The 562,623-nt window shown below is 48.9% G+C and overlaps 3 protein-coding genes and 1 long non-coding RNA gene across 11 annotated transcripts; 1 reads left to right on the forward strand and 3 right to left on the reverse strand.

Annotated features, from left to right (window-relative positions):
- Positions 1-77,992: 77,992 nt before the first annotated feature.
- Positions 77,993-174,834, reverse strand: BTBD9 (BTB domain containing 9). Of its 2 annotated transcripts, XM_072139749.1 has the most exons (11): positions 174,717-174,834; positions 168,801-169,005; positions 168,230-168,593; positions 162,554-162,818; positions 162,182-162,401; positions 146,556-146,675; positions 89,976-90,085; positions 89,514-89,703; positions 84,543-84,650; positions 79,033-79,111; positions 77,993-78,906 (listed from the first exon to the last, which is right to left on the reverse strand). In XM_072139749.1, the coding sequence occupies exons 2-11, from the start codon at positions 168,983-168,985 to the stop codon at positions 78,763-78,765; spliced, it is 1,785 nt and encodes a 594-aa protein (XP_071995850.1). In that variant the 5' UTR covers positions 168,986-169,005; positions 174,717-174,834; the 3' UTR covers positions 77,993-78,762. The 2 variants fall into 2 exon arrangements, with proteins under 2 accessions (XP_071995850.1, XP_071995851.1); XM_072139750.1 differs by lacking the exon at positions 168,801-169,005 and having other exon boundaries at positions 174,717-174,773.
- Positions 174,835-177,744: 2,910 nt separating this feature from the next.
- Positions 177,745-188,002, reverse strand: GLO1 (glyoxalase I). Its single transcript, XM_072139751.1, has 6 exons — positions 187,845-188,002; positions 181,944-182,026; positions 181,400-181,540; positions 180,113-180,177; positions 179,879-179,968; positions 177,745-177,987 (listed from the first exon to the last, which is right to left on the reverse strand). Exons 1-6 carry the CDS (start codon positions 187,923-187,925, stop codon positions 177,899-177,901), a joined length of 549 nt encoding a protein of 182 aa, XP_071995852.1. The 5' UTR covers positions 187,926-188,002; the 3' UTR covers positions 177,745-177,898.
- Positions 188,003-196,109: 8,107 nt separating this feature from the next.
- On the reverse strand, positions 196,110-222,996 carry LOC140120810 (uncharacterized). 3 transcript variants are annotated; one of them, XR_011853985.1, is made up of 6 exons: positions 222,857-222,996; positions 211,420-211,459; positions 210,835-210,990; positions 209,627-209,709; positions 196,767-196,856; positions 196,110-196,521 (listed from the first exon to the last, which is right to left on the reverse strand). It is a non-coding gene; the product is annotated as an uncharacterized lncRNA (long non-coding RNA). The 3 variants fall into 3 exon arrangements; XR_011853984.1 differs by lacking the exon at positions 222,857-222,996 and adding an exon at positions 213,322-213,600; XR_011853983.1 differs by lacking the exon at positions 222,857-222,996 and adding an exon at positions 211,557-211,828 and having other exon boundaries at positions 196,111-196,521.
- DNAH8 (dynein axonemal heavy chain 8) lies at positions 213,476-429,932 on the forward strand. 5 transcript variants are annotated; one of them, XM_072139752.1, is made up of 93 exons: positions 213,476-213,640; positions 221,456-221,859; positions 223,528-223,662; positions 223,734-223,818; positions 224,092-224,240; positions 225,417-225,606; positions 226,830-226,993; positions 227,642-227,818; positions 230,708-230,821; positions 231,334-231,441; positions 231,734-231,835; positions 233,059-233,187; positions 233,704-233,901; positions 238,213-238,289; positions 239,843-239,942; positions 240,427-240,546; positions 242,461-242,599; positions 242,683-242,870; positions 248,334-248,414; positions 248,847-248,963; positions 250,777-250,896; positions 251,805-251,946; positions 252,497-252,579; positions 253,378-253,484; positions 253,767-253,863; positions 275,960-276,137; positions 277,409-277,593; positions 278,228-278,354; positions 279,260-279,495; positions 279,567-279,671; positions 285,230-285,343; positions 286,450-286,512; positions 286,596-286,696; positions 288,077-288,214; positions 288,300-288,540; positions 289,022-289,221; positions 294,993-295,146; positions 295,233-295,396; positions 296,421-296,523; positions 297,057-297,161; positions 297,428-297,589; positions 297,751-297,975; positions 304,792-304,964; positions 305,864-306,042; positions 306,296-306,483; positions 306,571-306,657; positions 308,076-308,183; positions 310,321-310,455; positions 313,926-314,087; positions 314,283-314,529; positions 319,548-319,789; positions 320,614-320,754; positions 322,550-322,781; positions 323,195-323,337; positions 325,454-325,588; positions 326,438-326,560; positions 326,738-326,948; positions 327,505-327,614; positions 328,372-328,535; positions 328,869-329,055; positions 329,132-329,254; positions 329,380-329,510; positions 330,545-330,698; positions 330,935-331,099; positions 332,642-332,868; positions 333,802-333,920; positions 334,323-334,426; positions 335,927-336,103; positions 338,367-338,534; positions 339,160-339,375; positions 340,184-340,321; positions 345,378-345,505; positions 357,218-357,389; positions 373,566-373,721; positions 378,586-378,741; positions 382,878-383,060; positions 383,147-383,258; positions 387,572-387,824; positions 387,891-388,081; positions 396,710-396,831; positions 401,774-401,892; positions 402,248-402,450; positions 402,683-402,756; positions 409,970-410,122; positions 412,803-412,958; positions 415,229-415,345; positions 416,093-416,194; positions 421,208-421,368; positions 421,448-421,604; positions 423,171-423,323; positions 425,481-425,670; positions 427,810-427,931; positions 429,539-429,932. In XM_072139752.1, the coding sequence occupies exons 2-93, from the start codon at positions 221,467-221,469 to the stop codon at positions 429,824-429,826; spliced, it is 14,073 nt and encodes a 4,690-aa protein (XP_071995853.1). In that variant the 5' UTR covers positions 213,476-213,640; positions 221,456-221,466; the 3' UTR covers positions 429,827-429,932. The 5 variants fall into 5 exon arrangements, with proteins under 5 accessions (XP_071995853.1, XP_071995857.1, XP_071995858.1 ...); XM_072139756.1 differs by having other exon boundaries at positions 275,960-276,125; XM_072139754.1 differs by having other exon boundaries at positions 213,477-213,640; positions 383,147-383,252.
- The last annotated feature ends 132,691 nt before the right edge of the window (positions 429,933-562,623 follow it).

Genomic DNA, 562,623 nt, shown 5'->3' on the forward strand with positions numbered 1-562,623 from the left:
GGTCTTACACATGAGTCCCTAGAGCATTGTTCTTTTCCTGGGGGATTACTACAGGACAGCTGAGGGCAGGAAGGCTCCTCTAGTGCTGCCGTCCCTCCGCATTGAGTCTCTTCATCGCTACCTCCACATACTCTCCCTTGTGTGCACGGTTCTGCCTCTGGTGTCCTTAGGGTTAGGGTCCATTTAATATATTAATGTAAACTGTGTTGCTCTTTTATCCCGGACCCCCACGTGTCTGGGATATATATGCTACATGGGTTGACTTCTGGCCCAATACCATCCTGTTTCGGTGTTATCTCCTGGATAGCTGGAGGTAGAGGTTCTGGGCTGGACTGGGCTCTGTATCACTGGGGCGAGTGGAAGCCGTCAGTCATTCAGGACAAGGCAATGGGACTGCTAGCGCCCCCTGCAGCCTGTGCGGGCACTGACATGTAAGGGGTCCCGACACCCCCCCCCCCCCATGATGTCCCCAAGTGTATGTATACTCATTTACTATACAGTGTCAGCAGTAGTAGTCCCGGAGCACATCTCCATGAAATCTCAGGAGCAGAGAAGGACGCGGCGTCCCAGAGACCAGGAGCCCGGACGCCATTAATCCCCGAATATTCAATAGTAATAAATTCATTCCATAAAAATCACAGCCATAAAGAAGCTTCTGCCTCACACAGCGCACCGCTAATTACTAGCAATTATATCATCAAGGACAAGGGGGGTGTCAGTGATAGAGAGTAGAAGGTATCCCTGAGGGTCCGAAATATGCTATACCCCAGAGCTGCACTCACTATTCTGCTGCTGGTGCAGTCACTGTGTACATACATGACATTACTTATCCTGTACTGATCCTGAGTTACATCCTGTATTATACCCCAGAGCTGCACTCACTATTCTGCTGCTGGTGCAGTCACTGTGTACATACATGACATTACTTATCCTGTACTGATCCTGAGTTACATCCTGTATTATACCCCAGAGCTGCACTCACTATTCTGCTGCTGGTGCAGTCACTGTGTACATACATGACATTACTTATCCTGTACTGATCCTGAGTTACATCCTGTATTATTCCCCAGAGCTGCACTCACTATTCTGCTGCTGGTGCAGTCACTGTGTACATACATGACATTACTTATCCTGTACTGATCCTGAGTTACATCCTGTATTATACTCCAGAGCTGCACTCACTATTCTGCTGCTGGTGCAGTCACTGTGTACATACATGACATTACTTATCCTGTACTGATCCTGAGTTACATCCTGTATTATACTCCAGAGCTGCACTCACTATTCTGCTGCTGGTGCAGTCACTGTGTACATACATGACATTACTTATCCTGTACTGATCCTGAGTTACATCCTGTATTATACCCCAGAGCTGCACTCACTATTCTGCTGCTGGTGCAGTCACTGGGTACATACATGACATTACTTATCCTGTACTGATCCTGAGTTACATCCTGTATTATACCCCAGAGCTGCACTCACTATTCTGCTGCTGGTGCAGTCACTGTACATACATGACATTACTTATCCTGTACTGATCCTGAGTTACATCCTGTATTATACCCCAGAGCTGCACTCACTATTCTGCTGCTGGGGCAGTCACTGTGTACATACATGACATTACTTATCCTGTACTGATCCTGAGTAACATACTGTATTATACCCCAGAGCTGCACTCACTATTCTGCTGCTGGTGCAGTCACTGTGTACATACCTGACATTACTTATCCTGTACTGATCCTGAGTTACATCCTGTATTATACCCCAGAGCTGCACTCACTATTCTGCTGCTGGTGCAGTCACTGTGTACATACCTGACATTACTTATCCTGTACTGATCCAGAGTTACATCCTGTATTATACCCCAGAGCTGCACTCACTATTCTGCTGCTGGTGCAGTCACTGTGTACATACATGACATTACTTATCCTGTACTGATCCTGAGTAACATACTGTATTATACCCCAGAGCTGCACTCACTATTCTGCTGCTGGTGCAGTCACTGTGTACATACATGACATTACTTATCCTGTACTGATCCTGAGTTACATCCTGTATTATACCCCAGAGCTGCACTCACTATTCTGCTGCTGGTGCAGTCACTGTGTACATACATGACATTACTTATCCTGTACTGATCCTGAGTTACATCCTGTATTATACCCCAGAGCTGCACTCACTATCCTGCTGCTGGTGCAGTCACTGTGTACATACATGACATTACTTATCCTGTACTGACCCTGAGTTACATCCTGTATTATACCCCAGAGCTGCACTCACTATTCTGCTGCTGGTGCAGTCACTGTGTACATACATGACATTACTTATCCTGTACTGACCCTGAGTTACATCCTGTATTATACCCCAGAGCTGCACTCACTATTCTGCTGCTGGTGCAGTCACTGTGTACATACATGACATTACTTATCCTGTACTGATCCTGAGTTACATCCTGTATTATACCCCAGAGCTGCACTCACTATTCTGCTGCTGGTGCAGTCACTGTGTACATACATGACATTACTTATCCTGTACTGACCCTGAGTTACATCCTGTATTATACCCCAGAGCTGCACTCACTATTCTGCTGCTGGTGCAGTCACTGTGTACATACATGACATTACTTATCCTGTATTGATCCTGAGTTACATCCTGTATTATACCCCAGAGCTGCACTCACTATTCTGCTGTTGGTGCAGTCACTGTGTACATACATGACATTACTTATCCTGTACTGATCCTGAGTTACATCCTGTATTATACCCCAGAGCTGCACTCACTATTCTGCTGCTGGTGCAGTCACTGTGTACATACATGACATTACTTATCCTGTACTGATCCTGAGTTACATCCTGTAGATCTTTTATTTTATATAAAAGTAAGAAACATAACAATACAAACCAAACATAATATACAATATATACAATCTTACCTGCTGGTCCAGCCACATTCACTCCTAGCAAAACAATAACTTACAATACACCGAAATGAATAACACCAAATACTACAACCCCCACCCAACTGATTATCACAACCTAAACCAAACCAAACAACAAGACAAGCCACACCCACAAATAAACATAAATGACTATAAATATACATAAACCCACCCCACACCCTCTAATAACAAACCACCCCACACAGATCACATCCCACACCCGTTTTTTTTAAATAAATAATACAGAATACACACATCACTACACTAAACTAGATCCCTCGCCCGCACCCTCCCCTTCCCCCCAGACACTGGTCTAACGTCCAAAGTTTGCGTTAAGTAGTCCAGACCAGTGCCCAGGGTCGTTCATAAGTCCCACCACCATCACCCCCCTCCCAACCTAACACTATGTCCCAAACCCCACTATATACAATATATACAATATATACAGTATTTACAACACAACATAAAGAAAACAGAATACAAATAAAATCTCAACAACTTCAATCAAAATCACATAAAGCCCAGGTGCCTGCAGCCCCTACATCACTACATGCTCAGATACAAAACAAAAATCTACAGTGCAGCATCAGCCCAACACCAGGAGAGGAGATGACAGACTAAGGGACACTAAAGGAGAACCCCCTCCAAAGGAGAGAGGCCCTCCCCGTGCCCAGCCTCTCATACTCCAGAGAGCGCACCTTCACCAGGTCACCCAGAATGTTCCTAACCACCTCATCCACCGGGAGGATTTTACGCTGCGTCGATACTAAACACCGTGCGTTCCACGTGTGGTACCTGACCACTAGACTAACTAGGAATAACGTGCAGCGGTCCCGGCCACCCAGGCCTCTGAATGCTCCATAGGCCCACTCCGCATAGGAGAGACCGGCCAACCCGGGCCAATGGATGGAAGCGCCCACCCGGTTGTACACCTCTGTGTTAAAGGGACAATGAAGCAGGAAGTGGTCCATACTCTCCAGCAGGCCACCGCACTCCTCCCGGGGACAACCCCTTTCCTCAGAGCTCCTACACTTCAGATTGTCCCTCACACACAGCTTTCCATGGAAGCAGCGCCAAGTCACGTCCCAAAACTTCAAGGGGATCCTGATGGAATTCAATAAACTCAAACCCACCCCCAGATCCCGACTTGGGCAATCCCTGAGGGCCAGAGGCTTCTGGAAATGGGTCAACAGAACCCTCTTGTCAAGGACTTTCCTCGACATGGTCCTGATCTCCCACATTCCCAGACCCCACCGGCGAATCACCTTCAGAACCGGGGTAGCGTAAGCCGGAAGATGCCCATGCGGTGTGCGGAGATCCTTCACTCGCCCTCCTGTCTCCCATTCCTGGAAGAAAGGCCGAAACCATCCCCTGCAGGAGTATATCCACGGAGGAGCCCTCTCTTTCCAGAGGTTTGCTACATTGATCTTAAGAAAGGTATTCACTAGGAACACCACAGGGTTGACCATACACAACCCTCCTTGTCTCCTCGTGCGGTAAGTAACCTCCCTCTTGATTAGGTTCAGCCTATTCCCCCATAACAGCTGGAAGAACAGACTGTAGACCCGAGTCCAGAGGGGTTCTGGCAACATGCACACACTGCCCAGATATATCAGCAATGGGAGCAGGTAAGTTTTGATCAGATTAACCCTTTCTCTGAGGGTCAAAGACCAACCCTTCCACTGGTCCACCTTCTGAGCGGCGATCTTAAGCCTGCCGTCCCAGTTTTGCATGGGGTAATCCCCCTGGCCGAATTCGATGCCGAGAACTTTGGCGGAGTCCTGGGGCCCTGGAAGAGTGTCCGGGAGATCAAAGCCTGGATCCCCCTCTCCCAGCCAGAGACTCTCACACTTATCCCGGTTGATCTTGGACCCAGAAACCTCTGAGTAGCGGTCAACCTCTGACATCACCCATTGCGCCTCCCCTCCCGAGGACACGAAAACAGTGACATCATCAGCATACGCTACCACCCTTAGAGTGGCTTCCGGTGCTGCCCGATCCATCCCGACTCCCACCAACGGCCCACGATCAACCCTCCTAAGGAATGGGTCAATCGCGAACACGTATAAAAGTGGGCTCAGAGGACAACCCTGGCGAACACCAGACCCGACCTCAAAAGAGCGGCCAATCCAACCGTTCACAAGCGGGAAACTCTCTGCCCCTGCGTACAAAACTTTCAGCCAATTGACAAACTCCCCCGGCAGGCCATACCTCAGAAGGACAGACCAGAGGTACTCGTGGTTAACCCGATCAAACGCTTTTGCCTGATCCAAGGACAGCAAGTACCCCTTCCAGTTACCAGCCCTGCCCTGCTCCACTGCCTCCCGAACACAAAGCACAGCACTAAATGTACTGCGGCCTGGAACAGAGCAGTGCTGGGTCCCCGAAAGGAGCCGGGGCGCAAACTGCACCAGCCGATTAAACAGCACCTTTGCCAAAACCTTTCTGTCCGTATTGAGAAGCGCTATGGGACGCCAGTTCTCAATACGAGATCGGTCCTTACCCTTTGACAGGATGATCAGGGCAGACCTCCTCATTGACTTCGGCAGAGCGCCCGAGGAAAGACACTCATTATATACCTCAGTCAAGATGGGAACCAAGGCGTCCTTAAAGGTCTTATAAAACTCAGATGTTAAGCCATCCGGACCTGGCGATTTCTTGAGGGCGAGCCCTTCAATCGCCCGGCTGACTTCCTCTTCCCTGATCATCTCTGTCAAAACATCAAGAGAGGGGTCTACTCCTGGCTCAGGGACAGTTTCAGCCAGGAAAGCCGACATCACATCCCGATCTAGATCCTTCCTGCCCAAGAGGTGCGAGTAGAAGGATCTGACGACCTCCAGAATCCCTGATCTGGACCTTTTCAGGGATCCCGTACTGTCAACCAGTCCCATGACAACTTTACCATTCACTGACATCTTGCAGTTTCTGTAAGGGTCGGGCAAGCGGTATTTCCCATAATCCCTCTCAAAAACCAAAGATGCGTGTCTATCATACTGACACCTCTTCAGCAAGGATTTCACTCTGGAGATGTCCTCACGACTACCCCCAGTCGAGACGAGATGCTGGAGTTTCCTCCTCAGGCCCTGATACAGGCGGTACCTGTCCAGGCTCCTGAGGCTCGAGAGCTGGCGGAAGAATCTCGCCACCCTTTTCTTGAGCATCTCCCACCACTCTGACTTACTGCTACAAAGGCCCAGCAATGGTACCTGGCTCTGAAGAAAGTCCTCAAAGGATTGTCTGATCCCCGCTTCTTCCAGGAGAGACGAATTGAGCTTCCAGTAGCCTCTTCCCATCCGTGGGGTCTCTGTAACATTCAGAGAAAACAAAATTAGACAGTGGTCGGAGAACTCCACCTCAACAACGGACACTGCTGAAGAAATGGCTTCCTCCTTTAAATAAAACCTGTCTATTCTAGACCTGCAGCTACCCCTATAATAGGTGAACCCCGTGTGACCTGGGGTGTGCCGGATGTGGACATCCACCAGGCGAGCCTCACTGGCTATGCTATTAAGAGCGACGCTATCATAAGTCAGCTTGTCTCTGGAACCTCCCCTATCCTGGGACCTCGTGACAGCATTGAAGTCCCCTCCAAAGACCACCTGCCGACTTGTAAAAAGGTAGGGCTTGATCCTCATAAAGAGACACTTCCTGTCCCACTTGGACTGGGGACCATAGATGTTAATAAGACGAAGTTCTTGTCCCTTCATGAGGACATCCAGGATCAGGCACCTCCCCATTTCTAACTCAATAACTCGTCGGCATTCTACCGGTGCGGTAAAAAGGACCGCCACTCCGCTATACGGCTCGGCCGCAAGAGACCAATAGGAAGGCCCGTGTCTCCATTCCCTCTTAGCTTTAAACACGGCCGCCAAATCTGGCAGCCTGGTCTCCTGCAAAAATAAAATGTCGGCTTCAACGCGGCCGAGAAAATCAAAGGCCGCAAATCTAGCCGCATCAGACTTAATGCTGGCGACATTAATGGACGCCAGCGTCAACGGAGTGGGTGCCGCCATCATGAGTGATTGAGTTAGACGGCTTTCTTTTTACCCATCTTACCACCACCCTCGGGAAATGAACACCCCCTTTTTAGACATATTGTGGTGTCCATCTCCCGCACCTCTGTTGCTTCAGGGGCAGATCCAGGACCTGCCCCCTCATCCTCGTCTCCAGACTCTGGGCCAGTCTCCCCTTCTGAGGACCCTGACTCCCCAGGGAGAGACTCGGCACCCCCTGCAGGCCCCTCCGCCACCTCTGGCCCTTCACCCTCAGCCCCTCCATCGGCAGGAGAGGCTCCATCCAGGGCCAGGAATCGATTTGAAAGTTCGACCAGCGGGGGGTTGGTTGCACCTTCCTTGGGTACCTTAGTCAGGGTGGGAGCAGATCTTACACCTCCTTTCTTTTTACCCTTTTTCTTCTTTTTGGCGCCACGCTTACGCTTTTCCTCTAGCCACGCCCTATTATCCTCGTCCATACTCTCATAATGGGAGGAGTCTGAGGACGTGGCACCTTCCTCTCTCTCGATCCTCCTGACCTCCTCATCCAGTACATCATCCCCTGGGGCCTCAGCGACAGGTGTGGTCTCCAGGATAGCGCCAGAGGTTGTCCCAGCGGCCCGAGACTCCCCCCGCTCTCTCTCCTGTTGGCGCTTTTCTAGACGCCTTAGCTGGGCAGGCGTCTTTTTCCTGTCTTTCTTCCCTGGCCCCTCCATTCTTCCGCCTCTGCTAGTCCCCTCCCCAGCAGATTCAGCCGCATGGCTTTCATCCGCTGAGGCTGAGCCCGCATTAGCGACGGAAAGAGGACAACGACTGTACGGGTGACCGAGATCACCACACAGGTTACACCTAATCTACCCTGTACAGGATGCAGCGAGATGGCCGACACCCCCACACAACGCACACTTCTGCACGGTGCAGTTTGCGCTGAAATGTGTGGGGTCACCGCACCTGTGACACAGCTTAGGCTGCCCCCGGTAGAAGATCAGGATCCGATCCCTCCCCAGGAAGGCTGATGAAGGGATGTGGGCGACTGAGTTACCTGAACGCCTCAACTTCACCATGAAGGTCCAGGCCCCTGACCAGATACCATACTCGTCTCGATTTTTCTCAGGTACTCCCAGTACCTCTCCATAACGATTCATCCAGGTCATGATGTCAAAGCAAGATAGTGATTCGTTACGGGTAAGAACGGTCACTTTCTTGACCTCGCTCTGGCGGGACACTGCTTGCACAGCAAAGTCCCGCCACTCGGGCTCGTTGTATCTCAGCTCATAGTTGGACCAGAAGAGCTCAAGCCCCTCCGGCCGAACAAAGCTGATATCAAACTCAGATGTACCATAGGGATGGATCAAGGCAAAGATGTCAGCCGCCTTGAAGTCCATCTTCAGCAGCAGCTCAACTACCCGTGCCCGAGGGGGACACACATCACTGCCACGCCACCGAAGACGGACCACATTCCTACGGTTAGCACCCGGCCCGGTTGTCGGGAGCGACCATGGTGTCTCCCTGCCTCTTTGCTCTCGGAAGGCAGACAGGCCGTGCCTCTCTATCCAAAACGACAAATCAACCTCCTGCCCCGCTACATTGATCGTCCCTTCTCCCTTCTGTAAGGCCTGCAGGAGGCGCCGTTGCAAAAAGCCGTCCCCAGAGCCCAGAGACGAGGATGATGGAACCCCACTTCCCCCAGCAGCGACACTGGCATAGCTCTTAATAGGGGCCGCCACTGGGGGAGCAACCGGACCAACCCCTGCACCCACCACATTAACACTACCCACCTGCATGTTACACTCAGCCACGCCACTCACACCACCAGTCCCTCCATCACCCACCCCCAAAGCTGGAAAAGATTCTCCACCACTCACACCATTCACATTATCCACCACAACTTTACTGACTCCACTCACACTGGCTGGACCAGCAGCAATATTAGCAGACATGACCACCTCCGCATCTTCAGGCACAAGGGACGGGGGTCCCCCCACAGCGCATCGCCCAGAGGGGACCCCAACTTGTGTCACACTTGTGCCCTCCACATCATCGGTAGCAGATGTTATTTTACTTTTCTTAGAGGAAGGTAGGAGTCGCCGCTGTTCTTTGGCTGGTATGTGGCACCGCTGATCTCCACCTTCCTCAGCACTCGTCTGCAGACTATCTCCAACACCAACACAAAATAGGACTTTAGGCTTGGGAGGTCCGGAGCCCTCAGCCTCAGCGACCCCTCCACACTGCCGCCGCTCCATGACCGAGTGATTAGCGGCAACAGCATGAAGAGGCGCCGAGGCACCGGAAGCTGCCACCAGTGCCGGGCTGTCCCCCCCTCCCAGCGGGGGACGCACCACAGCACTGGATTTCGATGGTATCGCCACTGCCGAGCCGCCCTTACTGTCTGGCCTCGCGGCCGATGCCTCCCCTGCTCCCCCACTGTTACCACAAACAGAGACGGAGCCCATCGCCACATCAGATGTCACACCTGTAATCTCCCCGCTCCCTGGCACTGAGTCCACTGCAGGACCCGTGCTGGGCTGGGTAACGGGGCTCGCACAGTGAGCTGACCCTGCGGCCGACTCGGGTTTTACGGGGAGGGGGCTGTAGACTAGACTCACCACTTCCACGGATTTGGTCTTCTTCTTTCGTGGTTTGCTGCCCCCCGGTGCATCCTCCGGCAGATCGTCTCCAAAAGTAAAGTCCTGGAGGTGCACAGGGGACTCGAGCCGTCGGATCTCCTCCATCAGCGCCCCTCCCTGGTGGCTGTCACTATCCTCACCCGGGCCGGCAGAACCGCAGCCAGATGACATAGCCGCTTGTCCTGCAGGGGGCCCACTGTACGGCACCGGACTTTCCTCCTCCGTCTGACTCTCTGGCTGAAGCCCCATCAGCCGCCTCTGCTTCTCCTCCTCCATCTCCCGGAACCGCTCATCATTAAGGATCTTTTCTTTAAATGGTCCACTCCTCTCCAGCAGGTAAGCCTTCCTCTCCTCCAAGGCCTGGATGTCAGTCTGGAGCCTGGAAATCTCTGCCATAATCTGCTCCTTCTTCCTCTTCTGGGCAGAGCTTGCCCTGGCATGGGCGCACCTGAGCTCCTCCCGCAGTCTCCTCACCGTCTTGCTGGCTTCTTCGTACTCAGAGAGGTGGCCCAGAGCCCGGGAGGCATAGGTGGAAATAGACTCCCGGGTCCTCAGCATTCCCCAGCCCTCTTCACTGAGGTCAGCCTCACCTCTCTGAGCACTCAGCTTTCCTGCGGTATCCATCTTTCCCGAGGTACCCAGCTTTCCCGAGGTATCCATCTTTTCTGAGATCTTGCTGCTTTTTGAAGCCTTAGCTGGCCTGGGGGTACTTGGAGCAGCATTGCTGCTGTTCCTTGCAGATCTTCTTACCCCCAAGGCTTCCGCAGCGCTGGCCGGTTCCTGGCTACCCCTGCCTCCCGCCGGCCTAGACCGGGAAGCAGGAGCCTGGGACTTGCTGCCCTGGCTCATGCCTGAAAACCCACTCCCTCCCTGGGAGAGGAGAGAGCAGGCCCCAGGTGGAGGTGGTTTTCCCTGGAGCTCAGGAGCAGCAGCAGCACACAGCCTCTCACAGCAACAGACAGCTAACGAGGTAACGAGGCACACCAGAGATGCACTCACTATTCTGCTGCTGGTGCAGTCACTGTGTACATACATGACATTACTTATCCTGTACTGATCCTGAGTTACATCCTGTATTATACCCCAGAGCTGCACTCACTATTCTGCTGCTGGTGCAGTCACTGTGTACATACATGACATTACTTATCCTGTACTGATCCTGAGTTACATCCTGTATTATACCCCAGAGCTGCACTCACTATTCTGCTGCTGGTGCAGTCACTGTGTACATACATGACATTACTTATCCTGTACTGATCCTGAGTTACATCCTGTATTATACCCCAGAGCTGCACTCACTATTCTGCTGCTGGTGCAGTCACTGTGTACATACATGACATTACTTATCCTGTACTGATCCTGAGTTACATCCTGTATTATACTCCAGAGCTGCACTCACTATTCTGCTGCTGGTGCAGTCACTGTGTACATACATGACATTACTTATCCTGTACTGATCCTGAGTTACATCCTGTATTATACTCCAGAGCTGCAATCACTATTCTGCTGCTGGTGCAGTCACTGTGTACATACATGACATTACTTATCCTGTACTGATCCTGAGTTACATCCTGTATTATACTCCAGAGCTGCACTCACTATTCTGCTGCTGGTGCAGTCACTGTGTACATACATGACATTACTGATCCTGTACTGATCCTGAGTTACATCCTGTATTATACCCCAGAGCTGCACTCACTATTCTGCTGCTGGCACAGTCACTGTGTACATACATGACATTACTTATCCTGTACTGATCCTGAGTTACATCCTGTATTATACCCCAGAGCTGCACTCACTATTCTGCTGCTGGTGCAGTCACTGTACATACATGACATTACTTATCCTGTACTGATCCTGAGTTACATCCTGTATTATACTCCAGAGCTGCACTTACTATTCTGCTGCTGGTGCAGTCACTGTGTACATACATGACATTACTTATCCTGTACTGATCCTGAGTTACATCCTGTATTATACCCCAGAGCTGCACTCACTATTCTGCTGCTGGTGCAGTCACTGTGTACATACATGACATTACTTATCCTGTACTGATCCTGAGTTACATCCTGTATTATACCCCAGAGCTGCACTCACTATTCTGCTGCTGGTGCAGTCACTGTGTACATACATGACATTACTTATCCTGTACTGATCCTGAGTTACATCCTGTATTATACTCCAGAGCTGCACTCACTATTCTGCTGCTGGTGCAGTCACTGTACATACATGACATTACTTATCCTGTACTGATCCTGAGTTACATCCTGTATTATACCCCAGAGCTGCACTCACTATTCTGCTGCTGGTGCAGTCACTGTGTACATACATGACATTACTTATCCTGTACTGATCCTGAGTTACATCCTGTAGATCTTTTATTTTATATAAAAATAAAAAACATAACACAAACCAAACATAAAATATAATATACAATATATACAAAATATATACAATATCTTACCTGCTGGTCCAGCCCCATTCATACCTAGCAAAAACAATGATTTAAAATACACCAAAATGAATAAACACCAAATATCACAACCTCCACCCAACCGATTATTACATCCTAAACCAAACCAATAACACACACAAGCCACACCCACAAATAAACATAAATGACCATAAAAATACATAAACCCACCCCACACCCTCTAATAACAAACCACCCCACACAGATCACATCCCACTACCATTTTTTTTTTTTTTATAAATATATAATAACAAACACATAATACATAATACATACAACAGTACACTACACTAAATTAGATCCCTCGCCCGCACCCTCCCCTTCCCCCAGACACTGGTCTAACGTCCAAAGTTTGCGCTAAGTAGTCCAGACCAGTGCCCAGGGTCATAGAGTCCAAGGTCAGTTCATAAATCCCAAAATCCCACCACCATCACCCCCCTCCCAACCTAACACTATGTCCCAAACCCCACTATATACAATATATACAATATATACACTGATTACAACATAACATAAAGAAAACAGAATACAAATAAAACCTGAACAACATAAATACAAACCACATAAAGCCCAGGTTCGGCCCCTGCAAGCCCAACATCACTACATGCCCAGATACAAAACAAAAATCTACAGTGCAGCATCAGCCCAACACCAGGAGAGGAGATGACAGACTAAGGGACACTATAGGAGAACCCCCTCCAAAGGAGAGAGGTCCTCCCCGTGCCCAGCCTCTCATACTCCAGAGAGCGCACCTTCACCAGGAGGGAGAGGACAGACTAAGGGACACTAAGGAGAGATGTCCTCCCCGTGCCCAGCCTCTCATACTCCAGAGAGCGCACCTTCACCAGGAGGGAGAGGACAGACTAAGAGACACTAAGGAGAGAGGTCCTCCCCGTGCCCAGCCTCTCATACTCCAGAGAGCGCACCTTCACCAGGGGGGAGAGGACAGACTAAGGGACACTAAGGAGAGAGATCCTCCCCGTGCCCAGCCTCTCATACTCCAGAGAGCGCACCTTCAACAGGGGGGAGAGGACAGACTAAGGGACACTAAGGAGAGAGGCCCTCCCTGTGCCCAGCCTCTCATACTCCAGAGAGCGCACCTTCACCAGGAGGGAGAGGACAGACTAAGGGACACTAAGGAGAGAGGCCCTCCCCGTGCCCAGCCTCTCATACTCCAGAGAGCGCACCTTCACCAGGGGGGAGAGGACAGAATAAGGGACACTAAGGAGAGAGGCCTTCCCAGTGCCCAGCCTCTCATACTCCAGAGAGCGCACCTTCACCAGGGGGGAGAGGACAAACTAAGGGACACTAAGGAGAGAGGCCCTCCCCGTGCCCAGCCCCTCATACTCCAGAGACCGCACCTTCACCAGGAGGGAGATGACATACTAAGGGACACTAAGGAGAGAGGCCCTCCCCGTGCCCCGCCTCTCATACTCCAGAGACCGCACCTTCACCAGGAGGGGAGAGGACAGACTAAGGGACACTAAGGAGAGAGGCCCTCCCCGTGCCCAGCCTCTCATACTCCAGAGAGCGCACCTTCACCAGGAGGGAGAGGACAGACTAAGGGACACTAAGGAGAGTGGCCCTCCCCGTGCCCAGCCTCTCATACTCCAGAGAGCGCACCTTCACCAGGAGGGGAGAGGACAGACTAAGGGACACTAAGGAGAGAGGCCCTCCCCGTGCCCAGCCTCTCATACTCCAGAGAGCGCACCTTCACCAGGAGGGGAGAGGACAGACTAAGGGACACTAAGGAGAGAGGCCCTCCCCGTGCCCAGCCTCTCATACTCCAGAGAGTGCACCTTCACCAGGAGGGAGAGAGGACAGACTAAGGGACACTAAGGAGAGAGGCCCTCCCCGTGCCCAGCCTCTCATACTCCAGAGAGCGCACCATCACCAGGAGGGGAGAGGACAGACTAAGGGACACTAAGGAGAGAGGTCCTCCCCTCGCCCAGCCTCTCATACTCCAGAGACCGCACCTTCACCAGGAGGGGAGAGGACAGACTAAGGGACACTAAGGAGAGAGGCCCTCCCCGTGCCCCGCCTCTCATACTCCAGAGAGCGCACCTTCACCAGGAGGGGAGAGGACAGACTAAGGGACACTAAGGAGAGAGGCCCTCCCCATGCCCAGCCTCTCATACTCCAGAAAGCGCACCTTCACCAGGGGGGAGAGGACAGACTAAGGGACACTAAGGAGAGAGGCCCTCCCCGTGCCCAGCCTCTCATACTCCAGAGAGTGCACCTTCACCAGGAGGGGAGAGGACAGACTAAGGGACACTAAGGAGAGAGGCCCTCCCAGTGCCCAGCCTCTCATACTCCAGAGAGCGCACCTTCACCAGGTCACCCAGAATGTTCCTAACCACCTCATCCACCGGGAGGATTTTACGCTGAGTCGACACTAAACACCGTGCGTTCCACGTGTGGTACCTGACCACTAGACTGACTAGGAATAACGTGCAGCGGTCCCGGCCACCCAGGCCTCTGAATGCTCCATAGGCCCACTCCGCATAGGAGAGACCGGCCAACCCGGGCCAATGGATGGAAGCGCCCACCCGGTTGTACACCTCTGTGTTAAAGGGGCACTGAAGCAGGAAGTGGTCCATGCTCTCCAGCAGGCCACCGCACTCCTCCCGGGGACAACCCCTTTCCTCAGAGCTCCTACACTTCAGATTGTCCCTCACACACAGCTTTCCATGGAAGCAGCGTCAAGTCACGTCCCAAAACTTCAAGGGGATCCTGATGGAATTCAATAAACACAAACCCACCCCAAGATCCCGACTTGGGCAATCCCTGAGGGCCAGAGGCTTCTGGAAATGGGTCAACAGAACCCTTTTGTCAAGGATTTTCCTCGACATGGTCCTGATCTCCCACATTCCCAGACCCCACCGGCGAATCACCTTCAGAACCGGGGTAGCGTAAGCCGGAAGATGCCCATGTGGTGTACGAAGATCCTTCACTTGCCCTCCTGTCTCCCATTCCTGGAAGAAAGGCCGAAACCATCCCCTGCAGGAGTATACCCACGGAGGAGCCCATCCCCTGCAGGAGTATACCCACGGAGGAGCCCATCCCCTACAGGAGTATACCCACGGAGGAGCCCTCTCTTTCCAGAGGTTTGCTACATTGATCTTAAGAAAGGTATTCACTAGGAACACCACAGGGTTGACCATACACAACCCTCCTTGTCTCCTCGTGCGGTAAGTAACCTCCCTCTTGATAAGGTTCAGCCTATTCCCCCATAACAGCTGGAAGAACAGACTGTAGACCCGAGTCCAGAGGGGTTCTGGCAAGAAGCACACACTGCCCAGGTAAATCAGCAATGGGAGCAGGTAAGTTTTCATCAGATTAACCCTTTCTCTGAGGGTCAAAGACCAACCCTTCCACTGGTCCACCCTCTGAGCGGCGATCTTAAGCCTGCCGTCCCAGTTTTGCATGGGGTAATCCCCCTGGCCGAATTCGATGCCGAGAACTTTGGCAGAGTCCTGGGGCCCTGAAAGAGTGTCCGGGAGATCAAAGCCTGGACCTCCCTCTCCCAGCCAGAGACTCTCACACTTATCCCGGTTGATCTTGGACCCAGAAGCCTCTGAGTAGCGGTCAACCTCTGACATCACCCATTGCGCCTCCCCTCCCGAAGACACGAAAAGGGTGACATCATCAGCATACGCTACCACTCTAAGAGTGGCTTCCGGTGCTGCCCGATCCATCCCGACTCCCACCAACGGCCCATGATCAACCCTCCTAAGGAATGGGTCAATCGCGAACACGTATAAAAGTGGGCTCATAGGACAACCCTGGCGAACACCAGACCCGACCTCAAAAGAGCGGCCAATCCAACCGTTCACAAGCGGGAAACTCTCTGCCCCTGCATACAAAACTTTCAGCCAATTGACAAACTCCCCCGGCAGGCCATACCTCAGAAGGACAGACCAGAGGTACTCGTGGTTAACCCGATCAAACGCTTTTGCCTGATCCAAGGACAGCAAGTACCCCTTCCAGTTACCAGCCCTGCCCTGCTCCACTGCCTCCCGAACACAAAGCACAGCACTAAATGTACTGCGGCCTGGAACAGAGCAGTGCTGGGTCCCCGAAAGGAGCCGGGGTGCAAACTGCACCAGCCGATTAAACAGCACCTTTGCCAAAACCTTTCTGTCCGTATTGAGAAGCGCTATGGGACGCCAGTTCTCAATACGAGATCGGTCCTTACCCTTTGACAGGATGATCAGGGCAGACCTCCTCATTGACTTCGGCAGAGCGCCCGAGGAAAGACACTCATTGAATACCTCAGTCAAGAGGGGAACCAAGGCGTCCTTAAAGGTCTTATAGAACTCAGATGTTAAGCCATCCGGACCTGGCGATTTCTTGAGGGCGAGCCCTTCAATCGCCAGGCTGACTTCCTCTTCCCTGATCATCTCTGTCAAAACATCAAGAGAGGGGTCTACTCCTGGCTCAGGGACAGTTTCAGCCAGAAAAGCCGACATCACATCCCGATCTAGATCCTTCCTGCCCAAGAGGTGCGAGTAGAAGGATCTGACGACCTCCAGAATCCCTGATCTGGACCTTTTCAGGGATCCCGTACTGTCAACCAGTCCTGTGACAACTTTACCATTCACTGACATCTTGCAGTTTCTGTAAGGGTCGGGCGAGCGGTATTTCCCGTAATCCCTCTCAAAAACCAAAGATGCGTGTCTATCGTACTGACACCTCTTCAGCAAGGATTTCACTCTGGAGATGTCCTCACGACTACCTCCAGTCGAGACGAGATGCTGGAGTTTCCTCCTCAGGCCCTGATACAGGCGGTACCTGTCCAGGCTCCTGAGGCTCGAGAGCTGGCGGAAGAATCTCGCCACCCTTTTCTGGAGCATCTCCCACCACTCTGACTTACTGCTACAAAGGCCCAGCAATGGTACCTGGCTCTGAAGAAAGTCCTCAAAGGATTGTCTGATCTCCGCTTCCTCCAGGAGAGACGAATTGAGCTTCCAGTAGCCTCTTCCCATCCGGGGGGTCTCTGTAACATTCAGAGAAAACAAAATTAGACAGTGGTCGGAGAACTCCACCTCAACAACGGACACTGCTGAAGAAATGGCATCCTCCTTTAAATAAAACCTGTCTATTCTAGACCTGCAGCTACCCCTATAATAGGTGAACCCCGTGTGACCTGGGGTGTGCCGGATGTGGACATCCACCAGGCGAGCCTCACTAGCTATGCTATTAAGAGCGACGCTATCATAAGTCAGCTTGTCTCTGGAACCTCCCCTATCCTGGGACCTCGTGACAGCATTGAAGTCCCCTCCAAAGACCACCTGCCGACTTGTAAAAAGGTAGGGCTTGATCCTCATAAAGAGACACTTCCTGTCCCACTTGGACTGGGGACCATAGATGTTAATTAGGCGCAGTTCTTGTCCCTTCATGAGGACATCCAGGATCAGGCACCTCCCCATTTCTAACTCAATAACTCGTCGGCATTCTACCGGTGCGGTAAAAAGGACCGCCACTCCGCTATACGGCTCGGCCGCAAGAGACCAATAGGAAGGCCCGTGTCTCCATTCCCTCTTAGCTTTAAACACGGCCGCCAAATCTGGCAGCCTGGTCTCCTGCAAAAATAAAATGTCGGCTTCAACACGGCCGAGAAAATCAAAGGCCGCAAATCTAGCCGCATCAGACTTAATGCTGGCGACATTAATGGACGCCAGTGTCAACGGAGTGGGTGCCGCCATCATGAGTGATTGAGTTAGACGGCTTTTTTCTTACTACCTCCCTTCCCTCTACTGTCCTCTGAGGATGATCCCTTTTCCCTTTTCCCTTCAGAATTGGGGCAACTTCTTTTTAACGAAATCGAGGTGTCCATGTTATTACTGACCCCCAAGGACCCACCCGGACCACCCTCTCCTTCGTCCTTGTCTCCTGACTCTGAGTCAGTCTCCCACTCTGAGGACCCGGCTTCCCCAGAGGATAGAGACTCGGCGCCCCCTGCAGGCTGCTCCGCCGCCACCTCCAGAACCCCACCCTCAGCCTCTCCTTCCGAGGAGGCGATCTCATCGAGGGTGAGGAACTGGTTGGAAAGCTCAACCAGAGGGGAGGAAGTTTTCCCTTCCTTAGGTACCTTAGATACGCCGCGCTTTTTCTTTTTCTGCTTGCGCTTATTTTCTAGCCAAATCCTGTTATCCTCATCCATACTCTCATAATGGGAGGACGTGGAGGACATGGCACCTTTCTCGCGCTCCATCCTCCTGACCTCCTCATCCAACTCATCATCCCTCAGGGCCTCAGTAGCATGACCAGCCTCTGAGGAAGGACCAAGGGTCACCCCAGCAACCTGAGGCTTCCCCAGTTCTCTCCCTTTTTGTCTGGCTTCAAGCCGCCTCAACTGAGAAGGTGACTTATTCTTGCTTTTCTTCACAGGCCCCTCAGCTCCTCCACCTCTGCTGGTACCTTCCCCAGCAGAAGCAACCTCATGGCTCTCCTCCACTGGGGTCACAACCGCATTGGCAAAGGAGCGAGGACAACGGCTGAAAGGGTGACCGAGCTCACCACACAGGTTACACCTAATGTCCTTACAGGATGCAGCGAGATGACCTAGCCCACCACACAAAGCGCACTTCTGCACTTGGCAGCTGGCGCTGAAGTGTGTGGGGTCACCGCACCTGTGACAGACCTTCGGCTGCCCCTGGTAGAAAATCAGGATTCTGTCCCGCCCAAGAAAGGCTGAAGAGGGAATGTGGGCGACTGTGCCGCCTGAACACTTCAACTTCATCATGAAGGTCCAGGCCCCAGACCAAATGCCAAATTCATCGCGGTTTTTCTGAGGTACCTGTACAACCTCACCATAACGACTGAGCCACGTCATGATGTCCATGCAAGAAAGTGACTCGTTACGGGTCAAAACGGTCACCTTCTTGACTGTGTTTTGGCGAGACACTGCTTGCACAGCAAAGTCTCGCCATGCGGGCTCGTTCTTTGCCAGCTCATAATTCGACCAGAAGAGCTCTAAGCCCTCCGGCCGAACAAAGCTGACATCGAACTCCGGAGTACCATAAGGATGTATCAGGGCAAAGATGTCACTAGCCCTGAAGTTCATCTTCAGGAGGAGCTCCACCACCCTTGACCTGGGTGGGCATGCGTCACTGCCCCTCCAGCGAAGACGAACCACATTCCTACGGGCAGCTCCGGGCCCGGTTGTGGGTAAAGACCATACAGTCTCTCCCCCCCTTTTCTCTTGGAAGGCTGCCAGGCCATGCCTGTCTGTCCAGAAGGACAGATCAACCTCTCTCCCCTCTACAGTGATTGACTTTTCCCCTCTCCTGAGAGCCTCCAGAAGACGCCTTTGCAAAACGCTGTTCCCAGAGCCAGGAGACAAGGAGTTAACCCCACTTGCCCCAGCGGTGACACTCGCATAGCTCCTTATAGGAGCGGCCACCACTGGGGGTGCAGAAGGTCCAGCACGCACAACAGGATCACCCCCCTCAGCACCATTCACCACCCCCACATTCACCACACTATGTACATTACTGCCTCGCTTCCTTGCATCACTGCCTCGCTTCCTTGCATCACTCACACCAGCTGGGCCAGGAGGACCTGGGGTTGCCTCGGCGTCACTGGACACTGGGGGTAGAGCCACCTCCATAGCTGATTCAGCCTGAGAAGAGGCAGCTCCAACCCCGATCTTACTTGTGCCCTCTGCCTCATTGGCATTAACCCCTTGTTGTCCCACAGTTTTTCTAAGGTTTGAGCATCGCTGCTCGCTGGATGAAAGAGGCCGCTTGTCCTTATTGACTCCGGACAGTCTCTTATGGTCATCTCCAGGGTCAGATGCACCGATACAAAATAAAACTTTTCCTGCGCCCTTTCCCACAGGCTGCACAGGACGCTTGGGAGGCGCCGCACCACAAGCCCCAGCAGCCCCATCACACTGCCGCTGCCCACCGGAGCTAGATGCAGCCACAGCGCTAGGGGCCACAGGAGCCACCGCCACTGCCCCTGGCACCGGGCCACCCCCCCCTCCCACTGGGGGGCAGCGCACAGTACCAGGACCTGCCGGATCGCCCTCACTGTCCGGCCTTTCGGCCGATGCCTTCCCTGCACCATCCTTGCTACTACAAACAAGGCTGGTGCTCTGCGCCATGATGGAACGTGGCTTTGCACTCTCCCCGCACCCTGGCACCGAGTCCACTGCAGGATTCGTGCTGGGCTGGGTAACGGGGCCTACACGACAGGCTGGCACTGCTGCCCGCCCAGAGGGAACAGGGAGGGGACGAAACACCAGATTCACCTCCTGAGACGCCTTGGTCTTCCTGGCTCTCTTCTTTCTCTTTAGGTCGTCATCTGGCATATCATCGCCGAAGGAGAAGTTCTGGAGGTGAACTGGAGACTCAAGCTGACGGATCTGAGCCATTAGCGCCCCCCCCTGGCCGCTGTCATCACTTTCCTCCTCCAGGTTGGCAGAGCCGCAGCCTGATGGTAATGGCGCTTGCTCCGCAGGCAGCCTGTCGTGCGAGGCCTGCTGGTGTTGGTGCAGGCCACCAGACGGACACGGCAGGTCTTCCTCATCCTCCTCATCATCGCCATCGCCTTCATCCGCCTGGATCTGAAGCCCCTTCAGCTTTCTCAGCTGCTCCTGGCGCATGTCATCAAATCTTGCGTCGTTCTCCAACTTTTCCCTGAACGGACCGCTGTGCTCCCGGATCAACCGTCGTTTTTCCTGCAGAGCGGTGACCTCGGCTTTAAGTCTGTTGATGGTGGTAAGAAGATCAGACTTTTTCTTCTGTGTAGCCACCCCCGCTAGGGCCAAGGTCTCGCGTATCTCCTCCTGGAGCCTATTCATCGCCTTGCCAGCTTCCTCGTACTCACGGAGGTGCTCAGCAATCCGGGAGCCATAGATGGTAGCAGACTCCCGGGCCTTTAGATGTCCCCATGCTTTTTGCACACCTCCGTGAGCACCAAGCTTTCCAGCTGAACCACCCAACTTTCCCGCACAGTCACTCAGCTTTCCAGGAGGAGCACTCAGGCTGATGTTACTTGCCTTGATCTTCTGTGAACCGGAGACCTTGCGGCTTCCCTGGGTCTTGGGGGTGGCAGCCGAGGTCACATCGCTGCGTCCTTGGGTTCGGGCAGATCTTCTCACCCCCTCCATGTTGGCCGGTATCTGGCTTTTCCTGCCCCCCGCCGGCCTAGTCCGAGAGGCAGAAGCCCGGGATTTGCCTGGTTCACTCATCCCAGAAAACCCACTCCCTCCCTGGGGAGGAGAGAGCAGGCCTGGGTGGATTGATCTTCCACCAGGTGGTGCAGGAGCTCAGCAGCACACAACCACACCCTTCAGTAGCACACAGCAGAATGAGAATGCACGCACTATTCTGCTGCTGGTGCAGTCACTGTGTACATACATGACATTACTTATCCTGTACTGATCCTGAGTTACATCCTGTATTATACCCCAGAGCTGCACTCACTATTCTGCTGCTGGTGCAGTCACTGTGTACATACATGACATTACTTATCCTGTACTGATCCTGAGTTACATCGTGTATTATACCCCAGAGCTGCACTCACTATTCTGCTGCTGGTGCAGTCACTGTGTACATACATGACATTACTTATCCTGTACTGATCCTGAGTTACATCCTGTATTATACTCCAGAGCTGCACTCACTATTCTGCTGCTGGTGCAGTCACTGTACATACATGACATTACTTATCCTGTACTGATCCTGAGTTACATCCTGTATTATACTCCAGAGCTGCACTCACTATTCTGCTGCTGGTGCAGTCACTGTACATACATGACATTACTTATCCTGTACTGATCCTGAGTTACATCCTGTATTATACCCCAGAGCTGCACTCACTATTCTGCTGCTGGTGCAGTCACTGTGTACATACATGACATTACTTATCCTGTACTGATCCTGAGTTACATCGTGTATTATACCCCAGAGCTGCACTCACTATTCTGCTGCTGGTGCAGTCACTGTGTACATACATGACATTACTTATCCTGTACTGATCCTGAGTTACATCCTGTATTATACTCCAGAGCTGCACTCACTATTCTGCTGCTGGTGCAGTCACTGTACATACATGACATTACTTATCCTGTACTGATCCTGAGTTACATCCTGTATTATACTCCAGAGCTGCACTCACTATTCTGCTGCTGGTGCAGTCACTGTACATACATGACATTACTTATCCTGTACTGATCCTGAGTTACATCCTGTATTATACCCCAGAGCTGCACTCACTATTCTGCTGCTGGTGCAGTCACTGTGTACATACATGACATTACTTATCCTGTACTGATCCTGAGTTACATCCTGTATTATACCCCAGAGCTGCACTCACTATTCTGCTGCTGGTGCAGTCACTGTGTACATACATGACATTACTTATCCTGTACTGATCCTGAGTTACATCCTGTATTATACTCCAGAGCTGCACTCACTATTCTGCTGCTGGTGCAGTCACTGTGTACATACATGACATTACTTATCCTGTACTGATCCTGAGTTACATCCTGTAAATCTTTTATTTTATATATAAAAATGAAAAACATTACAACAATAAACATAAATCAAGCCATAACTTCTGGCAAAATAAAACAATAATAATAATAGCAAAACAATAATACAAACTAAAAGAGACTTACGAAAATCTCCTGGCCCAGCCACACACACACCACACAATCAGCATTATAAAACCTTCACCCAATCCCACCACCTAATTTTTTTTTTTTTTAATAATTTTTTATATATATATATTTTTTTTTAAATAACTAAAGAATACACAAAAAAAGACATAAACAGGAAATAAAAACATTAAATATAACTAACTAAATCCCACGCCCATCACCCTCCCCCCCCCCCCCCCCAGACACTGGTCTAACGTTCAAAGTTTGCGTTATATAGTCCAGACCAGTGTCCAGGATCGTACAGTCCAAGTCCCGTCCACCCCCCTCCCAACCTAACACCCTAACACCAACACCCCAAAACCAACCAACCTAAAAGAACTATAGCTACATATAACTATATACACACTGTACACAAGATACAAACACATCACTACATGCCCAGATACAAAACAAAAATATACAGTGTCAGCTTCAGCCCAACACCGGGAGAGGAGATGACAGACTAAGGGACACTAAAGGAGAACCCCCTCCAAAGGAGAGAGGTCCTCCCCGTGCCCAGCCTCTCATACTCCAGAGAGCGAACCTTCACCAGGAGGGAGAGGACAGACTAAGGGACACTAAGGAGAGAGGCCCTCCCCGTGCCCAGCCTCTCATACTCCAGAGAGCGCACCTTCACCAGGAGGGAGAGGACAGATTAAGGGACACTAAGGAGAGAGGCCCTCCCCGTGCCCAGCCTCTCATACTCCAGAGAGCGCACCTTCACCAGGAGGAGAGGACAGACTAAGGGACACTAAGGAAAGAGGTCCTCCCCGTGCCCAGCCTCTCATACTCCAGAGAGCGCACCTTCACCAGGAGGGAGAGGACAGACTAAGGGACACTAAGGAGAGAGGTACTCCCCGTGCCCAGCCTCTCATACTCCAGAGAGCGCACCTTCACCAGGAGGGAGAGGACAGACTAAGGGACACTAAGGAGAGAGGTCCACCCCGTGCCCAGCCTCTCATACTCCAGAGAGCGCACCTTCACCAGGAGGGGAGAGGACAGACTAAGGGACACTAAGGAGAGAGGCCCTCCCCGTGCCCAGCCTCTCATACTCCAGAGAGCGCACCTTCACCAGGAGGGAGAGGACAGACTAAGGGGCACTAAGGAGAGAGGCCCTCCCCGTGCCCAGCCTCTCATACTCCAGAGAGCGCACCTTCACCAGGGAGGAGAGGACAGACTAAGGGACACTAAGGAGAGAGGCCCTCCCCGTGCCCAGCCTCTCATACTCCAGAGAGCGCACCTTCACCAGGAGGGAGAGGACAGACTAAGGGAAACTAAGGAGAGAGGCCCTCCCCGTGCCCAGCCTCTCATACTCCAGAGAGCGCACCTTCACCAGGAGGGGAGAGGACAGACTAAGGGACACTAAGGAGAGAGGCCCTCCCCGTGCCCAGCCTCTCATACTCCAGAGAGCGCACCTTCACCAGGAGGGGAGAGGACAGACTAAGGGACACTAAGGAGAGAGGTCCTCCCCGTGCCCAGCCTCTCATACTCCAGAGAGCGCACCTTCACCAGGAGGGAGAGGACAGACTAAGGGGCACTAAGGAGAGAGGTCCTCTCCGTGCCCAGCCTCTCATACTCCAGAGAGCGCACCTTCACCAGGGGGGAGAGGACAGACTAAGGGGTACTAAGGAGAGAGGCCCTCCCCGTGCCCAGCCTCTCATACTCCAGAGAGCGCACCTTCACCAGGAGAGGAGAGGACAGACTAAGGGACACTAAGGAGAGAGGCCCTCCCCGTGCCCAGCCTCTCATACTCCAGAGAGCGCACCTTCACCAGGAGGGGAGAGGACAGACTAAGGGACACTAAGGAGAGAGGCCCTCCCCGTGCCCAGCCTCTCATACTCCAGAGAGCGCACCTTCACCAGGAGGAGAGGACAGACTAAGGGACACTAAGGAGAGAGGCCCTCCCCGTGCCCAGCCTCTCATACTCCAGAGAGCGCACCTTCACCAGGAGGGAGAGGACAGACTAAGGGACACTAAGGAGAGAGGTCCTCCCCGTGCCCAGCCTCTCATACTCCAGAGAGCGCACCTTCACCAGGAGGAGAGGACAGACTAAGGGACACTAAGGAGAGAGGCCCTCCCCGTGCCCAGCCTCTCATACTCCAGAGAGCGCACCTTCACCAGGAGGGGAGAGGACAGACTAAGGGACACTAAGGAGAGAGGCCCTCCCCGTGCCCAGCCTCTCATACTCCAGAGAGCGCACCTTCACCAGGAGGGAGAGGACAGACTAAGGGGCACTAAGGAGAGAGGTCCTCTCCGTGCCCAGCCTCTCATCCTCCAGAGAGCGCACCTTCACCAGGGGGGAGAGGACAGACTAAGGGACACTAAGGAGAGAGGTCCTCCCCGTGCCCAGCCTCTCATACTCCAGAGAGCGCACCTTCACCAGGAACAGAGAGGACAGACTAAGGGACACTAAGGAGAGAGGCCCTCCCCGTGCCCAGCCTCTCATACTCCAGAGAGTGCACCTTCACCAGGGGGAGAGGACAGACTAAGGGACACTAAGGAGAGAGATCCTCCCCGTGCCCAGCCCCTCATACTCCAGAGAGCGCACCTTCACCAGGGGGGAGAGGACAGACTAAGGGGCACTAAGGAGAGAGGTCCTCCTCGTGCCCAGCCTCTCATACACCAGAGAGCGCACCTTCACCAGGAGGGGAGAGGACAGACTAAGGGACACTAAGGAGAGAGGCCCTCCCCGTGCCCAGCCTCTCATACTCCAGAGAGCGCACCTTCACCAGGAGGGGAGAGGACAGACTAAGGGACACTAAGGAGAGAGGCCCTCCCCGTGCCCAGCCTCTCATACTCCAGAGAGCGCACCTTCACCAGGAGGGAGAGGACAGACTAAGGGACACTAAGGAGAGAGGTCCTTACCGTGCCCAGCCTCTCATACTCCAGAGAGCGCACCTTCACCAGGAGGAGAGGACAGACTAAGGGACACTAAGGAGAGAGGCCCTCCCCGTGCCCAGCCTCTCATACTCCAGAGAGCACACCTTCACCAGGAGGAAGAGGACAGACTAAGGGACACTAAGGAGAGAGGCCCTCCCCGTGCCCAGCCTCTCATACTCCAGAGAGTGCACCTTCACCAGGGGGAGAGGACAGACTAAGGGACACTAAGGAGAGAGATCCTCCCCGTGCCCAGCCCCTCATACTCCAGAGAGCGCACCTTCACCAGGGGGGAGAGGACAGACTAAGGGGCACTAAGGAGAGAGGTCCTCCTCGTGCCCAGCCTCTCATACACCAGAGAGCGCACCTTCACCAGGAGGGGAGAGGACAGACTAAGGGACACTAAGGAGAGAGGCCCTCCCCGTGCCCAGCCTCTCATACTCCAGAGAGCGCACCTTCACCAGGAGGGGAGAGGACAGACTAAGGGACACTAAGGAGAGAGGCCCTCCCCGTGCCCAGCCTCTCATACTCCAGAGAGCGCACCTTCACCAGGAGGGAGAGGACAGACTAAGGGACACTAAGGAGAGAGGTCCTCCCCGTGCCCAGCCTCATAATCCAGAGAGCGAACCTTCACCAGGAGGGAGAGGACAGACTAAGGGATACTAAGGAGAGAGGCCCTCCCCGTGCCCAGCCTCTCATACTCCAGAGAGCACACCTTCACCAGGAGGAAGAGGACAGACTAAGGGACACTAAGGAGAGAGGCCCTCCCCGTGCCCAGCCTCTCATACTCCAGAGAGCGCACCTTCACCAGGAGGGGAGAGGACAGACTAAGGGACACTAAGGAGAGAGGCCCTTCCCGTGCCCAGCCTCTCATACTCCAGAGAGCGCACCTTCACCAGGGGAGAGAGGACAGACTAAGGGACACTAAGGAGAGAGGTCCTCCCGTGCCCAGCCTCTCATACTCCAGAGAGCGCACCTTCACCAGGAGGGAGAGGACAGACTAAGGGACACTAAGGAGAGAGGTCCTCCCCGTGCCCAGCCTCTCATACTCCAGAGAGCGCACCTTCACCAGGAGGGAGAGGACAGACTAAGGGACACTAAAGGAGAGAGGCCCTCCCCGTGCCCAGCCTCTCATACTCCAGAGAGCGCACCTTCACCAGGAGGGAGAGGACAGACTAAGGGACACTAAGTAGAGAGGCCCTCCCCGTGCCCAGCCTCTCATACTCCAGAGAGCGCACCTTCACCAGGAGGGAGAGGACAGACTAAGGGACACTAAGGAGAGAGGTCCTCCCCGTGCCCAGCCTCATAATCCAGAGAGCGAACCTTCACCAGGAGGGAGAAGGCAGACTAAGGGACACTAAGGAGAGAGGCCCTCCCCGTGCCCAGCCTCTCATACTCCAGAGAGCACACCTTCACCAGGAGGAAGAGGACAGACTAAGAGACACTAAGGAGAGAGGCCCTCCCCGTGCCCAGCCTCTCATACTCCAGAGAGCGCACCTTCATCAAAAAGGGAGAGGACAGACTAAGGGACACTAAGGATAGAGGTCCTCCCCGTGCCCAGACTCTCATACTCCAGAGAGCGCACATTCACCAGGAGGGAGAGGACAGACTAAGGGACACTAAGGAGAGAGGTCCTCCCCGTGCCCAGCCTCTCATACTCCAGAGAGCGCACCTTCACCAGGAGGGGGGAGAGGACAGACTAAGGGACACTAAGGAGAGAGGCCGTCCCCGTGCCCAGCCTCTCATACTCCAGAGAGCGCACCTTCACCAGGGGGGAGAGGGCAGACTAAGGGACACTAAGGAGAGAGGTCCTCTCCGTGCCTGGCCTCTCATACTCCAGAGAGCGCACCTTCACCAGGAGGGGAGAGGACAGACTAAGGGGCACTAAAGAGAGAGGTCCTCCCCGTGCCAAGGCTCTCATACTCCAGAGAGTGCACCTTCACCAGGAGGGGAGAGGACAGACTAAGGGACACTAAGGAGAGAGGCCCTCCCCGTGCCCAGCCTCTTATACTCCAGAGAGCGCACCTTCACCAGGAGGGGAGAGGACAGACTAAGGGGCACTAAGGAGAGTGGCCCTCCCCGTGCCCAGCCTCTCATACTCCATAGAGCGCACCTTCACCAGGAGGGAGAGGACAGACTAAGGGACACTAAGGAGAGAGGCCCTCCCCGTGCCCAGCTTCTCATTTTCCAGAGAGCGCACCTTCACCAGAGGGGAGAGGACAGACTAAGGGACACTAAGGAGAGAGGCCCTCCCCGTGCCCAGCCTCTCATACTCCAGAGAGCGCACCTTCACCAGGAGAGAGAGGTCAGACTAAGGGACACTAAGGAGAGAGGCCCTCCCCGTGCCCAGCCTCTCATACTCCAGAGAGCGCACCATCACCAGGAAGGAGAGGATAGACTAAGGGACACTAAGGAGAGAGGTCCTCCCCGTGCCCAGTCTCTCATACTCCAGAGAGCGCACCTTCACCAGGAGGGGAGAGGACAGACTAAGGGATACTAAGGAGAGAGGTCCTTCCCATGCCCAGCCTCTCATACTCCAGAGAGCGCACCTTCACCAGGGGGGAGAGGACAGACTAAGGGACACTAAGGAGAGAGGCCCTCCCCGTGCCCAGCCTCTCATATTCCAGAGAGCGCACCTTCACCAGAAGGGGAGAGGACAGACTAAGGGATACTAAGGAGAGAGGCCCTCGATGTGCTCAGCCTCTCATCCTCCAGAGAGCTCACCTTCACCAGGAGGGAGAGGACAGACTAAGGGACACTAAGGAGAGAGGCCGTGCCCAGCCTCTCATACTCCAGAGAGCGCACCTTCACCAGGAGGGGAGAGGACAGACTAAGGGACACTAAGGAGAGAGGTCCTTCCCATGCCCAGCCTCTCATACTCCAGAGAGCGCACCATCACCAGGAGGGAGAGGACAGACTAAGGGACACTAAGGAGAGAGGTCCTCCCCGTGCCCAGTCTCTCATACTCCAGAGAGCGCACCTTCACCAGGAGGGAGAGGACAGACTAAGAGACACTAAGGAGAGAGGCCCTCCCCGTGCCCAGCCTCTCATACTCCAGAGAGCGCACCTTCACCAGGAGGGGAGAGGACAGACTAAGGGACACTAAGGAGAGAGGTCCTCCCCGTGCCCAGCCTCTCATACTCCAGAGAGCGCACCTTCACCAGGAGGGGAGAGGACAGACTAAGGGATACTAAGGAGAGAGGTCCTTCCCATGCCCAGCCTCTCATACTCCAGAGAGCGCACCTTCACCAGGAGGGAGAGGACAGACTAAGGGACACTAAGGAGAGAGGCCGTGCCCAGCCTCTCATACTCCAGAGAGCGCACCTTCACCAGGAGGGGAGAGGACAGACTAAGGGACACTAAGGAGAGAGGTCCTTCCCATGCCCAGCCTCTCATACTCCAGAGAGCGCACCTTCACCAGGGGGGAGAGGACATACTAAGGGACACTAAGGAGAGAGACCCCTCCCGTGCCCAGCCTCTCATACTCCAGAGAGCGCACCTGCACCAGGGGGGAGAGGACAGACTAAGGGACACTAAGGAGAGAGGTCCTTCCCGTGCCCAGCCTCTCATACTCCAGAGAGGGCACCTTCACCAGGAGGGAGAGGACAGACTAAGGAACACTAAGGAGAGAGGCCCTCCCCGTGCCCAGCTTCTCATTTTCCAGAGAGCGCACCTTCACCAGAGGGGAGAGGACAGACTAAGGGACACTAAGGAGAGAGGCCCTCCCCGTGCCCAGCCTCTCATACTCCAGAGAGCGCACCTTCACCAGGAGAGAGAGGTCAGACTAAGGGACACTAAGGAGAGAGGCCCTCCCCGTGCCCAGCCTCTCATACTCCAGAGAGCGCACCATCACCAGGAGGGAGAGGACAGACTAAGGGACACTAAGGAGAGAGGTCCTCCCCGTGCCCAGTCTCTCATACTCCAGAGAGCGCACCTTCACCAGGAGGGAGAGGACAGACTAAGGGACACTAAGGAGAGAGGCCCTCCCCGTGCCCAGCCTCTCATACTCCAGAGAGCGCACCTTCACCAGGAGGAGAGGACAGGCTAAGGCACACTAAGGAGAGAGGTCCTCCCCGTGCCCAGCCTCTCATATTCCAGAGAGCGCACCTTCACTAGGAGGGGAGAGGACAGACTAAGGGATACTAAGGAGAGAGGCCCTCGATGTGCTCAGCCTCTCATCCTCCAGAGAGCGCACCATCACCAGGAGGGAGAGGACAGACTAAGGGACACTAAGGAGAGAGGTCCTCCCCGTGCCCAGCTTCTCATACTCCAGAGAGCGCACCTTCACCAGGAGGGAGAGGACAGACTAAGGGACACTAAGGAGAGAGGCCCTCCCCGTGCCCAGCCTCTCATACTCCAGAGAGCGCACCTTCACCAGGAGGGAGAGGACAGACTAAGGGACACTAAGGAGAGAGGCCGTGCCCAGCCTCTCATACTCCAGAGAGCGCACCTTCACCAGGAGGGGAGAGGACAGACTAAGGGACACTAAGGAGAGAGGTCCTTCCCATGCCCAGCCTCTCATACTCCAGAGAGCGCACCTTCACCAGGGGGGAGAGGACATACTAAGGGACACTAAGGAGAGAGACCCCTCCCGTGCCCAGCCTCTCATACTCCAGAGAGCGCACCTTCACCAGGAGGGAGAGGACAGACTAAGGGATACTAAGAAGAGAGGTCCTCCCCGTGCCCAGCCTCTCATACTCCAGAGAGCGCACCTGCACCAGGGGGGAGAGGACAGACTAAGGGACACTAAGGAGAGAGGTCCTCCCCGTGCCCAGCCTCTCATACTCCAGAGAGCGCACCTTCACCAGGAGGAGAGGACAGACTAAGGGACACTAAGGAGAGAGGTCCTCCACGTGCCCAGCCTCTCATATTCCAGAGAGCGCACCTTCACCAGGAGGGGAGAGGACAGACTAAGAAATACTAAGGAGAGAGGCCCTCCCCGTGCCCAGCCTCTCATACTCCAGAGAGCGCACCTTCACCAGGGGGGAGAGGACAGACTAAGGGACACTAAGGAGAGAAGCCCTCCCCGTGCCCAGCCTCTCATACTCCAGAGAGCGCACCTTCACCAGGAGAGAGAGGTCAGACTAAGGGACACTAAGGAGAGAGGCCCTCCCCGTGCCCAGCCTCTCATACTCCAGAGAGCGCACCATCACCAGGAGGGAGAGGATAGACTAAGGGACACTAAGGAGAGAGGTCCTCCCCGTGCCCAGTCTCTCATACTCCAGAGAGCGCACCTTCACCAGGAGGGGAGAGGACAGACTAAGGGACACTAAGGAGAGAGGTCCTCCCGGTGCCCAGCCTCTCATACTCCAGAGAGCGCACCTTCACCAGGAGGGGAGAGAACAGACAAAGGGACACTAAGGAGAGAGGTCCTCCCCGTGTCCGTGTATAATGCGCTGTGCGGGGAGTCACTAAGATCCTGCACCCGATATCCTGCATGTGTCGCTTCCCCGCTCAGGTCCCTGGAGTTCACCTTCTTCTTCCTGGTGCATGTAAGTGCATTGTCCGTGTATAATGCGCTGTGCGGGGAGTCACTAAGATCCTGCCCCGATATCCTGCATCTGTCGCTTCCCCGCTCAGGTCCCCGGAGTTCACCTTCTTCTTCCTGGTGCATGTAAGTGCATTGTCCGTGTATAATGTGCTGTGCGGGGAGTCACTAAGATCCTGCACCCGATATCCTGCATGTGTCACTTCCCCGCTCAGGTCCCCGGAGTTCACCTTCTTCTTCCTGGTGCATGTAAGTGCATTGTCTGTGTATAATGCGCTGTGCGGGGAGTCACTAAGATCCTGCCCCGATATCCTGCATCTGTCGCTTCCCCGTTTAGGTCCCTGGAGTTCACCTTCTTCTTCCTGGTGCATGTAAGTGTATTGTCCATGTATAATGCGCTGTGCGGGGAGTCACTAAGATCCTGCCCCGATATCCTGCATGTGTCACTTCCCCGCTCAGGTCCCTGGGGTTCACCTTCTTCTTCCTGGTGCATGTAAGTGCATTGTCTGTGTATAATGCGCTGTGCGGGGAGTCACTAAGATCGTGCACCTGATATCCTGCATGTGTCGCTTCCCCGCTCAGGTCCCTGAAGTTCACCTTCTTCTTCCTGGTGCATGTAAGTGCATTGTCCGTGTATAATGCACTGTGCTGGGAGTCACTAAGATCCTGCGTCCGATATCCTGCATGTGTGACTTCCCCGCTCAGGTCCCTGGAGTTCACCTCCTTCTTCCCGGTGCATGTAAGTGCATTGTCCATGTATAATGTGCTGTGCAGGGAGTCACTAAGATCGTGCACCTGATATCCTGCATGTGTCACTTCCCCGCTCAGGTCCCCGGGGTTCACCTCCTTCCCGGTGCATGTAAGTGCATTGCCCGTGTATAATGCGCTGCGCGGGGATTCACTAAGATCGTGCGCTCAATATCCTGCATCTGTCGCTTCCCCGCTCAGGTCCCCGGAGTTCACCTTCTTCCTGGTGCATGTAAGTGCATTGTCCGTGTATAATGTGCTGTGCGGGGAGTCACTAAGATCCTGCGCCCGATATCCTGCATGTGTCACTTCCCCGCTCAGGTCCCTGGAGTTCACCTTCTTCTTCCTGGTGCATGTAAGTGCATTGTCCGTGTATAATGCGCTGTGCGGGGAGTCACTAAGATTCTGCGCCCGATATCCTGCATGTGTCACTTCCCCGCTCAGGTCCCTGGAGTTCATCTTCTTCTTCCTGGTGCATGTAAGTGCATTGTCCGTGTATAATGCGCTGTGCAGGGAGTCACTAAGATCCTGCGCCCGATATCCAGCATGTGTAACTTCCCCGCTCAGGTCCCCGGAGTTCACCTTCTTCCTGGTGCATGTAAGTGCATTGTTCGTGTATAATGCGCTGTGCGGGGAGTCACTAAGATCCTGCGCCAGATATCCTGCATGTGTCTTTTCCCCGCTCAGGTCCCCGGAGTTCACCTTCTTCTTCCTGGTGCATGTAAGTGCATTGTCCGTGTATAATGCGCTGTGCGGGGAGTCACTAAGATCCTGTGCTCGATATTCTGCATGTGTCGCTTCCCCGCTCAGGTCCCCGGAGTTCACCTTCTTCTTCCTGGTGCATGTAAGTGCATTGTCCGTGTATAATGCGCTGTGCGGGGAGTCACTAAGATTCTGCGCCCGATATCCTGCATGTGTCGCTTCCCCGCTCAGGTCCCTGGAGTTCACCGTCTTCTTCCTGGTGCATGTAAGTGCATTGTCCGTGTATAATGCACTGTGCGGGGAGTCACTAAGATCCTGCACCCGATATCCTGCATGTGTCGCTTCCCCGCTCAGGTCCCCGGAGTTCACCTTCTTCTTCCTGGTGCATGTAAGTGCATTGTCCATGTATAATGCATTGTGCGGGAGTCACTAAGACCCTGTGGCCTCCATCCTCCTCATACTGTGACCTCCTGTCCTCCATCATCCTCATACTGTGACCTCCTGTCCTCCATCCTCCTCATACTGTGACCTCCTGTCCTCCATCCTCCTCATACTGTGACCTCCTGTCCTCCATCCTCCTCATACTGTGACCTCCTGTCCTCCATCCTCCTCATACTGTGACCTCCTGTCCTCCATCCTCCTCATACTGTGACCTCCTGTCCTCTATCCTCCTCATACTGTGACCTCCTGTCCTCCATCCTCCTCATACTGTGACCTCCTGTCCTCCATCCTCCTCATACTGTGGCCTCCTGTCCTCCATCCTCCTCATACTGTGGCCTCCTGCCCTACATACTCCTCATACTGTGGCCTTCTGTCCTCCATCATCCTCATACTGTGACCTCCTCTCCTCCATCCTCCTCATACTGTGACCTCCTGTCCTCCATCATCCTCATACTGTGGCCTCCTGTCCTCCATCCTCCTCATACTGTGACCTCCTGTGCTCCATCCTCCTCATACTGTGACCTCCTGTCCTCCATCCTCCTCATACTGTGACCTCCTGTCCTCCATCCTCCTCATACAGTGACCTCCTGTCCTCCATCATCCTCATACTGTGGCCTCCTGTCCTCCATCATCCTCATACTGTGGCCTCCTGTCCTCCATCCTCCTCATACTGTGACCTCCTGTCCTCCATCCTCCTCATATTGTGACCTCCATCCTCCTCATACTGTGGCCTCCTGTCCTCCATCCCCCTCATACTGTTACCTCCTGTCCTCCATCCTCCTCATACTGTGACCTCCTGTCCTCCATCCTCCTCATACTGTGACCTCCTGTCCTCCATCCTCCTCATACTGTGACCTCCTGTCCTCCATCCTCCTCATACTGTGGCCTCCTGTCCTCCATCCTCCTCATACTGTGGCCTCCTGTCCTCCATCCTCCTCATACTGTGACCTCCTGTCCTCCATCCTCCTCATACTGTGGCATCCCGTCCTCCATCCTCCTCATACTGTGGCCTCCTGTCCTCCATCCTCCTCATACTGTGGCCTCCTGTCCTCCATCCTCCTCATACTGTGACCTCCTGTCCTCCATCATCCTCATACTGTGGCCTCCTGTCCTCCATCCTCCTCATACTGTGACCTCCTGTCCTCCATCATCCTCATACTGTGGCCTCCTGTCCTCCATCCTCCTCATACTGTGACCTCCTGTCCTCCATCCTCCTCATACTGTGACCTCCATCCTCCTCATACTGTGACCTCCTGTCCTCCATCATCCTCATACTGTGACCTCCTGTCTTCCATCCTCCTCATACTGTGACCTCCTGTCCTCCATCCTCCTCATACTGTGACCTTCTGTCCTCCATCCTCCTCATACTGTGACCTCCTGTCCTCCATCATCCTCATACTGTGGCCTCCTGTCCTCCATCCTCCTCATACTGTGACCTCCTGTCCTCCGTCCTCCTCATACTGTGACCTCCTGTCCTCCATCCTCCTCATACTGTGACCTCCCGTCCTCCATCCTCCTCATACTGTGGCCTCCTGTCCTCCATCCTCCTCATACTGTGGCCTCCTGTCCTCCATCCTCCTCATACTGTGGCCTCCTGTCCTCCATCCTCCTCATACTGTGGCCTCCTGTCCTCCGTCATCCTCATACTGTGACCTCCTGTCCTCCATCCTCCTCATACTGTGACCTCCTGTCCTCCATCCTCCTCATACTGTGACCTCCTGTCCTCCATCCTCCTCATACTGTGGCCTCCTGTCCTCCATCCTCCTCATACTGTGACCTCCTGTCCTCCATCATCCTCATACTGTGGCCTCCTGTCCTCCATCCTCCTCATACTGTGACCTCCTGTCCTCCATCCTCCTCATACTGTGACCTCCATCCTCCTCATACTGTGGCCTCCTGTCCTCCGTCATCCTCATACTGTGACCTCCTGTCCTCCATCCTCCTCATACTGTGACCTCCTGTCCTCCATCCTCCTCATACTGTGACCTCCTGTCCTCCATCCTCCTCATACTGTGACCTCCGGTCCTCCATCCTCCCCATACTGTGACCTCCTGTCCTCCATCATCCTCATACTGTGGCCTCCTGTCCTCCATCCTCCTCATACTGTGACCTCCGGTCCTCCATCCTCCCCATACTGTGACCTCCTGTCCTCCATCGTCCTCATACTGTGGCCTCCTGTCCTCCATCCTCCTCATACTGTGACCTCCTGTCTTCCATCTTCCTCATACTGTGACCTCCTGTCCTCCATCCTCCTCATACTGTGACCTCCTGTGCTCCATCCTCCTCATACTGTGACCTCCTGTCCTCCATCCTCCTCATACTGTGACCTCCTGTCCTCCATTCTCCTCATTCTGTGACCTCCTGTCCTCCATCATCCTCATACTGTGACCTCCTGTCATCCATCATCCTCATACTGTGACCTCCTGTCCTCCATCCTCCTCATACTGTGACCTCCTGTCCTCCATCCTCCTCATACTGTGGCCTCCATCCTCATACTGTGGCTTCCTGTCCTCCATCCTCCTCATACTGTGACCTCCTGTCCTCCATCCTCCTCATACTGTGACCTCCTGTCCTCCATCCTCCTCATACTGTGACCTCCTGTCCTCCATCCTCCTCATACTGTGACCCCCTGTCCTCCATCCTCCTCACACTGTGACCTCCTGTCCTCCATCCTCCTCATACTGTGACCTCCTGTCCTCCATCCTCCTCATACTGTGACCTCCTGTCCTCCATCCTCCTCATACTGTGACCTCCTGTCCTCCATCCTCCTCATAGTGTGACCTCCTGTCCTCCATCCTCCTCATACTGTGACCTCCTGTCCTCCATCCTCCTCATACTGTGACCTCCTGTCCTCCGTCCTCCTCATACTGTGACCCCCTGTCCTCCGTCCTCCTCATACTGTGACCCCCTGTCCTCCGTCCTCCTCATACTGTGACCTCCTCTCCCCCATCCTCCTCATACTGTGGCCTCCTGTCCTCCATCCTCCTCATACTGTGACCTCCTGTCCTCCATCCTCCTCATACTGTGACCCCCTGTCCTCCGTCCTTCTCAGAATGTGGCCTCCTGTCCTCCATCCTCCTCATACTGTGACCTTCTGTCCTCCATCCTCCTCATACTGTGACCTCCTGTCCTCCATCCTCCTCATACTGTGACCTCCTGTCCTCCATCCTCCTCATACTGTGACCTCCTGTCCTCCATCCTCCTCATACTGTGACCTCCTGTCCTCCATCCTCCTCATACTGTGACCTCCTGTCCTCCGTCCTCCTCATACTGTGACCCCCTGTCCTCCGTCCTCCTCATACTGTGACCCCCTGTCCTCCGTCCTTCTCAGAATGTGGCCTCCTGTCCTCCATCCTCCTCATACTGTGACCTTCTGTCCTCCATCCTCCTCATACTGTGACCTCCTGTCCTCCATCCTCCTCATACTGTGACCTCCTGTCCTCCATCCTCCTCATACTGTGACCTCCTGTCCTCAATCCTCCTCATACTGTGACCTTCTGTCCTCCATCCTCCTCATACTGTGACCTCCTGTCCTCCATCCTCCTCATACTGTGACCTCCTGTCCTCCATCCTCCTAATACTGTGACCTCCTGTCCTCCATCCTCCTCATACTGTGACCTCCTGTCCTCCATCCTTCTCATACTGTGGCCTCCTGTCCTACATACTCCTCATACTGTGACCTCCTGTCCTCCATTCTCCTCATACTGTCACCTCCTGTCCTTCATCCTCCTCAAACTGTGGTCTCCTGTCCTTCGTCCTCCTCATACTGTGACCTCCTGTCCTCCGTCCTCCTCATACTGTGACCTTCTGTCCTCCGTCCTCCTCATACTGTGACCTCCTGTCCTCCAACCTCCTCATACTGTGACCTCCTGTCTTCCATCCTTCTCATACTGTGGCCTCCTGTCCTACATACTCCTCATACTGTGACCTCCTGTCCTACATACTCCTCATACTGTGGCCTCCTGTCCTCCATCCTCCTCACACTGTGACCTCCTGTCCTCCATCCTCCTCATACTGTGACCTCCTGTCCTCCATCCTCCTCATACTGTGGCCTCCTGTCCTGCATCCTCCTCCTACTGTGGCCTCCTATCCTCCATCCCCCTCATACTGTGGCCTCCTATCCTCCATCCTCCTCATACTGTGGCCTCCTGTCCTCCATCCTCCTCATACTGTGACCTCCTGTCCTCCATCCTCCTCATACTGTGACCTCCCGTCCTCCATCCTCCTCATACTGTGACCTCCCGTCCTCCATCCTCCTCATACTGTGGCCTCCCGTCCTCCATCCTCCTCATACTGTGGCCTCCTATCCTCCATCCTCCTCATACTGTGGCCTTCTGTCCTCCATCCTCCTCATACTGTGACCTCCTGTCCTCCATCCTCCTCATACTGTGACCTCCTGTCCTCCATCCTCCTCATACTGTGACCTCCTGTCCTCCATCCTCCTCATACTGTGACCTCCTGTCCTCCATCCTCCTCATACTGTGACCTCCTGTCCTCCATTCTCCTTATACTGTGGTCTCCTGTCCTTCATCCTTCTCATACTGTGGCCTCCTCTCCTCTATCCTCCTCATACTGTGACCTCCTGTCCTCCATTCTCCTTATACTGTGGTCTCCTGCCCTACATACTCCTCATACTGTGGCCTCCTGCCCTACATACTCCTCATACTGTGACCTCCTGTCCTCCATTCTCCTCATACTGTGGCCTCCTGTCCTCCATCCTCCTCATACTGTGACCTCCTGTCCTCCATCCTCCTCATACTGTGACCTCCTGTCCTCCATCCTCCTCATACTGTGACCTCCTGTCCTCCATCCTCCTCATACTGTGGCCTCCTGTCCTCCATCCTCCTCATACTGTGACCTCCTGTCCTCCATCCTCCTCATACTGTGACCTCCTGTCCTCCATCCTCCTCATACTGTGACCTCCTGTCCTCCATCCTCCTCATACTGTGGCCTCCTGTCCTCCATCCTCCTCATACTGTGACCTCCTGTCCTCCATCCTCCTCATACTGTGACCTCCTGTCCTCCATCCTCCTCATACTGTGACCTCCTGTCCTCCATCCTCCTCATACTGTGACCTCCTGTCCTCCATCCTCCTCATACTGTGGCCTTCTGTCCTCCATCCTCCTCATACTGTGACCTCCTGTCCTCCATCCTCCTCATACTGTGACCTCCTGTCCTCCATCCTCCTCATACTGTGACCTCCTGTCCTCCATCCTCCTCATACTGTGGCCTCCTGTCCTCCATCCTCCTCATACTGTGACCTCCTGTCCTCCATCCTCCTCATACTGTGACCTCCTGTCCTCCATCCTCCTCATACTGTGACCTCCTGTCCTCCATCCTCCTCATACTGTGACCTCCTGTCCTCCATCCTCCTCATACTGTGACCTCCTGTCCTCCATCCTCCTCTTTCTGTGGCCTACTGTCCTCCATCCTCCTCTTTCTGTGGCCTCCTGTCCTCCATCCTCCTCTTTCTGTGGCCTCCTGTCCTCCATCCTCCTCATACTGTGACCTCCTGTCCTCCATCCTCCTCATACTGTGGCCTCCTGTCCTCCATCCTCCTCATACTGTGGCCTCCTGTCCTCCATCCTCCTCTTTCTGTGGCCTCTTGTCCTCCATCCTCCTCTTTCTGTGGCCTCCTGTCCTCCATCCTTGTTCTCGCCGGGTTTCCCGAATATTATCGAAGTGTTAGGTTGGGAGGGGGGTGATGGTGGTGGGACTTATGAACTGACCTTGGACACTGGTCTGGACTACTCAACGCAAACTTTGTCCTGCTGAGGTTTCGTTACTGTAGCAGTTTCTCTCCCGTTTGCCTCTCTCTTTGTCCCGCTGAGGTTTCGTTACTTTAGCAGTTTCTCTCCCGTTTGCCTCTCTCTTTGTCCCGCTGAGGTTTCGTTACTTTAGCAGTTTCTCTCCCGTTTGCCTCTCTCTTTGTCCCGCTGAGGTTTCGTTACTGTAGCAGTTTCTCTCTCGTTTGCCTCTCGCTTTGTGCCGCTGAGGTTTTGTTACTGTAGCGTATGCAGAACAAACACTTCCCGACCTGATGAGATGAAATCTCTGATTCATAGTTTTGATCTTCTCCCCCAATCGCTGGGATCCATCACCACCTAGTGGTGAACTCTGCTCACTGCAGGAACAATACAACAAGGAGGAGCTTTGCTGCAATGTATCAGCAGCGACAACATACTGTGCCATCAATAGTCTGAGCCAGGCTGACACATTGTAGCAAACCCAGCTGTGAGCAGAAGCTGAAGGGTCTGTATTCTGTCCTGATATGGATAAAGCAGAATATAAAGATGTATAATTATTATTAATGATTTACTGAGCTTTAACTTCTGACAGCTGAGGTTTCGCTACAATCTAATCCAGTCTACACATGGCTCTGATGCACTCCACTGACAGCAAGCGGAGATGTGTAGAATAAAGAAGCCACAAAACATAGAAAGTCCCAGATCAGAGACAACTGGAAACAGCAGCAATCCTGCAGCGCCCCCTACAGGGGAAGGGAAGCAGCAATCCTGCAGCGCCCCCTACAGGGGAAGGGAAGCAGTAATCCTGCAGCGCAATCCTGCAGCGCCCCCTACAGAGGAAGGGAAGCAGTAATCCTGCAGCGCCCTCTACAGGGGAAGGGAAGCAGCAATCCTGCAGCGCCCCCTACAGGGGAAGGGAAGCAGTAATCCTGCAGCGCCCTCTACAGGGGAAGGGAAGCAGTAATCCTGCAGCGCCCCCTACAGGGGAAGGGAAGCAGCAATCCTGCAGCGCCCCCTACAGGGGAAGGGAAGCAGTAATCCTGCAGCGCCCTCTACAGGGGAAGGGAAGCAGTAATCCTGCAGCGCCCTCTACAGGGGAAGGGAAGCAGCAATCCTGCAGCGCCCTCTACAGGGGAAGGGAAGCAGTAATCCTGCAGCGCCCCCTACAGGGGAAGGGAAGCAGCAATCCTGCAGCGTCCTCTACAGGGGAAGGGAAGCAGTAATCCTGCAGCGCCCTCTACAGGGGAAGGGAAGCAGCAATCCTGCAGCGCCCCCTACAGGGGAAGGGAAGCAGTAATCCTGCAGCGCAATCCTGCAGCGCCCCCTACAGAGGAAGGGAAGCAGTAATCCTGCAGCGCCCTCTACAGGGGAAGGGAAGCAGCAATCCTGCAGCGCCCCCTACAGGGGAAGGGAAGCAGTAATCCTGCAGCGCCCTCTACAGGGGAAGGGAAGCAGTAATCCTGCAGCGCCCCCTACAGGGGAAGGGAAGCAGCAATCCTGCAGCGCCCCCTACAGGGGAAGGGAAGCAGTAATCCTGCAGCGCCCTCTACAGGGGAAGGGAAGCAGTAATCCTGCAGCGCCCTCTACAGGGGAAGGGAAGCAGCAATCCTGCAGCGCCCTCTACAGGGGAAGGGAAGCAGTAATCCTGCAGCGCCCCCTACAGGGGAAGGGAAGCAGCAATCCTGCAGCGTCCTCTACAGGGGAAGGGAAGCAGTAATCCTGCAGCGCCCTCTACAGGGGAAGGGAAGCAGCAATCCTGCAGCGCCCCCTACAGGGGAAGGGAAGCAGTGATCCTGCAGCGCCCTCTACAGGGGAAGGGAAGCAGTAATCCTGCAGCGCCCCCTACAGGGGAAGGGAAGCAGCAATCCTGCAGCGCCCCCTACAGGGGAAGGGAAGCAGTAATCCTGCAGCGCCCTCTACAGGGGAAGGGAAGCAGTAATCCTGCAGCGCCCTCTACAGGGGAAGGGAAGCAGCAATCCTGCAGCGCCCTCTACAGGGGAAGGGAAGCAGTAATCCTGCAGCGCCCTCTACAGGGGAAGGGAAGCAGCAATCCTGCAGCGCCCTCTACAGGGGAAGGGAAGCAGCAGTCCTGCAGCGCCCCCTACAGGGGAAGGGAAGCAGCAGTCCTGCAGCGCCCCCTACAGGGGAAGGGAAGCAGTAATCCTGCAGCGCCCCCTAGAGGGGAAGGGAAGCAGCAATCCTGCAGTGCCCCCTACAGGGGAAGGGAAGCAGTAATCCTGCAGCGCCCTCTACAGGGGAAGGGAAGCAGTAATCCTGCAGCGCCCTCTACAGGGGAAGGGAAGCAGTAATCCTGCAGCGCCCCCTAGAGGGGAAGGGAAGCAGCAATCCTGCAGTGCCCCCTACAGGGGAAGCAGTAATCCTGCAGCGCCCTCTACAGGGGAAGGGAAGCAGCAATCCTGCAGCGCCCCCTACAGAGGAAGGGAAGCAGTAATCCTGCAGCGCCCTCTACAGGGGAAGGGAAGCAGTAATCCTGCAGCGCCCCCTACAGGGGAAGGGAAGCAGTAATCCTGCAGTGCCCCCTACAGGGGAAGGGAAGCAGCAATCCTGCAGCACCACCTACAGGGGAAGGGAAGCAGTAATCCTGCAGCACCCCCTACAGGGGAAGGGAAGCAGTAATCCTGCAGCGCCCCCTACAGGGGAAGGGAAGCAGCAATCCTGCAGCGCCCCCTACAGGGGAAGGGAAGTAGCAATCCTGCAGCGCCCTGTACAGGAGAAGGGAAGCAGTAATCCTGCAGCGCCCCCTACAGGGAAAGGGAAGCAGCAATCCTGCAGCGCCCTCTACAGGGGAAAGGAAGCAGCAATCCTGCAGCGCCCCCTACAGGGGAAGGGAAGCAGCAATCCTGCAGCGCCCTCTACAGGGGAAGGGAAGCAGTAATCCTGCAGCGCCCCCTACAGGGGAAGGGAAGCAGCAATCCTGCAGCGCCTTCTACAGGGGAAGGGAAGCAGTAATCCTGCAGCGCCCCCTACAGGGGAAGGGAAGCAGTAATCCTGCAGCTCCCTCTACAGGGGAAGGGAAGCAGTAATCCTGCAGCGCCCCCTACAGGGGAAGGGAAGCAGTAATCCTGCAGCGCCCTCTACAGGGGAAGGGAAGCAGCAATCCTGCAGCGCCCTCTACAGGGGAAGGGAAGCAGCAATCCTGCAGCACCCCTACAGGGGAAGGGAAGCAGTAATCCTGCAGCGCCCTCTACAGGGGAAGGGAAGCAGTAATCCTGCAGCGCCCCCTACAGGGGAAGGGAAGCAGCAAACCTGCAGCGCCCCCTACAGGGGAAGGGAAGCAGCAATCCTGCAGCGCCCTCTACAGGGGAAGGGAAGCAGCAATCCTGCAGCGCCCCCTACAGGAGAAGGGAAGCAGTAATCCTGCAGCGCCCTCTACAGGGGAAGGGAAGCAGTAATCCTGCAGCGCCCTCTACAGGGGAAGGGAAGCAGCAATCCTGCAGCGCCCCCTACAGGGGAAGGGAAGCAGTAATCCTGCAGGGCCCCCTACAGGGGAAGGGAAGCAGTAATCCTGCAGCGCCCTCTACAGGGGAAGGGAAGCAGCAATCCTGCAGTGCCCCCTACAGGGGAAGGGAAGCAGCAATCCTGCAGCGCCCTCTACACGGGAAGGGAAGCAGTAATCCTGCAGCGCCCTCTACAGGGGAAGGGAAGCAGTAATCCTGCAGCGCCCTCTACAGGGGAAGGGAAGCAGCAATCCTGCAGCACCACCTACAGGGGAAGGGAAGCAGGAATCCAGCAGCGCCCTCTACAGGGGAAGGGAAGCAGCAATCCTGCAGCGCCCCCTACAGGGGAAGGGAAGCAGCAATCCTGCAGCGCCCCCTACAGGGGAAGGGAAGCAGTAATCCTGCAGCGCCACCTACAGGGGAAGGGAAGCAGGAATCCAGCAGCGCCCTCTACAGGGGAAGGGAAGCAGCAATCCTGCAGCGCCCCCTACAGGGGAAGGGAAGCAGTAATCCTGCAGCGCCCCCTACAGGGGAAGGGAAGCAGCAATCCTGCAGCGCCCCCTACAGGGGAAGGGAAGCAGTAATCCTGCAGCGCCCTCTACAGGGGAAGGGAAGCAGCAATCCTGCAGCGCCCTCTACAGGGAAAGGGAAGCAGTAATCCTGCAGCGCCCCTACAGGGGAAGGGAAGCAGCAATCCTGCAGCGCCCCCTACAGGGGAAGGGAAGCAGCAATCCTGCAGCGCCCTCTACAGGGGAAGGGAAGCAGTAATCCTGCAGCGCCCCCTACAGGGGAAGGGAAGCAGCAATCCTGCAGCGCCCTCTACAGGGGAAGGGAAGCAGTAATCCTGCAGCGCCCTCTACAGAGGAAGGGAAGCAGCAATCCTGCAGCGCCCTCTACAGGGGAAGGGAAGCAGCAATCCTGCAGCGCCCTCTACAGGGGAAGGGAAGCAGTAATCCTGCAGCGCCCTCTACAGGGGAAGGGAAGCAGTAATCCTGCAGCGCCCTCTACAGAGGAAGGGAAGCAGCAATCCTGCAGCACCACCTACAGGGGAAGGGAAGCAGTGATCCTGCAGCGCCCTCTACAGGGGAAGGGAAGCAGTAATCCTGCAGCGCCCCCTACAGGGGAAGGGAAGCAGTAATCCTGCAGCGCCCCCTACAGGGGAAGGGAAGCAGTAATCCTGCAGCGCCCTCTACAGGGGAAGGGAAGCAGTAATCCTGCAGCGCCCTCTACAGGGGAAGGGAAGCAGTAATCCTGCAGCGCCCCCTACAGGGGAAGGGAAGCAGCAATCCTGCAGCGCCCCCTACAGGGGAAGGGAAGCAGCAATCCTGCAGCACCACCTACAGGGGAAGGGAAGCAGCAATCCTGCAGCGCCCTCTACAGGGGAAGGGAAGCAGCAATCCTGCAGCGCCCCCTACAGGGGAAGGGAAGCAGTAATCCTGCAGCGCCCTCTACAGGGGAAGGGAAGCAGCAATCCTGCAGCGCCCCCTACAGGGGAAGGGAAGCAGCAATCCTGCAGCACCACCTACAGGGGAAGGGAAGCAGCAGTCCTGCAGCGCCCCCTACAGGGGAAGGGAAGCAGTAATCCTGCAGCGCCCTCTACAGGGGAAGGGAAGCAGCAATCCTGCAGCGCCCTCTAAAGGGAAAGGGAAGCAGCAATCCTGCAGCGCCCCCTACAGGGGAAGGGAAGTAGCAATCCTGCAGCGCCCTCTACAGGGGAAGGGAAGCAGGAATCCAGGGGGACATTAGAAGCAGCAGCATATTATTCCCATCAGTAGCGGTCAGTGCTGCTCTATAATGTCCTGCTGGATGCTTCTGGGGGACACTTGAAGCAGCTGTATATTATTCCCACCAGTAGCGGTCAGTGCTGCTCTATAATGTCCTGCTGGATGCTGCTGGGGGACACTAGAAGCCGCTGTATATTACTCCCATCAGTAGATGTCACTGCTGCTCTATAATGTCCTGCATGACGCTGCTGGGGGACACTAGAAGCCGCTGTATATTATGCATGTGGCAGGAGGTGCAGTATATACTGTATAATGCAGGACGCTGTAGGATTATTATGTGTCTCCCATCTCCGGGATTGTTATTACGCTCCAGGTCCAGTATTACAGAATAATAGCGCGGATTTGTTATTGCGTGTTTGGCTGTTTATATTTTGGGTTATTCTGCTGCATTTCATGGATTCTCAGTTAGAGAAATTCTCTAGAAGAAAATTTTTCTCAGCAGGAGACACGGAGAATGTGGGGAGCGGACAGAACGGCTCAGCGCGCAATTCTTATTGTTTAATAAAGGAGCGAACGCTGGAGAAGCCGCACATTACTGGAAGCTTAAAGGGACGGGCGCCTCATAATCATCACTAGATCAGCCCCACATGAGGCACCAAGCAGGACCTATGAGTTAATCTTGGTTCTGGTATTGTATCTATGTAACAATGATAGTTCTGGTACTGTATCTATGAAGTGATATTGCTTCTGGTAACGTATCTATGTAATATTGATAGTTCTGGTACCGTATCTATTTAGTAATCTTAGTTGTGATGATTTATCTATGCAGGATTCCTGCTTCTGGTACTGTATCTATGTAACAATGATAGTTCTGGTAACGTGTCTATCTAGTAATCTTGCTTCTGGTAACATATCTATGTTGTTATCTTAGTTCTGGTGCCATATCCATTAAAAAATCTTGTTCTTTTCTGAGTCTATGAAGTAACCTTTGTTCTGATGCTGTATCTTTTTTTAGTGATCTTGGTTCTGGTGCTGTTTCCATTAGTAATGTTGGTTTGGGTAAAATATCTGTTTAGTTTTCTTGGTTCCAATGTTGTATCTATTTAGTAATCTTGGATCTTGTGTTGTGTATATATATATACACTCACCGGCCACTTTATTAGGTGCACCTGTCCAACTGCTCGTTAACACTTAATTTCTAATCAGCCAATCACATGGCGGCAGTGCATTTAGGCATGTAGACATGGTCAAGACAATCTCCTGCAGTTCTCCCGAGCATAAATATGGGGAAGAAAGGTGATTTGTGGCCTTTGAACGTGGCATGGTTGTTGGTGCCAGAAGGGCTGGTCTGAGTATTTCAGAAACTGCTGATCTACTGGGATTTTCACGCACAACCATCTCTAGGGTTTACAGAGAATGGTCCGAAAAAGAAAAAACATCCAGTGAGCGGCAGTTCTGTGGGCGGAAATGCCTTGTTGATGCCAGAGGTCAGAGGAGAATGGGCAGACTGGTTCGAGCTGATAGAAAGGCAACAGTGACTCAAATCACCACCCGTTACAACCAAGGTAGGCAGAAGAGCATCTCTGAACGCACAGTACGTCCAACTCTGAGGCAGATGGGCTACAGCAGCAGAAGACCACACCGGGTGCCACTCCTTTCAGCTAAGAACAGGAAACTGAGGCTACAATTTGCACAAGCTCATCGAAATTGGACAGTAAAAGGTTGGGTCTCGATTTCTGCTGCGACATTCGGATGGTAGGGTCAGAATTTGGTACAACAACATGAAAGCATGGATCCATCCTGCCTTGTATCAGCGGGTCAGGCTAGTGGTGCTGGTGTCATGGATCCATCCTGCCTTGTATCAGCGGCTCAGGCTGGTGGTGCTGGTGTCATGGATCCATCCTGCCTTGTATCAGCGGGTCAGGCTGGTGGTGGTGGTGGTGTCATGGATCCATCCTGCCTTGTATCAGCGGGTCAGGCTGGTGGTGCTGGTGTCATGGATCCATCCTGCCTTGTATCAGCGGGTCAGGCTGGTGCTGGTGGTGTCATGGATCCATCCTGCCTTGTATCAGCGGCTCAGGCTGGTGGTGGTGGTGTCATGGATCCATCCTGCCTTGTATCCGCGGCTCAGGCTGGTGGTGCTGGTGTCATGGATCCATCCTGCCTTGTATCAGCGGCTCAGGCTGGTGGTGGTGGTGTCATGGATCCATCCTGCCTTGTATCAGCGGGTCAGGCTGGTGCTGGTGGTGTCATGGATCCATCCTGCCTTGTATCAGCGGCTCAGGCTGGTGGTGGTGGTGTCATGGATCCATCCTGCCTTGTATCAGCGGGTCAGGCTGGTGGTGGTGGTGTCATGGATCCATCCTGCCTTGTATCCGCGGCTCAGGCTGGTGGTGGTGGTGTCATGGATCCATCCTGCCTTGTATCAGCGGCTCAGGCTGGTGGTGGTGGTGTCATGGATCCATCCTGCCTTGTATCAGCGGCTCAGGCTGGTGGTGGTGGTGTCATGGATCCATCCTGCCTTGTATCAGCGGGTCAGGCTGGTGGTGGTGGTGTCATGGATCCATCCTGCCTTGTATCAGCGGGTCAGGCTGGTGCTGGTGGTGTCATGGATCCATCCTGCCTTGTATCAGCGGTCAGGCTGGTGGTGGTGTCATGGATCCATCCTGCCTTGTATCAGCGGGTCAGGCTGGTGGTGGTGGTGTCATGGATCCATCCTGCCTTGTATCAGCGGGTCAGGCTGGTGGTGGTGGTGTCATGGATCCATCCTGCCTTGTATCAGCGGCTCAGGCTGGTGGTGGTGGTGTCATGGATCCATCCTGCCTTGTATCAGCGGCTCAGGCTGGTGGTGCTGGTGTCATGGATCCATCCTGCCTTGTATCAGCGGCTCAGGCTGGTGGTGCTGGTGTCATGGATCCATCCTGCCTTGTATCAGCGGCTCAGGCTGGTGGTGGTGGTGTCATGGATCCATCCTGCCTTGTATCAGCGGGTCAGGCTGGTGGTGCTGGTGTCATGGATCCATCCTGCCTTGTATCAGCTGGTCAGGCTGGTGGTGGTGGGGTCATGGATCCATCCTGCCTTGTATCAGCGGCTCAGGCTGGTGGTGGTGGTGTCATGGATCCATCCTGCCTTGTATCAGCGGGTCAGGCTGGTGGTGGTGGTGTCATGGATCCATCCTGCCTTGTATCAGCGGGTCAGGCTGGTGGTGGTGGTGTCATGGATCCATCCTGCCTTGTATCAGCGGCTCAGGCTGGTGGTGCTGGTGTCATGGATCCATCCTGCCTTGTATCAGCGGCTCAGGCTGGTGGTGGTGGTGCCATGGATCCATCCTGCCTTGTATCAGTGGGTCAGGCTGGTGGTGCTGGTGTCATGGATCCATCCTGCCTTGTATCAGCGGCTCAGGCTGGTGGTGGTGGTGCCATGGATCCATCCTGCCTTGTATCAGCGGGTCAGGCTGGTGGTGGTGGCGTCATGGATCCATCCTGCCTTGTATCAGCGGGTCAGGCTGGTGGTGGTGGTGTCATGGATCCATCCTGCCTTGTATCAGCGGCTCAGGCTGGTGGTGGTGGTGTCATGGATCCATCCTGCCTTGTATCAGCGGCTCAGGCTGGTGGTGGTGGTGTCATGGATCCATCCTGCCTTGTATCAGCGGCTCAGGCTGGTGGTGGTGGTGTCATGGATCCATCCTGCCTTGTATCAGCGGCTCAGGCTGGTGGTGCTGGTGTCATGGATCCATCCTGCCTTGTATCAGCGGCTCAGGCTGGTGGTGGTGGTGTCATGGATCCATCCTGCCTTGTATCAGCGGGTCAGGCTGGTGGTGCTGGTGTCATGGATACATCCTGCCTTGTATCAGCGGCTCAGGCTGGTGCTGGTGGTGTCATGGATCCATCCTGCCTTGTATCAGCGGGTCAGGCTGGTGGTGGTGGTGTCATGGATCCATCCTGCCTTGTATCAGCGGGTCAGGCTGCTGGTGGTGGTGTCATGGATCCATCCTGCCTTGTATCAGCGGGTCAGGCTGGTGGTGGTGGTGTCATGGATCCATCCTGCCTTGTATCAGCGTCTCAGGCTGGTGGTGGTGGTGTCATGGATCCATCCTGCCTTGTATCACCGGGTCAGGCTGGTGGTGGTGGTGTCATGGATCCATCCTGCCTTGTATCAGCGGGTCAGGCTGGTGGTGGTGGTGTCATGGATCCATCCTGCCTTGTATCAGCGGCTCAGGCTGGTGGTGGTGGTGTCATGGATCCATCCTGCCTTGTATCAGTGGTCAGGCTGGTGGTGGTGGTGTCATGGATCCATCCTGCCTTGTATCAGCGGGTCAGGCTGGTGGTGGTGGTGTCATGGATCCATCCTGCCTTGTATCAGCGGCTCAGGCTGGTGGTGGTGGTGTCATGGATCCATCCTGCCTTGTATCAGCGGGTCAGGCTGGTGCTGGTGGTGTCATGGATCCATCCTGCCTTGTATCAGCGGCTCAGGCTGGTGCTGGTGTCATGGATCCATCCTGCCTTGTATCAGCGGGTCAGGCTGGTGGTGGTGGTGTCATGGATCCATCCTGCCTTGTATCAGCGGCTCAGGCTGGTGGTGGTGGTGTCATGGATCCATCCTGCCTTGTATTAGCGGCTCAGGCTGGTGGTGGTGGTGTCATGGATCCATCCTGCCTTGTATCAGCGGCTCAGGCTGGTGGTGCTGGTGTCATGGATCCATCCTGCCTTGTATCAGCGGCTCAGGCTGGTGGTGGTGGTGTCATGGATCCATCCTGCCTTGTATCAGCGGGTCAGGCTGGTGGTGCTGGTGTCATGGATCCATCCTGCCTTGTATCAGCTGGTCAGGCTGGTGGTGGTGGGGTCATGGATCCATCCTGCCTTGTATCAGCGGGTCAGGCTGGTGGTGCTGGTGTCATGGATCCATCCTGCCTTGTATCAGCTGGTCAGGCTGGTGGTGGTGGTGTCATGGATCCATCCTGCCTTGTATCAGCTGGTCAGGCTGGTGGTGCTGGTGTCATGGATCCATCCTGCCTTGTATCAGCGGCTCAGGCTGGTGGTGGGGGTGTCATGGATCCATCCTGCCTTGTATCAGCGGCTCAGGCTGGTGGTGGTGGTGTCATGGATCCATCCTGCCTTGTATCAGCGGGTCAGGCTGGTGCTGGTGGTGTCATGGATCCATCCTGCCTTGTATCAGCGGGTCAGGCTGGTGCTGGTGGTGTCATGGATCCATCCTGCCTTGTATCAGCGGGTCAGGCTGGTGGTGGTGGTGTCATGGATCCATCCTGCCTTGTATCAGCGGCTCAGGCTGGTGGTGGTGGTGTCATGGATCCATCCTGCCTTGTATCAGCGGCTCAGGCTGGTGGTGGTGGTGTCATGGATCCATCCTGCCTTGTATCCGCGGGTCAGGCTGGTGCTGGTGGTGTCATGGATCCATCCGGCCTTGTATCAGCGGCTCAGGCTGGTGGTGGTGGTGTCATGGATCCATCCTGCCTTGTATCAGCGGCTCAGGCTGGTGGTGGTGGTGTCATGGATCCATCCTGCCTTGTATCAGCGGCTCAGGCTGGTGGTGCTGGTGTCATGGATCCATCCTGCCTTGTATCAGCGGGTCAGGCTGGTGGTGGTGGTGGTGTCATGGATCCATCCTGCCTTGTATCAGCGGGTCAGGCTGGTGGTGCTGGTGTCATGGATCCATCCTGCCTTGTATCAGCGGGTCAGGCTGGTGCTGGTGGTGTCATGGATCCATCCTGCCTTGTATCAGCGGCTCAGGCTGGTGGTGGTGGTGTCATGGATCCATCCTGCCTTGTATCCGCGGCTCAGGCTGGTGGTGCTGGTGTCATGGATTCATCCTGCCTTGTATCAGCGGCTCAGGCTGGTGGTGGTGGTGTCATGGATCCATCCTGCCTTGTATCAGCGGGTCAGGCTGGTGGTGGTGGTGTCATGGATCCATCCTGCCTTGTATCAGCGGGTCAGGCTGGTGGTGGTGGTGTCATGGATCCATCCTGCCTTGTATCAGCGGCTCAGGCTGGTGGTGGTGGTGTCATGGATCCATCCTGCCTTGTATCAGCGGCTCAGGCTGGTGGTGCTGGTGTCATGGATCCATCCTGCCTTGTATCAGCGGCTCAGGCTGGTGGTGCTGGTGTCATGGATCCATCCTGCCTTGTATCAGCGGCTCAGGCTGGTGGTGGTGGTGTCATGGATCCATCCTGCCTTGTATCAGCGGCTCAGGCTGGTGGTGCTGGTGTCATGGATCCATCCTGCCTTGTATCAGCGGCTCAGGCTGGTGGTGGTGGTGTCATGGATCCATCCTGCCTTGTATCAGCGGCTCAGGCTGGTGGTGGTGGTGTCATGGATCCATCCTGCCTTGTATCAGCGGCTCAGGCTGGTGGTGCTGGTGTCATGGATCCATCCTGCCTTGTATCAGCGGCTCAGGCTGGTGGTGGTGGTGTCATGGATCCATCCTGCCTTGTATCAGCGGCTCAGGCTGGTGGTGGTGGTGTCATGGATCCATCCTGCCTTGTATCAGCGGCTCAGGCTGGTGCTGGTGGTGTCATGGATCCATCCTGCCTTGTATCAGCGGCTCAGGCTGGTGGTGGTGGTGTCATGGATCCATCCTGCCTTGTATCAGCGGCTCAGGCTGGTGGTGCTGGTGTCATGGATCCATCCTGCCTTGTATCAGCGGCTCAGGCTGGTGGTGGTGGTGTCATGGATCCATCCTGCCTTGTATCACCGGGTCAGGCTGGTGGTGTCATGGATCCATCCTGCCTTGTATCAGCGGGTCAGGCTGGTGGTGGTGGTGTCATGGATCCATCCTGCCTTGTATCAGCGGGTCAGGCTGCTGGTGGTGGTGTCATGGATCCATCCTGCCTTGTATCAGCGGGTCAGGCTGGTGGTGGTGGTGTCATGGATCCATCCTGCCTTGTATCAGCGTCTCAGGCTGGTGGTGGTGGTGTCATGGATCCATCCTGCCTTGTATCACCGGGTCAGGCTGGTGGTGGTGGTGTCATGGATCCATCCTGCCTTGTATCAGCGGGTCAGGCTGGTGGTGGTGGTGTCATGGATCCATCCTGCCTTGTATCAGTGGTCAGGCTGGTGGTGGTGGTGTCATGGATCCATCCTGCCTTGTATCAGCGGGTCAGGCTGGTGGTGGTGGTGTCATGGATCCATCCTGCCTTGTATCAGCGGCTCAGGCTGGTGGTGGTGGTGTCATGGATCCATCCTGCCTTGTATCAGCGGGTCAGGCTGGTGCTGGTGGTGTCATGGATCCATCCTGCCTTGTATCAGCGGCTCAGGCTGGTGCTGGTGGTGTCATGGATCCATCCTGCCTTGTATTAGCGGCTCAGGCTGGTGGTGGTGGTGTCATGGATCCATCCTGCCTTGTATCAGCGGCTCAGGCTGGTGCTGGTGGTGTCATGGATCCATCCTGCCTTGTATCAGCGGGTCAGGCTGGTGGTGGTGGTGTCATGGATCCATCCTGCCTTGTATCCGCGGCTCAGGCTGGTGCTGGTGGTGTCATGGATCCATCCTGCCTTGTATCAGCGGCTCAGGCTGGTGGTGGTGGTGTCATGGATCCATCCTGCCTTGTATCAGCGGCTCAGGCTGGTGGTGGTGGTGTCATGGATCCATCCTGCCTTGTATCAGCGGGTCAGGCTGGTGGTGGTGTCATGGATCCATCCTGCCTTGTATCAGCGGCTCAGGCTGGTGGTGGTGGTGTCATGGATCCATCCTGCCTTGTATCAGCGGCTCAGGCTGGTGGTGGTGGTGTCATGGATCCATCCTGCCTTGTATCAGCGGCTCAGGCTGGTGGTGGTGTCATGGATCCATCCTGCCTTGTATCAGCGGGTCAGGCTGGTGGTGCTGGTGTCATGGATCCATCCTGCCTTGTATCAGCGGGTCAGGCTGGTGGTGGTGGTGTCATGGATCCATCCTGCCTTGTATCAGCGGCTCAGGCTGGTGGTGGTGGTGTCATGGATCCATCCTGCCTTGTATCAGCGGGTCAGGCTGGTGGTGGTGGTGTCATGGATCCATCCTGCCTTGTATCAGCGGCTCAGGCTGGTGGTGGTGGTGTCATGGATCCATCCTGCCTTGTATCAACGGGTCAGGCTGGTGGTGGTGGTGTCATGGATCCATCCTGCCTTGTATCAGCGGCTCAGGCTGGTGCTGGTGGTGTCATGGATCCATCCTGCCTTGTATCAACGGGTCAGGCTGGTGGTGGTGGTGTCATGGATCCATCCTGCCTTGTATCAACGGGTCAGGCTGGTGGTGGTGGTGTCATGGATCCATCCTGCCTTGTATCAGCGGCTCAGGCTGGTGCTGGTGGTGTCATGGATCCATCCTGCCTTGTATCAGCGGCTCAGGCTGGTGCTGGTGGTGTCATGGATCCATCCTGCCTTGTATCAGCGGCTCAGGCTGCTGGTGGTGTCATGGTGTCTTTGGGCCCCTTGGTACAACGCCACAGCCTACCTGAGTATTGTTGCTGCCCATGTCCATCCCTTTATGAGCACAATGTACCCTGTAACATCTGATGGCTACTTTCAGCTGGATAATGCGCCATGTCATAAAGCTGGAATCATCTCAGACTGGTTTCTTGAACATGACAATGAGGTCACTGGACACAATTGGCCTCCACAGTCACCAGATCTCAATCCAATAGAGCATCTTTGGGATGTGGTGGAACGGGAGATTCACATCATGGATGTTGAGCCGACAAATCTGCGGCAACTGTGTGATGCCATCATGTCACTATGGAGCAAAATCTCTGAGGAGCTTCCAGCACCTTGTTGTATCTATGCCACGAAGAATTGAGGCAGTTCTGAAGGCAAAAGGGGGTCCAACCCGTTACTAGCATGGTGTACCTAATAAAGTGGCCGGTGAGTGTATATGTAGTAATCTTAGTCCTGACACCGTATATATGTATATCTATATACCAATACAGGTTCTGGTACCATATCTATGCAGTAGCTTTGTTCCAGTGCTGTATCAATGTAATAAAATTGGATGTTTTTAAGCACAAAACATTAGGTCATCCAAAATTTTAGACAGCAGGTATGGGGTTGTCTCCTGTCTCGTGGGGATCTCGAGTCTCTTGTAGGGGTCTCAAGAGTCTGGTTTATGTGTCTCATGGCTGGTGGGGGTGTTGAGTCTCTTGTAGGGGTCTCAGGAGTCTGGTTTGGGTGTCTCCTGTCTGGTGGGGAGTGTTGAGTCTCTTGTAGGGGTCTCAGGAGTCTGGTTTGGGTGTCTCCTGTCTGGTGAGGAGTGTCGAGTCTCTTGTAGGGGTCTCAGGAATCTGGTTTGGGTGTCTCCTGTCTGGTGGGAGTGTCAAGTCTCTTGTAGGGGTCTCATGAGTCTGGTTTGTGCGTCTCCTGTCTGGTGGGGGTGTCAGGAGTCTGGTTTTGGTGTCAGGAGTCTGGTTTGGGTGTCTCCTGTCTGGAGGGGGTGTCCGGAGTCTGGTTTTGGTGTCTCCTGTCTGGTGGAGGTGTCGAGTCTCTTGTAGGGGTCTCAGGAGTCTGGTTAGTGTGCCTCCTGTCTGGTGGGAGTGTCGAGACTCATTTAGGGGTCTCAGGAGTCTGGTTTGTGTGTCTCCTGTCTGGTGTGATTGTCGAGTCTCTTGTAGTGGTGTCAGGAGTCTGGTTTGTGTGTCTCATGTCTGGTGGGAGTGTCAAGTCTCCTGTCGGGGTCTCCGGGGTCTGGATTGGGTGTCTCCTGTCTGGTGGGGTGTTGATTCTCATGCAGGGGTCTCAGGAGTCTGGTTTGGGTGTCTCCTGTCTGGTGGGGGGTGTTGAGTCTCATGCAGGGGTCTCAGGAGTCTGGTTTGTGTTTCTCCTGTCTGGTGGGAGTGTCGAGACTCATTTAGGGGTCTCAGGAGTCTGGTTTGGGTGTCTCATGTCAGGTGGGGGTGTTGAATCTCTTGTAGTGGTGTCAGGAGTCTGGTTTGTGTGTCTCATGTCTGGTGGGAGTGTCGAGTCTCTTGTCGAGGTCTCAGGAGTCTGGTTTGGGTGTCTCCTGTCTGGTGGGAGTGTCGAGTCTCTTGTCGAGGTCTCAGGAGTCTGGTTTGGGTGTCTCCTGTCTGGTGGGAGTGTCGAGTCTCTTGTCGAGGTCTCAGGAGTCTGGTTTGGGTGTCTCCTGTCTGGTGGGAGTGTCGAGTCTCTTGTCGAGGTCTCAGGAGTCTGGTTTGGATGTCTCCTGTCTGGTGGGGTGTCGATTCTCATGCAGGGGTCTCAGGAGTCTGGTTTGGATGTCTCCTGTCTGGTGGGAGTGTTGAGACTCATTTAGGGGTCTCAGGAGTCTGGTTTGTGTGTCTCCTGTCTGGTGGGAGTGTCGAGTCTCTTGTAGTGGTCTCAGAAGTCTAGTTTTGGTGTCTCCTTCTGGTGGAGGTGTTGAGTCTCTTGTAGGGGTCTCAGGAGTCTGGTTTGGGTGTCTCATGTCTGGTGGGAGTGTCGAGTCTCTTGTCGAGGTCTCAGGAGTCTGGTTTGGGTGTCTCCTGTCTGGTGGGAGTGTCGAGTCTCTTGTCGAGGTCTCAGGAGTCTGGTTTAGGTGTCTCCTGTCTGGTGGGAGTGTCGAGTCTCTTGTCGAGGTCTCAGGAGTCTGGTTTGGATGTCTCCTGTCTGGTGGGGTGTCGATTCTCATGCAGGGGTCTCAGGAGTCTGGTTTGGGTGTCTCCTGTCTGGTGGGATTGTCGAGTCTCTTGTAGTGGTCTCAGGAGTCTGGTTTGGGTGTCTCCTGTCTGGTGAGGAGTGTCGAGTCTCTTGTAGGGGTCTCAGGAGTCTGGTTTGGGTGTCTCCTGTCCGGAGGGAGTGTCTAGTCTCTTGTCGAGGTCTCAGGAGTCTGGTTTGAATGTCTCCTGTCTGGTGGGGGTGTCGATTCTCATGCAGGGGTCTCAGGAGTCTGGTTTGGGTGTCTTCTGTCTGGTGGGGGGCGTTGAGTCTCTTGTAGGGGTCTCCAGAGTCTGGTTTGGTGTCTCATTTCTGGTGGGGAGTGTCAAGTCTCTCGTAGGGGTCTCAGGAGTCTGGTTTCGGTGTCTCCTGTCTGGTGGGGGTGTTGATTCTCATTTAGGGGTCTCAGGAGTCTGGTTTGGGTGTCTCCTGTCTGGTCGGGGGTGTTGAGTCTCACGCAGGGGTTTCAGGAGTCTGGTTTGGGTGTCTCCTGTCTGTGGGAGTGTCGAGGCTCATATAGGGGTCTCAGGAGTCTGGTTTGGGTGTCTCATGTCTGGTGGGGAGTGTCGAGTCTCTTGTCGAGGTCTCAGGAGTCTGGTTTGGATGTCTCCTGTCTGGTGGGGGTGTCGATTCTCATGCAGGGGTCTCAGAAGTCTGGTTTGGGTGTCTCCTGTCTGGTGGGAGTGTCGAGACTCATTTAGGGGTCTCAGGAGTCTGGTCTGTGTGTCTCCTGTCTGGTGGGATTGTCGAGTCTCTTGTAGTGGTGTCAGGAGTCTGGTTTTGGTGTCTCCTGTCTGGTGGAGGTGTCGAGTCTCTTGTCGAGGTCTCAGGAGTCTGGTTTGGATGTCTCCTGTCTGGTGGGGGTGTTGATTCTCTTGTAGGGCTCTCATGAGTCTGGTTTGGGTGTCTCCTGTCTGGTGGGGAGTGTCGAGTCTCTTGTCAGGGTCTCCAGAGTCTGGTTTGTGTGTCTCCTGTCTGGTGGGGAGTGTCGAGATTCATTTAGGGGTCTCAGGAGTCTGGTTTCGGTGTCTCCTGTCTGGTGGGGGTGTTTATTCTCATTTAGGGGTCTCAGGAGTCTGGTTTGGGTGTCTCCTGTCTGGTCGGGGGTGTTGAGTCTCATGCAGGGGTTTCAGGAGTCTGGTTTGGGTGTCTCCTGTCTGGTCGGGGGTGTTGAGTCTCACGCAGGGGTTTCAGGAGTCTGGTTTGGGTGTCTCCTGTCTGTGGGAGTGTCGAGGCTCATATAGGGGTCTCAGGAGTCTGGTTTGGGTGTCTCATGTCTGGTGGGGAGTGTCGAGTCTCTTGTCGAGGTCTCAGGAGTCTGGTTTGGATGTCTCCTGTCTGGTGGGAGTGTCGAGACTCATTTAGGGGTCTCAGGAGTCTGGTTTGGGTGTCTCATGTCTGGTGGGGAGTGTCGAATCTCTTGTCGAGGTCTCAGGAGTCTGGTTTGGATGTCTCCTGTCTGGTGGAGGTGTCGAGTCTCTTGTCGAGGTCTCAGGAGTCTGGTTTGGATGTCTCCTGTCTGGTGGGGGTGTTGATTCTCTTGTAGGGCTCTCATGAGTCTGGTTTGGGTGTCTCCTGTCTGGTGGGGAGTGTCGAGTCTCTTGTCAGGGTCTCCAGAGTCTGGTTTGTGTGTCTCCTGTCTGGTGGGGAGTGTCGAGATTCATTTAGGGGTCTCAGGAGTCTGGTTTCGGTGTCTCCTGTCTGGTGGGGGTGTTTATTCTCATTTAGGGGTCTCAGGAGTCTGGTTTGGGTGTCTCCTGTCTGGTCGGGGGTGTTGAGTCTCATGCAGGGGTTTCAGGAGTCTGGTTTGGGTGTCTCCTGTCTGTGGGAGTGTCGAGACTCATTTAGGGGTCTCAGGAGTCTGGTTTGGGTGTCTCATGTCTGGTGGGGAGTGTCGAATCTCTTGTCGAGGTCTCAGGAGTCTGGTTTGGATGTCTCCTGTCTGGTGGGGGTGTCGATTCTCATGCAGGGGTCTCAGGAGTCTGGTTTGGATGTCTCCTGTCTGGTGGGGGTGTTGATTCTCTTGTAGGGCTTTCATGAGTCTGGTTTGGGTGTCTCCTGTCTGGTGGGGAGTGTCGAGTCTCTTGTCGGGGTCTCCAGAGTCTGGTTTGGGTGTCTCATTTCTGGTGGGCGTGTCGATTCTCATGCAGGGGTCTCAGGAGTCTGGTTTGTGTGTCTCATGTCTGGTGGGGAGTGTCGAGATTCATTTAGGGGTCTCAGGAGCCTGGTTTGGGTGTCTCTTGTCAGGAGGGGAGTGTGGAGTCTCTTGTAGTGATGAAAAGAAAACAAGAAGGAAGTGTGTATAGTGGCCAAAAACTATATACAAACTTTTATTTCATTTCATGATACAGTACCAAACAAAGCATGGTTAAAAACATCTAAAAAAGTACAAAAGTACATACTAGAGAGACCATTGTATCAAACCCTAATAAGTGGATACATAACATTGCCAAAAAAGCAGTCCTCAGTAAATATATATTGCCACAAGCCCCATCTGTAAACAGCAATTGTGCAAAAAAAGTATTTAAGAGAGTAAACCCCTATAATCACATGAAATGAAGTTGTGAAAGAAAATTGGCACAACCTGAAGAGATCCAACACTTCGCTGAAATATAGTTACCACATCAAAAGGAAAGTCCAAGGAGCATAAGGGCTAAATAGGTATAGGGCAATGTGAAGGAATACCCCACGCGTTCCGTCGCAAGCAGCGACTTCCTCAGGGGTCTCTTGTAGTGGTGTCAAGAGTCTGGTTTGTATGTCTCATGTCTGGTGGGAGTGTCGGGTCTCTTGTCGGGGTCTCCGGAGTCTGGATTGGGTGTCTCATGTCAGGTGGGGAGTGTCGAGTCTCTTGTAGTGGTGTCAAGAGTCTGGTTTGTATGTCTCATGTCTGGTGGGAGTGTCGTCTCTTGTAGGGGTCTCTGATTCTGGTTTTGGTGTCTCCTGCCTGGTGGGGGTGTTGAGTCTCTTGTTGGGTTCTCAGGAGTCTGGTTTTGTTGTCTCCTGTCTGGTGGAGTTGTCGAGTCTCTTGTCGAGGTCTCAGGAGTCTGGTTTGGGTGTCTCCTGTCTGGTGGAGGTGTCGAGTCTCTTGTAGGGGTCTCAGGAGTCTGGTTTGGGTGTCTCCTGTCTGGTGGAGGTGTCGAGTCTCTTGTAGGGGTCTCTGATTCTGGTTTTGTTGTCTCCTGTCTGGTGGGGAGTGTCGAGTCTCTTGTCGAGGTCTCAGGAGTCTGGTTTGGGTGTTTCCTGTCTGGTGGGGGTGTCGATTCTCATGCAGGGGTCTCAGGAGTCTGGTTTGGGTGTCTCCTGTCTGGTGGAGGTGTCGAGTCTCTTGTCGGGATTTCAGGAGTCTGGTTTGGGTGTCTCCTGTCTGGTGGGGACATTATATGTCTTGTGTGTGTCACTTGTTGTCCTCTGCAGCTCCCTCCCCCATCCTCAGCACCTCCAGCTTTTCTCATTAGACTCTTTCTGGTTTTTGTTTTGTAAATTGGAAGTAAAATTTCTCTAATTTCTGATGAATTCTATAAACAATCTATTATCAAGTGCAGGAGAAAGAATAATAATTGTCCTATTCCCTGCAGCTGGAGGCTTTTAGGTGACAATCAATTAGAGATCACTCAGGAGATGATTAAGTCTGGCGGGGGGGGGGGGGGTCATTATTGCACCTGCATGAGATTTCTGGGAGATTTGCGCAAAAGAAAGTTGACAGTATCTGCCCACACATTTATCAAGGCTTTAGACTATATTTTGGAAGCTTCGATTCATCAGACAAAAGGGTGTGGTCTTAAGAAATGGGGCATGGTCTAAAGAAAAGAGGGCGTATTCAGCCAGGAAATAAGGAGGGTGGGCGGAGCTTAGAGCAGCTAACGCAGAACCTCGTTGATGATGACTCTAGTGCTGCACTAGACCAGTTCATTTATGAATTCTCCCCATTGTGCCATCATGTATGGGGGTCCCATCGTTGCACCGCTCACATAACAATTGGGGCTTATTTACTAAGGGCCCGTTCACACAGTTTCGTCGGACTTATGCACTTTTTTCGGGGAATACACGGCTGTGACCGGTATTTAACAAGTATCTGCGCTCGGATTGTGTCGCATGTGATCAGATTTTGGTGCAGCTGCGCTTTTATGTGACAGAAATGGCGGGAGGGGGCGGCACTTACATGCGCCAGGAAGAAGGTGAACTCCAGGGACCTGAGCGGGGAAGCGACACATGCAGGATATCGGACGCAGGATCTTAGTGACTCCCCGCACAGCGCATTATACAAGGACAATGCACTTACATGCACCAGGAAGAAGAAGGTGAACTCCGGGGACCTGAGCGGGGAAGCGACACATGCAGGATATCGGACGCAGGATCTTAGTGACTCCCTGCACAGCGCATTATACACAGACAATGCACTTACATGCACCAGGAAGAAGAAGGTGAACTCCGGGGACCTGAGCGGGGAAGCGACACATGCAGGATATATCGGGTGCAGGATCTTAGTGACTCCCCGCACAGCGCATTATACACGGACAATGCACTTACATGCACCAGGAAGAAGAAGGTGAACTCCAGGGACCTGAGCGGGGAAGTGACACATGCAGGATATCAGGGCAGGATCTTAGTGACTCCCTGCACAGCACATTATACACGGACAATGCACTTACATGCACCAGGAAGAAGAAGGTGAACTCCGGGGACCTGAGCGGGGAAGCGACACATGCAGGATATCGGACGCAGGATCTTAGTGACTCCCCGCACAGCGCATTATACACGGACAATGCACTTACATGCACCGGGAAGAAGAAGGTGAACTCCAGGGACCTGAGCGGGGAAGCGACACATGCAGGATATCGGGTGCAGGATCTTAGTGACTCCCCGTACAGCGCATTATACACGGACAATGCACTTACATGCACCAGGAAGAAGAAGGTGAACTCCAGGGACCTGAGCGGGGAAGCGACACATGCAGGATATCGGGTGCAGGATCTTAGTGACTCCCCGCACAGCGCATTATACACGGACAATGCACTTACATGCACCAGGAAGAAGAAGGTGAACTCCGGGGACCTGAGCGGGGAAGCAACACATGCAGGATATCAGGGGCAGGATCTTAGTGACTCCCTGCACAGCACATTATACACGGACAATGCACTTACATGCACCAGGAAGAAGAAGGTGAACTCCGGGGACCTGAGCGGGGAAGTGACACATGCAGGATATCGGGGGCAGGATCTTAGTGACTCCCCGCACAGCGCATTATACACGGACAATGCACTTACATGCACCAGGAAGAAGAAAGTGAACTCCGGGGACCTGAGCGGGGAAGTGACACATGCAGGATATCAGGCGCAGGATCTTAGTGACTCCCCGCACAGCGCATTATACACGGACAATGCACTTACATGCACCAGGAAGCAGAAGGTGAACTCCGGGGACCTGAGCGGGGAAGTCACACATGCAGGATATCGGGCGCAGGATCTTAGTGACTCCCCGCACAGCACATTATACACGGACCATGCACTTACATGCACCAGGAAGAAGAAGGTGAACTCCGGGGACCTGAGCGGGGAAGCAGCACATGCAGGATATCGGGAGCAGGATCTTAGTGACTCCCCGCACAGCACATTATACACAGACAATGCACTTACATGCACCAGGAAGAAGAAGGTGAACTACGGGGACCTGAGCGGGGAAGCGACACATGCAGGATATCGGGCGCAGGATCTTAGTGACTCCCCGCACAGCACATTATACGCGGACAATGCACTTACATGCACCAGGAAGAAGAAGGTGAACTCCAGGGACCTGAGCGGGGAAGTGACACATGCAGGATATCAGGTGCAGGATCTTAGTGACTCCCCGCACAGCGCATTATACACGGACAATGCACTTACATGCACCAGGAAGAGGAAGGGGAACTCCGGGGACCTGAGCGGGGAGTGACACATGCAGGATATCGGGCGCAGGATCTTAGTGACTCCCTGCACAGCGCATTATACACGAACAATGCACTTACATGCACCAGGAAGAAGAAGGTGAACTCCGGGGACCTGAGCAAGGAAGCGACACATGCAGGATATCAGGTGCAGGATCTTAGTGACTCCCCGCACAGCGCATTATACATGGACAATGCACTTACATGCACCAGGAAGAAGAAGGTGAACTCCGGGGACCTGAGCGGGGAAGCGACACATGCAGGATATCGGGCGCAGGATCTTAGTGACTCCCCGCACAGCGCATTATACACGGACAATGCACTTACATGCACCAGGAGGAAGAAGGTGAACTCCTGGGACCTGAGCAGGGAAGCGACACATGCAGGATATTGGGCGCAGGATCTTAGTGACTCCCCGCACAGCACATTATACATGGACAATGCACTTACATGCACCAGGAAGAAGGTGAACTCCAGGGACCTGAGCGGGGAAGCGACACATGCAGGATATTGGGCGCAGGATCTAAGTGACTCCCCGCACAGCACATTATACACGGACAATGCACTTACATGCACCAGGAAGAAGAAGGTGAACTCCAGGGACCTGAGCAGGGAAGTGACACATGCAGGATATCGGGGGCAGGATCTTAGTGACTCCCCGCACAGCGCATTATACACGAACAATGCACTTACATGAACCAGGAAGAAGAAGGTGAACTCCGGGGACCTGAGCAGGGAAGCGACACATGCAGGATATTGGGCGCAGGATCTTAGTAACTCCCCGCACAGCGCATTATACACGGACAATGCACTTACATGCACCAGGAAGAAGAAGGTGAACTCCGGGGACCTGAGCGGGGAAGCGACACATGCAGGATATCGGGCGCAGGATCTTAGTGACTCCCCGCACAGCGCATTATAGACGGACAATGCACTTACATGCACCAGGAAGAAGAAGGTGAACTCCAGGGACCTGAGCAGGGAAGCGACACATGCAGGATATCAGACGCAGGATCTTAGTGACTCCCTGCACAGCGCATTATACACGGACAATGCACTTACATGAACCAGGAAGAAGAAGGTGAACTCCAGGGACCTGAGCGGGGAAGCGACACATGCAGGATATCAGGCGCAGGATCTTAGTGACTCCCTGCACAGCGCATTATACACGGACAATGCACTTACATGCACCGGGAAGAAGAAGGTGAACTCCGGGGACCTGAGCGGGGAAGTGACACATGCAGGATATCGGGCGCAGGATCTTAGTGACTCCCTGCACAGCACATTATACACGGACAATGCACTTACATGCACCAGGAAGAAGAAGGTGAACTCCGGGGACCTGAGCGGGGAAGTGACACATGCAGGATATCGGGCACAGGATCTTAGTGACTCCCCGCACAGTGCATCATACACGGACAATGCACTTACATGCACCAGGAAGAAGAAGGTGAACTCCGGGGACCTGAGCGGGGAAGTGACACATGCAGGATATCGGGCACAGGATCTTAGTGACTCCCCGCACAGTGCATCATACACGGACAATGCACTTACATGCACCAGGAAGAAGAAGGTGAACTCCGGGGACCTGAGCGGGGAAGCGACACATGCAGGATATCGGGTGCAGGATCTTAGTGACTCCCCGCACAGCGCATTATACACGGACAATGCACTTACATGCACCAGGAAGAAGAAGGTGAACTCCGGGGACCTGAGCGGGGAAGCAACACATGCAGGATATCGGGCGCAGGATCTTAGTGACTCCCAGCACAGCACATTATACACGGACAATGCACTTACATGCACCAGGAAGAAGAAGGTGAACTCCGGGGACCTGAGCGGGGAAGCGACACATGCAGGATATCTGTCACAGGATCTTAGTGACTCCCCGCACAGTGCATTATACACGGACAATGCACTTACATGCACCAGGAAGAAGAAGGTGAACTCCAGGGACCTGAGCGGGGAAGTGACACATGCAGGATATCGGGCACAGGATCTTAGTGACTCCCCGCACAGTGCATCATACACGGACAATGCACTTACATGCACCAGGAAGAAGAAGGTGAACTCCGGGGACCTGAGCGGGGAAGTGACACATGCAGGATATCGGACGCAGGATCTTAGTGACTCCCCGCACAGCGCATTATACACGGACAATGCACTTACATGCACCAGGAAGAAGAAGGTGAACTCCAGGGACCTGAGCGGGGAAGCGACACATGCAGGATATCAGGGGCAGGATCTTAGTGACTCCCTGCACAGCACATTATACACGGACAATGCACTTACATGCACCAGGAAGAAGAAGGTGAACTCCAGGGACCTGAGCGGGGAAGCGACACATGCAGGATATCAGGGGCAGGATCTTAGTGACTCCCTGCACAGCACATTATACACGGACAATGCACTTACATGCACCAGGAAGAAGAAGGTGAACTCCAGGGACCTGAGCGGGGAAGCGACACATGCAGGATATCGGGCACAGGATCTTAGTGACTCCCCGCACAGCACATTATACACGGACAATGCACTTACATGCACCAGGAAGAAGAAGGTGAACTCCAGGGACCTGAGCGGGGAAGCGACACATGCAGGATATCGGGTGCAGGATCTTAGTGACTCCCCGCACAGCGCATTATACACGGACAATGCACTTACATGCACCAGGAAGAAGAAGGTGAACTCCAGGGACCTGAGCGGGGAAACGGCACATGCAGGATATCGGGGGCAGGATCTTAGTGACTCCCTGCACAGCACATTATACACGGACATTGCACTTACATGCACCAGGAAGAAGAAGGTGAACTCCAGGGACCTAAGCGGGGAAGCGACACATGCAAAATATCAGACGCAGGATCTTAGTGACTCCCTGCACAGCACATTATACACGGACAATGCACTTACATGCACCAGGAAGAAGAAGGTGAACTCCGGGGACCTGAGCGAGGAAGCGACACATGCAGGATATCGGATGCAGGATCTTAGTGACTCCCTGCACAGCGCATTATACACGGACAATGCACTTACATGCACCAGGAAGAAGAAGGTGAACTCCGGGGACCTGAGCGAGGAAGCGACACATGCAGGATATCGGATGCAGGATCTTAGTGACTCCCTGCACAGCGCATTATACACGGACAATGCACTTACATGCACCAGGAAGAAGAAGGTGAACTCCAGGGACCTGAGCGGGGAAGCGACACATTCAGAATATCGGGTGCAGGATCTTAGTGACTCCACGCACAGCGCATTATACACGGACAATGCACTTACATGCACCAGGAAGAAGAAGGTGAACTCCAGGGACCTGAGCGGGGAAGCGACACATTCAGAATATCGGGTGCAGGATCTTAGTGACTCCACGCACAGCGCATTATACACGCACAATGCACTTACATGCACCGGGAAGAAGAAGGTGAACTCCGGGGACCTGAGCGGGGAAGTGACACATGCAGGATATTGGGTGCAGGAACTTAGTGACTTCCCGCACAGCGCATTATACACGGACAATGCACTTACATGCACCAGGAAGAAGAAGGTGAACTCCAGGGACCTGAGCGGGGAAGTGACACATGCAGGATATCGGGCGGAGGATCTTAGCGACTCCCCACACAGCGCATTATACACGGACAATGCACTTACATGCACCAGGAAGAAGGTGAACTTCGGGGACCTGAGCGGGGAAGCGACACATGCAGGATATCGGGTGCAGGATCTTAGTGACTCCCCGCACAGCGCATTATACACGGACAATGCACTTACATGCACCAGGAAGAAGAAGGTGAACTCCAGGGACCTGAGCGGGGAAGCGACACATGCAGGATATCAGGCGCAGGATCTTAGTGACTGCCGCACAGCACATTATACACGGACAATGCACTTACATGCACCAGGAAGAAGGTGAACTCCTGGGACCTGAACGGGGAAGCGACACATGCAGGATATCGGGGCACGATCTTAGTGACTCCCCGCACAGCGCATTATACACGGACAATGCACTAACATGCACCGGGAAGAAGAAGGTGAACTCCGGGGACCTGAGTGGGGAAGCGACACATGCAGGATATCGGGCGCATGATCTTTGTGACTCCCCGCACAGCGCATTATACACTGACAATGCACTTACATGCACCAGGAAGAAGAAGGTGAACTCCGGGGACCTGAGCGGGGAATCGACACATGCAGGATATCGGGCGCAGGATCTTAGTGACTCCCCGCACAGCGCATTATACACAGACAATGCACTTACATGCACCAGGAAGAAGAAGGTGAACTCCAGGGACCTGAGCGGGGAAGCAACACATGCAGGATATCGGGCGCAGGATCTTAGTGACTCCCCGCACAGCGCATTATACACAGACAATGCACTTACATGCACCAGGAAGAAGAAGGTGAACTCCAGGGACCTGAGTGGGGAAGCGACACATGCAGGATATCGGGCGCAGGATCTTAATGACTGCCGCACAGCACATTATACACGGACAATGCACTTACATGCACCAGGAAGAAGGTGAACTCCTGGGACCTGAACGGGGAAGTGACACATGCAGGATATCGGGGTCAGGATCTTAGTGACTCCCCGCACAGCACATTATACACGGACAATGCACTAACATGCACCAGGAAGAAGAAGGTGAACTCCAGGGACCTGAGCGGGGAAGCGACACATTCAGAATATCGGGTGCAGGATCTTAGTGACTCCACGCACAGCGCATTATACACGGACAATGCACTTACATGCACCAGGAAGAAGAAGGTGAACTCCAGGGACCTGAGCGGGGAAGCGACACATTCAGAATATCGGGTGCAGGATCTTAGTGACTCCACGCACAGCGCATTATACACGCACAATGCACTTACATGCACCGGGAAGAAGAAGGTGAACTCCGGGGACCTGAGCGGGGAAGTGACACATGCAGGATATTGGGTGCAGGAACTTAGTGACTTCCCGCACAGCGCATTATACACGGACAATGCACTTACATGCACCAGGAAGAAGAAGGTGAACTCCAGGGACCTGAGCGGGGAAGTGACACATGCAGGATATCGGGCGGAGGATCTTAGCGACTCCCCACACAGCGCATTATACACGGACAATGCACTTACATGCACCAGGAAGAAGGTGAACTTCGGGGACCTGAGCGGGGAAGCGACACATGCAGGATATCGGGTGCAGGATCTTAGTGACTCCCCGCACAGCGCATTATACACGGACAATGCACTTACATGCACCAGGAAGAAGAAGGTGAACTCCAGGGACCTGAGCGGGGAAGCGACACATGCAGGATATCAGGCGCAGGATCTTAGTGACTGCCGCACAGCACATTATACACGGACAATGCACTTACATGCACCAGGAAGAAGGTGAACTCCTGGGACCTGAACGGGGAAGCGACACATGCAGGATATCGGGGCACGATCTTAGTGACTCCCCGCACAGCGCATTATACACGGACAATGCACTAACATGCACCGGGAAGAAGAAGGTGAACTCCGGGGACCTGAGTGGGGAAGCGACACATGCAGGATATCGGGCGCATGATCTTAGTGACTCCCCGCATAGCGCATTATACACTGACAATGCACTTACATGCACCAGGAAGAAGAAGGTGAACTCCGGGGACCTGAGCGGGGAATCGACACATGCAGGATATCGGGCGCAGGATCTTAGTGACTCCCCGCACAGCGCATTATACACAGACAATGCACTTACATGCACCAGGAAGAAGAAGGTGAACTCCAGGGACCTGAGCGGGGAAGCGACACATGCAGGATATCGGGCGCAGGATCTTAATGACTGCCGCACAGCACATTATACACGGACAATGCACTTACATGCACCAGGAAGAAGGTGAACTCCTGGGACCTGAACGGGGAAGTGACACATGCAGGATATCGGGGTCAGGATCTTAGTGACTCCCCGCACAGCACATTATACACGGACAATGCACTAACATGCACCAGGAAGAAGAAGGTGAACTCCGGGGACCTGAGTGGGGAAGTGACACATGCAGGATATCGGGTGCAGGATCTTAGTGACTCCCCGCACAGCGCATTATACACTGACAATGCACTTACATGCACCAGGAAGAAGAAGGTGAACTCCTGGGACCTGAGTGGGGAAGCGACACATGCAGGATATCGGGTGCAGGATCTTAGTGACTCCCCGCACAGCGCATTATACACGGACAATGCACTTACATGCACCAGGAAGAAGAAGGTGAACCCCAGGGACCTGAGCGGGGAAGTGACACATGCAGGACGCAGGACCTTAGTGACTCCCGCACAGCGCATTATACACAGACAGACACTTTCTGTGCACTCCAGCAGCCGGGTAAGAAAATGAGCACCTATACTCTCAGCAGCTGGGGTGCATAAATGGTACAAATTTGAGTGGATGAGGGGAAGACCCGGAAGAAGATTTGTTCTGATATTAGATAAATGTCTGTCTTCTGGGAGACAAGAACTCTGAGCTTCAATAACTGGCAGGAGATGACTGTGAGAAGGGAGAACTGACAATTGTGAGACGATGACTTGGTGCAGCCAGATTTTTAGCACCCCACCCCCCACCCCTTATGTTGGACCGTTTCTTACATGAGGACTGGTCCCCTCTCTCCTGTTTCCCGATTACCTCAGTTTTTTTAGAAGAGTCTGGAGGTTTCTGGGGTCGTCCCTGTCGGATACGGTGCTTATTCCATTCGCATTGGGGCGGCTGCTGAAGCCGTCAGGTCCGGTTTGCCTGAGGCAGAAGTCATGCGCATTGGGCGTTGGCGATCCGCTCGTCTCTCCACATATACTCGTCCTGAGTTTCTGCAGTTATTTTGTAATAATTCTGTGTCTCTTCTTTAGGGTCGGCCGCTCTGCATGAAATCCTGCCTGGGGCCGTGCACATCCACCTCCTGCTGTAGGCCCGGTGGGGGGAATGACGTTGATGAGATCAGATGCTGAGAGGCTTCCCTCCTTCTTCTCAGAGATAGTCCCGGGGGTGGTGTGGCAGGGTGCCGGTGACTCCAGGGCAGTTGAGCGGGCAGGGTTAATGCCTGGATACGAGGGGGGCAATGCTCGCCTTATGAGGCAGGATGGAGACCACCTTAACGACAGAGGGTTGGACATTCTCTTACCTGTCGAGCAGGTTGTATTCCTGTTGGGTGGAGGTCGGAGTCGGGACAGGACTATCCGGGTGGGAGGCGGCTGGACACTACCGCTCCGGGTGCTGGACTGGCCAGTTGGGAGGCGGCTGGACACTAGCGCTCCGGGTGCTGGACTGGCCACTTGGGAGGCGGCTGGACACTAGCGCTCCGGGTGCTGGACTGGCCAGTTGGGAGGCGGTTGGACACTACCGCTCCGGGTGCTGGACTGGCCAGTTGGGAGGCGGTTGGACACTACCGCTCCGGGTGCTGGACATGCCAGTTGGGAGGCGGCTGGACACTACCGTTCCGGGTGCTGGACTGGCCAGTTGGGAGGCGGCTAGACACTAGCGCTGCGGGTGCTGGACTGGCCAGTTGGGAGGCGGTTGGACACTACCGCTCCAGGTGCTGGACTTGCCAGTTGGGAGGCGGCTGGACACTAGCGCTCCGGGTGTTGGACTGGCCAGTTGGGAGGCGGCTGGACACTAGCGCTCCGGGTGCTGGACTGGCCACTTGGGAGGCGGCTGGACACTACCGCTCCGGGTGCTGGACTGGCCAGTTGGGAGGCAGCTGGACACTAGCGCTCCGGGTGCTGGACTGGCCAGTTGGGAGGCGGCTGGACACTACCGCTCCGGGTGCTGGACTGGCCAGTTGGGAGGCGGCTGGACACTACCGCTCCGTGTGCTGGACTGGCCAGTTGGGAGGCGGCTGGACACTACCGCTCCGGGTGCTGGACTGGCCAGTTGGGAGGCGGCTGGACACTACCGCTCCGGGTGCTGGACTGGCCAGTTGGGAGGCGGCTGGACACTAGCGCTCCGGGTGCTGGACTGGCCAGTTGGGAGGCGGCTGGACACTAAGCTCCGGGTGCTGGACTGGCCACTTGGGAGGCGGCTGGACACTACCGCTCCGGGTGCTGGACTGGCCAGTTGGGAGGCGGCTGGACACTCGCGCTCCGGGTGCTGGACTGGCCAGTTGGGAGGCGGCTGGACACTAGCGCTCCGGGTGCTGGTCTGGCCAGTTGGGAGGCGGCTGGACACTAGCGCTCCGGGTGCTGGACTGGCCACTTGGGAGGCGGCTGGACACTACCGCTCCGGGTGCTGGACTGGCCAGTTGGGAGGCGGCTGGACACTACCGCTCCGGGTGCTGGACTTGCCAGTTGGGAGGCGGCTGGACACTACCGTTCCGGGTGCTGGACTGGCCAGTTGGGAGGCGACTAGACACTAGCGCTGCGGGTGCTGGACTGGCCAGTTGGGGGGCGGCTGGACACTTGCGCTCCGGGTGCTGGACTGGCCAGTTGGGAGGCGGCTGGACACTAGCGCTCCGGGTGCTGGACTGGCCACTTGGGAGGCGGTTGGACACTACCGCTCCAGGTGCTGGACTTGCCAGTTGGGAGGCGGCTGGACACTAGCGCTCCGGGTGCTGGACTGGCCAGTTGGGATGCGGCTGGACACTAGCGCTCCGGGTGCTGGACTGGCCACTTGGGAGGCGGCTGGACACTACCGCTCCGGGTGCTGGACTGGCCAGTTGGGAGGCGGCTGGACACTAGCGCTCCGGGTGCTGGACTGGCCAGTTGGGAGGCGGCTGGACACTACCGCTCCGGGTGCTGGTGTGATAAATTACATGGGTGAATCTTCCCAAATCTTCTGCCACAGGATTAAAAGATCTGCGACCGTCATCCACCCAACACCCAACTCAGAGAGCGATGAAGATCTTATGGGGAATTTACAGCCAATAGTCAGTGCAGGGGGTTAACTACAGGGGTAGCAGCCAAGGAAGCTGCTATGGGGCCCACAGTTTCAAGGTGCACCAGCATCTGGGGAAATAGGTGTAATGTGTATGTACGTATATTGTATAGTATGTGTATATGGTATAGTATGTGTGTATATGGTAGTGTACGTATATGGTATAGTATATTTGTGTGTATATGGTATAGTAAGTGTGTGTATGGTAGTGTGTATATATGTGTGTATATGGTAGTGTGTATATATGTGTGTATATGGTAGTGTGTATATATGTGTGTATGGTATAGTATATGTGTGTGTATATGGTAGTGTGTATATGGTATAGTAAGTGTGTATATGGTAGTGTGTATATATGTGTGTATGGTATAGTATATATGTGTGTATATGGTAGTGTGTATATATGTGTATGGTATAGTAAGTGTGTATATGGTAGTGTGTGTATATATGGGTGCTGGACTGGCCAGTTGGGAGGCGGCTGGACACTACCGCTCCGTGTGCTGGACTGGCCAGTTGGGAGGCGGCTGGACACTACCGCTCCAGGTGCTGGACTGGCCAGTTGGGAGGCGGCTGGACACTACCGCTCCAGGTGCTGGACTGGCCAGTTGGGAGGCGGCTGGACACTACCGCTCCAGGTGCTGGACTGGCCAGTTGGGAGGCGGCTGGACACTAGCGCTCCGGGTGCTGGACTGGCCACTTGGGAGGCGGCTGGACACTAGCGCTCCGGGTGCTGGACTGGCCACTTGGGAGGCGGCTAGACACTACCGCTCCGGGTGCTGGACTGGCCAGTTGGGAGGCGGCTGGACACTAGCGCTCCGGGTGCTGGACTGGCCAGTTGGGAGGCGGCTGGACACTACCGCTCCAGGTGCTGGACTGGCCAGTTGGGAGGCGGCTGGACACTAGCGCTCCGGGTGCTGGACTGGCCAGTTGGGAGGCGGCTGGACACTAGCGCTCCGGGTGCTGGACTGGCCAGTTGGGAGGCGGCTGGACACTACCGCTCCGGGTGCTGGACTGGCCAGTTGGGAGGCGGCTGGACACTACCGCTCCGGGTGCTGGACTGGCCACTTGGGAGGCGGCTGGACACTACCGCTCCGGGTGCTGGACTGGCCACTTGGGAGGCGGCTGGACACTAGCGCTCCGGGTGCTGGACTGGCCACTTGGGAGGCGGCTGGACACTAGCGCTCCGGGTGCTGGACTGGCCAGTTGGGAGGCGGCTGGACACTAGCGCTCCGGGTGCTGGACTGGCCAGTTGGGAGGCGGCTAGACACTACCGCTCCGGGTGCTGGACTGGCCAGTTGGGAGGCGGCTGGACACTAGCGCTCCGGGTGCTGGACTGGCCACTTGGGAGGCGGCTGGACACTACCGCTCCAGGTGCTGGACTGGCCAGTTGGGAGGCGGCTGGACACTACCGCTCCGTGTGCTGGACTGGCCAGTTGGGAGGCGGCTGGACACTACCGCTCCAGGTGCTGGACTGGCCAGTTGGGAGGCGGCTGGACACTACCGCTCCAGGTGCTGGACTGGCCAGTTGGGAGGCGGCTGGACACTAGCGCTCCGGGTGCTGGACTGGCCACTTGGGAGGCGGCTGGACACTAGCGCTCCGGGTGCTGGACTGGCCACTTGGGAGGCGGCTGGACACTACCGCTCCGGGTGCTGGACTGGCCAGTTGGGAGGCGGCTGGACACTACCGCTCCGTGTGCTGGACTGGCCAGTTGGGAGGCGGCTGGACACTACCGCTCCGGGTGCTGGACTGGCCAGTTGGGAGGCGGCTGGACACTAGCGCTCCGGGTGCTGGACTGGCCAGTTGGGAGGCGGCTGGACACTAGCGCTCCGGGTGCTGGACTGGCCAGTTGGGAGGCGGCTGGACACTACCGCTCCGGGTGCTGGACTGGCCAGTTGGGAGGCGGCTGGACACTACCGCTCCGGGTGCTGGACTGGCCACTTGGGAGGCGGCTGGACACTACCGCTCCGGGTGCTGGACTGGCCACTTGGGAGGCGGCTGGACACTACCGCTCCGGGTGCTGGACTGGCCACTTGGGAGGCGGCTGGACACTACCGCTCCGGGTGCTGGACTGGCCACTTGGGAGGCGGCTGGACACTACCGCTCCGGGTGCTGGACTGGCCAGTTGGGAGGCGGCTGGACACTAGCGCTCCGGGTGCTGGACTGGCCAGTTGGGAGGCGGCTGGACACTAGCGCTCCGGGTGTTGGACTGGCCAGTTGGGAGGCGGCTGGACACTAGCGCTCCGGGTGCTGGACTGGCCAGTTGGGAGGCGGCTGGACACTAGCGCTCCGGGTGCTGGACTGGCCAGTTGGGAGGCGGCTGGACACTACCGTTTCGGGTGCTGGACTGGCCAGTTGGGAGGCGGCTGGACACTAGCGCTGCGGGTGCTGGACTGGCCAGTTGGGAGGCGGCTGGACACTAGCGCTCCGGGTGCTGGACTGGCCAGTTGGGAGGCGGCTGGACACTACCGCTCCGGGTGCTGGACTGGCCACTTGGGAGGCAGCTGGACACTAGCGCTCCGGGTGCTGGACTGGCCAGTTGGGAGGCGGCTGGACACTAGCGCTCCGGGTGCTGGACTGGCCAGTTGGGAGGCGGCTGGAAACTAGCGCTCCGGGTGCTGGACTGGCCAGTTGGGAGGCGGTTGGACACTACCGCTCCGGGTGCTGGACTGGCCAGTTGGGAGGCGGTTGGACACTACTGCTCCGGGTGCTGGACTTGCCAGTTGGGAGGCGGCTGGACACTACCGTTCCGGGTGCTGGACTGGCCAGTTGGGAGGCGGCTAGACACTAGCGCTGCGGGTGCTGGACTGGCCAGTTGGGAGGCGGCTAGACACTAGCGCTCCGGGTGCTGGACTGGCCAGTTGGGAGGCGGCTGGACATTACTGCTCCGGGTGCTGGACTGGCCAGTTGGGAGGCGGCTGGACATTACTGCTCCGGGTGCTGGTGTGATAAATTACATGGGTGAATCTTCCCAAATCTTCTGCCACAGGATTAAAAGATCTGTGACCGTCATCCACCCAACACCCAACTCAGAGAGCGATGAAGATCTTATGGGGAATTTACAGCCAATAGTCAGTGCAGGGGGTTAACTACAGGGGTAGCAGCCAAGGAAGCTGCTATGGGGCCCACAGTTTCAAGGTGCACCAGCATCTGGGGAAATAGGTGTAATGTGTATGTACGTATATTGTATAGTATGTGTATATGGTATAGTATGTGTGTATATGGTAGTGTACGTATATGGTATAGTATATTTGTGTGTATATGGTATAGTAAGTGTGTGTATGGTAGTGTGTATATATGTGTGTATATGGTAGTGTGTATATATGTGTGTATGGTATAGTATATGTGTGTGTGTATATGGTAGTGTGTATATGGTATAGTAAGTGTGTATATGGTAGTGTGTATATATGTGTGTATGGTATAGTATATATGTGTGTATATGGTAGTGTGTATATATGTGTATGGTATAGTAAGTGTGTATATGGTAGTGTGTGTATATATGTGTGTATGGTATAGTATATATGTGTGTGTATATGGTAGTGTGTATATGGTATAGTAAGTGTGTATATGGTAGTGTGTATAGTAAGTGTGTATATGGTAGTGTGTATATATGTGTATGGTATAGTAAGTGTGTATATGGTAGTGTGTATATATGTGTATGGTATAGTAAGTGTGTATATGGTAGTGTGTATATATGTGTGTATGGTATAGTAAGTGTGTATGGTAGTGTGTATATATGTGTGTATGGTATAGTAAGTGTGTATATGGTAGTGTGTATGGTATAGTATACATGTGTGTATATGGTAGTGTGTATATATGTGTGTATATGGTATAGTATATATGTGTGTATATGGTAGTGTGTATATATATATATGTGTGTATGGTATAGTATATATGTGTGTGTATATGGTATAGTAAGTGTGTATATGGTAGTGTGTATATATGTGTGTATATGGTATAGTATATATGTGTGTATATGGTAGTGTGTATATATGTGTGTATGGTATAGTATATATGTGTGTGTATATGGTAGTGTGTATATATGTGTGTATATGGTAGTGTGTATATATGTGTGTATGGTATAGTATATGTGTGTGTATATGGTATAGTAAGTGTGTATATGGTAGTGTGTATATATGTGTGTATGGTATAGTATATATGTGTGTATATGGTATAGTAAGTGTGTATATGGTAGTGTGTATATATATATATGTGTGTATGGTATAGTATATATGTGTGTGTATATGGTATAGTAAGTGTGTATATGGTAGTGTGTAAATGTGTGTGTATGGTATAGTATATATGTGTGTATATGGTAGTGTGTATGGTATAGTATATATGTGTGTATATGGTAGTGTGTATGGTATAGTATATATATGGTAGTGTGTATGGTATAGTATATATGTGTGTATATGGTAGTGTATATGGTATAGTATATATGTGTGTGTATATGGTATAGTAAGTGTGTATATGGTAGTGTGTATATATATGTGTGTATGGTATAGTATATATGTGTGTGTGTATATGGTAGTGTGTATATATATGTGTGTATGGTATAGTATATATGTGTGTGTATATGGTATAGTAAGTGTGTATATGGTAGTGTGTATATATGTGTGTATGGTATAGTATATATGTGTGTATGGTATAGTATATATGTGTGTGTATATGGTAGTGTGTATATATGTGTGTATGGTATAGTATATATGTGTGTGTATATGGTAGTGTGTATATATGTGTGTATATGGTAGTGTGTATATATGTGTGTATATGGTAGTGTGTATATATGTGTGTATGGTATAGTATATGTGTGTGTATATGGTAGTGTGTATATGGTATAGTAAGTGTGCATATGGTAGTGTGTATATATGTGTATGGTATAGTAAGTGTGTATATGGTAGTGTGTATATGGTATAGTAAGTGTGTATATGGTAGTGTGTATATATGTGTGTATGGTATAGTATATATGTGTGTGTATATGGTAGTGTGTATATGGTATAGTAAGTGTATATATGGTAGTGTGTATATATGTGTGTATGGTATAGTATATATGTGTGTATATGGTAGTGTGTGTATATATGTGTATGGTATAGTATATATGTGTGTATATGGTAGTGTGTATATGGTATAGTGTGTATATGTGTGTATGGTATAGTATATATGTGTATGGTATAGTATATATGTGGGTGTGTATTTGGTGTTATACATTAGAGAATCCCAGCAGATAAGGGGCACCTGTCAGTCAGGGGCAGAGGGGAGGAGCCAGAAGATCTCTGCACACCTGACTCTTCAGGTCTTCTAAACTGATACACCCTCCGCGCACAGTTTGTTACAGTGTAACAACACAGTAACAGCCCCTCAGCTGTGAGCAGATGGATGTCGGGGTGGGATGTATATATACACGTGTGATCGCAGCGCTACGCTCTACGTTACATTTGCAACATTTGTGCTGCGCTGACATCTGGGAGACGCCGCGTACAAGGAGTCATAGACCCTCCGGTGAGAGTCAGACGCCATGTACAAGGAGTCATAAACCCTCCGGTGAGAGTCAGACGCCGCTTACAAGGAGTCATAGACCCTCCGGTGAGAGTCAGACGCCGCGTACAAGGAGTCATAGACCCTCCGGTGAGAGTCAGACGCCGCGTACAAGGAGTCATAAACCCTCCGGTGAGAGTCAGACGCCGCGTACAAGGAGTCATAGACCCTCCGGTGAGAGTCGGGCGCCGCGTACAAGGAGTCATAAACCCTCCGGTGAGAGTCAGACGCCGCGTACAAGGAGTCATAAACCCTCCGGAGAGAGTCAGACGCCGCATCTGTGCACAGAAATTATCCCAACGCCGCGAAGATATTTGTTTTATTGTTTACCATTAAATTTAAGATCAAACGCCGTAAAGTTTAATGGAGCCGAGCGAGAAAAATCAGAGCAGAATAATCAACGCATCCAGTTATGTGACCGTAACGACAAACCGTATGCAGCACCTTTACTACTACTCACACTCACAGCAACTACTACTCACTCACACACTCACAGCTGCTCCTACACACACACACACTCACTCACAGCTACTACTACTACTCACTCACAGCTGCTCCTACACACACACACAGCTACTACTACTACTCACTCACAGCTACTACTACTACTCACACTCACAGCTGCTACTACTACTCACACTCACAGCTGCTACTACTACTCACACTCACAGCTACTACTACTACTACTCACACTCACAGCTACTACTACTCACTCACAGCTGCTACTACACACACTCATTCACACTCACAGCTGCTCCTACACACACTCACTCACACACACACACAGCTGCTCCTACACACACACACACTCACAGCTGCTCCTGCTCACACTCACAGCTGCTCCTACTCACACTCACAGCTGCTCCTACTCACACTCACAGCTGCTCCTACTCACACTCACAGCTGCTCCTACTCACACTCACTCACAGCTGCTCCTACTCACACTCACTCACAGCTGCTCCTACTCACACTCACTCACAGCTGCTCCTACTCACACTCACTCACAGCTGCTCCTACTCACACTCACTCACAGCTGCTCCTACTCACACTCACTCACAGCTGCTCCTACTCACACTCACTCACAGCTGCTACTACTCACACTCACTCACAGCTGCTCCTACTCACACTCACTCACAGCTGCTCCTACACACACTCACTCACAGCTGCTCCTACTCACAGCTACTCCTACTCACACTCACTCACAGCTGCTACTACTCACAGCTGCTACTACTACTCACACTCACAGCTGCTACTACTCACACTCACAGCTGCTACTACTCACAGCTGCTACTACTACTACTCACAGCTGCTACTACTACTACTCACACCTGCTACTACTACTACTCACACTCACAGCTGCTACTACTCACAGCTGCTACTACTACTCACACTCACAGCTGCTACTACTACTACTCACACTCACAGCTGCTACTACTACTACTACTACTACTACTCACACTCACAGCTGCTACTACTACTACTACTCACACTCACAGCTGCTACTACTACTCACTCACAGCTGCTACTACTACTCACTCACAGCTGCTACTACTACTCACAGCTGCTACTACTACTCACACTCAGAGCTGCTACTACTACTCACTCACAGCTGCTACTACTACTCACACTCACAGCTGCTGCTCCTACTCACAGCTACTACTGCTCCTACTCACGGCTACTACTGCTCCTACTCACGGCTACTACTGCTCCTACTCACGGCTACAGATACTATTCACAGCTACTCCTACTCACACTCACAGCTACTAATGCTCACACTCACAGCTACAGATACTACTCCCAGCAGCTAATAATGCTCCTACTCGGAGCTACTCATACTCACAGCTGCTCACACTCACAGCTAATAATGCTCCTACTCGGAGCTACTCATACTCACAGCTGCTCATACAATGGTGTATGAAGCTCATTATATACTGTATAACACCTGATAGAGGACATGGATGATGTATGGCAGGTGTATGACAGCGTATGAAGCTCATATACTGCCCCCGGTGCTGGTTCGGTGATATCCAGGGCACTGAGGCCTGAGCACAGACGGCGCTGCACCCGCAGTGTATGAAGCTCGTTATATACTGTATAACACCTCGTAGAGGACACGGATGATGTACAGCGGGTGTATGATGGTGTATGATGCACATTACTGCTTATAAGAAGCCCCCGGTGCTGGTGGGGGCTATATCCAGGGCACTGAGGCCCGAGCACAGACGGCGCTGCACCCGCAGTGTATGAAGCTCGTTATATACTGTATAACACCTCGTAGAGGACACGGATGACGTACAGCGGGTGTATGATGGTGTATGATGCACATTACTGCTTATAAGTAGCCCCCGATGCTGGTGGATGGGGTGGGGGGGCGGCTATATCCAGGGCACTGAGGCCCGAGCACAGACGGCGCTGCACCCGCAGTGTATGAAGCTCGTTATATACTGTATAACACCTTGTAGAGGACACGGATGATGTACAGCGGGTGTATGATGGTGTATGATGCACATTACTGCTTATAAGAAGCCCCCGGTGCTGGTGGATGGGGTAGGGGGCGCCTATATCCAGGGCACTGAGGCCCGAGCACAGACGGCGCTGCACCCGCAGTGTATGAAGCTCGTGAAGCTCGTTATATACTGTATAACACCTCGTAGAGGACATGGATGATGTACAGCGGGTGTATGATGCACATTACTGCTTATAAGAAGCCCCCGGTGCTGGTGGGGGCTATATCCAGGGCACTGAGGCCCGAGCACAGACGGCGCTGCACCCACAGCGTATGAAGCTCGTTATATACTGTATAACACCTCGTAGAGGACACGGATGATGTACAGCGGGTGTATGATGGTGTGGGACGCACATTACTGCTTATAAGTAGCCCCGATGCTGGTGGATGGGGTGGGGGGGCGGCTATATCCAGGGCACTGAGGCCCGAGCACAGACGGCGCTGCACCCGCAGTGTATGAAGCTCGCTATATACTGTATAACACCTCGTAGAGGACACGGATGATGTACAGCGGGTGTATGATGGTGTATGATGCACATTACTGCTTATAAGAAGCCCCCGGTGCTGGTGGATGGGGTAGGGGGGCGCCTATATCCAGGGCACTGAGGCCCGAGCACAGACGGCGCTGCACCCGCAGTGTATGAAGATTGTGACCAGGAGACGGAGCGTAGAAAGTTTTCTTTATAATATAAGACAAGGAACACAATATAACTTATAACATGTACAACCCCGATATTACAGAGCAAAACATCTGGTATATACAGTCCGGGGCCCCTGATAGAGACACCGCCTGGGGCCCGCACCGACCTCTGCTCATCCAGAGCAGGCTGGTTCATGATTAGACCACGCCCCTTCCTCTTCCACCACAGCCGCAGGATCATCCAGTCACATCAATGATAGGAGCAGGATTACATCCAGGTCATGTGGGAGGGGCCTTCGCTCAAGGACCGCCCTCTAATGATAAACACGCCCTAAAGGAGCATCGGAAAATCCTGAAATTCCAAGAAATATACATCCAATATGGAAGCCGGCGCTGCCCCGGGGTGCGGCTCCTGCCCTGGAGGGGGCGCTATGGGGTCTTCATCTCTATAATCAGAGGACGGATGGAACTGTTAACTCTTTAACTGATGACCAAGTAGTGGAAATTTGTTGACCTGGGGTCCAGTAGGCGGAGCCTGATGTTGACTCCTCCCCCACGTGCGATTCAGCAGTATAAATTTTAGTGCAAAATCCACCCTAGAGCTTCAAACATGGGCGTCCAAATACGTAACAAAGATGGCGGCAGGTAGCCCCGCCCCCACTATATACATATATCAGTGTTCAGGGTGCGCTGGGTGCTCTGTGCTCCCGTATCACAGTCTGACCACTGAGCGGCCTCCGTAGTCAGGGGGGAGGGAGCACCGCTGGAGCAGGAGAATGAGCAGCGCAGGCCACCGTCAGTGCGTCGTGCTCCTGGGGCTCTGATCTGCCCGCAGGGTGATGGAGACCCCCGCAGAATCACCCCCCGCACCCTCCTCACTGCTCTCCTCCTTGTGGCCGAGGGTCTGCACCGGACACTCAAAGTGGACGCAGTGGAAAACCTGAAGAAGTGGAGAAGAAGGGGTTAAACCTCAGGAAACTGGGAAAGCTGGGTGACAACCACTATGACTGACCAGCAGAGAACTACAACTCCCAGCAGCCCCTGCTCCTCCAAACTGGGGTCTCACCTCATTCGCTGTGTTGTGGGTCCCCACGATCCTAATGAAACACGTCGGCTGCCGATCAAATGTGATTGTCTGCCAGGACCTGGAGGAGGAAGCAAAAGAGGGGGCGGTATTATAGTAGTTATATTCCTGTACATAGGGGGCAGTATTATAGTAGTTATATTCCTGTACATAGGGGGCAGTATTATAGTAGTTATATTCCTGTACATAGGGGGCAGTATTATAGTAGTTATATTGCTGTACATAGGGGGCAGTATTATAGTAGTTATATTCCTGTACATAGGGAGCAGTATTATAGTAGTTATATTCCTGTACATAGGGGGCAGTATTATAGTAGTTATATTCCTGTACATAGGGGGCAGTATTATAGTAGTTATATTCCTGTACATAGGGGGCAGTATTATAGTAGTTATATTCTTGTACATAGGGGGCAGTATTATAGTAGTTATATTCCTGTACATAGGGGGCAGTATTATAGTAGTTATATTCCTGTACATAGGGGGCAGTATTATAGTAGTTATATTCCTGTACATAGGGGGCGGTATTATAGTAGTTATATTCCTGTACATAGGGGCAGTATTATAGTAGTTATATTCCTGTACATAGGGGGCGGTATTATAGTAGTTATATTCCTGTACATAGGAGGCGGTATTATAGTAGTTATATTCCTGTACATAGGGGGCAGTATTATAGTAGTTATATTCCTGTACATAGGGGCAGTATTATAGTAGTTATATTCCTGTACATAGGGGGCGGTATTATAGTAGTTATATTCCTGTACATAGGGGGCAGTATTATAGTAGTTATATTCCTGTACATAGGGGCAGTATTATAGTAGTTATATCCCTGTACATAGGGGGCAGTATTATAGTAGTTATATTCCTGTACATAGGGGGCAGTATTATAGTAGTTATATTCCTGTACATAGGGGGCAGTATTATAGTAGTTATATTCCTGTACATAGGGGGCAGTATTATAGTAGTTATATTGCTGTACATAGGGGGCAGTATTATAGTAGTTATATTCCTGTACATAGGGAGCAGTATTATAGTAGTTATATTCCTGTACATAGGGAGCAGTATTATAGTAGTTATATTCCTGTACATAGGGGGCAGTATTATAGTAGTTATATTCCTGTACATAGGGGTCAGTATTATAGTAGTTATATTCCTGTACATAGGGGGCAGTATTATAGTAGTTATATTCTTGTACATAGGGGGCAGTATTATAGTAGTTATATTCCTGTACATAGGGGGCAGTATTATAGTAGTTATATTCCTGTACATAGGGGGCAGTATTATAGTAGTTATATTCTTGTACATAGGGGGCAGTATTATAGTAGTTATATTCCTGTACATAGGGGGCAGTATTATAGTAGTTATATTCCTGTACATAGGGGGCAGTATTATAGTAGTTATAATTCCTGTACATAGGGGGCGGTATTATAGTAGTTATATTCCTGTACATAGGGGCAGTATTATAGTAGTTATATTCCTGTACATAGGGGGCGGTATTATAGTAGTTATATTCCTGTACATAGGAGGCGGTATTATAGTAGTTATATTCCTGTACATAGGGGGCAGTATTATAGTAGTTATATTCCTGTACATAGGGGCAGTATTATAGTAGTTATATTCCTGTACATAGGGGGCGGTATTATAGTAGTTATATTCCTGTACATAGGGGGCAGTATTATAGTAGTTATATTCCTGTACATAGGGGCAGTATTATAGTAGTTATATTCCTGTACATAGGGGGCGGTATTATAGTAGTTATATTCCTGTACATAGGAGGCGGTATTATAGTAGTTATATTCCTGTACATAGGGGGCAGTATTATAGTAGTTATATTCTTGTACATAGGGGGCAGTATTATAGTAGTTATATTCCTGTACATAGGAGGCAGTATTATAGTAGTTATATCCCTGTACATAGGGGGCAGTATTATAGTAGTTATATCCCTGTACATAGGAGGCAGTATTATAGTAGTTATATCCCTGTACATAGGGGGCAGTATTATAGTAGTTATATCCCTGTACATAGGGGGCAGTATTATAGTAGTTATATCCCTGTACATAGGGGGCAGTATTATAGTAGTTATATCCCTGTACATAGGGAGCAGTATTATAGTAGTTATATCCTTGTACATAGGGGGCAGTATTATAGTAGTTATATCCCTGTACATAGGGGCAGTATTATAGTAGTTATATTCTTGTACATAGGAGGCAGTATTATAGTAGTTATATTCCTGTATATAGGGGCAGTATTATAGCAGTTATATTCCTGTACATAGGGGGCAGTATTATAGTAGTTATATTCCTGTACATAGGGAGCAGTATTATAGTAGTTATATTCCTGTACATAGGGGGCAGTATTATAGTAGTTATATTCCTGTACATAGGGGGCAGTATTATAGTAGTTATATTCTTGTACATAGGGGGCAGTATTATAGTAGTTATATTCCTGTACATAGGGAGCAGTATTATAGTAGTTATATCCCTGTACATAGGGGCAGTATTATAGTAGTTATATTCTTGTACATAGGGGGCAGTATTATAGTAGTTATATTCTTGTACATAGGGGGCAGTATTATAGTAGTTATATTCTTGTACATAGGGGGCAGTATTATAGTAGTTATATTCCTGTACATAGGGGGCAGTATTATAGTAGATATATTCCTGTACATAGGGGGCAGTATTATAGTAGTTATATCCCTGTACATAGGGGGCAGTATTATAGTAGTTATATCCCTGTACATAGGGGCAGTATTATAGTAGTTATATTCCTGTACATAGGGGGCAGCATTATAGTAGTTATATTCCTGTACATAGGGGGCAGCATTATAGTAGTTATATACCTGTACATAGGGGGCAGTATTATAGTAGTTATATTCTTGTACATAGGGGGCAGTATTATAGTAGTTATATTCCTGTACATAGGGGGCAGTATTATAGTAGTTATATTCTTGTACATAGGGGGCAGTATTATAGTAGTTATATTCTTGTACATAGGGGCAGTATTATAGTAGTTATATTCCTGTACATAGGGGGCAGTATTATAGTAGTTATATTCCTGTATATAGGGGGCAGTTATTATAGTAGTTATATTCCTGTACATAGGGGCAGTATTATAGTAGTTATATCCCTGTACATAGGGGGCAGTATTATAGTAGTTATATTCCTGTACATAGGGGGCAGTATTATAGTAGTTATATTCCTGTACATAGGGGCAGTATTATAGTAGTTATATTCCTGTACATAGGGGGCAGTATTATAGTAGTTATTTTCTTGTACCTACATGAAGGTATGGGGGGGGGGTGCACTGTAGGTATGGGGGGGGGTGCACTGTAGGTATGGGGGGGTGCACTGTAGGTATGGGGGGGTGCACTGTAGGTATATGTGGGGGGGGGTGCACTGTAGGTATATGTGGGGGGGGGTGCACTGTAGGTATATGTGGGGGGGGTGCACTGTAGGTATATGTGGGGGGGGTGCACTGTAGGTATATGTAGGGGGGGTGCACTGTAGGTATATGTAGGGGGGGTGCACTGTAGGTATATGTAGGGGGGGTGCACTGTAGGTATATGTGGGGGGGGGGTGCACTGTAGGTATATGTGGGGGGGGGTGCACTGTAGGTATATGTGGGGGGGGTGCACTGTAGGTATGGGGGGGTGCACTGTAGGTATATGCGGGGGGGGGTGCACTGTAGGTATATGTGGGGGGGGGTGCACTGTAGGTATATGTGGGGGGGGGGTGCACTGTAGGTATATGTGGGGGGGGGTGGCACTGTAGGTATGGGGGGGTGCACTGTAGGTATAGGGGGGGTGCACTGTAGGTATATGTGGGGGGGGTGCACTGTAGGTATATGTGGGGGGGTGCACTGTAGGTATATGTGGGGGGGTGCACTGTAGGTATATGTGGGGGGGGGGTGCACTGTAGGTATATGTGGGGGGGGGGTGCACTGTAGGTATGGGGGGGGTGCACTGTAGGTATATGTGGGGGGGGGTGCACTGTAGGTATATGTGGGAGGGGTGCGCACTGTAGGTATATGTGGGGGGGGTGCACTGTAGGTATATGTGGGGGGGGTGCACTGTAGGTATATGTGGGGGGGGGTGCACTGTAGGTATATGTGGGGGGGGTGCACTGTAGGTATATGTGGGGGGGGTGCACTGTAGGTATATGTGGGGGGGTGCACTGTAGGTATATGTGGGGGGGGTGCACTGTAGGTATATGTGGGGGGGGTGCACTGTTGGTATGGGGGGTGCACTGTAGGTATATGTGGGGTGCACTGTAGGTATATGTGGGGGGGGTGCACTGTAGGTATATGTGGGGGGGGTGCACTGTAGGTATAGGGGGGAGGGAGGAGGTACCTCGGGCGCACGTCCAGCAGATATTTATTCCGCCATTTCTCCGGAATGAGGCCGTTATTTGCTACAGTAAAGGTCGTGCGGCGGAGCGTCGGGTGTAAATACCGCCATCTCTCGCCCGGACGTCTCTTATAACAGACATTAGAGCTGCGCAGCGCCGGAGACAAATCATTGTCCGCGCTTTTACCCTTTAAGGAGAAGAAAAGTGAGAGGCGCGTCCGGCATTGTCATCAGACGAGGAGTAAGGGAGGACAGTGACATTGGCGCGGCCGCTAATTGGCTCCTATTACGGAGGCAGCGAGGTCTCGCTAATAACCGGCGTGACGGCTGAGAGGCGCAGGACAGGACGGGGAGACAGGAACAACATCACCACTGTCATGGCGGGAGCAGCCGCAGCCCAGCGCCTCCGGGGTAACCTTCATCAGCGCCGGCACCCACACACGGCGAGCGGGAGCAGCCGCAGCCCAGCGCCTCCGGGGTAACCTTCATCAGCGCCGGCACCCACACACGGCGAGGGGCAGCGCCGGCACCCACACACGGCGAGGGGCAGCGCCGGCACCCACACACGGCGAGGGGCAGCGCCGGCACCCACACACGGCGAGGGGCAGCGCCGGCACCCACACACGGCGAGGGGCAGCGCCGGCACCCACACACGGCGAGGGGCAGCGCCGGCACCCACACACGGCGAGGGGCAGCGCCGGCACCCACACACGGCGAGGGGCAGCGCCGGCACCCACACACGGCGAGGGGCAGCGCCGGCACCCACACACGGCGAGGGGCAGCGCCGGCACCCACACACGGCGAGGGGCAGCGCCGGCACCCACACACGGCGAGGGGCAGCGCCGGCACCCACACACGGCGAGGGGCAGCGCCGGCACCCACACACGGCGAGGGGCAGCGCCGGCACCCACACACGGCGAGGGGCAGCGCCGGCACCGAGTGTGCCGCCTGATAGAGCCTGAGCCCGGGAGGAAGGAAAACGGACAGGTGCAAAATATCAGAATCTCAGCCACCTGGCAGCCATCACTGATTCCTTAGTCATGTATAAAGCTGCTGCAGCACTGCCCCCTGCAGTCAGTACAGATTAGTGCAGTGCAGCTTGCGCTGTGACTGGAGTAGATTGAGCTGTTATCATCCGGCCTGACATTTACCTGCAGGGAACCTTGGTGCGGTCGGCCACCATGATCCACTGCTGCTGATTGGTGGAGACCTCGATGTAGTAGCTGTAGCTGCGGTCATCACAGTCCCACAGCAGTAACCTAGAAGACGACATCACAGTATGTCATATATATTACAGAATGTTATACCCCCGCTCCAGTCATCCCCATTATATCATATCACAGTATATATTTATATTAATCACCCTCATCCACAAAGCCCTGCACACTGCTGCACCTCCCTATCGCTCTTCTCTCATGTCACTCTATCACCCATACTGTGCTCTTGGATCCGTCAGTGATCTTAGATTATTCTCTTCCTTAATTCGAACTTCCCACAAACATCTCCAGGACTTCTCCAGAGCTGCACCAATTCCCTGGAATGTCCTACCCCGGTCTATCAGACCAATACCCAACCTCCAAAGCCTCAAACCTGCTCTTAAATCCCATTTATTTAGGCAGATCTATCACACTTGCTAACTGCATGCAACTTTAACTCTTTATTAACAAATGCTGGGTACTACAGCTTTCGGTTTTTTGGAAAATGCTTCCCCGCAGTCCCATGGACTTTGCACTTTACATATTAGATGAGGCTGATGACTGGTTCAAGAAGCATTTTATTTATTAAATTACTTTTATTCCATTCGCTTATAAAGAACGGCTGGACAAACTCTTATACCTCTCGTGTCACCCCCTCATCCTCATAGACTGTAAGCTCTTGTGTCCCCCCTCATCCTCATAGACTGTAAGCTCTCGTGTCTCCCCTCATCCTCATAGACTGTAAGCTCTTGTGTCACCCCCTCATCCTCATAGACTGTAAGCTCTTGTGTCCCCCCTCATTCTCATAGACTGTAAGCTCTTGTGTCACCCCCTCATCCTCATAGACTGTAAGCTCTTGTGTCCCCCCCTCATCCTCATAGACTGTAAGCTCCTGTGTCACCCCCTCATCCTCATAGACTGTAAGCTCTTGTGTCACCTCCTCATCCTCATAGACTGTAAGCTCTTGTGTCACCCCCTCATCCTCATAGACTGTAAGCTCTTGTGTCCCCCCTCATCCTCATAGACTGTAAGCTCTTGTGTCACCTCCTCCTCCTCATAGACTGTAAGCTCTTGTGTCCTCCCCTCATCCTCATAGACTGTAAGCTCTTGTGTCCCCCTCATCCTCATAGACCGTAAGCTCTTGTGTTACCCCCCTCATCCTCATAGACTGTAAGCTCTTGTGTCCTCCCTTCATCCTCATAGACTGTAAGCTCTTGTGTCCTCCCTCATCCTCATAGACTGTAAGCTCTTGTGTCACCCCCTCATCCTGATAGACTGTAAGCTCTTGTGTCACCTCCTCATCCTCATAGACTGTAAGCTCTTGTGTCACCCCCTCATCCTCATAGACTGTAAGCTCTTGTGTCACCCCCTCATCCTCATAGACTGTAAGCTCTTGTGTCACCCCCTCATCCTCATAGACTGTAAGCTCTTGTGTCACCCCCTCATCCTCATAGACTGTAAGCTCTTGTGTCCCCTCCTCATCCTTATAGACTGTAAGCTCTTGTGTCCCCTCCTCATCCTCATAGACTGTAAGCTCTTGTGTTACCCCCCTCATCCTCATAGACTGTAAGCTCTTGTGTCCCCCCCTCATCCTCATAGACTGTAAGCTCTTGTGTTACCCCCTCATCCTCATAGACTGTAAGCTCTTGTGTCCCCCCCTTATCCTCATAGACTGTAAGCTCTTGTGTTCCCCTCATCCTCATAGACTGTAAGCTCTTGTGTCACCCCTCATCCTCATAGACTGTAAGCTCTTGTGTCACCCCTCATCCTCATAGACTGTAAGCTCTTGTGTCACCCCCTCATCCTCATAGACTGTAAGCTCTTGTGTCACCCCCTCATCCTCATAGACTGTAAGCTCTTGTGTCACCCCCTCACCCTCATAGACTGTAAGCTCTTGTGTCCTCCCCTCATCCTCATAGACTGTAAGCTCTTGTGTCCTCCCCTCATCCTCATAGACTGTAAGCTCTTGTGTCCCCCCTCATCCTCATAGACTGTAAGCTCTTGTGTCACCCCCTCATCCTCATAGACTGTAAGCTCTTGTGTCACCCCCTCATCCTCATAGACTGTAAGCTCTTGTGTCCCCTCCTCATCCTCATAGACTGTAAGCTCTTGTGTCCCCTCCTCATCCTCATAGACTGTAAGCTCTTGTGTCACCCCCTCATCCTCATAGACTGTAAGCTCTTGTGTCCCCCCTCATCCTCATAGACTGTAAGCTCTTGTGTTCCCCCCTCATCCTCATAGACTGTAAGCTCTTGTGTCCCCCTCATCCTCATAGACTGTAAGCTCTTGTGTCACCCCCTCATCCTCATAGACTGTAAGCTCTTGTGTCCCCCCTCATCCTCATAGACTGTAAGCTCTTGTGTCACCCCCTCATCCTCATAGACTGTAAGCTCTTGTGTCCCCCCCTCATCCTCATAGACTGTAAGCTCTTGTGTCACCCCCTCATCTCATAGACTGTAAGCTCTTGTGTCACCCCCTCATCCTCATAGACTGTAAGCTCTTGTGTCACCTCCTCATCTCATAGACTGTAAGCTCTTGTGTCTCCCTCATCCTCATAGACTGTAAGCTCTTGTGTCCCCTCATCCTCATAGACTGTAAGCTCTTGTGTCACCTCCTCATCCTCATAGACTGTAAGCTCTTGTGTCACCCCCTCATCCTCATAGACTGTAAGCTCTTGTGTCCCCCCTCATCCTCATAGACTGTAAGCTCTTGTGTCACCCCCTCAGCCTCATAGACTGTAAGCTCTTGTGTCCCCCCTCATCCTCATAGACTGTAAGCTCTTGTGTCACCCCTCATCCTCATAGACTGTAAGCTCTTGTGTCACCCCTCATCCTCATAGACTGTAAGCTCTTGTATCACCTCCTCATCCTCATAGACTGTAAGCTCTTGTGTCCCCCCCCTCATCCTCATAGACTGTAAGCTCTTGTGTCACCCCCTCATCCTAATAGACTGTAAGCTCTTGTGTCACCTCCTCATCCTCATAGACTGTAAGCTCTTGTGTCACCCCCTCATCCTCATAGACTGTAAGCTCTTGTGTCACCCCTCATCCTCATAGACTGTAAGCTCTTGTGTTCCCCCTCATCCTCATAGACTGTAAGCTCTTGTGTCCTCCCCTCATCCTCATAGACTGTAAGCTCTTGTGTCCCCCTCATCCTCATAGACTGTAAGCTCTTGTGTCTCCCCTCATCCTCATAGACTGTAAGCTCTTGTGTCACCCCCTCATCCTAATAGACTGTAAGCTCTTGTGACACCTCCTCATCCTCATAGACTGTAAGCTCTTGTGTCACCCCTCATCCTCATAGACTGTAAGCTCTTGTGTCCCTCCTCATCCTCATAGACTGTAAGTTCTTGTGTCACCCCTCATCCTCATAGACTGTAAGCTCTTGTGTCCCCCCCTCATCCTCATAGACTGTAAGCTCTTGTGTCCCCCCTCAGCCTCATAGACTGTAAGCTCTTGTGTCACCCCCTCATCCTCATAGACTGTAAGCTCTTGTGTCACCCCCTCATCCTAATAGACTGTAAGCTCTTGTGTCACCTCCTCATCCTCATAGACTGTAAGCTCTTGTGTCACCTCCTCATCCTCATAGACTGTAAGCTCTTGTGTCCCCCCTCATCCTCATAGACTGTAAGCTCTTGTGTCACCTCCTCATCCTCATAGACTGTAAGCTCTTGTGTCGACCCCTCATCCTAATAGACTGTAAGCTCTTGTGTCGACCCCTCATCCTAATAGACTGTAAGCTCTTGTGTCACCCCCTCATCCTCATAGACTGTAAGCTCTTGTGCCCCCTCATCCTCATAGACTGTAAGCTCTTGTGTCACCCCCTCATCCTCATAGACTGTAAGCTCTTGTGTCACCCCCTCATCCTCATAGACTGTAAGCTCTTGTGTCCTCTCCTCATCCTCATATACTGTAAGCTCTTGTGTCCCCCTCATCCTCATATACTGTAAGCTCTTGTGTCACCCCCTCATCCTCATAGACTGTAAGCTCTTGTGTCCTCCCTTCATCCTCATAGACTGTAAGCTCTTGTATCACCTCCTCATCCTCATAGACTGTAAGCTCTTGTGTCACCCCTCATCCTCATAGACTGTAAGCTCTTGTGTCACCCCTCATCCTCATAGACTGTAAGCTCCTGTGTCCCTCCTCATCCTCATAGACTGTAAGCTCTTGTGTATCCCCCTCATCCTCATAGACTGTAAGCTCTTGTGTCCTCCTCATCCTCATAGACTGTAAGCTCTTGTGTCACCCCCTCATCCTCATAGACTGTAAGCTCTTGTGTCCCCCTCATCCTCATAGACTGTAAGCTCTTGTGTCACCCCCTCATCCTCATAGACTGTAAGCTCTTGTGTCCCCCTCATCCTCATAGACTGTAAGCTCTTGTGTCCTCCTCATCCTCATAGACTGTAAGCTCTTGTGTCACCCCCTCATCCTCATAGACTGTAAGCTCTTGTGTCCCCCTCATCCTCATAGACTGTAAGCTCTTGTGTCACCCCTCATCCTCATAGACTGTAAGCTCTTGTGTCCCCCTCATCCTCATAGACTGTAAGCTCTTGTGTCCTCCTCATCCTCATAGACTGTAAGCTCTTGTGTCACCCCCTCATCCTCATAGACTGTAAGCTCTTGTGTCACCCCCTCATCCTCATAGACTGTAAGCTCTTGTGTCACCCCCTCATCCTCATAGACTGTAAGCTCTTTGTGTCCCCCTCATCCTCATAGACTGTAAGCTCTTGTGTCGACCCCTCATCCTAATAGACTGTAAGCTCTTGGGCCCACTAGCTGTAGAGAGATGAGATGTGAGGTCTGATACGTCTGACTACGTTTATGTGGGGGGAGGGGTCATCACTTCCATTCTATGACATTCCATGGAGGCCCCGCCCAGTGACATGTGATTGGTCTGTCACATGGTATTACAGCTGGGGGGCACTTACCTGATAGAGCCGATCATGTGTGGCTGTGCCAGCTGTACCACGATGGCGCCGCTCCCCAGCTGGTGGCAGGTGTACCCCGAGTCCCAGTCATAGTTCTTGGTGTCTCCGTTGAGCAGAGCGTTGCGGCTGCGGCTCACCCCCTCTATGACGCTGGCGCACTCCGCGATGGTGGCCACGTTCTCTGTGGGGACTGGAGCGCAACACGGAGTCACTACAATCCACCAATCACAGGGCTCCATAACAGACCCGCCCACATCACGACACACACGCAGGGGCCCCCCAATACACGACACACACAGGGGCCCCCCCCAACATACGACATACACAGGGACCCTCATACCTGACAAACAGGGAGCCACAGGGGGGACCCACAATACATGAGACATAGGGCTCCTCCCATAGGCTCTGGCTATACTGCGGCCCCCTGTATAGTTATGTCTGGGGTCCCGATCCATTACTTACCCAGCAGCCCTTGCTCCAGGGTGAAGCTCTTGTGGGTGAACATGCACTCAAAGGCCACGAGATGGAAGACTTTGTTGACAGTGTTATGTGTCCCCACAATCCGGACATATCTGCAGGATAGAAGAGCGATGACATCAGAGGAAGAGGGGGAGGAAGACAGAAGAGCGATGACATCAGAGGAAGAGGAGGAGGAAGACAGAAGAGCGATGACATCAGAGGAAGAGGAGGAGGAGGACAGAAGAGCGATGACATCAGAGGAAGAGGAGGAGGAGGACAGAAGAGCGATGACATCAGAGGAAGAGGAGGAGGAGGACAGAAGAGCGATGACATCAGAGGAAGAGGAGGAGGAGGACAGAAGAGCGATGACATCAGAGGAAGAGGAGGAGGAGGACAGAAGAGCGATGACATCAGAGGAAGAGGAGGAGGAGGACAGAAGAGCGATGACATCAGAGGAAGAGGAGGAGGAGGACAGAAGAGCGATGACATCAGAGGAAGAGGAGGAGGAGGACAGAAGAGCGATGACATCAGAGGAAGAGGAGGAGGAGGACAGAAGAGCGATGACATCAGAGGAAGAGGAGGAGGAGGACAGAAGAGCGATGACATCAGAGGAAGAAGAAAGAAGAAGAAAGAGGAGGAGGAAGAAGAAAGAAGAAGAAAGAGGAGGAGGAGGAAGAGGAAGAAGAAAGAGGAGGAGGAGGAAGAGGAAGAAGAAAGAGGAGGAGGAGGAAGAGGAAGAAGAAAGAGGAGGAGGAGGAAGAGGAAGAAGAAAGAGGAGGAGGAGGAAGAGGGAAGAAGAAAGAGGAGGAGGAGGAAGAGGAAGAAGAAAGAGGAGGAGGAGGAAGAGGAAGAAGAAAGAGGAGGAGGAGGAAGAGGAAGAAGAAAGAGGAGGAGGAGGAGGAGGAAGAGGAAGAAGAAAGAGGAGGAGGAGGAGGAGGAAGAGGAAGAAGAAAGAGGAGGAGGAGGAGGAGGAAGAGGAAGAAGAAAGAGGAGGAGGAGGAGGAGGAAGAGGAAGAAGGGAGGAGGAGGAAAAGGAGGAGGAGGAGGAAAAGGAGGAGGAGGAGGAGGAAGAGGAAGAAGAGGAGGAGGAGGAGGAAGAGGAAGAAGAGGAGGAGGAGGAAGAGGAAGAAGAAAGAGGAGGAGGAGGAAGAGGAAGAAGAAAGAGGAGGAGGAAGGAAAGAGGAAGGAAGAGGAAGAGGAGAAGAAAGAGGAGGAGGAGAGGAAGAGAGGAAGAGGAGGAGGAGAGAGAGAAGAAGAAAGAGGAGGAGGAGGAAGAGGAAGAAGGAAAGAGGAGGAGGAGGAAGAGGAAGAAGAAAGAGGAGGAGGAGGAAGAGGAAGAAGAAGAGGAGGAAGGAAGAGGAGGAAGAGGAAGAAGGAAGAAGAGGAGGAGGAGGAGAGGAAGAAGAGGAGGAGGAAGGAGGAAGAGGAAGAAGAGGAGGAGGAGGAGGAAGAAGAGGAGGAGGACAGAGGAGGAGGACAGAGGAGGAGGACAGAAGAGGGGGAGGACAGAGGAGGGGAGGACAGAGGAGGGGGAGGACAGAGGAGGGGGAGGACAGAGGAGGGGGAGGACAGAGGAGGGGGAGGACAGAGGAGGGGGAGGACAGAGGAGGGGGAGGACAGAAGAGGGGGAGGACAGAAGAGGGGAGGACAGAAGAGGGGGAGGACAGAAGAGGGGAGGACAGAAGAGGGGGAGGACAGAAGAGGGGGAGGACAGAAGAGGGGGAGGACAGAAGAGGGGGAGGACAGAAGAGGGGGAGGACAGAAGAGGGGGAGGACAGAAGAGGGGGGAGGACAGAAGAGGGGGAGGACAGAAGAGGGGGAGGACAGAAGAGGGGAGGACAGAAGAGGAGGAGGACGACAGAAGAGGAGGAGGAGGAGGACAGAAGAGGAGGAGGAGGAGGAGGAGGACAGAAGAGAGAGGAGGAGGAGGACAGAAGAGGAGGAGGAGGAGGACAGAAGAGGAGGAGGAGGAGGACAGAAGAGGAGGAGGAGGAGGACAGAAGAGGAGGAGGAGGAGGACAGAAGAGGAGGAGGAGGAGGACAGAAGAGGAGGAGGAGGACAGAAGAGGAGGAGGAGGAGGACAGAAGAGGAGGGGAGGAGGACAGAAGAGGAGGAGGAGGAGGACAGAAGAGGAGGAGGACAGAAGAGGAGGAGGACAGAAGAGGAGGAGGAGGAGGACAGAGGAGGAGGAGGACAGAAGAGGAGGAGGAGGAGGACAGAAGAGGAGGAGGAGGAGGAGGACAGAAGAGGAGGAGGAGGAGGAGGACAGAAGAGGAGGAGGAGGAGGAGGACAGAAGAGGAGGAGGACAGAAGAGGAGGAGGAGGAGGACAGAAGAGGAGGAGGACAGAAGAGGAGGAGGACAGAAGAGGAGGAGGACAGAAGAGGAGGAGGACAGAGGAGGAGGAGGAGGACAGAAGAGGAGGAGGAGGACAGAAGAGGAGGAGGAGGACAGAAGAGGAGGAGGAGGACAGAAGAGGAGGAGGACAGAAGAGGAGGAGGACAGAAGAGGAGGAGGAGGACAGAAGAGGAGGTGGAGGACAGAAGAGGAGGAGGACAGAAGAGGACATCAGTTAATAATAATAATATTTTCTGTGATAATTAGTAATAATCTTACATTATATATTTCTGACTGCTCCGTGGTCTCCCCTGTGGACCCCCTCCCCCCTGGTGTCTGCAGTTTGCTCTGGTGATTTGCATTATGGGAAGTATTTCTGTGCCCCCCCCCCCCCTGCACCGGAGCTCAGAGCGCTAAATGATGTATGTTGTAGAGTAATTGCAGCTCTGGTTGTGTTTGGAGCATTAGCGCAGCAGTCAGTGACCCCCGGGGAGGAGCAGTAAAAGCTTTGGATGTGTCTGAGTTGTGAATGCAGCTCTGGTTGTGATTGGAGCATTAGCGCAGCAGTCAGTGACCCCCGGGGAGGAGCAGTAAAAGCTTTGGATGTGTCTGAGTTGTGAATGCAGCTCTGGTTGTGTTTGGAGCATTAGCGCAGCAGTCAGTGACCCCCGGGGAGGAGCAGTAAAAGCTTTGGATGTCTGAGTTGTGAATGCAGCTCTGGTTGTGACTGGAGGAATGTTCTCTGATTAATAGATATTGTACAGTTCTGATGCCTCAGAGCTGCATTCACAATTCTGCAGCCTCAGAGCTGAACTCTCCAGGTGAGTTGCATTGTGGGAGGCGCTGGGGGTCACCTTGTGCTGCGCTCGTCTCCTCTAATGAGCCCAGGACGAGTCTCTAAATGAATCCGAGACGCAGCAGAGCAATTCTCCGGACCGCGGCGAGATGTGTGACACCGGAGAGGAAGGTGACCCCGGGGAGCGCCATATCAATGAGGGGCAGATGGAAAGTGACACCGCAGGAGATGAGCCCCTCCCCCCCCCCTCCGTGACCTTGTGCCGCAATTTACAGTCTCATCCCGCGCTCCGAGACGCCGGATATCACAGCGCAACACGGAATCATACAACAAGAGAGGACAGCCCCCAGGAAAGCTGGGTGACAGCCACAATGGCTGCAGGATACAGGACAGCGCGTACAGGCAGATCTGCAGGACATGAGGAAAGCTGGGTGACAGCCACAATGGCTGCAGGATGCAGGATAGCACGTACAGGCAGATCTGCAGGACATGAGGAAAGCTGGGTGACAGCCACAATGGCTGCAGGATGCAGGAGAGCGCGTACAGGCAGATCTGCAGGACATGAGGAAAGCTGGGTGACAGCCACAATGGCTGCAGGATGCAGGATAGCACGTACAGGCAGATCTGCAGGACATGAGGAAAGCTGGGTGACAACCACAATGGCTGCAGGATGCAGGACAGCACGTACAGGCAGATCTGCAGGACATGGGGAAAGCTGGGTGACAGCCACAATGGCTGCAGGATGCAGGACAGCACGTACAGGCAGATCTGCAGGGCATGGGGAAAGCTGGGTGACAGCCACAATGGCTGCAGGATAGAGGACAGCACGTACAGGCAGATCTGCAGGGCATGGGGAAAGCTGGGTGACAGCCACAATGGCTGCAGGATACAGGACAGGAGGAAAGCTGGGTGACAGGAGGAGATCGGGTTGCAGTGTGAGTGCTGGTCCGTTCTGTGTCACCTGCCAACCCCCACAGTCACAGGGGATATTTCCGAGCCACGCTTCTGCAGCAGCTCATCACCTGGAGCTCCGGCGCCACCATGTGGCCTCCAGCGGGTACTACAACAGGTGATTTATCTTCAGGAGGCGGCGGCCCCTCCCCACTAACCGGTACCAGGGTGCACGTGCCGGGTGGGCCGGTACCAGGGTCCACGTGCCGGGTGGGCCGGCTGCTATTCTGCCTATAGGCCGCAGCCCCGGGCCGGGGGTGCATGTAGCGGGCCAGTGTCATGTACTGCCTGGTTCAGTCCGGTTGGATGTTGTGGATGTTGCAGATGTAGAGAGAAGGGGGGGGGCGATGTTACCCTGCCCCTCCCCCGTCACATCCATCCGGAGCTCGGATCTCATTATCCGGGACATCCGCCTGCTCCATTACACAGAGGGACCCGCGGCCGGGGTCCACGACCCGGACCCCCGCCCCTCCCCCGCACTATAATGACTGTAATCAGCAGAACGGTGAATAACGTGTGCGACGCCGCGGCCGCTTCATATCGCGCGCCCAGTGTGCGGCCAACACATTACACATCGGAGCGCAGAGACGGCAGAAGCTGCAGGACGCGAGATGAGAGAGCGCTCAGCCACCGGCAACACAGAGGAGTCCAACCCGTAATCACAGCGCAAGCACCGAGCCGGCCAATGGCGGGAGAGCAACACGTAACGCGTCCTTCACCAGCCGAGAGTCACCGCACCCCCAGCCCAGCAGGAGCAAGACTCAAAGACAACCAGGACACTGCTCCACACCCTGCACAGGCTGCAAGACACAACACAGAGGAGTCCAACCCGTAATCACAGCGCAAGCACCGAGCCGGCCAATGGCGGGAGAGACACACGTAACGCGTCCTTCACCAAACACACAACCAGCCGAGAGTCACCGCACCCCCAGCCCAGCAGGAACAAGACTCAAAGACAACCAGGACACTGCTCCACACCCTGCACAGGCTGCAAGACACAACACAGAGGAGTCCAACCCGTAATCACAGCGCAAGCACCGCGCCGGCCAATGGCGAGAGAGCAACACGTAACGCGTCCTTCACCAGCCGAGAGTCACCGCACCCCCAGCCCAGCAGGAGCAAGACTCAAAGACAACCAGGACACTGCTCCACACCCTGCACAAGCTGCAAGACACAACACAGAGGAGTCCAACCCGTAATCACAGCGCAAGCACCGAGCCGGCCAATGGCGGGAGAGACACGTAACGCGTCCTTCACCAAACACCGGACCAGCCGAGAGTCACCGCACCCCCAGCCCAGCAGGAACAAGACTCAAAGACAACCAGGACACTGCTCCACACCCTGCACAGGCTGCAAGACACAACACAGAGGAGTCCAACCCGTAATCACAGCGCAAGCACCGCGCCGGCCAATGGCGAGAGAGCAACACGTAACGCGTCCTTCACCAGCCGAGAGTCACCGCACCCCCAGCCCAGCAGGAGCAAGACTCAAAGACAACCAGGACACTGCTCCACACCCTGCACAGGCTGCAAGACACAACACAGAGGAGTCCAACCCGTAATCACAGCGCAAGCACCGCGCCGGCCAATGGCGGGAGAGACACACGTAACGCGTCCTTCACCAAACACACAACCAGCCGAGAGTCACCGCACCCCCAGCCCAGCAGGAGCAAGACTCAAAGACAACCAGGACACTGCTCCACACCCTGCACAAGCTGCAAGACACATCACACAACACAGAGGAGTCCAACCCGTAATCACAGCGCAAGCACCGAGCCGGCCAATGGCGAGAGAGAGACACGTAACGCGTCCTTCACCAGCCGAGAGTCACCGCACCCCCAGCCCAGCAGGAGCAAGACTCAAAGACAACCAGGACACTGCTCCACACCCTGCACAGGCTGCAAGACACACCACACAACACAGAGGAGTCCAACCCGTAATCACAGCGCAAGCACCGAGCCGGCCAATGGCGGGAGAGACACACGTAACGCGTCCTTCACCAAACACCGGACCAGCCGAGAGTCACCGCACCCCCAGCCCAGCAGGAACAAGACTCAAAGACAACCAGGACACTGCTCCACACCCTGCACAAGCTGCAAGACACACCACACAACACAGAGGAGTCCAACCCGTAATCACAGCGCAAGCACCGAGCCGGCCAATGGCGGGAGAGCAACACGTAACGCGTCCTTCACCAGCCGAGAGTCACCGCACCCCCAGCCCAGCAGGAACAAGACTCAAAGACAACCAGGACACTGCTCCACACCCTGCACAAGCTGCAAGACACATCACACAACACAGAGGAGTCCAACCCGTAATCACAGCGCAAGCACCGAGCCGGCCAATGGCGAGAGAGACACACGTAACGCGTCCTTCACCAAACACGGAACCAGCCGAGAGTCACCGCACCCCCAGCCCAGCAGGAACAAGACTCAAAGACAACCAGGACACTGCTCCACACCCTGCACAAGCTGCAAGACACACCACACAACACAGAGGAGTCCAACCCGTAATCACAGCGCAAGCACCGAGCCGGCCAATGGCGGGAGAGACACACGTAACGCGTCCTTCACCAAACACGGAACCAGCCGAGAGTCACCGCACCCCCAGCCCAGCAGGAACAAGACTCAAAGACAACCAGGACACTGCTCCACACCCTGCACAAGCTGCAAGACACACCACACAACACAGAGGAGTCCAACCCGTAATCACAGCGCAAGCACCGAGCCGGCCAATGGCGGGAGAGACACGTAACGCGTCCTTCACCAAACACACAACCAGCCGAGAGTCACCGCACCCCCAGCCCAGCAGGAACAAGACTCAAAGACAACCAGGACACTGCTCCACACCCTGCACAAGCTGCAAGACACATCACACAACACAGAGGAGTCCAACCCGTAATCACAGCGCAAGCACCGAGCCGGCCAATGGCGGGAGAGACACACGTAACGCGTCCTTCACCAAACACCGGACCAGCCGAGAGTCACCGCACCCCCAGCCCAGCAGGAGCAAGACTCAAAGACAACCAGGACACTGCTCCACACCCTACACAAGCTGCAAGACACACCACACAACACAGAGGAGTCCAACCCGTAATCACAGCGCAAGCACCGAGCCGGCCAATGGCGGGAGAGCAACACGTAACGCGTCCTTCACCAGCCGAGAGTCACCGCACCCCCAGCCCAGCAGGAACAAGACTCAAAGACAACCAGGACACTGCTCCACACCCTGCACAGGCTGCAAGACACATCACTGCATGTTATATGTATTATACTCCACACCCTACACAAGCTGCAAGACACACCACACAACACAGAGGAGTCCAACCCGTAATCACAGCGCAAGCACCGAGCCGGCCAATGGCGGGAGAGCAACACGTAACGCGTCCTTCACCAGCCGAGAGTCACCGCACCCCCAGCCCAGCAGGAGCAAGACTCAAAGACAACCAGGACACTGCTCCACACCCTGCACAAGCTGCAAGACACATCACACAACACAGAGGAGTCCAACCCGTAATCACAGCGCAAGCACCGAGCCGGCCAATGGCGAGAGAGACACACTATTCTGCTGCTGGTGCAGTCACTGTGTACATACATGACATTACTTATTGTGTACTGATCCTGAGTTACATCCTGTATTATACCCCAGAGCTACACTCACTATGTACATACATGACATTACTTATCCTGTACTGATCCTGAGTTACATCCTGTATTATACTCCAGAGCTGCACTCACTATTCTGCTGCTGGTGCAGTCACTGTGTACATACATGACATTACTTATCCTGTACTGATCCTGAGTTACATCCTGTATTATACTCCAGAGCTGCACTCACTATTCTGCTGCTGGTGCAGTCACTGTGTACATACATGACATTACTTATCCTGTACTGATCCTGAGTTACATCCTGTATTATACCCCAGAGCTGCACTCACTATTCTGCTGCTGGTGCAGTCACTGTGTACATACATGACATTACTTATCCTGTACTGATCCTGAGTTACATCCTGTATTATACTCCACAGCTGCACTCACTATTCTGCTGCTGGTGCAGTCACTGTGCACATACATGACATTACTTATCCTGTACTGATCCTGAGTTACATCCTGTATTATACCCCAGAGCTGCACTCACTATTCTGCTGCTGGTGCAGTCACTGTGTACATACATGACATTACTTATCCTGTACTGATCCTGAGTTACATCCTGTATTATACTCCAGAGCTGCACTCACTATTCTGCTGCTGGTGCAGTCACTGTGTACATACATGACATTACTTATCCTGTACTGATCCTGAGTTACATCCTGTATTATACCCCAGAGCTGCACTCACTATTCTGCTGCTGGTGCAGTCACTGTGTACATACATGACATTACTTATCCTGTACTGATCCTGAGTTACATCCTGTATTATGCACCAGAGCTGCACTCACTATTCTGCTGCTGGTGCAGTCACTGTGTACATACATGACATTACTTATCCTGTACTGATCCTGAGTTACATCCTGTATTATACTCCAGAGCTGCACTCACTATTCTGCTGCTGGTGCAGTCACTGTGTACATACATGACATTACTTATCCTGTACTGATCCTGAGTTACATCCTGTATTATACCCCAGAGCTGCACTCACTATTCTGCTGCTGGTGCAGTCACTGTGTACATACATGACATTACTTATCCTGCACTGATCCTGAGTTACATCCTGTATTATACCCCAGAGCTGCACTCACTATTCTGCTGCTGGTGCAGTCACTGTGTACATACATGACATTACTTATCCTGTACTGATCCTGAGTTACATCCTGTATTATATCCCATAGCTGCACTCACTATTCTGCTGCTGGTGCAGTCACTGTGTACATACATGACATTACTTATCCTGTACTGATCCTGAGTTACATCCTGTATTATACCCCAGAGCTGCACTCACTATTCTGCTGCTGGTGCAGTCACTGTGTACATACATGACATTACTTATCCTGTACTGATCCTGAGTTACATCCTGTATTATACCCAGAGCTGCAGTCACTATTCTGCTGCTGGTGCAGTCACTGTGTACATACATGACATTACTTATCCTGTACTGATCCTGAGTTACATCCTGTATTATACCCCAGAGCTGCACTCACTATTCTGCTGCTGGTGCAGTCACTGTGTACATACATGACATTACTTATCCTGTACTGATCCTGAGTTACATTCTGTATTATACTCCAGAGCTGCACTCACTATTCTGCTGCTGGTGCAGTCACTGTGTACATACATGACATTACTTATCCTGTACTGATCCTGAGTTACATCCTGTATTATACCCCAGAGCTGCACTCACTATTCTGCTGCTGGTGCAGTCACTGTGTACATACATGACATTACTTATCCTGTACTGATCCTGAGTTACATCCTGTATTATCCCCCAGAGCTGCACTCACTATTCTGCTGCTGGTGCAGTCACTGTGTACATACATGACATTACTTATCCTGTACTGATCCGGAGTTACATCCTGTATTATACCCCAGAGCTGCAGTCACTATTCTGCTGCTGGTGCAGTCACTGTGTACATACATGACATTACTTATCCTGTATTATACCCCAGAGCTGCACTCACTATTCTGCTGCTGGTGCAGTCACTGTGTACATACATGGCATTACTTCTCCTGTACTGATCCTGAGTTACATCCTGTATTATACCCCAGAGCTGCACTCACTATTCTGCTGCTGGTGCAGTCACTGTGTACATACATGACATTACTTATCCTGTACTGATCCTGAGTTACATCCTGTATTATACCCCAGAGCTGCACTCACTATTCTGCTGCTGGTGCAGTCACTGTGTACATACATGACATTACTTATCCTGTACTGATCCTGAGTTACATCCTGTATTATACTCCAGAGCTGCACTCACTATTCTGCTGCTGGTGCAGTCACTGTGTACATACATGACATTACTGATCCTGTACTGATCCTGAGTTACATCCTGTATTATACCCCAGAGCTGCACTCACTATTCTGCTGCTGGTGCAGTCACTGTGTACATACATGACATTACTTATCCTGTACTGATCCTGAGTTACATCCTGTATTTTACTCCAGAGCTGCACTCACTATTCTGCTGCTGGTGCAGTCACTGTGTACATACATGACATTACTTATCCTGTACTGATCCTGAGTTACATCCTGTATTATACCCCAGAGCTGCACTCACTATTCTGCTGCTGGTGCAGTCACTGTGTACATACATGACATTACTTATCCTGTACTGATCCTGAGTTACATCCTGTATTATACCCCAGAGCTGCACTCACTATTCTGCTGCTGGTGCAATCACTGTGTACATATATGACATTACTTATCCTGTACTGATCCTGAGTTACATCCTGTATTATACTCCAGAGCTGCACTCACTATTCTGCTGCTGGTGCAGTCACTGTGTACATACATGACATTACTTATCCTGTACTGATCCTGAGTTACATCCTGTATTATACACCAGAGCTGCACTCACTATTCTGCTGGTGCAGTCACTGTGTACATACATGACATTACTGATCCTGTACTGATCCTGAGTTACATCCTGTATTATACCCCAGAGCTGCACTCACTATTCTGCTGCCGGTGCAGTCACTGTGTACATACATGACATTACTTATCCTGTACTGATCCTGAGTTACATCCTGTATTTTACTCCAGAGCTGCACTCACTATTCTGCTGCTGGTGCAGTCACTGTGTACATACATGACATTACTTATCCTGTACTGATCCTGAGTTACATCCTGTATTATACCCCAGAGCTGCACTCACTATTCTGCTGCTGGTGCAGTCACTGTGTACATACATGACATTACTTATCCTGTACTGATCCTGAGTTACATCCTGTATTATACCCCAGAGCTGCACTCACTATTCTGCTGCTGGTGCAGTCACTGTGTACATATATGACATTACTTATCCTGTACTGATCCTGAGTTACATCCTGTATTATACTCCAGAGCTGCACTCACTATTCTGCTGCTGGTGCAGTCACTGTGTACATACATGACATTACTTATCCTGTACTGATCCTGAGTTACATCCTGTATTATACCCCAGAGCTGCACTCACTATTCTGCTGCTGGTGCAGTCACTGTGTACATACATGACATTACTTATCCTGTACTGATCCTGAGTTACATCCTGTATTATACTCCAGAGCTGCACTCACTATTCTGCTGCTGGTGCAGTCACTGTGTACATACATGACATTACTTATCCTGTACTGATCCTGAGTTACATCCTGTATTATACCCCAGAGCTGCACTCACTATTCTGCTGCTGGTGCAGTCACTGTGTACATACATGACATTACTTATCCTGTACTGATCCTGAGTTACATCCTGTATTATACCCCAGAGCTGCACTCACTATTCTGCTGCTGGTGCAGTCACTGTGTACATACATGACATTACTTATCCTGTATTGATCCTGAGTTACATCCTGTATTATACTCCAGAGCTGCACTCACTATTCTGCTGCTGGTGCAGTCACTGTGTACATACATGACATTACTTATCCTGTACTGAGCCTGAGTTACATCCTGTATTATACCCCAGAGCTGCACTCACTATTCTGCTGCTGGTGCAGTCACTGTGTACATACATGACATTACTTATCCTGTACTGATCCTGAGTTACATCCTGTATTATACTCCAGAGCTGCACTCACTATTCTGCTGGTGCAGTCACTGTGTACATACATGACATTACTTATCCTGTACTGATCCTGAGTTACATCCTGTATTATACTCCAGAGCTGCACTCACTATTCTGCTGCTGGTGCAGTCACTGTGTACATACATGACATTACTTATCCTGTACTGATCCTGAGTTACATCCTGTATTATACCCCAGAGCTGCAGTCACTATTCTGCTGCTGGTGCAGTCACTGTGTACATACATGACATTACTTATCCTGTACTGATCCTGAGTTACATCCTGTATTATACCCCAGAGCTGCAGTCACTATTCTGCTGCTGGTGCAGTCACTGTGTACATACATGACATTACTTATCCTGTACTGATCCTGAGTTACATCCTGTATTATACTCCAGAGCTGCACTCACTATTCTGCTGCTGGTGCAGTCACTGTGTACATACATGACATTACTTATCCTGTACTGATCCTGAGTTACATCCTGTATTATACTCCAGAGCTGCACTCACTATTCTGCTGCTGGTGCAGTCACTGTGTACAAACATGACATTACTTATCCTGTACTGATCCTGAGTTACATCCTGTATTATACTCCAGAGCTGCACTCACTATTCTGCTGCTGGTGCAGTCACTGTGTACATACATGACATTACTTATCCTGTACTGATCCTGAGTTACATCCTGTATTATACCCCAGAGCTGCAGTCACTATTCTGCTGCTGGTGCAGTCACTGTGTACATACATGACATTACTTATCCTGTACTGATCCTGAGTTACATCCTGTATTATACTCCAGAGCTGCACTCACTATTCTGCTGCTGGTGCAGTCACTGTGTACATACATGACATTACTTATCCTGTACTGATCCTGAGTTACATCCTGTATTATACTCCAGAGCTGCACTCACTATTCTGCTGGTGCAGTCACTGTGTACATACATGACATTACTTATCCTGTACTGATCCTGAGTTACATCCTGTATTATACTCCAGAGCTGCACTCACTATTCTGCTGCTGGTGCAGTCACTGTGTACAAACATGACATTACTTATCCTGTACTGATCCTGAGTTACATCCTGTATTATACTCCAGAGCTGCACTCACTATTCTGCTGCTGGTGCAGTCACTGTGTACATACATGACATTACTTATCCTGTACTGATCCTGAGTTACATCCTGTATTATACCCCAGAGCTGCAGTCACTATTCTGCTGCTGGTGCAGTCACTGTGTACATACATGACATTACTTATCCTGTACTGATCCTGAGTTACATCCTGTATTATACCCCAGAGCTGCACTCACTATTCTGCTGCTGGTGCAGTCACTGTGTACATACATGACATTACTTATCCTGTACTGATCCTGAGTTACATCCTGTATTATACCCCAGAGCTGCACTCACTATTCTGCTGCTGGTGCAGTCACTGTGTACATACATGACATTACTTATCCTGTACTGATCCTGAGTTACATCCTGTATTATACCCCAGAGCTGCACTCACTATTCTGCTGCTGGTGCAGTCACTGTGTACATACATGACATTACTTATCCTGTACTGATCCTGAGTTACATCCTGTATTATACCCCAGAGCTGCACTCACTATTCTGCTGCTGGTGCAGTCACTGTGTACATACATGACATTACTTATCCTGTACTGATCCTGAGTTACATCCTGTAAATCTTTTATTTTATATAAAAATGAAAAACATAACAATCATAAACATAAATCAAGCCATAACTTCTGGCAAAATAAAACAATAATAATAATAACAAAACAATAATACAAACTAAAAGAGTCTTACGGAAATCTCCTGGCCCAGCCACACACACACTCAGCATAAGAACAAACAAAACCATCACCCATTCCCACCACCTAAATTTTTTTTTTTTTTTTTTTTTTTTAAATACACAGCAAAACACACATAAACGAACAAGAAATAAACATAGAAATAATAATGAATATAACTGAAATAACATTAAATAACATTAAATATAGCTAACTAAATCCCACGCCCATCACCCTCCCCCCCAGACACTGGTCTAACGTCCAAAGTTCGCGTTATATAGTCCAGACCAGTGCCCAGGATCATATTGTCCAAATCCCGTCCACCCCCCTCCCAACCTAACACCCTAACACCAACACCCCAAAACCAACCAACCTATAAACACACACAAGAACTATAACTACATATAACTATAAATAAATACACAATGTACACAAGATACAAACACATTAAACAAATCAACATAACAAATCCAAACCACATAAAGCCCAGGTTCGGTGCCTGCAGCCCAACATCACTATAACCTCAGATACAAAACAAAAATCTACAGTGCAGCATCAGCCCAACACCAGGAGCGGAGATGACAGACTAAGGGACACTAAAGGAGAACCCCCTCCAAAGGAGAGAGGCCCTCCCCGTGCCCCGCCTCTCATACTCCAGAGAGCGCACCTTCACCAGGAGGGAGAGGACAGACTAAGGGACACTAAGGAGAGAGGCCCTCCCCGTGCCCAGCCTCTCATACTCCAGAGAGCGCACCTTCACCAGGAGGGAGAGGACAGACTAAGGGACACTAAGGAGAGAGGTCCTCCCCGTGCCCAGCCTCTCATACTCCAGAGAGCGCACCTTCACCAGGAGGGAGAGGACAGACTAAGGGACACTAAGGAGAGAGGTCCTCCCCGTGCCCAGCCTCTCATACTCCAGAGAGCGCACCTTCACCAGGAGGGAGAGGACAGACTAAGGGACACTAAGGAGAGAGGCCCTCCCCGTGCCCAGCCTCTCATACTCCAGAGAGTGCACCTTCACCAGGAGGGAGAGGACAGACTAAGGGGCACTAAGGAGAGAGGTCCTCCCCGTGCCCAGCCTCTCATACTCCAGAGAGCGCACCTTCACCGGGAGAGGACAGACTAAGGGACACTAAGGAGAGAGGTCCTTCCCGTGCCCAGCCTCTCATACTCCAGAGAGCGCACCTTCACTAGGGGGGAGAGGACAGACTAAGGGACACTAAGGAGAGAGGCCCTCCCCGTGCCCAGCCTCTCATACTCCAGAGAGTGCACCTTCACCAGGAGGGAGAGGACAGACTAAGGGACACTAAGGAGAGAGGCCCTCCCTGTGCCCAGCCTCTCATACTCCACAGAGCGCACCTTCACCAGGAGGGAGAGGACAGACTAAGGGACACTAAGGAGAGAGGCCCTCCCTGTGCCCAGCCTCTCATACTCCAGAGAGCGCACCTTCACCAGGAGGGAGAGGACAGACTAAGGGACACTAAGGAGAGAGGTCCTCCCCGTGTCCAGCCTCTCATACTCCAGAGAGCGCACCTTCACCAGGAGGGGAGAGGACAGACTAAGGGACACTAAGGAGAGAGGCCCTCCCTGTGCCCAGCCTCTCATACTCCAGAGAGCGCACCTTCACTAGGGGGGAGAGGACAGACTAAGGGACACTAAGGAGAGAGGTCCTCCCCGTGCCCAGCCTCTCATACTCCAGAGAGCGCACCTTCACCGGGAGAGGACAGACTAAGGGACACTAAGGAGAGAGGTCCTTCCCGTGCCCAGCCTCTCATACTCCAGAGAGCGCACCTTCACTAGGGGGGAGAGGACAGACTAAGGGACACTAAGGAGAGAGGTCCTCCCCGTGCCCAGCCTCTCATACTCCAGAGAGCGCACCTTCACCAGGAGGGGAGAGAACAGACTAAGGGACACTAAGGAGAGAGTCCCTCTCCGTGCCCAGCCCCTCATACTCCAGAGAGCGCACCTTCACCAAGGGGGAGAGGACAGACTAAGGGACACTAAGGAGAGAGGTCCTCCCCGTGCCCAGCCTCTCATACTCCAGAGAGCGCACCTTCACCAGGTCACCCAGAATGTTCCTAACCACCTCATCCACCGGGAGGATTTTACGCTGCGTCGATACTAAACACCGTGCGTTCCACGTGTGGTACCTGACCACTAGGCTAACTAGGAATAACGTGCAGCGGTCCCGGCCACCCAGGCCTCTGAATGCTCCATAGGCCCACTCCGCATAGGAGAGACCGGCCAACCCGGGCCAGTGGATGGAAGCGCCCACCCGGTTGTACACCTCTGTGTTAAAGGGGCACTGAAGCAGGAAGTGGTCCATGCTCTCCAGCAGGCCACCGCACTCCTCCCGGGGACAACCCCTTTCCTCAGAGCTCCTACACTTCAGATTGTCCCTCACACACAGCTTTCCATGGAAGCAGCGCCAAGCCAAGTCCCAAAACTTCAAGGGGATCCTGATGGAATTCAAAAGACCTAAACCCACCCCAAGATCCCGACTTGGGCAATCCCTGAGGGCCAGAGGCTTCTGGAAACGGGCAAACAGAACCCTCCTGTCAAGGAGTTTCCTCGACAAAGTCCTGATCTCCCACATTCCCAGACCCCACCGGCGAATCACCTTCAGAACCGGGGTAGCGTAAGCCGGAAGATGCCCATGCGGTGTACGAAGATCCTTCACTCGCCCTCCTGTCTCCCATTCCTGGAAGAAAGGCCGAAACCATCCCCTGCAGGAGTATACCCACGGAGGAGCCCATCCCCTGCAGGAGTATACCCACGGAGGAGCCCATCCCCTGCAGGAGTATACCCACGGAGGAGCCCTCTCTTTCCAGAGGTTTGCTACATTGATCTTAAGAAAGGTATTCACTAGGAACACCACAGGGTTGACCATACACAACCCTCCTTGTCTCCTCGTGCGGTAAGTAACCTCCCTCTTGATTAGGTTCAGCCTATTCCCCCATAACAGCTGGAAGAACAGACTGTAGACCCGAGTCCAGAGGGGTTCTGGCAACATGCACACACTGCCCAGATATATCAGCAATGGGAGCAGGTAAGTTTTAATCAAGTTCACCCTTTCCCTGAGGGTCAAAGACCAACCCTTCCACTGGTCCACCTTCTGAGCGGCGATCTTAAGCCTGCCGTCCCAGTTTTGCATGGGGTAATCCCCCTGGCCAAATTCGATGCCGAGAACTTTGGCAGAGTCTTGGGGCCCTGGAAGAGTGTCCGGGAGATCAAAGCCTGGATCCCCCTCTCCCAGCCAGAGACTCTCACACTTATCCCGGTTGATCTTGGACCCAGAAGCCTCTGAGTAGCGGTCAACCTCTGACATCACCCATTGCGCCTCCCCTCTCGAGGACACAAAAATGGTGACATCATCAGCGTACGCTACCACCCTTAGAGTGGCTTCCGGTGCCGCCTGGTCCATCCCGACTCCCACCAACGGCCCACGATCAACCCTCCTAAGGAATGGGTCAATCGCGAACACGTATAAAAGTGGGCTCAGAGGACAACCCTGGCGAACACCAGACCCAACCTCAAAAGAGCGGCCAATCCAACCGTTCACAAGCGGGAAACTCTCTGCCCCTGCATACAAAACTTTCAGCCAATTGACAAACTCCCCCGGCAGGCCATACCTCAGAAGGACAGACCAGAGGTACTCGTGGTCAACCCGATCAAACGCTTTTGCCTGATCCAAGGACAGCAAGTACCCCTTCCAGTTACCAGCCCTGCCCTGCTCCACTGCCTCCCGGACACAAAGCACAGCACTAAATGTACTGCGGCCTGGAACAGAGCAGTGCTGGGTCCCCGAAAGGAGCCGGGGCGCAAACTGCACCAACCGATTAAACAGCACCTTTGCCAAAACCTTTCTGTCCGTATTGAGAAGTGCTATGGGACGCCAGTTCTCAATACGAGATCGGTCCTTACCCTTTGACAGGATGATCAGGGCAGACCTCCTCATTGACTTCGGCAGAGCGCCCGAGGAAAGACACTCATTATATACCTCAGTCAAGAGGGGAACCAAGGCGTCCTTAAAGGTCTTATAAAACTGGGATGTTAAGCCATCCGGACCTGGCGATTTCTTGAGCGCGAGCCCTTCAATCGCCCGGCTGACTTCCTCTTCCCTGATCATCTCTGTCAAAACATCAAGAGAGGGGTCTACTCCTGGCTCAGGGACAGTTTCAGCCAGGAAAGCCGACATCACATCCCGATCTAGATCCTTCCTGCCCAAGAGGTGCGAGTAGAAGGATCTGACGACCTCCAGAATCCCTGATCTGGACCTTTTCAGGGATCCCGTACTGTCAACCAGTCCCGTGACAACTTTACCATTCACTGACATCTTGCAGTTTCTGTAAGGGTCGGGCGAGCGGTATTTCCCGTAATCCCTCTCAAAAACCAAAGATGCGTGTCTATCGTACTGACACCTCTTCAGCAAGGATTTCACTCTGGAGATGTCCTCACCACTACCTCCAGTCGAGACGAGATGCTCGAGTTTCCTCCTCAGGCCCTGATACAGGCGGTACCTGTCCAGGCTCCTGAGGCTCGAGAGCTGGCGGAAGAATCTCGCCACCCTTTTCTTGAGCATCTCCCACCACTCTGACTTACTGCTACAAAGGCCCAGCAATGGTACCTGGCTCTGAAGAAAGTCCTCAAAGGATTGTCTGATCTCCGCTTCTTCCAGGAGAGACGAATTGAGCTTCCAGTAGCCTCTTCCCATCCGGGGGGTCTCTGTAACATTCAGAGAAAACAAAATTAGACAGTGGTCGGAGAACTCCACCTCAACAACGGACACTGCTGAAGAAATGGCTTCCTCCTTTACATAAAACCTGTCTATTCTAGACCTGCAGCTACCCCTATAATAGGTGAACCCTGCGTGGCCTGGGGTGTGCCGGATGTGGACATCCACCAGGCGAGCCTCACTGGCTATGCTATTAAGAGCGACGCTATCATAAGTCAGCTTGTCTCTGGAACCTCCCCTATCCTGGGACCTCGTGACAGCATTGAAGTCCCCTCCAAAGACCACCTGCCGACTTGTAAAAAGGTAGGGCTTGATCCTCATAAAGAGACACTTCCTGTCCCACTTGGACTGGGGACCATAGATGTTAATTAGGCGAAGTTCTTGTCCCTTCATGAGGACATCCAGGATCAGGCACCTCCCCATTTCTAACTCAATAACTCGTCGGCATTCTACCGGTGCGGTAAAAAGGACCGCCACTCCGCTATACGGCTCGGCCGCAAGAGACCAATAGGAAGGCCCGTTTCTCCATTCCCTCTTAGCTTTAAACACGGCCGCCAAATCTGGCAGCCTGGTCTCCTGCAAAAATAAAATGTCGGCTTCAACACGGCCGAGAAAATCAAAGGCCGCAAATCTAGCCGCATCAGACTTAATGCTGGCGACATTAATGGACGCCAGCGTCAACGGAGTGGGTGCCGCCATCATGAGTGATTGAGTTAGACGGCTTTTTTCTTACTATTTCCCTTCCCCCGACTCTCCTCTGACGATGATCCCCTTTCTTTTTTCCCATCAGATTTAGGGCAACTTCTTTTTAATGAGATTGTGGTGTCCATGTTATTATTGGACCCCAAGGACCCACCCGGACCACCCTCTCCTTCGTCCTTGTCTCCTGACTCTGAGTCAGTCTCCCACTCTGAGGACCCAACATCCCCAGAGGATAGAGACTCGGCGCCCCCTGCAGGCTGCTCCGCCGCCACCTCCAGAACCCCACCCTCAGCCCCTCCTTCCGAGGAGGCGATCTCATCGAGGGTGAGGAACCGGTTGGAAAGCTCAACCAGAGGGGAGGAAGTTTTCCCTTCCTTAGGTACCTTAGATGCGCCACGCTTTTTCTTTTTCTGCTTGCGCTTATTTTCTAGCCAAATCCTGTTATCCTCATCCATACTCTCATAATGGGAGGACGTGGAGGACATGGCACCTTTCTCGCGCTCCATCCTCCTGACCTCCTCATCCAACTCATCATCCCTCAGGGCCTCAGTAGCAAGACCAGCCTCTGAGGAAGGACCAAGGGTCACCCCAGCAACCTGAGGCTTCCCCAGTTCTCTCCCTTTTTGTCTGGCTTCAAGCCGCCTCAACTGAGAAGGTGACTTATTCTTACTTTTCTTCACAGGCCCCTCAGCTCCTCCACCTCTGCTGGTACCTTCCCCAGCAGAAGCAACCTCATGGCTCTCCTCCACTGGGGTCACAACCGCATTGGCAAAGGAGCGAGGACAACGGCTGAAAGGGTGACCGAGCTCACCACACAGGTTACACCTAATGTCCTTACAGGATGCAGCGAGATGACCTAGCCCACCACACAAAGCGCACTTCTGCACTTGGCAGCTGGCGCTAAAGTGTGTGGGGTCACCGCACCTGTGACAGACCTTCGGCTGCCCCTGGTAGAAAATCAGGATTCTGTCCCGTCCAAGAAAGGCTGAAGAAGGAATGTGGGCGACTGTGCCGCCTGAACACTTCAACTTCATCATGAAGGTCCAGGCCCCAGACCAAATGCCAAATTCATCGCGGTTTTTCTGAGGTACCTGAACTACTTCGCCATAACGACTTAGCCAAGTCATGATGTCCATGCAAGAAAGTGACTCGTTACGGGTCAAAACGGTCACCTTCTTGACTGTGTTTTGGCGAGACACTGCTTGCACAGCAAAGTCTCGCCATGCGGGCTCGTTCTTTGCCAGCTCATAATTCGACCAGAAGAGCTCTAAGCCCTCCGGCCGAACAAAGCTGACATCGAACTCCGGAGTACCATAAGGATGTATCAGGGCAAAGATGTCACTAGCCCTGAAGTTCATCTTCAGGAGGAGCTCCACCACCCTTGACCTGGGTGGGCATGCGTCACTGCCCCTCCAGCGAAGACGAACCACATTCCTACGGGAAGCACCGGGCCCAGTTGTGGGTAAAGACCATACAGTCTCTCCCCCCCTTTTCTCTTGGAAGGCTGCCAGGCCATGTCTGTCTGTCCAGAAGGACAGATCAACCTCTCTCCCCTCTACAGTGATTGACTTTTCCCCTCTCCTGAGAGCCTCCAGAAGACGCCTTTGCAAAACGCTGTTCCCAGAGCCAGGAGACAAGGAGTTAACCCCACTTGCCCCAGCAGTGACACTCGCATAGCTCCTTATGGGAGCGGCCACCACTGGGGGTGCAGAAGGTCCAGCACGCACAACAGGATCACCCCCCTCAGCACCATTCACCACTCCCACATTCACCACACTATGTGCATCACTGCCTCGCTTCCTTGCATCACTCACACCAGCTGGGCCAGGAGGACCTGGGGTTGCCTCGGCGTCACTGGGCACTGGGGGTAGAGCCACCTCCATAGCTGATACAGCCTGAGAAGAGGCAGCTCCAACCCCGATCTTATAGGTGCCCTCTGCCTCATTGGCATTAACCCCTTGTTGTCCAGCAGTTTTTTTAATATTTCTGCTCTGCTGCTCGCTGGATGCAAGAGGCCACTTGCCCTTGCAGACTCCGGACAGTCTTTTTGTGCCCTCTCCAGGGTCTGATGATCCAATGCAAAACAACACTTTTCCTGCGCCTTTCTCTGCAGGCTGCTCGGGATGCTTGGGAGGCGCCGCACCACAAGCCCCAGCAGCCCCATCACACTGCCGCTGCTCACCGGAGCTAGATGCAGCCACAGTGCTAGGGGCCACAGGAGCCACCGCCACTGCCCCTGGCACCGGGCCACCCCCCCCTCCCACTGGGGGGCAGCGCACAGTACCAGGACCTGCTGGATCGCCCTCACTGTCCGGCCTTTCAGCCGATGCCTTCCCTGCACCATCCTTGCTACTGCAAACAAGGCTGGTGCTCTGCGCCATGATGGAACGTGGCTTTGCACTCTCCCCGCACCCTGGCACCGAGTCCACTGCAGGATTCGTGCTGGGCTGGGTAACGGGGCCTACACGACAGGCTGGCACTGCTGCCCGCCCAGAGGGAACAGGGAGGGGACGAAACACCAGATTCACCTCCTGAGACGCCTTGGTCTTCTTGGGTCTCGTCTTCTTCCTCTTTTGGTCGTCATCTGGCATATCATCACCAAAGGAAAAGTTCTGGAGGTGAACTGGAGACTCAAGCTGACGTATCTGAGCCATTAGCGCCCCCCCCTGGCCGCTGTCATCACTTTCCTCCTCCAGGTTGGCAGAGCCGCAGCCTGATGGTAATGGCGCTTGCTCTGCAGGCAGCCTGTCGTGCGAGGCCTGCTGGTGTTGGTGCAGGCCACCAGACGGACACGGCTGGTCTTCCTCATCCTCCTCATCATCGCCATCGCCTTCATCCGCCTGGATCTGAAGCCCCTTCAGCTTTCTCAGCTTCTCCTGGCGCATTTCCTCAAACCGGGCATCGTTTTCCAACTTTTCCCTGAACGGACCGCTGTGCTCACGGATTAGATGTCGCTTCTCCTGCAGAGCGGTGACCTCGGCTTTTAGTCTGTCTATGGTGGTAAGAAAATCAGACTTCTTCTTCTTAGTGGCCACCCCCGCTAGGGCCAAGGTCTCCCTTATCTCCTCCTGGAGCCTCCTCAGCGCTTTTCCAGCTTCCTCGTACTCACGGAGGTGCTCAGCAATCCGGGAGCCATAGATGGTAGCAGACTCCCGGGCCTTAAGATCACCCCATGCTTTTTACACACCTCCGTGAGCACCAAGCTTTTCAGCTGAACCACCCAGCTTTCCCGCACAGTCACTCAGCTTTCCAGGAGGAGCACTCAGGCTGATGTCACTTGCCTTGATCTTCTGTGTTCCGGAGACCTTGCGGCTTCCCTGGGTCTTGGGGGTGGCAGCCGAGGTCACATCGCTGCGTCCTTGGCTCCGGGCAGATCTTCTTACCCCCTCCGCTTTGGCCGGTAACTGGTTTTTCCTGCCTCCCGCCGGCCTGGTCCGGGAGACAGGAGCCTGGGATTTTCCTGCAGGATTCATCCCACAGAACCCACTCCCTCCCTGGGGAGGAGAGAGCAGGCCTGGGTGGATGGAGATTGCTCCAGGTGGTGCAGGAGCTCAGCAGCACACAACCACACCCGTCAGCAGTTCACAGCAGAATGATCCAGCACGAGCTATTCTGCTGCTGGTGCAGTCACTGTGTACATACATGACATTACTTATCCTGTACTGATCCTGAGTTACATCCTGTATTATACTCCAGAGCTGCACTCACTATTCTGCTGCTGGTGCAGTCACTGTGTACATACATGACATTACTTATACTGTACTGATCCTGAGTTACATCCTGTATTATACTCCAGAGCTGCACTCACTATTCTGCTGCTGGTGCAGTCACTGTGTACATACATGACATTACTTATCCTGTACTGATCCTGAGTTACATCCTGTATTATACCCCAGAGCTGCACTCACTATTCTGCTGCTGGTGCAGTCACTGTGTACATACATGACATTACTTATCCTGTACTGATCCTGAGTTACATCCTGTATTATACCCCAGAGCTGCACGCACTATTCTGCTGCTGGTGCAGTCACTGTGTACATACATGACATTACTTATCCTGTACTGATCCTGAGTTACATCCTGTATTATACCCCAGAGCTGCACTCACTATTCTGCTGCTGGTGCAGTCACTGTGTACATACATGACATTACTTATCCTGTACTGATCCTGAGTTACATCCTGTATTATACTCCAGAGCTGCACTCACTATTCTGCTGCTGGTGCAGTCACTGTGTACATACATGACATTACTCATCCTGTACTGATCCTGAGTTACATCCTGTATTATACTCCAGAGCTGCACTCACTATTCTGCTGCTGGTGCAGTCACTGTGTACATACATGACATTACTTATCCTGTACTGATCCTGAGTTACATCCTGTATTATACCCCAGAGCTGCATTCACTATTCTGCTGCTGGTGCAGTCACTGTGTACATACATGACATTACTTCTCCTGCACTGATCCCGAGTTACATCCTGTATTATACCCCAGAGCTGCACTCACTATTCTGCTGCTGGTGCAGTCACTGTGTACATACATGACATTACTTATCCTGTACTGATCCTGAGTTACATCCTGTATTATACCCCAGAGCTGCACTCACTATTCTGCTGCTGGTGCAGTCACTGTGTACATACATGACATTACTTATCCTGTACTGATCCTGAGTTACATCCTGTATTATACCCCAGAGCTGCAGTCACTATTCTGCTGCTGGTGCAGTCACTGTGTACATACATGACATTACTTATCCTGTACTGATCCTGAGTTACATCCTGTATTATACCCCAGAGCTGCAGTCACTATTCTGCTGCTGGTGCAGTCACTGTGTACATACCTGACATTACTTATCCTGTACTGATCCAGAGTTACATCCTGTATTATACCCCAGAGCTGCACTCACTATTCTGCTGCTGGTGCAGTCACTGTGTACATACATGACATTACTTATCCTGTACTGATCCTGAGTAACATACTGTATTATACCCCAGAGCTGCACTCACTATTCTGCTGCTGGTGCAGTCACTGTGTACATACATGACATTACTTATCCTGTACTGATCCTGAGTTACATCCTGTATTATACCCCAGAGCTGCACTCACTATTCTGCTGCTGGTGCAGTCACTGTGTACATACATGACATTACTTATCCTGTACTGATCCTGAGTTACATCCTGTATTATACCCCAGAGCTGCACGCACTATTCTGCTGCTGGTGCAGTCACTGTGTACATACATGACATTACTTATCCTGTACTGATCCTGAGTTACATCCTGTATTATACCCCAGAGCTGCACTCACTATTCTGCTGCTGGTGCAGTCACTGTGTACATACATGACATTACTTATCCTGTACTGATCCTGAGTTACATCCTGTATTATACTCCAGAGCTGCACTCACTATTCTGCTGCTGGTGCAGTCACTGTGTACATACATGACATTACTCATCCTGTACTGATCCTGAGTTACATCCTGTATTATACTCCAGAGCTGCACTCACTATTCTGCTGCTGGTGCAGTCACTGTGTACATACATGACATTACTTATCCTGTACTGATCCTGAGTTACATCCTGTATTATACCCCAGAGCTGCATTCACTATTCTGCTGCTGGTGCAGTCACTGTGTACATACATGACATTACTTCTCCTGCACTGATCCCGAGTTACATCCTGTATTATACCCCAGAGCTGCACTCACTATTCTGCTGCTGGTGCAGTCACTGTGTACATACATGACATTACTTATCCTGTACTGATCCTGAGTTACATCCTGTATTATACCCCAGAGCTGCACTCACTATTCTGCTGCTGGTGCAGTCACTGTGTACATACATGACATTACTTATCCTGTACTGATCCTGAGTTACATCCTGTATTATACCCCAGAGCTGCAGTCACTATTCTGCTGCTGGTGCAGTCACTGTGTACATACATGACATTACTTATCCTGTACTGATCCTGAGTTACATCCTGTATTATACCCCAGAGCTGCACTCACTATTCTGCTGCTGGTGCAGTCACTGTGTACATACATGACATTACTTATCCTGTACTGATCCTGAGTTACATCCTGTATTATACTCCAGAGCTGCACTCACTATTCTGCTGCTGGTGCAGTCACTGTGTACATACATGACATTACTTATCCTGTACTGATCCTGAGTTACATCCTGTATTATACTCCAGAGCTGCACTCACTATTCTACTGCTGGTGCCGTCATGGTGTACATACATGACTGTATCCCTGGTGGTCTAGGGTGGGGTATAAGCTCATGACTGTATCCCTGGTGGTCTAGGGTGGGGTATAAGCTCATGACTGTATCCCTGGTGGTCTAGGGTGCGGTATAAGCCCATGACTGTATCCCTGGTGGTCTAGGGTGGGGTATAAGCCCATGACTGTATCCCTGGCGGTCTAGGGTGGGGTATAAGCTCATGACTGTATCCCTGGTGGTCTAGGGTGGGGTATAAGCTCATGACTGTATCCCTGGTGGTCTAGGGTGCGGTATAAGCTCATGACTGTATCCCTGGTGGTCTAGGGTGGGGTATAAGCCCATGACTGTATCCCTGGTGGTCTAGGGTGGGGTATAAGCTCATGACTGTATCCCTGGCGGTCTAGGGTGGGGTATAAGCTCATGACTTTATCCCTGGTGGTCTAGGGTGGGGTATAAGCTCATGACTGTATCCCTGGTGGTCTAGGGTGGGGTATAAGCCCATGACTATCACTGGTGGTCTAGGGTGGGGTATAAGCTCATGACTATCACTGGTGGTCTAGGGTGGGGTATAAGCTCATGACTGTATCCCTGGCGGTCTAGGGTGGGGTATAAGCCCATGACTGTATCCCTGGCGGTCTAGGGTGGGGTATAAGCTCATGACTGTATCCCTGGTGGTCTAGGGTGGGGTATAAGCTCATGACTGTATCCCTGGTGGTCTAGGGTGGGGTATAAGCCCATGACTATCACTGGTGGTCTAGGGTGGGGTATAAGCTCATGACTATCACTGGTGGTCTAGGGTGGGGTATAAGCTCATGACTGTATCCCTGGTGGTCTAGGGTGGGGTATAAGCCCATGACTATCACTGGTGGTCTAGGGTGGGGTATAAGCTCATGACTGTATCCCTGGTGGTCTAGGGTGGGGTATAAGCCCATGACTGTATCCCTGGTGGTCTAGGGTGGGGTATAAGCTCATGACTGTATCCCTGGTGGTCTAGGGTGGGGTATAAGCCCATGACTGTATCCCTGGTGGTCTAGGGTGGGGTATAAGCCCATGACTGTATCCCTGGTGGTCTAGGGTGGGGTATAAGCCCATGACTGTATCCCTGGTGGTCTAGGGTGCGGTATAAGCCCATGACTGTATCCCTGGTGGTCTAGGGTGGGGTATAAGCTCATGACTGTATCCCTGGTGGTCTAGGGTGCGGTATAAGCCCATGACTGTATCCCTGGTGGTCTAGGGTGCGGTATAAGCTCATGACTGTATCTCTGGTGGTCTAGGGTGGGGTATAAGCCCATGACTGTATCCCTGGTGGTCTAGGGTGGGGTATAAGCCCATGACTGTATCCCTGGCGGTCTAGGGTGGGGTATAAGCCCATGACTGTATCCCTGGTGGTCTAGGGTGGGGTATAAGCTCATGACTGTATCCCTGGTGGTCTAGGGTGGGGTATAAGCTCATGACTGTATCCCTGGTGGTCTAGGGTAATAATTGACACTTTCCGCATGATTGTATGCAGGATACCGGACACCTTTGCTGTCATCCACATTACAGAATCTTTTCCTGGACCCGTCACATTCCCTTTACATATCGCAGCCGTAATAAGCGCCTGGATGTTATCTGTGCGGCTGATCCCGGTTATTTCCTCGCCCGCCCTGCGCCGCGCTGATATGTCCATCACTCACCGCTCCGACTCCCCGATTAATTACTGAAAACATGTTCTGTCACTGACAGAGGCGATAGTCCAGGAGCCGGAGCCAGAGCCGGGTCTAATGGACTCGTCTATCTGACCGCCACAAGACGCATTAATTAGTCTGTAATCAGCGCCGTGTAATAATGGTGCAAAGTCCGGAACGTTCCAGGCTCCGCCGCATCAGGAAAGACTCTGCAAATTACACCCAGAGGATTAGAGGAAAATACATCCAAAAGTACAAAACTGCCTCATCAGCCTGACCGTACAGACAGCAGCCAGTGTTATGTACTGTCCCTGGAGAGATGTGTAATCAGACCTCACACTGCTGTGCTCTGTGGTCTCTGCAGCCAGTGTTATGTATTATCCCTGGAGAGATGTGTAATCAGACCTCACACTGCTGTGCTCTGTGCTCTCTGCAGCCAGTGTTATGTATTGTCCCTGGAGTGAGGTGTAATCAGACCTCACACTGCTGTGCTCTGTGCTCTCTGCAGCCAGTGTTATGTATTGTCCCTGGAGAGATGTGTAATCAGACCTCACACTGCTGTGCTCTGTGCTCTCTGTATCCAGTGTTATGTATTGTCCCTGGAGAGATGTGTAATCATACCTCACACTGCTGTGCTCTGTGCTCTCTGCAGCCAGTGTTATGTATTGTCCCTGGAGTGAGGTGTAATCAGACCTCACACTGCTGTGCTCTGTGCTCTCTGCAGCCAGTGTTATGTATTGTCCCTGGAGAGATGTGTAATCAGACCTCACACTGCTGTGCTCTGTGCTCTCTGTATCCAGTGTTATGTATTGTCCCTGGAGAGATGTGTAATCAGACCTCACACTGCTGTGCTCTGTGCTCTCTGCAGCCAGTGTTATGTATTGTCCCTGGAGAGATGTGTAATCAGACCTCACACTGCTGTGCTCTGTGCTCTCTGCAGCCAGTGTTATGTATTGTCCCTGGAGAGATGTGTAATCAGACCTCACACTGCTGTGCTCTGTGCTCTCTGCAGCCAGTGTTATGTATTGTCCCTGGAGAGATGTGTAATCAGACCTCACACTGCTGTGCTCTGCGCTCTCTGCAGCCAGTGTTATGTATTGTCCCTGGAGAGATGTGTAATCAGACCTCACACTGCTGTGCTCTGTGCTCTCTGCAGCCAGTGTTATGTACTGTCCCTGGAGAGATGTGTAATCAGACCTCACACTGCTGTGCTCTGTGCTCTCTGCAGCCAGTGTTATGTACTGTCCCTGGAGAGATGTGTAATCAGACCTCACACTGCTGTGCTCTGTGCTCTCTGCAGCCAGTGTTATGTATTGTCCCTGGAGAGATGTGTAATCATACCTCACACTGCTGTGCTCTGTGCTCTCTTCTGCCAGTGTTATGTATTGTCCCTGGAGAGATGTGTAATCAGACCTCACACTGCTGTGCTCTCTGCAGCCAGTGTTATGTACTGTCCCTGGAGAGATGTGTAATCAGACCTCACACTGCTGTGCTCTGTGCTCTCTGCAGCCAGTGTTATGTACTGTCCCCGGAGAGATGTGTAATCAGACCTCACACTGCTGTGCTCTGTGCTCTCTGCAGCCACTGTTATGTATTGTCCCTGGAGAGATGTGTAATCAGACCTCACACTGCTGTGCTCTGTGCTCTCTGCAGCCAGTGTTATGTATTGTCCCTGGAGAGATGTGTAATCAGACCTCACACTGCTGTGCTCTGTGCTCTCTGCAGCCAGTGTTATGTATTGTCCCTGGAGAGATGTGTAATCAGACCTCACACTGCTGTGCTCTGTGCTCTCTGCAGCCAGTGTTATGTATTGTCCCTGGGGAGATGTGTAATCAGACCTCACACTGCTGTGCTCTGTGCTCTCTGCAGCCAGTGTTATGTATTGTCCCTGGAGAGATGTGTAATCAGACCTCACACTGCTGTGCTCTGTGCTCTCTGCAGCCAGTGTTATGTATTGTCCCTGGAGAGATGTGTAATCAGACCTCACACTGCTGTGCTCTCTGCTCTCTGCAGCCAGTACTATGTATCGTCCCTGGAGAGATGTGTAATCAGACCTCACACTGCTGTGCTCTGTGCTCTCTGCAGCCAGTGTTATGTATCATCCCTGGAGAGATGTGTAATCAGACCTCACACTGCTGTGCTCTGCGCTCTCTGCAGCCAGTGTTATGTATTGTACCTGGAGAGATGTGTAATCAGACCTCACACTGCTGTGCTCTGTGCTCTCTGCAGCCAGTGTTATGTATTGTCCCTGGAGAGATGTGTAATCAGACCTCACACTGCTGTGCTCTGTGCTCTCTGCAGCCAGTGTTATGTATTGTCCCTGGAGAGATGTGTAATCAGACCTCACACTGCTGTGCTCTGTGCTCTCTGCATGCAGTGTTATGTAATGTCCCTGGAGAGATGTGTAATCAGACCTCACACTGCTGTGCTCTGCGCTCTCTGCAGCCAGTGTTATGTATTGTCCCTGGAGAGATGTGTAATCAGACCTCACACTGCTGTGCTCTGTGCTCTCTGCAGCCAGTGTTATGTACTGTCCCTGGAGAGATGTGTAATCAGACCTCACACTGCTGTGCTCTGTGCTCTCTGCAGCCAGTGTTATGTACTGTCCCTGGAGAGATGTGTAATCAGACCTCACACTGCTGTGCTCTGTGCTCTCTACAGCCAGTGTTATGTAATGTCCCTGGAGAGATGTGTAATCAGACCTCACACTGCTGTGCTCTGTGCTCTCTGCAGCCAGTGTTATGTATTGTCCCTGGAGAGATGTGTAATCATACCTCACACTGCTGTGCTCTGTGCTCTCTTCTGCCAGTGTTATGTATTGTCCCTGGAGAGATGTGTAATCAGACCTCACACTGCTGTGCTCTCTGCAGCCAGTGTTATGTACTGTCCCTGGAGAGATGTGTAATCAGACCTCACACTGCTGTGCTCTGTGCTCTCTGCAGCCAGTGTTATGTACTGTCCCCGGAGAGATGTGTAATCAGACCTCACACTGCTGTGCTCTGTGCTCTCTGCAGCCACTGTTATGTATTGTCCCTGGAGAGATGTGTAATCAGACCTCACACTGCTGTGCTCTATGCTCTCTGCAGCCAGTGTTATGTATTGTCCCTGGAGACATGTGTAATCAGACCTCACACTGCTGTGCTCTGTGCTCTGTGCAGCCAGTGCCATGTATTATCCCTGGAGAGATGTGTAATCAGACCTCACACTGCTGTGCTCTGTGCTCTCTGCAGCCAGTGTTATGTATTGTCCCTGGAGAGATGTGTAATCAGACCTCACACTGCTGTACTCTGTGCTCTCTGCAGCCAGTGTTATGTATTGTCCCTGGAGAGATGTGTAATCAGACCTCACACTGCTGTGCTCTGTGCTCTCTGCAGCCAGTGTTATGTATTGTCCCTGGAGAGATGTGTAATCAGACCTCACACTGCTGTGCTCTGTGCTCTCTGCAGCCAGTGTTATGTATTGTCCCTGGGGAGATGTGTAATCAGACCTCACACTGCTGTGCTCTGTGCTCTCTGCAGCCAGTGTTATGTATTGTCCCTGGAGAGATGTGTAATCAGACCTCACACTGCTGTGCTCTGTGCTCTCTGCAGCCAGTGTTATGTATTGTCCCTGGAGTGAGGTGTAATCAGACCTCACACTGCTGTGCTCTGTGCTCTCTGCAGCCAGTGTTATGTATTGTACCTGGAGAGATGTGTAATCAGACCTCACACTGCTGTGCTCTCTGCTCTCTACAGCCAGTACTATGTATCGTCCCTGGAGAGATGTGTAATCAGACCTCACACTGCTGTGCTCTGTGCTCTCTGCAGCCAGTGTTATGTATCATCCCTGGAGAGATGTGTAATCAGACCTCACACTGCTGTGCTCTGCGCTCTCTGCAGCCAGTGTTATGTATTGTACCTGGAGAGATGTGTAATCAGACCTCACACTGCTGTGCTCTGTGCTCTCTGCAGCCAGTGTTATGTATTGTCCCTGGAGAGATGTGTAATCAGACCTCACACTGCTGTGCTCTGTGCTCTCTGCAGCCAGTGTTATGTATTGTCCCTGGAGAGATGTGTAATCAGACCTCACACTGCTGTGCTCTGTGCTCTCTGCAGCCAGTGTTATGTACTGTCCCTGGAGAGATGTGTAATCAGACCTCACACTGCTGTGCTCTGTGCTCTCTGCAGCCAGTGTTATGTACTGTCCCTGTAGAGATGTGTAATCAGACCTCACACTGCTGTGCTCTGTGCTCTCTGCAGCCAGTGTTATGTATTATTCCTGGAGAGATGTGTAATCAGACCTCACACTGCTGTGCTCTGTGCTCTCTGCAGCCAGTGTTATGTATTGTCCCCGGAGAGATGTGTAATCAGACCTCACACTGCTGTGCTCTGTGCTCTCTGCAGCCAGTGTTATGTACTGTTCCTGGAGAGATGTGTAATCAGACCTCACACTGCTGTGCTCTGTGCTCTCTGCAGCCAGTGTTATGTATTGTCCCTGGAGAGATGTGTAATCAGACCTCACACTGCTGTGCTCTGTGCTCTCTGCAGCCAGTGTTATGTACTGTCCCTGGAGAGATGTGTAATCAGACCTCACACTGCTGTGCTCTGTGCTCTCTGCAGCCAATGTTATGTATCGTCCCTGGAGAGATGTGTAATCAGACCTCACACTGCTGTGCTCTGTGCTCTCTGCAGCCAATGTTATGTATCGTCCCTGGAGAGATGTGTAATCAGACCTCACACTGCTGTGCTCTGTGCTCTCTGCAGTCAGCATTATGTATCGTCCCTGGAGAGATGTGTAATCAGACCTCACACTGCTGTGCTCTGTGCTCTCTGCAGCCAGTGTTATGTATTGTCCCTGGAGAGATGTGTAATCAGACCTCACACTGCTGTGCTCTGTGCTCTCTGCAGCCAATGTTATGTATCGTCCCTGGAGAGATGTGTAATCAGACCTCACACTGCTGTGCTCTGCGCTCTCTGCAGCCAGTGTTATGTATTGTCCCTGGAGAGATGTGTAATCAGACCTCACACTGCTGTGCTCTGTGCTCTCTGCAGCCAGTGTTATGTATGATCCCTGTAGAGATGTGTAATCAGACCTCACACTGCTGTGCTCTGTGCTCTCTGCAGCCAATGTTATGTATCGTCCCTGGAGAGATGTGTAATCAGACCTCACACTGCTGTGCTCTGCGCTCTCTGCAGCCAGTGTTATGTATTGTCCCTGGAGAGATGTGTAATCAGACCTCACACTGCTGTGCTCTGTGCTCTCTGCAGCCAGTGTTATGTATTGTCCCTGGAGAGATGTGTAATCAGACCTCACACTGCTGTGCTCTGTGCTCTCTGCAGCCAGTGTTATGTATGATCCCTGTAGAGATGTGTAATCAGACCTCACACTGCTGTGCTCTGTGCTCTCTGCAGCCAGTGTTATGTACTGTCCCTGGAGAGATGTGTAATCAGACCTCACACTGCTGTGCTCTGCGCTCTCTGCAGCCAGTGTTATGTACTGTCCCTGGAGAGATGTGTAATCAGACCTCACACTGCTGTGCTCTGTGCAGCCAGTGTTATGTAGTGTCCCTGGAGAGATGTGTAATCAGACCTCACACTGCTGTGCTCTGTGCTCCCTGCAGCCAGTGTTATGTACTGTCCCTGGAGAGATGTGTAATCAGACCTCACACTGCTGTGCTCTGTGCTCTCTGCAGCCAGTGTTATGTATTATCCCTGGAGAGATGTGTAATCAGACCTCACACTGCTGTGCTCTGTGCTCTCTGCAGCCAGTGTTATGTATTGTCCCTGGAGAGATGTGTAATCAGACCTCACACTGCTGTGCTCTGTGCTCTCTGCAGCCAGTGTTTTGTATTGTCCTTGGAGAGATGTGTAATCAGACCTCACACTGCTGTGCTCTGTGCTCTCTGCAGCCAGTGTTATGTTATGTCCCTGGAGAGATGTGTAATCAGACCTCACACTGCTGTGCTCTGTGCTCTCTGCAGCCAGTGTTATGTACTGTTCCTGGAGAGATGTGTAATCAGACCTCACACTGCTGTGCTCTGTGCTCTCTGCAGCCAGTGTTATGTATTGTCCCTGGAGAGATGTGTAATCAGACCTCACACTGCTGTGCTCTGTGCTCTCTGCAGCCAGTGTTATGTATTGTCCCTGGAGAGATGTGTAATCAGACCTCACACTGCTGTGCTCTGTGCTCTCTGCATCCAGTGTTATGTACTGTCCCTGGAGAGATGTGTAATCAGACCTCACACTGCTGTGCTCTGTGCTCTCTGCAGCCAGTGTTATGTATTGTCCCGGGAGAGATGTGTAATCAGACCTCACACTGCTGTGCTCTGTGCTCTCTGCAGCCAGTGTTATGTATTGTCCCTGGAGAGATGTGTAATCAGACCTCACACTGCTGTGCTCTGTGCTCTCTGCAGCCAGTGTTATGTATTGTCCCTGGAGAGATGTGTAATCAGACCTCACACTGCTGTGCTCTGTGCTCTCTGCAGCCAGTGTTATGTACTGTCCCTGGAGAGATGTGTAATCAGACCTCACACTGCTGTGCTCTGTGCTCTCTGCAGCCAGTGTTATGTATTGTCCCTGGAGAGATGTGTAATCAGACCTCACACTGCTGTGCTCTGTGCTCTCTGCAGCCAGTGTTATGTATTGTCCCTGGAGAGATGTGTAATCAGACCTCACACTGCTGTGCTCTGTGCTCTCTGCAGCCAGTGTTATGTACTGTCCATGGAGAGATGTGTAATCAGACCTCACACTGCTGTGCTCTGTGCTCTCTGCAGCCAGTGTTATGTATTGTCCCTGGAGAGATGTGTAATCAGACCTCACACTGCTGTGCTCTGTGCTCTCTGCAGCCAGTGTTATGTATTGTCCCTGGAGAGATGTGTAATCAGACCTCACACTGCTGTGCTCTGTGCTCTCTGCAGCCAGTGTTATGTATTGTCCCTGGAGAGATGTGTAATCAGACCTCACACTGCTGTGCTCTGTGCTCTCTGCAGCCAGTGTTATGTACTGTCCCTGGAGAGATGTGTAATCAGACCTCACACTGCTGTGCTCTGTGCTCTCTGCAGCCAGTGTTATGTATTGTCCCTGGAGAGATGTGTAATCAGACCTCACACTGCTGTGCTCTGTGCTCTCTGCAGCCAGTGTTATGTATTGTCCCTGGAGAGATGTGTAATCAGACCTCACACTGCTGTGCTCTGTGCTCTCTGCAGCCAGTGTTATGTACTGTCCATGGAGAGATGTGTAATCAGACCTCACACTGCTGTGCTCTGTGCTCTCTGCAGCCAGTGTTATGTATTGTCCCTGGAGAGATGTGTAATCAGACCTCACACTGCTGTGCTCTGTGCTCTCTGCAGCCAGTGTTATGTATTGTCCCTGGAGAGATGTGTAATCAGACCTCACACTGCTGTGCTCTGTGCTCTCTGCAGCCAGTGTTATGTATCGTTATGATTGCTACACCAAAGGTCCCGCTGCAGAGCCCGCGGCCGTCCCAGTAATATTAACATGACATGATCGAACAGCAGCTGAATGAGGCCGGGGGAGATCAGGGGTTAATATCCGGGCACTCGCGTCCTCCCCCCGCACCAAGATGGCGGCTAATGAGCTCGCTCTGTGGCGGCTGTACTGCTCCCCGCGGGCTCCGGACCGCCGAGCGTTTCGCTAATTAACGAGAAAAATTTGCGAAGACAAGAACCTTTCAAGGTGGCTCCAAATATATGTCCTGGTGGCCGCGTGCGGGGACATTAATAACCCGAGCGCTGCGCCCGGCACCTGACTCAGCACAACGGAGGAAGCTGACACAGCGCATTCCCCGGGACACGGGCAGCATCTCCGGCCAAGGTGACAGCAGGAGCCACGGCCGGACATGTCACCGACACACTGTAACGACACACAGCCGGAGGACACACTGCTGGACATGTCACCGACACATTGTAACGACACAGCCGGAGAGGAGCCAGTGCCGAACATGTCACCGACACACTGTAACGACACAGCCGGAGAGGAGCCAGTGCCGAACATGTCACCGACACACTGTAACGACACAGCCGGAGAGGAGCCAGTGCCGAACATGCCACCGACACACTGTAACGACACAGCCGGAGAGGAGCCAGTGCCGAACATGTCACCGACACACTGTAACGACACAGCCGGAGAGGAGCCAGTGCCGAACATGTCACCGACACACTGTAACGACACAGCCGGAGGAGACACTGCTGGACATGTCACCGACACACTGTAACGACACAGCCGGAGGAGACACTGCTGCACATGTCACCGACACACTGTAACGACACATAGCCAAGGTGACAGCAGGAGAGACTCTGAGCTCATGTCCCGCTGCAGTGATATAGGGATCACCACGTGCAGAGAGACTACAACTCCGCACCTCTGTGCCTCGCTTATCACACCTCTGCTCCTCCGCCCTGCGCCTCGCTTATCACACCTCTGCTCCTCCGCCCTGCGCCTCGCTTATCACACCTCTGCTCCTCCGCCCTGCGCCTCGCTTATCACACCTCTGCTCCTCCGCCCTGCGCCTCGCTTATCACACCTCTGCTCCTCCGCCCTGCGCCTCGCTTATCACACCTCTGCTCCTCCGCCCTGCGCCTCGCTTATCACACCTCTGCTCCTCCGCCCTGCGCCTCGCTGACTCTTCTACTCCTCCGTCCTGCGCCTCGCTGACTCTTCTACTCCTCCGTCCTGCGCCTCGCTGACTCTTCTACTCCTCCGCCCTGCGCCTCGCTGACTCTTCTACTCCTCCGCCCTGCGCCTCGCTGACTCTTCTACTCCTCCGCCCTGCGCCTTGCTGACGCTTCTACTCCTCTGCCCTGCGCCTCGCTCGCGTCTCTCTGCCTCGCCAAGGTCTTGCATTTATTCCTCGTACTCTCCGTGCTCCCCTGGTTTCCAGCTCCGGCGGCGTCTCCATTACCGCATAGATGAGCGGCGCTGCCTCATTGTCACGTCCGGCTCTGCACCCGGGGAAACTAGATAAAGCTACAGACGCACGAGGCCCAGACTATTACAGCTGGATAGGACTGGACACCGCGAGGAGCGATCACCAGGGGGCGCCGCACACATCACAGGGGGAGATCACTACATACACATTATACACCACCACTAGGAGGAGATCACTACATACACATTATACACCACCACTAGGGGGAGATCACTACATACACATTATACACCACCACTAGGAGGAGATCACTACATACACATTATACATCACCACTAGGAGGAGATCACTACATACACATTATACACCACCACTAGGAGGAGATCACTACATACACATTATACACCACCACTAGGGGGAGATCACTACATACAGATTATACACCACCACTAGGGGGAGATCACTACATACACATTATACACCACCACTAGGGGGAGATCACTACATACACATTATACACCACCACTAGGAGGAGATCACTACATACAGATTATACATCACCACTAGGGGGAGATCCCTACATACACATTATACACCACCACTAGGGGGAGATCACTACATACACATTATACACCACCACTAGGGGGAGATCACTACATACACATTATACACCACCACTAGGAGGAGATCACTACATACACATTATACACCACCACTAGGAGGAGATCACTACATACACATTATACACCACTACTAGGGGGAGATCACTACATACACATTATACACCACCACTAGGGGGAGCTCACTACATACACATTATACACCACCACTAGGAGGAGATCACTACATACACATTATACACCACCACTAGGAGGAGATCACTACATACACATTATACACCACCACTAGGGGGAGATCACTACATACACATTATACACCACCACTAGGAGGAGATCACTACATACACATTATACACCACCACTAGGGGGAGATCACTACATACACATTATACACCACCACTAGGGGGAGCTCACTACATACACATTATACACCACCACTAGGAGGAGATCACTACATACACATTATACACCACCACTAGGAGGAGATCACTACATACACATTATACACCACCACTAGGGGGAGATCACTACATACACATTATACACCACCACTAGGCGGAGATCACTACATACACATTATACACCACCACTAGGGGGAGATCACTACATACACATTATACACCACCACTAGGAGGAGATCACTACATACACATTATACACCACCACTAGGGGGAGATCACTACATACACATTATACACCACCACTAGGGGGAGATCACTACATACACATTATACACCACCACTAGGGGGAGATCACTACATACACATTATACACCACCACTAGGGGGAGATCACTACATACATATTATACACCACCACTAGGGGGAGATCACTACATACAGATTATACACCACCACTAGGGGGAGATCACTACATACACATTATACACCACCACTAGGGGGAGATCACTACATACACATTATACACCACCACTAGGAGGAGATCACTACATACAGATTATACACCACCACTAGGAGGAGATCACTACATACAGATTATACACCACCACTAGGGGGAGATCACTACATACAGATTATACACCACCACTAGGGGGAGATCACTACATACAGATTATACACCACCACTAGGAGGAGCTCACTACATACAGATTATACACCACCACTAGGAGGAGATCACTACATACACATTATACATCACCACTAGGGGGAGATCACTACATACACATTATACACCACCACTAGGAGGAGATCACTACATACACATTATACACCACCACTAGGGGGAGATCACTACATACACATTATACACCACCACTAGGAGGAGATCACTACATACACATTATACACCACCACTAGGAGGAGATCACTACATACAGATTATACACCACCACTAGGAGGAGATCACTACATACAGATTATACACCACCACTAGGAGGAGATCACTACATACACATTATACACCACCACTAGGGGGAGATCACTACATACACATTATACACCACCACTAGGAGGAGATCACTACATACACATTATACATCACCACTAGGAGGAGATCACTACATACAGATTATACACCACCACTAGGGGGAGATCACTACATACACATTATACACCACCACTAGGGGGAGATCACTACATACAGATTATACACCACCACTAGGAGGAGATCACTACATACACATTATACACCACCACTAGGGGGAGATCACTACATACACATTATACACCACCACTAGGAGGAGATCACTACATACACATTATACACCACCACTAGGAGGAGATCACTACATACACATTATACACCACCACTAGGGGGAGATCACTACATACACATTATACACCACCACTAGGAGGAGATCACTACATACACATTATACACCACCACTAGGAGGAGATCACTACATACACATTATACACCACCACTAGGAGGAGATCACTACATACACATTATACACCACCACTAGGGGGAGATCACTACATACACATTATACACCACCACTAGGAGGAGATCACTACATACACATTATACACCACCACTAGGAGGAGATCACTACATACACATTATACACCACCACTAGGAGGAGATCACTACATACACATTATACACCACCACTAGGAGGAGATCACTACATACACATTATACACCACCACTAGGGGGAGATCACTACATACACATTATACACCACCACTAGGGGGAGATCACTACATACAGATTATACACCACCACTAGGAGGAGATCACTACATACACATTATACACCACCACTAGGGGGAGATCACTACATACACATTATACACCACCACTAGGGGGAGATCACTACATACACATTATACACCACCACTAGGGGGAGGTCACTACATACACATTATACACCACCACTAGGAGGAGATCACTACATACACATTATACACCACCACTAGGGGGAGCTCACTACATACACATTATACACCACCACTAGGAGGAGATCACTACATACAGATTATACACCACCACTAGGAGGAGATCACTACATACACATTATACACCACCACCACTAGGGGGAGATCACTACATACACATTATACACCACCACTAGGAGGAGCTCACTACATACACATTATACACCACCACCACTAGGAGGAGATCACTACATACACATTATACACCACCACCACTAGGAGGAGATCACTACATACACATTATACACCACCACTAGGGGGAGATCACTACATACACATTATACACCACCACTAGGAGGAGATCACTACATACACATTATACACCACCACTAGGGGGAGATCACTACATACACATTATACACCACCACTAGGGGGAGATCACTACATACACATTATACACCACCACTAGGAGGAGATCACTACATACACATTATACACCACCACTAGGAGGAGATCACTACATACACATTATACACCACCACTAGGGGGAGATCACTACATACACATTATACACCACCACTAGGAGGAGATCACTACATACAGATTATACACCACCACTAGGGGGAGATCACTACATACAGATTATACACCACCACTAGGGGGAGATCACTACATACAGATTATACACCACCACTAGGAGGAGATCACTACATACAGATTATACACCACCACTAGGGGGAGCTCACTACATACACATTATACACCACCACTAGGAGGAGATCACTACATACAGATTATACACCACCACTAGGGGGAGCTCACTACATACACATTATACACCACCACTAGGGGGAGATCACTACATACACATTATACACCACCACTAGGGGGAGCTCACTACATACACATTATACACCACCACTAGGAGAAGATCACTACATATACATTATACACCACCACTAGGGGGAGATCACTACATACACATTATACACCACCACTAGGAGGAGATCACTACATACACATTATACACCACCACTAGGAGGAGATCACTACATACACATTATACACCACCACTAGGAGGAGATCACTACATACAGATTATACACCACCACTAGGGGGAGATCACTACATACACATTATACACCACCACTAGGGGGAGATCACTACATACAGATTATACACCACCACTAGGAGGAGATCACTACATACACATTATACACCACCACTAGGAGGAGATCACTACATACACATTATACACCACCACTAGGAGGAGATCACTACATACACATTATACACCACCACTAGGGGGAGATCACTACATATAGATTATACACCACCACTAGGAGGAGATCACTACATACACATTATACACCACCACTAGGAGGAGATCACTACATACAGATTATACACCACCACTAGGAGGAGATCACTACATACACATTATACACCACCACTAGGAGGAGATCACTACATATAGATTATACACCACCACTAGGAGGAGATCACTACATACACATTATACACCACCACTAGGAGGAGATCACTACATACACATTATACACCACCACTAGGAGGAGCTCACTACATACACATTATACACCACCACTAGGAGGAGATCACTACATACACATTATACACCACCACTAGGAGGAGATCACTACATACAGATTATACACCAACACTAGGGGGAGCTCACTACATACACATTATACACCACCACTAGGAGGAGATCACTGCATACACATTATACACCACCACTAGGAGGAGATCACTACATACACATTATACACCACCACTAGGGGGAGATCACTACATACAGATTATACACCACCACTAGGAGGAGATCACTACATACACATTATACACCACCACTAGGAGGAGATCACTACATACACATTATACACCACCACTAGGAGGAGATCACTACATATAGATTATACACCACCACTAGGAGGAGATCACTACATACACATTATACACCACCACTAGGAGGAGATCACTACATACAGATTATACACCACCACTAGGAGGAGATCACTACATACACATTATACACCACCACTAGGAGGAGCTCACTACATACACATTATACACCACCACTAGGAGGAGATCACTACATACACATTATACACCACCACTAGGAGGAGATCACTACATATAGATTATACACCACCACTAGGAGGAGATCACTACATACACATTATACACCACCACTAGGGGGAGATCACTACATACACATTATACACCACCACTAGGAGGAGATCACTACATACACATTATACATCACCACTAGGAGGAGATCACTACATACACATTATACACCACCACTAGGGGGAGATCACTATATACACATTATACACCACCACTAGGAGGAGATCACTACATACACATTATACACCACCACTAGGAGGAGATCACTACATACACATTATACACCACCACTAGGAGGAGATCACTACATACACATTATACACCACCACTAGGAGGAGATCACTACATACACATTATACACCACCACTAGGAGGAGATCACTACATATAGATTATACACCACCACTAGGGGGAGATCACTACATACACATTATACACCACCACTAGGAGGAGATCACTACATACAGATTATACACCACCACTAGGAGGAGATCACTACATACACATTATACACCACCACTAGGAGGAGATCACTACATACACATTATACACCACCACTAGGAGGAGATCACTACATACACATTATACACCACCACTAGGAGGAGATCCCTACATACAGATTATACACCACCACTAGGAGGAGATCACTACATACACATTATACACCACCACTAGGGGGAGATCACTACATACAGATTATACACCACCACTAGGGGGAGATCACTACATACAGATTATACACCACCACTAGGAGGAGATCACTACATACACATTATACACCATCACTAGGAGGAGATCACTACATACACATTATACACCACCACTAGGGGGAGCTCACTACATACACATTATACACCACCACTAGGAGGAGCTCACTACATACAGATTATACACCACCACTAGGGGGAGATCACTATATACACATTATACATCACCACTAGGGGGAGCTCACTACATACAGATTATACATCACCACTAGGAGGAGATCACTACATACACATTATACACCACCACTAGGGGGAGATCACTACATACACATTATACACCACCACTAGGGGGAGATCACTACATACACATTATACACCACCACTAGGGGGAGATCACTACATACACATTATACACCACCACTAGGAGGAGATCACTACATACAGATTATACATCACCACTAGGAGGAGATCACTACATACACATTATACACCACCACTAGGGGGAGATCACTACATACACATTATACACCACCACTAGGAGGAGATCACTACATACAGATTATACACCACCACTAGGGGGAGATCACTACATACACATTATACACCACCACTAGGGGGAGATCTCTACATACAGATTATACACCACCACTAGGAGGAGATCACTACATACAGATTATACACCACCACTAGGGGGAGATCACTACATACACATTATACACCACCACTAGGGGGAGCTCACTACATACACATTATACACCACCACTAGGAGGAGATCACTACATACAGATTATACACCACCACTAGGGGGAGATCACTACATACACATTATACACCACCACTAGGAGGAGATCACTACATACAGATTATACACCACCACTAGGGGGAGATCACTACATACAGATTATACACCACCACTAGGAGGAGATCACTACATACACATTATACACCATCACTAGGAGGAGATCACTACATACACATTATACACCACCACTAGGGGGAGCTCACTACATACACATTATACACCACCACTAGGAGGAGATCACTACATACACATTATACACCACCACTAGGGGGGAGCTCACTACATACACATTATACATCACCACTAGGGGGAGATCACTACATACACATTATACACCACCACTAGGAGGAGATCACTACATACAGATTATACACCACCACTAGGGGGAGATCACTACATACAGATTATACACCACCACTAGGAGGAGATCACTACATACACATTATACACCACCACTAGGGGGAGCTCACTACATACACATTATAGAGCACATGCAGGTCAGTGTAGCAGGATTATTACGGTGGTTGTCTGTACAGGATAAAGCTGACGCTGTAGATGACAGGAGTTGTGGTTGCGGTTGGTGCTCTGCGTTCTCCGCTTGGCGACGTTTATACCCGCCTGGTGCTCGGGGCCTCAGGTTTTACAACTCGTTTAATGTGACAAAACAAACGACCTGCATTCAGCAGAAAACAAGCAGGAGCAGCGTCTGATGCGCCCGTAATGAGGTCCCCGGGGCGACCGGCGCCAACATCACACACCGGACACAAATAACGGAGAGAAGAAGCCGCCGGCCGCTCATAAATATCTGAACGAGTGCGAACCCCCCCCACCCCCACACACACAGAGGAAATCACTCCATGTCTACAGAACTATACAGAGCCAAGTGCAGGGGGAGTGCAGCTCTGGGGTATAATACAGGATGTAACTCAGGATCAGTACAGGATAAGTAATGACATGTATGTACACAGTGACTGCACCAGCAGCAGAATAGTGAGTGCAGCTCTGGGGTATAATACAGGATGTAACTCAGGATCAGTACAGGATAAGTAATGTCATGTATGTACACAGTGACTGCACCAGCAGCAGAATAGTGAGTGCAGCTCTGGGGTATAATACAGGATGTAACTCAGGATCAGTACAGGATAAGTAATGTCATGTATGTACACAGTGACTGCACCAGCAGCAGAATAGTGAGTGCAGCTCTAGGGTATAATACAGGATGTAACTCAGGATCAGTACAGGATAAGTAATGTCATGTATGTACACAGTGACTGCACCAGCAGCAGAATAGTGAGTGCAGCTCTGGGGTATAATACAGGATGTAACTCAGGATCAGTACAGGATAAGTAATGTCATGTATGTACACAGTGACTGCACCAGCAGCAGAATAGTGAGTGCAGCTCTGGGGTATAATACAGGATGTAACTCAGGATCAGTACAGGATAAGTAATGTCATGTATGTACACAGTGACTGCACCAGCAGCAGAATAGTGAGTGCAGCCCTGGGGTATAATACAGGATGTAACTCAGGATCAGTACAGGATAAGTAATGTCATGTATGTACACAGTGACTGCACCAGCAGCAGAATAGTGAGTGCAGCTCTGGGGTATAATACAGGATGTAACTCAGGATCAGTACAGGATAAGTAATGTCATGTATGTACACAGTGACTGCACCAGCAGCAGAATAGTGAGTGCAGCTCTGGGGTATAATACAGGATGTAACTCAGGATCAGTACAGGATAAGTAATGTCATGTATGTACACAGTGACTGCACCAGCAGCAGAATAGTGAGTGCAGCTCTGGAGTATAATACAGGATATAACTCAGGATCAGTACAGGATAAGTAATGTCATGTATGTACACAGTGACTGCACCAGCAGCAGAATAGTGAGTGCAGCTCTGGGGTATAATACAGGATGTAACTCAGGATCAGTACAGGATAAGTAATGTCATGTATGTACACAGTGACTGCACCAGCAGCAGAATAGTGCATGCAGCTCTGGGGTATAATACAGGATGTAACTCAGGATCAGTACAGGATAAGTAATGTCATGTATGTACACAGTGACTGCACCAGCAGCAGAATAGTGAGTGCAGCTCTGGGGTATAATACAGGATGTAACTCAGGATCAGTACAGGATAAGTAATGTCATGTATGTACACAGTGACTGCACCAGCAGCAGAATAGTGAGTGCAGCTCTGGGGTATAATACAGGATGTAACTCAGGATCAGTACAGGATAAGTAATGTCATGTATGTACACAGTGACTGCACCAGCAGCAGAATAGTGAGTGCAGCTCTGGGGTATAATACAGGATGTAACTCAGGATCAGTACAGGATAAGTAATGTCATGTATGTACACAGTGACTGCACCAGCAGCAGAATAGTGAGTGCAGCTCTGGAGTATAATACAGGATGTAACTCAGGATCAGTACAGGATAAGTAATGTCATGTATGTACACAGTGACTGCACCAGCAGCAGAATAGTGAGTGCAGCTCTGGTGTATAATACAGGATGTAACTCAGGATCAGTACAGGATAAGTAATGTCATGTATGTACCCAGTGACTGCTCCAGCAGCAGAATAGTGAGTGCAGCTCTGGGGTATAATACAGGATGTAACTCAGGATCAGTACAGGATAAGTAATGTCATGTTGGTACACAGTGACTGCTCCAGCAGCAGTATAGTGAGTGCAGCTCTGGGGTATAATACAGGATGTAACTCAGGATCAGTACAGGATAAGTAATGTCATGTATGTACCCAGTGACTGCACCAGCAGCAGAATAGTGAGTGCAGCTCTGGGGTATAATACAGGATGTAACTCAGGATCAGTACAGGATAAGTAATGTCATGTATGTACCCAGTGACTGCACTAGCAGCAGAATAGTGAGTGCAGCTCTGGAGTATAATACAGGATGTAACTCAGGATCAGTACAGGATAAGTAATGTCATGTATGTACACAGTGACTGCACCAGCAGCAGAATAGTGAGTGCAGCTCTGGGGTATAATACAGGATGTAACTCAGGATCAGTACAGGATAAGTAATGTCATGTATGTACACAGTGACTGCACCAGCAGCAGAATAGTGAGTGCAGCTCTGGGGTATAATACAGGATGTAACTCAGGATCAGTACAGGATAAGTAATGTCATGTATGTACCCAGTGACTGCACTAGCAGCAGAATAGTGAGTGCAGCTCTGGAGTATAATACAGGATGTAACTCAGGATCAGTACAGGATAAGTAATGTCATGTATGTACACAGTGACTGCACCAGCAGCAGAATAGTGAGTGCAGCTCTGGGGTATAATACAGGATGTAACTCAGGATCAGTACAGGATAAGTAATGTCATGTATGTACACAGTGACTGCACCAGCAGCAGAATAGCTCGTGCTGGATCATTCTGCTGTGTGCTACTGAAGGGTGTGGTTGTTGCTGCTGAGCTCCTGCACCACCTGGAGGAAGATCAATCCACCCAGGCCTGCTCTCTCCTCCCCAGGGAGGGAGTGGGTTTCTGGGATGAGTGAGCCAGGAAAATCCCAGGCTTCTGCCTCCCGGACCAGGCCGGCGGGGGGCAGGAGAAGCCAGTTACCGGCCAAAGCTGAGGGGGTAAGAAGATCTGCCCGGAGCCAAGGACGCAGCGATGTGACCTCGGCTGCCATCCCCAAGACCCAGGGAAGCCGCAAGGTCTCCGCTTCACAGAAGATCAAGGCAAGTAACATCAGCCTGAGTGCTCCTCCTGGAAAGCTGAGTGACTGTGCGGGAAAGCTGGGTGGTTCAGCTGAAAAGCTGGGTGCTCACGGAGGTGTGCAAAAGGCATGGGGTGATCTGAAGGCCCGGGAGTCTGCTACCATCTATGGCTCCCGGATTGCTGAGCACCTCCGTGAGTACGAGGAAGCTGGAAAAGCGCTGAGGAGGCTCCAGGAGGAGATACGGGAGACCTTGGCCCTAGCGGGGGTGGCTACGCAGAGAAAGAAAAAGTCTGATCTTCTTAACACCATAGACAGACTAAAAGCCGAGGTCACCGCTCTGCAGGAGAAGCGTCATCTTATCCGCGAGCACAGCGGTCCGTTCCGCGAAAAGTTGGAAAACGATGCCCGGTTTGATGACATGCGCCAGGAGCAGTTAAGAAAGCTGAAGGGGCTTCAGGTCCAGGCGGATGATGGCGATGATGAGGAGGATGAGGAAGACCTGCCGTGTCCGTCTGGTGGCCTGCGCCAACACCAGCAGGCCTCGCACGACAGGCTGCCTGCGGAGCAAGCGCCATTACCATCAGGCTGCGGCTCTGCCAACCTGGAGGAGGAAAGTGATGACAGCGGCCAGGGGGGGGCGCTAATGGCTCAGATCCGTCAGCTCGAGTCCCCGGTTCACCTCCAGAACTTTTCGTTCGGTGATGAGATCCCGGATGAGGACCAAAAGAGAAAGAAGAAGAGAGCCAAGAAGATCAAGGCGTCTCAGGAGGTGAATCTGGTGTTTCGTCCCCTCCCTGTTCCCTCCGGGCGGGCAGCAGTGCCAGCCTGTCGTGTAGGCCCCGTTACCCAGCCCAGCACGAATCCTGCAGTGGACTCGGTGCCAGGGTGCGGGGAGATTGCAAAGCCACGTTCCATCATGGCGCAGAGCACCAGCCTTGTTTGTAGTAGCAAGGATGGTGCAGGGAAGGCATCGGCCGAAAGGCCGGACAGTGAGGGCGATCCGGCAGGTCCTGGTACTGTGCGCTGCCCCCTAGTGGGAGGGGGGGGTGGCCCAGTGCCAGGGGCAGTGGCGGTAGCTCCTGTGGCTCCTAGCACTGTGGCTGTTGCTTGCTCCGGTGAGCAGCGGCAGTGTGATGGGGCTGCTGGGGCTTGTAGTGCGGCGCCTCCCAGACATCCCGTGCAGCCTGCAGGGAAAGGTGCAGGAAAAGTATTGTTCTGTATTGGTGCATCAAACTGTGGAGATATGAAAGGGCCAAAGAGACTGTCTGGAGTCTGTAAGGACAAGCGGCCTCTACCATCCATTGAGCAGCGGTGCTCAAACATCATAAAAACTGCGGGACAACAAGGGGTTAATGCCAATGAGGCAGAGGGCACAAGTAAGATCGGGGTTGGAGCTGCCTCTTCTCAGGCTGTATCAGCTATGGAGGTGGCTCTACCCCCAGTGTCCAGTGACGCCGAGGCAACCCCAGGTCTTCCTGGCCCAGCTGGTGTGAGTGATGCAAGGAAGCGAGGCAGTAATGTACATAGTGTGGTGAATGTGGGGGTGGTGAATGGTGATGGGGGGGATCCTGGTATGAGTGCTGGACCATCTGCACCCCCAGTGGTGGCCGCTCCCATAAGGAGCTATGCGAGTGTCACTGCTGGGGCAAGTGGGGTTAACTCCTTGTCTCCTGGCTCTGGGAATAGCGTTTTGCAAAGGCGTCTTCTGGAGGCTCTCAGGAGAGGGGAAAAGTCAATCAATGTAGAGGGGAGAGAGGTTGATCTGTCCTTCTGGACAGACAGGCATGGCCTGGCAGCCTTCCAAGAGAAAAGGGGGGGGGAGACTGTATGGTCTTTACCCACAACCGGGCCCGGAGCTGCCCGTAGGAATGTGGTTCGTCTTCGCTGGAGGGGCAGTGACGCATGCCCACCCAGGTCAAGGGTGGTGGAGCTCCTCCTGAAGATGAACTTCAGGGCTAGTGACATCTTTGCCCTGATACATCCTTATGGTACTCCGGAGTTCGATGTCAGCTTTGTTCGGCCGGAGGGCTTAGAGCTCTTCTGGTCGAATTATGAGCTGGCAAAGAACGAGCCCGCATGGCGAGACTTTGCTGTGCAAGCAGTGTCTCGCCAAAACGCAGTCAAGAAGGTGACCGTTTTGACCCGTAACGAGTCACTTTCTTGCATGGACATCATGACTTGGCTCAGTCGTTATGGTGAGGTTGTACAGGTACCGCAGAAAAACCGCGATGAATTTGGCATTTGGTCTGGGGCCTGGACCTTCATGATGAAGTTGAAGTGTTCAGGCGGCACAGTCGCCCACATTCCCTCTTCAGCCTTTCTTGGGCGAGACAGAATCCTGATTTTCTACCAGGGGCAGCCGAAGGTCTGTCACAGGTGCGGTGACCCCACCCACTTTAGCGCCAGCTGCCAAGTGCAGAAGTGCGCTTTGTGTGGTGGGCTAGGTCATCTCGCTGCATCCTGTAAGGACATTAGGTGTAACCTGTGTGGTGAGCTCGGTCACCCTTTCAGCCGTTGTCCTCGCTCCTTTGCCAATGCGGTTGTGACCCCAGTGGAGGAGAGCCATGAGGTTGCTTCTGCTGGGGAAGGTACCAGCAGAGGTGGAGGAGCTGAGGGGCCTGTGAAGAAAAGTAAGAAGAAGTCGCCTTCTCAGTTGAGGCGGCTTGAAGCCAGACAAAAAGGGAGAGAACTGGGGAAGCCTCAGGTTGCTGGGGTGACCCTTGCTCCTTCCTCAGAGGCTGGTCTTGCTACTGAGGCCCTGAGGGATGATGAGTTGGATGAGGAGGTCAGGAGGATGGAGCGCGAGAAAGGTGCCATGTCCTCCACGTCCTCCCATTATGAGAGTATGGATGAGGATAACAGGATTTGGCTAGAAAATAAGCGCAAGCAGAAAAAGAAAAAACGCGGCGTATCTAAGGTACCTAAGGAAGGGAAAACTTCCTCCCCTCTGGTTGAGCTTTCCAACCAGTTCCTCACCCTCGATGAGATCGCCTCCTCGGAAGGAGAGGCTGAGGGTGGGGTTCTGGAGGTGGCGGCGGAGCAGCCTGCAGGGGGCGCTGAGTCTCTATCCTCTGGGGATGCTGGGTCCTCAGAGTGGGAGACTGACTCAGAGTCAGGAGACAAGGACGAAGGAGAGGGTGGTCCGGGTGGGTCCTTGGGGGTCAGTAATAACATGGACACCTCGATTTCGTTAAAAAGAAGTTGCCCCAATTCTGAAGGGAAAAGGGAAAAGGGATCATCCTCAGAGGACAGTAGAGGGAAGGGAGGTAGTAAGAAAAAAGCCGTCTAACTCAATCACTCATGATGGCGGCACCCACTCCGTTGACGCTGGCGTCCATTAATGTCGCCAGCATTAAGTCTGATGCGGCTAGATTTGCGGCCTTTGATTTTCTCGGCCGCGTTGAAGCCGACATTTTATTTTTGCAGGAGACCAGGCTGCCAGATTTGGCGGCCGTGTTTAAAGCTAAGAGGGAATGGAGACACGGGCCTTCCTATTGGTCTCTTGCGGCCGAGCCGTATAGCGGAGTGGCGGTCCTTTTTACCGCACCGGTAGAATGCCGACGAATTATTGAGTTAGAAATGGGGAGGTGCCTGATCCTGGATGTCCTCATGAAGGGACAAGAACTTCGCCTAATTAACATCTATGGTCCCCAGTCCAAGTGGGACAGAAAGTGTCTCTTTATGAGGATCAAGCCCTACCTTTTTACAAGTCGGCAGGTGGTCTTTGGAGGGGACTTCAATGCTGTCACGAGGTCCCAGGATAGGGGAGGTTCCAGAGACAAGCTGACTTATGATAGCGTCGCTCTTAATAGCATAGCCAGTGAGGCTCGCCTGGTGGATGTCCACATCCGGCACACCCCAGGTCACACGGGGTTCACCTATTATAGGGGTAGCTGCAGGTCTAGAATAGACAGGTTTTATTTAAAGGAGGAAGCCATCTCTTCAGCAGTGTCCGTTGTTGAGGTGGAGTTCTCCGACCACTGTTTAATTTTGTTTTCTCTGAATGTTACAGAGACCCCCCGGATGGGAAGAGGCTACTGGAAGCTCAATTCGTCTCTCCTGGAAGAAGCAGAGATAAGACAATCCTTTGAGGACTTTCTTCAGAGCCAGGTACCATTGCTGGGCCTTTGTAGCAGTAAGTCAGAGTGGTGGGAGATGCTCAAGAAAAGGGTGGCGAGATTCTTCCGCCAGCTCTCGAGCCTCAGGAGCCTGGACAGGTACCGCCTGTATCAGGGCCTGAGGAGGAAACTCCAGCATCTCGTCTCGACTGGGGGTAGTCGTGAGGACATCTCCAGAGTGAAATCCTTGCTGAAGAGGTGTCAGTACGATAGACACGCATCTTTGGTTTTTGAGAGGGATTACGGGAAATACCGCTCGCCCGACCCTTACAGAAACTGCAAGATGTCAGTGAATGGTAAAGTTGTCACGGGACTGGTTGACAGTACGGGATCCCTGAAAAGGTCCAGATCAGGGATTCTGGAGGTCGTCAGATCCTTCTACTCACACCTCTTGGGCAGGAAGGATCTAGATCGGGATGTGATGTCGGCTTTCCTGGCTGAAACTGTCCCTGCGCCAGGAGTAGACCCCTCTCTTGATGTTTTGATAGAGATGATCAGGGAAGAGGAAGTCAGCCGGGCGATTGAAGGGCTCGCCCTCAAGAAATCGCCAGGTCCGGATGGCTTAACATCTGAGTTTTATAAGACCTTTAAGGACGCCTTGGTTCCCCTCTTGACTGAGGTATTCAATGAGTGTCTTTCCTCGGGCGCTCTGCCGAAGTCAATGAGGAGGTCAGCCCTGATCATCCTGTCAAAGGGTAAGGACCGATCTCGTATTGAGAACTGGCGTCCCATAGCGCTTCTCAATACGGACAGAAAGGTTTTGGCAAAGGTGCTGTTTAATCGGCTGGTGCAGTTTGCACCCCGGCTCCTTTCGGGGACCCAGCACTGCTCTGTTCCAGGCCGCAGTACATTTAGTGCTGTGCTTTGTGTCCGGGAGGCAGTGGAGCAGGGCAGGGCTGGTAACTGGAAGGGGTACTTGCTGTCCTTGGATCAGGCAAAAGCGTTTGATCGGGTTAACCACGAGTACCTCTGGTCTGTCCTTCTGAGGTATGGCCTGCCGGGGGAGTTTGTCAATTGGCTAAAGGTTTTGTACGCAGGGGCAGAGAGTTTCCCGCTTGTGAACGGTTGGATTGGCCGCTCTTTTGAGGTTGGGTCTGGTGTTCGCCAGGGTTGTCCTCTGAGCCCACTTCTATACGTGTTTGCGATTGACCCATTCCTTAGGAGGGTTGATCGTGGGCCGTTGGTGGGAGTCGGGATGGACCGGGCGGCACCGGAAGCCACTCTAAGGGTGGTAGCGTATGCTGATGATGTCACCGTTTTTGTGTCCTCGAGAGGGGAGGCGCAATGGGTGATGTCAGAGGTTGACCGCTACTCAGAGGCTTCTGGGTCCAAGATCAACCGGGATAAGTGTGAGAGTCTCTGGCTGGGAGAGGGGGATCCAGGGTTTGATCTCCCGGACACTCTTCCAGGGCCCCAAGACTCTGCCAAAGTTCTCGGCATCGAATTTGGCCAGGGGGATTACCCCATGCAAAACTGGGACGGCAGGCTTAAGATCGCCGCCCAGAAGGTGGACCAGTGGAAGGGTTGGTCTTTGACCCTCAGGGAAAGGGTGAACTTGATTAAAACTTACCTGCTCCCATTGCTGATATATCTGGGCAGTGTGTGCATGTTGCCAGAACCCCTCTGGACTCGGGTCTACAGTCTGTTCTTCCAGCTGTTATGGGGGAATAGGCTGAACCTAATCAAGAGGGAGGTTACTTACCGCACGAGGAGACAAGGAGGGTTGTGTATGGTCAACCCTGTGGTGTTCCTAGTGAATACCTTTCTTAAGATCAATATCGCAAACCTCTGGAAAGAGAGGGCTCCTCCGTGGGTATACTCCTGCAGGGGATGGGCTCCTCCGTGGGTATACTCCTGCAGGGGATGGGCTCCTCCGTGGGTATACTCCTGCAGGGGATGGTTTCGGCCTTTCTTCCAGGAATGGGAGACAGGAGGGCGAGTGAAGGATCTCCGCACACCGCATGGGCATCTTCCGGCTTACGCTACCCCGGTTCTGAAGGTGATTCGCCGGTGGGGTCTGGGAATGTGGGAGATCAGGACCATGTCGAGGAAAGTCCTTGACAAAAGGGTTCTGTTGACCCATTTCCAGAAGCCTCTGGCCCTCAGGGATTGCCCAAGTCGGGATCTTGGGGTGGGTTTAGGTCTTTTGAATTCCATCAGGATCCCCTTGAAGTTTTGGGACTTGACTTGGCGCTGCTTCCATGGAAAGCTGTGTGTGAGGGACAATCTGAAGTGTAGGAGCTCTGAGGAAAGGGGTTGTCCCCGGGAGGAGTGCGGTGGCCTGCTGGAGAGCATGGACCACTTCCTGCTTCAGTGCCCCTTTAACACAGAGGTGTACAACCGGGTGGGCGCTTCCATCCATTGGCCCGGGTTGGCCGGTCTCTCCTATGCGGAGTGGGCCTATGGAGCATTCAGAGGCCTGGGTGGCCGGGACCGCTGCACGTTATTCTTAGTCAGTCTAGTGGTCAGGTACCACACGTGGAACGCACGGTGTTTAGTATCGACGCAGCGTAAAATCCTCCCGGTGGATGAGGTGGTTAGGAACATTCTGGGTGACCTGGTGAAGGTGCGCTCTCTGGAGTATGAGAGGCTGGGCACGGGGAGGGCCTCTCTCCTTTGGAGGGGGTTCTCCTTTAGTGTCCCTTAGTCTGTCATCTCCTCTCCTGGCGTTGGGCTGAAGCTGACACTGTAGATTTTTGTTTTGTATCTGAGGTTATAGTGATGTAGGGGCTTGCAGGCACCGAACCTGGGCTTTATGTGGTTGGTTTGTTATGTTGATATGTTTAATGTGTTTGTATCTTGTGTACATTGTGTATTTATTTATAGTTATATGTAGTTATAGTTCTTGTGTGTGTTTATAGGTGGTTGGTTTTGGGGTGTTGGTGTTAGGGTGTTAGGTTGGGAGGGGGGTGGATGGGATTTGGACAATATGATCCTGGGCACTGGTCTGGACTATATAGCGCGAACTTTGGACGTTAGACCAGTGTCTGGGTGGGAGGGTGATGGGCGTGGGATTTAGTTAGTTATATTTAATGTTTTTATTTCCTGTTTGTCTTTTATTTGCTGCGTATTCTTTAGTTATTTATGGAAAAAAAAAAAAAAAAAAAAAAAAAAAAAAATTATTGTAAAAAATTATATAAAAAAAAAAAAAAAAAAAAAAAAATTTAGGTGGTGGGATTGGGTGAAGGTTTTGTTTTATAATGCTGATTGTGTGGTGTGTGTGTGGCTGGGCCAGGAGATTTTCGTAAGTCTCTTTTAGTTTGTATTATTGTTTTGTTATTATTATTATTGTTTTGTTTTGCCAGAAGTTATGGCTTGATTTATGTTTATTGTTGTAATGTTTTTCATTTTTATATATAAAATAAAAGATTTACAGGATGTACCTCAGGATCAGTACAGGATAAGTAATGTCATGTATGTACACAGTGACTGCACCAGCAGCAGAATAGTGAGTGCAGCTCTGGAGTATAATACAGGATGTAACTCAGGATCAGTACAGGATAAGTAATGTCATGTATGTACACAGTGACTGCACCAGCAGCAGAATAGTGACTGCAGCTCTGGGGTATAATACAGGATGTAACTCAGGATCAGTACAGGATAAGTAATGTCATGTATGTACACAGTGACTGCACCAGCAGCAGAATAGTGACTGCAGCTCTGGGGTATAATACAGGATGTAACTCAGGATCAGTACAGGATAAGTAATGTCATGTATGTACACAGTGACTGCACCAGCAGCAGAATAGTGAGTGCAGCTCTGGGGTATAATACAGGATGTAACTCAGGATCAGTACAGGATAAGTAATGTCATGTATGTACACAGTGACTGCACTAGCAGCAGAATAGTGAGTGCAGCTCTGGAGTATAATACAGGATGTAACTCAGGATCAGTACAGGATAAGTAATGTCATGTATATACACAGTGACTGCACCAGCAGCAGAATAGTGAGTGCAGCTCTGGGGTATAATACAGGATGTAACTCAGGATCAGTACAGGATAAGTAATGTCATGTATGTACACAGTGACTGCACCAGCAGCAGAATAGTGAGTGCAGCTCTGGGGTATAATACAGGATGTAACTCAGGATCAGTACAGGATAAGTAATGTCATGTATGTACACAGTGACTGCACCTGCAGCAGAATAGTGAGTGCAGCCCTGGGGTATAATACAGGATGTAACTCAGGATCAGTACAGGATAAGTAATGTCATGTATGTACACAGTGACTGCACCAGCAGCAGAATAGTGAGTGTAGCTCTGGGTATAATACAGGATGTAACTCAGGATCAGTACAGGATAAGTAATGTCATGTATGTACACAGTGACTGCACCAGCAGCAGATAGTGAGTGCAGCTCTGGGGTATAATACAGGATGTAACTCAGGATCAGTACAGGATAAGTAATGTCATGTACACAGTGACTGCACCAGCAGCAGAATAGTGAGTGCAGCTCTGGAGTATAATACAGGATGTAACTCAGGATCAGTACAGGATAAGTAATGTCATGTATGTACACAGTGACTGCACCTGCAGCAGAATAGTGAGTGCAGCTCTGGGGTATAATACAGGATGTAACTCAGGATCAGTACAGGATAAGTAATGTCATGTTTGTACACAGTGACTGCACCAGCAGCAGAATAGTGAGTGCAGCTCTGGAGTATAATACAGGATGTAACTCAGGATCAGTACAGGATAAGTAATGTCATGTATGTACACAGTGACTGCACCAGCAGCAGAATAGTGAGTGCAGCTCTGGAGTATAATACAGGATGTAACTCAGGATCAGTACAGGATAAGTAATGTCATGTATGTACACAGTGACTGCACCAGCAGCAGAATAGTGAGTGCAGCTCTGGGGTATAATACAGGATGTAACTCAGGATCAGTACAGGATAAGTAATGTCATGTATGTACAGTGACTCCTCCTGTAATACACTACTACTCCCATCCTCCCCTGTGCAGTATGTACTACCCCTGATATAATCCTGTAGTCTCGGGTGTCGCTTTCTGTTCTATTCTCGGCTTTTATCTATCAAACCAGAAATAAGAGAGTGCATATGGCGGCCAGTGACCATCACCGCGGGGCTGATGCTGGGATAATACTGCCCCCTGGTGGCGGCTCCATGGACTGCACCCGTATTATTCGCAGCTTCATCCCAATCAGAGGAAACGATTATACATGAGCGAGGAGAATCACATCCCCTGCCGGGGCCGGAGAGAGAGAGAGATCCTCCCCCCCTGCCGGGGCCGGAGAGAGAGATCCCCCCCTGCCGGGGCCGGAGAGAGAGAGAGAGAGATCCCCCCCCCCTGCCGGGGCCGGAGAGAGAGAGAGAGATCCCCCCCCCCTGCCGGGGCCGGAGAGAGAGAGAGATCCCCCCCCCTGCCGAGGCCGGAGAGAGAGATCCCCCCCTGCCGAGGCCGGAGAGAGAGATCCCCCCCTGCCGAGGCCGGAGAGAGAGATCCCCCCCTGCCGAGGCCGGAGAGAGAGATCCCCCCCTGCCGAGGCCGGAGAGAGAGATCCCCCCCTGCCGGGGCCGGAGAGAGAGATCCCCCCCTGCCGGGGCCGGAGAGAGAGATCCCCCCCTGCCGGGGCCGGAGAGAGAGATCCCCCCTGCCGGGGCCGGAGAGAGAGATCCCCCCTGCCGGGGCCGGAGAGGGGGGCCGGAGAGAGAGATCCCCCCTGCCGGGGCCGGAGAGAGAGATCCCCCCTGCCGGGGCCGGAGAGAGAGATCCCCCCCCTGCCGGGGCCGGAGAGAGAGATCCCCCCCCTGCCGGGGCCGGAGAGAGAGATCCCCCCTGCCGGGGCCGGAGAGAGAGATCCCCCCTGCCGGGGCCGGAGAGAGAGATCCCCCCTGCCGGGGCCGGAGAGGGGGGCCGGAGAGAGATCCCCCCTGCCGGGGCCGGAGAGCGGGGCCGGAGAGAGATACCCCCTGCCGGGGCCGGAGAGGGGGGCCGGAGAGAGATACCCCCTGCCGGGGCCGGAGAGGGGGGCCGGAGAGAGATACCCCCTGCCGGGGCCGGAGAGCGGGGCCGGAGAGAGATACCCCCTGCCGGGGCCGGAGAGGGGGGCCGGAGAGAGATACCCCCTGCCGGGGCCGGAGAGGGGGGCCGGAGAGAGATACCCCCTGCCGGGGCCGGAGAGAGATCCCCCCCCCTGCCGGGGCCGGAGTGGGGGGCCAGAGAGAGATCACATGTACTGATGTCCGGGTCGCCTCCCTCTTACGGCGCTGTACACACCAGGTTCTGCTCATAGATTCTGGATCCCCGATGCACTAAATCTACTCTAATTGACCCTGGGCTGACACCAGGGAGCACCTACCACCAGGGAGCACCTACCACAAGGGAGCACCTACCACCAGGGAGCACCTACCACCAGGGAGCACATACCTGCACACCCGGGCCGGGAAGTAGAGCTTCTGCCAGGAGCGGCAGTAATAGTGAGCGTGGTCAACGACGCGGATCCAGTCCAGCTCATCCATGGAGACCTCGATGTAGTAGGAGTACGACCTGGGGGACACACGAGGACAGATATAGTGACCCCCGGGAGACACCCGTATAGTATAGTGACCCCGGAGACACCCGTATAGTATAGTATAGTATAGTATAGTGACCCCCGGGAGACACCCGTATAGTATAGTGACCCCCGGGAGACACCCGTATAGTATAGTGACCCCCGGGAGACACCCGTATAGTATAGTATAGTGACCCCAGGGCACACCCGTATAGTATAGTATAGTGACCCCGGGAGAGACACCCGTATAGTATAGTATAGTGACCCCCGGGAGACACCAGTATAGTATAGTATAGTGACCCCGGAGACACCAGTATAGTATAGTATAGTGACCCGGGGAGAGACACCCGTATAGTATAGTATAGTGACCCCCGGGAGACACCAGTATAGTATAGTATAGTGACCCCGGGAGAGACACCCGTATAGTATAGTATAGTGACCCCAGGAGACACCCGTATAGTATAGTATAGTGACCCCGGGAGAGACACCAGTATAGTATAGTATAGTGACCCCCGGGAGACACCCGTATAGTATAGTATAGTGACCCCGGGAGAGACACCCGTATAGTATAGTATAGTGACCCCCGGGAGACACCAGTATAGTATAGTATAGTGACCCCGGGAGAGACACCCGTATAGTATAGTATAGTGACGCCGGAGACACCCGTATAGTATAGTATAGTGACCCCGGGAGACACCCGTACAGTATAGTATAGAGACCCCGGGAGACACCCGTATAGTATAGTATAGTATAGTATAGTGACCCCGGGAGAGACCCGTATAGTATAGTGACCCCGGGAGAGACACCAGTATAGTATAGTATAGTGACCCCGGGAGAGACACCAGTATAGTATAGTATAGTGACCCCGGGAGAGACACCAGTATAGTATAGTATAGTATAGTGACCCCGGGAGACACCAGTATAGTATAGTATAGTGACCCCCGGGAGAGACACCCGTATAGTATAGTATAGTGACGCCGGAGACACCCGTATAGTATAGTATAGTGACCCCGGGAGACACCCGTATAGTATAGTATAGTGACCCCGGGAGAGACACCCGTATAGTATAGTATAGTGACCCCGGAGACACCCGTATAGTATAGTATAGTGACCCCGGGAGAGACACCAGTATAGTATAGTATAGTGACCCCGGGAGACACCCGTATAGTATAGTATAGTGACCCCGGGAGACACCCGTATAGTATAGTATAGTGACCCCGGAGACACCAGTATAGTATAGTATAGTGACCCCGGGAGACACCCGTATAGTATAGTATAGTGACCCCGGGAGACACCCGTATAGTATAGTATAGTGACCCCCGGGAGAGACACCCGTATAGTATAGTATAGTGACCCCGGGAGAGACACCCGTATAGTATAGTATAGTGACCCCGGGAGAGACACCCGTATAGTATAGTATAGTGACCCCAGGAGACACCCGTATAGTATAGTATAGTATAGTGACCCCGGGAGAGACACCCGTATAGTATAGTATAGTGACCCCGGGAGAGACACCCGTATAGTATAGTATAGTGACCCCGGGAGAGACACCCGTATAGTATAGTATAGTATAGTATAGTGACCCCGGGAGAGACACCCGTATAGTATAGTATAGTATAGTGACCCGGGAGACACCCGTATAGTATAGTATAGTGACCCCGGGAGACACCCGTATAGTATAGTATAGTGACCCCGGGAGAGACACCCGTATAGTATAGTATAGTGACCCCGGGAGAGACACCTGTATAGTATAGTATAGTGACCCCGGGAGAGACACCCGTATAGTATAGTATAGTGACCCCGGGAGAGACACCCGTATAGTATAGTATAGTGACCCCGGGAGAGACACCCGTATAGTATAGTATAGTATAGTGACCCCGGGAGAGACACCCGTATAGTATAGTATAGTATAGTATAGTATAGTGACCCCGGGAGAGACACCCGTATAGTATAGTATAGTGACCCCCGGGAGAGACACCCGTATAGTATAGTATAGTGACCCCCGGGAGAGACACCCGTATAGTATAGTATAGTGACCCCGGAGACACCCGTATAGTATAGTATAGTGACCCCGGGAGAGACACCAGTATAGTATAGTATAGTGACCCCGGGAGAGACACCCGTATAGTATAGTATAGTGACCCCGGGAGACACCCGTATAGTATAGTATAGTGACCCCGGGAGAGACACCAGTATAGTATAGTATAGTATAGTGACCCCGGGAGAGACACCCGTATAGTATAGTATAGTAACCCCCGGGAGACACCCGTATAGTATAGTATAGTAACCCCCGGGAGACACCAGTATAGTATAGTATAGTGACCCCCGGGAGACACCCGTATAGTATAGTATAGTGACCCCGGGAGAGACACCCGTATAGTATAGTATAGTGACCCCGGGAGAGACACCCGTATAGTATAGTATAGTATAGTGACCCCGGGAGAGACACCCGTATAGTATAGTATAGTGACCCCCGGGAGACACCCGTATAGTATAGTATAGTGACCCCCGGGAGAGACACCCGTATAGTATAGTATAGTGACCCCGGGAGAGACACCAGTATAGTATAGTATAGTGACCCCGGGAGAGACACCCGTATAGTATAGTATAGTGACCCCGGGAGAGACACCCGTATAGTATAGTATAGTATAGTGACCCCGGGAGACACCCGTATAGTATAGTATAGTATAGTGACCCCGGGAGACACCCGTATAGTATAGTATAGTGACCCCGGGAGAGACACCCGTATAGTATAGTATAGTGACCCCGGGAGAGACACCCGTATAGTATAGTATAGTGACCCCCGGGAGACACCCGTATAGTATAGTATAGTGACCCCCGGGAGAGACACCCGTATAGTATAGTATAGTATAGTGACCCCCGGGAGACACCAGTATAGTATAGTATAGTGACCCCCGGGAGACACCAGTATAGTATAGTATAGTGACCCCGGGAGAGACACCAGTATAGTATAGTATAGTGACCCCAGGAGACACCAGTATAGTATAGTATAGTGACCCCGGGAGAGACACCAGTATAGTATAGTATAGTGACCCCGGGAGAGACACCCGTATAGTATAGTATAGTATAGTATAGTGACCCCGGGAGAGACACCAGTATAGTATAGTATAGTGACCCCAGGAGAGACACCCGTATAGTATAGTATAGTATAGTGACCCCAGGAGAGACACCCGTATAGTATAGTATAGTATAGTGACCCCGGGAGAGACACCAGTATAGTATAGTATAGTGACCCCGGGAGAGACACCAGTATAGTATAGTATAGTGACCCCGGGAGAGACACCAGTATAGTATAGTATAGTGACCCCGGGAGAGACACCAGTATAGTATAGTATAGTGACCCCGGAGACACCAGTATAGTATAGTATAGTGACCCGGGGAGAGACACCCGTATAGTATAGTATAGTGACCCCGGGAGAGACACCCGTATAGTATAGTATAGTGACCCCCGGGAGACACCAGTATAGTATAGTATAGTGACCCCCGGGAGAGACACCCGTATAGTATAGTATAGTGACGCCGGAGACACCCGTATAGTATAGTATAGTGACCCCGGGAGACACCCGTATAGTATAGTATAGTGACCCCGGGAGAGACACCCGTATAGTATAGTATAGTGACCCCGGAGACACCCGTATAGTATAGTATAGTGACCCCGGGAGAGACACCAGTATAGTATAGTATAGTGACCCCGGGAGAGACACCCGTATAGTATAGTATAGTGACCCCGGGAGAGACACCCGTATAGTATAGTATAGTGACCCCCGGGAGAGACACCCGTATAGTATAGTATAGTATAGTATAGTGACCCCAGGAGACACCCGTATAGTATAGTATAGTATAGTGACCCCGGGAGACACCCGTATAGTATAGTATAGTGACCCCGGAGACACCAGTATAGTATAGTATAGTGACCCCGGGAGACACCCGTATAGTATAGTATAGTGACCCCGGGAGACACCCGTATAGTATAGTATAGTGACCCCCGGGAGAGACACCCGTATAGTATAGTATAGTGACCCCGGGAGAGACACCCGTATAGTATAGTATAGTGACCCCGGGAGAGACACCCGTATAGTATAGTATAGTGACCCCAGGAGACACCCGTATAGTATAGTATAGTGACCCCGGGAGACACCCGTATAGTATAGTATAGTGACCCCGGGAGAGACACCCGTATAGTATAGTATAGTGACCCCGGGAGAGACACCCGTATAGTATAGTATAGTATAGTGACCCCGGGAGAGACACCCGTATAGTATAGTATAGTGACCCCGGGAGAGACACCCGTATAGTATAGTATAGTGACCCCGGGAGAGACACCCGTATAGTATAGTATAGTGACCCCGGGAGAGACACCAGTATAGTATAGTATAGTATAGTGACCCCGGGAGAGACACCCGTATAGTATAGTATAGTAACCCCCGGGAGACACCCGTATAGTATAGTATAGTAACCCCCGGGAGACACCAGTATAGTATAGTATAGTGACCCCCGGGAGAGACACCAGTATAGTATAGTATAGTGACCCCCGGGAGACACCAGTATAGTATAGTATAGTGACCCCCGGGAGACACCCGTATAGTATAGTATAGTGACCCCGGGAGAGACACCCGTATAGTATAGTATAGTGACCCCGGGAGAGACACCCGTATAGTATAGTATAGTGACCCCCGGGAGACACCCGTATAGTATAGTATAGTGACCCCCGGGAGAGACACCAGTATAGTATAGTATAGTGACCCCGGAGACACCCGTATAGTATAGTATAGTGACCCCGGGAGAGACACCCGTATAGTATAGTATAGTGACCCCGGGAGACACCCGTATAGTATAGTATAGTGACCCCGGGAGACACCCGTATAGTATAGTATAGTGACCCCGGGAGAGACACCCGTATAGTATAGTATAGTGACCCCCGGGAGAGACACCCGTATAGTATAGTATAGTGACCCCGGGAGACACCAGTATAGTATAGTATAGTATAGTGACCCCCGGGAGAGACACCCGTATAGTATAGTATAGTGACCCCCGGGAGAGACACCCGTATAGTATAGTATAGTGACCCCGGGAGAGACACCAGTATAGTATAGTATAGTGACCCCGGGAGAGACACCAGTATAGTATAGTATAGTGACCCCGGGAGAGACACCAGTATAGTATAGTATAGTATAGTGACCCCGGAGACACCAGTATAGTATAGTATAGTGACCCCCGGGAGAGACACCCGTATAGTATAGTATAGTGACCCCGGAGACACCCGTATAGTATAGTATAGTGACCCCGGGAGAGACACCCGTATAGTATAGTATAGTGACCCCGGGAGAGACACCCGTATAGTATAGTATAGTGACCCCCGGGAGACACCCGTATAGTATAGTATAGTGACCCCCGGGAGAGACACCCGTATAGTATAGTATAGTGACCCCAGGAGACACCCGTATAGTATAGTATAGTATAGTGACCCAGGAGACACCCGTATAGTATAGTATAGTGACCCCGGGAGACACCCGTATAGTATAGTATAGTATAGTGACCCAGGAGACACCCGTATAGTATAGTATAGTGACCCCGGAGACACCCGTATAGTATAGTATAGTGACCCCGGGAGAGACACCAGTATAGTATAGTGACCCCGGGAGACACCCGTATAGTATAGTATAGTGACCCCGGAGACACCCGTATAGTATAGTATAGTATAGTGACCCCGGGAGAGACACCCGTATAGTATAGTATAGTGACCCCGGGAGAGACACCCGTATAGTATAGTATAGTATAGTGACCCCGGGAGACACCCGTATAGTATAGTATAGTGACCCCGGGAGACACCCGTATAGTATAGTATAGTGACCCCCGGGAGAGACACCCGTATAGTATAGTATAGTATAGTATAGTATAGTATAGTGACCCCGGGAGAGACACCCGTATAGTATAGTATAGTGACCCCGGGAGAGACACCAGTATAGTATAGTATAGTGACCCCGGGAGACACCCGTATAGTATAGTATAGTATAGTGACCCCGGGAGAGACACCCGTATAGTATAGTATAGTGACCCCGGGAGAGACACCCGTATAGTATAGTATAGTATAGTGACCCCGGGAGAGACACCCGTATAGTATAGTATAGTGACCCCGGGAGAGACACCAGTATAGTATAGTATAGTGACCCCCGGGAGACACCCGTATAGTATAGTATAGTGACCCCGGGAGAGACACCAGTATAGTATAGTATAGTGACCCCGGAGACACCAGTATAGTATAGTATAGTATAGTGACCCCGGGAGACACCCGTATAGTATAGTATAGTATAGTGACCCCAGGAGAGACACCCGTATAGTATAGTATAGTATAGTGACCCCGGGAGAGACACCAGTATAGTATAGTATAGTGACCCCCGGGAGAGACACCCGTATAGTATAGTATAGTATAGTGACCCCGGGAGATACACCCGTATAGTATAGTATAGTGACCCCGGGAGAGACACCCGTATAGTATAGTATAGTATAGTGACCCCGGGAGAGACACCAGTATAGTATAGTATAGTATAGTGACCCCGGGAGAGACACCAGTATAGTATAGTATAGTATAGTGACCCCCGGAGACACCCGTATAGTATAGTATAGTGACCCCGGGAGACACCAGTATAGTATAGTATAGTGACCCCGGGAGAGACACCCGTATAGTATAGTATAGTGACCCCGGGAGAGACACCAGTATAGTATAGTGACCCCGGGAGAGACACCAGTATAGTATAGTATAGTGACCCCGGGAGAGACACCAGTATAGTATAGTATAGTGACCCCCGGGAGACACCAGTATAGTATAGTATAGTATAGTGACCCCGGGAGAGACACCAGTATAGTATAGTATAGTGACCCCGGAGACACCAGTATAGTATAGTATAGTATAGTGACCCCCGGGAGAGACACCAGTATAGTATAGTATAGTGACCCCGGGAGAGACACCCGTATAGTATAGTATAGTGACCCCGGGAGAGACACCCGTATAGTATAGTATAGTGACCCCGGGAGAGACACCCGTATAGTATAGTATAGTATAGTGACCCCGGGAGAGACACCCGTATAGTATAGTATAGTGACCCCAGGAGACACCCGTATAGTATAGTATAGTGACCCCGGGAGAGACACCATTATAGTATAGTGACCCCGGGAGAGACACCCGTATAGTATAGTATAGTGACCCCAGGAGACACCCGTATAGTATAGTATAGTGACCCCGGGAGAGACACCAGTATAGTATAGTATAGTGACCCCGGGAGAGACACCAGTATAGTATAGTATAGTGACCCCGGGAGAGACACCAGTATAGTATAGTATAGTGACCCCGGGAGAGACACCAGTATAGTATAGTATAGTGACCCCGGGAGAGACACCAGTATAGTATAGTATAGTATAGTGACCCCGGAGACACCAGTATAGTATAGTATAGTGACCCCCGGGAGAGACACCCGTATAGTATAGTATAGTGACCCCGGAGACACCCGTATAGTATAGTATAGTGACCCCGGGAGAGACACCCGTATAGTATAGTATAGTGACCCCGGGAGAGACACCCGTATAGTATAGTATAGTGACCCCCGGGAGACACCCGTATAGTATAGTATAGTGACCCCCGGGAGAGACACCCGTATAGTATAGTATAGTGACCCCAGGAGACACCCGTATAGTATAGTATAGTATAGTGACCCAGGAGACACCCGTATAGTATAGTATAGTGACCCCGGGAGACACCCGTATAGTATAGTATAGTATAGTGACCCAGGAGACACCCGTATAGTATAGTATAGTGACCCCGGAGACACCCGTATAGTATAGTATAGTGACCCCGGGAGAGACACCAGTATAGTATAGTGACCCCGGGAGACACCCGTATAGTATAGTATAGTGACCCCGGAGACACCCGTATAGTATAGTATAGTATAGTGACCCCGGGAGAGACACCCGTATAGTATAGTATAGTGACCCCGGGAGAGACACCCGTATAGTATAGTATAGTATAGTGACCCCGGGAGACACCCGTATAGTATAGTATAGTGACCCCGGGAGACACCCGTATAGTATAGTATAGTGACCCCCGGGAGAGACACCCGTATAGTATAGTATAGTATAGTATAGTATAGTATAGTGACCCCGGGAGAGACACCCGTATAGTATAGTATAGTGACCCCGGGAGAGACACCAGTATAGTATAGTATAGTGACCCCGGGAGACACCCGTATAGTATAGTATAGTATAGTGACCCCGGGAGAGACACCCGTATAGTATAGTATAGTGACCCCGGGAGAGACACCCGTATAGTATAGTATAGTATAGTGACCCCGGGAGAGACACCCGTATAGTATAGTATAGTGACCCCGGGAGAGACACCAGTATAGTATAGTATAGTGACCCCCGGGAGACACCCGTATAGTATAGTATAGTGACCCCGGGAGAGACACCAGTATAGTATAGTATAGTGACCCCGGAGACACCAGTATAGTATAGTATAGTATAGTGACCCCGGGAGACACCCGTATAGTATAGTATAGTATAGTGACCCCAGGAGAGACACCCGTATAGTATAGTATAGTATAGTGACCCCGGGAGAGACACCAGTATAGTATAGTATAGTGACCCCCGGGAGAGACACCCGTATAGTATAGTATAGTATAGTGACCCCGGGAGATACACCCGTATAGTATAGTATAGTGACCCCGGGAGAGACACCCGTATAGTATAGTATAGTATAGTGACCCCGGGAGAGACACCAGTATAGTATAGTATAGTATAGTGACCCCGGGAGAGACACCAGTATAGTATAGTATAGTATAGTGACCCCCGGAGACACCCGTATAGTATAGTATAGTGACCCCGGGAGACACCAGTATAGTATAGTATAGTGACCCCGGGAGAGACACCCGTATAGTATAGTATAGTGACCCCGGGAGAGACACCAGTATAGTATAGTGACCCCGGGAGAGACACCAGTATAGTATAGTATAGTGACCCCGGGAGAGACACCAGTATAGTATAGTATAGTGACCCCCGGGAGACACCAGTATAGTATAGTATAGTATAGTGACCCCGGGAGAGACACCAGTATAGTATAGTATAGTGACCCCGGAGACACCAGTATAGTATAGTATAGTATAGTGACCCCCGGGAGAGACACCAGTATAGTATAGTATAGTGACCCCGGGAGAGACACCCGTATAGTATAGTATAGTGACCCCGGGAGAGACACCCGTATAGTATAGTATAGTGACCCCGGGAGAGACACCCGTATAGTATAGTATAGTATAGTGACCCCGGGAGAGACACCCGTATAGTATAGTATAGTGACCCCAGGAGACACCCGTATAGTATAGTATAGTGACCCCGGGAGAGACACCATTATAGTATAGTGACCCCGGGAGAGACACCCGTATAGTATAGTATAGTGACCCCAGGAGACACCCGTATAGTATAGTATAGTGACCCCGGGAGAGACACCAGTATAGTATAGTATAGTGACCCCGGGAGAGACACCCGTATAGTATAGTATAGTGACCCCAGGAGACACCCGTATAGTATAGTATAGTGACCCCGGGAGAGACACCAGTATAGTATAGTATAGTGACCCCCGGGAGACACCAGTATAGTATAGTATAGTGACCCCCGGGAGACACCAGTATAGTATAGTATAGTGACCCCGGGAGAGATACCCGTATAGTATAGTATAGTGACCCCCGGGAGACACCAGTATAGTATAGTATAGTGACCCCGGGAGAGATACCCGTATAGTATAGTATAGTGACCCCGGGAGAGACACCAGTATAGTATAGTATAGTGACCCCCGGGAGACACCAGTATAGTATAGTATAGTGACCCCGGGAGACACCAGTATAGTATAGTATAGTGACCCCGGGAGAGACACCCGTATAGTATAGTATAGTGACCCCCGGGAGACACCCGTATAGTATAGTATAGTGACCCCGGGAGACACCCGTATAGTATAGTGACCCCGGGAGACACCCGTATAGTATAGTATAGTGACCCCGGGAGACACCCGTATAGTATAGTATAGTATAGTGACCCCGGGAGAGACACCAGTATAGTATAGTATAGTGACCCCGGGAGACACCCGTATAGTATAGTATAGTATAGTGACCCCGGGAGAGACACCCGTATAGTATAGTATAGTATAGTGACCCCGGGAGAGACACCAGTATAGTATAGTATAGTGACCCCGGGAGACACCCGTATAGTATAGTATAGTGACCCCGGGAGACACCCGTATAGTATAGTATAGTGACCCCGGGAGAGACACCCGTATAGTATAGTATAGTGACCCCAGGAGACACCCGTATAGTATAGTATAGTGACCCCGGGAGAGACACCAGTATAGTATAGTATAGTGACCCCCGGGAGACACCAGTATAGTATAGTATAGTGACCCCCGGGAGACACCAGTATAGTATAGTATAGTGACCCCGGGAGAGATACCCGTATAGTATAGTATAGTGACCCCCGGGAGACACCAGTATAGTATAGTATAGTGACCCCGGGAGAGATACCCGTATAGTATAGTATAGTGACCCCGGGAGAGACACCAGTATAGTATAGTATAGTGACCCCCGGGAGACACCAGTATAGTATAGTATAGTGACCCCGGGAGACACCAGTATAGTATAGTATAGTGACCCCGGGAGAGACACCCGTATAGTATAGTATAGTGACCCCCGGGAGACACCCGTATAGTATAGTATAGTGACCCCGGGAGACACCCGTATAGTATAGTGACCCCGGGAGACACCCGTATAGTATAGTATAGTGACCCCGGGAGACACCCGTATAGTATAGTATAGTATAGTGACCCCGGGAGAGACACCAGTATAGTATAGTATAGTGACCCCGGGAGACACCCGTATAGTATAGTATAGTATAGTGACCCCGGGAGAGACACCCGTATAGTATAGTATAGTATAGTGACCCCGGGAGAGACACCAGTATAGTATAGTATAGTGACCCCGGGAGACACCCGTATAGTATAGTATAGTGACCCCGGGAGACACCCGTATAGTATAGTATAGTGACCCCGGGAGAGACACCCGTATAGTATAGTATAGTGACCCCGGGAGAGATACCCGTATAGTATAGTATAGTGACCCCGGGAGAGACACCCGTATAGTATAGTATAGTGACCCCGGGAGAGACACCCGTATAGTATAGTATAGTATAGTATAGTGACCCCGGGAGAGACACCAGTATAGTATAGTATAGTGACCCCGGGAGACACCCGTATAGTATAGTATAGTGACCCCGGGAGACACCCGTATAGTATAGTATAGTGACCCCGGGAGAGACACCCGTATAGTATAGTATAGTGACCCCGGGAGAGATACCCGTATAGTATAGTATAGTGACCCCGGGAGAGACACCCGTATAGTATAGTATAGTGACCCCGGGAGACACCAGTATAGTATAGTATAGTATAGTGACCCCGGGAGAGACACCCGTATAGTATAGTATAGTGACCCCGGGAGAGACACCCGTATAGTATAGTATAGTATAGTGACCCCAGGAGACACCCGTATAGTATAGTATAGTGACCCCGGGAGGCACCCGTATAGTATAGTATAGTGACCCCGGGAGAGACACCAGTATAGTATAGTATAGTATAGTGACCCCGGGAGAGACACCCGTATAGTATAGTATAGTGACCCCGGGAGAGACACCCGTATAGTATAGTATAGTATAGTATAGTGACCCCAGGAGACACCCGTATAGTATAGTATAGTGACCCCGGGAGAGACACCAGTATAGTATAGTATAGTGACCCCGGGAGACACCCGTATAGTATAGTATAGTGACCCCGGGAGAGACACCCGTATAGTATAGTATAGTGACCCCGGGAGAGATACCCGTATAGTATAGTATAGTGACCCCGGGAGAGACACCAGTATAGTATAGTATAGTATAGTATAGTATAGTATAGTATAGTATAGTGACCCCAGGAGACACCCGTATAGTATAGTATAGTATAGTATAGTGACCCCGGGAGAGACACCAGTATAGTATAGTATAGTGACCCCGGGAGAGACACCAGTATAGTATAGTATAGTGACCCCGGGAGAGACACCAGTATAGTATAGTATAGTGACCCCGGGAGACACCAGTATAGTATAGTATAGTGACCCCGGGAGACACCCGTATAGTATAGTATAGTGACCCCAGGAGACACCCGTATAGTATAGTATAGTGACCCCGGGAGAGACACCAGTATAGTATAGTATAGTGACCCCGGGAGACACCCGTATAGTATAGTATAGTGACCCCGGGAGAGACACCAGTATAGTATAGTATAGTGACCCCGGGAGAGACACCCGTATAGTATAGTATAGTATAGTGACCCCGGGAGAGACACCCGTATAGTATAGTATAGTGACCCCGGGAGAGACACCAGTATAGTATAGTATAGTGACCCCGGGAGACACCCGTATAGTATAGTATAGTGACCCCGGGAGACACCCGTATAGTATAGTATAGTGACCCCGGGAGAGACACCCGTATAGTATAGTATAGTGACCCCGGGAGACACCCGTATAGTATAGTATAGTGACCCCGGGAGAGACACCAGTATAGTATAGTATAGTGACCCCGGGAGACACCCGTATAGTATAGTATAGTGACCCCGGGAGAGACACCCGTATAGTATAGTATAGTGACCCCGGGAGAGATACCCGTATAGTATAGTATAGTGACCCCGGGAGAGACACCCGTATAGTATAGTATAGTGACCCCGGGAGAGACACCCGTATAGTATAGTATAGTATAGTATAGTGACCCCAGGAGACACCCGTATAGTATAGTATAGTGACCCCGGGAGAGACACCAGTATAGTATAGTATAGTGACCCCGGGAGACACCCGTATAGTATAGTATAGTGACCCCAGGAGACACCCGTATAGTATAGTATAGTGACCCCGGGAGAGACACCCGTATAGTATAGTATAGTATAGTGACCCCGGGAGAGACACCCGTATAGTATAGTATAGTGACCCCGGGAGAGATACCCGTATAGTATAGTATAGTGACCCCCGGGAGAGACACCCGTATAGTATAGTATAGTGACCCCAGGAGACACCCGTATAGTATAGTATAGTGACCCCGGGAGAGACACCCGTATAGTATAGTATAGTATAGTGACCCCGGGAGAGATACCCGTATAGTATAGTATAGTGACCCCCGGGAGAGACACCCGTATAGTATAGTATAGTGACCCCGGGAGAGACACCCGTATAGTATAGTATAGTGACCCCGGGAGAGACACCCGTATAGTATAGTATAGTATAGTATAGTATAGTGACCCCGGGAGAGACACCAGTATAGTATAGTATAGTGACCCCGGGAGAGACACCAGTATAGTATAGTATAGTGACCCCGGGAGAGACACCCGTATAGTATAGTATAGTGACCCCAGGAGACACCCGTATAGTATAGTATAGTGACCCCCGGGAGAGACACCAGTATAGTATAGTATAGTGACCCCGGGAGACACCAGTATAGTATAGTATAGTGACCCCGGGAGAGACACCAGTATAGTATAGTATAGTGACCCCGGGAGACACCAGTATAGTATAGTATAGTGACCCCGGGAGACACCCGTATAGTATAGTATAGTGACCCCGGGAGACACCCGTATAGTATAGTATAGTGACCCCGGGAGACACCCGTATAGTATAGTATAGTGACCCCGGGAGAGACACCCGTATAGTATAGTATAGTGACCCCGGGAGACACCCGTATAGTATAGTATAGTGACCCCGGGAGACACCAGTATAGTATAGTATAGTGACCCCGGGAGACACCCGTATAGTATAGTATAGTGACCCCGGGAGACACCCGTATAGTATAGTATAGTGACCCCGGGAGACACCCGTATAGTATAGTATAGTGACCCCGGGAGACACCCGTATAGTATAGTATAGTGACCCCGGGAGAGACACCCGTATAGTATAGTATAGTGACCCCGGGAGAGACACCCGTATAGTATAGTATAGTGACCCCCGGGAGAGACACCAGTATAGTATAGTATAGTGACCCCGGGAGACACCCGTATAGTATAGTATAGTGACCCCGGGAGAGACACCCGTATAGTATAGTATAGTGACCCCGGGAGAGACACCAGTATAGTATAGTATAGTGACCCCGGGAGAGACACCAGTATAGTATAGTATAGTGACCCCGGGAGAGACACCCGTATAGTATAGTATAGTATAGTGACCCTGGGAGAGACACCCGTATAGTATAGTATAGTGACCCCGGGAGAGACACCCGTATAGTATAGTATAGTGACCCCGGGAGAGACACCAGTATAGTATAGTATAGTGACCCCGGAGACACCCGTATAGTATAGTATAGTATAGTGACCCCAGGAGACACCCGTATAGTATAGTATAGTGACCCCGGGAGAGACACCCGTATAGTATAGTATAGTGACCCCGGGAGAGACACCCGTATAGTATAGTATAGTGACCCCGGGAGAGACACCAGTATAGTATAGTATAGTGACCCCGGAGACACCCGTATAGTATAGTATAGTATAGTGACCCCAGGAGACACCCGTATAGTATAGTATAGTGACCCCGGGAGAGACACCCGTATAGTATAGTATAGTGACCCCGGGAGAGACACCCGTATAGTATAGTATAGTATAGTGACCCCCGGGAGACACCCGTATAGTATAGTATAGTGACCCCGGGAGAGACACCCGTATAGTATAGTATAGTGACCCCGGGAGAGACACCCGTATAGTATAGTATAGTGACCCCGGGAGAGACACCCGTATAGTATAGTATAGTATAGTGACCCCCGGGAGACACCCGTATAGTATAGTATAGTGACCCCGGGAGAGACACCCGTATAGTATAGTATAGTGACCCCCGGGAGACACCCGTATAGTATAGTATAGTATAGTGACCCCGGGAGAGACACCCGTATAGTATAGTATAGTGACCCCGGGAGAGACACCAGTATAGTATAGTATAGTGACCCCCGGGAGACACCAGTATAGTATAGTATAGTGACCCCCGGGAGACACCCGTATAGTATAGTATAGTGACCCCGGGAGAGACACCAGTATAGTATAGTATAGTGACCCCCGGGAGAGATACCCGTATAGTATAGTATAGTGACCCCCGGGAGACACCAGTATAGTATAGTATAGTGACCCCCGGGAGACACCCGTATAGTATAGTATAGTGACCCCGGGAGAGACACCAGTATAGTATAGTATAGTGACCCCGGGAGACAAGGTCCTGTACACCGCCCCTGCATGTGTGTCAGTCACTGTATAGGTGATCATTATGCAGACAATACATCGGGGGGGGGGGGGGGGGTCAGTAGTGAGCGACCTATCCTCCATCATAAACCAAGCCCCCGGTCTTATACTGCGACCATAATGGGAGGGGTCAGGGGTCATGACCTTATGGTGTGGTACCTGCTGTCCCGATCCCAGAGCAGGAGGCGGATGTGGTTGATGATGGACGGCTGCCCCAGCTTCACCTCCAGCCCGGAGCGGCAGTCGTCCTCGATGGGGTGGCGGGAGAAGCCGTGGTCCAGGTCGTAGTTCTGGGTGTCTCCGTCCAGCAGGGCCGACTTCAGCTCCCCCTTCACCACCTGCGCCCCGTGCTTCATGGTGGCGATGTTCTCCTCCGGGACTGAGGGAGAGGGACAAACCAGTTACCATCCAACACCAAGACTCCAGTCACATCCGGAGCTGCAGGGGATGCAGCTTTGAGTGTGACTGGAGTGAGGAGGATAGAGCAGATGTGTGTCTGGAGCACATGCCACGTGCCGTGGCCTCTCTTACTCAGCATGCCGCGGTAGTTCAGGTCCATGTCGCGGCTTTCGGATCGCACTTTGATGGCGTCCAGGATGGAGTCGGGGGTGAGCAGCGCGGAGGGTCGCACCACGTTCAGCAGCTCGGTCAGGCTCATCAGGGGCAGCCGCACGGCGGCCATGATCTCGCTGTGATCCTCCTTGGTGTTGTGTCTGCACCAGCGCATCAGAGCCTGGAAGATGTCCTTCTCCGGAGCCGCAAACGAGTCCCTGCGCACGATGTCCAGGAGCGCGGCCTAGAACAAGGGGTCACAGTCACTACAGGGGGAACAACTGCGAGGTGTCCCGGGAAGCCAGACCCAGGACTAGAACCCTGCACCGTGATGTGCAATAAACAACCCAAGACACAGTCTAGAACCCTGCACCGTGATGTGCAATAAATAACCCAAGACACAGTCTAGAACCCTGCACCGTGATGTGCAATAAATAACCCAAGACCCAGTCTAGAACCCTGCACCGTGATGTGCAATAAATAACCCAAGACCCAGTCTAGAACCCTGCACCGTGATGTGCAATAAATAACCCAAGACCCAGTCTAGAACCCTGCACCGTGATGTGCAATAAATAACCCAAGACCCAGTCTAGAACCCTGCACCGTGATGTGCAATAAATAACCCAAGACACAGTCTAGAACCCTGCACCGTGATGTGCAATAAATAACCCAAGACCCAGTCTAGAACCCTGCACCGTGATGTGCAATAAATAACCCAAGACCCAGTCTAGAACCCTGCACCGTGATGTGCAATAAATAACCCAAGACCCAGTCTAGAACCCTGCACCGTGATGTGCAATAAATAACCCAAGACCCAGTCTAGAACCCTGCACCGTGATGTGCAATAAATAACCCAAGACACAGTCTAGAACCCTGCACCGTGATGTGCAATAAATAACCCAAGACACATAATCTAGAACCCTGCACCGTGATGTGCAATAAATAACCCAATACACAGTCTAGAACCCTGCACCGTGATGTGCAATAAATAACCCAAGACCCAGTCTAGAACCCTGCACCGTGATGTGCAATAAATAACCCAAGACACAGTCTAGAACCCTGCACCGTGATGTGCAATAAATAACCCAAGACACATAATCTAGAACCCTGCACCGTGATGTGCAATAAATAACCCAAGACACATAATCTAGAACCCTGCACCGTGATGTGCAATAAATAACCCAAGACACATAATCTAGAACCCTGCACCGTGATGTGCAATAAATAACCCAAGACACATAATCTAGAACCCTGCACCGTGATGTGCAATAAATAACCCAAGACACATAATCTAGAACCCTGCACCGTGATGTGCAATAAATAACCCAAGACACATAATCTAGAACCCTGCAACGTGATGTGCAATAAATAACCCAAGACACAGTCTAGAACCCTGCACCGTGATGTGCAATAAATAACCCAAGACACAGTCTAGAACCCTGCACCGTGATGTCCAATAAATAACCCAAGACACAGTCTAGAACCCTGCACCGTGATGTGCAATAAATAACCCAAGACACACAATCTAGAACCCTGCAACGTGATGTGCAATAAATAACCCAAGACACATAATCTAGAACCCTCCACCGTGATGTGCAATAAATAACCCAAGACACATAATCTAGAACCCTGCACCGTGATGTGCAATAAATAACCCAAGACACATAATCTAGAACCCTGCACCGTGATGTGCAATAAATAACCCAAGACACATAATCTAGAACCCTGCACCGTGATGTGCAATAAATAACCCAAGACACAGTCTAGAACCCTGCACCGTGATGTGCAATAAATAACCCAAGACACATAATCTAGAACCCTCCACCGTGATGTGCAATAAATAACCCAAGACACATAATCTAGAACCCTGCACCGTGATGTGCAATAAATAACCCAAGACACAGTCTAGAACCCTGCACCGTGATGTGCAATAAATAACCCAAGACACATAATCTAGAACCCTGCAACGTGATGTGCAATAAATAACCCAAGACACAGTCTAGAACCCTGCACCGTGATGTGCAATAAATAACCCAAGACACATAATCTAGAACCCTGCAACGTGATGTGCAATAAATAACCCAAGACATTGGTTATTTATTGCACATCACGGTGCAGGGTTCTAGAGTGTGTCTTGGGTTATTTATTGCACATCACGGTGCAGGGTTCTAGATTATGTGTCTTGGGTTATTTATTGCACATCACGTTGCAGGGTTCTAGATTATGTGTCTTGGGTTATTTATTGCACATCACGTTGCAGGGTTCTAGATTGTGTCTTGGGTTATTTATTGCACATCACGGTGGAGGGTTCTAGATTATGTGTCTTGGGTTATTTATTGCACATCACGGTGCAGGGTTCTAGACTGTGTCTTGGGTTATTTATTGCACATCACGGTGCAGGGTTCTAGATTATGTGTCTTGGGTTATTTATTGCACATCACGGTGCAGGGTTCTAGATTATGTGTCTTGGGTTATTTATTGCACATCACGGTGCAGGGTTCTAGATTATGTGTCTTGGGTTATTTATTGCACATCACGTTGCAGGGTTCTAGATTATGTGTCTTGGGTTATTTATTGCACATCACGGTGCAGGGTTCTAGACTGTGTCTTGGGTTATTTATTGCACATCACGGTGCAGGGTTCTAGATTATGTGTCTTGGGTTATTTATTGCACATCACGTTGCAGGGTTCTAGATTATGTGTCTTGGGTTATTTATTGCACATCACGGTGGAGGGTTCTAGACTGTGTCTTGGGTTATTTATTGCACATCACGTTGCAGGGTTCTAGATTATGTGTCTTGGGTTATTTATTGCACATCACGGTGCAGGGTTCTAGACTGTGTCTTGGGTTATTTATTGCACATCACGTTGCAGGGTTCTAGATTATGTGTCTTGGGTTATTTATTGCACATCACGGTGCAGGGTTCTAGACTGTGTCTTGGGTTATTTATTGCACATCACGTTGCAGGGTTCTAGATTGTGTGTCTTGGGTTATTTATTGCACATCCCGTTGCAGGGTTCTAGATTATGTGTCTTGGGTTATTTATTGCACATCACGGTGCAGGGTTCTAGACTGGGTCTTGGGTTATTTATTGCACATCACGGTGCAGGGTTCTAGACTGTGTCTTGGGTTATTTATTGCACATCACGGTGGAGGGTTCTAGATTATGTGTCTTGGGTTCTAGATTATGTGTCTTGGGTTATTTCTTTTCTAACCAAGACACAGTCTAGAACCCTGCACCGTGATGTGCAATAAATAACCCAAGACACATAATCTAGAACCCTGCAACGTGATGTGCAATAAATAACCCAAGACACAGTCTAGAACCCTGCACCGTGATGTGCAATAAATAACCCAAGACACAGTCTAGAACCCTGCACCGTGATGTGCAATAAAAAACCCAAGACACATAATCTAGAACCCTGCAACGTGATGTGCAATAAATAACCCAAGACAAATAATCTAGAACCCTGCAACGTGATGTGCAATAAATAACCCAAGACACATAATCTAGAACCCTCCACCGTGATGTGCAATAAATAACCCAAGACACATAATCTAGAACCCTGCAACGTGATGTGCAATAAATAACCCAAGACACATAATCTAGAACCCTGCACCGTGATGTGCAATAAATAACCCAAGACACATAATCTAGAACCCTGCACCGTGATGTGCAATAAATAACCCAAGACACATAATCTAGAACCCTGCACAGTGATGTGCAATAAATAACCCAAGACACATAATCTAGAACCCTGCAACGTGATGTGCAATAAATAACCCAAGACACAGTCTAGAACCCTGCAACGTGATGTGCAATAAATAACCCAAGACACATAATCTAGAACCCTGCACCGTGATGTGCAATAAATAACCCAAGACACATAATCTAGAACCCTGCACCGTGATGTGCAATAAATAACCCAAGACAAATAATTTAGAACCCTGCACCGTGATGTGCAATAAATAACCCAAGACACATAATCTAGAACCCTGCAACGTGATGTGCAATAAATAACCCAAGACACAGTCTAGAACCCTGCACCGTGATGTGCAATAAATAACCCAAGACCCAGTCTAGAACCCTGCACCGTGATGTGCAATAAATAACCCAAGACCCAGTCTAGAACCCTGTGATGTGTTCAGAGTAATACGAAACACGGACACAATCTAAAACCAAATACCATGATGGGCACTGAAAAATCTAGAACCGTGTAATAGGACATGAAATGAATAACCATAGACACATTCAAGAACATTGTCATGTGACGCGTAATTAATAATCCAGAACCCTGAAGATGTATAATCTAGAACCATGCACTGTGATGTGTCTAGAATAGTCCAGAATCCTGTACACACATATATATATATATATATATATATATATATATCCTGTAATATGATATTAATGAATAATTAGGAACTTTGGACACACAATGTCATGTAAAGGTTTCTGGTTTTCTCATCACATTTTACTGCACCCATGAATAGATATAGGCAATGACCTAGAAGCCAATGCAGTCATGTGTGATGTACAGCCTAGAACCCTATGCAGTCGTGTGTGATGTATAACCTAGAACCCTATGCAGTCGTGTGTGATGTACAACCTAGAACCCTATGCAGTCGTGTGTGATGTACAACCTAGAACCCTATGCAGTCGTGTGTGATGTATAACCTAGAACCCTATGCAGTCGTGTGTGATGTATAACCTAGAACCCTATGCAGTCATGTGATGTATAACCTAGAACCCTATGCAGTCGTGTGATGTATAACCTAGAACCCTATGCAGTCGTGTGATGTATAACCTAGAACCCTATGCAGTCGTGTGTGATGTATAACTTAGAACCCTATGCAGTCGTGTGTGATGTATAACTTAGAACCCTATGCAGTCATGTGTGATGTATAACCTGGAACCCTATGCAGTCATGTGTGATGTATAACCTAGAACCCTATGCAGTCATGTGTGATGTATAACCTAGAACCCTATGCAGTCATGTGTGATGTATAACCTAGAACCCTATGCAGTCATGTGTGATGTATAACCTAGAACCCTATGCAGTCGTGTGTGATGTATAACCTAGAACCCTATGCAGTCGTGTGATGTATAGCCTGGAACCCTATGCAGTCGTGTGATGTATAACCTAGAACCCTATGCAGTCATGTGATGTATAACCTAGAACCCTATGCAGTCGTGTGTGATGTATAGCCTAGAACCCTATGCAGTCGTGTGTGATGTATAACCTAGAACCCTATGCAGTCATGTGTGATGTATAACCTAGAACCCTATGCAGTCGTGTGATGTATAGCCTAGAACCCTATGCAGTCGTGTGATGTATAGCCTAGAACCCTATGCAGTCGTGTGATGTATAGCCTGGAACCCTATGCAGTCGTGTGTGATGTATAGCCTAGAACCCTATGCAGTCGTGTGTGATGTACAACCTAGAACCCTATGCAGTCATGTGATGTATAACCTAGAACCCTATGCAGTCATGTGATGTATAGCCTAGAACCCTATGCAGTCATGTGATGTATAGCCTAGAACCCTATGCAGTCATGTGTGATGTACAACCTAGAACCCTATGCAGTCATGTGTGATGTACAACCTAGAACCCTATGCAGTCATGTGTGATGACGCATCTAGAACGCTGTACCTTGGAGAGGGTCAGGAAGCCGTCGCTGGAGAGGACGTCCTGGGCGTTTCGGTCCATGAAGGTGCAGCAGGTGGAGCTGAGCTTGGTCAGGGAGTAGAGGCTGGACACGTCGTAGATCATGCACACGTTCTGGATCTTCAGGATGGTGCACAGATACTCGGACGTGGAGTCCTCCAGCTCGGGGAAGCCGTACTTATGGGCCAGGCTGAGGAAGTCGAGCAGCACCTCCTCGCGCTCGTCCCGCAGGCTGGCGCGGCCCGTGTACATGTACTTCATCAGCATGGAGAAGGCCTCGGGGCTGGTGTCCTGCAGGGTGATCTCCGCCTCCGGACGAGACTCCCTCATCCCCCCGTATAGCAGCGCCCTGCGGGAGGGACACACACAAGTCTCTAGGTAAAACATTGATGTATCCACATCTCTGCTGCCTGTCAGTGAATACAGACTTTCTGGCTCTAAAGAAAGTATAAAGATCTGGGATGAGGGTTTGTTACAATGTATCACTGGCAGGTGCACAAGGCTTCCATTGGCTGACAGGAAGCGGAGATCTTACAGTATGTGAGGTAAGTCAGACCTGAAGTACTGGCAGCGGGCGGCGAGGATCACCCTGTGCGCCGGGAACCTCCTCTTGTCCACGATGAAGGTGACGTCGCTGTACTCCTCGCCGTGGATCAGGGCCCCCACGTGCTCCGACAGGATGTGCACATGATCTATCTCTCCGATGGCCGTGTACGGGCGCAGGGGGTGGCTGTTACTCATCCTGACCCACAACCAGGGACCTGGGGAGGAGGAGACGTGAGGGGCGACACTGCACAGGGAGGGGGCATCACCGGGGGTAATATATACAGGAGGGGGAGGAGGGAGGGGGCAGCACCGGGGGAGGGAGGGGGCATGGTTAACATATCACACACAGGGGGGGCAGTATATATATATCACACACAGGGGGGGGGCAGTATATATATCACACACAGGGGGGGGCAGTATATATATCACACACAGGGGGGGGCAGTATATATATCACACACAGGGGGGGGCAGTATATATATCACACACAGGGGGGGCAGTATATATATCACACACAGGGGGGGCAGTATATATATCACACACAGGGGGGGGCAGTATATCTATCACACACAGGGGGGGCAGTATATCTATCACACACAGGGGGGGGCAGTATATCTATCACACACAGGGGGGGGCAGTATATCTATCACACACAGGGGGGGGCAGTATATATATATATATATATATATATATATATATATATATCACACACAGGGGGGGGCAGTATATATATATATATCACACACAGGGGGGGCAGTATATATATCACACACAGGGGGGGGCAGTATATATATCACACACAGGGGGGGCAGTATATATATATCACACACAGGGGGGGGCAGTATATATATATCACACACAGGGGGGGGCAGTATATATATCACACACAGGGGGGCAGTATATATATCACACACAGGGGGGGCAGTATATATATATCACACACAGGGGGGGCAGTATATATATCACACACAGGGGGGGCAGTATATATATCACACACAGGGGGGGCAGTATATATATCACACACAGGGGGGGGGCAGTATATATATCACACACAGGGGGGGGGCAGTATATATATCACACACAGGGGGGGGCAGTATATATATCACACACAGGGGGGGGCAGTATATATATATCACACACAGGGGGGCAGTATATATATATCACACACAGGGGGGGCAGTATATATATATCACACACAGGGGGGGCAGTATATATATATCACACACAGGGGGGGCAGTATATATATATATATCACACACAGGGGGGGCAGTATATATATATCACACACAGGGGGGGCAGTATATATATATCACACACAGGGGGGGGCAGTATATATATCACACACAGGGGGGCAGTATATATCACACACAGGGGGGGCAGTATATATATCACACACAGGGGGCAGTATATATATCACACACAGGGGGGCAGTATATATATATCACACACAGGGGGGGCAGTATATATATCACACACAGGGGGGGCAGTATATATATCACACACAGGGGGGGGCAGTATATATATCACACACAGGGGGGGGCAGTATATATATCACACACAGGGGGGGGGCAGTATATATATCACACACAGGGGGGGGCAGTATATATATATCACACACAGGGGGGGGCAGTATATATATATCACACACAGGGGGGGCAGTATATATATAACACACAGGGGGGGGCAGTATATATATCACACACAGGGGGGGCAGTATATATATCACACACAGGGGGGGCAGTATATATATCACACACAGGGGGGGCAGTATATATATCACACACAGGGGGCAGTATATATATCACACACAGGGGGGGGCAGTATATATATCACACACAGGGGGGGCAGTATATATATATCACACACAGGGGGGGCAGTATATATATCACACACAGGGGGGGCAGTATATATATCACACACAGGGGGGGCAGTATATATATCACACACAGGGGGGGCAGTATATATATCACACACAGGGGGGCAGTATATATATCACACACAGGGGGGGGCAGTATATATATCACACACAGGGGGGCAGTATATATATCACACACAGGGGGGCAGTATATATATCACACACAGGGGGGGGCAGTATATATATCACACACACAGGGGGGGGCAGTATATATATATATATATCACACACAGGGGGGGCAGTATATATATCACACACAGGGGGGGGCAGTATATATATCACACACAGGGGGGGGGCAGTATATATATCACACACAGGGGGGGGCAGTATATATATCACACACAGGGGGGGGCAGTATATATATCACACACAGGGGGGGGCAGTATATATATCACACACAGGGGGGGGCAGTATATATATCACACACAGGGGGGGGCAGTATATATATCACACACAGGGGGGGGCAGTATATATATCACACACAGGGGGGGGGCAGTATATATATCACACACAGGGGGGGGCAGTATATATATCACACACAGGGGGGGGCAGTATATATATCACACACAGGGGGGGGCAGTATATATATCACACACAGGGGGGGGCAGTATATATATCACACACAGGGGGGGCAGTATATATATATCACACACAGGGGGGGCAGTATATATATATCACACACAGGGGGGGCAGTATATATATATATCACACACAGGGGGGGGCAGTATATATATCACACACAGGGGGGGGGCAGTATATATATCACACACAGGGGGGGGCAGTATATATATATCACACACAGGGGGGGGCAGTATATATATCACACACAGGGGGGGCAGTATATATATCACACACAGGGGGGGCAGTATATATATATCACACACAGGGGGGGGCAGTATATATATCACACACAGGGGGGGGCAGTATATATATCACACACAGGGAGTGGGGGCAGTATATATATCACACACAGGGGGGGCAGTATATATATCACACACAGGGGGGGCAGTATATATATCACACACAGGGGGGGCAGTATATATATCACACACAGGGGGGGCAGTATATATATCACACACAGGGGGGGCAGTATATATATCACACACAGGGGGGGCAGTATATATATCACACACAGGGGGGGCAGTATATATATCACACACAGGGGGGGCAGTATATATATCACACACAGGGGGGGCAGTATATATATCACACACAGGGGGGGCAGTATATATATCACACACAGGGGGGGCAGTATATATATCACACGCAGGGGGGGGCAGTATATATATCACACACAGGGGGGGGCAGTATATATATCACACACAGGGGGGGCAGTATATATATCACACACAGGGGGGGCAGTATATATATCACACACAGGGGGGGCAGTATATATATCACACACAGGGGGGCAGTATATATATATCACACACAGGGGGGGGCAGTATATATATATCACACACAGGGGGGGGCAGTATATATATATCACACACAGGGGGGGCAGTATATATATAACACACAGGGGGGGGCAGTATATATATCACACACAGGGGGGGGGCAGTATATATATCACACACAGGGGGGGGCAGTATATATATCACACACAGGGGGGGCAGTATATATATCACACACAGGGGGGGGCAGTATATATATATCACACACAGGGGGGGGGCAGTATATATATATCACACACAGGGGGGGCAGTATATATATCACACACAGGGGGGGCAGTATATATATATCACACACAGGGGGGGCAGTATATATATCACACACAGGGGGGGGCAGTATATATATCACACACAGGGGGGGGCAGTATATATATCACACACAGGGGGGGGCAGTATATATATCACACACAGGGGGGGGCAGTATATATATCACACACAGGGGGGGCAGTATATATATCACACACAGGGGGGGCAGTATATATATCACACACAGGGGGGGCAGTATATATATCACACACAGGGGGGGCAGTATATATATCACACACAGGGGGGGCAGTATATATATCACACACAGGGGGGGCAGTATATATATCACACGCAGGGGGGGGCAGTATATATATCACACGCAGGGGGGGGCAGTATATATATCACACGCAGGGGGGGGGCAGTATATATACCACACGCAGGGGGGGGCAGTATATATATCACACACAGGGGGGGGGCAGTATATATATCACACACAGGGGGGGGCAGTATATATATCACACACAGGGGGGGGCAGTATATATATCACACACAGGGGGGGGCAGTATATATATCACACACAGGGGGGGGCAGTATATATATCACACACAGGGGGGGGCAGTATATATATCACACACAGGGGGGGGCAGTATATATATATCACACACAGGGGGGGGCAGTATATATATATCACACACAGGGGGGGCAGTATATATATCACACACAGGGGGGGCAGTATATATATCACACACAGGGGGGGCAGTATATATATCACACACAGGGGGGGGCAGTATATATATCACACACAGGGGGGGGCAGTATATATATCACACACAGGGGGGGCAGTATATATATCACACACAGGGGGGGCAGTATATATATCACACACAGGGGGGGCAGTATATATATCACACACGGGGGGGGGCAGTATATATATCACACACAGGGGGGGGCAGTATATATATCACACACAGGGGGGGCAGTATATATATCACACACAGGGGGGGGCAGTATATATATCACACACAGGGGGGGCAGTATATATATCACACACAGGGGGGGCAGTATATATATATCACACACAGGGGGGGGCAGTATATATATCACACACAGGGGGGGGCAGTATATATATATCACACACAGGGGGGGCAGTATATATATATCACACACAGGGGGGGCAGTATATATATCAAACACAGGGGGGGGCAGTGTATATATATCACACACAGGGGGGGGCAGTATATATATCACACACAGGGGGGGGCAGTATATATATCACACACAGGGGGGGCAGTATATATATCACACACAGGGGGGGGCAGTATATATATCACACACAGGGGGGGCAGTATATATATCACACACAGGGGGGGGCAGTATATAGATCACACACAGGGGGGGGCAGTGTATATATATCACACACAGGGGGGGGCAGTATATATATATCACACACAGGGGGGGGCAGTATATATATCACACACAGGGGGGGCAGTATATATATCACACACAGGGGGGGGGCAGTATATATATCACACACAGGGGGGGGGCAGTATATATATCACACACAGGGGGGGCAGTATATATATCACACACAGGGGGGGCAGTATACATATATCACACACAGGGGGGGGGCAGTATATATATCACACACAGGGGGGGGCAGTATATATATATCACACACAGGGGGGGCAGTATATATATCACACACAGGGGGGGGCAGTATATATATATCACACACAGGGGGGGGCAGTATATATATCACACACAGGGGGGGCAGTATATATATCACACACAGGGGGGGGGCAGTGTATATATCACACACAGGGGGGGGCAGTATATATATATCACACACAGGGGGGGCAGTATATATATCACACACAGGGGGGGGCAGTATATATATCACACACAGGGGGGGGGCAGTGTATATATCACACACAGGGGGGGGCAGTATATATATCACACACAGGGGGGGGCAGTATATATATCACACACAGGGGGGGGGGCAGTATATATATCACACACAGGGGGGGGGCAGTATATATATCACACACAGGGGGGGTGTATATATATTACACTCCGGGCGGGGGCAGTATATATATCACACACAGGGGGGGGCAGTATATATATCACACACAGGGGGGGCAGTATATATATCACACACAGGGGGGGGCAGTATATATATCACACACAGGGGGGGGCAGTATATATATCACACACAGGGGGGGGGTGTATATATATCACACTCCGGGCGGGGGCGGGGCCGCTATGGAGGACACATGACACATATATAAACATCACATATGTGACTCTCACTCACCGGCCTCCCTGACAGCTTCTCCTCAGCTTCCCCGGGCTCCGCCCACAGCACGTTGCAACAGGACATGACGTCATGACGTTCAAGCGCCTGGCAGCCATATTTACTGCTGGCACGTCCCACCCTCTCATTGGAAGGGGGCGGGGCTTCTAATGTCTGACGTCACCGCTTATGTTTACTGGATTGTCATTCTCATTCCTGAGGCGTCGTGGACGTCATGAAACTGCCCGCCCTAGCCGTCACGTGACACCCGCCGCCCCGTATCACGTGACCTCACAAGCATGTCATGTGACCCGAATCAGAGTCGCACATCCTTCCCCTCTGAGCCGCAGTCCTCACAGGGAGACCCAGCACCCTGCGTGTCACACTCCCTCCTCCAATGTGACAAAGGGGTGTGGTTAGCTATGATCCCCTGTAATATAAGGGGCGCGGGGGTAAAATATCCGGGACACGGGCTCCAGGGAAGATGTATCGCCCCCTCAGTGACACCCAGCGGGCACAGAGACCACTGCCCCGAGTCCTGACCCAAACCCAATACACAACATCCGGAGAACAACCATGAAACCCACAAGAGATCCCAGCAGAGGGGGCTGCAGGTCCTGTGGGCCCGGGGGCTGCAGGTCCTGTGGGCCCGGGGGCTGCAGGTCCTGTGGGCCCGGGGGCTGCAGGTCCTGTGGGCCCGGGGGCTGCAGGTCCTGTGGGCCCGGGGGCTGCAGGTCCTGTGCTCTCCCTAGTGACTGCTGGGACCCGCAGGACATGTCGGTGTGATCTCTCTGGGCTCCAATCATTGCTCTTCTCTCATTATCATCAGGTTTTATGTTGATACTTTCGTGTACACCCCTGTTCTTATCACCTGGAGACCCCGTACATCACATGTTCAGCAATGGAGAGGACACAATGGGGCACATTTACCATGGGTCCGAACCAAATTTTACCTGGGTTTTTGGCGCACCGCCTTGCATGCGACATAATTTGGGGGAGAGGGGTGTCGGACAACCCAATTCAGACAAACCATGGGATTTAATATTTAAATTGTGTCGCAAGATCAGCACTCACATACACCAGGAAGAAGAAGGTGAACTCCGGGGACCTGAGCGGGGAAGTGACACATGCAGGATATCAGGCGCAGGATCTTAGTGACTCCCTGCACAGCGCATTATACACGGACAATGCACTTACATGCACCAGGAAGAAGAAGGTGAACTCCGGGGACCTGAGCTGGGAAGCGACACATGCAGGATATCGGGTGCAGGATTTTAGTGACTCCCCGCACAGCACATTATACACGGACAATGCACTTACATGCACCAGGAAGAAGAAGGTGAACTCCGGGGACCTGAGCGGGGAAGCGACACATGCAGGATATCGGGGGCAGGATCTTAGTGACTCCCCGCACAGCGCATTATACACAGACAATGCACTTACATGCACCAGGAAGAAGAAGGTGAACTCCGGGGACCTGAGCGGGGAAGCGACACATGCAGGATATCGGGGGCAGGATCTTAGTGACTCCTCGCACAGCGCATTATACATGGACAATGCACTTACATGCACCAGGAAGAGAAAGGTGAACTCCAGGGACCTGAGCGGGGAAGCCACACATGCAGGATATCGGGGGCAGGATCTTAGTGACTCCTCGCACAGCGCATTATACACGGACAATGCACTTACATGCACCAAGAAGAAGAAGGTGAACTCCAGGGACCTGAGCGGGGAAGCGACACATGCAGGATATCGGGCGCAGGATCTTAGTGACTCCCCGCACAGCGCATTATACACGGACAATGCACTTACATGCACCAGGAAGAAGAAGGTGAACTCCGGGGACCTGAGCGGGGAAGCGACACATGCAGGATATCGGACACACAATCTTAGTGACTCCCCGCACAGCGCATTATACACGGACAATGCACTTACATGCACCAGGAAGAAGAAGGTGAACTCTGGGGACCTGAGCGGGGAAGTGACACATGCAGGATATCGGGGACAGGATCTTAGTGACTCCCCGCACAGCACATTATACACGGACAATGCACTTACATGCACCAGGAAGAAGAAGGTGAACTCCGGGGACCTGAGCGGGGAAGCGACACATGCAGGATATCGGACGCAGGATCTTAGTGACTCCCCGCACAGCGCATTATACACGGACAATGCACTTACATGCACCAGGAAGAAGAAGGTGAACTCCGGGGACCTGAGGGGGGAAGCGACACATGCAGGATATCGGGCGCAGGATCTTAGTGACTCCCCGCACAGCGCATTATACACGGACAATGCACTTACATGCACCAGGAAGAAGAAGGTGAACTCCAGGGACCTGAGCGGGGAAGCGACACATGCAGGATATCGGGCGCAGGATCTTAGTGACTCCCCGCACAGCACATTATACACGGACAATGCACTTACATGCACCAGGAAGAAGAAGGTGAACTCCAGGGACCTGAGCGGGGAAGCGACACATGCAGGATATCGGGCGCAGGATCTTAGTGACTCCCCGCACAGCGCATTATACACGCACAATGCACTTACATGCACCAGGAAGAAGAAGGTGAACTCCAGGGACCTGAACGGGGAAGCGACACGCTGTAAGTGAATCACAGCAGCTCTGAATCCTCGTCTGACATTCGGGATAGGCAGACGCAACGGGACGGGTAAGTAAATGTGCCCCATTATGTCTGGGAGGATCCAGTGATGGGACCTTGTTCTCTCTGATCTCCGGTGCAGTAATCCTGCAGCAGATGTGATTTTATTGTGTCATACACATAGGATACAAAGCACTTAGGGTGAGATAGAAGCTTCCTATGACATGTTGTTCTCTGTGGTCTCCGGTGCAGTAATCCTGCAGCAGATGTGGTTTATTGTGTCCTCCCTGCCTGCACTTGTGTCATGTATATAGGATATAAAGCACTTGGGGTGAGATAGAAGCCTCCCTCCCAGAACTGGACATACAGGGTTGCAGAGTTCCTAGCTTGCAGTAGCCCTGGAGGGCGATGTAGACGGCGTTCTGTATACATGAAGCAGACGGCTCTGGCTGTTTATCTCCAGTTTATTGGTGGGTGGGAGGGGGCGCTGCTCCTGGTAAGGCACTTATTCTAGGGTAATACTGATGATATACGGGCGGCTCCAGCGCTGCAGTCATTGGATGAGGGGAGGTCACATGACCAGGCGTCAGTGTAATGTCCTCACACCATGGGCACCATGTTATTGGGGCTGAGAATCTCAATCCAGTAACCATCAGGATCCTGAACAAACGCCAAACCTTTCATCTTCCCTGGAAGAGAAAACCACAAGTCAGTTCCTACACCTCCTCCAATCACAGCCAAAGCTGCACCAACACTACTAATCGCTCCCATAGCTGCAAAAATATGATTCTGCTACTTAGCACAGCAAACGGAGAACAGGCATGATAAAACGCAGCTCTGGCTGTGACCGGAGAACAGGCATGATAAAACGCAGCTCTGGCTGTGACCGGAGAACAGGCATGATAAAACGCAGCTCTGGCTGTGACCGGAGAACAGGCATGATAAAACGCAGCTCTGGCTGTGACCGGAGAACAGGCATGATAAAACGCAGCTCTGGCTGTGACCGGAGAACAGGCATGATAAAACGCAGCTCTGGCTGTGACCGGAGAACAGGCATGATAAAACGCAGCTCTGGCTGTGACCGGAGAACAGGCATGATAAAACGCAGCTCTGGCTGTGACCGGAGAACAGGCATGATAAAACGCAGCTCTGGCTGTGACCGGAGAACAGGCATGATAAAACGCAGCTCTGGCTGTGACCGGAGAACAGGCATGATAAAACGCAGCTCTGGCTGTGACCGGAGAACAGGCATGATAAAACGCAGCTCTGGCTGTGACCGGAGAACAGGCATGATAAAACGCAGCTCTGGCTGTGACCGGAGAACAGGCATGATAAAACGCAGCTCTGGCTGTGACCGGAGAACAGGCATGATAAAACGCAGCTCTGGCTGTGACCGGAGAACAGGCATGATAAAACGCAGCTCTGGCTGTGACCGGAGAACAGGCATGATAAAACGCAGCTCTGGCTGTGACCGGAGAACAGGCATGATAAAACGCAGCTCTGGCTGTGACCGGAGAACAGGCATGATAAAACGCAGCTCTGGCTGTGACCGGAGAACAGGCATGATAAAACGCAGCTCTGGCTGTGACCGGAGAACAGGCATGATAAAACGCAGCTCTGGCTGTGACCGGAGAACAGGCATGATAAAACGCAGCTCTGGCTGTGACCGGAGAACAGGCATGATAAAACGCAGCTCTGGCTGTGACCGGAGAACAGGCATGATAAAACGCAGCTCTGGCTGTGACCGGAGAACAGGCATGATAAAACGCAGCTCTGGCTGTGACCGGAGAACAGGCATGATAAAACGCAGCTCTGGCTGTGACCGGAGAACAGGCATGATAAAACGCAGCTCTGGCTGTGACCGGAGAACAGGCATGATAAAACGCAGCTCTGGCTGTGACCGGAGAACAGGCATGATAAAACGCAGCTCTGGCTGTGACCGGAGAACAGGCATGATAAAACGCAGCTCTGGCTGTGACCGGAGAACAGGCATGATAAAACGCAGCTCTGGCTGTGACCGGAGAACAGGCATGATAAAACGCAGCTCTGGCTGTGACCGGAGAACAGGCATGATAAAACGCAGCTCTGGCTGTGACCGGAGAACAGGCATGATAAAACGCAGCTCTGGCTGTGACCGGAGAACAGGCATGATAAAACGCAGCTCTGGCTGTGACCGGAGAACAGGCATGATAAAACGCAGCTCTGGCTGTGACCGGAGAACAGGCATGATAAAACGCAGCTCTGGCTGTGACCGGAGAACAGGCATGATAAAACGCAGCTCTGGCTGTGACCGGAGAACAGGCATTATAAACGCAGCTCTGGCTGTGACCGGAGAACAGGCATGATAAAACGCAGCTCTGGCTGTGACCGGAGAACAGGCATTATAAACGCAGCTCTGGCTGTGACCGGAGAACAGGCATGATAAAACGCAGCTCTGGCTGTGACCGGAGAACAGGCATTATAAACGCAGCTCTGGCTGTGACCGGAGAACAGGCATTATAAACGCAGCTCTGGCTGTGACCGGAGAACAGGCATGATAAAACGCAGGTCTGGCTGTGACGTAAGTTTTTGGTCATTTACCATCGTCTGGTTTCTTCACAAAGGTCACTCCGAGCTCCTCAAACCTTTTACAAGCCGCGTAGACGTCTGGCACCGCAATACCGATGTGACCTGGGGAGACGAGGGGTCAGAGGTCAGTAAGGGGGTTAAAGGGCTGTCAGTTACAGTGCAGATGCTGCCGATAACAGGGGACAGCAGCCTTCACTAGGACACAGGTCTCAGGTCCTTCGTTACAATGTGTCAGTGGGAACTTACCAAATCCTCGAGGATCTGAGTTCCCGTTGTGATAAGGCTTCTCGTCATTCTCCGTCCCCCAGTTACTACAGGAAATAAACACATGGTATCACCCGAGGTCAGAGGTCACCAAGTGTGAAGGGAGGTGGCGCTGCTGATGCCCCCCACTACCGCCATGTGATCAATATAGAAATTACTTCCAGAAAGGGGGGCGGCAGCGTACAACACGGGGGGACGCATGGGCAGAGCGGCAGCGTACAGCGCGGGGGGGACGCACGGGCAGAGCGGCAGCGTACAGCGCGGGGGGGACGCACGGGCAGAGCGGCAGCGTACAGCGCGGGGGGGACGCACGGGCAGAGCGGCAGCGTACAGCGCGGGGGGGACGCACGGGCAGAGCGGCAGCGTACAGCGCGGGGGGGACGCACGGGCAGAGCGGCAGCGTACAGCGCGGGGGGACGCACGAGCAGAGCGGCAGTGTAAAACGCGGGGGGGACGCACGGGCAGAGCGGCAGTGTAAAGCGCGGGGGGACGCACGGGCAGAGCGGCAGTGTAAAGCGCGGGGGGACGCACGGGCAGAGCGGCAGTGTAAAGCGCCGGGGGACGCACGGGCAGAGCGGCAGTGTAAAGCGCGGGGGGACGCACGGGCAGAGCGGCAGTGTAAAGCACAGGGGGGGGACGCACGGGCAGAGCGGCAGTGTAAAGCACAGGGGGGGGGGGACGCACGGGCAGAGCGGCAGTGTAAAGCACAGGGGGGGGGGGGACGCACGGGCAGAGCGGCAGTGTAAAGCGCCGGGGGACGCACGGGCAGAGCGGCAGTGTAAAGCGCGGGGGGACGCACGGGCAGAGCGGCAGTGTAAAGCACAGGGGGGGGACGCACGGGCAGAGCGGCAGTGTAAAGCACAGGGGGGGGGGGACGCACGGGCAGAGCGGCAGTGTAAAGCGCGGGGGGACGCACGGGCAGAGCGGCAGTGTAAAGCGCGGGGGGACGCACGGGCAGAGCGGCAGTGTAAAGCACAGGGGGGGGGACGCACGGGCAGAGCGGCAGTGTAAAGCGCGGGGGGGGGGACGCATGGGCAGAGCGGCAGTGTAAAGCACAGGGGGGGGGGACGCACGGGCAGAGCGGCAGTGTAAAGCGCGGGGGGACGCACGGGCAGAGCGGCAGTGTAAAGCGCGGGGGGACGCACGGGCAGAGCGGCAGTGTAAAGCACAGGAGGGGGGGGGACGCACGGGCAGAGCGGCAGTGTAAAGCGGGGGGGGGGGACGCATGGGCAGAGCGGCAGTGTAAAGCACAGGGGACGCAGCTCTTACTGTGTCAGCTCCAGTGTTGCTTTGCGGGAGAAGGTCCAGGCCGTGCGCTCCTTCCGGTCCTCGGGGATGTCCTTCTTGTCCTCGTAGCCCATAAAGTACAAGGAGAACTTCATGGAGGGGAAGTCCATCTTCTGGAGGAGCCTGAGGAGGAGGAGGAGGTGAGAAGTCTGCGGAATGGCGCCTGCACAGCTGGAGCGGGGATCAGAAAGTATGTGACACCCCCCCCCCCCGTGTACAAGCCCCGCAGCGTCTCACTAGTCACTGATTGCAGGGTTATCCCGGCTTTACTAATAATGTAGGGCTGGGCTGGGGCACTTACCTCCTCCAGCACCGCGCTCCGTCTGATCCGTGCCCCGGGAGCTTCCGTCCGGCGATGTGTCCGGTCACTCCCTGTATATAATCCGGCGCACGGAGTACACAGTATAAATATCCCCCAGCCCGCTCCTAATAATCGCTTTAATAACATAAGATCCGGTCACTGACAGCAGAGATCATGAGGTAGGTATCAGGGCGGGGCCTGTGTCACGGTGGGAGGGGCACTTACGTCATGCCCAGGCATTTGGTGTAGAAGGGCAGAGACTTCTGGGGATCCTTGATCCGGAGCATCGTCTGCTGGAACATGAAATCCTGGAGAGGGGAAAGCACAATGTGACAAAACATCTGCTGTGACACAGCAACACCACGGACCAACACAGGCCGAGAGATGCAAGAAGTAAAAGGGAGGAGGGTCACCGCCGGAGCACAGGGGGAGCACGGGGGCCGCCGCTCTGGAGGTGACTGGAGGAGGAGGAGGAGGAGGAGGAGGAGCCGCTCTGGAGGTGACAGGAGGAGGTGACAGGAGGAGGAGGAGGAGGCGCCGCTCTGGAGGTGACAGGAGGAGGAGGAGGAGGCGCCGCTCTGGAGGTGACTGGAGGAGGAGGAGGAGGCGCCGCTCTGGAGGTGACTGGAGGAGGAGGAGGAGGCGCCGCTCTGGAGGTGACTGGAGGAGGAGGAGGAGGCGCCGCTCTGGAGGTGACTGGAGGAGGAGGAGGAGGCGCCGCTCTGGAGGTGACTGGAGGAGGAGGAGGAGGCGCCGCTCTGGAGGTGACTGGAGGAGGAGGAGGAGGCGCCGCTCTGGAGGTGACTGGAGGAGGAGGAGGAGGCGCCGCTCTGGAGGTGACTGGAGGAGGAGGAGGAGGCGCCGCTCTGGAGGTGACTGGAGGAGGAGGAGGAGGCGCCGCTCTGGAGGTGACTGGAGGAGGAGGAGGAGGCGCCGCTCTGGAGGTGACTGGAGGAGGAGGAGGAGGCGCCGCTCTGGAGGTGACTGGAGGAGGAGGAGGAGGCGCCGCTCTGGAGGTGACTGGAGGAGGAGGCGCCGCTCTGGAGGTGACTGGAGGAGGAGGCGCCGCTCTGGAGGTGACTGGAGGAGGAGGCGCCGCTCTGGAGGTGACTGGAGGAGGAGGAGGAGGCGCCGCTCTGGAGGTGACTGGAGGAGGAGGAGGAGGCGCCGCTCTGGAGGTGACTGGAGGAGGAGGCGCCGCTCTGGAGGTGACTGGAGGAGGAGGCGCCGCTCTGGAGGTGACTGGAGGAGGAGGAGGAGGCGCCGCTCTGGAGGTGACTGGAGGAGGAGGAGGAGGAGCCGCTCTGGAGGTGACTGGAGGAGGAGGAGCCGCTCTGGAGGTGACTGGAGGAGGAGGAGCCGCTCTGGAGGTGACTGGAGGAGGAGGAGCCGCTCTGGAGGTGACTGGAGGAGGAGGAGCCGCTCTGGAGGTGACTGGAGGAGGAGGAGCCGCTCTGGAGGTGACTGGAGGAGGAGGAGCCGCTCTGGAGGTGACAGGAGGAGGAGGAGCCGCTCTGGAGGTGACAGGAGGAGGAGGAGCCGCTCTGGAGGTGACAGGAGGAGGAGGAGCCGCTCTGGAGGTGACAGGAGGAGGAGGAGCCGCTCTGGAGGTGACAGGAGGAGGAGGAGCCGCTCTGGAGGTGACAGGAGGAGGAGGAGCCGCTCTGGAGGTGACAGGAGGAGGAGGAGCCGCTCTGGAGGTGACAGGAGGAGGAGGAGCCGCTCTGGAGGTGACAGGAGGAGGAGCCGCTCTGGAGGTGACAGGAGGAGGAGGAGCCGCTCTGGAGGTGACAGGAGGAGGAGGAGGAGCCGCTCTGGAGGTGACAGGAGGAGGAGGAGCCGCTCTGGAGGTGACAGGAGGAGGAGCCGCTCTGGAGGTGACAGGAGGAGGAGCCGCTCTGGAGGTGACAGGAGGAGGAGCCGCTCTGGAGGTGACAGGAGGAGGAGGAGGAGCCGCTCTGGAGGTGACAGGAGGAGGAGGAGGAGCCGCTCTGGAGGTGACAGGAGGAGGGGGAGGAGGAGCCGCTCTGGAGGTGACTGGAGGAGGGGGAGGAGGAGCCGCTCTGGAGGTGACTGGAGGAGGGGGAGGAGGAGCCGCTCTGGAGGTAACAGGAGGAGGGGGAGCCGCTCTGGAGGTGACTGGAGGAGGGGGAGGAGGGGGGCGCCGGTCTGGAGGTGACAGGAGGAGGTGACAGGAGGAGGAGGAGCCGCTCTGGAGGTGACAGGAGGAGGTGACAGGAGGAGGAGCCGCTCTGGAGGTGACAGGAGGAGGAGGAGGAGGAGGAGGGGGGCGCCGCTCTGGAGGTGACTGGAGGAGGTGACAGGAGGAGGAGGAGCCGCTCTGGAGGTGACTGGAGGAGGAGGAGGAGCCGCTCTGGAGGTGACAGGAGGAGGTGACAGGAGGAGGAGGAGGAGCCGCTCTGGAGGTGACAGGAGGAGGTGACAGGAGGAGGAGGAGGAGCCGCTCTGGAGGTGACAAAAGGAGGAGGAGGGGGGGGGGGTGCCGCTCTGGAGGTGACAGGAGGAGGTGACCGGAGGAGGAGGCGCCGCTCTGGAGGTGACAGGAGGAGGAGGAACCGCTCTGGAGGTGACAGGAGGAGGTGGAGGAGGAGCCGCTCTGGAGGTGACAGGAGGAGGTGACAGGAGGAGGAGGAGCCGCTCTGGAGGTGACAGGAGGAGGAGGAGCCGCTCTGGAGGTGACAGGAGGAGGAGGAGCCGCTCTGGAGGTGACAGGAGGAGGAGGAGCCGCTCTGGAGGTGACAGGAGGAGGAGGAGCCGCTCTGGAGGTGACAGGAGGAGGAGGAGCCGCTCTGGAGGTGACAGGAGGAGGTGACAGGAGGAGGAGGAGCCGCTCTGGAGGTGACAGGAGGAGGTGACAGGAGGAGGAGGAGCCGCTCTGGAGGTGACAGGAGGAGGTGACAGGAGGAGGAGGAGCCGCTCTGGAGGTGACAGGAGGAGCCGCTCTGGAGGTGACAGGAGGAGGTGACAGGAGGAGCCGCTCTGGAGGTGACAGGAGGAGCCGCTCTGGAGGTGACAGGAGGAGCCGCTCTGGAGGTGACAGGAGGAGGTGACAGGAGGAGCCGCTCTGGAGGTGACAGGAGGAGGTGACAGGAGGAGCCGCTCTGGAGGTGACAGGAGGAGGTGACAGGAGGAGCCGCTCTGGAGGTGACAGGAGGAGGTGACAGGAGGAGCCGCTCTGGAGGTGACAGGAGGAGGTGACAGGAGGAGCCGCTCTGGAGGTGACAGGAGGAGGAGACAGGAGGAGCCGCTCTGGAGGTGACAGGAGGAGGAGACAGGAGGAGCCGCTCTGGAGGTGACAGGAGGAGGAGCCGCTCTGGAGGTGACAGGAGGAGGAGGAGGAGCCGCTCTGGAGGTGACAGGAGGAGGTGACAGGAGGAGGAGGAGCCGCTCTGGAGGTGACAGGAGGAGCCGCTCTGGAGGTGACAGGAGGAGGTGACAGGAGGAGCCGCTCTGGAGGTGACAGGAGGAGCCGCTCTGGAGGTGACAGGAGGAGCCGCTCTGGAGGTGACAGGAGGAGCCGCTCTGGAGGTGACAGGAGGAGCCGCTCTGGAGGTGACAGGAGGAGGAGACAGGAGGAGCCGCTCTGGAGGTGACAGGAGGAGGAGGAGGAGCCGCTCTGGAGGTGACAGGAGGAGGAGGAGGAGCCGCTCTGGAGGTGACAGGAGGAGGAGGAGGAGCCGCTCTGGAGGTGACAGGAGGAGGTGACAGGAGGAGGAGGAGCCGCTCTGGAGGTGACAGGAGGAGCCGCTCTGGAGGTGACAGGAGGAGGTGACAGGAGGAGCCGCTCTGGAGGTGACAGGAGGAGCCGCTCTGGAGGTGACAGGAGGAGCCGCTCTGGAGGTGACAGGAGGAGCCGCTCTGGAGGTGACAGGAGGAGCCGCTCTGGAGGTGACAGGAGGAGGTGACAGGAGGAGCCGCTCTGGAGGTGACAGGAGGAGGTGACAGGAGGAGCCGCTCTGGAGGTGACAGGAGGAGGAGGAGCCGCTCTGGAGGTGACAGGAGGAGGTGACAGGAGGAGCCGCTCTGGAGGTGACAGGAGGAGGAGGAGCCGCTCTGGAGGTGACAGGAGGAGGTGACAGGAGGAGCCGCTCTGGAGGTGACAGGAGGAGGAGGAGGAGCCGCTCTGGAGGTGACAGGAGGAGGAGGAGGAGCCGCTCTGGAGGTGACAGGAGGAGGAGGAGAGCCGCTCTGGAGGTGACAGGAGGAGGAGGAGGAGCCGCTCTGGAGGTGACAGGAGGAGGAGGAGGAGCCGCTCTGGAGGTGACAGGAGGAGGAGGAGGAGCCGCTCTGGAGGTGACAGGAGGAGGAGGAGGAGCCGCTCTGGAGGTGACAGGAAGAGGAGGAGGAGCCGCTCTGGAGGTGACAGGAAGAGGAGGAGGAGCCGCTCTGGAGGTGACAGGAGGAGGAGGAGGAGCCGCTCTGGAGGTGACAGGAGGAGGAGGAGGAGGAGCCGCTCTGGAGGTGACAGGAGGAGGAGGAGGAGGAGCCGCTCTGGAGGTGACAGGAGGAGGAGGAGGAGCCGCTCTGGAGGTGACAGGAGGAGGAGGAGGAGCCGCTCTGGAGGTGACAGGAGGAGGAGGAGCCGCTCTGGAGGTGACTGGAGGAGGAGGAGGAGCCGCTCTGGAGGTGACTGGAGGAGGAGCCGCTCTGGAGGTGACTGGAGGAGGAGGAGGAGCCGCTCTGGAGGTGACAGGAGGAGGAGGAGGAGCCGCTCTGGAGGTGACAGGAGGAGGAGGAGGAGCCGCTCTGGAGGTGACAGGAGGAGGAGGAGGAACCGCTCTGGAGGTGACAGGAGGAGGAGGAGGAGCCGCTCTGGAGGTGACAGGAGGAGGAGGAGGAGCCGCTCTGGAGGTGACAGGAGGAGGAGGAGGAGCCGCTCTGGAGGTGACAGGAGGAGGAGGAGGAGCCGCTCTGGAGGTGACAGGAGGAGGAGGAGGAGCCGCTCTGGAGGTGACAGGAGGAGGAGGAGGAGCCGCTCTGGAGGTGACAGGAGGAGGAGGAGCCGCTCTGGAGGTGACAGGAGGAGGAGGAGCCGCTCTGGAGGTGACAGGAGGAGCCGCTCTGGAGGTGACAGGAGGAGGTGACAGGAGGAGCCGCTCTGGAGGTGACAGGAGGAGGTGACAGGAGGAGCCGCTCTGGAGGTGACAGGAGGAGGTGACAGGAGGAGCCGCTCTGGAGGTGACAGGAGGAGGAGGAGGAGCCACTCTGGAGGTGACAGGAGGAGGAGGAGGAGCCGCTCTGGAGGTGACAGGAGGAGGAGGAGGAGCCGCTCTGGAGGTGACAGGAGGAGGAGGAGCCGCTCTGGAGGTGACAGGAGGAGGAGGAGGAGCCGCTCTGGAGGTGACAGGAGGAGGAGGAGCCGCTCTGGAGGTGACAGGAGGAGGAGGAGCCGCTCTGGAGGTGACAGGAGGAGGAGGAGCCGCTCTGGAGGTGACAGGAGGAGGGGGGCGCCGCTCTGGAGGTGACAGGAGGAGGAGGAGGGGGGCGCCGCTCTGGAGGTGACTGGAGGAGGAGGAGCCGCTCTGGAGGTGACTGGAGGAGGAGGAGGAGCCGCTCTGGAGGTGACAGGAGGAGGAGGAGCCGCTCTGGAGGTGACAGGAGGAGGAGGAGGGGGGCGCCGCTCTGGAGGTGACTGGAGGAGGAGGAGCCGCTCTGGAGGTGACTGGAGGAGGAGGAGCCGCTCTGGAGGTGACAGGAGGAGGAGGAGGAGGAGCCGCTCTGGAGGTGACAGGAGGAGGAGGCGCCGCTCTGGAGGTGACTGGAGGAGGAGCCGCTCTGGAGGTGACTGGAGTAGTACGGTCGCCGCTCTGGAGGTGACTGGAGGAGGAGGCGCCGCTCTGGAGGTGACAGGAGGAGGGGGAGGAGGAGCCGCTCTGGAGGTGACTGGAGGAGGAGGCGCCGCTCTGGAGGTGACTGGAGTAGTGCCGCCGCTCTGGAGGTGACTGGAGTAGTACGGCCGCCGCTCTAGAGGTGACTGGAGTAGTACGGCCGCCGCTCTAGAGGTGACTGGAGTAGTACGGCCGCCGCTCTAGAGGTGACTGGAGTAGTACGGCCGCCGGTCTGGAGGTGACTGGAGTAGTACCGCCGCTCTGGGGGCTCCGGTACCTTGGTGTCGGGCTCCGGGTCGCTGCAGGCCGTATAGGCCGCCTCATCGCTGAGCCCGTGCAGCTCCTGCGCCTCCGCCATGACACTCTGTGACAGGAGCACAGCCCGGTGACGTCACTACCCGTGCACCTCCCACCTGCAGCCAATCGGAGAGCGCAAGGGCGGGGCTAGTGTCACCATGCCCGGATCAGAGCCCGCCCCCATCTCACCTGTGGCTGCACAGTCCGGTCATGTGACAGGGCGGGGCCAGAGGTCAGGCGGAGTGTGGCGGGAAGCAGACTGAGGGGCGTGTCCTGCTGGAGGTGTCCCCGCCCCCGGCTCAGCATATACACCTGGATTGTCCTGTATATATCTCCCCCAATATTCTCGGCTCCCGGCTGACCCCCCCACATCCCCCGGGACTCCCGCTCTCTGCCCTCCCTCCCGGGGCCTCCCGCTCTCTGCCCTCCCTCCCGGGGCTCTGCTGTGGTGTCGTCAGGCGGAGGAGATTAGGCCTCGGGGCACAAGGTTGGTTTGGACGCTGGGTCCGGGGCCCTAGTCGTGTGAATAGTCCGGGGCCCATGGGAAAGTTAATCTGCCCCTTATGAAGAGACGTTTGTGCGCGTGCGCTGAGCCGCTCTCCGGCTGCTTACACACCTGTGCACACTAAGGTCTAACATATCCGGTAAAAATCCCATTTCCATCAATGTAACATTCATGTCATGCGTTCCGTTCCGTTCTCCGTACGTTTTTAGGCTTCAGGACTTAAATCCATGGAAACCGGACACCTGCAAACTGCCCGTAACCTTTCACCAAAAATCTACAATGATGACAGTGGGATTTTTAACTGATCTTTACTTATTTTTTATGGTGGTGAGGAACGAGGGAAGGGACAGAGGTGTAAGGGTTGTGTGACAGTAAGGTGTTATGTAGCAGCAGGTAAGTCTCCCCCCCCCCCCCCCCCAGGGAGGATGGACACCTATAGATGACACTGTGCATTCTGCGCAGGCTCCACTAGATGGCAGGAGCGAGCACATGGAGTAGTGTTACTGCAGTGCAGAGGCTCCACTAGATGGCAGGAGCGAGCACATGAAGTAGTGTTACTGCAGTGCGCAGGCTCCACTAGATGGCAGGAGCGAGCACATGGAGTAGTGTTACTGCAGTGCACAGGCTCCACTAGATGGCAGGAGCGAGCACATGGAGCAGTGTTACTGCAGAGGCTCCACTAGATGGCAGGAGCGAGCACATGGAGTAGTGTTGTAGTGCAGAGGCTCCACTAGATGGCAGGAGCGAGCACATGGAGTAGTGTTACTGCAGTGCAGAGGCTCCACTAGATGGCAGGAGCGAGCACATGGAGTAGTGTTACTGCAGTGCAGAGGCTCCACTAGATGGCAGGAGCGAGCACATGGAGTAGTGTTACTGCAGTGCAGAGGCTCCACTAGATGGCAGGAGCGAGCACATGGAGTAGTGTTACTGCAGTGCAGAGGCTCCACTAGATGGCAGGAGCGAGCACATGGAGTAGTGTTACTGCAGTGCAGAGGCTCCACTAGATGGCAGGAGCGAGCACATGGAGTAGTGTTACTGCAGTGCACAGGCTCCACTAGATGGCAGGAGCGAGCGCATGGAGTAGTGTTACTGCAGTGCAGAGGCTCCACTAGATGGCAGGAGCGAGCACATGGAGTAGTGTTACTGCAGTGCACAGGCTCCACTAGATGGCAGGAGCGAGCACATGGAGTAGTGTTACTGCAGTGCAGAGGCTCCACTAGATGGCAGGAGCGAGCACATGGATTAGTGTTACTGCAGTGCAGAGGCTCCACTAGATGGCAGGAGCGAGCACATGGAGCAGTGTTACTGCAGAGGCTCCACTAGATGGCAGGAGCGAGCACATGGAGTAGTGTTACTGCAGTGCAGAGGCTCCACTAGATGGCAGGAGCGAGCACATGGAGTAGTGTTACTGCAGTGCACAGGCTCCACTAGATGGCAGGAGCGAGCACATGGAGTAGTGTTACTGCAGTGCGGAGGCTCCACTAGATGGCAGGAGCGAGCACATGGAGAAGTGTTACTGCAGTGCACAGGCTCCACTAGATGGCAGGAGCGAGCACATGGAGTAGTGTTACTGCAGTGCAGAGGCTCCACTAGATGGCAGGAGCGAGCACATGGAGTAGTGTTACTGCAGTGTGCAGGCTCCACTAGATGGCAGGAGCGAGCACATGTAGTAGTGTTACTGCAGTGCAGAGGCTCCACTAGATGGCAGGAGCGAGCACATGGAGTAGTGTTACTGCAGTGCAGAGGCTCCACTAGATGGCAGGAGCGAGCACATGGAGTAGTGTTACTGCAGTGCACAGGCTCCACTAGATGGCAGGAGCGAGCACATGGAGTAGTGTTACTGCAGTGCAGAGGCTCCACTAGATGGCAGGAGCGAGCACATGGAGTAGTGTTACTGCAGTGCACAGGCTCCACTAGATGGCAGGAGCGAGCACATGGAGTAGTGTTACTGCAGTGCAGAGGCTCCACTAGATGGCAGGAGCGAGCACATGGAGTAGTGTTACTGCAGTGCACAGGCTCCACTAGATGGCAGGAGCGAGCACATGGAGTAGTGTTACTGCAGTGCAGAGGCTCCACTAGATGGCAGGAGCGAGCACATGGAGTAGTGTTACTGCAGTGCAGAGGCTCCACTAGATGGCAGGAGCGAGCACATGGAGTAGTGTTACTGCAGAGGCTCCACTAGATGGCAGGAGCGAGCACATGGAGTAGTGTTACTGCAGTGCACAGGCTCCACTAGATGGCAGGAGCGAGCACATGGAGTAGTGTTACTGCAGTGCACAGGCTCCACTAGATGGCAGGAGCGAGCACATGGAGTAGTGTTACTGCAGTGCAGAGGCTCCACTAGATAGCAGGAGCGAGCACATGGAGTAGTGTTACTGCAGAGGCTCCACTAGATGGCAGGAGCGAGCACATGGAGTAGTGTTACTGCAGAGGCTCCACTAGATGGCAGGAGCGAGCACATGGAGTAGTGTTACTGCAGAGGCTCCACTAGATGGCAGGGACGAGCACATGGAGTAGTGTTACTGCAGAGGCTCCACTAGATGGCAGGAGCGAGCACATGGAGTAGTGTTACTGCAGAGGCTCCACTAGATGGCAGGAGCGAGCACATGGAGCAGTGTTACTGCGCAGGCTCCACTAGATGGCAGGAGCGAGCACATGGAGTAGTGTTACTGCAGTGCACAGGCTCCACTAGATGACAGGAGCGAGCACATGGAGTAGTGTTACTGCAGTGCACAGGCTCCACTAGATGGCAGGAGCGAGCACATGGAGTAGTGTTACTGCAGTGCACAGGCTCCACTAGATGGCAGGAGCGAGCACATGGAGTAGTGTTACTGCAGTGCAGAGGCTCCACTAGATGGCAGGAGCGAGCACATGGAGTAGTGTTACTGCAGTGCACAGGCTCCACTAGATGGCAGGAGCGAGCACATGGAGTAGTGTTACTGCACTGCGCAGGCTCCACTAGATGGCAGGAGCGAGCACATGGAGTAGTGTTACTGCAGAGGCTCCACTAGATGGCAGGAGCGAGCACATGGAGTAGTGTTACTGCAGAGGCTCCACTAGATGGCAGGAGCGAGCACATGGAGTAGTGTTACTGCAGAGGCTCCACTAGATGGCAGGAGCGAGCACATGGAGTAGTGTTACTGCAGAGGCTCCACTAGATGGCAGGAGCGAGCACATGGAGTAGTGTTACTGCAGTGCAGAGGCTCCACTAGATGGCAGGAGCGAGCACATGGAGTAGTGTTACTGCAGTGCGGAGGCTCCACTAGATGGCAGGAGCGAGCACATGGAGTAGTGTTACTGCAGTGCACAGGCTCCACTAGATGGCAGGAGCGAGCACATGTAGTAGTGTTACTGCAGTGCAGAGGCTCCACTAGATGGCAGGAGCGAGCACATGGAGTAGTGTTACTGCAGTGCAGAGGCTCCACTAGATGGCAGGAGCGAGCACATGGAGTAGTGTTACTGCAGTGCACAGGCTCCACTAGATGGCAGGAGCGAGCACATGGAGTAGTGTTACTGCAGTGCACAGGCTCCACTAGATGGCAGGAGCGAGCACATGGAGTAGTGTTACTGCAGTGCACAGGCTCCACTAGATGGCAGGAGCGAGCACATGGAGTAGTGTTACTGCAGTGCACAGGCTCCACTAGATGGCAGGAGCGAGCACATGTAGTAGTGTTACTGCAGTGCAGAGGCTCCACTAGATGGCAGGAGCGAGCACATGGAGTAGTGTTACTGCAGTGCACAGGCTCCACTAGATGGCAGGAGCGAGCACATGGAGTAGTGTTACTGCAGTGCACAGGCTCCACTAGATGGCAGGAGCGAGCACATGGAGTAGTGTTACTGCAGTGCAGAGGCTCCACTAGATGGCAGGAGCGAGCACATGGAGTAGTGTTACTGCAGTGCAGAGGCTCCACTAGATGGCAGGAGCGAGCACATGGAGTAGTGTTACTGCAGTGCACAGGCTCCACTAGATGGCAGGAGCGAGCACATGGAGTAGTGTTACTGCAGTGCACAGGCTCCACTAGATGGCAGGAGCGAGCACATGGAGTAGTGTTACTGCAGTGCACAGGCTCCACTAGATGGCAGGAGCGAGCACATGGAGTAGTGTTACTGCAGTGCCTCCAGCAGGGGGCGCACCGCACACTGAGGTCACTTTCATTTGATGAATAACGTCATTAGTCTCATACACGGGATCTTATTTACCAACTTGTGTGCGTTTCGGCTAAGTGGACCCGGCCTATGGGGTTAATTCTCAGGACTGAAGTTTCTGGGACCATCCTATGTGGATCATAACAGGAGAGGGAATATAACAGACACCTTCCTTTTTCCCAATCCAGTCCTGTGTTTAGTTAAGTATCACAAGTGGCCACTGGGGGCGCTGTCAGCCCCCCTCCCCCCCTCTACAATCCATTAGGGAGTCCTAACATCACAGAGAAATGATGCAAGGACTCCCTGTGGTACTGTAACATCTCCATGACTGATGCTGTACTGGTACTGCAGTTTGCCTGTTAGAGGGAGTCCTTGCATCGTATTTCTGTGGGATTTTAGAACTCCCTTCATATGCCATGTGATATGTCAGTGTGACTGGACCGACATACCAGCCTCTTCCATGATCTGAGGCCGCGGACTGTTCCTGCACCTGGTGTGGAATTGCAGAGGAAGAAGCGGCTCCTGCACATCTCATTGGATTCTCTCAGAGTTGACGTCTAGATGTGATGCAGGGAGTCGGGGTGTCACCTAGGGATCTCCCTGTCAGAAATGATGGTGATATTAGACTACGGATCCTGTGATCACTGAGCTCATGTGCTTTATCTCCCCCTGCTGGCGGGTTGTGCAGGGTCCTCCATAGTCACAGATATCCCATCAGGTTACGGGGGCGGGGATTAGGGATCTGACCCTCAGGGTTCTGTGCATCCTGGAGAAATGGACCGACCCGTCAGGTGCTGCTGCTCCAGGCAGTTTTCTGGATGGCCAGAGCCAGCACCGCTCCCTAGAGATGCATAAAGCACCTACAAGGAAACGTCTGCTCCGTCCACACAGGGCACCCGGTGCAGTGACAGAGCAGGGCACCTACTGTCTGGGGAGTCCCTGTGGTATTGATGGTGTAGGGCTGGTCACCCTCCTGTCAGTACTCCCCAGAGAGCTCGTCATGTCTAGGCCCCTGTCCTGCAGAGTGAGGAGGGCAGCACCGCATACACTCGCCTGTGCACACATTATCATCTGAATATGAAGGTTTGTTATTTAATGTCGGTTGTCAACCGGTACAAAGCAGGCGCTATCACTGGCTGAGATATGAGGACGGGAGTATAAAGCAGGGAGGACGAGTCCAGGAGAGAGGAGGACGGGAGGATAAAGCAGGGAGGACGAGTCCAGGAGAGAGAAGGATGGAAGTATAAAGCAGGGAGGACGAGTCCAGGAGAGAGAAGGACGGGAGTATAAAGCAGGGAGGACGAGTCCAGGAGAGAGGAGGACGGGAGGATAAAGCAGGGAGGACGAGTCCAGGAGAGAGAAGGATGGAAGTATAAAGCAGGGAGGACGAGTCCAGGAGAGAGAAGGACGGGAGTATAAAGCAGGGAGGACGAGTCCAGGAGAGAGAAGGACGGGAGTATAAAGCAGGGAGGACGAGTCCAGGAGAGAGAAGGACGGGAGTATAAAGCAGGGAGGACGAGTCCAGGAGAGAGAAGGACGGGAGTATAAAGCAGGGAGGACGAGTCCAGGAGAGAGAAGGACGGGAGTATAAAGCAGGGAGGACGAGTCCAGGAGAGAGGAGGACGGGAGTATAAAGCAGGGAGGACGAGTCCAGGAGAGAGGAGGACGGGAGTATAAAGCAGGGAGGACGAGTCCAGGAGAGAGGAGGACGGGAGTATAAAGCAGGGAGGACGAGTCCAGGAGAGAGGAGGACGGGAGTATAAAGCAGGGAGGACGAGTCCAGGAGAGAGGAGGACGGGAGTATAAAGCAGGGAGGACGAGTCCAGGAGAGAGGAGGACGGGAGTATAAAGCAGGGAGGACGAGTCCAGGAGAGAGGAGGACGGGAGTATAAAGCAGGGAGGACGAGTCCAGGAGAGAGAACGACGAGAGTATAAAGCAGGGAGGACGAGTCCCGGAGAGAGAAGGACGGGAGTATAAAGCAGGAAGGACGAGTCCAGGAGAGAGAAGGACGGGAGTATAAAGCAGGAAGGACGAGTCCAGGAGAGATGAGGATGGGAGTATAAAGCAGGGAGGACGAGTCCAGTAGAGAGGAGGACGGGAGTATAAAGCAGGGAGGACGAGTCCAGGAGAGAGAAGGACGGGAGTATAAAGCAGGGAGGACGAGTCCAGGAGAGAGAAGGACGGGAGTATAAAGCAGGAAGGACGAGTCCAGGAGAGATGAGGATGGAAGTATAAAGCAGGGAGGACGAGTCCAGGAGAGAGAACGATGAGAGTATAAAGCAGGGAGGACGAGTCCAGGAGAGAGAACGATGAGAGTATAAAGCAGGGAGGACGAGTCCAGGAGAGAGAAGGACGGGAGTATAAAGCAGGGAGGACGAGTCCAGGAGAGAGAAGGACGGGAGTATAAAGCAGGGAGGACGAGTCCAGTAGAGAGAAGGACGGGAGTATAAAGCAGGGAGGACGAGTCCAGGAGAGAGGAGGACGGGAGTATAAAGGAGGGAGGACGAGTCCAGGAGAGAGGAGGATGGAAGTATAAGGCAGGGAGGACGAGTCCAGGAGAGAGGAGGACGGGAGTATAAAGCAGGGAGGACGAGTCCAGGAGAGAGAAGGACGGGAGTATAAAGCAGGGAGGACGAGTCCAGGAGAGAGGAGGACGGGAGTATAAAGCAGGGAGGACGAGTCCAGGAGAGAGAAGGACGGGAGTATAAAGCAGGGAGGATGAGTCCAGGAGAGAGGAGGACGGGAGTATAAAGCAGGGAGGACGAGTCCAGGAGATATGAGGATGGAAGTATAAAGCAGGGAGGACGAGTCCAGGAGAGAGAACGATGAGAGTATAAAGCAGGGAGGACGAGTCCAGGAGAGAGAACGATGAGAGTATAAAGCAGGGAGGACGAGTCCAGGAGAGAGAAGGACGGGAGTATAAAGCAGGGAGGACGAGTCCAGGAGAGATGAGGACGGGAGTATAAAGCAGGGAGGACGAGTCCAGGATTGAGAAGGACGGGAGTATAAAGCAGGGAGGACGAGTCCAGGATTGAGAAGGACGGGAGTATAAAGCAGGGAGGACGAGTCCAGGAGAGAGAAGGACGGGAGTATAAAGCAGGGAGGACGAGTCCAGGAGAGAGAAGGACGGGAGTATAAAGCAGGGAGGACGAGTCCAGGAGACAGAAGGACGGGAGTATAAAGCAGGGAGGACGAGTCCAGGAGACAGAAGGACGGGAGTATAAAGCAGGGAGGACGAGTCCAGGAGAGATGAGGACGGGAGTATAAAGCAGGGAGGACGAGTCCAGGAGAGAGAAGGACGGGAGTATAAAGCAGGGAGGACGAGTCCAGGAGAGAGAAGGACGGGAGTATAAAGCAGGGAGGACGAGTCCAGGAGAGAGAAGGACGGGAGTATAAAGCAGGGAGGATGAGTCCAGGAGAGATGAGGACGGGAGTATAAAGCAGGGAGGATGAGTCCAGGAGAGAGAAGGACGGGAGTATAAAGCAGGGAGGACGAGTCCAGGAGAGAGAAGGACGGGAGTATAAAGCAGGGAGGGTTCAGTCCTGATGAATGGGACAGTCCTCGTCTGGGTGCAGATAATTTATGGGCGCACTAAGCACAGGCCATCACTGTGATCAGTAACACATTGGTCAGTGACATCACTGAGAGCCTGAGTGACATCATCAGTCGGGTTTCCTTCCATCGTTTCTCTATTTATGTACAATGTTATCAATATTTGTCAAATAATCACAAAGAAAATCCTGTAAGAAAATACAAAACAAATGAATAACCATTTCTATAGATGACGGCTCGGGGGGTGATGAGGGGGCCCTCTGCCCTCTGGATCCTCCGGCTTGGGTCCCGATATCCACGATTCACCTGATTGTATGGAATAATCTTGTGATGGGAGTAGAGGTTTGTCCTCTGCTGGGATCACGTCAGGATGGACGCCATAGTGTCCGGAGAGAAGATCTCGATCCAGTAACCATCCGGGTCTTTAATGAACGCCAGCCCCTTTATCTTCCCTGTAATAAGCGAAGGTGACAGTAATGGTGGTGCATGCCCTGTAACCTCTGACCCTGCGCTGACCCCAGAGGGCTCCTGACGTGAGGGTCTCCTCATGGAGGGGGCATTAGGGTAAGGTGTGATTAATGTGCGTAGTACAAGATATCAGCCTCCTGAGACCCTCTAATTCCTGGTCATGATGTACAGATCTTATCTACATACTGTACACAGAGAAGCCGAGCAGGTAAGTCCTAGAAACACTTACCCTCCCCGGGTCTCTTCACAAACCGGACCCCAAGGCGCTCAAACCTGGTGCAGGCAGCGAGGACATCGGGGACAGCGATGCCGATGTGACCTGTAAGAAGAGCACAGGATCGCATGAGAAGAGCCCGGAGCCTCCGGCACATTATACAGAACCAGAACCAGAACCGGGCTCTTCATTTACAGGGGAAAGACATTTACTGATCCAAAACTGCAGGAGAGCAACGGCCGGGCACAAGATCTACTGGAGACCCAAATACCAAACAGGTTCTGCCATCACAGACGGGGGAAGAGACAAAAACAACAGCGGAGGAGGACGGCGCCTCGCGTAATAACGTAGAGACAAGTGTACCGATTGTGGTGAGAAAAATGGTTGCTCACCTGGTAACCACTTGGGTACAAGCGGTGTATAGTATCCAGTGAGGGGGAGGATCCTTGATGGTACGGAGGTTTGAATCTTAGGTTACTGCAGCAACTATTAGGCACTCCGAAAACCGGTAGCCAGAGGTACCGTGAAATGAATAATACAAAATATAAAAATGGGGAGGGCCGGGAGAGTGCGCTAGTAACCGAACAGAAATCTCCAAGTGTAGTGATTAACACAAGTTTTATTGGTAGCAGTGATATCCAATGGTAACGCGTTTCGGGGAGACCCCTTCGTCAGACCAAAACTAGTAAAATAAATACATACATAGAATTGATGAAAATACAGTGAACCGTATGGAATATAAGCACATATAGATCAATTAATACTTAGAATAAATTACAGCTAAAATGTGTACATAAAAAAATGAAAAATGATCGTGTAAAGGATACACGCTAGTACAAAGAGTGTGATACTAGAAGAACAAGGGGAAGGGATTGGGTGTAAAGAACAATAGAAGTACATAAACAGGAGAGGGTAATAATGGCATGATTAGCTAGGTAATTAGAGTATGGATAGAATGATGGGCAGTATATAGGTAGCAATTGAGAATTGAGACATAGATAGATATATTTATTTATAGGGGTGGGAGATGCAGTGGGTCCAGTGGGAGTAAGAGTAGGATTATTGATAGTGTGCTTACATAAGTAAATAGGGTTAAATTAATTAGATTGTATGATAAATACATAAGTAAATGCTTTTATATCAATTAATTACATTGTATAATGAATGGGGTAAATGAACCAAAAATGGAGGAAAGAAGGACGGCTGGAAGGCATAAGAAGCACTATGAATATTACACTAATACTAGCTATAGAAAAGGTAAGAAAAATAAAATGTAACCAAAATAACTTACATGGAAGCGCTGAGTGGGAAAAACAGAAAGCAAAAGATGAGTAAAGATATGGATCATTTACATAATAGCCATAGGTGTAAGTCACAAGGACACTTATAGAGGAGGATACATGAAGCCTATTGTCCTTACAAGGGAGCGCTGAGGGGGAGCTCAGGCGGTCTGCTGCTGGAACAGGCGCGCGGGAAGTCAGTCTATTATAAGAGTGACAACGCCGGCGCATGCGTATAGAGCGGCGGGCAGTGGGAGCCGGCGCATGCGTATAGAGCGGCGGGCAGCGGGAGCCGGCGCATGCGTATAGAGCGGCGGGCAGTGGGAGCCGGTGCATGCGTGTAGAGCGGCGGGCAGTGGGAGCCGGCGCATGCGTGTAGAGCGGCGGGCAGTGGGAGCCGGTGCATGCGTGTAGAGCGGCGGGCAGTGGGAGCCGGTGCATGCGTGTAGAGCGGCGGGCAGTGGGAGCCGGCGCATGCGTATAGAGCGGCGGGCAGTGGGAGCCGGCGCATGCGCGCTGAGAGCGGGACATCGGCGTGTATATAGAAAAGAGGTAGAAGGGTTAGCACTGTGTGTGGGATGTAATGGCAAGTAACTAGTAGTAAATAGCAGATGGGAAAGAGGGAAATAAGGGCCACTACGAGTATTATGGTGATGCTGAAAAGGAAGGAAAATATGGGCAATAATTGATATAAAAAACAAAGGAGAAGCAAAGTAGTTAGTGATAGTAATAAAGACTTTGCATGTCAGTACCTTGTACTAATCCAATAAAATAGGAAATAGTGAAATAAGATGCATATAGATAAGTTATCTACGAGAAAATATTATCCCAAGAGGGCTAAGACTCCGCCCAGAACCAGCCTTTAAAAATGATCCGGACTTTGTAAAAAGCTGGGACTCACTACTCCATGACTGTTCTTTGACACTGATCAAATGATAAGAGATCGGCTCTCACTAATACTGCCACTCTGAATATTGATAACATTTGTTCTAAACTAAAAACCTATGAACAACATCCACTATACCACAAACTCAACAATAGATTGAATCTCGAGATAGAAAAACTGGAAAACTCGAGAGAGACCGCACAGACTATCATTCTAATAACATCAAACTTTGGACAAAACATAGTAAAACTAACTTGTCAAATAACAGACCTACTAACACGTACAACCCCCCCCCCCCCCCCCCTGGCGGCACTCGTCCATACAGACATCAACCTTCTACCAGTATGGCCAAGACTCAAACTACCAAGAAGTGGACCGACACAACACATAATAAAACACATCACAAGAATCCTCCACCTACATCCACCATGCAGGGGCGTACCTTTGTGACCTCGAACAAAACATCCATTGGCCCTGTCCCACCAGTCATGACAAGTCAGTCCACCAGACCTAAGACTTACCCTACCAGACCTAAGACTTACCCTACCAGACCTAAGACTTACCCTACCAGACCTAAGACTTACCCTACCAGACCTAAGACTTACCCTACCAGACCTAAGACTTACCCTACCAGACTCACGTCAACAGCTGAGCCTCATAACCCCACATCCAATTGTCCATTCGACTTCGAATTACCCAAACCCACTTTGCCCTCGGGCAAATTTATAGAACCTAATGCATCCATTCTCACTGTACATGACAGTTGTTTGGGACCCGACAGCCCACAAGATGAGGCTATATTTTTTACCCCACAAGTGACCTCCCGTAATAGAGGACATCCCACCGATCCATCACAGGATCCATCACAGGATCCCCCCCTCCACCAACCTCTTCTTTTTTAGGACTTCCTCAAGAAGTGACAACAAAGACTCCTACGTTTCATTATACACCGAATCTCAAAGAAACGGTACACATGGCAGCTCCTTTAGGTGTGAAAAGAAAAAATCTGGCAAGAGAGGTAGTAGAGGAGGCAAACGGAGATCCTTGCAGTCCATCCTCAGAAGACGAATCACTAATAGAGACACCAAAACTCAAGAGATTGAAGTAACCTCTGATCAGGATACTGCCACTCCACAGACACCTAGTCCCTTGATATCCACCCCCCCAACATCTGATGACACGGGAAAAGACAACTCCGTGAACTTAGTTAAAATCTTCAACCTCTCTAATTATGTCCTGAATGAAATTGAGACCAAAACACTAGAGAAGGGCCTCTCGTTTTGTCCCTCATCAACTTCAGACGATTTTGAATTGTTTGTGGACTTGAACAGATTTATCCGTAAATTAACTCTTAAAAGACACTTTAATATAGTAAATCCCAAACAGGACAATAATGAAGAGTGCACCATCACCACCAAACCATCCTTACTCAACCCCACATCCATTATACATACAGATCTTAAACCGAGGTCCACCTTCTACCCCACACACCATAAAGGCAACCACATAGAAACATTTTACACGTTAGTTTCATCTGACTTTAAGAATCTCAAGTCTAAGACACAGAATCAAAAGAAACAATCTAACAACTAAAGAAAAGAAGGCCCTAAAGCAACTATCCACTAACGATGAGGTCATCATTAAACCCGCCGATAAAGGGGGTGGGATTGTCCTCCTCAACAGATCCGATTACATCAAAGAATCCTTCCGCCTCCTGTCGGATACGGCCTTCTATTCGAAGTTAGATAAGAATCCCACACACCTGTTCAAGTCGCAACTACATACACTTCTGGACGAGGGCTTCAAATCAGGAGTCCTTTCCAAAAAGGAGCTCCAATACCTTCGAATTGAGGAACCAGCAACGGCAACGTTCTACTATCTGCCAAAGGTTCACAAAAATGCCACCAACCCACCCGGACGCCCCATCATTTCCGGGATTAATTCCCTCACGGCCAACCTGTCCCACTATGTTGATTTGTTTTTGCAAAAATACGTCAAGAATTTGGTTTCCTTTACTCTAGACACTTGTGATCTAATTAGACACGTCCTTCCAGTTCCTTGGTTAGATTCCTACCTTTTCCTTACTATGGATATCTCCTCCCTCTACACTGTAATTCCCCACGACCTCGGTGTACATGCCACTTCCCAATGCCTCGCCCGTGACCCCAGCATGTCTATCATTCAGAGTAACTTCATCCTGAGGGCGATTACATTTATTCTCCATCACAATTATTTTTCTTTTTGCGACCAGATTTTTATACAAAAAAGGGGCACAGCGATGGGTAGCAAATCCGCTCCCAGCTACGCGAATTTATATGTAGGTCTCTTCGAAGAACAGAACATCTACACACATTCATCCTATGGCAAATGTGTTGTCTATAAGCGATATATAGATGACATCTTTATAATCTGGAAGGGGAGTGAGAAGGAAGCTCTAGATTTCATTGATGACCTCAATAGCAACCAGTGGGGTTTGCAGTTCACATCCAACATTACACCTAACTTTGCTGAATTCCTTGATAATAAACTTATCTTACCACATCCCTCTGCCTCCTCCCCTTTATCAGTTATCTGTTTATTTACACTTCCCTCATACTACAATATATGGCCCCAATCTACCTACCATCACCACACACTCTAATACCCTTTCCCACTCCATTGGTGCTAAAATTAAATAATATATTATAGAATATTTTACATTATTTCATAATAATTTATGGAGTCTACTTACAATTCACTATTTATTATTCAATTATTATGATTGTGTGTTCTTTGTCCTTCGGTGAAGCTTTTATTATTATTATTATACTATTAATTGGGTCTTCTAGGTATTTCTTATTAATTATAGCCTGTTTCTTAAGTTATCAATTTATCTAAGACCATTACTTTTAATGTCAATACTATTATTTTTAATGTTAAATCTATTATTTTTATCTCACGCTAGTGGACTTACGGTCCATTACTTATTTATCACTTAGTAATCATCATTATGTGTACTTTGCCTTTTTTCATGTACCCTATTTATTACTCATTTATTGAAGTGTCTAGATGTATTTTTTATTATTTTTTATCAATTTACTGTAACTTATCTATATGCATCTTATTTCACTATTTCCTATTTTATTGGATTAGTACAAGGTACTGACATGCAAAGTCTTTATTACTATCACTAACTACTTTGCTTCTCCTTTGTTTTTTATATCAATTATTGCCCATATTTTCCTTCCTTTTTAGCTACACCATAATACTCGTAGTGGCCCTTATTTCCCTCTATCCCATCTGCTATTTACTACTAGTTACTTGCCATTACATCCCACACACAGTGCTAACCCTTCTACCTCTTTTCTATATACACGCCGATGTCCCGCTCTCAGCGCGCATGCGCCGGCTCCCACTGCCCGCCGCTCTATACGCATGCACCGGCTCCCACTGCCCTCCGCTTTACACGCATGCGCCGGCTCCCGCTGCCCGCCGCTCTACACGCATGCACCGGCTCCCACTGCCCGCCGCTCTACACGCAGGTAAAATGCACCTTAATATAGGTTTATGTAGAATGCACTTTAATAATGGTATATGCACTCACTTCTTATGCACTTTAATAATAATATCTTGCACATTTAGTTTGTGGTCAACTGTGGACCATACTCCATGATATATGTATCTTTTCGTTTAATACGCTGTAAGACCCTCATCTAACTCTTCCCTTCTGTTCCTCTTCTATTTCCCTTTTTCTTGGGTCTAAATATATAGGTTTCTCATACACATCTCTCTATAGATAGTGCTCCCATGACAACGGCTTATTGTGCTCACATTACCTGTCAGGTTCCGATCAGCAGCGCACACGCTCTGTAGGGGACACGCCCCCCGATCACCTGATCCATTACCCGCATCACGTGCCCCGGCGTGACGTCACCATCGCGCTGTGGGTCACGTGTTCCGGGTTGGATACGGGTGGGGGAGTGTCGCCCCCGGGACGGCGTGCGCTCAATAACGCTGACCGGAAATTATATCCATCACCTGACAGGTATAGAGGTTTTCCCCTCTACCATTGGCCAATGCTTATTTAAAACCCAGGTGTCCTAGTCACACATTACCCCCAGACGAAGGCTAGCGCCGAAACGCGCGTCGGGGCTTCTGTGTCAGACGGCAGGCGAACTAATTACAATGGGTACGTGCAATATGATTATTAATTACTGCTATCATGATAAATACATTCGTTTACCTTTAGAGTAAGATATAGAATAGAGCTGTCCTATTTGTTTTACGATAAGCTACAATGAAATGTGTGTTCTTAGATTAAGATATGCCCCCCATTTGGATGTACAGGCACTATGCACTTTAAACATTGTATACCGAGTTTAGGATTATTCCTCCTTCTGGATTCATAGCATATCTCCTCAGGCACACCTCCCTTAGGAGGGCAGCACTTATCCCCATGCATCACCCTGCAAGTTTTGTCTGATTTTGTGTAGTGTCTCCGCTTCCTCTTATATGTGACCAGCCTGTTCTTTTTGCTTTTAAATTGTTTGTCATTTGATTTATAATAAAGATGTAATTGTATTTTGCAATTTTTTGGTTGGAATAACTTTTTTTGTAGATAGGTTTCGGATAGGGGCAGTGTATAGTGTAGCCGGGGTCCTGTACCGGATAGGGGCAGTGTATAGTGTATAGTGTAGCCGGGGTCCTGTACCGGATAGGGGCAGTGTATAGTGTAGCCGGGGTCCTGTACCGGATAGGGGCAGTGTATAGTGTAGCCGGGGTCCTGTACCGGATAGGGGCAGTGTATAGTGTATAGTGTAGCCGGGGTCCTGTACCGGATAGGGGCAGTGTATAGTGTATAGTGTAGCCGGGGTCCTGTACCGGATAGGGGCAGTGTATAGTGTATAGTGTAGCCGGGTCCTGTACTGGATAGGGGCAGTGTATAGTGTAGCCGGGGTCCTGTACCGGATAGGGGCAGTGTATAGTGTATAGTGTAGCCGGGGTCCTGTACCGGATAGGGGCAGTGTATAGTGTATAGTGTAGCCGGGGTCCTGTACCGGATAGGGGCAGTGTATAGTGTATAGTGTAGCCGGGGTCCTGTACCGGATAGGGGCAGTGTATAGTGTATAGTGTAGCCGGGGTCCTGTACCGGATAGGGGCGGTGTATAGTGTATAGTGTAGCCGGGGTCCTGTACCGGATAGGGGCAGTGTATAGTGTATAGTGTAGCCGGGGTCCTTTACCGGATAGGGGCAGTGTATAGTGTATAGTGTAGCCGGGTCCTGTACTGGATAGGGGCAGTGTATAGTGTATAGTGTAGCCGGGTCCTGTACTGGATAGGGGCAGTGTATAGTGTATAGTGTAGCCGGGGTCCTGTACTGGATAGGGGCAGTGTATAGTGTATAGTGTAGCCGGGGTCCTGTACTGGATAGGGGCAGTGTATAGTGTATAGTGTAGCCGGGGTCCTGTACTGGATAGGGGCAGTGTATAGTGTATAGTGTAGCCGGGGTAATGTACCGGATAGGGGCAGTGTATAGTGTATAGTGTAGCCGGGGTCCTGTACCGGATAGGGGCAGTGTATAGTGTAGCCGGGGTCCTGTACCGGATAGGGGCAGTGTATAGTGTATAGTGTAGCCGGGTCCTGTACTGGATAGGGGCAGTGTATAGTGTATAGTGTAGCCGGGTCCTGTACTGGATAGGGGCAGTGTATAGTGTAGCCGGGTCCTGTACTGGATAGGGGCAGTGTATAGTGTATAGTGTAGCCGGGTCCTGTACTGGATAGGGGCAGTGTATAGTGTAGCCGGGTCCTGTACTGGATAGGGGCAGTGTATAGTGTAGCCGGGTCCTGTACTGGATAGGGGCAGTGTATAGTGTAGCCGGGTCCTGTACTGGATAGGGGCAGTGTATAGTGTAGCCGGGTCCTGTACTGGATAGGGGCAGTGTATAGTGTAGCCGGGTCCTGTACCGGATAGGGGCAGTGTATAGTGTATAGTGTAGCCGGGGTCCTGTACCGGATAGGGGCAGTGTATAGTGTATAGTGTAGCCGGGGTCCTGTACCGGATAGGGGCAGTGTATAGTGTATAGTGTAGCCGGGGTCCTGTACCGGATAGGGGCAGTGTATAGTGTATAGTGTAGCCGGGGTCCTGTACCGGATAGGGGCAGTGTATAGTGTATAGTGTAGCCGGGGTCCTGTACCGGATAGGGGCAGTGTATAGTGTAGCCGGGTCCTGTTCTGGATAGGGGCAGTGTATAGTGTAGCCGGGTCCTGTACTGGATAGGGGCAGTGTATAGTGTATAGTGTAGCCGGGTCCTGTACTGGATAGGGGCAGTGTATAGTGTAGCCGGGTCCTGTACTGGATAGGGGCAGTGTATAGTGTAGCGGGGTCCTGTACTGGATGGGGGCAGTGTATAGTGTAGCCGGGTCCTGTACTGGATAGGGGCAGTGTATAGTGTATAGTGTAGCCGGGTCCTGTACTGGATAGGGGCAGTGTATAGTGTAGCCGGGTCCTGTACTGGATAGGGGCAGTGTATAGTGTAGCCGGGTCCTGTACTGGATAGGGGCAGTGTATAGTGTAGCCGGGTCCTGTACTGGATAGGGGCAGTGTATAGTGTAGCCGGGTCCTGTACTGGATAGGGGCAGTGTATAGTGTATAGTGTATAGTGTAGCCGGGTCCTGTACTGGATAGGGGCAGTGTATAGTGTAGCCGGGTCCTGTACTGGATAGGGGCAGTGTATAGTGTAGCCGGGTCCTGTACTGGATAGGGGCAGTGTATAGTGTATAGTGTAGCCGGGTCCTGTACTGGATAGGGGCAGTGTATAGTGTAGCGGGGTCCTGTACTGGATAGGGGCAGTGTATAGTGTAGCCGGGTCCTGTACTGGATAGGGGCAGTGTATAGTGTAGCCGGGTCCTGTACTGGATAGGGGCAGTGTATAGTGTAGCGGGGTCCTGTACTGGATAGGGGCAGTGTATAGTGTATAGTGTAGCCGGGTCCTGTACTGGATAGGGGCAGTGTATAGTGTATAGTGTAGTCGGGTCCTGTACTGGATAGGGGCAGTGTATAGTGTATAGTGTAGCCGGGTCCTGTACTGGATAGGGGCAGTGTATAGTGTATAGTGTATAGTGTAGCCGGGTCCTGTACTGGATAGGGGCAGTGTATAGTGTAGCCGGGTCCTGTACTGGATAGGGGCAGTGTATAGTGTATAGTGTAGCCGGGTCCTGTACTGGATAGGGGCAGTGTATAGTGTATAGTGTAGCCGGGTCCTGTACTGGATAGGGGCACTGTATAGTGTATAGTGTAGCCGGGTCCTGTACTGGATAGGGGCAGTGTATAGTGTAGCCGGGTCCTGTACTGGATAGGGGCAGTGTATAGTGTAGCCGGGTCCTGTACTGGATAGGGGCAGTGTATAGTGTAGCCGGGTCCTGTACTGGATAGGGGCAGTGTATAGTGTAGCCGGGTCCTGTACTGGATAGGGGCAGTGTATAGTGTATAGTGTAGCCGGGTCCTGTACTGGATAGGGGCAGTGTATAGTGTAGCCGGGTCCTGTACTGGATAGGGGCAGTGTATAGTGTAGCCGGGTCCTGTACTGGATAGGGGCAGTGTATAGTGTATAGTGTAGCCGGGTCCTGTACTGGATAGGGGCAGTGTATAGTGTAGCCGGGTCCTGTACTGGATAGGGGCAGTGTATAGTGTAGCCGGGTCCTGTACTGGATAGGGGCAGTGTATAGTGTAGCCGGGTCCTGTACTGGATAGGGGCAGTGTATAGTGTAGCCGGGTCCTGTACTGGATAGGGGCAGTGTATAGTGTAGCCGGGTCCTGTACTGGATAGGGGCAGTGTATAGTGTAGCCGGGTCCTGTACTGGATAGGGGCAGTGTATAGTGTAGCCGGGTCCTGTACTGGATAGGGGCAGTGTATAGTGTAGCCGGGTCCTGTTCTGGATAGGGGCAGTGTATAGTGTAGCCGGGTCCTGTACTGGATAGGGGCAGTGTATAGTGTATAGTGTAGCCGGGTCCTGTACCGGATAGGGGCAGTGTATAGTGTATAGTGTAGCCGGGTCCTGTACCGGATAGGGGCAGTGTATAGTGTATAGTGTAGTCGGGTCCTGTACCGGATAGGGGCAGTGTATAGTGTAGCCGGGTCCTGTACCGGATAGGGGCAGTGTATAGTGTAGCCGGGTCCTGTACTGGATAGGGGCAGTGTATAGTGTAGCCGGGTCCTGTTCTGGATAGGGGCAGTGTATAGTGTATAGTGTAGCCGGGTCCTGTACTGGATAGGGGCAGTGTATAGTGTATAGTGTAGCCGGGTCCTGTACTGGATAGGGGCAGTGTATAGTGTAGCCGGGTCCTGTACTGGATAGGGGCAGTGTATAGTGTAGCCGGGTCCTGTACTGGATAGGGGCAGTGTATAGTGTAGCCGGGCCCTGTACTGGATAGGGGCAGTGTATAGTGTAGCCGGGTCCTGTACTGGATAGGGGCAGTGTATAGTGTAGTCGGGTCCTGTACTGGATAGGGGCAGTGTATAGTGTAGCCGGGTCCTGTACTGGATAGGGGCAGTGTATAGTGTAGCCGGGTCCTGTACTGGATAGGGGCAGTGTATAGTGTATAGTGTATAGTGTAGCCGGGTCCTGTACTGGATAGGGGCAGTGTATAGTGTAGCCGGGTCCTGTACTGGATAGGGGCAGTGTATAGTGTAGCCGGGTCCTGTACTGGATAGGGGCAGTGTATAGTGTATAGTGTAGCCGGGTCCTGTACTGGATAGGGGCAGTGTATAGTGTAGCCGGGTCCTGTACTGGATAGGGGCAGTGTATAGTGTAGCCAGGTCCTGTACTGGATAGGGGCAGTGTATAGTGTATAGTGTAGCCGGGTCCTGTACTGGATAGGGGCAGTGTATAGTGTATAGTGTAGCCGGGTCCTGTACTGGATAGGGGCAGTGTATAGTGTAGCCGGGGTCCTGTACTGGATAGGGGCAGTGTATAGTGTAGCCGGGTCCTGTACTGGATAGGGGCAGTGTATAGTGTAGCCGGGTCCTGTACTGGATAGGGGCAGTGTATAGTGTAGCGGGGTCCTGTACTGGATAGGGGCAGTGTATAGTGTAGCCGGGTCCTGTACTGGATAGGGGCAGTGTATAGTGTAGCCGGGTCCTGTACTGGATAGGGGCAGTGTATAGTGTAGCCGGGTCCTGTACTGGATAGGGGCAGTGTATAGTGTAGCCGGGTCCTGTACTGGATAGGGGCAGTGTATAGTGTAGCCGGGTCCTGTACTGGATAGGGGCAGTGTATAGTGTAGCCGGGTCCTGTACTGGATAGGGGCAGTGTATAGTGTATAGTGTAGCCGGGTCCTGTACTGGATAGGGGCAGTGTATAGTGTAGCCGGGTCCTGTACTGGATAGGGGCAGTGTATAGTGTAGCCGGGTCCTGTACTGGATAGGGGCAGTGTATAGTGTATAGTGTAGCCGGGTCCTGTACTGGATAGGAGCAGTGTATAGTGTAGTCGGGTCCTGTACTGGATAGGGGCAGTGTATAGTGTATAGTGTAGCCGGGTCCTGTACTGGATAGGAGCAGTGTATAGTGTAGTCGGGTCCTGTACTGGATAGGGGCAGTGTATAGTGTAGCCGGGTCCTGTACTGGATAGGGGCAGTGTATAGTGTATAGTGTAGCCGGGTCCTGTACTGGATAGGGGCAGTGTATAGTGTAGTCGGGTCCTGTACTGGATAGGGGCAGTGTATAGTGTAGCCGGGTCCTGTACTGGATAGGGGCAGTGTATAGTGTATAGTGTATAGTGTAGCCGGGTCCTGTACTGGATAGGGGCAGTGTATAGTGTAGCCGGGTCCTGTACTGGATAGGGGCAGTGTATAGTGTATAGTGTAGCCGGGTCCTGTACTGGATAGGGGCAGTGTATAGTGTAGCCGGGTCCTGTACTGGATAGGGGCAGTGTATAGTGTAGCCGGGTCCTGTACTGGATAGGAGCAGTGTATAGTGTAGCCGGGTCCTGTACTGGATAGGGGCAGTGTATAGTGTATAGTGTAGCCGGGTCCTGTACTGGATAGGGGCAGTGTATAGTGTATAGTGTAGCCGGGTCCTGTACTGGATAGGGGCAGTGTATAGTGTATAGTGTAGCCGGGTCCTGTACTGGATAGGGGCAGTGTATAGTGTATAGTGTAGCCGGGTCCTGTACTGGATAGGGGCAGTGTATAGTGTATAGTGTAGTCGGGTCCTGTACTGGATAGGGGCAGTGTATAGTGTATAGTGTAGCCGGGTTAGTATAGCCGGGTCCTGTACTGGATAGGGGCAGTGTATAGTGTATAGTGTAGCCGGGTCCTGTACTGGATAGGGGCAGTGTATAGTGTATAGTGTAGCCGGGTCCTGTACTGGATAGGGGCAGTGTATAGTGTAGCCGGGTCCTGTACTGGATAGGGGCAGTGTATAGTGTAGCCGGGTCCTGTACTGGATAGGGGCAGTGTATAGTGTAGCCGGGTCCTGTACTGGATAGGGGCAGTGTATAGTGTAGTCGGGTCCTGTACTGGATAGGGGCAGTGTATAGTGTATAGTGTAGTGTGGTCCTGTACTGGATAGGGGCAGTGTATAGTGTAGCCGGGTCCTGTGTATAGGGTTAGTATAGCCGGGTCCTGTATAGGAGAGGGGCAGTGTATGGGCTACAGACCGGTGGGCTCCTCACGCGCCCGTGTTATATGGCCTGTCGCACACACACAGGGATGACAATCTTTAGACACTTACGTCATTCCAAGACATTTATTGTAGAACTTCAGAGATTTCTGGGGATCCTTAATCCGGAGCATCGTCTGCTGCAACAAGAAGTCCTGAGACACGTAGAGAAGAAATTTATATAACATCTTATATATAACATTATATAGTCTCTCATCAGTCTTGGACGTTGAGAAATAATGATTTTTACTTAAAACACAGAGGAATTTTGTTTGCTTCAGGGTCGGTGACGATGCAGAGCTGTGCTGTCACTGGTAACTGGGGCAGGGGACAGTGTATAATGACTGCAGGGTTGGTGACGATGCAGAGCTGTGCTGTCACTGGGGCAGGGGGCAGTGTATAATGACTGCAAGGTTGGTGACGATGCAGAGCTGTGCTGTCACTGGTAACTGGAGCAGGGTACAGTGTATAATGACTGCAGGGTTGGTGACGATGCAGAGCTGTGCTGTCACTGGTAACTGGAGCAGGGTACAGTGTAAAATGACTGCAGGGTTGGTGACGATGCAGAGCTGTGCTGTCACTGGTAACTGGAGCAGGGGACAGTGTATAATGACTGCAGGGTTGGTGACGATGCAGAGCTGTGCTGTCACTGGGAACTGGAGCAGGGTACAGTGTAAAATGACTGCAGGGTTGGTGACGATGCAGAGCTGTGCTGTCACTGGTAACTGGAGCAGGGGACAGTGTATAATGACTGCAGGGTTGGTGACGATGCAGAGCTGTGCTGTCACTGGGGCAGGGGGCAGTGTATAATGACTGCAAGGTTGGTGACGATGCAGAGCTGTGCTGTCACTGGTAACTGGAGCAGGGTACAGTGTATAATGACTGCAGGGTTGGTGACGATGCAGAGCTGTGCTGTCACTGGTAACTGGAGCAGGGTACAGTGTAAAATGACTGCAGGGTTGGTGACGATGCAGAGCTGTGCTGTCACTGGTAACTGGAGCAGGGGACAGTGTATAATGACTGTATGTATATAGTGATATGCTGCCCATAATATGAATATATATATATATATACACACACACACACACACATATAGTCACATGCTGTGCGTGTGCGTGCGTGCGTGTGTATTATACACACAGGCGCAGCATGTCAATATGTATATACACATATATATATATATATAGTGATATAGTGACATGCTGCGCCTGTGTATATATAGTGATATGCTGCGCCTGTGTATATATAGTGACATGTCGGGCAGTATATAGACTCAGTACCTGGGTTTCTGCCTGGCTGAGCTCCGGTGCTTCCTCCATGTCTCTCGCTGGTTCTGATGACTGATGTAGTGACACCGGTATCGCACGCCCCAGTCACTCCCAGCTGTACTGGTTACACCCGCTCAGCCCCATGAGGCGCCTGTGACACACGAAATGCTGGAGGTGCAAACAACAGATTAACAAGACAGTCTGAATCTACAGAAGAAACAGGCAAATCTTTACAGACACAGGAAAACACAGAACATCGCTAATCGGGCCAGAGGTAATCTGCGGTATATATCAGAACCACCAGGGTAATCTGCAGTGATGTACAGCAGCAGCACAGAGATGCAAAGCTTCATGGGAGATGTCACCTCTGTAGCCGCTTCATATTCCTGAATGTTATGGGATGTATACAGTCACCCCCGGCCCACGAGATATATATATATATATATATATATATATATATATATATATATATATATATATATATATACACACAGTCAGGGCTCCCCCCCGCAGGGTGTATATACACACACACTTCTATCTCCCCCCCCCCAAGATTACCAAAACACAACGTTACACCAATGCCCCCTGTGCACCCACCTGAGGGGGTCTGCAGTCCAAGTCCAGGGCTTCATAAAAACTAAACATACAAGAACACAAGATAAAAAACAGTATAATAAAATGATTGCTAAACCCACATCTACCCCCAAAGTGTGCCAATAAAAAGTACAACTCACCCTGCAAAATACAAGCCCCAAACAATCACTCAAACCCCTTTAATATAAGCCATATGGTGGGGATCAGAGCCCCCTGTGCTCCCACCATGAGACTAGGGGCAGCCCCCAATGTGGGCACCGCCAGGGTAGTTCTGTGGGGATTCTTCTGGGTCGGTATCTGGTGCTAGTTCTGTGGGGATTCTTCCTGGTCGGTATCTGGTGCTAGTTCTGTGGGGATTCCTCTGGGTCGGTATCTGGTGCTAGTTCTGTGGGGATTCTTCCTGGTCGGTATCTGGTGCTAGTTCTGTGGAGATTCTTCCTGGTCGGTATCTGGCGCTAGTTCTGTGGAGATTCTTCCTGGTCGGTATCTGGTGCTAGTTCTGTGGGGATTCCTCTGGGTCGGTATCTGGTGCTAGTTCTGTGGGGATTCTTCCTGGTCGGTATCTGGTGCTAGTTCTGTGGAGATTCTTCCTGGTCGGTATCTGGTGCTAGTTCTGTGGAGATTCTTCCTGGTCGGTATCTGGTGCTAGTTCTGTGGGGATTCCTCTGGGTCGGTATCTGGTGCTAGTTCTGTGGGGATTCTTCCTGGTCGGTATCTGGTGCTAGTTCTGTGGAGATTCTTCCTGGTCGGTATCTGGTGCTAGTTCTGTGGAGATTCTTCCTGGTCGGTATCTGGTGCTAGTTCTGTGGGGATTCCTCTGGGTCGGTATCTGGTGCTAGTTCTGTGGGGATTCTTCCTGGTCGGTATCTGGTGCTAGTTCTGTGGAGATTCTTCCTGGTCGGTATCTGGTGCTAGTTCTGTGGAGATTCTTCCTGGTCGGTATCTGGTGCTAGTTCTGTGGGGATTCCTCTGGGTCGGTATCTGGTGCTAGTTCTGTGGGGATTCTTCCTGGTCGGTATCTGGTGCTAGTTCTGTGGAGATTCTTCCTGGTCGGTATCTGGTGCTAGTTCTGTGGAGATTCTTCCTGGTCGGTATCTGGTGCTAGTTCTGTGGGGATTCCTCTGGGTCGGTATCTGGTGCTAGTTCTGTGGGGATTCTTCCTGGTCGGTATCTGGTGCTAGTTCTGTGGAGATTCTTCCTGGTCGGTATCTGGTGCTAGTTCTGTGGAGATTCTTCCTGGTCGGTATCTGGTGCTAGTTCTGTGGGGATTCTTCCTGGTCGGTATCTGGTGCTAGTTCTGTGGGGATTCTTCCTGGTCGGTATCTGGTGCTAGTTCTGTGGGGATTCTTCCTGGTCGGTATCTGGCGCTAGTTCTGTGGGGATTCTTCCGGGTCGGTATCTGGCGCTAGTTCTGTGGGGATTCTTCCGGGTCGGTATCTGGCGCTAGTTCTGTGGGGATTCTTCCGGGTCGGTATCTGGCGCTAGTTCTGTGGGGATTCTTCCGGGTCGGTATCTGGCGCTAGTTCTGTGGGGATTCTTCTGGGTCGGTATCTGGTGCTAGTTCTGTGGGGATTCTTCTGGGTCGGTATCTGGTGCTAGTTCTGTGGGGATTCTTCTGGGTCGGTATCTGGTGCTAGTTCTGTGGGGATTCTTCTGGGTCGGTATCTGGTGCTAGTTCTGTGGGGATTCTTCTGGGTCGGTATCTGGTGCTAGTTCTGTGGGGATTCTTCTGGGTCGGTATCTGGTGCGGCTGACACAGAAGGTACAGAAATACTAGAAATCTTCTATCCATTATCAAATACACAACATGAAGTAATACATGACAGAATATAATCATATCAGTATGTGCTGGAAGCTAAATATATGACAAACACTATAATACAGTGATATATATGATATACATACAGTAGTGACGTCACGCACCATGTGACCGTTATATTCCCGGCCTCCGCTCTCCTGTCAGTTCCCGCCTTTTCCTCTGGGGCTGCGCGGCGGCTCCGGGCTTCTTCCGCGCAGTGTAGTCCCGGAGGTTTCGGTAGGATTATTACCGTCTATCATCGGTAATGAGGCGGCTGTGGCGGTAATGAGGCGGCTATGAAGTATTTTTAATAAAGATGAGTGTTTCCCGCAGGATGCGTTTCCATTAAGTTTAGCTTTCAGTCAAATCCCTCCGCCAGTGCTGGTGATGCGGTGTTACCTCAGTGCGCGGAGGAGGCGGTGTGAGGTGAGACGCAGGGGTGTGACGGGTATAAGGCACAGGGGTGTGAGGTGAGGTATGGAGGTATAAGGCACAGGGGTGTGAGGTGAGGCCGTTTATAAGGAACAGGGGTGTGAGGTGAGGCGCAGGGGTGTGCCGGGTATAAGGCACAGGGGTGTGAGGTATGGAGGTATAAGGCACAGGGGTGTGAGGTATGGAGGTATAAGGCACAGGGGTGTGAGGTATGGAGGTATAAGGCACAGGGGTGTGAGGTATGGAGGTATAAGGCACAGGGGTGTGAGGTATGGAGGTATAAGGCACAGGGGTGTGAGGTGAGGCCGGGTATAAGGCACAGGGGTGTGAGGTGAGGCCGGGTATAAGGCACAGGGGTGTGAGGTGAGGTATGGAGGTATAAGGCACAGGGGTGTGAGGTGAGGCCGGGTATAAGGCACAGGGGTGTGAGGTGAGGTATGGAGGTATAAGGCACAGGGGTGTGAGGTGAGGCCGTTTATAAGGAACAGGGGTGTGAGGTGAGGCGCAGGGGTGTGCCGGGTATAAGGCACAGGGGTGTGAGGTATGGAGGTATAAGGCACAGGGGTGTGAGGTATGGAGGTATAAGGCACAGGGGTGTGAGGTGAGGTATGGAGGTATAAGGCACAGGGGTGTGAGGTGAGGCCGGGTATAAGGCACAGGGGTGTGAGGTGAGGCCGGGTATAAGGCACAGGGGTGTGAGGTGAGGTATGGAGGTATAAGGCACAGGGGTGTGAGGTGAGGTATGGAGGTATAAGGCACAGGGGTGTGAGGTGAGGCCCCTGGTATAAGGCACAGGGGTGTGAGGTGAGGCCGGGTATAAGGCACAGGGGTGTGAGGTGAGGCCCCTGGTATAAGGCACAGGGGTGTGAGGTGAGGCCGGGTATAAGGCACAGGGGTGTGAAGTGAGGTATGGAGGTATAAGGCACAGGGATGTGAGGTGAGGTATGGAGGTATAAGGCACAGGGATGTGAGGTGAGGTATGGAGGTATAAGGCACAGGGATGTGAGGTGAGGTATGGAGGTATAAGGCACAGGGGTGTGAGGTGAGGTATGGAGGTATAAGGTACAGGGATGTGAGGTGAGGTATGGAGGTATAAGGCACAGGGGTGTGAGGTATGGAGGTATAAGGCACAGGGGTGTGAGGTGAGGTATGGAGGTATAAGGTACAGGGGTGTGAGGTATGGAGGTATAAGGCACAGGGGTGTGAGGTGAGGTATGGAGGTATAAGGCACAGGGATGTGAGGTGAGGTATGGAGGTATAAGGCACAGGGATGTGAGGTGAGGTATGGAGGTATAAGGCACAGGGGTGTGAGGTGAGGTATGGAGGTATAAGGCACAGGGATGTGAGGTGAGGTATGGAGGTATAAGGCACAGGGATGTGAGGTGAGGTATGGAGGTATAAGGCACAGGGGTGTGAGGTGAGGTATGGAGGTATAAGGTACAGGGATGTGAGGTGAGGTATGGAGGTATAAGGCACAGGGATGTGAGGTGAGGTATGGAGGTATAATTCAAACTTCAAAAAGTCGCACGGCCAGCGACCAATAATACCCTTTAGCCACCAAGGTAAATAATAAAACTCAACTTTTATTAGTTATTAAATTAAGACATCATAGAAAACCAAAACTCATTTAAAATTTGCAGGCAGGCAATAGTGGGACAGATCGATAGGATGGAATGCTACTAGGATGCTTCATTGAACTGTGATGTATAAGTACTATTAGGACACTTCCTTAAACTGAGGTACAAAGTATGTCAGTTTCCTAGAGGGAGAGGGATCAGTTCTCACTCAAGGGTATTGTATGTCACTGTTGAGTGTTCATAGAAGCCAACTTTATGATTCCTATATAATCGATTGCCCCATTCAGGGCATTGTAATTCCTCTAGTTAACCCTCACTAGACTATATAACAATAGATTGACCTGTGCCTATATACTGACTGCTGCTGAATTAAAACTTAGACGTGCCGCTCAACCAAGCCCACCCGACATGTTTCGCCGAACTGGCGTCATCAGGGGTTTGGGGCTGACTGCCCTGATGACGCCAGTTCGGCGAAACATGTCGGGTGGGCTTGGTTGAGCGGCACGTCTAAGTTTTAATTCAGCAGCAGTCAGTATATAGGCACAGGTCAATCTATTGTTATATAGTCTAGTGAGGGTTAACTAGAGGAATTACAATGCCCTGAATGGGGCAATCGATTATATAGGAATCATAAAGTTGGCTTCTATGAACACTCAACAGTGACATACAATACCCTTGAGTGAGAACTGATCCCTCTCCCTCTAGGAAACTGACATACTTTGTACCTCAGTTTAAGGAAGTGTCCTAATAGTACTTATACATCACAGTTCAATGAAGCATCCTAGTAGCATTCCATCCTATCGATCTGTCCCACTATTGCCTGCCTGCAAATTTTAAATGAGTTTTGGTTTTCTATGATGTCTTAATTTAATAACTAATAAAAGTTGAGTTTTATTATTTACCTTGGTGGCTAAAGGGTATTATTGGTCGCTGGCCGTGCGACTTTTTGAAGTTTGAATTAAGTAATTTAATTACCCAGCCACCATAGGAATATATACTAACGGGGCCCAAAATACTTTCCCCCTCCCTCCTGGAAGGGGAAATTTTGTTATAATAGTATGGAGGTATAAGGCACAGGGATGTGAGGTGAGGTATGGAGGTATAAGGCACAGGGGTGTGAGGTGAGGTATGGAGGTATAAGGTACAGGGGTGTGAGGTGAGGTATGGAGGTACAGGGGTGTGAGGTGAGGTATGGAGGTATAAGGCACAGGGGTGTGAGGTGAGGTATGGAGGTATAAGGTACAGGGGTGTGAGGTGAGGTATGGAGGTATAAGGTACAGGGGTGTGAGGTGAGGTATGGAGGTACAGGGGTGTGAGGTGAGGTATGGAGGTACAGGGGTGTGAGGTGAGGTATGGAGGTATAAGGCACAGGGGTGTGAGGTGAGGCCCCTGGTATAAGGCACAGGGGTGTGAGGTGAGGCCCCTGGTATAAGGCACAGGGGTGTGAGGTGAGGCGCCAGGTGTAAGGCACAGGGGTGTGAGGTGAGTTGTAGGGGTGTGCCGGGTGCAAGGCACCGGTGTGTGAGGTGAGGTGAGGTATAAGGCACAGAGGTGTGAGGTGAGGCTCCTGGTATAAGGCGCAGGGGTGTGAGGTGAGGCCCCGGGTAAAAGGCACAGGGGTCTGAGTTGAGGCTTGGAGGTGTGAGGTATGGAGGTGTGAGGTGAGGCCCCGGGTATAAGGCACAGGGGTCTGAGGTGAGGCATGGAGGTGTGAGGTGAGGCCCCGGACCTCCCAATGCAGGGCCTGAGAAGACGTCCGCTGACACCTGGAGACCCTAGGACAGTGATGGCGAACCTATGGCACGGGTGCCAGAGGTGGCACTCAGGCCATCAGCCTAGGACAGAGTTCACCAAACAGGACCAAATCCATTAAATCTTCCTGAAGCCCCAGGCAACTCAAGAGATGCTGTGCTCAGCACTATTTCACAGCGACACCTCATTGACTGTTTGGAACTGCTCGAAAAGTGAGAAGGTGTTACAAGAAGTGCATTATCTCTGGAGGTCCTCCTGCTGGACCCACCATTCTTCATAAACAGAGACACTCTGGAGAGAAGCTACAATGATGGTCTGAATTTGCCCACCTTCTTTCAACTGTATTGGTGGCCTCAGGTGGCCGATACAATTAAAGAAGTGGAAGAACAGGTAGCAATAAGTTACTGCTTAAAATGGCACATTGGCACATCAGGGTAAATAAGTGGGTTTTGGTTGTAGTTTGGGCACTTGGTCTCTAAAAGGTTCGCCATCACTGTCCTAGGGAGAAGGGAGATGCGGTTTGTTTCTGCTCCTCTGATCGAGGAGTCTAAAGGGGTCTAACCAGGGTCCACCACTACAAAAACCATCGCCAGAGTCGCCCCGTTTGCCTGAGACACATATATATATATATATATTATATAAAAACAACAAACAAAATAGGGAATTCACTAACAATGTTCATTTTGAGTTAACTTGAACATTTAAAAAAAAAAAAAAAGTACTAGAAGTCCCAAAAAACAACTTTTTCTTAACCACTTTTAATCCGAAATAATTTTTTATTTTTAAAGTAAACTGTTATAACCTTTTTAACTAGCTCTATGTGTCCCGAAAAAAAAACTCTCAAAAAAAAAAATATATATATCAGCCTCAGTTCTCTGTGTAGTAGCTCCCCCCCCCCCCCCCCCCCCCCGGGCACACGGCGGGCGCGTGTCGTCATCTCCCGGGCACACGGCGGGCGCGTGTCGTCATCTCCCGGGCACACGTCATGACATCACAGCTACATGTCACAGAAGACATTTGTGATGACATCACGTGTAGTCGTGGGAGATAATGTCAGCTCATATCCATGCGATGCCATCGCTGCTCACTGACAATGTTATGTAAGAATTAATTTAAAAAAAAATTGATGACTGCGACTTCACTGCATCGTAATGTTAACTAAAAACACGCCCTAATCGCGTGGTGTGAGTGCAGCCATATAATCCCACAAGTTATATGGGAAAGCAACTATAACATCACCAGGACTCGCTATACATCACATGACTACATGGAGGTGACATCACCAGGACAGGCTATACATCACATGACCACATGGAGGTGACATCACCAGGACTCGCTGTACATATCACATGACCACATGGAGGTGACATCACCAGGACTCGCTATACATCACATGACTACATGGAGGTGACATCACCAGGACACGCTGTATATCACATGACCACATGGAGGTGACATCACCAGGACTCGCTATACATCACATGACTACATGGAGGTGACATCACCAGGACACGCTGTATATCACATGACCACATGGAGGTGACATCACCAGGACTCGCTATACATCACATGACTACATGGAGGTGACATCACCAGGACTCGCTATACATCACATGACTACATGGAGGTGACATCACCAGGACTCGCTATACATCACATGACTACATGGAGGTGACATCACCAGGACAGGCTATACATCACATGACTACATGGAGGTGACATCACCAGGACAGGCTATACATCACATGACTACATGGAGGTGACATCACCAGGACACGCTATACATCACATGACCACATGGAGGTGACATCACCAGGACTCGCTATACATCACATGACCACATGGAGGTGACATCACCAGGACTCGCTATACATCACATGACCACATGGAGGTGACATCACCAGGACTCGCTATACATCACATGACTACATGGAGGTGACATCACCAGGACACGCTGTATATCACATGACCACATGGAGGTGACATCACCAGGACTCGCTATACATCACATGACTACATGGAGGTGACATCACCAGGACACGCTGTATATCACATGACCACATGGAGGTGACATCACCAGGACTCGCTATACATCACATGACTACATGGAGGTGACATCACCAGGACTCGCTATACATCACATGACTACATGGAGGTGACATCACCAGGACACGCTGTATATCACATGACTACATGGAGGTGACATCACCACGACTCATGTATGTGTCCAGTGTTCTGTTGTCTTCTATAAGGCCCGGATAGTGACCCTCGATGGGGGAATGGATCTCCAGACTAAGGCTGCGGTCACACGTGGCGTTATGAACCCGTTTTTTGGCCGTTTTTAGTAGTCCGTTAAAAATGCTTGCATTTTTTGAAGACACATCCATTTTTGATCGGTTTTAATTAAGATAATTGGGAAAACCGGTCAAAAACGGATGCATATTTTAACGGACTGTTTAAAAACGGGCCAAAAACGGGTTCAAAACCCCACGTGTGAGCGCAGCCTTACCTGCACAACAGTGCTTCATCCCCTAGCCGTGCATCTACATTGTACTTACACTTGTGCACAATGTCAGCTATTTCATCTTTACGCTTGTTTAAGATCATACTGTTTTTTTACTTTTCTATGAGGAAGTTTGTGTTTGTTATTTTAACTCCTTAATGACGCAGCCATTTTACAGCTTAAAGGGGTTTTCCCATCTGGACATTTACATTTAATTTCATTTATTTGCCATCTGTAAACATTTCTTTAATTGGATGTTATTTTAAAAAAATGTTCCTGTGTGAAGATAATTTCTCATAAATGTCACCATGTTGTTCCTTAGAAACGAGAGCTTCCTTGGATACGACCACCTCACATTTTGGCAGCGGTGGCCAGACATGGTGTATTGAGTCCTGCCTGACCTACAGTAACTCCCGAACATTTCATATACAAAAACCTTTTGTGTCTTTGTGCAATCCCTCCAGCAGAGGTGGTCGTATCCAAGGAATCAGTCTTGTTTCTAAGGGACTATATCACTACATTTATGAGAAATTATCTTCACACAGGTACATTTTTTTTAATAACCTCCAATTGAAGATGTGAATGCCGAGACGAGAGTATACCCCTGGGCTCAGTCCCATTTTTTGGATTCCGACTTGCGTTGCTTTATATGGTTATAACTTTTGAACACTGTTACTTATCAAAGTTATTCTGAGATTGTTTTTTCCCCACATGTTGTACTTTATTTTAGTGGTAAATTTTGGCTGGTGAGATTTGCAATTATTTACAAAAAAAAAAATTTAAAAAAAATTGGCAAATTTTTCAAAAAATTCATCATTCTGGAAATTCAAAATCATTGCGTTTTCAGACAGATTTACCCCCTAAATGAGTTTCCGGATAACATTTCCCATATGTCTACTTTACATTTTCATAATTTTTTAAATGTCTGGATAAATTATTTTGAGGTCACGCGGCTTACAAATCGGTTTTCCGTATTTTCAGAATTGACCATTTTGGGGATAAATACAGTTTTGAATGAAATTTTACATATTTAGCATCACAACCCCTTATATATCAACCCATTTTCAAATCTGCGCCGCTCATGCTATCAGACACAGCTTTTAGGAAGATTGTTAACCCCTTGAGATCTTCATAGTAATTGAATCAAAATGGAGGTGAAATTTAGAAAGGTCAAGTTGTGCCGATTATACGTTCATTTAGCCCTAAAATTTACACATTTCCAAAAAATAAAAAGAGAAAACACATCATACAATTTGTTATACAATTTCTCCTGAGTACAAAGACCCCCCACATGTGGCCGTTACTTGTTTTATGGGCGCACAGCGAGGCGCAGAAGGGAAGGAGGGACCTGCAGCTGCCAGGATTTTAGTTTCCTCATTGGCCCCTTTTGTAGGCTATAAAATATTTCGGTTTTTCGTTATTGGGGGCCATGGGGCATTTTTTTTGCGGGATGACAAGCTTTTTTCAGTGTTACCATTTTGGGGTTGGTTTCTCCCATTGTTGAAAATTTAGGAATATTTTTTCGAGGGCAGGAGTAGAAAAGCATCAATTCTGTACTGGATTTTTAATCATGTTATATTTATTTTGTATTGCAGGGTATTCGCATTGTCAAATTGTGGGGGAAAGACCCCCCAAAGGCATGTTAAATGCAGCGGTTTTGCTGACTACGGCATTTAACGGGTTAAGCGTCCGTGATCGGAGCCCACTCCGGCCGCGGGTGTTACACTGGGGTGTCGGCTATTAGTTATAGCTGGCACCCCGTATGTCCCGATGCCTATTCGGCTCAGATCTTGAGCTGAACCGGTATCAGCGCTACGTCCAATATATCGGTATATTGCCCCAGTCTGGTTACTCCAGACTTACTCATGATCTGACACATTGCTCTGCTTAAACTCTCTGTACACATGTTTTAGTTACTCTGTTTGCGTCATTGCTTCAGGTTTGTTTCGGTTGTTAATGTAACATTTTTCCTTTAAGTTTTATTAACGATGGAGCAGCCAGTTAACCCAGATACCACCAAAGACACAGAACCTGCAGCAGATGTTACTGCTACGCATGGTCCGGACACCAAGCAAGGAGACATTAGTGGACCAGTGATGCCTGGGAGCACCACGCCGGCATCCAGCACTACTCAGCCTCTTCCCAAACACTACTCAGGCAGCAAGTCTCTTAAGACTAGGAGGAGAGTATCTGAGAAAGTACCAGAGTCCTCCAAAACTGCACACATATCCCGGTCAGATGGGAAAAGCAAAGTCACATCACAAAGCAGCGCCAGCCTCGTTTCCATCAGAAGTATGCAGCAGCAGCAGCAGCAACCTTTGAAGCACCGGCGCAGCATGCACACTGTCCAGAGGCTCCATGAGATGTTAAAACAAAATCAGGTGAGTGCATTCTTAAGGAAGCTGGGGATTGTGGGTAATGGCGAACAGCAGCCAGTTACATTGTTTACTATGAAATTACAATTACTGTATTACACAGAAATATAGGAAAATGTCTTCACTCCATATGATCCCACTAATCCTAAGAATGGAAGGGCTACAGCCTTGATTCACTGCTATGGCCCTTTCACTTACATAAGGCCTGAGGTCAGATGGCTGTACAAGGAACTGCAGCAACATCTACAGATGCAAAAAGAAAAGGTGTTGATGGAGCTGCAGCGCTAAACCGGTGCTGCAACATTTTAATTCTTAGTATTAACAGCGTTCCCCTCGGTTGGACACAAAAATCATCAAGAAGATGGCATATGCTAGTGATAAAGATAACTTCACTAGATGGAGATACCTGTTTAAGGAAACTTTCTTAAAATTGCTTCCTCAAATGTTTATAGCTGTGCCCCTTGTGTATATTCCTGGAAAAGGGGGAAAACTGCAGAAACATGAAAAATGTCCTTTATCATAACATATAACTGCTTCACACCTACAACTGAAATTCACAGATTGTAAAGCCAAAAGGCTGTCTAGCCAAACTCTGTTAGGCAAAGCACTGCACGAGGCATGTAGGGAGCGTTTAAAGAGGGCGCAGGATGACAGACAGGACAGTGTGCTCTTTGGTTAACTCTTCCAAATGTTAAATTGACTGTATTCAACATGTATAGGACAACTGTTGTCCCTCCATATATCGTACTAATGATAGCAGAATGTAATGCCATTTAACATGCCTGAAACCCATATAAATCTGAAGAAAGGAAAGGTACAGCTATAAAGAGACACAGGCTTAACTTCCAATCGTAAACCCTACACATACAAAAGGCATCTACTAAGGACTCTGGCAAATGAAAATGTTAATAACACATCATTCGTACTTTATGTTATTGTATTTTTTTGAAAACTCAAAAAACATTTAAAAAAAATAAACTGAGATCCCCAAGCTGTCACCTACCTACTTACTGGCCCCACCCTAAGCAATAGAATACGGTACAATAGAAGGCACAAGCATGATATGGAGCTGAGATATAAAAATATAACCAGCAAGGTCTGATGGAACTGAGCAGGTATACAAGCAGATCCCAGATGCCGCCCCCAGCAGCAGCTGTCCATCAGGCTAGTAACCCTTGCTGGATAGAGCTGAACTGCAAAGAGCAGGGTGTGGCTCAGTAAACCCAAACCACAACGAAGGCTAAGTCACAGTTCACACACTGGAAACACAAACAGGAAATAATGCCACCTAATTTGCCAGCAGTGGATATCGAAACCTTTTGGCATGGGTGTCACACGGTGTCTTTGGATCTTTGGCATCCAAACAGCAAACATGGTGATAGAAACGATCAACGCGTTTCAGAGATTAGCGTCTTAGACGCTAGTAGTCAAAACGCATTTTATGATTTTACAACTTAAATTCCTCCATGTGAGAACCCAGTGGCAGGATTTATGGTTTTATATCAGAATATAACCAATCCTATAATCCTTCAGTGGAGTCTGTCAGTCACTTATCTTCCCACCCTATTTGCTTGAATTTGTGACACAGAGCCTCTGAAGTAAATGTGCACAGAACCATATAGCATACCCATTTTATTAGCCTGTTTTGTAACATCGCTATGCTCTGTCTTCCAGCTGAAACATAAAGAGGAAAGAGAATACCGCAGAGCTAAAATTGATTCCCGCTATGAGTATATATTTGTGATATTAGCGCAAAGACTGGATCTGGAACCCACGGACATTGAAGAGCTTGCATTAGATGCTCCTTCTGTAAGTTTCCACGCAAATATTAGGATTAACATCCGCTATATTATAATTAACTTGTATTTTCTTATCTCAAGTTCCAGGATTTTGATGATTTATTTTCCATCGGAGGACGCAAGTCACTTATCTTTTTCTATCAAGAAGATGAAGTTCCAGGAATTGGTAAAAATATGCATTATGTCACATTTAAAAAGTCTAATTAATCCTCTATGAGCAGAAATGCACTGCACTTGACCACACATGGACCCCAAATGTAGAGATGGTGCATATCACTGGACAAATGCATGCTGCTATATAAAATGCAGTATTATGCTTTTAACATAGTCAAGTATAATTCTTGTCATATTTTTCTCCATATTGTGTGTTGTTGTCCGTGAAAGGAAAAAAAAATGAATTGCTTAGCAAGTTATTAAAATTTGGACATTTTGCTTTCAGAGTGCGGTAGAACTTTTCCAGGAACCGATAAAGGAGGAAAGATGATGAGGCTCCTTATAGGAAATATCGATGAAGAGTTTAAAGGATTGTGTCTGTTTTTTATAAGATGCAATAATAATATAGCAATAACAGAAAAAAACATACATGAGGTAAGGATTTACTTTATATTCTTACACTAGTTTCTGCTCCAGCACCAACATTTCATGGAAACTCTGTACAAATATGAACTCTCATGTGACGCCTGCCTCCACTGTTATAAACAATTAGATACTATCACAGACATGATAAGGGCAGTAACTTATCCCTTGTCCACAGGATAGATTTCAGATTGTAAGGGCTGTGATACTTGAGACATTTTACACAATACATGTTTTTTTTTGCATTTTTGTGACATACAGGACTTCCATTTGACTCTTACTCGTAGTTAGTGTTTTTTTTCAGACATGCCTTTTATTCAATGAATGCTTCAACTTCTTTTCACACGCATAAAACCGTTATCATTCTTTGCTTTTTGCAGGTAAGGCACGTGAGACATTCTATAATGAGGCATTAAAACTCTGACATTCTGACATAAATGCGAGTGCAATGCATTTGTTGTTGATCCCTTGTTGCAGAAAAGTTAGTCCAAAGTCAGCAGTATTTTTCATGTGTGTGAAGGACACAGTAAAAACTGATCATGCGCATGAAAAACTCTTCTTGTTAAATATTTTTATTCTAATTACAAAGTAAAAGGGAATGACATGCAATGTGTATGTTCACATGAAACACGGTAGACTTTGTAGCCAATGTTAAGAGTCTGTGTTAGAGCAGTGGTAAGAACAATACATTATGGGAGTTGGAGAAACAATTAACCTACCCCAAAAAAATGCTTCATTAAAAACCATGATTAAAATAGTGCTGATCTGTATCACCTACCTATAGAATGATGATGTCCTACACAAAGCATATGACCAAGTTCACACTTAGCTGGGTTACATTGGATGTTTATCTGATGTATCAAAAAGTGCATAAATGTATAAAAAATATGGATTCCACCAAATTGCAATTAAATGTAACCTGACAAATTTAGTGTAAGTTGCTGCGTATGGGGTACTATATAAAAGCTTGGGAAATACATTTGGCTAAACCACCATTGTCTAGACTTCTATTTCAAAACGAAGGATGTAAGAACCACATTGCCAGACCCACAACTGTGCAGCTTATCAGCCATGTCAGTTATAGTGAATTGTGTGAAACAATATGTAAGAACTTCTTGAAGTCCGTGACATATAAATAATGTGTTGTATTGATGTACTGCCACATCTTCCTATTGCTTGTACATGTAGGAGCTCCACTTTTCGGTGTTAGAGGCCACACAAGGATTGTTTTCTGGAATTGCTGAGTTATTGTCTAGAGTATTTGTGCCGGCCATTAATGTTACAGACAACTGGGGACTCCTAAACCAGTCCAGACACGGAGAGCGCAAGAAACAGCAATTTAGAGAAGCTATTGATCAGCATCTGTCCTATCTACTCAGTGAGTTTTTTTTATATTATATTAACCATTTTCTGACAAGGCCTTTAAAGGTGTTAGGGTGGCATTAACGCATTCACACGTGGCATTAACGCATGCTTTTTCAAATGCATCAGAACAGCAGAGCGGAGGATATTTTCCTAATTACATTATTGTCAACATTGCTTTTACAAAACACATTTGTTAACACAATGTTTACAATAATATAATTATGCTAATTTCCTCTCTTCAGCTGTTCTGAAGCGCTTCAAAATGCATTCAATGCCACGTGTGACTGCAACCTTACTGACCTGAGAATTCCTAACAAATTTTCATACTTATTGGTTTAAAGGCCATAACTTCTTCTATGTGCAATCCCATAAAAAGAAAACTTTTGCTTTGTTTGTTACATTTAATAAATATTTATTTATTTATATTATGTGTGTTTTAACTTTATATGTCCCCCATGAGGTCATAAAAACCCTGGGGGACAATATTACATTTTTTCTTTTCTTTTTTTTAATATTTTTTTAACTTTTTGTTTACTTCTGGTTTTCTATATCTACAAGAGCCCCAGTTACAGGAAGAAAAAAACCCTGGGGGCAAATGTTGGATCAGAGCTGAACTGATTAAGCAGCTCTGATTAAGCCCTACAGACTTAACCAACGGGTCTGTATTGGCGCCGGCAGTACCGGCCTCTATGGTGCTGTGACTGTGTCCGGCCTCTATGGTGCCATGACCATATCCGGCCTCTATAGAGCTGTGACCATATCCAGCCTCTATGTTGCTCTTACTTCTCCGGTGCTGTGATCAAAATTGCATGAATGTACGCTGCAAACTGGAACTGAACTCAGCATGTCAGTTCAGTCACGGTTTGACGCATTTGCAGCACACATGAGTTCATCGCATCACACTCGCAAGTGTAGAACAGGCCTAAGTCTATGAACTCCCTAATGCAATTTTGAAAATGGAACAAGTGTCTGCTTTCAGAGAATATATGGTTTATGGGGTTTCGTATAATTTTTTATGATTTAATTTGCACAAAATTTCCAATTCTTGGTGCATACATTAAACATATCCACAAGCCTTTATTTGCCCAAGAGGTCATTACACATTTGAAGTTTAAATTGACTGAATTATGTTGAGTTTTGTCATTACATAAAATCACAGGATGACTAATTAACTAACTAATGGTTAAAAAAAGTTTCTAATAAATACTTTCTCAGAGATGCATTTTCTTTTACTAGGAGTAAAAACAACCATGGATGGAGTCATCAGGCTGAAAAACATTGAATTTATCAACTTTTCTACGCTGCAGTCATTGGAAGGTATAAGGGCAGCAGCGTCGGATGAAGTGATGCTTTCTAGATGTGAAGGAGCGCTGATGCAGTGGTGCAGCCAGATTCAGCAGGTACATCTTGTCTTTAGCAGTGTACGCCGCTGCTTTGCAGCCTTCAATGGACGCTTTTTTATATACAGTACATACGTTTAAGCAAGCCACATTCTATAATATATTAGCTGCTTGAAGGCAAAGGAGGACACAGGAAATTCCCTCTGCACAACAATGGAAGTCCTGCTATACATCTGTCAGGTATCAGATGTTCTCACTCCATGAGTTATTGGGGCAGATTTACTTACCCGGTCCATTCACGATCCAGCGGCGCGTTCTCTGCACTGGATTCGGGTCCGGCCGGGATTCATTAAGGTAGTTCCTCCGCCGTCCACCAGGTGGCGCTGCTGCGCTGAAAAGCATCGGAACGCACTGGAGTTCACCGGGCCGGGCTGAGTGAAGGTAAGTGCAAGCTCCGCGTCAGATTTTTTGTTTTAAATGCGGCGTTTTTTTCCGAATCCGCTGGGTTTTCGTTCGGCCACATCTCCTCATTTCCGTCGCGTGCATGCCAGCGCCAATGCGCCACAATCCGATCGTGTGCACCAAAATCCCGGGGCAATTCAGGGGAAATCGGCGCAAATCGGAAATATTCGGGTAACATTGCGGGAAAACGCGAATCGGGCCCTTAGTAAACGACCCCCATTATCTTTCTGCCTCTCGTTACTGCAGGTTCTCATACAAGGTAAACTGCTTAGAAGAGAAGCAGCTGATGCCGCTCCTGTAACGGAGCTGGAGCACTGGATAAGAATGTATGTGAAATTCAGTTCTATCATGGAGCAAATCAAGGGAAAGAACTTTGTAGCCATCATTACTGTGTTGAAAATGGCCAAGTCCAAACTTGTACAGGTAAGATCTATAGTACCAATGTATGGTAAGAATAAAGGGATCAGTCCTGGCTCCATGCTCCTATTAACAATCACATTGTCTCATCTGACTGATTCCAGGCCTTTTAGTCAAAGGAGTATTCTCATTTCAGCAAATTTATGTTATAGTTTCTGGTATGAAAAATTATACATTTTTAAGTCTAGGGGAGTGGGGAAATCTGGACAATACCGATCCGACTTGGTCACTAGTTCTGTTTGTTTTATTGTGTTCTCTGTTTGACTTATTTCACTTCCTCCTAAAGTACAGCAACATAAGAGACAGTCCTAACTATGCAATCTTACTGAGCCCTACTAGATATTAACTGGTTCACGACCGCCCGCTGTGTATTTACGGCGGCTGTCGGGTCTCTCTGCATGGAGAGGGCTCACGGGCTGAGCCCTCTCCATAGTCGGTAAGTCTTTGCTGCATATTGCAACAAAGACTTACCAGTAACACCGGAAAATCCCCATATACAGGCGGTCCGCTACTTAAGAACACTCGACTTACATACGATCCCTAGTTACAAACGGACCTTTTGTGCTTTAGTCTTAGGGTGAAGACACACGTGGCGTTTTTGGGCCGTTTTTGGGCCGTTTTTAGTAGAGCGTTTTTAGATCGGAAAAAAACACATGCGTTTTTGAACAGTTTGAATTAAGATAATTGGTCAAACCTGTCAAAAACACATGCGTTTTTTACGATCTGAAAATGCACTAAAAACGGCCTAAAAACGCCACGTGTGTCTTCACCCTTAGGCTACAATGATCAGCTATAACAGGCCGACCTACAGACCCTATCTTGTACGTAACCCGGGGACTGCTTGTACTGCCAAACTGTAGTATTGGCAGTATATGGTAGGTTAAATTACCCTAGGGCAGTGGTGGCGAACCTATGGCACGGGTGCCAGAGGTGGCACTCAGAGCCCTTTCTGTGGGCACCCAGGCCTTCACCCCAGCACCAGCTACCAGGACCACACAAGAAGGTGTGGATAGAGATGGATTATCGTTGGAGATCCTTCTCTGGGTCCCCTGATTCTTCCTCTTCAGGGGACCCTGGAAGGAAGCTATAATTCTAATTTCTCCATCTTTCTATTGTATTGGTGTCCTTAGGACGTCGATACGATTGAAACTTGTGAAAACAGCTGGGATCAATAGGTTACTACCGAAATTGTCATGTTGGCACTTTGCGACATAAAAGTAGGTTTTGTTTGTAGGTTGGGCACTCTTTCTGTAAAAGGTTCGCCATCACTGCCCTAGGGAGTCTGAAAAATAGTTAAAAAAAAAAAAAAAAAAGTTTAAAAAAAAATTATAATAAAAACCCCTAAAAATTCAAATCACCCCCCTTTCCCTAGAACTCACATAAAACAAAATATAAATAAACCATAAAAATCATAAACACATTAGGTATCGACGCGTCCGGAAATGCCCGATCTATCAAAATATATTAACATTTTTTCAATGTGTTTAACCCTGTAACGGAAAATAGCGCCCAAAGTCGAAAATGGCACTATTTTGCCATTTTGAAAAATATAAAAATCGATCAAAAGGTCAAACAGTCCTAAAAATTATATCATTGAAAATATTATCAAATGACACCACCCACAGCTCCGTACAACAAAGTATAAAAAAGTTATTAGCGAAACATTTGGGTAGATAAGGTTGAGTTTAGAGGGAGTGAAGTACCATCTACGGTGGGTTTTTAGGATGGCCTCTATGTCAGGTAAGTCGTTTGGAGCGCTGCTTCCCATTTTGCCGGTGAAAATTTCATTTGAAGATCTTCTTCCCATTTCAGTTCGTTTTGAGTTTTGGTAAATTCTGTTTTCTTTTCTAGTCTATTGTAGAAAAAAAGAGATTCCTTTTTTCCCCGGTTTTTCTTTGTCTAAATATTCTAATAAGATGGGGTCGATTTTAGGGGTTGTTTGGTTTAATGCGTTATATAAAGTCTTTACCCTTGTGATTTGTTGGCATTCGGTGGATGGGAGGCCTCTAGTGTTCAGTAGGAATCTGGTGTCTATATGACCATATGAGTTGAGAATGTCACTTATTGTACTACATATTCTATCGAATTGCCCCAAAATCCTTCCCCTATGGAAAGCAACAACTACAATCATAAAAGAAATAACAAAAAAGGACTTTGTGCTAAACCCAGAACAAGCCCTCCTACTGATAAATCTAGAAGACATCCCAAAAGAACAGAAGACGGTGATAATACACCTCCTGATGTCCACAAAATTAATAATCACAAGACACTGGAAGAAGACTGAATCTCCCCACATCAACGAGATCATCAGCCAAATGAATACAACTTGCACCTACGAAAGGATCCTGGCGCATCAGACCACAACTTTCAATAATATCTAGCTTTTACACTACCAAGATTGTGATACCTCCTTGTAATGCTATGTATCATTTAATGTACCACCATTATGACTTGCTGTACTTTTTTGTAAAATGTGAAAAATTCAATAAAAACTGTTTAAAAAAAATCTATAATTTTTTTCCAATTCCTCACATTTTTCTAGATCTCTGCTTGCTGTCCGTCTATAGGAAGCTTCTATGTTTACTTCCAGTGGACAGAAATCTGACCATGGTCACACAGGTGCACAGAGAGTAATGAGAGCTGTGGGTTATAACGAGCCGGGCACCCGTGTCACCATGGTCAGATTTCTGTCCACTGGAAGTAAACATAGAAGCTTGCTGTAGACAGACAGCAAGCAGAGATCTAGAAAATCACGAGGATTTGATACAGAAAGTATATTTAAAAATTGTATAAGTTTTCATTATTCAAGCAAGTACATTTAATTGCTGAATTTGGACAACCCCTTTAAATGTTGCTGTAAATTTTGCATTGATTTTTCGGCTTTTGTCTGCACAGATGTGGAAAGAGATGAGCCCCAGGATTGCAGATGCCACTATTGAGGCCAAAGGCAATGTCAAACTTCTGTATGAACTGGAGCAAGCATGTCAACCACTTTATACACTAGACATGGTAAGGGATCCCTCCATTATCTTCTGTCCATAGAAGAGAATTACTTATAGTTATTGCTAGGGAAGGTGAGACACATATTAATACCATCGCCCTGATCTCTGTCCATCCAATTCATCATGTTGTATGGGAAAATAAAAAGCTTTTTTCTGAAACGTAACCTAATAGACCAGTATGATAAGATGCATTAGTCAAGCTCAGCCAAACCCTCAACACTCGGGCAAATGTATTTATAATAAATGGCACAATAGCATTAGAAGTGTGGAGTCTATTCCACATACTTAGGATGTTACTCCTCTAACCAGCACCTATAGTTTGTAGCAGTATATCAGTGATAGCACTGTATAAGTTCCAGGGGTGCCATTCAGAAGTTGTTATTTAATGATATTTGATATCCAGTGCGGTATTTACCTGCAGAAGCACGCAGCACAGGAGGAGCTATAGTACTACATAAGGTCTTTGTGTATCCATAGTGTTGTTTTATATGACACAAGTACTATATTATAACCTCCTAGGCCTCCATGGTTCATGGCATGCAGAAACTGCTAAGTGTGATGCACACAATCTATCGTGTCTCTACATACTACCAGGCACCGGAACATATTACATCTCTTTTCAAGAAGGTACATTTATTTGTGCAGTAAATGTTCAAGGAACTTCTTACTGATCTGTGATAACTGTAGAAAGTGGAAAAGCATACAGTTTCCTAATATACAGTGAGCTTTCCTGCTGCCCATGGACTGAAACTGAGCCTTTATCTGATGTATGTCTGATAATATAATAAGTGGGAAAAGCATGTAAGGAGCGAGCGTACGGTACCGTATAATGAGGGGGGATGGCGTATAAAGAGGGGGATGCCTTATAATGAGGGGGGATACCGTATAAATGATAACAAATACATTGTTCTATTTTTAGGTTACACATCAAATAGTTACTGTTTGTAAGGCATATATAACTGAGAAGGGAAGACTCAGTGTTTGGGATCAGAAGACTAGCACTGCAATGTTAAAAATTCAGGTAATGTAGTGATGTGTTAGTATTACATACAGCTGTACATACAGGAGCTCCTTAGGTAACAGCTGATTATTTTGGACTTACTATTACCCATCAGTCATTGCTGCTGGTGACTTTTTTTTGTCTACATTGGAAATGTAGTTTTAAAAATTTAGAGGAATATCTGTTCTGCACATAACTTTCACTATGCTTTTGGCTATTGCTACACAAATAGTTTGGCCATCACGTGTTTCACTTGACCAGAGATTATCATAATCCTGACAATATCACAACTAAATAGGGGAGTTGGGTTGCATCTGCCAAAACTGCGACTCTAGATCACAAAAATGGGGTTATGCTTCTATGATCTGAGGCTGTGTAGGAGCTGAGGTCGCGGTGGGACACATCCACTCTTTTCTTGCTGTGGTACAGGTGGGCACGGGGGTCTGTGGTCACATAGTGAAACTGAACATGTATCTGCCACGTGATGGGGGAAAGTAAGAAGTGTAAACCCAAAAATGTTCAGGGCCTTTCATTTCTGTAGAGTACAGCTAAGCAATAACTCCATGTCATTCACTGATACCTGGTCACACAATTCCTCTGGTTATTGGGTCATGTGGATTGAAATGTTTTCAGGTAACTTTTTAGATCAATTTTTTAGATGTATTATAGTTCTTCAGGGATATCTGTCTGACATCTTTGTTTTAGTGACATGGAACAGGGAGACTAACAGCCCACACATAGACAATAAGGATGCCGCTCTGTGTCTATAAAATATAAGTAGTGTTCACCTATGTACCACCTATAGCAGTGGTGGCGAACCTATGGCACTGGTGCCAGAGGTGGCACTCAGAGCCCTTTCTGTGGGCACTCAGGCCATCACCCCAGGACCGAGTTCACCAAACAGGACCCAATACATCAAATCTTCCAGCTGTCCCAGGCAACTTGGAGAGAAGCTATAATGAAAGTCTGAATTTGCCCTCCTTCTTTCAACTGTATTGGGGGCCTCGGGCGGCCAATACAATTGAAAGAAGTGGAAGAACAGGTAGCAATAAGTTACTGCTTAAAATGCCACGTTGGCACTTAACGGTAAATAAGTGGATTTTGGTTGTAGTTTGGGCACTCTGTCTCTAAAAGGTTCGCCATCACTGACCTATAGATTCTCCCACGTGTGGAAATCACATTCTTCATACTTATCACCACTTGTTGATTGCTGTAATCCTTTTAATGTTTGTAATTCTCTTTAGGAATGCACAGATCTGATCCAGGAATATCGGGAGTGTTTTCATCTGAAAATCCAGAATGAAAAAGCTTTTGCTGTGTCTGATACTATAATATTTGGAGAGTTAGAAGCTCTCTGTGAGCGGATTGATAAGGTACACAACAAGTCATGTTTTTGTCTATGGATTAGGAGTGATGTAAAGAAGATTCAATTGCAATTGTAAAAGCACAAATGTAACATTTGTAAGTGAGTGTTTGGAAATGGGCTGCAGTTTGCAGCAGGACATTTTTTTTAGAGGGAAGATGTTATTTTAACCAACAGTGACCCATGTCTGTAAATGGACCAGATCCTGGATATCATCTGTGACATTATTGCTCTTTCATCCAGTTATCTGTAGTCTAACTTTGCACCCCCTTATAGTGTGCATAATTTACACAAGAAAAATGTCATAAACTTTGGTTGTATTTTATGCTTCATGGTTTTGCAACTTAAGTCACTTGATAAACTTGACTCACCCGTGTCAATGGGAGATTTTCTGTGAGAGTTTTCCCAGAAAATGCTTTTATATCCGTGCCAAAAAGACTGTGTGAACATACCCTTAGACATGTTGTAGGTTCCCCTCAGGGTTTACTTGATAATGTGGAGTGAAATGGCTTTCTCTTTTCTATAGATTACAATAATATTATCGATGGTGCAGAACTTCTCATCTTTAAGCAAATCTAAAATTGGTGGAATCGATTGCTTTAAGAGAATGTTTGACAACATTTACCAGACCATAGGACGGAAGATGTTTAATGTACTGGACATGAATAAAACTCAACTTGATGCTGATTTTGAAGAATTTATGGGACAGATGATTGATTTAGAGGTAACAAGTCTTATCCATTCAGACCCTACAGCATCCAGAAAACTCCAGAATGTGATATAACATCTCCTCAGCCGCATGTCCGTAGTAGTTTATGCAGAGAGCTAAGAGCATAGCAGTGTGAGGACACATGCAAATGCTTTAGGCTCAGCTATAATCCTAATATATATATTTTTCAAAGGGCCAAAACCTAACACTGTCTGCAGTTGGTATGGTCAGAATACTGAGAACGTAGGGGTATTCCTATATCAGGTAGTTATGACTACAAGCTATGGATGGATCCGTTTGGGGTCCACTGCTCAGCTTGAAACACAAACATTACCAGGAAAAACAGCCACACTCTGCATTTAGCACCAGCACCATAGTATTTGAACGCAACCACTACACTGAGCTGTACCCTCTGTTATTTAGAGGTAAACACAGGAGGTCTCCTTCCCAAGACCTTGTCAAAGATAAACTTCAGTTTGTAAAGGTAGAGCAGCAGCGGATCCTTCCTTGCTTATTGGGGCCCAAACGTTGCTGGTGCTGACACTGATCCTGACTACAGGTACTGGCACTGGTCCTGACTACAGGCACTGGCACTGGTCCTGACTACAGGTACTGGCACTGGTCCTCACACTGGTCTTGACTGCAGGTACTGGAACTGCTCCTGACTACAGGTACTGGCACTGGTCCTGACTACAGGTACTGGCAGTGGTCCTGACTACAGGTACTGGCAGTGGTCCTGACTACAGGTACTGGCAGTGGTCCTGACTACAGGTACTGGCAGTGGTCCTGACTACAGGTACTGGCAGTGGTCCTGACTACAGGTACAGGCACTGGTCCTGACTACAGGTACAGGCACTGGTCCTGACACTGGTCCTGTCTGCAGGTACTGGCACTGGTCCTGACTACAGGTACAGGCACTGGTCCTGACACTGGTCTTGACTGCAGGTACTGGAACTGGTCCTGACTATAGGTACTGGCACTGGTCCTGACTACAGGTACTGGCACTGATCCTGACTACAGGTACAGGCACTGGTCCTGACTACAGGTACAGGCACTGGTCCTGACTGCAGGTACTGGCACTGGTCCTGACTACAAGTACTGGCACTGGTCCTGACTACAGGTCCTGGCACTGGTCATGACTACAGGTCCTGGCACTGGTCCTGACTACAGGCACTGGCACTGATCCTGACTACAGGCACTGGCACTGGTCCTGACTACAGCTACTGGCCCTGGTCCTGACTACAGATACTGGCACTGGTCCTGACTACAGGTACTGGCACTGGTCCTGACTACAGGTACTGGCACTGGTCCTGACTACAGGTACTGGCACTGGTCCTGACTACAGCTATTGGCACTGGTCCTGACTACAGCTACTGGCACTGGTCCTGACTACAGGTGCTGGCACTGGTCCTGACTACAGGTACTGGCACTGATCCTGACTACAGGTCCTGGCACTGGTCCTGACTACAGGTACTGGCACTGGTCCTGACTACAGTTACTGGCACTGGTCCTGACTACAGGTACTGGCACTGGTCCTGACTACAGGTACTGGCACTGGTCCTGACTACAGGTACTGGCACTGGTCCTGACTACAGGTACTGGCACTGGTCCTGACTACAGTTACTGGCACTGGTCCTGACTGCAGGTACTGGCACTGGTCCTGACTACAGGTACTGGCACTGATCCTGACTACAGGTCCTGGCACTGATCCTGACTACAGGTCCTGGCACTGGTCCTGACTGCAGGTCCTGGCACTGGTCCTGACTGCAGGTACTGGCACTGGTCCTGACTACAGGTACTGGCACTGATCCTGACTACAGGCACTGGTCCTGACTACAGGTACTGGCACTGGTCCTGATTACAGGTACTGGCACTGGTCCTGACTACAAGTACTGGCACTGGTTCTGACTACAGGTACTGGCACTGGTCCTGACTATAGGTACTGGCACTGGTCCTGACTACAGGTCCTGGCACTGGTCCTGACTACAGGTCCTGGCACTGGTCCTGACTACAGGTCCTGGCACTGGTCCTGACTACAGGTACTGGCACTGGTCCTGACTACAGGTCCTGGCACTGATCCTGACTACAGGTACTGGCACTGGTCCTGACTACAGGTACTGGCACTGGTCCTGACTACAGGTACTGGCACTGGTCCTGACTACAGGTACTGGCACTGGTCCTGACTACAGGTACTGGCACTGGTCCTGACTACAGGTACTGGCACTGGTCCTGACTACATGTCCTGGCACTGGTCCTGACTACAGGCACTGGCACTGGTCCTGACTACATGTCCTGGCACTGGTCCTGACTACAGGTACTGGCACTGGTCCTGACTACAGGTACTGGCACTGGTCCTGACTACAGGTCCTGGCACTGGTCCGGACTACAGGTACTGGCACTGATCCTGACTACAGGTACTGGCACTGGTCCTGACTACCGGTACTGGCACTGGTCCTGACTACCGGTACTGGCACTGGTCCTGACTACAGGTACTGGCACTGGTCCTGACTACAGGTACTGGCACTGGTCCTGACTACAGGTACTGGCACTGGTCCTGACTACAGCTACTGGCACTGGTCCTGACTACAGCTACTGGCACTGGTCCTGACTACAGGTACTGGCACTGGTCCTGACTACAGGTACTGGCACTAATCCTGACTACAGGTACTGGCACTGGTCCTGACTACAGGCACTGGCACTGATCCTGACTACAGGCACTGGCACTGGTCCTGACTACAGCTACTGGCACTGGTCCTGACTACAGGTACTGGCACTGGTCCTGACTACAGCTACTGGCACTGGTCCTGACTACAGGTACTGGCACTGGTCCTGACTACAGCTACTGGCACTGGTCCTGACTACAGGTACTGGCACTGGTCCTGACTACAGGTACTGGCACTGGTCCTGATTACAGGTACTGGCACTGATCCTGACTACAGGTACTGGCACTGGTCCTGACTACAGGCACTGGCACTGATCCTGACTACAGGCACTGGCACTGGTCCTGACTACAGCTACTGGCACTGATCCTGACTACAGGTACTGGCACTGGTCCTGACTACAGGTACTGGCACTGGTCCTGACTACAGCTACTGGCACTGGTCCTGACTACAGGTACTGGCACTGGTCCTGACTACAAGTACTGGCACTGGTTCTGACTACAGGTACTGGCACTGGTCCTGACTACAGCTACTGGCACTGGTCCTGACTACAGGTACTGGCACTGGTCCTGACTACAAGTACTGGCACTGGTCCTGACTACAGGTACTGGCACTGGTCCTGACTACAGGTCCTGGCACTGGTCCTGATTACAGGTACTGGCACTGATCCTGACTACAGGTACTGGCACTGGTCCTGACTACAGGTACTGGCAATGGTCCTGACTACAGGTCCTCCACTGGTCCTGACTACAGGTCCTGGCACTGGTCCTGACTACAGGTACTGGCACTGATCCTGACTACAGGTCCTGGCACTGGTCCTGACTACAGGTACTGTCACTGGTCCTGACTACAGGTCCTGGCACTGATCCTGACTACAGGTACTGTCACTGGTCCTGACTACAGCTACTGGCACTGGTCCTGACTACAGGTACTGGCACTGGTCCTGACTACAGGTACTGGCACTGATCCTGACTACAGGTACTGGCACTGATCCTGACTACAGGTACTGGCACTGGTCCTGACTACAGGTACTGGCACTGATCCTGACTACAGGTACTGGCACTGGTCCTGACTACAGGTACTGGCACTGGTCCTGACTACAGGTACTGGCACTGATACTGACTACAGGTACTGGCACTGATCCTGACTACAGGTACTGGCACTGATCCTGACTACAGGTACTGGCACTGATCCTGACTACAGGTACTGGCACTGATCCTGACTACAGGTACTGGCACTGGTCCTGACTACAGGTACTGGCACTGGTCCTGACTACAGGTACTGGCACTGATCCTGACTACAGGTACTGGCACTGATCCTGACTACAGGTACTGGCACTGATCCTGACTACAGGTACTGGCACTGGTCCTGACTACAGGTACTGGCACTGATCCTGACTACAGGTACTGGCACTGATCCTGACTACAGGTACTGGCACTGGTCCTGACTACAGGTACTGGCACTGGTCCTGACACTGGCTCTGATTGTGTGATGCTTTTCTCCCATAATACTTGAGTTCTGGAGTAATTCCTTCATCTTGTTACATTGGTATAAACATCTTCGATTGTATGTGGATTTTAATGAAGAATAAAATTTTACCATTTCCTGAAGAAAGCCAAAGAGTTCTCAAATTTTCCCTTATGTGTTATTTTCTATTATTGCCTAGGACCAGATTCAGGATTTTATGAGTGACAGCATTGGAAGTGTCCCCTCTGCAGCAGACGCCTTGCAGCTTCTTCACAGGTAGAGACGCGTGCGCTTGTGTCACACTGTCCACTGTTACTCCGGCATTGTTCCATTATATCAGAGCAGTGAGAGGACAATCAGTGCATAAGAGAAAGCACATACATTATGGTCGTGCAGGACCCATATCACAAAGTTACAAGTCCAGCACCGCTGTACATATATCTCCTCAGAAACGATAAATGTCCTCAGCATATACTGAAGGATGTAGTGACAAAAACATCGACCTAAACTTATAAAGAGGCTTGGTTGTCCTTTATTCGTATAAAGTGTTTAATTTTCACTTCTTACTAGATTCGGGCATTGGCCAAAGGAGGCCTCGTACTAGCAAGTATTCACCCAATGGAACCTCCAAGCACAAACTTGTAGCATTACTATGTCTGTGATTCTGGTTTCATTGAATATTTGTTATTTATTTGTATGCCCATCTGACTGTGTCCAACGGTCTATAAGCCAGTGCCTTATGTAGGATGTGTCCTATGTGTCTTTCTTGATATCTTTATACAGTCAATAAAAAAAAAAAAAGAGTTTAAAAAACAAAACAAAGGCCGTGCTTCCATACAATATAAGGTTACATTCACACGCGGTATACCCACCGTGCGGGCATACCGCCGTGTGCTGGGGAGGAGGAGGAGGTGACCCCTATTCCCTCCATAGAAAACAGCGGCTCACAGACACACACATGGCGAAGGGTAGAGCTTGCTCTATCTTTTTGCGGTGTGCGGCCCGGATCCCGATCCCGCAAATTTGCAGCCACATGTACGGCCCCGCAGACGGCAGTGTGAATAAGCCCTAAAATAGGACACCTGTAAAAGAGGGGGAACCACAAATCCTGAAAAAGAACAGAAGACTCAACTTCAAAAGAGACATGTTGATGTATTTATGTGATTGCATTTACAGTGTGTGATCCCAGATGCTTAAAAAAAAAAGAAACAAAAAAACAGCATTTACCATACGGGAGTAATGATGCTATTTTCAAAAGTTTTTATTAGTGATGAAGTATTTTTTTTTTTCAAATAATTTTTTTTGTTGGTACATGAATGAAAGAATCAGTATTACAAATCAGGTAACAATGTCTGAAGTACAACACTAATAATAATGTTCATACAGGAGACAGTAATTCACCATTAACGAAGAGATCTGCACAAGGGCAAGAGCCTAGAAACCCCCTTCCCATCACATACATAACCGAAACAATCCTGATCAGGTAGAGAAGACATGAAAGAGAAATGAAAGAAAGTATGAAAAAAGATAGATAATATTATTCCTGCACCTGCCCATTTAGAAATCTGTACACTATACACAAAGGCGTACAGATAGCTTAGAGACAGAGTAGTGAATATCCAATTATTACAATCATTGAAACGAGACAAGGTCCGTCCTAAGACGCTGGACTTAGAACAGGGAGCATTAAATATTTTCTTTTGTGTTTGTATTTTTACCCACCAACACCGGCCGCATGTGACTGACGTCAGTGTATGTGCGTTGCTGCGTTTTGCCCTGCTGAAGGACCCTGTACTCTCGCCTCTAAAGGTTTCCTAATTTTCATCCAGGTTTCAGAAGTTGGACATCCAGAGCCTGAATTCTGAAATCCCAAATGCCAAGAACTGTATTCTTCAGTGCTACATGAAGATGCTGCAGTCTACTAAAGAGGTTTGTCAGTTATACTGTGCAAATACTTAGTAGGGGGTCATGTATTATTTTTGTTGCAGGGTCCATTTTTTTGAGTGCACGAATTGTGTGGTTTATTAGACTGGGATTTTAGATTGTATCGCAAGGGGTTAATAAAATGCAGCATGATCAAAATGTGTATGAAATTGTATGAAATTGTTTTATGAGCAAAACCACTCAGGGATTAAACAAGATATGTTTTTGCCTCAATGTAGCTACAGCATTCTCAAGGTATGTTTGGTTCATAATGCATGAAATCAATTGGTAGATTTCCTTTAAAGCATTTGTTTCCTTTCCTGTAAAAAAAATGATGAGCTTCAGGGCTGTATGATAGCAGCCCTTCTATTTTCATAGATGTCACTTGGATTTGGTTTGCATTCATTCAGAGCAGTCGTGTACTGAGCGTAAAAGATCTGACTACACATGAGTCTTAATAGCAGTGAAAATGTGGTGTTACTTTCTGTAGGTCTATGACGCACACAAGGAGGACTCTCTGGTGGTCAGAAGCATGTCTCCTGTAGCCGGCAGGATTGTATGGTCAAGGCAGCTGTTCAGGAAGATAAATTATCACATCACATATCTAAAGGTAGGTTCTTATGTTATAGAACGAATATGTTTATGTCTTAGTTCATTGATAGTTTAACTTTTAGAGACTGAGTGCCCAAACTACAACTAAAACCCACTTAATTATCATAGTTATTTTACCAAAACCACCAGGGATAAACTATCTGTTAGATGGTAGATTCCTTTCTACTAAGATCTGCACTGTATTTCTCAAATCTTTCCCTCCCCCAACTAACAGAATAAAACTTTATCTTTTTTAATATATGTAAATTAACTTCAGAGGCTACTGTGGAGTGGAGTAGCCCGGCCGAGTGCCGGGGGCTGAGGCTACAGGATAAACTCTTACAAGTCATTACACAGATTCTCAAGTTTATATACGATACAATAGTAATTTATTGATCCCCCTGGGGGAGGGGGATTGTTTTGTACATAGTATTCCGACAGTTGTGACAAACAGAGACATGCTGAACGTTACAGTTCCATAGGTACACTACGTGAGGCGCGTTCTTACATGTTGCAAGTTCCTTAGTTGCAAACAAACAGTTACAGGACAGTTGCGCGTTAACAAGACCAAATTATATTACATGAGGTGAAACAATTACAGTACGAAATACACTAGTGACAATAACAAATAGACATGGGAGTACAGACCTGCATACGCTAACGGTTATTGGGGTAAAACAGTGGTCTGCTGCTGCTATTGGCTTGGCAGAACAGACACTACCCATAGCTCCAGGTACCAGCACTTAAGTTGGAGCCTCCGCTGCGGATGATTGGTTGGGCACTGGAAGGGAGGTGACAGGCTCAGTGGGGTGGGGGGAGCTGGGGCTGTTGTACAGGCTAGGACTTCTGGTGCAGGGTTAAGCACACATACCTGAGGATGAGAGAAATGAGTGATGGTGAGATCAGGTGAAAGTGATGGCAGAAGAAGACAATGAAGATGATGATGATGGATTGTAAGGTCATATTCTGTAATGCTATATTCTGGTCTAAGTCTATTATGCATTTATAGATGCACATAAAAGAATGCACCGTCAGAAGGACAGAGAATGTTAGTACATTGCGCTTTCAGGACAAAACTAAAGAAAAAAAAATTATCTACACAAAAACCATGGCAGTAAATATAAAGTACTGGATCTAAGTCTTTATTAATACCACAACGCTACAAAAACACACTACGATAACGATAAAAACACTTAAAAAACGAAGCAAAAAATGATGCAACCAAGAGGAGCAAGGAACAAGTACAAAGCATTGCCCCAACAATAACCTCCCCAGAACTCCTGTATAAGTCAAAGCCTGTATATAGCGACAGAACAGTATTGGTAAACGTCCACCTGTCCTCTGAATAAGTGGAAATACCCACTTACCCCTGAGGAAGTCGCAGTCCGTGACGAAACGCGTGGGGTCCGCCTCCCCCACTCCTGTGCTCCTCCACTTACCGCTCATGTGTCAGCTCCACATCGGTCTGGTATGATACTCATAGGTACATCAGCTATATGTTACTTTGGTATTTTCACTCATTCAGAGGACAGGTGGACGTTTACCGATACTGTCGCTATATACAGGCTTTCACGCTACAGGAGTTCTGGGGAGGTAATTGTTGGGGCATTGCTTTGTACTTGTTACTTGCCCCTCTTTGTTCCATCATTTTTCGCTTCCCCTTTTAAGTCTTTTTATCATTTGGTGTGTTTTTGTAGCATTGTGGTATTAATAAAGACTTAGATCCAGTACTTTATACTTCCTACCTTGGTTTTTGTGTACATCATTTTTTTCTTCCGTTTTGTCCACATATCTGGTTGATGCACAATCTCTAAGTTGTGGCAGTGCCCGTTTTGTGTAATATTTTCATTGCACTTTCATTTCCTTTGTTATAGTTTTATTTTCTTCTTTGATTAAGCAGTTTAGTTAATCTTTAACATGTTCTTTCTCTTAGAACAATTCAGATATATTGTCAAGCCCTGGTGGTGACAGGGCTGTGCAGCTGTATAATAGCATTGCATTAGTATTGGTAGAATTTGAGGCTATACATCACAGAGATTGGTTTCAAGGTATCTCTAAAGAGCTTCTCAATGGTACGTGAGGTTTTAAAGATGCTACTAGGTGTGACTTTCCACACGGCTACCTAATGTACATCTGTATGTGTCTATTTTTTCAGCAATGCAGGCCACTTTGTTGGTTGGTCATCCTGAATCTAAAGAGATGTTTGTTAATTTTGATCCCAAATTTCTTGCTATTCTACAAGAAACAAAATGCATGATGAAAATAGGATTAGATGTTCCCAGAGAAGCTAAAGCACTGCTGAAGACAGAAGCCAAACTTGAGTCAGATCATCTCCAGCTCAAAGTAAATCCATGTTATCTCTAGTTCAGTCCATTGTAGACCTGTAGAAGCTTCTTTTGTGTCATTACAGCTCTAAGCATCTGCAGATGAATTGGAATGGCTGCAAAATTTACCCCAGTGGTACCGCCGTGTGCTGGAGAGGAGGAGGAGGTGACCCCTCCTCCCTCCATAGAGAATAGCGGCGCACGGCCGCACACACGCCGAAAGATAGAGCATGCTCTATCTTTTTGCGTTGTGCGGCCCGGATCGGTGCCACACATGTGTGGCACCGTATCTGCACTGCGCCGCTATTGCCGTCTATGGGGACGTATTGCTCTTGTGTCACCCCTCATCCTCATAGACTGTTAGCTCTTGTGTCACCCCTCATCCTCATATACTGTAAGCTCTTGTGTCCCCCTCATTCTCATAGACGGTAAGCTCTTGTGTCACCCCCTCATCCTCATAGACTGTAAGCTCTTGTGTCACCCCTCATCCTCATAGACTGTAAGCTCTTGTGTCACCCCCTCATCCTCATAGACTGTAAGCTCTTGTGTCCCCCCTCATCCTCATAGACTGTAAGCTCTTGTGTCCTCCCCTCATCCTCATAGACTGTAAGCTCTTGTGTCACCCCTCATCCTCATAGACTGTAAGCTCTTGTGTCACCCCTCATCCTCATATACTGTAAGCTCTTGTGTCCCCCTCATTCTCATAGACTGTAAGCTCTTGTGTCACCCCCTCATCCTCATAGACTGTAAGCTCTTGTGTCCCCCTCATTCTCATAGACTGTAAGCTCTTGTGTCCCCCTCATTCTCATAGACTGTAAGCTCTTGTGTCCCCCTCATCCTCATAGACTGTAAGCTCTTGTGTCCCCCTCATTCTCATAGACTGTAAGCTCTTGTGTCACCCCCTCATCCTCATAGACTGTAAGCTCTTGTGTCCCCTCCTCATCCTCATAGACTGTAAGCTCTTGTGTCACCCCTCATCCTCATAGACTGTAAGCTCTTGTGTTACCCCCCTCATCCTCATAGACTGTAAGCTCTTGTGTCCCCCCTCATCCTCATAGACTGTAAGCTCTTGTGTCACCCCTCATCCTCATAGACTGTAAGCTCTTGTGTCACCCCCTCATCCTCATAGACTGTAAGCTCTTGTGTCCCCCCTCATCCTCATAGACTGTAAGCTCTTGTGTCCTCCCCTCATCCTCATAGACTGTAAGCTCTTGTGTCCCCCTCATTCTCATAGACTGTAAGCTCTTGTGTCCCCCTCATCCTCATAGACTGTAAGCTCTTGTGTCCCCCTCATTCTCATAGACTGTAAGCTCTTGTGTCACCCCCTCATCCTCATAGACTGTAAGCTCTTGTGTCCCCCTCATCCTCATAGACTGTAAGCTCTTGTGTCACCCCTCATCCTCATAGACTGTAAGCTCTTGTGTTACCCCCCTCATCCTCATAGACTGTAAGCTCTTGTGTCCCCCCTCATCCTCATAGACTGTAAGCTCTTGTGTCACCCCCTCATCCTCATAGACTGTAAGCTCTTGTGTCCCCCCTCATTCTCATAGACTGTAAGCTCTTGTGTCACCCCCTCATCCTCATAGACTGTAAGCTCTTGTGTCACCCCCTCATTCTCATAGACTGTAAGCTCTTGTGTCCCCCCTCATCCTCATAGACTGTAAGCTCTTGTGTCACCCCCTCATCCTCATAGACTGTAAGCTCTTGTGTCACCCCCTCATCCTCATAGACTGTAAGCTCTTGTATCCCCCCTCATCCTCATAGACTGTAAGCTCTTGTCCCCCCTCATCCTCATAGACTGTAAACTCTTGTGTCACCCCCTCATCCTCATAGACTGTAAGCTCTTGTGTCCCCCCTCATCCTCATAGACTGTAAGCTCTTGTGTCACCCCCTCATCCTCATAGACTGTGAGCTCTTGTGTCACCCCCTCATCCTCATAGACTGTAAGCTCTTGTGTCACCCCCTCATCCTCATAGACTGTAAGCTCTTGTATCACCCTCCCCTCATCCTCATAGACTGTAAGCTCTTGTGTCACCCCCTCATCCTCATAGACTGTAAGCTCTTGTGTCACCCCCTCATCCTCATAGACTGTAAGCTCTTGTGTCACCCCCTCATCCTCATAGACTGTAAGCTCTTGTGTCCCCCCTCATCCTCATAGACTGTAAGCTCTTGTGTCCCCTCCTCATCCTCATAGACTGTACGCTCTTGTGTCACCCCTCATCCTCATAGACTGTAAGCTCTTGTGTCCCCCCTCATCCTCATAGACTGTAAGCTCTTGTGTCACCCCCTCATCCTCATAGACTGTAAGCTCTTGTGTCTCCCTCATCCTCATAGACTGTAAGCTCTTGTGTCACCCCCTCATCCTCATAGACTGTAAGCTCTTGTGTCACCCCCTCATCCTCATAGACTGTAAGCTCTTGTGTCCCCCCTCATCCTCATAGACTGTAAGTTCTTGTGTCCTCCCTCATCCTCATAGACTGTAAGCTCTTGTGTCTCCCTCATCCTCATAGACTGTAAGCTCTTGTGTCACCCCCTCATCCTCATAGACTGTAAGCTCTTGTGTCACCCCCTCATCCTCATAGACTGTAAGCTCTTGTGTCCCCCCTCATCCTCATAGACTGTAAGTTCTTGTGTCCTCCCTCATCCTCATAGACTGTAAGCTCTTGTGTCACCTCCTCATCCTCATAGAATGTAAGCTCTTGTGTCACCCCCTCATCCTCTTAGACTGTAAGCTCTTGTGTCACTCCTCATCCTCATAGACTGTAAGCTCTTGTGTCACCCCTCATCCTCATAGACTGTAAGCTCTTGTGTCACCCCCTCATCCTCTTAGACTGTAAGTTCTTGTGTCCTCCCTCATCCTCATAGACTGTAAGCTCTTGTGTCCTCCTCATCCTCATAGACTGTAAGCTCTTGTGTCACCCCCTCATCCTCATATACTGTAAGCTCTTGTGTCACTCCTCATCCTCATAGACTGTAAGCTCTTGTGTCACCCCCTCATCCTCATAGACTGTAAGCTCTTGTGTCACCCCCTCATCCTCATAGACTGTACGCTCTTGTGTCCCCTCCTCATCCTCATAGACTGTACGCTCTTGTGTCCCCCCTCATCCTCATAGACTGTAAGCTCTTGTGTCACCCCCTCATCCTCATAGACTGTAAGCTCTTGTGTCTCCCTCATCCTCATAGACTGTAAGCTCTTGTGTCACCCCCTCATCCTCATAGACTGTAAGCTCTTGTGTCATCCCCTCATCCTCATAGACTGTAAGCTCTTGTGTCACCCCCTCATCCTCATAGACTGTAAGCTCTTGTGTCACCCCCTCATCCTCATAGACTGTATGCTCTTGCGTCCCTCCTCATCCTCATAGACTGTAAGCTCTTGTGTCCCTCCTCATCCTCATAGACTGTAAGCTCTTGTGTCATCCCCTCATCCTCATAGACTGTAAGCTCTTGTGTCCTCCCTTCATCCTCATAGACTGTAAACTCTTGTGTTACCTCCTCATCCTCATAGACTGTAAGCTCTTGTATCACCCTCCCCTCATCCTCATAGACTGTAAGCTCTTGTGTCCCCTCCTCATCCTCATAGACTGTACGCTCTTGTGTCACCCCTCATCCTCATAGACTGTAAGCTCTTGTGTCTCCCTCATCCTCATAGACTGTAAGCTCTTGTGTCACCCCCTCATCCTCATAGACTGTAAGCTCTTGTGTCACCCCTCATCCTCATAGACTGTAAGCTCTTGTGTCCCCCCTCATCCTCATAGACTGTAAGCTCTTGTGTCCCCCCTCATCCTCATGGACTGTAAGCTCTTGTGTCCCCTCCTCATCCTCATAGACTGTAAGCTCTTGTGTCACCCCCTCATCATCATAGACTGTAAGCTCTTGTGTCATCCCCTCATCCTCATAGACTGTAAGCTCTTGTGTCTCCCTCATCCTCATAGACTGTAAGCTCTTGTGTCACCCCCTCATCCTCATAGACTGTAAGCTCTTGTGTCCTCCCCTCATCCTCATAGACTGTAAGCTCTTGTGTCTCCCTCATCCTCATAGACTGTAAGCTCTTGTGTCACCCCCTCATCCTCATAGACTGTAAGCTCTTGTGTCACCCCCTCATCCTCATAGACTGTAAGCTCTTGTGTCACCTCCTCATCCTCATAGACTGTAAGCTCTTGTGTCACCTCCTCATCCTCATAGACTGTAAGCTCTTGTGTCACCTCCTCATCCTCATAGACTGTAAGCTCTTGTGTCACCTCCTCATCCTCATAGACTGTAAGCTCTTGTATCACCCTCCCCTCATCCTCATAGACTGTAAGCTCTTGTGTCACCCCCTCATCCTCATAGACTGTAAGCTCTTGTATCACCCTCCCCTCATCCTCATAGACTGTAAGCTCTTGTGTCACCCCTCATCCTCATAGACTGTAAGCTCTTGTGTCACCCCCCTCATCCTCATAGACTGTAAGCTCTTGTGTCACCCCCTCATCCTCATAGACTGTAAGCTCTTGTGTCACCCCCTCATCCTCATAGACTGTAAGCTCTTGTGTCCCCCTCATCCTCATAGACTGTAAGCTCTTGTGTCCCTCCTCACCCTCATAGACTGTAAGCTCTTGTGTCACCCCTCATCCTCATAGACTGTAAGCTCTTGTGTCACCCCTCATCCTCATAGACTGTAAGCTCTTGTGTCACCCCTCATCCTCATAGACTGTAAGCTCTTGTGTCACCCCTTCATCCTCATAGACTGTAAGCTCTTGTGTCCCCCTCATCCTCATAGACTGTAAGTTCTTGTGTCACCCCTCATCCTCATAGACTGTAAGCTCTTGTGTCACCCCTCATCCTCATAGACTGTAAGCTCTTGTGTCACCCCTCATCCTCATAGACTGTAAGCTCTTGTGTCACCCCCTCATTATCATAGACTGTAAGCTCTTGTGTTACCCCCCTCATCCTCATAGACTGTAAGCTCTTGTGTTAACCCCTTCATTATCATAGACTGTAAGCTCTTGTGTTACCCCCCTCATCCTCATAGACTGTAAGCTCTTGTGTCATCCCCTCATCCTCATAGACTGTAAGCTCTTGTGTCCCCCTCATCCTCATAGACTGTAAGCTCTTGTGTCCTCCCCTCATCCTCATAGACTGTAAGCTCTTGTGTCCCCCTCATCCTCATAGACTGTAAGCTCTTGTGATCAGGGCCCTCCCTCCTATTGCTTCATATGACTGTTATTACTCTGTAATGTAGCATTATATCTGTATACATCCCCTATAGTTTGTACAGCTCTACAGAATATGATGGCGCTATATAAATAACGATTACTATGAATGTGCACTAGATGATTGCTGTGTAGGAGCCTATAGGAGACTCCACCATTGTCATAGGTGCCATAGACATTGGCAGAAGCCTCAGCCGCCCCCATACACCAGTGTAGTCACATCTTCAGGGAACAAAGCTTTTATTATCAGTGCTTTATAAGGTATATAATCATCTCTTCTTTATATTATGCAGAAATTAGTCGAGACGTTTGAGACTCTTCGTGGTCACATCCATCCTGTCTTTGCAGACATCTTATCTTGGAACCTAAGAAAGGTGAGAAGGAGGAAATATTCTCCTCATATGATCTTGACATAACAAAAACCTTTCAGCTGCTGTCACCAACCTGACGGGGCAGGGTCACAGCGATGATGTTTTATCTTCTGTCCAATTCTATATAACAGAGAAACATAACTTATCTGCTAGTAAGAGTCACACATAACTGTACACCCTCTATGTATCTGCTAGTAATAGTCACTGGGGTGTAGCGGTGACCCTGATGAGGAGTCCTGGTGGCTGCTCCACCTCCCGGCTTGTCTCATGTGATGTACCAGGTGCAGCTGCATGTAGATTGTAAGGGTGTGCTCAGACATATCAGGGCCATTACAGCTCTGGCTGCTTACGACATGTAAATACTTATTTTAGTGCATAAATGCTGCTGATAGGTTTCCTTTAAGATTTCTGTTGAGAAGGACTATAATTTTTTAGGCGGAGTCCACATTACATAAGGGCCTGACACGGTTCACATGGTCGTCTGTCGGACTTGAAGACTTCTTTGAAGAAATAGAGACCAATCTTCAAGCGGTCAGTCAGCTTATAAATAAGGTAATAATGAATTATATGTGTCCTAAGTGACATCATAATGGCTTCAAGCTTCAAAGGGGCCTAGGTGCCTTGTTACACCTAAATAGCATTCATGGTTATGGGTATAGAATTGTTTCCCCTAAACCTAAGATGGACTTGTGTCTATTTGCAACCATATAAACCAGTGATGGGCAACCTTTTGAGCTTGGTGTGTCAAAATTCGCCAAAAAACCGAGCATAACTCGGGTGGTGTGTCACCTTGACAAAAAAACATAATTTTGTGATATTTATAGTTTAAAAAATAAATATGTATACTATTTAACTTCTAGGGTACTTTAACTGTAGGTTGTCTGATTGATCCTACCATGTACTGCCATTCTACAGTATGGCAGTATATGGGGATTTTCCCGATCATCTACTACTATGTGCAAATCACACATTGTAATAGATCGGTTACAATCAGACAGGTGTGGAAATGCTTAGTAACCTGTGAACTTTCAGTCATGAAAGTTCACAGGCTATAGCGAGGGCGCAGGCGCCGCTGTCTGCATCTCCCTTATGCCCTCTTGGCATGGAGAAGGTGTGAGGAGCAAAATAATCGCAATGTCTGGCGATTTGCAAGGCGTTGCGATTATTTCAGGGCTTGTACGTCACAAAACTGACACACAAGCCCTGATGACTGTCTTCCATCATACAGTGCACTGACCTTACTTACTATATGATGAAAGTGGTTGTCCTCCCTTGCCCCTGCTGTGGAGATGGTCAGTGTAGAGGTGACCGCTGCTGCCTTGTGTCATGTCCCAGCAGCTATGTGACCTCTGACTGTGCTGCCATCCCCCACCACAACTATCAGGGGCTGCAGAGGAGCCTCCTGAGTGTATGGCCGGGTTACCTCTCCTGCTGTGCCCCATGCTGATACCTGTGCTGACTGGAGACACTAGGCACAGCTCACACATGGGGAGAGATCGGTCCGGGGAGGAGGAGGAGTGCTGGAAGCTCAGTGCAATCTCTCAGCCTCCCGGCTACTGCACCTGGTCATGTAGGATGAAACTTAACTCTCAGGCAGCCGCGTGTCAGTGAAAATGGCTATGCGTGTCAGCACTGACACGCGTGTCATAGGTTAGCCATCACTGATATAAACTATGATACTATGATGATGATAGGCGCTCAGTCATACTGAATTCTGCACCTGGATGTTATACTAGGTCATTGCTATGTGTATAGGAGGCAGCTCTGACACCAATGTGTGACAGTGTAACTGATGGAAGGAAATGTCTCTAAAACATGAGATTCTGTAGCCGCACATCGCCCCAATTATTGTATATTTTACCTAATGCGCCTATTTTGCTTCCCATTAAATACTTTTACACTTTTCAAGCCCCATTCAGGGACCTGATTTGGAAGAAGGGGGTTCCCAGAATTAAATATGAGACATTGCAGCCCCCCAAAGATGGAAGGGGTTGGTGGCTCCTTACCCCGTGGCTCTACTTCCTTTCTTCCCAGCTCCAACATTTTGAAAATACATTGGGACCGGTTAATACCCCTCTTATATCCATGGCCTCCTATAAACCCCTCTTTGCCGCTTCAGAGGCCAAATGGCCAACAATTCGTTACCCTGGTGCCCATATCACTAATGGTTAAAGTTTGGGACAAAGCCAAGAATCGTTGAATGCTGCGACTGTTGGCACAATCCACAATTGCTTGAACTGTTTTGTCATTTTTATGGATTTGTTTGTTTTTATTTGGTATGTAGATAATGATTCTGATTAATTGGATAACAATATGAAGGGATGTAACCTACTGGATCTTATTATTGTATCATTTCTATTTACAGGTGAATGGCATCCATAAACGTTGCATAAATGTAGCCCTGAAGGACATAGCAGAGACTTTACTGATATTCCTTCCTGATGACGGTCCAATCACAGTAGATAATCTGCTTGCCAAAAATGAGGTACTGTGCACAGATAAATCTGCAAATACAATTTCCAGGATGGGATTAGGAAAACTTTACCTCTTAGCTACATTGTAAGGCAGTTCCCTTACCATCAAGCATGACTTTCAGGAAGCCCAAGGACATGATGTGAGATTCAAGGGAATTAGTCACCAGATCTCAAAATGTAACATTCTCCTCCTCGTTAGCACATGTGCTTCCCTCACCGCCACACTTATCAATATTCCACCCACATCTACATCCATGTCATAGGGGGTGGGTGGAGTATTAATGAAAGGGAAGGACTTATGATGGTTGTAAAATTTTGAAAAATATATCTATTCCATAAATCTCAGATTCACATCTGTAGACGGAGCTGTACAATGTTATGATGTGTTTGCAGCTCTTCAGCCTAGAGTAGGGAACTCCTTTAGCTGAGTGAGAGGATTTTGACTAAGGTGACGTTAGAGCTGTCCTTACAGAGACTTTGTCAATTAAAGGGGTTGTCCACTTTCAGCAAATAATTGATCTTTATGTAAGGAAAAATTATAATATTTTCCAATCTAATTTCTGTATCAATTCCTCACAGCTTTCAAGATCTTTGCTTGCTGTCTCTATAGAAAGCGTCTTTGTTTACTCCCATACATATGAATCTGTCCATGGTCATGTCATGTGATGTGATGGACAACCCCTTTAAGACTGCCTTGTAGGCATGTGAAGACTCACATTTGGTCTTAAGAGGAGAACTCTTACTTCACCACCCTCTGCAAAGTGATTACTACAGAGGAGGCTCTAACAGTGTTGTACATCACAAATACAGTCATCACAATGATAAGCTTCCTCATAGTGTGTCAGTGATAAGTGTCTTATCTAACACATCCTTATGTTCCACTGTCCTCCCTCTGACAGTTCATGTTCATCATCTTTAGATTTACACAAAAACGGTGACAAAGCACCTGAACCAAAGAAATGAACAGATTCATCAGGCCGTGAAAGAGCTCATCAGCATCATTGGAACTGAATGTGAACCAAAACCTGCCACGACTATTAGTACAAAGAGCAAGATTAGAGGTAATGACCCGGGAAGGACATGGAGATCACTCGTTCATTATTCTTTCTATTCATTTTTTTGGGCTGATACTATGAAATCTGATTGGCTTATATACATCACTTGCTTATGGAGGAGCCTTTAGTGTACATGCACATGAGACAACCTATTGTAAAGTCTTGTTTTTTGATTATACAAGTAGGAAGGGTATTATAGGGGGCAGGGGGGGGGGGAGTTGCTGTAGAGATTTGGGTTTGCTGCACACCATACAGATGTGTTCACCAGCTAAATCAAAACAAATGCTTCTTTATTTTCATAAGTCAAAGTACAAACCCTTTAATTGACCGTGGTTGGTCATTGCTCCTAATAGATTGTAAGTTCTTTCAAACAGGGTCCTCATCCCTATTATTTCATCTCACCGCTTTATTAGTCTCTAATGTCTGAATATATTTTGTGTATATGCACCCCATGATCTGTACTGCGCTGCAGAATATGCTGACACTATAAGTATAAAGACTGTGGTTGTGTTACTAAGAATTCCTGATCCGTCTCCTGTCATTGTGTGTATAACAGACACGCGACGTGTTGCATTCACTGACATGGAGAAACATGAAGAGGTCCTAGAGGAGCCTGCAAAGGAAGAAGACTATGATAAGGTACTTCACCAGCCACTCAGTAGCCTGGTATATACTGGTGCGTTATCATCAGTCATTATACAGCCTCATATATACTGGTGTATTATCATCAGTCATTATACATCCTCATATATACTGGTGTATTATCATCAGTCATTATACATCCTCATATATACTGGTGTATTATCATCAGTCATTATACATCCTCATATATACTGGTGCATTACCATCAGTCATTATACATCCTCATATATACTGGTGTATTATCATCAGTCATTATACATCCTCATATATACTGGTGCATTATCATCAGTCATTATACATCCTCATATATACTGGTGTATTATCATCAGTCATTATACATCCTCATATATACTGGTGTATTATCATCAGTCATTATACATCCTCATATATACTGGTGTATTATCATCAGTCATTATACATCCTCATATATACTGGTGTGTTATCATCAGTCATTATACATCCTCATATATACTGGTGTATTATCATCAGTCATTATACATCCTCATATATACTGGTGTATTATCATCAGTCATTATACATCCTCATATATACTGGTGTGTTATCATCAGTCATTATACATCCTGGTATATACTGGTGTATTATCATCAGTCATTATACAGCCTCGTATATACTTGTGTATTATTATCTGCAGTCCATTATTTTAAGGACTTATATATATTGGTGTATTATAATCAGTCATTATATGGCCTGGTATACACTGGCGTATTATCATCATTATATGACCTGATATATTTATTGGTATATTAACAGACACTTGATATTTTGTCTTTACAGCAATGCCATGAGATGTTCTCTTATTTTAATGGACAGCTTGTGGACAGTCTGCAGAAGTGCACCCGCCTTTCGCTTGATTTTCTTAAAAGAAAACTATTTATTTCCAGGTAGGTTGCAGCATTATGGTTTAGGTGCCACTACCAAACTTATCAGACCCAAGGTTTCATTTAGAGAATGCTTTTCAGGTGTCTAGCACTGCATCTGTTTAAGTTATAAGAAAAGATGCCTTGAACGTTTTTATTTGAAACAAGAGGCATAATTTTTCATGTACTTTGGCAGAATTTCCATGAAATGAAGGAGTGATTTGTTCAGACGGTCATTAATGCTCAGTGACATCAGGCATCAGTCATACAGCCATAGTAACACATTGTTCCTTACATTTATCATAGTGCTTTTGGATGTAGAGATCTGCTCACTTGGTCAGATAGCGGTGGTGACCCTGAACCTCTCGTGACAGTACAGGTTCATCTGGCGATGGATGACATTGTAAGTATCTTATACATGCAGTATTATTATTATTATTTAAAAAAAGGCCCCAGTGGGGGATGTTGCGAGTGCTAGGAGTATACTATACTGTAGCCCTGCTAGGAATATACTACACTGGGGGTATAGTACACTGTAGCGCTGCTAGGAGTATACATTATAATGAAGCACACTACATTATACTGGAGTACACTTTGTACACTGTAGCGGTGCTAGGAGTATACTATAGTGATGCACACTACATTATACTGGAGTACACTTTGTACACTGTAGCGGTGCTAGGTGTATACTATAGTGAAGCACAGTACATTATACTGGAGTACACTTTGTGCACTGTAGCGGTGCTAGGAGTATACTATAGTGATACACACTACATTATACTGGAGTACACTTTGTACACTGTAGCATTGCTAGGAGTATACTATAGTTAAGCACACTACATTATACTGGAGTACACTTTGTACACTGTAGTGGTGCTAGGAGTATACTATAGTGATGCACACTACATTATACTGGAGTACACTTTGTACACTGTAGCGTTGCTAGGAGTATACTATAGTGATGCACACTACATTATACTGGAGTACACTTTGTACACTGTAGTGGTGCTAGGAGTATACTATAGTGATGCACACTACATTATACTGGAGTACACTTTGTACACTGTAGCATTGCTAGGAGTATACTATAGTTAAGCACACTACATTATACTGGATTACACTTTGTACACTGTAGCGGTGCTAGGAGTATACTATAGTGATGCACACTACATTATACTGGAGTACACTTTGTACACTGTAGTGGTGCTAGGAGTATACTATAGTGATGCACACTACATTATACTGGAGTACACTTTGTACACTGTAGCGCTGCTAGGAGTATACTATAGTGATGCACACTACATTATACTGGAGTACACTTTGTACACTGTAGTGTGCTAGGAGTATACTATAGTGATGCACACTACATTATACTGGAGTACACTTTGTACACTAGTGGTGCTAGGAGTATACTATAGTGATGCACACTACATTATACTGGAGTACACTTTGTACACTGTAGCGGTGCTAGGAGTATACTATAGTGATGCACACTACATTATACTGGAGTACACTTTGTACACTGTAGTGTGCTAGGAGTATACTATAGTGATGCACACTACATTATACTGGAGTACACTTTGTACACTGTAGCGGTGCTAGGAGTATACTATAGTGATGCACACTACATTATACTGGAGTACACTTTGTACACTGTAGCGCTGCTAGGAGTATACTATAGTGATGCACACTACATTATACTGGAGTACACTTTGTACACTGTAGTGCTGCTAGGAGTATATTATAGTGATGCACACTACATTATACTGGAGTACACTTTGTACACTGTAGTGGTGCTAGGAGTATACTATAGTGATGCACACTACATTATACTGGAGTACACTTTGTACACTGTAGCGCTGCTAGGAGTATATTATAGTGATGCACACTACATTATACTGGAGTACACTTTGTACACTGTAGTGATGCTAGGAGTATACTATAGTGATGCACACTACATTATACTGGAGTACACTTTGTACACTGTAGCGTTGCTAGGAGTATACTATAGTGATGCACACTACATTATACTGGAGTACACTTTGTACACTGTAGTGGTGCTAGGAGTATACTATAGTGAAGCACACTACATTATACTGGAGTACACTTTGTACACTGTAGTGATGCTAGGAGTATACTATAGTGATGCACACTACATTATACTGAAGTACACTTTGTACACTGTAGCGCTGCTAGGAGTATACTATAGTGATGCACACTACATTATACTGGAGTACACTTTGTACACTGTAGTGGTGCTAGGAGTATACTATAGTGATGCACACTACATTATACTGGAGTACACTTTGTACACTGTAGTGGTGCTAGGAGTATACTATAGTGATGCACACTACATTATACTGAAGTACACTTTGTACACTGTAGTGGTGCTAGGAGTAGACTATAGTGAAGCACACTACATTATACTGGAGTACACTTTGTACACTGTAGCGGTGCTAGGAGTATACTATAGTGATGCACACTACATTATACTGGAGTACACTTTGTACACTGTAGCGCTGCTAGGAGTATACTATAGTGATGCACACTACATTATACTGGAGTACACTTTGTACACTGTAGCGGTGCTAGGAGTATACTATAGTGATGCACACTACATTATACTGGAGTACACTTTGTACACTGTAGCGCTGCTAGGAGTATACTATAGTGATGCACACTACATTATACTGGAGTACACTTTGTACACTGTAGTGTGCTAGGAGTATACTATAGTGAAGCACACTACATTATACTGGAGTACACTTTGTACACTGTAGCGGTGCTAGGAGTATACTATAGTGATGCACACTACATTATACTGGAGTACACTTTGTACACTGTAGCGGTGCTAGGAGTATACTATAGTGATGCACACTACATTATACTGGAGTACACTTTGTACACTGTAGCGCTGCTAGGAGTATACTATAGTGATGCACACTACATTATACTGGAGTACACTTTGTACACTGTAGCGGTGCTAGGAGTATACTATAGTGATGCACACTACATTATACTGGAGTACACTTTGTACACTGTAGTGTGCTAGGAGTATACTATAGTGATGCACACTACATTATACTGGAGTACACTTTGTACACTGTAGCGCTGCTAGGAGTATACTATAGTGATGCACACTACATTATACTGGAGTACACTTTGTGCACTGTAGCGGTGCTAGGAGTATACTATAGTGATGCACACTACATTATACTGGAGTACACTTTGTACACTGTAGTGTGCTAGGAGTATACTATAATGAAGCACACTACATTATACTGGAGTACACTTTGTACACTGTAGCGCTGCTAGGAGTATACTATAGTGATGCACACTACATTATACTGGAGTACACTTTGTGCACTGTAGCGGTGCTAGGAGTATACTATAGTGATGCACACTACATTATACTGGAGTACACTTTGTACACTGTAGTGGTGCTAGGAGTATACTATAGTGATGCACACTACATTATACTGGAGTACACTTTGTGCACTGTAGCGGTGCTAGGAGTATACTATAGTGATGCACACTACATTATACTGGAGTACACTTTGTGCACTGTAGCGGTGCTAGGAGTATACTATAGTGAAGCACACTACATTATACTGGAGTACACTTTGTACACTGTAGCGCTGCTAGGAGTATACTATAGTGATGCACACTACATTATACTGGAGTACACTTTGTGCACTGTAGCGGTGCTAGGAGTATACTATAGTGATGCACACTACATTATACTGGAGTACACTTTGTACACTGTAGTGGTGCTAGGAGTATACTATAGTGATGCACACTACATTATACTGGAGTACACTTTGTACACTGTAGCGGTGCTAGGAGTATACTATAGTGATGCACACTACATTATACTGGAGTACACTTTGTACACTGTAGCGCTGCTAGGAGTATACTATAGTGATGCACACTACATTATACTGGAGTACACTTTTTACACTGTAGAGCTGCTAGGAGCATACTATAGTGATGCACACTACATTATACTGGAGTACACTTTGTACACTGTAGTGTGCTAGGAGTATACTATAGTGATGCACACTACATTATACTGGAGTACACTTTGTACACTGTATTGGTGCTAGGAGTATACTATAGTGATGCACACTACATTATACTGGAGTACACTTTGTGCACTTTAGCGGTGCTAGGAGTATACTATAGTGATGCACACTACATTATACTGGAGTACACTTTGTACACTGTAGCGCTGCTAGGAGTATACTATAGTGATGCACACTACATTATACTGGAGTACACTTTGTACACTGTAGCGCTGCTAGGAGTATACTATAGTGATACACACTACATTATACTGCAGTACACTTTGTACACTGTAGTGTGCTAGGAGTATACTATAGTGATGCACACTACATTATACTGGAGTACACTTTGTACACTGTAGCGGTGCTAGGAGTATACTATAGTGATGCACACTACATTATACTGGAGTACACTTTGTACACTGTAGCGGTGCTAGGAGTATACTATAGTGATGCACACTACATTATACTGGAGTACACTTTGTACACTGTAGCGGTGCTAGGAGTATACTATAGTGATGCACACTACATTATACTGGAGTACACTTTGTACACTGTAGCGGTGCTAGGAGTATACTATAGTGATGCACACTACATTATACTGGAGTACACTTTGTACACTGTAGCGGTGCTAGGAGTATACTATAGTGAAGCACACTACATTATACTGGAGTACACTTTGTACACTGTAGTGGTGCTAGGAGTATACTATAGTGATGCACACTACATTATACTGAAGTACACTTTGTACACTGTAGTGGTGCTAGGAGTAGACTATAGTGAAGCACACTACATTATACTGGAGTACACTTTGTACACTGTAGTGGTGCTAGGAGTAGACTATAGTGATGCACACTACATTATACTGGAGTACACTTTGTACACTGTAGCGGTGCTAGGAGTATACTATAGTGATGCACACTACATTATACTGGAGTACACTTTGTACACTGTAGTGTGCTAGGAGTATACTATAGTGATGCACACTACATTATACTGGAGTACACTTTGTACACTGTAGCGGTGCTAGGAGTATACTATAGTGATGCACACTACATTATACTGGAGTACACTTTGTACACTGTAGCGGTGCTAGGAGTATACTATAGTGATGCACACTACATTATACTGGAGTACACTTTGTACACTGTAGCGGTGCTAGGAGTATACTATAGTGATGCACACTACATTATACTGGAGTACACTTTGTACACTGTAGCGGTGCTAGGAGTATACTATAGTGATGCACACTACATTATACTGGAGTACACTTTGTACACTGTAGCGGTGCTAGGAGTATACTATAGTGATGCACACTACATTATACTGGAGTACACTTTGTACACTGTAGCGGTGCTAGGAGTATACTATAGTGATGCACACTACATTATACTGGAGTACACTTTGTGCACTGTAGTGTGCTAGGAGTATACTATAGTGATGCACACTACATTATACTGGAGTACACTTTGTACACTGTAGCGGTGCTAGGAGTATACTATAGTGATGCACACTACATTATACTGGAGTACACTTTGTACACTGTAGCGGTGCTAGGAGTATACTATAGTGATGCACACTACATTATACTGGAGTACACTTTGTACACTGTAGCGGTGCTAGGAGTATACTATAGTGATGCACACTACATTATACTGGAGTACACTTTGTACACTGTAGCGGTGCTAGGAGTATACTATAGTGAAGCACACTCATTATACTGGAGTACACTTTGTACACTGTAGTGGTGCTAGGAGTATACTATAGTGATGCACACTACATTATACTGGAGTACACTTTGTACACTGTAGCGGTGCTAGGAGTATACTATAGTGATGCACACTACATTATACTGGAGTACACTTTGTACACTGTAGCGGTGCTAGGAGTATACTATAGTGATGCACACTACATTATACTGGAGTACACTTTGTACACTGTAGCGGTGCTAGGAGTATACTATAGTGATGCACACTACATTATACTGGAGTACACTTTGTACACTGTAGCGGTGCTAGGAGTATACTATAGTGATGCACACTACATTATACTGGAGTACACTTTGTACACTGTAGTGTGCTAGGAGTATACTATAGTGATGCACACTACATTATACTGGAGTACACTTTGTACACTGTAGCGGTGCTAGGAGTATACTATAGTGATGCACACTACATTATACTGGAGTACACTTTGTACACTGTAGCGGTGCTAGGAGTATACTATAGTGATGCACACTACATTATACTGGAGTACACTTTGTACACTGTAGTGTGCTAGGAGTATACTATAGTGATGCACACTACATTATACTGGAGTACACTTTGTACACTGTAGCACTGCTAGGAGTATACTATAGTGATGCACACTACATTATACTGGAGTACACTTTGTACACTGTAGCGCTGCTAGGAGTATACTATAGTGATGCACACTACATTATACTGGAGTACACTTTGTGCACTGTAGCGGTGCTAGGAGTATACTATAGTGATGCACACTACATTATACTGGAGTACACTTTGTACACTGTAGCGGTGCTAGGAGTATACTATAGTGATGCACACTACATTATACTGGAGTACACTTTGTACACTGTAGTGTGCTAGGAGTATACTATAGTGATGCACACTACATTATACTGGAGTACACTTTGTACACTGTAGCGCTGCTAGGAGTATACTATAGTGATGCACACTACATTATACTGGAGTACACTTTGTGCACTGTAGCGGTGCTAGGAGTATACTATAGTGAAGCACACTACATTATACTGGAGTACACTTTGTACACTGTAGTGTGCTAGGAGTATACTATAATGAAGCACACTACATTATACTGGAGTACACTTTGTACACTGTAGCGCTGCTAGGAGTATACTATAGTGATGCACACTACATTATACTGGAGTACACTTTGTACACTGTAGCGCTGCTAGGAGTATACTATAGTGATGCACACTACATTATACTGGAGTACACTTTGTGCACTGTAGCGGTGCTAGGAGTATACTATAGTGATGCACACTACATTATACTGGAGTACACTTTGTACACTGTAGTGGTGCTAGGAGTATACTATAGTGATGCACACTACATTATACTGGAGTACACTTTGTGCACTGTAGCGGTGCTAGGAGTATACTATAGTGATGCACACTACATTATACTGGAGTACACTTTGTGCACTGTAGCGGTGCTAGGAGTATACTATAGTGAAGCACACTACATTATACTGGAGTACACTTTGTACACTGTAGCGCTGCTAGGAGTATACTATAGTGATGCACACTACATTATACTGGAGTACACTTTGTGCACTGTAGCGGTGCTAGGAGTATACTATAGTGATGCACACTACATTATACTGGAGTACACTTTGTACACTGTAGCGGTGCTAGGAGTATACTATAGTGATGCACACTACATTATACTGGAGTACACTTTGTACACTGTAGTGGTGCTAGGAGTATACTATAGTGATGCACACTACATTATACTGGAGTACACTTTGTACACTGTAGCGCTGCTAGGAGTATATTATAGTGATGCACACTACATTATACTGGAGTACACTTTGTACACTGTAGCGTTGCTAGGAGTATACTATAGTGATGCACACTACATTATACTGGAGTACACTTTGTACACTGTAGTGGTGCTAGGAGTATACTATAGTGAAGCACACTACATTATACTGGAGTACACTTTGTACACTGTAGTGATGCTAGGAGTATACTATAGTGATGCACACTACATTATACTGAAGTACACTTTGTACACTGTAGCGCTGCTAGGAGTATACTATAGTGATGCACACTACATTATACTGGAGTACACTTTGTACACTGTAGTGGTGCTAGGAGTATACTATAGTGATGCACACTACATTATACTGGAGTACACTTTGTACACTGTAGTGGTGCTAGGAGTATACTATAGTGATGCACACTACATTATACTGAAGTACACTTTGTACACTGTAGTGGTGCTAGGAGTAGACTATAGTGAAGCACACTACATTATACTGGAGTACACTTTGTACACTGTAGCGGTGCTAGGAGTATACTATAGTGATGCACACTACATTATACTGGAGTACACTTTGTACACTGTAGCGCTGCTAGGAGTATACTATAGTGATGCACACTACATTATACTGGAGTACACTTTGTACACTGTAGCGGTGCTAGGAGTATACTATAGTGATGCACACTACATTATACTGGAGTACACTTTGTACACTGTAGCGCTGCTAGGAGTATACTATAGTGATGCACACTACATTATACTGGAGTACACTTTGTACACTGTAGTGTGCTAGGAGTATACTATAGTGAAGCACACTACATTATACTGGAGTACACTTTGTACACTGTAGCGGTGCTAGGAGTATACTATAGTGATGCACACTACATTATACTGGAGTACACTTTGTACACTGTAGCGGTGCTAGGAGTATACTATAGTGATGCACACTACATTATACTGGAGTACACTTTGTACACTGTAGTGTGCTAGGAGTATACTATAGTGATGCACACTACATTATACTGGAGTACACTTTGTACACTGTAGCGGTGCTAGGAGTATACTATAGTGATGCACACTACATTATACTGGAGTACACTTTGTACACTGTAGTGTGCTAGGAGTATACTATAGTGATGCACACTACATTATACTGGAGTACACTTTGTACACTGTAGCGCTGCTAGGAGTATACTATAGTGATGCACACTACATTATACTGGAGTACACTTTGTGCACTGTAGCGGTGCTAGGAGTATACTATAGTGATGCACACTACATTATACTGGAGTACACTTTGTACACTGTAGTGTGCTAGGAGTATACTATAATGAAGCACACTACATTATACTGGAGTACACTTTGTACACTGTAGCGCTGCTAGGAGTATACTATAGTGATGCACACTACATTATACTGGAGTACACTTTGTGCACTGTAGCGGTGCTAGGAGTATACTATAGTGATGCACACTACATTATACTGGAGTACACTTTGTACACTGTAGTGGTGCTAGGAGTATACTATAGTGATGCACACTACATTATACTGGAGTACACTTTGTGCACTGTAGCGGTGCTAGGAGTATACTATAGTGATGCACACTACATTATACTGGAGTACACTTTGTGCACTGTAGCGGTGCTAGGAGTATACTATAGTGAAGCACACTACATTATACTGGAGTACACTTTGTACACTGTAGCGCTGCTAGGAGTATACTATAGTGATGCACACTACATTATACTGGAGTACACTTTGTGCACTGTAGCGGTGCTAGGAGTATACTATAGTGATGCACACTACATTATACTGGAGTACACTTTGTACACTGTAGAGGTGCTAGGAGTATACTATAGTGATGCACACTACATTATACTGGAGTACACTTTGTGCACTGTAGCGGTGCTAGGAGTATACTATAGTGATGCACACTACATTATACTGGAGTACACTTTGTGCACTGTAGCGGTGCTAGGAGTATACTATAGTGAAGCACACTACATTATACTGGAGTACACTTTGTACACTGTAGCGCTGCTAGGAGTATACTATAGTGATGCACACTACATTATACTGGAGTACACTTTGTGCACTGTAGCGGTGCTAGGAGTATACTATAGTGATGCACACTACATTATACTGGAGTACACTTTGTACACTGTAGTGTGCTAGGAGTATACTATAGTGATACACACTACATTATACTGGAGTACACTTTGTACACTGTAGCGGTGCTAGGAGTATACTATAGTGATGCACACTACATTATACTGGAGTACACTTTGTACACTGTAGCGGTGCTAGGAGTATACTATAGTGATGCACACTACATTATACTGGAGTACACTTTGTACACTGTAGCGGTGCTAGGAGTATACTATAGTGATGCACACTACATTATACTGGAGTACACTTTGTACACTGTAGCGCTGCTAGGAGTATACTATAGTGATGCACACTACATTATACTGGAGTACACTTTTTACACTGTAGAGCTGCTAGGAGCATACTATAGTGATGCACACTACATTATACTGGAGTACACTTTGTACACTGTAGTGTGCTAGGAGTATACTATAGTGATGCACACTACATTATACTGGAGTACACTTTGTACACTGTAGTGTGCTAGGAGTATACTATAGTGATGCACACTACATTATACTGGAGTACACTTTGTACACTGTATTGGTGCTAGGAGTATACTATAGTGATGCACACTACATTATACTGGAGTACACTTTGTGCACTTTAGCGGTGCTAGGAGTATACTATAGTGATGCACACTACATTATACTGGAGTACACTTTGTACACTGTAGCGCTGCTAGGAGTATACTATAGTGAAGCACACTACATTATACTGGAGTACACTTTGTACACTAGCGCTGCTAGGAGTATACTATAGTGATGCACACTACATTATACTGGAGTACACTTTGTGCACTGTAGCGGTGCTAGGAGTATACTATAGTGAAGCACACTACATTATACTGGAGTACACTTTGTACACTGTAGCGCTGCTAGGAGTATACTATAGTGATGCACACTACATTATACTGGAGTACACTTTGTACACTGTAGCGGTGCTAGGAGTATACTATAGTGATACACACTACATTATACTGGAGTACACTTTGTACACTGTAGCGCTGCTAGGAGTATACTATAGTGATGCACACTACATTATACTGGAGTACACTTTGTACACTGTAGCGGTGCTAGGAGTATACTATAGTGATGCACACTACATTATACTGGAGTACACTTTGTACACTGTAGCGGTGCTAGGAGTATACTATAGTGATGCACACTACATTATACTGGAGTACACTTTGTACACTGTAGTGTGCTAGGAGTATACTATAGTGATGCACACTACATTATACTGGAGTACACTTTGTACACTGTAGCGCTGCTAGGAGTATACTATAGTGATACACACTACATTATACTGCAGTACACTTTGTACACTGTAGTGTGCTAGGAGTATACTATAGTGATGCACACTACATTATACTGGAGTACACTTTGTACACTGTAGCGGTGCTAGGAGTATACTATAGTGATGCACACTACATTATACTGGAGTACACTTTGTACACTGTAGCGGTGCTAGGAGTATACTATAGTGATGCACACTACATTATACTGGAGTACACTTTGTACACTGTAGCGGTGCTAGGAGTATACTATAGTGATGCACACTACATTATACTGGAGTACACTTTGTACACTGTAGCGGTGCTAGGAGTATACTATAGTGATGCACACTACATTATACTGGAGTACACTTTGTACACTGTAGCGGTGCTAGGAGTATACTATAGTGAAGCACACTACATTATACTGGAGTACACTTTGTACACTGTAGTGGTGCTAGGAGTATACTATAGTGATGCACACTACATTATACTGGAGTACACTTTGTGCACTGTAGCGCTGCTGGGAGTATACTATAGTGAAGCACACTACATTATACTGGAGTACACTTTGTACACTGTAGCGGTGCTAGGAGTATACTATAGTGATGCACACTACATTATACTGGAGTACACTTTGTACACTGTAGCGGTGCTAGGAGTATACTATAGTGAAGCACACTACATTATACTGGAGTACATTTTGTACACTGTAGCGCTGCTAGGAGTATACTATAGTGATGCACACTACATTATACTGGAGTACACTTTGTACACTGTAGCGCTGCTAGGAGTATACTATAGTGATACACACTACATTATACTGCAGTACACTTTGTACACTGTAGTGGTGCTAGGAGTATACTATAGTGATGCACACTACATTATACTGGAGTACACTTTGTACACTGTAGCGGTGCTAGGAGTATACTATAGTGATGCACACTACATTATACTGGAGTACACTTTGTACACTGTAGCGGTGCTAGGAGTATACTATAGTGATGCACACTACATTATACTGGAGTACACTTTGTACACTGTAGCGGTGCTAGGAGTATACTATAGTGATACACACTACATTATACTGCAGTACACTTTGTACACTGTAGTGTGCTAGGAGTATACTATAGTGATACACACTACATTATACTGGAGTACACTTTGTACACTGTAGAGCTGCTAGGAGTATACTATAGTGATGCACACTACATTATACTGGAGTACACTTTGTACACTGTAGTGGTGCTAGGAGTATACTATAGTGATGCACACTACATTATACTGGAGTACACTTTGTACACTGTAGCGGTGCTAGGAGTATACTATAGTGATGCACACTACATTATACTGGAGTACACTTTGTACACTGTAGCGCTGCTAGGAGTATACTATAGTGATACACACTACATTATACTGGAGTACACTTTGTACACTGTAGTGTGCTAGGAGTATACTATAGTGATACACACTACATTATACTGGAGTACACTTTGTACACTGTAGTGGTGCTAGGAGTATACTATAGTGATGCACACTACATTATACTGGAGTACACTTTGTACACTGTAGTGGTGCTAGGAGTATACTATAGTGATACACACTACATTATACTGGAGTACACTTTGTACACTGTAGTGATGCTAGGAGTATACTATAGTGATGCACACTACATTATACTGGAGTACACTTTGTACACTGTAGTGATGCTAGGAGTATACTATAGTGATGCACACTACATTATACTGGAGTACACTTTGTACACTGTAGTGTGCTAGGAGTATACTATAGTGATACACACTACATTATACTGGAGTACACTTTGTACACTGTAGCGCTGCTAGGAGTATACTATAGTGATGCACACTACATTATACTGGAGTACACTTTGTACACTGTAGCGCTGCTAGGAGTATACTATAGTGATGCACACTACATTATACTGGAGTACACTTTGTACACTGTAGCATTGCTAGGAGTATACTATAATGAAGCACACTACATTATACTGGAGTACACTTTGTACACTGTAGAGCTGCTAGGAGTATACTATAGTGATGCACACTACATTATACTGGAGTACACTTTGTACACTGTAGCGGTGCTAGGAGTATACTATAGTGATGCACACTACATTATACTGGAGTACACTTTGTACACTGTAGCGGTGCTAGGAGTATACTATAGTGATGCACACTACATTATACTGGAGTACACTTTGTACACTGTAGTGGTGCTAGGAGTATACTATAATGAAGCACACTACATTATACTGGAGTACACTTTGTACACTGTAGTGGTGCTAGGAGTAGACTATAGTGAAGCACACTACATTATACTGGAGTACACTTTGTACACTGTAGTGGTGCTAGGAGTATACTATAGTGATGCACACTACATTATACTGGAGTACACTTTGTACACTGTAGCGGTGCTAGGAGTATACTATAGTGATGCACACTACATTATACTGGAGTACACTTTGTACACTGTAGCGGTGCTAGGAGTATACTATAGTGATGCACACTACATTATACTGGAGTACACTTTGTACACTGTAGCGCTGCTAGGAGTATACTATAGTGATACACTACATTATACTGGAGTACACTTTGTACACTGTAGCGGTGCTAGGAGTATACTATAGTGATGCACACTACATTATACTGGAGTACACTTTGTACACTGTAGTGATGCTAGGAGTATACTATAGTGATACACACTACATTATACTGGAGTACACTTTGTACACTGTAGCGGTGCTAGGAGTATACTATAATGAAGCACACTACATTATACTGGAGTACACTTTGTACACTGTAGCGGTGCTAGGAGTATACTATAGTGATGCACACTACATTATACTGGAGTACACTTTGTACACTGTAGCGGTGCTAGGAGTATACTATAGTGATACACACTACATTATACTGGAGTACACTTTGTACACTGTAGTGTGCTAGGAGTATACTATAGTGATACACACTACATTATACTGGAGTACACTTTGTACACTGTAGTGTGCTAGGAGTATACTATAGTGATGCACACTACATTATACTGGAGTACACTTTGTACACTGTAGTGTGCTAGGAGTATACTATAGTGATGCACACTACATTATACTGGAGTACACTTTGTACACTGTAGCGCTGCTAGGAGTATACTATAATGAAGCACACTACATTATACTGGAGTACACTTTGTACACTGTAGCGGTGCTAGGAGTATACTATAGTGAAGCACACTACATTATACTGGAGTACACTTTGTACACTGTAGTGTGCTAGGAGTATACTATAGTGAAGCACACTACATTATACTGGAGTACACTTTGTACACTGTAGCGGTGCTAGGAGTATACTATAGTGATGCACACTACATTATACTGGAGTACACTTTGTACACTGTAGCGGTGCTAGGAGTATACTATAGTGATGCACACTACATTATACTGAAGTACACTTTGTGCACTGTAGCGGTGCTAGGAGTATACTATAGTGATACACACTACATTATACTGGAGTACACTTTGTACACTGTAGCGGTGCTAGGAGTATACTATAGTGATACACACTACATTATACTGGAGTACACTTTGTACACTGTAGTTGTGCTAGGAGTATACTATAGTGATGCACACTACATTATACTGGAGTACACTTTGTACACTGTAGCACTGCTAGGAGTATACTATAGTGAGACACACTACATTATACTGGAGTACACTTTGTACACTGTAGCACTGCTAGGAGTATACTATAGTGATGCACACTACATTATACTGGAGTACACTTTGTACACTGTAGTGGTGCTAGGAGTATACTATAGTGATGCACACTACATTATACTGGAGTACACTTTGTACACTGTAGCGGTGCTAGGAGTATATTATAGTGATACACACTACATTATACTGGAGTACACTTTGTACACTGTAGTGATGCTAGGAGTATACTATAGTGATGCACACTACATTATACTGGAGTACACTTTGTACACTGTAGCGCTGCTAGGAGTATACTATAGTGATGCACACTACATTATACTGGAGTACACTTTGTACACTGTAGCATTGCTAGGAGTATACTATAATGAAGCACACTACATTATACTGGAGTACACTTTGTACACTGTAGAGCTGCTAGGAGTATACTATAGTGATGCACACTACATTATACTGGAGTACACTTTGTACACTGTAGCGGTGCTAGGAGTATACTATAGTGATGCACACTACATTATACTGGAGTACACTTTGTACACTGTAGCGGTGCTAGGAGTATACTATAGTGATGCACACTACATTATACTGGAGTACACTTTGTACACTGTAGTGGTGCTAGGAGTATACTATAATGAAGCACACTACATTATACTGGAGTACACTTTGTACACTGTAGCGGTGCTAGGAGTATACTATAGTGATGCACACTACATTATACTGGAGTACACTTTGTACACTGTAGTGGTGCTAGGAGTATACTATAGTGATGCACACTACATTATACTGGAGTACACTTTGTACACTGTAGTGGTGCTAGGAGTATACTATAGTGATGCACACTACATTATACTGGAGTACACTTTGTACACTGTAGTGGTGCTAGGAGTATACTATAATGAAGCACACTACATTATACTGGAGTACACTTTGTACACTGTAGCGCTGCTAGGAGTATACTATAGTGATACACTACATTATACTGGAGTACACTTTGTACACTGTAGCGGTGCTAGGAGTATACTATAGTGATGCACACTACATTATACTGGAGTACACTTTGTACACTGTAGTGATGCTAGGAGTATACTATAGTGATACACACTACATTATACTGCAGTACACTTTGTACACTGTAGCGGTGCTAGGAGTATACTATAATGAAGCACACTACATTATACTGGAGTACACTTTGTACACTGTAGCGGTGCTAGGAGTATACTATAGTGATGCACACTACATTATACTGGAGTACACTTTGTACACTGTAGCGGTGCTAGGAGTATACTATAGTGATACACACTACATTATACTGGAGTACACTTTGTACACTGTAGTGTGCTAGGAGTATACTATAGTGATGCACACTACATTATACTGGAGTACACTTTGTACACTGTAGTGTGCTAGGAGTATACTATAGTGATGCACACTACATTATACTGGAGTAAACTTTGTACACTGTAGCGCTGCTAGGAGTATACTATAATGAAGCACACTACATTATACTGGAGTACACTTTGTACACTGTAGCGGTGCTAGGAGTATACTATAGTGAAGCACACTACATTATACTGGAGTACACTTTGTACACTGTAGTTGTGCTAGGAGTATACTATAGTGATGCACACTACATTATACTGGAGTACACTTTGTACACTGTAGCACTGCTAGGAGTATACTATAGTGATACACACTACATTATACTGGAGTACACTTTGTACACTGTAGTGTGCTAGGAGTATACTATAGTGATACACACTACATTATACTGGAGTACACTTTGTACACTGTAGTGTGCTAGGAGTATACTATAGTGATGCACACTACATTATACTGGAGTACACTTTGTACACTGTAGCGGTGCTAGGAGTATACTATAATGAAGCACACTACATTATACTGGAGTACACTTTGTACACTGTAGCGGTGCTAGGAGTATACTATAGTGATGCACACTACATTATACTGGAGTACACTTTGTACACTGTAGCGGTGCTAGGAGTATACTATAGTGATGCACACTACATTATACTGGAGTACACTTTGTACACTGTAGCGGTGCTAGGAGTATACTATAGTGATGCACACTACATTATACTGGAGTACACTTTGTACACTGTAGCGGTGCTAGGAGTATACTATAGTGATGCACACTACATTATACTGGAGTACACTTTGTACACTGTAGCGCTGCTAGGAGTATACTATAGTGATGCACACTACATTATACTGGAGTACACTTTGTACACTGTAGCGCTGCTAGGAGTATACTATAGTGATGCACACTACATTATACTGGAGTACACTTTGTACACTGTAGTGTGCTAGGAGTATACTATAGTGATGCACACTACATTATACTGGAGTACACTTTGTACACTGTAGTGTGCTAGGAGTATACTATAGTGAAGCACACTACATTATACTGGAGTACACTTTGTACACTGTAGTGTGCTAGGTGTATACTATAGTGATGCACACTACATTATACTGGAGTACACTTTGTACACTGTAGCGGTGCTAGGAGTATACTATAGTGATGCACACTACATTATTCTGGAGTACACTTTGTACACTGTAGCGGTGCTAGGAGTATACTATAGTGATGCACACTACATTATACTGGAGTACACTTTGTACACTGTAGCGGTGCTAGGAGTATACTATAGTGATGCACACTACATTATACTGAAGTACACTTTGTACACTGTAGTGGTGCTAGGAGTATACTATAGTGATACACACTACATTATACTGGAGTACACTTTGTACACTGTAGTGGTGCTAGGAGTATACTATAGTGATACACACTACATTATACTGGAGTACACTTTGTACACTGTAGTGTGCTAGGAGTATACTATAGTGATGCACACTACATTATACTGGAGTACACTTTGTACACTGTAGCAGTGCTAGGAGTATACTATAGTGATGCACACTACATTATACTGGAGTACACTTTGTACACTGTAGTGTGCTAGGAGTATACTATAGTGATGCACACTACATTATACTGGAGTACACTTTGTACACTGTAGCGCTGCTAGGAGTATACTATAGTGATGCACACTACATTATACTGGAGTACACTTTGTACACTGTAGCGGTGCTAGGAGTATACTATAGTGATGCACACTACATTATACTGGAGTACACTTTGTACACTGTAGTGTGCTAGGAGTATACTATAGTGATGCACACTACATTATACTGGAGTACACTTTGTACACTGTAGCGCTGCTAGGAGTATACTATAGTGATGCACACTACATTATACTGGAGTACACTTTGTACACTGTAGCGGTGCTAGGAGTATACTATAGTGATGCACACTACATTATACTGGAGTACACTTTGTACACTGTAGCGCTGCTAGGAGTATACTATAGTGATGCACACTACATTATACTGGAGTACACTTTGTACACTGTAGCGGTGCTAGGAGTATACTATAGTGATGCACACTACATTATACTGGAGTACACTTTGTACACTGTAGTGTGCTAGGAGTATACTATAGTGATACACACTACATTATACTGGAGTACACTTTGTACACTGTAGTGATGCTAGGAGTATACTATAGTGATGCACACTACATTATACTGTAGTACACTTTGTACACTGTAGTGGTGCTAGGAGTATATTATAGTGAAGCACACTACATTATACTGGAGTACACTTTGTACACTGTAGTGGTGCTAGGAGTATACTATAGTGAAGCACACTACATTATACTGGAGTACACTTTGTACACTGTAGCGCTGCTAGGAGTATACTATAGTGATGCACACTACATTATACTGGAGTACACTTTGTACACTGTAGTGGTGCTAGGAGTATACTATAGTGATACACACTACATTATACTGGAGTACACTTTGTGCACTGTAGCGCTGCTAGGAGTATATTATAGTGATGCACACTACATTATACTGGAGTACACTTTGTACACTGTAGTGCTGCTAGGAGTATACTATAGTGATGCACACTACATTATACTGGAGTACACTTTGTACACTGTAGTGGTGCTAGGAGTATACTATAGTGATGCACACTACATTATACTGGAGTACACTTTGTACACTGTAGCGCTGCTAGGAGTATACTATAGTGATACACACTACATTATACTGGAGTACACTTTGTACACTGTAGCGCTGCTAGGAGTATACTATAGTGATGCACACTACATTATACTGGAGTACACTTTGTACACTGTAGTGGTGCTAGGAGTATACTATAGTGATGCACACTACATTATACTGGAGTACACTTTGTACACTGTAGTGTGCTAGGAGTATACTATAGTGATGCACACTACATTATACTGGAGTACACTTTGTACACTGTAGTGGTGCTAGGAGTATACTATAGTGATGCACACTACATTATACTGGAGTACACTTTGTACACTGTAGCGCTGCTAGGAGTATACTATAGTGATACACACTACATTATACTGGAGTACACTTTGTACACTGTAGCGGTGCTAGGAGTATACTATAGTGAAGCACACTACATTATACTGGAGTACACTTTGTACACTGTAGCGCTGCTAGGAGTATACTATAGTGATACACACTACATTATACTGGAGTACACTTTGTACACTGTAGTGTGCTAGGAGTATACTATAGTGATGCACACTACATTATACTGGAGTACACTTTGTACACTGTAGTGGTGCTAGGAGTATACTATAGTGATACACACTGCATTATACTGGAGTACACTTTGTGCACTGTAGCGCTGCTAGGAGTATATTATAGTGATGCACACTACATTATACTGGAGTACACTTTGTACACTGTAGTGCTGCTAGGAGTATACTATAGTGATGCACACTACATTATACTGGAGTACACTTTGTACACTGTAGTGGTGCTAGGAGTATACTATAGTGATGCACACTACATTATACTGGAGTACACTTTGTACACTGTAGCGCTGCTAGGAGTATACTATAGTGATACACACTACATTATACTGGAGTACACTTTGTACACTGTAGTGGTGCTAGGAGTATACTATAGTGATGCACACTACATTATACTGGAGTACACTTTGTACACTGTAGCGCTGCTAGGAGTATACTATAGTGATACACACTACATTATACTGGAGTACACTTTGTACACTGTAGCGGTGCTAGGAGTATACTATAGTGAAGCACACTACATTATACTGGAGTACACTTTGTACACTGTAGCGCTGCTAGGAGTATACTATAGTGATACACACTACATTATACTGGAGTACACTTTGTACACTGTAGTGGTGCTAGGTGTATACTATAGTGAAGCACACTACATTATACTGGAGTACACTTTGTACACTGTAGCACTGCTAGGAGTATACTATAGTGATGCACACTACATTATACTGGAGTACACTTTGTACACTGTAGTGGTGCTAGGAGTATACTATAGTGATACACACTGCATTATACTGGAGTACACTTTGTGCACTGTAGCGCTGCTAGGAGTATATTATAGTGATGCACACTACATTATACTGGAGTACACTTTGTACACTGTAGTGCTGCTAGGAGTATACTATAGTGATGCACACTACATTATACTGGAGTACACTTTGTACACTGTAGTGGTGCTAGGAGTATACTATAGTGATGCACACTACATTATACTGGAGTACACTTTGTACACTGTAGCGCTGCTAGGAGTATACTATAGTGATACACACTACATTATACTGGAGTACACTTTGTACACTGTAGTGTGCTAGGAGTATACTATAGTGATGCACACTACATTATACTGGAGTACACTTTGTACACTGTAGTGTGCTAGGAGTATACTATAGTGATGCACACTACATTATACTGGAGTACACTTTGTACACTGTAGCGGTGCTAGGAGTATACTATAGTGATACACACTACATTATACTGGAGTACACTTTGTACACTGTAGCATTGCTAGGAGTATACTATAGTGATGCACACTACATTATACTGGAGTACACTTTGTACACTGTAGCGCTGCTAGGAGTATACTATAGTGATGCACACTACATTATACTGGAGTACACTTTGTACACTGTAGCGGTGCTAGGAGTATACTATAGTGATGCACACTACATTATACTGGAGTACACTTTGTACACTGTAGCGGTGCTAGGAGTATACTATAGTGAAGCACACTACATTATACTGGAGTACACTTTGTACACTGTAGTGGTGCTAGGAGTATACTATAGTGATGCACACTACATTATACTGGAGTACACTTTGTACACTGTAGCGCTGCTAGGAGTATACTATAGTGATACACACTACATTATACTGGAGTACACTTTGTACACTGTAGCATTGCTAGGAGTATACTATAGTTAAGCACACTACATTATACTGGAGTACACTTTGTACATTGTAGTGGTGCTAGGAGTATACTATAGTGATGCACACTACATTATAGTGGAGTACACTTTGTACACTGTAGCGCTGCTAGGAGTATACTATAGTGATGCACACTACATTATACTGGAGTACACTTTGTACACTGTAGTGGTGCTAGGAGTATACTATAGTGATGCACACTACATTATACTGAAGTACACTTTGTACACTGTAGCGCTGCTAGGAGTATACTATAGTGATGCACACTACATTATACTGGAGTACACTTTGTACACTGTAGTGGTGCTAGGAGTATACTATAGTGATGCACACTACATTATACTGGAGTACACTTTGTACACTGTAGCGGTGCTAGGAGTATACTATAGTGATGCACACTACATTATACTGGAGTACACTTTGTACACTGTAGTGGTGCTAGGAGTATACTATAGTGATGCACACTACATTATACTGGAGTACACTTTGTGCACTGTAGCGGTGCTAGGAGTATACTATAGTGATGCACACTACATTATACTGAAGTACACTTTGTGCACTGTAGCGGTGCTAGGAGTATACTATAGTGATGCACACTACATTATACTGAAGTACACTTTGTACACTGTAGCGGTGCTAGGAGTATACTATAGTGATGCACACTACATTATACTGAAGTACACTTTGTACACTGTAGCGGTGCTAGGAGTATACTATAGTGATGCACACTACATTATACTGGAGTACACTTTGTACACTGTAGTGTGCTAGGAGTATACTATAGTGATGCACACTACATTATACTGGAGTACACTTTGTACACTGTAGTGTGCTAGGAGTATACTATAGTGAAGCACACTACATTATACTGGAGTACACTTTGTACACTGTAGCGCTGCTAGGAGTATACTATAGTGATGCACACTACATTATACTGAAGTACACTTTGTACACTGTAGCGCTGCTAGGAGTATACTATAGTAGTAGTGATGCTAGGAGTATACTATAGTGATGCACACTACATTATACTGGAGTACACTTTGTACACTGTAGCGCTGCTAGGAGTATACTATAGTGATGCACACTACATTATACTGGAGTACACTTTGTACACTGTAGCGCTGCTAGGAGTATACTATAGTGATGCACACTACATTATACTGGAGTACACTTTGTACACTGTAGCGCTGCTAGGAGTATACTATAGTGATGCACACTACATTATACTGGAGGACACTTTGTACACTTTAGTGGTGCTAGGAGTATACTCTACTAGAGCGTTGCTATTAGTAGTGGAGCACACTACATTAGAGTACATTACATTATATTGGAGGACACTTTGCTAGTGTAACAAATCAAACTCAAATCAGTAAATCTATTTTCATTACAGGTAATTCTTCCACCTCTGGAAAACATCCAGCAGGCCATAACTCATGTAGTACAGTCTGCCCTGGATGTAAGCCGTGGCGTGCGTCGGTGGGAACACTGGAAGGCGCCTGACGATGCTTCTGATCAGGAGATCACATTCTTACCAAATGTTTCCGGGAGGCAGAAAAGGCCTCATGAAAGTATGTATGAGCTGCGGTCATTACTCAGATATTTCAAACTCACCTATTAAATATCTATGTGGTATAGATCATTGTAGAAAACATAAGTTTTCTGTCTTCTAAATGTCTCAAAATTGTCACATCTGCTGGACTGCACCAAACTTGTGCTGCAAAAACATTATGGAGAGAGTCACAAAACTGAGATTACCACAATGGGAGGTATTTATCATAAACCCGCTGCTGCTCTAGGGCTGCCGGATACATCAAGAGGCTTCTCCCCGCCTGGTTACTGTGCAGCTTCCATCAGATATATGAACATTTCCCGGCTGCAGGGAGTGAGCAGGAATGTCCTGCACCAGCCCACTCCCCGCCAGTAGTGTCCTCCACCTGGTGTGAAATGTGGCGGATTGCAGAAAATAATCAGAAGTGCCATTATTGGAAGGCTTCTATGCAGAAGCCCTGGTAAATATCCCCCAATGTAGTGATCCTCTAGAAGGAGTTATACTCTGATCTCCATTCATTACTGACGCCACAGATCTACGATTTATGTTGTTTGCCCTATGTTGGAGTCTTAGCTTTTTTTTTTTTTTTTATAGTAATCAAAGCAAAGAAAAGCTTTAACAAATATATCAAATCGATTTATATATAAATACACTGTACAGCAAAAGTTTTAATTATTTCTACTACAACATTTTAAATACCCCGAGTCATCAGAAGTCAATAAAACCTTAAACATTTTCTCACAGTATCTGTACAGTCGTGTTAAAAGGGAAGGGAAAAAAAAACATCTAAACCCATGTCTACAAAAATGACACTGCAATACAAAAATAGCTAAAACAGCTCCAAAGATAAAATAAAAGCCTGAACCTTTCCGTAGAGATGGCCATGTACAAAGCATGTTTTCCATTAACATAACAGATAAAACACACAAAATGTAATGTAACAATCAACAACTTAATCTCGGTAAATACAGTGTAATGGTACATTCACACAGCGGCTATGTGGGCCGCAAACTGCTCTAATGATTTGCCACCAGGCGCGGTGCGGTGAGCACACGGTGTGTCATTGCACCACGATCGAGTCGGGCCGCCGGGCCACTCGTCTGCCTAGGGAGGGAGGAGGGGTAAAGACCCCTCCCACCTCCTCCTCCCTGAATGCAGTCCTTGCAGGCACTTTGCCTTGTGAATGAGCCCTTTAAATAAAACTATGTAATATTTTGGCCATAGCAAACCATTATCAATGAAAATGTAAAATGTTACACTTTAAACTGTTATATTGTTATATTTTTGCAGAAACAAAAGAGAACATTCAACCCAAGAACTTTTATTCATATGTGGTGGAGAGTCTGACCATCTCAGAACTTGTCCGACTTCTTTCCACTTCAGTGACCCCTCTCAGAGACAGAGCTAAGGATGCACTTAGAGGCTTTGAGAAATACAAAACTCTATGGACAGAAAATAAAGAATCTAACGTAAAGGTAAATCTTGACAATTCTCACCTGTTCTGTATGTTGTGCTGTAACACATGTAATGTCTTACCCTGCTGAGTCTGCTAGGGATACAACCACCGCCAGGGACAATGCTGTGAATATATGGTAAGTGGGAAAGACCATGATGAGTGATAGTCCGGCTCTACAATGTGATCTCAGCTAGATCCTACAACAATCTCATCTACATCCATGCTGACATGTCTCTATTAAGATCCCACGTGCAATAACTAATATAAGAAAAATGTATGAATAGAACAGATTTTTTTGTGCCCTGGTCTCGGGTTATACTTATTCAACAGAGACATTTGACAAGTCTTGCATCTGGTGCAATACATCAGAGCTGCATTTACAGCTGTAAACTTGTGGACAGAGGTTCCCATAACATCTAAGGGTGTTAGTTATCATTGGTTTTCCTGGGCTTTTTTTAGGGTGGTACTCTTAATTCTGGCAGTTTTACCAGCCTAAATAAATTTGTGCTGAATGGCATTCAGGGAGCGGAATTGCTAGGAATTGCCTCCACCAAAAGTATTGAAGAATAGATTCAATAGTCAGATCTTCTAGAGGCAGTAGGTGAGGTCTACGCTAAGAATGTAATATGTCTCTCTGTTTCTGCACTCTGCAGGATTATGTGGCTGAAAACCAATCTCTAGATGACATCAAAGAAAGAATTTTATATTATGACACTTTAGAACAGGAGGTCCGTGAGATGAGCCCAGCCTTACGTGTAGGATTCATTGAACTTAACACAGGTAAGATGCCTCAGACATGGAATTGTGAAATACTGCACTTATGGTGGACACTATCATGGTCTATACACATACTACAAAATTGTTCCTGCACTCCCCATTGGCCGTGTGTACTTTCCCGTCTTACACCTTGATCTGAAATGTTTCATGAATTTTTGTTTTCACATTCAGTATAGAACTTATAGAAATACTGCTCAATCCTCATGTCTCTAAATTGTTAAGTATATTTCTCACTGATCAAACACAGAATTTTACACCACACATATAGCAGATGCAAACTTGTAATGAAAAGGTTGTGCTCTGTGAATGAGTCTGGCGAATGTCAGTGTTTTCACCAGCATCTACAGCAGTGATGGCGAACCTTTTAGCGGCCGAGTGCCCAAAAAGTAACCCCAAATCCCCCTTATTTATCGCGAGGTGCCATCCAAAAATTAAAGCAGTAACTTATTGCTCCCTGTTCTTCAGCAATCATATTGGCCTCCTGAGAACAGTAACATAGTATAAATTAGGAAAATTTGCATCATTTTAGCTTCTTTCCAGTGATCCTCTGTACACAGAGAATCGTGGGGCCACAGAAGATCCTCCAAAGATAATTCGGCCCTGTCTATTCAGTATCAAAATATCACTGAAAGCAGCATCTTTTAAGTTGCTTGGAACTGCAGGAAGATTCTTTGAGTCCTGTCTGGTGTGCTGGGGCGATGGCATGGGTGCCCACAGAAAGGGCTCTGAGTGCCACCTTTGGCACCCGTGCCATAGGTTCACCACCACTGATCTACAGGATCTAACAATCAGAAATGAGCTTCACCACTTTCACAGGATAATTTTTTTACTACTACATTTGAAACATTCCTACAAATTCTGGATTGAATTGTTCTCACTTTTTCTCTATTTTGTTATCTCCATTGCAGGTCCCATAAAAAGGTCCATATGTAGCGAAGCCAAAGCCTGGAAACTGCTGCTGTGCAGTTACCTAAATGAAGAATACAGAGTGAAGATGTCAGAGATCTCACAATTCATATGCGATTATTCAAAAATATTATCTCGTCCAATCCTTGATTTAGATGACGTGCAGAGTGTGGTGCAGGCTCTGACTATTATCAGAGACAAGGAAATCTGGATAGACAGAAGCCTGGGACCTATAGAGGTGAGACTGTCCATTATTACACATATGGCTGGGATTCAGAGAAATGTCACTGATGATCCTTTCCTTTGTAGGAAGTGTACGCCATCTTAACTAGATTTCAGGTTCCTATTACACGAGAAGAATCTGAAGTGGCTGATACTTTGAGATATTCTTTTGCAAAACTTATATCCAAAACAGTAAGTATTGTACATGTATCCATACTCCATCCTAATACAATTAAACATGTGGGGACACTATCAAACATTCAGTCCAATGTAACTAAGCATATGGCAATCTGCTATCAAGATGCTAGATATATTGTAGGTTAGGTCTACTCTTGGACTGCCATCAAAATGCTAGATATTGTAATTTACCTCTTCTCTAGGGTTGCCAGCAATATACTAGTTGTACGTTAGGTCTCCTCTAGGGTTGCCAGCAATATACTAGTTGTACATTAGGTCTCCTCTAGGGTTGCCAGCAATATACTAGTTGTACGTTAGGTCTCCTCTAGGGTTGCCAGCAATATACTAGTTGTACATTAGGTCTCCTCTAGGGTTGCCAGCAATATACTAGTTGTACGTTAGGTCTCCACTAGGGTTGCCAGCAATATACTAGTTGTACATTAGGTCTCCTCTAGGGTTGCCAGCAATATACTAGTTGTACGTTAGGTCTCCACTAGGGTTGCCAGCAATATACTAGTTGTACGTTAGGTCTCCACTAGGGTTGCCAGCAATATACTAGTTGTACGTTAGGTCTCCTCTAGGGATGCCAGCAATATACTAGTTGTACGTTAGGTCTCCTCTAGGGTTGCCAGCAATATACTAGTTGTACATTAGGTCTCCTCTAGGGTTGCCAGCAATATACTAGTTGTACGTTAGGTCTCCTCTAGGGTTGCCAGCAATATACTAGTTGTACGTTAGGTCTCCTCTAGGGTTGCCAGCAATATACTAGTTGTACTTTAGGTCTCCTCTAGGGTTGCCAGCAATATACTAGTTGTACATTAGGTCTCCTCTAGGGTTGCCAGCAATATACTAGTTGTACGTTAGGTCTCCTCTAGGGATGCCAGCAATATACTAGTTGTACGTTAGGTCTCCTCTAGGGTTGCCAGCAATATACTAGTTGTACATTAGGTCTCCTCTAGGGTTGCCAGCAATATACTAGTTGTACGTTAGGTCTCCTCTAGGGTTGCCAGCAATATACTAGTTGTACATTAGGTCTCCTCTAGGGTTGCCAGCAATATACTAGTTGTACGTTAGGTCTCCACTAGGGTTGCCAGCAATATACTAGTTGTACGTTAGGTCTCCACTAGGGTTGCCAGCAATATACTAGTTGTACGTTAGGTCTCCTCTAGGGATGCCAGCAATATACTAGTTGTACATTAGGTCTCCACTAGGGTTGCCAGCAATATACTAGTTGTACGTTAGGTCTCCTCTAGGGATGCCAGCAATATACTAGTTGTACATTAGGTCTCCTCTAGGGTTGCCAGCAATATACTAGTTGTACGTTAGGTCTCCTCTAGGGTTGCCAGCAATATACTAGTTGTACGTTAGGTCTCCTCTAGGGTTGCCAGCAATATACTAGTTGTACATTAGGTCTCCTCTAGGGTTGCCAGCAATATACTAGTTGTACGTTAGGTCTCCTCTAGGGTTGCCAGCAATATACTAGTTGTACGTTAGGTCTCCTCTAGGGTTGCCAGCAATATACTAGTTGTACTTTAGGTCTCCTCTAGGGTTGCCAGCAATATACTAGTTGTACATTAGGTCTCCTCTAGGGTTGCCAGCAATATACTAGTTGTAGATTAGGTCTCCTCTAGGGTTGCCAGTAATATACTAGTTGTACATTCGGTCTCCTCTAGGGTTGCCAGCAATATACTAGTTGTACGTTAGGTCTCCTCTAGGGTTGCCAGCAATATACTAGTTGTACGTTAGGTCTCCTCTAGGGTTGCCAGTAATATACTAGTTGTACATTCGGTCTCCTCTAGGGTTGCCAGTAATATACTAGTTGTACATTCGGTCTCCTCTAGGGTTGCCAGCAATATACTAGTTGTACGTTAGGTCTCCTCTAGGGTTGCCAGCAATATACTAGTTGTACGTTAGGTCTCCTCTAGGGTTGCCAGCAATATACTAGTTGTACGTTAGGTCTCCTCTAGGGTTGCCAGCAATATACTAGTTGTACGTTAGGTCTCCTCTAGGGATGCCAGCAATATACTAGTTGTACGTTAGGTCTCCTCTAGGGTTGCCAGCAATATACTAGTTGTAGATTAGGTCTCCTCTAGGGTTGCCAGCAATATACTAGTTGTACGTTAGGTCTCCTCTAGGGTTGCCAGCAATATACTAGTTGTACATTAGGTCTCCTCTAGGGTTGCCAGCAATATACTAGTTGTACGTTAGGTCTCCTCTAGGGTTGCCAGCAATATACTAGTTGTACATTAGGTCTCCTCTAGGGTTGCCAGCAATATACTAGTTGTACGTTAGGTCTCCTCTAGGGTTGCCAGCAATATACTAGTTGTACATTAGGTCTCCTCTAGGGTTGCCAGCAATATACTAGTTGTACGTTAGGTCTCCTCTAGGGTTGCCAGCAATATACTAGTTGTACATTAGGTCTCCTTTAGGGTTGCCAGCAATATACTAGTTGTACATTAGGTCTCCTCTAGGGTTGCCAGCAATATACTAGTTGTACATTAGGTCTCCTGTAGGACTTCCAGCAATATACTACCGTAGTTGTACGTTAGGTCTCCTCTAGGGTTGCCAGCAATATACTAGTTGTACATTAGGTCTCCTCTAGGGTTGCCAGCAATATACTAGTTGTACGTTAGGTCTCCTCTAGGGTTGCCAGCAATATACTAGTTGTACGTTAGGTCTCCACTAGGGATGCCAGCAATATACTCGTTGTTGTAGATTAGGTCTCCTGTAGGACTGCCAGTAATATACTAGTTGTACATTAGGTCTCCTCTAGGGTTGCTAGCAATATACTAGTTGTACATTAGGTCTCCTCTAGGGTTGCTAGCAATATACTAGTTGTACATTCGGTCTCCTCTAGGGTTGCCAGCAATATACTAGTTGTACATTCGGTCTCCTCTAGGGTTGCCAGCAATATACTAGTTGTACGTTAGGTCTCCTCTAGGGTTGCCAGCAATATACTAGTTGTACGTTAGGTCTCCTCTAGGGTTGCCAGCAATATACTAGTTGTACGTTAGGTCTCCTCTAGGGTTGCCAGCAATATACTAGTTGTACGTTAGGTCTCCTCTAGGGTTGCCAGCAATATACTAGTTGTACGTTAGGTCTCCACTAGGGATGCCAGCAATATACTCGTTGTTGTAGATTAGGTCTCCTGTAGGACTGCCAGTAATATACTAGTTGTACATTAGGTCTCCTCTAGGGTTGCCAGCAATATACTAGTTGTACATTCGGTCTCCTCTAGGGTTGCCAGCAATATACTAGTTGTACATTCGGTCTCCTCTAGGGTTGCCAGCAATATACTAGTTGTACGTTAGGTCTCCTCTAGGGTTGCCAGCAATATACTAGTTGTACGTTAGGTCTCCTCTAGGGTTGCCAGCAATATACTAGTTGTACGTTAGGTCTCCTCTAGGGTTGCCAGCAATATACTAGTTGTACATTAGGTCTCCTCTAGGGTTGCCAGCAATATACTAGTTGTACGTTAGGTCTCTTCTAGGGTTGCCAGCAATATACTAGTTGTACGTTAGGTCTCTTCTAGGGTTGCCAGCAATATACTAGTTGTACATTAGGTCTCCTCTAGGGTTGCCAGCAATATACTAGTTGTACGTTAGGTCTCCTCTAGGGTTGCCAGCAATATACTAGTTGTACATTAGGTCTCCTCTAGGGTTGCCAGCAATATACTAGTTGTACGTTAGGTCTCCTCTAGGGTTGCCAGCAATATACTAGTTGTACATTAGGTCTCCTCTAGGGTTGCCAGCAATATACTAGTTGTACATTAGGTCTCCTCTAGGGTTGCCAGCAATATACTAGTTGTACATTAGGTCTCCTCTAGGGTTGCCAGCAATATACTAGTTGTACGTTAGGTCTCCTCTAGGGTTGCCAGCAATATACTAGTTGTACGTTAGGTCTCCTCTAGGGTTGCCAGCAATATACTAGTTGTACGTTAGGTCTCCTCTAGGGTTGCCAGCAATATACTAGTTGTACGTTAGGTCTCCTCTAGGGTTGCCAGCAATATACTAGTTGTACATTAGGTCTCCTCTAGGGTTGCCAGCAATATACTAGTTGTACATTAGGTCTCCTCTAGGGTTGCCAGCAATATACTAGTTGTACATTAGGTCTCCTCTAGGGTTGCCAGCAATATACTAGTTGTACGTTAGGTCTCCTCTAGGGATGCCAGCAATATACTAGTTGTCCGTTAGGTCTCCTCTAGGGTTGCCAGCAATGTACTAGTTGTACGTTAGGTCTCCTCTAGGGTTGCCAGCAATATACTAGTTGTACGTTAGGTCTCCTCTAGGGTTGCCAGCAATATACTAGTTGTACGTTAGGTCTCCTCTAGGGTTGCCAGCAATATACTAGTTGTACGTTAGGTCTCCTCTAGGGTTGCCAGCAATATACTAGTTGTACGTTAGGTCTCCTCTAGGGATGCCAGCAATATACTAGTTGTACGTTAGGTCTCCTCTAGGGTTGCCAGCAATATACTAGTTGTACATTAGGTCTCCTCTAGGGATGCCAGCAATATACTAGTTGTACGTTAGGTCTCCTCTAGGGTTGCCAGCAATATACTAGTTGTACATTAGGTCTCCTCTAGGGTTGCCAGCAATATACTAGTTGTACGTTAGGTCTCCTCTAGGGTTGCCAGCAATATACTAGTTGTACATTCGGTCTCCTCTAGGGTTGCCAGCAATATACTAGTTGTACGTTAGGTCTCCTCTAGGGTTGCCAGCAATATACTAGTTGTACATTCGGTCTCCTCTAGGGTTGCCAGCAATATACTAGTTGTACGTTAGGTCTCCTCTAGGGTTGCCAGCAATATACTAGTTGTACGTTAGGTCTCCTCTAGGGTTGCCAGCAATATACTAGTTGTACGTTAGGTCTCCTCTAGGGTTGCCAGCAATATACTAGTTGTACATTAGGTCTCCTCTAGGGTTGCCAGCAATATACTAGTTGTACGTTAGGTCTCCTCTAGGGTTGCCAGCAATATACTAGTTGTAGTAGATTAGGTCTCCTGTAGGACTGCCAGAAATATACTAGTTGTACGTTAGGTCTCCTCTAGGGTTGCCAGCTATATACTAGTTGTACGTTAGGTCTCCTCTAGGGTTGCCAGCTATATACTAGTTGTACATTAGGTCTCCTCTAGGGTTGCCAGCAATATACTAGTTGTACGTTAGGTCTCCTCTAGGGTTGCCAGCAATATACTAGTTGTACGTTAGGTCTCCTCTAGGGTTGCCAGCAATATACTAGTTGTACGTTAGGTCTCCTCTAGGGTTGCCAGCAATATACTAGTTGTACGTTAGGTCTCCTCTAGGGTTGCCAGCAATATACTAGTTGTACGTTAGGTCTCCTCTAGGGTTGCCAGCAATATACTAGTTGTTGTACAGGGGTCTCCTGTAGGACTGCCAGCAATATACTAGTTGTAGTAGATTAGGTCTCCTGTAGGACTGCCAGCAATATACTAGTTGTGCAGACTAGAGTGCAGAAATAAAAATTTCTGGTAAAACACCATGAAAAAACCTGTTTTAGTCAGTGACAGTCTGTGTTTCTGTTGTTTTAACCAGTAAATATCTCATTCCTTTTGTCAGGTTTTTGTCCAAGATGAACTGAGCCGTTTACTACCAGAACTGAAACGTAACCTCTCTGCATCAGTACAGATACTACAGCGGGACATGGAGGCCTTCGACCATGAATATGAGAAGGTGGGAGACTTAGATTCTGTGTAAATGACTCTTTTTTTTTTAAGGTATCCTAAAATGGGTGATGTAAAGGAACCGTGCAATGTAATTGGTTCAGGTCATTGGGTGTCATTTATCATTGCCTGGTGGAATTTTTTACCCGGTTTCTGCGCCTTTATAATGATGTGTTGGCCTCACAATGTTGTTTTTTACACAGCCTGTTCAGTTTTTGGGTGCAAAATTGTGCTGTTGCTTGTAAATCAAACACTTTTCTGTCGCTTCTATTTTTCCAACCGGTTTTGTGGCACAATTTTTGGCTCTCAAATAAAGCGGCTAAAAGTCTAGGGCCTTCTATTTCGCCTTCATGAGTGTTCTTTTGGTTCATGTGCCAAATCATTAATCCCTTGTGCCACAGACCTAAATCACACTGAAAACGATAGCAGACTTCCAACACCACCCTGTGCCCAAATTAATAAATGCCCCCCCCCTCCCCACAATGGAATTTTAATGTTGGGAGGCCTGATTCTATGGATTCCCCAAAATATAAGAAATAAATAGACAGGGACTCATCCCAGAGAACAGGAAAGGGGTTTTTAAAGTGGACAGATGTTTAGGACACAATGTAGGACAGTATGTATAGTACTACATAGAGCCATTATCTATAGTCACTAGAGAATAACACAACCTCCCAGTACATTGCATGGGATAGTGAGTGCTACCACTGGGAAGTGGGCTTTGTTACAGATATGAAGCTCTCCTATAACAAGGTAAATTGAAAAATAATTAATAAAGTTATAATTTTTAGGGATATAAGTGTTAATTGACACTAATCTTGGTTCAGGTCTCTCCTTAGAGCTCAGAATTGGGGGTGTGATTAGTATATTCTTCCTTAGGACCAGCTCATGGGGTCTGGGGACATGGCAGCAGTGTCAGCCACTATCAGTCCTCAGTGCTGTCTCCACTAACTCTTCACAGTCATAATACGTGTGATGTCTGCCGTGTTCCCTTATAGTGGGCACCTGTTCTACACTGGACCCTGTTACTTCATAGCTGGACGGGTGCTGCCTTCTCTGTTATACTGCAGACTTTTGTCACATTCCTCTGATTGTTACATTGATTATTTGCTGCAGGATGGGCCGATGGTTCCCGGGATAACATATCAAGAAGCATCTCTGAGGTTACAGATATTCCAGGTGCAGTAATGGGATAGTCAAAGGCAAGTGTAACATCTTTGAGTGACTGGTGCAAATTCTGTGCATTTCTGTACTTATTGCAGTACCGTATGGATGACCTTTGGAGAAAGTGTGTGACTTGTTCCTCTGGAGAAGAGCTTCTGGGCGTTCCTGTGTCTGACTATGAGATTCTACATAAGAGGAGGTAATGCATCATCATGGTCACTGAGCATTGGGAGGTGTTATATACGGGGCACAGGCAGCCCCTGCTATGCTTCTAGTGGACAATACCTGTGCTGTACGCAGCCTGATAGCCCATGGCACAGTTTCTCATAGCTCAGGTCATGCACGTACGGTAGTTTTATAAATGAAAATGAACCAGCCATCAGCTGCCATCTAATATGTAAAGTACAAGGTCCATGGGACTGCGGGGAAGATGGAGTACCCTTAATTGGTTAATAAAGAGTTAAAGTTGCCTGCAGTTAGCAAGTGTGATAGATCTGCCTAAATAAATGGGATTTAAGAGCAGGTTTGAGACTTTGGAGGTTGGGTATTGGTCTGATAGACCTGGGTAGGACATTCCAGGGAATTGGTGCAGCTCTGGAGAAGTCCTGGAGATGTTTGTGGGAAGTTCGAATTAAGAAAAATCTAAGATCACTGACGGATCCAAGAGCACAGTATGGGTGATAGAGTGACATGAGAGAAGAGCGATAGGGAGGTGCAGCATTGTGCAGGGCTTTGTGAATGAGGGTGATTAATTTAAACTGTATTGGGAAGGAGATGAATACATATTTATTAAGTCTTGGCGTCACAATATCAGTGCTTTTTTGACATTCACAAATGGTTGTTTTTTTTGGCGCACAATCTGGGCGCCACTTAGGAATCTGACACTTTTCCTGCACATCTAGATTTCTGACACATTTTTCGTGACAATTAGAGCTACAAAAGTCCGGTCTATGGAGCTCTACTTCACCTTCATGAATGTGGAGACAATTCTAACCCCTTTAGGTCCTGAAACACTTCATTAACCCCTTTTCGCCACAATTGAAAATTATAGCATGAATCGTGTGGCAAAAACACGGCCCCTACTTTAAAATTGATAAATGCCCCACAATGTGTTAACCCTTTAAAATAGTCTTCTCTTGAATGAATGTTGGGATATTATACATGGCAGATGATTTATGAAAACAGCCATGATGAATGACTTATTAAAACATTAATAGTCAGAACATGATCTATGTAATAAATTGTACAATTCTCGACCCTTATTGGTCAGTAAAGTCTCCAATCTCTCCTCCCTCCTTCCATCACAATCCACTTTACATTCTGAAATCTGCTAAATTCCTTCTTACTAGTGGGAGGGACAGAAGTTTACTGAGATGATATATTACAAAGAACCTCTATGGAGTAGCAGGGAATTTTACGAATCTTCTGGTGTATGAGACAGACAATGACTGTACGTAAACTTACCTTAGGAAGTTCTGTATGTCTTTGGCAGCTCATCATGTGTGTGCGTTGTGTAATGTTTGTACATTTGTATGTCTTTTAGTAAAGTGTAACATTTGTTGACTGTTTTCTTCCATAGGAAGGAGCTGGGGCTACTACAGACACTCTATGGATTATATGAAGCCGTGATGAACAGCATAAATGAATATTGTGAGACACTTTGGACAGATCTAGATTTCAGAAGGATTGATGCAGACCTGCAGAAGTTCCAGACAAAGTAAACCATCGGAAATGATCAATAGACAAGTAATTTCACCAAATTATAGATAAACCTCTGAATGTTTCTCTCCTTTATGTTTAAGATGCAATCAACTTCCAAAGGTCGTGAAACACTGGCAGCCATTCCTAGATCTTATGAGAAGAATCAGTGACTTCAGGGAATCGTGCACTTTGTTAGAAATGACGACAGATAAAGCTATGAAGAAGAGGCACTGGGACCAGATTATGAACCTTTTAGGATGTAGACTCGATGTTCAGTCTGATTCGTTCTGCCTGAGTAACATTATGGGAGCTGCAATTCTACAGTATAAAGATGAGATTGAAGTAAGGTTTTGCTTAGAACCTGTATATAATGTATGTATATGACTCCTTTTATCAGTATAGTTATAATTTAATGCAGAACTTCACATAATCCAACACATAAACCTTCCTTATGTCAAAATCTAATTCTAATATTTCCTGTGTGGCTCAAATATACTCCCATACATCGATATAACTTGTACAGAACATTGATCTCCGGGGTGAAATTTTTTGTGCTGTTAGGTTTTGTAAATGTGGGGTATTTAAGTTGGTGTCCCCTTCCACACCTCAAAAAATGAGTTAAAACTAAAATGAATGCTAATGTTTAAAGGGTAATAGAATGCATATAAGCTCTGGCTTATACATTCTTCAATCTCTGAAAAAAAAACATAAAATTTTGGTTCATTGTTGAATTTAGTTACAAATAAATATATCATTGTAATTTTGATTCTATGTAATTGTTGGGATGATGTACAAGTGATTCGTGGTCTGTGCCCTACATCAGGAGATTTGTATATCAGCTGTGAAGGAGAAGGACGTGGAAAGTCAACTGGTCCAGGTGATAGAGATGTGGAACAAGCAGTTCCTAAAGTTTTCTTCCTCTAAAGCCAAAGGAAAACTTTTACTAATGGAAGAAGAAACTGCAGAGATCATCATCTCCATGGAAGACAGTCTGATGGTTCTCGAGTCATTGCTGAATAACAGGTAATAAAAAATATATTTTTCCATTACGTCCCCCATGACGGCACCTGGAGGTTGCACCTTGACCTTTGGTAGGGACAGGAAGTTGCGAAAGATATAAGGCCCCTCCTCTGCCGCTGTTCCCCAGTGTATTCCTGTCCCTACCAAGGGTCAGGGTTGCGAGACCTCGTCTCTCCCCTTGGGGGGGGGGGGGGGGGGGATGAAATTAGAAACCCCCCAGGACGGGCCGCGAGCGGGGGCTGTACCTCCCTTCCTGGCCGGGCGTCTTGCAGGACGTGTCCTGGCTCCCCTCCTCCTGCGGCCTGGAGCTGAAGCCGAGGGGAGCATGGGTCTCCGGACCCTGGATGAGGTGCCTCCCGGCTTCCGGGCGCTACCTCCCACAGCTACTGCCTCCTGTGAACGCCGGTGCGTACTGCGCGACGGCCGTGTATCGCCGGCCGATTCGCGCATGCGCAGTACGCCCGACTTCCGGGTTGGGTCACGTGACTCTTAAAGAAGCCATCTGATTGGCTTAGAAGGTGGCGGGAAGTTTAAAAGTGCTTCCTGCTTTGTGTCAGCCTCTATACCACCAACGAGTTCACTACTGAAGCTGTGGAAATATCCTTTACTATGGCGGACGACCTTGGTTCTTCCCCCATTGTCCCGGGTACCGTGAGTACAACCAAAAAACTTTGCTTAAAGGGGATAAAAATTTATTGTGCATTATTGCCTAGATTTTAATATAGTCTGTCTCCTTGTCCTAGGACGACTCTTCTAGACCTAAGGACAAGGAGAAGAAAGATAAAGACCCCAAAAAAGGAAAATGTGTTACTAAATCAAAAAGATGTCTTTCCTGTAATATAAGATTATCAGATTTGTATCCAAAATCACTATGTTCTGAATGCCTAGCCAGGGCCTTACAACAGGAAAAGGAGTCAATGTTAAGTGAGCTTAAAGCGGCCATGCGGGAGGAATTCCAATCCTCTCTTATGATGTTTACCAATTTAAACCGACCGATACCGGGACTTGGTCCTGAGCCAAATCCCGAACCTGAACTTGATCAGGATCCGGATTTATATCAAGAGCCAGCTCCTAAAAAACTTAGATCCCATGATACTGATTCGGACTATGATAAACACTCTGCGGCTCCTACCTATTCTTGGAAGGACTCGCTTGATGATGTCTCCTCGGTGTCCGAGGATAAAGGAACCTCAAAATACCTCTTTTCTAATGAGGAACTGGATAACCTCCTTAAAGCTGTACGCAATACGCTTAACGTGGAAGAGGTGGTAGAGCCAAAATCCATCCAAGACGAACTGTTTGGAGGGTTAAAATCCAAAAGGAAAAGGGTTTTTCCCATAAATCAGACCCTAAAAGATATCGTCCAAGAGGAATGGAAGAATCCTGAGGGGCGGGCAAACATCACTAAAGAGTTCAGGAACAGGTTACTCTTTGACCCCAAAGAGACAGAAACCTGGGACAGCCCCCCCAAGGTAGACATCCAAGTGTCTAAGGTGGTGAAAAAAACGGACCTGCCATTTGAGGACTCTTCCCAATTAAGAGACCCCATGGACAGAAAGGCTGATGCCCTACTCCGTAGAGTCTGGGAATCTTCCATGCTTAGCCTCAAGTCTAACATAGCTGCTACTTCGGTAGCGAGAACTCTGTTCTTTTGGTTAGGAGAATTGGAAGACCACCTAAAAACAGATGCGGACAGGGATCTCCTTCTACAAACGATACCACTGCTGCATTCAGCGACAGGTTTTCTTGCTGATGCTTCAGCAGAAAACATCAGACTGTCAGCAAAAGAAGGGGCTCTATCTAATTCTGTCCGTAGGGCTATTTGGCTTAGACAGTGGGGAGGGGATGTAAAATCCAAGACGAAGCTCTGCAACATCCCATTTACAGGAGACTTCATGTTCGGCGCTGAACTGGATACTCTTCTGGAAAAAGCCTCTGATAAAAAGAAAGGTTTTCCAGAAATTAAGAAACCCCAGAAAAACTATTCCTTTCGGAATTCCAAAGATCCTAAAGACTCCAGAGGCAGAGGAAAACAGGGCCGCTGGTCCTTCAACAAAGGTGGAAGAGGCCGAGGATATCTATTCTCCAACCTTCCACATCAATCAAAAAAACAGTGACTACCAGGTAGGGGGGCGTCTTCTTTTCTTTTTCCACAGATGGGAAACGATCACATCAAACAAGTGGATCCTGAGTATCATCAAGTCAGGTTATCAGATAGAATTCAGCTCCCCTCCACAACAAAAATTTCTTGTCTCCAACCTAACATCTCGGAGAATGACAATACAGCTATGGAAGAATCTTCAAGAATTGTTAACAATGAAGGTAATTGTTACAGTTCCCAAAGAAGAAGAAAAGAAGGGATTCTACTCCCCCTTATTTCTTGTGAAAAAGCCAAATGGGACCCTTCGACTTATTATAAACCTCAGGCGGCTAAACAAGAACATAAAATACAAATATTTCAAGATGGAATCAGTAAGGACAGCTACCCCACTAATTCCTCCAGGCGCACAAATGTGCACCATCGACCTAAAGGACGCCTACTATCATGTCCCCATACACAAGAATCATCAGAAATTCCTAAGATTCGCGGTGGAATCACCTCAAGGGAAGGTCTGCCACTTCCAATTCAGAGCCTTGCCCTTCGGAATTTCATCAGCCCCCAGGACCTTCACAAAGGTCATGGCAGAAGTGACGGCATTCTTGAGGAAAGAAGGAATCTCAATTATTCCATATCTGGACGACCTCCTCATAGTGGCAGACTCGACCCTGACTCTTCTCAATCACAGAGATCGGACAATACGAACCCTGGAAAATCTGGGCTGGATTATAAATTTCCAAAAGTCTCATCTAGACCCCCAGAGGGAGACAAGATTCTTAGGAGTAATGTTAGATTCCAGGCGCCAAACTTCTTTTCTTCCACAAGACAAGAGAGAATCCCTTACCTCCTTCATAGACAAATTCCAGGGGAAAAAATCATGCAGCGTCCGTTCAGCCATGAGACTGCTAGGTCTTCTAACAGCTTGCATAAATTGTGTATCATGGAGCCAGTTCCATGTAAGAACACTACAGGCGTGGACATTAAAAATTTGGGACAAGAACTTGGATCATTTAGACTTCAGGAAGGTCATTCCCCTGGAAGTCAAAAATTCTCTAAACTGGTGGAAATACCAACAGCATCTAGAAAAGGGAATACCATGGAATCCGACTCCAGTCCTGATCATCCAAACAGACGCCAGTTCCTCAGGATGGGGAGCCGTTCTTCCAGACCGTTACCTTCAGGGGTCATGGTCCCCTTGGATGAGAAGACAATCCTCAAACCTAAGGGAATTATCGGCAGTATGGGAAACACTAAAAAGGCTACCCAAAACCCAGGTAAAAAATATCAGGATCCTGTCAGACAATGTGACCACTGTGGCCTATCTACGTCGTCAAGGGGGCACAAGATCCTCGGACCTGATGGAGGTCACCAAGAAGATCTTCTCCTGGGCAGAAAATCACCTAGATTCCTTAACAGCGGTATTCCTAAAAGGGTCAGAGAATCAGTCAGCGGACTTCTTGAGCAGAGAAAAGATGGACCCACACGAATGGTCCCTGAACAGGGAAGTTTTTCTTTCTCTAACCCAGAAATGGGGCTCTCCGTCGATAGATCTGTTTGCCTCAAAAAAGAATACTCAAACAGAGGTATTTTTTTCCATCTCACCCAAGGACAACCCCCTGGGACTGGATGCCCTAAGCCAATCATGGGGGACAAATCTAGCATACGCTTTTCCTCCATTTCCCCTAATCTCCAGGACCTTACAAAAAATTCAATCGAGTCGGACGACAGTGATCCTAGTAGCACCATTCTGGCCGAAAAAACCTTGGTTCCCACTTCTCTTAAAACTAGCAATCTCAGGACCCATCTTCCTTCCCTGCAGAAGGGATCTGCTACACCAGGGTCCTCTTCTTCACCCAGACCCGAAGTTTCTGAACCTGGCGGCCTGGGTCCTGAAAGGGAATTGCTCCTAGCTAAGGGGGTTTCTCACCAGGTTATACAGACCCTAATAGCAAGCAGGAAACCAATCACCAACAAAATATACTACAAGATCTGGAAAAAGTATATATCCTGGTGTGGGGACCTTTCCCCGATTCCGGGCAAACCGGATATCACTAAAATTCTTGATTTTTTACAGGATGGGTTCTCTAAAGGGTTAAGACCTAACACCCTTAAGGTCCAAATTTCGGCCCTAAGCGCCTGTTTTGACTTCCCCTTAGCAGAGCACAAGTGGGTGAAGATGTTCATGAAAGCAGTCTTAAGACTGCGACCTACAATCCGATCAGATATACCAAAATGGAACTTATCACTAGTCCTAGACTCCCTTATGAAGCCTCCGTTCGAACCACTCTCGGAATGCAGCCTGAAAGACCTATCTCTCAAAACCTCCTTCCTTGTGGCCATAACATCCGCCAGGAGAATTGGAGAACTGCAGGCCCTATCCTCCAAGGAACCCTTCCTGATCATCTCGGAAGACAAGATAGTACTAAAATTAGATACGTCTTTCCTCCCAAAAGTAGTCTCAGACTTCCATAGAAGTCAGGAAATCGTTTTACCATCTTTCTGTAACAACCCAAAGAATGAGAAGGAAGCGCTCTGGCATACCCTTGATGTCAGAAGAGCTGTCATAATTTATCTAGACAGAACCAAATCTTTCAGAAAGTGCAGAAACCTTTTTATTCAGTTTGGGGGAAAAAATAAAGGAGAGAAATCATCAAGTTCCACCATTGCTAGGTGGATAAAACAGACTATCTCTAAATCCTACCAGCTGCAAGATGTGAGTCTCTCAAAAAACATAACAGCCCACTCTACCAGAGCTATGGCTACTTCCTGGGCAGAGAAACGGGGAGCATCCATCTCCCAAATCTGCAAGGCAGCTACGTGGTCAAGTACATCGACATTCCCAAAACATTACCGCCTGGATCTACCTTCTAGCCATGACTTGAGTTTTGGACGGAAAGTTCTCCAGGCTGTGGTCCCTCCCTAATCTATTTATCTGGTAAGTCTCCAGGTGCCGTCATGGGGGACGTAATGGAAAAAGTGAATTAGTCTCACCGGTAATTCTGTTTCCATAAGTCCACCATGACGGCTATATTTACCCTGCCCTGTGTTATTAATGATGTCTGGCTAATATCTTCTAGCTCTCTACTGGAACCCCGGTGGTTATTTGGAAGACACTGGGGAACAGCGGCAGAGGAGGGGCCTTATATCTTTCGCAACTTCCTGTCCCTACCAAAGGTCAAGGTGCAACCTCCAGGTGCCGTCATGGTGGACTTATGGAAACAGAATTACCGGTGAGACTAATTCACTTTCTCTCAATATGGTCAAATCAGACAAGGGTAATATGCACTTATCTCTGCATCATCGTGGTCTATGCTACTACATGGAGGCAGCTGTATGATGCTCTGGCTTATGTTTATCCGTCATACAGATATACATGGGGCAGTGTTCTCAACACATGTGTTTTCACTCTGTTTCTTGTGTTTCCTCCAGACTTCTGCAGGAGACTTCTTCTAGTCTCCGGTGCCCTCCTCCAGACTCCTCACGTCATCTCCAGGCTCTACTATCTCCTTCACACTCCTCTCTCCTTCTCCAGACTCCTTTTTACTTTTCCAAACTCCTCTGTCCTCCTCCGGATTCCTCTGTCTCCCCTTCAGGTTCCTTATTTAAATTTAGACGTTTTTTCTCCAGAATTCTCTACCCTTGAAGTGGATGTAGTAGAATAATGTATCTGTTCCAGGTATAATGGACCTTTTAGAGTGACCATTCAGACGTGGCTCCAGAAGCTGAGCGCATCCTCTGACATCCTGGAGCAGTGGTTACAGGTACAGACTCTCTGGATTTATCTGGGAGCTGTTTTTGTTTCTGGGGATGTAGCCACCCAGTTTCCTCAGGTGAGAGTCCCTGGCTGTGAACATTATACCGGCTATACAAACCTACCGAGCAAGGTACAGATTCAAGTCTTTTTTAATATGTTTAGGAGACCAAACGGTTTCAGAACCTAGACAAGACCTGGACGATGCTAATGCAGCAAGCGCATGACAAAGCCAACGTCATTCAGTGCTGTGTCAGTGATGACACCTTGATCCACCTGCTCAGTCATCTTCATGAACAACTACAGATCTGTCAGAGGTCACTCACAGGGTAAGCACCATAGTCACTAGAAGTAGATAGGTGATGGTAGCTGACCTGTAGGATCTCTACCTATACCTGGCCACAAACTGAGACAACCAATATGTGATGGCAGATGACTTGTGTGTATTATCTCCTTCTCTGCCAGAGAACATACATCAAGGCTGAACTCTGTTGCATTTTAGCATTTTCTGACCCACAAGCCACATTGGTTGTGACGTGGTGGAGTCGGGGGTGTGAGAACCTTGGTCCGCTGTATGTACTATTGTCTCGCTGAGAAACCTGTTGGATACTATAGCTACAAAACCCGCCAACTAAGGCCTGGCCTAAACAAACCCTACCTGGCGGAGATGGGTCACAGATTTACCAAGAGGCTAGTAAATAAATACTAGTAGGGCGGACCGTGGTACAACCCAACGGATTAGGACTACGCACAGGATTTAACATTTCAAATTGTGTCGCAAGACACGCACTTACAAGCACCGGGAAGAAGGTGAACTCCGGAGGACCTCGGCGGGGAAGCGACGGCTGCAGGAACTTAGGCGCACAAGCTACGTGAATCGCGCCAGACTTCATCTTCCTCGGACCGTCCGAATCGGGGATCGCAACAGGACCAGGTAAGTAAATTTGCCCCATTATCTTTCTGGATGTTTTGTAGTAGTTTGCTCTGTCCTGCAGGCTGCGGTGTAAGGCCTGACTATCACTGTACATTTACAGCGTGTTCTAAAATGCTCAGGACCTGTGAAAAACCATACACATTACTACATAAATGCGTATTTCATATGTTTTCAGTATTATGCCTTTTCGTGGTTATCATAATGAGCATCAAACAGAACACATGTTCCTATTTACAAAATACCTGATATTATTAGGCCCGAGGTCCATGACCTGCCCTCACTCCTCATGGAGCATTACTCGTGCTATGGTATATACTACTGTGGCTATGCTTGGTACCACGGCTCTGCCTCTGATGACAGAACATTGTATGCTTAGGCTCACATGCACAAGGCATTATCTTTCTGATTTTCTTTTAAAGGTATTTGGAGCAAAAAAGACTTATTTTTCCAAGATTTCATTTCATATCTGACAATGTACTTTTGGAAATTCTTGGACAAGCAAGCGATTCACACTTCATCCAGGTACAGTAATATATTTCCAGTGCTGTAAAGTGGCACCAAACATAATGTCAGGAGTGTAGCGAGCGCTTGTGTGATAGTGTTGTCCTACACCTGCAATACACTGGGGGCATTTACTATTATGTTGTTCGAATTTGGCATTTGGCATTGAAGGAGTTGGCCCATGAAAGAAAATTCTCAAATTTCAATACCCCTAGTGATGTAAACACAATAAAGATCATTTTAACCCCTTTCTTTATAATGTTACTCAGTGTTATCGCTGTTTTAGCTCCTATTACTCAGTAATGGTCATTGTAAGAGGACACGTGTATTATTCCTGGGGGTCACATCCTATGTATAGGGATAGAGGTATAACTCCTGGGGTGTCACTGTGTGGATAGGAGACCTGTGTATTATTCCTGGGGGTCACATCCTATGTACTGTATAGGGATAGATGTATAACTCCTGGGATTATCCTGTTTATTGATTATAATTATTTCATTATTTGTTTTGATAAATGTCATATTTGTTGTTATTTATTATCTGCATTTTTTCAGCCTCATCTCGCTGCACTATCTGACAATATTGATAAGGTGGAGTTCTGTTCCTCAAACTACGACAAGATCTTATCTGTAATCTCCAGAGAAGGAGAAGTTATTCAGGTAAGAATCTATTGTATCCTTATACTCTTCCTGCCTCTGCTCCACTGCCATCCACAGACTGCAGATAGCAGAAGCTTTGTGCCTACAGATTTGTGATTGCAGCTCTGGAGTATCATCCAGGATCAGTAGGACTGTATATATTAGGGGAGGGAAATGTTTGGTGTTGTGTTCATGTTGTGTGTTATGATTATTGTAATGTTTTCTACTTTACATTTTAATAAAAGATGTACAGGATCAGTAAAGTAACAGTAATGCCTGTTTTTCAGCTGGAGCGTCCAGTCCAGGCCCAGGGTGCGGTGGAGATCTGGTTGGGGCAGATGCTTGTTATGCAGCAGAGGTCATTACATGGAGCCATACGTTCCGCTTACTACCAGATGAATGACGAGGGATTCCAGCTACTCCACTTTCTCAATACCTTCCCAGCACAGGTGAGGTCTTATAGATATGATCACTGAATGTATCAGACACTGATGTATAAATGATATCATAGTGATATGGGGTGAGAGGATAACATCATGCACTACCCTCTCTATCACGAGCCTATAGCTTCTGTCCCTTTATAATAACCGGTATCTTCTCATTTTCCCAGGTTTGTCTTTTAGGTCTTCAGATATTTTGGACACATGATACAGAAGAAGCTTTGTGCTCCATGAGGGAGGATAGGAAAGTCATGCAAAACACCAACCAGAAATTTCTGGAAATTCTGAATGTATTAATAAAGCAGACAGTCCATAACCTTACAAAGTATGAAAGGATCAAGTATGAAACTCTCATCACCGTTCACAGTCACCAAAAAGACGTCTTTGATGGACTGGTAATGTATTAGCTTTATAGTGATGTGGTAAAGAATCTGCATCTGTACTCAACTGCTCAACTCTGCATGTGTCACTAGTCCAGCGGTGTATATGAGGAATCACTAGTCAAGCGGGTGTACATGAGGAATCACTAGTCCAGCGTGTGCATATGAGGAATCACTAGTCCAGTGTGTGCATGAGGAATCACTAGTCCCGTGTGTGCATGAGGAATCACTAGTCCGGTGTGTGCATGAGGAATCACTAGTCCAGCGGGTGTATATGAGGAATCACTAGTCAAGCGTGTGTACATGAGGAATCACTAGCCCAGTGTGTGCATGAGGAATCACTAGTCCAGCGGGTGTATATGAGGAATCACTAGTCAAGCGTGTGTACATGAGGAATCACTAGTCCAGTGTGTGCATGAGGAATCACTAGTCCAGTGTGTGCATGAGGAATCACTAGTCCAGTGTGTGCATGAGGAATCACTAGTCCAGCGTGTGTGCATGAGGAATCACTAGTCCAGCGTGTGTATATGAGGAATCACTAGTCCGGTGTGTGCATGAGGAATCACTAGTCCAGTGTGTGCATGAGGAATCACTAGTCCAGCGTGTGTGCATGAGGAATCACTAGTCCAGTGTGTGCATGAGGAATCACTAGTCCGGTGTGTGCATGAGGAATCACTAGTCCAGCGGGTGTATATGAGGAATCACTAGTCAAGCGTGTGTACATGAGGAATCACTAGCCCAGTGTGTGCATGAGGAATCACTAGTCCAGCGGGTGTATATGAGGAATCACTAGTCCAGCGTGTGTACATGAGGAATCACTAGTCCAGTGTGTGCATGAGGAATCACTAGTCCAGTGTGTGCATGAGGAATCACTAGTCCAGTGTGTGCATGAGGAATCACTAGTCCAGCGTGTGTGCATGAGGAATCACTAGTCCAGCGTGTGTATATGAGGAATCACTAGTCCGGTGTGTGCATGAGGAATCACTAGTCCAGTGTGTGCATGAGGAATCACTAGTCCAGCGTGTGTGCATGAGGAATCACTAGTCCAGTGTGTGCATGAGGAATCACTAGTCCGGTGTGTGCATGAGGAATCACTAGTCCAGCGTGTGCATGAGGAATCACTAGTCCAGTGTGTGCATGAGGAATCACTAGTCCGGTGTGTGCATGAGGAATCACTAGTCCAGCGTGTGTACATGAGGAATCACTAGTCCAGCATGTGCATGAGGAATCACTAGTCAAGCGGGTGTACATGAGGAATCACTAGTCCAGCATGTGCATGAGGAATCACTAGCCCAGTGTGTGCATGAGGAATCACTAGTCCAGTGTGTGCATGAGGAATCACTAGTCCCGTGTGTGCATGAGGAATCACTAGTCCAGCGGGTGTATATGAGGAATCACTAGTCAAGCGTGTCTACATGAGGAATCACTAGCCCAGTGTGTGCATGAGGAATCACTAGTCCAGCGTGTGTACATGAGGAATCACTAGCCCAGTGTGTGCATGAGGAATCACTAGTCCAGCGTGTGTACATGAGGAATCACTAGTCCAGTGTGTGCATGAGGAATCACTAGTCCAGCGTGTGTACATGAGGAATCACTAGTCCATCGTGTGTATATGAGGAATCACTAGCCCAGTGTGTGCATGAGGAATCACTAGTCAAGCGGGTGTACATGAGGAATCACTAGTCCAGTGTGTGCATGAGGAATCACTAGTCCCGTGTGTGCATGAGGAATCACTAGTCCAGCGTGTGTACATGAGGAATCACTAGTCCAGTGTGTACATGAGGAATCACTAGTCCCGTGTGTGCATGAGGAATCACTAGTCCCGTGTGTGCATGAGGAATCACTAGTCCAGCGTGTGTACATGAGGAATCACTAGTCCAGCGTGTGTATATGAGGAATCACTAGCCCAGTGTGTGCATGAGGAATCACTAGTCAAGCGGGTGTACATGAGGAATCACTAGTCCAGTGTGTGCATGAGGAATCACTAGTCCCGTGTGTGCATGAGGAATCACTAGTCCAGCGTTTGTACATGAGGAATCACTAGTCCATCGTGTGTATATGAGGAATCACTAGCCCAGTGTGTGCATGAGGAATCACTAGTCAAGCGGGTGTACATGAGGAATCACTAGTCCAGTGTGTGCATGAGGAATCACTAGTCCCGTGTGTGCATGAGGAATCACTAGTCCAGCGTGTGTACATGAGGAATCACTAGTCCAGTGTGTACATGAGGAATCACTAGTCCCGTGTGTGCATGAGGAATCACTAGTCCAGCGTGTGTACATGAGGAATCACTAGTCCGGTGTGTGCATGAGGAATCACTAGTCCGGTGTGTGTATGAGGAATCACTAGTCCGGTGTGTGCATGAGGAATCACTAGTCCAGCGTGTGTATATGAGGAATCACTAGTCCAGTGTGTGCATGAGGAATCACTAGTCCCGTGTGTGCATGAGGAATCACTAGTCCAGCGTGTGTACATGAGGAATCACTAGTCCAGTGTGTACATGAGGAATCACTAGTCCAGCGTGTGCATGAGGAATCACTAGTCCGGTGTGTGCATGAGGAATCACTAGTCCAGCGTGTGCATGAGGAATCACTAGTCCAGTGTGTGCATGAGGAATCACTAGTCCCGTGTGTGCATGAGGAATCGCTAGTCCGGTGTGTGCATGAGGAATCACTAGTCCAGCGTGTGTACATGAGGAATCACTAGTCCAGCATGTGCATGAGGAATCACTAGTCCAGTGTGTGCATGAGGAATCACTAGTCCGGTGTGTGCATGAGGAATCACTAGTCCAGCGTGTGCATGAGGAATCACTAGTCCAGTGTGTGCATGAGGAATCACTAGTCCCGTGTGTGCATGAGGAATCACTAGTCCGGTGTGTGCATGAGGAATCACTAGTCCAGCGTGTGTACATGAGGAATCACTAGTCCAGCATGTGCATGAGGAATCACTAGTCAAGCGGGTGTACATGAGGAATCACTAGTCCAGCATGTGCATGAGGAATCACTAGCCCAGTGTGTGCATGAGGAATCACTAGTCCAGTGTGTGCACGAGGAATCACTAGTCCCGTGTGTGCATGAGGAATCACTAGTCCAGCGGGTGTATATGAGGAATCACTAGTCAAGCGTGTGTACATGAGGAATCACTAGTCCAGTGTGTGCATGAGGAATCACTAGTCCAGTGTGTGCATGAGGAATCACTAGTCCCGTGTGTGCATGAGGAATCACTAGTCCAGCGGGTGTATATGAGGAATCACTAGTCAAGCGTGTGTACATGAGGAATCACTAGCCCAGTGTGTGCATGAGGAATCACTAGTCCAGCGTGTGTACATGAGGAATCACTAGTCCAGCATGTGCATGAGGAATCACTAGTCCAGTGTGTGCATGAGGAATCACTAGTCCGGTGTGTGCATGAGGAATCACTAGTCCAGCGTGTGCATGAGGAATCACTAGTCCAGTGTGTGCATGAGGAATCACTAGTCAAGCGTGTGTACATGAGGAATCACTAGTCCCGTGTGTGCATGAGGAATCACTAGTCCAGCGTGTGTACATGAGGAATCACTAGTCCAGTGTGTACATGAGGAATCACTAGTCCAGCGTGTGCATATGAGGAATCACTAGTCCCGTGTGTGCATGAGGAATCACTAGTCAAGCGTGTGTACATGAGGAATCACTAGTCCATCGTGTGTATATGAGGAATCACTAGCCCAGTGTGTGCATGAGGAATCACTAGTCAAGCGGGTGTACATGAGGAATCACTAGTCCAGTGTGTGCATGAGGAATCACTAGTCCCGTGTGTGCATGAGGAATCACTAGTCCAGCGTGTGTGCATGAGGAATCACTAGTCCCGTGTGTGCATGAGGAATCACTAGTCCCGTGTGTGCATGAGGAATCACTAGTCCAGCGTGTGTACATGAGGAATTACTAGTCCAGCGTGTGTATATGAGGAATCACTAGCCCAGTGTGTGCATGAGGAATCACTAGTCAAGCGGGTGTACATGAGGAATCACTAGTCCAGTGTGTGCATGAGGAATCACTAGTCCCGTGTGTGCATGAGGAATCACTAGTCCAGCGTGTGTACATGAGGAATCACTAGCCCAGTGTGTGCATGAGGAATCACTAGTCCGGTGTGTGCATGAGGAATCACTAGTCCCGTGTGTGCATGAGGAATCACTAGTCCAGCGTGTGTACATGAGGAATCACTAGCCCAGTGTGTACATGAGGAATCACTAGTCCAGCGTGTGTACATGAGGAATCACTAGCCCAGTGTGTGCATGAGGAATCACTAGTCCCGTGTGTGCATGAGGAATCACTAGTCCCGTGTGTGCATGAGGAATCACTAGTCCCGTGTGTGCATGAGGAATCACTAGTCCAGCGTGTGTATATGAGGAATCACTAGTCCAGTGTGTGCATGAGGAATCACTAGTCCCGTGTGTGCATGAGGAATCACTAGTCCAGCGTGTGTACATGAGGTATCACTAGTCCAGTGTGTGCATGAGGAATCACTAGTCCGGTGTGTGCATGAGGAATCACTAGTCCCGTGTGTATATGAGGAATCACTAGTCCAGTGTGTGCATGAGGAATCACTAGTCCAGCGTGTGTACATGAGGAATCACTAGTCCAGCGTGTGTACATGAGGAATCACTAGTCCAGCGGGTGTACATGAGGAATCACTAGTCCAGTGTGTGCATGAGGAATCACTAGTCCAGCGTGTGTACATGAGGAATCACTAGTCCCGTGTGTGCATGAGGAATCACTAGTCCAGCGTGTGTATATGAGGAATCACTAGTCCAGCGTGTGTATATGAGGAATCACTAGTCCAGTGTGTGTATGAGGAATCACTAGTCCAGCGTGTGTACATGAGGAATCACTAGCCCAGTGTGTGCATGAGGAATCACTAGTCCAGCGTGTGTACATGAGGAATCACTAGCCCAGTGTGTGCATGAGGAATCACTAGTCCAGTGTGTGCATGAGGAATCACTAGTCCAGTGTGTGTATATGAGGAATCACTAGTCCAGCGTGTGCATGAGGAATCACTAGTCCCGTGTGTATATGAGGAATCACTAGTCCAGTGTGTGCATGAGGAATCACTAGTCCAGCGTGTGTACATGAGGAATCACTAGTCCAGCGTGTGTACATGAGGAATCACTAGTCCAGCGGGTGTACATGAGGAATCACTAGTCCAGTGTGTGCATGAGGAATCACTAGTCCAGCGTGTGTACATGAGGAATCACTAGTCCCGTGTGTGCATGAGGAATCACTAGTCCAGCGTGTGTATATGAGGAATCACTAGTCCAGCGTGTGTATATGAGGAATCACTAGTCCAGTGTGTGTATGAGGAATCACTAGTCCAGCGTGTGTACATGAGGAATCACTAGCCCAGTGTGTGCATGAGGAATCACTAGTCCAGCGTGTGTACATGAGGAATCACTAGCCCAGTGTGTGCATGAGGAATCACTAGTCCAGTGTGTGCATGAGGAATCACTAGTCCAGTGTGTGTATATGAGGAATCACTAGTCCAGCGTGTGCATGAGGAATCACTAGTCCAGCGTGTGTATATGAGGAATCACTAGTCCAGTGTGTGTATATGAGGAATCACTAGTCCAGCGTGTGCATGAGGAATCACTAGTCCAGCGTGTGTGTATGAGGAATCACTAGTCCAGCGTGTGTGTATGAGGAATCACTAGTCCAGCGTGTGCATGAGGAATCACTAGTCCAGTGTGTGCATGAGGAATCACTAGTCCAGCGTGTGCATGAGGAATCACTAGTCCAGCGTGTGTATATGAGGAATCACTAGTCCAGTGTGTGCATGAGAAAGCCATTCTTGGCCATTATGTGATGTACAGTATGTACACAACTAATAACTTGCGAAGACAAGACCTTGACAGCCCAGGCAAGAGTTTGGGGGTCACTCGATGTGCAAAAGCAGGGATAATTTTTTTTACACTTCACAATTATTTGATACCTTGTGTTGCTCCATCAAATAAAGAATCAGTGTGATACACTTACGGTAAGTTTGTGGTTGTATCATTTAAAAAAGTGCAAACATTGAAGGTCTTTGACTACTTATACAACCCACTAATCTGTATTTCTATCCATGTTCCCCTCTGTAATTCTCAGTTGTCTCGGGGCTGGTGGCTGCAGGGAAACTAGAAGGAATTATCAAGCTTAACTATTTCTCATTCAGGAGCATCAGTAAGGTCAAATAGGACATTATAGAGCAGCACTGACAGATACTGATGGGAATAAATCTCTTGGGGTGAGATAGAAGCTTCCTATTATCTCCAGCAGCCTCACTCAGTGCCTGTGTCTCTCCTCTTTCACTTAGCAGGATCATGTAGGACATTATAGAGCAGTACTGACCTGCACTGATGGGGATATACTGTATACCAATGTATATAATGTTGAGTATTAATTAATTAGATTCCGCGTCACAGCAGCTTCAGGGTCTATCCAATATGAGTTGCAGTGACACACAGAATAATAATAATAATCTATATTTATATAGCGCCATCATATTCCGTAGCGCTTTACAGATCATAGGAGACATATACAAATTAAATAAGACATTACACAGAGTTATATGGAACAATAGAAGTGAGGGTCCTGCTGACAAGAGCTTACAGTCTATGGGGGACAATTGATGTTTGGACACACTATGGCTCTGGTGGATATGTATCTTCATCCTTATGGTAAGGTCTCGTGGTGCTGTCATAGCTGATAACCCCTCAGTAATAAGCCATGAGGTGTATAGCAGTGCTGAATGTTACTGGTGTATAGCAGTGCTACATTGTAGGATGAGCTTACACTGTGCGCTGTTATCTCACCCTCCCAGGTGAAGATGCGCATCCGATCTGCTAAAGACTTTGAGTGGCTGAAGCAGAGTCGTTTCTATTATAAGGAAGATCTGGACATTGTCCTTGTGTCCATCACAGACATGGATTTTGTGTATCAGAATGAGTTTCTGGGTTGTGCTGAGCGCCTGGTAGTCACACAACTCACTGATCGGTAAGTGTTCACATTGTGCTGCCGGCTGGGCGTGTGTTTACTAGGATTATCGATGACTGCAGCTTGTCAATGGATATATATAATATTCACTTCATGTTCTACACTTGTTGTTTAGGAGAAAACAGAACACATAAGACACAGACAAGAAATGTTGTTACAGATTGGTGTTCCTATTCCACATGCAGACAGGGACTCCTTATATCATATTTCACTATGATGCAAGGACTCCCATCTGATCAACACATGGATTGAAGCAGGAGTTACAGGAGCACGCTATAACATAAGGGAAAGGTAAGGACATTTTATTCATGTTATAGCGCGCTCCTGTAACTCCTGCTCATCTGGTGTCATATTATGATCGGACCGGTCATAACTGCAGCCTCAGCGCTGGTCTCTACAATATCACTGGACATTACATAGCAGATACAATGTCACCAGCTTTTACACCTGTGTGACCTTTCCAGAATTCCCTCTTTTATGTGAAATCTCTCCCATTTACCTATAAAATACCTGGAGAGGGAGTGTCACTTCTGGAGGCTCTCTCCACTGTGGTTCTGAAATACTTGGAAACTTTTATTATCATATTTTCTATTCTGAATATTCAGCCTTGTTCTTACATCTTTATCTCACAGAATGGTAATCCTGAGGTGATTATAAAGACTAGATGTGTAGCATCGTTCTAGGTGCGATATGACAGAAGCCTCTCCAGCTCCTTTAGTCTTTTAGCATGACTCCTCTCAGGCAAAAAGTGACTCTTCTCAGCTCATTTGCATGAGACACAATAGAAGGAATTCTGAAAAGCATTTATCATAACCCACCTGAGTAGTTAAGAGGGGTAAAAGCTGGTGTCAGCGTCCCTGTAAGTAAATAGGAGGATAAATTGTGTGTATTTCTTGCAGGTGTTACATTGCGATGGCTCAGGCCATAGGGATGAACATGGCTGGAGCTCTGATCGGTGCTTCAGCCACTGGGAAAATGGAGACTGTGAAGGACATGGGGAAAGCTCTAGGGAAATATGTGGTTCTGTTCAATAGTTCTGATCTGATGGACTGCAGGGCGCTAGGAAGAATCTTTAAAGGTAACAAAAACCTGTGTCATATTTACTCTCCTTCACTGCGACCAGAGGGGCAGAGTGACCCTATGAGGACCTCCAGTTAGGCCTCCACCCTCCTGCTAGTCTGGCCTCAGTCAAGGGCTGCAGCTCCCAGTCGCCTGTAGTTTGCCTCCTCTGTCTCTCCTCCCTCCACCTCCGTCCACACCTAATATTATCATATAGTGTAAGTGGCGTTTCCCACAGCTCCCGTGGTGATGTTATATTTTTGTGTTTCTAGGCCTCGCTCAGTCCGGCTCCTGGGGCTGCTTAGAAGGATTTCACCGCACTGACCCCCCTGTGCTGTCAGTGGCTGCTCAGCAGATTTATATGGTGTTTTCTGCACGGAAAGAAAAGAGGAAGCAGTTCATCTTCAGTGACGGGGATGTAGTTGACCTAAGTCCAGAATTTGGAATCTTTTTGACAATGGTTAATGATTTCATTGCAGATGTGCACAATCTCATTTTGTAGAATATTAATAATTTGTAAGTTTTACTCAATCTTCTGTTGTCACAGCATCTGGGAGGTGGCGGCGGTCAGGAGCTCCCTGAGAACCTGAAGACACAGTTCAGACCGATCTCCATGATACTCCCTGATAGCCAGGTGATGTGTAATGTATTATCCTCACTGCTTATACCCCTCGTACAGGCACTGAGCTGATTCAGGGGTCTATGAGTAGCAGACACCAGCCTCATCTTCCTATATTTATGTTTGTATTGGGGCCAGTTGAAAGCAATGTCTTGTATCAGTAAGAGTAAGATTATATGATCTGGTCAAATAGTCACTGAATAATAACTGTGTTATGAATTATAGGCAAAATGTTTCACTTGTCTGTAGCCACATCACAACTGCGCCCCAGCATGAGACCGAACTGTAAGCTCTTACCCCAATTGTGAACCAAAACCTTATGGCTTCAGTGACCACCATGAGCTCCATACTGTAATTATCCATATGGATCACAATCCTTACATCCTCTCTTGCTCTGCCTGATTATGTCTACTGAACAATGGCGGATCTTCATATAGGAGGTGTGGGCGGGCGTCCGAGGTCTTTGGCTTCTCATACCTGGTCCCTATATGAAGATCACCAGTTTAAAAAAAACCTCTATACTCGCCTCCGGCTTCTTTTCGCCGCGGCCCTGTCTTCTTCTCTTCCGGCCTGCGCGCAACACTATGACGTGCCATGACTAGGATCTGCTGTGGACATTTCTTTCAAGGAAACCTACCATTTCAAAATGGTCATTGTGACCTAAACATACCTTTACCTTGGGGTGGGTAAGCTGATGCTGGAGGTGGGCTTGATAACGCACATAAATCCGCAGTTTCCCAAAAAAATCTGTCTTTGCACACCATTCGGCGGACCTGGGCCCCTGACACAGGGCGCTAAGTCACGATCATAACAATGCATGTGCCTTGCGTGTATGAAACTTCGCCCCCCTTATTCCCTCCCTCGCTCCCGAGACGGTGATGCCACCGAGCTCTGGAAAAGCAATGGCGCATGCGCACTGTATCTTCATTAAGAAATGAAGATACAGTGCGCATGCGCCATTGGTTTCCGACAGCTTGGTGACATCATCAGCTCTCGGGGATGATGGAGGGTGGGGGCAGATGTTTGAAGCATGCAAGTCACGTGCATTGTTATGATCGTGACCAAGCATCAAGCGCCCGTGTCAGGGGCCCAGGAGCACAAGATGGTGTCATTTGCTTAGTGTAAAAAAAGCTCCAGCATCAGCTTACCTACCCCAAGGTAAAGGTATGTTTAGGTCAACATGACTATTTTGAAATGGTAGGTTGGTAGGAAATGGTAGGGGGGGGTCTGTAGTGGACATTTCATTAAAGGGGGGCTCTGCTGCGGACATGACTTTTGTCATTACTATTTGCCCTGGCCTCCGTGGTATAGTAATAGCTAATGGCCCCTTGTACCCTGTTATACGTTATTATAAAGCCGTCAACCTTTGAAAATGATTTTTTGCAGATTATCTTTTATAGATGTACTAAGCCTTGATATTTCTGCCCTTTCAGATGATAATAAGGGTCAAGCTCGCAAGTTATGGGTTTCTAGACAGCGCGTCCTTGTCTCAGAAGTTTTATGTCCTTTATAAACTCTGTGAAGAACAGCTCTCGTCTCAGGTACCTGAGCGCCGTCACACGATCTATCATTAGAGGAAAGGACTTTCACCATAAAGGTCACTTCCACATTCTGTAACACAGCCGTCCTGTGTCTAATGTAATGTCTAATGCTAGAGGTCATAGGAGTAAACTATTGGGGCAGGATGTAACTGCAGGGCCTACAGAAACCTGATGGAGATTCTCCTGGGGTTTACATCACAACTTCTTTAGTGCAATTATTAGAGGAAATCTACCATGAGAATCCATCATGATAAACCAGGACCAAGACCGTGGTAATCTGTTATATCTCCAAAGCCATAGCCCAGTGGTGGCGAACCTATGGCATGGGTGCCAGAGGTGGCACTCAGAGCCATCTCTATGGGCACCCTTGCCATCACCCCAGGGCAGTGTTCGTCAGACAGGACTTATGGCCTCTTGCAGCCCAGGACCCTAGAAGGAAGCTACAATGATAATCCAAACTTCTTCTCCTCCTTTCTACTGTATTGGTGTCCTTAGGTGTCTTTATAGTTCAAACCTGCAAAAGAGCAGGGAGTAATAAGTTACTACTTAAATTGTCGCATTGGCACTTTGCGAAAAATACATGGGTTTTGGTTGTAGTTTGGGCACTCGGTGTCTAAGAGGTTTGCCATCAATGCCATAGCCTATTTCTTTCTTAAATCAACTTTTATAATTATGCTAATGAGCAGACTGTTCCACTGACTCCCCCTCTCTCCTGCTCCCTCAGTACTGAAAATACAACAGGAAGTGCTCACTACACAAGTGCTGAGGAGGCAGGGGAGGTGAGACAGTGTAACAGTCTGTGAAGCTCAATCACAGAGGGACTAGGGTGGCCCCTCAGGCTTATGAGCATCATTTTAAAAGTTGATTTTTTACGGAAGGCCATGGGTAAGAAATATAAGTCAAGATGCCTGGATCTATGAGTAAGTGACCCTGGATTATCATATTAGATTTCCTCTAATTCTTGATCATGCGGGTAGAAAACTTTGCAGCATTGACAATCGGCTGCTGGTAGCTGTGTCTTCAGTATTGCTACACACACAATGAAGATGAAATCTTACAGAAATGTTATCCACTCTGTTACTACTCTATATTACACATCGTGCAGCCCATGAGTCCTTGTGTCACTCCTATAATTCCAGTACATTAATACACTGTAGGTGCATTGGTAATAAGGGGTGAATATGTTTTAGATGCCAAGACTCTGATCACCTGGAATATTACACCGTTGAAACCAGAAGTTTCCATACACTATACAAAAAAGACACATATGATGTTTATCTCAGTATCTGACATGAAATCAGAAGAACTTTCCCATTTCAGGTCCATTAGGATAATGGAATAATGAGAGGAGGAGAAATTATTGGGCATTTTTATTACTTTCTGCAAAGTTAAAAGTTGATCTACTGGCCACATGGACGGTCTACATAAAGAGGTCCTGTATTTGGAAGCTTCGGATTTATTGTCAACATCTGAGTTAGAGACACGTCTGTGGATGTATTTGAAGACACGCCTGAAACACACTGCTTCTCTGTGTAGCATCATGGTAAAGTCTGAAGAAATCAGTTGAGGAAGAGAATTGTGGACTTGCACAAGTCTTCTTCATCCTTGGGTGCCATTTCCAGAAACCTAAAGGTGCCTTGTTCATCTGTGCAAGCAATTATACACAAGTACAAACAAGATGGGAATGTCCATCCATCAGGAAGGAGACGGGTTCTGCATCCCAAAGATGAATGGGCTTTGGTCCGGATTGTGAAGATGCTGAAGCTGGTCAGAGGGTGATTATACACAGTGACCCATGTATCCACAGGCCAAACACTAATGAAATAGATGGAAACTTTGATTTTGCAAAAAGGAATAAAAATGTCTTATAAAATTATCTCTCTCTTTATTCTGATATTTGGCAAATACAAATAATTTTGGTAATCTTAATAGACATAAAACGGGAGAGGTCAATACTGATAGATGTGAGAAAAACATCATACGTGTCTTTTCTTATAGTGAATAAAAACTTTTGGTTTCAGCTGTTTGTGTGCTCCCACACTGGTGGATATACCTTTAGGGTTTGCGATGCAGTAAATCTGTGAAATATATTTTCATGGGGCAAATGATTTATTCTTTGTATAATTACCATCATTAGGTTCATTATCACTTTGGCTTGAGAAACATCCTTTCAGTTTTGAGAACACTGGGGGCAAAGAAAAGAGCAAAACCCAGTGAGAGTGAAATCAGTATGGTGATGAGAGGATTGCGAGACATGAATCTGTCCCAGCTGGTAAGTGCCCTGCCTTTATTTTACATCATCACCCTGAATGATATAAACTCATCTACAGCAAAAGACATTATCATTTACAGGGATAGACAGAGAGGCAGTACTATCTGTACCTACATCATTCATAGGGAGAGACAGGGAGGCAGCACAATCTGTACCTACATCATTTACAGGGATAGACAGAGAGGCAGTACTATCTGTACCTACATCATTCATAGGGAGAGACAGGGAGGCAGCACAATCTGTACCTACATCATTTACAGAGAGAGACAGGGAGGCAGTACTATCTGTACCTACATCATTTACAGGGAGAGACAGGGAGGCAGTACTATCTGCACCTACATCATTTATATGGAGAGACAGAAAGGCAATACTATCTGTACCTACATCATTTACCGGGAGCGACAGGGAGGCAATACTATCTGTACCTCCATCATTTACAGGGAGAGAAAGGGAGGAAGTACTATCTGTACCTACATAATTTACATGGAGAGAAAGGGAAGCAGTACTATCTGTACCTCCATCATTCACAGGGAGAGACACAGAGGTAGTTCTATCCGTAACTACATCATTTATATAGAGAGACGGAGACAGTACTATCTGTACCTACATCATTTACATGGAGAGACAGGAAGGCAGTACTATCTGTACCTACATCATTTACAGGGAGAGACAGGGAGGCAGCACTATCTGTCCCTACATAATTTACGGGGAGAAAGTACTATCTCTACCTACATCATTTACAGGGAGAGACAATGAGGCAGCACTGTCTTTACCTATGTAATGTACTGGTAGAGACAAGGAGGCAGTACTATCTGTACCTACATCATTTACAGAGAGAGACAGGAAGACAGTACTATCTGTACCTACATCATTTACAGAGAGAGACAGGAAGACAGTACTATCTGTACCTATATCATTTATATATAGAGACAGGGAGGCAGTACTATCTGTACCTACATCATTTACAGGCAGAGACAGTGAGGCAGTACTATCTGTACCTATATCATTTATAGGGAGAGACAGGGAGGCAGTACTATCTGTACCTACATCATTTACATATAGAGAGACAGGGAGGCAGTACTATCTGTACCTCCATCATTTACATATAGAGACAGGGAGGCAGTACTATCTGTACCTACATCATTTACAGGCAGAGACAGTGAGGCAGTACTATCTGTACCTACATCATTTACCGGGAGAGACAGGGAGGCAGTACTATCTGCACCTACATCATTTACCGGGAGCGACAGGGAGGCAATACTATCTGTACCTACATCATTCACAGGGAGAGACACAGAGGTAGTTCTATCCGTAACTACATCATTTATATAGAGAGACGGAGACAGTACTATCTGTACCTACATCATTTACATGGAGAGACAGGAAGGCAGTACTATCTGTACCTACATCATTTACAGGGAGAGACAGGGAGGCAGCACTATCTGTCCCTACATAATTTACGGGGAGAGACAATGAGGCAGCACTGTCTTTACCTATGTAATTTACTGGTAGAGACAAGGAGGCAGTACTATCTGTACCTACATCATTTACAGAGAGAGACAGGGAGGCAGTACTATCTGCACCTACATCATTTACAGAGAGAGACAGGAAGACAGTACTATCTGTACCTACATCATTTACATATAGAGACAGGGAGGCAGTACTATCTGCACCTACATCATTTACATATAGAGACAGGGAGGCAGTACTATCTGTACCTACATCATTTACATATAGAGACAGGGAGGCAGTACTATCTGTACCTACATCATTTACAGGCAGAGACAGTGAGGCAGTACTATCTGTACCCACATCATTTACAGAGAGAGACAGGGAGGCAGTACTATCTGCACCTACATCATTTACATATAGAGACAGGGAGGTAGTACTATCTGTACCTACATCATTTATAGGGAGAGACAGGGAGGCAGTACTATCTGTATCTACATCATTTACAGGCAGAGACAGGGAGGCAGTACTATCTGTACCCACATCATTTACAGAGAGAGACAGGGAGGCAGTACTATCTGCACCTACATCATTTACATATAGAGACAGGGAGGTAGTACTATCTGTACCCACATCATTTACAGAGAGAGACAGGGAGGCAGTACTATCTGCACCTACATCATTTACATATAGAGACAGGGAGGCAGTACTATCTGCACCTACATCATTTACATATAGAGACAGGGAGGCAGTACTATCTGTATCTACATCATTTACAGGGAGAGACAGGGAGGCAGTACTATCTGTACCTACATCATTTACAGGCAGAGACAGGGAGGCAGTACTATCTGTACCCACATCATTTACAGAGAGAGACAGGGAGGCAGTACTATCTGCACCTACATCATTTACATATAGAGACAAGGAGGCAGTACTATCTGTATCTACATCATTTACATGGAGAGACAGGGAGGCAGTACTATCTGTATCTACATCATTTACAGGGAGAGACAGGGAGGCAGTACTAGCTGTACCTACATCATTTACAGGCAGAGGCAGTGAGGCAGTACTACCTGCACCTACATCATTTACCGGGAGAGACAGGGAGGTAGTACTATCTGTACCTACATCATTTACATGGAGAGACAGGGAGGTAGTTCTATCTGTACCCACATCATTTACAGGGAGAGACAGGGAGGCAGTACTATCTGTACCTACATCATTTACAGGCAGAGGCAGTGAGGCAGTACTATCTGTATCTACATCATTTACAGGGAGAGACAGGGAGGCAGTACTAGCTGTACCTACATCATTTACAGGCAGAGGCAGTGAGGCAGTACTACCTGCACCTACATCATTTACCGGGAGAGACAGGGAGGTAGTACTATCTGTACCTACATCATTTACATGGAGAGACAGGGAGGTAGTTCTATCTGTACCCACATCATTTACAGGGAGAGACAGGGAGGCAGTACTATCTGTACCTACATCATTTACATAGACAGGGAGGCAGTACTATCTGTACCTACATCATTTACATGGAGATACAGGGAGGCAGTACTATCTGTACCTACATCATTTACAGGGAGAGACAGGGAGGTAGTACTATCTGTACCTCCATCATTTACATGGAGAGACACGGAGGTAGTACTATCTGTACCTCCATCATTTACATGGAGAGACACGGAGGTAGTACTATCTGTACCTACATCATTTGCAGAGAAAGACAGGGAGGCAGCACTATCTGTACCTACATCATTTACATGGAGATACAGGGAGGCAGTACTATCTGTACCTCCATCATTTACATGGAGAGACACGGAGGTAGTTCTATCTGTACCTACATCATTTACAGGGAGAGACAGGGAGGCAGTACTATCTGTACCTACATCATTTACATGGAGATACAGGGAGGCAGTACTATCTGTACCTCCATCATTTACATTTTCCTGAGCGTCTTTGTAGACATTGGTGATTGCTGTTTGTCCTGATTTGTCATCCCTTTCTTCCATGTGTCTCAGGTGGATGAAGATGTTCCCATCTTTCTTGGTCTGATCAGTGATCTGTTCCCGGGGATCCATTTAGACTGCAGGTCACACACAGATCTTCAGAAAGCTGTATCCCACCAGGCGGGAGTATCCGGGCTGATAGACCACCCTCCCTGGAGCCAGAAACTTCTCCAGGTAACGGGTGTCACATCTGTAAGGGAACATCATCCAGGATGTGCACAGAAGGTGAAACGTTACTATATGTAAGGATATGATGTATAGAAACATCATAGAAAGATAAAATGTATCATATATAAAGTGTATATATAACATAATACATATCAGGGCATAATGATGGATACATGTTATACCCCATCATATATCTCACAGCTGTATGAAGCTTCTCGAGTGCGGCACAGCCTCATGACTATTGGACCCAGCGGTTCTGGGAAATCCTCGCTCATTGCTCTGCTCATGAAAGCCATGACACAATGTGGTGCCCCTCATCGGGAGGTGCGCCTGAACCCCAAGGCAGTCACAGCCCCTCAGATGTTCGGAAGCCTGCACCCCATCACCCGGGACTGGACAGACGGAATATTTACTGCCCTATGGAGAAAGCAGCCGAAGACCCGGAAAGGTGCCGGAATTTCCTTCTATTCATATCTGATACATGATAGAACGAGCACCTGCACACTTACAGCCTCATGTACCTACCTCAGACAGGAGGGAAGGCGAGCACCTCCACACTTACAGCCTCATGTACCTACCTCAGGCAGGAGGGAAGGCCGAGCACCTCCACACATACAGCCTCATGTACTTACCTCAGGCAGGAGGGAAGGCCGAGTTCCTCCACACATACAGACTCATGTACCTACCTCAGGCAGGAGGGAAGGGTGAGCACCTGCACACTTACAGCCTCATGTACCTACCTCAGGCAGGAGGGAAGGGTGAGCACCTGCACACTTACAGCCTCATGTACCTACCTCAGGCAGGAGGGAAGGGTGAGCACCTCCACACTTACAGCCTCATGTACCTACCTCAGGCAGGAGGGAAGGGCGAGCACCTGCACACTTACAGCCTCATGTACCTACCTCAGGCAGGAGGGAAGGGTGAGCACCTCCACACATACAGACTCATGTACCTACCTCAGTCAGGAGGGAAGGCCGAGCACCTCCACACATACACACTCATGTACCTACCTCAGGCAGGAGGGAAGGGCGAGCACCTGCACACTTACAGACTCATGTACCTACCTCAGACAGGAGGGAAGGGTGAGCACCTGCACACTTACAGACTCATGTACCTACCTCAGGCAGGAGGGAAGGGTGAGCACCTCCACACATACAGACTCATGTACCTACCTCAGGCAGGAGGGAAGGGCGAGCACCTGCACACTTACAGACTCATGTACCTACCTCAGGCAGGAGGGAAGGGTGAGCACCTGCACACTTACAGACTCATGTACCTACCTCAGGCAGGAGGGAAGGGTGAGCACCTCCACACATACAGACTCATGTACCTACCTCAGGCAGGAGGGAAGGCCGAGTACCTCCACACTTACAGACTCATGTACCTACCTCAGGCAGGAGGGAAGGGCGAGCACCTCCACACATACAGACTCATGTACCTACCTCAGGCAGGAGGGAAGGCGAGCACCTCCACACATACAGCCTCATGTACCTACCTCAGGCAGGAGGGAAGGGTGAGCACCTGCACACATACAGACTCATGTACCTACCTCAGGTAGGAGGGAAGGCCGAGTACCTCCACAAATACAGCCTCATGTACCTACCTCAGGCAGGAGGGAAGGCCGAGCACCTGCACACTTACAGCCTCATGTACCTACCTCAGTCAGGAGGGAAGGGTGAGCACCTCCACACATACAGACTCATGTACCTACCTCAGTCAGGAGGGAAGGCCGAGCACCTCCACACATACAGACTCATGTACCTACCTCAGGCAGGAGGGAAGGGTGAGCACCTGCACACTTACAGCCTCATGTACCTACCTCAGGCAGGAGGGAAGGGTGAGCACCTCCACACATACAGACTCATGTACCTACCTCAGTCAGGAGGGAAGGCCGAGCACCTCCACACATACACACTCATGTACCTACCTCAGGCAGGAGGGAAGGGCGAGCACCTGCACACTTACAGACTCATGTACCTACCTCAGGCAGGAGGGAAGGGTGAGCACCTGCACACTTACAGACTCATGTACCTACCTCAGGCAGGAGGGAAGGGTGAGCACCTGCACACTTACAGACTCATGTACCTACCTCAGGCAGGAGGGAAGGCCGAGCACCTGCACACTTACAGCCTCATGTACCTACCTCAGGCAGGAGGGAAGGCCGAGCACCTGCACACTTACAGTCTCATGTACCTACCTCAGGCAGGAGGGAAGGCCGAGCACCTGCACACTTACAGCCTCATGTACCTACCTCAGTCAGGAGGGAAGGCCGAGCACCTCCACACATACAGACTCATGTACCTACCTCAGGCAGGAGGGAAGGGTGAGCACCTGCACACTTACAGCCTCATGTACCTACCTCAGGCAGGAGGGAAGGGTGAGCACCTGCACACTTACAGCCTCATGTACCTACCTCAGGCAGGAGGGAAGGGTGAGCACCTCCACACATACAGACTCATGTACCTACCTCAGTCAGGAGGGAAGGCCGAGCACCTGCACACTTACAGCCTCATGTACCTACCTCAGTCAGGAGGGAAGGCCGAGCCCCTCCACACATACAGCCTCATGTACCTACCTCAGGCAGGAGGGAAGGGCGAGCACCTGCACACTTACAGCCTCATGTACCTACCTCAGGCAGGAGGGAAGGCCGAGCACCTGCACACTTACAGCCTCATGTACCTACCTCAGGCAGGAGGGAAGGGTGAGCACCTCCACACATACAGCCTCATGTACCTACCTCAGGCAGGAGGGAAGGGTGAGCACCTGCACACATACAGCCTCATGTACCTACCTCAGGCAGGAGGGAAGGGTGAGCACCTGCACACATACAGCCTCATGTACCTACCTCAGGCAGGAGGGAAGGGTGAGCACCTGCACACTTACAGCCTCATGTACCTACCTCAGGCAGGAGGGAAGGCCGAGCACCTGCACACATACAGCCTCATGTACCTACCTCAGGCAGGAGGGAAGGCCGAGCACCTGCACACATACAACCTCATGTACTTACCTCAGGCAGGAGGGAAGGGTGAGCACCTGCACACTTACAGACTCATGTACCTACCTCAGGCAGGAGGGAAGGGTGAGCACCTGCACACTTACAGACTCATGTACCTACCTCAGGCAGGAGGGAAGGGTGAGCACCTCCACACATACAGACTCATGTACCTACCTCAGGCAGGAGGGAAGGCCGAGTACCTCCACACTTACAGACTCATGTACCTACCTCAGGCAGGAGGGAAGGGCGAGCACCTCCACACATACAGACTCATGTACCTACCTCAGGCAGGAGGGAAGGGTGAGCACCTCCACACATACAGACTCATGTACCTACCTCAGGCAGGAGGGAAGGCGAGCACCTCCACACATACAGCCTCATGTACCTACCTCAGGCAGGAGGGAAGGGTGAGCACCTGCACACATACAGCCTCATGTACCTACCTCAGGCAGGAGGGAAGGGTGAGCACCTCCACACATACAGACTCATGTACCTACCTCAGGCAGGAGGGAAGGACGAGCACCTCCACACATACAGACTCATGTATCTACCTCAGGCAGGAGGGAAGGCCGAGCACCTCCACACATACAGCCTCATGTACCTACCTCAGGCAGGAGGGAAGGCCGAGCACCTCCACACATACAGCCTCATGTACCTACCTCAGGCAGGAGGGAAGGACGAGCACCTCCACACATACAGACTCATGTATCTACCTCAGGCAGGAGGGAAGGGTGAGCACCTGCACACTTACAGCCTCATGTACCTACCTCAGGCAGGAGGGAAGGGTGAGCACCTGCACACTTACAGACTCATGTACCTACCTCAGGCAGGAGGGAAGGGTGAGCACCTGCACACATACAGACTCATGTACCTACCTCAGGTAGGAGGGAAGGCCGAGTACCTCCACACATACAGCCTCATGTACCTACCTCAGGCAGGAGGGAAGGCCGAGCACCTGCACACTTACAGCCTCATGTACCTACCTCAGTCAGGAGGGAAGGCCGAGCACCTCCACACATACAGACTCATGTACCTACCTCAGGCAGGAGGGAAGGGTGAGCACCTCCACACATACAGCCTCATGTACCTACCTCAGGCAGGAGGGAAGGCCGAGCACCTGCACACTTACAGCCTCATGTACCTACCTCAGGCAGGAGGGAAGGGTGAGCACCTGCACACTTACAGCCTCATGTACCTACCTCAGGCAGGAGGGAAGGGTGAGCACCAGCACACTTACAGCCTCATGTACCTACCTCAGGCAGGAGGGAAGGGTGAGCACCAGCACACTTACAGCCTCATGTACCTACCTCAGGCAGGAGGGAAGGGTGAGCACCTGCACACATACAGCCTCATGTACCTACCTCAGGCAGGAGGGAAGGCCGAGCACCTGCACACTTACAGCCTCATGTACCTACCTCAGTCAGGAGGGAAGGGTGAGCACCTGCACACTTACAGCCTCATGTACCTACCTCAGTCAGGAGGGAAGGTGAGCACCTGCACACTTACAGCCTCATGTACCTACCTCAGTCAGGAGGGAAGGTGAGCACCTGCACACTTACAGCCTCATGTACCTACCTCAGTCAGGAGGGAAGGGTGAGCACCAGCACACTTACAGCCTCATGTACCTACCTCAGGCAGGAGGGAAGGGTGAGCACCAGCACACTTACAGCCTCATGTACCTACCTCAGGCAGGAGGGAAGGGTGAGCACCTGCACACTTACAGCCTCATGTACCTACCTGAGGCAGGAGGGAAGGCCGAGCACCTGCACACTTACAGCCTCATGTACCTACCTCAGGCAGGAGGGAAGGGTGAGCACCTGCACACTTACAGCCTCATGTACCTACCTCAGGCAGGAGGGAAGGGTGATGGCGGACCTTCTAGAGACCGAGTGTCCAAACTACAACCAAAATCCACTTATTTACCGTGAAGTGCCAACACGACATTTGAAGCAGTAATTTGTTGCTATCTGTTCTTCCTCGTCTTTCAATCATATTGACCACCTGAGACCACCAATACAGTTGAAAGAAGGAACACAGATGCAGACCCTCGTTGTAGCTCCTCTCCAGGGTACCTCTGTAGAGAAAGAATAGTAGGTCCAGCAGGAGGACCTCCAAAGACATTGCTCTTCTGTCAACACCTTCTCACTTTTCCCGCAGCTCCAAACAGCAAATGAAATGTCGCTTTAAAACATCATCTAATAAGTTGCCTGGGACTGCAGGAAGATTTGGTCCTATTTAGTGAACTCTGTCCTGGAGTGATGGTCCGAGTGCCACCTCTGGCACCCGTGCCATAGGTTCGCCACCACTGCCCTATACTATGTACTTATACTACAATGTAGAAGGATAGGAATATTATTTATTTACCTCAGATCTGATTTCTCAATTTATAGTTTCAGTGAAGTTTTTGTAAAAAAATCTTAAAAAAAATTCCTTTCATGCTCCCGTTGTTTTGTTACCTGGTCACCTTATAGGTGAAAACGTGTGGCTTGTCCTGGACGGTCCTGTAGATGCCACATGGATTGAGAACCTGAATTCAGTGTTGGATGATAATAAATCTCTGACCCTGCCTAATGGTGAGCGTCTTCCAATGGCTCGGAGCTGCAGGCTACTATGTGAGGTGACCAGTATAGAGAATGCATCACCTGCTACAGTATCTCGTATGGGGATCGTCTACCTCAGCTCATCCCTTCTCAGCTGGAGAGTGATGGTAAAGGTACGGGTTATCTCATGTCATAGACGGGGATAGAATGGGCACCATCACTGATTGTACTTACCTTACATGAAAGCTGTGTCTGCTCCGTGCTCCAGCCCTGGTGAACAGGTGGGTAACCATGTGACAAACACACAACAATTGACTAGTGACATATTGGGGGACATTTACTTACAGTGTCGGTGTCTGCATTGGCTTTGTTACCGACCTGCTCTCGGTAAGAAGATACACATTTAATATTGTGGAGCTGTGCAGAGACATTTCTGGCGCCGAGACTATTTTCTGTCCCTGGGACAAAATCTGTCCCGAGCACCAGAAATGTGTCCAACAGTCCCTGCTAGACCAGTTTTCTTTTGGTCTACTTTCCGTCAGTTTACACCGCCCAAAAAGGGCTGCGACACATAGTAATTGTGTCTGAGTTTCCACTCCGCCAAAGCCACGCCCCTTTTCGGAGAAGAGTCGGAGCAGACGGAAAAAGGCATTTTTTCTGTCCCCGACAGCTAATAAATAGGTCGGAGAGCAGAACATGTGGTGAGAGCGCCACAAAACTGGCGGAAACGCCATAGTAAATGTCCCCCATTATTGTGATAGGTGAGTGGCAGTGCAGCCTCCCAGTGGTGGAGGTGTGTGGATTGCACGACTGGTCACTAATATAACACTACACTTACCTCACATCACTCGCTCTATATAATGATCTGTCTGTGAGCCAGCAGCAGTTTGTAGCCGGGGCTCAGGACATAATCCTCATTATTGTCCTGTACAGAGATGCTCAGCCATGGCTGCTGTGTGTATATGAATCATGCATTTTCGGACTTCTCACCCCATAGGCTTGGCTAAATGCACGACCTTCAGAAGAAAGGGATATTTTCCAGTCCTTGTATGATCAGTTGTTTGAGGAGACTTATACATACATGAATCTGAATCTTCACCCAACAATGCAGCTCCTGGAGTACAATTACATTGTGCAGGTAAATGGGGGGGGAGGGGGGGGCGCTTCACCCCCTTATTACATCTTTATGTCATTGTAGCAGACACATGAGTGTGATACTCCGCATCTGTGATTTGTGTCTGGATGGTTATGATATCATAAGCTCTTTTAGGGTGCATTCACACGTTGCAGTTAAAACTGCATCACAATCAGCTTTGAGGTGGTTTTCGGTGCAGTTTTGTAGAATTGAACAGGTGAAAGACATGAACTGAACGAGTGAATTTGATTTTGAAGGAGAAACCTGCTCCACAAATGTCTTTCACTCAGTTCATGTCTTTCACCTGTTCAATTGTACAAAAATGCACCGAAAACCACCTCAAAGCTGATTGCAATGCAGTTTTAACTGCAACGTGTGAACGCACCCTCAGGCACCTTTTGGCTTTAAAGGGATATTTCCACTTATTGCATTTACTCACCTGTCAACAATTAGAACAGGGACCTGCAGATGCCTAACAAAAGTAGATGAAAAGAATTCAGCACCAGGCAATATCGTTTATTTCAATAGAAAGTTCTCAGCTTGTCATAACAAACGCATTTCAGACCCAGCGTGCATTGTTATTCATGGCTGAGGCCTGCAGAGCCCCTTCTGGATAGAGCGGTGGTGCGCATGTGATAGCACGGCCGGCTGGATTATATGAGCTTGTGACATCACCAGCTATCTGCACATCAGCGGGCGTGACGAGGGGGGGGGGATATTTAGAGTGGTGGGCGTGGATAACTTATGAACTGGCAGAGCCAAGAGGTGCTTGGGCTCATTTACATATAATACATAAAGCTGTATGTGTATGTCCGCTAAAGAAATCTGTACCATCACGTTTACAATCACCAAATTTTGAGCCACAATTTTCACCCCGCGCTTTCCAAAACCCACTTGTTACCCCCCCATATACAGAAACCATTTTCTGCTGCTACTGTGGCAGTTAGAAGCTGAGCCGTGATTGGTTGCTGTTCTGCCACAGGTGATTAATATGAGCTCCGAGATGGGATTGGTTACTATAGGCATAAGATGTATGAGGTGAGGTATGTGTGAGGTAAGATGAATAGAGACAGAGATAGGGGGAGGTTATCAGAAATGTCTCAGGTTAAACTGTTCTAGTTGTGACATACAGACAGTCACTGAAAAGAGACTGCCGGCCACAGACAGTCACTGAAAAGAGACCATCGGCGACAGACAGTCACTGAAAGAGTCTGCCGGCCACACAGACAGACAGTCACTGAAAGAGATGCCGGCTACACAGACAGACAGTCACTGAAAGAGATGCCGGCTACACAGACAGACAGTCACTGAAAGAGATGCCGGCCACACAGACAGACAGTCACTGAAAGAGATGCCGGCTACACAGACAGACAGTCACTGAAAGAGATGAGGTCGAGTAAACATAGCAGAGGTCGGATACACAGAATAGCAAAGTAATAAAACACAGTAATAGGGAAAGAGTATAAGGAGGCAGATATAAAAAGCAGATCCTGAACGGCAGACTGGATTGGCTGTCCACCGCTCTATTAACCCTTACTGGACAGGACAGGACTGCAGGAAGCTGGGCGTGGCTCAATCAATCCCAACACAGCAGCAACCTCAGCCACAATTCACACACACAAAGGAAACGTAACACCACCTAAGACGCACTCTGTGGACAGAGGAAGACATAATATTTATAAAAGTAATGAAATTGCCAGTAATAGTTCTGCTTCCATTATATACCATTAATGTATGCATCGTTTCTCAGATCTGCTAGAACATTCTGCTTTGCATGTCTTCTTGTTTCCATGTGCAGTCCCTCAATCTCCTGGAAGGCTGTCTACCTACAGAGCACCCGGCTGCCGGCCCCCTCCATCTTCACAGATTATTTGTCTTTGCCCTCATGTGGAGTTTGGGAGCTCTTCTTGATGTGGACTCGCGTGAACGCCTGGAGGTCTTTCTCAGAAGACATGAAAGCAAGTTGGACTTACCAGAATCTGATGCAGGGGCTCGCCAGCCAATGTTTGACTTCCTTGTAAATGAAGATGGTAAATCTAAAAGTCTGATCACTAAGCAAAGTAACTGATCTGGTTTATATGCACAAAACTGGCGGCAGAGCTGTAATAAAATTATTGTTAGTGCACAGAGCTCCCCCTGGTGGTGGCTGCAGGATGCCAGAGTTATATCCTGTGATTAGACTTCATTTCTTTTTTTCTTTTTTTTTTTTTTTATGTATTTTTTTATTTATTTTAACAAAACAATAAGGTTACATACAGTAATTTGTGTTGCAACCTAACAACATACTTGATTGCTTAGTGAACAATGGACATATATTTTGAACATTACAACTGAGTTGATCACTTAGTCGTACATTCTTGTGGAGATGCTGTTGATTTGTATAGACTGAACATCACATTCTTACTCCTTTGAATGACTGATTTCCAGCATAATGTATCCACAGGTGATTGGGAGCACTGGAGTAAGAGAGTGCCGCAGTATTCCTATCCAAGCCATTACATTCCAGACTATTCATCCATATTGGTTCCTCATATCGGCAGTGTTCAGACTCATTTTCTAATGGATATAATTTCAAAACAGCAAAAGGTATGTAGACATCACAGTGTTTCCAAACTTACATGTGCCAGATTTATTCCCAGTAACTGGATGTGAGCATAGAGATCATTGCTCCTGACATGAGACTGCAGGGATCTCTATATCAGTTTACTTCTAGTATAAAGCCTTTCAGGCCCGACCCTACAAGAGATGATGAAAATGGGCAGAAAAGTGCACAGTTCTGCACAAATGAGGCTTGTGCACCAGTAGGTGATATCTCCAGGTCACATGGATGTATAGCTCCTGGGCTACAACGTGACTAATAAATATACATGTAATTGTGATGCAATACACAAGTTGCTACCGCACATTGACCCAGATTAATCGAAGGTTTTGCGACGAGTTTCTGTCTGTCACTATAAAGAATGTAATACACCAAAACTCTTATGTATGTTGGGCAAAGCATTCTCTTCCTCATTGCCTGTAATATGAACGCTACATTTTAAAACGATTTGCATAATAAAGAGTATTTAAAAAGTTTGTCTTATTTTGTAATTATTGTGTATTGGTTTTTGGTGCACTATAAAGAGCGTGTAAACTGCTTGTACGTGAATTTATAAAGTGTCCATGACAGAATTATGGACATATACCCAAAACAAAGACAAGAGAGGATACGTATAGTGGACTAAGGTATCAGAAAATTTTTATTAGTACAAAAATACACATAATCATGACAAAAACCACACATAGAATAAAAGCACTAAAAAAAGGCACCTTAACCTCCCTGGACCAATGTGTCCAGGGCTCCCTAGCCCACAACTGACCAATAGAAACAGGTAAGAAGGTATGGTATCAACAACAATGCTAAATATACCTGAAACACATAAGGCTGCAGCAGAAAGTACATGCATGAATAAAGTGACCAATGCAAAAAAATAATAATAAGGAAGGCAGTCCTAAAAATGTCTGCCTAAATGCCTAAGAAATACAATACCCAATGTGGATTCACATGATAGGATTAGAAGGCAAATAGGCTAGGTCAGAGTGGGGGGAGAAAAAGGAGCGAACCCCACGCGTATCGTCACCTACTCCGGTGACTTCCTCAGGGGTATATACATTTTTAGGACTGCCTTCCTTATTATTATTTTTTTGCATTGGTCACTTTATTCATGCATGTACTTTCTGCTGCAGCCTTATGTGTTTCAGGTATATTTAGCATTGTTGTTGATACCATACCTTCTTACCTGTTTCTATTGGTCAGTTGTGGGCTAGGGAGCCCTGGACACATTGGTCCAGGGAGGTTAAGGTGCCTTTTTTTAGTGCTTTTATTCTATGTGTGGTTTTTGTCATGATTATGTGTATTTTTGTACTAATAAAAATTTTCTGATACCTTAGTCCACTATACGTATCCTCTCTTGTCTTTGTTTTGGGTATATGTACTATTTGGATACGTGGACTACAGTACTGTGTCATACATTAGGTAGTGCCTGTCCCATTTTTTGTTTGGTTGTAGAATTATGGACATGGTGCAGCACAAAATTCTGCAGATAAAGGGGGAGTCCGGTGCTCCGTCGGACCGTGCAACACATTTATCATGCAGAGTCCGATTGCATTGTGTCGCACATTCCATGTTAAAAAAGTTGGGCAACAGATTCATGAAGAATGTGCACCAGAAATCCTGTATCTGGCACCCCCTACACACTGCACAGGACACTGCACTGTACTTAGTAAATGGGGGCCAGTATCTGCAAAATATGGAATCTATTTATTGTGCTCTAGCATCCCTGATGCAGCTCTCCCCTTGTGCCCCGTTGATAGGTAGAATGAGGGTTATTATTGGTTTTCCTTTCACTAATCTGGTGTAATCATAGAACTACTGCTGCAATATGCAAAGCCAGATTTATGAGTCATTCACATCTCATAGTTACTCCAGTCCCTGCTGCTGGTTGTGCTGGGACTTTTTATGCATTTTGAGACTTTTTGGGAAAAAAAACCCAGACAGAAAATAGACCATTAGAACATTTATTTAAGGGCCAAAGCCACTTTAATGAATATAATGGCCAGCGAAGCTCCAAAAACAGACATAGAACTGTCCCAAGGAGCCGCCTAATAATACATAACCCCCAATTTGTGCATGTGTTACTGACCAGACCCCATTGTTATGTAGGCGGTTCTGCTGACTGGAGAGCACGGCATCGGGAAGACGGAGATGATAAAAGCGTACATGAGGAGATACAGCGCAGAGGCACACGTATCTAAAACATTGATCTTCTCTGCAGCAACTCAACCTGTGACGTTCCAGGTAAGTGCTAAAATCTGCCTCCAGGATTCACTCACACAAATACACTGAACCAGTCTGAGGTCTATAATTACAGAAACTCTATTAGGTCCTCTATTAAGGCTTTTACACGTGGCGTTTAGATTTAGTTTTGAAACTCCATACAAGAGCTGAGGAGAGGAGATGCCTATATGCATTGCATTTACAAAATGTGGTGTTAGCGCATGTGTTAGCATCATTTTCATGATTTTTAAAAACGGCCCAAAAAGTGTTCAGAACGCCACATGTACCATCACCCTAAGACTGGTGATGCATGGCGTTTTTAGACCGTTTTTGGGCCGTTTTGAGTTCGTGCGTTTTCAGATTGAAAAACTGTCTGCGTTTTTAACCAGTTTGAATTAAGAAAATTGGTGAAACCTGTCAAAAATGCACAATCACTACCGAGGACTTCACTAGTTGGAAAATGCAAGTTGGAAAACGCACTTACTAAAAACGGCCCAAAAATGGCCTAAAAGCGCCATGTGTTTCACCACCCTAAGACTTAATGAACTAATGTGGTTTTGAGAAGCACCTAAAAAAAATTGCAGCAAAATTGGCAGATTTTTTGATAGACTTTTTTCCACTCATTTACAGCTCCCGTCTGTTTGAAACATAGAAATACTTCTCACACCGGGTGTTCGGCCATATGTATACAGCGCAGGCTTAGTTATAAGAGCATTAGAAGTACTGGGCATGTAGTGTACGGGGCTGCATATAAGACTATGCTATAGATGACACTATCGGCCTTAACTGCCTCTGCAGTGCACCCCTGGGGTCATAAGTTATAATGACTGGTCATTTGCTGTTATTCATGTCTTTTATCCTGTGTCATAGAGGGCAATGGAAAGTTACGTGGACAAACGCATCGGCAGCACGTACGGCCCATCTGGTGGAAAGAAAATGACCGTGTTCATTGATGACATTAACATGGTGCCCGTCAATGTCTGGGGAGACCAGGTACCTGATCACACCGGAGGCTGCACACTGATGTCACACTAAGCTATCCCATGCTGGGTCCGTGACTGATCATCATCATTACCACTAATGGAGGATCACAACCAGAGACTGTACATGCACATTGATCCACATATGACGAGCCATAGACCCTCAGGATCCTACTTACATTTCTTGCAGGTAACACATGAAGTAGTCCGTCAGATGATGGAAATGAGAGGGATGTACAGCCTGGACAAGCCCGGAGAGTTCACCTCCATCATCGATGTGCAGTTCATAGGGGCCATGGGACATCCCGGAGGAGGACACGATATCCCGCAGCGTTTAAAGAGACACTTCACCATTTTCAACTGTACATCACCCTCCAGCGCCACCATTGACACAATATTTGGTAAAACATTTCAGCTTTATGTTTCTTTCTTGATTTTGGTCTGTACCTTATAAATATCCAGTATTGTCAATGTATTTGATTATGATTTCTACTTCCTGGCAATGAATAAAACATAGAATCAGCATCATAAATGCCTCTCCTATCCCGATGTGGGAGAATGAGAGACAAGATATATCAGAGTTAGGCTACATTCACACGTCGGCGCACGGGAAAGGAGGAGGAGGTGAGTGCCACTTGCCTCTGCCCCTCTCCATAGATGAGGAATACGGGGAAAGATAGGACATGTACTGACGTGTGCTGCAACGTATCGCCCCGTGCACCCATTGCCGACCTATGGGGGCCGTATAAATGTTCCTCAACGGTCGTGTGAATGTAGCCTAATTCTGTGTTATACATAGATAAAACTTTCCCAAAACCAGAGAGGGTGTTGGTGTAATAATGACATGTTATTGTCTGGCGTGTAATAACCTGAAACCCATCAGTTATAGACTAACCTGTAATTAACATCATGGTAGGAAGATTGAACTCGGCATAAACAAAATGTATCTATTTGCAGGAGTCATAGGATGTGGATACTTTCATTCTTGTAGAAACTTCAAGGCAGAAATATGTAACCTGGTAACGAAGCTGGTGCCGGCCAGCAGAGCTCTATGGCACCTGACAAAGGTAATTCAGGGTCTGACATCCTGTAACCCAAGCAATCAGATGTGCTGCACTCCACGTATCACAGCCCTGGATCTGGCTTATCACAATGCTGTAGCCCTGGGGTCCACTGCTGCTGTTCTCCACTTGTGAGACCATTATCACATACTACACAATTGCTCCTCATCAGTGGAACTAACTGGTCGGTTCAGCCCTGATAAAGCTGCTTTTTGTTACAGCGTTGCTAGATTTCCGTACATGAAACATGCTAACAGGATGTATCTAAATTATCTGATCTAAACAATGAAAAACACAAGCAGATAATAAATCCTAGACTGTAGGACATTGCCATGTCCTAAATCTTTCTTTTCTCTTCATTTGTGTCTTCATCATGGAGATAGAACATTGGGGGACAATTATCATACACAGGTTCAAAGTGCATCAGTGTATGATGCTGCCGGATCTATGAGGAGGCTCATCCCCTTTATAGATCTGGATGATGGCAGTGCTGCGGCGGCAGGGCAATTCTACACCAAGTCTGACCTGGTGCAGGATTGTTCCATAGTCTGCACGTGAACGGGTACGGGCTATGGGTGGTGCCCTGGCGCAGGGCATCCCTGCTGAACCACTGGGCGCGCCCCCCTTCACACACCTCTGCGCCCATTTGGTGGGAAATAGGCGCAATTCCTGGCACACAGACATACAAGGAATTCAGGCATACAGGCCCTGATAAATGTGCCCTAATCATGGACTGTTCTATCTCCTCCGTTATGTAACACAGGTGAAACTGCTTCCTACACCTTCTAAATCTCACTACATCTTCAGTCTGCGAGAACTTTCCAGGATTTGGCAAGGTATGTTATTTATCAGCGCTGAAGAGTGCAGAACGGTGTCCACGCTCCTGTCTCTATTCAAGCACGAATGTCAGAGAGTCATCGCCGACAGGTAAGAAAGCAGCAGGAATTGTCCCCTCTCCCAGTCATACACCTAACAGACAATGATGACCTCTTCATAGTCTTCATTAAATGTGAGGTCTCAGGCTGACTTAAATTTACTGTTTGTCATCTGTGGTGTGAAATAATTTTAGGCCAGGTCTGTGCATTATATGGGCACGGGGCTACAAGCCACTGCAGGTTCTCAGCCCTATTCACATGGGGCCCTGGCGATCACAGATACAAATCTGCTCTCACTTCCTGGGACAAGACTATTAGTTTTTTGGTGCAGTTTTATGTGAAATTAACCCTGCAGTGTATACATGTCTTCTGCCACCTGTCCTAGGCTTGTGTGTCCTGAAGACCACATTTGGTTTGAGAAATCTCTGGCACAAGTTATAGCAGATCACGTGGATCCACACCTGGTTACAGAGGTAAAGCAGGATTGTTATTTTGCGGATTTCCTGCGGGAGGCATCTGAATCTACCAGAGAAGAGCCAGAAGACACTGTACCTCCAAAAATATATGAGAAGGTGACGTGATTTTAGCAGAGTGATAGGAATACATAAGACGTGCGAGAGATGGAATGACCTTACACTATTATTTCAGGTTTTGAGCCTTGAATTTCTGTGTGAAAAACTGAAACTATTTCAGAAACATCTGAATGACACAATGAAGGGATCGTCCACTGACTTGGTATTTTTCAGAGACGCAATGATACATCTCATTAAGGTAAAATTCATCTGCATCGTTGATACAACCTGTCAAGTCACTTGTCGTGCATCTGGACCTGACGCTTGATACAATGACACGTCCGCTTTACATTGGTTATTTTGATGTTACTTTCTTTCCCACAGATTTCTCGCATCATCCGTGCCCCCTGTGGAAATGCTCTTCTAGTAGGAGTAGGTGGGTCAGGAAAGCAAAGTCTGGCACGACTCTCCTCCTTTATTGCAGGGTATAAAATATTCCAGATCATCCCTACAAGGTGAGAGAACTTCTACATTCACACAGAGTATGAGGGGATGAGTGCAGGTGAATATCTGGAATATCTGCCCCCTACAATGTGGATTTATCCGCAGCGAAAGAACCAGAAAGTCTCTAACCACAGAAAGCTGGGGCAGTTCTTGTGTTGTGTCAGCCCGCACAGCATTACCGTCCTGCGGGATAACAAAGCAGGTGGAGCTCCTAGATCTGAGAGATAACTAACTAGCAGCAATTCCTCACCAACTGGTGGATTGACAATCCAGGACCTGGACATTACAATAATAATAATACCCCTTAATGAATTACATGTTTGCCACACTATGGAAGACATGCCCCCACCCGAGCTGACTTAAAGGGGTATTCTCATCTGGGCACTCACATTCAGTTTCACTAATCTTCCATACATAAACATTTCTTCAATTGGATGTTATTAAAAAAAATGTTCCTGTGTGAAGCTAATTTCTCATAAATGTAGCCATGTTGCCCCTTAGAAACCAGACTGTGTCCTTGGATACGACCACGTCACACTCTGGCAGCGGTGGCCAGACATGGTGTATTGAGTCCTGCCTGACCACCAGGATTCAGCCATCATTACCACAGGGCGGCTGTGTGACATGTAGTAACTTCTGGACATTTCATATACAAAAACCTTTTTGTTTATTTGTGCAATCCCTCCAGCAGAGGTGGCCGTATCCAAGGAATCTCGTTTCTAAGGGACAAAATGACTACTTTTATGAGAAATTATCTTCACACAGGAACATTTTTTTTAATGACATCTAATAGAAGAAATATTTATATATGGCAGATTTATCAAACTGAATGTGACTGCCCAGACGAGAGAATACCCCTTTAAGAAAAAAATAACCCCTGTCATGTAATTTCTACACTTTTCCTTGTGCTGGGCCCTGGGGCCTTGGAGGATCTTAGAGATAAGTGAATGAAATCTCTCCTGTGATGTGACTGTTGTGTGTCATTAGCTGCTGGTGTCCATCCTTCATCTGCAGCAGATCTCTTACTTTTTTATCTCATTCACAGATCTTATGGACTATCGGATCTGCTGGAGAACCTGAAGATTATCTATAGAACGGCTGGAGACAAGGGAGAAGGGATTACATGGATTGTTAGAGACAATGACATCAGAGAAGAATCATTCTTGGGTTATATAAACACTATTCTTTCATCAGGGGAGGTAAGTATATAAATAACCGGTCACTTACCCCTGCACATTGTATTAGTCTTTGTATCGGAAGCTGATGTTCTCCTCTCTGAGTGTCTCCCCACATTCTGTCTTCTTTTCTCATGAGTAGTCGGCTCCTGTGTAACCAGTGCAGCTGCTTATGGATTGATGTCATTTGAACCCTGCAATGGCGCCATATTGTAGACCTTACCTTTAATATTCTGCTTGCACTCATCTTGTTCTTGAAGATTCCTAATCTGTTCTCTGTGGATGAACTGGAGGAGATCCGCCAGTCCTTGCTGCCAGTGATGCAAAGAGAATTTCCCCGCCAAGCCCCGACCTCTGATAACTTGTACGAGTATTTTCTGAGCCGCTGTAGGAGGAACCTGCACCTTGTGCTCTGCTTCTCACCTGTACGTATCTGATGGAAAGGGATTATCTTATGTATAGGGCGTACTGATTCTTCAGTAGCTAAAGGTCCTCCCTCATTGGTTCAAATTTATCAAAAGTAGTGCAATCTGCAAGTGCAGTGCAAAGTGCGACAGATTATTGGACACCCCACCCCTCCCCCCTGCACTGCTCGGGAACTGTGCATTCTTTTTTTGATGCACCTTTAACTTATCTGTGACTAAGCAGTAACAGTCCCTTTAGGTGCACATTATTCCTGTCTGGTCGGACACAGAGCAGCCGCGGCACAACACTGGCGCAGACATTTTATAATTACATGTGCAGGATCCAAAGATGTTTTACCAGTACAAAGTTACCAGAAAACAGGCGCAACAATAGATCTGGGCCATTGTGTACAGTGTGGGAGAGATCACTGCATGATAATAGTGTCCTGACCTGTGATGAAGACACAAGCATCCTGGTCACATTGTCCGAAATTATGGGAAATCCTCCTTCCCAGTTATACAGTTGTCTCCTACCAGGGGTATGTCTTGGGGTGCTGCCACACAGGGCGTTCTTGGACCGATTTTAAACCATGGGTTTGGCTGGTTTGAACCTGTTTATTTTCATTTGTAGAAGTGTAGATATCTGTGAAATGGATTAAAACCAGCCAAAAGCGTGCTAAGCTTACAAAAACGCATCCATTTAAAACGCAGCCGTTTTCAGTCTGTTTTAAAACAGTCCAAAAGCGGTCCAAGAACACCCCGTGTGGCACCCTAACGGTGATGTCAAAGGTGCCGCTTTGTCTGCGTTTGCAAAAGCAAACACAGACAAAGCCGTACCCTGATCGCATCGGTGCTTGAACGGGAACGAGCCGCCGGTGTTTTGCGTTAAATTAACACAAAACACCGGCAGCTCGTTCCCCATCGCAGGCGTTTCCATAGAAATGCCGATGCGATCGGGCTGCGGCCCACCCCGGTGGGCACGGCTCTATTTGCGCTTGCAAACACAGACAAAACGGCACATGTACCACCAGCCTTAGGGTAGGTCTTAGTGTGTTTAAATGCTTGTGTTTTTTATGTTTACCATGTTTTTGGCTGGTATGAATCTCTTTTTCTTCATTTCTGGAAGTGTAAGCAGCTGTGTAAATGTTAATACTGCTGCTTACACTTCCAGAAATGATGGAAAACAGATTCCAGCCAAACGTGCGAAAACACAGCAAGGAGGATAAATATAGACTAGAAATGAGCGGCCGGGGGATAGATATGTACATTCTATATGATAGCGGCTGATGCCTGAGCAATGTACGGGCCTGGTGTGTGCATTTCTTTTTCTCTTTCTCTTTTTGGAGTTGGGGGGGGGGGAGCAGGTTTGTACTTTCCTTTTTTTCCTTTTTTACTTTCTTACATTCATTCCATTTTCTGTTTTTCTTTTAACATTGTTTTTTATTTCATGTTTTCACAATTTCCATCTGTTTTTTATCCACCTACAATGATGACAGATGCTTGACCATAGAGGGAACCACACAAGTATGTGACGTATCTACCTTCTCTATGTCTCTTGTTCAGGTTGGTGACAAGTTTCGTACCCGGTGCTTGAGGTTTCCAGCTCTTGTCTCGGGCTGCACCATGGACTGGTTTAGTCACTGGCCAGTGGATGCTTTGGTGGCCGTCTCCAGCTACTTCTTATCAGGGTTTCACTTTGAATGCAGCTCTGAAGTCAGATCCCAAGTGATGGAGGCCATGAGTGCAATTCATCAGAAGATGTCAGAGACTTGTGAGAGTTACTATCATCGGTAAGGACTGTGATACATAGATCTTTGTGTCTTTTTATGAACATATATACTTGATAAATAAAGAGAACCTGTCATGCAAATTAACCCAGCCAAAAGAAAGACTTCATTAAAAAGTATGAATTAAAATCATCAGTTTGTAACCTTAAATACAACTCACCTGTTGTGTGTCCAATGAAGTCCTGCATATTCATGGGTTACTGGCACTGCCCCGCCTCCTTGTTCCTGACTGACAGGTCTCACTGCTAGGACATGCTGCAGTGTGGAACATTGAGAGACCGAGTTCTGTTACATCAATGGCCACTTCATGTCATGTGACCAGAGTGATGTCATCTAAGGTCCTGTTACATTTGCACAGTCTACCCATGTATGTATCTGATCACATGAAATCACAGCACCCATGGAGGCATGGGGAGGGGTAGAAGACCATGGAGCACGCTATGATCATGCCATGATACTGCCATGTGATCACATACATACATGGGGTAGACATTGCAAATGTAACTAGGTAAATGGACCTTAGATGACATCACCCTGGTCACATGACATGCTGAGAAGAGGCATGGGACATTTGGAGGAGTAGGTGGGAGGGAGCAGCTGAGCAGGACACACCCCTCTGATGCCAGAGAATATAACATAAAGTTGATTATGTGGATGTAAGGGAGACAGTTTTTAGCTGAGAGAAGGGGGTCAGTCAGTTATAAGGCTCTATGGGAACCTGTCATTAGCTGTATTTGTGAAAACGTGGTGACAGGTTCTCTTTAATACACATATTATATGTAAAAAGTCAGGGCGTTCCAATATTAATGTGGACATACAGACACGGCCTCCTCCGCAGATCTCTGAGGGGTCGTAACAATCTCAGATCTCATGCTGTAGTCTAGTAAATCAAACCACATGTCTGACTTATTACTTATTACTCTGATTGATTTTTAGATTCCACCGGAGAACTAATGTCACATCGGAATCCTATCTGTCATTCATAAATAACTATAAAACTGTCTACACTGATAAGAGGAAATACATCAAAGAAGAGTCTGAGCGCATGAACAGAGGTAAGAGGTGGATGATTCCAGGGATTTATATAAAATCCATTCAATGTGATACATGAAAGTCGCTAATTTTGCTCACTATTGTTTTCTGACATAATTGTCTCATTTTGATGCATTTTCACACCTGACATAAATAATTTGCCAAAAGGATGTGTTGGAGGAGGGGCCTGAGAGGTGGGCGTGGTCTAATGGCATAACTTACGGTGCAAGGAATAGTAATATAAGCATTGGTGGCCTATGGACCTTACACTTGTGATCCCCAGAGTCTTCATTACCTTCTAGCAGTATAATCCTCTGGTGCTTCTCACAATAAGAAATCTCGGGGGCTGGACTCTTCATTTTCTTTCTAGTGCTGTTATTACAAGGATGTGACATCTGGTTTCTCTCCATTTTTTCCCTTCATAGGATTTGTTAAACTATTAGAAGCCAATGAATCTATAAGAACTTTATGTAAGGAGCTTGAGGAAAAGGAGCACGTGCTAACCCTGGCATCTGTGGAAGCTGACCGGGTAAGGAGCAGTACAGAAGATACTAACAGGGGACCTTTCATCTCCATCTCTTTACATCATTTACTAGGTGCTGCAGCTTCTCTAGTCCCCACCATTCCCAAGTAATGGGTGTATGAAGAGGCTCACATGGGGATTTGCACCGCATTTAAGTGGGGTTTTTGGTGCACGCGATCGGATTTTGCCACAATAGCGACGACTTGCATGCAACACAAATCGGGGACGTGGCCGACTGACAACCCGACTGGTTCGGACTAAGCGCGGGATTTACAATTCAAATTGTGTCCCAAGACAATGCACTTACATACATCGGGAAGAAGAAGGTGAACTCCGGCGGACCTCAGTGGGGAAGCGACAGATGCAGGAAATTGGACGCAAGATCTTGAAGAATCGTGCCGGACTTCATCCTCGTCGGAGAACGCACCTCGGGGATCACGACAGGACCGAGTAAGTAAATCTGCCCCATTAGGTATCGCTGCGTCCCAAAATCCCTGATCAAAATATAAAACAGTTATTCCTGGCAGTGAACCACATAATGGAAACTAGCGCCCAAATGTCCAAAACTATACTTTACACCATTTTACATAAAATAAACATTTTTAGGGGTCCCACAGTCCTCAAAATGGTAGCAATTTATACATCAGCTCATCTCGTAAAAAACCACCCCTCACACAGCTCCCTGCACCACAGTATGAAAAAGTTTCTGAAAAATTAGCGGCAGAAGATGGCAAAACTATTTTTCTTTTTCCGTACACATTGTTTTAATTTGTGAAATGTATGAAAGCACAATAAAACCTATAAATGTGATATCACCGCGATCGGACTGACCCAGAGAATAAAGTGTTATGTGGAGCACACAGCGAAAGTCGTGAAAACTGAACTCGCAAGTAACTGACGCAAGTGCGTTTTTTCACCAATTTCACCACAATTGGAATTTTTTTCCAGTTTCCCAGTACACGACAGGGAATGATAAATAACATCAGTGAGAAGTAAAATGTGTTATGCAGAAAACAAGCCTCACCCAGCTCTGTACACGGAAAAAGGAAAAACGTTTAGATTTTTGAAGGTTGAGAGTGAGAAATGAGCGAAAAAAAGTCTGTCCTTAAGGGGTTAAAGGGGTTTTCCACTGTACACACTTATCCTCTATACAAACAACACAGGTTTTGTGTCTGATCACAGGGGGCCGACCAAGTGGATATCAAAGCTATTCCCATGTTATTTAGGTGTACCCTGTATAAATATTAATAAGCTAAAACTGGGTGCTACTAGTCAGAGGCCCCTGCACTCTCTGAGCAGTCAGTGCTGGGACACATCCCTGGACATATGGAAGAGTAAAGCCCAGAGGTCAGATTATTCAGGAACAACGCAAATCAAAGTTATCGAGGAACCTGATCCGGGTCTGATATTAATGAAAAATGCAAACAATTTATAAACCAGACAGAGCCGTGTCAGGAGAGGCGGCAGACCCCGCTGATATCTCCCTTGTATTTTACCTTCCTGCAGGCTCTGGCCCAACTCACTGCAACTGCGCAGGATGTAGCTAAAGTGCAGAACCAGGTGCAGCTGCTGGAAGACAAGGGGCAGAAAGTTTCAGAGGAAATACAAATCAAGAAATCTATAGCAGAACATAAACTGGAGGCTGCAAGACCTGCGCTGCAGGAGGCCGAGGCCGCATTAAATGTGAGAGCACAAGGACTGCGTAATGATTCACGGAAAATATACTGTATGGTGTCATTGCATATATATTGTTATTATATATAAATATATATACAGCCATGTACTGTACCATGGTATGCCTGTATGTATACTGTATGATGACATGTCTATATATACTTTGTGATGTGACTATATATACGCTGTATGGTGATGTGGCTATATATATATATACACTGTATGGTGATGTGACTATATATATATATATACACTGTATGGTGATGTGGCTATATATATATATACACTGTATGGTGATGTGACTATATATATATATATATACACTGTATGGTGATGTGGCTATATATATATATACACTGTATGGTGATGTGACTATATATATATATATACACTGTATGGTGATGTGGCTATATATATATATACACTGTATGGTGATGTGACTATATATATATATACACGCTGTATGGTGATGTGGCTATGTATATACACTGTATGGTGATGTGACTATATATATATACGCTGTATGGTGATGTGGCTATATATATATATATATACACGCTGTTAGGTGATGTGGCTATGTATATACACTGTATGGTGATGTGACTATATATATATATATGTATATACACTGTATGGTGATGTGACTATATATATATACGTTGTATGGTGATGTGGCTATATATATATATACACTGTATGGTTATGTGGCTATATATATATATATACACTGTATGGTTATGTGGCTATATATATATATATATATACACTGTATGGTTATGTGACTATATATATATATATATATATATATATATATATATATATATATATATATACACTGTATGGTTATGTGGCTATATATATATATACACTGTATGGTTATGTGACTATATATATATATATATACACTATGGTTATGTGACTATATATATATATATATACACTGTATGGTTATGTGACTATATATATATATATATACACTGTATGGTTATGTGACTATATATATATATATATACACTGTATGGTTATGTGACTATATATATATATATATATACACTGTATGGTTATGTGACTATATATATATATATATATACACTGTATGGTTATGTGACTATATATATATATACACTGTATGGTTATGTGACTATATATATATATACACTGTATGGTGATGTGACTATATATATATACACTGTATGGTGATGTGACTATATATATATACACTGTATGGTGATGTGACTATATATATATATACACTGTATGGTGATGTGACTATATATATATATATATACACTGTATGGTTATGTGACTATATATATATATATATATATGCTGTATGGTGATGTGACTATATATATATACACTGTATGGTGATGTGACTATATATATATATATATACACTGTATGGTGATGTGACTATATATATATATATACACTGTATGGTGATGTGACTATATATATATATATACACTGTATGGTTATGTGACTATATATATATACACTGTATGGTGATGTGACTATATATATATATATATACACTGTATGGTGATGTGACTATATATATATATATATACACTGTATGGTGATGTGACTATATATATATATATACACTGTATGGTTATGTGACTATATATATATACACTGTATGGTGATGTGACTATATATATATACAGGCTGTATGGTGATGTGACTATATATATATACAGGCTGTATGGTGATGTGACTATATATATATATATATATCACTGTATGGTTATGTGACTATATATATATATATATACACTGTATGGTTATGTGACTATATATATATATATACACTGTATGGTGATGTGACTATATATATATATATATATACACTGTATGGTGATGTGACTATATATACTGTGACTCTGCCATCTAGTGGGTGGTTGTTACATCCACAGGGTTTTATTAGCAGCCATGACAGATTTGCTTCTGTGGCTCTAAATTTTAAAACTGTTTTGCTGTCTAATATGTAAGAGTGGGCAGAGTGTAGATCGCTCTTTCCTTGCTACTTTCAGTCCCCACTCCTGTGTTTTGTGTCTAATTCTGTAGTAATGTCCTCCCCTGTGATCATCTCATGGTCCACTCCTGGTACTCCTGGTACCACCAGCGACCAGCAGACACTGGGCATCTCTCCTGCAAAGGCGTCAGTCTTGAAATCCATGATTCCTAGGAAACTACTGACTGTGTCTCTTTATGGGCTCAATCTGTTTTAATGATTATATACTGCTCATTATAATCCTTTTCTTTTTAGGCAATGAAATCAGCAGATATTTCTGCCATCCGAAAACTTGCAAAGCCGCCGCACCTGACCATGAGGATTATGGACTCCTGCCTTCTGCTGTTACAAAAGAGGCTGGACCCAGTAGTGGTGGACCCAGAGAAACCCTGCTGTAAGCCTTCCTGGGGAGAGTCCTTAAAGGTAATGCCAACATTACTGTCTTTCCACTATCATTATCGCACAAGCTCATTTAAAGAACATCTTCATCTAAGGTTATGTCTAACAAAGTTATACAGGCAGAGCAAGATCAACTTTACATTCACCAGCCCTCACTCACTAAAGTTTTCCTTCTATTCTTTTTGTTAGTTTTTGTTTGTTCATTCAAACAGATGTATAAAAAGATAACATTAGGAAACAAAGCAGAAAACATCAGCTAGAGCATCTAGAAAAGACAGAGGAGGTTACATTGCAGGAATCTTTAGTAGTGTAGCATTACCCGGCTCGGTCATAGAGCGTCTCCTCCTGCCACGTAGCTGAGATGCTAGAAATAAGACATCACACAGGTGGAGCAGGAACACCGTGTGCACAAGCAAGGACATGTGCAGGATGATGAATAGATGCCCTCCTGCGCTGTGATCAGTGATCGTTCACACCACTTTCCCTCCTATTCTCCGTTATGCCTCTTTGGAGGGCCGAGTAAACCCTCAGTAGATTATGGTGTAAAGCCCCAACCTTAGCCCCATCCATCATGCCGGGTGCTCCTGAAACTTTCAGACTGACTAAATCTTGTACAATAATAAAGGACATGTATTCCCTGTGTCCACAGCTCCTGAACTGTCCAGGGTTTCTCCAGTCCCTTCGTCAGTACCAGAAGGACACAGTGAATCAGGAGATGGTGGAATTGCTGCAGCCTTATTTTCAGATGGAAGATTACACAGTGGAGAATGCAAAGAAGCTGAGTGGTAATATGGCCGGGCTGCTGCTGTGGACACGGGCAATGGCTGCGTTTTATCACGTCAACCAGGAGGTGCTGCCGCTCAAGGTGAAAGGTTCTGCTCTGATCCGCTTCCTTTACCTTATTCTAGATACATCCACAATTCTCTGAGCCAATATGTCCTGGACACCTAGTGACATACAAGAAGCTAACATGCTGTTTTTACGTTTTCATACTGGGGTATTAGTTTAGAAAGACAGAAACAACTATTATTTTTTTTTTGCACACGGCCAAATCATGATAATCTGAAAAAAACACTGCAATACTTTGTGAATACATAGGAACGTGTAACCTTTGACCCTTGCTGCCATTTGATGTAACATGACATGGGGGTTCATGTATATGTCCCATATAGGGCTGCAATGATATACAATTATATTACATCCCAAGTAATGGCCATATGCCACGGGAATCCCCAACATATAAGGAGAGAGGAGACATCCATAGTGACCCCATTGGGCTCTCACAAGCAGTTAGTGTTCTGTCCTCCTGGGATCTGTTTCTGACCCTTTGCCTTGCGATCTTATTGCAGTCTGTCATGGTGTTGGGCCTCCAGCTCTCATGTTAGAACCTAAGCCTTTGGATTCTCATTACCGTCTTTCCATTCCTTTTAGGCAATCGTCTGATTAACATGCAAAGTATGGGGCCGACTCTTCTTACTGACACCAATGTATTTGCTAAACTGCTGTTGACTTTTTCTCCCTGTGCTCCATGAACAAGGTGATCAGCGCTGACTATAGCGCGGCAGCATTATCAGCCAGCACCCAGCCAGGAGTCACCGTCTGCTCTGCTGAGTCTCATTACTAAGAAACAAATATTTGCAGATGTATAATGCAGGCTATTTCATCCTTCCCAGGCCTGTCTGATGAAGCACAAACACCGGCTTGATTTAACTAACTTGGAAATGACAAAGTTGCAGCAGCAGCTGGAGGAGAAGCGATCAGAGCTGGTAACCGCACAGTCCATATATGATGGGAGAGCGCTAGAGAAGATGGTGAGCACAGATAATCCACAGACATTGTAAACAGCAGAACTGAAAAAAGCTGTCAATAAAGATTGTCCTGGGATAGAATTATGGATCACACATACTAAGGATAGATAATCAGTATTGGATCAGTGGTGTTTGGGTATCTGGTCCCAGTTGTTTCCTGCTGTCACAGTGAGACAAGTGCTGTTTATTCTTCATAGACCTGGGGCCTCGCATCCATTCACTTCCATTTATCACCAAATAGATCCACTGTACAATGTCCAGACCCTGTGGTTTCTGTGTGCTAGATAAGACCTCCCAATCTGATATCTAAGGGATCCATTAGATTACCTGATGGTAGATGATTATTACTTCCCTCCCAGTCACATTCCCATATGTATCAATTGGGTGTATTTCAGTGAAATATAAGTTTATAACATACGTAAATTAGCCTTAGGGGCTCTGCAGAGAACCTCCAGGCTCCCCCATAATGTAATTATACTGCAGCCTTTGTGATCTCATCTCCCTCTGTGCAGCTCACGTGCTTGGCTCTTATACACTGTATACTGCAGCCTGTGTGCTCGGCTCTATACACTGTATACTGCTGCCTGTGTGCTCGGCTCTGTACACTGTATACTGCTGCCTGTGTGCTCGGTTCTATACACTGTATACTGCTGCCTGTGTGTTCAGCTCTTATACACTGTATACTGCTGCCTGTGTGCTCGGCTCTATACACTGTATACTGCAGCCTGTGTGCTCGGCTCTATACACTGTATACTGCAGCCTGTGTGCTCGGCTCTATACACTGTATACTGCTGCCTGTGTGATCTATACACTGTATACTGCAGCCTGTGTGCTCGGCTCTGTACACTGTATACTGCAGCCTGTGTGCTCGGCTCTATACACTGTATACTGCTGCCTGTGTGCTCGGCTCTGTACACTGTATACTGCAGCCTGTGTGCTCGGCTCTATACACTGTATACTGCTGCCTGTGTGCTCGGCTCTATACACTGTATACTGCTGCCTGTGTGCTCGGCTCTTATACACTGTATACTGCAGCCTGTGTGCTCGGCTCTATACACTGTATACTGCTGCCTGTGTGATCTATACACTGTATACTGCTACCTGTGTGCTCGGCTCTATACACTGTATACTGCTGCCTGTGTGCTCGGCTATATACACTGTATACTGCAGCCTGTGTGCTCGGCTCTATACACTGTATACTGCAGCCTGTGTGCTCGGCTCTATACACTGTATACTGCTGCCTGTGTGCTCGGCTCTATACACTGTATACTGCAGCCTGTGTGCTCGGCTCTTATACACTGTATACTGCTGCCTGTGTGCTCGGCTCTATACACTGTATACTGCAGCCTGTGTGCTCGGCTCTATACACTGTATACTGCAGCCTGTGTGCTCGGCTCTATACACTGTATACTGCAGCCTGTGTGATTTATACACTGTATACTGCTGCCTGTGTGATCTATACACTGTATACTGCAGCCTGTGTGCTCGGCTCTATACACTATACTGCTGCCTGTGTGCTCGGCTCTATACACTGTATACTGCTGCCTGTGTGCTCGGCTCTTATACACTGTATACTGCAGCCTGTGTGCTCGGCTCTATACACTGTATACTGCTGCCTGTGTGATCTATACACTGTATACTGCTACCTGTGTGCTCGGCTCTATACACTGTATACTGCTGCCTGTGTGCTCGGCTCTATACACTGTATACTGCAGCCTGTGTGCTCGGCTCTATACACTGTATACTGCAGCCTGTGTGCTCGGCTCTATACACTGTATACTGCTGCCTGTGTGCTCGGCTCTATACACTGTATACTGCAGCCTGTGTGCTCGGCTCTTATACACTGTATACTGCTGCCTGTGTGCTCGGCTCTATACACTGTATACTGCAGCCTGTGTGCTCGGCTCTATACACTGTATACTGCAGCCTGTGTGATTTATACACTGTATACTGCTGCCTGTGTGCTCGGCTCTATACACTGTATACTGCTGCCTGTGTGCTCGGCTCTATACACTGTATACTGCTGCCTGTGTGCTCGGCTCTATACACTGTATACTGCAGCCTGTGTGCTCGGCTCTATACACTGTATACTGCTACCTGTGTGCTCGGCTCTATACACTTTATACTGCAGCCTGTGTACTCGGCTCTATACACTGTATACTGCTGCCTGTGTGCTCGGCTCTATACACTGTATACTGCTGCCTGTGTGCTCGGCTCTATACACTGTATACTGCTACCTGTGTGCTCGGCTCTATACACTTTATACTGCAGTCTGTGTACTCGGCTCTATACACTGTATACTGCTGCCTGTGTGCTCGGCTCTATACACTGTATACTGCTGCCTGTGTGCTCGGCTCTATACACTGTATACTGCTGCCTGTGTGCTCGGCTCTATACACTGTATACTGCTGCCTGTGTGCTCGGCTCTATACACTGTATACTGATGCCTGTGTGCTCGGCTCTATACACTGTATACTGCTGCCTGTGTGATATATACACTGTATACTGCTGCCTGTGTGCTCGGCTCTATACACTGTATACTGCTGCCTGTGTGCTCGGCTCTATACACTGTATACTGCTGCCTGTGTGCTCGGCTCTATACACTGTATACTGCTGCCTGTGTGCTCGGCTCTATACACTGTATACTGCTGCCTGTGTGCTCGGCTCTATACACTGTATACTGCAGCCTGTGTGCTCGGCTCTATACACTGTATACTGCAGCCTGTGTGATATACACTGTATACTGCTGCCTGTGTGCTCGGCTCTATACACTGTATACTGCAGCCTGTGTGATATACACTGTATACTGCTGCCTGTGTGCTCGGCTCTATACACTGTATACTGCTGCCTGTGTGCTCGGCTCTATACACTGTATACTGCTGCCTGTGTGATATATACACTGTATACTGCTGCCTGTGTGATCTATACACTGCATACTGCTGCCTGTGTGCTCGGCTCTATACACTGTATACTGCAGCCTGTGTGCTCGGCTCTATACACTGTATACTGCAGCCTGTGTGCTCGGCTCTATACACTGTATACTGATGCCTGTGTGCTCGGCTCTATACACTGCATACTGCAGCCTGTGTGCTCGGCTCTATACACTGCATACTGCAGCCTGTGTGCTCGGCTCTATACACTGTATACTGCTGCCTGTGTGCTCTGCTCTATACACTGTATACTGCTGCCTGTGTGCTCGGCTCTATACACTGTATACTGCAGCCTGTGTGCTCGGCTCTATACACTGTATACTGATGCCTGTGTGCTCGGCTCTATACATTGTATACTGCAGCCTGTGTGATCTATACACTGTATACTGCTGCCTGTGTGCTCGGCTCTATACACTGTATACTGCTGCCTGTGTGCTCGGCTCTATACATTGTATACTGCTGCCTGTGTGCTCGGCTCTATACACTGTATACTGATGCCTGTGTGCTCGGCTCTATACACTGTATACTGCAGCCTGTGTGATATACACTGTATACTGCTGCCTGTGTGCTCGGCTCTATACACTGTATACTGCTGCCTGTGTGCTCGGCTCTATACACTGTATACTGCAGCCTGTGTGCTCGGCTCTATACACTGTATACTGCTGCCTGTGTGCTCGGCTCTATACACTGTATACTGCAGCCTGTGTGCTCGGCTCTATACACTGTATACTGCTGCCTGTGTGCTCGGCTCTATACACTGTATACTGCAGCCTGTGTGCTCGGCTCTATACACTGTATACTGCAGCCTGTGTGCTCGGCTCTATACACTGTATACTGCTGCCTGTGTGCTCGGCTCTATACACTGTATACTGATGCCTGTGTGCTCGGCCCTATACATTGTATACTGCTGCCTGTGTGCTCGGCTCTATACACTGTATACTGCTGCCTGTGTGCTCGGCTCTATACACTGTATACTGCTGCCTGTGTGCTCGGCTCTATACACTGTATACTGATGCCTGTGTGCTCGGCTCTATACATTGTATACTGCTGCCTGTGTGCTCGGCTCTATACACTGTATACTGCTGCCTGTGTGCTCGGCTCTATACACTGTATACTGCTGCCTGTGTGCTCGGCTCTATACACTGTATACTGCAGCCTGTGTGCTCGGCTCTATACACTGTATACTGCTACCTGTGTGCTCGGCTCTATACACTGTATACTGCAGCCTGTGTGCTCGGCTCTATACACTGTATACTGCAGCCTGTGTGCTCGGCTCTATACACTGTATACTGCAGCCTGTGTGCTCGGCTCTATACACTGTATACTGCTGCCTGTGTGCTCGGCTCTATACACTGTATACTGCAGCCTGTGTGCTCGGCTCTATACACTGTATACTGCAGCCTGTGTGCTCGGCTCTATACACTGTATACTGCTGCCTGTGTGCTCGGCTCTATACACTGTATACTGCTGCCTGTGTGCTCGGCTCTATACACTATATACTGCAGCCTGTGTGATCTATACACTGTATACTGCAGCCTGTGTGCTCGGCTCTATACACTGTATACTGCTGCCTGTGTGCTTGGCTCTATACACTGTATACTGCAGCCTGTGTGATCTATACACTGTATACTGCAGCCTGTGTGATCTATACACTGTATACTGCTGCCTGTGTGCTCGGCTCTATACACTGTATACTGCAGCCTGTGTGATCTATACACTGTATACTGCAGCCTGTGTGATCTATACACTGTATACTGCAGCCTGTGTGCTCGGCTCTATACACTGTATACTGCAGCCTGTGTGCTCGGCTCTATACACTGTATACTGCAGCCTGTGTGCTCGGCTCTATACATTGTATACTGCAGCCTGTGTGCTCGGCTCTATACACTGTATACTGCAGCCTGTGTGATCTATACACTGTATACTGCAGCCTGTGTGATCTATACACTGAATACTGCAGCCTGTGTGCTCGGCTCTATACACTGTATACTGTAGCCAGTGTGCTCGGCTCTATACACTGTATACTGCAGCCTGTGTGCTCGGCTCTATACACTGTATACTGCTGCCTGTGTGATCTCTCCTCCCTGTGTGTAGATCTTGGATTATAGAAATTACTTTATATTTCGTAGAATCTTCTCAATGAGGCAGAAATGGGCAAAAGAGGAATAGAAGCCGCATCTTCCCTTCTTGATGGACTCAATGGAGAGAAACAGAGATGGACCGAACAAATCCAAGTGTTCAGATCTCAGCTCGTCAGGTAGCCGCCCCCTCATGGTGTCTTCCATTGTTTAATGGAGGAAATTAAGATTTTTGGATTTTATCTGTCACTCCAGGATGTAAAGAAGCTGTAAATTTCCCCCTCCCATATGTGGGGGATTCCTCCCTGTGACTCCTTTGTTGTCTGGTACATCTTTTTGTTCATGAATGGGATAAAAGAGACGAGTGTTAACCTCATAGATGCTGTAGCCTATAGTAAGCCCATCAGATACGGGGCATGATGGGAGTTCTGTCACCCCGTAGTGTAATTTCAGCAGCCAGATGGGGGAGTCACTCCAGGTCCGCTGTCATTGGAAGTATTATAGGGTTAATAAGCACCTGTCAGTGTAACACTGCAGACAGAATACCCTGCAATTATTGCGGCCTATTCAGGGCATTATATACATGATAAGAGCTGTGTGTGATCAAGTCTCCTAGTTGGAGAAGTAAAAGTTACAAAAATGTTCTAAAGTATTAAAGTAAAAAATGCAAATGTTCCTGTAAAAATATGAAATTACACATAATTAATATCCATTTGTCTGGAACATGAGTTTATGTGGGTGAACGAAGCGAGAAATACTGCTTTGTGTTCATCCAGCGTCTGTAAAAAATCTAAGGAATTCAATGAAAAAAGAAAATAATATGTACCCCAAAGGTAGTCTATGACTGAGGTGAAAGCCGGTCACTGCAGAGCTTCATCATGTAACCGGCATCACCAGATGTTCTCCACATATCTGTAATCTGGACCATGTTCATGTACCCGGAAATTATAAAGGTAATACTAGAAATGTTGTCATACACCAAACAAGCCACACAAGGGTCCACAGGTGCCAAAACATGTGTGCAAGCCCCTAAAGTACACAATCTATAGAAGATAGGGATAAATCCCCCCTCGGAATGGGTGGAGTCTGAAGGTATCGATGTATAGAAGATAGGGATAAATCCCCCCTCGGAATGGGTGGAGTCAGAAGGTATCGGTGTATAGAAGATAGGGATAAATCCCCCCTCGGAATGGGTGGAGTCAGAAGGTATCGATGTATAGAAGATAGGGATAAATCCCCCCTCGGAATGGGTGGAGTCTGAAGGTATCGATGTATAGAAGATAGGGATAAATCCCCCTCGGAATGGGTAGAGTCTGAAGGTATCGATGTATAGAAGATAGGGATAAATCCCCCCTCGGAATGGGTGGAGTCTGAAGGTATCGATGTATAGAAGATAGGGATAAATCCCCCCTCGGAATGGGTGGAGTCTGAAGGTATCGATGTATAGAAGATAGGGATAAATCCCCCTTGGAATGGGTGGAGTCTGAAGGTATCAATGTATAGAAGATAGGGATAAATCCCCCCTCGGAATGGGTGGAGTCTGAAGGTATCGATGTATAGAAGATAGGGATAAATCCCCCTTCGGGAATGGGTGGAGTCTGAAGGTCTCGATGTATAGAAGATAGGGATAAATCCCCCCCTCGGAATGGGTGGAGTCTGAAGGTAACAATGTATAGAAGATAGGGATAAATCCCCCCTCGGAATGGGTGGAGTATGAAGGTAACAATGTATAGAAGATAGGGATAAATCCCCCCTCGGGAATGGGTGGAGTCTGAAGGTATCGATGTATAGAAGATAGGGATAAATCCCCCCTCGGAATGGGTGGAGTCTGAAGGTATCGATGTATAGAAGATAGGGATAAATCCCCCTCGGAATGGGTAGAGTCTGAAGGTATCGAAGTATAGAAGATAGGGATAAATCCCCCCTCGGGAATGGGTGGAGTCTGAAGGTCTCGATGTATAGAAGATAGGGATAAATCCCCCCTCGGAATGGGTAGAGTCTGAAGGTATCGAAGTATAGAAGATAGGGATAAATCCCCCCTCGGGAATGGGTGGAGTCTGAAGGTCTCGATGTATAGAAGATAGGGATAAATCCCCCCTCGGAATGGGTGGAGTCTGAAGGTATCGATGTATAGAAGATAGGGATAAATCCCCCCTCGGAAAGGGTGGAGTCTGAAGGTATCGATGTATAGAAGATAGGGATAAACCCCCCCTCGGAATGGGTGGAGTCTGAAGGTATCGATGTATAGAAGATAGGGATAAATCCCCCCTCGGGAATGGGTGGAGTCTGAAGGTCTCGATGTATAGAAGATAGGGATAAATCCCCCCTCGGAATGGGTGGAGTCTGAAGGTATCGATGTATAGAAGATAGGGATAAATCCCCCCTCGGAAAGGGTGGAGTCTGAAGGTATCGATGTATAGAAGATAGGGATAAACCCCCCCTCGGAATGGGTGGAGTCTGAAGGTATCGATGTATAGAAGATAGGGATAAATCCCCCCTCGGAAAGGGTGGAGTCTGAAGGTATCGCTGTATAGAAGATAGGGATAAATCCCCCCTCGGAAAGGGTGGAGTCTGAAGGTATCGCTGTATAGAAGATAGGGATAAATCCCCCCTCGGAATGGGTGGAGTCTGAAGGTATCGAAGTATAGAAGATAGGGATAAATCCCCCCTCGGAATGGGTGGAGTCTGAAGGTATCGATGTATAGAAGATAGGGATAAATCCCCCCTCGGGAATGGGTAGAGTCTGAAGGTATCGATGTATAGAAGATAGGGATAAATTCCCCCCTCGGAATGGGTGGAGTCTGAAGGTATCGATGTATAGAAGATAGGGATAAATCCCCCCTCGGAATGGGTGGAGTCTGAAGGTATCGATGTATAGAAGATATGGATAAATTCCCCCTCGGAATGGGTGGAGTATGAAGGTATCGATGTATAGAAGATAGGGATAAATCCCCCCTCGGAATGGGTGGAGTATGAAGGTATCAAAGTATAGAAGATAGGGATAAATCCCCCCTCGGGAATGGGTGGAGTCTGAAGGTATCGATGTATAGAAGATAGGGATAAATCCCCCCTCGGAATGGGTAGAGTCTGAAGGTATCGATGTATAGAAGATAGGGATAAATTCCCCCCTCGGAATGGGTGGAGTCTGAAGGTATCGATGTATAGAAGATAGGGATAAATCCCCCCTCGGAATAGGTGGAGTCTGAAGGTATCGATGTATAGAAGATAGGGATAAATCCCCCTCGGAATGGGTGGAGTCTGAAGGTATCGAAGTATAGAAGATAGGGATAAATCCCCCCTCGGGAATGGGTGGAGTCTGAAGGTCTCGATGTATAGAAGATAGGGATAAATCCCCCCTCGGAATGGGTGGAGTCTGAAGGTATCGATGTATAGAAGATAGGGATAAATCCCCCCTCGGAATAGGTGGAGTCTGAAGGTATCGATGTATAGAAGATAGGGATAAATCCCCCTCGGAATGGGTGGAGTCTGAAGGTATCGATGTATAGAAGATAGGGATAAATTCCCCCTCGGAATGGGTAGAGTCTGAAGGTATCGATGTATAGAAGATAGGGATAAATCCCCCTCGGAATGGGTGGAGTCTGAAGGTATCGAAGTATAGAAGATAGGGATAAATCCCCCCTCGGAATGGGTGGAGTCTGAAGGTATCGATGTATAGAAGATAGGGATAAATCCCCCTCGGAATGGGTAGAGTCTGAAGGTATCGATGTATAGAAGATAGGGATAAATCCCCCTCGGAATGGGTGGAGTCTGAAGGTATCGAAGTATAGAAGATAGGGATAAATCCCCCCTCGGGAATGGGTGGAGTCTGAAGGTCTCGATGTATAGAAGATAGGGATAAACCCCCCCTCGGAATGGGTGGAGTCTGAAGGTATCGATGTATAGAAGATAGGGATAAATCCCCCTCGGAATGGGTAGAGTCTGAAGGTATCGAAGTATAGAAGATAGGGATAAATCCCCCCTCGGAATGGGTGGAGTCTGAAGGTATCGATGTATAGAAGATAGGGATAAATCCCCCCTCGGAATGGGTGGAGTCTGAAGGTATCGATGTATAGAAGATAGGGATAAATCCCCCCTCGGAATGGGTGGAGTCTGAAGGTATCGATGTATAGAAGATAGGGATAAATCCCCCCTCGGAATGGGTGGAGTCTGAAGGTATCGATGTATAGAAGATAGGGATAAATCCCCCCTCGAAATGGGTGGAGTCTGAAGGTAACGATGTATAGAAGATAGGGATAAATCCCCCCTCGGAATGGGTGGAGTCAGAAGGTATCGGTGTATAGAAGATAGGGTTAAATCCCCCCTCGGAATGGGTGGAGGCTGAAGGTATCGATGTATAGAAGATAGGGATAAATCCCCCCTCGGAATTGGTGGAGTCTGAAGGTATCGAAGTATAGAAGATAGGGATAAATCCCCCCTCAGAATGGGTGGAGTCTGAAGGTATCGATGTATAGAAGATAGGGATAAATCCCCCTCGGAATGGGTGGAGTCTGAAGGTATCGATGTATAGAAGATAGGGATAAATCCCCCCTCGGAATGGGTGGAGTCTGAAGGTATCGATGTATAGAAGATAGGGATAAATCCCCCCTCGGAATGGGTGGAGTCTGAAGGTATCGATGTATAGAAGATAGGGATAAATCCCCCCTCGAAATGGGTGGAGTCTGAAGGTAACGATGTATAGAAGATAGGGATAAATCCCCCCTCGGAATGGGTGGAGTCAGAAGGTATCGGTGTATAGAAGATAGGGTTAAATCCCCCCTCGGAATGGGTAGAGTCTGAAGGTATCGATGTATAGAAGATAGGGATAAATCCCCCCTCAGAATGGGTGGAGTCTGAAGGTATCGATGTATAGAAGATAGGGATAAATCCCCCTCGGAATGGGTGGAGTCTGAAGGTATCGATGTATAGAAGATAGGGATAAATCCCCCCTCGGAATGGGTGGAGTCTGAAGGTATCGATGTATAGAAGATAGGGATAAATCCCCCCTCGGAATGGGTGGAGTCTGAAGGTATCGATGTATAGAAGATAGGGATAAATCCCCCCTCGAAATGGGTGGAGTCTGAAGGTAACGATGTATAGAAGATAGGGATAAATCCCCCCTCGGAATGGGTGGAGTCAGAAGGTATCGGTGTATAGAAGATAGGGTTAAATCCCCCCTCGGAATGGGTGGAGTCTGAAGGTATCGATGTATAGAAGATAGGGATAAATCCCCCCTCGGAATGGGTGGAGTCTGAAGGTATCGATGTATAGAAGATAGGGATAAATCCCCCCTCGAAATGGGTGGAGTCTGAAGGTAACGATGTATAGAAGATAGGGATAAATCCCCCCTCGGAATGGGTGGAGTCAGAAGGTATCGGTGTATAGAAGATAGGGTTAAATCCCCCCTCGGAATGGGTGGAGGCTGAAGGTATCGATGTATAGAAGATAGGGATAAATCCCCCCTCGGAATTGGTGGAGTCTGAAGGTATCGAAGTATAGAAGATAGGGATAAATCCCCCCTCAGAATGGGTGGAGTCTGAAGGTATCGATGTATAGAAGATAGGGATAAATCCCCCCTCGGGAATGGGTGGAGTCTGAAGGTCTCGATGTATAGAAGATAGGGATAAATCCCCCCTCGGAATGGATGGAGTCTGAAGGTATCGATGTATAGAAGATAGGGATAAATCCCCCCTCGGAATGGGTAGAGTCTGAAGGTTTCGATGTATAGAAGATAGGGATAAACCCCCCCTCGGAATGGGAGGAGTCTGAAGGTATCGAAGTATAGAAGATAGGGATAAATCCCCCTCGGAATGGGAGGAGTCTGAAGGTATCGATGTATAGAAGATAGGGATAAATCCCCCTCGGAATGGGAGGAGTCTGAAGGTATCGATGTATAGAAGATAGGGATAAATCCCCCTCGGAATGGGAGGAGTCTGAAGGTATCGATGTATAGAAGATGGGGATAAATCCCCCTCGGAATGGGAGGAGTCTGAAGGTATCGATGTATAGAAGATAGGGATAAATCCCCCTCGGAATGGGTGGAGTCTGAAGGTATCGATGTATAGAAGATAGGGATAAATCCCCGCTCGGAATGGGTGGAGTCTGAAGGTATCGATGTATAGAAGATAGGGATAAATCCCCCCTCGGAATGGGTGGAGTATGAAGGGATCGATGTATAGAAGATAGGGATAAATCCCCCCTCGGAATGGGTGGAGTCTGAAGGTATCGATGTATAGAAGATAGGGATAAATCCCCCCTCGGAATGGGTGGAGTCTGAAGGTATCGATGTATAGAAGATAGGGATAAATCCCCCTCGGAATGGATGGAGTCTGAAGGTATCGATGTATAGAAGATGGGGATAAATTCCCCCCTCGGAATGGGTGGAGTCTGAAGGTATCGATGTATAGAAGATAGGGATAAATCCCCCTCGGAATGGATGGAGTCTGAAGGTATCGATGTATAGAAGATAGGGATAAATCCCCCTCGGAATGGGTGGAGTCTGAAGGTATCGATGTATAGAAGATAGGGATAAATCCCCGCTCGGAATGGGTGGAGTCTGAAGGTATCGATGTATAGAAGATAGGGATAAATCCCCCCTCGGAATGGGTGGAGTATGAAGGGATCGATGTATAGAAGATAGGGATAAATCCCCCCTCGGAATGGGTGGAGTCTGAAGGTATCGATGTATAGAAGATGGGGATAAATCCCCCTCGGAATGGGAGGAGTCTGAAGGTATCGATGTATAGAAGATAGGGATAAATCCCCCTCGGAATGGGTGGAGTCTGAAGGTATCGATGTATAGAAGATAGGGATAAATCCCCCTCGGAATGGGTGGAGTCTGAAGGTATCGATGTATAGAAGATAGGGATAAATCCCCCTCGGAATGGGTGGAGTCTGAAGGTATCGATGTATAGAAGATAGGGATAAATCCCCCTCGGAATGGATGGAGTCTGAAGGTATCGATGTATAGAAGATGGGGATAAATTCCCCCCTCGGAATGGGTGGAGTCTGAAGGTATCGATGTATAGAAGATAGGGATAAATCCCCCTCGGAATGGATGGAGTCTGAAGGTATCGATGTATAGAAGATAGGGATAAATCCCCCTCGGAATGGGTGGAGTCTGAAGGTATCGATGTATAGAAGATAGGGATAAATCCCCGCTCGGAATGGGTGGAGTCTGAAGGTATCGATGTATAGAAGATAGGGATAAATCCCCCCTCGGAATGGGTGGAGTATGAAGGGATCGATGTATAGAAGATAGGGATAAATCCCCCCTCGGAATGGGTGGAGTCTGAAGGTATCGATGTATAGAAGATGGGGATAAATCCCCCTCGGAATGGGAGGAGTCTGAAGGTATCGATGTATAGAAGATAGGGATAAATCCCCCTCGGAATGGGTGGAGTCTGAAGGTATCGATGTATAGAAGATAGGGATAAATCCCCCTCGGAATGGGTGGAGTCTGAAGGTATCGATGTATAGAAGATAGGGATAAATCCCCCTCGGAATGGGTGGAGTCTGAAGGTATCGATGTGGGTTCCCCACTCAATTCTCTCAGTCAGATCACAGCGTTTTTTTTTTCCTGAAGCAATAAATTCCACCAGTTTTTAAAATGTAAGAACTTCCTCCCATAGAAATGACTCCATGTACAATATAATAATGCACCCGCCCTCCCGGCAGCGCCTGGCACATAACCGGGAGGTAAGTAGTTCTTATTTGTCATAGTTTTGTATTCAGAGAAGAGCCGCTTCTTCTGGGCGATGAGCCAGTGTGTTCTCTGGAGGTCAGGTGTGGATGCTCCTCCATAGGATATTAATATGTATTGGATCTATGGGACAGAATTATAGCTATGCTGAGGTGGAGTCCAAGTCTACATCCCCTCTATACTGCTAATCAATGGATGCCAGGAAAGGACAAAGCTCTGCTATAATGCTGCCTAACGTTTACCTTGGGATTACAATGATTGACCTCCTAGGGGATTATATATATAATCTTCAGAAGGTGCAGGTCCTCCTGGGAGAGATACAGCTGCTATCGGAAGTCTTGTTTATTTGAAAAACTGTACAGCTCCAAACATGACATTCATTGTCACATTGTCAAGCCAGCCAATACATGTTACAATCTCCATTCCAAAGAGATCCAAGTGACAATTACGTAAACAAGGGAATATTATTATTACAACTGTTACATTCCAAGGTGTCATACTGTCGGACAAGCGTTGTTGATAAAAGGAACATCCTAGAACATAGAACAAACATTTTCAGAAGAGTGTTGTGTCCAGTCACTTAACGTATCAGTGTTTTCTGTCAGATGTAGCCGTTCAACAAGATGTGGTTATCACAGATGGCAATAATCACACCGGGGAGGGGGGTTATCTAGCGAGGAGGAGGACGCCATTGAGGGGTAATGTGTTAGAGAGGAGTCTCACCATTTCCCCCATATTTTATATAGAACTCACTCAAAAGGCGCTATAGCATTGACCAGGGACTACCATTGAGCGATCCTGGGTGGGGAAGAAATGGTGTTTCTCTAAGAAATATGCTTATATAGTGGAGCCTTAGCTCTTCATCTAGGATCCCAAATAAACAGACCTTTGGGTCAAGAGTCACTGGGTGTTCTGTAATTTCAGAAAGGACCGACATAACATCCTTCCAGAACACTTGAATTACAGGGCACTCCCAAATCATGTGCCAGAACCCACTGGGCATATACCTACACCTGTGGCATCCTGGGTCCAGCAGGCGGTCCCCCTTGTGTAGTATAATGGGGGTTAAGTAGCTTTGGTGGATAATATATAATTGAGTGACCTTGTTATTTGTAGGAGATACACATCTGTGTGACTCCAAAAGCTGTGCATGCTCCTCCTGGCCCCGGGAAGGGATTAGTGTCTTCCACTCCTCTAATGCTCGTTGTGGTTCAGATTGTGACTTGGCGCAGATTAAGTGAGAATAAATTGTATCAAACCACCTCATCGGCAGAAAGCCATGACTGCAGAAATGGTAATTGACCGGCTCGGTAATATAAATGAGGGTCGGGCAGAGCCATGCCGGCAAGGGACTAGGGTCTTTGTAGCTTGGCTACTCGGAGCTTTTATCTACATGAACCCCATATAAAGGGAATCATAAGGGATTCCAAGGAGGCGGAAAATGATTTAGAAATAGGAGGGAAGATATGGGTAGTGATGTATAGGCATTTAGGTTGGACAATCTTCCCAGCCACCGATAGGTAGTTTAGCCCACAGCTCAAATTTATCCCTTAATAAAGGCAATCATGGGGTCACATTCTTGTCCTGCATTGTAGTCAGGTCTGGGGATAAATGACTCCCAAGGTATTTGGAATGGGAAACCTCTCTCAGTCCTCCCTGGGATGCTGCGTCAGGCACCCGAGCTTGTGGCATGTGCATAACGCAGGACTTATCCCTGTTCATGCGCAGTCTCTATAGGGTACCAAAGTTACACGGCTCTAGGCAAAGACCGCTCTGAGTTCCACATGTAGAGTTAGAGGTCTTCAGCATAAAGTGCCAGACTATCCTCCATCCACCATGCTGGAACCCACTGCACACCCCATCCGCCCGGACCTGAACTGCAAGAGGCTCCACTGCCAGAGCAAATAACAGTGGTAAGAGAGGACTCCCATGACGAGTTCCCCTCTCAATTTGAAACCTGTCGGAGTGTTGCCCGTTCAAAGATCTGCTAGCGGTCGGGTTCTTGTAGATAATGGACACCCATTTGATAAAGGATGGGCCAAATCTACGAAGCGCCCCCAGCAGGAACGGCCATTCAAAGTCAAAGGCTTTGGCTTCATCCAGCAAGGCCAAAGCCCAATCCTACCACCTTTCCACTTGGATCTGCATAATGATCTGGGTTCAGATTATCTGCTACATCCAGGGATAAAACCGGACTGGTCTTTATGTATAAGCGCTGCAATTTATTTAGCCTGGAGGCTAATACCCTGGTAAGTATTTTATAGTCCACATTAAATAGCGAGATTGGCCTATAAGAACCCAAATCCTGGGGGTCCTTGTCAGGCTTTAGGAGGACCACTATGTTAGCATTGTAGAATGAGGCCCTCCCCTTTCAAAGGATGCCGGCAAAACCTTATGTAGTGCTGGTAATATTTCCTTTTGGTATTTGGAATATATTTCAAGGTGTAGGCTATCTGGGCCCAAGGCCTTTCACAGATCCCCCAGGGCCTCCTCAAGTTCCTCATTGAGGTGTAACCTGGGAAAGTTTACAAAGTGTAGTAGCAATGCACAGATCAGCTATTGGCTCAGCAGTCACATGCACAGACCAGCTATTGGCTCAGCAGTCACATGCGCAGACCAGCCATTGGCTCAGCAGTCACATGGGCAGACCAGCCATTGGCTCAGCAGTCACATGCTCAGACCAGCCATTGGCTCAGCAGTCACATGCTCAGACCAGCCATTGGCTCAGCAGTCACATGCTCAGACCAGCCATTGGCTCAGCAGTCACATGCTCAGACCAGCCATTGGCTCAGCAGTCACATGCGCAGACCAGCCATTGGCTCAGCAGTCACATGCGCAGACCAGCCATTGGCTCAGCAGTCACATGCGCAGACCAGCCATTGGCTCAGCAGTCACATGCGCAGACCAGCCATTGGCCCAGCAGTCACATGCGCAGACCAGCCATTGGCTCAGCAGTCACATGCGCTGAACAGCCATTGGCTCAGCAGTCACATGCACGGACCAGCCATTGGCTCAGCAGTCACATGCGCAGACTCTTGGTATTTGGAATATATTTCAAGGTGTAGGCTATCTGGGCCCAAGGCCTTTCACAGATCCCCCAGGGCCTCCTCAAGTTCCTCATTGAGGTGTAACCTGGGAAAGTTTACAAAGTGTAGTAGCAATGCACAGATCAGCTATTGGCTCAGCAGTCACATGCACAGACCAGCAATTGGCTCAGCAGTCACATGCGCAGACCAGCAATTGGCTCAGTAGTCACATGCACGGACCAGCCATTGGCTCAGCAGTCACATGCACGGACCAGCCATTGGCTCAGCAGTCACATGCTCAGACCAGCCATTGGCTCAGCAGTCACATGCTCAGACCAGCCATTGGCTCAGCAGTCACATGCTCAGACCAGCCATTGGCTCAGCAGTCACATGCGCAGACCAGCCATTGGCTCAGCAGTCACATGCGCAGACCAGCCATTGGCCCAGCAGTCACATGCGCAGACCAGCCATTGCCTCAGCAGTCACATGCGCTGAACAGCCATTGGCTCAGCAGTCACGTGCACGGACCAGCCATTGGCTCAGCAGTCACATGCTCAGACCAGCCATTGGCTCAGCAGTCACATGCACGGACCAGCCATTGGCTCAGCAGTCACATGCTCAGACCAGCCATTGGCTCAGCAGTCATATGCACAGACCAGCTATTGGCTCAGCAGTCACATGCGCAGACCAGCTATTGGCTCAGCAGTCACATGCTCAGACCAGCCATTGGCTCAGCAGTCACATGCGCAGACCAGCCATTGGCTCAGCAGTCACATGCGCAGACCAGCCATTGGCTCAGCAGTCACATGCGCAGACCAGCCATTGGCTCAGCAGTCACATGCGCAGACCAGCCATTGGCTCAGCAGTCACATGCGCAGACCAGCCATTGGCTCAGCAGTCACATGCGCTGAACAGCCATTGGCTCAGCAGTCACATGCACGGACCATCCATTGGCTCAGCAGTCACATGCGCAGACCAACCATTGGCTCAGCAGTCATATGCACGGACCAGCCATTGGCTCAGCAGTCACATGCACGGACCAGCCATGGTCAGGTATCATTGAAGATAAAGGAAATACTGATGCAATCAACTCACTACAAAATAAATATATACTTATACTTAAATATAGGTAAATAAGTGATGTTCTTGTATGTTCATTCTTCTAGCCTGGAAGGGGATGTCCTCATGGCCAGTGCTTTCCTCACTTACTGTGGACCTTTCAATCAGACATTCAGAGACCTCCTCCTAAAAGATGTGTGGGAAATGGAGATAAAAAGCAGGAACATCCGCATGTCTGAGGATCTAAGCGTTGTGTCCATGCTGGCAGACCAGACTATGGTAAGAGCATGTGTTCATGCTGAAGGACGGGACAATGGTAAGAGGATGTGGTGTAATTGCTGGAGAACGGGATAATGGTAAGAGGATGTGGCGTCCATGATGGAGAATGGGACAATGGTAAGAGAATGTGGTGTCCATGCTGGAGGAGATGATGGTAAGAGGATGTGGTGTCCATGCTGGAGGAGGAGATGATGGTAAGAGGATGTGGTGTCCATGCTGGAGGAGATGATGGTAAGAGGATGTGGTGTCCATGCTGAAGGAGATGATGGTAAGAGGATGTGGTGTCCATGCTGAAGGAGATGATGGTAAGAGGATGTGGTGTCCATGCTGGAGGAGGAGACAATGGTAAGAGGATGTGGTGTCCATGCTGGAGGAGATGATGGTAAGAGGATGTGGTGTACATGCTGAAGCACCGGACAATGGTAAGAGGATGTTGTGTCCATGCTGAAGGACCGGACAATGGTAAGAGGATGTGGTGTCCATGCTGAAGGACCGGACAATGGTAAGAGGATGTGGTGTCCATGCTGAAGGACCGGATAATGGTAAGATGATGTGGTGTCCATGCAGGAGGAGATAATGGTAAGAGGATGTGGTGTCCATGCTGGAGGAGATAATGGTAAGAGGATGTGGTGTCCATGCTGGAGGAGATAATGGTAAGAGGATGTGGTGTCCATGCTGAAGGACCAGACAATGGTAAGAGGATGTGGTGTACATGCTGGAGGAGATAATGGTAAGAGGATGTGGTGTCAATGCTGGAGGAGATGATGGTAAGAGGATGTGGTGTCCATGCTGGAGGACCAGACAATGGTAAGAGGATGTGGTGTCCATGCTGAAGGTCCAGACAATGGTAAGAGGATGTGGTGTCAATGCTGGAGGAGAGGACAATGGTAAGAGGATGTGGTGTCCATGCTGGAAGAGACCATGGTAAGAGGATGTGGTGTCCATGCTGGAGGAGGAGACAATGGTACAAGGATGCGGTGTTCATGCTGAAGGACCAGACAATGGTAAGAGGATGTGGTGTCCATGCTGAAGGACCAGACAATGGTAAGAGGATGTGGTGTCCATGCTGGAGGAGATGATGGTAAGAGGATGTGGTGTCCATGCTGGAGGAGATGATGGTAAGAGGATGTGGTGTCCATGCTGGAGGAGGTGATGGTAAGAGGATGTGGTGTCCATGCTGGAGGAGGAGATGATGGTAAGAGGATGTGGTGTCCATGCTGGAGGAGATGATGGTAAGAGGATGTGGTGTCCATGCTGGAGGAGATGATGGTAAGAGGATGTGGTGTCCATGCTGAAGAACAGGACAATAGTAAGAGTATGTGGTGTCCATGATAGAGAACGTGACAATGGTAAGAGGATGTGGTGTCCATGATAGAGAACGTGACAATGGTAAGAGGATGTGGTGTCCATGATAGAGAACATGACAATGGTAAGAGGATGTGGTGTCTATGCTGGAGGAGGAGATGATGGTAAGAGGATGTGGTGTCCATGCTGGAGGAGGAGATAATGGTAAGAGGATGTGGTGTCCATGCTGGAGGAGATGATGGTAAGAGGATGTGGTGTCCATGCTGGAGGAGGAGATGATGGTAATAGGATGTGGTGTCCATGCTGGAGGACAGGACAATGGTAAGAGGATGTGGTGTCCATGCTGGAGGAGATGATGGTAAGAGGATGTGGTGTCCATGCTGGAGGAGATGATGGTAAGAGGATGTGGTGTCCATGCTGGAGGAGATGATGGTAAGAGGATGTGGTGTCCATGCTGGAGGAGATAATGGTAAGAGGATGTGGTGTCCATGCTGGAGGAGATGATGGTAGGATATGGTGTCCAAGCTGGAGGAGATGGTGGTAAGAGGATGTGGTGTCCATGGTGGAGGAGATGATGGTAAGAGGATGTGGTGTCCATGCTGGAGGAGGAGATGATGGTAAGAGGATGTGGTGTCCATGCTGGAGGAGGAGACAATGGTAAGAGGATGTGGTGTCCATGCTGGAGGAGGAGATGATGGTAAGAGGATGTGGTGTCCATGCTGGTGGAGATGATGGTGTCACTGCTGGAGGAGGAGACAATGGTAAGAGGATGTGGTGTCCATGCTGGAGGACAGGACAATGGTAAGAGGATGTGGTGTCCATACTGGAGGACAGGACAATGGTAAGAGGATGTGGTGTCCATGCTGGAGGAGATGATGGTAAGAGGATTTGGTGTCCATGCTGGAGGAGGAGATGATGGTAAGAGGATGTGGTGTCCATGCTGGAGGAGATAATGGTAAGAGGATGTGGTGTCCATGCTGGAGGAGATAATGGTAAGAGGATGTGGTGTCCATGCTGGAGGAGATGATGGTAAGAGGATGTGGTGTCCATGCTGGAGGAGGAGATAATGGTAAGGATGTGGTGTCCATGCTGGAGGAGGAGACAATGGTAAGAGGATGTGGTGTCCATGCTGGAGGACAGGACAATGGTAAGAGGATATGGTGTCCATGCTGGAGGAGGAGATGATGGTAAGAGGATGTGGTGTCCATGCTGGAGGAGATGATGGTAAGAGGATGTGGTGTCCATGCTGGAGGAGGAGACAATGGTAAGAGGATGTGGTGTCCATGCTGGAGGAGATGATGGTAAGAGTTTGTGGTGTCCATGCTGGAGGAGATGATGGTAAGAGGATGTGGTGTCCATGCTGGAGGAGATAATGGTAAGAGGCTGTGGTGTCCATGCTGGAGGAGATGATGGTAAGAGGATGTGGTGTCCATGCTGGAGGACCAGACAATGGTAAGAGGATGTGGTGCCCATGCTGAAGCAGCGGACAATGGTAAGAGGATGTGGTGTCCATGCTGAAGGACCGGACAATGGTAAGAGGATGTGGTGTCCATGCTGGAAGAGACCATGGTAAGGGGATGTGGTGTCCATGCTGGAGGAGATGATGGTAAGAGGATGTGGTGTCCATGCTGGAGGAGATGATGGTAAGAGGATGTGGTGTCCATGCTGGAGGAGATGATGGTAAGAGGATGTGGTGTCAATGCTGGAGGAGAGGACAATGGTAAGAGGATGTGGTGTCCATGCTAGAGGAGATGGTGGTAAGAGGATGTGGTGTCCATGCTGGAGGAGATGGTGGTGAGAGGATGTGGTGTCCATGCTGGAGGAGATGATGGTAAGAGGATGTGGTGTCCATGCTGGAGGAGATGATGGTAAGAGGATGTGGTGTCCATGCTGGAGGAGATGATGGTAAGAGGATTTGGTGTCCATGCTGGAGGAGGAGATAATGGTAAGAGGATGTGGTGTCCATGCTGGAGGAGACAATGGTAAGAGGATGTGGTGTCCATGCTGGAGGAGATAATGGTAAGAGGATGTGGTGTCCATGCTGGAGGAGATAATGGTAAGAGGATGTGGTGTCCATGCTGGAGGAGATAATGGTAAGAGGATGTGGTGTCAATGCTGGAGGAGATGATTGTAAGAGGATGTGGTGTCCATGCTGGAGGAGATGATGGTAAGAGGATGTGGTGTCCTTGCTGGAGGAGGAGATGATGGTAAGAGGATGTGGTGTCCATGCTGGAGGAGATGATGGTAAGAGGATGTGGTGTCCATGCTGGAGGAGATGGTGGTGAGAGGATGTGGTGTCCATGCTGGAGGAGATGATGGTAAGAGGATGTGGTGTCCATGCTGGAGGAGATGATGGTAAGAGGATTTGGTGTCCATGCTGGAGGAGGAGATAATGGTAAGAGGATGTGGTGTCCATGCTGGAGGAGACAATGGTAAGAGGATGTGGTGTCCATGCTGGAGGAGATAATGGTAAGAGGATGTGGTGTCCATGCTGGAGGAGATAATGGTAAGAGGATGTGGTGTCCATGCTGGAGGAGATAATGGTAAGAGGATGTGGTGTCAATGCTGGAGGAGATGATTGTAAGAGGATGTGGTGTCCATGCTGGAGGAGATGATGGTAAGAGGATGTGGTGTCCTTGCTGGAGGAGGAGATGATGGTAAGAGGATGTGGTGTCCATGCTGGAGGAGATAATGGTAAGAGGATGTGGTGTCCAAGCAGGAGGAGATGATGGTAATAGGATGTGGTGTCCATGCTGGAGGACAGGACAATGGTAAGAGGATGTGGTGTCCATGCTGGAGGACAGGACAATGGTAAGAGGATGTGGTGTCCATGCTGGAGGAGATGATGGTAAGAGGATGTGGTGTCCATGCTGGTGGAGATGATGGTAAGTGGATGTTGTGCCCATGCTGGAGGAGGAGATGATGGTAAGAGGATGTGGTGTCCATGCTGGAGGAGATGATGGTAAGAGGATGTGGTGTCCATGCTGGTGGAGATGATGGTAAGAGGATGTGGTGTCCATCCTGGAGGAGATGATGGTAACAGGATGTGGTGTCCATGCTGGAGGAGATGATGGTAAGAGGATGTGGTGTCCATGCTGGAGGACAGGACAATGGTAAGAGGATGTGGTGTCCATGCTGGAGGACAGGACAATGGTAAGAGGATGTGGTTTCCATGCTGGTGGAGATGATGGTAAGAGGATGTGGTGTCCATGCTGGAGGAGATGATGGTAAGAGGATGTGGTGTCCATGCTGGAGGACAGGACAATGGTAAGAGGATGTGGTGTCCATGCTAGAGGAGGAGATGATGGTAAGAGGATGTGGTGTCCATGCTGGAGGAGATGGTGGTGAGAGGATGTGGTGTCTATGCTGGAGGAGATGATGGTAAGAGGATGTGGTGTCCATGCTGGTGGAGATGATGGTGTCCATGCTGGAGGAGGAGACAATGGTAAGAGGATGTGGTGTCCATGCTGGAGGACAGGACAATCGTAAGAGGATGTGGTGTCCATGCTGGAGGAGGAGACAATGGTAAGAGGATGTGGTGTCCATGCTGGAGGACAGGACAATGGTAAGAGGATGTGGTGTCCATGCTGGAGGAGATGATGGTAAGAGGATGTGGTGTCCATGTTGGAGGAGGAGATGATGGTAAGAGGATGTGGTGTCCATGTTGGAGGAGGAGATGATGGTAAGAGGATGTGGTGTCCATGCTGGAGGAGGAGATAATGGTAAGAGGATGTGGTGTCCATGCTGGAGGAGATGATGGTAAGAGGATGTGGTGTCCATGCTGGAGGACAGGACAATTGTAAGAGGATGTGGTGTCCATGCTGGAGGAGATGATGGTAAGAGGATGTGGTGTCCATGCTGGAGGAGATGATGGTAAGAGGATGTGGTGTCCATGCTGGAGGAGATGATGGTAAGAGGATGTGGTGTCCATGCTGGAGGAGATGATGGTAAGAGGATGTGGTGTCCATGCTGGAGGACAGGACAATGGTAAGAGGATGTGGTGTCCATGCTGGAGGAGATGATGGTAAGAGGATGTGTCCATGCTGGAGAAGATGATGGTAAGAGGATGTGGTGTCCATGCTGGAAGAGGAGATGATGGTAAGAGGATGTGGTGTCCATGCTGGAGGAGGAGATGATGGTAAGAGGATGTGGTGTCCATGCTGGAGGACAGGACAATGGTAAGAGGATGTGGTGTTCATGCTGGAGGAGGAGATGATGGTAAGAGGATGTGGTGTCCATTCTGGTGGACAGGACAATGGTAAGAGGATGTGGTGTTCATGCTGGAGGAGGAGATGATGGTAAGAGGATGTGGTGTCCATGCTGGAGCACAGGACAATGGTAAGAGGATGTGGTGTCCATGCTGGAGGAGGAGATGATGGTAAGAGGATGTGGTGTCCATGCTGGAGGAGATGATGGTAAGAGGATGTGGTGTCCATGCTGGTGGAGATGATGGTAAGAGGATGTGGTGTCCATGCTGGTGGAGATGATGGTAAGAGGATGTGGTGTCCATGCTGGAGGAGATGATGGTAAGAGGATGTGGTGTCCATGCTGGAGGAGGAGATGATGGTAAGAGGATGTGGTGTCCATGCTGGAGGAGATGATGGTAAGAGGATGTGGTGTCCATGCTGGAGGAGGAGATGATGGTAAGAGGATGTGGTGTCCATGCTGGAGGAGATGATGGTAAGAGGATGTGGTGTCCATGCTGGTGGAGATGATGGTGTCCATGCTGGAGGAGATGATGGTAAGAGGATGTGGTGTCCATGCTGGAGGAGGAGATAATGGTAAGAGGATGTGGTGTCCATGCTGGAGGAGATGATGGTAAGAGGATGTGGTGTCCATGCTGGTGGAGATGATGGTGTCACTGCTGGAGGAGGAGACAATGGTAAGAGGATGTGGTGTCCATGCTGGAGGACAGGACAATGGTAAGAGGATGTGGTGTCCATGCTGGAGGAGGAGATGATGGTAAGAGGATGTGGTGTCCATGCTGGAGGAGAAGATAATGGTAAGAGGATGTGGTGTCCATGCTGGAGGAGGAGATGATGGTAATAGGATGTGGTGTCCATGCTGGAGGAGATGATGGTAAGAGGATGTGGTGTCCATGCTGGAGGACAGGACAATGGTAAGAGGATGTGGTGTCCATGCTGGAGGAGATGATGGTAAGAGGATGTGGTGTCCATGCTGGAGGAGGAGATGATGGTAAGAGTATGTGGTGTCCATGCTGGAGGACAGGACAATGGTAAGAGGATGTGGTGTTCATGCTGGAGGAGGAGATGATGGTAAGAGGATGTGGTATCCATGCTGGTGGACAGGACAATGGTAAGAGGATGTGGTGTTCATGCTGGAGGAGGAGATGATGGTAAGAGGATGTGGTATCCATGCTGGTGGACAGGACAATGGTAAGAGGATGTGGTGTTCATGCTGGAGGAGGAGATGATGGTAAGAGGATGTGGTCTCCATGCTGGAGGAGGAGATAATGGTAAGAGGATGTGGTGTCCATGCTGGAGGAGGAGATGATGGTAAGAGGATGTGGTGTCCATGCTGGAGGAGGAGATGATGGTAATAGGATGTGGTGTCCTTGCTGGAGGAGGAGATAATGGTAAGAGGATGTGGTGTCCATGCTGGAGGAGGAGATGATGGTAAGAGGATGTGGTGTCCATGCTGGAGGAGATGATGGTAAGAGGATGTGGTGTCCATGCTGGAGGAGGAGATGGTAATAGGATGTGGTGTCCATGCTGGAGGAGGAGATGGTAATAGGATGTGGTGTCCATGCTGGAGGAGATGATGGTAAGAGGATGTGGTTTCCATGCTGGAGGAGATGATGGTATGAGGATGTGGTGTCCATGCTGGAGGAGGAGATGATGGTAAGAGGATGTGGTGTCCATGCTGGAGGAGATGATGGTATGAGGATGTGGTGTCCATGCTGGAGGAGATGATGGTAAGAGGATGTGGTGTCCATGCTGGAGGAGATGATGGTAAGAGGATGTGGTGTCCATGCTGGAGGAGATAATGGTAAGAGGATGTGGTGTCCATGCTGGAGGAGATGGTGGTAAGAGGATGTGGTGTCCATGCTGGAGGAGATAATGGTAAGAGGATGTGGTGTCCATGCTGGAGGAGGAGATAATGGTAAGAGGATGTGGTGTCCATGCTGGAGGAGGAGATGATGGTAATAGGATGTGGTGTCCATGCCGGAGGAGATGATGGTAAGAGGATGTGGTGTCCATGCTGGAGGACAGGACAATGGTAAGAGGATGTGGTGTCCATGCTGGAGGAGATGATGGTAAGAGGATGTGGTGTCCATGCTGGAGTAGATGATGGTAAGAGGATGTGGTGTCCATGCTGGAGGACAGGACAATGGTAAGAGGATGTGGTTTTCATGCTGGAGGAGGAGATGATGGTAAGAGGATGTGGTGTCCATGCTGGAGGAGATGATGGTAAGAGGATGTGGTGTCCATGCTGGAGGAGATAATGGTAAGAGGATGTGGTGTCCATGCTGGAGGACAGGACAATGGTAAGAGGATGTGGTGTCCATGCTGGTGGACAGGACAATGGTAAGAGGATGTGGTGTTCATGCTGGAGGAGGAGATGATGGTAAGAGGATGGGGTGTCCATGCTGGAGGACAGGACAATGGTAAGAGGATGTGGTTTTCATGCTGGAGGAGGAGATGATGGTAAGAGGATGTGGTGTCCATGCTGGTGGACAGGACAATGGTAAGAGGATGTGGTGTTCATGCTGGAGGAGGAGATGATGGTAAGAGGATGTGGTGTCCATGCTGGAGGACAGGACAATGGTAAGAGGATGTGGTGTCCATGCTGGAGGAGGAGATGATGGTAAGAGGATGTGGTGTCCATGCTGGAGGACAGGACAATGGTAAGAGGATGTGGTGTCCATGCTGGAGGAGATGATGGTAAGAGGATGTGGTGTCCATGCTGGAGGAAATGATGGTAAGAGGATGTGGTGTCCATGCTGGAGAAGATGATGGTAAGAGGATGTGGTGTCCATGCTGGAGGAGGAGATGATGGTAAGAGGATGTGGTGTCCATGCTGGAGGAGGAGATGATGGTAATAGGATGTGGTGTCCATGCTGGAGGAGATGATGGTAAGAGGATGTGGTGTCCATGCTGGAGGACAGGACAATGGTAAGAGGATGTGGTGTTCATGCTGGAGGAGGAGATGATGGTAAGAGGATGTGGTGTCCATGCTGGAGGACAGGACAATGGTAAGAGGATGTGGTGTCCATGCTGGAGGAGGAGATGATGGTAAGAGGATGTGGTGTCCATGCTGTAGGAGATGATGGTAAGAGGATGTGGTGTCCATGCTGGTGGAGATGATGGTAAGAGGATGTGGTGTCCATGCTGGAGGAGATGATGGTAAGAGGATGTGGTGTCCATGCTGGAGGAGGAGATGATGGTAAGAGGATGTGGTCTCCATGCTTTAGGAGATGATGGTAAGAGGATGTGGTGTCCATGCTAGAGGAGGAGATGATGGTAAGAGGATGTGGTGTCCATGCTGGAGGAGATGATGGTAAGAGGATGTGGTGTCCATGCTGGAGGAGGAGATGATGGTAATAGGATGTGGTGTCCATGCTGGAGGAGATGATGGTAAGAGGATGTGGTGTCCATGCTGGAGGACAGGACAATGGTCAGAGGATGTGGTGTCCATGCTGGAGGAGATGATGGTAAGAGGATGTGGTGTCCATGCTGGAGGAGATGATGGTAAGAGGATGTGGTGTCCATGCTGGAGGAGGAGATGATGGTAAGAGGATGTGGTGTCCATGCTGGAGGAGATGATGGTAAGAGGATGTGGTGTCCATGCTGGAGGAGATGATGGTAAGAGGATGTGGTGTCCATGCTGGAGGAGGAGATGATGGTAATAGGATGTGGTGTCCATGCTGGAGGAGATGATGGTAAGAGGATGTGGTGTCCATGCTGGAGGAGATGATGGTAAAAGGATGTGGTGTCCATGCTGGAGGACAGGACAATGGTAAGAGGATGTGGTGTCCATGCTGGAGGAGGAGATGATGGTAAGAGGATGTGGTGTCCATGCTGGAGGAGGAGATGATGGTGAGAGGATGTGGTGTCCATGCTGGAGGAGGAGATGATGGTAAGAGGATGTGGTGTCCATGCTGGAGGAGGAGATGATGGTAAGAGGATGTGGTCTCCATGCTGGAGGAGATGATGGTAAGAGGATGTGGTGTCCATGCTGGAGGAGATGATGGTAAGAGGATGTGGTGTCCATGCTGGAGGAGATGATGGTAAGAGGATGTGGTGTCCATGCTGGTGGAGATGATGGTAAGAGGATGTGGTCTCCATGCTGGAGGAGATGATGGTAAGAGGATGTGGTGTCCATGCTGGAGGAGATGATGGTAAGAGGATGTGGTGTCCATGCTGGAGGAGGAGATGATGGTAAGAGGATGTGGTGTCCATGCTGAAGGAGATGATGGTAAGAGGATGTGGTGTCCATGCTGGAGGAGATGATGGTAAGAGGATGTGGTGTCCATGCTGGAGGAGGAGATGATGGTAAGAGGATGTGGTGTCCATGCTGGAGGAGATGATGGTAAGAGGATGTGGTGTCCATGCTGGAGGAGGAGATGATGGTAAGAGGATGTGGTGTCCATGCTGGAGGAGATGATGGTAAGAGGATGTGGTGTCCATGCTGGAGGAGGAGATGATGGTAAGAGGATGTGGTGTCCATGCTGGAGGAGATGATGGTAAGAGGATGTGGTGTCCATGCTGGAGGAGATGATGGTAAGAGGATGTGGTGTCCATGCTGGAGGAGATGATGGTAAGAGGATGTGGTGTCCATGCTGGAGGAGGAGATGATGGTAAGAGGATGTGGTGTCCATGCTGGAGGAGGAGATGATGGTAAGAGGATGTGGTGTCCATGCTGGAGGAGGAGATGATGGTGAGAGGATGTGGTGTCCATGCTGGAGGAGGAGATGATGGTAAGAGGATGTGGTGTCCATGCTGGAGGAGGAGATTATGGTAAGAGGATGTGGTCTCCATGCTGGAGGATCAGACTGCGGTGGGAAATGATTATCGGGAGCTGATGTGTTTCCTCTGATCATTCTGCATATGACAGGCAGGGGGCAGTATAGCATCGGCCTCTGTGCTGGGACACTGCTGTATCTTCAGGTCTCCTCTGTAATTTATATATAGATGATGGGATGTCACGCTCCAGATAATACACTTACGTTATTCACTGTGTGGGTTGTGTGATGGCCATTACTTGTACAGCGACAGTCCTGCCCCTGGAGAAAATGTTAACCCTGTAGAGTCTTATCTCCAATTATAGGAAGCAAATATCTAATCCTCACTCTTATAGGAGGATTCTTACTAGTGCAAAGAATATACAGTTACTTATAGATTTATCACGTTATCCCAACACCACATGTACTCTATCATGTGACCTCCGCTCTGTAATCACTTTATGCTGCAGGTTATGTGATACGTCCTGTGTAGTGTATGATAGGAAGCTGTTATCATCTATGTCTATAGGAGGTGCGCTGCAGCCTCTCCTGGGCCTTGTCGCACAGCCTGTGATTACACAGCAGCCTCCTGCACAGTGTGATTACACAGCAGCCTTCATGGCACAGGTGATTACACAGCAGCCTCCTGCACAGTGTGATTACACAGCAGCCTTCATGACACAGGTGATTACACAGCAGCCTCCTGCACAGTGTGATTACACAGCAGCCTTCATGACACAGGTGATTACACAGCAGCCTCCTGCACAGTGTGATTACACAGCAGCCTCCTGCACAGTGTGATTACACAGCAGCCTCCTGCACAGTGTGATTACACAGCAGCCTCCTGCACAGTGTGATTACACAGCAGCCTCCCGCACAGTGTGATTACACAGCAGCCTCCCGCACAGTGTGATTACACAGCAGCCTTCCGCACAGTGTGATTACACAGCAGCCTCCCGCACAGTGTGATTACACAGCAGCCTCCTGCACAGTGTGATTACACAGCAACCTTCACGGCACAGGTGATTACACAGCAGCCTCCTGCACAGTGTGATTACATAGCAGCCTCCTGCACAGTGTGATTACACAGCAGCCTCCTGCACAGTGTGATTACACAGCAGCCTCCTGCACAGTGTGATTACACAGCAGCTTCCTGCACAGTGTGATTACACAGCAGCTTCCTGCACAGTGTGATTACACAGCAGCCTCCTGCACAGTGTGATTGCACAGCAGCCTCCTGCACAGTGTGATTTCACAGCAGCCTCCTGCACAGTGTGATTACACAGCAGCCTTCATGGCACAGGTGATTACACAGCAGCCTCCTGGACAGTGTGATTACACAGCAGCCTTCATGGCACAGTGTGATTACAAAGCAGCCTCCTGCACAGTGTGATTACACAGCAGCCTCCTGGACAGTGTGATTACACAGCAGCCTTCATGGCACAGTGTGATTACAAAGCAGCCTCCTGCACAGTGTGATTACGCAGCAGCATTCATGGCACAGGTGTTTACACAGCAGCCTCCTGCACAGTGTGATTGCACAGCAGCCTCCTGCACAGTGTGATTACACAGCATCCCCCTGCACAGTGTGATTGCACAGCAGCCTTCTGCACAGTGTGATTACACAGCAGCCTTCATGGCACATGTGATTACACAGCAGCCTCCTGCACAGTGTGATTACACAGCAGCCTCCTGCACAGTGTGATTACACAGCAGCCTACTGGACAGTGTGATTACACAGCAGCCTTCATGGCACAGGTGATTACACAGCAGCCTCCTGCACAGTGTGATTACACAGCAGCCTCCTGCACAGTGTGATTACGCAGCAGCATTCATGGCACAGGTGTTTACACAGCAGCCTTCCACACAGTGTGATTACACAGCAGCCTCCTGCACAGTGTGATTACACAGCAGCCTCCTGCACAGTGTGATTACACAGCAGCCCCCTGCACAGTGTGATTGCACAGCAGCCTCCTGCACAGTGTGATTACACAGCAGCCTTCATGGCACAGGTGATTACACAGCAGCCTCCTGCACAGTGTGATTACACAGCAGCCTTCATGGCACAGGTGATTACACAGCAGCCTCCTGCACAGTGTGATTACACAGCAGCCTCCTGGACAGTGTGATTACACAGCAGCCTTCATGGCACAGGTGATTACACAGCAGCCTCCTGCACAGTGTGATTACACAGCAGCCTCCTGCACAGTGTGATTACACAGCAGCCTTCATGGCACAGGTGATTACACAGCAGCCTCCTGCACAGTGTGATTACACAGCAGCCTCCTGCACAGTGTGATTACACAGCAGCCTCCTGCACAGTGTGATTACACAGCAGCTTCCTGCACAGTGTGATTACACAGCAGCTTCTTGCACAGTGTGATTACACAGCAGCCTCCTGCACAGTGTGATTGCACAGCAGCCTCCTGCACAGTGTGATTTCACAGCAGCCTCCTGCACAGTGTGATTACACAGCAGCCTTCATGGCACAGGTGATTACACAGCAGCCTCCTGGACAGTGTGATTACACAGCAGCCTTCATGGCACAGTGTGATTACAAAGCAGCCTCCTGCACAGTGTGATTACACAGCAGCCTCCTGGACAGTGTGATTACACAGCAGCCTTCATGGCACGGTGTGATTACACAGCAGCCTCCTGCACAGTGTGATTACGCAGCAGCATTCATGGCACAGGTGTTTACACAGCAGCCTCCTGCACAGTGTGATTGCACAGCAGCCTCCTGCACAGTGTGATTACACAGCATCCCCCTGCACAGTGTGATTGCACAGCAGCCTCCTGCACAGTGTGATTACACAGCAGCCTTCATGGCACAGGTGATTATACAGCAGCCTCCTGCACAGTGTGATTACACAGCAGCCTTCATGGCACATGTGATTACACAGCAGCCTCCTGCACAGTGTGATTACACAGCAGCCTCCTGCACAGTGTGATTACACAGCAGCCTCCTGGACAGTGTGATTACACAGCAGCCTTCATGGCACAGGTGATTACACAGCAGCCTCCTGCACAGTGTGATTACACAGCAGCCTCCTGCACAGTGTGATTACGCAGCAGCATTCATGGCACAGGTGTTTACACAGCAGCCTTCCGCACAGTGTGATTACACAGCAGCCTCCTGCACAGTGTGATTACACAGCAGCCTCCTGCACAGTGTGATTACACAGCAGCCCCCTGCACAGTGTGATTGCACAGCAGCCTCCTGCACAGTGTGATTACACAGCAGCCTTCATGGCACAGGTGATTACACAGCAGCCTCCTGCACAGTGTGATTACACAGCAGCCTTTATGGCACAGGTGATTACACAGCAGCCTCCTGCACAGTGTGATTACACAGCAGCCTCCTGGACAGTGTGATTACACAGCAGCCTTCATGGCACAGGTGATTACACAGCAGCCTCCTGCACAGTGTGATTACACAGCAGCCTCCTGCACAGTGTGATTACACAGCAGCCTTCATGGCACAGGTGATTACACAGCAGCCTCCTGCACAGTGTGATTACACAGCAGCCTCCTGCACAGTGTGATTACACAGCAGCCTTCATGGCACATGTGATTACACAGCAGCCTCCTGCACAGTGTGATTACACAGCAGCCTCCTGCACAGTGTGATTACACAGCAGCCTACTGGACAGTGTGATTACACAGCAGCCTTCATGGCACAGGTGATTACACAGCAGCCTCCTGCACAGTGTGATTACACAGCAGCCTCCTGCACAGTGTGATTACGCAGCAGCATTCATGGCACAGGTGTTTACACAGCAGCCTTCCACACAGTGTGATTACACAGCAGCCTCCTGCACAGTGTGATTACACAGCAGCCTCCTGCACAGTGTGATTACACAGCAGCCCCCTGCACAGTGTGATTGCACAGCAGCCTCCTGCACAGTGTGATTACACAGCAGCCTTCATGGCACAGGTGATTACACAGCAGCCTCCTGCACAGTGTGATTACACAGCAGCCTTCATGGCACAGGTGATTACACAGCAGCCTCCTGCACAGTGTGATTACACAGCAGCCTCCTGGACAGTGTGATTACACAGCAGCCTTCATGGCACAGGTGATTACACAGCAGCCTCCTGCACAGTGTGATTACACAGCAGCCTCCTGCACAGTGTGATTACACAGCAGCCTTCATGGCACAGGTGATTACACAGCAGCCTCCTGCACAGTGTGATTACACAGCAGCCTCCTGCACAGTGTGATTACACAGCAGCCTCCTGCACAGTGTGATTACACAGCAGCTTCCTGCACAGTGTGATTACACAGCAGCTTCTTGCACAGTGTGATTACACAGCAGCCTCCTGCACAGTGTGATTGCACAGCAGCCTCCTGCACAGTGTGATTTCACAGCAGCCTCCTGCACAGTGTGATTACACAGCAGCCTTCATGGCACAGGTGATTACACAGCAGCCTCCTGGACAGTGTGATTACACAGCAGCCTTCATGGCACAGTGTGATTACAAAGCAGCCTCCTGCACAGTGTGATTACACAGCAGCCTCCTGGACAGTGTGATTACACAGCAGCCTTCATGGCACGGTGTGATTACACAGCAGCCTCCTGCACAGTGTGATTACGCAGCAGCATTCATGGCACAGGTGTTTACACAGCAGCCTCCTGCACAGTGTGATTGCACAGCAGCCTCCTGCACAGTGTGATTACACAGCATCCCCCTGCACAGTGTGATTGCACAGCAGCCTCCTGCACAGTGTGATTACACAGCAGCCTTCATGGCACAGGTGATTATACAGCAGCCTCCTGCACAGTGTGATTACACAGCAGCCTTCATGGCACATGTGATTACACAGCAGCCTCCTGCACAGTGTGATTACACAGCAGCCTCCTGCACAGTGTGATTACACAGCAGCCTCCTGGACAGTGTGATTACACAGCAGCCTTCATGGCACAGGTGATTACACAGCAGCCTCCTGCACAGTGTGATTACACAGCAGCCTCCTGCACAGTGTGATTACGCAGCAGCATTCATGGCACAGGTGTTTACACAGCAGCCTTCCGCACAGTGTGATTACACAGCAGCCTCCTGCACAGTGTGATTACACAGCAGCCTCCTGCACAGTGTGATTACACAGCAGCCCCCTGCACAGTGTGATTGCACAGCAGCCTCCTGCACAGTGTGATTACACAGCAGCCTTCATGGCACAGGTGATTACACAGCAGCCTCCTGCACAGTGTGATTACACAGCAGCCTTTATGGCACAGGTGATTACACAGCAGCCTCCTGCACAGTGTGATTACACAGCAGCCTCCTGGACAGTGTGATTACACAGCAGCCTTCATGGCACAGGTGATTACACAGCAGCCTCCTGCACAGTGTGATTACACAGCAGCCTCCTGCACAGTGTGATTACACAGCAGCCTTCATGGCACAGGTGATTACACAGCAGCCTCCTGCACAGTGTGATTACACAGCAGCCTCCTGCACAGTGTGATTACACAGCAGCCTCCTGCACAGTGTGATTACACAGCAGCCTCCTGCACAGTGTGATTACACAGCAGCCTTCATGGCACATGTGATTACACAGCAGCCTCCTGCACAGTGTGATTACACAGAAGCCTCCTGCACAGTGTGATTACACAGCAGCCTCCTGCACAGTGTGATTACACAGCAGCCTCCTGCACAGTGTGATTTCACAGCTGCCTCCTGCACAGTGTGATTACACAGCAGCCTCCCGCACAGTGTGATTACACAGCAGCTTCCTGCACAGTGTGATTACACAGCAGCCTTCATGGCACAGGTAGATTTTGGAATTACTGATTTAATTTTTATTCTGCACAAAACCTGGAATTCTCTCTTCTAAACCTGTAACATGAAGATATTGGACTTTACTCTTGTAGTGACAGTAATCCTGTCCCGTGTACTTGTAGATCAGTGAATGGATTCTTCATGGGTTACCAGGGGATGAATTTTCCATCCTAAATGGCCTAATCATTACTACGGCAGCCAGGTACCCTCTCCTCATTGACCCGCAGAATCAGGGGAAGATGTGGATAAAGAAGAAGGAGCAGCGCAATGATCTGCAGGTATCAGTCAACCCTCCTCATAGTCTCCACAGCTGTCCATGGCTTGTGCCGGGATGGAAGCTCAGGATGAATAGAGCTGAATCACCACTCAATCCAAGGACACAATATTATCCTCACCCTGGTACAAAGCCTTTACATGTGGAGCATTGTCACACGTGGCAGAGGATGTGCAGCTACAATACAGACTGCAAACAGATGCAACTGACACTGTATTACTAATATGTTCCATAGACTCACAGAAATATCTACAAGACAGGAGAAACATGCACCTGTTACTGCTTACTCAGAGTTTATGCCACATTTATTACTAACCTGCGCCACAACTCTTCAGCATGAACAAAGTGCACTCAAAAAGAAATGGTGAGCACTTCCCTAGCAGTGCAGGGGGCACCAGATTCATGAAGAAGCCCCCTGCACACTCCACAAGCAGCTGCACAGAGAGCACTGGTACTGATCAATGTGGCCACAGTATCAGCAGTGTCATGACGATTGTACCCCAGCAACACATAAGTGCAGATTTACTTACTGAGTCCTGAACGGAGCCGGGGCCAGAAGCTGCGGGTGTCGGCTATATACTATAGCCGACACCCGCCTCTAACACCCACGATCGGAGATTTTTTCGAAATCATGCTCAGTGTGTTACATTACACAGTGTAATACATCTGTATTACACTGTGTAAGGTGAAGAATAGCTTGAACAAGCGATCAGTGGATCACTTGTTCAAGCTTACCTGTAAAAGTGAAAAAAAAACTGTTCAAAACATTTAATAAAAACATTTTTTAATAAAAAAAATTAATTAAATAAAGTTAAAGTCCCCTAAACACAAACACTCCCTAAACACATGCAATAAAGTGAAAAAAACACAAAATCACCAAAAACCCCCCACATATTTGGTATTGCCGCGTCCGTAACAATCCGTACAATACCTCAGAAACATTATTGGACCCGCTCGGTGAACGCCGTAAAAACAAAACCCGAAATCTCTTCACAAAGATGTTCTTAAAAGTGATCAAAAAAGTTCTGTGCGCCAAAATGGTACCACTGAAAAGAACAACTCAACACGCAGAAAATAAGTCCTAAACCGGCTCTGCCAACCCAAAAAATATTAAAGTTACGTCTCTGAAAAGATGGCGATGCAAAAACAAATGAGATTTCCTCTATATTAGTTTTTATCCAGTAAAATTGTAAAAGTAAATGAAAAACGATATAAATGAGGTATCACTGTAACCGTAGTGATCTGTAGAATAAAGATAATATAGTATTTTTAGTGTACGACCCCCAAAATATACAAAAAGAAAGGAAACCAAAATTGACAATTTTCTTTTCACCCAAACATTCAAGAGTTAATAAAATCTCATCAATAAGCTACAGACCCACTAAAATGAAGTATTTGTAAAGTGCATCTCATGTCGCAAAAAATAAGCCCTTATATGTCACAATTGCCAAAAAAATAAAGATTGTATAGCCATTATAAAGTGACAATGCATAATCTGCTGTGATCGGCGCAGCTTCCCCCTCTATGCCCTGGCGTGTGCCCATACAGCAGTCACCACATATGGGGGATTGTTATGCTCGGGAGGGATTGGGGATCAAATTTTGTGGAGCGTTTTGGTATTTTATCCACTGAGAATTTGTACATTTTTTGAAAAACACTTTCATTTAGCCAAAAAAATGTTACTTTCAAAATTGTATCCGATTTAGTTTTAACCCCTGTAAACCAATTAAAGGGTTAACAAACTTCATAAAAGTTGTTTTACGTACGTTGAGGGGCGTAGTTTCTATAATGGGGCAATTTATGGGGTATTACTTTTATTTAGGTCTCTCAAAGTGATTTGAAACCTGAGCAGGTCCTTCAATAGCAGGATTTTGCGTTTTTTATGAAAATGTGAAAAATCGCACCTGACGATCAAAGCCCCAGAACCTCCTACAAACATGAGAGTATGCATAAAAAACCATGGAGGTATAAAGTAGACATTCGGTGAAGGTTAGTTATTACGGTTATTTTTTTGCGGTTATGACTATGTATGGAAAAAGTAGAACATTTTGAAGTTCGAAAATCGAGAATTTTTCCAAATTTTCACCAAATATCTGATTTTCTCATAAATAAATGCAAAACATACCACCAAAATTTTTCAACTAACATGAAGTACAATGGGGCAGATTTACTTACCTGGTCCATTCGCGATCCAGCGGCGCGTTCTCTGCACTGGATTCGGGTCCGGCCGGGATACATTAAGGTCGCTGCGCTGAAAAGCATCGGAATGCACTGGAGTTCACCGGCTCGGGCTGAGTGAAGGTAAGTGCAAGCTCCATGACAGATTTTTTTTTTAAAATGCAGCGGTTTTTCCGGATCCGTCGAGTTTTCGTTCGGCCACGCCCTCCGATTTCCATCACGTGCATGCCGGCGCCGATGCGGCACAATCCGATCGCGTGCGCCAAAATTCAAGGGCAATTCAGTGGAAATCGGCGCAAATCGGAAATATTCGGGTAACACCTCGGGAAACCGTGAATCGGGCCCTTAGTAAATGTCCCCCAATGTGTCACGAGAAAACAATTTTAAAATCATTTGGTTATGTTAAAGCGTTTCAAAGTTATAACCACTTATAGTGACGCAGGGCAGATTTGAAAAAATGGGCGCCACAATCCGATCGTGTGCGCCAAAATCCCGGAGCTATTCAGGAAAAATCGCTGCAAAATGGAAGTATTAACTCACGAAAAACTCTACAAAGTTTAACTCCCAATTTCTCCCCAGTATGAGGACCCCCATATGTGGTGGTGACTGCTGTATGTGGGGGGGGGGGCACGCCCGGGAATAGAACAGAAGGAGCCATTTAGAGCAGATCCGCAGTGTCACATTGTACAGGATATAAAATGTTTATTTTTTTTGTAATTTGGACATATGGGAGATTATTGTTTTTGTGTGTGAGGTCCACTTTTTAGGAACATCATTTACAAGGGGTTCAAAAGCGAATAATAGCGAATTTTATTAACTCTTTCCTGGTGGTAAAAAAAAAATTTTTCCCGGACTTTCACCGCACCATAAAAATAATATGTTCTCTTTATTCTTTGGGTCATCACGATTACGGCGATACCCTATTTATATGGCTTATATGGTTAACTTGTTTTGCAGAATATAGAACTGATTTTTGAAATTTTTTTTTGTTTTTGCATGACCAGGTAATAATGGGCAGAACATATTTAGTTTTTGTTTACATAGATGTTTTAGAGCTTATTTTTTGCAGGACAAACTGTACTTTTTCTTGGTATCATGTCGGGGTAAATTTTATATTTTGATCACTTTTATTTTCATAATTTTTTTGCGTTTTTTTTTACAGCGTTCACCATACGGGTTCAGTTACAATTTTATAAGTTGGGGGTTTTTTTTGGTGATTTTCACTTTATGTTTCATGTGATTATTTTTTTTGAGTTTTATTTTGTCCCAGGGTGGGACATGAACATGTGATCATTTGTAATATACTGCGTTACTAATGTATTGCAGTTTATTACATAGCCTATGCATTCAGCACTGCTGGCAGCCGTGGGGTCCTTCATCAGACTTCGGGCTGCCCTGGCAACGCAGTAATGCCCTATAGCCGCCTAGATATCTATAGGGTTAAACAGTCATGATTGCAATTGTTACTACGGCTGTTACTGCGGGATCCTGCGGTCATCGCCTGAGCCAGGGCAATCACCGTGACATAACTGTACATCAAAGTTTGGGGAGTGGGCACCATTCCTCTTTGGTGCTTTTTGTTCATGCTGCAGATTTGTTGTGCACAGTCAATAATAAAGGTGGCGCACGGTCAGTAATAAATGTGGCGCTCGGTCAGTAATAAATGTGGCGCTCGGTCAGTAATAAATGTGGTGTATGGTCAGTAATAACTGTTGCGCTCGGTCAGTAATAAATGTGGTGCACGGTCAGTTATAATATGGCGCTCGGGCAGTAATAAATGTGGCGCTCGGTCAGTAATAAGGGTGGCACTCGGTCAGTAATTAATGTGGAGCACGGTCAGTTATAAATATGGCGCTCGGGCAGTAATAAATGTGGCGCTCGGTCAGTAATAAATGTGGCACTCGGTCAGTAATAAATGTGGTGCACGGTCAGTTATAAATATGGCGCTTGGTCAGTAATAAATTTGGTGTACGGTCAGTAATAACTGGCGCTCGGTCAGTGATAAATGTGGTGATCGGTCAGTGATAAATGTGGCGCACGGTCAGTAATAAATGTGGCGCTCGGTCAGTAATATATGTGGCGCTCGGTCAGTAATAAATGTGGTGCAGGGTCAGTAATAAATGGTGTATGGTCAGTAATAAATGTGGCTCTTGGTCAGTAATAAATGTGGCACTTGGTCAGTAATAAATGTGGCACTTGGTCAGAAATAAATGTGGCACTCGGTCAGTAATAAATGTGGTGTACGGTCAGTAATAAGTGTGGCGCTCGGTCAGTAATAAATGTGGTGCTCTGTCAGTAATAACTGTGGGGCTCGGTCAGTAATAAATGTGGCGCTCGGTCAGTAATAAATGTGGCACTCGGTCAGTAATAAATGTGGCGCTCGGTCAGTTATAAATGTGGTGCACGGTCAGTAATAAATGTGGCGCTCGGTCAGTAATGAATGTGGCGCTCGGTCAGTAATAAATGAGGTGCATGGTCAGCAATAAATGTGGTGCTCGGTCAGTTATAAATGTGGTGCACGGTCAGTAATAAATGTGGCGCTCGGTCAGTAATGAATGTGGCGCTCGGTCAGTTATAAATGTGGCGCTCGGTCAGTAATAAGTGTGGCGCTCGGTCAGTAATAAGTGTGGCGCTCGGTCAGTTATAAATGTGGCGCAGTGTCAGCAGTAATTCTTGCGGCTTTGTTGCAGGTGACCTCTCTTCATCACACGTCTTTCCTGGCTCAGTTAGAGGAATGCCTGACATTAGGACGGCCGCTGCTCATAGAAGATATCGGAGAAGATCTGCATCCCTGCTTGGATAATGTTTTAGACAAAACCTTCTTAAAGTCTGGAGCTCCCCTGAAGGTTTGTGTGTGTTACATGTGCCGTCCTCTATTATACACGCGGGAGAGCGACTCCTCTAAATTAATTACATTTATTAAGGATTTTTATGGGGTGGAGTCTTTTTGTCGCAATGGGGGAGAACAAAGCAAACAATGGGGGGACGTAACAATGTGTCTCAGGTTCTATTGTTGCTCCAGATTTATCACGGTCATGATGAATCCTGGTGCAGGATAAGACTGTTCGTTCCTACTTTAGAACTACTTTTAGTTGGTGTAAACTGTGCTCCAGAATTTTGGGCGCACAGACATTCCTGTAAGCCACGCCGCTTTCTTGTGAGACCACGCCTATTTCCCCCAAGGCAAAGTCAGAAAACTGCCGAAAACCAGAAGCTAAATTTTATTTTGTGAACACTGTTTCCTATGCTCACCATGCCTGTGCCCGTGTGGCATGTATGTATGGGATCGGCTCACACCTCCATGGCAGGGGAGGAGCCTCTTGATGGTGGCCACGGTGAGCGCGGACTTCCTGAATCACCTGGGACCTGTAATTGATAATGTGATAATGCTGGTGCAAAGCTTTTACTTACAGATCTATAGATAATCCTATTGATTAGTTCTAATGACAACATGTCGTGTAGAACACGTGTGTCACAACATCTCATCTGCAATCACTTCATTCCACAATGAGATCAATAAAGGAACAACAGGAACATTGATCCCACGATTGGCTTGTGCTTCTCTTCATCTGCTGCTCTGGGGGCACCTCAAGGAGATCTGTGAGATTTATATATACAGTATATCCAACATGCCTGAAAGGGAATGTCAGGATCTTAGGACTGGGGTCATCAGTCAGGGGGGTCCTCAACAGAGGATATCACTCAGGGGGGTCCTCACATAGGATATCAGTCAGGGGGGACCTCACACAGGATATCAGTCAGGGAGGTCCTCGCAGAGGATATCAGTCGGGGGGACCTCACACAGGATATCAGTCAGGGGGGTCCTCACACAGGATATCAGTCATGGGGAACCTCACACAGGATATTAGTCAGGGGTACTCACACAGGATATCAGTCAGGGGGGTCCTCACACAGGATATCAGTCAGGGGGAACCTCACACAGCATATCAGTCAGGGGGGACCTCACACAGCATATCAGTCAGGGGGGACCTCACACAGCATATCAATCAGGGGGGACCTCACACAGGATATCAGTCAGGGGGGTCCTCACACAGGATATCAGTCAGGGGGGACCTCACACAGCATATCAGTAAGGGGGGACCTCACACAGCATATCAGTCAGGGGGGACCTCACACAGCATATCAGTCAGGGGGGTCCTCGCAGAGGATATCAGTCAGGGATTTCCCCGCAGAGGATATCAGTCAGGGATTTCCCCGCAGAGGATATCAGTCAGGCGTGTCTTCGCAGAGGATATCAGTCAGGCGTGTCTTCGCAGAGGATATCAGTCAGGCGTGTCCTCGCAGAGGATATCAGGGGGGACCTCGCAGAGGATATCAGTCAGGGGGGACCTCATCACACAGGATATCAGTCAGGGGGGACCTCACACAGGATATCAGTCAGGGGGGACCTCACACAGGATATCAGTCCGGGGGATCTCATCACACAGGATATCAGTCAGGGGGGTCCTCACACAGGAATACAGGGGTGTCCTCACAGAGAATATCAGTCAGGGGGGTCCTCACACAGGATATCAGTCAGGGGGGACCTCACACAGGACATCAGTCAGGGGGGTCCTGGCAGAAGATAATCAGTCAGGGGAGTCCTCGCAGAGGATATCAGTTAGGGGGGTCCTCGCAGAGGATATCAGTCAGGGGGGTCCTCGCAGAGGATATCAGTCAGGAAGGTCCTCGCAGAGGATGTCAGTCGGGGGTCCTCAAATGACAATATCTGTCAGGGGGGACTTTGCAGAGGATATCAGTCGGGGGGGACCTCACACAGCATATCAGTCAGGGGGAACCTCACACAGCATATCAGTCAGGGGGGTCCTCACAGAGGATATCAGTCAGGGATTTCCCCGTAGAGGATATCAGTCAGGGATTTCCCCGCAGAGGATATCAGTCAGGCGTGTCCTCGCAGAGGATATCAGTCAGGCGTGTCCTCGCAGAGGATATCAGGGGGGACCTCTCAGAGGATATCAGTCAGGGGGGACCTCATCACACAGGATATCAGTCAGGGGGGACCTCACACAGGATATCAGTCAGGGGGGACCTCACACAGGATATCAGTCAGGGGGATCTCATCACACAGGATATCAGTCAGGGGGGTCCTTGCACAGGATATCTGTCAGGGGGGTCCTTGCACAGGATATCAGTCAGGGGGGTCCTCACACAGGATATCAGTCAGGGGGGTCCTCACACAGGATATCAGTCAGGGGGGTTCTCACACAGGATATCAGTCAGGGGGGTCCTCACACAGGATATCAGGGGTGTCCTCACAGAGAATATCAGTCAGGGGGGTCCTCACACAGGCTATCAGTCAGGGGGGACCTCACACAGGACATCAGTCAGGGGGGTCCTGGCAGAGGATAATCAGTCAGGGGAGTCCTCGCACAGGATATCAGTCAGGGGGGTCCTTGCAGAGGATATCAGTCTGGGGGAACCTCACACAGGATATCAGTCAGGGGGGTCCTCGCAGAGTATATCAGTCAGGGGGGGTCCTCGCACAGGATATCAGTCAGGGGGGACCTCACACAGGACATCAGTCAGAGGGGTCCTCGCAGAGGATGTCAGTCAGGGGGGTCCTCGCAGAGGATATCAGTCAGGAAGGTCCTCGCAGAGGATGTTAGTCGGGGGTCCTCAAATGACAATATTTGTCAGGGGGGACTTCGCAGAGGATATCAGTCAGGGGGGTCCTCTCAGAGGATATCAGTCAGGGGGGACCTCACACAGGATATCAGTCAGGGGGGTCCTCACACAGGATATCAGTCAGGGGGGTCCTCACACAGGATATCAGGGGTGTCCTCACAGAGAATATCAGTCAGGTGGGTCCTCACACAGGATATCAGTCAGGGGGGACCTCACACAGGACATCAGTCAGGGGGGTCCTCGCAGAGGATATCAGTCAGGGGGGACCTCACACAGGATATCAGTCAGGGGGGTCCTGACACAGGATATCAGTCAGGGGGGTCCTCACACAGGATATCAGGGGTGTCCTCACAGAGAATATCAGTCAGGGGGGTCCTCACACAGGATATCAGTCAGGGGGGACCTCACACAGGACATCAGTCAGGGGGGTCCTCGCAGAGGATATCAGTCAGGGGTGTCCTCACAGAGGATATCAGTCAGGGGGGTCCTCACACAAGATATCAGTCAGGGGGGACCTCACACAGGACATTAGTCAGGGGGGTCCTGGCAGAGGATAATCAGTCAGGGGGGTCCTCCCACAGGATATCAGGGGTGTCCTCACAGAGAATATCAGTCAGGGGGGTCCTCACACAGGATATCAGTCAGGGGGGTCCTTGCAGAGGATATCAGTCAGGGAGGTCCTTGCAGAGGATATTAGTCAGGGGGGTCCTCGCAGAGGATATCAGTCAGGGGTGTCCTCACAGAGGATATCAGTCAGGGGGGTCCTCACACAAGATATCAGTCAGGGGGGACCTCACACAGGACATCAGTCAGGGGGGTCCTGGCAGAGGATAATCAGTCAGGGGGGTCCTCACACAGGATATCAGGGGTGTCCTCACAGAGAATATCAGTCAGGGGGGTCCTCACACAGGATATCAGTCAGGGGGGTCCTTGCAGAGGATATCAGTCAGGGAGGTCCTTGCAGAGGATATTAGTCAGGGGGGTCCTCGCAGAGGATATCAGTTAGGGGGGTCCTCGCAGAGGATATCAGTCAGGGGGGTCCTCGCACAGGATATCAGTCAGGGGTCCTCGCACAGGATATCAGTCAGGGGGGACTTTGCAGAGGATGTCAGTCAGGGGTCCTCACAGATGATATCAGTCAGGGGGTCCTCACAGATGATATCAGTCAGGGGGTCCTCACAGATGATATCAGTCAGGGGGTCCTCACAGATGATATCAGTCAGGGGGTCCTCACAGATGATATCAGTCAGGGTAGGCCTTTGCAGAGACACTCATATTGCTGTAATCCTCTGCTCTGCTTCAGTATCACTTATGTCGGAGCTTCCCCATCTTACAGGTGAGAGTAGAAGATAAAGAGGTGGAGGTGAAGGACTCGTTCAGACTCTACATGACCTCCAGGCTCCCAAATCCAGTCTTCCCTCCAGAAATAAATGCAAAAACCTCAGTAATTGACTTCACAGCGACCATGAAAGGGCTGGAGAAGCAGCTGCTGAGCAGAGTGGTCCTGACTGACCAGGAGGTGAGCGAGGATTATACTCTATAATGTAATGGCTTATCATATATACAGAGACGTATCACCTCGTCTGCTCTGTGACTCTTTCCCAGGACCTGGAATCAGAGAGAATAAAGTTGATGCAGGAGATTAATGTGAATCAATGTAAAATGAAGGACCTGCAGGATGGTCTCCTCCACCGGCTGAGCTCAGCTCCAGGTACAGGTGCAGGATATTACTACCACACGATTCAGGACCTATACGTTACCTGCTGAATCTGTGTGTAAACTTTCACTCACTCGCTTGTAGCTATGAAGATCTCTGCTCTCTGCATTAGAGTTTTTATTATCTTCATGCATGATAGGAAAACCTGCCAGGTGCCTTTACATGTGCAGCAGCTGTAACAGCCATGTGTACAGAATAAGCACCAAGACCCACCAGTACACACAGAATGGGCAGCGAGACCCACGTGTACAGACAGAATGGGCACCGAGACCCACGTGTACAGTTACAATGGGCACCGAGACCCACGTGTACAGACAGAATGGGCAGCGAGACCCACGTGTACAGATAGAATGGGCACCGAGACCCACGTGTACAGACACAATGGGCACCGAGACCCACGTGTACAGATAGAATGGGCACCGAGACCCACGTGTACAGACACAATGGGCACCGAGACCCACATGTACAGATAGAATGGGCACCGAGACCCACGTGTACAGATAGAATGGGCACCGAGACCCATGTGTACAGACAGAATGGGCACCGAGACCCACGTGTATATATAGAATGGGCAGCGAGACCCACGTGTACAGACAGAATGGGCACCGAGACCCACGTGTACAGACACAATGGGCACCGAGACCCACGTGTACAGATAGAATGGGCACCGAGACCCACGTGTACAGACACAATGGGCACCGAGACCCACGTGTACAGATAGAATGGGCACCGAGACCCACGTGTACAGATAGAATGGGCACCGAGACCCATGTGTACAGATCGAATGGGCACCGAGACCCACATGTACAGACACAACGGGCACCGAGACCCACGTGTACAGACACAACGGGCACCGAGACCCACGTGTACAGACAGAATGGGCACCGAGACCCACGTGTATAGACACAATGGGCACCGAGACCCACGTGTACAGACACAACGGGCACCGAGACCCACGTGTACAGACACAACGGGCACCGAGACCCACGTGTACAGACATAACGGGCAACGAGACCCACGTGTACAGACACAACGGGCACCGAGACCCACGTGTACAGATAGAACGGGCACCGAGATCCACGTGTACAGACAGAACGGGCAGCGAGATCCACGTGTACAGACAGAATGGGCAGCGAGACCCACGTGTACAGACAGAATGGGCAGCGAGACCCACGTGTACAGATAGAATGGGCAGCGAGACCCACGTGTACAGATAGAATGGGCAGCGAGACCCACGTGTACAGACAGAATGGGCACCGAGACCCACGTGTACAGACAGAATGGGCAGCGAGACCCACGTGTACAGACAGAATGGGCAGCGAGACCCACGTGTACAGACAGAATGGGCAGCGAGACCCACGTGTACAGATAGAATGGGCAGCGAGACCCACGTGTACAGATAGAACGGGCACCGAGATCCACGTGTACTGACAGAATGGGCAGCGAGATCCACGTGTTCAGACAGAATGGGCAGCGAGACCCATGTGTACAGACACAACGGGCACCGAGACCCACGTGTTCAGACAGAATGGGCAGCGAGACCCACGTGTACAGACACAACGGGCACCGAGATCCACGTGTACAGACAGAATGGGCAGCGAGATCCACGTGTACAGACAGAATGGGCAGCGAGACCCACGTGTACAGACAGAATGGGCAGCGAGATCCACGTGTACAGATAGAATGGGCAGCGAGACCCACGTGTACAGATAGAATGGGCACCGAGACCCACGTATACAGACAGAATGGGCAGCGAGACCCACGTGTTCAGACAGAATGGGCACTGAGACCCACATGTACAGACACAACGGGCACCGAGACCCACGTGTACAGACATAACGGGCACCGAGATCCACGTGTACAGACAGAATGGGCAGCGAGATCCACGTGTACAGACAGAATGGGCAGCGAGACCCACGTGTACAGACAGAATGGGCAGCGAGACCCACGTGTACAGATAGAAAGGGCAGCGAGACCCACGTGTACAGATAGAATGGGCACCGAGACCCACGTGTACAGACAGAATGGGCAGCGAGACCCACATGTACAGATAGAATGGGCAGCGAGACCCACGTGTACAGACACAACGGGCACCGAGACCCACGTGTACAGACAGAATGGGCAGCGAGACCCATGTGTACAGACAGAATGGGCAGCAAGACCCACGTGTACAGACAGAATGGGCAGCGAGACCCACGTGTACAGACAGAATGGGCAGCGAGACCCACGTGTACAGACAGAATGGGCAGCGAGACCCACGTGTACAGACAGAATGGGAAGCGAGACCCACGTGTACAGATAGAATGGGCAGCGAGACCCACGTGTACAGACAGAATGGGCACCAAGACTCACGTGTACAGACACAACGGGCACCGAGACCCACGTGTACAGACAGAATGGGCAGCGAGACCCATGTGTACAGACAGAATGGGCAGCGAGACCCACGTGTACAGACAGAATGGGCAGCGAGACCCACGTGTACAGACAGAATGGGCAGCGAGACCCACGTGTACAGACAGAATGGGCAGCGAGACCCACATGTACAGATAGAATGGGCAGCGAGACCCACGTGTACAGATAGAACGGGCACCGAGATCCACGTGTACAGACAGAATGGGCAGCGAGATCCACGTGTACAGACAGAATGGGCAGCGAGACCCATGTGTACAGACACAACGGGCACCGAGACCCACGTGTACAGACAGAATGGGCAGCGAGACCCACGTGTACAGACAGAATGGGCAGCGAGACCCACGTGTACAGACAGAATGGGCAGCGAGATCCACGTGTACAGACACAACGGGCACCGAGATCCACGTGTACAGACAGAATGGGCAGGGAGACCCAAGTGTACAGACATAACGGGCACCGAGACCCACGTGTACAGACACAACGGGCACCAAGACCCACGTGTACAGACATAACGGGCACCGAGATCCACGTGTACAGACAGAATGGGCAGCGAGATCCACGTGTACAGACAGAATGGGAAGCGAGACCCACGTGTACAGATAGAATGGGCACCGAGACCCACGTGTAAAGACAGAATGGGCAGCAAGACCGACGTGTACAGACAGAATGGGCACCGAGACCCACGTGTACAGACAGAATGGGCAGCGAGACCCACGTGTACAGACAGATTGGGCAGCGAGACCCACGTGTACAGACAGAATGGGCAGCGAGACCCACGTGTACAGACAGAATGGGAAGCGAGACCCACGTGTACAGATAGAATGGGCAGCGAGACCCACGTGTACAGACAGAATGGGCACCGAGACCCACGTGTACAGACAGAATGGGCACCGAGACCCACGTGTTCAGACAGAATGGGCAGCGAGACCCATGTGTACAGACACAACGGGCACCGAGATCCACGTGTACAGACATAACGGGCACCGAGATCCACGTGTACAGACACAATGGGCAGCGAGACCCATGTGTACAGACACAACGGGCACCGAGATCCACGTGTACAGACAGAATGGGCAGGGAGACCCACGTGTACAGACATAACGGGCACCGAGATCCACGTGTACAGACAGAATGGGCAGGGAGACCCACGTGTACAGACAGAATGGGCACTGAGACCCACGTGTACAGACATAACGGGCACCGAGATCCACGTGTACAGACAGAATGGGCAGGGAGACCCACGTGTACAGACATAACGGGCACCGAGATCCACGTGTACAGACAGAATGGGCAGGGAGACCCACGTGTACAGACAGAATGGGCACCGAGACCCACGTGTACAGACAGAATGGGCAGCGAGACCCACGTGTACAGACAGAATGGGCACTGAGACCCACGTGTACAGACAGAATTGGCACCGAGACCCACGTGTACAGACAGAATGGGCACCGAGACCCACGTGTACAGACACAACGGGCACCCTTAAGGCCATTTACAATGCCTTTTGCAGCCATTTGGGGGTGACTGCACCCCACCCTCCAGTACTCACAGAGGGGTTTACTATCTGGTAGCAGCTCTATACTTATTACAGAAGAACCTTTCAGACTAGGTGCCTAGTGGTACACATACGCGCTAAAGTGTCACATGTCCAAATGCTCAGCTCTGATTGGTCCTCACTAGCTGCATCGTCACATGTTCTCTAATCCAAGACCGACTAAGCTAAACTGAGTCTGCTCGGTCCTATGCAGTGGGGTTTATGATCCTAGTCTAAGGTAGGTCCTAAAGGTATGTGGTATCAGGTACATAGGAATTTAACTCTATCATCAGGATGACCCAAAACCTTGCCATGTGATTATTCCGGAGCAGAACCATTGCTGACACCTTGTATCACCTGTCCTCAGGGTCTCTGGTGGAAGATAAATCCCTGATGGAAGTTCTGAGGGTGATGAAGCAGACGATGAGTGAGGTCCATGAGAAGCTGCTGGCGGCTGCAGACACAGAGGAGAGGATGCGCCAGGTGTGTGAGGAATATCGCCCCGTGGCCACACGTGGCAGCCTCCTCTATGCCCTGAGCACAGACATGAGCACGTTCAGCCCCATGTACCACACATCCCTCTCACACTTCCTCCAGCTGTTTGATAGATCCATACACAGGTAAGTGGCTGCCCCTCCTCAGGTGAGTGACTACCCTGCGCCTGTGTAATCCTGTCCTTATTACAGATCAGAGAGGAGCACGCTCCTGCCCAGGAGAGTCCGGCACATCCTGGACTATATGACCTATGAAGTCTTCACATATTACTCCATGGGATTGTATGAGAGGCACAGGTTCCTGTTCACACTGCTCCTTGCGCTAAAAGTGGACCTTCAGCGTGGGGACATCAACCTCCAGCAATACAGGGCTCTTATCTGGGGTAAATGTACATATATATATACAGGAGACTCCCCTCATATACAGCACTGTCCATTATATGGGGGTCCTGCACTCCCCTCATATACAGTACTGTCCATTATATGGTGGTCCTGCACTCTCCTCATATACAGTACTGTCCATTATATGGGGGTCCTGCACTCTCCTCATATACAGTACTGTACATTATATGGTGGTCCTGCACTCCCCTCATATACAGTACTGTCCATTATATGGTGGTCCTGCACTCCCCTCATATACAGTACTGTCCATTATATGGTGCTCCTGCACTCTCCTCATATACAGTACTGTCCATTATATGGTGGTCCTGCACTCTCCTCATATACAGTACTGTCCATTATATGGTGGTCCTGCACTCCCCTCATATACAATACTGTCCATTATATGGTGGTCCTGCACTCTCCTCATATACAGTACTGTCCATTATATGGTGGTCCTGCACTCTCCTCATATACAGTACTGTCCATTATATGGTGGTCCTGCACTCCCCTCATATACAGTACTGTCCATTATATGGTGCTCCTGCACTCCCCTCATATACAGTACTGTCCATTATATGGTGGTCCTGCACTCCCCTCATATACAGTACTGTCCATTATATGGGGGTCCTGCACTCTCCTCATATACAGTACTGTCCATTATATGGGGGTCCTGCACTCCCCTCATATACAGTACTGTCCATTATATGGTGCTCCTGCACTCTCCTCATATACAGTACTGTCCATTATATGGGGGTCCTGCACTCCCCTCATATACAGTACTGTCCATTATATGGTGGTCCTGCACTCTCCTCATATACAGTACTGTCCATTATATGGTGGTCCTGCACTCTCCTCATATACAGTACTGTCCATTATATGGGGGTCCTGCACTCTCCTCATATACAGTACTGTCCATTATATGGGGGTCCTGCACTCCCCTCATATACAGTACTGTCCATTATATGGTGGTCCTGCACTCTCCTCATATACAGTACTGTACATTATATGGTGGTCCTGCACTCCCCTCATATACAGTACTGTCCATTATATGGTGGTCCTGCACTCCCCTCATATACAGTACTGTCCATTATATGGGGGTCCTGCACTCTCCTCATATACAGTACTGTCCATTATATGGGGGTCCTGCACTCCCCTCATATACAGTACTGTCCATTATATGGTGGTCCTGCACTCTCCTCATATACAGTACTGTCCATTATATGGGGGTCCTGCACTCCCCTCATATACAGTACTGTCCATTATATGGGGGTCCTGCACTCTCCTCATATACAGTACTGTCCATTATATGGTGGTCCTGCACTCCCCTCATATACAGTACTGTCCATTATATGGTGGTCCTGCACTCCTCTCATATACAGTACTGTCCATTATATGGTGGTCCTGCTCTCTCCTCATATACAGTACTGTCCATTATATGGTGGTCCTGCACTCTCCTCATATACAGTACTGTCCATTATATGGGGGTCCTGCACTCCCCTCATATACAGTACTGTCCATTATATGGGGGTCCTGCACTCTCCTCATATACAGTACTGTCCATTATATGGTGGTCCTGCACTCTCCTCATATACAGTACTGTCCATTATATGGGGGTCCTGCACTCTCCTCATATACAGTACTGTCCATTATATGGTGGTCCTGCACTCTCCTCATATACAGTACTGTCCATTATATGGTGGTCCTGCACTCTCCTCATATACAGTACTGTCCATTATATGGTGGTCCTGCACTCTCCTCATATACAGTACTGTCCATTATATGGGGGTCCTGCACTCCTCTCATATACAGTACTGTCCATTATATGGGGGTCCTGCACTCCCCTCATATACAGTACTGTACATTATATGGTGGTCCTGCACTCTCCTCATATACAGTACTGTCCATTATATGGTGGTCCTGCACTCTCCTCATATACAGTACTGTCCATTATATGGTGGTCCTGCACTCCCCTCATATACAGTACTGTCCATTATATGGGGGTCCTGCACTCCCCTCATATACAGTACTGTCCATTATATGGGGGTCCTGCACTCCCCTCATATACAGTACTGTCCATTATATGGGGGTCCTGCACTCCTCTCATATACAGTACTGTCCATTATATGGTGGTCCTGCACTCTCCTCATATACAGTACTGTCCATTATATGGGGGTCCTGCACTCTCCTCATATACAGTACTGTCCATTATATGGTGGTCCTGCACTCTCCTCATATACAGTACTGTCCATTATATGGTGGTCCTGCACTCCTCTCATATACAGTACTGTCCATTATATGGGGGTCCTGCACTCCCCTCATATACAGTACTGTCCATTATATGGGGGTCCTGCACTCCTCTCATATACAGTACTGTCCATTATATGGGGGTCCTGCACTCCTCTCATATACAGTACTGTCCATTATATGGTGGTCCTGCACTCTCCTCATATACAGTACTGTCCATTATATGGGGGTCCTGCACTCTCCTCATATACAGTACTGTCCATTATATGGTGGTCCTGCACTCCCCTCATATACAGTACTGTCCATTATATGGTGCTCCTGCACTCCTCTCATATACAGTACTGTCCATTATATGGGGGTCCTGCACTCCCCTCATATACAGTACTGTACATTATATGGTGGTCCTGCACTCCCCTCATATACAGTACTGTCCATTATATGGTGGTCCTGCACTCTCCTCATATACAGTACTGTCCATTATATGGTGGTCCTGCACTCTCCTCATATACAGTACTGTCCATTATATGGGGGTCCTGCACTCCTCTCATATACAGTACTGTCCATTATATGGTGGTCCTGCACTCCCCTCATATACAGTACTGTCCATTATATGGTGGTCCTGCACTCCTCTCATATACAGTACTGTCCATTATATGGGGGTCCTGCACTCTCCTCACATACAGTACTGTCCATTATATGGTGGTCCTGCACTCCCCTCATATACAGTACTGTCCATTATATGGGGGTCCTGCACTCTCCTCATATACAGTACTGTCCATTATATGGGGGTCCTGCACTCCTCTCATATACAGTACTGTCCATTATATGGTGGTCCTGCACTCCCCTCATATACAGTACTGTCCATTATATGGGGGTCCTGCACTCTCCTCATATACAGTACTGTCCATTATATGGGGGTCCTGCACTCCCCTCATATACAGTACTGTCCATTATATGGGGGTCCTGCACTCCCCTCATATACAGTACTGTCCATTATATGGGGGTCCTGCACTCTCCTCATATACAGTACTGTCCATTATATGGTGGTCCTGCACTCTCCTCATATACAGTACTGTCCATTATATGGTGGTCCTGCACTCTCCTCATATACAGTACTGTCCATTATATGGTGGTCCTGCACTCCCCTCATATACAGTACTGTCCATTATATGGGGGTCCTGCACTCCTCTCATATACAGTACTGTCCATTATATGGTGGTCCTGCACTCCCCTCATATACAGTACTGTCCATTATATGGTGGTCCTGCACTCCCCTCATATACAGTACTGTCCATTATATGGGGGTCCTGCACTCCTCTCATATACAGTACTGTCCATTATATGGGGGTCCTGCACTCTCCTCATATACAGTACTGTCCATTATATGGGGGTCCTGCACTCTCCTCATATACAGTACTGTCCATTATATGGGGGTCCTGCACTCTCCTCATATACAGTACTGTCCATTATATGGGGGTCCTGCACTCTCCTCATATACAGTACTGTCCATTATATGGTGGTCCTGCACTCTCCTCATATACAGTACTGTCCATTATATGGTGGTCCTGCACTCCCCTCATATACAGTACTGTCCATTATATGGGGGTCCTGCACTCCCCTCATATACAGTACTGTACATTATATGGTGGTCCTGCACTCTCCTCATATACAGTACTGTCCATTATATGGTGGTCCTGCACTCCCCTCATATACAGTACTGTCCATTATATGGTGGTCCTGCACTCCTCTCATATACAGTACTGTCCATTATATGGGGGTCCTGCACTCCCCTCATATACGGTACTGTACATTATATGGTGGTCCTGCACTCCTCTCATATACAGTACTGTCCATTATATGGGGGTCCTGCACTCCCCTCATATACAGTACTGTCCATTATATGGTGGTCCTGCACTCTCCTCATATACAGTACTGTCCATTATATGGTGGTCCTGCACTCCCCTCATATACAGTACTGTCCATTATATGGTGGTCCTGCACTCCCCTCATATACAGTACTGTCCATTATATGGTGGTCCTGCACTCTCCTCATATACAGTACTGTCCATTATATGGTGGTCCTGCACTCCCCTCATATACAGTACTGTCCATTATATGGGGGTCCTGCACTCCCCTCATATACAGTACTGTCCATTATATGGTGGTCCTGCACTCTCCTCATATACAGTACTGTCCATTATATGGTGGTCCTGCACTCCCCTCATATACAGTACTGTCCATTATATGGGGGTCCTGCACTCCTCTCATATACAGTACTGTCCATTATATGGTGGTCCTGCACTCTCCTCATATACAGTACTGTCCATTATATGGGGGTCCTGCACTCTCCTCATATACAGTACTGTCCATTATATGGTGGTCCTGCACTCCTCTCATATACAGTACTGTCCATTATATGGGGGTCCTGCACTCTCCTCATATACAGTACTGTCCATTATATGGTGGTCCTGCACTCTCCTCATATACAGTACTGTCCATTATATGGTGGTCCTGCACTCCTCTCATATACAGTACTGTCCATTATATGGGGGTCCTGCACTCTCCTCATATACAGTACTGTCCATTATATGAGGGTCCTGCACTCCTCTCATATACAGTACTGTCCATTATATGGGGGTCCTGCACTCCTCTCATATACAGTTCTGTCCATTATATGGGGGTCCTGCACTCCCCTCATATACAGTACTGTCCATTATATGGTGGTCCTGCACTCCCCTCATATACAGTACTGTCCATTATATGGTGGTCCTGCACTCCTCTCATATACAGTACTGTCCATTATATGGGGGTCCTGCACTCCCCTCATATACAGTACTGTCCATTATATGGGGGTCCTGCACTCCTCTCATATACAGTACTGTCCATTATATGGTGGTCCTGCACTCCCCTCATATACAGTACTGTCCATTATATGGGGGTCCTGCACTCCTCTCATATACAGTACTGTCCATTATATGGGGGTCCTGCACTCCTCTCATATACAGTACTGTCCATTATATGGGGGTCCTGCACTCTCCTCATATACAGTACTGTCCATTATATGGGGGTCCTGCACTCTCCTCATATACAGTACTGTCCATTATATGGTGGTCCTGCACTCTCCTCATATACAGTACTGTCCATTATATGGGGGTCCTGCACTCCTCTCATATACAGTACTGTCCATTATATGGTGGTCCTGCACTCTCCTCATACAGTACTGTCCATTATATGGGGGTCCTGCACTCCCCTCATATACAGTACTGTCCATTATATGGTGGTCCTGCACTCTCCTCATATACAGTACTGTCCATTATATGGTGGTCCTGCACTCCCCTCATATACAGTACTGTCCATTATATGGTGGTCCTGCACTCTCCTCATATACAGTACTGTCCATTATATGGTGGTCCTGCACTCTCCTCATATACAGTACTGTCCATTATATGGGGGTCCTGCACTCCCCTCATATACAGTACTGTCCATTATATGGGGGTCCTGCACTCCCCTCATATACAGTACTGTCCATTATATGGTGGTCCTGCACTCTCCTCATATACAGTACTGTCCATTATATGGTGGTCCTGCACTCTCCTCATATACAGTACTGTCCATTATATGGGGGTCCTGCACTCTCCTCATATACAGTACTGTCCATTATATGGTGGTCCTGCACTCTCCTCATATACAGTACTGTCCATTATATGGTGGTCCTGCACTCCCCTCATATACAGTACTGTCCATTATATGGTGGTCCTGCACTCCCCTCATATACAGTACTGTCCATTATATGGTGGTCCTGCACTCTCCTCATATACAGTACTGTCCATTATATGGTGGTCCTGCACTCTCCTCATATACAGTACTGTCCATTATATGGTGGTCCTGCACTCTCCTCATATACAGTACTGTCCATTATATGGTGGTCCTGCACTCTCCTCATATACAGTACTGTCCATTATATGGGGGTCCTGCACTCTCCTCATATACAGTACTGTCCATTATATGGGGGTCCTGCACTCTCCTCATATACAGTACTGTCCATTATATGGTGGTCCTGCACTCCCCTCATATACAGTACTGTACATTATATGGTGCTCCTGCACTCTCCTCATATACAGTACTGTCCATTATATGGTGGTCCTGCACTCTCCTCATATACAGTACTGTCCATTATATGGGGGTCCTGCACTCTCCTCATATACAGTACTGTCCATTATATGGGGGTCCTGCACTCTCCTCATATACAGTACTGTCCATTATATGGTGGTCCTGCACTCCCCTCATATACAGTACTGTACATTATATGGTGCTCCTGCACTCTCCTCATATACAGTACTGTCCATTATATGGTGGTCCTGCACTCTCCTCATATACAGTACTGTCCATTATATGGGGGTCCTGCACTCTCCTCATATACAGTACTGTCCATTATATGGTGGTCCTGCACTCTCCTCATATACAGTACTGTCCATTATATGGTGGTCCTGCACTCTCCTCATATACAGTACTGTCCATTATATGGGGGTCCTGCACTCCCCTCATATACAGTACTGTCCATTATATGGGGGTCCTGCACTCCCCTCATATACAGTACTGTCCATTATATGGTGGTCCTGCACTCTCCTCATATACAGTACTGTCCATTATATGGTGGTCCTGCACTCTCCTCATATACAGTACTGTCCATTATATGGGGGTCCTGCACTCTCCTCATATACAGTACTGTACATTATATGGTGGTCCTGCACTCTCCTCATATACAGTACTGTCCATTATATGGTGGTCCTGCACTCCCCTTATATACAGTACTGTCCATTATATGGGGGTCCTGCACTCTCCTCATATACAGTACTGTCCATTATATGGTGGTCCTGCACTCCTCTCATATACAGTACTGTCCATTATATGGGGGTCCTGCACTCCCCTCATATACAGTACTGTCCATTATATGGGGGTCCTGCACTCCTCTCATATACAGTACTGTCCATTATATGGGGGTCCTGCACTCCTCTCATATACAGTACTGTCCATTATATGGGGGTCCTGCACTCCTCTCATATACAGTACTGTCCATTATATGGTGGTCCTGCACTCCCCTCATATACAGTACTGTCCATTATATGGTGGTCCTGCACTCCCCTCATATACAGTACTGTACATTATATGGTGGTCCTGCACTCCCCTCATATACAGTACTGTCCATTATATGGGGGTCCTGCACTCCTCTCATATACAGTACTGTCCATTATATGGGGGTCCTGCACTCCTCTCATATACAGTACTGTCCATTATATGGTGGTCCTGCACTCCTCTCATATACAGTACTGTCCATTATATGGGGGTCCTGCACTCCCCTCATATACAGTACTGTCCATTATATGGGGGTCCTGCACTCCTCTCATATACAGTACTGTCCATTATATGGGGGTCCTGCACTCCTCTCATATACAGTACTGTCCATTATATGGGGGTCCTGCACTCCTCTCATATACAGTACTGTCCATTATATGGGGGTCCTGCACTCCTCTCATATACAGTACTGTCCATTATATGGTGGTCCTGCACTCCCCTCATATACAGTACTGTCCATTATATGGTGGTCCTGCACTCCCCTCATATACAGTACTGTCCATTATATGGGGGTCCTGCACTCTCCTCATATACAGTACTGTCCATTATATGGGGGTCCTGCACTCTCCTCATATACAGTACTGTCCATTATATGGGGGTCCTGCACTCTCCTCATATACAGTACTGTCCATTATATGGGGGTCCTGCACTCCCCTCATATACAGTACTGTCCATTATATGGTGGTCCTGCACTCTCCTCATATACAGTACTGTCCATTATATGGGGGTCCTGCACTCTCCTCATATACAGTACTGTCCATTATATGGGGGTCCTGCACTCTCCTCATATACAGTACTGTCCATTATATGGGGGTCCTGCACTCCCCTCATATACAGTACTGTCCATTATATGGTGGTCCTGCACTCTCCTCATATACAGTACTGTCCATTATATGGGGGTCCTGCACTCTCCTCATATACAGTACTGTCCATTATATGGGGGTCCTGCACTCCCCTCATATACAGTACTGTCCATTATATGGTGGTCCTGCACTCTCCTCATATACAGTACTGTCCATTATATGGGGGTCCTGCACTCTCCTCATATACAGTACTGTCCATTATATGGGGGTCCTGCACTCCTCTCATATACAGTACTGTCCATTATATGGTGGTCCTGCACTCCCCTCATATACAGTACTGTCCATTATATGGTGGTCCTGCACTCTCCTCATATACAGTACTGCTCTCGCCCGTCTCCTCTTATCTCTGTAGATTTGCTCATTGGTTTCTTGTTGTGATTTGCTTTGTAGGTGGAGCGGCTCTTGACCTGAATGATTGTCCACCAAAGCCTTACAAGTGGATTCTTGACATGACCTGGCTGAATCTGGTAGCATTAAGTAAATTGTCGCAGTTTTCAGAGATTATGACTCAGGTATAACACAAATCCTCAATATGTGGTGTAATAATGTCATAAATCCTCAATATATGGTGTAATAATATCATAAATCCTCAATATATGGTGTAATAATATCATAAATCCTCAATATATGGTGTAATAATGTCATAAATCATCAATATATGGTGTAATAATGTCATAAATCCTCAATATATGGTGTAATAATGTCATAAATCATCAATATATGGTGTAATAATGTCATAAATCATCAATATATGGTGTAATAATGTCATAAATCCTCAATATATGGTGTAATAATGTCATAAATCATCAATATATGGTGTAATAATGTCATAAATCCTCAATATATGGTGTAATAATGTCATAAATCATCAATATATGGTGTAATAATGTCATAAATCCTCAATATATGGTGTAATAATGTCATAAATCATCAATATATGGTGTAATAATATCATAAATCCTCAATATATGGTGAAATAATGTCATAAATCATCAATATATGGTGTAATAATGTCATAAATCCTCAATATATGGTGTAATAATGTCATAGACCCTCCTGTGAAGGGAAGTCATCATGACCGCTCCCTAAACATTCTCCACCCTTACCCCTCAGTACCCAAACTACAACAAGAACCCTCCTAGGTCCCCCGCTGCTCTGTCACAGAGGGTCCCATATGAGATCCCCCAGTCTCCCCATCATCCGAGCTCCATATCCAGACACGTTCCTATAACACCTCCAGCAGTGTTTACCTACGTATTACCACATCGTATCCTAGAGAAGATAACAATTAGTGGACCCAAAGCTCAAGAGATACATAAGATTCCTTCATCATGTACAGTGGGTGTACAGCGGGTAATATAGTTCCCTATGGAGGTAATGAAGGGATTGGGGGCCCAGTGTCAGGATGCCCCTCTGTTATGTGAACACTCCATTACCCCAGGACTGTCAGGGCATGGAAAAGGTGCAGGTCCTGTGCTATCGCACAATCTCTGTCCCTGCCTACTGCCCACACCGCGCTAAACCTTCAACTGACAACCGGATGACAGTCCCTACTCTGGGTACGTGAACAGAACTGGGCAGTCAAAACCCAGAGGGAAGTGATGTTAAAAAGGCCCAGGCAAAGGTCAGAAAACACAGCAAAAAGCACAATAAGAATGTAGAACGACAAGTATAACCAACACTGAGTGGAGTCAGAATAAATGAGGTCCACGGACAGCGCCCTATCAGCTGACTGGTTCTGCCGGCCGTCACTGCAGAAGCATCGGAGACACCTCCAGCTCTAAGAGCAACCCAGAAGATGAAGCTAGAGTTCTGACAAGTGGCTGATACATATGATACAACATAACCAGCTCTGCTACATCACCAGCTGAGGATACAACATAACCAGCACTACTACATCACCAGCTGATGATACAACATAACCAGCTCTGCTACATCACCAGCTGATGATACAACATAACCAGCCCTGCTACATCACCAGCTGATGATACAACATAACCAGCTCTGCTACATCACCAGCTGAGGATACAGCATAACCAGCACTACTACATCACCAGCTGATGATACAACATAGCCAGCTCTGCTACATCACCAGCTGATGATACAACGTAGCCAGCTCTGCTACATCACCAGCTGATGATACAACATAGCCAGCACTGCTACATCACCAGCTGAGGATACAACATAACCAGCTCTGCTACATCACCAGCTGATGATACAACATAGCCAGCTCTGCTACATCACCAGCTGATGATACAACGTAGCCAGCTCTGCTACATCACCAGCTGATGATACAACATAGCCAGCACTGCTACATCACCAGCTGAGGATACAACATAGCCAGCACTGCTACATCACCAGCTGAGGATACAACATAACCAGCTCTGCTACATCACCAGCTGATGATACAACATAGCCAGCTCTGCTACATCACCAGCTGATGATACAACATAACCAGCTCTGCTACATCACCAGCTGATGATACAACATAGCCAGCTCTGCTACAGCACCAGCTGATGATACAACATAGCCAGCACTACTACATCACCAGCTGATGATACAACATAACCAGCTCTGCTACATCACCAGCTGATGATACAACATAGCCAGCTCTGCTACATCACCAGCTGATGATACAACATAGCCAGCACTACTACATCACCAGCTGATGATACAACATAACCAGCTCTGCTACATCACCAGCTGAGGATACAACATAACCAGCACTGCTACATCACCAGCTGATGATACAACATAACCATCTCTGCTACATCACCTGCTGATGATATGACATAACCAGCTCTGCTACATCACCAGCTGATGATACAACATAGCCAGCTCTGCTACATCACCAGCTGATGATACAACATAGCCAGCTCTGCTACATCACCAGCTGATGATACAACATAGCCAGCTCTGCTACATCACCAGCTGATGATACAACATAGCCAGCTCTGCTACATCATCTGCTGATGATATGACATAACCATCTCTGCTACATCACCTGCTGATGATATGACATAACCAGCTCTGCTACATCACCAGCTGATGATACAACATAGCCAGCTCTGCTACATCATCTGCTGATGATACGACATAACCAGCTCTGCTACATAACCAGCTGATGATACAACATAGCCAGCTCTGCTACATAACCAGCTGATGATACAACATAGCCAGCTCTGCTACATCATCTGCTGATGATACAACATAGCCAGCTCGGCTACATCACCAGCTGAGGATACAACATAACCAGCCTGCTACATCACCAGCTGATGATATGACATAACCAGCTCTGCTACATCACCAGCTGATGATACAACATAGCCAGCACTACTACATCACCAGCTGATGATACAACATAGCCAGCACTACTACATCACCAGCTGATGTTACAACATAGCCAGCACTACTACATCACCAGCTGATGATACAACATAACCATCTCTGCTACATCACCTGCTGATGATATGACATAACCAGCTCTGCTACATCACCAGCTGATGATACAACATAGCCAGCTCTGCTACATCACCAGCTGATGATACAACATAGCCAGCTCTGCTACATCACCAGCTGATGATACAACAAAGCCAGCTCTGCTACATCACCAGCTGATGATACAACATAGCCAGCTCTGCTACATCATCTGCTGATGATATGACATAACCATCTCTGCTACATCACCTGCTGATGATATGACATAACCAGCTCTGCTACATCACCAGCTGATGATACAACATAGCCAGCTCTGCTACATCATCTGCTGATGATACGACATAACCAGCTCTGCTACATAACCAGCTGATGATACAACATAGCCAGCTCTGCTACATCACCAGCTGATGATACAACATAGCCAGCTCTGCTACATCACCAGCTGATGATACAACATAGCCAGCACTACTACATCACCAGCTGATGATACAACATAGCCAGCACTACTACATCACCAGCTGATGATACAACATAGCCAGCTCTGCTACATCATCTGCTGATGATACAACATAGCCAGCTCGGCTACATCACCAGCTGAGGATACAACATAACCAGCTCTGCTACATCACCAGCTGATGATATGACATAACCAGCTCTGCTACATCACCAGCTGATGATACAACATAGCCAGCACTACTACATCACCAGCTGATGATACAACATAGCCAGCACTACTACATCACCAGCTGATGTTACAACATAGCCAGCACTACTACATCACCAGCTGATGATACAACATAACCAGCTCTGCTACATCACCTGCTGATGATATGACATAACCAGCCCTGCTACATCACCTGCTGATGATATGACATAACCAGCTCTGCTACATCACCTGCTGATGATATGACATAACCAGCCCTGCTACATCACCTGCTGATGATATGACATAACCAGCTCTGCTACATCACCTGCTGATGATATGACATAACCAGCTCTGCTACATCACCAGCTGATGAAGGTCTTCTACCTGCTTGGCTGATAGATAAAAGCTTTGGGGCTGAGGATCTCTGCACAAGGTGACCCCCGGCATTCATGTTTATATAAACGAGCCACATCTAATACTCAGCACCAGAGCGGATACAATGTGTAGACAGCAATTAGTGATACATATAAAGCCGCTCATGCTGTGACATCACTGCTGCACTTCTCTGTAACCCTGAGTGTAGAAAACACGATGTATCAGGATCCTAAACCCAAGTCTACTGCACCGGCGACCCATGACTGCATTACAGGTTAGGTCCCACGTTACGCTAGCGCTGCGTTCATCACGGGATACTCGCCAGGCAGACACGTGTAGCACTGGATTATACAACTCCATTAGTTCTCACCGGAAAGGAGCGGATCCCTGTATACCCTCAGGGTGCGTCCACACATGACATTGACGCATACATTATGTAAACGCCATGTTGACAGCAGTGTAATCGGGAAAATCTCTTCTCCGCTGTTGTGATGCATTTGGAAGCGCATGTATTAACGCTACGTGTGAACACACCCTTACACTTCAGACTGCCGTCACGTCTGCTTAACGGGTTACAATCATGTAAACCACGGCCTCATTCACACCACTGAATCACCTGAACATTATAGTTATGTTCCCGGGCCGCATGGCAGTACTTTGTCCCTCTATATTTATAAGACCGGCGGCACTCGTGGCGTTTGGAACCCGTTTTTGGGCCGTTTTTAAGCAGTCCGTTAAAAAACGCATGCAGTTTTTTCCAATTATTATGATGATAATTGTAAAACAGACAAAAACGGTCAAAAAATCGTGTGTTGTCAAAACCCATTTATTTAGTTTTTTTTAACGGACCGCTTAAAAACGGGCCAAAAACAGGTTCAAAATGCCACGTGTGCCGCCATCCTCAGCCACAAACCCGGAGTGAAACCTACAAAGAAATATCTGCCATAGTGGGCATCTCTAAGACGCCTCTAGTGACTCCTTGTTGTCATTTACAGGTGAAGCGCAATGAAAAGGGCTGGAAGACCTGGTGCGACTGTGACGCCCCTGAAGAGGAGACCATACCGGACGGCTACAGCCACTCCCTGGACGCCTTCCACAGACTCTTACTGATAAGGTGAATAGTTATATCATCAGCCTGGAAATATCTCCCCCCCCCCCTCCTGTACAGATGACTTGTCACTCATTCACTGGGGAACCTGCAGCAGCTGGAAGGAGAATAATATTACTGACAGCAAGCAGAGGTCCTGAAATCATGGAGGACCCAGAACAGACAGAATATTATAAAGATTCATGTTATACTAATGAATCCTAATCCACCTGAGACTCGATCATACATGGGGTGTGACGTCTGGCAACTCCTGTCATATCACTCACAGAATCAATTAACCAGATGCAACGAAGCTCCATAAATCCCCAGGAGGTCGTGTTATATCGTCCTGGACGTAATCACTTGTCTCTGCTTATAACAGGTCCTGCTGTCCCCATCGCACTTTGTCTCAAGCTCGGAAATATATTGAAGGTTCCTTAAATGAAAAGTACCTGGAACCCGTCATCCTTAACCTGGCCAGCGCCTGGGAAGAGAGCGGCCCTCGCACTCCTCTCCTCTGCCTCCTGTCTGCCGGCTCTGATCCCACACCGCAAATAGAGGCACTCGCCAAGAGGATGAGGCTGGGTAAGTATTACAGGATTGTACACAGTCATAAGTGGGATGAGGAGCCTCTTCCTTTCATCCTGCACAGATTGAGGAGGTGAGGGTGTGAGGACAAGTTTGAAGGGAGCTTGTCTTGTTATCCAGGGTAGTGCATTCCAGAGAACTGGTGTACCACAAGAGAAGTTGTGGAGATGGTAATGGGGAGTTTATGTCATATTACTGCAGTCACCACATTAACCTTTGTATATTACAGAATGCAGGATGGTGTCACTGGGACCAGGACAAGACGTGCAGGCCCGCAGGCTCTTACACTCCTCCATGCAGCAGGTGAGTGTGCGCTACATAGGACAACATATGAGCAGAGCTGAGAGGTCATTGTAAGCAGCTGCTGTAAATTACCACAATGAGGAGCTCAGTGACACCTCCACCTCTGTAGCCTATGGATTAGCTGTGCATTGACACCTCCACTTCTGTAGCCTCTGGATGAGCTGTGCAGTGATACCACCACTGCTGTAGCCTCTAGATGAGCTGTGCAGTTACACCTCCACCTATGTAGCCTCTGGATGAGCTGTGCAGTATCACCACCACTTGTGGATCAGCTGTGCAGTATCACATCCACCTCTGTAGCCTCTGGATGAGCTGTGCAGTCATACCACCACCGCTGTAGCCTCTGGATGAGCTGTGCATTCATACCACCACCTCTGTAGCCTCTAGATGAGCTGTGCAGTCATACCTCCACCTCTGTAGCCTCTGGATCTGCTGTGCAGTCATACCACCACCGCTGTAGCCTCTGGATCAGCTGTGCAGTCATACCTCCACCTCTGTAGCCTCTAGATGAGCTGTGCATTCATGCCACCACCGCTGTAGCCTCTAGATGAGCTGTGCAGTCATACCTCCACCTCTGTAGCCTCTGGATCTGCTGTGCAGTCATAGCACCACCGCTGTAGCCTCTGGATTGGCTGTGCAGTGACACCTCCACCTCTGTAGCCTCTGGATCAGCTGTGCAGTATCACCTCCACTTGTCGATCAGCTGTGCAGTTATACCACCACCGCTGTAGCCTCTAGATGAGCTGTGCAGTCACACCTTCGCCTCTGTAGCCTCTGGATCAGCTGTGCAGTCACAACTTGGCCTATGTAGCCTCTTGATCAGATGTGAAGTCACACCTTCACCGCTGTAGCCTTTAGATCCACTATGCATTGACACCTCCACCTCTGTAGCCTCTGGATCAGCTGTGCAGTCACACCTCCACCTCTGTAGCGTCTTGATCAGATGTGAAGTCACACCTTCACCTCTGTAGCCTTTAGATTCACTGTGCATTGACACCTCCACTTCTGGATCAGATGTGCAGTCATACCTCCACCACTGTAGCCTCTAGATGAGCTGTGCAGTCACACCTTCGCCTCTGTAGCCTCTGGATCAGCTGTGCAGTCACACCTCCACCTCTGTAGCCTCTGGATCAGCTGTGCATTATCACCTCCACTTCTGGATCAGCTGTACAGTCATACCTCCACCTCTGTAGCCTCTTGATCAGATGTGAAGTCACACCTCCACCTCTGTAGCCTCTGGATCAGCTGTGCATTATCACCTCCACTTCTGGATCAGATGTGCAGTCATACCTCCGCCTCTATAGCCTCTGGATGAGCTGTGCAGTCATACTTCCACCTCTGTAGCCTCTTGATCAGCTGTACAGTCACACCTCCACCTCTGTAGCCTCTGGATCAGCTGTGCAGTATCACCTCCACTTCTGGATCAGATGTGCAGTCATACCTCCGCCTCTATAGCCTCTAGGTGAGCTGTGCAGTCATACCACCACTGCTGTAGCCTCTAGATGAGCTGTGCAGTCATACCTCCACCTCTGTAGCCTCTTGATCAGATGTGAAGTCACACCTTCACCTCTGTATCAGCTGTGCACACCTTCACCTCTGTAGCCTCTGGATCAGCTGTGCAGTCATACCTCCGCCTCTGTAGCCTCTTCATCAGATGTGAAGTCAAACCTTCACCTCTGTAGCCTTTAGATCCACTATGCATTGACACCTCCACTTCTGTAGACTCTGGATGAGCTGTGCAGTGACACCTCCACCTCTGTAGCCTCTGGATCAGCTGTGCAGTCACACCTCCACCTCTGTAGCCTCTGGATCAGCTGTGCAGTCACACCTCCACCTCTGTAGCCTCTGGATCAGCTGTGCATTATCATCTCCACTTCTGGATCAGATGTGCAGTCATACCTCCGCCTCTATAGCCTCTGGATGAGCTGTGCAGTCATACTTCCACCTCTGTAGCCTCTTGATCAGCTGTACAGTCACACCTCCACCTCTGTAGCCTCTGTATCAGCTGTGCAGTATCACTTCCACTTCTGGATCAGATGTGCAGTCATACCTCCGCCTCTATAGCCTCTAGGTGAGCTGTGCAGTCATACCACCACTGCTGTAGCCTCTAGATGAGCTGTGCAGTCATACCTCCACCTCTGTAGCCTCTTGATCAGATGTGAAGTCACACCTTCACCTCTGTATCAGCTGTGCACACCTTCACCTCTGTAGCCTCTGGATCAGCTGTGCAGTCATACCTCCGCCTCTGTAGCCTCTTCATCAGATGTGAAGTCAAACCTTCACCTCTGTAGCCTTTAGATCCACTGTGCATTGACACCTCCACTTCTGTAGACTCTGGATGAGCTGTGCAGTGACACCTCCACCTCTGTAGCCTCTGGATCAGCTGTGCAGTCACACCTCCACCTCTGTAGCCTCTGGATCAGCTGTGCAGTCACACCTCCACCTCTGTAGCCTCTGGATCAGCTGTGCATTATCACCTCCACTTCTGGATCAGATGTGCAGTCATACCTCCGCCTCTATAGCCTCTGGATGAGCTGTGCAGTCATACTTCCACCTCTGTAGCCTCTGGATCAGCTGTGCAGTCACACCTCCACCTCTGTAGCCTCTTGATCAGATGTGAAGTCACACCTTCACCTCTGTAGCCTCTGGATCAGCTGTGCAGTCATACCTCCACCTCTGTAGCCTCTTGATCAGATGTGAAGTCACACCTTCACCTCTGTAGCCTTAAGATCCACTGTGCATTGACACCTCCACTTCTGTAGACTCTGGATGACCTGTGCGGTGACACCTCTGTAGCCTCTTGATTGGCTGTGCAGTGACACCTCCACCTCTGTAGCCTCTGGATCAGCTGTGCATTATCACCTCCACTTCTGGATCAGCTGTGCAGTGACACCTCCACCTCTGTAGCCTCTGGATCAGCTGTGCAGTCATACCTCCGCCTCTATAGCCTCTGGATGAGCTGTGCAGTCATACCTCCGCCTCTGTAGCCTCTGGATCAGCTGTGCAGTCATACCTTCACCTCTGTAGCATCTGGATTGGCTGTGCAGTGACACCTCCACCTCTGTAGCCTCTGGATCAGTTGTGCAGTCATACCTCCACCTCTGTAGCATCTGGATGAGCTGTGCAGTGACACCTCCACCTCTGTAGCCTCTGGATCAGTTGTGCAGTCACACCTCCACCTCTGTAGCCTCTGGATCAGCTGTGGAGTCACACCTCCGCCTCTGTAGCCTCTGGATCAGCTGTGCAGTCACACCTCCGCCTCTGTAGCCTCTGGATCAGTTGTGCAGTCATACCTCCACCTCTGTAGCCTCTGGATGAGCTGTACAGTGACACCTCCACCTCTGTAGCCTCTGGATCAGTTGTGCAGTCACACCTCTGCCTCTGTAGCCTCTGGATCAGCTGTGGAGTCACACCTCCGCCTCTGTAGCCTCTGGATCAGCTGTGCAGTTACACCTTCTCTGCTGCCTCTGGATCAGCTGTGCAGTGACACCTCCACCTCTGTAGCCTCTGGATCAGCTGTGCAGTTACACCTTCTCTGCTGCCTCTGGATCAGCTGTGCAGTGACACCTCCACCTCTGTAGCCTCTGGATCAGCTGTGCAGTTACACCTTCTCCTCTGCTGCCTCTGGATCAGCTGTGGAGTCACACCTCCGCCTCTGGATCAGCTGTGAAGTGAAAGTGAATGGATACCACAAACTAATAAGTAACGACTAAATAGATAGCGTTATCAGTGAATGGGATTATGGAGGGCGGCTGACGCTGCAGACATCACACAGATGAGGACATATATCACCGCCCGCTACATGTCATTACATTGTCACCATCATAGTGATATATGATCAGGGATTCTCTGCACATATTGCAGGCTTCAGCCTGTGATCCGCTCTTATCACATTATACACCCTGACGCTTCTCAGCAATATAAATCAGCTCCCGGCACGTGCCGCAGGATTATTATACTATAGAAATCCCACCACACATCTCTGCAGTCAGTCCATGCATTCCCTTCTATATGTCCTCGGGACATCCTCCATCAGGAGATACCAAATAATAATCAATAAATGTTCTCCTTCTCTAAGTCCTAGCTCGTAGTCCAGGGACTGCAGGGACTACCTGACATTTTATGCAACTTTCTCAAGTCATGACTCTGCACGTCGCTGCACTAGAAGCTGTTCTGGTAAAGTGAAGATAATAGCATTGAAAATTGGACAAAAAAGCCCAACAAAACCAATGATGAATAACCCCTTGGTGTTTGTACATGCACCTCTACAGGACGTGACTGCAGTGCAGGTTCAGCAGACACTCAGCGTTATAAGGGACACTTACAGAAACTTGTCAAGTTTATTGTCTAGACCTTCAGAGACCAGGATAGGGGATAAGGATATAGAGAAAAAGAAAAGGTGCAAATTGTTATTAATGGCTCATAAATCTTCAGTAATAAGGGAACATCTTAGAACAAGGCAGTTTCCCCAACTCCTGACTCCCCTGTACGTCCTTATTCCTCCGACTCCTCTGTATGTCCTTATTCCCCCGACTCCCCTGTACGTCCTTATTCCCCCGACTCCCCTGTACGTCCTTATTCCCCCGACTCCCCTGTACGTCCTTATTCCCCCGACTCCCCTGTACGTCCTTATTCCCCCGACTTCTCTGTATGTCCTTATTCCCCCGACTCCTCTGTACGTCCTTATTCCCCCGACTCCTCTGTACGTCTTTATTCCCCCGACTCCTCTGTACGTCCTTATTCCCCCGACTCCCCTGTACGTCCTTATTCCCCCGACTCCCCTGTACGTCCTTATTCCCCCGACTCCCCTGTACGTCCTTATTCCCCCGACTCCCCTGTATGTCCTTATTCCCCCGACTCCCCTGTATGTCCTTATTCCCCCGACTCCCCTGTACGTCCTCATTCCCCCGACTCCCCTGTACGTCTTTATTCCCCCGACTCCCCTGTATGTCCTTATTCCCCCGACTCCTCTGTACGTCCTTATTCCCCCGACTCCTCTGTACGTCCTTATTCCCCCGACTCCCCTGTACGTCCTTATTCCCCCGACTCCTCTGTATGTCCTCATTCCCCCGACTCCCCTGTACGTCTTTATTCCCCCGACTCCCCTGTATGTCCTTATTCCCCCGACTCCTCTGTACGTCCTTATTCCCCCGACTCCTCTGTACGTCCTTATTCCCCCGACTCCCCTGTACGTCCTTATTCCCCCGACTCCTCTGTATGTCCTCATTCCCCCGACTCCCCTGTACGTCTTTATTCCCCCGACTCCCCTGTATGTCCTTATTCCCCCGACTCCTCTGTACGTCCTTATTCCTCCGACTCCTCTGTACGTCCTTATTCCTCCGACTCCCCTGTATGTCCTCATTCCCCCGACTCCCCTGTACGTCTTTATTCCCCCGACTCCCCTGTATGTCCTCATTCCCCCGACTCCTCTGTACGTCCTTATTCCCCCGACTCCTATGTACTTCCTTATTCCCCCGACTCCCCTGTACGTCCTCATTTCCCTGACTCCCCTGTATGTCCTCATTCCCCCGACTCCCCTGTACGTCCTCATTTCCCTGACTCCCCTGTACACTATGAATCCCCCCCTTCCTCCATAGGTCCTGAATACCCCGACTCCTCCGTACGTCCCGATTCCACGACTCTTCCGAACTTCCTGAACCCCCTGTCAGATGCTGAAGGGGTTAACTGTGGATGGGGGATAGGTTTCCCTTGGTTTTTCCTATTATGCAAGGTTGTGTTTGTCCAGCAGCAAACATTGTAAATCCTGGAAGTACGGCTTAAAGGGGTATTCCAGGAATAAGCATAATTCATATACAAATATCAAAATATAAGCTAATGTGTAATTGGCTGTTATTTAAAATTTTGCTCCCCTTAGCAGAAAAATCCTGGTGACATAGACTGTAATGGAGAATGAAAATGCTACCGGCCCTTTAATCAGTCCGTTAATTTCCTCCACGCGGTCCGTCGCAGAACAGAAGATGGCCGCTGGTCACATGTCCACATCACATGTCCTGCACCTGCCTGGGCAGGTCATGTGATCACCACTATGTTTGGCTGTAGTCGGTTGGTTGCAGTGCATCCAGTATGGTCAGTGTTGTGGTGATGGCAGTTACACATCATTACTATGGTAACAGAGCAAGAAAACCTGTTATATATCATCACTGGGAGCAGAGCATATGAGGGAGGAGGAGTTACTGAGAACTAAAGGATCATGGGACTTTTCCAGTGGCGGCCATCTTGATGATAACTCCACCTACTTCAGAGAGGACATAAAATGTTGTGAATCATAAAATCAAACTATTTAAGCTCCGTTTTGTGACTAATGACATTGAGTATTGTTGTATTCATTTATTTATATCATCATGGGTTTTTGTGTCAGACCTTCATATTCCTGGAATACCCCTTTAAACAAGCTATTTGTTGGAGCAGTTGTTAAAGAGTCTCCTGGGTCGGTTTTATATGGAATGGATTCGCAGGCTGGTATCGGTCCATTCCATCTCCCTGTTAGGCTAGGCCAGGTTTTCTGTCGTCCTGCACTTTGGACACAGGTGGTGGTAGCAGCCTAATCAGGCTGCATGAAGCTGCTGAGCAGGGAAGCAAAGGGGAGACTGAAAGGAAGCTACAGCCCTGACCTCCACGTCTGGGACGGGGATATCCCTGCAAGGTGACTACACGTCTAGTGGTGAGTTAGGGGAACCCTTTGTATAGCGAGCGACCACATGGGTAGGACTTTTGCTTATGAATCCGCCGACTCTTCTGTATGTCCCAAATCCTCCGTCTCCTCCATACGTCCCGAATCCCCCGACTCCTCCATACGTCCCGAATCCCCCGACTCCTCCTTACGCCCCGAATCCCCCGACTCCTCCTTACGCCCCGAATCCCCCGACTCCTCCTTACGCCCCGAATCCCCCGACTCCTCCGTACGCCCCGAATCCCCCGACTCCTCCGTACGCCCCGAATCCCCCGACTCCTCCGTACGCCCCGAATCCCCCGACTCCTCCTTACGCCCCGAATCCCCCGTACTTCCCGACTCCTCTGTACATTCCGAATCTCCCAACTGATATTGTGTTGATAAGGACTTGATTGATCCTGGGGAAAAATGATTCTTCCGTAGACATTAATACATAATATAATAGTGAAGAGCAGTCGCACCTTCTCTCCGTGCAGTCAGTCTGTCTGTGTCCATTGCACTGATTTATTTCTTTGTACACAGGGAGGATGGGTCCTGCTCCAGAACTGTCACCTGGGTCTGGACTTCATGGAGGAATTGCCAGAAGCCATAAAGACCTCGGCGGCCGTACATGAGACATTCAGGGTGTGGATGACGACTGCGGAGCACAGACACTTCCCCATCGCTGTGCTGCAGGTATATGTCATAGATTATACCCCGGGGTGTGCACTGTATATATCATAGATTACACCCCGGGGTGTGTGCACTGTATGTATCATAGATTACACCCCGGGGTGTGTGCACTGTATGTATCATAGATTATACCCCAGGTGTGTGCACTGTATATATCATAGATTACAACCCAGGGTGTGTGCACTGTATGTATCATAGATTATACCCCCAGGGTGTGCACTGTATGTATCATAGATTATACCCCAGGGTGTGTGCACTGTATGTATCATAGATTATACCCCCAGGGTGTGTGCACTGTATGTATCATAGATTACACCCCGGGGTGTGTGCACTGTATGTATCATAGATTATACCCCGGGGTGTGTGCACTGTATATATCATAGATTACACCCCGGGGTGTGTGCACTGTATATATCATAGATTACACCCCCGGGGTGTGCACTGTATATATCATAGATTACACCCCGGGGTGTGTGCACTGTATGTATCATAGATTACACCCCGGGGTGTGCACTGTATGTATCATAGATTATACCCCGGGGTGTGTGCACTGTATATATCATAGATTACACCCCCAGGTGTGTGCACTGTATATATCATAGATTACACCCCGGGGTGTGTGCACTGTATATATCATAGATTACACCCCAGGGTGTGCACTGTATATATCATAGATTACTCCCTCGGTGCTTGTCCTGGCTCCCCTCCGGTGCATGTCCTGGCTCCCCTCCCTCGGTGCTTGTCCTGGCTCCCCTCCCTCGGTGCTTGTCCTGGCTCCCCTCCCTCGGTGCTTGTCCTGGCTCCCCTCCCTCGGTGCTTGTCCTGGCTCCCCTCCCTCGGTGCTTGTCCTGGCTCCCCTCCCTCGGTGCTTGTCCTGGCTCCCCTCCCTCGGTGCTTGTCCTGGCTCCCCTCCCTCGGTGCTTGTCCTGGCTCCCCTCCCTCGGTGCTTGTCCTGGCTCCCCTCCCTCGGTGCTTGTCCTGGCTCCCCTCCCTCGGTGCTTGTCCTGGCTCCCCTCCCTCGGTGCTTGTCCTGGCTCCCCTCCCTCGGTGCTTGTCCTGGCTCCCCTCCCTCGGTGCTTGTCCTGGCTCCCCTCCCTCGGTGCTTGTCCTGGCTCCCCTCCCTCGGTGCTTGTCCTGGCTCCCCTCCCTCGGTGCTTGTCCTGGCTCCCCTCCCTCGGTGCTTGTCCTGGCTCCCCTCCCTCGGTGCTTGTCCTGGCTCCCCTCCCTCGGTGCTTGTCCTGGCTCCCCTCCCTCGGTGCTTGTCCTGGCTCCCCTCCCTCGGTGCTTGTCCTGGCTCCCCTCCCTCGGTGCTTGTCCTGGCTCCCCTCCCTCGGTGCTTGTCCTGGCTCCCCTCCCTCGGTGCTTGTCCTGGCTCCCCTCCCTCGGTGCTTGTCCTGGCTCCGCTCCGTTGCATGTCCTGGCTCCGCTCCGTTGCATGTCCTGGCTCCCCTCCGTTGCATGTCCTGGCTCCCCTCCGTTGCATGTCCTGGCTCCGCTCCGTTGCTTGTCCTGGCTCCCCTCCGGTGCTTGTCCTGGCTCCCCTCCGTTGCTTGTCCTGGCTCCCCTCCGTTGCTTGTCCTGGCTCCCCTCCATTGCTTGTCCTGGCTCCCCTCCGTTGCTTGTCCTGGCTCCCCTCCGGTGCTTGTCCTGGCTCCCCTCCGGTGCTTGTCCTGGCTCCCCTCCGGTGCTTGTCCTGGCTCCCCTCCGGTGCTTGTCCTGGCTCCCCTCCGTTGCTTGTCCTGGCTCCCCTCCGTTGCTTGTCCTGGCTCCCCTCCGTTGCTTGTCCTGGCTCCCCTCCGTTGCTTGTCCTGGCTCCCCTCGGTGCTTGTCCTGGCTCCCCTCCGTTGCATGTCCTGGCTCCCCTCCGTTGCATGTCCTGGCTCCCCTCCGGTGCTTGTCCTGGCTCCCCTCCGGTGCTTGTCCTGGCTCCCCTCCGGTGCTTGTCCTGGCTCCCCTCCGGTGCTTGTCCTGGCTCCCCTCCGTTGCTTGTCCTGGCTCCCCCTCAGTGCTTGTCCTGGCTCCCCCTCAGTGCTTGTCCTGGCTCCCCTCCGGTGCTTGTCCTGGCTCCCCTCCAGTGCTTGTCCTGGCTCCCCCTCAGTGCTTGTCCTGGCTCCCCCTCAGTGCTTGTCCTGGCTCCCCTCCGGTGCTTGTCCTGGCTCCCCTCCGGTGCTTGTCCTGGCTCCCCTCCGGTGCTTGTCCTGGCTCCCCCTCCGGTGCTTGTCCTGGCTCCCCCTCAGTGCTTGTCCTGGCTCCCCTCCGGTGCTTGTCCTGGCTCCCCTCCGGTGCTTGTCCTGGCTCCCCTCCCTCGGTGCTTGTCCTGGCTCCCCTCCGTTGCATGTCCTGGCTCCCCTCCGGTGCTTGTCCTGGCTCCCCTCCGGTGCTTGTCCTGGCTCCGCTCCGTTGCATGTCCTGGCTCCCCTCCCTCGGTGCTTGTCCTGGCTCCCCTCCCTCGGTGCTTGTCCTGGCTCCCCCCCTCTCGGTGCTTGTCCTGGCTCCCCTCCGTTGCATGTCCTGGCTCCCCCCTCCGTTGCATGTCCTGGCTCCCCCCTCCGGTGCTTGTCCTGGCTCCCCTCCGTTGCATGTCCTGGCTCCCCCCTCGGTGCTTGTCCTGGCTCCCCTCCGTTGCATGTCCTGGCTTGTCCTAATTTATCATCGTACATATTGTCATTTTCTTTCTCCACAGACATCTATAAAATTCAGCAATGAGTCCCCCCAGGGCATGCGGGCCGGCCTAAAGAGGACACTTACCGGGATCAGCCAGGATCTACTGGATGCCAGCGACAACCCCATGTGGAAGCCTCTGCTGTATACCCTGACATTCCTACACTCTGCTGTGCAGGTTACATCACATCCGTATAATACATCATCTGTAATAGCACATCTGTATAATACACCATCTGTAATAGCACATCTGTATAATACACCATCTGTAATATCACATCTGTATAATACACCATCTGTAATATCACATCTGTATAATACACCATCTGTAATATCACATCTGTATAATACATCATCTGTAATATCACATCTGTATAATACACCATCTGTAATATCACATCTGTATAATACACCATCTGTAACATCACATCCGTATAATACACCATCTGTAATATCACATCTGTATAATACACCATCTGTAACATCACATCTGTATAATACACCATCTGTAATATCACATCTGTATAATACACCATCTGTAATATCACATCCGTATAATACACCATCTGTAATATCACATCTGTATAATACACCATCTGTAATATCACATCTGTATAATACATCATCTGTAATATCACATCTGTATAATACACCATCTGTAATATCACATCTGTATAATACACCATCTGTAACATCACATCCGTATAATACATCATCTGTAATAGCACATCTGTATAATACACCATCTGTAATAGCACATCTGTATAATACACCATCTGTAATAGCACATCTGTATAATACACCATCTGTAATAGCACATCTGTATAATACACCATCTGTAATAGCACATCTGTATAATACACCATCTGTAATAGCACATCTGTATAATACACCATCTGTAATATCACATCTGTATAATACACCATCTGTAATATCACATCCGTATAATACACCATCTGTAATATCACATCTGTATAATACACCATCTGTAATATCACATCTGTATAATACACCATCTGTAATATCACATCTGTATAATACACCATCTGTAATATCACATCTGTATAATACACCATCTGTAATATCACATCTGTATAATACACCATCTGTAATATCACATCTGTATAATACACCATCTGTAATATCACATCTGTATAATACACCATCTGTAATATCACATCTGTATAATACACCATCTGTAATAGCACATCTGTATAATACACCATCTGTAATAGCACATCTGTATAATACACCATCTGTAATATCACATCTGTATAATACACCATCTGTAATATCACATCTGTATAATACACCATCTGTAATATCACATCCGTATAATACACCATCTGTAATATCACATCCGTATAATACACCATCTGTAATATCACATCCGTATAATACACCATCTGTAATAGCACATCTGTATAATACACCATCTGTAATAGCACATCTGTATAATACACCATCTGTAATAGCACATCTGTATAATACACCATCTGTGATAGCACATCTGTATAATACGCCATCTGTGATAGCACATCTGTATAATACACCATCTGTAATATCACATCTGTATAATACACCATCTGTAATATCACATCCGTATAATACACCATCTGTAATATCATCTGTATAATACACCATCTGTAATATCACATCCGTATAATACACCATCTGTAATATCACATCCGTATAATACACCATCTGTAATATCACATCTGTATAATACACCATCTGTAATAGCACATCTGTATAATACACCATCTGTAATATCATCTGTATAATACACCATCTGTAATATCACATCCGTATAATACACCATCTGTAATAGCACATCTGTATAATACACCATCTGTATAATACACCATCTGTAATAGCACATCTGTATAATACACCATCTGTAATAGCACATCTGTATAATACACCATCTGTAATAGCACATCTGTATAATACGCCATCTGTGATAGCACATCTGTATAATACACCATCTGTAATAGCACATCTGTATAATACGCCATCTGTGATATCACATCTGTATAATACACCATCTGTGACATCACATCCGTATAATACACCATCTGTGATAGCACATCCGTATAATACACCATCTGTGATAGCACATCTGTATAATACGCCATCTGTGATAGCACATCTGTACATCTCTGCTCCACAATAGTTCTCTACATCTGTAATGATATAGATGGGGAATACTTTCTGAGTGCTACAGGAGTAAGCCAGAGTTACACGCAGAGTTATCAGCAGTAAAGTAACTTATGTGGTCGCCAGTTATAATACCTGCAGCACTGGTGCAGCTTCCTATCGTGTGACAGCTGTAGTTTAGTAATGAGAAGGATTACTGTTTTTTTATGGAGTTTTCACTTGTGTTGATGTTGATCGTCTTCCTTGGATGCACCTGATCGGGTCTTACATTTACATATGTTTTGGCAGGAGAGGCGCAGATACGTTCCTCTGGGCTGGAATATTCCTTATGATTTCAGCTCTGTAGACTTCATGGTGAGCGTTCAATTCCTGCAAAATCACCTGGATGAGAGCGGCGTGAGGAAGGTAGGTCTGTCACCTCATCATCTGTGCTCTGAAGATACCAAATTATTAGAAGATTTCCAGAACACAGTCCACAAGTCTTCCCTGATGAGGAGGAGGTTTAGCTTTGGTCATAACATCTCTATCAGCTCCCTGTCCGTCTGTGTCGCCTGCCCGGCCCCGCCTGTCCGTCTGTGTCGCCTGCTCCGGCCCCGCCTGTCCGTCTGTGTCGCCTGCTCCGGCCCCGCCTGTCTGTCTGTGTCGCCTGCTCGGGCCCCGTCTGTCTGTGTCGCCTGCTCGGGCCCCGTCTGTCTGTGTCGCCTGCTCGGGCCCCGTCTGTCTGTGTCGCCTGCTCGGGCCCCGTCTGTCTGTGTCGCCTGCTCGGGCCCCGTCTGTCTGTGTCGCCTGCTCGGGCCCCGCCTGTCCGTCTGTGTCGCCTGCTCCGGCCCCGCCTGTCTGTCTGTGTCGCCTGCTCGGGCCCCGTCTGTCTGTGTCGCCTGCTCGGGCCCCGTCTGTCTGTGTCGCCTGCTCGGGCCCCGTCTGTCTGTGTCGCCTGCTCGGGCCCCGTCTGTCTGTGTCGCCTGCTCGGGCCCCGTCTGTCTGTGTCGCCTGCTCGGGCCCCGTCTGTCTGTGTCGCCTGCTCGGGCCCCGTCTGTCTGTGTCGCCTGCTCGGGCCCCGTCTGTCTGTCTGTGTCGCCCGCTCCGGCCCCGTCTGTCTGTCTGTGTCGCCCGCTCCGGCCCGGTCAGCAGCTTTGGTCTTCTCATGTGCAGGGAGTGTCGTGGAACATGGTGAGGTACATGATGACAGAAGTGCAGTATGGAGGACGCATCACAGAGGTGTATGATAAACGTCTACTCAGCTGTATATCCAAGGTATGTGTCTATCATTATACTTACATACATGATATACAGATGGATGATAGATAGATGGATATATGATATACAGATGGATGATAGATAGATGGATATATGATATACAGATGGATGATAGATAGATGGATATATGATATACAGATGGATGATAGATAGATGGATATATGATATACAGATGGATATATGATATACAGATGGATGATAGATAGATGGATATATGATATACAGATGGATGATAGATAGATGGATATATGATATACAGATGGATGATAGATAGATGGATATATGATATACAGATGGATGATAGATAGATGGATATATGATATACAGATGGATGATAGATAGATGGATATATGATATACAGATGGATGATAGATAGATGGATATATGATATACAGATGGATGATAGATAGATGGATATATGATATACAGATGGATGATAGATAGATGGATATATGATATACAGATGGATGATAGATAGATGGATATATGATATACAGATGGATGATAGATAGATGGATATATGATATACAGATGGATGATAGATAGATGGATATATGATATACAGATGGATGATAGATAGATGGATATATGATATACAGATGGATGATAGATAGATGGATATATGATATACAGATGGATGATAGATAGATGGATATATGATATACAGATGGATGATAGATAGATGGATATATGATATACAGATGGATGATAGATAGATGGATATATGATATACAGATGGATGATAGATAGATGGATATATGATATACAGATGGATGGATACAGGGATGTATACAAGGCGGATAGATAGATGATATACAGATGGATGATAGATAGATGGATATATGATATACAGATGGATAGATAGATATAGATATAGGAGATGGATGGATAGGTGTATGATGGATAGATACATGATATACAGATGGATAGATAGAGAGATAGATAGATAGATGGATACATGATATACAGATGGATGATAGATGGATATATGATATACAGATGGATGATAGATGGATATATGATATACAGATGGATGATAGATAGATGGATATATGATATACAGATGGATGATAGATAGATGGATATATGATATACAGATGGATGATAGATAGATGGATATATGATATACAGATGGATGATAGATAGATGGATATATGATATACAGATGGATGATAGATAGATGGATATATGATATACAGATGGATGATAGATAGATGGATATATGATATACAGATGGATGGATACAGGGATGTATACAAGGCGGATAGATAGATGATATACAGATGGATGATAGATAGATGGATATATGATATACAGATGGATAGATAGATATAGATATAGGAGATGGATGGATAGGTGTATGATGGATAGATACATGATATACAGATGGATAGATAGAGAGATAGATAGATAGATGGATACATGATATACAGATGGATGATAGATGGATATATGATATACAGATGGATGATAGATGGATATATGATATACAGATGGATGATAGATAGATGGATATATGATATACAGATGGATGATATACAGATGGATATATGATATACAGATGGATGATAGATAGATGGATATATGATATACAGATGGATGATAGATAGATGGATATATGATATACAGATGGATGATAGATAGATGGATATATGATATACAGATGGATGATAGATAGATGGATATATGATATACAGATGGATGATAGATAGATGGATATATGATATACAGATGGATGATAGATAGATGGATATATGATATACAGATGGATGATAGATAGATGGATATATGATATACAGATGGATGATAGATAGATGGATATATGATATACAGATGGATGATAGATAGATGGATATATGATATACAGATGGATGGATACAGGGATGTATACAAGGCGGATAGATAGATGATATACAGATGGATGATAGATAGATGGATATATGATATACAGATGGATGATAGATAGATGGATATATGATATACAGATGGATGATAGATAGATGGATATATGATATACAGATGGATGATAGATAGATGGATATATGATATACAGATGGATGATAGATAGATGGATATATGATATACAGATGGATGATAGATAGATGGATATATGATATACAGATGGATGATAGATAGATGGATATATGATATACAGATGGATGATAGATAGATGGATATATGATATACAGATGGATGGATACAGGGATGTATACAAGGCGGATAGATAGATGATATACAGATGGATGATAGATAGATGGATATATGATATACAGATGGATAGATAGATATAGATATAGGAGATGGATGGATAGGTGTATGATGGATAGATACATGATATACAGATGGATAGATAGAGAGATAGATAGATAGATGGATACATGATATACAGATGGATGATAGATGGATATATGATATACAGATGGATGATAGATGGATATATGATATACAGATGGATGATAGATAGATGGATATATGATATACAGATGGATGATATACAGATGGATATATGATATACAGATGGATGATAGATAGATGGATATATGATATACAGATGGATGATAGATAGATGGATATATGATATACAGATGGATGATAGATAGATGGATATATGATATACAGATGGATGATAGATAGATGGATATATGATATACAGATGGATGATAGATAGATGGATATATGATATACAGATGGATGATAGATAGATGGATATATGATATACAGATGGATGATAGATAGATGGATATATGATATACAGATGGATGATAGATAGATGGATATATGATATACAGATGGATGATAGATAGATGGATATATGATATACAGATGGATGGATACAGGGATGTATACAAGGCGGATAGATAGATGATATACAGATGGATGATAGATAGATGGATATATGATATACAGATGGATAGATAGATATAGATATAGGAGATGGATGGATAGGTGTATGATGGATAGATACATGATATACAGATGGATAGATAGAGAGATAGATAGATAGATGGATATATGATATACAGATGGATAGATAGATATAGATATAGGAGATGGATGGATAGGTGTATGATGGATGTGACATGACTAGTAGTGACCGGGCAGGCTGTATCTGGATAATGATACTCTCTCTGTACAGTAATTATCTCAGTAATGATGATGATCTCCCTCCTCGCTCTGTAGTGTGGGGTGCACATATATACATATCTGTATCCATAGAAACACAACTTTGTTGTTTAGGGCAATGACTGTGTCCCAAAAATAGAAATCTGTCAGCACCCCCCAGCCCCCACAGTCCAGTGTCCTGGCCCGAAACTACTAGTGCTGTGTATTACACCTGCTATCTCCTGTATATACACTACTAGTGCTGTGTATTACACCTGCTATCTCCTGTATATACACTACTAGTGCTGTGTATTACACCTGCTATCTCCTGTATATACACTACTAGTGCTGTGTATTACCCCTGCTATCTCCTGTATATACACTACTAGTGCTGTGTATTACACCTGCTATCTCCTGTATATACACTACTAGTGCTGTGTATTACCCCTGCTATCTCCTGTATATACACTACTAGTGCTGTGTATTACACCTGCTATCTCCTGTATATACACTACTAGTGCTGTGTATTACACCTGCTATCTCCTGTATATACACTACTAGTGCTGTGTATTACACCTGCTATCTCCTGTATATACACTACTAGTGCTGTGTATTACCCCTGCTATCTCCTGTATATACACTACTAGTGCTGTGTATTACCCCTGCTATCTCCTGTATATACACTACTAGTGCTGTGTATTACACCTGCTATCTCCTGTATATACACTACTAATGCTGTGTATTACCCCTGCTATCTCCTGTATATACACTACTAGTGCTGTGTATTACACCTGCTATCTCCTGTATATACACTACTAGTGCTGTGTATTACACCTGCTGTCTCCTGTGTATACACTACTAGTGCTGTGTATTACACCTGCTATCTCCTGTGTATACACTACTAGTGCTGTGTATTACACCTGCTATCTCCTGTGTATACACTACTAGTGCTGTGTATTACACCTGCTATCTCCTGTATATACACTACTAGTGCTGTGTATTACCCCTGCTATCTCCTGTATATACACTACTAGTGCTGTGTATTACACCTGCTATCTCCTGTATATACACTACTAGTGCTGTGTATTACACCTGCTATCTCCTGTATATACACTACTAGTGCTGTGTATTACCCCTGCTATCTCCTGTATATACACTACTAGTGCTGTGTATTACACCTGCTATCTCCTGTGTATACACTACTAGTGCTGTGTATTACACCTGCTATCTCCTGTGTATACACTACTAGTGCTGTGTATTACACCTGCTATCTCCTGTATATACACTACTAGTGCTGTGTATTACCCCTGCTATCTCCTGTATATACACTACTAGTGCTGTGTATTACCCCTGCTATCTCCTGTATATACACTACTAGTGCTGTGTATTACCCCTGCTATCTCCTGTATATACACTACTAGTGCTGTGTATTACACCTGCTATCTCCTGTATATACACTACTAGTGCTGTGTATTACACCTGCTATCTCCTGTATATACACTACTAGTGCTGTGTATTACACCTGCTATCTCCTGTATATACACTACTAGTGCTGTGTATAACACCTGCTATCTCCTGTATATACACTACTAGTGCTGTGTATTACACCTGCTATCTCCTGTATATACACTACTAGTGCTGTGTATTACACCTGCTATCTCCTGTATATACACTACTAGTGCTGTGTATTACACCTGCTATCTCCTGTGTATACACTACTAGTGCTGTGTATTACCCCTGCTATCTCCTGTATACCCATGGAGGTCTAGTGCTACCCCAGGGGCAGTAAGGCTGCCATCGTCTTCCTCCATGTGTACACTGTGTTACTTCAGGCTCCTGTAACTGTTGTGGCTCTTCGCTTCCTCTGACATTGTCTTATGTTACATTACTTTCTCTTCCATGCTTCAGCTCTGGCTCAGTGAGAAGATTTTCCATCCGGACTTCTGCTTCTATTGTGGATATAAGATCCCTCAGTGCAGGACGGTGGAGCAGTGTGTGGACAGCACCCAATCCCTGCCTCTGGTAGACTCCCCCCAAGTATTTGGTTTGCACCCCAATGCTGATATTACGTGAGAAGCTTCAAATATATTTGCCCTGATACATGATCCACATCTCTTCCCTGTACTGAGTGTTTGATATGTATTACAGATACCAGAGCATTGCCGCCACCGTCCTCTTGGAAGCCATAGCCAGTATCCAGCCCCGGGACGGCCGAGCGCCTCAGGGGGAACCACGGGAAGCCGTAGTGTATGGGATAGTGGAGGATATGGCGGAGAAGCTGCCTCCAGACTACATTCCCCACGAGGTGCGTCATCTTATCACATCCTATACACGGCCATTCAGACAATGACTATGATAAATAATTGCAGGACACTGTGAGTAAGCAAGAAGGGTGCAGAATACGGCACCTATGTAACATGGTGGGGTCCCACTCTGTAAATCTCCTCTGGTCAGTTGTGTGAAGGAGACACATTCTTCCCGCCATGCTGCATGCTATGGTGCTGCGGTCCTCCCGCCATGCTGCATGCTATGGTGCTGCGGTCCTCTGTCCATGCTGCATGCTATGGTTCTGCGGTCCTCTGGCCATGCTGCATGCTATGGTGCTGCGGTCCTCTGGCCATGCTGCATGCTATGGTGCTGCGGTCCTCTGACCATGCTGCATGCTATGGTGCTGTGATCCCCCCAACCCCCTATGCTGCATGCTATGGTGCTGTGGTCCTCTGGCCATGCTCCATGCTATGGTGCTGCTGTCCTCCGGCCATGCTGCATGCTATGGTGCTGTGGTCCTCTGGCCATGCTCCATGCTATGGTTCTGCGATCCTCCCGCCGTGCTGCATCCTATGGTGCTGCGGTCCTCCTACCATGGTGCTGCGTTGCTCCCGCCATGCTGCATGCTATGGTGCTGCGTTGCTCCCGCCATGCTGCATGCTATGGTGCTGCGTTGCTCCCGCCATGCTGCATGCTATGGTGCTGCGTTGCTCCCGCCATGCTGCATGCTATGGTGCTGCGGTCCTCCGGCCATGCTGCATGCTATGGTGCTGCGGTCCTCCGGCCATGCTGCATGCTATGGTGCTGCGGTCCTCCGGCCATGCTGCATGCTATGGTGCTGTGGTCCTCCGGCCATGCTGCATGCTATGGTGCTGCGGTCCTCCCACCATGCTGCATGCTATGGTGCTGCGGTCCTCCCGCCATGCTGCATGCTATGGTGCTGCGGTCCTCCCGCCATGCTGCATGCTATGGTGCTGCGGTCCTCCCGCCATGCTGCATGCTATGGTGCTGCGGTCCTCCCGCCATGCTGCATGCTATGGTGCTGCGGTCCTCCCGCCATGCTGCATGCTATGGTGCTGCGGTCCTCCCGCCATGCTGCATGCTATGGTGCTGCGGTCCTCCCGCCATGCTGCATGCTATGGTGCTGCGGTCCTCCCGCCATGCTGCATGCTATGGTGCTGCGGTCCTCCCGCCATGCTGCATCCTATGGTGATAGGTTAGCAGAATGGGGAAGGCACATTCTGGTCTCCTCGAGTTTAACATTTTGTGTGCCAGAAAATGACCAGAATTGTACTAGGTTCTATTCCTGGCAGAGAAGATGTAAGATGAATGAAGACGATGAAGTTGTCTGATGGCGCTGCCTCTATGTATCCTCCGCAGGACACAGGACCTTCCATTAGTAATGTGCACATTCCTGCCCTTTACCAGCTGCATCACTAATGTGGAATCGGCGGCTCCTATAAATGATCACACATGTTCTGCGTTATAACCTCGCCGGCGTCTGGTAGCGGGGGAAATCTTATCTGCAGAGAAAGGTCACATGTACAATTCATATTTCCAGCTTAAAAGTCATAAAATCTCATCTGTGAACGCTCCATTTCAGGTGCAAGCGCGGCTGCGGGACACCGGGGCCCAAAGCCCAATGAATATGTTTCTTCACCAAGAAATAGATCGCATGCAAAAGGTCATTTCCATTGTACGCAGCAGCCTGAGCGACCTGAGGAGGGCCATTGGGGGATCACTGGTTATGAGTGAGGTGAGAGGCCATACAGAGGTCACGAGGAGGCTGGGAGGTCATGGTGACTACAACAAGTCCAATTACACATTTCACCCAAATAGCAAAAGTCTGCAGACGACTTTTATGTTGGGTTCAGACAGCGTTATGGCGAATGTAATAGATATAGACTGATGAAGGAGGTCAGTATATAGAGGATATTCACATATATTGTAAGTGCTGCTTGTGTATATTGTCCTCACCCAGCTTTCCCTGGAGTAATGTATGTGTGTATTGTCCTCACCCAGCTTTCCCTGGAGTAATGTTTGTGTATATTGTCCTCAACCAGCTTTCCCTAGAGTAACATAGCTCCCAACCGTCCCGATTTTGACGGGACTTTCCCGTTTTTCGTACCCCTGCCCCGCGTCACGGGCAGCTATGAGATTGTCACGGATTCTCCGCTGTGTCCCGGCGCTGTGTCCGCATAGTAAATACTTTGAAAGTCTGAACTCACCGTACAGAATGGCTTCTACAGACATCGGGAGGGAATCCTTTTCAGAGAAGTGTCGGCTTAGCGGAGAGCAGGGACCACGTCATCAGGTCAGATCAGCATCTGTCCATATATGGTCACTGCATCTCCTAGGGTTCCCCAGAGCAGACATCGGGCAGGGAATCCTTTTCAGAGAAGTGTCGGCTTAGCGGAGAGCAGGGACCACGTCATCAGGTCAGATCAGCATCTGTCCATATATGGTCACTGCATCTCCTAGGGTTCCCCAGAGCAGACATCGGGAGGGAATCCTTTTCAGAGAAGTGTCGGCTTAGCGGAGAGCAGGGACCAGTCATCAGGTCAGATCAGCATCTGTCCATATTTGGTCACTGCATCTCCTAGGGTTCCCCAGAGCAGACATCGGGCAGGGAATCCTTTTCAGAGAAGTGTCGGCTTAGTGGAGAGAGCAGGGACCAGTCATCAGCTCAGATCAGAACTGTCCATATATGGTCTCCAGGGCTTCCCCAGACACAAGCTCTTTATATAATTAAATTACATAAAGTTTTGTCCAGGCTGAGATTCAAACCTGGGACCTTGTGCACCATAGACAAGAGCCTAACTAACTGAGCTATAAGCCCGGGGATACAGAGCTGAGGATTTCTGGTAACTAAGAAGTGTTATCTGCCAGTGTTACACTGTGTTACAGACTAATGCACTGATATATAGAGAGGGATCTTCTCAGAGGTTATTATTGTAATTATTGAGACTATTATTATTATTATTATTATAAATTTTATTATTATGGAGATGATTATTAATAATGGTAAAAATAATAATCATCTCAATAATAATAATAATAATAATAGTCTCAATAATTACAATAATCTGAGAAGATCCCTCCCTATATACCAAGGCAGTATATAGTTCTTAGTTACCAAAATTCTCCCCCTTGATAATCACAGAGGTTATAGCTCAGTGGGTTGAGGCGCTGTGTTATTATTGTACATGGACACTGCAGGTTCTGGGTTCAAATCCCAATGAGGATAATTTTTTTTTTTTTTTTTTTTAAATGATGATTTTTATTATTTTAATATGGCTAAAATTTGGGGCGTGGCCAGGGAGTGATTGGGGGTGTGGCTTAGGGGGATCGCCGCGGCACGCTAAGCGTGCCGCCATTTTGTCCCTCTTTCCTTTTCCCAAATGTTGGGAGGTATGGAGTAATGTATGTGTATATTGTCCTCACCCAGCTTTCCCTCCCTGGAGTAATGTATGTGTATATTGTCCTCACCCAGCTTTCCCTCCCTGGAGTAATGTATGTGTATATTGTCCTCACCCAGCTTTCCCTCCCTGGTTTAATGTATGTGTATATTGTCCTCACCCAGCTTTCCCTGGAGTAATGTATGTGTATATTGTCCTCACCCAGCTTTCCCTGGAGTAATGTATGTGTGTATTGTCCTCACCCAGCTTTCCCTGGAGTAATGTTTGTGTATATTGTCCTCACCCAGCTTTCCCTGGAGTAATGTTTGTGTATATTGTCCTCACCCAGCTTTCCCTCCCTGGTTTAATGTATGTGTATATTGTCCTCACCCAGCTTTCCCTGGAGTAATGTATGTGTATATTGTCCTCACCCAGCTTTCCCTGGAGTAATGTATGTGTGTATTGTCCTCACCCAGCTTTCCTTGGAGTAATGTATGTGTATATTGTTTGTGCAGAGCCTGGGAGAAGCCTCGGATGCCCTGTACGAGGCTGGTGTCCCCGCGCTCTGGAGGAAGGTGTCCTGGGCTTCGGCTTCGCTCGGCTTGTGGTTCAGAGCTCTCCTGGAGAGGAACAGGCAGCTGACGGCGTGGATTTATGAGGGGAGGCCGAGCGTCTTCTGGATGACAGGATTTTTCCATCCACAGGGTTTGTACTCGCACAGTGTGCAGGGAATCCGCACTTCACCAGCAATGAAATCCTCTTTTATGGCCGCGTCCTGGTCCAGAATCGCTGAGCCGCTCGCTGCACCCGTCTCCTGTACCTGAGGTTACCGGGGGCGCTTCATCAGTCACACAATTCTGCTGTTATAGGTAGATTAATGGATAGTAAAAGCCCCCAGGAGCCCCCTTAATAAGGGGGTAGGGGGTGCTGATCCTTTTGGTTCAGACTAGGGGTCCTTGTACGTATCCAAAAATGTTAAAGAACCAGTTAGGTCAATTTGGGACTCACCTACAGGTATTATCTGTCCATGTTCATCATTTATACTTCCCTACATGTGAGTGTCCTCCTCTCCTGCATGAGGCCGGTGTAATACCCCAGCTTTATTATGCCTGCCCCATAGCGGGGTGTACTAGGCTTCATGCTGTGTGTATACATATATATTTGTCTATATAGGGATAGTTGGGACACTAAACCACTGGTCCATAAATACCTGTCAGTAGTTTAGTGTCCCAAATCGTCCTGACAGGTTCCCTTTAAAGGCGGCAGATCCACCTCCAAAAATAGCATCAACAGGGGAGAGTTTATTTTACATGTTACATCATATATTACAATCATAGATACAATTGTGTATATAGTGTTACCGATGCATCCCATAGTGTACAGTAATAACCCCCTGCATTGTGACCCGGCGTCTCTGTGTACTAGTCATGTGCACATCATTATGGAGGTGGAGCTCTGTCTCTGGTTTTATCTGACTTGTAGTCCACATGTTTCCCGTTGCCCATCTCTCTGCCCGTCCTCCTCTCTGCAGTCTCTGCCGTCCTCCTCTCTGCAGTCTCTGCCGTCCTCCTCTCTGCAGTCTGCCGTCCTCCTCTCTGCAGTCTCTGCCCGTCCTCCTCTCTGCAGTCTCTGCCCGTCCTCCTTTCTGCAGTCTGCCCGTCATCCTTTCTGCAGTCTGCCGTCCTCCTCTCTGCAGTCTCTGCCCGTCCTCCTCTCTGCAGTCTCTGCCCGTCCTCCTCTCTGCAGTCTCTGCCCGTCCTCCTTTCTGCAGTCTCTGCCCGTCCTCCTCTCTGCAGTCTGCCGTCCTCCTCTCTGCAGTCTCTGCCCGTCCTCCTCTCTGCAGTCTCTGCCGTCCTCCTCTCTGCAGTCTCTGCCGTCCTCCTCTCTGCAGTCTCTGTCGTCCTCCTCTCTGCTCACCCTCGTCTCTGCCCGTCGTCCTCTCTGCAGTCTCTGCCCGTCCTCGTCTCTGCCGTCCTCCTCTCTGCAGTCTCTGCCGTCCTCCTCTCTGCAGTCTCTGCCGTCCTCCTCTCTGCAGTCTCTGCCGTCCTCCTCTCTGCAGTCTCTGCCGTCCTCCTCTCTGCAGTCTCTGCCGTCCTCCTTTCTGCAGTCTCTGCCGTCCTCCTTTCTGCAGTCTCTGCCGTCCTCCTTTCTGCAGTCTCTGCCGTCCTCCTTTCCGCAGTCTCTGCCCGTCCTCCTTTCTGCAGTCTCTGCCCGTCCTCCTTTCTGCAGTCTCTGCCCGTCCTCCTTTCTGCAGTCTCTGCCCGTCCTCCTCTCTGCCGTCCTCCTCTCTGCCCGTCCTCCTCTCTGCCGTCCTCCTCTCTGCCCGTCCTCCTCTCTGCCGTCCTCCTCTCTGCCCGTCCTCCTCTCTGCCGTCCTCCTCTCTGCCGTCCTCCTCTCTGCCCGTCCTCCTCTCTGCCGTCCTCCTCTCTGCCGTCCTCCTCTCTGCCGTCCTCCTCTCTGCCATCCTCCTCTCTGCCGTCCCCCTCTCTGCCGTCTCTGCTCTCCCTCGTCCCTGCAGTCTCTGCTCTGCATACAGCTTCTTTATAAGCCTTTGACTTGTTACAAAACATTCAGCTTTAAGAAAAGCAGAAGAGGAGGGCAGGAAGATAAGAGGCAGAGTAAGAGGAGAAGGAATCTCTGATCACATGGATGAGGCAGGGGCTGCACTTAGCTCAGGATGATTCCCTCTGCCCTGGTCCCCGTTAGATCACATGACGAGCAGTTATGGCGGCCAGAATCTGCCCCTGTGTACGTTGGCGCCCCCTGTCTGCAGCACAGCTCCCCTTGTGATGACTCTGGATGTGCAGTGTGGGTCATGACTGGCGGCTATTGCTTGTATTTCAGCTTTTCTGGGCGCTATGAGACAAGAGGCCTCCCGGGAGAACAGAGGATGGAGGCTGGACTCTGTGTACATGCGCAATGAAGTGCTCAAACACATGAAGGAAGACGTCACTGCTCCCCCCACTGTGAGTAACCCAACCATGCTCCCACCATTACACCTGAGAGCAGCATGCTACCCACCTGCCGGGACCCCCACAGGAGGGGGAATGTAACACTGATACCGGGGGAATCAGTGCGGAGCGGCACCGCTACAACAGCAGGGTCACTGGATCACTTCTCCATAGTCACTCAGCCTGCAGGATCACACAGGATTCACACGTCTCACACTGTCACATGTCACTGAATCACATCTCTGTAATCACATGACCCTGTGATGTCACTGGGTCACCTCTCTGTAATCACATGACCCTGTGATGTCACTGGATCACCTCTCTGTAATCACATGACCCGGTGATGTCACTGGATCACCTCTCTGTAATCACATGACCCGGTAATGTCACTGGATCACCTCTCTGTAATCACATGACCCGGTAATGTCACTGGATCACCTCTCTGTAATCACATGACCCGGTAATGTCACTGGATCACCTCTCTGTAATCACATGACCCTGTGATGTCACTGGATCACCTCTCTGTAATCACATGACCCGGTGATGTCACTGAATCACATCTCTGTAATCACATGACCCCGTGATGTCACTGAATCACATCTCTATATCACATGACCCTGTGATGTCACTGGATCACGTCTCTATAATCACATGACCCGGTGATGTCACTGAATCACATCTCTGTAATCACATGACACTGTGATGTCACTGGATCACGTCTCTGTAATCACATGACCCTGTGATGTCACTGGATCACGTCTCTGTAATCACATGACCCGGTGATGTCACTGAATCACATCTCTGTAATCACATGACACTGTGATGTCACTGAATCACCTCTCTGTAATCACATGACCCTGTGATGTCACTGAATCACATCTCTGTAATCACATGACCCGGTGATGTCACTGAATCACATCTCTGTAATCACATGACCCGGTGATGTCACTGAATCACATCTCTATAATCACATGAGCCTGTGATGTCACTGAATCACATCTCTGTAATCACATGACCCGGTGATGTCACTGAATCACATCCCTGTAATCACATGACCCGGTGATGTCACTGAATCACATCTCTGTAATCACATGAGCCTGTGATGTCACTGGGTCACCTCTCTGTAATCACATGACCCTGTAATGTCACTGAATCACGTCTCTCTAATCATATGACCCTGTGATGTCACTGGGTCACCTCTCTGTAATCACATGACCCTGTGATGTCACTGGGTCACCTCTCTGTAATCACATGACCCTGTAATGTCACTGAATCACGTCTCTCTAATCATATGACCCTGTGATGTCACTGGGTCACCTCTCTGTAATCACATGACCCTGTGATGTCACTGGGTCACATATCTGTAATCACATGACCCTGTGATGTCACTGGATCACATATCTGTAATCACATGACCCTGTGATGTCACTGGATCACGTCTCTGTAATCACATGACCCTGTGATGTCACTGCATCACGTCTCTGTAATCACATGACCTGTGATGTCACTGGGTCACATCTCTATAATCACATGACCCTGTGATGTCACACACTGAATGTGCTGTCTGTATGTGTTGAGCTGCCTCTTCCTTTCCTAGTGACTGTCCGTCTTGTGTCCTGCAGGACGGGGTGTACATTCATGGCCTGTTCCTGGAGGGAGGCGGCTGGGACAGAAGGAACAGTAAACTTGTGGAGCCCTCCCCTAAGGTCCAGTTCTCTGTGCTCCCGGTGGTGCACATATATGCTGTGAATTTCCCCAGTGTAGCAGATGACGGTATATACATATGTCCTGTGTATAGGAGGCCTGAGCGCTCGGACCTCACCTGTGTGACCACTGTGTCCCTGAGGAGCGTCCGGCCGCCCGACCACTGGACCCTGCGCGGAGTAGCCGCTCTCTGCAGCACCAGGTGATCCCCGCAGGCGGCCATATTGCTTCCTTAGTATTAATGGAGGTTTTGTGTTCATGTTTCACTTCTGTTAAATTGTTATTTGGTTTAAAATATAAAAGTTACGTTAAAAAATGCAAATGAGCTGAATTTATGAAGTGCGGCTGCTGATGTGTCCACAGCGCGGCCCTGTGTGTGGGGAGGGGGAGTCCCATCATTCATTACACCCCACAAGTGGCAGAGCAGCTCAGGAAATACAGCCTTGTTCACACTGCTGCAGACCCTGACATCTGCTCTCAGCGGGGGACACGGGCCTCCCCTATGACAGACTAACTCATGAGGCATAGAGAAGCAGCGTGTGCACCAGTCCCTTATGTGCTAGTGGGAGAGGATGGGAAGGAAAACCAGGCCTCTGGTCAAGCATGACCTTCAGGAAGCCTAATGACATGATGCGGGATGAAGCCAAACCACCATAAGAAGGATCAGATTCCCAGCTGTAGACAGCGCTGTTTCTATGTGGTTGCATCTCTTCAGTACAGTCACAAGCCTCACTCAGCCAAGCCAGCTGCCTGCACTGTGCTGAAGAGACACAACTACATGGAAACATTGTACAGGGGGGAGACATACCATCCCGCATCATGTCATTAGGCTTCCTGAAAGTCATGCTTGATGGTAAGGGAGCTGCCTTACAAGGAGCTAAAACTGATGTGGTTTTCCCTATCACATCCATGGACCATAATTGGCAAAGTCTCCAATAAGTGAAGTTTTACTTCCCAACACTGATCTGCTTGTGCGATGCTGCTGTTTTAATGAAGATGCCAATAGTTTCCAGGTATCCAGTATTTCCGGAGCGCTGGATACCTTTCTGCTAAGTGGGGGCCATTTTATCATACGCTGATGCTCGTGCGTATTCGCAGTGGCATACATCAAGAGGCTGCACCACGTTTATTCCACGCCAGGGGACAGTAACGCTTCACGCCCGTCGACTCCCGGCCGGCCGGCCCCCCTCCTCACGCCCCACTGGCATGAAGGTGGCAGAGAGAGCTAAATAGTCCCAAGTGCTAGCAATAGTCTTGCATTTGCGATTATTTCAGGGCCTCTGCGCCACTGATGTGATAATTATGCCCCAGTACCGCAGGGCTTGGTACCGAGCACCTGGTGTAAGGTGAGCTGGACCTTGTGTTAGCTTCATAGAAGCAGGTGTTGTCCAGAGCCCAGCCAGATCCAATGGTACCAGTACCACTGCTCTATGATCTTACTGTGAGGAGTTCTGATCCATAATTCGGTCCAGGTCCAGCAATTTGGCCTCCTTCACCCATCCAGGGCAAACAGTAAGGGGTTATTTATCACTGGTTTTCCTGGGCTCACAGGAATATTTCCGCCGCTTCATTAATCTGGAGTAAAACATAGAAATACTGCGAGTGCCGCAACGTGCAGAGCCACATGCATGACTTGGGATTCTTGCAAAAAGTCCCATAAAAAGTCTCACAATTCCTGCTGTTGTATGTGCTGGGACTTGCATTTTTAGACTTTTTGAAGAAAAAATCCCAGACAGAATATATACAGGGAGAACATTTATTAAAGGGCCAAAGCTGCTATAATGAATGTGATGGGCAGAGGAGATCCAAGATCAGACATAGAACTGCCCTAAGGAGCCGCCTAATCATACACAACCCCCTAAGGGTCCAGATAAGGGGTTAAACTCTCCAGAAGCTCTTTGTTCCTTTCTGGAGGAGATTTTATGCCGGAGAAACCTGTTCTCCTCTCCCAGCACAAGATGTAAACCATGTCCTGTAGTTTTCATCCCTGTCCCCCCCTGTGTAAAGTGTTTGTCTGTTGTCTGCGGAGAGCTGGCAGCGATTATACAATATATGCGATGCTGCCGGCTTCTCCTACAGGTCCCCGCTGATAGGGGCGTGCTGGGGGGTGTCGGCCGGCCCCCTAATGAATACGGCCGACTGCCAGGACCCAAGATACGAGAATCCAACCTCTTGTTTGGTAAGAGGTCAGATCGGTTTAAATCAACCACACATCAATCTTACCACACATACATTTTTTTAAAAACCTGGCCACTGGAGTGTCAGTCATTGAGTACATCATGCGCTTCTGTGACGGCCAATGACGTGGCAGGTACACGATAATATGGTGCAAATTCAGGCTGAGCAGACGAGTTGAAAGGTGTGTATGATGATCCCTACACCTCAGGACAAGCTTCAGGCAGCCTGGGAGCTCAACATTGTCACGTACCCGAGGAAGGAGGAAGACAAGGTAACAAAATATCACATTCTCTAATTCACAGTTATTAACAAAAATACAGCATTTCAAGGATGTAATTCCCACCTGTCTCTATCAGTCTCGGTGTATACAATGTCGTCTGCCCCCGTAAATTAGAAGTCTAGGGTCGGGCAGGACACATTGTTCTCCTTTCTGATGCTTTACTGAGCTCCTCTCTGTGTCGGCCCCTTTCCCTGCATTCCTGGACGAGCTCACACACATACACTGACTTCCTGCTGGCAAACTGCAGTGTGTGGAGACTAAATCTGCAAGCTACAGGCAGATAAGGTCTTTATCCAGGGGAGGGAGGTATCTAGCAGAGCTGACATTGTATGTTATGGCCATGATAGCAGAGCTGATGTAATTGTGTGTAATATGCATTTCATGAATCTCATCCTCTCCCTTTTCTATGGGTCAGATACTAGTGAATGATCAGAAGGTAAATGAAAGTGTAGATAAACCTGTACCCTGATAATCTAAGCACATTGTCAGCACACAGGATCTCATAGCACAGAGGGATCGTGAAGTGTCTGCTCAGAGAGTCCCCGCTCACAGCACAGAGGGATCATGAAGTGTCTGCTCAGAGAGTCCCTGCTCACAGCACAGAGGGATCATGAAGTGTCTGCTCAGAGAGTCCCCGCTCACAGCACAGAGGGATCATGAAGTGTCTGCTCAGAGAGTCCCCGCTCACAGCACAGATGGATCATGAAGTGTCTACTCAGAGACTCCCCTCTCACAGCACAGAGGGATCATGAAGTGTCTGCTCAGAGAGTCCCCGCTCACAGCACAGAGGGATCATGAAGTGTCTGCTCAGAGAGTCCCCGCTCACAGCACAGAGGGATCATGAAGTGTCTGCTCAGAGAGTCCCCGCTCACAGCACAGAGGGATCATGAAGTGTCTGCTCAGAGAGTCCCCGCTCACAGCACAGAGGGATCATGAAGTGTCTGCTCAGAGAGTGTCCGCTCACAGCACAGAGGAATCATGAAGTGTCTGCTCAGAGAGTCCCCGCTCCCAGCACAGAGGGATCATGACGTGTCTGCTCAGAGAGTCCCTGCTCACAGCACAGAGGGATCATGAAGTGTCTGCTCAGAGAGTCCCCGCTCACAGCACAGAGGGATCATGAAGTGTCTGCTCAGAGAGTCCCCGCTCACAGCACAGAGGAATCATGAAGTGTCTGCTCAGAGAGTCCCCGCTCACAGCACAGAGGGATCATGAAGTGTCTGCTCAGAGAGTCCCCGCTCACAGCACAGAGGAATCATGAAGTGTCTGCTCAGAGAGTCTCTGCTCACAGCACAGAGGGATCATGAAGTGTCTGCTCAGAGAGTCCCCGCTCACAGCACAGAGGGATCATGAAGTGTCTGCTCAGAGAGTCCCTGCTCACAGCACTAGAGGGATCATGAAGTGTCTGCTCAGAGAGTCCCCACTCACAGCACAGAGGGATCATGAAGTGTCTGCTCAGAGAGTCCCCCCTCACAGCACAGAGGAATCATGAAGTGTCTGCTCAGAGAGTCCCTGCTCACAGCACAGAGGGATCATGAAGTGTCTGCTCAGAGAGTCCCCGCTCACAGTACAGAGGGATCATGAAGTGTCTGCTCAGAGAGTCCCTGCTCACAGCACAGAGGGATCATGAAGTGTCTGCTCAGAGAGTCCTCGCTCACAGCACAGAGGGATCATGAAGTGTCTGCTCAGAGAGTCCCCGCTCACAGCACAGAGGAATCATGAAGTGTCTGCTCAGAGAGTCCTCGCTCACAGCACAGAGGAATCATGAAGTGTCTGCTCAGAGACTCCTCGCTCACAGCACAGAGGGATCATGAAGTGTCTGCTCAGAGAGTCCCCACTCACAGCACAGAGGAATCATGAAGTGTCTGCTCAGAGAGTCCCCGCTCACACTCTGGGATCTTACACTGACCATCACTGATAGGAGTGATTAGGAGCTGAAACGGAATAACACTGAGTAACATTGTAACGTAGGGGGTAAATATGATCTTTATTGTATGACATCACAAGGGGGTTGTAATTTGAGAACTTTATTTCATGGACAAACCCCTTTAAAGGGAACCTACCAGGAGGAATCTACTATTATAACTAGATGTGATTGTAGATTCCTGCTGCCTCTGCCCTAATCTGTCATTTAATAATCCTGGCACCCAACTTGTTAAAAGCTTTATTTTAGTAATATGCAAATTGCCTGCAGAGGCTCCTGGTGCCCGGGCAGGCTAGTGCACGCCCCAGAAGCCTCTGCAGGAAATTTGCATATTCCTCTGTTTAGGTTATGTAGGATTTTTCCCTTTGTGTTTTGCTTGACATTCCTAATGTGAACGGTGCCTGATGTTGCTGGCTGTCGTGAGATGGATTGCCCCACACCCAGTCCATCTGCAGCCGGGCCCCTGCTCCACCCTGCTCCAGACACCTCTGGCCACCTACTTAGGCTCCGCTCACAGCTTGTTGATTGCTGTTATTCTCCCGCTATACTTCTGGCCTACATATCTTTAGGCTCTGATTTTGTGCTGTGACTGATACCTCTGCTTTGACCTCTGACCTCTGGTTTTGTGTCCTCACTTTGGCGCACAGATTGAACGTCTACCAGTTACTGGCCACAGGTTAGGGTCCAGGGACAGTTTTGGGGGGCTCAGTATTAGGGCACTGTCCCCTCTGTCCAGAATTCCCACTGCATGTATATAGTGTTTGTACTTAAGGCAATTAGATGTCTACATTTTACCTGGGTTGTACTTTTGTTTCAATTCATGAATCCACACGTCCATATTCTCGGTCTATGTATATATATATATATATATATATATATATGCGCTACTTGGGCTGCTTTCTGGCCCTATCTAATCCCATCACAGACCGGACAAGTATCTAACTAGTATCTAAAATGCAGATGGGGCTCTAGCGAGGGTCTCCCAGCATCACACATAGACTGATCGGTATGTCCCGCGGCTTGGTGACTCTTCTCTGGGTGGAGACTTGTGCTGGTGGCGCAGCAGATGCTGTGACTCATAATTGACAACTTGGAATTCGTGATAAGCGCCGGCAGGTGTCGTCTTTTAGTTTGTGTCATGTTAGTAAAGATTGATAAATTGTGGCTGGCGCATTAACGAGCGGAGCAGGGCCCCCCTCATTTACATAATGGGGAGTCACATGACGCTGATAACAGCTCGGGAGCGGGGAACAGATAGTAAGAAGTTTTCGTGCAGTTTTATGAGCAGATGTCCGCGCAAAAATACAAGCGGAGGAAGATTTTATTATCTCATAAGAAAATAATTGCCAAAGGAAAATAAAAAGTTATTTAAAATTAAATTACAGAACGGAGGAAAATTACCAAATAAACGAAGTGTAGAAAATAATCCGACTATTCTAGATAATAGGATACAGCAGTGTAAACACTTCTATGAGTGATACCACACGTGGCGGTTTGTGTCCGTTTTTAAGCGTTTTCAGTCCACGCATGCGCTTGGCTGATGAAGCTGTTTATCTTCATTCCTAGACGTGTAGCTGTGACACCAGCCAAACACAAGGTGAGGCAGAACCCTAAACTATCCAGCTACAGGGGGCCAAACAAGGATCCGATTCTCTGATTTACACCTGGTCCCTGCACAGAATGGAGAGATGTGTAATCATCACTTACCTGAGAGACACAAAATTCTGTTAGCTTCTCCTTCTGTCCATTATTACCTGTAGCTCCTCCTGTTCTGCACCTGTTTGACCATGTTACCTGTATAATAACACTTGTCCACACACTCAATAATCACACTCCATCCTCTCCACCATGGGAAAGACCACAGAGCAAGACACAAGGCCGGGATGTGCTACAGGACGCAAAGGCCGGGATGTGCTACAGGACGCGAAGGCCGGGATGTGCTACAGGACGCGAGGCCTTGGCATGCTGATGTCACAGTGCTTGGTATGGGGAGCGGAGGGCTGTCCTACAGCCTGACAGGTCTCCAGCAGGTGGTATGTGCAAGAAATATGGAGGAAGAGGCTGATGTACTGGTTATCTCTGGGGCAACCCCTGAGTTTCTGTAGGATATGTCCCTGGGTAATGGATGGGGAAGCCCATGTTGGTAACAGCCGTATCCAGGGATCAGACAGAGGCAACGTGTGCAAATCAACTCACGGTTCTTTATTGATCAGGTAGCAGGCAACGGGTCTAAACAGTCAACAGCAGATTCTGGTACTGGAGTGCTCATGGAGAGGAGTCCTCAGGAATAGTGCACCAGCCCGGGAGAAGGTGCAGCCCGGGAGAAGGTGCAGCCCGGGAGAAGGTGCAGGCCGGTAGTAGGTGCAGGCCGGGATAATGGAGATGGAGCTGTGTCCAAAGTGTGGAAGCTTCAGCTCTGGATTGGAGTCTCCTGGGATTGGGTTCTGTGGCATCACTGGCTCTGTCTCTCTCTTCACTCTGACCATGGGGTCTGAACTTCTGACAGACTCCTGAGAAGGAGCTTGAGGTCTGGACAGACCAGCAAAGACTCCCCCTGCTCAGGAGTTTTATACTCCCCCTGGTCAGGTGGTAGCACCCCTCCAATCACATTCCAGCTTACAATACAGCCACATAATTGGGCAACATGTTACACCCATTTAACTATTGCCTGTTCAGGCAGAATCTACAGCTGCAGATTACATAATCTCTCAGTGCTAGAAACTTACTAGAAGGTGCATGACTCCCTCTGACAGCTCCTGACCTGGAGAGGGCGCTGTTAGCCCCTACCAGCCTGCCTACGTATTGGCAGGGGTGCTGCAGGTGGATGAGGTCATGTGTCTTTAGAGATAACCATGGGTAACAGAAGAGAAACAATGATGCCAAGCACCAGCCTCCTTGTAAAGTGTCCAGGGGTGTGATTGTTACTTAATCCTGACACATTGTCCCCAGCCCTGTCCCCATCAGCCCCCGCACCTGTGTTACTGGGGACATCACTGACACCATGGCCGCTGCTCCGCCTAAGGCGCCTGCAATGAAGGGGAAATGTGTTTTGGGGGAAAAAGTTCATTTTCTAGGCAAATATTGACTTTGTAATGAATTGCTGATAAACTGATCCCTCTTTATAACATTCTGGAGAATATGCAAATTACCATTATAACACCTGGTGCAGGAGACTTTGTAACAATCACCATTTGTATCATTCTCACAACTTCTGGCCATGACTGTAAAAGCAGCAGTGGATCGGATCCTCTCCTGATACATGGACCATTGTCAGGAGGGGCCTTAAAGTGTCACATGATCTGGGATTACCCCTGGCAGCCATGCTGTGGGCAGGGAAGTTTCCAGACTGTGGGATTATAGGTTGGACCTAATGAACTTGTGTCCTTCCACCTCTTCGGCAGGACGGACACCCCGTGTGACTATTGGGGGTGTCTGAGGTTTCCTTCCCGTGCGGAGTCCTTGGAGATGGATGTGACCTGGTCTGACCTGTTATTAGTTCTGTGACCTTTAGTGATGGGGCTGCGCCGCTCCCCTCCTGACATTTCTCTATATTATACAGGGAACTTATATTCCACAGCAAATAAACCTTTGGTGGAGAAACGCGCTGCCGGGAATCCATCATTTCCATGTAATTTGTGATGTTTTATGACCTTTATGTAAGAAATGTGATATCCTGAGCCGGGTCCAGGACCCAAACACCTCCTTATATTTGTGTTTCTGCCGCTTTGTTGTGGGTTCATATTATTGACCGCGACAGGTTTTACCAGGAGGGATTTGTGTTCACTATGGAGTCTGGGTCTGCAGACTATCCCTCCCAGTAGTCGCACTATGTCCATCCTAACCTTGCTGTCCTGGGTCTGCAGACTATCCCTCTAAGAAGTCGCACTATGTCCACCCTAGCTTTTCTGTCCTGGGTCTGCAGACTATTCCTCCCAGCAGTCGTACTATGTCCACCCTGGCCTTGCTGTTCTGGGTCTGCAGACTATCCCTCTAAGCAGTCGCAGTATGTCCGCCCTGCCTCGATGGACTGAATGATGTTGGCCCCCCCACCTTGTTCAAATCAAACAAAAATGGTGTAAAACGTTTGTGCTACTTTTGTGCTGCAAAAATTTTCGTTTGTGCCGCTATCGTTTTAAGATATTAATGAAAGTTTCCAGAGGTCATCAGAGGTCAACCAGCCCCCCCCCCCCCACACACACACACATTGCCCAAACCAAACTGGTACCGAACAATTCTGCTACGTTGTTGCTGCTCAAGTTTTTGTTTTTGCTGCTCAAGTTTTGAATATATGAACAAAAAATTAAAGGTCAAAGTTCAAGCAACCCTCCCACATTAACCGAATCGAACAAAATTGGAGTCAACCGTTAGTGCTACATTTGTGCTTGTTTGTGCAGCAAACATGCTCAAATTTGAAAAATGACGGCGACCGATGGCGTGTAGGCGTATCTCATTGTGTTTGAGCGAGAGGAGTGACCAGCAGAGCAGTGGGCAGATGTACTGGCACAGTTCCTGACAGGCAAATCGCAGAAGGCATACTATGACCTGAGTGAGAAGGAGGCCCGTGAGTACCCCCAGCTAAAGGAGATTCGGTCTCGTCTTGGGGTCACCATACAAGTTCGTTCCAGCCGGGTACACCAGTGGGCATACTCAGAAAAAATACCCCCGCGCTCCCAAATGCATGACCTGATCCATCTTGTCCGGAAGTGGCTACAACCAGAGGACAACAATTTCCTCCAGTGATAGCCCTTTAGGACTGCCAAGGCAACATATACCGAATTTTCAAAACTGTCCTAAGACAGAAAAATGCCTTATTGGTCAGGCCTAAAACTTAACTTTTATTAAATTATTAAATAATCACACTCAACTGTTTTTAAATTTTACATGTTGGGCTGCTATTTTTCGTATGTAAGTATTACAGGATGAGTAGCTACTCAATTGTATTGTCTGGAATAGTGGATCTCTGCAGCGACCCTACTCACAACTATGATTCTCTAAAAACCAAACAACAGCCCCCCCCCCCCCCCGACATGTTTTGCCGGAGCACCAGTGCCATCAGGGGATAGGGGCTACTGTTTTGTGGGAGGAGCTAGGGTAAGTATTGTAAGTAACTTGTGGGTGGGACTAACCATGTCCGTCCATTGTGAGCACCAATAATCTGAAACTTCTCTTATTGTTGCCTAGCACCCATATATTGACCTGTATAATGTCCAATGGGTGTACCGAACAAACATCACAGGTTATTCTGGGAATTCAGGAAATGACCTCATTAGGTGGTAACCATGTTCTGAATGTTGATTGTTGGAACTGTTGTACAGGGATGACCAGATTCGGGGCGAAGAGATTGAGATTGGCGTACTACAAGTTGCTCAACGTGGCTGGTGCTAGATTCCGCACATAAAAATGTGCTAGGAGGTCACTTAGGTGCTGAGAAGACCCAAGAAAGATTTTACTGAGATTTTACTGTCAACTTACTGCCGGTGTCCCACTTCAGGAATCCTCTGCTCCTGTTACCGTTTGAACGGATTGCAATGAATTTGGTTGACCCCATAGTCGAATCCACAAGGGGGCATCAGTACATCCTGGTTATTCTGGACTACGCTACGCGGTATCCCGAGGCGATTCCATTAAGGAACACCTCCTCCAAAAACATTGCTAGGAAGCTGTTCCAGGTATTCTCCCACACAGGCCTCCACAAGGAAATCTTGACTGACCAGGGTACCCCTTCATGTCTAGAGTAATGAAGGAGATGTGTAAGTTACTGCAGGTTAAACAGCTCCGCACCTCTGTATATCACCCTCAGACAGATGGCCTGGTCGAGAGGTTTAACAAGACTTTGAAGGGGATGCTAAAGAGGGTGGTCAGCAAAGATGGGAAGGACTGGGATTGTTTGTTGCCTCATCTGATGTTTGTCATACGTGAAGTTCCCCAGTCCTCCACGGGTTTCTCATCCTTTGAACAGTTATATGGCCGTTCCCCACGTGGGCTTTTGGATGTAGCCAAGGAGACCTGGGAACAGGAAAGGACCCCCCACCGTAGTGTGATTGAACACGTCTCCCTTATGCAGGACCGCATAGCGGCGGTAATGCCCCTTGTAAGGGAGCACATGACAAGGGCACAAGAGGTCCAGTCTAGGGTCTACAATAGATCAGCCAGACTCAGGACCTTTAACCCAGGCGACAGAGTGTTAGTTCTTGTGCCCACCGTGGAGAGTAAGTTCTTGGTGAAATGGCAAGGTCCATATGAGGTCATGGAGAAAGTGGGGGAGGTTAACTATGAGGTACATCAGCCGGGGAGGAGGAAACCCGAACAGATATACCACATGAACCTCCTAAAGCCATGGAGGGAAAGAGAGTCCCTGATGGCCGTGGGAGTAGGAAAAGCGTCTGTCCCCAAGAAGGTGACACCGGAGGTAGGTGTACCCGATGCCAAGGTGCCTGAAGTACGGATCTCTCCTGTGCCCACATTCAGGAAATGAAGGAGTTTGTGCTCCGAAACGTTGATGTGTTCTCTAAGTTACCGGGTCGTACTTCAGTCATCAAGCATGACATCATAACCCAAACAGACGTCCGGGTACACCAAAAACCCTACCAGGTCCCTGAAGCGCGCCGGCAAGCCATATCCGAAGAAGTCAGGCAGATGTTAGACCTGGGGGTTATCGAGGAGTCTAGAAGTGACTGGTCGAATTCTATTGTATTGATTCCCAAGCCTGATGGTTCCCTACGGTTCTGCAATGAATTTAGGAAGTTGAACGAGGAATCTAAATTTGATTCCTACCCTATGCTCAGAGTTGACGAGTTGATAGAGCGGCTGGGACAAGCTAGGTTCTTCTCCACCCTTGACCTGACGAAAGGGCATTGGCAGGTACCCCTCACAGACAGGTTTAGTTACTCCTGATGGGCTATTTTAGTATGTTGTACTCCCCTTTGGGGTTCATGGGGCTCCCGCCACATTCCAGAGGTTAATGGATCTTGTGTAGAGATGAGCGAGCACTAAAATGCTCGGGTGCTCGTTATTCGAGACAAACTTTTCCTGATGCTAGAGTGCTCGTCTCGAATAACGAGCCCCATTGAAGTCAATGGGAGACTCGAGCATTTTTCAAGGGGACCAAGGCTCTGCACAGGGAAGCTTGGCCAAACACCTGGAAACCTCAGAAAAGCATGGAATCACCACGGAAATGGACAGGAAACAGCAGGGGCAGCATGCATGGATGCCTCTGAGGCTGCTTAATCGTACCATTATGCCAAAATTATGGGCAACAGCAGAAGCGTTTACTTTGAAAAAATTATAATTTTCAAAGCAGGCCGGGTCGTTTGAATATTTCACCTAGGAATAATGGAATAGCATAGTGGTTCTATTTTTAATTGTTTTTTTCGGAAATGGTTCCATGATTAAGAGCGACAGTATGGGGCATCCTTATTGCGCTGCTATGATTGCAACTTCAGGTCTCCAGCATGGCGGCGACAGATGGGCCGCGTTCCACTATGTATCTGGTGAAACACCTGAAAATTCTGCCTGACACAGCTCGTTTGATAAGGGGACCATGTATGGAGGCAGTGAACTAGTAGTAGATTAAAGGTGCTGCAGTTAAAACTATGTTAGTTGGATCTTGGGATGGAGCTGGCGCTCCGCTGCCAGGCGAGCTTTCGCCAATCCAAGCCCCTGTCTCTAGGCTACTCCCCAAACAGCACTTCTAAGAACCTTTTGTATAAGATCAAGTGTAGTAGCGTTCTTATAAGTTTGGGATATGGCGGGTGAGGGGAATGTAAACAGATGCGCAAGAAGCGCTGAAATAATATCGGTAAATGATAAAAGTTTGCCAGTATATTTTGTGGATTACACAGCAGGGTGGCGACAAAGTTAACAAGTTTGATGTGGAAGGCATGAAAACAACCCAAAATTCTGTCTGACACAGCTCGTTTGCTAAGGGGACGATGTATGGAGGCAGCCATATGGACGACTTTTGGAGGCAGCTATGGCGATGACGTGTGGAGGTAGCAATGGAGACAACGTGTGGAGGCAGCTAAAAAGACGACGTGTGGAGGCTGCTATGGAGACAATTTAATTTGGATAGTGCCTGTATGTGGCAGTCCAAAAAAGTTTTCAAACCAGAGGAGCAGGTAGGTGGTCCTCCAGAAAAATTAAATAGATTGAGTGCCTGTATGTGGCACTCCCAAAAGTTGTTTAAAACAGAGGACCGGGTAGGTGGCCCTCCAGAAAAATTAAATACATAGAGTACTATAGCTAGAGCCAGTTGGCCCTGGCAAAAAATAGCCAGTTTCCTCTGCTCTAGTGTACAAAGAGGAGGAGAAGAAGGAAAATGAGGAGGAGTGCATAAAGACAGATTGGGGTATGTCTTGAGGAACCGCTGAACTATGAGATTTAACACATGGGCCAGGCATGGCACATGTGTCACTCTGCCGAGTTGCAGAGCCGCCACCAGGTTACGGCCGTTGTCACACACAACCATGCCTGGCTTCAGGTTCAGCGGTGCCAGCCACAGATCAGTCTGCGCCGTGATGCCCTGTAATAGCTCTTGGGCGGTGTGCCTTTTATCGCCTAGGCTCAGCAGTTTGAGCACCGCTTGCTGTCGCTTAGCGACGGCACTGCTGCTGTGCCTAGAGCTAACGACTGATGGCGCCATGCCCACGGATGGTAATTCGGAGGAGGGGTGGGAGGAGGCATAGTAGGCCTGAGAGACCTGGACCGAGGTAGGCCCCGCAATCCTCGGCGTTGGCAGTATATGACCAGCCCCAGGGTCAGACTCGGTCCTAGCCTCCACCAAGTTAACCCAATGTGCCGTCAGCGACATAGTGGCCCTGCCCGGCAGCACTCGTCCACGTTTCCGTGGTCAGGTGGACCTTGTCAGAAATGGCGTTGGTCAGGGCACGGATGATGTTGTCTGACACGTGCTGGTGAAGGGCTGGGACAGCACATCGGAAAAAGTAGTGGCGGCTGGGGACCGAATACCGAGGGTCAGTCGCCGGCATGAGGTTGCGAAAGGCCTTGGTCTCTACCAGCCTATAGGGCAACATCTCCAGGCTAAGTAATCTGGAGATGTGGACGTTGAGGGCTTGGGCGTGCGGGTGGGTTGCACTATACTTCCTTTTGCGCTCCAGCATCTGGGGTATGGAGAGCTGAACGCTGGTGGATGCTGTGGAGGCGAAGATGGGGTTTTCTCACGGGAGGTGTTTGGGCCGGGGTCCTGGGCACGGGGTTGACTAGCAGATGAAACAGGGGAAGGAGCAGTGGTATGCCCGGCCGGAGGTGAACCGGCTTGGTGCCATTGAGTGGGCATTCATATGCCTGCGCATACTGGTGGTAGTTAAGCTAGTAGTGGTGGAACCCCTGCTGATCCTGGTTTGGCAAAGGTTGCACACCACAGTCCGTCGGTCATCCGGTGTTTCTTTAAAGAACCTCCAGACTTCTGAAAATCTAGCCCTCGCCACGGGAGCTTGACTACGGGAAACATTTGGCGCTGATGCACCAGCTCTGGCCCTGCCTCTCCGTCTGGCCCCACCACTGCCTCTTCCAACCTGTTCTGGTATAGGACTCACCTGCATCTCAGAAGCACTGTGTTCACCCGGCCTATCAACCCAGCTTGGGTCTGTCATCCTCCGATCCCTCAGTCTTCTCCCCCCTCGGACTTCCTGCCCTGACAACAGCTTCACCACTGTCTGACAACCGTGTCTCCTCATCGTCCGACACCTCTTTACACACTTCTTCCACTACATCAATAATGTCATCATCACCCACAGACTGCGACCGGTGGAAAACCTGGGCATCGGAAAAGAGCTCAGCAGCAACCGGACAAGTGGTTTGTGACTCTGGGAAGGGTCCAGAAAACAGTTCCTCAGAGTATGCCGGTTCAAATGCCAAGTTTTCCTGGGAGGGGGCAGACTGTGGGGGAGGAGGCTGAGGTGGAGGATTGCTGATTTTGGTGACATGGGTGGACTGCGTGGAAGACTGACTGGTGGACAAATGGTTAGAAGCATTGTCCGCAATCCACGATATCACCTGTTCGTACTGTTCTGGCCTCAACAGTGCTCTACCACGAGTCCCAGTAACTTGAGACATGAACCTAGGGAGTGTAGCTCTGCGGCGTTCCCCTGCTCCCTCATAAGCAGGTGGTGTCTCACCCCGCCCAGGAACACGGCCTCTGACCCTTGCAGTTGTTGGACGCCCACGCCCTCGTCCTCTACCCCTAGCCCTCGGGTTAAACATTTTCCAAATTAAAGTCTAAACTGTAAAGTTTTTTGTTTCTTTTTTTTTTTTTAAACAAAACGATGCTATCCTATTGCTATTTCTAACCTACACTGACAGCACACAACTGGATTTTGTGCTGTGCCTGATGACTTTGAGTTATAAAAAAAAATAAATCAGCAGACTCTGCCTAATTCTACTCAAACCCCTAATAAATTGTCCCACTTTGGTGTTTGAGGTGGATATGTGTGTCACTAAGAGCTAAACACAACGGTTGCAAGTCTCCCTGCAAATTCCTCACAATATGGTACTAGCTGCACTACTAGTGCCAGCAAGCCCAGCCACAAGCAAACAAAAAATAAAATATATAACGTTATTGTAGGCCTAAGAAGGGCTGTTGGGTTCTTGTAGAATCACTCCTGCCTAACACTATTCTAATAGAACACCCTAACGCTTTCCCTGACCAGCAGCAGCTCTCTCCCTAGCGGCATCCAGACACAGAATGATCCGAGCAGCACGGGCAGCGGCTAGTCTATCCCAGGGTCACCTGATCTGGCCAGCCAACCACTGCTATCCACGTGTAAGGGTACCACGTCATGCTGGGTGGAGTGCAGAGTCTCCTGGCTTGTGATTGGCTCTGTTTCTGGCTGCCAAAAATCACAACGGCGAGAGCTGCCATTTTCTCGAGCGGGCGAAATACTCGTCCGAGCAACGAGCAGTTTCGAGTACGCTAATGCTCGAACAAGTGTGTTCGCTCATCTCTAGTTATATTATATACAGCCCCTCGTGTGTTATATTATATACAGCCCCTCGTGTTATATTATATACAGCTCCTCATGTGTTATATTATATACAGCCCCCCATGTGTTATATTATATACAGCTCCTCATGTGTTATATTATATACAGCCCCCATGTGTTATATTATATACAGCCCCTCATGTGTTATATTATATACAGCCCATCATGTGTTATATTATATACAGCCCCTCATGTGTTATATTATATACAGCCCCTCATGTGTTATATTATATACAGCCCCTCATGTGTTATATTATATACAGCTCCTCATGTGTTATATTATATACAGCCCATCATGTGTTATATTATATACAGCCCCTCATGTGTTATATTATATACAGCCCCTCATGTGTTATATTATATACAGCCCCTCATGTGTTATATTATATACAGCCCCCCGTGTGTTATATTATATACAGCCCCTCGTGTGTTATATTATATACAGCTCCTCATGTGTTATATTATATACAGCCCATTATGGTTTTATTATATAAAGCCCCCCTCACCCCCAATGGATTCCTCATGTACAGCCTTATATGGGCCCCCCAGCAGCCTTGGGCCCCGTGACTTTCCAAGGTATGCCCAATGTTTCTAGGCCTTATTGTTGTACTACCAGTCCTAGACCCCTGGCCAGGGCGCAGTATAATGTACATAGTACGGGGCTCGCGGCTTTACCTTGGATTAAGCCAGAATTTGGCACTAACCACTGATAACATCTGAATACAATACAATTATGTAGCGGATAAACATATGTAGACCGCGGCGCTCGCTGTCAGCGGAAGAATAGGAACACGCTCCATTGATCCAAGGTTATTTCAGGAAACCAATTAGATGCCAAAGAACTCAATTATATGCTGCCCAGAATGAAAGATTTCAGCAAATTATAGGAAATTTGATTGTTTAGCTGCAGCCACTGCCCCGTGTCAGACGCCTGCAGTATAAGTGATGTGAAGCTGCTTCCTAGAATGATAAACCTCCGAAGCTTTGTATGTATAATATATCCCCTGCTCCACATACACCCAATAGCCAGAGGAGCCAGCCTAGTCCAGGGCTCTGGCAGGTGGTATCAGCACAGCTCTGACAAATCAGGGCACAGACTCCACCAAATCTCTGATTTCATGATGATTTTTACCACATCTGTGATTCTCCCTTTAACAAACTGAAGAACGTCCATATTGTGCTGCCTGCTCTTCCCACAGTTATGGAATTTTTCAGTTCCAAAGCTACTTGTCAAAAATCCAACTCAGCAGCAAAGTGGACAATAACCTCTTCCTGTCTGTGTCCTGAAACATCCGCTGAGCTCTGGATAGTGTACACACAGAATCTGTATAGTCACGAGCCTGACAGCTTCCATCACATGGAGGAGCATGGAGTAAGATGAAGAAACCAGCAGTGAAACATTTACATGACAAGTATAGTCTTAGTGAGCAGTACAGTTTAGCAGCTTCCCTGCTGTGTAGATAGTGTTGAGATAGTAGAGGTTTGGGGGAGGGGCTGCAGAGTAGTGAAGGATTTAGCTTCAGTTGCAGTAAGAAAAAGAGAAAGTTCTGCAAAATCACTGTCTGGGTTGAAGGTACGAATAGGCAACAGGGGAGCTCTTCTTCCTCACTACTCTATGTAAGAGAATTCTGCATCCGCAGATCTGCACAGACATAGCTCTTCTACTAATCTACCTCCAGATCCTGACACCTTTCTATCATAGCCAACTGTGGTCAGAGGTCAGCATGGGCGCTTTGACCCCTCTGTGACTACACCCCCCATACACAGCGAGCTGCCATGTGCTGTGTGTCCTGACACCTTTCTATCATATCCAGCAGGGGTCAGCATGGGCGCTCTGACCCCTCTGTGACTACACCCCCTATACACAGCGAGCTGCCATGTCCTGTGTGTCCTGACACCTTTCTATCATAGCCAGCAGTGATCAGGGGTCAGCATGGGCGCTCTGACCCCTCTGTGACTACACCCCCATACACAGCGAGCTGCCATGTCCTGTGGGTCCTGACACCTTTCTATCATAGCCAGCAGGGGTCAGCATGGGTGCTCTGACCTCTCTGTGACTACACCTCCATACACAGCGAGCTGCCATGTCCTGTGTGTCCTGACATCTTTCTATCATAGCCAGCAGTGGTCAGGGGTCAGCATGGGCGCTCTGACCCCTCTGTGAATACACCCCCCCATACACAGCGAGCTGCCATGTCCTGTGTCTCCTGACACCGTTCTATCATAGCCAGCAGTGGTCAGGGGTCAGCATCGGTGCTCTGACCTCTCTGTGACTACACCCCCCATACACAGCGAACTGCCATGTCCTGTGTGTCCTGACACCTTTCTATCATAGCCAGCAGTGGTCAGGGGTCAGCATTGGCACTCTGACCCCTCTGTGACTACATCCCCCCATACACAGCGAGCTGCCATGACCTGTGTGTCCTGACACCTTTCAATCATAGCCAGCAGTGGTCAGGGGTCACCATGGGCGCTCTGACCCCTCTGTGACTACACCTCCCATGCACAGCGAGCTGCCATGTCCTGTGTCCTGACACCTTTCTATCATAGCCAGCAGTGGTCAGGGGTCAGCATGGGCGCTCTGACCCCTCTGTGACTACACCCCCCATACACAGCGAGCTGCCATGTCCTGTGTGTGCTGACACCTTTCTATCATAGCCAGCAGTGGTCAGGGGTCAGCATGGGCGCTCTGACCCCTCTGTGACTACACCCCCCATACACAGTGAGCCGCCATGTCCTGTGTCCTGACACCTTTCTATCAAAGCCAACAGGGGTCAGCATGGGCGCTCTGACCCTCTGTGACTACACCCCCCATACACAGCGAGCTGCCATGCCCTGTGTCCTGACACCTTTCTATCATAGCCAGCAGTGGTCAGGGGTCAGCATGGGCGCTCTGACCCCTCTGTGAATACACCCCCCCATACAAAGTGAGATGCAATGTCCTGTGTGTCCTGACACCTTTCTATCATAGCCAGCAGTGGTCAGGGGTCAGCATTGGCACTCTGACCCCTCTGTGACTACATCCCCCCATACACAGCGAGCTGCCATGTCCTGTGTGTCCTGACACCTTTCTATCATAGCCAGCAGTGGTCAGGGGTCAGCATGGGCGCTCTGACCCCTCTGTGACTACACCCCCCATACACAGCGAGCTGCCATGACCTGTGTCCTGACACCTTTCAATCATAGCCAGCAGTGGTCAGGGGTCAGCATGGGCGCTCTGACCCCTCTGAGACTACACCCCCCCCCATACACAGTGAGCCGCCATGTCCTGTGTCCTGACACCTTTCTATCATAGCCAGCAGTGGTCAGGGGTCAGCATGGGTGCTCTGATCCCTCTGTGACTACACCCTCCATACACAGCGAGCTGCCATGTCCTGTGTCCTGACACCTTTCTATCATAGCCAGCAGGGGTCAGCATGGGTACTCTGACCCCTCTGTGACTGCAACCCCCATACACTGTGAGCTGCCATGTCCTGTGTGTCCTGACACCTTTCTATCATAGCCAGCAGTGGTCAGGGGTCACCATGGGCGCTCTGACCCCTCTGTGACTACACCCCCAATACACAGCGAGCTGCCAAGTCCTGTGTGTCCTGACACCTTTCTATCATAGCCAGCAGTGGTCAGGGGCAGCATGGGAGCTCTAACTTCTCTGTGACTACACCCCCCCATACACAGCGAGCCGCCATGTCCTGTGTCCTGACACCTTTCTATCAAAGCCAACAGTGGTCAGGGGTCAGCATGGGTGCTCTGATCCCTCTGTGACTACACCCTCCATACACAGCGAGCTGCCATGTCCTGTGTCCTGACACCTTTCTATCATAGCCAGCAGGGGTCAGCATGGGTACTCTGACCCCTCTGTGACTGCAACCCCCATACACTGTGAGCTGCCATGTCCTGTGTGTCCTGACACCTTTCTATCATAGCCAGCAGTGGTCAGGGGTCACCATGGGCGCTCTGACCCCTCTGTGACTACACCCCCAATACACAGCGAGCTGCCATGTCCTGTGTGTCCTGACACCTTTCTATCATAGCCAGCAGTGGTCAGGGGCAGCATGGGCGCTCTGACACCTCTGTGACTACACCCCCCATACACAGCGAGCTGCCATGTCCTGTGTGTCCTGACACCTTTCTATCATAGCCAGCAATGCTCAGGAGTCAGCATGGGCGCTCTGATCCCTCTGTGACTACACCCTCCATACACAGCGAGCTGCCATGTCCTGTGTCCTGACACCTTTCTATCATAGCCAGCAGTGGTCAGGGGTCAGCATGGGTGCTCTGATCCCTCTGTGACTACACCCTCCATACACAGCGAGCTGCCATGTCCTGTGTCCTGACACCTTTCTATCATAGCCAGCAGGGGTCAGGGGTCAGCAAGGGTGCTCTGACCCCTCTGTGACTACATCCCCAATACACAGCGAGCTGCCATGTCCTGTGTGTCCTGACACCTTTCTATCATAGCCAGCAGTGCTCAGGGGTCAGCATGGGCGCTAAGACCCCCTCTGTTACTACACCCCCCATACACTGAGCTGCCATTACCTGCGTCCTGCCACCTTTCTATCATAGCCAGCAGTGCTCAGGAGTCAGCATGGGCGCTCTGACCCCTCTGTGACTACTCCCCCCATACACAGCGAGCTGCCATGTCCTGTGTCCTGACACCTTTCTATCATAGCCAGCAGTGGTCAGGGGTCAGCATGGCTGCTCTGACCCCTCTGTGACTACAACCCTCATACACAGCGAGCTGCCATGTCCTGTGTGTCCTCACACCTTTCTATCATAGCCAGCAGTGGTCAGGGGTCAGCATGGGCGCTCTGACCCCTCTGTGACTATACCCCCCATATACAGCGAGCTGCCATGTCCTGTGTCCTGACACCTTTCTATCATAGCCGTCAGGGGTCAGCATGGGCGCTCTGACCCCTCTGTGACTACACCCCCCATACACAGCGAGCTGCCATGACCGATGTCCTGACACCTTTCTATCAAAGCCAGCAGGCGTCAGGGGTCAGCATGGGCGCTCTGACCCCTCTGTGACTACACCCCCCATACACAGCGAGCTTCAGTGTCCTGTGTGTCCCGACACCTTTCTATCATAGCCAGCAGTGGTCAGGGGTCAGCATGGGCGCTCTGACCCCTCTGTGACTACACCCCCCATACACAGCGAGCTTCAGTGTCCTGTGTGTCCTGACACCTTTCTATCATAGCCAGCAGTGGTCAGGGGTCAGCATGGGCGCTCTGACCCCTCTGTGACTACATCCCCCCATACAAAGGGAGCTGCCATGTCCTGTGTGTCCTGACACCTTTCTATCATAGCCAGCAGTGGTCAGGGGTCAGCATGGGCGCTCTGACCCCTCTGTGACTACACCCCCCATAGACAGCGAGCTGCCATGTCCTGTATGTCCTGACACCTTTCTATCATAGCCAGCAGTGGTCAGGGGTCAGCATGGGCGCTCTGACCTCTCTATGACTACACCCTCCATACTCAGCGAGCTGCCATGACCTATGTCCTGACACCTTTCTATCAAAGCCAGCAGTGGTCAGGGGTCAGCATGGGCGCTCTGACCCCTCTGTAACTACATCCCCCATACACAGCGAGCTGCAATGACCTGTGTCCTGACACCTTTCTATCAAAGCCAACAGTGGTCAGGGGTCAGCATGGGCGCTCTGACCCATCTGTGACTAGACCCCCCATACACTGTGAGCTGCCATGTCCTGTGTGTCCTGACACCTTTCTATCATAGCCAGCAGTGGTCAGGGGTCAGCATGGGCGCTCTGACCCCTCTGTGACTGCAACCCCCATACACTGTGAGCTGCCATGTCCTGTGTGTCCTGACACCTTTCTGTCATAGCCAGCAGTGGTCAGGGGTCAGCATGGGCACTCTGACCCCTCTGTGACTACACCCCCCCATACACAGCGAGCTGCCATGTCCTGTGTGTCCTTCCACCTTTCTATCATAGCCTGCAGTGCTCAGGGGTCAGCATGGGTGCTCTGACCCGTCCGTAACTACACCCCCATACACAGCGAGCTGCCATGTCCTGTGTCCTGACAGCTTTCTGTCATAGCCAGCAGTGCTCAGGGGTCAGCATGGGCGCTCTGACCCCTCTGTGACTACATCTCTCATACACAGTGAGCTGCCATGTCCTGTGTGTCCTGACACCTTTCTATCATAGCCAGCAGTGGTCAGAGGTCAGCATGGGGGCTCTGACACCTCTGTGACTACACCCCCCATACACAGCGAGCTGCCATGTCCTGTTTGACCTGACACCTTTCTATCAAAGCCAACAGTGGTCAGGGGTCAGCATAGGTGCTCTGAACCCTCTGTGACTACACCCCCCATACACAACGAGCTGCCATGTCCTGTGTGTCCTGACACCTTTCTATCATAGCCAGCAGGGGTCATGGGTCAGCATGGGCGCTCTGACCCCTCTGTGACTGCACCCCCCATACACTGTGAGCTGCCATGTCCTGTGTGTCCTGACACCTTTCTATCATAGCCAGCAGTGCTCAGGAGTCAGCATGGGCGCTCTGACCCCTCTGTGACTACACCCCCATACACAGCGCGCTGCCATGTCCTGTGTGTCCTGACACCTTTCTATCATATCCAGCAGTGGTCAGGGGTCAGCATGTGTGCTCTGATCCCTCTGTGACTACATCCCCAATACACAGCGAGCTGCCATGTCCTGTGTGTCCTGACACCTTTCTATCATAGCCAGCAGTGGTCAGGGGTCAGCATGGGCGCTCTGACCACTCTGTGACTACACCCCCCATACACAGCGAGCTGCCATGTCCTGTGTGTCCTCACACCTTTCTATCATAGCCAGCAGTGCTCAGGGGTCAGCATGGGCGCTCTGACCCCTCTGTGATTATACCCCCCATATACAGCGAGCTGCCATGTCCTGTGTGTCCTGACACCTTTCTATCATAGCCAGCAGTGGTCAGGGGTCAGCATGGGCGCTCTGACCCCTCTGTGACTACACCCCCCATACACAGCGAGCTGCCATGTCCTGTGTCCTGACACCTTTCTATCATAGCCGTCAGGGGTCAGCATGGGCGCTCTGACCCATCTGTGACTAGACCCCCCATACACTGTGAGCTGCCATGTCCTGTGTGTCCTGACACCTTTCTATCATAGCCAGCAGTGGTCAGGGGTCAGCATGGGCGCTCTTACCCCTCTGTGACTACTCCCACCATACACAGCGAGCTGCCATGTCCTGTGTGTCCTGACACCTTTCTATCATAGCCAGCAGTGGTCAGGGGTCAGCATGGGCGCTCTGACCCCTCTGTGACTACACCCCCCCATACACTGTGATCTGCCATGTCCTGTGTGTCCTGACACCTTTCTATCATAGCCAGCAGGGGTCAGGGGTCAGCATGGGTGCTCTGACCCCTCTGTGACTACATCCCCCATACACAGCGAGCTGCCATATCCTGTGTGTCCTGACACCTTTCTATCATAGCCAGCAGTGCTCAGGGGTCAGTATGGGCGCTCTGACCCCTCTGTGACTACACCCCTCATACACAGCGAGCTGCCATATCCTGTGTGTCCTGACACCTTTCTATCATAGCCAGCAGTGGTCAGGGGTCAGCATGGGCGCTCTGACCCCTCTGTGACTACACCCCCCATACACAGCGAGCTGCCATGTCCTGTGTCCTGACACCTTTCTATCATAGCCAGCAGTGGTCAGGGGTCAGCATGGGCGCTCTGACCCCTCTGTGACTACACCACCCATACACAGCGAGCTGCCATGTCCTTTGTGTCCTGACACCTTTCTATCATAGCCAGCAGTGGTCAGGGGTCAGCATGGGCGCTCTGACCTCTCTGTGACTACACCCCCCCATACACAGCGAGCTGCCATGTCCTGTGTGTCCTGACACCTTTCTATCAAAGCCAGCAGTGGTCAGGGGTCAGCATGGGTGCTCTGACCCCTCTGTGACTACACCCCCCATACACAGCGAGCTGCCATGTCCTGTGTCTTGACACCTTTCTATCATAGCCAGCAGTGCTCAGGGGTCAGCATGGGCGCTCTGACCCCTCTGTGACTACATCTCTCATACACAGTGAGCTGCCATGTCCTGTGTGTCCTGACACCTTTCTATCATAGCCAGCAGGGGTCAGCATGGGCGCTCTGACACCTCTGTGACTACACCCCCCATACACAGCGAGCTGCCATGTCCTGTTTGACCTGACACCTTTCTATCAAAGCCAACAGTGGTCAGGGGTCAGCATAGGTGCTCTGAACCCTCTGGGACTACACCCCCCATACACAGCGAGCTGCCATGTCCTGTGTGTCCTGACACCTTTCTATCATAGCCAGCAGTGGTCAGGGGTCAGCATAGGTGCTCTGAACCCTCTGGGACTACAACCCCCATACACAGCGAGCTGCAATGTCCTGGCACCTCTCTATCATAGCCAGCAGTGGTCAGGGGTCAGCATGGGCGCTCTGACCCCTCTGTGACTACACCCCCCATACACTGTGAGCTGCAATGTCCTGTGTGTCCTGACACCTTTCTATCATAGCCAGCAGGGGTCATGGGTCAGCATGGGCGCTCTGACCCCTCTGTGACTGCACCCCCCATACACTGTGAGCTGCAATTTCCTGTGTGTCCTGACACCTTTCTATCATAGCCAGCAGTGGTCCGGGGTCAGCATGGGCGCTCTGACACCTCTGTGACTACACCCCCCATACACAGCGAGCTGCCATGTCCTGTGTGTCCTGACACCTTTCTGTCATAGCCAGCAGTGGTCAGGGGTCAGCATGGGCGCTCTGACCCCTCTGTGAATCCCCCCCCCCCCTATACACAGTGAGCTGCCATGTCCTGTGTGTCCTGACACCTTTCTATCATAGCCTGCAGTGCTCAGGGGTCAGCATGGGCGCTCTGACCCCTCTGTGACTACACCCCCCATACACAGCGAGCTGCTATGTCCTGTTTGTCCTGACACCTTTCTATCATAGCCAGCAGTGGTCAGGGGTCAGCATGGGCGCTCTGACCCCTCTGTGACTACACCCCCCATACACAGCGAGCTGCCATGTCCTGTGTGTCCTGACACCTTTCTATCATAGCCAGCAGTGGTCAGGGGCAGCATGGGCGCTCTGATCCCTCTGTGACTACACCCTCGATACACAGCAAGCTGCCATGTCCTTTGTGTCCTGACACCTTTCTATCATAGCCAGCAATGCTCAGGAGTCAGCATGGGCGCTCTGATCCCTCTGTGACTACACCCTCGATACACAGCAAGCTGCCATGTCCTGTGTCCTGACACCTTTCTATCATAGCCAGCAGGGGTCAGGGGTCAGCATGGGTGCTCTGACCCCTCTGACAACAACCCCCATACACAGTGAGCTGCCATGTCCTGTGTGTCCTGACACCTTTCTATCATAGCCAGCAGTGGTCAGGGGTCAGCATGGGCACTCTGACCCCTCTGTGACTCCATCTCTCAGACACAGTGAGCTGCCATGTCCTGTGTGTCCGGACACCTTTCTATTATAGCCAGCAGGGGCTGCATGGGCGCTCTGACACCTCTGTGACTACACCCCCCATACACAGCGAGCTGCCATGTCCTGTGTGTCCTGACACCTTTCTATCATAGCCAGCAGTGGTCAGGGGTCAGCATGGGTGCTCTGACCCCTCTGTGACTACACCCCTCATACACAGCGAGCTGCCATGTCCTGTGTGTCCTGACACCTTTCTATCATAGCCAGCAGTGGTCAGGGGTCAGCATGGGCGCTCTGACCCCTCTGTGACTACACCCCCCATTCACAGCGAGCTGCCATGTCCTGTGTGTCCTGACACCTTTCTATCATAGCCAGCAGTGGTCAGGGGTCAGCATGGGTGCTCTGACCCCCCTGTGACTACACCCCCCATACACAGCGAGCTGCCATGTCCTGTGTCCTGACACCTTTCTATCATAGCCAGCAGTGGTCAGGGGTCAGCATGGGTGCTCTGACCCCTCTGTGACTACAACCCCCATACACAGCGAGCTGCCATGTCCTGTGTGTCCTGACACCTTTCTATCATAGCCAGCAGTGGTCAGGGGTCAGCATGGGCGCTCTGACCCCTCTGTGACTACACCCCCAAACACTGCGAGTTGCCATGTCCTGTGTGTCCTGACACCTTTCTATCATAGCCTGCAGTGGTCAGGGGTCAGCATGGGCGCTCTGACCCCTCTGTGACTACAACCCCCTTACACAGCGAGCTGCCATGTCCTGTGCCCTGCCACCTTTCTATCATAGCCAGCAGTGGTCAGGGGTCAGCATGGGTGCTCTTACCCCTCTGTGACTACACCCCCCATACACAGCGAGCTGCCATGTCCTGTGCGTCCTGACACCTTTCTATCATAGCCAACAGTGGTCAGGGGTCAGCATGGGCGCTCTGACCCCTCTGTGACTACACCCCCCACACACAGCGAGCTGCCATGTCCTGTGCGTCCTGACACCTTTCTATCATAGCCAACAGTGGTCAGGGTTCAGCATGGGCGCTCTGACCCCTCTGTGACTACACCCCCCATACACAGCGAGCTGCCATGTCCTTTGTGTCCTGACACCTTTCTATCATAGCCAGCAGTGGTCAGGGGCAGCATGGGCGCTCTGATCCCTCTGTGACTACACCCTCGATACACAGCAAGCTGCCATGTCCTTTGTGTCCTGACACCTTTCTATCATAGCCAGCAATGCTCAGGAGTCAGCATGGGCGCTCTGATCCCTCTGTGACTACACCCTCGATACACAGCAAGCTGCCATGTCCTGTGTCCTGACACCTTTCTATCATAGCCAGCAGGGGTCAGGGGTCAGCATGGGTGCTCTGACCCCTCTGACAACAACCCCCATACACAGTGAGCTGCCATGTCCTGTGTGTCCTGACACCTTTCTATCATAGCCAGCAGTGGTCAGGGGTCAGCATGGGCACTCTGACCCCTCTGTGACTACACCCCCTCCATACACAGCGAGCTGCCATGTCCTGTGTCCTGACACCTTTCTGTCATAGCCAGCAGTGCTCAGGGGTCAGCATGGGCGCTCTGACCCCTCTGTGACTCCATCTCTCATACACAGTGAGCTGCCATGTCCTGTGTGTCCTGACACCTTTCAATCAAAGCCAGCAGTGGTCAGGGGTCAGCATGGGCGCTCTGACCCCTCTGTGACTACACCCCCCATACACAGCGAGCTGCCATGTCCTGTGTCCTGACACCTTTCTATCATAGCCAGCAGTGGTCAGGGGTCAGCATGGGTGCTCTGACCCCTCTGTGACTACAACCCCCATACACAGCGAGCTGCCATGTCCTGTGTGTCCTGACACCTTTCTATCATAGCCAGCAGTGGTCAGGGGTCAGCATGGGCGCTCTGACCCCTCTGTGACTACACCCCCCATACACAGCGAGCTGCCATGTCCTGTGCGTCCTGACACCTTTCTATCATAGCCAACAGTGGTCAGGTGTCAGCATGGGCGCTCTGACCCCTCTGTCACTACACCCCCCATACACAGCGAGCTGCCATGTCCTGTGTGTCCTGACAACTTTCTATCATAGCCAGCAGTGGTCAGGGGTCAGCATTGGCACTCTGACCCCTCTGTGACTACATCCCCCCATACACAGCGAGCTGCCATGACCTGTGTCCTGACACCTTTCAATCATAGCCAGCAGTGGTCAGGGGTCAGCATGGGCGCTCTGACCCCTCTGTGACTACACCCCCCATACACAGCGAGCTGCCATGTCCTGTGTCCTGACACCTTTCTATCATAGCCAGCAGTGGTCAGGGGTCAGCATGGGTGCTCTGACCCCTCTGTGACTACACCCCCCATACACAGCGAGCTGCCATGTTCTGTGTGTCCTGACACCTTTCTATCATAGCGAGCAGTGGTCAGGGGTCAGCATGGGCGCTCTGACCCCTCTGTGACTACACCACCCCCTATACACAGCGAGCTGCAATGTCCTGTGTGTCCTGACACCTTTCTATCATAGCGAGCAGTGGTCAGGGGTCAGCATGGGCGCTCTGACCCCTGTACAACTACACCCCCCATACACAGCGAGCTGCCATGTCCTGTGTGTCCTGACACCTTTCTATCATAGCCAGCCATGGTCAGGGGTCAGCATGGGCGCTCTGACCCCTCTGTGACTACACCCCCCATACACAGCGAGCTGCCATGTCCTGTGTGTCCTGACACCTTTCTATCATAGCCAGCAGTGGTCAGGGGTCAGCATGGGCGCTCTGACCCCTCTGTGACCACACCCCTCATACGCAGCGAGCAGCCATGTCCTGTGTCCGGACACCTTTCTATCATAGCCAGCAGTGGTCAGGGGTCAGCATGGGCGCTCTGACCCCTCTGTGACTACACCCCCCATACACAGCGAGCTGCCATGTCCTGTGTGTCCTGACACCTTTCTATCATAGCCAGCAGTGGTCAGGGGTCAGCATGGGAGCTCTGACCTCTCTGTGACTACACCCCCATACTCAGCGAGCTGCCATGTCCTGTGTGTCCTGACACCTTTCTATCATAGCCAGCAGTGGTCAGGGCTCAGCATGGCTGCTCTGACCCCTCTGTGACTACAACCCCCATACACAGCGAGCTGCCATGTCCTTTGTGTCCTGACACCTTTCTGTCATAGCCAGCAGTGGTCAGGGGTCAGCATGGGCACACTGACCCCTCTGTGACCACACCCCCCATAAACAGCGAGCTGCCATGTCCTGTGTGTCCTGACAACTTTCTATCATAGTCAGCAGTGGTCAGAGGTCAGCATGGGCGCTCTGACCCCTCTGTGACTACACCCCCCATACACAGCGAGCTGCCATGTCCTGTGTGTCCTGACACCTTTCTATCATGGCCAGCAGTGGTCAGGGGTCAGCATGGGCGCTCTGACCCCTCTGTGACTACAACCCCAAACACTGCGAGTTGCCATGTCCTGTGTGTCCTGAACCTTTCTATCATAGCCAGCAGTGGTCAGCATGGGCGCTCTGACCCCTCTGTGACTACACCCCCCATACACAGCGAGCTGCCATGTTCTGTGTCCTGACACCTTTCTATCATAGCCAGCAGTGGTCAGGGGTCAGCATCGGAGCTCTGACCTCTCTGTGACTACACCCCTATACACAGCGAGCTGCCATGTCCTGTGTGTCCTGACACCTTTCTATCATAGCCAGCAGTGGTCAGGGGTCAGCATGGGCGCTCTGACCTCTATGTGACTGCACCCCCATACACAGCGAGCTGCCATGTCCTGTGTGTCCTGACACCTTTCTATCATAGCCAGCAGTGGTCAGGGCTCAGCATGGCTGCTCTGACCCCTCTGTGACTACAACCCCCATACACAGCGAGCTGCCATGTCCTTTGTGTCCTGACACCTTTCTGTCATAGCCAGCAGTGGTCAGGGGTCAGCATGGGCACACTGACCCCTCTGTGACTACACCCCCCATACACAGCGAGCTGCCATGTCCTGTGTGTCCTGACACCTTTCTATCATAGCCAGCAGTGGTCAGAGGTCAGCATGGGCGCTCTGACCCCTCTGTGACTACACCCCCCATACACAGCGAGCTGCCATGTCCTGTGTCCTGACACCTTTCTATCATAGCCAGCAGTGGTCAGGGGTCAGCATGGGCGCTCTGACCCCTCTGTGACTACAACCCCAAACACTGCGAGTTGCCACGTCCTGTGTGTCCTGAACCTTTCTATCATAGCCAGCAGTGGTCAGCATGGGCGCTCTGACCCCTCTGTGACTACACCCCCCATACACAGCGAGCTGCCATGTTCTGTGTGTCCTGACACCTTTCTATCATAGCGAGCAGTGGTCAGGGGTCAGCATGGGCGTTCTGACCCCTCTGTGACTACACCCCCCATACACAGCGAGCTGCCATGTCCTGTGTGTCCTGACACCTTTCTATCATAGCCAGCCGTGGTCAGGGGTCAGCATGGGCGCTCTTACCCCTCTGTGACTACACCCCCCATACACAGCGAGCTGCCATGTCCTGTGTGTCCTGACACCTTTCTATCATAGCCAGCAGTGGTCAGGGGTCAGCATGGGCGCTCTGACCCCTCTGTGACTACACCCCCCATACACAGCGAGCTGCCATGTCCTGTGTGTCCTGACACCTTTCTATCATAGCCAGCAGTGGTCAGGGTTCAGCATGGGCGCTCTGACCCCTCTGTGACTACACCCCCCATGCACAGCGAGCTGCCATGTCCTGTGTGTCCTGACACCTTTCTATCATAGCCAGCAGTGGTCAGAGGTCAGCATGGGTGCTCTGACCCCTCTGTGACTACACCCCCATACACAGCGAGCTGCCATGTCCTGTGTCCTGACACCTTTCTATCATAGCCAGCAGTGATCAGGGGTCAGCATGGGTGCTCTGACCCCTCTGTGACTACACCCCCCATACACAGCGAGCTGCCATGTCCTGTGTGTCCTCACACCTTTCTATCATAGCCAGCAGGGGTCAGCATGGGCGCTCAGACCTCTCTGTGACTACACCCACCATACACAGCGAGCTGCCATGTCCTGTGTATCCTGACACCTTTCTATCATAGCCATCAGTGGTCAGAGGTCAGCATGGGTGCTCTGACCCCTCTTTGACTACACCCCCCATACACAGCGAGCTGCCATGTCCTGTGTCCTGACACCTTTCTATCATAGCCAGCAGTGGTCAGGGTTCAGCATGGGCGCTCTGACCCCTCTGTGACTACACCCCCCATACACAGCGAGCTGCCATGTCCTGTGTGTCCTGACACCTTTCTATCATAGCCAGCAGTGCTCAGGGGTCAGTATGGGCGCTCTGACCCCTCTGTGACTACACCCCTCATACACAGCGAGCTGCCATATCCTGTGTCCGGACACCTTTCTATCATAGCCAGCAGTGGGCAGGGGTCAGCATGGGCGCTCTGACTCCTCTGTGACTACACCCCCCATACACAGCGAGCTGCCATGTCCTGTGTGTCCTGACACCTTTTGTATCATAGCCAGCAGTGGTCAGCATGGAGATCTGACACCTCTGTGACTACACCCCCCATATACAGCGAGCTGCCATGTCCTGTGTGTCCTGACACCTTTTTTTATCATAGCCAGCAGTGGTCAGAGGTCAGCATGGGTGCTCTGACCCCTCTGTGACTACACCCCCCCTATACACAGCGAGCTGCCATGTCCTGTGTGTCCTGACACCTTTCTATCATAGCCAGCCGTGGTCAGGGGTCAGCATGGGCGCTCTGACCCCTCTGTGACTACACCCCCCATACACAGCGAGCTGCCATGTCCTGTGTGTCCTGACACCTTTCTATCATAGCCAGCAGTGCTCAGGGGTCAGCATGGGCGCTCTGACCCCTCTGTGACTACACCCCCCATACACAGCGAGCTGCCATGTCCTGTGTGTCCTGACACCTTTCTATCATAGCCAGCAGTGGTTAGGGTTCAGCATGGGCGCTCTGACCCCTCTGTGACTACACCCCCCATACACAGCGAACTGCCATGTCCTGTGTGTCCTGACACCTTTCTATCATAGCCAGCAGTGGTGAGAGGTCAGCATGGGCGCTCTGACCCCTCTGTGACTACACCCCCCATACACAGCGAGCTGCCATGTCCTGTGTGTCCTGACACCTTTCTATCATAGCCAGCAGTGGTCAGGGGTCAGCATGGGTGCTCTGACCCCTCTGTGACTACACCCCCCATACACAGCAAGCTTCCATGTCCTGTGTGTCCTGACACCTTTCTATCATAGCCAGCAGTGGTCAGGGGTCAGCATGGGTGCTCTGACCCCTCTGTGACTACACCCCCATACACAGCGAGCTGCCATGTCCTGTGTCCTGACACCTTTCTATCATAGCCAGCAGTGATCAGGGGTCAGCATGGGCGCTCTGACCTCTCTGTGACTACACCCCCATACACAGCGAGCTGCCATGTCCTGTGTGTCCTGACACCATTCTATCATAGCCAGCAGTGGTCAGGGGTCAGCATGGGCGCTCTGACCCCTCTGTGACTACACCCCCCATACACAGCGAGCTGCCATGTCCTGTGTGTCCTGACACCTTTCTATCATAGCCAGCAGTGCTCAGGGGTCAGCATGGGCGCTCTGACCCCTCCGTGACTACACCCCCCATACACAGCGAGCTGCCATGTCCTGTCTGTCCTGACACCTTTCTATCATAGCCAGCAGTGGTTAGGGTTCAGCATGGGCGCTCTGACCCCTCTGTGACTACACCCCCCATACACAGCGAGCTGCCATGTCCTGTGTGTCCTGACACCTTTCTATCATAGCCAGCAGTGGTCAGAGGTCAGCATGGGTGCTCTGACCCCTCTGTGACTACACCCTCATACACAGCGAGCTGCCATGTCCTGTGTCCTGACACCTTTCTATCATAGCCAGCAGTGATCAGGGGTCAGCATGGGCGCTCTGACCTCTCTGTGACTACACCCCCATACACAGCGAGCTGCCATGTCCTGTGTGTCCTGACACCTTTCTATCATAGCCAGCAGTGGTCAGAGGTCAGCATGGGTGCTCTGACCCCTCTGTGACTACACCCCCATACACAGCGAGCTGCCATGTCCTGTGTCCTGACACCTTTCTATCATAGCCAGCAGTGATCAGGGGTCAGCATGGGCGCTCTGACCTCTCTGTGACTACACCCCCCATACACAGCGAGCTGCCATGTCCTGTGTGTCCTGACACCTTTCTATCATAGCCAGCAGTGGTCAGAGGTCAGCATGGGTGCTCTGACCCCTCTGTGACTACACCCCCATACACAGCGAGCTGCCATGTCCTGTGTGTCCTGACACCTTTCTATCATAGCCAGCAGTGGTCAGAGGTCAGCATGGGTGCTCTGACCCCTCTGTGACTACACCCCCCATACACAGCGAGCTGCCATGTCCTGTGTCCTGACACCTTTCTATCATAGCCAGCAGTGATCAGGGGTCAGCATGGGCGCTCTGACCTCTCTGTGACTACACCCCCCATACACAGCGAGCTGCCATGTCCTGTGTGTCCTGACACATTTCTATCATAGCCATCAGTGGTCAGAGGTCAGCATGGGTGCTCTGACCCCTCTGTGACTACACCCCCCCATACACAGCGAGCTGCCATATCCTGTGTCCTGACACCTTTCTATCATAGCCAGCAGTGGTCAGGGGTCAGCATGGGCGCTCTGACCCCTCTGTGACTACACCCCCCATACACAGCGAGCTGCCATGTCCTGTGTGTCCTGACACCATTCTATCATAGCGAGCAGTGGTCAGGGGTCAGCATGGGCGCTCTGACCTCTCTGTGACTACACCACCCCCTATACACAGAGAGCTGCCAGGTCCTGTGTGTCCTGACACCTTTCTATCATAGCCAGCCGTGGTCAGGGGTCAGCATGGGCGCTCTGACCCCTCTGTGACTATACCCCCCATACACAGCGAGCTGCCATGTCCTGTGTGTCCTGACACCTTTCTATCATAGCCAGCAGTGCTCAGGGTTCAGCATGGGCGCTCTGACCATTCTGTGACTACACCCCTCATACACAGCGAGCTGCCATATCCTGTGTCCGGACACCTTTCTATCATAGCCAGCAGTGGGCAGGGGTCAGCATGGGCACTCTGACCCCTCTGGGACTACACCCCCCATACACAGCGAGCTACCATGTCCTGTGTGTCCTGACACCTTTTTTTTATCATAGCCAGCAGTGGTCAGGGGTCAGCATGGGCGATCTGACTCCTCTGTGACTACACCCCCCATACACAGCGACCTGCCATGTCCTGTGTGTCCTGACACCTTTCTATCATAGCCAGCAGTGGTCAGGGGTCAGCATGGGTGCTCTGACCCTTTTGTGATTACACCCCCCATACACAGCGAGCTGCCATGTCCTGTGTGTCCTGATACCTTTCTATCATAGCCAGCTGTGGTCAGGGGTCAGCATGGGCGCTCTGACCCCTCTGTAACTAAACCCCCCATACACAGCGAGCTGCCATGTCCCGTATCCTGACACCTTTCTATCATAGCCAGCAGTGGTCAGGGGTCAGCATGGGTGCTCTGACCCCTCTGTGACTACACCCCCCATACACAGCGAGCTTCAGTGTCCTGTGTGTCCTGACACCTTTCTGTCATAGCCAGCAGTGGTCAGGGGTCAGCATGGGTGCTTTGACGCCTCTGTGACTACACCCCCCATACACAGCGAGCTTCATTGTCCTGTGTGTCCTGACACCTTTCTATCATAGCCATCAGTGGTCAGGGGTCAGCATGGGTGCTCTTACCCCTCTGTGACTACACCCCCCATACACAGGGAGCTGCCATGTCCTGTATGTCCTGACACCTTTCTATCATAGCCAGCAGTGGTCAGGGGTCAGCATGGGCGCTCTTACCCCTTTGTGACTACACCCCCCATACACAGCGAGCTGCCATGTCCTGTGTCCTGACACCTTTCTATCATAGCCAGCAGTGGTCAGGGGTCAGCATGGGTGCTCTGACCCCTCTGTGACTACACCCCCCCATACACAGCGAGCTGCCATGTCCTGTGTCCTGACTCTTTTCTATCATAGCCAGCAGTGGTCAGGAATCAGCATGGGTGCTCTGACCCCTCTGTGACCACACCCCCCCACCCCCATACACAGCGAGCTGCCATGTTCTTTGTGTCCTGACACCTTTCTATCATAGTCAGCCGTGGTCAGGGGTCAGCATGGGCGCTCTGATCCCTCTGTGACTACACCCCCCATACACAGCGAGCTGCCATGTCCTTTGTTTCCTGACACCTTTCTATCATAGCCAGCAGTGCTCAGGGGTCAGCATGGGCGCTCTAACCCCTCTGTGACTACACCCCTCATACACAGCGAGCTGCCATATCCTGTGTCCAGACACCTTTCTATCATAGCCAGCAGTGGTCAGGGGTCAGCATGGGCGCTCTGACCCCTCTGGGACTACACCCCCCATACACAGCGAGCTGCCATGTCCTGTGTGTCCTGACACCTTTCTATCATAGCCAGCAGGGGTCAGCATGGGTGCTCTGACCCCTCTGTGATTACACCCCGCATACACAGCGAGCTGCCATGTCCTGTGTGTCCTGACACCTTTCTATCATAGCCAGCAGTGGTCAGGGGTCAGCATGGGCGCTCTGACCCCTCTGTAACTAAACTCCCCATACACAGCGAGCTGCCATGTCCTGTATCCTGACACCTTTCTATCATAGCCAGCAGTGGTCAGGGGTCAGCATGGGGGCTCTGACCCCTCTGTGACTACACACCCCATATACAGGGAGCTGCCATGTCCTGTGTGTCCTGACACCTTTCTATCATAGCCAGCAGTGGTCAGGGGTCAGTATGGGCGCTCTGACCCCTCTGTGACTACACCCCCCATACACAGCGAGCTGCCATGTCCTGTGTGTCCTGACACCTTTCTATCATAGCCAGCAGTGGTCAGGGGTCAGCATGGGTGCTCTGACACCTCTGTGACTACACCCCCCACACAAAGCGAGCTGCCATGTCCTGTGTGTCCTGACACCTTTCTATTATAGCCAGCAGTGGTCAGCGGTCAGCATGGGCGCTCTGACCCCTCTGTGACTACACCCCCCATACACAGCGAGCTGCCATGTCCTGTGTGTCCTGACACCTTTCTATCATAGCCAGCAGTGCTCAGGAGTCAGCATGGGCGCTCTGACCTCTCTGTGACTACACCCCCCATACACAGCGAGCTTCAGTGTCCTGTGTGTCCTGACACCTTTCTATCATAGACAGCAGTGGTCAGGGGTCAGCATGGGTGATCTTACCCCTCTGTGACTACACCCCCCATACACAGGGATCTGCCATGTCCTATGTGTCCTGATACCTTTCTATCATAGCCAGCAGTGGTCAGGGGTCAGCATGGGTGCTCTGACCCCCTGTGACTACACCCCCCCATACACAGCGCGCTGCCATGTCCTGTGTCCTGACTCCTGTCTATCATAGTCAGCAGTGGTCAGGGATCAGCATGGGTGCTCTGACCCCTCTGTGACCCACACCCCCCCCCTATACACAGCGAGCTGCCATGTTCTGTGTGTCCTGACACCTTTCTATCATAGTCAGCAGTGGTCAGGGGTCAGCATGGGCGCTCTGACCCCTCTGTGACTACACCCCCCATACACAGTGAGCTGCCATTTCCTGTGTGTCCTGACACCTTTCTATCATAGCCAGCAGTAGTCAGGGGTCAGCATGGGTGCTCTGACCTCTCTGTGACTACATCCCCCATACACAGCGAGCTGCCATGTCCTGTATGTCCTGACACCGTTCTATCATAGCCAGCAGTGGTCAGGGGTCAGCATGGGCGCTCTGACCCCTCTGTGACTACTCCCCCCATACACAGCGAGCTGCCATGTCCTGTGTGTCCTGACACCTTTCTATCATAGCCAGCAGTGGTCAGAGGTCAGCATGGGTGCTCTGACCCCTCTGTGACTACACCCCCCATACACAGCGAGCTGCCATGTCCTGTGTCCTGACACCTTTCTATCATAGCCAGCAGTGGTCAGGGGTCAGCATGGGTGCTCTTACCCCTCTGTGACTACACCCCCCATACACAGGGATCTGCCATGTCCTATGTGTCCTGATACCTTTCTATCATAGCCAGCAGTGGTCAGGGGTCAGCATGGGTGCTCTGACCCCCTGTGACTACACCCCCCCATACACAGCGCGCTGCCATGTCCTGTGTCCTGACTCCTGTCTATCATAGTCAGCAGTGGTCAGGGATCAGCATGGGTGCTCTGACCCCTCTGTGACCCCCCCCCCCCTATACACAGCGAGCTGCCATGTTCTGTGTGTCCTGACACCTTTCTATCATAGTCAGCAGTGGTCAGGGGTCAGCATGGGCGCTCTGACCCCTCTGTGACTACACCCCCCATACACAGTGAGCTGCCATTTCCTGTGTGTCCTGACACCTTTCTATCATAGCCAGCAGTAGTCAGGGGTCAGCATGGGTGCTCTGACCTCTCTGTGACTACATCCCCCATACACAGCGAGCTGCCATGTCCTGTATGTCCTGACACCGTTCTATCATAGCCAGCAGTGGTCAGGGGTCAGCATGGGCGCTCTGACCCCTCTGTGACTACACCCCCCATACACAGCGAGCTGCCATGTCCTGTGTCCTGACACCTTTCTATCATAGCCAGCAGTGGTCAGGGGTCAGCATGGGCGCTCTGACCCCTCTGTGACTACACCCCCTTACACAGCGAGCTGCCATGTCCTGTGTGTCCTGACACCTTTCTATCATAGCCAGCAGTGGTCAGGGGTCAGCATGGGCGCTCTGACCCCTCTGTGACTACACCCCCCATACACAGCGAGCTGCCATGTCCTGTGTGTCCTGACACCTTTCTATCATAGCCAGCAGTGGTCAGGGGTCAGCATGGGCGCTCTGACCCCTCTGTGACTACACCCCCTTACACAGCGAGCTGCCATGTCCTGTGTGTCCTGACACCTTTCTATCATAGCCAGCAGTGGTCAGGGGTCAGCATGGGCGCTCTGACCCCTCTGTGACTACACCCCCTTACACAGCGAGCAGCCATGTCCTGTGTGTCCTGACACCTTTCTATCATAGCCAGCAGTGGTCAGGGGTCAGCATGGGCGCTCTGACCCCTCTGTGACTACACCCCCCATACACAGCGAGCTGCCATGTCCTGTGTGTCCTGACACCTTTCTATCATAGCCAGCAGTGGTCAGGGGTCAGCATGGGTGCTCTGACCCCTCTGTGACTACAGCCCCCATACACAGCGAGCTGCCATGTCCTGTGTGTCCTGACACCTTTCTATCATAGCCAGCAGTGGTCAGGGGTCAGCATGGGTGCTCTGACCCCTCTGTGACTACACCCCCATACACAGCGAGCTGCCATGTCCTGTGTCCTGACACCTTTCTATCATAGCCAGCAGAGATCAGGGGTCAGCATGGGCGCTCTGACCTCTCTGTGACTACACCCCCCATACACAGCGAGCTGCCATGTCCTGTGTGTCCTGACACCTTTCTATCATAGCCAGCAGTGGTCAGAGGTCAGCATGGGTGCTCTGACCCCTCTGTGACTACACCCCCATACACAGAGAGCTGCCATGTCCTGTGTGTTCTGACACCTTTCTATCATAGCCAGCAGTGGTCAGAGGTCATCATGGGTGCTCTGACCCCTCTGTGACTACACCCCCCATACACAGCGAGCTGCCATGTCCTGTGTCCTGACACCTTTCTATCATAGCCAGCAGTGGTCAGGGGTCAGCATGGGCGCTCTGACCTCTCTGTGACTACACCCCCCATACACAGCGAGCTGCCATGTCCTGTGTGTCCTGACACCTTTCTATCATAGCCAGCAGTGGTCAGGGGTCAGCATGGGTGCTCTGTCCCCTCTATGACTACACCCCCCATACACAGCGAGCTGCCATGTCCTGTGTGTCCTGACACCTTTCTATCATAGCCAGCAGTGGTCAGGGGTCAGCATGGGCGCTCTGACCTTTCTGTGACTACACACCCCATACACAGCGAGGTGCCATGTCCTGTGTGTCCTGACACCTTTCTATCATAGCCAGCAGTGATCAGGGGTCAGCATGGGCGCTCTGACCTCTCTGTGACTACACCCCCCATACACAGCGAGCTGCCATGTCCTGTGTGTCCTGACACATTTCTATCATAGCCATCAGTGGTCAGAGGTCAGCATGGGTGCTCTGACCCCTCTGTGACTACACCCCCCCATACACAGCGAGCTGCCATATCCTGTGTCCTGACACCTTTCTATCATAGCCAGCAGTGGTCAGGGGTCAGCATGGGCGCTCTGACCCCTCTGTGACTACACCCCCCATACACAGCGAGCTGCCATGTCCTGTGTGTCCTGACACCGTTCTATCATAGCGAGCAGTGGTCAGGGGTCAGCATGGGCGCTCTGACCTCTCTGTGACTACACCACCCCCTATACACAGAGAGCTGCCAGGTCCTGTGTGTCCTGACACCTTTCTATCATAGCCAGCCGTGGTCAGGGGTCAGCATGGGCGCTCTGACCCCTCTGTGACTACACCCCCCATACACAGCGAGCTGCCATGTCCTGTGTGTCCTGACACCTTTCTATCATAGCCAGCAGTGCTCAGGGGTCAGCATGGGCGCTCTGACCCTTCTGTGACTACACCCCTCATACACAGCGAGCTGCCATATCCTGTGTCCGGACACCTTTCTATCATAGCCAGAAGTGGGCAGGGGTCAGCATGGGCACTCTGACCCCTCTGGGACTACACCCCCCATACACAGCGAGCTACCATGTCCTGTGTGTCCTGACACCTTTTTTATCATAGCCAGCAGTGGTCTGCATGGAGATCTGACCCCTCTGTGACTAAACCCTCCATACACAGCGAGCTGCCATGTCCTGTGTGTCCTGACACCTTTCTATCATAGCCAGCAGTGGTCAGGGGTCAGCATGGGTGCTCTGACCCCTTTGTGATTACACCCCCCATACACAGCGAGCTGCCATGTCCTGTGTGTCCTGATACCTTTCTATCATAGCCAGCAGTGGTCAGGGGTCAGCATGGGCGCTCTGACCCCTCTGTAACTAAACCCCCCATACACAGCGAGCTGCCATGTCCCGTATCCTGACACCTTTCTATCATAGCCAGCAGTGGTCAGGGGTCAGCATGGGTGCTCTGACCCCTCTGTGACTACACCCCCCATACACAGCGAGCTTCAGTGTCCTGTGTGTCCTGACACCTTTCTATCATAGCCAGCAGTGGTCAGGGGTCAGCATGGGTGCTCTTACCCCTCTGTGACTACACCCCCCATACACAGGGAGCTGCCATGTCCTGTATGTCCTGACACCTTTCTATCATAGCCAGCAGTGGTCAGGGGTCAGCATGGGCGCTCTGACCCCTCTGTGACTACTCCCCCCATACACAGCGAGCTGCCATGTCCTGTGTGTCCTGACACCTTTCTATCATAGCCAGCAGTGGTCAGGGGTCAGCATGGGCGCTCTGACCCCTCTGTGACTACACCCCCTTACACAGCGAGCTGCCATGTCCTGTGTGTCCTGACACCTTTCTATCATAGCCAGCAGTGGTCAGGGGTCAGCATGGGCGCTCTGACCCCTCTGTGACTACACCCCCCATACACAGCGAGCTGCCATGTCCTGTGTGTCCTGACACCTTTCTATCATAGCCAGCAGTGGTCAGGGGTCAGCATGGGTGCTCTGACCCCTCTGTGACTACAGCCCCCATACACAGCGAGCTGCCATGTCCTGTGTGTCCTGACACCTTTCTATCATAGCCAGCAGTGGTCAGGGGTCAGCATGGGTGCTCTGACCCCTCTGTGACTACACCCCCATACACAGCGAGCTGCCATGTCCTGTGTCCTGACACCTTTCTATCATAGCCAGCAGTGATCAGGGGTCAGCATGGGCGCTCTGACCTCTCTGTGACTACACCCCCCATACACAGCGAGCTGCCATGTCCTGTGTGTCCTGACACCTTTCTATCATAGCCAGCAGTGGTCAGAGGTCAGCATGGGTGCTCTGACCCCTCTGTGACTACACCCCCATACACAGAGAGCTGCCATGTCCTGTGTGTTCTGACACCTTTCTATCATAGCCAGCAGTGGTCAGAGGTCATCATGGGTGCTCTGACCCCTCTGTGACTACACCCCCCATACACAGCGAGCTGCCATGTCCTGTGTCCTGACACCTTTCTATCATAGCCAGCAGTGGTCAGGGGTCAGCATGGGCGCTCTGACCTCTCTGTGACTACACCCCCCATACACAGCGAGCTGCCATGTCCTGTGTGTCCTGACACCTTTCTATCATAGCCAGCAGTGGTCAGGGGTCAGCATGGGTGCTCTGTCCCCTCTATGACTACACCCCCCATACACAGCGAGCTGCCATGTCCTGTGTGTCCTGACACCTTTCTATCATAGCCAGCAGTGGTCAGGGGTCAGCATGGGCGCTCTGACCTTTCTGTGACTACACACCCCATACACAGCGAGGTGCCATGTCCTGTGTGTCCTGACACCTTTCTATCATAGCCAGCAGTGATCAGGGGTCAGCATGGGCGCTCTGACCTCTCTGTGACTACACCCCCCATACACAGCGAGCTGCCATGTCCTGTGTGTCCTGACACCTTTCTATCATAGCCAGCAGTGGTCAGAGGTCAGCATGGGTGCTCTGACCCCTCTGTGACTACACCCCCATACACAGAGAGCTGCCATGTCCTGTGTGTTCTGACACCTTTCTATCATAGCCAGCAGTGGTCAGAGGTCATCATGGGTGCTCTGACCCCTCTGTGACTACACCCCCCATACACAGCGAGCTGCCATGTCCTGTGTCCTGACACCTTTCTATCATAGCCAGCAGTGGTCAGGGGTCAGCATGGGCGCTCTGACCTCTCTGTGACTACACCCCCCATACACAGCGAGCTGCCATGTCCTGTGTGTCCTGACACCTTTCTATCATAGCCAGCAGTGGTCAGGGGTCAGCATGGGTGCTCTGTCCCCTCTATGACTACACCCCCCATACACAGCGAGCTGCCATGTCCTGTGTGTCCTGACACCTTTCTATCATAGCCAGCAGTGGTCAGGGGTCAGCATGGGCGCTCTGACCTTTCTGTGACTACACACCCCATACACAGCGAGGTGCCATGTCCTGTGTGTCCTGACACCTTTCTATCATAGCCAGCAGTGATCAGGGGTCAGCATGGGCGCTCTGACCTCTCTGTGACTACACCCCCCATACACAGCGAGCTGCCATGTCCTGTGTGTCCTGACACATTTCTATCATAGCCTTCAGTGGTCAGAGGTCAGCATGGGTGCTCTGACCCCTCTGTGACTACACCCCCCCATACACAGCGAGCTGCCATATCCTGTGTCCTGACACCTTTCTATCATAGCCAGCAGTGGTCAGGGGTCAGCATGGGCGCTCTGACCCCTCTGTGACTACACCCCCCATACACAGCGAGCTGCCATGTCCTGTGTGTCCTGACACCGTTCTATCATAGCGAGCAGTGGTCAGGGGTCAGCATGGGCGCTCTGACCTCTCTGTGACTACACCACCCCCTATACACAGAGAGCTGCCAGGTCCTGTGTGTCCTGACACCTTTCTATCATAGCCAGCCGTGGTCAGGGGTCAGCATGGGCGCTCTGACCCCTCTGTGACTACACCCCCCATACACAGCGAGCTGCCATGTCCTGTGTGTCCTGACACCTTTCTATCATAGCCAGCAGTGCTCAGGGGTCAGCATGGGCGCTCTGACCCTTCTGTGACTACACCCCCCATACACAGCGAGCTGCCATATCCTGTGTCCGGACACCTTTCTATCATAGCCAGAAGTGGGCAGGGGTCAGCATGGGCACTCTGACCCCTCTGGGACTACACCCCCCATACACAGCGAGCTACCATGTCCTGTGTGTCCTGACACCTTTTTTTATCATAGCCAGCAGTGGTCAGGGGTCAGCATGGGCGATCTGACTCCTCTGTGACTACACCCCCCATACACAGCGACCTGCCATGTCCTGTGTGTCCTGACACCTTTTGTATCATAGCCAGCAGTGGTCAGCATGGAGATCTGACCCCTCTGTGACTAAACCCTCCATACACAGCGAGCTGCCATGTCCTGTGTGTCCTGACACCTTTCTATCATAGCCAGCAGTGGTCAGGGGTCAGCATGGGTGCTCTGACCCCTTTGTGATTACACCCCCCATACACAGCGAGCTGCCATGTCCTGTGTGTCCTGATACCTTTCTATCATAGCCAGCAGTGGTCAGGGGTCAGCATGGGCGCTCTGACCCCTCTGTAACTAAACCCCCCATACACAGCGAGCTGCCATGTCCCGTATCCTGACACCTTTCTATCATAGCCAGCAGTGGTCAGGGGTCAGCATGGGTGCTCTGACCCCTCTGTGACTACACCCCCCATACACAGCGAGCTTCAGTGTCCTGTGTGTCCTGACACCTTTCTGTCAAAGCCAGCAGTGGTCAGGGGTCAGCATGGGCGCTTTGACGCCTCTGTGACTACACCCCCCATACACAGCGAGCTTCATTGTCCTGTGTGTCCTGACACCTTTCTATCATAGCCAGCAGTGGTCAGGGGTCAGCATGGGTGCTCTTACCCCTCTGTGACTACACCCCCCATACACAGGGAGCTGCCATGTCCTGTATGTCCTGACACCTTTCTATCATAGCCAGCAGTGGTCAGGGGTCAGCATGGGTGCTCTTACCCCTCTGTGACTACACCCCCCATACACAGCGAGCTGCCATGTCCTGTGTCCTGACACCTTTCTATCATAGCCAGCAGTGGTCAGGGGTCAGCATGGGTGCTCTGACCCCTCTGTGACTACACCTCCCCATACACAGCGAGCTGCCATGTCCTGTGTCCTGACTCTTTTCTATCATAGCCAGCAGTGGTCAGGGATCAGCATGGGTGCTCTGACCCCTCTGTGACCACCCCCCCCCCCCCATACACAGCGAGCTGCCATGTTCTTTGTGTCCTGACACCTTTCTATCATAGTCAGCCGTGGTCAGGGGTCAGCATGGGCGCTCTGATCCCTCTGTGACTACACCCCCCATACACAGCGAGCTGCCATGTCCTTTGTTTCCTGACACCTTTCTATCATAGCCAGCAGTGGTCAGGGGTCAGCATGGGCGCTCTGACCCCTCTGTGACTACACCCCTCATACACAGCGAGCTGCCATATCCTGTGTCCAGACACCTTTCTATCATAGCCAGCAGTGGTCAGGGGTCAGCATGGGCGCTCTGACCCCTCTGGGACTACACCCCCCATACACAGCGAGCTGCCATGTCCTGTGTGTCCTGACACCTTTCTATCATAGCCAGCAGTGGTCAGGGGTCAGCATGGGTGCTCTGACCCCTCTGTGATTACACCCCCCATACACAGCGAGCTGCCATGTCCTGTGTGTCCTGACACCTTTCTATCATAGCCAGCAGTGGTCAGGGGTCAGCATGGGCGCTCTGACCCCTCTGTAACTAAACTCCCCATACACAGCGAGCTGCCATGTCCTGTATCCTGACACCTTTCTATCATAGCCACAGTGGTCAGGGGTCAGCATGGGGGCTCTGACCCCTCTGTGACTACACACCCCATATACAGGGAGCTGCCATGTCCTGTGTGTCCTGACACCTTTCTATCATAGCCAGCAGTGGTCAGGGGTCAGCATGGGCGCTCTGACCCCTCTGTGACTACACCCCCCATACACAGCGAGCTGCCATGTCCTGTGTGTCCTGACACCTTTCTATCATAGCCAGCAGTGGTCAGGGGTCAGCATGGGTGCTCTGACACCTCTGTGACTACACCCCCCACACAAAGCGAGCTGCCATGTCCTGTGTGTCCTGACACCTTTCTATTATAGCCAGCAGTGGTCAGGGGTCAGCATGGACGCTCTGACCCCTCTGTGACTACATCCCCCATACACAGCGAGCTGCCATGCCCTGTGTGTCCTGACACCTTTCTATCATAGCCAGCAGTGCTCAGGAGTCAGCATGGGCGCTCTGACCCCTCTGTGACTACACCCCCCATACACAGCAAGCTTCAGTGTCCTGTGTGTCCTGACACCTTTCTATCATAGCCAGCAGTGGTCAGGGGTCAGCATGGGCGCTCTGACCCCTCTGTGACTACACCCCCCATACACAGCGAGCTTCAGTGTCCTGTGTGTCCTGACACCTTTCTATCATAGCCAGCAGTGGTCAGGGGTCAGCATGGGTGCTCTTACCCCTCTGTGACTACACCCCCCCATACACAGCGAGCTGCCATGTCCTGTGTGTCCTGATACCTTTCTATCATAGCCAGCAGTGGTCAGGGGTCAGCATGGGTGCTCTGACCCCCTGTGACTACACCCCCCCATACACAGCGCGCTGCCATGTCCTGTGTCCTGACTCCTGTCTATCATAGTCAGCAGTGGTCAGGGATCAGCATGGGTGCTCTGACCCCTCTGTGACCCACACCCCCCCCCTATACACAGCGAGCTGCCATGTTCTGTGTGTCCTGACACCTTTCTATCATAGTCAGCAGTGGTCAGGGGTCAGCATGGGTGCTCTGACCTCTCTGTGACTACACCCCCCATACACAGCGAGCTGCCATGTCCTGTGTGTCCTGACACCTTTCTATCATAGCCAGCAGGGGTCAGCATGGACGCTCTGACCCCTCTGTGACTACACCCCCCCCCCCCCATACACAGCGAGCTGCCATGTCCTGTGTGTCCTGACACCTTTCTATCATAGCCAGCAGTGGTCAGGGGTCAGCATGGGCGCTCTGACCCCTCTGTGACTACATCCCCCATACACAGCGAGCTGCCATGTCCTGTGTGTCCTGACACCTTTCTATCATAGCCAGCAGTGGTCAGGGGTCAGCATGGGTGCTCTGACCCCTCTGTGACTACACCCTCATACACAGCAAGCTGCCATGTCCTGACACCTTTCTATCATAGCCAGCAGTGGTCAGGCGTCAGCATGGGTGCTCTGACCCCTCTGTGACTACACCCCCCATACACAGTGAGCTGCCATTTCCTGTGTGTCCTGACACCTTTCTATCATAGCCAGCAGTGCTCAGGGGTTAGCATGGGTGCTCTGACACCTCTGTGACTACACCCCCCACACAAAGCGAGCTGCCATGTCCTGTGTGTCCTGACACCTTTCTATCATAGCCAGCAGTGGTCAGGGGTCAGCATGGGTGCTCTGACCCCTCTGTGACTACACCCCCCATACACAGCGAGCTGCCATGTCCTGTGTGTCCTGACACCTTTCTATCATAGCCAGCAGTGGTCAAGGGTCAGCATGGGCGCTCTGACCCCTCTGTGACTACACCCCCCATACACAGGGAGCTGCCATGTCCTGTGTGTCCTGACACCTTTCTATCATAGCCAGCAGTGGTCAGGGGTCAGCAAGGGCGCTCTGACCCCTCTGTGACTACACCCCCCATACACAGCGAGCTGCCATGTCCTGTGTGTCCTCACACCTTTCTATCATAGCCAGCAGTGGTCAGGGGTCAGCATGGGTGCTCTGACCCCTCTGTGACTACACCCCCCATACACAGCGAGCTGCCATGTCCTGTGTCCTGACACCTTTCTATCATAGCCAGCAGTGCTCAGGGGTCAGCATGGGCGCTCTGACCTCTCTGTGATTTCCGTTTTTAGTCTTGTGTGGGATCGGATGGGATAGCCTTCAGACATTACTTGGTTGTCAATCTTAAAAGTTCTTTTAGTAGATCTTGGGCTCCGCACGCCAGGAGCTCTTTGCAGGACTTGCCATGTGGTGATTTTCTGAACTTCTCGTTCTCCTTGCACTTTGGTCTTTGCTCAGATCCTTCTCGCCTGTTTTCCTGCTTCAAACACATTAATTTAGGGAACTGTCTATATCCTTGCTGCTGATAGATTCATCCCTGACAGGCGCTGCTGTCACCAGATTATTATGTTACACATCTCACAAAAGAATATCACAGCATAACTATCGAAGCCTTGACAGGCTGTAATCCCCCTCCCCCCAAATCAGGGACCACATAGAGACACAAATAGGACACTTAGCATATCCCATTGTGTCACTTAGTGCGCGATCCCTAGCTTGTCAATCACAGATCTAAACGGGACAGGGACTGGGGGTGCAGGGTTTTGGGGGCGCAGTCTTCATCCTTCCTACTCCAGGTTTATCTTGTCATGAATGTAAAACATTAGTTACTACAGGTCAATCATTATCACTGGAATGCTACATAATACCTTCTGTAATGTCACTTAAAGGGCAGCTCAACCACTGAAATATTCTTTTGTGGCCCCGTAGCTTGGAAAGTAAAAAGTGAGGACAGTACAGATGGATCCCCTAGAAAAAATTCATGTCACAGCCTCTGCCCATGCTGTCAGCGTGGAGCTGGTGGGGTGAGGGCATGGCAGTCGTGGCTGGGAAGGGTTAAGGGAAATGGGTGGTTAATTTTGGGTGATGAATAGTGGAAGGCGATAGGGGATTTGAATTGAGGGGGAGGAGATTTTCTGGAGTTTATTTAGGGACGCACGGAGGGAAAGACATCTTTGGCGTAGCAAAATTGTCCTGGCCACCAACTAGTTGGTCTTTGTATTAGTTTTCAAACATTTAAATGTTAGGGAGGAGGATACAAGTAGTTTAAAGTTCCTTTGTATAGGTTGGGGTTAGTGTTGGGAAGCGGTTCCCTTGTATAGGTTGGGGTTAGTGTTGGGCAGCGGTTCCTTGTATAGGTTGGGGTTAGTGTTGGGAAGCGGTTCCCTTGTATAGGTTGGGGTTGGCGTTGGGTAGCGGTTCCCTTGTATAGGTTGGGGTTAGTGTTGGGAAGTGGTCCCCTTGTATAGGTTGGGGTTAGTGTTGGGCAGCGGTTCCGTGTATAGGTTGGGGTTAGTGTTGGGAAGCGGTTCCCTTGTATAGGTTGGGGTTAGCGTTGGGCAGCTGTTCCCTTGTATAGGTTGGGGCTAGCGTTGGGTAGCGGTTTCCTTGTATAGGTTGGGGTTAGTGTTGGGCAGCGGTTCCCTTGTATAGGTTGGGGTTAGTGTTGGGCAGCGGTTCCCTTGTATAGGTTGGGGTTAGCGTTGGGCAGCTGTTCCCTTGTATAGGTTGAGGTTAGCGTTGGGCAGCGGTTCCCTTGTATAGGTTGGGGCAAGCGTTGGGCAGCGGTTCCGTGTATCGCTTGGGGTTAGTGTTGGGCAGCGGTTCCCTTGTATAGGTTGAGGTTAGTGTTGGGAAGCGGTTCCTTTGTATAGCTTGGGGTTAGCGTTGGGCAGCGGTTTCCTTGCATAGGTTGGGGTTAGTGTTGGGCAGCGTTTCCCTTGTATAGGTTGGGGTTAGTGTTGGGCAGCGTTTCCCTTGTATAGGTTGGGGTTAGCGTTGGGCAGCGGTTCCGTGTATAGGTTGGGGTTAGCGTTGGGCAGCGGTTTCCTTGTATAGGTTAGGGTTAGCGTTGGGCAGCGGTTCCCTTGTATAGGTTGGGGTTAGTGTTGGGAAGCGGTTCCCTTGTATAGGTTGGGGTTGGCGTTGGGTAGCGGTTCCCTTGTATAGGTTGGGGTTAGCGTTGGGTAGCGGTTCCCTTGTATAGGTTGGGGTTAGTGTTGGGCAGCGGTTCTCTTGTACTTGTTGGGGCTAGCAATGGGCAGCGATTCCCTTGTATAGGTTGGGGTTAGCGTTGGGCAGCGGTTCCCTTGTACATGTTGGGGTTAGCAATGGGCAGCGGTTCCCTTGTAGAGGTTGGGGTTAGCGTTGGGCAGCAGTTACCTTGTACTGGTTGGGGCTAGCAATGGGCAGCGGTTCCCTTGTATAGGTTGGGGTTAGCGTTGGGCAGCGGTTCCCTTGTACATGTTGGGGTTAGCAATGGGCAGCGGTTCCCAAGTATAGGTTGGGGACAGCATTGGGTAGCGGTTCCCTTGTATAGGTTGGGGTTAGCAATGGGCAGCGGTTCCCTTGTATAAGTTGGGGTTAGCGTTGGGCAGCGTTTCCCTTGTACAGGTTGGGGTTAGCAATGGGCAGCGGTTCCCTTGTATAGTTTCGAATCCCCTGAGGAAGCGTGGGCGAAACGCGCGTTGGGGTGTCCGAGGGCTTCCCCTGTCATACCACAAAATGGGTGAGACACTGGTCTATTATTTTTAACTTCACCATTTGAATATATTATAACTAGAAGTGTATGTCAGTTTAGTATCCATGTATAGTGGAGACATTTTTAGAGGCACTAATTTAGGTATATGTTACTTGTATGGTGGACATACCCTATAGTGCTATGCAGGGGTTTAGTCAACTCAGACTTGTATTATTGGATATCTTCCATTAAAACATCAATTGTAATTGATTTTTAATATTATTAAATACATTTCTGTTTAATTTTATATTTGAGAACTGAGTGGCTCCTTTTTTTCTGTGGTATTGATTATGTTTGGGAGTAGTTCCGTATTTTGAAGGTGGAGGGCTTGATGCCCAGTCCCATTATGTAGCAAGATGAAGATGTGGTTTCTGGTTCCCTTGTATAGGTTGGGGTTAGCGTTGGGCAGCGGTTCCCTCGTATAGGTTGGGGTTAGTGTTGGGCAGCGGTCCCCTTGTGTAGGTTGGAGTTAGCTTTGGGCAGCGGTTCCGTGTATAGGTTGGGATTAGCGTTGGGCAGCGTTTCCCTTGTAGAGTTTGGGGTTTGCGTTGGGCAATGGTTCCCTTGTATAGGTTAGGGTTAGCGTTGGGCAGCGGTCCCCTTGTATAGGTTGGGGTTAGCGTTGGGTAGCGGTTCCCTTGTATAGGTTGGAGTTAGCTTTGGGCAGCGTTTCCCTTGTATAGGTTGGGGTTAGCGTTGGGCAGCGGTTCCCTTGTAGAGGTTGGGGTTAGCGTTGGGCAGCGGTTCCCTTGTACATGTTAAGGTTAGTGTAGGGCAGCGATTCCCTTGTATTGGTCGGGGTTAGTGTTGGGAAGCGGTTCCCTTGTATAGGTTGGGGTTGGCGTTGGGCAGCAGTTCCCTTGTACTGGTTGGGGCTAGCAATGGGCAGCGGTTCCCTTGTATAGGTTGGGGTTAGCGTTGGGCAGCGGTTCCCTTGTACATGTTGGGGATAGAAATGGGCAGCGGTTCCCTTGTATAGGTTGGGGACTGCATTGGGTAGCGGTTCCCTTGTATAGGTTGGGGTTAGCAATGGGCAGGGGTTCCCTTGTATAGGTTAGGGTTAGCGTTGGGTAGCGGTTCCCTTGTTTAGGTTGGGGTTAGCATTGGGCAGCGGTTCCCTTGTATAGCTTGGGGTTGGCGTTGGGCAGCGGTTCCCTTGTAGAGGTTGGGGTTAGCGTTGGGTAGCAGTTCCCTTGTACTGGTTGGGGTTAGCATTGGGCAGCGGTTCCCTTGTATAGGTTGGGGTTAGCGTTGGGCAGCGGTTCCCTTGTACATGTTGGGGTTAGCAATGGGCAGCGGTTCCCTTGTATAGGTTGGGGACAGCGTTGCGTAGCGGTTCCCTTGTATAGGTTGGGGTTAGCAATGGGCAGCGGTTCCCTTGTATAAGTTGGGGTTAGCATTGGGCAGCGTTTCCCTTGTACAGGTTGGGGTTAGCAATGGGCAGCGGTTCCCTTGTATAGTCTCGTACCCCCTGAGGAAGCGTGGGCGAAACGTGCGTTGGGGTGTCCGAGGGCTTCCCCTGTCATACCACAAAATGGGTGAGACACTGGTCTATTATCTTTAACTTCACCATTAGAATATATTATAACTAGCAGTGTATGTCAGTTTAGTATCCATGTATAGTGGAGACGTTTTTAGAGGCACTAATTTAGGTATATGTTACCTGTATGGTGGACATACCCTATAGTGCTATGCAGGGGTTTAGTCAACTCGGACTTGTATTATTGGATATCTTCCATTAAAACATCAATTGTAATTGATTTTTAATATTATTAAATACATTTCTGTTTAATTTTATATTTGAGAACTGAGTGGCTCCTTTTTTTCTGTGGTATTGATTATGTTTGGGAGTAGTTCCGTATTTTGAAGGTGGAGGGCTTGATGCCCAGTCCCATTATGTAGCAAGATGAAGATGTGGTTTCTGGTTCCCTTGTATAGGTTGGGGTTAGCGTTGGGCAGTGGTTCCCTTGTATAGGTTGGGGTTAGCGTTGGGCAGCGGTTCCCTCGTATAGGTTGGGATTAGCGTTGGGCAGCGTTTCCCTTGTAGAGTTTGGGGTTAGCGTTGGGCAATGGTTCCCTTGTATAGGTTGGGGTTAGTGTTGGGCAGGGGTTCCCGTTTATAGGATGGGGTTAGTGTTGGGCAGTGGTTTCCTCTGTTTAGGTTGGGGTTAGCATTGGGAAGCAGTTCCCTTGTATAGGTTGCGTTTGGCGTTGGGCAGTAGTCCCCTTGTATAGGTTGGAGTTAGCGTTGGGCAGCGGTTCCCTTGTAGAGGTTGGGGTTAGTGTTGGGCAGCGGTTCCCTTGTATATGTTAAGGTTAGTGTAGGGCAGCGGTTCCCTTGTATTGGTGGGGGTAAGCGTTGGGCATCGATTCCCTTGTGTAGGTTGGGGTTAGCATTGGGCAGAAGTTCCCTTGTATAGGTTGGGGTTAGCGTTGGGCAGCGGTTCTCTTGTATAGGTTGGAGTTAGCTTTTGGCAGCGGTTCCCTTGTATAGGTTGGGGTTAGCATTGGCAGTGGTTCCCTTGTATGGTTTGGGGTTGGCATTGGGCAGTGGTTTCCTTTGTATAGGTTGGGGTTGGCGTTGGGTAGCGGTTCCCTTGTATAGGTTGGGGTTAGCATTGGCAGTGGTTCCCTTGTATGGTTTGGGGTTGGCATTGGGCAGTGGTTTCCTTTGTATAGGTTGGGGTTGGCGTTGGGTAGCGGTTCCCTTGTATAGGTTGGAGTTAGCTTTGGGCAGCGGTTCCCTTGTATAGGTTGGGGTTAGCATTGGCAGTGGTTCCCTTGTATGGTTTGGGGTTGGCATTGGGCAGTGGTTCCCTTGTATAGGTTGAGGTTAGCGTTGGGCAGTCGTTTCCTCTGTATAGGTTGGGGTTAGCGTTGGGCATCGATTCCCTTGTATAGGTTGGGGTTAGCGTTGGGCAGCAGTTCCCTTGTACTGGTTGGGGTTAGCGTTGGGCAGCGTTCCCTTGTATAGGTTGCGGTTAGCGTTGGGCAGTGGTTCCCTTCTGTAGGTTGGGGTTAGCGTTGGGCAGCGGTTCCCTTGTAGAGGTTCAGGTTAGCGTTGGGCAGTGGTTCACTTGTAGATGTTGGGGTTAGCGTTGGGCAGTGGTTCTTTTGTATAGGTTGGGGTTAGCGTTGGGCAGTGGTTCTCTTGTATAGGTTGGCGTCAGCGTTGTAGAGGTTGGGGTTAGCGTTGGGCAGTGGTTCTTTTGTATAGGTTGGGGTTAGCGTTGGGCAGTGGTTCTCTTGTATAGGTTGGCGTCAGCGTTGTAGAGGTTGGGGTTAGCGTTGGGCAGTGGTTCTCTTGTGTAGGTTGGGGTTAGCATTGGGCAGTGGTTCTCTTGTATAGGTGGGGGTTAGCTTTGGGCAGTGGTTCTCTTGTAGAGGTTGGGGTTAGCGTTGGGCAGGGGTTCTCTTGTAGAGGTTGGGGTTAGCGTTGGGCAGCGGTTCTCTTGTATATGTTGGGGTTAGCGTTGTAGAGGTTGGGGTTAGCGTTGGGTAGCGGTTCTCTTGTATAGGTGGGGGTTAGCGTTGGGCAGTGGTTCTCTTGTATAGGTAGGGGTTAGCGTTGGGCAGCGGTTCTCTTGTATAGGTGGGGGTTAGCGTTGGGCAGCGGTTCTCTTGTGTAGGTTGGGGTTAGCATTGGGCAGTGGTTCTCTTGTATAGGTTGGGGTTAGTGTTGGGCAGTGGTTTCCTTGTATAGGTTGGGGTTAGAGTTGGGCAGTGGTTCTCTTGTAGTGGTTGGGGTTTGCGTTGGGCAGTGGTTCTCTTGTAGAGGTTGGGGTTAACGTTGGGCAGTGGTTCTCTTGTAGAGGTTGGAGTTTGCGTTGGGCAGTGGATTTCTTGTAGAGGTTGGGGTTAACGTTGGGCAGCGGTTCTCTTGTAGAGGTTGGGGTTAGCGTTGGGCAGCGGTTCTCTTGTAGAGGTTGGGGTTAGCGTTGGGCAGCGGTTCTCTTGTATAGGTTGGGGTTAGTGTTGGGCAGCGGTTTCCTTGTATAGGTTGGGGTTAGCGTTGGGCAGCGGTTCTCTTGTAGAGGTTGGGGTTAGTGTTGGGCAGCGGTTTCCTTGTATAGGTTGGGGTTAGCGTTGGGCAGTGGTAGGATGTATACCTGTGATGGAGGTAGGTGCTTGACAACAAGTAAAATAACATCCAATGGAAAATTTTTGAGGGGCTTCTGTAAGGGGCGGACCCTCGGAGCAGGTAGATTACTATTCACACTTGGTTTGTGCCTCTCTCTAGGAGGTTTGCTGCTTGTGGTTTAGAGGTTTGCACTGATTTTTCTGATATACGATGAACAGGTTTATGGTCTCGGGATGGAGAATTTTGCCTCCAAGGGATTTGGGTTTCCAAGGACTCAACCGCCAAATGTTATTTTATGTATGTTGTTTATGTTTTTATGATTTTATGTGAAGATTTACACACATAAAGCTGTGACAATCACGATCCAATAACAGCTTGTGTCTTGTTAGGTTGGTAAAGGGTCGGCAGCTCTCCTGCTCTGGACATTGGACCTGTTCTCTGTAGCGTCACCGCATGATTCTCTGTAGCGTCACCGGATGATTTTCTGTAGCGTCACCGGATGAATTTCTGTAGCGTCACCGGATGATTCTCTGTAGTGTCACTGGAGTATTCTGTGTAGCGTCACCGGAAGATTCTGTGTAGCGTCACCGGAGGATTCTGTGTAGCGTCACCGGATCGTTCTCGTTAGTGACTCCCCGCACAGCGCATTATACAAGCACAATGCACTTACATGCACCAGGAAGAAGAAGGTGAACTCCGGGGACCTGAGCGGGGAAGCGACACATGCAGGATATCGGGCGCACGATCTTAGTGACTCCCCGCACAGCGCATTATACACGGACAATGCACTTACATGCACCAGGAAGAAGAAGGTGAACTCCGGGGACCTGAGCGGGGAAGCGACACATGCAGGATATCGGGTGCACGATCTTAGTGACTCCCCGCACAGCACATTACACACGGACAATGCACTTACATACACCAGGGAGAAGAAGGTGAACTCCTGGGACCTGAGCGGGGAAGTGACACATGCAGGATATCGGGCGCACGATCTTAGTGACTCCCCGCACAGCGCATTATACACGGACAATGCACTTACATGCACCAGGAAGAAGAAGGTGAACTCCGGGGACCTGAGCGGGGAAGCTACACATGCAGGATATTGGGCGCAGTATCTTAGTGACTCCCCGCACAGCGCATTTACACGGACAATGCACTTACATGCACCAGAAAGAAGAAGGTGAACTCCGGGGACCTGAGCGGGGAAGCGACACATGCAGGATATTGGGTGCAGGATCTTAGTGACTCCCCGCACAGCGCATTATACATGGACAATGCACTTACATGCACCAGGAAGAAGAAGGTGAACTCCAGGGACCTGAGCGGGGAAGCGACACATGCAGGATATTGGGTGCATGATCTTAGTGACTCCCCGCACAGCACATTATACACGAACAATGCACTTACATGCACCAGGAAGAAGAAGGTGAACTCCGGCGACCTGAGCGGGGAAGCGATACATGCAGGATATCGGGTGCAGGATCTTAGTGACTCCCCGCACAGCGCATTATACACGGACAATGCACTTACATGCACCAGGAAGAAGAAGGTGAACTCCAGGGACCTGAGCGGGGAAGTGACACATGCAGGATATCGTCCGCAGGATCTTAGTGACTCCCCGCACAGCGCATTATACACGGACAATGCACTTACATGCACCAGGAAGAAGAAGGTGAACTCCGGGGACCTGAGCGGGGAAGCGACACATGCAGGATATCGGGTGCAGGATCTTAGTGACTCCCCGCACAGCGCATTATACACGGACAATGCACTTACATGCACCAGGAAGAAGAAGGTGAACTCCAGGGACCTGAGCGGGGAAGTGACACATGCAGGATATCGGGCGCAGGATCTTAGTGACTCCCCGCACAGCGCATTATACACGGACAATGCACTTACATGCACCAGGAAGAAGAAGGTGAACTCCGGGGACCTGAGCGGGGAAGCGACACATGCAGGATATCGGGCGCATGATCTTAGTGACTCCCCGCACAGCGCATTATACACGGACAATGCACTTACATGCACCAGGAAGAAGAAGGTGAACTCCGGGGACCTGAGCGGGGAAGCGACACATGCAGGATATCGGACGCACGATCTTAGTGACTCCCCGCACAGCGCATTATACATGGACAATGCACTTACATGCACCAGGAAGAAGAAGGTGAACCCCAGGGACCTGAGCGGGGAAGCGACACATGCAGGATATCGGGTGCGTGATCTTAGTGACTCCCCGCACAGCGCATTATACACGGACAATGCACTTACATGCACCAGGAAGAAGAAGGTGAACTCCGGGGACCTGAGCGGGGAAGCGACACATGCAGGATATCGGGCGCATGATCTTAGTGACTCCCCGCACAGCGCATTATACACGGACAATGCACTTACATGCACCAGGAAGTAGAAGGTGAACTCCGGGGACCTGAGCGGGGAAGTGACACATGCAGGATATCGGGCGCAGGATCTTAGTGACTCCCCGCACAGTGCATTATACACGGACAATGCACTTACATGCACCAGGAAGAAGGTGAACTCCGGGGACCTGAGCGGGGAAGCGACACATGCAGGATATCGGGTGCAGGATCTTAGTGACTCCCCGCACAGCGCATTATACACGGACAATGCACTTACATGCACCAGGAAGAAGAAGGTGAACTCCGGGGACCTGAGCAGGGAAGCGACACATGCAGGATATCGGGTGCAGGATCTTAGTGACTCCCTGCACAGCGCATTATACACGGACAATGCACTTACATGCACCAGGAAGAAGAAGGTGAACTCCGGGGACCTGAGTGGGGAAGTGACACATGCAGGATATCGGGGGCAGGATCTTAGTGACTCCCCGCACAGCGCATTATACATGGACAATGCACTTACATGCACCAGGAAGAAGAAGGTGAACTCCGGGGACCTGAGCGGGGAAGCGACACATGCAGGATATCGGGAGCAGGATCTTAGTGACTCCCCGCACAGCTCATTATACACGGACAATGCACTTACATGCACCAGGAAGAAGAAGGTGATCTCCGGGGACCTGAGCGGGGAAGTGACACATGCAGGATATCGGGCGCAGGATCTTAGTGACTCCCCGCACAGCGCATTATACACGGACAATGCACTTACATGTACCAGGAGAAGAAAGTGAACTCCAGGGACCTGAGCGGGGAAGTGACACATGCAGGATATCGGGTGCAGGATCTTAGTGACTCCCCGCACAGCGCATTATACACGGACAATGCACTTACATGCACCAGGAAGAGGAAGGTGAACTCTGGGGACCTGAGCGGGGAAGCGACACATGCAGGATATCAGGTGCAGGATCTTAGTGACTCCCCGCACAGCACATTATACACGGACAATGCACTTACATGCACCAGGAAGAAGAAGGTGAACTCCTGGGACCTGAGCGGGGAAGCAACACATGCAGGATATCGGGCGCAGGATCTTAGTGACTCCCCGCACAGCACATTATACATGGACAATGCACTTTCGGGGAATGCATCAGGACAGGTAAGTAAATGCACCCAATGAGTATTCCTGTTTGTGGATTTCAGGTGTGGTGTTGTCAGATGTCGGATGTTGTGTTTGGTCTCCTCCACCATCTCCATTCCCTCGGCTCCCGCACCCCGGGAATTCTCTGATGTGTCCTCAGACTCTGCTCTTCATCTTCAGGATAAGGGGATAGCCACAGGCGGAAGCCACAATGAATTCTATCAAAGAGAAGCTGAAGTTACAGAAGCCGGAAACCAAGAAGCTGCCGCTCAGCTCGTCCCCTCGGCCTGTGCAGGTGACTGTCACCTCTGAGCCCGTTATGTCTCTATGTGAGACATCTCCTGATCTACACAAATATAGAAGAAAACACCAGAAGAGACTGCATACAGTGACTGCACAGGAGAAGAGACTGCACATAGTAACTGCACAGGAGGAAAAGACTGCACATAGTAACTGCACAGGAGGAAGAGACTGCACACAGTGACTGCACAGGAGGAAGAGACTGCACATAGTGACTGCACAGGAGGAAGAGACTGCACACAGTGACTGCACAGGAGAAGAGACTGCACATAGTGACTGCACAGGAGAAGAGACTGCACATAGTGACTGCACAGGAGAAGAGACTGCACATAGTAACTGCACAGGAGGAAGAGACTGCACACAGTGACTGCACAGGAGAAGAGACTGCACATAGTGACTGCACTGGAGAAGAGACTGCATACGGTGACTGCACAGGAGGAAAGACTGCACATAGTGACTGCACAGGAGGAAGAGACTGTACATAGTGACTGCACAGGAGAAGAGACTGCACATAGTGACTGCACAGGAGAAGAGACTGCATACAGTGACTGCACAGGAGAAGAGACTGCACATAGTAACTGCACAGGAGAAGAGACTGCATACAGTGACTGCACAGGAGGAAAGACTGCACATAGTGACTGCACAGGAGAAGAGACTGCACACAGTGACTGTAAAGGAGGAAGAGACTGCACGTAGTGACTGCACAGGAGGAAGAGACTGCATACAGTGACTGCGCAGGAGGAAGAGACTGCACATAGTGACTGCAGAGGAGAAGAGACTGTGCATGGTGACTGCACACAGTGACTGCACAGGAGGAAGAGACTGCATACAGTGACTGCACAGGAGAAGAGTCTGCACACAGTGACTGCACAGGAGAAGAGACTGCACACAGTGGCTGCAGAGGAGAAGAGACTGCATACAGCGACTGCACAGGAGGAATAGACTGCACATAGTGACTGCACAGGAGAAGAGACTGCATACAGTGACTGCTCACAGTGACTGCACAGGAGGAGAGACTGCACATAGTGACTGCACAGGAGGAAGAGACTGCACATAGTGACTGCACAGCGGAAGAGACTGCACATAGTGACTGCACAGGAGGAAGAGACTGCATACAGTGACTGTACAGGAGAAGAGACTGCACATAGTGACTGCACAGGAGGAGAGACTGCACATAGTGACTGCACAGGAGGAAGAGACTGTACATAGTGACTGCACAGGAGAAGAGACTGCACACAGTGACTGCACAGGAGAAGAGACTGCACATAGTAACTGCACAGGAGAAGAGACTGCATACAGTGACTGTACAGGAGAAGAGACTGCACATAGTGACTGCACAGGAGGAGAGACTGCACATAGTAACTGCACAGGAGGAAGAGACTGTACATAGTGACTGCACAGGAGAAGAGACTGCACACAGTGACTGCACAGGAGGATGTAGATTGGAAATTTTCAGATTTGTTAGTCTTTATACCGTGACCCTCCTGGTGTAATCCCCACACATCAGGAGTCATTTCACTACTGGGGAGTTTACTGTATGATATAAATAGTTATCTGCCCCCCCCCATTATTATAATGTATGATAGGAGCAGCTTACACCCCCTGCACCCCAGAACAGGGGATACACTCAGACATACATACACTCATACATATACACACATACGTACATACACTCATACATATACACACATACGTACATACACTCATGCATACACTCATACATACATACATACACTCATACACACATACATACACTCATACATACACTCATACACACACATACATACACTCATACACACACATAGATACACTCATACACACACTCATACACACACATACATACACTCATACACTCATACATCCACACATCCATACACTCATACACACATACATACACTCATACATACATACACACACATACATACATTCATACATACATCAGCAGGCGGCTCAGCTGTGGATGATGTGCACAGATACATGTATATATTATATCTATATAATGTGACATGCTCCATTCTTTAGTGTCAGGGCGGGTGCTGGGCCCCTGACACTGTGGGCCCCGTAGCGGCTGTTTCCTGTAGCTCCGCCCCTGCAGGGTGCTGTACACTGCTACTACCATTGCCTCGCTCCTCTGTGTGATACATGTTCGGGATGTTTAGTCGTCACCTCAGAATTATAAGCTCCTACAGATTATTGCAGCTGCCGGGGAGCAATCATCTGCAGGTAATGACATTGTGTCCGGTAAGTGCTCATTACACGCAGAACGTGACGGAGACATCGCAGCGCTGGGACGCGTTGTTCTGGGATAATTCGATTTATAAATGTTTCTATTTGTGGCTGAAAACATGTAATATCAGAAGACTGAACCACTGTAACAAACCCGCAGCTCTGCAGGAGGGCGACTTCCGCTGCGGATGTGTCTCCCTCTGAGGATTCACCAAATTGTAACAAGTAAACACGGAATCAGGCGGAAGGTTCTGGCAGCGTCTCGCTGTAATAGTGTCAGGACGAATCAGGGCAGGAAAAATGTATCAGTGTAGAGTCCTGGCTGTGTACATCAGAGGATACACTGTAACAAACCCTGAGCTGTGAGAAGTCATAGAGGATTATTGGGGTTTTTTTTCTTTCTTTGTTATTGTACAAAATAATGATACAGGACATTTATTATTGCAATTTAACATATTCACAAAGGATTAGAGCAACTCCTTCCGCTAATTCCATCCAATATTATTCATTTTATCCCCCCCCTATTTGCGCCGATTTTCTCTGAATTGCCCCGAGTTTTTGGCGCATGCGATCGGATTGCATGCGATGGAAATCGGGGGGCGTGGCCGAACGAAAAACCGCCGTATTTTTTTAAAAAAAGTGTGTCACTTGACACGCATTTACCTGCACCCGGCCCGGCTTGGTGAACTTCAGTGAACTCCGACGGACTTCAGTGCAGCAGTGACACCTGGTGGACATCAGGCGCACGACCTTAGTGGATCGCCGGAAGACCAGAATCCTGCGCAGAGAACCCGGCGCTGGATCGCGAATGGACCGGGTAAGTAAATCTGCCCCATTGTGTCTCCGAAAGAGTTACATGAAACTTTTTGCATATCTTAATTCATGGTAAGCCACTTCTCTTCTGTCATGTTACCGATATCCTGCATCCATCTTTCCCCACAGGTGATGGCGTGTTCCACTTCTTCTTTCCTTTGGAGGATTCTATTTACCGATGAAATAGTCCCTTTTATTAATGTTCTATTTTTAAGTTCCTCGTAGATTGCTGATTCTCCTACTCCAAAATCTGCTACTTTTTCGTGCTTCCCTGTAATTGCCTTCAATTATGTAACTAAATTCGTCTCCCACCTTTTTCCAAAATCTTTTTGAATACTATCAAAGTTTTTCATTCTTCCATCAACGAATAGATCCCCCATTGTTCTTATACCTCGATTCTCCCAATATTTTCCCTCCCCTGAACCTCTTCCAAATGTTTGTTTGCCCATATTGGAGTGGAAGGTAACATCCTAATTCGTCCCTCCGTTTTTTTGATCAGTTTGGGTTAGAAGGGGTTCTAACACATTAGAACAAATTATAGAAGAATTTGTACGGCAAGGAAGAAAAGCAAAGATTAAACAAAAGTATCTGCAGAAGAATGGGGCTGCCAAATATGAGACTGTACTATTATACGGCACAAGTGCAACAATAGGTAAGAGATGTGAACAATGATTATAGCTCTATCCCCGGTTATGAAGAACAAAGACGTGTTCCAACTGTTGGAGTCTGGTCTTTTTGGGATCGATAGAGATATGGTCACATTAAGGACAATCCCACAAGTCTGGGATACAATCAAGATTACTGGGGTTTTAACCCTCTATAACCCGATCTTCCCACAAGCTGATGTTCGTCATCCAGTAATACTGGCAGGATGTGTGTCCAGCATGTGGCAATCGTCACTGCTCATGTATCAGAACAGCTTACATCATGTCCCGCTAAACAGACCATGCAGCAGCACAGCCAGCTTTTCCCAGGAGTTACACAGATTCCATAACAGCACAGCGAGCTATTCACAGGAGTTACACAGATTCTACAACAGTACAGCCAGCTATTTACAGGAGTTACACAGAATCTACAACAGCACAGCCAGCTATTCACAGGAGCTACAAAAATTCTACAACAGCGAAGCCAGCTATTCACAGGAGTTACACAGATTCTACAACAGTACAGCCAGCTATTTACAGCAGTTACACAGATTCTACAAAAGAACAGCCAGCTATTTACAGAAGTTACACAGAATCTACAACAGTACAGCCAGCTATTCACAGGAGTTACACAGATTCTACAACAGCTCAGCAGCTATTCACAGGAGTTACACAGATTCCACAACAGCACAGCCAGCTATTCACAGGAGTTACACAGATTCTACAACAGCACAGCCAGCTATTCACAGGAGTTACACAGATTGTACAACAAGACATCCAGCTATTCACAGGAGTTACACAGATTCTACAACAGCTCAGCAGCTATTCAAAGAAGTTACACAGATTCCACAACAGCACAGCCAGCTATTCACAGGAGTTACACAGATTCTACAACAGCACAGCCAGCTATTCACAGGAGTTACACAGATTGCACAACAGGACATCCGGCTATTCACAGCAGTTACACAGATTCTACAAAATCACAGTCAGCTATTCACAGAAGTTATACAGATTCTACAACAGTACAGCCAGCTATTCACATGAGTTACACAGATTCTACAACAGCTCAGCAGCTATTCACAGGAGTTACACAGATTCCACAACAGCACATCCAGCTATTCACAGGAGTTACACAGATTCTACAACAGCACAGCCAGCTATTCACAGGAGTTACACAGATTCTACAACAGCACAGCCAGCAATTCACCGGAATTACACAGATACCACAACAGCACGGCCAGCTATTCACAGGAGTTACACAGATTCCACAACAGCACAGCCAGCTATTCATAGAAGTTTCACAGATTCTACAACAGTACAGCCAGCTATTCACAGGAATTACACAGATTCTACAACAGTATGGCCAGATATTCACAGGAGTTACACAGATTCGACAACAATACAGCCAGCTATTCACAGCAGTTACACAGATTCTATAAAAAGCACAACCAGCTATTCACAGAAGTTATACAGATTCTACAACAGCATAGCCTGCTATTCACAGGAGTTACACAAATTCTACAACAGCACAGCCAGTTATTCACAGGAGTTACACAGATTCCACAACAGCACAGCCAGCTATTCACAGGAGTTACACAGATTCCACAACAGCACAGCCAGCTATTCACAAGAGTTACCCAGATTCAACAACAGCACAGCCAGCTATTCACAGGAGTTACACAGATTCCACAACAGCACAGCCAGCTATTCACAGGAGTTACACAGCATCCACAACAGCACAGCCAGCTATTTACAGGAGTTACACAGCATCCACAACAGCACAGCCAGCTATTCAAAGGAGTTACACAGATTCTACAATAGCACAGCCAGCTATTCACAGGAATTACACAGATTATACAACAGTATGGCCAGATATTCACAGGAGTTACACAGATTCAACAACAATACAGCCAGCTATTCACAGCAGTTACACAGATTCTAAAAAAGCACAACCAGCTATTCACAGGAGCTATACAGATTCTACAACAGCATAGCCAGCTATTCACAGGAGTTACACAAATTCTACAACAGCAAAGCCAGTTATTAACAGGAGTTACACAGATTCCACAACAGCACAGCCAGCTATTCACAGGAGTTACACAGATTCTACAACAGTACAGCCAGCTATTCACAGGAATTACACAGATTCTACAACAGTATGGCCAGCTATTCACCGCAGTTACACAGATTCTACAATAGCACAGCTAGCTATTCACAGGAGCAACACAGATAATACAATAGCACAGCCAGCTATTCACAGGAGTTACACAGATTCTACATGAGCACAGCCAGCTATTCACAGGAGTTACACAGATTCTACAACAGTACGACCAGCTGTTCACAGGAGATACACAGATTCTACAACAGGACAGCAAGCTATTCACAGGAGTTACACAGATTCTACAACAGTACAGCCAGCCATTTACAGCAGTTACACAGATTCTACAAAAGAACAGCCAGCTATTTACAGAAGTTACACAGAATCTAAAACAGTACAGCCAGCTATTTACAGCGGTTACACAGATTCTACAAAAGCACAGTCAGCTATTCACAGAAGTTATACAGATTCTACAAGAGTACAGCCAGCTTTTCACAGGAGTTACACAGATTCTACAACAGCACAGCAGCTATTCACAGGAGTTACACAGATTCTACAACAGCACAGCCAGCTATTCACAGGAGTTACACATATTCTACAACAGCACAGCCAGCTATTCACAGAAGTTACACAGATTCTACAACAGCACAGCCAGCTATTCACAGGAGTTACACAGATTCTACAACAGCACAGCCAGCAATTCACCGGAATTACACATATACCACAACAGCACAGCCAGCTATTCACAAGAGTTACATAGATTCTACAAGAGCACAGCCAGCTATTCACAGAAGTTTCACAGATTCTAAAAACAGTACAGCCAGCTATTCACAGGAATTACACACATTCTACAACAGTATGGCCAGATATTCACAGGAGTTACACAGATTCGACAACAATACAGCCAGCTATTCACAGCAGTTACACAGATTCTACAAAAGCACAAGCAGCTATTCACAGGAGTTATACAGATTCTACAACAGCATAGCCAGCTATTCACAGGAGTTACACAAATTCTACAACAGCACAGCCAGCTGTTCACAGGAGTTAAACAGATTCTACAACAGGACAGCAAGCTATTCACAGCAGTTACACAGATTCTACAAAAGAACAGCCAGCTATTTACAGAAGTTACACAGAATCTACAACAGTACAGCCAGCTATTTACAGCAGTTACACAGATTCTACAAAAGCACAGTCAGCTATTCACAGAAGTTATACAGTTTGTACAACAGCACAGCCAGCTATTCACAGGAGTTACACAGATTCTACAACAGCACAGCCAGCTATTCACAGGAGTTACACAGATTCTACAACAGCACAGCCAGCTATTCACAGGAGTTACACAGATTCTACAACAGGACAGCCAGCTATTCACAGAAGTTACACAGATACCACAACAGCACAGCCAGCTATTCACAGGAGTTACATAGATTCCACAACAGCACAGCCAGCTATTCATAGAAGTTTCACAGATTCTACAACAGTACAGCCAGCTATTAACAGGAATTACACAGATTCTACAACAGTATGGCCAGATATTCACAGGAGTTACACAGATTCGACAACAATACAGCCAGCTATTCACAGCAGTTACACAGATTCTACAAAAGCACAACCAGCGTTTCATAGGAGTTATACAGATTCTACAACAGCTTAGCCAGCTGTTCACAGGAGTTACACAAATTCTACAACAGCACAGCCAGTTATTCACAGGAGTTACACAGATTCCACAACAGCACAGCCAGCTATTCACAGGAGTTACACAGATTCCACAACAGCACAGCCAGCTATTCACAGGAGTTACACAGATTCTATAACAGCACAGCGAGGTATTTACAAGATTTACCCAGATTCCACAACAGCAAAGCCAGCTATTCACAGGAGTTACACAGATTCCACAACAGCACAGCCAGCTATTCACAGGAGTTACACAGCATCCAAAACAGCACAGCCAGCTATTTACAGGAATTACACAGATTCTACAACAGTATGGCCAGCTATTCACCGCAGTTACACAGATTCTAAAATAGCACAGCTAGCTATTCACAGGAGCAACACAGATTCTACAATAGCACAGCCAGCTATTCACAGGAGTTACACAGATTCTACAACAGCACAGCCAGCTATTCACAGGAGTTACACAGATTCTACAACAGTATGGCCAGCTGTTCACAGGAGTTACACAGATTCTACAACAGGACAGCCAGCTATTCACAGGAGTTACACAGATTCTACAACAGCACAGCCAGCTATTCATAGGAGTTACACAGATTCTACAAAAGTACGGCCAGCTGTTCACAGGAGTTACACAGATTCCACAATATCACAGCAAGCTATTCAAAGGAGTTATTGGGATTCCACAACAGCACATCCAGCTATTCACATGAGTTACACAGATTCTACAACAGCACAGCCAGCTATTCACAGAAGTTACACAGATTCTATGCAGTAAAGCCAGCAAATCACAGGATTTACACAGATTCTACAACAGTACAGCAAGCTATTCTTATGAGTTGCAAAGATTCTACATGAGCACAGCCAGCTATTCACAGGAGTTACACAGATTCTACAACAGTACAGCCAGCTATTCACAGGAATTACACAAATTCTACAACAGCGCAGCCAGCTATTTACAGGAGTTGCATAGATTCTACAAGAGCACAGCCAGCTATTCACAGGAGTTTCACAGATTCTACAACAGCACAGCCAGCTATTCACAAGAGTTACACAGATACTAGAACAGCACAGCCAGCTATTCACAGGAGTTATACAGATTCTACAACAGCACAGCTAGCTATTCACAGCAGTTACACAGATTATACAACAGTACAGATAGCTATTCACAGGAGTTACATAGATTCTACAACAGTACAGCCAGCTATTCACAGGAGGTACTCAGATTCTACAACAGCACAGCAAGCTATTCACAGGACCTACACAGATTCTACAACAGCAGAGCCAGCTATTCACAGGAGTTATACAGATTCTACAATAGCACAGCCAACTATTCACAGGAGTTATACAGATTTTACAACAGCACAGCCAGCTATTCACATAAGTTACACAGATTCCACAACAGCACAGCCAGGTATTCACAGGAGTTACTCAGATTCTAAAACAAAACACAGCCAGCTGTTCACAGGAGCTACACAGATTCTACATCACAGCAAGCTATTCACAGAAGTTACACAGATTCTACAACAGTACAACCAGCTATTCCCAGGAGTTAGACAGATTCCACAACAGTACAGCCAGCTATCCCCAGGAGTTACACAGATTCTACAACAGTACATCAAGCTATTTACAGGAGTTTCACAGATTCTACAACAGTAAATCAAGCTATTCAGCTGAGTTACACAGATTCTACAACAGTGCAGCCAGCTATTCACAGGAGTTACACAGATTCTACAACAGCATAGCCAGCTATTCACAGAAGCTATACAGATTCTACAACAGCGCAGCCAGCTATTTACAGGAGTTACATAGATTCTACAAGAGCACAGCCAGCTATTTACAGAATTTACACAGATTCTACAACAGTACAGTAAGCTATTCTTATGAGTTACAAAGATTCTACATGAGCACAGCCAGCTATTCACAGGAGTTTCACAGATTCTACAACAGCACAGCCAGCTATTCACAGAAGTTATACAGATTCTTCAACATCACAGCAAGCTATTCACAGAAGTTACACAGATTCTACAACAGTAAATCCAGCTATTCACAGAAGCTACATAAATTCTACAACAGTACAGCCAGCTATTTACAGGAGTTACACAGATTCTGCAACAGTATATCAAGCTATTCAGAGGAGTTACACAGATTCTACAACAGTACAGCCAGCTATTCACAGGAGTTACACAGATTCTACAACAGCATAGCCAGCTATTCACAGAAGCTATACAGATTCTATAACAGCGCAGCCAGCAATTTACAGGAGTTACTCAGATTCTACAAGAGCACAGCCAGCTATTCACTGGAGTTACACAGATTCTACAACAGTGCAGCCAGCTATTCACAAGAGTTACACAGATACTAGAACTGCACAGCCAGCTATTCACAGGAGTTATACAGATTCTACAACAGCACAGCCAGCTATTCACAGCAGTTACACAGATTATACAACAGCATAGCCAGCTATTCACAGAAGCTATACAGATTCTACAACAGCGCAGCCAGCTATTTATAGGAGTTACATAGATTCTTCAACATCACAGCAAGCTATTCACAGAAGTTACACAGATTCTAAAACAGTAAATCCAGCTATTCACAGGAGTTAGACAGATTCCACAACAGTACAGCCAGCTATTCACAGGAGTTACACAGATTCTACAACAGCACAGCCAGCAATTCACCGGAATTACACAGATATCACAACAGCACAGCCAGCTATTCACAGGAGTTACACAGATTCCACAACAGCACAGCCAGCTATTCATAGAAGTTTCACAGATTCTACAACAGTACAGCCAGCTATTAACAGGAATTACACAGATTCTACAACAGTATGGCCAGATATTCACAGGAGTTACACAGATTCGACAACAATACAGCCAGCTATTCACAGCAGTTACACAGATTATACAAAAGCACAACCAGCGTTTCACAGGAGTTATACAGATTCTACAACAGCATAGCCAGCTATTCACAGGAGTTACACAAATTCTACAACAGCACAGCCAGTTATTCACAGGAGTTACACAGATTCCACAACAGCACAGCCAGCTATTCACAGGAGTTACACAGATTCCACAACAGCACAGCCAGCTATTCACAGGAGTTACACAGATTCTATAACAGCACAGCGAGGTATTTACAAGATTTACCCAGATTCCACAACAGCAAAGCCAGCTATTCACAGGAGTTACACAGATTCCACAACAGCACAGCCAGCTATTCACAGGATTTACACAGCATCCAAAACAGCACAGCCAGCTATTCAAAGAGTTACACAGATTCTACAATAGCACAGCCAGCTATTCACAGGAGTTACACAGATTCCACAACAGCACAGCCAGCTATTCACAGGAGTTACACAGATTCCACAACAGCTCAGCCAGCTATTTACAGGAATTACACAGATTCTACAACAGTATGGCCAGCTTTTCACCGCAGTTACACAGATTCTAAAATAGCACAGCTAGCTATTCAAAGGAGCAACACAGATTCTACAATAGCACAGCCAGCTATTCACAGGAGTTACACAGATTCTACAACAGCACAGTCAGCTGTTCACAGGAGTTACACAGATTCTACAACAGGACAGCCAGCTATTCACAGGAGTTACACAGATTCTACAACAGCACAGCCAGCTATTCATAGGAGTTACACAGATTCTACAAAAGTACGGACAGCTGTTCACAGGAGATACATAGATTCCACAATATCACAGCAAGCTATTCAAAGGAGTTATTGGGATTCCACAACAGCACATCCAGCTATTCACATGAGTTACACAGATTCTACAACAGCACAGCCAGCTATTCACAGAAGTTACACAGATTCTATGCAGTAAAGCCAGCAAATCACAGGATTTACACAGATTCTACAACAGTACAGCAAGCTATTTTAATGAGTTGCAAAGATTCTACATGAGCACAGCCAGCTATTCACAGGAGTTACACAGATTCTACAACAGTACAGCCAGCTATTCACAGGAATTACAAAAATTCTACAACAGCGCAGCCAGCTATTTACAGGAGTTGCATAGATTCTACAAGAGCACAGCCAGCTATTCACAGGAGTTTCACAGATTCTACAACAGCACAGCCAGCTATTCACAAGAGTTACACAGATACTAGAACAGCACAGCCAGCTATTCACAGGAGTTATACAGATTCTACAACAGCACAGCTAGCTATTCACAGCAGTTACACAGATTATACAACAGTACAGATGGCTATTCACAGGAGTTACATAGATTCTACAACAGTACAGCCAGCTATTCACAGAAGCTATACAGATTCTATAACAGCGCAGCCAGCTATTTACAGGAGTTACATAGATTCTACAAGAGCACAGCCAGCTATTCACTGGAGTTACACAGATTCTACAACAGTGCAGCCAGCTATTCACAAGAGTTACACAGATACTAGAACTGCACAGCCAGCTATTCACAGGAGTTATACAGATTCTACAACAGCACAGCCAGCTATTCACAGCAGTTACACAGATTATACAACAGCATAGCCAGCTATTCACAGAAGCTATACAGATTCTACAACAGCGCAGCCAGCTATTTATAGGAGTTACATAGATTCTTTAACATCACAGCAAGCTATTCACAGAAGTTACACAGATTCTAAAACAGTAAATCCAGCTATTCACAGGAGTTAGACAGATTCCACAACAGTACAGCCAGCAATTCTCAGGAGTTACACAGATTCTACAACAGTACAGCCAGCTATTCACGGGGGTTACATAGATTCTACAAGAGCGCAGCCAACTATTTACAGGAGTTGCATAGATTCTACAAGAGCACAGCCAGCTATTCACAGGAGTTTCACAGATTCTACAACAGCACAGCCAGCTATTCACAAGAGTTACACAGATACTAGAACAGCACAGCCAGCTATTCACAGGAGTTATACAGATTCTACAACAGCACAGCTAGCTATTCACAGCAGTTACACAGATTATACAACAGTACAGATAGCTATTCACAGGAGTTACATAGATTCTACAACAGTACAGCCAGCTATTCACAGTAGGTACTCAGATTCTAAAACAGCACAGCCAGCTATTCACAGGAGCTACACAGATTCTACAACAGCAGAGCCAGCTATTCACAGGAGTTATACAGATTCTACAATAGCACAGCCAACTATTCACAGGAGTTATACAGATTCTACAACAGCACAGCCAGCTATTCACATAAGTTACACAGATTCCACAACAGCACAGCCAGGTATTCACAGGAGTTACACAGATTCTAAAACAAAACACAGCCAGCTGTTCACAGGAGCTACACAGATTCTACATCACAGCAAGCTATTCACAGAAGTTACACAGATTCTACAACAGTAAATCCAGCTATTCACAGGAGTTACACAGATTCTACAACAGTACAGCCAGCTATTCACAGGAGTTACACAGATTCTACAACAGTACAGCCAGCTATTCACAGGAGTTAGACAGATTCCACAACAGTACAGCCAGCTATCCCCAGGAGTTACAAAGATTCTACAACAGTACATCAAGCTATTTACAGGAGTTACACAGATTCTACAACAGTGCAGCCATCTATTCACAGGAGTTACACAGATTCTACAACAGCATAGCCAGCTATTCACAGAAGCTATACAGATTCTACAACAGCGCAGCCAGCTATTTACAGGAGTTACATAGATTCTACAAGAGCACAGCCAGCTATTTACAGAATTTACACAGATTCTACAACAGTACAGTAAGCTATTCTTATGAGTTACAAAGATTCTACATGAGCACAGCCAGCTATTTACAGGAGTTTCACAGATTCTACAACAGCACAGCCAGCTATTCACAGAAGTTATACAGATTCTTCAACATCACAGCAAGCTATTCACAGAAGTTACACAGATTCTACAACAGTAGATCCAGCTATTCACAGGAGTTAGACAGATTCCACAACAGTACAGCCAGCTATTCACAGAAGCTACATAAATTCTACAACAGTACAGCCAGCTATTTACAGGAGTTACACAGATTCTGCAACAGTATATCAAGCTATTCAGAGGAGTTACACAGATTCTACAACAGTACAGCCAGCTATTCACAGGAGTTACACAGATTCTACAACAGCATAGCCAGCTATTCACAGAAGCTATACAGATTCTATAACAGCGCAGCCAGCTATTTACAGGAGTTACATAGATTCTACAAGAGCACAGCCAGCTATTCACTGGAGTTACACAGATTCTACAACAGTGCAGCCAGCTATTCACAAGAGTTACACAGATACTAGAACTGCACAGCCAGCTATTCACAGGAGTTATACAGATTCTACAACAGCACAGCCAGCTATTCACAGCAGTTACACAGATTATACAACAGCATAGCCAGCTATTCACAGAAGCTATACAGATTCTACAACAGCGCAGCCAGCTATTTATAGGAGTTACATAGATTCTTCAACATCACAGCAAGCTATTCACAGAAGTTACACAGATTCTAAAACAGTAAATCCAGCTATTCACAGGAGTTAGACAGATTCCACAACAGTACAGCCAGCAATTCTCAGGAGTTACACAGATTCTACAACAGTACAGCCAGCTATTCACGGGGGTTACATAGATTCTACAAGAGCGCAGCCAACTATTTACAGGAGTTGCATAGATTCTACAAGAGCACAGCCAGCTATTCACAGGAGTTTCACAGATTCTACAACAGCACAGCCAGCTATTCACAAGAGTTACACAGATACTAGAACAGCACAGCCAGCTATTCACAGGAGTTATACAGATTCTACAACAGCACAGCCAGCTATTCACAGCAGTTACACAGATTATACAACAGTACAGATAGCTATTCACAGGAGTTACATAGATTCTACAACAGTACAGCCAGCTATTCACAGTAGGTACTCAGATTCTAAAACAGCACAGCCAGCTATTCACAGGAGCTACACAGATTCTACAATAGCACAGCCAACTATTCACAGGAGTTATACAGATTCTACAACAGCACAGCCAGCTATTCACAGAAGTTACACAGATTCTACAACAGCACAGCCAGGTATTCACAGGAGATACACAGATTCTACAACAACACAGCCAGCTATTCACAGGAGCTACACAGATTCTACATCAGAGCAAGCTATTCACAGAAGTTACACAGATTCTACAACAGTAAATCCGGCTATTCACAGGAGTTAGACAGATTCCACAACAGTGCAGCCAGCTGTTCACAGGAGTTACACAGATTCTACAACAGCATAGCCAGCTATTCACAGAAGCTATACAGATTCTACAACAGCGCAGCCAGCTATTTACAGGAGTTACATAGATTCTATAAGAGCACAGCCAGCTATTCACAGAATTTACACAGATTCTACAACAGTACAGTAAGCTATTCTTATGAGTTACAAAGATTCTACATGAGCACAGCCAGCTATTTACAGGAGTTTCACAGATTCTACAACAGCACAGCCAGCTATTCACAGAAGTTACACAGATTCTTCAACATCACAGCTAGCTATTTACAGAAGTTACACAGATTCTACAACAGTAAATCCAGCTATTCACAGGAGTTACACAGATTCCACAACAGTACAGCCAGCTATTCACAGAAGTTACATAAATTCTACAACAGTACAGCCAGCTATTTACAGGAGTTTCATAGATTCTACAACAGCATAGCCAGCTATTCACAGAAGCTATACAGATTCTATAACAGTGCAGCCAGCTATTTACAGGAGTTACATAGATTCTACAAGAGCACAGCCAGCTATTCACAGGAGTTACACAGATTCTACAACAGTGCAGCCAGCTATTCACAAGATTTACACAGATACTAGAACAGCACAGCCAGATATTCACAGGAGTTATACAGATTCTACAACAGCACAGCCAGCTATTCACAGCAGTTACACAGATTATACAACAGCATAGCCAGCTATTCACAGAAGCTATACAGATTATACAACAGCGCAGCCAGCTATTTATAGGAGTTACATAGATTCTTCAACATCACAGCAAGCTATTCACAGAAGTTACACAGATTCTTAAACAGTAAATCCAGCTATTCACAGGAAATAGACAGATTCCAAAACAGTACAGCCAGCTATTCTCAGGAGTTACACAGATTCTACAACAGTACAGCCAGCTATTCACAGGAGTTACACAGATTCTACAACAGCGCAGCCAGCTATTTACAAGAGTTGCATAGATTCTACAAGAGCACAGCCAGCTATTCACAGGAGTTTCACAGATTCTACAACAGCACAGCCAGCTATTCACAAGAAATACACAGATACTAGAACAGCACAGCCAGCTATTCACAGGAGTTATACAGATTCTACAACAGCACAGCTAGCTATTCACAGCAGTTACACAGATTATACAACAGTACAGATAGCTATTCACAGGAGTTACGTAGATTCTACAAAAGTACAGCCAGCTATTCACAGTAGGTACTCAGATTCTACAACAGCACAGCCAGCTATTCACAGGACCTACACAGATTCTACAACAGCAGAGCCAGCTATTCACAGGAGCTACACAGATTCTACAATAGCACAGCCAACTAATCACAGGAGTTATACAGATTCTACAACAGCACAACCAGCTATTCACATAAGTTACACAGATTCTAAAACAGCACAGCCAGGCATTCACAGGAGTTACACAGATTCTACAACAACACAGCCAGCTATTCACAGGAGTTACACAGATTCTACATCACAGCAAGCTATTCACAGAAGTTACACAGATTCTACAACAGTAAATCCAGCTATTCACAGGAGTTAGACAGTTTCCACAACAGTACAGCCAGCTATTCACAGGAGTTACACAGATTCTACAACAGCATAGCCAGCTATTCACAGAAGCTATACAGATTCTACAACAGCGCAGCCAGCTATTTACAGGAGTTACATAGATTCTACAAGTGCACAGCCAGCTATTCACAGAATTTACACAGATTCTACATTAGTACAGTAAGCTATTCTTATGAGTTACAAAGATTCTACATGAGTACAGCCAGCTATTCACAGGAGGTTCACAGATTCTACAACAGCACAGCCAGCTATTCACAGAAGTTATACAGATTCTTCAACATCACAGCCAGCTATTCACAGAAGTTACACAGATTCTACAACAGTAAATCCAGCTATTCACAGGAGTTAGACAGATTCCACAACAGTACAGCCAGCTATTCACAGAAGTTACACAGATTCTACAACAGTACAGCCAGCTATTTACAGGAGTTACACAGATTCTGCAACTGTATATTAAGCTATTCAGAGGAGTTACACAGATTCTACAACAGTACAGCCAGCTATTCACAGGAGTTACACAGATTCTACAACAGCATAGCCAGCTATTCACAGAAGCTATACAGATTCTATAACAGCGCAGCCAGCTATTTACAGGAGTTACATAGATTCTTCAAGAGCACAGCCAGCTATTCACAGGAGTTACACAGATTCTACAACAGTGCAGCCAGCTATTTACAAGAGTTACACAGATTCCACAACAGCACAGGCAGCTATTCACAGGAGTTATACAAATTCTACAACAGCACAGCCAGCTATTCACAGCAGGTACACAGATTATACAACTGTACAGGCAGCTATTCACAGGAGTTACATAGATTCTACAACAGTACAGCCAGCTATTCACAGGAGGTACTCAGATTCTACAACAGCACAACCAGCTATTTACAGGAGCTACACAGATTCTACAACAGCAGAGCCAGCTATGCACAGGAGCTACACAGATTCTACAATAGCACAGCCAACTATTCACAGGAGTTATACAGATTCTACAACAGCAAAGCCAGCTATTCACAGGAGTTACACAGATTCTACAAAAGCAGAGCCAGCTATTCCCAGGAGCTACACAGATTTTACTTCACAGTTAGCTATTCGCAGGAGCTACCCAGATTCTACAACAGTACAACCAGCTATTCACAGGAGTTACACAGATTCTACAACAGTATAGCCAGCTCTTCACAGGAGTTACACAGATTCTACAACAGTACATCCAGCTATTCACAGAAGTTACACAGATTCTACAACAGTACATCCAGCTATTCACAGGAGTTACACAGATTCTACAACAGCGTAGCCAGCTATTCACTGGAGTTATACAGATTCTACAACAGCGCACCCAGCTATTTACAGGAGTTACATAGATTCAACAAGAGAACAGCCACCTATTCACATGAGTTACATAGATTCTACAATAGCACAGCCAACTATTCACAGGGGCTACACAGGTTCTACAACAGCACAGCAGCTATGCACATGAGTTACACAGATTCCACAAAAGCATTGCCAGTTATCCACAGGAGTTACACAGATTCTACAACAGCTCAGGCAGCTATTCATAGGAGTGACACAGATTCAACAACAGCACAGCCAGCAATTTACAGTAGTTACACATATTCTACAACAGTGCAGCTAGCTATTCACAGGAGTTACACAGATTCCAAAACAGCACAGCCAGCTATTTATAGGAGTTATACAGATTCTACACCAGCACAGCCAGCTATCCACAGAAGTTTCACAGATTTTACAACAGCACAGCCAGCGATTCACAGGAGTTACACAGATTCCACTAAAGGACAGCCAGCTATTCACAGGAGTTATACAGATTCTACAACAGTGAAGCCAGCTATTCACTGGAAGTACAAAGATTCTACAACAACACAGCCAGCTATTCACAGAAGATACACAGATTCTACAACAGCACAGCCAGAAATTCACAGGAGTTATACAGATTCCACAACAGTGCAGCCAGCTATTCACAGAAGGTACACCGATTCCACAACAGCACAGCCAGCTATTTACAGGAGCTGCACAGATTCCAAAACAGCACATCCAGCTATTCACTGGAGCTACACAGATTTTACAACAGTACAGCCAGCAATTCACATGAGCTTCACAGATTCTACAACAGCACAGCCAGCTATTCACAGAAGTTATACAGATTCTACAACATCATAGCTAGCTATTCACAGAAGTTACACAGATTCTACAACAGTACAGCCAGCTATACACAGGAACTACACACGTTCTACAACAGCACAGCCAGCAATTCACAGGAGTAACACAGATTCTACAACAGCACAGCCAGCTATTCACAGAAGTTACACAGATTCCACAACAGCACAGCCAGCTATTCACAGAAGTTACACAGATTCTACAGCAGCGCAGCCAGCTACTCACAGGAGTTACACAGATTCCACAACAGCACAGCCAGCTATTCACAGGAGTTACACAGATTCCACAACAGCACAGCCAGCAATTCACATGAGTTACACAGATTCTACAACAGCACAGCCAGGTAATCACTTGAGGTACACAGATTCCAAAACTGCACAGCCAGCTATTTATAGGAGTTATACAGATTCTACAATAGCACAGCCAGCTATTCACAGAACTTACACAGATTCTACAACAGCACAGCCAGCGATTCACAGGAGTTATACAGATTCCACAACAGGACAGCCAGCTATTCACAGGAGTTACACAGATTCCACAGCAGCACAGCCAGCTATTCACAGGAGTTACACAGATTCCACAACAGTACAGCCAGCGATTCTGAGGAGTTATACAGATTCCACAATGGGACAGCCAGCTATTCACAGGAGTTCTATAGATTCTACAACAGTACAGCCAACGATTCACATGAGTTACACAGATTCTACAACTGTACAGCCAGCTATTCACAGGAGTTATACAGATTGTAGAACAGCGCAGCCAGCGATTCACAGGAGTTACGCAGATTCTACAACAGTACAGCCAGCTATTTACAGTAGTTACATAGATTCGAAAACAGTACAGCTAGCTGTTCACAGGAGTTATACAGATTCTACAACACCACAGCCAGCTATTCACAGGATTTATACAGATTCTACAACAGCACAGCCTGCTATTCACAGGAGCTACACAGATTCTACAACAGTACAGCCAGCTATTTACAGGAGGTACTCAGATTCTACAACATCATAACCAGCTATTCCCAGAAGTTACACAGATTCTACAACAGCACAGCCAGCTATTCCCAGAAGTTATGCAGATTCTACAACAGCACAGCAAGCTGTTTACAGGAGTTACACAGATTCTACAACAGCAGAGCCAGCTATTTACAGGAGGTATACAGATTCTATAACAGCGCAGCCAGCTAATCACCGGAGTTACACAGATTCTACAACAGTACCGTTAGCTTTTGACAGGAGACACAAAGATTCTACAACAGTACAGCCAGTGATTCACATGAGTTTTACAGATTCTTCAACAGAACAGCCAGCTATTGTCAGGAGTTATACAGATTCTACAACAGCACAGCCAGCTATTCACAGAACTTACACAGATTCTACAACCGCACAGCCAGCGATTCACAGGAGTTATACAGATTCCACAACAGGACAGCCAGCTATTCACAGGAGTTACACAGATTCCACAGCAGCACAGCCAGCTATTCACAGGAGTTACACAGATTCTACAACAGCACAGCCAGCGATTCTCAGAAGTTATACAGATTCCACAACAGTACAGCCAGCTATTTACAGAAGGTACACAGATTCCACAACAGCACAGCCAGCTATTCACAGGAGCTACACAGATTCCAAAACAGCACATCCAGCTATTCAATGGAGCTACACATATTTTACAACAGTACAGCCAGCTACTCACATGAGCTTCACAGATTCTACAACAGCAAATCCAGCTAGTCACAGGAGTTACACAGATTCCACAACAGCACAGCCAGCTATTCACAGGAGTTATACAGATTCCACAATGAGACAGCCAGCTATTCACAGGAGTTCTACAGATTCTACAACAGTACAGCCAACGATTCACATGAGTTACACAGATTCTACAACAGTACAGCCAGCTATTCACAGGAGTTATACAGATTGTACAACAGCGCAGCCAGCGATTCACAGGAGTTACACAGATTCTACAACAGTACAGCCAGCTATTTACAGGATTTATACAGATTCTACAACAGCACAGCCTGCTATTCACAGGAGCTACACAGATTCTACAACAGTACAGCCAGCTATTCACAGGAGGTACTCAGATTCTACAACATCACAACCAGCTATTCCCAGAAGTTACACAGATTCTACAACAGTACAGCCAGCTATTCACAGGAGTTATACAGATTCTACAACAGTACAGCCAGCTATTCACAGGAGGTACTCAGATTTTACAACATCACAACCAGCTATTCCCAGAAGTTACACAGATTCTACAACAGTACAGCCAGCTATTCACAGAAGTTATGCAGATTCTACAACAGCACAGCCAGCTGTTCACAGGAGTTACACAGATTCTACAACAGCAGAGCCAGCTATTTACAGGAGGTATACAGATTCTATAACAGCGCAGCTAGCTATTCACCGGAGTTACACAGATTCTACAACAGTACCGTTAGCTTTTGACAGGAGACACAAAGATTTTCCAACAGTACAGCCAGTGATTCACATGAGTTTTACAGATTCTTCAACAGAACAGCCAGCTATTCTCAGGAGTTATACAGATTCTTCAACAGTACAGCCAGCTATTCAAAGGAGTTATGCAGATTCTACAACAGCACAGCCAGCTATTCACATAAGTTACACAGATTCTACAACAGCACAGCCAGCTATTCACAGGAGTTATACAGATTCTACAACAGTGCAGCCAGCTATTCAAAGGAGTTATGCAGATTCTACAACAGTACAGCAAGCTTTTCACAGGAGTTATACAGATTCTACAACAGTGCAGCCAGCTATTCAAAGGAGTTATGCAGATTCTACGACAGCGCAGCCAGCTATTCACAGAAGTTACACAGATTCTACAACAGTACAGCCAGCTATTCACAAGAATTTTACAGATACTAGAACAGTACCGCCAGCTATTTAGAGGAGTTACACAGATTCTACAACAGCACAGCCAGCTATTCACAGAAGTTAAATAAATTCTACAACATCACAGCCAGCTATTCACAGAAATTACACAGATTCTACAACAGTACAGCCAGCTATTCACAGGAGTTACACAGATTCTACAACAGCGCACCCAGCTATTCACAGGAGCTACACAGATTCTACAACATCACAGCCAGCTATTTACAGGAGTTACATAGATTCTACAAAAGCACAGACAGCTATTCACAGGAGCTACACAGATTCCAAAACAGCACATCCAGCTTTTTACTGGAGCTACACAGATTTTACAACAGTACAGCCAGCTATTCACATGAGCTTCACAGATTCTACAACAGTACAGCCAACTATTCATAGGAGCTACATAGATTCTACGAAAGCACAGCCAGCTATTCACAGAAGATAAACATATTCTACAACTGGACAGCCAGCTATTCAGAGGATTTACACAGATTCTACAACATTACAGCCAGCTATTCTTATGAATTACAAAGATTCTACATGAGCACAGTCAGCTATTCACAGGAGTTACACAGATTCGACAATAGCACAGCCAGCTATTCACAGGAGGTACACAGATTCTCCAACAGAACAGCCAGCTATTCGATGGAGTAATACAGATTTTACAACAGCGTAACCAGCTATTCAAAGGAATTATGCAGATTTTACAACAGCGCATCCAGCTATTCACAGAAGTTATACAGATTCTACAACAGTACCGCCAGCTATTCACAGGAGTTACACAGATTCTAATACAACACAGCCAGCTATTCACAGACGTTATACAGATATTACAACATCACAACCAGCTACTCACAGAAGTTACACAGATTCTACAACAGTACAGCCAGCTATTCACAGGAGTTATACAGATTCTACAACAGCACAGCCAGCTATTCACAGGAGCTACATAGTTTCCACAACAGCACAACCAGCTATTCACAGAAATAACACAGATTCTACAACAGTACAGCCAGCTATTCCCAGGAGTTACACAGATTCTACAACAGAGCACCCAACTATTCACAGGAGCTACACAGATTCTACAACATCACAGCCAGCTATTTACAGGAGTTACATAGATTCTACAAAAGCACAGACAGCTATTCACAGGAGCTACACAGATTCCAAAACAGCACATCCAGCTATTTACTGGAGCTACACAGATTTTACAACAGTACAGCCAGCTATTCACATGAGCTTCACAGATTCTACAACAGTACAGCCAACTATTCACAGGAGCTACATAGATTCTACAAAAGCTCAGCCAGCTATTCACAGAAGATAAACATATTCTACAACTGGACAGCCAGCTATTCTGAGGATTTACACAGATTCTACAACATTACAGCCAGCTATTCTTATGAATTACAAAGATTCTACATGAGCACAGTCAGCTATTCACAGGAGTTACACAGATTTGACAATAGCACAGCCAGCTATTCACAGGAGGTACACAGATTCTCCAACAGAACAGCCAGCTATGCGATGGAGTAATACAGATTCTACAACAACATAGCCAGCTATTCAAAGGAATTATGCAGATTCTACAACAGTGCATCCAGCTATTCACAGGAGTTATACAAATTCTACAACAGTACAGACAGCTATTCACAGGAGTTGTACAAATACTACAATAGTACCGCCAGCTATTCACAGGAATTGCACAGATTCCAATACAGCACAGCCAGCTATTCACAGACGTTAAACAGATACTACAACATCACAACCAGCTACTCACAGAAGTTACACAGATTCTACAACAGTACAGCCAGCTATTCACAGGAGTTATACAGATTCCACAACAGCGCAGCCAGCTATTCACAGGAGTTATACAGATTCTACAACAGCACAGCCAGCTATTCACAGGAGCTACACAGATTCCACAACAGCACAGCCAGCTATTCACAGGAGTTACATAGATTCCACAACAGCACAGCCAGCTATTCTCAGGAGCTACACAGATTCCAAAACAGCACATCCAGCTATTCACTGGAGCTACACAGATTTTACAACAGTACAGCCAGCTATTCACATGAGCTACACAGATTCTACATCAGAACAGCCAACTATTCACAGGAGCTACACAGATTCTACAACAGTACAGAAAACTATTCACAGCAGTTACACAAATTCTACAACAGCACAGCCAACTAATCACAGAAGTTACATATCTTATACAACAGTACAGTAAGCTACTCACAGGAGTTATGCAGATACTACAACAGTACCGCCAGCTATTCACAGGAGTTACACAGATTCCACAACAGCATAGCCAGCTATTCACAGAAGTTAAGCAGATACTACAACATCACAACCAGCTACTCACAGAAGTTACACAGATTCTACAACAGCACAGCCAGCTATTCACAGGAGTTATATAGATTCCACAACAGCGCAGCCAGCTATTCACAGGAGTTATACAGATTCTACAACAGTGCACCCAGCCATTCACAGGAGCTACAAAGATTCTACAACATCACATCCAGCTATTCCCAGGAATTACACAGATTCCAAAACAGCACATCCAGCTATTCACTAGAGCTACACAGATTTAACAACAGTACAGCCAGCTATTCACATGAGCTACACAGATTCTTCAACAGTACAGCCAACTATTCAAAGGAGCTACACAGATTCTACAACAGTATAGCCAACTATTCACAGGAGCTACACAGATTCTACAATAGTACAGCCAGCTATTCACAGGAGTTACACAGATTCCACAACAGCGCAGCCAGCTATTCACAGGAGTTATACAGATTCCACAACAGCGCACCAAGCTATTCACAGGAGCTACACAGATTCTACAACATCACAGCCAGCTATTCACATGAGTTACATAGATTCTACAAAAGCACAGACAGCTATTCACAGGAGCTACACAGATTCCAAAACAGCACATCCAGCTATTCACTGGAGCTACACAGATTTTACAACAGTACAGCCAGCTATTTACATGAGCTACACAGATTCTACAACAGTACAGCCAACTATTCACAGGAGCTACACAGATTCTACAACAGTACAGCCAACTATTCACAGGAGCTACACAGATTCTAAAACAGCACAGCCAGCTATTCGCAGGAGGTTCACAGATTCTACAACATCACAGCCAGCTATTCACAGCAGTTACACAGACAATATAACAGCACAGCCAGCTATTCACAGGAGTTACACAGATTCCACAATATCATAGCCAGCTATTCACTGCAGTAATACAGATTTATCAACAGCACAGCCAGCTATTTACAGCAGCTGCACAGATTCTACAACAGTACCGCCAGCTATTCACAAAAGTTACACATCTTATACAACAGTACAGTCAGCTATTCACAGGAGTTATACAGATTCCACAACAGTACAGCCAGCTATTCACAGGAGTTATACAGATACTACAACATCACAACCAGCTATTCACAGAAGTTACACAGATTCTACAACAGTACAGCCAGCTATTCACAGGAGTTATACAGATTCTACAACAGCACACCTAGCTATTCACAGGAGCTACACAGATTCTACAACATCACAGCCAGCTATTCACAGGAGTTACATAGATTCTACAAAAGCACAGACAGCTATTCACAGGAGCTACACAGATTCCAAAACAGCACATCCAGCTGTTCACTGGAGCTACACAGATTTTACAACAGTACAGCCAGCTATTCACATAAACTACACAGATTCTACAACAGTACGGCCAGCTTTTCACAGGAGTTACACAGATTCTCCAACAGAACAGTGAGCTATTCACAGGAGCTACCTAGATTCTATACCAACACATCCAGCTCTTCACTGCAGCAACACAGATTATACAACAGTACAGCCAGCTATTCACAGGAGTCATACAGATTATGCAACAGCACAGCCAGCTATTCACAGCAGTTACACAGATTCTACAACAGTACAGCCAGCTATTCACAGGAGTAACACAGATTCTACAACAGCACAGCCAGCTATTCACAGGAGCTACACAGATTCTACAACAGCACAGCCAGTTATTCATAGAAGTTAAACAGATACTACAACATCACAACCAGCTATTCACATAAGTTACACAGATTCTACAACAGTACAGCCAGCTATTTACAGAAGTTACACAGATTCTATAGCAATACAGCCAGCTATTCACAGGAGTTCTACAGATTCTACAAAAGTACAGCCAGCTATTCACAGGAGCTACACAGATTCTACAACAGCACAGCCAACTTTTTCCAGGCTTTACACAGACTCTACAACATTACAAGGTTTTGCATAGGTACAACAAACTATGTACAGGAGTTAACTGGCTGCACTGCTGCAGGATCCATCTATGTGCAGGAGTTAAATGAACCCTGCAACAGCTATATATAGGAAGGAGTTATACAGTCTCTATAAAAGGACTAGTTGAGTACAGGAGTTATACAATTATACAGCTAACTATTTAAGAGTTACTCAAACTCTGCAGCAGCAAAGCCAGCTATGTGAAGGAGTACTAGTCTCTACAGCAGAAGTGTACTATTTACAAGACTTTTAGCAAACTATTTACAAGACTTACCCCTGCAGATGCACAGACGGCTACTTGCAGGAGTTATACAGCCTTTGTAGCAGTACATGATAGTGTGACATTAGTTACTAGACTTTGCAGCATTATCGCTATGTTCAGGAGTTGCACAGATTCTGCTGCAGTCGCCTTTATAAGACGAGCGTCTTATACTGTGCAGATCCTGGTTCGTCACTAATCCCAGCAGCCAGATCCTCTGATTACTTCCAATCTCACTCATCTCAATTATAATTCTGGGCCGGTGCCCGTCCATGCTACCAGATAATGAGATGCAGAATCTTGGCATCCCGGGAACTTCTCCCTCCGTCTGACAAATGTCAGGGATGAGAAATCCCCTGGAAGTGACGCTGGTCAGGATACACTTAAAGTGATTGAGCTCTTAAAGGCTCCTGTTGTTTTACCTCCACATTTAGGCTCCTGTTACTCTGTAGAGTGAGAACAGAACCTTAAAATGTGTTCAGCTGCAGAGTGTTTAGAGACGCACGTGGCTGATAACAGGGAACAATAGAATGGATTTTACTTTACAGCAGTATTACATGTACAGTCCCTTTAAGAACCAGCATTAAATGCATCATGGTCCGGGGGGATGTTGTAGAGGAATTCTCTATAGGTACAGAAGAATACAGATTTCCTGTTCTGATCCGATTTCTCACAGCTGAGGGTTCGTGACATCAAATCCCATCTACGATAAAACCTTAGAACACAAATTCTCTTCTGTCCTAATAATCTGTTACAATGTTTAAGGGCAATCATACTTTTATCATTCAGGTCGAGTAACTAAAACAACTGCAACAAACCCTCAGCTGTGAGATTTATCCACTGTTCAAGTTTTCATAAGATAAACCAATATGTTTCCATTCACTGACAGCAAGCGGAGACCTTTATAATGGTGAGGAGCCTCTGATGAAGTTGAAGATGTTTGAATCTTCCTATTATGGACACTTTGACCACAGGGAGGCGCCACCATCCCAGAATCCTCCACAACGACCGTGACCGATCCGATGTGCAGCGCCAATTAATAACCTAAGATACAGCAGCGATGGCAGAGGAGGATAGGGAAGATGACGGATGGATCTCAGGCATCTCTATATCAGACAAGTCCTGGCACAATCCTGGAGCGGAGGAAACACTTCCCAGAGCTGCAGCCTATACCCCAGAGACCCCAATGTCACCACATGATGTCATGATATTTGATCATCAGGGGCAGCAGGGCTCACCAGTGTCATAATACACACCTCAGCTGCTGCAGAACTTCATTATACAAACTTTAGCTGCTGCAGAACCTCATACACACTTCAGCTGCTGCAGAACCTCATCATACACACCTCAGCTGCTGCAGAACCTCATCAGACACATCTCAGCTGCTGCAGAACCTCATCACATACCTCAGATGCTGAAGAACCTCATCATACACACCTCAGCTGCTGCAGAACCTCATCATACACACTGCAGATGCTGCAGAACCTCATAACACGCACCTCAGCTGCTGCAGAACCTCATCATACACACCTCAGCTGCTGCAGAACCTCATAATACACACCTCAGCTGCTGCAGAACCTCATCATACACACCTCAGCTGCTGCAGAACCTCATAATACACAGCTCAGTATCTGCAGAACCTCATCTTACACAACTCAGCTGCTGCATAATCTCATCATACACACCCCAGCTGCTGCAGAACATAATTTTTCATGTAGGAGGTGACTCACCGGGTCTGCTCCTGATGGGATCTATGATGAGACCCCTGGAGAGGAGGACAGGTCAGATGCTCCTGATGGGATCTATGATGGGACCCCTGGAGAGGAGGACAGGTCAGATGCTCCTGATGGGATCTATGATGGGACCCCTGGAGAGGAGGACAGGTCAGATGCTCCTGATGGGATCTATGATGAGACCCCTAGAGGGGAGGACAGGTCAGATGCTCCTGATGGTATCTATGATGGGACCCCTGGAGGGGAGGACAGGTCAGATGCTCCTGATGGGATCTATGATGGGACCCCTGGAGGGGAGGACAGGTCAGATGCTCCTGATGGGATCTATGATGAGACCCCTGGAGAGGAGGACAGGTCAGATGCTCCTGATGGGATCTATGATGAGACCCCTGGAGGGGAGGACTGGTCAGATGCTCCTGATGGGATCTATGATGGGACCCCTGGAGAGGAGGACAGGTCAGATACTCCTGATGGGATCTATGATGAGACCCCTGGAAAGGAGGACTGGTCAGATGCTCCTGATGGGATCTATGATGAGACCCCTGGAGAGGAGGACAGGTCAGATGCTCCTGATGGGATCTATGATGAGACCCCTGGAGAGGAGAACAGGTCAGATGCTCCTGATGGGATCTATGATGAGACCCCTGGAGAGGAGAACAGGTCAGATGCTACTGATGGGATCTATGATGAGACCCCTGGAGAGGAGGACAGATGCTCCTGATGGGATCTATGATGAGACCCCTGGAGAGGAGAACAGGTCAGATGCTACTGATGGGATCTATGATGAGACCCCTGGAGAGGAGGACAGATGCTCCTGATGGGATCTATGATGAGAATCCTGGAGAGGAGGACTGGTCAGATGCTCCTGATGGGATCTATGATGGGACCCCTGGAGAGGAGGACAGTTCAGATGCTCCTGATGGGATCTATGATGAGACCCCTGGAGAGGAGGACAGGTCAGATGCTCCTGATGGGATCTATGATGAGACCCCTGGAGAGGAGGACAGGTCAGATGCTCCTGATGGGATCTATGATGGGACCCCTGGAGAGGAGGACAGGTCAGATGCTCCTGATGTGATCTATGATGACCCCTGGAGAGGAGGACAGGTCAGATACTCCTGATGGGATCTATGATGAGACCCCTGGAGAGGAGGACAGGTCAGATGCCCCAGATGGGATCTATGATGGGACCCCTAGAGAGGAGGACAGGTCAGATGCTCCTGATGGGATCTATGATGAGACCCCTGGAGAGGAGGACAGGTCAGATGCTCCTGATGGGATCTATGATGAGACCCCTGGAGAGGAGGACAGGTCAGATGCTCCTGATGGGATCTATGATGAGACCCCTGGAGAGGAGAACCGGTCAGATGCTACTGATGGGATCTATGGTGAGACCCCTGGAGAGGAGGACAGGTCAGATGCTCCTGATGGGATCTATGATGAGACCCCTGGAGGGGAGGACTGGTCAGATGCTCCTGATGGGATCTATGATGGGACCCCTGGAGAGGAGGACAGGTCAGATACTCCTGATGGGATCTATGATGAGACCCCTGGAAAGGAGGACTGGTCAGATGCTCCTGATGGGATCTATGATGAGACCCCTGGAGAGGAGAACAGGTCAGATGCTACTGATGGGATCTATGATGAGACCCCTGGAGAGGAGGACAGATGCTCCTGATGGGATCTATGATGAGACCCCTGGAGAGGAGGACAGGTCAGATGCTCCTGATGGGATCTATGGTGAGACCCCTGAAAAGAAGGACAGGTCAGATGCTCCTGATGGGATCTATGATGAGACCCCTGGAGAGGAGGACAGGTCAGATGCTCCTGATGGGATCTATGATGAGACCCCTGGAGAGGAGGACAGGTCAGATGCTCCTGATAGGATCTATGATGAGACCCCTGGAGAGGAGGACAGGTCAGATACTCCTGATGGGATCTATGATGAGACCCCTGGAGAGAAGGAGAGGTCAGATGCTACTGATGGGATCTATGATGGGACCCCTGGAGAGAAGGAGAGGTCAGATGCTACTGATGGGATCTATGATGAGACCCCTGGAGAGGAGAACAGGGCAGATGCTGCTGATGGGATCTATGATGAGACCCCTGGAGAGGAGGACAGGTCAGATGCTCCTGATCGGATCTATGATGGGACCCCTGGAGAGGAGGACAGGTCAGATGCTCCTGATAGGATCTATGATGAGACCCCTGGAGAGGAGGACAGGTCAGATGCTCCTGATGGGATCTATGATGAGACCCCTGGAGAGGAGGACAGGTCAGATGCTCCTGATGGGATCTATGATGAGACCCCTGGAGAGGAGGACAGGTCAGATGCTACTGATGGGATCTATGATGGGACCCCTGGAGAGGAGGACAGGTCAGATGCTCCTGATGGGATCTATGATGAGACCCCTGGATAGGAGGACAGATGCTCCTGATGGGATCTATGATGAGACCCCTGGAGAGGAGAACAGGTCAGATGCTCCTGATGGGATCTATGATGAGACCCCTGGAGAGGAGGACAGGTCAGATGCTCCTGATGGGATCTATGATGAGACCCTTGGAGAGGAGGAGAGGTCAGATGCTTCTGATGGGATCTATGATGAGACCCCTGGAGAGGAGGACAGGTCAGATGCTACTGATGGGATGTATGATGGGACCCCTGGAGAGGAGGAGAGGTCAGATGCTTCTGATGGGATCTATGATGAGACCCCTGGAGAGGAGGACAGGTCAGATGCTACTGATAGGATCTATGATGGGACCCCTGGAGAGAAGGACAGGTCAGATGCTTCTGATGGGATCTATGATGAGACCCCTGGAGAGGAGGACAGGTCAGATGCTACTGATGGGATCTATGATGAGACCCCTGGAGAGGAGGACAGGTCAGATGCTCCTGATGGGATCTATGATGGGACCCCTGGAGAGGAGGACAGGTCAGATGCTCCTGATGGGATCTATGATGAGACCCCTGGAGAGGAGGACAGGTCAGATGCTCCTGATGGGATCTATGATGAGACCCCTGGAGAGGAGAACCGGTCAGATGCTACTGATGGGATCTATGGTGAGACCCCTGGAGAGGAGGACAGGTCAGATGCTCCTGATGGGATCTATGATGAGACCCCTGGAGGGGAGGACTGGTCAGATACTCCTGATGGGATCTATGATGGGACCCCTGGAGAGGAGGACAGGTCAGATACTCCTGATGGGATCTATGATGAGACCCCTGGAGAGGAGGACTGGTCAGATGCTCCTGATGGGATCTATGATGAGACCCCTGGAGAGGAGGACAGGTCAGATGCTCCTGATGGGATCTATGATGAGACCCCTGGAGAGGAGGACAGGTCAGATGCTCCTGATGGGATCTATGATGAGACCCCTGGAGAGGAGGACAGGTCAGATACTCCTGATGGGATCTATGATGAGACCCCTGGAGAGGAGGATTGGTCAGATGCTCCTGATGGGATCTATGATGAGACCCCTGGAGAGGAGGACAGGTCAGATGCTCCGATGGGATCTATGATGAGACCCCTGGAGAGGAGAACAGGGCAGATGCTGCTGATGGGATCTATGATGAGACCCCTGGAGAGGAGGACAGGTCAGATGCTCCTGATGGGATCTATGATGAGACCCCTGGAGAGGAGGACAGGTCAGATGCTACTGATGGGATCTATGATGAGACCCCTGGAGAGGAGGACAGGTCAGATGCCCCAGATGGGATCTATGATGGGACCCCTAGAGAGGAGGACAGGTCAGATGCTCCTGATGGGATCTATGATGAGACCCCTGGAGAGGAGGACAGGTCAGATGCTCCTGATGGGATCTATGATGAGACCCCTGGAGAGGAGGACAGGTCAGATGCTCCTGATGGGATCTATGATGAGACCCCTGGAGAGGAGGACAGGTCAGATGCTCCTGATGGGATCTATGATGAGACCCCTGGAGAGGAGGACAGGTCAGATGCTCCTGATGGGATCTATGATGGGACCCCTGGAGAGGAGGACAGGTCAGATGCTCCTGATGGGATCTATGATGAGACCCCTGGAGAGGAGAACCGGTCAGATGCTACTGATGGGATCTATGGTGAGACCCCTGGAGAGGAGGACAGGTCAGATGCTCCTGATGGGATCTATGATGAGACCCCTGGAGGGGAGGACTGGTCAGATGCTCCTGATGGGATCTATGATGGGACCCCTGGAGAGGAGGACAGGTCAGATACTCCTGATGGGATCTATGATGAGACCCCTGGAAAGGAGGACTGGTCAGATGCTCCTGATGGGATCTATGATGAGACCCCTGGAGAGGAGAACAGGTCAGATGCTACTGATGGGATCTATGATGAGACCCCTGGAGAGGAGGACAGATGCTCCTGATGGGATCTATGATGAGACCCCTGGAGAGGAGGACAGGTCAGATGCTCCTGATGGGATCTATGGTGAGACCCCTGAAAAGAAGGACAGGTCAGATGCTCCTGATGGGATCTATGATGAGACCCCTGGAGAGGAGGACAGATGCTCCTGATGGGATCTATGATGAGACCCCTGGAGAGGAGGACAGGTCAGATGCTCCTGATGGGATCTATGATGAGACCCCTGGAGAGGAGGACAGGTCAGATGCTCCTGATGGGATCTATGATGAGACCCCTGGAGAGGAGGACAGGTCAGATGCTCCTGATGGGATCTATGATGGGACCCCTGGAGAGGAGGACAGGTCAGATGCTCCTGATAGGATCTATGATGAGACCCCTGGAGAGGAGGACAGGTCAGATACTCCTGATAGGATCTATGATGAGACCCCTGGAGAGAAGGAGAGGTCAGATGCTACTGATGGGATCTATGATGAGACCCCTGGAGAGGAGAACAGGGCAGATGCTGCTGATGGGATCTATGATGAGACCCCTGGAGAGGAGGACAGGTCAGATGCTCCTGATCGGATCTATGATGGGACCCCTGGAGAGGAGGACAGGTCAGATGCTCCTGATAGGATCTATGATGAGACCCCTGGAGAGGAGGACAGGTCAGATGCTCCCGATGGGATCTATGATGAGACCCCTGGAGAGGAGGACAGGTCAGATGCTCCTGATGGGATCTATGATGAGACCCCTGGAGAGGAGGACAGGTCAGATGCTACTGATGGGATCTATGATGGGACCCCTGGAGAGGAGGACAGGTCAGATGCTCCTGATGGGATCTATGATGAGACCCCTGGATAGGAGGACAGATGCTCCTGATGGGATCTATGATGAGACCCCTGGAGAGGAGAACAGGTCAGATGCTCCTGATGGGATCTATGATGAGACCCCTGGAGAGGAGGACAGGTCAGATGCTCCTGATGGGATCTATGATGGGACCCCTGGAGAGGAGGACAGGTCAGATGCTCCTGATGGGATCTATGATGAGACCCCTGGAGAGGAGGACAGGTCAGATGCTCCTGATAGGATCTATGATGAGACCCCTGGAGAGGAGGACAGGTCAGATGCTACTGATGGGATCTATGATGAGACCCTTGGAGAGGAGGAGAGGTCAGATGCTTCTGATGGGATCTATGATGAGACCCCTGGAGAGGAGGACAGGTCAGATGCTACTGATGGGATCTATGATGGGACCCCTGGAGAGGAGGAGAGGTCAGATGCTTCTGATGGGATCTATGATGAGACCCCTGGAGAGGAGGACAGGTCAGATGCTCCTGATGGGATCTATGATGGGACCCCTGGAGAGAAGGACAGGTCAGATGCTTCTGATGGGATCTATGATGAGACCCCTGGAGAGGAGGACAGGTCAGATGCTACTGATGGGATCTATGATGAGACCCCTGGAGAGGAGGACAGGTCAGATGCTCCTGATGGGATCTATGATGAGACCCCTGGAGAGGAGGACAGGTCAGATGCTCCTGATGGGATCTATGATGAGACCCCTGGAGAGGAGAACCGGTCAGATGCTACTGATGGGATCTATGGTGAGACCCCTGGAGAGGAGGACAGGTCAGATGCTCCTGATGGGATCTATGATGAGACCCCTGGAGGGGAGGACTGGTCAGATACTCCTGATGGGATCTATGATGGGACCCCTGGAGAGGAGGACAGGTCAGATACTCCTGATGGGATCTATGATGAGACCCCTGGAGAGGAGGACTGGTCAGATGCTCCTGATGGGATCTATGATGAGACCCCTGGAGAGGAGGACAGGTCAGATGCTCCTGATGGGATCTATGATGAGACCCCTGGAGAGGAGGACAGGTCAGATGCTCCTGATGGGATCTATGATGAGACCCCTGGAGAGGAGGACAGGTCAGATACTCCTGATGGGATCTATGATGAGACCCCTGGAGAGGAGGATTGGTCAGATGCTCCTGATGGGATCTATGATGAGACCCCTGGAGAGGAGGACAGGTCAGATGCTCCTGATGGGATCTATGATGAGACCCCTGGAGAGGAGAACAGGGCAGATGCTGCTGATGGGATCTATGATGAGACCCCTGGAGAGGAGGACAGGTCAGATGCTCCTGATGGGATCTATGATGAGACCCCTGGAGAGGAGGACAGGTCAGATGCTCCTGATGGGATCTATGATGAGACCCCTGGAGAGGAGAACAGGGCAGATGCTGCTGATGGGATCTATGATGGGACCCCTGGAGAGGAGGACAGGTCAGATGCTCCTGATGAGATCTATGATGAGACCCCTGGAGAGGAGGACAGGTCAGATGCTCTTGATGGGATCTATGATGAGACCCCTGGAGAGGAGGACAGGTCAGATGCTCCTGATGGGATCTATGATGAGACCCCTGGAGAGGAGGACAGGTCAGATGCTACTGATGGGATCTATGATGGGACCCCTGGAGAGGAGGACAGGTCAGATGCTCCTGATGGGATCTATGATGAGACCCCTGGAGAGGAGGACAGGTCAGATGCTCCTGATGGGATCTATGATGAGACCCCTGGAGAGGAGGACAGGTCAGATGCTCCTGATGGGATCTATGATGAGACCCCTGGAGAGGAGGACAGGTCAGATGCTCCTGATGGGATCTATGATGAGACCCCTGGAGAGGAGGACAGATGCTCCTGATGGGATCTATGATGAGACCCCTGGAGAGGAGAACAGGTCAGATGCTCCTGATGGGATCTATGATGAGACCCCTGGAGGGGAGGACTGGTCAGATGCTCCTGATGGGATCTATGATGAGACCCCTGGAGAGGAGGACAGGTCAGATGCTCCTGATGGGATCTATGATGGGACCCCTGGAGAGGAGGACAGGTCAGATGCTCCTGATGGGATCTATGATGACCCCTGGAGAGGAGGACAGGTCAGATGCTCCTGATGGGATCTATGATGAGACCCCTGGAGAGGAGGACAGGTCAGATGCTACTGATGGGATCTATGATGAGACCCCTGGAGAGGAGGACAGGTCAGATGCTTCTGATGGGATCTATGATGAGACCCCTGGAGAGGAGGACAGGTCAGATGCTACTGATGGGATCTATGATGGGACCCCTGGAGAGGAGGAGAGGTCAGATGCTTCTGATGGGATCTATGATGAGACCCCTGGAGAGGAGGACAGGTCAGATGCTACTGATGGGATCTATGATGGGACCCCTGGAGAGGAGGACAGGTCAGATGCTACTGATGGGATCTATGATGGGACCCCTGGAGAGGAGGACAGGTCAGATGCTTCTGATGGGATCTATGATGAGACCCCTGGAGAGGAGGACAGGTCAGATGTTACTGATGGGATCTATGATGGGACCCCTGGAGAGGAGGAGAGGTCAGATGCTTCTGATGGGATCTATGATGCGACCCCTGGAGAGGAGGACAGGTCAGATGCTCCTGATGGGATCTATGATGAGACCCCTGGAGAAGAGGAGAGGTCAGATGCTTCTGATGGGATCTATGATGAGACCCCTGGAGAGGAGGACAGGTCAGACGCTCCTGATGGGTTCTATGATGAGACCCCTGGAGAGGAGGACAGGTCAGATGCTTCTGATGGGATCTATGATGAGACCCCTGGAGAGGAGGACAGGTCAGATGCTACTGATGGGATCTATGATGGGACCCCTGGAAAGGAGGAGAGGTCAGATGCTTCTGATGGGATCTATGATGGTACCCCTGGAGAGAAGGACAGGTCAGATGCTTCTGATGGGATCTATGATGAGACCCCTGGAGAGGAGGACAGGTCAGATGCTCCTGGTGGGATCTATGATGGGACCCCTGGAGAGGAGGACAGGTCAGATGCTCCAGATGGGATCTATGATGAGACCCCTGGAGAGGAGGACAGGTCAGATGCTCCTGATGGGATCTATGATGAGACCCCTGGAGAGGAGAACAGGTCAGATGCTCCTGATAGGATCTATGATGGGACCCCTGGAGAGGAGGACAGGCCAGATGCTCCTGATAGGATCTATGATGAGACCCCTGGAGAGGAGGACAGGTCAGATGCTCCTGATGGGATCTATGATGAGACCCCTGGAGAGGAGGACAGGTCAGATGCTACTGATGGGATCTATGATGGGACCCCTGGAGAGGAGGAGAGGTCAGATGCTCCTGATGGGATCTATGATGAGACCCCTGGAGAGGAGGACAGGTCAGATGCTCCTGATGGGATCTATGATGAGACCCCTGGAGAGGAGAACAGGTCAGATGCTCCTGATGGGATCTATGATGAGACCCCTGGAGAGGAGGACAGGTCAGATGCTACTGATGGGATCTATGATGAGACCCCTGGAGAGGAGGACAGGTCAGATGCTCCTGATGGGATCTATGATGGGACCCCTGGAGAGAAGGACAGGTCAGATGCTCCTGAGGGGATCTATGATGAGACCCCTGGAGAGGAGGACAGGTCAGATGCTCCTGATGGGATCTATGATGGAACCCCTGGAGAGGAGGACAGGTCAGATGCTCCTGATGGGATCTATGATGGGACCCCAGGAGAGGAGGACAGGTCAGATGCTCCAGATGGGATCTATGATGAGACCCCTGGAGAGGAGGACAGGTCAGATGCTCCTGATGGGATCTATGATGAGACCCCTGGAGAGGAGAACAGGTCAGATGCTCCTGATGGGATCTATGATGGGACCCCTGGAGAGGAGGACAGGTCAGATGCTCCTGATGGGATCTATGATGAGACCCCTGGAGAGGAGGACAGGTCAGATGCTCCTGATGGGTTCTATGATGGGACCCCTGGAGAGGAGGACAGGTCAGATGCTCCTGATGGGATCTATGATGAGACCCCTGGAGAGGAGGACAGGTCAGATGCTCCTGATGGGATCTATGATGAGACCCCTGGAGAGGAGAACAGGTCAGATGCTACTGATGTGATCTATGATGAGACCCCTGGAGAGGAGGACAGATGCTCCTGATGGGATCTATGATGAGACCCCTGGAGAGGAGGACAGGTCAGATGCTCCTGATGGGATCTATGATGAGACCTCTGGAGAGGAGAACAGGTCAGATGCTACTGATGTGATCTATGATGAGACCCCTGGAGAGGAGGACAGATGCTCCTGATGGGATCTATGATGAGACCCCTGGAGAGGAGGACAGGTCAGATGCTCCTGATGGGATCTATGATGAGACCCCTGGAGAGGAGGACAGGTCAGATGCTCCTGATGGGATCTATGATGGGACCCCTGGAGAGGAGGACTGGTCAGATGCTCCTGATGGGATCTATGATGAGACCCCTGGAGAGGAGGACAGGTCAGATGCTACTGATGGGATCTATGGTGGGACCCCTTGAGAGGAGGACAGGTCAGATGCTACTGATGGGATCTATGATGGGACCCCTGGAGAGGAGGACAGGTCAGATGCTACTGATGGGATCTATGAGGAGATGCTTGGAGAGGAGGAGAGGTCAAATGCTTCTGATGGGATCTATGATGGGACCCCTGGAGAGGAGGACAGGTCAGATGCTACTGATGGGATCTATGGTGGGACCCCTGGAGAGGAGGACAGGTCAGATGCTCCTGATGGGATCTATGATGAGACCCCTGGGGAGGAGGACAGGTCAGATGCTACTGAAGGCATCTATGATGAGACTCCTGGAGAGGAGGACTGGTCAGATGCTCCTGATGGGATCTATGATGAGACACCTGGAGAGGAGGACTGGTCAGATGCTCCTGATGGGATCTATGATGAGATCCCTAGAGAGGAGGACAGGTCAGATGCTCCTGATGGGATCTATGATGAGACTCCTGGAGAGGAGGACAGGTCAGATGCTCCTGATGGGATCTATGATGAGACCCCTGGAGAGGAGGACAGGTCAGATGCTCCTGATGGGATCTATGATGAGACCCCTGGAGAGGAGAACAGGTCAGATGCTCCTGATGGGATCTATGATGAGACCCCTGGAGAGGAGAACAGGTCAGATGCTCCTGATGGGATCTATGATGAGACCCCTGGAGAGGAGGACAGGTCAGATGCTCCTGATGGGATCTATGATGAGACCCCTGGAGAGGAGGATAGGTCAGATACTCCTGATGGGATCTATGATGGGACCCCTGGAGAGGAGGACAGGTCAGATGCTCCTGATGGGATCTGTGATGAGACCCCTGGAGAGGAGGACAGGTCAGATGCTCCTGATAGAATCTATGATGAGACCCCTGGAGAGGAGGACAGGTCAGATGCTCCTGATGGGATCTATGATGAGACCCCTGGAGAGGAGGACAGGTCAGATGCTACTGATGGGATCTATGATGAGAGCCCTGGAGAGGAGGACAGGTCAGATGCTCCTGATGGGATCTATGATGAGACCCCTGGAGAGAAGGACAGGTCAGATGCTACTGATGGGATCTATGATGAGAGCCCTGGAGAGAAGGACAGGTCAGATGCTACTGATGGGTTCTATGATGAGACCCCTGGAGAGAAGGACAGGTCAGATGCTACTGATGGGATCTATGATGAGAGCCCTGGAGAGGAGGACAGGTCAGATGCTCCTGATGGGATCTATGATGAGACCCCTGGAGAGGAGGACAGGTCAGATGCTACTGATGGGATCTATGATGAGACCCCTGGAGAGGAGGACAGGTCAGATGCTCCTGATGGGATCTATGATGAGACCCCTGGAGAGAAGGACAGGTCAGATGCTCCTGATGGGATCTATGATGAGACCCCTGGAGAGGAGGACTGGTCAGATGCTCCTGATGGGATCTATGATGAGACCCCTGGAGAGGAGGACAGGTCAGATGCTACTGATGGGATCTATGGTGGGACCCCTGGAGAGGAGGACTGGTCAGATGCTCCTGATGGGATCTATGATGAGACCCCTGGAGAGGAGGACAGGTCAGATGCTACTGATGGGATCTATGGTGGGACCCCTTGAGAGGAGGACAGGTCAGATGCTACTGATGGGATCTATGATGGGACCCCTGGAGAGGAGGACAGGTCAGATGCTACTGATGGGATCTATGAGGAGATGCTTGGAGAGGAGGAGAGGTCAAATGCTTCTGATGGGATCTATGATGGGACCCCTGGAGAGGAGGACAGGTCAGATGCTACTGATGGGATCTATGGTGGGACCCCTGGAGAGGAGGACAGGTCAGATGCTCCTGATGGGATCTATGATGAGACCCCTGGGGAGGAGGACAGGTCAGATGCTACTGAAGGCATCTATGATGAGACTCCTGGAGAGGAGGACTGGTCAGATGCTCCTGATGGGATCTATGATGAGACACCTGGAGAGGAGGACTGGTCAGATGCTCCTGATGGGATCTATGATGAGATCCCTAGAGAGGAGGACAGGTCAGATGCTCCTGATGGGATCTATGATGAGACTCCTGGAGAGGAGGACAGGTCAGATGCTCCTGATGGGATCTATGATGAGACCCCTGGAGAGGAGGACAGGTCAGATGCTACTGATGGGATCTATGATGAGACCCCTGGAGAGGAGGACAGGTCAGATGCTCCTGATGGGATCTATGATGAGACCCCTGGAGAGAAGGACAGGTCAGATGCTCCTGATGGGATCTATGATGAGACCCCTGGAGAGGAGAACAGGTCAGATGCTCCTGATGGGATCTATGATGAGACCCCTGGAGAGGAGGACAGGTCAGATGCTCCTGATAGGATCTATGATGAGACCCCTGGAGAGGAGAACAGGTCAGATGCTCCTGATGGGATCTATGATAAGACCCCTGGAGAGGAGAACAGGTCAGATGCTCCTGATGGGATCTATGATGAGACCCCTGGAGAGGAGGACAGGTCAGATGCTCCTGATGGGATCTATGATGAGACCCCTGGAGAGGAGGATAGGTCAGATACTCCTGATGGGATCTATGATGGGACCCCTGGAGAGGAGGACAGGTCAGATGCTCCTGATGGGATCTGTGATGAGACCCCTGGAGAGGAGGACAGGTCAGATGCTCCTGATAGAATCTATGATGAGACCCCTGGAGAGGAGGACAGGTCAGATGCTCCTGATGGGATCTATGATGAGACCCCTGGAGAGGAGGACAGGTCAGATGCTCCTGATGGGATCTATTATGAGACCCCTGGAGAGGAGAACAGGTCAGATGCTACTGATGGGATCTATGATGGGACCCCTGGAGAGAAGGAGAGGTCAGATGCTACTGATGGGATCTATGATGAGAGCCCTGGAGAGAAGGACAGGTCAGATGCTACTGATGGGTTCTATGATGAGACCCCTGGAGAGGAGGACAGGTCAGATGCTCCTGATGGGATCTATGATGAGACCCCTGGAGAGAAGGACAGGTCAGATGCTACTGATGGGATCTATGATGAGAGCCCTGGAGAGGAGGACAGGTCAGATGCTCCTGATGGGATCTATGATGAGACCCCTGGAGAGAAGGACAGGTCAGATGCTACTGATGGGATCTATGATGAGAGCCCTGGAGAGAAGGACAGGTCAGATGCTACTGATGGGTTCTATGATGAGACCCCTGGAGAGAAGGACAGGTCAGATGCTACTGATGGGATCTATGATGAGAGCCCTGGAGAGGAGGACAGGTCAGATGCTCCTGATGGGATCTATGATGAGACCCCTGGAGAGGAGGACAGGTCAGATGCTACTGATGGGATCTATGATGAGACCCCTGGAGAGGAGGACAGGTCAGATGCTCCTGATGGGATCTATGATGAGACCCCTGGAGAGAAGGACAGGTCAGATGCTCCTGATGGGATCTATGATGAGACCCCTGGAGAGGAGAACAGGTCAGATGCTCCTGATGGGATCTATGATGAGACCCCTGGAGAGGAGGACAGGTCAGATGCTCCTGATGGGATCTATGATGAGACCCCTGGAGAGGAGGACAGGTCAGATGCTCCTGATGGGATCTATGATGGGACCCCTGGAGAGAAGGAGAGGTCAGATGCTACTGATGGGATCTATGATGAGACCCCTGGAGAGGAGGACAGGTCAGATGCTCCTGATGGGATCTATGATGAGACCCCTGGAGAGGAGGACAGGTCAGATGCTACTGATGGGATCTATGATGAGACCCCTGGAGAGGAGGACAGGTCAGATGCTCCTGATGGGATCTATGATGAGACCCCTGGAGAGGAGGACAGGTCAGATGCTCCTGATGGGATCTATGATAGGACCCCTAGAGAGGAGGACAGGTCAGATGCTCCTGATGGAATATATGATGAGACCCCTGGAGAGGAGTACAGGTCAGATGCTCCTGATGGGATCTATGATGGGACCCCTGGAGAGGAGTTCAGGTCAGATGCTCCTGATGGGATCTATGATGAGACCCCTGGAGAGGAGGACAGGTCAGATGCTCCTGATGGGATCTATGATGACCCCTGGAGAGGAGGACAGGTAAGATGCTCCTGATGGGATCTATGATGAGACCCCTGGAGAGGAGGACAGGTCAGATGCTCCTGATGGGATCTATGATGAGACCCCTGGAGAGGAGGACAGGTCAGATGCTCCTGATGGGATCTATGATGAGACCCCTGGAGAGGAGGACAGGTCAGATGCTCCTGATGGGATCTATGATGAGACCCCTGGAGAGGAGGACAGGTCAGATGCTCCTGATGGGATCTATGATGGGACCCCTAGAGAGGAGGACAGGTCAGATGCTCCTGATGGGATCTATGATGAGACCCCTGGAGAGGAGGACAGGTCAGATGCTCCTGATGGGATCTATGATGAGACCCCTGGAGAGGTGGACAGGTCAGATGCTCCTGATGGGATCTATGATGAGACCCCTGGAGAGGAGAACAGGTCGGATGCTACTGATGGGATCTATGATGGGACCCCTGGAGAGAAGGAGAGGTCAGATGCTACTGATGGGATCTATGATGAGACCCCTGGAGAGGAGGAGAGGGCAGATGCTTCTGATGGGATCTATGATGAGACCCCTGGAGAGGAGGACAGGTCAGATGCTCCTGATGGGATCTATGATGAGACCCCTGCAGAGGAGGACAGGTCAGATGCTACTGATGGGATCTATGATGGGACCCCTGGAGAGGAGTACAGGTCAGATGCTCCTGATGGGATCTATGATGAGACCCCTGGAGAGGAGGACAGGTCAGATGCTCCTGATGGGATCTATGATGAGAGCCCTGGAGAGGAGGACAGGTCAGATGCTCCTGATGGGTTCTATGATGAGACCCCTGGAGAGGAGGACAGGTCAGATGCTACTGATGGGATCTATGATGAGACCCCTGGAGAGGAGGACAGGTCAGATGCTCCTGATGGGATCTATGATGAGACCCCTGGAGAGGAGGACAGGTCAGATGCTCCTGATGGGATCTATGATGGGACCCCTGGAGAGGAGGACAGGTCAGATGCTCCTGATCGGATCTATGATGAGACCCCTGGAGAGGAGGACAGGTCAGATGCTCCTGATGGGATCTATGATGAGACCCCTGGAGAGGAGGACAGGTCAGATGCTCCTGATGGGATCTATGATGAGACCCCTGGAGAGGAGGACAGGTCAGATGCTCCTGATAGGAACTATGATGAGACCCCTGGAGAGGAGGACAGGTCAGATGCTCCTGATCGGATCTATGATGAGACCCCTGGAGAGGAGGACAGTTCAGATGCTCCTGATGGGATCTATGATGGGACCCCTGGAGAGGAGGACAGGTCAGATGCTCCTGATGGGATCTATGATGAGACCCCTGGAGAGGAGGACAGGTCAGATGCTCCGATGGGATCTATGATGAGACCCCTGGAGAGGAGGACAGGTCAGATGCTCCTGATAGGAACTATGATGAGACCCCTGGAGAGGAGGACAGGTCAGATGCTCCTGATCGGATCTATGATGAGACCCCTGGAGAGGAGGACAGGTCAGATGCTCCTGATGGGATCTATGATGAGACCCCTGGAGAGGAGGACAGGTCAGATGCTCCTGATGGGATCTATGATGAGACCCCTGGAGAGGAGGACAGGTCAGATGCTCCTGATAGGAACTATGATGAGACCCCTGGAGAGGAGGACAGGTCAGATGCTCCTGATCGGATCTATGATGAGACCCCTGGAGAGGAGGACAGTTCAGATGCTCCTGATGGGATCTATGATGGGACCCCTGGAGAGGAGGACAGGTCAGATGCTCCTGATGGGATCTATGATGACCCCTGGAGAGGAGGACAGGTCAGATGCTCCTCATGGGATCTATGATGGGACCCCTGGAGAGGAGGACAGGTCAGATGCTCCTGATGGGATCTATGATGGGACCCCTGGAGAGGAGGACAGGTCAGATGCTCCTGATGGGATCTATGATGAGACCCCTGGAGAGGAGAACAGGTCAGATGCTCCTGATGGGATCTATGATGGGACCCCTGGAGAGGAGGACAGGTCAGATGCTCCTGATGGGATCTATGATGACCCCTGGAGAGGAGGACAGGTCAGATGCTCCTGATGGGATCTATGATGACCCCTGGAGAGGAGGACAGGTCAGATGCTCCTGATGGGATCTATGATGACCCCTGGAGAGGAGGACAGGTGGGATCCTCCTGAGAAGATGCCTCATGTATGATGCCTGGAGGTCCTTAGAGACATCTCATAACATCTCCTCGTCATTGATGTCTATGGAAACCGGGAATCTCCAGAAAAAGGAGACGGAACCTGAACGTTTTTTAAATGAATATTCGTATCTGTTACTTTGTTTCCAGCCGTGAAGATGTTTCTCCTCTTGTGTCTCATCGGACTCGCCCCAGGGTCACCTCATACAGAAACCTTCTCCGCTTCCATCTATTAAGTGGCTGAAGTTGATCAAAAGCCAAAAACCAATCAGGAATAACGAGCAATTATCTGCTAATAATCCCTCAGCCTTGATGTGAATCCTGAGCGAAAAAATGGGGATCGGAGAAAAGGACAGAAATCTGTTACCGGAGACGCATCACATCCTGATCACACGACTAATGAGACGCCGCCATGATAATTACTGCAATTACAGCGGTAATCACATAACGAGCGCATCTACTGCACAGACAGCACTGGAAAACTGCAGGGCTATATATGCAAAGGTGTTATTCATGACCCTAATGACAATGAGATGACTCTGCTGACCCCGCCCTCTAATGATAATGAGATGATAATGAGATGATAATGAGATTATAATGAGATGATAATGAGATGACTCTGCTGACCCCACCGTCTAATGACAATGAGATAATAATGAGATGACTCTGCTGACCCCGCCCTCTAATGATAATGAGATGATAATGAGATGACTCTGCTGACCCCACCCTCTAATGACAATGAGATGATAATGAGATGACTCTGCTTACCCCACCCTCTAATGACAATGAGATGATAATGAGATGACTGTGCTGACCCCTCCCTCTAATGATAATGAGATGACTCTGCTGACTCCACCCTCTTATGATAATGAGATGATAATGAGATGACTCTGCTGACTCCACCCTCTTATGATAATGAGATGATAATGAGATGACTCTGCTGACCCCACCCTCTAATGACAATGAGATGATAATGAGATGACTGTGCTGACCCCTCCCTCTAATGATAATGAGATGATAATGAGATGACTCTGCTGACCCCGCCCTCTAATGACAATGAGATGATAATGAGATGACTCTGCTGCCCCCACCCTCTAATGACAATGAGATGATAATGAGATGACTGTGCTGACCCCGCCCTCTAATGATAATGAGATGACTCTGCTGACCCAGCCCTCTAATGATAATGAGATGACTCTGCTGACTCCACCCTCTAATCATAATGATATGACTCTGCTGACCCCACCCTCTAATGGTTATGAGATGACTCTGCTGACCCCGCCCTCTAATGATAATGAGATTACTCTGCTGACCCCGCCCTCTAATGATAATGAGATGACTCTGCTGACGCTGCCCTCTAATGATAATGAGATGACTCTGCTGAATCCACCCTCTAATGATAATGAGATGACTCTGCTGACCCCGCCCTATAATGATGAGATGACTCTGCTGACCCCGCCCTCTAATGATAATGAGATGATTCTGCTGACCCCACCCTCTAATGATAATGAGATGACTCTGCTGACCCAGCCCTCTAATGATAATGAGATGACTCTGCTGACTCCACCCTCTAATCATAATGATATGACTCTGCTGACCCCACCCTCTAATGGTTATGAGATGACTCTGCTGACCCCGCCCTCTAATGATAATGAGATGACTCTGCTGACGCTGCCCTCTAATGATAATGAGATGACTCTGCTGAATCCACCCTCTAATGATAATGAGATGACTCTGCTGACCCCGCCCTATAATGATGAGATGACTCTGCTGACCCCACCCCCTAATGGTAATGAGATGACTCTGCTGACCCAGTCCTCTAATGATAATGAGATGATTCTGCTGACCCCGCCCTCTAATGATAATGAGATGATTCTGCTGACCCCACCCTCTAATGATAATGAGATGACTCTGCTGACCCCACCCCCTAATGGTAATGAGATGACTCTGCTGACCCCGTCCTCTAATGATAATGAGATGACTCTGCTGACCCCATCCTCTAATGGTAATGAGATGACTCTGCTGACTCCGTCCTCTAATGATAATGAGATGACTCTGCTGACCCCACCCTCTTATGATAATGAGATGATAATGAGATGACTCTGCTGACCCCACCCTCTAATGACAATGAGATGATAATGAGATGACTGTGCTGACCCCTCCCTCTAATGATAATGAGATGATAATGAGATGACTCTGCTGACCCCGCCCTCTAATGACAATGAGATGATAATGAGATGACTCTGCTGTCCCCACCCTCTAATGACAATGAGATGATAATGAGATGACTGTGCTGACCCCGCCCTCTAATGATAATGAGATGACTCTGCTGACCCAGCCCTCTGATGATAATGAGATGACTCTGCTGACTCCACCCTCTAATCATAATGATATGACTCTGCTGACCCCACCCTCTAATGGTTATGAGATGACTCTGCTGACCCCGCCCTCTAATGATAATGAGATGACTCTGCTGACCCCGCCCTCTAATGATAATGAGATGACTCTGCTGACGCTGCCCTCTAATGATAATGAGATGACTCTGCTGAATCCACCCTCTAATGATAATGAGATGATTCTGCTGACCCCGCCCTCTAATGATAATGAGATGACTCTGCTGACCCCACCCCCTAATGGTAATGAGATGACTCTTCTGACCCCGTCCTCTAATGATAATGAGATGACTCTGCTGACCCCATCCTCTAATGATAATGAGATGACTCTGCTGACCCAGCCCTCTAATGATAATGATATGACTCTGCTGACCCCGCCCTCTAATGATAATGAGATGACTCTGCTGACCCCGCCCTCTAATGATAATGAGATGACTCTGCTGACCCAGCCCTCTAATGATAATGAGATGACTCTGCTGACTCCACCCTCTAATCATAATGATATGACTCTGCTGACCCCACCCTCTAATGGTTATGAGATGACTCTGCTGACCCCGCCCTCTAATGATAATGAGATGACTCTGCTGACCCCGCCCTCTAATGATAATGAGATGACTCTGCTGAATCCACCCTCTAATGATAATGAGATGACTCTGCTGACCCCGCCCTATAATGATGAGATGACTCTGCTGACCCCACCCCCTAATGGTAATGAGATGACTCTGCTGACCCCGTCCTCTAATGATAATGAGATGACTCTGCTGACCCCGCCCTCTAATGATAATGAGATGATTCTGCTGACCCCACCCTCTAATGATAATGAGATGACTCTGCTGACCCCACCCCCTAATGGTAATGAGATGACTCTGCTGACCCCGTCCTCTAATGATAATGAGATGACTCTGCTGACCCCGCCCTCTAATGGTAATGAGATGACTCTGCTGACCCCGTCCTCTAATGGTAATGAGATGACTCTGCTGACCACGTCCTCTAATGATAATGAGATGACTCTGCTGACCCCGCCCTCTAATGGTAATGAGATGACTCTGCTGACCCCGCCCTCTAATGGTAATGAGATGACTCTGATGACCCCGTCCTCTAATGATAATGAGATGACTCTGCTGACCCCGCCCTCTAATGGTAATGAGATGACTCTGGTGACCCCGCCCTCTAATGATAAGATAAAAAACAAAGAAGTATTTATAATAAAATTGTTTTGGGTCATTTCTTGCTGATTCAGTCATTTGTTCACAGCTGAGGTGTCGTCGCCATGTCCCAGTTTTCTTGGATCCTCTGATTTGTTTTGTGACTTTCTTTCTGTTTTCTTTCATTTATCTTTGATTTTATAGTTATTGATTTTTTTTTTCCGCTGGAGTTCACCTGCTTTTTTCTGGTGCATGTGAGTGCTTGATCTTGCGACACAAATGGCTTTTTAAATTCCGCGGTTTTTCCGAATCCTTCGGGTTGACCGGTGACCACGCCCCCCGATTTCTGTCGCGTGAAAGTCGGCGCGATTGCGTCAAAAATCGATCGCGTGCGCCACAATCCAGTGAACTACAGCGCAAAGAGGAAATATTCGGGAAAAACCCGACGGATTCGCGGCTGCGGACCCTTAGTAAATGTGCCCCAGTGAGTGCGTCCTATACAGATGTTTGCACGGGATCTATCACTAATCTGCGCCTAGAAAGGCGCAAAAAAAGGCACATAAATGCACCTCCTCTGAGCAGCTGCACCCCCAAAAAACTTCCCTTTTTATTACTAAAAACATACATTTTAGGTTCCCAAATGAAGAATTCCCTCTGCAACATGGAAAATACTTCGGAGCAGAATAAAATGTAACATTTCTCCAGTAAGGACTTCATCATTGTCTATGGGATCATCTCTGGGAGTGATCATTGTCTATGGGATCATCTCTGGGAGTGATTATTGTCTATGGGATCATCTCTGGGAGTGATTATTGTCTATGGGATCATCTCTGGGAGTGATTATTGTCTATGGGATCATCTCTGGGAGTGATTATTGTCTATGGGATCATCTCTGGGAGTGATTATTGTCTATGGGATCATCTCTGGGAGTGATTACTGTCTATGGGATCATCTCTGGGAGTGATTAGTGTCTATATGATCATCTCTGGGAGTGATTAGTGTCTATGGGATCATCTCTGGGAGTGATTATTGTCTATGGGATCATCTCTGGGAGTGATTATTGTCTATGGGATCATCTCTGGGAGTGATTATTGTCTATGGGATCATCTCTGGGAGTGATTATTGTCTATGGGATCATCTCTGGGAGTGATTATTGTCTATGGGATCATCTCTGGGAGTGATTACTGTCTATGGGATCATCTCTGGGAGTGATTACTGTCTATGGGATCATCTCTGGGAGTGATCATTGTCTATGGGATCATCTCTGGGAGTGATTATTGTCTATGGGATCATCTCTGGGAGTGATTACTGTCTATGGGATCATCTCTGGGAGTGATTAGTGTCTATATGATCATCTCTGGGAGTGATTACTGTCTATGGGATCATCTCTGGGAGTGATCAGTGTCTATGGGATCATCTCTGGGAGTGATCATTGTCTATGGGATTATCTCTGGGAGTGATTATTGTCTATGGGATCATCTCTGGGAGTGATTACTGTCTATGGGATCATCTCTGGGAGTGATCAGTGTCTATGGGATCATCTCTGGGAGTGATTACTGTCTATGGGATCATCTCTGGGAGTGATTACTGTCTATGGGATCATCTCTGGGAGTGATCAGTGTCTATGGGATCATCTCTGGGAGTGATTATTGTCTATGGGATCATCTCTGGGAGTGATTATTGTCTATGGGATCATCTCTGGGAGTGATTATTGTCTATGGGATCATCTCTGGGAGTGATTATTGTCTATGGGATCATCTCTGGGAGTGATTATTATCTATGGGATCATCTCTGGGAGTGATTACTGTCTATGGGATCATCTCTGGGAGTGATTATTGTCTATGGGATCATCTCTGGGAGTGATTACTGTCTATGGGATCATCTCTGGGAGTGATTATTGTCTATGGGATCATCTCTGGGAGTGATTATTGTCTATGGGATCATCTCTGGGAGTGATCATTGTCTATGGGATCATCTCTGGGAGTGATTATTGTCTATGGGATCATCTCTGGGAGTGATTACTGTCTATGGGATCATCTCTGGGAGTGATTACTGTCTATGGGATCATCTCTGGGAGTGATTACTGTCTATGGGATCATCTCTGGGAGTGATTATTGTCTATGGGATCATCTCTGGGAGTGATTATTGTCTATGGGATCATCTCTGGGAGTGATTATTGTCTATGGGATCATCTCTGGGAGTGATTATTGTCTATGGGATCATCTCTGGGAGTGATTACTGTCTATGGGATCATCTCTGGGAGTGATTAGTGTCTATATGATCATCTCTGGGAGTGATTACTGTCTATGGGATCATCTCTGGGAGTGATCATTGTCTATGGGATTATCTCTGGGAGTGATTATTGTCTATGGGATCATCTCTGGGAGTGATTACTGTCTATGGGATCATCTCTGGGAGTGATTATTGTCTATGGGATCATCTCTGGGAGTGATTATTGTCTATGGGATCATCTCTGGGAGTGATCATTGTCTATGGGATCATCTCTGGGAGTGATTATTGTCTATGGGATCATCTCTGGGAGTGATTAGTGTCTATGGGATCATCTCTGGGAGTGATTATTGTCTATGGGGTCATCTCTGGGAGTGATCATTGTCTATGGGATCATCTCTGGGAGTGATTAGTGTCTATGGGATCATCTCTGGGAGTGATTATTGTCTATGGGATCATCTCTGGGAGTGATTATTGTCTATGGGATCATCTCTGGGAGTGATTATTGTCTATGGGATCATCTCTGGGAGTGATTAGTGTCTATGGGATCATCTCTGGGAGGGATTATTGTCTATGGGATCATCTCTGGGAGTGATTATCGTCTATGGGATCATCTCTGGGAGTGATTAGTGTCTATGGGATCATCTCTGGGAGTGATTATAGTCTATGGGATCATCTCTGGGAGTGATTATTGTCTATGGGATCATCTCTGGGAGTGATTACTGTCTATGGGATCATCTCTGGGAGTGATTATTGTCTATGGGATCATCTCTGGGAGTGATTATTGTCTATGGGATCATCTCTGGGAGTGATTACTGTCTATGGGATCATCTCTGGGAGTGATTATTGTCTATGGGATCATCTCTGGGAGTGATTATTGTCTATGGGATCATCTCTGGGAGTGATCATTGTCTATGGGATCATCTCTGGGAGTGATTATTGTCTATGGGATCATCTCTGGGAGTGATTATTGTCTATGGGATCATCTCTGGGAGTGATTAGTGTCTATGGGATCATCTCTGGGAGGGATTATTGTCTATGGGATCATCTCTGGGAGTGATTATCGTCTATGGGATCATCTCTGGGAGTGATTAGTGTCTATGGGATCATCTCTGGGAGTGATTATAGTCTATGGGATCATCTCTGGGAGTGATTATTGTCTATGGGATCATCTCTGGGAGTGATTATTGTCTATGGGATCATCTCTGGGAGTGATTACTGTCTATGGGATCATCTCTGGGAGTGATTATTGTCTATGGGATCATCTCTGGGAGTGATTAGTGTCTATGGGATCATCTCTGGGAGTGATTACTGTCTATGGGATCATCTCTGGGAGTGATTATTGTCTATGGGATCATCTCTGGGAGTGATTATTGTCTATGGGATCATCTCTGGGAGTGATTAGTGTCTATGGGATCATCTCTGGGAGTGATTAGTGTCTATGGGATCATCTCTGGGAGTGATTATTGTCTATGGGATCATCTCTGGGAGTGATTACTGTCTATGGGATCATCTCTGGGAGTGATTACTGTCTATGGGATCATCTCTGGGAGTGATTATTGTCTATGGGATCATCTCTGGGAGTGATTAGTGTCTATGGGATCATCTCTGGGAGTGATTATTGTCTATGGGATCATCTCTGGGAGTGATTAGTGTCTATGGGATCATCTCTGGGAGTGATTATTGTCTATGGGATCATCTCTGGGAGTGATTATTGTCTATGGGATCATCTCCCATTTTTTTTTTTTTACATCTCTGTCACTTTTAGTCCCTGCAGTTACATCACAATGATAGTTTATGTGCAGAGATGACGCCCTGAACGTTCTGTCACCTTTTCTCAGTCTCCTTTCATTATTGCTCACAAATGAGATCTAACAATTTGAAACAAATTTGGCGCTAATTTAGGCGCAAATGAATGGGACATGCGACAATTCCAAAGTGCATTTACTAAGGCAGAACCAGATCCATCATAGATCAGGAGCCAAAAAGAAGAACAAACCAGGCGCAAAAACAGGCGAACCTGAGACCCCCCCACTATGATTAATGTCCCCCGAAGTGTTGATAGGTGAGGAGGCATGGGGAGGAGTCAATGGACTGGGCAGAGGAGGCCACGCCCCTCTGACTTTCTGCTGATGCCTGGTAAGAGAACATTAAGTTGTTTCTATGGGGATGTGAGGGTAACAATTCTCAGCTAAAAGAAGGGGGTCAGTCTGTTACATTGCTGTGAAAATGTGGTGACAGGTTGCCTTTAATGATAACATTCATTCATAGTGACTCCATATAAGCTGCATTATCTATAGTGTCCTTAAAGGGAACCTGACACCAGGAATGTGATGATTAGCTGGTGACAGTTTCCAGTAGTCTCTGCTGTGCTGATTGTAAAATGCTTTATTCAGGAGTCATTTCACTACTTTATGTAAGTTAATTTCACATAATCTGGCTCCCTGCCAGCAGTGTGTGGTGAGTCCCAGGGGAGTGGCAGCTGCAGCCTGTGTGCCTGTGTCTGAGTCTCCTGCACACTCATCCAGCTCCCTCCCACACAGTCAGTAATAGATGTGACGCGCGGTCAGTAATAAATGTGGAGCAGTCAGTAATAAATGTGGCTCTTGGTAAGTAATAAATTAGGCGCTCGGTCAGTAATAAATGTGGTGTACGGTCAGTAATAAATGTGACACTCGATCAGTAATAAATGTGGTGCACGGTCAGTAATAAATGTGACACTCGATCAGTAATAAATGTAGAGCACGGTCAGTAATAAATGTGGTGTATGGTCAGTAATAAATGTAGAGCATGGTCAGTAATAAATGTGGTGTATGGTCAGTAATAAATGTGGTGCTCGGTCAGTAATAAATGTGTAGCAGTCAGTAATAAATGTGGTACATGGTCAGTAATAAATGTGGTACATGGTCAGTAATAAATGTAGTGCTCAGTCAGTATTAAATGTGACACTCGATCAGTAATAAATGTGGAGCAGTCAGTAATAAATGTGACACTCTGTCAGTAATAAATGTGGTTCATGGTCAGTAATAAATGTGACACTCGGTCAGTAATAAATGTGGTGCTCGGTCAGTAATAAATGTGGAGCAGTCAGTAATAAATGTGACGCTGGTCAGTAATAAATGTGGTACATGGTCAGTAATAAATGTAGTGCTCGGTCAGTATTAAATGTGACACTCGATCAGTAATAAATATGGAGCAGTCAGTAATAAAAGTGACACTCGGTCAGTAATAAATGTGGTGCATGGTCTGTAATAAATGTAGCGCACGGTCAGTAATAAATGTAGCGCACGGTCAGTAATAAATGTAGCGCACGGTCAGTAATAAATGTGGTGTATGGTCAGTAATAAATGTGGTGTATGGTCAGTAATAAATGTGACGTGCGTTCAGTAATAAATGTGGCTCTTGGTCAGTAACAAATTAGGCGCTCGGTCAGTAATAAATGTGGTGTACGGTCAGTAATAAATGTGGAGCAGTCAGTAATAAATGTGACCGTGGTCAGTAATACATGTGGTACATGGTCAGTAATAAATGTAGTGCATGGTCAGTATTAAATGTGACATTCGATCAGTACTAAATGTGGTGCACGGTCAGTAATAAATCTGGCGCTCGGTCAATAATAAATGTGGTGCAGGGTCAGTAATAAATGTGACACTTGTTCAGTAATAAATGTGGTGCATGGTCAGTAATAAATGTGGTGCATGGTCAGTAATAAATGTAGCGCATGGTCAGTAATAAATGTGGGGCACGGTCAGTAATAAATATGGAGCATGGTCAGTAATAAATGTGGCGCACGGTCAGTAATAAATGTGACAAACGGTCAGTAATAAATGTGGTGCATGGTCGGTAAGAAATGTGACGCTCGGTCAGTAATAAATCTGGTGTATGGTCAGTAATAACTGGTGCTCGGTCAAACTAATCAGTAACACGAACCTTTAGCTGCACATTTTTCTGTCTTGTCGGACACAGAGCAGCTGCGACACAAAACTGGCGCACACACTGTATAACATGTACAAGCAGTTTCCATGTTAGAGAGAAAACTGGTGCAGACACTATAATAAATGTGGCCCAATGTGTGGATCCATCCCCATACTGGAGCCTGGGTAATAGAGAAACAATAGTGGAGCCTGAGTAATGGAGTAACGATGCTGGAGCCTGAGCAATGGAGTAATGATATTAGAGCCTGATTAATGGAGTAATGATACTGGAGCCTCAGTAATGGAATAACGATACTGGAGCCTAAGTAATGGAGTAACGATACTGGAGCCCGAGTAATGGAGTAACGATACTGGAGCCTAAGTAATGGAGTAACGATACTGGAGCCTGAGCAATGGAGTAATGATATTAGAGCCTGATTAATGGAGTAATGATACTGGAGCCTCAGTTATGGAATAACGATACTGGAGCCCGAGTAATGGAGTAACGAGACTAGAGTATGAGTAATGGAATATTAATACTGACAAATGAGTAATGGAGTAATGATACTGGATCCTGAGAAATGGAGTAACGATACTGGAGCCTGAATAATGGAGTAAAGATACATTGGAATGAGTAATGGAGGAATGATACTGGAGCCTGAGTAATGGAGTAACAATATTGGAGTCAGAGTAATGGAGTAATGATACAGGAGTCCGAGTAATGGAGTAATGATACTGGAGCTTGAGTAATGGAGTAATGATACTGGAGCCTGAGTAGTGGAGTAACGATACAGGTACCTAAGTAATGGATTAATGAAACTGGAGCCAGAGTAATGGAGTAACGATAGTGGAGCCTGAGTAATGGAGTAACGATTCTTGAGCCTGAGTAATGGAATAATGATACTGGAGCGTGAGTAATGGAGTAAGGATATTGGAGCCTGAGTAATGGAGGCATTATACAGGAGCCTGAGTAATGGAGTAATTATACTGAAGCCTGAGTAGTGGAGTAACGATACTGGAGACTGAGTAATGGAGTAATGATACCGGAGCCTGAGAAATGGAGTAACAATACTGGATTCTTAGTAATGGTGCAATGATACTGGAGCCTGAGTAATGGAGTAATGATACTGGAGCCTGAGTAATGGAGTAACGATACTGGAGCCTGAGTAATGGAGTAATAATACCGGCGCCTCAATAATAAAGTAACAATATTGGAGCCTGAGAAATGGAGTAACAATACTGGAGCCTGAGTAATAGAGTAACAATACAGGAGCATGAGTAATAGAGTAACAATACGGGAGCGACCACTGATCTCCTTAGTAGAAGCAAGAAAGAGGAGTTGCTGCAGTGGAATGAGGAAAGGTGAGTATCTTTTTTATTATGTTACTGAGGGGACAACACGAGGGGAGCTGCTGCAAGGGCACAATACAACCACTACAGCTGCGTCTCGGGTGCACCTCCTTATCACGCCTGTGGGCCTATAGCCCATTACCCCTGAGGAAGCCAGTGTAACTGGCGAAACATGTTGGGGGGTGATAGTTTAGGTTTTATAATCAATGTGCGTGTGTGGGACATCAGATTGCATGCGTTCCGCTTAGAATACTGTGGACTGCAGACAGAGCTAGCGATTGAGAAGGCAAAATTGCCTAAAGAATACACAGTTGAAATCCTTGAGTGAGCTGACTGAATGATTGTGTGATGTAGTGTGTATACTGATACAATACAGGGGAGTGTGACAATAATAGTGACAACCGCCTGTAACAGTATCGCTACTTAGTCAAATGAGATACAGTGTTACAACTAATAGAGCACCTAAGCTCATACTGAGGAACCTGCGTCATACACAAGCCGCTCTACGGACAAATGCACAAAATCCACACACACATTGGGATTTTAAAGAAATGTATTTGTCAGAAAATAAATTATAACTACTAGAAATAATAAAAGTTACATTTTATTGGACACTTGGAAATGGGATAGTCTTTTTGCCTAGGGCAATTTTCTGTGAGGAGCTGGGAGATTACCCACTTCGACAATTGCATCATCACCCCCGGGGCATAGCCTTTTTGGGCTTGGTGGCAGCTGGCTTCCCTTTGGTACCTGAATGGCTAGCTGAGAGTGGCCTAGCGCTCGTCCGGGGATCGGGAGATGAGGCCCCGTCCACACCGGGCAGGTATCCGGCAGGTGCATGTGCAAGAAAAGAGGGAGGTGGCACACTGATAGGATTTTTATTTTGTAGCACATTGGGGCACATTAACTTATCTCTCCGATGAAGTTCCCCGAAATGCATTGTCCGACGAGAATACACTGTGCCATGATTCACTAAGATCGTCCCAATATCCAGGTCCATGGAGTTCACCTTCTTCTTCCTGGTGCATGTAAGTGCATTGTCCGTGTATAATGTCCTGTGCGGGGAGTCACTAAGATCGTGTGCCCGATATCCTGCATGTGTCACTTCCCCGCTCAGGTCCCCGGAGTTCACCTTCTTCTTCCTGGTGCATGTAAGTGCATTGTCCGTGTATAATGCGCTGTGCAGGGAGTCAATAAGATCCTGCGCCCGATATCCTGCATGTGTCACTTCCCCGCTCAGGTCCCCGGAGTTCACCTTCTTCTTCCTGGTGCATGTAAGTGCATTGTCCGTGTATAATGCGCTGTGCGGGGAGTCACTAAGATCGTGCACCCGATATCCTGCATGTGTCGCTTCCCCGCTCAGGTCCTTGGAGTTCACCTTCTTCTTCCTGGCGCATGTAAGTGCATTGTCCGTGTATAATGCGCTGTGCAGGGAGTCACTAAGATCCTGCGCCCGATATCCTGCATGTGTCGCTTCCCCGCTCAGGTCCCTGGAGTTCACCTTCTTCTTCCTGCTGCATGTAAGTGCATTGTCCGTGTATAATGCGCTGTGCGGGGAGTCACTAAGATCCTGCCCCCGATATCCTGCATGTGTCGCTTCCCCGCTCAGGTCCCCGGAGTTCACCTTCTTCTTCCTGGTGCATGTAAGTGCATTGTCCGTGTATAATGCGCTGTGCAGGGAGTCACTAAGATCCTGCGCCCGATATCCTGCATGTGTCACTTCCCCGCTCGGGTCCCTGGAGTTCACCTTCTTCTTCCTGGTGCATGTAAGTGCATTGTCCGTGTATAATGTGCTGTGCGCGGAGTCACTAAGATCCTGCGCCCGATATCCTGCATGTGTCACTTCCCCGCTCAGGTCCCTGGAGTTCACCTTCTTCTTCCTGGTGCATGTAAGTGCATTGTCCGTGTATAATGCGCTGTGCAGGGAGTCACTAAGATCATGCACCCGATATCCTGCATGTGTCACTTCCCCGCTCAGGTCCCTGGAGTTCACCTTCTTCTTCCTGGTGCATGTAAGTGCATTGTCTGTGTATAATGTGCTGTGCGGGGAGTCACTAAGATCGTACGGCCGATATCCTGCATGTGTCGCTTCCCCGCTCAGGTCCCTGGAGTTCACCTTCTTCTTCCTGGTGCATGTAAGTGCATTGTCCGTGTATAATGCGCTGTGCGGGGAGTCACTAAGATCGTGCTCCTGATATCCTGCATGTGTCGCTTCCCCGCTCAGGTCCCCGGAGTTCACCTTCTTCTTCCTGGTGCATGTAAGTGCATTGTCCGTGTATAATGCGCTGTGCGGGGAGTCACTAAGATCCTGCACCCGATATCCTGCATGTGTCACTGCCCCGCTCAGGTCCCTGGAGTTCACCTTCTTCTTCCTGGTGCATGTAAGTGCATTGTCCGTGTATAATGCGCTGTGCGGGGAGTCACTAAGATCCTGCTCCCGATATCCTGCATGTGTCGCTTCCCCGCTCAGGTCCCCGGAGTTCACCTTCTTCTTCCTGGTGCATGTAAGTGCATTGTCCGTGTATAATGCGCTGTGCGGGGAGTCACTAAGATCCTGCGCCCGATATCCTGCATGTGTCGCTTCCCCGCTCAGGTCCCCGGAGTTCACCTTCTTCTTCCTGGTGCATGTAAGTGCATTGTCCGTGTATAATGCGCTGTGCGGGGAGTCACTAAGATCCTGCACACGATATCCTGCATGTGTCGCTTCCCCGCTCAGGTCCCCGGAGTTCACCTTCTTCTTCCTGGTGCATGTAAGTGCATTGTCCGTGTATAATGCGCTGTGCGGGGAGTCACTAAGATCGTGCCCCCGATATCCTGCATGTGTCACTTCCCCGCTCAGGTCCCCGGAGTTCACCTTCTTCTTCCTGGTGCATGTAAGTGCATTGTCCGTGTATAATGCGCTGTGCGGGGAGTCACTAAGAGCCTGTGCCCAATATCCTGCATGTGTCACTTCCCCCGCTCAGGTCCCCGGAGTTCACCTTCTTCTTCCTGGTGCATGTAAGTGCATTGCCCGTGTATAATGCGCTGTGCGGGGAGTCACTAAGATCATGCGCCCGATATCCTGCATGTGTCGCTTCCCCGCTCAGGTCCCCAGAGTTCACCTTCTTCTTCCTGGTGCATGTAAGTGCATTGTCCATTTATAATGCGCTGTGCGGGGAGTCACTAAGATCCTGCGTCCGATATCCTGCATGTGTCGCTTCCCCGCTCAGGTCCCCGGAGTTCACCTTCTTCTTCCTGTTGCAAGTAAGTGCATTGTCCGTTTATAATGCGGTGTGCGGGGAGTAACTAAGATGCTGCGTCCGATATCCTGCATGTGTCGCTTCCCCGCTCAGGTCCCCGGAGTTCACCTTCTTCTTCCTGGTGGATGTAAGTGCATTGTCCATGTATAATGCGCTGTGCGGGGAGTCACTAAGATCCTGCCCCCGATATCCTGCATGTGTCACTTCCCCGCTCAGGTCCCCGGAGATCACCTTCTTCTTCCTGGTGCATGTAAGTGCATTGTCCGTGTATAATGCGCTGTGCGGGGAGTCACTAAGATCCTGCACCCGATATCCTGCATGTGTCGCTTCCCCGCTCAGGTCCCCAGAGTTCACCTTCTTCTTCCTGGTGCATGTAAGTGCATTGTCTGTGTATAATGCGCTGTGTGGGGAGTCACTGAGATCCTGCGCCCGATATCCTGCATGTGTCGCTTCCCCGCTCAGGTCCCTGGAGTTCACCTTCTTCTTCCTGGTGCATGTAAGTGCATTGTCCGTGTATAATGCGGTGTGCGGGGAGTAACTAAGATGCTGCGCCCGATATCCTGCATGTGTAGCTTCCCCGCTCAGGTCCCCGGAGTTCACCTTCTTCTTCCTGGTGCATGTAAGTGCATTGTCTGTGTATAATGCGCTGTGTGGGGAGTCACTGAGATCCTGCGCCCGATATCCTGCATGTGTCGCTTCCCCGCTCAGGTCCCTGGAGTTCACCTTCTTCTTCCTGGTGCATGTAAGTGCATTGTCCATGTACAATGCGGTGTGCGGGGAGTCGCTAAGATCGTGCGCCCGATATCCTGCATGTGTCACTTCCCCGCTCAGGTCCCCGGAGTTCACCTTCTTCTTCCTGGTGCATGTAAGTGCATTGTCCATGTATAATGCGCTGTGTGGGGAGTCACTAAGATCGTGCCCCCGATATCCTGCATGTGTCGCTTCCCCGCTCAGGTCCCTGGAGTTCACCTTCTTCTTCCTGGTGCATGTAAGTGCATTGTCCGTGTATAATGCGCTGTGCGGGGAGTCACTAAGATCCTGCGTCCGATATCCTGCATGTGTCGCTTCCCTGCTCAGGTCCCTGGAGTTCACCTTCTTCTTCCTGTTGCAAGTAAGTGCATTGTCCGTTTATAATGCGCTGTGCGGGGAGTCACTAAGATGCTGCGTCCGATATCCTGCATGTGTCGCTTCCCCGCTCAGGTCCCCGGAGTTCACCTTCTTCTTCCTGGTGGATGTAAGTGCATTGTCCATGTATAATGCGCTGTGCAGGGAGTCACTAAGATCCTGCCCCCGATATCCTGCATGTGACGCTTCCCCACTCAGGTCCCTGGAGTTCACCTTCTTCTTCCTGGTGGATGTAAGTGCATTGTCCATGTATAATGCGCTGTGCAGGGAGTCACTAAGATCCTGCCCCCGATATCCTGCATGTGTCGCTTCCCCGCTCAGGTCCCCGGAGTTCATCTTCTTCTTCCTGGTGGATGTAAGTGCATTGTCCATGTATAATGCGCTGTGCAGGGAGTCACTAAGATCCTGCCCCCGATATCCTGCATGTGTCACTTCCCCGCTCAGGTCCCCGGAGTTCATCTTCTTCTTCCTGGTGCATGTAAGTGCATTGTCCGTGTATAATGCGCTGTGCGGGAGTCACTAAGATCCTGCGCCCGATATCCTGCATGTGACGCTTCCCCACTCAGGTCCCTGGAGTTCACCTTCTTCTTCCTGGTGCATGTAAGTGCATTGTCCATGTATAATGCGCTGTGCGGGAGTCACTAAGATCGTGCGCCCGATATCCTGCATGTGCCGCTTCCCCCGCTCAGGTCCCTGGAGTTCCCTTTCCTCTTCCCGGTGCATGTAAGTGCAATGTCCGTGTATAATGTGCTGTGCAGGGAGTCACTAAGATCCTGCGCCCGATATCCTGCATGTGTCGCTTCCCCGCTCAGGTCCCCGGAGTTCACCTTCTTCTTCCTGGTGCATGTAAGTGCATTGTCCGTGTATAATGTGCTGTGCGGGGAGTCACTAAGATCGTGCGCCCGATATCCTGCATGTGCCGCTTCCCCCGCTCAGGTCCCTGGAGTTCCCTTTCCTCTTCCCGGTGCATGTAAGTGCATTGTCCGTGTATAATGTGCTGTGCAGGGAGTCACTAAGATCCTGCGCCCGATATCCTGCATGTGTCGCTTCCCCGCTCAGGTCCCCGGAGTTCACCTTCTTCTTCCTGGTGCATGTAAGTCCATTTGAAAGTTAAATCCCGCGCTCGGTCCGAATCAGTTGGATCATCCCCCTGCCGCCCCCTGATTGCTGTTGCATGGAAGCAGCACAACTGTACCAAAATCTGCGAGCAACACAATCCCAGTGCAGACACCTATTTAATACATGTCAAAGCCGTGCTATCCCCAAAAACATTGGAAAGTCTGACGAAAGTGCAGCGCGCGACCCTTAGTAAATAATCCCCATTGTGTTGGCAGGGGTGTTACATAGCCCTTTGGTAATTGAACAAGCCGACCATGTCTGGGCTATGGACCTGTTGGGAAAAACACCACTGAGCCTGGTAGGCTGGAGCACAGCCTCCAGGAGGTCGGTGTATGCTGTAAATATTGAAGGGTAAAAGAATGAAGTGCACTTGTGTAAAGTGCCTAGGCCAGAAGTGGTATAGTATAGCGGTTGTGGAAGACAAGCCGCCCACGGTCCTGATTAATGCAACTGGGGTTGGTATTGGACTTTACATACAGCGCAAGTACAGTTTATAGCCCTTAAACCAACTGTTTATTTAAGTACAATGTTGTGTCCTGTCCTGTAATCCACACCTTATACTAAGACTTCAAAATTTGTCCTCAGACACTTCACCTTGGTGACAATTTTACTCTTACCCTAGCATGCAACACCCTGGGCCCCTAAAGACCTGCAGTTTACAGAGGACACACAATTATTGAGCTCCGACTGGAAAAAACGGGCACAGATCTTTTAAAAATGTAACATTACTTAAGAAAGTTCCAAAGTAGTAGCACTTATGAGTCCTTTTTCCTGAAAGGGAAGACAATTGCTCACAATCACATCAATAGTTGTCCTTTTTCTTTGCAAAGTAGCGACTATAAGTCTCTTAGAGTTCCCTGATACGTCAGACTTCATCCTCTGGGCACAGTCATTAAAGGGAAAAGTGGCGCTGCCTGGATTCACAGCATGGGAACAGGGGCGGAGAATCTCCTCTATGACACAGTCCTTAGTAGAGGTAGTTAGTAAAGTTCAAAGAACTGGGGCAAAGTCCAGCAATGTCTTTGGCTTTTGTAAAGTAGAATCGAGATTATGGACTCAGCCGCAACCTGTAAGAAAGCAATAGCAAAGTCTATATATACAATAAAACATTGCCTTTTAGAAGTTGTGAGGCTTCAGCCCTAGCACTGGGAAAGCTGCTACTCCTGTAGATATGTACGATCCTTCCCTTCTGTCTTGAATGAGGCAGCGACAGAAGCAGCGATACTGTTCCTGTGCAGCAGGGTCATTATCAGCCTGGGGGTCATCCACTGTAGCTGGCTGTATGAATGTCCCTGAAGAATTGAGTGCATGGAGGAAGATGGCAGATTAACCCTCTTGTAACGGTCACACAGAGAACTGGAAGGGAGTACCCGGGAGGAAAGTCTCTATAGGAAGAGTCCGGAGGGAGGAGTCTGTGGACCTTCTGGACCACCGCGAGAGATGGAGAGAGTACTAGCTGCAACCCGGGACCGAAGTCTAAAAGGCACCCTTCACCAGAGCCTGCGCACAAAGTGCCACCAGGTCGTTCCATGGGTTCGACTAGGCCTGCGGTGGCAGCCAGGGATGACTGGAGTGTAGGACACAGTCCAAACCTGGGATGACAGCAGGAAGGCGGCTTGACAGGATGAGCTGGAACTCAAAGCAGGCAAGCAGGCAGTAGCTGGCAAAGGACCCAGGCAGATAGGAACGGAGAGGTCCTTGGAGGAGAGTTGGTGGCTTAGAGGTGTCTGGGAATGCTGGAAGATGGGAGCCACCAGGAGTATCTGGTAACGCTGGAGACAGGAAACACGGAGACGTCTGGAAACGCTGATGGGAACCGCTGTGGGAAGTGATGTGGAAACCTTGGAAGTTCCATGAAGAATGCTGAAGATCCGTCCAGGAAGGAAGGGAGGTGCTGGATTATAAGGGCTGAGCCGGATTAGCCAGCTCCAGTCAGAAGGACGCTGGCCCTTCATGACTGGGAGAGAGGGAGGGCACGCCCTAGGCACGAGAGGGCACGGCCTTGGCAGCAGGAGTGAGGGTGCGGCCTAGTTGGGAAGCAGGCTCGTGAAGAGGGAAGTCCGGGCCGTGCAGCGCCATGCCGGGGGGCACTGGTGTCCCCGCGATTTGCGACAAGGATTGTGCATCCGTGACACCTCTTCCTTGCTGGATGGCTGCAGCACTGGTCTCCTCCGAGGTTCTTTGCGCCAGTAGGGCGGGCCTAGCTCTTCCCACCAGGAGCTGTGGCAGTCCTGAATTTCTTCCTGCACAACACAGTCCTGGTGCAGGATTCGCGCCATTCCCACAAAACTGGGTTTCTCGCCAGTCAACTTTTGCGGTCCGCAATTTCTTGCTACATAGGACAGTCTCTGAGGGGGGTTTTGCTTTTAGTGGCGTAGCAGTGCTCCCACAGCACGGCACAGCAGAGCGGACACAGTTCTTTGCCGGGGTTAACACTTTAGGTGCTGGAGCAGAGCTCGGACAGCAGGGTACACAGTCTGAATACAGTTCAATCACAGTCGGGACGCGATTAGCAGCAGGGACAGGCAACATGGTTCCACAAACCCAGTTCTTTATGCCAGTATAAGGCACAGAAGTAAATATCCTGTTTGTGGCGCCACTCTCAACATCCCCACCAGGGACTGACCTGCTTGGGGCAGCCGGATCCCTAGGTACCAGATTGGGTTGCGGAGGAGGCCTAGTGCTTGTCTGCAGTCACGGTCACTTGGTACATGAGGAACAGGTCTAGTACACACCGGGCAGGTATCCTGCAGGTACATTTGCAAGAAAAGAGGGAGGTTCTGCGGATGTATGTTAGTTCAATCTCGATGTAGGTGTAGGGATCCCTGGTCAAGGTAAATGGGGTGTTCGGCAGAGGTTTATCACAGCCTGGTACAGGTAGCTCCAGGCTGGAGGTGAGGAGCTGCGTCAGCAGCAGGGTGATGCAGGCTCCGGAAGGTAGGCACCTGCAGGTCTACTTAGTTGTAGGCCATGGGTTTGGGCAGCAGCCCTCCGACACATGTGCTTCCTATCAAAGCTTCTCAGCAAAGAGGATCCAGAACTTTCCACTCCAAGGGTTTTTATAAACTTGCCTTAGGAGTGGTCACCCAGCGAAAATCTAATCAGAACCTTTGTAACAAAAGTGATAAACAAGAAATCTCATTGGTCACTATTAAATAACATTCCTTCCAAGGGAGAAATCAACCAGCTGCATTACCGATTATAGACACCAGATGGCGCACAGAGGTGATCAGTCTCTGATTACATTACTTAACATTTAATGGGAGTTTCATTATGTATCACACTGCGTTGGCAATCAAAGGGTGTACGGCTTCCTCCACAAAGATGGTACTGACTGGGGAAAAAAGTGAAGAGGTTTGACCTGCGGCCAAGTGGCCTAATCTGTGACTGGGTGAGCTTGTACTTCACTCCCTTCAACCGGACCCAAAGGACTATTGGGCAGTCAGAGGGGAACTTGCTTGAGCTTCCTACAACTGTGCCATACTGTGACAACGAGCTGGCAGAGGGTGCCCAGGAGGGAGTAACCCCCAAGGGACGTCCGACATCTCCTGAGAATCTAGAGGTAACGGTTTCCGGCAGTGTCAGCTCCCCTGTCACCATTGCTAGTGTCTTCAGCCTCAGTCACCAATATGTCCCCTCCAGCAGTGCATCTGACTCTTGTTTTGCGAGTTACTACCAGCAAGTCATCATCCATAGCTGCAGCGAAACCTGCTCCTGCATTCTCTACCCTGCCACAGCGCCAGCTCCAGTACCATCTGGAGTCTGCAGCCAACAGCTTCCAAGGGAGCAGCGCACCCCAGTCTTCAGGAGTCTTTATGCAGCCTGTAACAGAGGAAGACCCCAGGCTGCAGATGTAACAGAGCCCACTGCTAATTATCTCTTAACGGGATGATGCCCTAATATATAAGGTACCATGTACATAACTATCATTCTGACCCCTCATATGCTATATAAAAGCCATTGGCACTACTGGACTTATCCCTCGTTCATAAGTCAAGATACTTATTGAACTTTTCCCAGCTGTGTTAATAGCATCAATCTAATTATTATTAATGCATAAACCTGGCCCTTAAGAACAAATCATCACCTTTGTTTCCCATCCTGTGGTTCCAGGTGGCAAAGCTTTTCCCTTTAAGGGACACCTGTCATCAGCTCGCTCTCCTGTCACTACGACCTATTGGAGCAGATCACAGCCTTTATCTAGTCAGATTATACATTAATCATTGTGAAATCATCTGTTCTTTATTATGTAAATGAGGCTGGTCACATGGTCATAGGCAGTGATGTCACCACTGTTACCCCTCCCACCCCCCACCCCTCTCATGTCTGTGTGTAATGTATAGTAAAATATTTCTGGTGTCTGTGCTTTACCGGCTGACATGCTCTCTACTTCTCTGAACATCGACCTGACGTGCCAAGTTTTGCTATACACATGTGAGACACAGACATCAGCTACACAAGTACCTGACATGTTCTCTCCTCCTATACACATGTGATATACAGACATCAACTACACAAGTACCTGACATGTTCTCTCCTCCTATACACATGTGATACACAGACATCAGCTACACAAGTGCCTGACATGTTCTCTCCTCCTATACACATGTGAGACACAGACATTAGCTACACAAGTACCTGACATGTTCTCTCCTCCTATACACATGTGAGACACAGACATCAGCTACACACGTGCCTGACATGTTCTCTCCTCCTATACACATGTGAGACACAGACATCAGCTACACAAGTACCTGACATGTTCTCTCCTCCTATACACATGTGAGACACAGACATCAGCTACACAAGTACCTGACATGTTCTCTCCTCCTATACACATGTGACACACAGACATCAGCTACACAAGTACCTGACATGTTCTCTCCTCCTATACACATGTGAGAGACACAGACATCAGCTACACAAGTACCTGACATGTTCTCTCCTCCTATACACATGTGAGACACAGACATTAGCTACACAAGTGCCTGACATGTTCTCTCCTCCTATACACATGTGAGACACAGACATCAGCTACACAAGTACCTGACATGTTCTCTCCTCCTATACACATGTGATACACAGACATTAGCTACACAAGTACCTGACATGTTCTCTCCTCCTATACACATATGAGACACAGACATCAGCTACACAAGTACCTGACATGTTCTCTCCTCCTATACACAAGTGAGAGAAACAGACATCAGCTACACAAGTGCCTGACATGTTCTCTCATCCTATAGACATGTGAGAGACACAGACATCAGCTACACAAGTACCTGACATGTTCTCTCCTCCTATACACATGTGAGAGACACAGACATCAGCTACACAAGTACCTGACATGTTCTCTCCTCCTATACACATGTGAGAGACACAGACATCAGCTACACAAGTACCTGACATGTTCTCTCCTCCTATACACATGTGAGAGATGCAGACATCAGCTACACAAGTGCCTGACATGTTCTCCCCTCCTATACACATGTGAGAGACACAGACATCAGCTACACAAGTACCTGACATGTTCTCTCCTCATATACACATGTGGGAGACACAGACATCAGCTACACAAGTACCTGACATGTTCTCTCCTCCTATACACATGTGGGAGACACAGATATCAGCTACACAAGTACCTGACATGTTCTCTCCTCTTATACACATGTGAGAGACACAGACATCAGCTACACAAGTGCCTGACATATTCTCTCCTCCTATACACATGTGAGAGACACAGACATCAGCTACACAAGTACCTGACATGTTCTCTCCTCCTATACACATGTGAGAGACACAGACATCAGCTGCACAAGTACCTGACATGTTCTCTCCTTCTATACACATGTGAGAGAAACAGACATCAGCTACACAAGTACCTGACATGTTCTCTCCTCCTATACACAAGTGAGAGAAACAGACATCAGCTACACACGTGCCTGACATGTTCTCTCCTCCTATACACATGTGAGAGACACAGACATCAGCTACACCAGTACCTGACATGTTCTCTCCTCCTATACACATGTGAGACACAGACATCAGCTACACAAGTACCTGACATGTTCTCTCCTCCTGTACACATGTGAGACACAGACATCAGCTACACAAGTATCTGACATGTTCTCTCCTTCTATACACATGTGAGAGACACAGACATCAGCTACACAAGTACCTGACATGTTCTCTCCTCCTATACACAAGTGAGAGAAACAGACATCAGCTACACAAGTGCCTGACATGTTCTCTCCTCCTATACACATGTGAGAGACACAGACATCAGCTACACCAGTACCTGACATGTTCTCTCCTCCTATACACATGTGAGACGCAGACATCAGCTACACAAGTACCTGACATGTTCTCTCCTCCTATGCACATGTGAGAGACACAGACATCAGCTACACAAGTACCTGACATGTTCTCTCCTCCTATACACATGTGAGAGACACAGACATCAGCTACACCAGTACCTGATATGTTCTCTCCTCCTATACACATGTGAGACGCAGACATCAGCTACACAAGTACCTGACATGTTCTCTCCTCCTATACACATGTGAGACACAGACTTCAGCTACACAAGTACCTGACATGTTCTCTCCTCCTATACACATGTGAGAGACACAGACATCAGCTACACAAGTACCTGACATGTTCTCTCCTCCTATACACATGTGAGAGACACAGACATCAGCTACACAAGTACCTGGCATGTTCTCTCCTCCTTTACATATGTGAGAGACAAAGACTTTACCTATACAAGTACCTGACATGTTCTCTCCTCCTATACACATGTGAGAGACACAGACATCAGCTACACAAGTACCTGACATGTTCTCTCCTCCTATACACATGTAAGACACAGACATCAGCTACACAAGTACCTGACATGTTCTCTCCTCCTATACACATGTGAGAGACACAGACATCAGCTACACAAGTACCTGACATGTTCTCTCCTCCTATACACATGTGAGAGACACAGACATCAGCTACACAAGTACCTGACATGTTCTCTCCTCCTATACACATGTGAGAGACACAGACATCAACTACAAAAGTGCCAGACATGTTCTCTCCTCCTCTACACATGTGAGAGACACAGACATCAGCTAGGCAAGTACCTGACATGTTCTCTCCTCCTTTACACATGTGTGAGACACAGACATCAGCTACAAAAGTGCCTGACATGTACTCTTTTCCGATACACATGTGAGAGACACAGACATCAGCTACACAAGTACCTGAAATGTTCTGCAATACACATGTGAGAGACACAGACATCAGCTACACAAGTACCTGAGATGTTCTCTCCTCCTATACACATGTGAGACACAGACATCAGCTACACAAGTACCTGCCATGTTCTGCTATACACATGTAAGAGACATAGACATCAGACATCTTCTCTTGTACACATGTGAGAAACAAGGACATCAGCTACTCAAGTAACTGACATGTTTTCTCCTTCTATTCACATGTGATACACAGGCATCAGCTACACAAGTACCTGACATGTCTGGTACTTGTGCAGCTGATGCCTGTGTCCCTTACATGTGTATAGGAGGAGAGAACATGTAAGTTAGTTGAGTAGCTGATGTCTGTGTCTCTCATGTGTGTATAAAAGCAGAGGACATGTCAGGTACTTGTGTAGCTGATGTCTGTGTATCACATGTGTATAGGAGGATAGAACATGTCAGGTACTTGTGTAGCTGATGTTTGTGTCTCACATGTGTATAGGAGAAGAGAACATAACAGGTTCTTGTGTAGCTCATGTATGTCATGTCGGATGTCTGTAGGTGATGTCTGTGTCTCTCACATGTGTATAGGAGGAGAAGAACATGTAAGGTACTTGTGCAGCTGATGTCTGTGCCTCTCACATGTGTATAGGAGGAGAGAACATGTCAGGTACTTGTGTAGCTGATGTCTGTGTCTATCACATGTGTATAGGAGGAGAGAACATGTCAGGTACTTGCGTAGCTGATGTATCTGTCTCTCACATGTGTATTGGAGCACAGAGCATGTCAGGTACGTGTGTAGCTAATGTCTGTATCTCTCACATGTGTATAGGTGGAGAGAACATGTCAGGCACTAGCGTAGCTGATGTCTGTGTCGCTCACATGTGTATAGGAGGATTGAACATGTCAGGTACTTGTGTAGCTGATGGCTATGTCTTCCACATGTGTATAGGAGGAGAGAACATGTCAGGTACTTGTGTAGCTGATGTCTGTGTCTTACAGGTGAATAGGAGGAGAGAGCATTTCAGGTACATGTGTAGCTAATGTCTGTGTCTTACATGTGTATAGGAAGAGATAACATGTCAGGTACTTGTGTGGCTGATTTCTGTGTCTCATACATGTGTACATGTGTCTCCTCTTGTACACAAGTGAGAAACACAGACATCAGCTACACAAGTAACTGACCTGTTCTATCCTTCTATACACATGTGTGAGACACAGACATCAGCTACACAGGTACCTGACATGTTCTTTCCTCCTATACACACGTGAGAGATACAGACATCAGCTACACAAATACCAGACATGTCCTCTCCTCCTATACACATGTGTGAGACACAGACATCAGCTTCACAAGTAAATCACATGTTCTCTCATCCTATACACATATGAGAGGCAGACATCAGCTACAAAAGTGCCTTACATGTGCTGTTATACACATATGAGAGACACAGACATCAGCTACACAAGTACCTGACATGTTCTCTCCTCCTATACACATGTGTGAGACACAGACATCAGCTACACAAGTATGTGGCATGTTCTCTCCTCCTATACACATGTGTGAGACACAGACATCAGCTACACAAGTACCTGACATGTTCTCTCCTCCTATACACATGTGTGAGACACAGACATCAGCTACACAAGTACCTGACATGTTCTCTCCTCCTATACACATGTGAGAGACACATACATCAGCTACACAATACCTGACATGTTCTCAACTCCTATACACATGTGAGAGACACAGACACCAGCTACACAAGTACCTGACATGATCTCTCCTCCTATACACATGTGAGAGACACAGACATCAGCTACACAAGTACCTGACATGTTCTCTCCTCCTATACACATGTGAGAGACAGACATCAGCTACACAAGTACCTGACATGTTCTCTCCTCCTATACACATGTGACACACAGACATAAGCTACACAATTACCTGACATGTTCTCTCCTCCTATACACATGTGAGAGACACAGACGTCAGCTACACAAGTACCTGACATGATCTCTCCTCCTATACACATGTGAGAGACACAGACATCAACTACACAAGTACGTGACATGCTCTCTCATCCTATACACATTTGAGAGACAGACATCAGCTACAAAAGTGCCTTACATGTGCTGTTATACACATATGAGAGACACAGACATCAGCTACACAAGTACCTGACATGTTCTCTCCTCCTATACACATGTCTGAGACACAGACATCAGCTACACAAGTGCCTGACATGTTCTCTCCTCCTATACACATGTGTCAGACACAGACATCAGCTACACAAGTACCTGACATGTTCTTTCCTTCTATACACATGTGAGACACAGATATCAGCTACAAAAGTACCTGACATATTCTATCCTCCTATACACATGTGAGACACACACATCATCTACACAAGTACCTGACATGTTCTCTTCTAATATACACGTGAGAGACACAGACATCAGCTACACAAGTACCAGACATGTTCTCTCCTCCTATACACTTGTGATAGACACAGACATCAGCTACACAAGTACCAGACATGTTCTCTCCTCCTATACACATGTGTGAGACACAAACATCAGCTACACAAGTACCTGACATGTTCTCTCCTCCTATACACATGTGAGAGACACAGACATCGGCTACACAAGTACATGACATGTTCTCTCCTCCTATACACAAGTGAGAGACACAGACGTCAGCTACACAAGTACTTGACATGATCACTCCTCCTATACACATGTGAGAAACACAGACATCAGCTACACAAGTACCTGACATGTTCTCTCCTTCTATACACATGTGAGAGACACAGACATCAGCTACACAAGTACCTGACATGTTCTCTCCTCTTATACACATGTGAGAGACACAGACATCAGCTACACAAGTACCTGACATGTTCTCTCCTCCTATACACAAGTCAGAGAAACAGACATCAGCTACACAAGTACCTGACATGTTCTCTCCTTCTATACACATGTGAGAGACACCGACATCAGCTACACAAGTACCTGACATGTTCTCTCCTCTTATACACATGTGAGAGACACAGACATCAGCTACACAAGTACCTGACATGTTCTCTCCTCCTATACACACGTGAGACACAGACATCAGCTACACAAGTACCTGACATGTTCTCTCTTCCTATACACATGTGAGACCCAGACATCAGCTACACAAGTACCTGACATGTTCTCTCCTCATATAAACATGTGAGAGACACAGACATCAGCCACACAAGTACCTGACATGTTCTCTCCTCCTATACACATGTGGGAGACACAGACATCAGCTGCACAAGTACCTGACATGTTCTCTCCTCTTATACACATGTGAGACACAGACATCAGCTACACAAGTATCTGACATGTTCTCTCCTCTTGTACACATGTGAGCCACACACATCATCTACACAAGTACCTGACATGTTCTTTCCTTCTATACAAATGTGAGAGACACAGACATCAGCTACAAAAATACCTGACATGTTCTGTCCTCCTATACACTTGTGAGAGACACACATCATCTACACAAGTACCTGACAAGATTTCTCCTCCTATACACATGTGAGAGACACAGACATCAGCTACACAAGTACCTGACATGTTCTCTCCTTCTATACACATGTGAGAGACACAGACATCAGCTACACAAGTACCTGACATGTTCTCTCCTCTTATACACATGTGAGAGACACAGACATCAGCTACACAAGTACCTGACATGTTCTCTCCTCCTATACACAAGTCAGAGAAACAGACATCAGCTACACAAGTACCTGACATGTTCTCTCCTTCTATACACATGTGAGAGACACAGACATCAGCTACACAAGTACCTGACATGTTCTCTCCTCTTATACACATGTGAGAGACACAGACATCAGCTACACAAGTACCTGACATGTTCTCTCCTCCTATACACACGTGAGACACAGACATCAGCTACACAAGTACCTGACATGTTCTCTCCTCCTATACACATGTGATATACAGACATCAGCTACACAAGTACCTGACATGTTCTCTCTTCCTATACACATGTGAGAGACACAGACATCAGCTACACAAGTTCCTGACATGTTCTCTCCTCCTATACACATGTGAGAGACACAGACATCAGCTACACAAGTACCTGACATGTTCTCTCCTCATATAAACATGTGAGAGACACAGACATCAGCCACACAAGTACCTGACATGTTCTCTCCTTCTATATAAATGTGTGAGACACAGACATCAGCTACAAAAATACCTGACATGTTCTGTCCTCCTATACACATGTGAGAGACACACATCATCTACACAAGTACCTGACAAGATTTCTCCTCCTATACACATGTGAGAGACACAGACATCAGCTACACAAGTACCTGACATGTTCTCTCCTCCTATACACATGTGAGAGATACAGACATCAGCTACACAAGTAACTGAAATGCTCTGTCCTCCGATACACATGTGATAGAAATAGACATTAGCTACACAAGTACCTGACATGTTCTCTCCTCCTATACACATGTGAGAGACACAGACATCAGCTACACAAGTACCTGACATGTTCTCTCCTCCTATACACATGTGAGAGACACCGACAATATTTACACAAGTAACTGACATGTTCTCTCCTCCTATACACATGTGATAGACAAAGACATCACCTATACAAGTACCTGACATGTTCTTTCCTCCTATACACATGTGAGACACACACAGCATGTACACAAGTACCTGACATGCTCTCTCTCCGATACACATGAGAGACACAGACATCAGATACGCAAGTACCTGACATATTCTATCCTCCTATTCAGATATGAGAGACACAGACATTAGCTACACAAGTACCTGACATGTCATATCCTCCTATACACATGTGAGAGACACAGACATCAGCTACACAAGTACCTGACATGTTCTCTCCTCCTATACACATGTGAGACACAGACATCAGCTACACAAGTACCTGACATGTTCTCTCCTCCTATACACATGTGAGAGACACAGACATCAGCTACACAAGTACCTGATATGTTCTCTCCTCCTATACACATGTGAGACACAGACATCAGCTACACAAGTACCTGACATGTTCTCTCCTCCTATACACATGTGAGACACAGACACCGGCTACACAAGTACCTGACATGTTCTCTCCTCCTATACACATGTGATAGACAGACATTAGCTACACAAGTACCTGACATGCTCTCTCCTCCTATACACATGTGAGAGACAATGACATCAGCTTAAGAAGTGCCTGACATTTTCTCTCCTCCTATACACATGTGAGAGACACAGACATCAGCTACACAAGTACCTGACATGTTCTCTCCTCCTATGCACATGTAATATACAGACATCAGCTGGTCTCTCCTCCTATACACATGTGAGAGACAAAGACATCACCTATACAAGTACCTGACATGTTCTCTCCTCCTATTCACATGTGAGAGACACAGACATCAGCTACACAAGTACCTGACATGTTCTCTCCTCCTATACACATGTGAGAGACACAGACAATAACTACACAAGTAACTGACATGTTCTCTCCTCCTATACACATGTGATAGACAAAGACATCACCTATACAAGTACCTGACATGTTCTCTCCTCCTATTCACGTGTGAGAGAAACAGACATCAGCTACACAAGTACCTGACATGTTCTTTCCTCCTATACACATGTGAGACACACACAGCATGTACACAAGTACCTGACATGTTCTCTCCTCCTATGCACATGTAATATACAGACATCAGCTGGTCTCTCCTCCTATACACATGTGAGAGACAAAGACATCACCTATACAAGTACCTGACATGTCCTCTCCTCCTATTCACATGTGAGAGACACAGACATAAGCTACACGTACCTGACATGTTTTCTCCTCCTATACACATGTGAGAGACACAGACATCAGCTACACAAATACCTGGCATGTTCTTTCCTCCTATACACATGTGAGACACAGACATCAGCTACACAAGTACCTGACATGTTCTCTCCTCCTATACACATGTGAGAGACACAGACATCAACTACACAAGTACCTGACATGTTCTCTCCTCCTATACACATGTGAGACACAGACATCGGCTACACAAGTACATGACATGTTCTGCTATACACATATGAGAGACACAGACATCAGCTACACAAGTACCTGACATGTTCTCTCCTCCTATACACATGTGAGAGACACAGACATCAACTACACAAGTACCTGAGATGATCTCTCCTCCTATACACATGTGACAGACACAGACATCAGCTACACAAGTACCTGACATGTTCTTTCCTTCTATACACATGTGAAACACAGATATCAGCTACAAAAGTACCTGACATATTCTATCCTCCTATACACATGTGAGACACACACATCATCTACACAAGTACCTGACATGTTCTCTTCTCCTATACACATGTGATAGACACGGACATCAGCGACACAAGTACCTGACATGTTCTCTCCTCCTATACACATGTGAGACACAGACATCAGCTCCACAAGTACCTGACATGTTCTCTCCTCCTATACACATGTGAGAGACACAGACATCAGCTACACAAGTACCTGACATGTTCTCTCCTCCTATACACATGTGAGAGACACAGACATCAACTACACAAGTACCTGACATGTTCTCTCCTCCTATACACATGTGAGAGACACAGACAACAGATACACAAGTACCTGACATGTTCTCTCCTCCTATACACATGTGAAAGACACAGACATCAGCTGCACAAGTACCTGACATGTTCTCTCCTCCTATACACATGTGAGAGACACAGACATCAGCTACACAAGTACCTGACATGTTCTCTCCTCCTATACACATGTGAGACACAGACATCAGCTACACACGTGCCTGACATGTTCTCTCCTCCTATACACATGTGAGACACAGACATCAGCTACACAAGTACCTGACATGCTCTCTCCTCCTATACACTTATCAGAGACACAGACATGAGCTACACAAGTACCTGACATGTTCTCTCCTCCTATACACATGTAATATACAGACATCAGCTACACAAGTACCTGACATGTTCTCTCCTCCTATACACATGTAAGACACAGTCATCAGCTACACAAGTACCTGACATGCTCTCTCCTCCTATACACTTATCAGAGACACAGACATGAGCTACACAAGTACCTGACATGTTCTCTCCTCCTATACACATGTAATATACAGACATCAGCTACACAAGTACCTGACATGTTCTCTCCTCCTATACACATGTGATAGACAGACATCAGCTACACAAGTACCTGACATGTTCTCTCCTCCTATACACATGTGAGAGACACAGACATCAGCTACACAAGTACCTGACATGTCCTCTCCTCCTATACACATGTGAGAGACACAGACATCAGCTACACAAGTACCTGACATGTTCTCTCCTCCTATACACATGTAAGACACAGTCATCAGCTACACAAGTACCTGACATGCTCTCTCCTCCTATACACTTATCAGAGACACAGACATGAGCTACACAAGTACCTGACATGTTCTCTCCTCCTATACACATGTAATATACAGACATCAGCTACACAAGTACCTGACATGTTCTCTCCTCCTATACACATGTAAGACACAGACATCAGCTACGCAAGTACCTGACATGTTCTCTCCTCCTATACACATGTGAGACACAGACATGAGCTACACAAGTACCTGACATGTTCTCTCCTCCTATACACATGTAATATACAGTCATCAGCTACACAAGTACCTGACATGCTCTCTCCTCCTATACACTTATCAGAGACACAGACATCAGCTACACAAGTACCGGACATATTCTTTTCTAATATACACATGTAGTAGATGTGTCCTGCAGTCCCATGTAACACCACAGATAACACAGTGATATCTCTGCGTACAGATCATGTAGTAGATGTGTCCTGCAGTCCTATGTAACACCACAGATAACACAGTGATATCTCTGCGTACAGATCATGTAGTAGATGTGTCCTGCAGTCCTATGTAACACCACAGATAACACAGTGATATCTCTGAGTACAGATCATGTAGTAGATGTGTCCTGCAGTCCTATGTAACACCACAGATAACACAGTGATATCTCTGAGTACAGATCATGTAGTAGATGTGTCCTGCAGTCCTATGTAACACCACAGATAACACAGTGATATCTCTGAGTACAGATCATGTAGTAGATGTGTCCTGCAGTCCTATGTAACACCACAGATAACACAGTGATATCTCTGAGTACAGATCATGTAGTAGATGTGTCCTGCAGTCCTATGTAACACCACAGATAACACAGTGATATCTCTGAGTACAGATCATGTAGTAGATGTGTCCTGCAGTCCTATGTAACAGCACAGATAACACAGTGATATCTCTGAGTACAGATCATGTAGTAGATGTGTCCTGCAGTCCTATGTAACACCACAGATAACACAGTGATATCTCTGCGTACAGATCATGTAGTAGATGTGTCCTGCAGTCCTATGTAACACCACAGATAACACAGTGGTATCTCTGAGTACAGATCATGTAGTGGATGTCCCCTGCAGTCCTATGTAACACCACAGGTAACACCGTGATATCTCTGAGTACAGATCATGTAGTGGATGTGACCTGCAGTCCCATGTAACACCACAGATAACACAGTGATATCTCTGAGTACAGATCATGTAGTAGATGTGTCCTGCAGTCCTATGTAACACCACAGATAACACAGTGATATCTCTGAGTACAGATCATGTAGTAGATGTGTCCTGCAGTCCTATGTAACACCACAGATAACACAGTGATATCTCTGAGTACAGATCATGTAGCAGATGTGTCCTGCAGTCCTATGTAACACCACAGATAACACAGTGATATCTCTGAGTACAGATCATGTAGTAGATGTGTCCTGCAGTCCTATGTAACACCACAGATAACACAGGGATATCTCTGAGTACAGGTCATGTAGTAGATGTGTCCTGCAGTCCTATGTAACACCACAGATAACACAGCGATATCTCTGAGTACAGATCATGTAGTAGATGTGTCCTGCAGTCCTATGTAACACCACAGATAACACAGTGATATCTCTGAGTACAGATCATGTAGCAGATGTGTCCTGCAGTCCTATGTAACACCACAGATAACACAGTGATATCTCTATGAGTACAGATCATGTAGTAGATGTGTCCTGCAGTCCTATGTAACACCACAGATAACACAGTGATATCTCTGGGTACAGATCATGTAGTAGATGTGTCCTGCAGTCCTATGTAACACCACAGATAACACAGTGATATCTCTGAGTACAGATCATGTAGTAGATGTGTCCTGCAGTCCTATGTAACACCACAGATAACACAGTGATATCTCTGAGTACAGATCATGTAGTAGATGTGTCCTGCAGTCCTATGTAACACCACAGATAACACAGTGATATCTCTGAGAACAGATCATGTAGTAGATGTGTCCTGCAGTCCCATGTAACACCACAGATAACACAGTGATATCTCTGAGTACAGATCATGTAGTAGATGTGTCCTGCAGTCCTAGGTAACACCACAGATAACACAGTGATATCTCTGAGTACAGATCATGTAGTAGATGTGTCCTGCAGTCCTATGTAACAGCACAAATAACACAGTGATATCTCTGAGTACAGATCATGTAGTAGATGTGTCCTGCAGTCCCATGTAACACCACAGATAACACAGTGATATCTCTGAGTACAGATCATGTAGTGGATGTGTCCTGCAGTCCTATGTAACATCACAGATAACACAGTGATATCTCTGAGTACAGATCATGTAGTAGATGTGTCCTGCAGTCCTATGTAACAGCACAGATAACACAGTGATATCTCTGAGTACAGATCATGTAGTAGATGTGTCCTGCAGTCCTATGTAACACCAAAGATAACACAGTGATATCTCTGAGTACAGATCATGTAGTAGATGT

The sequence above is a fragment of the Engystomops pustulosus genome, chromosome 3 (assembly GCF_040894005.1).
Source record: "Engystomops pustulosus chromosome 3, aEngPut4.maternal, whole genome shotgun sequence".
Lineage (NCBI taxonomy): Eukaryota > Metazoa > Chordata > Amphibia > Anura > Leptodactylidae > Engystomops > Engystomops pustulosus.

Excerpts from the sequence above, each read along its gene's own strand:
- BTBD9 (XM_072139749.1), bottom strand. The coding sequence starts at position 168,985 with ATGAGTAACAGCCACCCCCTGCGCCCGTACACGGCCATCGGAGAGATA. Across the intron at positions 168,594-168,800 it reads GCCCGCTGCCAGTACTTCAG|GGCGCTGCTATACGGGGGGA; the intron begins GTCTGACTTACC and ends TCCCTCCCGCAG. Across the intron at positions 79,112-84,542 it reads CGCACCAAGGTTCCCTGCAG|GTCCTGGCAGACAATCACAT; the intron begins GTAAATGTCAGG and ends TTCCTCCTCCAG.
- GLO1 (XM_072139751.1), bottom strand. The coding sequence starts at position 187,925 with ATGGCGGAGGCGCAGGAGCTGCACGGGCTCAGCGATGAGGCGGCCTAT. Across the intron at positions 182,027-187,844 it reads ACCCGGAGCCCGACACCAAG|GATTTCATGTTCCAGCAGAC; the intron begins GTACCGGAGCCC and ends TCCCCTCTCCAG. Across the intron at positions 179,969-180,112 it reads CTCAGATCCTCGAGGATTTG|GTCACATCGGTATTGCGGTG; the intron begins GTAAGTTCCCAC and ends TCGTCTCCCCAG.
- DNAH8 (XM_072139752.1), top strand. The coding sequence starts at position 221,467 with ATGGAGCAGCCAGTTAACCCAGATACCACCAAAGACACAGAACCTGCA. Across the intron at positions 221,860-223,527 it reads AGATGTTAAAACAAAATCAG|CTGAAACATAAAGAGGAAAG; the intron begins GTGAGTGCATTC and ends TCTGTCTTCCAG. Across the intron at positions 383,061-383,146 it reads TGGTCCTGACTGACCAGGAG|GACCTGGAATCAGAGAGAAT; the intron begins GTGAGCGAGGAT and ends ACTCTTTCCCAG.